This window comes from Prionailurus viverrinus, chromosome B3, assembly GCF_022837055.1.
Source record: "Prionailurus viverrinus isolate Anna chromosome B3, UM_Priviv_1.0, whole genome shotgun sequence".
NCBI classification, from domain to species: domain Eukaryota; kingdom Metazoa; phylum Chordata; class Mammalia; order Carnivora; family Felidae; genus Prionailurus; species Prionailurus viverrinus.
Genome location: NC_062566.1, coordinates 127,199,840 through 127,761,240, shown reverse-complemented (window position 1 = coordinate 127,761,240; position 561,401 = coordinate 127,199,840). Strand labels below are relative to the sequence as shown.

The following is a 561,401-nucleotide window of genomic DNA, read 5'->3' as shown; positions in this document are numbered from 1 at the left end:
TTTTTACTGTAGACTCATGTAATTTTTTACATTTATGATATAAAACAGATTTTTATCAGGCAAATGTTAAATATTTTCCTATGAAAATGCCCGTGTTTAATTCTATTGTGCTTAATTGAAGGAAATATTCTGAATTATAAAGATGCTGTTTGGCTCAGATGAAGAAATACACTGTAACAAGCCAGAAATTTGTTGTATATTTCTGAGTTGGATGATCTGGTTAAAAACGGAAGCAATCCAAACCCTACCCATAGTAAATTTAGCAGAGCATAGTTTAAAAATAAACATCTAGATAACACGTCTATTTAAGTAAAAATTCCAACAGACGTTAATATGGCTTAACAGACCTAATAAATCCAAAATTTGGAGGAAATTTATATGAAGCAACATTTTCTTAGAAAGTTGCCCTCTAATTCAAGCAATGCACTGGGAAATTGCACCTTTCTGACATGTGAGTATAAAGAGTTGCCTAGTATTGTTTTCTGGTTTAAAAAGCAATTTTAAGTGCTGTCTGAAGATCAATAATGTAAAAATGTATAATCAGAAGAGCTTAATTCTTCTAAACTCATTGGTTTGTAAAATTGTGTACATTTAATGGGCAAAAAGTTTGGATGACTGTAATATATGTGAAATGAATGTATTAGTGTGTTTTTGCCATAAAAATAAATATTGAAGATATAACTCACATGTGATTATATTAGTACAATTAAGGCTATTTTGCTGGAGTTTTTTTCATTTTAGATCTTATTTCATAGAGGCACATAATTAGTCCCATTTCCCCACTGGGTTATTTCAAATAAGGTACCAAACCTTAGATGTTTCTGGGAGTAGATGCCAGTCTGTCATCACCTATCTCCGCAGTAATGGATCACTTAGGAGACAGAATGCATCTTGCTGGGGCACCCGGGGGGCTTGGTGGGTTGAGCGTCTGACTCTTGATTTCAGCTGAGGGTCATGTTCCCAGGGTCACCCGCACTGAATGTGGAGCCTGTTTAAGGTTCTCTGTCGCTCTTGCTCTCTTAGTCTTTCCCTCCCTCTCTCTCCCCCTATGCCCCTCAGCCCTGCTCATGCTCTCTTTAAAAAAATAAATAGGGGCGCCTGGGTGGCGCAGTCGGTTAAGCGTCCGACTTCAGCCAGGTCACGATCTCGCGGCCCGTGAGTTCGAGCCCCGCGTCAGGCTCTGGGCTGATGGCTCAGAGCCTGGAGCCTGTTTCCGATTCTGTGTCTCCCTCTCTCTCTGCCCCTCCCCCGTTCATGCTCTGTCTCTCTCTGTCCCAAAAATAAATAAATGTTGAAAAAAAAAAAATTTATAAAAAAATAAATAAATAAAAATGTTTACAATGCATCTTGCCAAATAGCCAGCTTCACTAACCAGGGCATTTATGGAACAATTAATATACTTGAAGAATAAACATTTGTTGGGCCACCTGGGTGGCTCAGTCGGTTAAGTGTCTGACGTCGACTCAGATCATGATCTCGTGGCTCGTGAGTTCGAGCCCCGCCTCGGGGTCTGTGCTGACAGCTCGGAGCCTGGATCCTGCTTTGGAATCTGTGACTCCCTCTCTCTCTGCCCCTCCCCTGCTAATCTTCTGTCTCTGTCTCTCAAAAAATAAATTAACGTTAAAAAAAAAAATTTGTTGACGTGCCTCCCAATGATATCCACTTCCCAGCAGGTTGACAGAGCTCCCCTGTAGTGGAACTTGATGTTATTTGTCAAATGTCCACCGCATTTGTTAGTGGGTTTTTTTTCCCTAGACCAGCAACAGCAGCGCTGGAAACTTACTAGAAATTCAAATTCTCAAAGGTCATCCCAGGTCCGAAAATTCCGAACCCGAAGCTAGGGAGATGGGGCCCAAATTCTCCAGGTGATTCTGATGTACATCAAAGGGTGAAAACCGCCCCCTTCAGGGCTTTAAAAAGCCGCAGGTGGTCCACAGCCCCTCAGGTCGGTATTCCTTATCCAGGCAAACGGGAACGGAACGGCACCCTCCGTGGCAAAAGGGACTTTACAGATGTGGTTAAGGTCCTTGAGATGGGGAGACAGGTCATCTGGGTGGGCCCAAACTAGCCACAAGGGACTAAGCTGGAGGCAGGAGAGCCACAGTGTGAGATGTGGTGACAGAAGCAGAGGAGGGTGCGGGAGGGTTGAAGATGCCACGCAGCTGGTCTGCAAGATGCGGGAAGGGGTTGCAAGTGGAGGAGGGGTGGGCGGCCTCTGGAAGCTGGAAGAAGCAAGGCGACAGTCTCCCCTACAGCCTGCAAGAAGAGGTCAGCCCCGGCAGCAGTTTGTAGGACTTCTGGCTTCCAGAACTGTAAGATGATAAAGCTTTCTTTAAGCCACTAAGTTTGTGGTGACTCGTTACAGCAGCAAAAGAAAATGAGCACAACAGTACATTCTTCCTCTCGGGGGGAAATCAGCTCACCGATTGTAGAATCTTGAAAGAACTAGGTGGATATGGAATCTACCGGAACGGCTGGGTGTTTTCGTCTCCTAACTTGAATGTTGGTGCAAGACGGAATTCCTGAGGCAAAAGGTTGGCTTTGGAGCAAACCTTTACTTATGTCATCTCAGAAGTATCTTCTTCCTGGCCGAAAATTAAATGTGGATTAGTTCTTTGGGGCTATGTCATCATTAGCTGAATCTGCTGCTTTTAAAACATCTGGGAAAAGCAACTTATTAGGCGGTGTCCTGTGTCCAGGGGACTGCTGTCCAGGGCCATCCATATTAGCACGTGAAGGAAGGGTCAACAGTTACCACTGCTTTTAGATCTTAGGTGGCTTTTTTTTAATTAAAAAATTTTAAATGTTTATTTATTTTGAGAGAGCAGAGAGGCAGACAGGAGACACAATCCCAAGCAGGGTCTGCACCATCAGCTCAGAGCCCGGTGTGGGGCTCAAACTCACAAACCACAAGATTGTGACCTGAACTGAGATCAAGAGTTGGGCGCTTAACCAACCGAGCCACCCAGGCGCCCCCAAGATATTCTTTCAATTATAATTTCTAAAGCCCTGAAGAATTAAGCCAAGGCTAACTTGGGCATATTAAAACTAAAACCTTTGTCTCATCTAGTCCAAACTCTTAAACCAGGGCCCAGGGTAAATTAAGTCACTGGCAGCTGATTGATCCACTTGGCAAATCATAGTCTTGCCCCATAAAAGCTGCTCCGAGTCTTTTCTGAGTGGCTTCACTGGGGGGGGGGGGGGGGGAGAAATGTGAGTTTTTAAAGGGAAGATGCTAGTTTACATTTTATACCATCTAAAATGTGAGCAAATGAGGAAATTTTCTTGTAACTTAGCAATTTGCTACATTCTCCCTTCCATGGGGAATTGACACTTTCTGAGTGTAAAGAGGAGAGAGGAAAGGTCTGTCCTGTTCTCACCTGTGGCCAACCCTGTCCTCTAGCTCCAACTGTTTCCCTCCATGAACAAATACGTTCATTCTCAAGCGGAGACAAAGACCTGGGATCCAAAGAGAAGTAAGTCCCTCGTCTTGAGAAGTCCACAGTCTAGATGGAAGAGAAACTGGGCACATAAACAGCATGACAATTCCCGTTATAGATCTGGGACAGCCCGGATCCCACAGCGGGTGGGACAAATGGGGAAATCAGGCAGGGTCTCCCTGTGTTACAATCTGGACTGTCAGGGAAGGCCCAAGAGAGCAGCACAGGGGAAATGGCATGCAGAGCAGGTAGTGAGAACAAAGGGTGGGAGAGGGAGGGAGGCAGGGGGGAGAGAGAGACAGAGAGAGAGAGAAGCTTTGCAATAAAGAACAAGTCATTTGATGTTCTAGACACTTAGGATACTTGGTGGACGATGGCAAGGGATGAGCTGGGAAGGCAGACATAACTTTGTAAAAAATGCAGAGGGACCTGGGCTTTATCTTGTCGGCAAGAGGAAACTCTCAAAGGTTTTTGTTGTTGAAGGGAGTGGTGACATGGTCTGTTTTAGGGTGACAGCGACTGAATATTTCTCACACGACCTATTTAGTTCTTACAGCCTTGCAGCGAAGGCCCTGGAAGTTCACCGCGGTCAACCACCGAGGCCGCCCTGGGTTCTGGTCACAGCTCCCAAGGATCAAACCCCAGGCAGTCTGTGTCGAAAGGCTCACCCATCGAGCCTCTGCGAGCAGAGAGGAGGATGGACTGCGGGAGGAGGCAGAGCCAAGGATGCTAAGCCAGTGTTTCCCAAACTTAGCATTCACTTCTCACCTTTGCACGACTTTTACCATATCCAAGAACCATTCTTGATATTTCTTTAAACCAACAAATCTTTCTCAACCTGTACTTTATTTTAGTATCATTCAAGTGGGTCCCATGTGCAGCACAGAGCCCCAACGCAGGGCTTGAACTCACGACCCTGAGCTCAAAACCTGAGCTGAGGTCAAGAGTCAGGTGCTTAACCCACTGAGCCACCCAGGCGCCCCTCTACACTTGAATTTTAAAGGGAAACCCGAGGACTAAGACAACAAAACACCCTAAAAAGTACAAAAATTAGGATGGGTGATGGTCCTAGAGACAAAAAGCTGTGCCCAGACTTGGCGGAGAAGAGCAGATCTGGCAAAGCAGGCAGGCAGCGACAGGGCCGGACCCAAGGCTCCCAAAGTGGAGCGCCAGCAGGACGGCAGCTGCAGCAAAGGGAGGACTTGAGGCGGGGCCGCGAGTCTGAGGTAGCTGCCTGGGTCGTGGGGTAAGGAATTTGTGGTGGAGAGGCTGGGACTGAAGAAAGGAGCCCTGGAGGCCCAGAGAGGGATGGCGCCCAAGAATGGAGGGGGGAGGAGAGATGACTGATGGGGAGGCCCAGGCTGGGAGCCAAGCCTAGGGTTGAGGATTATTTCAGGAGGTCGAAGAGGACTGTGGGATGGGAAAGGGAGGCGTCGCTCAGAAGGTTAAGGGGAAGAACTGCACAGGTGGGAGCTGAGGGGGAGGTGTGGCTGAGGAAGGGCTGCAGCCCGGGGGTGACTCGGGCATAAGACACTAGGGGGGAGTGGGTTGGGTGCTCAGCCCCACCGGGTTGCACTTTGCAGCTTGTCCCTGAGCCTGAATCGTGAACACAGCGGTGACAGCTTCCCATGAGCGAGACAGACCTGTCACCGACGTGGCACCAGAAATCAGCTCGAATACCTCAGTGGTGTGCACTACCTTTGTGGAAACACTGGTCTGGACAGGGGATGATAAAAGCCCGAGTTAAAGACCAGGATGCTTCGAGGCCGGTGCTAAGTTTTTAGAACATCTGGGCGATTGGGGCGCCTGAGTGGCTCGGTTGGTTAAGGGGCCAACTTCGATTCAGGTCACGATCTCACGGTTCGTGGGTTTGAGCCCCGCTTCGGGCTCTGCGCTGACAGCTCCATGGCTGGAGCCTGCTTCGGATTCTGTCTCCCTCTCTGCTGCTCCTGTGCGTGTGCTCTGTCTCTTAAAACTGAATAAACGTAAAAAAAAAAAAAAGAAAGAAAGAAAGAAAGAAAGAAAGAAAAGAACATCTGGGTTATCATTATTCAGTTACATTATTGTAAGCGGCTGAAAAGACATGAATAGAGGTAAGTCTTCTGAGGCAGATCTTAATAGCCAAGATCCCCACTCGTGGGTACAAAAGCGAGAGGAGAGTATCAGACTAGGTTGATAGAATGTTTGCCCTCGTAAGAAGGGACACTTTTTCACATAGATGACACACTGTTCTAGTTCACTGATAACTAGAAAGTCCTTGAAGCTTTAGATACTGCAGGAAAGTGACAAAGAAGAAATTAAAGAGATTAGAGACCAGGCTTAATGTTTCGAGATCCGTGCCAGATCATAAACCATTTCCCACTGCATACAAAATCACTTAGGTCTGGGTGAAACACGCTCCCCCGAAAAGCAACTTTAGAAATTGGGGCCAACAGATCCTAGGGAGACCGCAGTGATTCTCACCTTCCATAGCCGTGTATAATATCTGCACCCCTCAAGTGTGGGCAGCACCTATGACTTCCTTCTAATGATGGCAGGTCATTCCTGTGGTTGCATCGTTGATATGGACTCTATCTCACTAGCAGTCTCTCTCCCGTTAGCCTTAAAGAAGCAAGCAGCCACGTTGTGAGCTGCCTGCAGAGGGGGCCGCGTGGGAGGGAACGGTGGACAGCCTCTAGAAGCTGAGGGCAGCTGATGGCCAAAGGGGAAGGAATTCTGCCAACAACTGAAAGGAATCTGAAGCAGATTCTCGCCCCAGTCAAGCCTCCAAATTAGCCCACAGGCCCAACTGACGCCTGAATTGTAGCCTTGAGAGACCCAGAGCAGGCACGTCTAAGTTGTGTAGACTCTTGATCCACACCCATTGTGGGATAAATAATACATGTGTGTAGTTTGATGCTGCTAAATTTATGGTAATTTATTATGGAGCACAGAAAGCAAATACAGAAATCTTAATATATAAAAGAGAAAAAAATGGGAGAAAAGGAACACTGGATGACTGGTCATTTGGGATATTTATTAATGAAGATCAAATATCCGAAGGGCAATCCTCAATGCTCATTTCCATGATTTTAAGAGTTGGTCCTTCCATGTCACGACTGTTGTCACCTTGGACACCGTGAAGCTGAAGGGACGGGGAGAGTTCCGGGCTCAGACAACATAATTCATTCGAGGTCTCCACCTTTTCAGTGTCACTGTCACCTTCAATGACATTCACAGAGGTTTCTTGGTCTGTTAAACTGTCTGAGACACTTGAATTTTTTTCATCTGAAATTGAAGGTCCGGGATTTGCTTCATCATTCACTTGTTGAATTATAACCCCTTCTGAATACTTCGATTTGTAGACGGGCAGGAAAAATTCATCCGGTGAGGAGAGTTTCTCGTTCTCACTCTTTGGTACAGATAGTAACATATCCAAAGCTTTTTGGTATTGCTGACGCTCCTGTTGAATTGTGGCATCGTGGTTACTTTTATGATCATTTTCTTCTGAGTCCTCAGCCTGTTCAAAACCCAGTAAATTCAGCATATCGACATCATCCAGCTTTACTAAGTTTTCCTTGGATGTGCAGCCTAAGTCCACCTTCAGGATACGCAGCAGGTGGCGCATTTTTCCCTAGGATTAAGACAAGAATAATGACATTAGCTGAGCTAGTCACACTGAACTACTTTTGTGGGCAGTGCTATTAATCTCAGCAGGATTAATACTTACTTCACGCACGCTCCCCGCCCCCGCCACGCACACAAAAGGTACAAGGGCAAAACCGCTCTTGTTTTTAATGCATTCTTTGAGGCTATGGAAAAACTTCAAAATTCTTTCTATATTAGAATTTTTCTAATGAATGTCTGAAGAAAGACAAACCTCCTCCAAATGATGTTTATTTTGTTTTATGTGTCGCTCAAATAGTCGTTCTAAAAACCTGAAAGATAAATAGAAATGTTAATGTCTCAAAATCATAAAATCAACCAAATACAAAATGGTCACGCAATAACAAAACTGCTAAAGGTTGGAAAATATTTTTCAGGTTATTCTTTTTCTTTGCAAAACTAAACACTAATCCTTCCCTGTTCTGTCAAGTTCTCTGATTTGGGAGCTAGTATGGGTCTTAAGTTATATTACAGACGCCATTGTTTCTGAAAGAGTATATACCACTTATACTTCTGTGAATATTTTATTTTATTTTTTGTGTTTTATTTATTTATTTATTTATTTATTTTTCAATATCTGAAGTTTATTGTCAAATTGGTTTCCATACAACACCCAGTGCTCACCCCAAAAGGTGCCCTCCTCAATACCCATCACCCACCCTCCCCTCCCTCCCACCCCCCATCAGCCCTCAGTTTGTTCTCAGTTGTTTTTTTTTTTTTAATTTTTTTTCAACGTTTTTATTTATTTTTGGGACAGAGAGAGACAGAGCATGAACAGGGGAGGGGCAGAGAGAGAGGGAGACACAGAATCGGAAACAGGCTCCAGGCTCCGAGCCATCAGCCCAGAGCCTGATGCGGGGCTCGGACTCACGGACCGCGAGATCGTGACCTGGCTGAAGTCGGACGCTCAACCGACTGCGCCACCCAGGCACCCCTGTTCTCAGTTTTTAAGAGTCTCTTATGCTTTGGCTCTCTCCCACTCTAACCTCTTTTTTTTTTTTTTTTTCCTTCCCCTCCCCCATGGGTTCCTGTTAAGTTTCTCAGGATCCATATAAGAGTGAAACCATATAGTATCTGTCTTTCTCTGTATGGCTTATTCTGTGAATATTTTAAATGAGGTCCAACAGTTCCCTTCCCTCTGCCCCGCCACAAAACAAAAACTTTTTTCTTTTTTCTCTCACCCACATATGCACACAACAAATGCCTTTCCTCCCCTTGTGTCTCACATCCACAACCCCCCCAAACCAAACCCTAAAGAAAATTCTCTTACATCGAATTATTTTATAATGCTTCCTAAACTATACTTGAAAAAAATTCCACTGATGGTAAATCCACATAATAACCTAAAAGCTATTACTTATTAAGTACCACTAAGGGCTAGACATTTGTGCTAGACACACAATCATTATACCCCTAATCATGACCAATATTGGGAGAAAGGTATTGTAAAGATCATTTTAAAGATGAGAAAATAATCTAAGATGATAACTTCCTCTCTCCTAAGGTCCCAAACCATTAAGAGAATTTAACCCAGATGTGTCTGGCTCCAGAGAAAATCTCACAACTATACCACACTTGTGGTGCTATCATATGAATGTGTCTATACCTTTGCTGAAAACTCATTTGTTGCCATTTTTTATTATCAATGAAATTAGCTAATCTTAGATTTAGTAGTTCTGAATTACTTAGCCGTTTTTAAAAAGCCCAAGGAATCCATATTCTACCCTTTACAAACAATACATACTGTTTGGGTATCAATTTTGTTTTTCTAATCAACTCTATATTTTGAACATCCTTCTGTATCAATAAATTCACTTCATTTTTTTTAAAGTTCATTTATTTTTAGAGAGAGAAGAAGTGAGTACAAGTGGGGGAGGGGCAGAGAGAGAGAAAGAGAGAGAGAGAGGGAGAGAGAGAGAGAGAGGATGAATCCCAAGCAGGCTCCATGGTGTTAGGGCAGAGTCCAATGGGGGGCTCGATCCCACAAATCGCTAGATCATGGCCCCAGCTGAGATTAAGAGTTGGACACTCAACCGACTGAGCCACCCAGGCGCCCCCTGAAAACATTTTTAACCACTTAAAAAAATTTTTTTTTAATTTATTTATTTTGAGACAGAGAGACAGAATGCGTGTGAGTGGGAAGAGGAGCAGAAAGAGAGAGAATCTTGCGCTGACAGCATGGAGCCTGACGCAGGGCTCGATCCCATGAACCACAAGATCAGGTCCTGAGCTAAAATCAACAGTTGGATGCTTAATCAGCTGAGCCACCTGGGTGCCCCCTGTTAACGACTTTTTTTAAATGAAAGAAGTAAATAGAATACTATATTAAAAAAAAAAAACTTAGCTCTTTTTGGTATATCTTTTTATAGCAATAAAAAATGTTTGCTTTAATTAAAAAAAAACTTCACATAAGAATAGAAATAATTCATTAGAAATGTTGTACTTGACATAATACAACAGAGAAAGCATGTACACAACATGGAATTCTAAGATATGCAACATAAAGTGTGCCTCACTGCCCAGTGAACTTTAGATGAATAAATGTTCAAGCTGACCCAGGATCACACAGTTTCCTTAAGATGTGCAATATCGAATCTGGTTTTGCAAACTTTCCATTTCACTTACAGTGTGTAAACCTAGCCTTTAATTTGTGCTCACTTTACTAGTAACAGTTGTTAACAAAAATGCTTGCTTTGGATTCTTGTGACAAGTTTCAAATAGTAAAATGAGGTAATGGATCTTTGCAAATAAGAAGCAAAAATTCAGTTCACTAGTCTATATAACTAAGAGATATAATAGTAATTTTTTTTATGTAGACTCTATGGGATTTTTACATGGATGACAATGTTGTCTGTGAATAAAGACAGTTTTACGTCTTTCTTTCAAATAAGATATCATTTTTCTTCTTTTTCTTTTTTTTTGTGATAGATTTTTTTAAATTGAAGTATAACTGACATACGTTATATTGGTGTCAGGTGTACAACATAATCATTCATATTTGTATGTATTGTAAAATGATCACCCAAATAAGTCTAGTGAACATCCATTACCACACCGTTACAGAATTTTTTCCTTGTGATGAGAACTTTTAAGATTTATTCTCTCAGCAGCTTTCAAATATGCAACACAGTGCTATTAACTATACCCACCGCCCTGTACGTGTATTGTATCCCCATGACTTATTTATGTTATAACTGGGAGTTGTACCTTTGACCACCTTTACCCATTTTGCCCGCCCCCACCCTGGCAACCGCCAAGCTGCTCTCTGCGTCTAAGAGATACAACCGTATTTAAATGAGTAAAACCTCTGTTCTCTCCTGTAACTCCCCAAACTGTGGACTTACCTCATATAGTGTGAATTAAACATTCTTTACAATTTGCTACCAGTTATAAGAGTATGTCCCCCCAAGAAAGCACTATAATTTTTCATTTCCTAGGATATGGAAATAACTTAAAAAAATTAACCTCATAAAGAAGAGTATTTAATGTACCGTTCGACCGCCATAATTAAAAAATCTAACCTGTTTGAAAATAAACCAAGTTTCAGAATTTCATCTGTTACATCTTCAATGAAACTCAGATACAGCAGTTCTTCCTCACTGTGAAGACAAAGCAGTACACAGCATATAATTATTTCCTACTTACTCTGAAAACTACAGGAAATATGAGTACTTAATTAGGAACATCTATCTCTATTATGACAAATGTACTGCTATCTCGTATTACTAAGAGGAATAATATAAAACAAACTATGTCTATCTTCTATTTTTTTTTAATGTTTATTTTTGAGAGAGAGGCAGAGAGAGAGGGAGACACAGAATCCGAAGCAGGCTCCAGGCTTGAAGCTGTCAGCACAGAGCCTGATGCGGGGCTCGAACTCACAAACTGTCAGATCATGACCTGAGCCGAAGTTGGATGCTTAACTGAATGAGCCACCCAGGGGCCCCTATCATATATATATATATTTTAATGTTTATTTATTTTTGAGAGAGAGATAGAGCATAAGCAGGGAAGGGGCAGAGAGAGAGGGGGAGCGAATTGTAAGAAAAATTAGCATTCAGTCCTGACTGATTTAATAATGGTTTGTGTGATTCTCTTTTTTGGTTATTTATTTATTTTGAGAGAGACAGAGTGCGAGTAGGGGAGGAGCAGAGAGAGAAAGAATCCCAAGCAGGCTCTGCACTGCCAGCCCAGAGCCCGACGTGGGGCTTGATCCCATGAACTGGGAGATCATGACCTGAGCCAAAACCAAGAGTAGATCTCTTAACTGACTGAACCACCCAGGTGCCCCATGATTCTTAATTCTTGATTTTCCCTAGGCACAATGAAGAGGTCAAAAAGATCTTACTCAGAGTGGAGTTTTCTCTCTGGAGGAAACTGCAAAGAATACTGACATACTGCCCTGGAAAGAGAAAATGACAATATTTGAACAAAACAATGATTGGCATGCAGTAAGTATTCAGTAATATTATATATCAGTAATAATAGATTGTAGAATTTTTAAAGTACTTTCATATCCGTGATACGATCTCATCTTCAGAACAGCCCTGTTTGGTATATGGGGTCGGTATTATCTTCCCACTGACTGATGAGTTCACCAGGGGGCAGAAAGGTTGGGTAACTTACCGAAGTCATGTTGTTAGTAAGTAGCAGAGATATTTTGAACTAGTCCTGGGAACTACAAATTCACAATCCTTTTTAAAACTGGACTACAGCACTTATCTAGGATACATAATTTTACTTTGACTACAGTTAACATGTAAATAATGCTGGAGACAGATATTTCCCTATGAAAGACTGTTTTTTAAGCTGATTATTATACTAAATTTTGTCATTATTTAGTTATATCATCATTAGTTAATTCCAAGCTTTTTAGGTATGCACAATTAAAATATTTTACTTTTTAGATAGAAACTACTAGAAAAGATAAATATTCCTTTCTTTAGGGCATTCTTTATGTCCATTGCAGAGAGGCTTAAGAGTTAGCTTATAAATCTTCTGAGCACTGAGGCATCATGAAGGTCAGCGGTGAACTGCCCACAGCCTTGCAGGCACCATCTCCCTGGGGGAAGGGCCTGGGCTCTGAGAGATCACAAGGGCTTCCCTTCTGGTCGGCTGTATGACACCTCATTCTTGCCTCTTTTTAATCTCTAGCCTTTTTTTACTTCTACCTTCTTCATCTCTTATATAATCTCTGACTCTGGAAATGCATTTGACAGCTGAAACTATCAAAGGCATTTTTGCTAAGCCATCATTTTTGTTTAGGTGCTGTATTCCGTGATTACTAAATACGATGGGTAGTCTGAAAAACAGTGCCCAATACACAGCAGGGACAGATAAAACCCCAGCACATGGTGAATATTCACAATCATGAATTAGGAGTCCTCAGATTGTGAGGTTCTTCAGTATTATTTCTGCCATGTAAACTGGTTAGCATCACTGCTAGAGGATTTGCGTTGAGGAAAAAATCCTTTTTCCTACGAATAGCAATGGCATATAAAACAAGCCAGTGCCCCCGCTTTTTTCATTAATGAATTAGCAAAATAAATTCATTTAAACTTTTACTGAGTACCTACTTTGTAAAATTTCATTAGTAAAACTAACACTGCTACTGAATTGTATAACACCAAAATAGATTAGAGTTCACATAATTAAAATAGTACTTATGTTGCAAATATTGTATGTCTGTTACACAGGAAAGCAGTTAAATCTACAGTTGAAATGACTTCTGTAAATTGTTTACCTTGGTGAGGAACACTGGAAAGTTCCACCTTTAATCTCATCCCATGGTAAGTCATGCCCTTGTAAGGGTAAAGGAGTTATTTTTCCTTTGGTATCATATGTCATACAATTAGATGCCTGGGAATGAGAAGAATCGATCTTTATTTTGCTTCAAGAATACATTATGAAAGCAGAAATAAAGCAAAACAGCAGACTTCAAAAAAGCCAAGGAGGGGCGCCTGGGATTCTCTCTCTCCCTCTCTTTGTGCCCCTTCCCCGTTCATGCTCTCTCTCTCAAAATCAACTTAAAAAAAAAAAAAAAAAGTCAAGGAAACAAAGTGGAGACATCCAGTAAATAAAAGTGACTGCTATATTATAACAAAGGATGTTTTTAGAATACATTTTCTACCCAATTAAGACTTCTTTCTTAAGTTTATTTAAAGTAAGGTAAGACAACTGCTTATTTCTTACATTTTAATGAGGGATATATATTTTTTTAATTTTTAAATTTTATTTAAATCCAAGTTAGTTAACATATAGTGTAATAATGATTTCAGGAGAATTTAATGATTCATCACTTACATACAACACCCAGTGCTCATCCCAACAAGGGCCCTCTTTAGTGCCTATCACCCATCTAGTCCAACCCCTACCCACCTCCCTCCATCTACCCTCAGGTTGTTCTCTATATTCGAGAGTCTTAATGAGGGATATTTTAAATCTGTTAAAGAATTACCACAAATAAACATGCAAAGAGAAAAATGAAGCAAATGTGCAAGTTTTAAGTAAACCTGAGAAAAAATATCCCATTATAACAAATTCAAACAGCTCATTCGTGTCAAATGTCCATGTATTAACTACGGAGAAGCAGTGGTAGTTCTGGTGGTTCCGTCGATACTATTAACACACACAAATATTGGCAGCTTATTTTTATAGAACCCTTACTACGAGCTGCATCCGTGGCGAGCATTTCCTTGCAGTATTAGATGAGTCTTTACGGTGCTCATTCATACACAGTGCTGCTAGAATTTGGTCTGATCCTCATGACCTTCAAGCAGACTGCTGGGGGCAAGGATTATGGAGTAATGGGAGACACCATTTCCTTACCAGGTTATGGACAAGCATTTGGAGCACAACGTCATGAAAATGGACTTACTTCATTTATTTAGCTACCTACTGAGCTAACTCTCTTCCTAAATCTCAAGCTAGTCACAGTCCTCCTCTACTGACCCCTTCTCGGGCAAGGCACTTTATCTATATCAATTATTCCTTGATAAGTGATCCTGCACAGTAAGTACAGTTTCTCTTGATGCAAAACTCTGCTCTCAGAGGATAAGGGATTTGCCCTCGGGCTCTGAGTGGCAGGGCCCATGTCAAACAGGTATTAATGGCTGACATGGAAACCTACAATTCGTATTCAGAAGGGAAGATGGAAGTTCAGTATGATTATATTTTATTCTTTTTTTTTTTAAGTTCATTTATTTATTTTGAGAGAGAGAGACAGAGAGAGAGGCAGAGAGACAGAATCCCAAGCAGACTCTGCACTGTCAGTGCAGAGCCTGACATGGGGCTCAAACTCACGAACTGTGAGATCATGACCTGAACTGAAGTTGGATGCTTAACCAACTGAGCCACCCAGGCACCCCTATATTTTATTCTCTTATTTTCGAGTCTGTGTTTGACATTTTAATAGACAAACTGTTTTTGCAAACAAATATAAATTAGGATACAAGTGTATGATTAACACTCCCAAAATAAAAAATAAAAACAATCAGTTTATGTGAAAATCAGACTTAAAGCTGTAATATTTTAAAAGAAATGACTGCTGGGTCGCCCAGGTGTCTCAGTTGGTTAAGCGTCAGATTCTTGATTTCGGCACAGGTCATGGTCTTTTGGTTCGTGGGTTCAAGCCCTGCGTTGGGCTCTGTGCTGACAATGAAGAGCCTACTTGGGATTCTCTCTTTCTCCTCTCTCTCTTGCCCCTCCCCAGCTTGTGTTCACATTTTCTCTCTCAAAATAAATAAACATGCTTAAGAAAATAAAAGAAATGACTGCTGAACACTCAAAACGTACACAGTGTAAAACAGAGCCTATGGTCCAGAAAAAGTAAAAGCAAATGTAAGGGGTGATATCCACCTATTCTCATAAAATGTATAATTTCCAATAATATAATCAGTGGCAATTCTTCAAAAGAAAAATTACAGGCATAGAAATTAAAATGACTTCTATACAGCTTTTCTGGTTCCTTTAGTATCCAAATCTGCATCTTTGAAGCAACATTTAAGGTATTTTATTCACCCATTCCTCTATCTAGCAAGCCAATCAACCATCTAGAAAAGATGCTAACAAAAAATGACTTCTCAGACAGGGCAGGATCCATCTGGCCACTCAAAAGGAGCAACAGGCCTTTGTAAATAGGTAGTCTTTCTCCATGCTGGCGACATCATATGTGAGAAGTGTCACTGAGAGATTCTTGAAGTCCAAATAGCTATACATATCCTATTAAGTGAAAGTGGCTGTAATTCCAATGCAGCACACAGAGAGATCTCATTTTTATTACCTGCTTTATGTTCTTTTCTGAATCTGTGAAGTTCTTGGTCTCAAATGCCTCAAAATCAGATTTAAAGCTGTAATATTTTAAAAGGAATAGTTGTCAAGCTTTCAAAATACAAATACCGTGATATGATAACAAGTTTACTGTCTTAAAACCCCTCAAACTAAGAGATGAAATCCATCTATTCTTATAAAATGTGTAATTTCTGATTATATAATCAGGAAACAGATATGGTTTGGATTACACAGCTTCCTCTTCCTTTTTTTCAGTAGCAGCTAGATTTCAGCTGGATAGAATGGGACCAGGGACATGGGAACTATTATCCTCCAAAGTGGTCATAAATACAATCAGAAAAGGATATGATATGCTTGCTTTCCTCATTCCCCTCCACTCTTTAATCCTTGGGATTAAACGTACGCAGACTCATCTGATATTTCTGTACCTCTTATCTGTACCTAGAGAAAAGAATACTAGAGCTAAATTGTTTTTTGCTTTCTAAAATTAACTAATACTTAGGATGAAGTAAATAGCTCTTTATATAGCACCAGGAAAAACCATCACAAGTCAGCTAACACTAAATACTTTATAAGATTTGTTTGTTTGTTCAATCATTTGGCAAACTTTTACTGAATATTCATTATATGCCAGGCACTATCATATATGAAAACACTATTGAGGCAAAATCTATGGGATTTCCAGAAGTTACCCTAATTGCCTGAATTATTCCTGGGGAGTTGCTCCTATGTAACAGTGGAGTTGAATATTTGCAGGGAAGGAAACCCAGGGAGAGTCTGAGAATCAGCTGTCCTCTTTCCCTCTCTAGCCCACCGTTTTGCCATTTTTAAAATGAAGCAATAGACATATTTACACAAATGCTACTTGATGACACATTTTAAGGATTCTCTGAAAGTATATTTAAAAGCACATACCATGTTTGAAACAATAAATTAAACTATGTAACATTCCTGTTTGTAAGGAAAGCTTGACAAGTTTAATAGGTACTTTTCAACAATGACTTGGGTAGTTCTAGTGACACATGCAAAAGGAAAAGACATTAATCTCATTCCAATCAAAAAGGCACTCCCAGACCTTCAGTCGGGCATGTTAGGTACATGACATAAAATAAGGAATATTATTACTATTTAATTTCTACAACACCCTGAAGGACTTACTGTTGGCTGTGAATGGGCCATACCTGCTTAAATCAGTCTGGGTTTCCGCTTCTATCCGCTGATCTGTAAACTCCTTTTTTCTTTTGGCAGGCGTATAATATCGGTAATGTGACAGGAAAGATTTTGCTTCTGTTTTTAAAGTGCGTGGAGTGAATGGCAACTGTCTGTTGGAAAAGAGCTCAGAGTGTTTATCCAAAAGGTCCCCACTCGGTGCTTTTGAAATAACTAACTGAAACCGATGGGTATTTGGGCGCGTGCTCCTGGGCCCTCTGCCGTACGGAGTTCCAGAGCACGGTTTCCTAGGCCCAGAGGGGGTGTAGTCCACGTTGAACACGGAGGAACCGGAGTTCTTCTCAGTACCATTTGTGAGGACTTTATCAGATTTAGGTAGATTCAACTGCAGTCTCTCTGAAGAAGTTACTGGTGACCTTGTGAAGGATGGAAATCCATTCACTTCTCCGATTAACACGTCTTCATCTTGTGGTTCTCCTGAAGGCTAAAAACATTTGGTTTGCTACAAATTCTCATAACTGGGGATCTCTCCAGATTATATACCCAAAAATGGTTGCCTTAGGAGGTCTAGAGAACTATACATTCCTGAAGGTGTTAGCATTGATATGAACTTCTATTCGAGGTTTTGAATTATTAATATATAATAATATAATTCTAAACATAAGTAAGACCAGTCATGTTTCTTTCTGAAACTAAAAAAAAGCAATTATTCACATCTACCTATATCTGGTCTTGAACTTGTACATTGACATCTACAGGTAGATCTCAGCTTTATCTGAAGGTTTCCAAACCACCTGTGCGCACCAATCCCCTTCTCAACCACTGCTGGTGGCAGCACCCCCCTTCCCATCGGGCCTTTAGGGCAATCTCCGGGGCCAGCGGCGCCTGAGACTTGAAGGCTTTGAAGAAATGAAAAGGAACTTCTCTCCACTTCTCCTCACAAGTGGGGAGAGCCGAAAGGGAAGGCGTTTTGGACTGCTCCATTTCTTTTTGGTTTAATTTTGGAAGAACCATTTCTACAGGGTATCCAGAAAATCTTAAAACATAGATAATATTTTATTCTTTTACAGGGTGGATGTCCAAGAAGCTCTGTCTATGATTCCAGACTTTATGGACACCTGTGTATGCATTACAGAACTTTGAAGCACTTTATTAGGTAGAGGGGAAGTTACATAGAAGTCACGGATTCTGAGGTGACAATGACTAGGATTTAGCTGTTACATCTGTCCTACAAGCTCACGGGGAGAAAAACAAGAGAAAGATGAATAAGCCGAGTAAGAGAATAGCTGAGTGCTTCTTGTATGCAAGGTACTGTTCTTGCCATTGAGTAGAATAAAAGAGAACGATTAGAACTTTTATCACTGCTGCTAGTGGGTTACTATGCTTACGATGTGTAAGGTATAGTTCTAATTAATTTACATGCACAACTCATTTCATCCTCACATCAACTTCTGGGTGGTAATACAAATACTACTTAAAAAAAATTTTTTTTAATGTTTATTTATTTTTGAGACAGAGACACAGCATGAGCAGGGGAGGGTCAGAGAGAGAGGGAGACACAGAATCCGAAGCCGGCTCCAGGCTCTGAGCTGTCAGCACAGAGCCCGACACTGGGCTCGAACTCACAAACCGTGAGATCATGACCTGAGCCGAAGTCGGACGCTTAACCGACTGAGCCACCCAGGTGCCCCAAATACTACTTTTATTTCAGAGATGAAGAAAATGAGGCCGTGCAGGGTCTCACAGATTTGAACCCAGGTTGAGCTTATGCTCTCCACAATGACATCATATTATCTATTATAAAGACTCAATTGAAAATTATATATTTCAGGTTTTTAAAAAAATAAACTCTACACCCAACGTGGGGCTCGAACTCATGACCCCAAGATCAAGAGTTGCATGCTGCACTGACTGAGCCAGGCAGGTGTCCCCATATTTTAGATTTTTTACACCATGAGGAATTTTAAACTGATTTTAACTCTTTGCCTGATGGTGAACCAGTCAGCTAACCTAAGTACTGATTCATCTAAGTAAGAAAACTGCAGATAACTGAATAGTGTAACTAAAGGCAAAGTCACCGATTTCCTTTCCAAGTGCTTTCTAACCTGATCTCAAATACAAGGCAAAATTACTCAAAGCAAGGAAATATTTTGGCATTAAATTCTGAGTCACTAGGGTCCTTTTTAAATGATTTCAATATATTAGTTTTAAAAAGCACTCCCAAACAAGACTCGCAGCTTATATACCAGAAGAGTTTGGCTCCCGGGAAAAAATTTCTAAGTACGATCTGAAAAATCTTACAGGGCTATTAAATAATAATCACAGGAATTATTTATACTTAGAGGAACGGTACAAGCTGAGATCAGAGGCGGCAGAAATGCATAAAGCATTAGACTGCTTGCAAGAAAACTCTTATCAGTAATGGTTATTTAATAAACAAAACGAAACACCAAAGAAAGTCTTTAAATATATATATATATTTTTTAAATTTTAGAGAGAGTGTACACAAACAGAAGAGAGGGGCGGAGGGAGGGAGAGAGGAGGGGTAGGGAGAATCCTAAGCAGACTCCACACTCAGCATGGAGCCTGACACAGGGCTCAATCCCACAACCCTGGGATCATGACCTGAGCTGAAATCAAGGGTCAGACACTCAACCGACTGAGCCACCCAGGTGCCCCCTCAAAGGAAGTCTTTAAAGGCAGAAATATACTCTCATCTGTCTCAAATGGGCTGGAAAAACTGCTTTTGAACTGACTGAAGGCAAGAAACTTCTCTATTTTTAGGTATCATAATTCCAACCTTGCATCCTACACTTTTTCTTTCCTTGGAAACCTGTAGGACATAGTATGAAATCAATTGTACCAATCTGCTTTTTGAGATTATATAACGGTTTCCTGTAGGTACGAATATTGGAAAGCTTGGATGGATATAATTTTCACAGAAAGTAAATAACACACTGGTAAATTCACCAAAATCTGAACAATAGGTAACTGTAAAGTTCTAAAATCAGAGAAGGGTTTATCAATTATATGTGAATAGAACAAAAATTCTGGTTGTAATCTGACCACTTTCATTTCTTAAGTCAGCTTTACAGTTCAATGTGATTTGTTGTGAACTGTGATTTAAGAATTTATATAAAGTGATAATCGTTGCCCAGCTTATACACTCATCATGTTTTCACGTCAAGAACACGTACCCAACTTTTACAATCACAGAACAACTGAGTACTAAATCTTTTTCAGGGACGATGTCAGAAGAAACAGCACACAAAGATTTTGCAATTGTCAGATTTTAAAACAGTCGAGGAATCATTTCAATTGCAGAATAGGATGGGTACAAATTATTTAAAAATCTGATTAACATTTGTTTTGCAAAAAAGTTTCAAATTCTAGTTTAAAAAAGAAACTGATAGCTCTTGTTTTTCATTGTTTTATATTGCTTTAAAAATGTTTCAGGGATGCCTGGGTGGCTCAGTCAGTTGAGCCTCTGACTCTTGATTTTGGCTCAGGTCATGATCCCAGGGTCGTAGAATCAAGCCCACTGAGCATGGAGCCTACTTAAGATTCCCTCCTTCCCTCCCTCCCTCCCTCTCTCTCTCCTTCCTTTCCCTCTGTCCCTCTCCCCCGCTTGTGCTCTCTCTCTCTAAAAAAATTTCCTAGATTTATTTAGGAATATGGGTCACATTCACATATTCAATTAATACTCACAGCACACAGTAGGTGCTGTACCAGTGATGTGAATGACTGGTGAATAACTGTGTGGGGTTACAGGGTACAGACTGGAAACACACTGGAGGCTCCTGAGGTGACAGCGTGTGAGTCAGAGTGTGAGAGAAAGAACAGTATGAGTGTCTGGACAATTAGAAGAAACGGTTTTTGATTATATGATCTCACATATATAAATGGCTAATATGTTCAGAGGCTAAAGTTAGCATGTTCTTTTTAATTGTAGCAAACTTTTCAGGATATGCAGATTATAACTAGGATAGGTGTCTATTAACCATAAAGCCCAATTATTAAAATAGTATACCCAAAATAATAATTTGAATCTGAATTCGTCTAAATGTTTATCAAGGCTTATAAAAAATGTTTGCAAATTGCAAGTTACTGTGAATTCTTTTTTTTTTTTTGTAATTTTTATTTATTTTCAGAGAAAGAGAGTGCACTTGCGCTTGTATAGGGGAGGGACAGAAAAAGAGGGAGAGAGAATCCCAAGCAGGCTCTGTGTTGTTTGTATATAGTTTTTGTCCACTTGGAATTCACAGTAACTTGTGGGGCATCTGGGTGGCTTAGTCCGTTAAGCGCGGACTCTTGATTTCGACTCAGGTCATAATCTCATGGTTTCTCAGAGCGAGCCCCGTGTCAGGTTCCTTGCTAACAGTGCAGGCCTGATTGGGATTCTTGATCTCCCTCTGCCCCTCCCTCACTCTTGCTCTCTCTCTCTCTCAAAATAAATAATCTTAAAAAAAAATCTTTTAAAAAAAAGGAAACACTTTAATACAAAAAATATTAAGATAAAGAAGTTCAAAGCACAGTGATAATAGGTTTGATTTGATTCACCAAGAAAATATATCATCTCTTAATCTGTATATATAGAATAATATACTTAAAATCTACAAAACAAAAATTAGTAGTACTAAGTTTTAGAGAAATAGCTAAATACATAATCATGTGGAATACTTCTCTTAATAAATGATAGACAAGACAAAAAATCAATAAGATTTGAATATATAAAAGATATGAAGTTTAATCCAATGAATACAGAGTATATTAAATACTGCACGCAACAACTATGGAATATATTTTCTTTTCAAACACATAATGACACGGTGCATTTTAAGAAATCTGTTTCCCTACTGGGCCATAAAACAAATTTCTCAACAAATTTCAAGAAATGGGTATCATATAGATGTTCCCTGACCACAGTACGATTAGGCTAGAAATCTGGAACAAAGGGAAAAACTAGGGAAAAAATACATACAGATATTAAGAAATACTTCTAAATGACTCTTAGGTTAAAAAAGAAATAATGGAAAATACTCTCAATTGCATTGTAATAAAAATACCACATATCAAAACTTGTGGGATACAGCTAAAGCACCATGTGGAGGAAAATATATAATCTTAAATATGCTTATACCATCCCAGAAGTGAGGATGAGAATAAGCTAAGCAAAAGTAGGAAAAGTAATGCAAAATAAACCCAAAGAAAACCAAAAGGGGAAAAGGTAAGAGCAAACATTGATAAAATAGAAAACAAAATACAACAGAGAAAATTAATGAAGTAAAAAATATGCCCTTTTTAAAAAGACTTTAAAAACTGACAAATCTCTGGTGAGAAAAATCAGAGAGAAAATAAAGGCACAAACAAACAACATGAGGAATAAAAGGGGGAAATAATACATATTCAGGAGAGATTAAGAGATTATATTTAAACAAGTCTCTGCCAAAAATTTGAAAATTTAGATGAAATGGACAACTTCTGACATAAATACATTAAAAAATAGTTCTATAATGATTCAAAACATTGAAATAGTGGTCAAAAATCTTCTCAAAAAGAAAACTCTAGGCACCCAGATAATTTTAATGTTGAGTTCCATCAAATTCAAGGAATAAATAATTCTAAATTCATATAAATTATTCTACAGCATGGAAAAAGAGGAAATAGCACATAGACATGAGTAGAGAAGAAGGAAAATTATAGGTCAGTATTGATAACGGAGGTAGATGCTAAAATCCTAAACAAAGTCTTAGCAACTCTACCAGCTATGTATAAAAAAGGTATCGCACCACGACAAGGCTATGTTTATACTAGGAATGCAAAGTTGTTTTAACACTAGAAACTTGACTGTAATTCACTACATAAACACATTTAAAAGAAAAATGATATCACCTTTTCAAAAAATGCGGAAAGAGTATCTGATAAAATTAACATGCATTCATGAGAAAGGAAAAACAAATCCTCCATCAGATGTTAAAGGGTGTCCCAGAACACCAATAGCAGGGGTCAGTAAGCTATAGCCTGCAGCCAAATCTGCTCGATTTTTTTTTAATGTTTATTTATTTTGAGAGAGAGAGAGAGAAAGGGGCAGAGGGAAAGAGAGAGAGAATCCCAAGTCATTTCCACGCTGTCAGCACAGTGCCCAACGCGGGGCTGGATCCCACACAACGTGAGATCATGACTAAGCTGAAATCAAGAGTTGGGTGCTTAACCAACTGAGCCACCCAGGCACCCCTGACCTACTGTCTTTCTTTTCTTCTTCTTCTTCTTCTTTAATGTTTACTTATTTCTGAGAGAGAGAAAGAGAGCGAGCGAGTGCAAGAGAGCAGGGGAAGGGCGCAGAGAGAGGGAGGCAGAGGATCCGAGGTGGGCTCTCGCTAACAGCAGAAAGCCTCACTCAGCGTGGGGCTCAAATTCATGAACCTTGAGATCATGACCTGAGACGAGGTCACACATTCAACCGAATGAGCCACCCAGGCACCCTTGCACTGCTGCTTTCTTAATAAAGTTTTACTGGAACACAGCCGTGCCTGTTCATTTATATAGTGTCTGTGGCTACTATCCAATGGCACAAGGGTCATGAGCGACCGTGGCCTGAAAAGCCTAAAATATTTACTATCTGGCTCTTTACAGGAGAAGTTTACCGATTCTGACATATGGCAAACACGCTACCACAAAGTCAGGTTGTACCACTGATGGAGTAGCTTGGAAACATCCTCTTTTAAAAGGTGAAAATACTATCTTACCTTTTGTAGAGTGGTAAATAATGACTTGGAATTATTTTTAGAATTGGCCGGCACTGCTGTCTTATTTAATTTCAACTCCTTTTCACATCGTGCCAATTCCTTTTTGAGTTTCTCTCTTCGTTGTTGGTCTGCATCTGAGGGGGAAAACAAATCTTTTAAAATGTAGAACAAAATAGAAAAATTAAGGTCTTGGTCGTGGAAGAGGCATAAAGGGCACTTTTTTTTTTTTTTTTTGCTAAAAAATGTTTACACTACTGATATACAAATAAAAATCCAAATACGTTTCTGTATAGAGAAGCTAACAAATACTTAATTTACAGAAACTGTAAGTGCATTAGCTATTTTTAAAAAGTGTTTATTTATTGAGAGAGAGTGCACATGTGTGTGCAAGCAAGTGGGGAAGGGGCAGAGAGAGACAGAGAGACAGAGAGACAGAGAGAAAGAGAGAGAATCCTAAGCAGGCTCCAGGCTCAGTGCAAAGCCCAATGCAGGGTTTGATCTCACAAGCCTAAGATCATGACCTGAGGCGAAATCAAGAGTTAGATGCTTAACTGACTGAGTTAACCCAGGTGCCCCTGCATTAACTATTTATTATTTTTTTTTTATTTTTATTTTTTCTAAAAATTTTTTTAACATTTATTTATTTTTGAGACAGAGACAGAGCATGAACAGGGGAGGGTCAGAGAAAGAGGGAGACACAGAATCTGAAACAGGCTCCAGGCTCTGAGCTGTCAGCACAGAGCCCGACGCGGGGCTTGAACCCACGGACCGGGAGACATGACCTGAGCCGAAGTCAGACGCTTAACCGACTGAGCCGCCCAGGCGCCCCTGCATTAACTATTTAAAGAGCATATACAAGATGTGACATTTTGGCTCCTGGCTAAGCCTAAGAGCTCAAGAAAGCAATTCCTAGCTGATATTCAGAGATATGAAAGTTAGAAAGCTTGATGTGTTGTGACTCTGTCGTTACTAAATGCAGAGTCTGAGTTGATCCACAGACTCTCAGCCAAATGCAGTATTATTGTCAATACTATCACATACAAGTTTAAGTTTTATAAATGACTTAAAAAAATAACATTATTTGCAATCAGGATAACGGATTTCTACTTCTCTTAACTGCTATTATTTGAAAATATAAATGAAAACAATGGTTTCACACTTTAGGATGCAAGTCAAGTACTGAGTTGTTATCAAAGATTTATCATTGTATAAAGGCTGAAAATAGCGAAATGAAAGCTAGATTACTAAAAAAAAAGAAAAAAAACTTAAAAAAAAAAGCGGGGAGCCCAAAACAAGCGTTAGCAAGGATGTGGAGTAACTGAAATCCTAATGTGTTGGAGGTAAGAATGTAAAAAGGCACAGCCCCTTTGGAAAACAGTTTGGCAGTTTCTTTAAGAATTGAATATACTTTGGGGCACCTGGGTGGCTCAGTCGGCTAAGCGTCCAACTCTTGATTGTGGCTCAGGTCATGATTGCATGGTTTGTGGGTTCAAGCCCCAAGTCAGGCTCTGCAGAGCCTGTTTGGGAGTCTCTCTCTCTCCCTCTCACTCTGCCCCTCCCCCATTCGCACATGTGCATTCTCTCTCAAAATAAATAAACTTTAAAAAATCATTAAAAAAGTTAAATATACTTTTACCTATGACCCAGCAATTCCACTCTCCGGTATATACTCAAAAGAGATGAAAACTTATGTCTACACAAAAGACTGGTGCATGAATGTTCTTAGCAGTGCTACTCATAATAGCCAAAAACCCAGAAATGATGCAAATATCCATCAGCTGATACCAGACAAAATGTGGTATTATCCATACAATTTAGCAATACTATACCAATACTAATACTACTTAGCAATTAAATGAAGTACTGATACAATCTAAGGAAAAGGTGAATCTAGGAAACATTATGCTAAGTGAGAAGTCTAATGTAAAAAACCAGAGTGATTCAGTTTCTATGAAATGTCCAAAAAAGAAAAATCTATAGATTAGTAGTTTCCTGAGGCTAGGGGTGGCCATAGAAAGCAGCTGCAAATGGGTACAAAAGATTTTTCTGGGCTGACATAAATATTCTAAAAGTGGTTTGTGCTAATGCCTGTACAATTAAAAAATTTTTTTTAACATTTATTCATTTTTTGAGAGAAAGAGAGACAGAGTGTGAGTGGGGGGTTGCAGAGAGCGAGGGAGACACAGAATCTGAAACAGGCTCCAGACTCTCAGCTGTCAGCATAGAGCCCAATGTGGGGGGGGGCTCAAACTCACAAACTGAGATCGTAACCTGAGCCAAAGTCAGATGCTTAACGGACTAAGCCACCCAGGTGCCCCTATGCAATTTTTAAACTTAGTAAAAATCAGTGAATTTTATGGTATGCAAATCATTTGTCAATAAAACTGCTATAAAAAGTAAAGTCTTTTAATGCATTCGATTTATGGGACTATTTGATCAATTCAACAAACTCTGTAGAGCTATTCTAGTGTAGATACTATGAAGATTGAAATGATCAAATCAGTAGTAGTCTGTTAGATAGAAGAATGTATCTTATAAAAACAGATGGCTTAAACCCAGAGATTTCCTTTTTAAAAAGTGTCTATAAAATGTGTTTCTAAGTTATATTAATTATAATGAGCATCATATCTATAACACAAGAATAATGAATATTAATTACACTTTAGTTTGGTGATAACAATCTTTGTAATTCTTCTGGCCATCACAATTTTCTTCATTGACATGGCAAAAAAGAAAACCTCTTGTCTCAAATGACTGAAAGCAGAAAATACCGTGTGATAAATAAGCACTAGCTAACTCTAAATTCCAAAAACCAAAAATAGGAGCAATTCTTTAAATACAACCTATATGCTGTCAACTCTCAAATTTTTTTCTGCATCCTGGACCTCGCTCCTGAACTCCAGATTCAAACTCCGACTACCTCCTTAAGATCTCCATTTGGCTATCTAATAGATATTTATTTCAAACTATTGTAACGACTACGAGTGAACTCTTGATTCACTTCCTCCCCCAAATCTCTTCCTATCATATCCCTCATTTCAGTAAATTAGAACCTATTTTGATTGACAGGCTCTAAGTGTTGGGAGTCATCCTTGACTCCTCTTTTTCCTCATACCCTATCCACATCCAACCCATCAGTAAGTACTGTTGACATGCATTTGAAATGTTTCCAGAATGCAGCCATTTCACACTTCCTCTACTGCAACCACTTTGGTCCAAGTCACCATTATTTCTTTTCTTTTCTTTCTTTTCCTTCCTTCCTTCCTTCCTTCCTTCCTTCCTTCCCTCTCTCCCTTTTTTCTTTCTTTCCTTTCTTTTCTCCTCTTTCTCTTCTTTCTTCTTTCTTTTCATTCATTCATTCTTTCATTCATTCATTCATTCATTCATTCATTCATTCAAGTAAGCTCTACACCCAAAGTGGAGCTTGAACTCGTGACCCCAAGATGAAGAGTCACATGCCCTACTGAGTCAGCTAGGTGCCCCAAGTCACCATTATTTCTTATCTGCATTCCTGTCTCCTAACTAGTCATTCTGCTTCTACCATTGCCCCTTACAGACTGTTCTCAATTCAGTAGCCAGAGAGGTGCTTTTAAAAGTTAAACTGGCTCTATTACTGTTCTACTCAAGACCCTCCAATGGCTTCCAATTTCATCCAGAGTGAAAGCCAAAGTGCTCACAATGGCCATAGCCCACCAGGTCTGCTCTCCCTGTCCCACCTCAATAACTTCCTCTCCTAGCACTCTTCAGCAGGCCCATTTCACGTCAGCTATGTAGCTTTCCTTGCTGTTCCCTGAACACACAGATCACGATGCCATTTCAAGGCTTTTGTAATTGCTATTTCCTTGGTCTTGACTGTTCTTCTTCCCCCATTTACCCACTTGCCTCTCCTTTACATTTTTTTTTTTAACGTTTATTTATTTTTGAGACAGAGAGAGACAGAGCATGAACGGGGGAGGGGCAGAGAGAGAGGGAGACACAGAATCAGAAGCAGGCTCCAGGCTCTGAGCCATCAGCCCAGAGCCTGACGCGGTGCTCGAACTCACGGACCGCGAGATCGTGACCCGGGCGTCCCGTCTCTCCTTTAATTCTTTCAGGTTTCTGCTCATTTTATCAGTGAGCCATTCCCCAGCAGACTCTCAATGTCTCTTATCCTGCTTGATTTTTTTCTATTGCATTTATTACCTTCTGACATATTCTGTATTTACTTTTTTCTTTGTATTTACTTATTGTCTCCTTCAACTAGAATGCAAGTTCTATAAAAGCAGGTAGAACAGCATCCAGCACATAGTAGGTACCTAATAAATATTTGCTGAATTAATCAACAAATAAATTCTAGTGAACTAAACAACGTATTATGCAAAATACCTGATTATTTTAAATTGGTGAATATGGATTTTAGATCCCAGGGTTTGGTTCAGTAAGGGGATTAATAAATATATTCAGGCAGGCTTTTTATTACTCAAACTAAATAAAAAAGAGATAATCTTATTTTATATATTTATTGTTCAGGAAATTAATATCTGTATGAAAACTAAGCAAAACTTTCCCATTTAGAGGTGATTCTAGTTAAATAGGATTGTCTGATAATGACAATTGGGTAAAAACATCTTTTTTTTTTTTTTTTTTTTTTTTTGAGAGAGAGAGTGAGAGCGAGAGCAGAGGAAGGGCAGAGGGAGAGGAACAAAAAGAATCTTAAGCAGGCTCCATGCCCAGCGCAGAGGTCAACGTGTGGCTCGATCCCACAACCCTGGGATCATGACCTGAGTTGAAATCAAGAGTCGGACACTTAATCGACTGAGCCACCCAGATGCCCCAGGTAAAAACATCTTAGTGCAAGTGATTCAGATTTTTTAAAAAAGATTCAATTTAGCTATCTAGCTATTATTTCATTTTCTTGTGTGTGTGAACTCTATACCTAATGGGGGGTCAAACTCATGACCCCTGAGATAAGAGTCACGTGCTCTACCAACTGAGCCAGCCAGGGGACCCAAATGATTCATATTTTTTTAAAGCTGGTAAATACTAAGCCAGTTTTTTGTGCTATAAAACATCATTAATATGATACAGAAGAAAAAATATACACCACAGAAATTAAAAATCTGGAAAGATCTTAGAGATTATCTAATTACCTTTCATTTTACAAGAGTGGAGGGTAAGAAATAAAATGACTTGCCCACATAACTTGAATGCTGTGGTCAATTTAGTCTGTAAAAACATACTTAATTCTGTACTCTTGCCTAAAACGCCTTTACTCCTCTTATAAAATTATTTGAACTCCAAGATTCCTTCAAAGATATGAGAGCCTACAGTAGGGCCTGTTACAAACTTACGTTTGTACATAAGGGAATACACAGAAGGAGGAGAATAAAAAGTGCCAGGTACAGGACCTGCAAAGACACTGTGCTCACTGAATGGCAGCTGGTGGCAATTGGCTCAGCTTAAAGGTCCTCTCTGTTCCACTAAGAACATATCCAAGAAGAGACTGGGTCCAAACGATCCTGCAGTCTTTGATCTTTCCCAGGTTGCACCTAAGGGGCATTTCCCTACCTATGGTCTCATTCGTTCACCACTTAGGATGCACTACCTTGGGCTGATACTTATTTTTTAATATGGAAATCCTCTCTGATTTTGTCTTATTAGTAATATTGAATTACTAGTAATACTAATAATCTACTACTAGACAAGCACAGGCCATGTCCTTTGTCTATTTTTAAGTATATATTTCCTGATTTGAACTCAAAGACTTCAAATGGTATCTTTTAGAACATTTTAAATAGGAATTTCAAATTTTGTGATCTGATTATTTCCTTAGTAAAGATTATTTAGAAATCTTGGGTCACTATAGCTTTTCACATACATGTAACTATCAAGCTGATCAGTTAAGCTATTAGGATACAACTAGTAGACAATATCTATCTGGAGAAAAATGCTGGTTATGGTAGTTTAATGAATCATTCACTAACCTTAAAAATCCAAGGGAAATGAGAATCCTTGGCAAGCCCTTTAGAACGACCTAATTTTTTTTTTTTTTTAATTTAAATCCAAGTTAGTTAGCATACAGAGCAATAATGATTTCAGGAGTAGATCCAGTGATTCATCCCCTACATATAACACCCAGTGCCCATTCCAACAAGTGTCTTCCTCAATGCCCCTTACCCATTTAGCCCACCCTCCCACCCAACACCCCTCCAGCAACCCTATTTGTTCTCTATATTTAAGAGTCTCTTACGATTTGCCCCCTCCCTGTTTTTATATTATTTTTGCTTCCCTTCCCCTATTTCATCTGTTTTGTATCTTAAATTCCACATATGAGTGGAGTCACATGATATATGTCTTTCACTGACTTGACTAATTTTGCTTAGCATAATACCCTCTAGTTCTATCCATGTTGTTGCAAATGTCCAGATTTCATTCTTTTTGATTGTCAAGTAATACTCCATTATATATGTATATATTTATATATTTTATATACATACATATATATATTTATATGTATATAATTTATACACACACACACACACACACACACACACACACACCTTCTTTATCCATTCATCAGTCGATGGACATTTGGGCTCTATCCATACTTCGGCTATTGTCGATAGTGTTACTATAAACATTGGGGTACATGTGCCCCTATGAATCAGCACTCCTGTATCCTTTGCATAAATACCTAGTAGTGCAATTGCTAGATCATAGGGTAGTTCTATTTTTAAGTTTTTGAGGAACCTCCATACTGTTTTCCAGAGTGGCTGCATGAGTTTGCATTCCCACCAACAGCACAATAGGGTTCCTCTTTTTCCACATCCTCACCAACATCTTTGTTTCCTGAGTTATTAATTTTAGCCATTCTGACAGGTGTGAGGTGGTATCTCATTGTGGTTTTGATTTGTATTTCCCTGTTGATGAGTGATGTTGAGCATTTTTTCGTGTGTCGGTTGGCCATCTGGATGTCTTCTTTGGAGAAGTGTCTATTCATGTCTTTTGCCCATTTCTTCACTGGATTATTTGTTTTTTGGGTGTTGAGTTTCATAAGTTCTTTATAGATATGGGAAGTACTACCTTAATTTTTATACGTAGGAATGAAATCCAGAAAAGTTAAATAATTTATCTAAAGTCACACAGCAATTCAGTGGCAAAGCCTGGGCTGAATTCTAAGTTCCAAACTTTGAAATATAAGCTTCTTTTATTTACGGATAATTTTTAAAAGTTAGAAAATGCTTTCTCAAAAGGCAATATATCAACACCCATTAGGATAGCTACTGTCAAAAGAAAATAACAAGTGTTGGGAAGGATGTGGAAAAACTGGAACACTTGTACACTATTGGTGGAAATGTAAAATGATGTAGCTGGTATACAAAAATACTATGGGGTTTTTTTCACAAAATTAAAAATAGAATTACCATATGATCTAGCAAGTTCACCTCTGGGTATACATAAAAAAGAACTGAAAGCAGAGTGTCAAAGAGATATTTGTACATCCACGCCCACAGAATTATTCACACTAAGCAAAAGGTGGAAACAACCCAAGTGTTTACCGACTTACGATTGTATCAACAAAAAATCTTTAAAAAGAAAGGAGATTCTAACATATGTTACAACATGGATGAAATTCAAGCACATTATGCTAAGTAAAGTAAGCCAGCCACAAAAGGAAAACTACTGGATGGTTGCACTTACGTGATGTACCAGAGTAGTCAAATTCAGAGAGACAGAAAATAGAATGGTAGTTGCAAGGGGGGTTTGGAGCAGTTATTCTGCCAGGTACGAAGTTTCAGTTTTGCAAGATAAAAAGGGTTTTAGAAATGGACGGTGGACGGTTGTACCGAAATATGAACACGGCTAATGCCACTGAAATGGTTAAGATGGTTAGACTTAAAAATGGTTATGATGGTAAATTTTATGTTATGTGTAGTTTAGTTCAAAAGTCAACATGTCAGGGGAGCCTGGATGGCTCAGTCAGTTAAGCTTTTGACTCTTGGTTTCGGCTCTGGTCATGATCTCACAGTTTGTGGGTTTGGGCCCCGCATCGGGCTCTGCACTGACAGTGTGGAGCCTGCTCAGGATTCTCTCTCTCTCTCAATCTCTCTCTCTCTCTCTGACTCTCCTTTGCTCTCTCTCTCTCAAAATAAACTTAAAAAAAAAAAAGTCAACATTTTAAAAAATTACTTACATTTGATGCTGGCACTCATGCTTAATGGAACTGAGCAGTCTACGGCAGCTGAAAGAAAAAAAATCAGTTGTTCAGTATATTCTTAACATTTATAAATGACAACAAATATCAAATGTGGAAATCACAAAAAGTTCCAGAATTTGCAGTTCCTTGTTTTGATTTTTATGGTACCTCTAGAAGCGAAAAACATAATATCCTTGAGAAAAAAAAACAAAACACTGGTTGGGATTAACAGCTCATTGGATACTGCAGAAGGAAATATTAGTGAACTTAAAAACATAGCAATATAGGGGCGCCTGGGTGGCTCAGTCGGTTAAGCGTCCGACTTCAACTCAGGTCGTGATCTCGCGGTCTGTGGGTTCGAGCCCTGCGTCGGGCTCTGTGCTGACAGCCCAGAGCCTGGAGCCTGTTTCAGATTCTGTGTCTCCCTCTCTCTGACCCTCCCCCGTTCATGCTCTGTCTCTCTCTGTCTCAAAAATAAAGGTTAAAAAAATTTAAAAAAAAAACATAGCAATATAAACTATTCAAAATGAAACGGAGTAAAGGAAGACTGGAAAATAAATGCACAGAGCGTCCCTGACCTAACCTACCTGAATCATGCACTTAACATACCTGTAATTGGGAGTCCCAAAACAAGTTCCTCCAAAAAAGCAAAATTAGACGCCCTACACTACCTGATTTCAAGATTTACTGTAATGCTATAGTAACTAAGCAATATGCTAATATAATAAAGACACAGAAGATCAATGGAACTGAAGAGTAAGTCCAGAAATATACCGTCAAATATGGTCACCTGTCTTTCAAAAACTGCCAAGGCAATTCAACATAGAAAGGACAATCTTGGGGAGCTTGGGTGGCTTGCTGGTTGAGCCCCCCACTCTTGATTTTGGTCATGGAATCGAGCCCTGTATCAGGCTCAATGCTGAGTGTGAAGCCCCCTTAAGATTCTCTGTCTCTCTCATTCTCTCCCTCTACCCCTCTCCCCTGCCTGTACTCTCTCTCTCTCTTTGTCTAAAATTAAAGAAAAACAAAAAACAAACGAAAAAAAGGACAGTCTTTTCAACAAATGATACTGGAAGTATTTGGATATTCATAGGCAAAAAAAAAAATTACTCCTTATATCATATATACAAAGTCACTCAAAACGGATCACAAACTTAAAAAAAAAAGGTAGGAACTAAAACTTACACTTCTAAAAGAAGACAATCCTAGTGACCTAAAATTAATGAAAGATTAAAAAAAATTTTTTTTGTTTTATTTTTGAGAGAGAGAGAGAGAGAGAGAGCAGGGGAGGGACAGAAAGAGAGAGGGACAAAGGATCCAAAGTGGAATCCACACTAGCACACTCTGAGCCCAATGTGGGGCTTGAACTCATATGCTGCAAGATCAGGACATGAGCCAAAGCTGGCCGGTCAACCAACTGAGCCACCCAAGCACCCCAGGAAAAGATTTTTTTTTTTTTCAACGTTTATTTATTTTTGGGACAGAGAGAGACAGAGCATGAACGGGGTAGGGGCAGAGAGAGAGGGAGACGCAGAATCGGAAACAGGCTCCAGGCTCTGAGCCATCAGCCCAGAGCCTGACGCGGGGCTCGAACTCACGGACTGCGAGATCGTGACCTGGCTGAAGTCGGACGCTTAACCGACTGCGCCACCCAGGCGCCCCGGAAAAGATTTCTTAAACAGGATATGAAAAGTATAAACTACTATTTTTTAATTTTTTTTAAGTTTATTTACTTATTTTGGGAGAGACAGAAGGAGGTGAGCAGGGAAGGGGCAGAGAGAAAGGGAGAATCCCAAGCAGGCTCTATGTGCTGTCAGCGCAGAGCCTGATGAGGAGCTCAAACTCATGAAACTGTGAGATAACGATCTGATCCAAAATCAAGAGTTGGATGTTTGACTGACTGAATTACCCAGGCACCCCTGAAAAATTAAACTATTAAAACAATCGAAAAACTGAACTTGATTTCACATGTCACAAAATATAATTTTTCTCTAGATTTCTCAATCATTTAAAATATAAACTTCAGGGGTACCTGGGTGGCTCAGTTGGTTAAGCAACCAATTTTGGCTCAGGTCATGATCTCACAGTTTGTGGGTTCGAGCCCCACATCGGGCTCCGTGCTGACAGCTCAGAGCCTGCTTCCGATTGTGTCTCCCTCTCTCTGCCCCTCCTCTGCTCATGCTCTCTCAAAAATGAATAAATGTTAAAAAAATAAAACAAAACAAAACAAAATAAAATAAATAAATAAAACATAAACTTCATAAAACATTAACTAAAATTTAAAACTTTAGCTCTTCCAGGCACCTGGATGGCTCAGTTGGTTAAGCGTCCAACTCTTGATTTCAGCTCAGGTCATGATCTCAGCATTTGTGAGATTAAGCCCTGCATCAGGCTCTGCGCAATCAGCTTGGAATTTTTCACCCCCACCCCCCACCCCCTGCCCCGCAACTCACGTGTGCTCTTTCTCTCTCTCTCAAAATAAATATTAAAAAAAAAAAAAAAAACACAAACTTTAGCTCTTCAAATGAGAAGATAAAAACTTTTTTAGAAGACATTAGTGAAAAACTGGTGAAATTCAAAAAAGTCAGTAGTTACTAGTATTCTATCAATAGTCACTTGTTAGTTTTAATAACTACTGTGGTTATATAAGATTTTAACATTAGGGAGAGCTGGGTGAAGGGTTTCTGTGACACCGTACTGTTTTTGCAATTTTTCTATAAGTCTAAAACAATTTCACAATAAATATTTTTTAAAGAATATGAAAAGGTAAGTCTCAGGGAGAAAATATATCTGATATACGACCTGTTTTTAATACATAAATAACTCTCACAACTTAGTAATAAGAAGACAAATAACTTATCTTTAAAAATGGGCAAAAAATTTGAACAGATATTTCACCGAAGAAGATCTACAAATAGAAAATAAGCACAAGAGGGGCGCCTGGGTAGCTTAGTTGGTTGGGCATCTGACTTCGGCTCAGGTCATGATTTCACTGCTCGTGAGTTCGAGACCTACATCGGGTTCTGTGCTGACAGCCTAGGAGCCTCTCTGCCCCTCCCCTGCTCATGCTCTGTCTCTCTCTCTCTCTCAAATATAAAATAAAATATGTTAAAAAAAAAAAAAGGAAAATAAGCACAAGAAAAGTTGTTCAACATCATAGGCATTTGAGAAATACAAGCTAAAACCTGATGAGCTACCACTATGTCTCCACTAGAATGGCTACGATAGGAAGTACTGTTCTGGTGAGGATGTACAAGTGACAGAAATACACAATGGCAGTCACTCTGGAAAACAGTTTGGCAGTTTCTTACAAAGTTAAACATATACTTACCATTTTACCCCACAATTCCGCTCCTAGTGAATAAATTTAATCAAGTAAAATGGAAGCATGTGTTCAAAGACTGTATGTGAAGATTGTATGCTTTACTCCTAATGGCCAAAAGTGAGTCAAAACAATCCAAATATCCACCAACTGATGAATACATAAACAAATTATGGTATAGTCACTGACTGGAAAACTACTTAGCAATAAAAAGAACTACCGAAGCACACACCAACATGGATTAGTCTCCAAAGCGTTAGCTAATTCAAAGAAGCTAGACACAATATGATTCATACTGTGTGATTCCACTTATATGAAATTCTAGGAAAGGAAAACTATAGTCATAGAAAGCAGATCAGTGGTTGCCAGGGATTGAAGGAGGAGACTGATTGCAAAGGACTAGGGAGAACTTTTTAGGATGATGGAAATGTTCTATATCAGGGGTCAGTGAACGTTTTCTGTAAAGGGACAGATAGTAAACTTTTCAGGCTTTGCAGAGTGATATGGTCTCTGTCACAGCTAGTCGACTCTGCCTTTTAGTGCAAAAACCACCATAGGCGATATGTCCAAGAATGAACACGATTGCCTTTATATCTGGACAATGAAAGTTGAATTTTATGTGACTTTCACATGTTACAAAATATTGCTCCTTTGATTTTTTTCTGACCACTTAAAAATATAAATATAAACATTATTTCTAGTTCAAGACCTGTAAAAATAGGTGGTGGGAGGGTCTGACCAACAAGCTGTAGTTGGCTAGTCCCTGTTACAGAATGATTGTTGTGGTGATCATACAAATGGATATATGTTCCAAAACACAGATACTTAACTGTACACTTAAAATTAGTCATTTTATTATGTATAAGTTATTATCTCAACAAAGCAACCAAAAAGAAAAAAAAGAGCAGCTGGTATCTTCTTTGTACAATTTCTGTAGATGTGAAAACAAAAGCAGATTATAAACTTTCATTATATTAACATCAATATCTAACCACAAAAATGTATTAGGGGTAACACAGGTAAAATGAAATAAGTAGTTATTATATAGATATCACATAGAGTTAACAAAAATGGCATTCTGAATTTTCTATGTATAGAAGTTATAGTTAACAGGTGATATCTTGCTACATGAAACATAAATACATTTATATATAATATATTCATTTCTGCCACAGATTTACCCTAACTAGAAGTGAAGCTGAGGATTTAAGTTGGATATAGAAAGTTCACATTTGCACATTTTTACCTTTGGCTGAAAGGATTTTATTATAGTGAACAGCCATGTGATTCTTGACCAGGTGGAGAGTACTTAGTCTGAGAGAGGAGGAGTCAGTGCAAAAAGCTAAAAATTAAAACATATTTAATCATTATATATTTAGAATTAATATCAAGTCATGAGAAAAGCAAGACATTGATTATTAAGCTCATTTTTATAAAATGTCCTGAAAATTAACATACTGACATATCTGTGATGCTGGGTATGTCCTAGCCTTCATCTTGCACTGGTAACTGACAAGCTCTTGACTACTTGGGTTCAAGCCTTTCTAAGACTGAGAGTTTGGGAAGAGATTCTGGAATATAATCTATTATCATTACATTTACAAAACTATTTCTTATTGACAGACATTAATCTCATAACTAAAAGCGTGTAGCTTGCTTGCCTGATTATAAAATAATGTTAGCATTGTTAATAGTTGAGTAAGTCAAACAAGTCCAAAACTCTAAAATTCTCTGCAAAGATTCTTTTCTGAGGGGCGACTTCTAATTTTACACCTGAAAACACGATCAGTTTACTGCACTCTTTTTGAAGTATTAGGAATATATTAAGACAAATACGATCACATAGAAATTCCATAAGCTTCTCAATCTCATCTAAACTGTTTAAAAGATACCTTAGAAATAATTAAGCACTTATATATGAGTGTATAAAATGTAAATAAATCTAGGCATAACTTTTTAAACATTAAAAACCATTTTTGAGAATACATACATATAGTTAAACAAAACCAACAGCTAAAATGGCATACAAAGACTGAAAAGTAAGTGAATATCCTGTCATGACCCCTAGCCTCCCCTCCCAGAAGTATACTCTACTACCATTTTTATGCATCCTTCTAGGGGAATTCTATGCATAATACAAACATATACAGTAACGATAAGCTTGATACTTGTACTACAAGTAAAATTTATTGAATAGGTACCGTGCACGCACTGTTCTAGACTCTTCACATGTAAAAGCCATTTAGTCATTATTACCATTTAAAAGAAGTGGAGACCAAGAGAGATGTGAATAAGGTCTTCAAGGTCGCACAGCTGATAAAGGACGCAGTTTAGATGTGAACCAAATCAGCTTCATACCTAGAACCACTATACCTACAGCAGCTCCACACATATATTCTTAAAAAAAAATGTTAGCAAACTACATATTGTTGTTCTTCATCCTGTTTTTCTAATGTATGTATACTTTACATCTAGTTTAAAATTTTTAGTTAAAAATAATTTTTCAACATTTATGACTCTGCTTTATGTGTATATATACTTTATTACCAGAAATAAGTAAGTTAATTGAAAATGCGATCCGTCTTTCACTTTTAGAGGAACCAGAATCAAAGACTTTTCATGTAAGTAAGGAAAAAAAGATTTTCAATTATTTTGCCTAAAAATGCAGTTTAAATTTTGAAGCTATAATTATAAAAATATATTTTAAGTTCATGTTAAAAATTTAAAGCCTTTAAAGTGTGAAAACACAGAAAATTCAGATTTCCTTTTCATAGGATCGAGAACTCCAGTTGGAAAAGAGGCCCATCGGTGTTTACTCTGGATACAAATTGCATTTTTCAAGTGCTCTTCCCTTTCAGTACCAGTGTCTTTAATAACCTCCTGACCACCATTTTAACAAGGAAGGTAAGCTGTATGCCAGGGTGGTCTGCCAGCAAAGAGTAGAGCTGGGCCAGAGATACAGCAGGGAGTGGGAGGCGACCAGGTCCACGTCCTGGGCACAATAGTAGTGTGAAATGATGGCCTCCTAAATTAAGAATTCCTATACTATTTAATTATAATTAACAATACGAGGTTCCATATTGATTACATGAAGTAATTTCTCATCATGTCATACAATTTACAAATAAAGGAAACAGTCAACCTTTTAACAAATAATCTTTTACCATTTAAACACCTCACTTACCATTACTTTTGGTGCTCAAGTGTCCTTTAAATAGGCATGGTGAACCATATCTGGGAAGGACAGAGGTTGCTCTGACTTTTAACAAAAAAATATAAATTAGGATAAGTAAGACACATCTTTCACGAAAACAAAAATACTGAACATTTAAAAATAATAAATCTACCTTTGATTTTAAATATCCGAATTGTTTTATTTTGTTTATTTATTTTTAAGTAGGCTTCACGCCCAGCACGAAACCCAACGTGGGGATTGAACTCACAACCGAGATCAACAGCTGAGCTGAGATCAAGAGTCAGACCCTTACCTGACTGAGCCACCCAGGCGCCCCTCAGAATTGTTAAAATTTTATTCAATCATATTACTAACCAGCAATGATACATCAGACAGACAAAAATTCTTCTGCCATAGATAAAAGGCCTTCTCTTTTAACAAAGTAAGTTGTTTCCAGAACAGGTGTACCTTGAGACTTCAGTTTCACTGGATAAAATGATAACTATATCAATTATGTTATCTGATACATATTAATTTTATTCTGTATACCACTGACCTGCCAGATTTTTTAGTAATTTTCAGATACAGTTGAAGTGAGATTTTGAGTTAATACATATGTATTAATTATTTAGTTAATCATAGGCCAGTCTGTCCTTAAAAATAATTTTAAGAAAGTAATCCCCGGGGCATCTGGGTGGTTCAGTCAGTTGAGCGTCCAACTTCAGCTCAGGTCATGATCTCACGGTTCGTGGGTTTGAGCCCTGCGTCGGGCTCTGTGCTGACAGCTGGGAGCCTGGAGCCTGTTTTGGATTCTGTGTCTCCCTCCCTCTCTGCCCCTCTCCCACTCACATTCTATCTCTCAAAAAATAAATAAATGTGAAAAAAAATTAAAATAAAAAGTAATCCCCTTACAAAGCAGTTTAATAAATTAGAAATATAATATAATGTCACTATGTAGAAGATATATAAAAATGTCAGAATCAGAACTTAATTATTAAAAGATGTCTTAAAGTTCATCTAGTCCAACTTACTTACACTCTTGTCTGGATCCTATCTCCCCTAAAGTCAGTGTCTCATCTTTCAGACCAGATGGATGGAAAATTAGACATAAACCTCCTCACAAAATTAATTTATTTCCTCCAAAAGTAGATTGTGTATTGAGGGGTAACCTTCAAGATAAGAAGGCTGAGTTACAGAGTTTAATGGGATTTAACATGCAAAATATGAATACTGTATCACTAAGACATGTTTTAAGTGTGTAAAATGGTCAGTCTGCCATCAGGTGGGCTGCTATAAGCTATAAAGGCGTGGAGGGGGCACAAAGTCTGGAAGAAATATAGATGACTGAAAATAGAAAAAGAGGTGTCTAGATAGAACTAAAATCCAGGACCAGAGAACAAAGTCTGCTAAAAGAGACTAAAATAGAAAAACAAGTTGAGATCAGAATCTCTGAGAAGATCCTTCTGTATCACAGGCCAGAGAGCAGGAAGGAAAAAAAATTAACTTATTATTTAGGACAAGAGAGATCAAGATTACACCATTTGAATTGGTAATGACAGTCATGAAATTAGCATAGTTTGTTTCTACCAGGAAAGAAGGGGATCTGAAACCTAAACACACAAAAAAGCAAATTAACCAACAAAAACTCTCAAGCAGACCTTGTGTCTATGGAGGAAAAATAAGTGTTTCACTTTTTGCCTGCCCAGAACCCAATGCCCCTGTATGTGGAGACAGGACCTCAACTTGCCCTTGGGGAACCACTAGCCCTTCACTTTTAGTCCAAGTGGTTCAAGTACAGCTTATTCTACTGCTCAGAGGTGGGCATATAATCCAAATCTGACCAGCTATGCTGAGTGAATCAGGAATGACTATGTGACCCAGGTCCAGCCAATGACACACAATCCTGGGACTTTTACTGGAACCATTAGGAAAGAGACATTCTTTCCACTGGGCTAGAGCCCAGTGCAAGACAGAAATCAGCCTGGAACTTCTGGTGGCCATCTTGCACCATACAAGGGAGACCTATCTGAGAATGAAACCTACCTGGAGAAAAGTGGAAGACAGAGAGATTCCTGGTGATATTGCTTGAGTCTCTGGATCTAACTGAAGCTCTACCCTTACCAGACTTTTCTTTATAGGAGCTAAAAATTCTCTAAGCCAGTTTGAATTGGGTTTCTTCACTTGTAGTCAAAAGTTAATTTATTGAATACTAACCGTGCCAGATACTGTTCTAAACACTTGGTAGCTACAAATGCACTTGATCCTTACAACAATCCAATGAGACAAGTATTATCATTGTCCCACTTTATAGATGAAGCACAATGAGGTAAAGCATGTAATTTGCCCACGATTACACAGCAACTATGTGTAACAGATTCAGAGTTTGTGGATCTCAATCCAGGGGAACCTGATAAATGTTATGTGTTCTGACTGTTCCACTGACCAGCCATTCCTCCATCTCTCTCTCTCTCTCTCTCTCTCTCTTTCTCTCTCTCTCTCTCTCTCTCTCTCTCTCTCGGGCCTCTCTATTCCCTGAGAAACAATGATATTGAAATTAGGCCAATTAATAACCCTACAATATCCTCTAAGTGCTCAAGTGAAAGGACAGTTACATATCTCTCACTTTAAATCAAGTTAGAAATGACAAAGCTCAGTGAGGAAGGCATGTTGAAAACCTTGACAGGCCAAATCTAGGCCCCTTGTATCAAACACTTAGCTAAGTTATAAAAATGCAAAGGAAACGTTCTTGAAAGAAATTAAAAGTGCTGCTCCAAGAAACACATAAATGATAAGAAAGTGAAACAGCCTTATTGCTGACACATAGAAAGTATTAGTGGTCTTGAGAGAAGATCAAACCAGCTACAACAGTCCCTTAAGCCAAAGCCTAATCCAGAGCAAGGCCCCAACCCTCTTCATTTCTATGGACTAAGAGAGGTAAAGAAGCTGCAGAAAAGAAGCTTGAGGCTAGCATAGGTTGGTTCAGGAGGTTTAAGGAAAAGAAGCCATCTCCATAACATAAAAGTATAAAGTGAAGCAGCAAGTTACCCAGAAGATCTAGCTAAGATAATTAATAAGGATGGCTACATTAAACAGATTTTCAACATAGATGAAACAGCTTTACACTAGAAGAAGATGACATCAAGGACTTTCATAGCTAGAGAGAAGTTCCTGGCTTCAATGCTTCAAAGGACAGGATGACTCTTGTTAGAGGCTAAAGCAGCTGGTGACTTTAAATTGGAGCCAATACTCATTTACCATTTCAAAAATCCTAGGGCCCTTAAGAGTTATGCTAAATCTACTGTGCTCTATAAATGGAACAGCAAAGCCTAGGTGACAGCACTTCTGTTTACAACATGGTTTGCTGAATATCTATCTATCTATCTATCTATCTATCTATCTATCTATCTTCCTACCTACCTACCTACCTACCTACCTATCTTGGTGTTCCTGGGTGGGCTCGATGGATATTTTAAGCCCACTGTTTTGAGGTCTACTGCTCAGAAAAAGATTCCTTTCAAAATATTACTGCTAACTGACAATGCACCTGTTCATCCAAGAGCTCTAATGGAGATGTACAATTAGATTAATGTTGCTTTCATGCCTGCTAACACATTATCCATTCTGCAGCCCAGGGATCAAGGAGTAATTTCAACCTTCGAGTCTTATTATCTAAGAAATACATTTCATAAAGCTTTAGCTGTCATTCCTCTGATGGTTCTGGGCAACAGAAATTGAAAATCTTCTGGAAAGTATTCACCATTCTAGATACCATTGAGAATGTTTGTGATTCATAGGAAGAAGTCAAAATATCAACATTAATAAGTTTGGAAGAAGCTGACTGATTCCAACCCTCACGGATGACTTTGAGGGGTTTAGGACTTTGGTGGAGGAAGTACCTGCAGATGTGATAGAAATAAGAAACCTAGAATTAGAAGTGGGGCCTGAAGACAGGACTGAATTGAGGCAATCTAACAATAAAACTTGAACAGATGAGGAGTTGCTTTTTTAAAAAATTTTTTTAATGTTTATTTTTGAGAGAGAGAGAGAGACAGAGGCAAGTGGGGGAGAGGCACAGAGACAGAGAGAATGAGAGAGAGAAAGAGAGAAAGAGAGAGAGAGAGAGAGAGAGAGAGAGAGAGAATCCAAAGCAGGCTCCAGGCTCTGAGCTGTCAGCACAGAGCCTGACATGGGGCTTGAACCCACAGACTGGGAGATCATGACCTGAGCTAAAGTCGACCGCTTAAATGACTAAGTCACCCAGGTGCCCAGAGGAGTTGCTTCTTAAAGATGAGCAAAGTGGTTTCTTGAGGTGGAATCTATTCCTGGCAAAGATGCTGTGAAGATTGTTGAAATGACAACCCAGGATTTAGACTATTACATAAACTTGGCTGATAACCAGAGGCAAGGTTTGGGAGGATTGACTCCAGTTTTGAAAGAAGTGCTACTGTGGGTAAAATGCTATCAAAAGGCATCGTTCGTGAACAGAGAAATCGTTCGTGAAAGGAAGAGTCAGCTGATAGGGCAAGGTTCAATGTTTAATGTTGTCTTATTTTAAGGAATGCCACAGTCACCCCAACTATCAGCAACTACCACCCTGATCGGCCAGCAGCCATCAACATCAACGCAAGATCGTCCACCAGCAAAAAGAATACCACTTGCTGAATGCTCAGATGATGGTTAGCATTGGTTAGCAATAAAGTATATATATATTTTTTAATTTACTTTTGAGACAGAGAGAGACAGAGTGCAAGTGGGGGAGGGGCAGAGAGAGAGGGAGACACAGAATCGGAAGCAGGCTCCAGGCTCCGAGCTGTCAGCACAGAGCCCGACGCGGGGCTCGAACTCACGGACCGCGAGATCATGACCTGAGCCGAAGTCGGATGCTTAACTGACTGAGCCACCCAGGCGCCCCAAAGTATTTTTAAATGAGGGTGTGTACATTATTTTTTAGACATAATGTTACTGCATACTTAATAGACTACAGTGTAGGGTAAACACAACTTTTATATACACTGGGAAACCAAAAATTTTATTTGACTCAGTTTACTGAGATATTTGCTTTATTGTGGTGGAACGGACCCTGCAGTATGTCCGAGGTATGCCTCTGGACTTTAAATTTTACATATATCCTTTCCCATGCTCCCACCTCTGCCATGGGATCGTATGTAAAAATAATGGCTCTAAGGTTTCACATTCCTCACCTGGATTCAAAGCCTGTTCTGCCACTTACTATGACCTTGGCAAGTTATAGATGACCCTCTTATTTACTGTGAAATGAGGATAATACCTATCAAGATGTTTTTGTGGATTACATAATGAGATAACTTGGGAGTTGTTTCTGTTACACAGCAAGGATAGCTTATGTTGTAAAATTTCTAAAAAACATAAAAGCATGTTGGTTTGCTTTTTCTGGAACTTACGTTGACAGTGTCAGAATATACAGTTTGCTATCAATGGATAGTAATCTCGTATGTTCACAACAGCACTTATTTTGACCAATGATTATGTAATAAAAGCACACTCATATTCAAAAGCGAGACACTGCAAGGAACCATCTAGCAGCTTGGTTTAAAGATACTTTTAGGGGGTGCTTGGCTGGCTCAGTGGGTAGAGCATGTGATTCTTGATCTTGGGGTAGTAAGTTTGAGCTCCACATTGGGTGGAGAGAGGACTTAAGAATATATACAAATAAATAAAGATACTTTAAAGATATACAAATAAATATAAATATTTTTATATAAATATAAAAATTTATATATTTATAAATAAATAAAGTATAAATAAAATATATACAAATAAATAAAGATACTGGGTCCACTTGACCCAGACAGTATTCAATAAAGGATAGGTGAATATAGTGATTATGGATTAGTTCTTTGCCGATAACACTGAAGCCAACAACACTGCATCATTTGTAAACATACAAGAAATGCAAAATCTCAGCCCCCAGCAGACCTACTGAATCATAATCTGTTTTTTTAAGTTTATTTATTTTATGTGTGTGTGGGTGTGAGAGAGAGAGAGAGAGAAAGAGGGCGTGAGCGGTGGAGGGAGAGAGAGAGGGAGAGAGAATCGCAAGCAAGCAGGCTTCGCACTGACAGTGCACCGCCCAACGCGGGGCTCCATCCCACAAACCATGAGATCACGACCTGAGCCGAGATCAAGAGACCAACTTAACCAACTAAGCCACCCAGGCGCCCCCATAATCTGCATTTTAACACGATTCCCAGGGGATTCCTATTCACATTAAAGTTAAAGAATCCCTGGGTTATTTGTTTTGTGGGGAGGACGGTGGTTACAGAAGGGAAGATTTCGTATTTAACCGATTACTTAAAATGTGCCAGGAGTTATATATTATCCGCATTTAAACTTCAAGAACTCTATGACATGGACATTTTACTATCACATTCGAGAGATGAGGAAATTGAGGGTCGTCCTTGCGGAGAGCAAGGGAGCTTGATCTGGGGGACCTAAATTTAGTTCCTGTGCCTCGGAGCCACCGAGGTAAGAAAGGCTGCATGCGCCGAGTTCAAGAGACCGGGCCTCCAGCAGTCAGGGCCACAAATTCTGAGCAGGCAGGACCTCGTCCTCCTGTGCGCGGGTTAACACTGGGGCCAACAGTGGCGAGTCAACAGGGGACCTGAAGCCCCCAGGGCGCAGCCCCGACCCGCGCCCACGCGCCACGGTCCCGGACCCCAGACCCGGTTACGCGGCGGCGCGAGCGGCGGTCGCCCTTGAGAGTTCCCTTTACCTCTCCGGCTGCCATTCATGCTTAGATCCTCTTGCAGCCGCCGTGAGGACACGCCGGACCCCCTTAGGTCCTTCCCCGGGCAGGGTCAGCCCCCGCAGCAAGGGACTGGCGCGCAGGAGCCGGCGCCGGGCGGCAGCCGCTGGAGACCGTCGCTAGGCCCGTTGCTAAGGGCCGGGGCCGCGGCGCCGGGATTGTGACGTCACCGCGCAGGGACGTGCTCTCCCGCAGCCGAGCTCCCGGGGGTACCCGGAGGGAGGGGGAGAGCAGTTGAGGATTGTGGAGTGGGGAACGAGGGGAGGCGGCCTTTACTGGGCGGGGAAAGTGTCCCAAACACCGGTCTGTGGCCCTGGGATCCTGCCAGTCGTCCACAGAGCCGCCTCCTGTCGGGAGGTAAGTCACCAGCACCTGGCAGGTCTTGTCCCTGCGGGAAGAGCGGGAGACAAGGTGGCCTCATCTGGTATTCACGTTCCCTGGGTCCCGGAAAAAAATCAAAAGCAAATGTTGGTTGAGGTCAGGGTAACATTTAGCCAGTTCCCAATAGTTAAATTTCAGAGTAGTGAGCGAACATTGGGATTAGTGAAAATCCTGGGGGTGAAAGATATCTATATATTTACCTCTTGATTTTTAACCCCAAGAATCAGTTTGCATTTCCTTTCTGCTTACTGAGCACTACCCCTCTTCCCTCCACACCCCCAGCCTTTTTCATTTTAAGGCTCCAATATGTTTTTCTTTAGGCTGGAAGAGAGTTGCAGCATGAACAAGGCCTTGATTGATCTGTGGCTTTCTACAATTTGTTTAATGTTGAAGCAGTTACCTAGCTTTGGATCTTTGCAAATAAAATCATAATAGGGCAGGGAACATTCTGTAACCTGGTGCTTCTCCTTAGTGGCACCACTGACGTTTTGGGCTGGGTGCATAATTCCTTGTTGTGGGAGGTGCCCTGTACCTAGTAGGGTGTTAGCAGCATCCATGGTCTCTACCCACTAGATGACACTAGTAACCCACCCACTCCACCTCTGGCTGTGACAAGCCTGTCTCCAGATATTGCCAAATTTCCCAGGGGTAGGTGGCAAAATTGCAACCCCTTGGAGAACCATTGCTGTAATGGAAAAAGTACTGGCTTTGGAGGCAGATACGTGGAACTTTTCTGCCACTTGCCAACTTGATCTTTGGAAACCTCTCTGAGGCACAGGTCCTTCTTTTCTAAAATGTAAAAGACGCTATTAATGTTGTAGTTGCAAGGATTAATAAGTCCACTGCCTGGAAAATAAAACGAGGCTTTCAACAAATAATAGTTTTCTCTCTTTGTAAGACCCTATCTCAGAAAAGCTGGGGTATCAGAAAAATTCAGATGTAAGGGAGTAAGTCAGGAATCCTATGACAAGGAAAGGGGAATAAGCCAGAAATTCAGTTACAGTAACATCTGAACTCCTGGTTCGCTAAGACCAGGGAAAGGAGAACATTAGATTAAAAATCTGAGGAATGTGGAAGGATGTGTGATGGCTCTGTGGCCCCAACAACAAAGCTCTAACATGGGTAGAGAGTCACGTGTTACCCAGAGAAGAAAAACTCTCTTGCCTTCCTACTCACTGATACTTGAAATCCCTGTCTAAGAACATGAAGCCTTTTATTCCACTACTGGCATCTGGAAAATACCTTGCATATAATAGGTCTCTGGTAAGCATTTGTTAAACTGAATTAGAGCTAAAGCTTAAAGGGCAAACACCCCTGGGAAGATAACACAGTGACTTGATTCACACGAAGGTGATGCCAGCTCCTCTTATGAAAGTACATTTTAGGATATAAAAAGTGGATATTGCTTTTAAATATCTCCAAGATCAGGAGAGGGTTCTAGAGACAGCATTGCTTGGTACCCAACTTCAATTGAAGCCATCCTCATTATTTAAGTATTTTGTTACAATTCTTTCAAAAATTTACTTTCTCTCTCCAGTTTTAGCAGCAAACATGTTATCCTAAGTTCAATTTAATATGTCCTTGGCTTTCACTCTGTGTGTATAAACAAGAAAGACAGGGTCCTTTCTGGTTGCTATTCCCAGGAGGCAATCCATGATCATAGGCAGGATGCATACAGCTAGTATGGGCTTATGGTAGAGTTAGTTCCCAAAAATACCCCTCCACTGGGAAGAATCACCACCAGGTGCAATGGACTTGGAGAGGGGCCATTCCTAAAGACCTTTTATTGAATATTTAAGTATGAATTTCATATTAAGAAATTATTCCAATGGTATACTTTTTATTGATATCTAGAAATTTATATGTTACATTTTAGAAGGAAATTATTTTTTGGCCCTAATGAATTGGCATGCTTACTTTTACTATTGGGTTTCCCTTTTTGTCTTAGCTGACAGAAAGCATAAATAAAATGTATGCTCAGTTGCAATAATTATTCATAGCCTATTTTTCTATTTACCTCTAATTCCCTTTATTAGGCAGGTGGCTTTTTTTTTTTAATTTTTATTTAAAAAAAAACTTTTTTTTTCAACGTTTATTTTATTTTTGGGACAGAGAGAGACAGAGCATGAACGAGGGAAGGGCAGAGAGAGAGGGAGACACAGAATCAGAAACAGGCTCCAGGCTCTGAGCCATCAGCCCAGAGCCCGACACGGGGCTCGAACTCACGGACCGTGAGATCGTGACCTGGCTGAAGTCGGACGCTTAACCGACTGCGCCACCCAGGCACCCCAGGCAGGTGGCTTTTTTATTCCACTCTTGTTTTAATGACTCAATTAAGCTTCTGTTTTATTGGAGGAGCTCTAAGCCCTTTGGAACTGGAGATATAAATAAAATAAACTATGTATCACACATACCATAATATATAGTCTAATACATATAATAGTTTATTTACTGCATTTTATTTTATAGTTTAAAAATCATTATTTCTACATTTAGTCTATATATTTATAGATAACCCTTAGTTTCATAATTCAGAGGATTCCTAGAACTCATGTTTGTCTGTTTGGACCTGCTTAACATCATGGTGAAAATTATCCAATAAAAGCAACAAGACGTAAAAGGCCAAGATAATCTTTTTTCCATTCATTGTGTTATCATGAACGTATTTTAATCCTGAAAGTCCCTGAAGGACAAAAACAAACAGGAAAAATTTTTTAAAGAAATATATAACAGGGCGGAGTAAAAGAAATACAATTACATGATGTGTGTGCATTTTGTGTTGACCAGTTTCAAAACAAAATCCCTTAGGTTTTGGTGACTGAAGAGCACTTAAGAATGTGAGCCATTGACTGGCTCTTAGTCATTCTCCAATCAAAATACTGCAGCTCCTGATTCATCTAATACTAAATGAGAAAACAGAACTTGGACCTTGGAGGGGTTAGCATGTTACACAGTAATGGATTAATTTGTTGTTTGTCATTAGAGGGGGCTTTAAGAAAGTTTTTCTTTTTTAGAAAGTTTTTTTTTCTTTAATGTTTATTTATTTGAGAGAGAGAGAGACAGTGTGCATGCGCACACATGAGCGGGGTGGGGGGCAGAGAGAGAGAGAGAGAGAGAGAGAGAGAGAGAGAATCCCAAGCAGGCTCCACGCTGTCAGCACAGAGCCCCACATGGGGCTCGATCTCACAAACCATGAGATCATGACCTGAGCTGAAATCAGGATTTGGATGCTTAACCAACTGAGCTACCCAGGTGCCCCCAAAAAGTTTTACGCTGCATACCTGTGAGCAGAGCAACCAAACTGAGGCAATATTAACCTACAAATCTTACTCAAGGAGTATAAGATGTAACTGAAAAACATTTTTAAAAGTGACCCTCAGGTAGAACTTTTCCAACTATAGCTAGTGACATACATGGTGAATTCGTTTTTGAGCACAGGAAAAAAATTAATGGATTAAAAAAAATCCTCATCATTGTCAATCTAGACCTTGATTTTTCTTAATTTTATTGTTTAAAACAGGAGAGAATGGCATGACCATAATTCTCTATAAAGCAGTATGTGCCCAACAGACAGAAGAGAGTGATAGCAGGATATACTGACCCCAAATGACCATTCTGAGTTCTAGTAAGGAATTGAACTTTGGTATCTCAGCACAGGCATAATCTTGCACACGGTAAGTGGTCACTCTAAGAACTATAGCACCCTCTGGAGTTTGTGCTGCATTTAATGTGCTCCATTGTATACTTTATCTTCATTTTTTCCTATAGTGGAGAAGAACACGGAATTATGGCTCTATAGGCAGCTTAGCTGCTTGTTATTACTAACAAAAGAGTCAATCATATTGTGTGGCTCTTAACTGAAGGCTGCTAGAATTGCAGATATTAGGCCCCTTAATACCTGTCACAGTCTTCCATTGCTCTCGTTTCTCTCCAGCTGTGTTCTTTATATCTTTTCCTCCAATTAAGAGAACAAGTCTCTGTGAATGGAATTTAATCATTCTGTGGTTACTAGGTAACCTGTTGCCATAGCTTAAGAAGAGCATTTTATCTCTTCTCCACTGCCAATCAGTTGCCACAATACATTGGGGCAATGCTTGGCCGAAAGGCTTGATAATCTCCGCCTAACGTATTCCCTGTTTACAAGTGGCTTCACCGTTAAAAACAAAGCAAAGCAAAGGACATAACCAAGTTGTCAGTCTATCCTGGTCATATTTGTTTCACTTAAAAAGCAGGGTTCGGAGTTTTAACAATTGATGGATTTTGGAAAGTTGCAGTGAAGCTCTTAGAAGTGCGTCTGTGATTCACAAACTACCACACATTTATCAATTAAAACAACAGCTAGGTTTTGTTAAGCCACCGATGAAAACCATACTTTATTTGTGCCCTATCTAGTTTTCCTTAGGGATTCAACCTCCTCTCCCGTCATACTTTGTCTTTTAGGGTATCTGCCTGCAATATACTCTCCAACCACCTTAAATTATTAGGCTGAATGACCCAAAATTGCCCTTTTATAAATCAAAAGTGGTCAAATAGAGACAATGCTTTCTTTTCTTTTTAGTTTTATGGCTCTATTAACACAAATATGACATGCACATAAACTGTCTATTCATTTTCTTCGCTGCGCAGCCTGGCTTCAGGACGGGTGCCTCTGACGGCCAGTGGCACTGCTCTTTCTGCAGCAGCTTTGCGGTTCTTGGAGGAGACGTTGGGAGTAATCTCTGCCCAGTAAGATTTGTTGCACACACGGCACTTCAAGCTCCTTGACCTTGTGGGCTAGGAACTTCCGGAAGCCACTGGGCAGCATGTGCTTTGTTTTCCTGTTGCTCCAGTAACCGGTGTTGGGCATCGAGATCTGGCCCTTGAATCTTCTGCCCACCCTATCGTCAGTGCCTCTGGGCCTCCGCCATTTGTGCTTAATTTTGACATATTGGTTTGACTGGTGCCAGATGAACTTCTTAGCTGTCTTTTTTTTTTTTTTTCTTTTTGAGAGAGGGAGAGAGAGTGAAAGAGTGAAAGAGAGAATGCAAGTGGAGAAAGGGCAGAGAGAGAGAGAGAGAGAGAGAGAGAGAGAATCTCAAGCAGGCTCCATACTGTCAGTGCAGAGCCCAATGTGGGGCTCGAACCCATGAACCACGAGATCATGACCTGAGCCAAACTCTGGCACTTAACTGACTGAACCACCCAGGTGCCCCTCTTGGTTCTCCCTCTTTCCGTCTTTTTTTTTTTTTTAAGTTATTTATTTATTTTGAGAGAGGCAGAGACAGCGTGAGTGGGGGAGGGGCAGAGAGAGAGGGAGAGAGAGAGTCCCAAACAGGCCAGCACTGTGAGAGGGGAGCCTGACAAGGGGGCTCAAACTTACAAAACTGTGAGATCATGACCTGAGCCAAAATCAAGATTTGGACGCTTAACCAACAGAGCCACCCAGGGGCCCCTTGGTTCTCTTTTTAATGATCTTGGATGTCACCAGAGGTCTGAGGGCAGCCATTTAGGAGGCATTTCCCACAGTGAGGACACAGTCTAGAAATTTTGGTTGTGCTCCGGGCACAGAAAGACTTCCTCTGTGTCATTTATAACATGTGGAGTGGATGTTTATATATGATAAACAGACAAATAAGAGACTGAGTGATTCTCTGAGCCTTCTTAATTTCCTTTTTATTTTATTTAATTAAAAAAAATTTTTTTTAACGTTTTATTTATTTTTGAGACAGAGACAGACAGAGCATGAACAGGGGAGGGTGAGAGGGAGAGGGAGACACAGAATCCGAAACAGGCTCCAGGCTCTGAGCTGTCAGCACAGAGCCCGACGCGGGACTCGAACTCACGGACCGCAAGATCGTGACCTGAGCCAAAGTCGGACGCTTAACCGACTGAGCCACCCAGGCGCCCCCTTAATTTCCTTTTTAAATGAGCCTCACAGGGAACAAATATTTCTTTTTGCACCTCAGAAAATTTGGGGGCTAGAAGGATGCCAGTGATTCCTAAACCAAAATATCCATCTTGTAGAAAAAACTACTGGAGCACAGAGAAGATAAATAATTAGCCTATACAACTCAGCTTTCTGACTCTTGATTTAGCTCATTCCACTAAATCAAGAAATAGGCAGCTAGACAATTATTTCAGTGACATTTCATTATGCCCGTTTGCACTTTTATGCACGTGCTACCTAAAATAATGGAAAAATCTTTTTCATGTGCAATCATGGATGTATAAAATGGGAAGGGTAAATGAGACTTTGCTTCAGTCCTTTCTCTTAGGCAAACCTGTATCTAAGCTAAGATAAGTGTATGTATATTTTAAAGTCATATCTTTTTCTAAAAGGCTAACATATATTATTCTTCCAAAATGAAATAGAGCTCAGTTGAGCCCAGTTTTTCTCCTACCTCGAAGATGATTACTTTGCCGTAATCCAGAAAGACTGTCATTGACATTGAGTTTAGGAACATTTTATTTATTTTGTTTTATTTTATTTTATTTTGTTTTGTTTTATTTTATTTTATTTTATTTTATTTTATGTTTATTTATTTATTTTGAGAGAGAGAGCACGCAAGCAGGGGAGGGACAGAGAGAGAGAATCCCAAGCAGGCTCCTGTGCTGTCAGCACAGAGTCCCACACGGGGCTCGATCTCACAAACCATGAGATCATGACCCAAGTTGAAATCAAGAGTTGGATGCTTAACTGGCTCAGCCCCCTGGTGCCCCAGGAAACTATATTAGAGAATTATTTCTGAGAAGGGGCAGCTTCTCTTTTTCAAGGGTGAAGAAAAGAACAACACTAATAACTTCCTGTAAACTAAAAACTGTCACCTGTTATTTCAGTCCTTAATTTATTAATGAGTTATTCCAACTCATTAATGAGCACCTACTATGCGCAAGACCCACGACTCTTCAGCTCATATTTTCCTTTCGGATTCTACAACACACAACCATATTCTCTCTAGTTCATTTAAAGTGATCCTGGAAGCTGGGCATTTATAGAGATATTGTAAAGTGGCAGGTAACATAGAATAACCATTAAGTGTGTGTTGGAATCCACTTGCTTGTGAATCCTGGCTTTGCTGTTTCCTAGCTGTGTGACCTTGACCAAAGACTCTATTTCTTCATGTGTAAGACAGCAGAGCATAACAATAGTGTCTACTTTATGTGATTGTTGTGAGTATGATCAGAGGTAATATGAATAAATAGCTTACCAAAGTGCCTGCCTGGCTGCCATAGTTTGGGTTTCCCAGAAGCTGACCCTGGGACAAGGATTCAAGTACAAGTCATTTATTTAGGAGGTCATCCCAGTAAACACCAAAAAGGGGGACATAAGTGAGACAGAGAAGGGAAGGAAGCTGTAAAGGGTTCTATCTAGTGCATAACTGGAGCTCAGTCCCTCCAGAGAACTCTGGGAAACAGAACACCACAGAGTTATCCTACCTAAGGGTGGGGAGCTGGGCTATTTATCCACCACCCTGCTGTCAGACCATGTTTAAGGGCTGCTGGAGACGGGGTGGGGGTAATTCCTGAAGGGCAGGTAAAGTGGGCTTCCGTGTTCAGAGAAAGCTCTAGGCAATAAGGTGCAGGCACTCACTGTTGCAGTTGGGATTGGCGAGCAAGGAAGTGGCATTGACAGGGTCCACTTTCCTGGTGACAGTAGCCATTCAACATACATTTACTCCTTATATTTCTAAACATCATTACCATTAAGTAAGCTTTTGGGTTCTTTTCAAATTGCATACGACTGGCACAGAGAAGGCGTTTGTTGTGAACACCTGTTATTTTTGTCTGCCCAGCATCCTTTCTCTTTTCTTCCTTCAGGAAATACATCCCTTGTCCTTTGGGTGATAGTCTCCGTTTTTCCTCCTTCTCAGTCCCCTCTTCTCCTGCCCCTCCTTTATCACAGGAAAGGGGAGTGTGACTCTGGCCTGGCCAGAATGTGTCCAGCCAGCTGGCTCTGGGGATTGATTCAAAGATGGGCACAGAAATCTAGTCAGCATCCGGTCCTATCAGCATCCTCTCTGGGACCTAGCTTCTACAGCTATTAGCACTGACTCTTTCTGCTGGGTTTGCTGAGCTGGGAGATAGAGGCCTATGCTGCTGACCGCTCTCTTACTCTCTGTGGAAAGCACAGGTACAACAGATAAGGGGAAACACAGAGAGAGAGGAGGAGGGGGGAGAGAGAGAAGAGGGAGGAAGACAGAAGGAAACATCCTGAAGACATTATTTGAGCTCCCCCAATACAGCTCTGGTGGAAGCATTTGAACCTGACCTCTCAGTTCTAGGAGCCAATAAATTCTTCACTCTCACATGCAAGGGAAGAATCCTAACGGACACATTTGTAGCATTTCATGCTCTACAGTTCTAGGACATCTTTTAACACCTCCTCTTCCAATGTAAATTCCTAAGTAGTTATAAAAGCTGCTAGCAAGATGGTGGAGGCAGGTATGAACTGGCGGTATCTTTCTATCCTGGAATAGCCTTCCTCTCCTTTGAGGTTCTGGCGTTTCATACTTTATTTCTCAGTCACAGCATTGAATAACTTTGGATTACCCCATGAGAAAGTTATTCCCTTTGCCATTCTTTCACTCCTAATTACATCAAGGAGAAGGTCTCAGTGTGATCCTACTATGGCTTTAACACCTGTCATCTTAGCTAATCTTCCATTTTTAACAAAGGCTGAAGTTCAGTTTCAGGCCATAGTATTTGAGACATCCTTCTTTGTCTTTGTGGTGCTTGCTTATGGCATTTACTACTATTCTTCCAATTATAACTGAGGTATAGTTTTTCTTTTAAAAATGTTTAATGTAAAAAGTGAGTAAACTCAAAGGAAAACTACAAAGGAAACAATAGTGTTTACTGGTGTAACAATGTGGCAAAAGACACGTAGGTGACATGTAAAAGACTGGAATTTGGAAATCACCTGCTTAGTATAATGGTATCCGTGCTTCCTCAGATTAAAAAAAAAAAAGATTAGGTAGACAAGGTACCACTCACATTTTCACATTTTCCACCCTGCGCTGTCTCCTTAATTCATTCCCTTCTGCCTGGATCACAGGGGCAAGTGAGCAGATGTACTGGCTAACATAGACATGTATGTAACCAGGGAGTGGAATCAGAATTCCCCTTTCTGTAGGCACCTGTGAATCCACCAATGATTGATCCTCTTGGCATCTTCCTCCCTTGGTTTTCAAGAAAGGATGCAACTTTCTTCCTGATGACAGAGAAGAGAGGCAGGAAATGGCTTCTTATAAGAAGAAGTGATGATTCCACCAAAAGGTGATGGCTTCTTTCTTTTTTTTTCCCAATCATTTTCACATTTTCTTTTGGGTGGATGTAGTTCACTGAATAATGGCCATCCAAAGAGATCAGGTCCTAATCCCTGGATTCTATAAATGTTGTTTTATAAGGAAAAGGGGTATCTACAGAGGTGGTTAAATGAAGGATCTTGAGATGAGATGGTGATCATGGATGATGTGAGTGGGTCCTAAATACAATCACAAGTGTCCTTGTAAGAGGGAAGTGGAGGAAGGTCACACACATGGAAGAGAAGACAATGTGAAGATAGAGGCAGAGATCAGAGCATGTGGTCCACAAGGCAAGAGATCGTCAGCACCACCAGAAGCCAGAAGAAGCAAGGAATGGATTGTCCCCTAGAATCTCCAGAGGGAGTGAGACCCTGCTGCCATCTTGATTTTGGCCCAGTGATACTGATTTCAGACTCAGGCCTCCAGAGCTGTCAGAGAATAAATTTTGTTGTTTTAGACTACCCAGAATTTGTTACAGCAGTCCTGGGAAACTAATACAGCAGAATGAGATGTTGTCTCTCAATGACTGTCTCCAAGACAAGCATTTCTCAGAAATAACAATGCAAGTACCCATCTCTTTTTGTTCTGATTTTTTATCTTGATTACAATTCAGGGAGCCCAGGGGAAAAAATCCATCCCACTGAACACTTAGCACCATCCTGTTCCAAAAAGGAACATCACCAGGGCATCTGGGCGGCTCAGTTGGTTAAGTGTCCGCCTCTTGATTTAGGCTTAGTTGACAATCTCTCATTTGTGAGATCGAGCCCTGCATTGGGCTCTGTGCCGGGCATGGAGCCTGCTTCATATTCTCTCTTTCTCTCCCCTGCTCCTCCCCAGTTCACAAGCATGTGCACGTGCTCTCTCTCTCTAAAAAAGCAAATAAATAAAAATAAATAAGGAACATCACCATTAACTCCTAGCATGTCATTAAAAAAAAAATCTTGCTTTCCAGACAATTGAGAATGTTGTTTTTCATTTATATATAACAAACAAAAGATTCTCTCGCAAGTTATACTGGAGGCTACTACTTGCTCCCAATTCTATTTTCCCTTAAATAATAATTGCACTCCCAGGTTTTGGTTGGGCCATATGGAATCAAAACGTTTCTCATCTTCCCTCGCAAGAAGGATTCCCATGTAACAAAATTCTTGTTAATGTGTACAATAGAATGCTATGCTCCATTGACTTTTCCAAGTGACAGTAAAGTTACTTTTAGGAGGATCCATTTACATAGCTTCGTTTGGAGACTATAAAAATCCTAACTATGATTGGTTAGGATTATGTATAACAGTGAATAATAGAAAACACAAAAGTTTAGTATTCTCTTTTGTGAATATCTGACTCCAGGATTAGTGTCTACGGGGTCTATTCCAGGATTGATACGAATCCCCACAGTGTCAGACACTCGTGCTCCATCTCGTCTGTCACCATACTGAGCATTGCCTCATTCCCAGGACCACATCATGGTCTGAGATGGCTGTTCCAGGTCCTGCCATTACATCCACATTCTAGTGATGAAAGGAGGAAAGGGAAAAAGAAGGGCACTCTCCCTCCTTTATGGGCACATCCCTAATGTTGCATACATTTTACAAGAGTATGGAAGCATTGTAGAATGAAGACTTTATGAGATCAGAACCTTTGGGCTGTGTGGTTTTGGCTAGTTGTGTGGCCTTGAACAAAGCACATCTCTGAGCCTAGATTTCCTAACATTTTATGTATGTATGTATGTATGTATGTATGTATGTATGTATGTTTATTTTTGAGAAAGAGAGACAGCATGAGTGGGGGAGAGGCAGAGAGAGAGAGAGGGAGACGCAGTATCCGAAGCCAGGCTCCAGGCTCAGAGCTGTCAGCCCAGAGCCCACATGAGGCTTGAACTCATGGACTATGAGATCATGACCTGAGTCGAAGTTGAATGCTCAACTGACTGAGCCACCCAGGCAGCTCTCAGCTTCCTAACATTTAAAATAAGAGAGTCAAAATGCAACAAATGTTGTTTCTAGTACTTTTTCTATGCAAAACTGGGTATTTTAAAGATAGGTTTTTCCTAGTGTTCTAACAAAGGCTAAACCTCTAAACTTTGGAGTTATTGTAGGACTTCTGCTATCAAGCTGCTTATGGAAATGGCAGACCTAGTGTCAGTGATTTCACCGATATTTTGTTCTTAGAAAATTATTCATGGTCTTAAATCACATTCAGACTCTTGGATTGTTGACATTACCATCTATAAAAATTGAAGAGTTTCAGGGTGAGGAAGTAAATTACTCTGCTTGGTGCTTCCCTGATGGATTGGACTGAGACATGTTATATCAAACCTATAAGAAATTGATTTCTTTTACCCATTTCCATTAAACATGTTTTTACACATTCCGTATACCATAGTTCAATGTCTTCCAATGGTTACAGTCTAAACTAGAAATCACAGAAGCCTTCAGGGGGTGGGCAGGTGACATAGATGTATGAGGACAATAGGTGCTTAGTCACTGGTACTGCTACCAGATATAACCACTGCTCAGGTACTTTGCCTTTTCAATGACAGACATAAGCCTTTTCATTCCCAAGCTGTACATCACATGTAAGCACTAAGTGATAACCCATGATCTTTAGGGATTAGTGACCCAATCTGGTGGCTTATTAAGAATCTCCTAGGAAGCTTTGAAAAATATGATTCTTTGCACTCCCCCCAACCTCCAACCTCACCCCAGATTCTGATGAAATTTATTTTCGGTTAAACTTGGGCATTGGTATTGTTTTCCACATCACCTCTGGTGCTTCTCAGGTGCAGCAGGGTTGAAAAGCACTGGCGATATACTGTTAGAAGCTTATACTACAAGTAAAGTGGGATAATACATTTGCAGGTAGACTCTCATTAAAAAGAGATGCATCCAGGGGTACCTGGGTGGCTCAGATGGTTAAGCATCCAATTTCCACTCAGGTCACCATCTTGCTGCTCGTGGGTTCAAGCCCCGCATCAGGCTCTGTGCTGGCAGCTCAGAGCCTGGAGACTGCTTCGGATTCTGTGTCTCCCTCTCTCTCTGCCACTCCGCCACTTGCTCTCTCGCTCTCTCTCTCTCTCAAATAAACACTAAAAAAATTTAAAAGACCCAATTATTTGCTTTCTTTCTTTCTTTCTTTCTTTAAGTTTATTTCTTTATATCAAGAGACAGAGAAAAAGGAGAGAGAGAGAGCACAGGAGAGGGGCAGAGAGAGAGGGAGAGAGAGAGAATCCCAAGCAGTCTCTGTGCTGTCAGTACAGAGCCCCACTCGGGGCTCGATCTCCATGACCCAAGCCAAAATCAAGAGTTGGATGCCTAACCAAATGAGCCACCCAGGCACTCCTATGCTTCTTTTCTGATCTCAACAAGCTGATCCTGAAATTTATATGGAGAAGGGAAGGAGCTGGAATAGTTAAAATGGTTTTGTAAAATGAAAAAGTTGGGAGGTCTCATGTTACCTTATTTCATGACTTACTATAAGGCCACAGTAGTTAAGACAAAATGGTGTTGGTGAAAGTTTAGAACACAGATAAATGCAACAGGAGAGAGTCCAGAAATAGACTCATCCAAATACAATCACTGCCTTTTTTTGTAAAGTTACAAAGGCAATTCAATGTAGAAAGAATTGCCCCTTCAACAAATGGTGCTGGAACAACTGAATGTCCATCTGTAAAAAAAACTGAACTAGATATTTATCTCATACCTTTTACAAAAATTAATTCAAAATGAATTCTAGACTTAAGTGTAAAACCCAAAGCTAGAAAACCTCTAGGAGAAAACTTGCCTGATTTGACAAAGCATGACACCAAGAGCATGGCCCATAAAAGAAAAAATTTTGATGAATTCCAATTTGTTAAAATTAAAAATACTTGGTCTGTAAAAGACACTTTTAGGACAATGAAAAGCCATAGACTTGGAAAAAATATTTTCAAATCAGATATCTGATAATGTTCTTAGCTACGGAATATATAAAGAACTCCAAAAACTAAGTAATAAGAAAACAAACAACCTGATTTTTCTAGATGGGCAAAAGTTCTATACACCTTACCAAAGAATACATAAGGATGACTCACTTCTACTTGAATGGGGAAAATAGTAATTTTACTCTGGGGAAATCTTTTGGATACCCCTTCACCAAGTGATCACCAGTAGTAAGTCATGTTAATACCATGTACCTCCTGAAATAATGCAATTCATGCTATATTTTTCCTTGAATCTATAACTTTGGTTCAATCAGGAGAAAACATAGACAAACTAAAATTGAGAGAGACATTCTAGAAAGATATATTACAACTACTCTTCCAAAGTGGTGAGGTCATAAACTGCAAGGAAAACAAGGTAAATGTGTTGGACTAAAGGTAACTAAGGAGACATGATAACTAAATGGAAGGATCTACATGTGGCTCCTGGGATTGGATCCTGGAACAGAGAAAGGACATTAGTGAAAAAAAACAGAAATTCTAATACAGTCTGTCATTTAGCTATTCTGTACCGATGTTAATTTCCTAGTTTTGATAATTAAATTATAGCCATGCAAATCGTTGACGTTGAGGGGAAGTTGGGGAAAGGGTAGATGGGAATTCTTGCAACTCTTCTCTAAGTTGAAGATTATTTCCAAATAAAAAATGAAAAAAAAACCCACTTTACTCAGGTTAGTAGGTTTTATCCCAGTTCAAAGATGAAAATACTGAGGCACAAAGTGATTAAGTGACTTTCCATAATTTTAATGAGTGTCATATCTAGTGTTTCAACTTTGGTCTATCTAACTGTAAAGCATGTCTTTTTTCATTACCCAACTATCATGTTTCCCCAATTTTCAAGCTTATAGGACTATCTTTTTTGCTTTGTTTTAATTCCAAAGTAGAGGTGAATCTTTGTATTCCCAGCACCTAACGAGATGATTTCTTTAGGGAATGTGTCCAATAAACATTTGTTGGTTGGGATAGCATTTCTCTCCTCAAAAGTGTGAGTTATCAGGGCACCTGGGTGGCTTAATTGGTGAAGCATCCAGCTCTTGATTTCAGCTCAGGTTATGATCTCAGGGTTGAGAGAACAAGCCCCGCATCAGGCTCTGTGCTGGGCATAGAGCCTGCTTAAGATTCTCTCTCTCCTTCTCCCTCTGCCCCTTCCCCACCATGGCACATACATTTGCTCTCTCCAAAAAAAAAAAAAGAATGTAAGTTCTTCACTATCTTCATAGAGACTTTTCCAAAGTCACACCAACATGCTTGTGTGTAATGACCCAATGTATTTTCCTTCATCTTTCCCCAGCAAGCAGGTGGGGAGGCTAAAGGAAAGGTGATCAGAAAGGCAGTCAGAGCTAACACATTCAGAGTGAGCCTCATCCATTCTTTCCCTGGGCTCTTGCATACTCTATATAAGTCACAGTATGCTAACTGCTATAACAAACCTCCCCCACCTCCTGCCCACATTTCAGCAGCCTGATACTATAGATGTTTATATTTTCTTTTCATAAATTCCAGTCCATGAGAGTATTGGTATTGCTAAGCTTAGCTTCACATAATCATTCAAGGATCTGGCTATGGAGCCTCCATCATTCTTTAAACATGGCTGCATGGGTACTTGGGCATGGATATCCAGCTGGCAGATGAGGGAAGAAAGAGGAGAATTACCATGGAAATTTTAATGCACCAGGTGCAGAGGTGGCCCACATCACCTCTGCTTACATTCCACTAGCTCTACTCTCAAGGGAGGCTGAGAAGTAGAGTCTAGCCTTGTGCATGAGAAGAAGAGGTTATGGGTTTGGTTGTACACATGCCTGTCGATGCCCGAACATGAAGTCATTTGTATGGACGGGCTGGACTCAGCACTCAGAATCCCAGCAGCAACTACTAAAAGCAGACTCCAGCCAATCCCTCCGCCTCAGCATTGGTTGGAGAAAATCTCCCACTTCTTTGCTCTCTGTTGTGTCCTCTTCTCCTGTGCCTTGTGCATGAGCAGTTCCTGACAACAAATGCATGGGAACAAGTGGACATAAAAGAGAACAAAGCTGCCCTTGTTCCTCTAAACCCCAGCTGTCAGGGCACATCTCTAATACTTCAAGTACTGATTCCAAGTGTTTCTTGGAAGTGATCTCTTTAAATCAAACCAAGCCAGAATGCACTTAACATTCATCATCTCCTGCTTTTATGTAGCTCGATAGTGTGAGGTCTGTGGCATCTTGTCAGGCCTTTTGTTGTTGAGCAAGAACACATTTGTTTGAAAACAAAAAAAGATGGCACATCAGAAAGAAGAGCCTGATTCTACTGCAGCAAATACAATAGGCCCACTCTTCTTCCTGAGAATGGGCTGCCATTGTAGGCCCAAGTGTTCTCGCCCATGGCCATTGTCTCTCCTACAGAGAGGCTAGTCTTACAGTGAGCTAGGCCCCAATGGAGGGCTTGTCATATCTAAGAGCCTGGAAAAACTATAGGCATTGATCAAAATAAACATTTTCTTGCTGTATCTTAGGGAGACAATTCCTTTTTCAGGGAACTGGATCTTCATCCATCCATTAAGTAGATGATTTGGATAACTTACTTTATCTCTCTTTCTCAATCCCTTCACCTATAAAGTGATATATGAATATTACCATATAAGGCCATTGTACAGAACAACTTAGATGATCTTTATAAAACACTTAGAAAAGTGTCTGGCACTTTATGAACACTCAGTAATTATGAACAGTTTTTATTATTACTGCTGTTGTTTTTGTTGGTAGTGGCATTGGAGGTATTTTAAAAATACAGAGGCAAGAAGGGTAGTTAGAACACTACTTTAGTAATCTAATAATGAAGTAATAAAATTAGATGTAAAGTTGCAGTGGTGACATAAGATAATAAAGATGTATTGTTTGAATATAAAAAAAAATATTTTCTTAACTTGCCCAAAGCACCTGAAATACTTAGTCATTACGAACATGTAGTCTAGCTTCATGTATCAGATGAGGTTTGTATAAATTTTACAGTGTAAATGTACACATCTTTCCAGCTGTTATTTTTGAGAATATTTCATCTACAGAAAGTGTTGAATTACAGCTTGTCATATATTGACACAAAGCAAATTGAAGACCTATGTGAAATATATAATGCACATTATATGATTTCTTTGCAAGAGTGGTTACATGGAGTCTAGATCCTAGACCATTGTGAATGCACATGAACACCAACATTTGTACCTGTCGACCCCAAGTGCTGGCCCTTTGACCACAACCAATCAGAATTTAGTGACTTTTGAGTCCTGAGCTTTTGCCCACACCATATGCTGGCTCTCAGAACTCAATAACTAATTGAGTTCTACTAATCTAGAATAGTAGTAGTTGAGAAGCACCATTTTAAACCAACATTGAACTGGGGCACCTGGGTGGCTCAGTTGGTTAAGCGTCTGATTCCTGATTCCGGCTAAGATCATGATCTCATGTTCATGGAATTTAGCCCAATATGGGCTCTGTGCTGACAGCGTTGAGCCTGCTTGGGATTCTCTCTCTCTCCCTCTCTCTCTGCCCCTCCCCTGCTCTCTCCCTCTCTATCTGTCTCTCAAAATAAATTTAAAAAACCCCAACAACATTGAACCATAAAAAACTTGAAGTATCCATGTTTAGTGATTGATAGCAATAATGCTAATGATGATATATTCTTTAAAATATTTTTAATTGTAATATTTGTGTATGTATGTATTATTTTAAGTTCTTAGTTTAATTCCAGTTAGTTAACATACAGTGTAATATTAGTTTCAGGTATAAAATATAGTGATTCAACACTTCCATATATCGCCCTGTGTTCATCATAACAAATGAACTCCTTGATCCCCTATCACTTTGTTCATTCATCCTCTCATCCTTCTCCCCTCTGGTCACCATCAATTTGTTCTCTAGAATTAAGATTCTGGTTCTAGGTTTGTGAGTGTATCTCTCTCTCCCTCTCTCTAATCTCTCTCTCCTATTTTTCCCCCCTTCGCTCGTTTGTTTTGTTTCTTAAATTTCCCTTATGAGTGAAAGCATATGGTATTTGTCTTTCTCTGACTGACTTCTTTTGCTTAGCATTATACTCTCTGGCTCCACCCATGTCATTGCAAATGGCAAGATTTCATTCTTTTTTATGCCTGCATAATTTTCCATTGTATATATACACCACGTCTTCTTTAGCCATTCACCGATCGATGGACACTTGGGTTGCTTCCATATCTTGAATGTTGTAAATAATGCTGTTATAAGCAACGGGGGTACATGTATCCCTTCGAATTAGTGTTCTTGTATTCTTTGTGTAAATATTCAGTAATATGATTGCTGGATCATAAGGTAGTTCTATTTTTAACTTTTTGAGGAACCTCCAAACAGTTTTCCACGGTGACTGCACCAGTTTGCATTCCCACCAACAGTGCATGAGAGTTCCTTTTTCTCCACACTCTTGCTAACACCTGTTGTTTCGTGTGTTTTTGATTTTGGCTATTCTGACAGGTATGAGGTGATGTCTCATTGCAGTTTTAATTTGTATTTCCCTGATAATGAGCAATGTTGAGCATCTTTTAGTGTGTCTGTTGGCTATCTGTATGTCTTCTTTGGAGAAATGTCTGTTCATGTCTTCTGCCATTTTTAAATTGGATTATTTGGGATTTTGGGGGGGTGTCGGATTTTCTAAGTTCTTTATCTATTTTGGACACTAACCCTTTATCAGATATGTCATTTGCAAATATCTTCCCTGATTCAGTAGGTTGCCTTTTAGTTTTGTTGATTGTTTCTGATAATAATCTTGATGAAGTGTAAAGACGCTCTAAAATGTCAAATAGCTAGAGATGAAATGTCGAAGCTGTAAGATACGATAATATTTAAGATTGTATAGAAAGGCTCAAAAGCAGAACTATGAAAGGGAACAATTCGTCTCACTTGTGCCCTGGAACTGAGTGTCTTTCTGTCTCTGGAGCCCACTCTGTTTCTCTGGGCTCTTGGCTCCAAGCCTGGTCAGGCTGGGTAGAGGGAGGGCCTACCAGGTAGGTGTATGACCAGTCTGAGGCTAATTGCTTTCTAGCTTCCAGGCCACTATAAAATGGTACAAGGAGTAGGACCATCTTGTCCACAATGAGAAGGTTTTACCCCTCCCAGTCAAGTAGTCAGGCAGATAGGGAGGAGCATGGGCAGTATTCTTTGAGCATTTACCCTATGGGAAATACCATATTAAGTGCCAAGGGAATGATACAAAGTTGTGGTGGTAGGGGTGGGTGGAGGAAGACAAAGGCCTGACCTTAGAAATCAGATGTGACTTGAATGATTTTTATGTGAGTGTAGTCTCTCTGCAACTCACATCCCTGCCTTAGGGTAACTGTACGTTCCTGAAGGACAGGAATCCCGCTGAATGACAGCATGCTATAGGGAAAAAAAACCTTGTCAGTTTGACCTACTCTGATTCTGCTCTTATTTAACCCCTTCTGAGCCCAATATTTTTCCTGTATAAAATGAGCATAAACACGAGTGCCTGGGTGGCTCAGTCGGTTAAGTGTCTGACTTCAGCTCGGGTCATGGTCTCGTGGTTTGTGGGTTTGAGCCCTGCATCGGGCTCTGTGCTGACAGTTCAGAGCCTGGAGCCTGCTTCAGATTCTGTGTCTCCCTCCCTCTCTGCCTCTCCTCTGCTAGCACTGTCTTTCTGTCTCTCAAAAATAAATAAACATTAAAAAAATTTAGAAAAATAAAATGAGTATAAACAGTGATCTAAAAGGGTTGTTTTCATGCACATTAGAGACCCCCAGTTAACCTCTCTTCCCTTTGGATCTTGCTTATAATAGATGCTTGGTAGAGAAATTAATAGGGACATTTTGTAGAATTATAGAGTTTTTTTTTTTTAGTTTTTATTTAAATTCCAGTTAGTTAACATACAGTGTAATCTTAATTTCAGGTGTACAATTTAGTGATTCAATACTTCCAAATAACACCTAGTGCTTATCATGACAAGTGTCCTCCTTAATCCCCACCATCTATTTAACCCATCCCCACACCCTCCTCCCCTCTGGTAACCATCAGTTTGTTCTCTATAGTTAAGAGTCTGTTTCTTGATTTCTCTGTCTCTTTTTTTCCCATGATTGTTTGTTTTGTTTCTTCAATTCTGCATGTGAGTGAAATCATATAGTATTTGTCTTTCACTGACTGAACTTGTTTCACTTAGCATAATACTCTCTAGCTCTATCCACTTCATTGCGAATGGCAATATCTCATTCTTTTTTATGGCTGAGTAATATTCCATTGTGGATATGTACCATGTCTTCCTTATCCATTCTTTTGTTGATGGACATTTGGGCTCTTTCCATAATGTGGCTATTGTTGATAATGCTGCTATAAACATCAGGGTGCACGTATCCCTTTGAATTCCAAAGAAGACATCCAGATGGCCAACAGACACATGAAAAGATGCTCAACATCACTCATCATCTGGGAAATACAAGTCGAAACAACGAGACATCACCTCACACCTGTCAGAATGGCTAAAATTAACAACACAGGAAACATCAGGTGTTGGTAAGGATGTGGAGAAAGGGGAACCCTCATGCACTGTTGGTGAGAATGCAAACTAGTGTCGCCACTGTGGGGAACAGTATGGAGGTTTTCCAAAAAGTTAAAAATAGAACTGCTCTACGATCTAGCAATTGCACTACTGGAATTATAGAATGTTAAAACTGGAAGAGCCTTTCAAAATCATGTAGCTCAGCTATCTTATTCAATTTAATTATAATTCTCCTTTTCTTAGAGTTATGAATTGATGGGAGAAGAGCTGCTCCCATCAAAACATAATGACATCTTTTCTACTAGATAGAAAAAGATAAAAAAGAACGAGGTACCAAATATTGGTGAGGGTGTAGAGAAAGTTTATGCACATCTTTAACAAGCATGTATATAGATTGGCTCAACTTTTCCAGGGTGCTCAACTTTTCTGGATGATAGGAACCACCAACTTAAATATATATGCTGTTTGGTGTAGCAATCTCACATCTAGGAATTTATCCTGTGGAAGTAATTGACCAATTAAACAAAGATATGTTCGTAAAAGAATCTTCACTGTAGTGTTGTTCGTAATAGTGAGATGCTAGAAACACTCTTAATATTCCTAAATAGGGGCTTAGTTAAAAAAATGATGATACACCTATTTGATAGAGTGTATCACAATTCTATATTAATTTGTATGGAAAGATTTTTGCAACGAAGTAAATAGGAAAAGCAGGTCCCAGAGCATCATGCAGGGTAGCACTTCATTTTATGTACATTTATGAAAGTGCACAAGGAGATGGGAAGATGGTCACCATGGTCACGACAGTTGCTTCTGCATCATTTAGGCTAATTTTTACTCTCTTCTTTATAGCATTCTAAAATGCATGGATTGTCTACCTGAGCATGTACTGATGTTATAATCAGAAGAAAATCACAAAGCTATTTTCATTTAGAAATAAGGTAGAAAAATAAAGACCTCTCAGGTCTTTCAGGGAAATAAAGACCGTATTTCCCATTTTAAAAAATGTTTACTTATTTATTTTTGAGAGAGCAAGTGAGTGCACAAGTGGGGGAGGGACAGAGAGAGGGAGAGAGAGAGAATCCCAAGGAGGATCCACGCTGTCAGTGCAGAGCCTGATGCAGGGCTTGAACATAGGAATGGTGAGATCATGACCTGAGCTGAAATCAAGAGTTAGACACTTAACTGACTGAGACTCGCAGGCGCCCCCTGTATTTCCCATTTTGATAATGGTACTTGGGTGGTGTCACTGTGCAGAATCTATTATTTTGTATTTGTTTGTGTGTTTTATTTTAAAGTTTATTTATTTATTTTGAGAGGGGGAGAGAGAGAGAGCAAGCAGGGGAGGGGCAGAGAGGGGGGGAGTGAGGGAATCCCAAGCAGGCTCTGAGCTGTCAGTGCAGAGCCCGATGTGGGGCTTGACCTCATGAACTGTGAGATCACAACCTGAGCTGATATCAAGAGTTGGACACTTAAGCGACTGAGCCACCCAGGCGCCCCTCTTTTTATCATTTAACCTGACTGCCAAACCAGTTGTGTTCATGGTCACAACTATAGAAAGCCCATATACTCCTATTATTTTCTCATGTTCTCCATATCCCCTTTTGGACGTTTTGGGAGTTACTACAGGTCTCTTTTTGAAATGACTCAGTGAATATATAAATATGTAAATAAATAATAAAGATTATTCCTGTCTTTAGCTAATTGTAAAGCTCACACCATCATAAATCCATTTCTTCCCTAAATAAAAGCAAATGGTTAGCCATTCTATAGTGTAAAGCTGTCCTTAAATGACAACCAAACAAAACAGATTTCCTGTCTTGTGATAAAAGAATGTTAAGGACTACCGGGCAAGATGTAGGACGTGTACTGAGTACTGGTTGCCATGGTTTTGGCTGAGGATGGGCTATTTAAGCTTATCCTTAATTTGGATAGGCATGAGTCTCAGCTTTGCAGGGTTAAAAATGGTGCAGAAGGCATGGCTGTTTTTAGACTGAATGAGAGTCTGGCTATAGTAACAGCTAAAAATAGAAGGCCCTCTCTTTAATTAACCCTTTAGCTACCAAATTGGATAAAAAAAATTGCAGTATATTCTCTTTAGAAAATACAGCTGGAATGACAGAGAAAGCTGTTATCTAATTATATAGCATTTTTGAACAAACATCCTGACATTAAAGAAAAAACACTCTGCTATATATAAATATGTATATGTATATGTATATGTATATGTATATGTATATGTATATGAAAAAGGCCTGTTTCAAGCTTTAAAAATCAGCTAGTCAGTTCCCATGGCAGCTTTACTCTGTCGAAGGATTCCAGATCATAACCAATGTAACATTTTTAGCAGCTAATTTCTTCTTCCATTTGCAAATAGCACTTGGGAGTAAACAGACAGTGGACTTTTAGCCTTGGTTCTGCTGCCCATATTATTTCGTGTGACATGCTGTGCATTATTTAAAAAATGCAGATGGCCTCTGTATCAAGGACTTTGACACTGAAAATAGAAGAATCTATAAAAGCTAGATAAATAAGCATATGCTAGTTTCCACTCGGGATTTCCAACCCCTCTTTTTGGAAACTGTGGAAACTCTTTGATGGGCACATCATGGTTTGGAAAGTCCATTCAAACCAGAATCAGAAAACAAAAGGTCCAAGTCTAGTCCTGCCCCTGATTGCATCTGAGATCTTGGGCAAGTCATTTAATCTGCTTGGGTCTCACTTTTATTTTCTTTTTCTTAATGTTTATTTATTTTTAAGAGAGGGAGAGAAAAAGAGAGGGAGAGAGAGGGAATGAGCGGGGGAAGGGCAGAGAGAAAGGGAGACACAGAATCTGAAGCAGGCTCCAGGCTCCAAGCTGTCAGTACAGAGCCCGACGCAGGGCTTGAACTCAGAACTGCAAGATCATGACCTGAGCCGAAGTGGGATGCTTAACCAACTGAGCCACCCAGGTGGCCCTCTCACTTTTCTTTTTATAAACTCTTAAGTTTGAAGATGAGTTGTCTACTTCAACATGTTTTATTATTTCTTGGGGCGCCTGAGTGGTTCAGTTGGTTAAGTGCCGGCTCTTCGTTTTCCGCTCGGGTCGTGATCTCGCGTTTTGTGGGTTCAAGCCGCGCATCAGGCTCCATGCTGATAGCAAGAAGTCTGCTTGGGATTCTGTCTGTCTCTTCCTCTCTCTCTCTCTGCCCCTCCCCTGCTCATGCTCTCTCTCTCTCTCTCAAAATAGGTAAATAAACAAAATTTTAAAAAAATTTTATTATTTCTTGTTTTTAAATAGTTGAATGATTTCTTCACATAAAACTCATGCGGAAGCCCATTATGGAAACAGAAAATGAGTTGGTCTGCTTGCTAAAGTTGGCCCAGGGGCATCTGGGTGGCTCAGTCGGTTAAGCATCTGACTTCAGCTCAGGTCACGATCTCATGGTTTGTGAGTTTGAGCCCCACATCAGGCTCTGTGCTGACAGCTCAGAGTCTGCTTGGGATTCTCTGTCTCCCTCTCTCTCTCTCTGCCCCTCCCCTGTTTACGCTGTGTCTCTCTGTCTCAAAAATAAATAAACAATAAAAAATAAATAAATAAGGTTGGCCCAGGTTTGGGGAGAGTCCTGAGTATTTCTCTCTGGGTCTTTATCCAACCAATTCCTGGGCACCTTTCACATATTGAGTAGGATGCCCCAGGGCTCCTCAATGGCACGACTTGAGGACCATTGGGTTAGGTAAAATTTCATGTTTCATTCAGCTTTAGAAGTTAGTCTGTAGTTCTGAGAAATCTCAAAAAAATAATGCCCTAATAATTTCTTAGAAGGTTGGAGTCCCCATATTATACCAACAAAAATAAAGGATAGCAACTTCCAAAAGATAGTAATTAGTATTTTCAACATTATGGGTTAGAAAAACTGTTGTCTTGGGGGTGCCTGGCTGGCCTAGCGGGTAGAGCATGTGACTCTTGATCTCAGGGTCATAAGCTGAAGCCCCACCTTGGGCATGGAGCTTAAGGAAAAAAGAAACAAAACCTGTTTTCTTGATTTTCCTAACACATGACATCAAGGGATACTGATGTGAGTCTTCTTCACTGACTATTTGTTATGAGACCTCACAATAAAATGATTTACTTCTTGATGCATCCCCTTTGCTATTTTGTCTGTTTACAAATGTCTCCCCATTAGCTCATTATTTTGTGATGAACATTTTTTTTTTTTTTGGTATTCTTTTTGGATTTTCTTATGGCGTGAGATAGCCCACGAGCTCCATTATTCTGAATAACAGAATGCTGCTTATAAGGATCTCTTGTTTATTGTGAATGTTAATCCAGCCTCCCCCTGTATTTACGCAGAACTGTTCTGCTTTTATTTACAGAGGAAGTTGCAACAGGGAGAAGAGCTCTGGTTGGATCAATGACTTGTGGGCTCACAGGGAGAAAGCTGGAGAAACAGATTCTGTTTCAAATCCGACCATTCGTTATTCTGTGTGTTTTGGGTACGGGGCTACTGACGGGAAGTAGCAATAGAACGAAGAAGAAAGCACATCTTCTCAGATTTTCTTCATTATTTCCAACAAGACTCAACAGGATCAACAACGAAGACTCTCTCTGATTCTTGCCTCAATTTCATGTCTCCAAGAGCTGTGATCTGCGTAGGAATGAAGTGTGGTGACATCTGCAGCTGGAATCGTGAGCGCTTCTGGGTGCTGTGCTCCAGAGATAAACTAAAGCTGAGCAAAAATACTATGACTTAATAATATGATCCTTATGAGAACAAAATATTGTGTACATCCCCAGATGATTAAAACTAACATTTATACTGTGCTTTCCAAGCCACTACAGTGGTTATAAATAGTTTCTCTACAAACTATTTATAGAGAAATCACATCAACCACCCACCACTTGTTAAAATGGAGCAAGTATTTTCACACAAAGGCAACTTTACAAAACAGCAGGGGAATTGGTAATGGAAGGAACAGATAGGCTGGAAATGTCAGGCGGGAGACTTAACTGATTTCTTCCTTTTCTATTTTTAACCTTTAATGTGTAATATATATTCAGAGAAATGCACATAAGTGTCAGCCAGCTGAAGTTTCACTAACTTAACATACTTGCGTAGCTGGCAGCAGATCAGGAAGTGGAGTATTAACAACCCCCCCCCCCCCCCCCCCGAGTCTTCAGGTCACTGTCCTTCCAAGGTTACTTGGCGTCTTGTCTGCTAACTGCACAGATTAGTTTAGTTTGTTCTTAGCTTTTATAGAAATCGAATGCTACCGCATGTTTTTTGTGGCTGGTTTCTTAGATCTAATTTTATGTTTGTGAGACTCATCCATGCTGTTTGTTCATTCTGCTACACAGTGTCAAGTTGTGCAACCATAACACAATTTATTGATCCATTCCAGTGTTGATGGGCCTTTTGGTAGTTTTTGCTTTTTGACCACCACAAATTGTGCTTCTCATGAACATCCTTGATCATATCTTTTGGGCATATGTTTAGGAGTGAAATTGCTGTCATAGAATAAGCACATTTCCATGTTAATAGGTTCTGCCAGATAGTTTTCCAAATGGTTGTGCTAATTTACACTCTCAACAGTAGTGGAGGAGAATCCTGGTTGCTGTATGTACTTTCCAACATTTGTTATTTTCTAGTGGGTGAGGAATGCTATCACTTTATGCTCTCAATTTGCATTTCCTTGATGACAAAGTTGAGCACCTTTTTATATGTGTGTCGGTTATTTGTTTTCTTTTTTAAAGTGATCTCTACTCCCATCACGGGGCTTGAACTCACAACCCCAAGACCAAGGGTCACAGGCTCCACCAACTGAGTCAGCCAGGCACCCCATATGTGTATTGGTTATTTAGAGAGCTTCTTTTGTGAAATGTGCCTATTCAGGGTTTTTGCCCAATTTTCTGTTGGTTGTTTATCTTTTTCTAGATGTTCTATATATATACTGGATAATCTCTTCATTTTCTTATGTACAATGTGATTTTTAAGTGTTTAGGTTTATGGTAGGTATGTTCTTCATGTCTTCACATACTCTGTTTATGCAGACTATGCATCAATATGCATCTTAGATCCCTGTATATTCAGGCCTGAAAAACTTCTAACAGCACTTAGGTGAAAAAAGTAACCTTATTCCAAAGTTGAAAGTATTGCATGCAATCAGCTACCATAAAATGCATCATTATTATTTAATGACATTTTACATTCATGATCTATTTTTTATTTTTAGCTTTTTCATATTGTTTGATTCATTGCTTAAAATGAATATGAAGAAAAGAAAGACAACCCTCCCTCCTCAAATGTGAGGGGATAATGATCTTGCTTTGAATTTGTTAAAATAGACCATGATATCTTATTTGGGGAAGTTATCTATGGTGAAGTTCATAAAAATATTAAAAATTCTGGTGTGGGTTTCAGTTTTGCAACCTACTAGTGTTTCTTACATTAGTCAAAATAACCTTGAAATCATCATTTATTTGGAAGGACATTTGCCATTTTTGTCTGTCCAGGATCCTTTTGGTGACAGTGCCCAGTATCTTTTTGGAGAGCCGCCTTGATCACAGTTGGTCTGCATGTGTTGAGTCCACTATCAGCTTCAGCAGAGGGCAGGTACCACTGACTCAGACCTGATCAGATGAGCACCACATTCCTCAGGGCATAGCCATTGGTTCAAGAATGACTGTGTGATCCATCCGTATCAATGACATATAATGAGATCAGTTCTGAGACTACAGAGGGAAAGGAAGCCTCTTCCATGCGGACTTGACTTCAGGAGGATGTGAAGTAGAGCTGCTGTGACCTTCTTACAACCTCGAGAAGACACTCTGTTGAAAACAGAGCCAGACCAGAAGAAGCAAAGCTAAGAGATAGAAATGGAATTGAAATAACATTTTGAGCTCCTGGATCAAGCCATGACTGAAGCTAGTAGTATCTGGACTTTTCAGTAACATGAGCCAGTAAATTCCTCGTCTGCTTAAGATGGGTTGGATTATTTTTTTCTGATGCTTGAGACCTAAAAAGCCTTCACTAATGCAAATATCTGGCCTAGATGGGGTTTCCAACCTTACATGAACTATAGAAAAGTAAGGTAAGTATAGGGTTTTAAGCAAAGCCTCTTCTCTGAAAGGAAAGTACTGTTTCTTTCTTTAAAAAAATTTTTTTTAATGTTTATTTATTTTGGAGAGACAGAGAGAGAGAGAGACAGAGTGTGAGTGGGGGAGGGGCAGAGAGACAAGGTGACAGAATCTGAAGCAGGCTCCAGGCTCTGAGCTGTCAATACAGAGCCCAACACAGGCCTCAGACTCTCAGACTGTGAGATTATGACCTGAGCCAAGGTCAAATGCTTAGCCGACTGAGCCACTCAGGTGCCCCAGGAAAGTACTGTTTCAAATAGTAGTTTTAAAATTTAGGTACCAGGATTTTAAGTTTCTCATAGGGCTTGTGTATAGAATTAGAAGTTTAGGGATGCCTGGGTGGCTCAGTTGGTTCAGCATCCGACTTCAGCTCAGGTCATGATTTCACAGTTCATGAGTTCCAGCCCCGTGTCAGGCTCTGTGCTGACAGCTCAGAGCCTGGAGCCTGCTTTGGATTCTGTGCCTCCCTCTCTTTCTCTGCCCCTCCCTCTCTCATGCTCTGTCTCTCTCTCTCTCTCTCTCTCTCTCTCTCTTTCTCTCTCTCTCTGTCTCAAGAATAAACATCAGGGGCGCCTGGGTGGCACAGTCGGTTGGGCGTCCGACTTCAGCCAGGTCACGATCTCGCGGTCCGTGAGTTCGAGCCCCGCGTCGGGCTCTGGGCTGATGGCTCGGAGCCTGGAGCCTGTTTCCGATTCTGTGTTTCCCTCTCTCTCTGCCCCTCCCCCGTTCATGCTCTGTCTCTCTCTGTCCCAAAAATAAATAAACGTTGAAAAAAAAAATTAAAAAAAAAAAAGAATAAACATCAAAAAAATAAATAAATAAAAAGAAGTTTATTGTAATGTAATGTGTGGTTAGGTTTCATTTGGTAGAGGGAGATGAGAGAGGAGAAATGTGTGTCTTATCTATGGTCGTAAATGATCACTGTATTCATGAAAGTGGTTCCCAGACACCTGTCCTTGAACCTGTTCTATCAGAATTCCTTCAGGAGTTTGTTACAAATACACATGTTGTATTCTGCCCCTGGGGGTCTGGATCACTAAATGTGGGATGGTGCCTAGAATCTGCATTAGAACTTTTTTTAATGTTTATTTTTAAGGGTGGGAGTGCAGAGAGAGAGAGAGGGAGACACAGAATCCGAAGCAGGTTCCAGGCTCTGAGCTGTCAGCACAGAGCCTGACATGGCGCTCTAACTCACAAGCTATGAGATCATGACATGAGCCAAAGTCGGACACTTACCCAACTGAGCCACCAGGCACCCCTAGAATCTGCATTTTTAAACAAATCCTGAGATTGGGGGACCAGTGCTTTATTACAGGATTTCCCTCGCTAATCCCTGGCTGCTGATGTCCAATCTTCTTCCAAGAATTCTGAACCAAGCAAGGGAAGAAACTGAGCAGGAGAGGCAGCCTAAGAGACGGGAGAGAGAGACACAGACAGGCTGTTAGAGAAACATACCTGCTGAAAGATTGAACGTTGCTGGGGTGGAGTGGGAGGAGGGAAGAGAGAATTTATATTAATATTGTTCTTTAAAATCAGAGTTTTATATAAATAAAAATAAGTTGGTTTGGAAATGTGAAGGTGCATGCATATTCCTTTTCCCTCCATGGATGCTTTACTTATGTGGAAGAGAATGAAGAGAAGGTAGTCCTCGCTCTTCTGTGACATTGTTGAGTCAAAACATGTCATTGTATTTCGCACACGTTGGTCTTTGTTTGGAGCCACAAAGAAGACAACAACTCCACTTTCTAATTGGCCATTGATATGATAGATAAGAAAACAGTGATTATTAGTTTTCTCCAGGAATCTTCTAGTTCCTTCAAGTCTATTACCATACAAGCCATAAATACTAAATATAATATAATAAATAATATAAATATAAAGGTTTACTTCAGGGACACATGTTGATTTCAGATGCAGTTTTATATGTGAAAAGACGCTAGGCTCAGTTCTTAAGTGATAGGACAGGTGCTCAATAAATGATTGTTAAAATCATTTATTTTATAAATCTGGTGTGAGGAAGAAGAGCTAACCCGTCTCTTACAACCCCAGGAGCATTACATTACACTAACCATCATCACTTATATGTTAGAAGGGAGGGGAACATAATTTGAAATATGTTTTATCTGAAGCCATGTCATAAAGATCTGTGAATCTGGGACCTCAGATCTCTATATTATACTGTATTTAACATCGAAAACATATTTTTTAAATTAAAATAAAATTAAGTACAAATAAAGCTGGGTAGAACAAACTGTGGGAACTGCCTTTCCGGTCTTGCTATTTCATATTCTACCTTAGAATGTGAACAAAACAGGTTCTTTTCAGTGTCAAAATAGAAAAGTGTTTTTCTCCTAATCAAGCTCAAGCCCTTTGATTTAACAATTGGCTTGAATGCCTTTGTTGGGTGTGCACATTGCCATTTACTGACCTTCTCGATCAAACCACAATAAGAAGTCTTATACATAACTGCGAAATATGTAAATTTTACTTCCTTATCTGTCAACTCAATGTATTTGCTGTTTTGATTACTGTGGCTGCTGTCCCTCTGGCAAATAGCTCTCTTAGTTACCTTACAGTGGAAAAAGCAGGGAATTGCAATCTCACTTGGATCCTGCCACTAGTCAGGTGAGTTACATTAGCAAATTGCCAGGCCACTCTGGCCTTCTGTCTCCTCCTCTATCATCAGAGGGGCTGAAACCAGTGGTGTATATATAGACATAAGAGTGAAAGGGTCTAGGACTCACTTATAGACATTGGCTCCCAGGAGACACAGCCAAGTAAATAGTATACTTGTATCTTCTGACCAGAACCCCAAAAATAAGAAATAAAAAAACTAAAGGGAAATTTATTATTTCCTAATGACACAAGACAAAACAAAACAAACTCCACAGGTCATCTTTGAAGAATGCTAGGGAACCAGCTTCTTGGTACATAAAGAGAAAGTATTGAGCATCTACCCTGTCTCTCTTGTATCATCGATAATCAAAGGTAATCAAATAGTTTATGAGGGAAATTTCTTTATACAGTAGTTCCAGCTAATAAATGCAAACATAGTGGTAGAATTAGAATAGCACCATTTTGCAACTGCAGATGATGATTCTAGGCATTGATCATGAATGAGCATAGAACAGCTAGGGGGCAGGCTAACAGGAAAGTTTATAATGGGTAGATCAGGTCAATAACTCCTGAAAACATTGGTCGATCTTAGTGTCACAGAAAAAGATATCCAGGCATTAATGTGATACAATGCTGTCCCAAACCCCACCTAGAAAGTGTTCTTCCCAAAACTACTGAAGCTGAATCTACTTGAGGTCTAATCTCTAGTTTACAGGAAACACGAAAGATAGGAGCATATTGAAGACACCCAGGGATGGATTAAAATCCAAGAAATTCTACCAGGCAAATGATCTGAGCTGGTTTCTTCAATAAATAAACTAAAAGGAAAAAGAAAAGAAGGAGAGGGAACTCATAGATTACGAGAACTAAGATAAGTATGAACCAAATACGGAATGCACATTTTGTTTGCATCTTGTTTCAAACAACCAACTGAAAAGAGAAACTGTGTATGAGACCACTGGGGTATTTTTTTTCCCTTAATTTTAGAGAAAATTAAGCACGTGCAAGGGGGGAGAGAGGCAGAGGGAGAGAGAGGGAGACTCTTAAGAAGGCTCCATGCTCAGCATAGAACCCGACACAGGGTTCCATTCCACGATCTTGGGATCATGACCTGAGCCAAAATAATAGTCAGATGCTCAACCAACTGAGCCACCCAAGCGCCCCAGACAGTTGGGGAGAAATTTGAATACTGACTAGATATTCGATACTATTAAGGATATTTTGTTAACTTTTAGGTAACATATGGCATTTTGTGATGCTAATAAAAAAGTCATCCTTTGAAGTATTTTTGATGGAAAATATGATGATTAGGATTTGCTTCAAAATGATCCAGTGCCAGGGTGATGGATGGAAGCAGAGATGAAACCACTTTGGCTGTGTATTGGCGATTATTGAAACTGGGTTCGGGAAACAATGAAGGTTCGTTATATTATTCTCTCTGTTTTTGGGTGTGTTTGAAGATTTCCTTCATTTAACTGTCCTGACTAAACTGGACACCTACTATTTGTACAGGATTTTGGATCTATATTTTTTCAGTTTCTTGTGGCTGCCGTAACACATTAACACAAGCTGGGTGGGTTAAAACAACAGAAAGGCATGCTCTCACAGTGCTGGAGTTTAGAAGTCTGAAATCCAGCAGGGTTGTGTTCCCTCCAAGGGCTTTAAGGGAGAACTCATTTCTTGCCTCTTCCAGCTTCTGGGAGCTGCTGGCATTGCTTGCCTTGTAGTTGCGTCACTCTGGTCCCTGCCTCCATGGTTACATCGTCTTCTCTTCTGTTTGTAATCTCCCTCTGTCTCACTCTTTTTTTTTAATTTTTTTTTAATGCTTATTTATTTCTGAGAGACAAAGCATGAGCAGGGGAGAGGCAGAGAGAGGGAGACACAGAACCTGAAGCAGGCTCCAGGCTCGGAGTGGTCAGCACAGAGCTCGACAGGGACTCGAACTCACTGACCTCGAGATGGTGACCTGAGCCAAAGTCAGACGCTCAAATGACTGAGCCACCCAGGCCCAGGCACCCCTCCCTCTGTCTCACTCTTATAAGGACATGTGTCATTAGATTTAGGGCCCATTCAAAGAATCTTGGGTGATCCTTAATTAATTAGTTAATTAATTATTAAAGTTTTTATTTAAATTACATACAGTGTAATATTAGTTTCATGTGTACAGTTATAGTGATTCAACACTTCTACACAACACCCGGTGCTCATCACAAGAAGTGCCCTTCATAATCCCCATCACCTATCCCACCCATCCCCCACCCTCTTCCCTCTGGTGACCATCAGTTTGTTCTTTCAAGTTAAGAGTCTGTTTCTTGGTTTGCCTCTCTCTCTTTTTCTCTCCCTATGATCATTTGTTTTGTTTCTTAAGTTTCACATATGGGTGAAATCATATGGTATTTAATTACATCTGCAAACACCCTTTTCCCAAGTAAGGTAATATTCACAGTTTCCTAGGATTTGGATGTGGACATATCTTTTTGGGGGTCACCATTCAACCCACCACAATGACAGACTTCAATAAGAAGATTTGAAAACTAATAACCAAAATGAGTGTTTCAGTCTTTCTAAATTTGATATTAAAGAATAACTGTCAGGGGACCACTGGCTGGCTCAATCAGTAGAGCATGTGAGTCTTGATTTTGAGGCAAATTTGAGCCCCACATTGGGTGTAGAGATTACTTAAAAAAAAACACACACAAAAAAAACCCAGCTATCAGAGTTATCCTTAATTCCAAATAAGTGAAATATCCTTGATGTCTTTCTTTCTACTTTACCACGTAGGCAAGTCTTATGGTTTTTACTTCAAAAATTTAAATAAAACCTATTTTTTCCCCATTGACACTTTCAGTGACTTACTCTTATTTATCATATTCTACAGTGGTCTTTTTACTGATCTTCCTGGCTTCCAACCTTGTCTCACTTCATTCCATTCTCTATTCGGAAGCCAGTGTAATTAAAAACAAAACAAACTCCACAGATCTAATCATTGCTCCTTCCTTGCTCATTACCTGAAATGGTGGTCTGTGCCTCCAGAATAAAATCCAAACTCTTTACCATAGCTTCAAAGCTGGGAGTAATTCAGACCCTAACTCTTTGTCTACACATGTCTGGGGCCATTCTCATTCTTCTCACAACTGTCCACCCCTCTGGCTTCTCTTCAACATGGTCAACCCAATTCCACCCAATGTAATCCCTAAAAAGGAGAAACTGGGAAGTCTTTACCTAGAATTCTATTGATAATTGGATAAGTTGTTTTAAAAAACAGAAATAGTAATTTATGTTGAATACAAATACATTAGAAAACATATAAACAAAATGTAAATGCTCTCCTCCCATCCCCCCCACCATCCTACCCTGTAAGATCATGACCTTTTGGGTTACATTCTTTCAGAACGTATGTTTAAATATCATAAATACATTATTATATAACTTGGTAACCTGCTTTTTTCTACCTAACAATGAATTGAGAATCTGTTTTCATGTTATTACATATATAGCTTTATCATTATTTAGGCTTTTGATCCATATTTCCAAATCACCCCAACCAAAGACTTGTACCAACTTGCATTCCTACCAGCAGTGCATATATGTGCTCACTTCCCTACATATCTGGAAATTTTTGTAATCTGTGTCAATCTGAGAGATGAAAAACAGCCCCCTATTGTTGTTTCAATTTGCATTTCTTGGATGGTGGTGAAGTTGAATTTTTTTGTTTCTGATATTGCTCACCTGTAGATCTTCATGATTGTGTAATTAAAAGTGTTTGCTTGGGGCACCTGGGTGGCTCAGTTGGTTAGTTGTCTGATTCTTTATTTTGGCTCAAGTTGTGATATCGCTGTCAGTGCAGACCCTGCTCAGGATTCTCTTTCTGCCCCTCTATCATTCATGTACATGATCTCTCTCTCTCTCTCTCTCTCTCTCTCTCAAATAAATTTTAAAAGAAGTGTTGCCTTACATATTATTTTATTTTTACCTTTTATATTTTAGAGAGCACGATTGGGGGAGGGGTGCAGAGGGAGAGAGAGAGACAGAGGGAAAAAGAGAAAATCTTAAGCAGGCTCCAGGCTCAGCTTAGAGCCCAACTTGGGGCTTGATCCCATGACCCTGGGATCATGACCTGAGCGAAATCAAGAGTTGGACTTCCAACTGACTGAGCCACTCAGGTGCCCTAATGTTTGGTTACATTTTAAAATTAAATATCAAACTATCTACGGAAGATTCACGTAAGCCACTCAGCAGCACTGCTTTGTAGAGACCCCACCACCATGCCCTGGTGCCTTAAAACTGTTCATGTTTGTGTATTCAAGGGTATAGTCTGGGCTTTATTGTTTTCATTAGGGAATTCTTTATTTTCTTCTTGTAAGATGTGAGTTATAGAAAATCACTCACAAGTGCAGATGCATAAGGCACATGTACCCCAATGTCTATAGCAGAACTTTCAACAATAGCCAAATTATGGAAAGAGCCTAAATGTCCATCAACTGATGGATAAAGAAGTTGTGGTTTATATATACAATGGAATACTACTTGGCAATGAGAAAGAATTAAATCTGGCCATTTGCAGCAACGTGGACGGAACTGGAAGGTATTATGCTAAGTGAAATAAGTCACTCATAGAAAGACAGATACCATATGTTTTCACTCATAGGTAGATCTTGAGAAACTTAACAGAAGACCATGATGGAGAGGAAGGGAGGAAAAAAGTTACAGAGAGGGAGGGAGGCAAACCATAAGAGACTCTTGGATACTGAGAACAAACTGAGGGTTGATGGGTGTGGGGGAGAGGGAAAAGTGGGTGATGGACGTTGAGGAGGGCACTTGTTGGGATGAGCACTGGGTGTTGTATGGAAACCAATTTGTCAATAAATTATATTAAAAAAAAAGAAAATCACTCATGATATTCATGGTACCATGTCTGATATGATGCTGTAGATTTTCAAATGTACTGCTAGCTTACTTATGCTGTGATACAGCAGAATTACAGAAGGAATTACAACAGAAATACATTTAACTGTCCAAGGTCCTGAAATCTCACATACTTTTATTCTACAATCATGTGTATTATTTTGAACTCTGAGTGACTTTCTATCATTTCATACTTCTTATGTCCTCTTTCATGTATGTTTTTCTAAGGTTAGACATTTGAGTGTGGATCAGTTGACTAAATAGAACAATTTTACATGTCATAGAGTGCCATAGTTTTAAGAGCTACTTAAAAAAAATCCAAAACAGATAAATGTGCTTACAATTGTGATTGGAGACCAAGTATCTTCAAACATAAGTGGGGGCACCTGGGGGGCTCAGTCAATTGAGTGTCCAACTTTGGCTCAGGTCATGATCTCACGGTTCATGAGTTTGAACCCTGCTCTGTGCTGACACTCGGAACCTGGAGCCCGCCTCGGATTCTGTGTCTCCCTCTCTCTCTGTCCTCCTCCTGCTCATGCTCTGTCTATCTCTGTCTCTCAAAAGTAAATAAACATTAAAAAAATTAAAAAAAAAACATGAGTGAGCATGATCCAAGCCACAGCTGAACAGAGACCTAATTACAAATGGAAATTTTAAAGAAAGAGGTGAGCAGACCTCTTTAAGATCCGCATCAGGGATATAAATAAATTATATGATCAACTCAAAAATCAGGAATGCTATACTTAAAATTAAAAAAGAACCTGTAAGGCAAAAGGGACATGTGGAAATAATGTTTTGCTTTAATGGAAAATATGGAGAGCCAAGGAACAGGATGTGCCATTTCATGAAAAGGAATAGTGACATTGGAAAGACACACAGTTTGTACTATTTTTGAAAAATCTAGTCCTTACCAAAAACAAAGGTCAGCTGTGATCAGATATGTGGCTCATACACCATCTGTGATGGGAGGAGGAAAGTCAAACTAGACCAAGGAAGGAAGTGTCAGCATTTATTGAATGAATGAGCACTCTATGTAGCTTTATAAAAATAGGCCCAGTGCAAAGAGAAAAATAAATTAGAAAAGATAGTTCCTTTCTCTCTGAAAGAGATAGGGCAGACACAGAAAGAGAGGACTCAGAATCCCAGAGTTTAACCCTTTCTTTGAACAACAGCTCAGAAAGGCTAAGTGACTTGCTCAAGATCACACAGTTTATTAACAGCAAGACTGGGGCTAGGAATTGGTAGTTCTAGTCTCTATCATGGTGGTCTTTCCAGTTGGACGGCTGTCCTATATGCAAAAAGTGTAACATTCATGTGAATAAGCATGCACCAGAGTTAGATGCAAAAAGAGACAACAAAATGGAAAGATGATAGAATTAATGGCATGAGAAGGAATTTTGCAGTGTGAATCAGGGGAGATGTGTCAGGTTTGATAAAAGTTTTAAGGAGGGCAATGAAGAAGACAGAGGTGGTGGTAGGTACAAAGTTACTGAGGGGAGCCCCATTAGCCATATTCAAGCATATGAGTCCAATCAGAGAAAGGGTTGGAGGAATGTGTTCAGCAAATAAAGGACAAGAGTGTCATAAGTGCTCAAATAACCAGGCTGCATCTGAAACAAGGAGTTTCAGATAACTAAAATTTCTGGTTATGCACCTTTGCTTTTTTACCCCCATAAGCCACACTGTCCACTATGTTTGAAAATGTTTCTCAAACATGGTATTCCATTTTCTGAAGGCTTGAGGCCTATCAGGATATTTCTGTTCCAGTTCTGACTCTGTCACAGATCAGCTGTTTGGCCTTGGGAAAGTCACCTTACCTCTTAGAACTCCATTGCTGAATCTGTAAAGCTACAGGCTCCATGCCAGACTTTGAATTTTTTAAAATATTTATTTATTTTGAGAGAGAGAGAGAGAGAGAGAGAGAGAGAGAGAGAATATCTGAAGCAGGCTCCAGTCTCTGAGCTGTCAGCACAGAGACCAACATGGGGCTCGAACTCACGAACTGTGAGATCATGACCTGAGCTTAAGTGGGAGGCTTAACCGACTGAGCCACCCAGGTGCCCCTCCAGTGACGGACTTTGTGTGAAAGAACCACTTGGGGCTCTTGTTAAAGGAGTAAATCCCCGGACAACCGTCTTCGGTCCATTGAAACAGGATCTCCAGAAGAAGCATTTGGACCATGTAATCTTTTTTTTGTTACCAGGAAAGTTTGGAAAGCTCTTATACATGATGTCTGACGTTCGTTCTACTAATGATTACATTCTATGATTCAACTTTCTCACTGGAATAAGCTCAGACTTTCTAAAGCAATTGCATCTTTGTTCGACGGACTGGGGATCACTGCCAGTATAAACATTGTAAGAATCTGTAGCTTTGCATGGAGAAAGGGAAGAAAAATGGACAAATGCTCTAGCTTCCAGTTATCTCCTTTTGAATATAAAATTTAATAAACGAGCTCTCTGATGTCAACTTTAAAAATTCTATCTGCCAGAAAAGACACTCTATCTTCAATGTGCCTGCATTACAAATAAAAGTCTCAGCATCAAAGACAGAAAATAGTAGGTGATGCTATCTCCTAGGGATAAAGTAGAAGAGAGCAAAAAATCTCTGTAAATTTCACATCCTCTCAGTAGTTTTTCTATTTTTTAACATCTATTTTATTTTTAGTTTTCTAAAAGTAGGCTCCATGCCCAGTGTGGGGCTTGAACTCCTAACCCTGAGATTGAGAGCCCTGTGATCTACTGACTGAGCCAGTCAGGTACCCCAGGAGTTTTCCTAATACAATAACAACTTACGCAGTTGGTCAGAAGTAGAAGGTGATATTTTATAATTAAACATATTTAACATTAATATTTTAGAATTAAATTTATTATTTCCATCATTCATGGCACAAAAGCAGTGGAGGCATCACTGTAATATGAAGTTCAAGCCAAATGGTATAGATTTCATGAAAGAACATGGCTAGGATGTTGAAGAGCTATGATAGTTTGATCTTCTACTAACTGAGAAAAATAAGGAAAACAAGAAAACCTGAACATGTCTGGAAATGATAAACATAATAATTATATATATGAATAAATAAATAGTAATAAAGTACTTTAAAGTTAATTTGAATTCATGTATGGTATACAGTACTAAATATTTTTTTCCCCAAAATTGACCTTGAATAATTGGAACCCATCATATACTCCTGCTCAATATATCCATCTACATATCTTATGTAAGGGGCCAGAACATACAGTTATGAAGTTTCTGCATTGCACCAAGCTGAGGGGACGAATGGGGGCTGAGGTCCATTCCAAGTTTTTGACACAGTGCTGTGCTTCCTGATATCAGTATGTCCTCCCCCACCTGACTCTGCATTCCCAAGGAGTGTCCTCTGACTTGAACAAAGGCACTGTCTACAAATCAAGGCAGTGCCATGGTGCTTTTTCCACTGGAGGGAGGAAAAAGCCTCCCTCACTAATAGTCATTTAGGCTAGCAGGAACTTTGTTTATATTATCATACAGGATAGCAGTGGCCATCTAGACTGGCAGCGACCTTATGTATATACTAGCAAATATAGTCTTTGACCCTTCCAAGATGTTGCTGAGGGCAGATTTAATTCAGTGAGTTCTGATGAGCCAAGATTTTACTTTGGTCCAATGGATGGCGGGATAGTAATTGATGGTGGTTTTCTAAAAATGTTGGGTTCTTTCTAACTGAAGGTTACAGTCACTTAGAACTTTATGGAATCCAGGGATATGGCTCTTTGGAAACTCTTTTTGAAGAATTATGCCCCATATTTAGAAAGAAATGAAAAAGAATTACCTTCCATAAAAGATATAATAAGACTCCTAAGCTAAAATCAAAGCTTAACTTTGATTCCTGATGAAAAGGATGGTACAGATCAGTAATTATTTTGCAGGTCTGAGTGGATCAATATTTCAATATGTATCAGGAACTTTATATGGCTATTTTTAAAACACAGTATCAGAATCTAAATATAAAAGTATTACGTAAACTGGAAGGAGATCCTCTTTCCATAATCAGCATTATTAATCGACCAGCAGACCTAGCAACATAATGTGGTTGTGCAGAAGTGGGTAAGACCTGGAAGGATCAAAGTAATTTCAACAAGGCTGTTTATCTGACTAACTACTTCAAGATGGCCACATGTTTGGTATGGTTTGGTGTGACTTCAGGGACAATAACAAAGGTTATCCCACCTCCTTTCCTACACCTTTTCCCCAATACTTCTTTTATCTGTTTGATGATGCCTGATGGCCTAAGATTCATAGTCACTTTAAGGGGGGAGAATATAAAGAACCCCAAAGCATAGGGCGATGTCAATGCAATGGGAAAAGGATAGAGATAGTTTAGGCTACCATTTTGAGTGAAACTGACTACTCCAGAGATCAAGATAACTTTATGTGATTAGCTCTGGGTAACGAATGGTAATTTGATCTAGAGATGAATGGGGGCCTGGTTTGAGTTCTACTGCCATTCCGAACTAGCCATGTTTACTTAGACAAACGGTTGTCCCCTCTGAGCTCCAGTTTCCCCCTTAACAAATATGTAGGTGCCTAATACATGTCAGGTTTTGTTTTAAGTGAAGTCAGGATGATAATAGTAACCATCTCCTAGGATTATTATGAGAAATAAATGGGGTAATTTTAACAAGTGCTTGCTATGTGCCTGGCAGGGTAAGAACAGTCTGATGGATTACGTACTAAGAATGATCCCGTACATTTGTAAATGTCTGCATAGTTTACAAAGTACTTTCATATCTATTGTCTCCTTAAGCAACCCTAGAGGTAAAACTAGCCAGACATTTAGTACCCCATTGTGTAGATGAAGAAACTGAGTGAAGCCTCGCAAATTCCCCTGCGTGGTTGTACTTCCTACTGAAGAGGATGGCTGGCTAAAATACGTGTAAGTTGGCCGAATACTTTGTACTTATTACTTATCCTTATTTTATAGACGGGGAAACTCAGTAAGGCTTAGACAGATTTAAAAAATTTTTAAAGAAGTTTATTTATTTTGAGAGAGAGAGAGAGAGGGAAAGCGTGAGTTGGGGAGGGGGGCAGAAAGAGAGGGAGAGAGAGGGAATTCCAAGCAGGTTCCATACTGTCAGCGTGGAGCCCGACATGGGACTCAAACCCACAAGCCAGGAGATCATGACCTGAGACAAAGTCAGACGCTTAACTGACTGAGACACTTAGGTGCTCCAAGGCTTAGAGAGACATTGATGCTCGTCTCTGAAATTTGTAGTAAAAAAGATGCTTTTAAGTGGGGTGCCTGGCTGGCTTGTTTGGTGGAGCATGCAACTCTTGATCTCAGCGTGGTGAGTTCTAGCTCCAGGTTGGGTGTAGAGATTACTTAAAAATAAAATCTTGCAAGGGGCGCCTGGGTGGCTCAGTCGGTTAAGCGTCCGACTTCGGCTCAGGTCATGATCTCACAGTCCATGAGTTCGAGCCCTGTGTCAGGCTCTGTGCTGACAGCTCAGAGCTTGGAGCCTGCTTCGGATTCTGTGTCTCCCCCTCTCTCTGCCCCTCCCCTGCTCATGCTCTGTCTCTCTCTGTCTCAAAAATTAATAAAAACATTTAAAAAATTAAAAAAAAATAAAATCTTGCAAAAAAACCCCAAAGATACTATTAAGAAAAGTATGAGTTGGCCAAATTCGTGTATATACTGGTAGAAGGGTAGATGAAGTTACCTGAAGTTACATGAAATTACACGAAGAAGAAGGCATTGGACAATTTCATCTCTAATATATAAAAGTAACTGAAAGGGCATCATTCTCTTCATATAAGTATTGAAAAATTTAAAGAAGGCAGAGATTTAGACTGGAAGTAAGAAAAACTTTGACCGTAGCAGAGTTTCTTAAACTTAAAAAGAGCCCTTGAATACAGGGTTTGAAATGTCTTTCATTAGATGTATTTACTATTCTTCAATGGTCATTTCAATTGGAACCCGATTTAGAAGTAGAAAATTGAACCAGGAAGTATCTTGAAATGACCTCTTCCAAATCTCCTTCTATGATTCAGCAAACACTTAGATGCATTATTCGTAGGAGAGGAAAGTTCTCACACTAAATTTGTTCTAACCATTTTCTTTTTTTTTTTTAATTAAAAACCATTAAAAAAAATTTTTTTTTCAACATTTGTTTATTTTTGGGACAGAGAGAGACAGAGCATGAACCGGGGAGGGGCAGAGAGAGAGGGAGACACAGAATCAGAAACAGGCTCCAGGCTCTGAGCCATCAGCCCAGAGCCTGACGCGGGGCTCGAACTCACGGACCGCGAGATAGTGACCTGGCTGAAGTCGGACGCTCAACCGACTGCGCCACCCAGGCGCCCCTAAAAACCATTTTTAAAAAAATGTTTATTTTATTTTTGAGAGAGAGGGAGAGACACAGAGTGAGAATGGGGGAGGGGCAGAGAGAGAGGGAGACACAGAATCTGAAACAGGCTCCAGGCTCTGAGCTGTCAGCACAGAGACTGATGTGGGGCTTGACTCCCTATCTATGAGATCATGACCTGAGCCGAAGTTGGATGCTCAACCGAGTGAGCCATCCAAGGCGCCCCTGTTGTAACCATTTTCAGCCAAACAAATATTTGCTATAAAAGAGCAAAAATGAAGTAAATATATTTTAAACCTTCCCATTGGACACTGAGACTGTGTCCCACCCCATCCTGAGCCAAACCTTTTCTATCGGTCAGACTTTCCCACGCCTTTCATTGGCTTCCTGAGAGAAGCATCTGTCAATATGTTGGGAAAGTAGGGTCCCTCTAAAAGATTTTCAACTCTTTGTAAGCTGAAAGGCTTTGGCATGAGACTCACCATAAATAAATAGGTTGTAGAGAACATGTATGACTTGTATGCGCTTTAACATTTTGGTTCCAGTTAAAATGTTCCTAGAATGATACAAAAATCTGGGCTCATTTGTTATGGTTGTAACCTTGCTGAATTCTTGTTTTTAAATTTAGTAAAATACCATATGTGCCTGTCTACTTGGTGTACATATGTGAAAGCACTCATTCATTCCTCCCTGAACCATGGCCTTTTGGGGGATGAGAAACAGAGATAAGTTCTTCAACTAAGGCTAGGACTAAGTCTAGGGGAGAAACGTGAGAAAGCAGGGATACAACTGTGTTCTCTCCCATGGATATTGTCATGGACACTGAATTTACAGAAGGTATTGAGTTCTTTCACTGACCTGCCGTGGTCAGTAAGTTGACTTATGTTTAGCTACATCCTGACATAAACATTACCAGAAAGCAAATGAATTTGGATTCTTAAAAAAAAAGTCAATGCCATTAAAAAAAAAAATGAAGGGACTTTTCTGGAATAAAATACACTAGAAATAACAAACAAATGCAATCTTTGACAGCATCCTGGTTTTTACCAAACACCTATAACTGTTCTGCGTGTTCAGAAATTTTAAGAATAAAAAGTTGAGGGGAAAACCAAAAAATTTCAGCGTCATCTCAGAAAAATTATGTGGGATTATGTTTTGGCAGTAACCCAGAGAGAGGGAATCACCTTAAAACGTGTTTTAAAGAAAGCAGGATTATAGGTGTGTGCATTTTTGGTAAAACGTGGGGCATGGTGCCTTATGGGAACTCAATATTTTCTTAAGGACCAAAATTTAAAATACAGAAACTTACAAGGGAAGAGGAAAGCAGTTCCTAGTTATGAAACATGCTCGTCAGCGTGATGCTTTAAGTACAACTTGTTTGGAGTTCATAATATGCTGTCTTCATTAATCCGCAATCAGAGGTTTGAGTCACCAAAATAAATCTTCAGGGTTTAGCACACAGAGTTTGCTATTGAGCAGTATGACATATGATACCCTCTGCCCTTTAGCTACTGATGTGACTCCAGCTTTTCCAAGCCAAAAGCAGAATCTGAGATTACAGCAACATATATTTAAGGGTGTGTTTTTGCAGATGCTGGTTGGGACATGAAGCCAAATGTAGGCGTGATTAAATGCTTAGAACAAAGTGGAAACTTCACTGGGGGAAACATTTTTGGGAGGAGAGATTCAAGTTAACTTGAACGCATAACCTTGTTAGTTCTACCAGAGTGGGTATCCACAGGGTGCGTGTGCGTGTGCGTGTGTGTGTGTGTGTGTGTGTGTGTGTGTGTGTGTTGGGGGGGTATCCTCACAGAAGGACACGGAAACTTCTCTGCAGTTCTTTGGAGAAGGAGACCTGGAGATGTCTTCCGGGGGGGGGGGGGGCTGGGGAAGATCTTGGAAGGTGGGGATTTCTTCTGGACTTCAGGGAGAAATGATGAAACCAAAGGGGAACAATTCAAAGCAGATTAGTGAATTCATTCTGGTATTCGTGAGTTCAAAGTGGAGTCTAATCAGATCTGTCCTCCCGCGTCTGTTTGCCAAGCCGGCACCAGGCAGGATTCCCCAAGCTGCTTCATCACTCCCTGCGATTCTCTGTCCAGGACGTTCTCCGGTCTCACCCCGGAATCCGTGTTCAACTCTTCTCCGGCTGAGATGTTCTTTGCCATCGCCCCCCCCCCCTCCAATCCCCGAGAGACCGACTCCCCAAAGCGGCAGGCAGCACCCCTCGGCTCTCACACCCATCCCGGACTGCGGCGTGAGGAGGGGGTAGCAAAGCCACCAACTCTCGGAAAACTTCCTCGCGGGAGGTGACTGGGGTTTTCCGGCTTCCCCCAGCCCTCCCGCGCCCGGCCACCAGGCAATCGTTAAAGTGGTGCGACAACTATTGCAGGTTCTGAGCTGCAGAGGCCGGGGCGACCCGCTGCGACGCTTCCCCGGCGGGGATCTGCGCCCTCTGCCACCGAATGCGCCCAGGACGCGGCCGCCGCCGGCCCGGGGCTGCTGGCGGGGCCTGGCCAGTGCGGGCAGACTTTGCGCCACGATGCTTTGTTTTCCTGCCGCAGGAACCCGAGGCGGTCTCTCTCCACCAGACTTAACCCGCCCGCAGCAATAGCCATGGAAGTTGCGGCGGCACAGAGGGAGAGGGAACCGCTCCGCGCGGCATCTGTTTTGGATGTTTTTTCTCTAGACAGTTCGCTTCTTTCCTCCTTGGGGTAAGTGGAATCTAGTGCGTAATAACCAAGGGGAAGAATCGGCGGCGGTGGAAGGGGGTTGCAGAAACACAAAGGGTTAATGTGCTAAGTTGTTTTTCTTGCGGGGGGGGTGGGGCTCTTCCTTTACACCCTCCAGCCCCTACAGCCCTTTCCACATACGCACTTTAGGAGCGGGGCTTGGTGTCAGGCGCATTTGGGGAGGTTGTGCTGGCATTACTGACTTACTTATTTACTTAATTTTTGGTGGACCCCTCCCCCATTTGTGTTGTCCACATACTGAGAAGGGAGAGTGAAAGTGGAGGAAAGAGAAAGCCCCAGAGGTTGGGGTGTGGGGTGGGGGGGGGCGGTGAATTAGCAGAGAGATCCTAAGGGCCTGTGACTTCAACCCACAAGTCTTCAACCCACATCAGGCACTTCAGACCCCTGATCCTACTCCTTCACCCCAGCAGGTCCATCTGAAACCTGCCTAAGCCTCCAAATAACGGTCCTGCTGATGCCTTTCTGGGGCAAGGTTCTCCCAGGGCCCCATGAAACTTCTGAGGGAAATCTCCAGTCTGTCTCATCCATAAGACCTGCTCAATACGTGTTTGTTGATTGACTGAATGATGCACCCTAGGGCTACATTTTGCGCCAGGGGAATTTGCCTTGGATATTAAACTAATTCCCTGATGTAGACCTCAGGGCAGCAGGGTAGCCCAATTCATTTCACAAAGGAGGAAGGGCTGGGATCCTAGATAATAGAGTATTTAGATCTTCATGACCCAAAGATCCTATCTGAGGGCTTCAGGGTCAGATTTATCGGTGCAGGGGCCAGATGAGCTCCCTTGGGTTAGAATCTCCGTGTTGTGACCTTGGGTGTGTTCCTTTACCTCTCTGGGCCTTGATCTTCTCATCTGTAAAATGAGGCTGGTTAGAGCTTCTTCAACATGACACAGGGAAGATAAATACAGAGAAGTATGAGGCTGTGAGGGGCCATTTGATACATTTCAGTCTTTCTTCCCTATTCTCAGAGGCTTTGGGGGAGAGGGTATCTTTCTCTGGGGGCACCTCTCTCTGACTCAGATGCAGGGAAAAATATTGCATTGCAGTGACTGGGCTCGGGCCCTCCTGCCTGTGAGCAGTTAAGGAGAGAGCAGAGTGAACCTCTGAAGGCTGTTTCAGGAGCTTAGAAGCAGCTCACTTTGGGTTTTGGGACAGAATTTTTCTGGGGTCATGGCTGGAGAAGCAGAAATTCCTTGTTTGTCTGATTTCCGTGTCTCATCCATCCTCCTGCACTTCTCGTAGAGGGAAACAAAGTGTGGAAATGGACTCCCAGAGAAGGTGGCTGTTAAGTGCCTTGGGAACCTGTGTCTTCCCAAAGGGCTGAGGGGTCAGAGTATTGCCATCAGACTGGGACCAGGTTTGCCTGGATGGGGTCTGCATTGAACTCAGGAGTCCAGTCCCAGCAGCCTGCAGAGTCAGTGACAAAGCACTTACCAGCCCTTCCCACAGATGACAGTGGACCTCTGTGGATCTTGCCCTGGGACTCAGAAACCTGGATGTGACTGCAGGGGATGGGAAGGACGCTGCTGAAACAGGGCTCCCAGAGGCCTCAAGGTGCCCTAGAGTGGCAACTGCCAACGTAGGGGTTCAGGACCGTAGCAGGCAGTCTTGGGAATGAGCCTGGTAGTCACTTTCTTGTTCATAATTAAGGGCAACGACAAATCTAACCGGACCTCGTGGGCACTCGACAGTAAGACCCACGGAAGCAAGGTCCATACCTGTGCCGGTCTCTGCCACACGGTCAGCACCTAGCACAGTGATGGCACGTAGAAGGGGCTTAAGATACAGGTCGAGTGGACAGTGAATGGACAGGAATTTAAACTACTTTCTGTCCAACACTACTTCATGCAGCTCATGCCTTCATTTAGCGAGTGTTTCTTGAACATCTACTAAGTGCAAGTCTCTGTTGCTAGGAGCCGAAATAATTTGTAAGCATCATTCATATTGGTACTTCGAGTGGCCCGTTCGAGAGCATTTCAGCACCACCTGGCTCTTCTGGAGATCGAGGCCTCACGGAAAGCCCCTGTGCGGCTTCAGTGAGAGCTGGGGTAGGGGAGAGGCGCCAGGTTCAGCCTCTTTCCGGGAACATGTGTGGGGTTCCTTTGCACTTGCCCGGGCTGGGCCCCCGGGCTCCCGGGGCCGCTAGGTCTTGGCAACTCCAGTTTCCTCTGGGGTCGTGGCGTCTCTCTCCAGCCGCCTCCCCCGCCTCCGAGCAAGCGGCCCCAGCCGGGCTGCAGGTAGCTGGGGAAGGGACCGGGCTGCGCCTGGGGAGCGAGCTTCTCCGGGTGGGGAGAGCGCGGCCAACGCGGAGCGGTCCCAGAACAAAAGGCTCATGGCTGGCACCGGCCTCTTTCGAGTGCGCTGGGGACGCGGGTTCGGGGCGCAGGCGGGAGAACCGGGCGCGGGGCGGGGGACTGGAGTGAAAAAATGAAGTGAGGAAAAAAAAAAAAAAAAAGGTGTGTGTGTGCGCGCCCAGGGTGGCAAGAGGTCACCCCCGAGGCGGAGGTCTGCGGCGGGGCGGCCGAGGCCCTCCCTCCGCCTCCTGCTGCGCCTTCCAGGCAGCCAAGCGTGTCTCCGGCTGCAACTCCACCGAGCGCGCCGCGGCTGCCTCCACGCCTGCCCGCCCGCCGGCCGGCCGAGCCAGTAAGTAGCGGCGCGCCCGGCGCCCGCTCCCCGCCCCGCCGCGGCTTCCGGCCGCCGCGCCGCGCCCGCCGCCGCCGCCCCGCGGGCAAGTCCGCCGCCGGCCGCCGCTCCCGCCCGGGCGCCGGGAGCCCCGCGCGCCGCCGTGGCCCCGCGCGCTCTCCCGCCGTGGCGCGGCGTCCGCGGCGCGCTTCGGGGAGGGTCGCCCTCGCCGCGCGCTCCCCGGGTGCCGCGCCACCCCTCCGTCCAATGGCTTTCGGGGGGTGGGGAGTGGGGGGCGTCGCCCGGGGCGGGGGGAGGCTAGGAGCCGCGGCCGGGGTGGGGCGTGTGCGCGGTGCGCGGCCGAGCGAGGCTGACGTGCCCGCCGGAGCGCGCGCCCGGGCGAGTGAGTGTGTGCGGGAGTGTGTGCGCACACGCCTTCGGGGGCTGGAGTGACACTGCAGTGGGTTTCTCCCTCGCGCCGGCCCTCCGGCTGCTCAGCCCCCCCACCTGCCGCCCCCGCGTTTGGGAAGCAGCTTGGCTCTTTTATCTTCCCGAGCCTCCCTCTCCATCCACCCCTCGCCAGTCTTACTTTTCCTTTCACCCAGGGGGCTGCAGCTGGCCACCCTTCCGCCGGTGCCAACACCTAAGCCGTTTCCAGTGTCTCCTTAGCCAGTCTTTTCCACTTATCTTTCTCCGGGGTTCCTCCACGAGCCAGTCCAAGGCTCCCCCATCCTTGGAGATTGTTTTGTTGGACTGCCGTACCGAGGCGTGTAAAGCTTGAGGACTTTATTATTATTTCGATTCTTTTCATCTCCTCCCCTTCTGGGCAACGGAGCCATGAAATTTCCAATCGAGACTCCAAGAAAACAGGTGAACTGGGATCCGAAAGGTTGGTATTTCCTACTTGGGCGGCCCTCGTCCTGCCTCCACCTCCTGCGCGCGCGCGCTTCCGTGAGTGGAAGCACTCTTGCTCCCGGCAGCGTGTGTCCTGAGGCTGGAAAATGCGCCTGGGAACCGCAGCGCGGGTGGGAGGAGGGCGGAGGCAGCGTGGGCTCCAAACCCAGATAGTGCCTGTCATTACCACATAATCATTGTCCCTCCTGGATTGTCTCAAAACCTATTTAAAGATACACCAAGCCGGCTCTTTGGCTTGAATTCACACCAAGTGTCGGTATTTGCTTTTGACTTTGTGTGTGCGTGTCTGTGTGTGTGTGTCCTTTGTTTCTGGTGATCTTTGTCTCTCTGGCAGATGGGTGGGGTGCCTCCCCCTGGATCTGGAGCTGCGCAGCCTGCTCAGGGTGTCCTCGGTGGGAAAGGTTTCCTGGCAGCAAGTGAGGCTCGGATCTGCAGCACCGGTCCCTGGAGGTGGCCCTTCTCCTAAGGCACAGGGCATAATGGAGCCCCCAGGGCCTTCCGAGTCTTCTCTCAATCTTATTACCAAACCAGACAGCTAGTTTGGCTCAGACAGGACTAGAAGTGGGAGGGGGAAGGGGTTTGCGAGAAGGGTGGGGCTGGCAAGGGCTGGGGAGGGGGCGCGCAGCGTGTCCGCCTGAGCAGCAGTGTGGTCTACAAGCTCTAATGAATGTTGCACAGCGTTCCCTTGGCGCAAAAGAGAGCGACCAAGACAGATTTGTGTGTGCCTAGCGTCGACCACCGTGTCTGTAATTAGCATACAGATGTTAAGGCCCCTCTTGAATGACTGCCAGGCGAGCAGAACAAGTTGCAACCGAGTGTCCGGTTTTCGCAGGAATGCGTTTTATCATTTCTCCCAGCCTCCTCTGAAGCTGGGTTGGGTTAGGCAACAACTCTGTGTGTGTTGGGTTGAAATTTGTTTATCTGATGTGTGTATGTGCGTTTAATATTTTTTTGGTTGTTTTTGTTTGTTTGTTTTTGCGAGGGCATTTATTCTTTTCTCCAGACCAGAAAAGCAGAAACCCACTTATTTGTTGAGTAAATGTATTATAAGCCGACTGGCTATTCACGAGTGAAGATGTGTTGCCTGTTTTCAACACTGAAGCTGTTACACCTTAATACAACCCAAACCCAACCCAGTTTTTGTCTGTTGATCTCTGGAAAGTACGCATTGTTTTTTTGTTTTTTGTTTTTTTTAAATTTTATTTTGGTCCCTGCAAAACATATTTATTGAATGCCCACTACTTAGCAAATGCTGTCCCTGGAGATATAGTCAGAATAGTATAGAACAAGTCTTCTTGGACTTTATAGTGAGGGACGTAGACCTAAATCAGTCAATGCACAGAAGAGTGCCTAATTGTATGTTTATGTACATTCCATGAAGGAGTGCATCAGGGTTTTAAGAAAGTGTAGAAGAGATTGACAAGGACCAGGGAAGGTGAGCAGTCAGGGAAGGTAGTCAGACCCTTGTACTGAGACCTGGAAGATATGTAGGGCTTAATTGGCTACCGAGGAGGTGAACCGACACAGAAGAGGAAACAGCAAGTGCAAAGGCCCTGCGGCAGAAGGAACATGTGTATCTGAGGAAGTGAAAGGCAGTTTCCATGGCTAGCGTGGAGAGCAAGAGAGCATGTGTTTTTGAGGTGTGGCTGGTGGATCCATAGTGTCAGACCCCAACAGCCTCATGTTGTTGTAGGTAGGGTAGGATTGTGGGGTGGGGACAGGAGTGTTGTCTTTATCTTAAGCCCCTGAAAGGTTTCAAGCTGAGAAGAGGTATGGTCTGAACTCCGTTTCCAAACAAGCGCTGTGTGGCTCGGGTGAATGTTAGGGACCTGACACCATGGTGACAGGGACCAGGGTAGTGGCTGTGGTAATGGAAAAGTGGATGGGGTAGGGAGCTCTGGAAGGCAGAAAGAAAATCAACAGGTTTTGTGTGAATGCAGCGTGGAGGTGGAGTCATTGGAAGAACCGGGAAGACAGCGAGGGCAGGACCAGTCTTGCAGGAAAGCTCGAACGTTCAGTCTGAAACTTGTTGACTGGGAGATGTCCCTGAGGTGTGTCAGGTGGGCAGCTGTCTAAACGATCATACTGACATCTTCAGGGAACTCTGGTCGGGATGGAGGGCTGTGAAGCTTGCCTTGGTTTTGAGAATACGTTTCTGGATAATCGTCATTCTCTCTCTCTACATATGACAGTGATAAACACAGATGAATCCAACATGTTACAGCCTGACAACAGTGGAGAAGTGCACAAGTAGCATCTACAGTCACAACGGATGGTGCTAAAAATGAAAAGACTCCAATAAAAAGACCAACATTTAATGAGACATCATTGCATGCAGGTGTTTCATGCACATTATTTCATGCAATTATTCTCATGATATACTTCTGCGGTGGTATTGGCCCCACTTGATGGCCATCAGGGTGCCACTGAACTACCTTCCAGTAAGATGCTCTGACTTCATGAACGATCGTTCTTGCAGGTGGGCGTGGCAGTAGTCTTTTCTAGCCAGGAGGTGGAGGCAGGAAGAGAGTAAGGGAGTGAGGGTGGTATATCTCACACCTGTATGGAACCATGTGCTCTACACACATTAAAAAATAGTTTATTATTAACTAATTTGTTACAATTTAACTAGAAGAATGTTATTTGCTCTTATTTAAACTTAAGAAGATACTGGCCTAATTTTGCAGGTGGGGGAACTAAAGAACAGAGAGGTTGAGTAACTTACCCAAGATCACACAGGTAGTGTGTGGTGCTGTTGGACTAGAACAGGGGTCCTTTTTGTTTTTTTTTTTTGAAATTTTTAATGTTTATTCTTGGGAGAGAGAGACAGACAGAGCACGAGGAGGGTGGGGCAGAGAGAGAGGGAGACACAGAATCTGAAGCAGCCTCCAGGCTCTGAGCTGTCAGCACAGACCCTGACACGAGGCTGGAACTCACAGACCGTGAGATCATGACCTGAGCTGAAGTTGGACGCTTAACTGACTGAGCCCCCCAGGCGCCCCAAGAACAGAGGTCCTTATACATTCTTTGAGTCTATGTCTTAAGTTGTTGGGACCTCTGGCTCTTGTCTGGTGAGGCTCCCAGAGCTCAGGGGCTGGAGAAGCTCATTGTAAGGAGAAAGAGAAGAAGAAGGAAGAGGAGGGGGAGGGAGAGGAAGAAGAATGCCTTTCCTACTCAGTCCTTGCTCCATTAGCCCATCTAGCCAAATAGAATCTCCGCCTCTACCTCTGGTGGGCCAGTCACTGGCCACTGGACAGACTTTGGGTCTGTTCTTTGGAAGTCGGGGCTTACGCAGACCAAGTGTATTTTAGCAGGGCAGAGATGAAGGGGAACCTAGCATTATAACAGAAAAGGAGAGGGACACTTCCACAGACTGTAGGTTGTGAGTATTAACAGATTCGAACCTTCAGGTGGAGGTGCTCACAGATTGTGGAAGGAGGTTGTAATTATGATGTTTTCCTTACAGCCCCATTACCTGACAATTTAATAGCACAGAATGAAGGCGGATTGAGAGCAGATTGGTTTTGATTGCCCTTGCGTGAATTAAGCAAAGCACTGTCAAGAGGTTTAGGTGCAAAACGAAGACCTAAATGTAAAATGATTATTCTCCGGTGAGCTGTGGCCTTCCTCCATATTTGTAAAGCTAAGCCTATGACAAATAGTTACTGCTTGTGTAGGACCTCAGAAAAAGTTGAATGGCACCAAGTCTGGCTTTTGTAGGAGAACTTATGTACATTTTATTTCTTTATTTTTTATTAATTTTTTTAACGTTTATTTTTGACAGAGAGAGAGAGAGACAGAGCATGAGTGGGGGAAGGGCAGAGAGAGAGAGAGGGAGACACAGAATCCGAAGCAGGCTCCAGGCTCCGAGCTGTCGGCACAGAGCCTGATTCGGGGCTCAAACTCACGGACCGCGAGGTCATGACCTGAGCCGAAGTCAGACGCTCAACCGACTGAGCCACCCAGGCGCCCCAAACTTATGTGCATTTTAAATCACTGGGATCACCTGTTGGTTTTTTGCTGAAAACTGGGATTGGCTTGCTGCTTTTATGTATATTTTTTAATGTTTATTTATTTTGAGAGAGAGAGAGAGAGAGAGAGAGAGAGAGAGCGCGTGCAAGTGGGGGAGGAGCAGAGAGAGAATCCCAGGCAAGCTCCACGCTCAGCACAGAGCCTCGTCTGGATCTCACGACCACGAGAGCATGACCTGAGCCGAAATCAAGAGTCGGACGCTTAACCGACTGAGCCACCCAGGTGCCCCGCTTTTATGTATCTTAAGGGGTTTTAAAAAGCATTAAGATCAGCACACAATATTCCCACACCTCAAGGCAAGCAGGTCAATATGGTGTAAAAAAACCCTGGATTTGGAGGCAAAAGAATTAGGTTCTAGAATAAGCTGTAGCAATAATTAGCTGTGTGACTTTGGGCTGCTCATTTCACTTCTTCTCATTGCCCCTCCCATGTGCAAAGGGACCATTGACATGGCCTCTTTGACCCTATCTCTTCAACCCTCTCCTTCGATCTGACCTTGGGGCCATTGGCTTCCTTTTGTTCCTCAAAGAGATCAAACTTGGTCCTGTCTCAGGGACTTGCACTTTCCACTGCTTAGAACGCATTTTCATGTGGCTGGCTCCTTTCCACCTTTGAATGTCAGCTCAAAGGTCACCTTTTTAGCAAGGGCTCCCTTGTCCCATCTGAAGACCTCCCCTCTCATTCCCCAGCCTTGTCACTTTCTACTATGTCGCCCATTCAGTTGTCTTCCCGGCACTGGTCATTGTCCGAAAGCCTCTTACTCATGTGTCTCATTTGATGCCAGCCTCCCTCACTAGCGTATGAACTTCATGAACAGGAACTTGCCCTGTCTTGTTACTGTCATGTCCCCAGTGCCCCAGGAAGAGCCTGGCACCTAGTAGACACTCAGTGACTTTTGCTGAATGAGTAGATGGTTGGGGGGTTGGAGTGGAGAGGATCTCTAAGTCTTCGTGCGTGAAGGAAATTCCAGGACTCCTCTAAGCTACAAGCGGCAAAGTACAAATAAGGAGAAAGGAAGAATATTTCTGTATAACGGGGTATTGGAAAGGACACAGACATTTCCACTTGTTGCAAACTCCCATCTCTCGAAAAGTCTCCAGCAGACTGTTTCCTCCTGTTCTCCCTGTCACCAGGAGTGAAAAGGCTGAATGGGGATGTGGTGGGGGCTGGGGCAGGGTGGTGACGTAGCCTGACAAAGATATGGTTGGTATTCAATGAGAAATTCGGCTCAGGTTAGCCATTGACAAGTAGCTCTTTTTAGGTATTTAAATCCACTTAAGAAAGAAGCAAACCTTCAGAGCTGAAGCTGGGTTTTTAAATTTTTTAATTATTTTTATTTTTTTAATGTCTGTTTATTTTTGAGAGAGAGAGCGTGAGAGGGGGAGGGGCAGAGAGAGACAGAGAGAAAATCCCAAGCAGGCTCCATGCTGTCAGCATGGAGCCCAATGCGTGGCTTGATCTCACGAAGCATGAGAACTCACGAACCATGAGCTCATGACCTGAGCCAAAGTCAGACACTCAACCGATTGAGTCACCCAGATGCCCAAGGAGCTGTTTTTAGTTTTTTGTTTTTTTTTTTAAAGCTGCGTTTTTAGTGAGTACCTGAATGCAGAATTCCAGAGAGGCCTATCTTGTACATGTTTAGCGCTTTTCAGTTTACATAACGCTTCTTACAGGTTATCTCATTTGTTTTAGAAACAACCTTATTTTTGTTGATATTGGAACCTGAGGTTTGTTGAAGAGGAAATGAGTTATTTAGAGGCCCAAGGCTGCAAACAGGCAGAGCTGGGGGCCAACCCAGTCCTTTCGATCCTCAAAGTTCAGGCCAAGGCCAATTTCCCTCAAGCCTTCCTCCCTTCCAGGGTCTTTGTCCATCCCACACGCTTTCATTGACTCTTACCCGTAAGTGTATTCAGAAGTGTCTCAGAGATTTAGAGGAAAAAGGCTCTCAGTCTAACAGTGAGTCGGTAGTCACTGGCTGTTTTCTGCAGGCCATAAACTGGCTGGCACTCTATCCCGTGAGTTCAGTTGAAGACCCTTGGATTTCACTTCCGCTGTCCTGGCTAAAAAAAATTTCAGTCTCTTATGGCCATCAAGGTCACTTGAGTGCTATCTTTGCTAATGTGTTTCCAGACACACATTTGTATAGCTTAGACTTGCTGGAAAGAAAGCCATCTATTTTTGATTTAGCATCCAACTTTCAGGAGATCAGCGTTCCAAATGGGATTAATAAATGTGCCCAAATCACCACAATTATCCTAGAAAGTAAAAAGAAAAAATGTTCCAAAGATCGTCTGGGCCAAGATTTGGTTCGGGGTTCTTTTCCAGCAGTGTCTGAGGGAGCTTCACCGCTCTTTTGCCCATCCCAGTGTTCGCTGAGTGGCATTAAGACAAGACAGGTTGATTTTGCTACTTCACCCTGTTTCCAAAAACATCTGTGCTTGGCTCTTAGTCTCCTCAGGCTGTCTTGACAAAGCACCATAGACTGGGTGGCTTGCACAATGGAAATTTATTTTCTCACAGTTGTGGAGACTGGAAGTGCAAGATCAGGGTGCCGGCAGGGTGGATGTCTGATGAGAGCTCTTCCTTCGGGTTGCAGGTGGCCACCTTCTCACTGTGCCCTCACAAGGTAGAGAGACAGCACTCTGGTGGCTTCCCCTTCTAAAGAGGACAACAGTGCTATTGAATTAGAGCCCCACTCTCATAACCTCATTTAACCTTAATTACCCCCTTAGGGCCCTATCTCCAATACAGTCATGTTGGTAGTTAAGGTTTCCACATATGAATTTTGCAGGGGACACAGTTCAGTCCATAACAGGCTGTATATTAGCATCATAAGTCAGATGCATTAAAAAAATACAAGGTGCATCTTGCCCCAAATTGGGAGACTTCAACCACACCTGCGATATGATGTGAAGGGTATCTCCTATGGCACAGAACTGGGGGCCCACTGTTGGCAAGAAAAAGGTTATAGAGATAGTGGATTATTTTATTTTATTTTATTTTATTTTGTTTTATTTTATTTTATTGTGACTTTTAGTCCATAGAGAATTAGAAGAGTTTAATGAAACAGAATGAAGCCATTTTACTGAGAGCCAATTAGGAGGTTTCAGTTTGGACAGCTTTCTTGGCTGAAGCATAAAGGTGAATTAAAAGGAGAAGCTTCTGCTGTACTCAGATTCTGTTCTAAACGGCACTTACAAGATGAAGCACACAGAGACAGAGTCAGGGGCTCAGCTCTGCATGACGTGGTTTTGGAATCTCCCTAAATGTCAGTTACACCCAACTGGCAGATTTTTTTTTTTTTTTTTTTTTACGGTGGTCAGAGGAACCATCCTCATCCACCTTTGGGCTCTGGTCCTCGTGGTCTTGTCAGTGGACACTTAACTGTTTATGTAAGTTAGGCTCATTACTGTTACCCAGCATGGAGAAACAAAACCTCATATTTTACTTTCAAGAACATTTATTTGTGGTTTGCAGACAGAGTTTGAGATTTTTTTTTTCTGCCCTCAGAAGTGTCTGGGACTGAGTACTGTGAATTGAAAATGAAACCTGACTTTCAAATCCTCCATTTAGGGTCGGGGTGGCGGTGGTGGTGAGTGCCAGAACCATCGGCAAGGGGGTTGGGGGGAATTGCGTTCTCTTCCTCCTCCACTCCCAGAGCCGAGGAGGCTGGACGGATGGGCATAAGAGGTGGGGTGGAAGGGTAGGTAGGTAAGATTTCAGGGGATTCCATTTTCTATACTACCAACTTTGGTTCCTTGACTCCTCCCCTGCCACAGAGGGAACTTTGAAGGAGACTAGACTGGTAGTGAAACATAGGATTTGGAGAGTTAACTGCTGCAATATGTAAACCACATCATCATAGGGAACTTTACCTCCCTCATTCCCATCTCCCTTCCTTCTTCCTTCCTTCCTTTACCCCTCCTCACCCCTCACCTGCCCTCCCACAGAGTTCTGACCTCAGTCGCTATCTCTTATGCAGAGGATCCCATTTTTTTTTTATTCATCTACCCAATGTAGGGGTGTTTGTAGTGTTTCAATTTAAAAAGAGATGCCCACAGAGACAGTGCAGATTTATCCAAGTGATAGGAATCTGGAAGTCATGGTGACCTTTGCAGAATGGCCCCAAATGCTAATTTGTATTTCTAAAAACAATTTTAATACCAGGAAAGTGAGTTTCTTATGTGTAAGAATGCCTGTAGATCCCCCGAATATCAAGTATTTTCTCAGGATAAAGACAACTAGTGTAACTTACCAAATTTAGTGTAATAGGAGCCTGACAGTCTGAATAGAGATGCTTGGTATCAGGTGTGATATTTGACAATTGAACATTTAGTCACCTTTATCAGATGAGATAAGGAAGCAGGGTCCAAATGTTTAAGAAAAAATGATGGGAGAAAAAGCTTAGGAAAAGATTCTATCCATTAACTTATTTTTTTTTTCTTTTTGCCTGCAAATTTGGAGGAATCTGTTGTTATCCGTTGTAACCATGAACCAACCTGGGTCAACTCCTAGATTCTACTGGTTGAGAATATTGCTTTGGGCCAAAGGCATTCATTTCTTTCGATGGAATTTGAGGCCATATGGGAAGTAGTTATGGTATATCTGGTTCAGCATATACGTCTTTGAAACCTGGTGGAACTAAATGTATGTTCTATTTATTTAACTTAGCTTCTGGACTAGATGCTACCCTCTCTACAGGATTGGAGCTTAAGGTGGAAGGATCTGGGTTCTAGCACTGGCTCTGCCACTCTTATGGGAAAGGAGATGGTTGAGATGTTGATGGCTTGATATCCTTAGTTCACCTGGGTCCCAGTTTGAGCTGTATCACTTACTAGTGGTGGATTTTGGCAAGTACCTTCATTTGTCTGTGACTTAGCCTCACATGTAAGGTGGAGATGATGACACCCTGTACTTCTCTGATTTATTATGTGGGTTAAATAAAGTGATATATGCCAACTCTCAAAAGCATCCTGGAGCATTGTGAAGGCTCCGTGTACCTGCATTATGTTGTTATCACGGTTGACATGGCCCCTGTTCTGAGAAGTCAGGGAACACTACAGCTCCAGCCGCTTGAGAAGCATCTATTTCATTATACAGATCATCTGGGAGCATGGCCTACTGCACAGCCCCCCTCCCTGGGACTCTCCTAGACTGTCAGTATTCTTATCCCAGGTTTCAAAAACCTGGGTTGTTCTGGTCAAACCAGAGAAAAGATGAGAGAAAAAAATATAGTTTGGAATCATAATACTTGAGTCTGAGTTCTTGTTCCACCAATTGCATTAGTTAGAATGATAAATTGGACAAATCACTTAACCTTTTTGAGCCTAAGTTTTCTCTTGGGTAAAATAAAGATCACAGTCAGCACCTGCTTCACAGTTGCTGAAATGATTAAATGAGATAACAAGTGTGAACAAGCTTTATAAAATGTCAAGTTCTGGACCAGCATTTCCCAAATTGCGTTCCATAAGACACAAGTTAATCTTGTCAGATACTGTGAGGAAAAAAAAAAAGGGTTTCATGGTTGGTCTACAGAATGATGTGTGTTCATTCATGCCTTCCTGAGGAGTGGATATTGCTGTGGGACAAAAACTCTAACATTTGGTGGCTTAAACCAATGACAAATATTTATTATCTAATAGTTTCTGTGGATCAGGAATTTGGGAACAGCTTAGCTGGGTGGTCTGGCTCAGGAGCCACTACGTGGTTGTGGTCGGATGTCGGCTGGGGCTGTTGTCATCCGATGGCTTGACTGGGGCTGGGGGATCTGCTTCTGAGATGATGTGTTCATGTGACTTGCAACTGCTGCTCACTGTTGGGGGGAAACCTCATTTCCTGCCAATGTGGCCCTCTCCACAGGCTGTTTGAATGTCCTCCCGACATGGTGGGTGGCTTCCCCCAGATCAAGCCATCCGAGAGAGAACAAGGTGGAATTGACGATGCCTTTTATGATTCAACCTCAGAAATCACATATTGTTACTATAGCCACAGTCTTTTCGTTAGATGTGAATTACTAAGTTTAGTTCATACTTGGGATGATTAAGCTCACTTTGGAAGCAAGGAGTATCAAAGGATTTGAGGCTATATTTTAAAATTACTGTAAGCATTTTCCCCTCTTATTTATTGAATGTATACTAAGTTCCAGGCCCTCTGCTAAGTGCTTTATAGTCATTATCTCATATAATCCTCTTTATAGTCCAAAGAAAGAGATGGAATTATTGTCCTTGCTTTCTGAATGAGGAGACTAAGTCCGACACAGCTCAAGCGACTTGCACAAAGTTACCTTGTAGTTCTGTCACTTAAACTGGGCCTGTCTGTTCATGCTGGAGCTCTCACCTCTACCCCTACACCCCCTCTGATAATCCTGTAGTACAGAAACCTGGTTGATTTTAACTCTGCGTTTCCCACTTATCCACAGAACAGTGATTCACTGAACTCCATTTACCCTTCCTATTTATTACCTGCTACTCAAAATGATATTTTAGAAAGACAGTATGATGTTGATTTATGTAAGGAATGAATATATGGTCTCATAATAGATCCCAGGGTACCTAGCAGTCCAAGCAAATTATTCAATTACAAAAAGCATCCGTGGAGGCTGTCTCGGGTGGGCACGATGCTACGCATAAATCTGTAGGACATTCACCAGAGAATAACCAACATGATAAACCCAATTTCTTTTGAATCCAGAGGTGAAGTGTGACCACTCTTGGGCCCACTTCTTTTTTTTTTTTTTTTTTTTTTAAGAAAGATTTAAAAAATAATTTTTTTTTTCAACGTTTATTTATTTTTGGGACAGAGAGAGACAGAGCATGAACGGGGGAGGGGCAGAGAGAGAGGGAGACACAGAATCAGAAACAGGCTCCAGGCTCCAAGCCATCAGCCCAGAGCCCGACGTGGGGCTTGAACTCCCAGACCGCGAGATCGTGACCTGGCTGAAGTCGGACGCTTAACCGACTGCGCCACCCAGGCGCCCCTTGGGCCCACTTCTTGTTCAGATTCCCCTTCTTTGACAACCCCCTTCCTTTACAGATTCGGTGACTGAACATCTAGCCTCCTTGGACAAAGCCAGAAGAACAGGGCATCCTTCAGGCCGAGCAGCAGAAATGTCAGGGAATGGGCGTCTGGTGTGTTTCTGCAGCAGACCTTGCGTCTGTATGGTGTGACCGAAACCCAAGTCAGAATGTAGCCAAGATGGCAGGGACGGTGTGCTGGGGGGTGGGGGACCCACCCAGCACGTGGGAAAAGCCACTGAGGGAGGCCTGTTAGCCCTCTCTGTCATATTTTAAGTAGGCTTTTTTCTTTTTTAACTACCTTGTTGCTTTTTCTGCACATTCTTGTAGAGAAAACGATTTCCAGGAAAAATGATGCATTTGATGCCTTAGAGGTTCTCATGTTTCCAAACACTGCATGCCTGGCTTATCATTCTTGAAGCAATTTTACATTCTGAGGAAAGTTTTGGAGCTTCTGTGTCCTGGGCGGAGGAAGATGAATACAGTTTCTTTTGAGTGCCTCCACAGGCTTTGTTGACTATGTCACTTCCCGCACAAAATGGCAAAGAGGCCCTAGGCCCGCGAGAGTGGGTTTGTAGGAGGCTGCCTGAGGCCCCCCTCCCCCTCATCACATTCTGGAGCCACCTCTCGTGGCGTCTGTAACCATAGTAACCACGGGCTGAAAATTTCTCAGGGTACTCATATGCCAGTGTACTTGCCTTCTGGTTCTGTGATTTCCCCCTCCGTTCCTTCATCCAGGAGCTACCCCCACCCTCCGCTTCCACTTACCCCTGCTAAGAGATGGACTTTCAGAGTGATTTTAACTTGTGACTAATTCTCCTACTTCCTGAGGCCCCGTTCTTCCTGCGCCAACAACTGGTTCATTAGGAGCCACACTGAGCCACATGCACATCCTTTCCTCAGTGCTTCCACTTTTCCTACGAGAAACGGTCGTAAGTCATGTAGTGTACGTACCGTGGACGTGACCGCAGCTGTGCACGAGGCTCGTGGTTCATGGCGCTGTTTCCAGTAACGCCCCTGCAGCTAAGTCTGCTTTAGATCTCAGGAGTATTTGGGTGTGTTATAAAAGCATAGAGAAAGCCAGTGAGGCACAGTAAGGTGAGCGCTGGTCTCAGGAGACCCGGATTGTGGCTCTGGCTGGAGAGAGAGGTAGGCATGGTGGGGTGCTGGCCATGTTCTGCAGGATATGGTAGGTCATACGAAAGAGTTTTGCTGCTTCTCTGAGAATACAGGGAAGGCACTGAATGGTTTCAAGGAGGAAGATGACACGAGCAGATTTTGTATTTTTACAAATATTTGATTTGTAATAAATCACGTATGAGTGATTTTTAAGCCACTCATAAATTGAATGGTTGATTCAGCAAATGTTTATGGAGGACGCTTACTATGTGCCAGGCAGGGTGCCGGGTGCCTGACTCACCTGGGGGACTTCACGTTTCCTCTTACGAATCATAGGAGTTTTGTTTTGTTTTGTTTTGTTTTAAATCTAGGCAGGAGAAAAGCTCCTTTTGGCATCTTTGATTTAGGATAGCCAATGCCAAACTGCTGGTTACAAATGGGAGGTGTTATCTTAAAACAATGGCCACTGCGTTTTCAATGTTTGTTAAATAATCTTTTCCCTGGCTTTGCTACATGGCCCTTGATTCTGTCATCATTTACATATCTGGAGTCAAGGAATCAGTAAAACCAACAACTACTGAGGGCCTGTGTTTTGCATTTCAGACAGCTTTCAGAAGCAGTTGGCTATCAGTCCAGCATAATGGGCCTGAGAAAAATTGTCAGCATCCCCTCCATACCCACTGTCACTTTGTTTCTGGAGTGTTGAAAGGCATTGTGACATTAGGGTATTTCTCCTTTGACTATAATGGGAACCCCTGAGTCTCTGTGGCCTCAGCTCAGAAGGCTTCCCAAAAGCCTGAATTAATGAGACGCTGTGATGTGCTGGTCCCTTTCTCTGGCAGGGTGAGAACACAGCTTCTATAGGAGCATGAATGCCTGTTCTCAGGCAATAATGTCTGCATTCAGACTGAGTTCTAAAGGCAGGCAGAGCTGACAGCCACAGGGGGGAGGGGCAGGTGGAAGCAGGATCTGAGGAGCCCTATAAGTCCTTGTCTGTTGCTCACCCACATCAGTCCTTCCCGTGACCATCAGATCGCCTCAAATCTAGCAGTTACTTTCCTCGTCAACAGCCTGTCATTCATCTACGTGGTTATCCATGAACATTTATTGAGTGCGTGCCCAGAGAAATGGGGGCTAGGTACCAGACACAGAAAGACGAAAAAGACCTGAGGCTTTATGCCCAGAAAGTCCCAGTCTAGCTGCTGAGCCAGGTGCATAATCAAGTATCATAATATACCACGATAAATGCGCTGATAGCGATATGGATTAAAATCTCATCTCCAGAACACATCTCGTTAAAATGCAAATATATTTCTTTGGGATAACATACAAACTCTCAATTACCCATTGGTGCAGCCAAGCTAATCAAATTCCTAAAGGAGAACTGGGCCAAGAGAGAATGGGACGCAGAACCCAAACATATTGATGGGTTGGTGTAGAGTGGGGAAGGGAAAAGTCAGGAGCAGGGAAGACGGGCCGTGGGGAGGAGCCACACAGGGAGCACGTGGAGGACCTTGGACACCAGGCGCTGTGTGATGGGGGCCAGCGGGTAAAGGTGCCCAGAGGGCGGGAAAAGGACACTGAAGACAGATTTTCCCTTGTGGAAATGATGTCCAGTTCAAATGAAAGTCACCTCAGGAATTGGAAGGGACTTTTCAGACATTCAGGAACGCCCTGGAGTCTAGGGAGTTCAAGTGACCTGCCTTTGACCAGACAGCAAAGAGGGACAAAGTGCCTCTTTGCATCCTTATCTGCTAACCTCTGTCATTCCACATTGCCTCTTAAGGTAATGCCAACAGGTGCTGGGGCCTCCTTCGAAACCCATTCCCTTCTTTTTGGGAAGAATTAATGGAGAGCTGTAGCTCTGTAGAGCCTAGAGCATATTAGTTCGGAGATTCCAAATTAATTCTATAATAGTGTGGATGTGGGTGTATATTCAGCCTCTTGGGGAAGGGCATCCACTCCTTTATTCAGTGAATATCTACTGCATGTTTTCTTGGTGCCCAGCACCGTTCCGGGCTTGGGGGTGCAGGGACGGGGGAGCAACACAAAGTCCCTGCCCTCCTGAAACTTACCACCAGGCCAGACCTCTCAGCCTCTCTTGTAGACTCAAGTCAACTTCCTCTGCATTGTAGAAATCTTTTTCAGATCCACATTTGACAAGTATAGGAGTTTAAGCAAGTTTTTAAAGATTATTTATTTATTTTGAAAGAGAGAGAGAGAGAGAGAGAGAGAGAGAGAAGGGGCAGAGAGAAAATCCCAAACAAGTTCTGAGCTGTCAGCATAGAGCCCGACACAGGGCTCTACCTCATGAACCATGAGATCACGGCCTGAGCCGTAACCAGGAGTTGGACGCTTAACTGACTGAGCCTCCCAGGCACCCCAGTTTAAGCAGTTTTATAATAAGGATGAAGATGAGGCCATTCTAATGTTACCTTGCTTTGTGAAAAAAAAATGTTTAGTTTGATAATTTTGTAGGGAATGACTGTCAATCCTGCTGGAGGCAGCAATATTCTGTTAGAGAATTCAGTGATTTCGTCGAGGGCCTCGGAACTGCCTAGTTTGCACTGAACTTTTCTTAAGAATCTGTGTGGCTTGTGCACGTATCACTGGGAAGTGGGGAGAGTGTGACTCTCCCCCAGGGTGACGACATGTAAATTATCTCCGAGGAACCGCGAGGCCAACATGTTAGGTACTTAAATTCTCTCTGTCTCTCATTCTCTCTCTGGCAGATGGGAACTTCTTGCTACACGTGATTTCCAAAGTGTCTAAATTTACATATCTTCTGAATAGGGGGAAATTGGGGCTTGGGTTGGTTATGAGCCTGGCAATCTCTTCACTACATCTGGGATGCCGGGGCAGACTGAGGCCAACAGAGGGTCAAGGATGCCAGCCTGGGTCACGAAGGCTTAAGGAGGCAGCAGCTGGTTGGACAGGCTGGGTGTCCACTCTGAATCCCGGGGGGCCGCAGGAATCCTACCTGGGGTTTGAGGTAGGGTCACAGCGAGGCCACACTTGTAGTCCTGGGATTCTCGGCTAAGTGGCTGGGAGGGACCTGGAGGAGCCAGCCTGCCAGCACTTACCAGAAGCTTCTGTTCTGCTTTAAACCAGTTCTAGCGACTGAAGGAACCCCGCCTGGTGGTGCTGATGAGGGGGATGGGGGCCATGCTGCTACTGGTGATGAGGCGGATGTGATGAGGAGCCGTGCAAGAGCCCACATTTGTCCCCCAGCTCTGCCACCCCCCCTGCCAGCCGCTGACCTACCTCTCCATTCCTACGCTTCCCCACCTGAGATCCAGAAATGATGATAGTGCCCATCCCCTAGGGCCTGTGGGACTTAAATGAGACAGTGGGCACAAAGGACGAACACAGTGCTAGGCACGCAGGAGACTCGTACACGATGATGACAAGGGTACTGGGCCTGCACGCTTCCCGAGGGTTTGCTCTGCGTCCGGGCGCGGTACTCAGTGCTTAAGGCACACGCTGTAATTTATTCTTCACAGCAGTCTGAGTCACTTTGCTTGTTTTTCCAGTTCATGTCCTCATGTTGGGCCTAATGACCTGGGGACTCATGGCTTCCGAAGAATCTGCACATAGTGAGGGCTCCAGATCTTTTCGTTTTGTTCTGTTTTGTAGATAATGGCTTTATGGAGACATCATTTACATAACAACATTTACCCATCTAAAATGTACAATTCAGTGTTTGTTTTTTTAAAAAAAACGATATTCACAGGGCTGCGCCACCATTACCACCATCTGATTTTGGAAGATTTCATGACTCCCAAAGGAAGCCCTGGACCCATTAGCAGTCACCTCCAATTACCCCCCATTCTCTCCCCGTCCTAAGCAACCACAATCTACTTTCTGTCTCCATGGATATATGTATTTTGGACATGACATATAAATGGAATCGTATAACATGTGGCTTTTTGTGACTGGCTTCTTTCACTTAGCACAATGTTTCCAAGATTCACTCATTTTCCAGCATCTGTATCTACTTCTGATTGAAGACACGGGCAATCATCTGAGACGGGTGGGGTCAGCTCCATTTTGGAGGCGAGGACACCAAAGCTGCGAATGTGTGTGTCACTGCTCATGACCACCCCACTTGAAAGTGCTTGAGTTGGGGCTTGCTTCCAGGTCTGTGTTGGCTCCAAGGCCATTTGCTGGCCTCTGAGGGGGCCTCTGTATCATGCTGAGTGTCAGGTCCAGGTAGAGGGCGTGTCCCGCTAGGTGAGGGTTACCTGGGCCTCAGGCCTGTCCCCTCTTCCTTGCTGTGGTCGAAGGAGTCCCTGCTCACAGGACTCTGATGGTCTCCATCTACCTCCTGGAGGAGGGTCTGGTTTCATGGGTGCACACTCACGGGTGGCTCTGTGACTTGCATTGGCCAGTCTAGTTCTTTTATCCATTTCTCAAGGGTTATGGCATGAACTGTGAAAGCGGTGGAGGTCAAAATGAAGCCAGAAATATACTTTCTGTGTTCAAAGCCCAGAAGTCCACTCACCCGATGTAATGGAGGAACCCTTGTCTTTCTTGCCTCGTCTGTAACAGTAGATTGTAATTGACCACTACAAAGTGTGAGCTGGCCGCACTTTTCCCCCTCCTGGCCGCAGGAGTTTTCCTGAGACATGAGTTTGGAGTGCACATTCCTCAGCTGCTGTGACAGAGTCGGGGCCAGTGGGCATAGGTGTTCGTGGAAGGGAAGACGGAGCGGCAGCTGGCTCTTGGGCAGGGATGTGCGTCTTCGGCGTGTGTTCCTTGGGGACCTACCTAGCCAGTGATGGTGAGTCAGCACATCCTATGAAGGGCTAGATTCCCCTTCTTTTCCAAAAACGGCTTCTGTCCTGCTGTTCTCTCACATGCTATTTGAGGGGAAGGGGCCCATTTGATCACTAAGAATGCAACTCAGCTTTCCATCTTGCTTCTGCCAAAGAAGGAAAATGACCTTACGTACTATCTCCAGGTTCCTCTGGAAACATCATTAAACCTTATTTTGACTTAAAAGTAGTAGTGGGAATTGGTCTATGAATTAAGCTGAAAGTACATGAAGACCCCAGGACTTAGGTGATGGTTATGCGCTTGTTTTGTAGATTTCTCACAGAAGTGGCCCATTCCGGGTCTCGGTTTACGTGAGACTTTCAGCGTCAGCCCTGTATGAGGTAGCAGGCACGCCAGGGCCCATCCGTATCCCTTTACTCTTACCCCTTCAGGGCAAACTGGCTGACTTCCAATTGCCATTTCTTGCATCTTCTGCCATTTTCTTGACATTGCTGACTTTGAAGGCTCCACGGAAGGCAGAAAGTGCAGGAAAATTAGCACACCCCAAGAGCACCCCTCAACCAATGACTGATGGTGGATGGTGTATGAATACCCCAGTTCCCCCAGCCTTGGGTCGGATAACTCAGGAATATGTTTTGAGTCTTAGTTTCTTAGTTTCTCTTAACGGGAAGAATTCCATTCTTCCACAGTGAAAGCGAGCTTGATATTGCACCTTTTGCTGGTTTTCTTGGCTGCTTTCCAATCCCTCTCTCTCTTCGCCACCCCCCTACCAGTGCTTTCTTCACCTCCCAAACAACTACTGGTGCTCAAGTCCTTATCTTAGGATCAGCTTCTGGGGGAAACCACATGAAGACATACGGTAAATCTTCACCTTTCCCTTGCTTCTCTGCCTCATTCCCCACGCAGCTAGCTTTAAGACGATAGGGCACAGTGCCCCAAGATGTTCCCCAGGCAGGCTAGTGGCTCTTAGGGGATACTATCCGCAGCTAATCAGCAGCTTTCTCTGCAACACATCTTCAGCACAAATCCTGGTGCTGATGAGTAATCTGTAAAGCATGAAAAGAGAGGTTAAGGCTTGATGAGACTCATCTCAGCCTCATCAAACCATTCTGTCTCCATAATTCTCCTTCTCAGAAGATGGCAAAATGGAGTACAGTTGATTCTCATTATCTGCAGAGGTCATGTTCTGTAAAGTCTCCTCGAGTACCGAGTTAGTGAATACCGGACCATTGCTTCTAGAGTTGGGTTCTTGCGAGTCGCTGGTCACCACCTTTTCATCAACCGATCGATACATAACCTTGTTTTACGTGTGCTTCTGTTTAAAGACATTTTATTTGATGTGTATTGTCGACTCATTAACACTGAACCCACGGCAACAGCACCGTAGCTCATGCCTGCTGGATGCTTACCTAGCACATAGTTTCTCCATAAGGCAAGCACGGCCTTGCACTTAGGAACACTAGAAAGCACTTCAGCACTGTGCTTGAGTGCTATTTTAAACAGTGAAATGACCAGCAGAAAGCCAAAATATGTGAAAAACATGGCACTAAACAGACCACGAAAAGGACACCTGCTTACAATACCAGAGCCACAACAAGAAGGCAGAGCAGAGCGTTGGCTTTGTCCGACCTCGGCTGGGAGCATGTGCATCGGACGACAAAAGCGTTTCATTGCTCTGCACATGTCCACAAGGGACCGCGAAAGTTCCGTGAGTGTTGTTTTTGGGTTACAAATACATTTTAGCAAGTAGGAGAATCGGCAGATGTGGAATCGGTGAATAAGGGCCGACTGCCTTTTTCACCCCAGCACATGAGGACTTTCTTTCACTTACACGTGTGCCAGGCTCCGTGATGGATTCTGGGATGTTAATTAGATGTTCCCTGCCCTTGAGGAGTTTCCATTCGGGTGATACAGGGGAGTTAAAACTATGACGCCGGATGAATTAAAAACTCCAAAAGAGAAACAGTTCGGTGGGCATGTGAAGGAAGAAATTCAGAGTAACCCAGGACAGAATCCTCAGTGCGGGGAGAGTTTTAGAGAGGTCTTGAGAGACATGTTGAGCATTTCCTACATCACTGAGAAAAAAGGAAGTAATTGGTCAGAACTACCTCATGTCCCCGCCCCCCCCAACTCTGCCAGACTACCTGTATCTGGACCCACTGCCCTGCCTTTATTCCTCAGTGGATGAAGTGCGTCCACTCCTGTCCAAGGCCAACCCTCCATGTACGCTGGGGACCCCACTACTGATGCTCTGTTGGTTTCCTCCCTTCTCTCGAACCATCACCCTCTCCCCCTCTACTTGAATAGTCCCACGAGTGTGTGAGTGTGCTTCAGAATCTCCCAGCATCCCCTTGGCCCACATCCCCTGCGGCCACCAGCTAATTCCTTTACGCCCTTCACAGCATAATGGTGGGGAAGAGTTGTCTGGAGTCAGGGTCTCCACCTTCCCACCCCACCTCCTTTCTCAGCCACCACCACTTCACAAGGGCTGCTCTGACTGAGGTCACCAGTGGCCGTTGCCTTCCCCTTTCTGTTCTTGTATCTTAAGTATCAATTAGGATGCTTTAGCTGCATGTGGCACAGTGTCCCTTTCAAAGAAGCCACAGGGGTGGCTTAGGTAGTTAAGTGTCTGGCTCTTGATTTCGGCTCAAGTCATGATCCCAGGTTGTGGGATTGAGCCCCCTGTGGGACTCTGTGCTGGGTGTGGAGCCTGCTTAAGAGTCTCTCTCTCCCTTTACTGCTTACTCTCTCTCTCTGTCTCTAAAGCAAAAACAAAAAGCAAAACAAAACAAAGAAGCTTAAACACTAAGGACGTTTATGGTTAAGAGAGTTATCTTCTCACTGAACAGGGGGTTGCCAAGGTGGCTCAGCTGTTTTGTAATGCCATCGAGGACCCAGGTGTGTCCAGCTTTCTGCCCTGCCTTCCTTCCTCACGTTGGCAAATGCTCCCCACATGGTGGAAAGAGGGCTGCAGAAGCTCCAGCAGGTCTTATGTCATCCAAACGCAGGGAGGAAAGTGAAGTGAGCTTCTCCTTATATTTCTCTTTTCATCATGGAGGACTCCCCCGACCCAGGAGCCGCACAGCATACTTCTCCTTGCAACAACCCCTAAACCAATCATCATCAAAGGGCAACAGTGTTATCATTATTGGCTCGGACCAATTAAGAATTATCTCCTGAGTTTGCGACTGGGCCCCACCTTTAAACATGCCGCCCTTTAACCAACATATGGGTGAAATTGGAGGGGAGAGGGGCCAATGTGAAAACACCGGGAAGCACCTGCTGCATCTTCCTTGACACCTTGAGGTCTTTTTAATAGCTGAACACTTTCTCCTCCTTGAAGTATGTCTGTCACTTGCTTTGTGACATTATTTCCTCGGGGTTTTCCTTCAGTTTTCATGGCCGCTCCTCACTCTCCGGTTGGCCGTTTCCCTGGTGTTCTCCTTCCAATGGCAGAATGCCCACGCCCTTGGACTTGAGGTCTTTCTGATCTCTGTGGTTCTCCCTGGGTGAGGTCAGCAGCCCTTTGTACCTCCCAGGTGTATATCTCTAGATTTGCACATCTACCTGCGCCCTTGACGTTCCTACCCACCCGTCTAATGGCCCTCTCCATCTCCAGACCCTGAAGCAGGACTGTGGACTCCCCTCCCAAACCTGCTCCTCCCTGAGATTTCCTTTTCTCCACAAACAGCACCACCGTGGATACTGTTGCTCAAACAAAAAGTCTAGGCGTGATGCATGGATGAGTCCTTTCTTTCCTGCCCCTTGACGCTTCAATCCCTTCATCAATAAGTCATGCCAACTGTGACCTCTAAAACATGCCCAGGATATGCTCCTGCCACTCTGGTTTAACACATCCTCCTAGCTGACACAGCCTTTTTACTGCTTTCCTTCCTGTTCTCCGTAATCCGTTCCCCACAGGGCAGCCAAAGTGATCTTTAAATGCGTATATCACATCCTGTCATACCCAGAGCTTACAATTTTCGAATAGTGCCCCTTTGCCCTTGGCATTAACTCTCAGCTCCTGATGCTGGCTCCCAAAGCCCCCTGTGAGGGCTGTTTTTCCTCCTCTCCAAACCTCATCTAGAGTCTAGCCCTCTCTAGGTGTTTTTCTCTTCCCTGAATAAACCAGCCCCTCCTTATCCTAGGCCCTCTGTGGGACCTGTTTTCCCCTCCTGAAATTCTCTCCCACTGGATCTTCATGTGACTGGTTCCTCCTCACCTCTGACACCTCAGCCCAAACATCACCTCCTCAGAGATGCTTCTCTGTACACCCACTCGTGCAGACCACCCTCTGTCAGCACACTTGTCATTGTCACTCACTGAAAATGTTCTTTCCTATTTATTAATTTAGTAGGCTGAAACAAAATTAGTAAAGCAAAAACACGAAGATGACCTCTCCATGAAGTCAAGGGAGAAGAGAGTTCAAAAAAAAATTGTTTTAAATGTTTATTTATTTATTTATTTATTTTTTATTAAAAAAATTTTTTTTCAACGTTTATTTATTTTTGGGACAGAGAGAGACAGAGCATGAACAGGGGAGGGGCAGAGAGAGAGGGAGACACAGAATCGGAAACAGGCTCCAGGCTCTGAGCCATCAGCCCAGAGCCCGACGCGGGGCTCGAACTCACGGACCGCGAGATCGTGACCTGGCTGAAGTCGGACGCCTAACCGACTGCGCCACCCAGGTGCCCCAATGTTTATTTATTTTTGAGCACGAGAGAGACAGAGGGCAAGCGGGGGGCGGGGGGGGGGGCGGCGTGGACAGAGAGAGAAGGAGACACAGAATCCGAAGCAGGCTCCAGGCTCTGAGCTGTCAGCACAGAGCCTGATGCAGAGCCTGAACTCACACACCGTGAGATCATGACCTGAGCCAATGTCAGACGCTTAGCCCACTGAGGTGTCCCAAGGATGGGAGAGAGTTTTAAGAAGGGGACCTTACCTGGCAAGGTTAAATGCTCTGCAAAGACTCAAGAAGATCATGATCATGATATGATAAGGACAGTGACAACTCATGTTTATTGTTGCTATTCATTAACCCTGAGCTGGGAGGGTGGCAGGCATTTTGCAAACATTGTCTTATTTCACCCTGACACTTCGTCTGTTGTCAGGGAATGCCACGATTCCCATTTTACAGAGGAGAACATTGAGGCTTAGGGAGCTCAGGTGCAGTGCCTGGTACCCGGTAGCTTTCAATTAACATTTCCCATGGGAGTGAATGAATTTTTACCAAGGTCCTGGAGCTTGTGAATGGTACGGTTGAGTGTCTGACCTGGGTCTGAGTAAAACCCAAGTCCATGTTCATAACAACTGGACTATATTTCCTTAGATGATGATCGAAATACTGAATTATCTCTTAACAGATTGAGAAAGAGAAGTATAATATAGGATAGGTGATTTCTTATTTATTTCAAAACCATGATATAAGTAAAATTAATTTTGAGACCAAAATCCTTCTGAATTTTGGGTTCCATCAAATCTTTTGAAAGGATAGATGAGTTCTGTAAAAGCGTTAGGGATGAACCCAGATCGAGTGATTTCTTTATTAGTTGGTATACTCCGAGGATGAATTCTAATGATAAATCCAGGCCCATTGTGCAGGAACATTGTTAAAACTTGGTCTTTGGGATGAGTGCAGTGAGAATCCCATATGGATGATGCTGCAGGTGAGCTATCCTGAACCATGTTCATGTTGGACGCCCTGGTAGAGCACCCAGTGTTAGACGTTTTCTGGATGTGTTGGTTTTGACTTGTCCCATTATGAGACGCGTGTTTTGTACTTGTGTGCTCAGCACTCTTGTGGGCTGACGGAGACTTCACACGACATCAAGGACATAGTCTTTGCCCTTGCTGAGTTCTTGCTGAGTTCACATTCTGATCAGGGTGATGAAACGCACATGTGGATGAAAGCAAGGTCGCAGGTAAAGCCTGTTAATGGAGGAGATGAAGAATGTGCGGTACGAGATGGATTGGAATAAGAAATGGAAGGAGCGCATGGATTTGAGCTTCCATTAGCAGGGGGAGGAATGTGCACGGACCGGGAAAAGGAATGGGGAGGGAGAAAGGTCTAAGCACAGGCAAGACGGTGCACATTTGCAAGCTTTGCCTGAGGGGCAGAAAGGGTGGAGTCCCCCTGCCCAGGAACCAGAGGAAGGCTTCGGAAGAGGATTAGAGCAGTAAGAGGGGTCAGTGGAGGAAGTGAGATGCGGCTGGTTGTGGGGAGCTACTTAGGGTTTTCCAGACCTCATGTGACACGAAGGGATCTTTGGAAGGGACGGATCTTTCAGTGGAGGGTCGGGCATTTGGGAGCAAACCAGCTCAAACCGGAAATGCTAGTTTGGGCAAAGTTTCCTCTGCCACCTTTGCTTTAGAACTTTTGTGGCCATATTGAAATATCACCTGTGACACTAGTTACTTAATTTGCATTTTTTTCATTAAGTTGATTCCCCTGTTAAAAACTTAAATAGGGGCACCTGGGTGGCTCAGTCAGTTGCGCCTCTGACTCTTGATTTTGACTCAGGTCCTGGTCCCAGGGTGGGGGGGATGAAGCCCTGTGTCGGGCTCCTCCCTGAGTGTGGAGCCTGCCTGGGATGTTCTCCCCCTCTCGCCGTCTCTCAAGTAACAAAACAATAAAAACAAAAACTTAAATAAATTTAGTTTTGCCGTGAGCAATATCTACCACTGTTTAGTTGATATTTTTTTTCTTTAGATTGCCGCCTTGTATTAAAAACTTAAATGAATTTAGCCTTACCCTAAAGCAATGGTACCTATGAAATCGTAGGTATTCTGCACTAACTTCCATTGTCCCGGGTGCTTGTGAAGATGAACCCATGGCCATTAAAAAATGCCTCATCTGTGTGTCACCTAATGCCATCTATGTACCACCAGTGGTTCCTGTACTACACTCTTGGGAACACTCAGAGCACTGTTAGAGCTCTCTGGTTGTGACATGATGAATTGCGCAAACGGGTTCAGCTGCATTTATTAGATACTTACTATGTGCAAACCACTGTGCCGGAGGAGATGGAAATAGGAATTATATGCAATCTTTGCTCTTAATGGATTTGGAGCAAGGCAGTGAGGGAATGGCACACCAATAAGACGGTGAGGTGTAGGCTTGATGAGGCCCATCCCAACTGTCAAAGTAGCTTCCGTTATGCCATCTGACATCAGCTCTGTCCTGGGCAGCTGAGTGACTTCCATCTACGGAACCAGGGCTGGTAAGCTCTCCCGAGGTCCAGTTTACTTCAGCAGGTACCTGTCACATACTGCACGATGCCTGTGCAGATACGATGGAGAGTACGGTGTTTCAGTGAGTGATAAGCCAGAGAATGAAGGACGAAGGGGTAGTGGCGGATGCAGAATGGGGTGAGGACCTCAAGAGCGATGCAGTGAGTGTATGCTCAGGGCTTAGGAGAGGACGAGTTCATAGCCAGCTCTGGTGGGGTTGTGGGGGGGGGGGGGGGAGGTGCGGCTCTGGAATCTCTGGCATTTGACATGGAATTTGAAGGATGACGTAAAAGGCAGGGATGGAGAGGGTGCGACAGAGGCAAAGGCATCCGCAAGGCACCAAAGAGGGAAACTGAGGCACTTGTTTGGAAGAAGAGCGAGTCTCCGGTTGTTCTGTGGGAAATGTGGGGAGATGAAGGTGGAAACGAAGGCCGGGGTCTTGTGGGCACCCTGGACTCTGGGTTGAGCACAGATTTATTTCCAGAGTCAATGAAGAGACCTTGAACGCTATGATGTGTGATGTGTTGCACTTTATGAAACCACTAATGGATATGAATCCACATCCAGTAGATGCAAGCTGGGGACTCTCAGGAAGAAACTGTAGTAACCTGGGTGATGAATAATGAGATCCCGAATGGTCACGTGACAGAGGTCTGGGCTGGAGGGACCAATGAGAGAGTGAAGAAGAAAGATCTAAACAGAGAGGTCAGTGGAGAGGTCTGGGGATCGACCAGCCACCAGCACAGCGGGGTCAGTCCTTTCTCTCGAATTAACAGGTGGGGAGAGTGGTGTCATCCACGAGGTATGGAATACTGGGGAGCATTGTGTGTGGGGGGAACAAGATAATGTTTGAAGTTCTAGTATATGTGGGTGAGGGGGGAGGAGGCATCTTATAGGTAATTTTTTTTTGCTGGGACAGAACAGAAGCAGTCCATGCTCTGTCAATTCCTTCTATTTTGTCTTTAAGCATACACCAAGATAAATGGCTGTATAATTTCCGTGTGGATTTGCATGCTCGAGAGGCATTTAGGTTGCACTGAAAATGGACATTATTGCTCTTGACTTGCACAAGGGTACCATGTCCTGGGGAATTGGACTCCCATATTTTGTGAAAAGTCATTTGAGTCACTCATTTTTACCCACAGTCCTTTCCCCTGCAACATCCCTGTATTGAGGGATGCTTATGTAACGGGATTCTTCCATTCCAGCTCCTTGTTTCCCGCCTGAAATGGACGTGACATCCAGCAGCTGTGGATGCAATTCTGCTTCTACACAGAGAGAAGTCTAATGTGAAATGATTTAAGCAAACAGCAGATGAAGGCTTAAAAAGAGCAGGGTCTGAAATTTGACTTTCCACCGCAGAGCAAAGAGAAGGGTGGACCTCTGATGCTGGTGGCACCTGTCACCTGGAAATTTTCCTGGAGCACCATGTAAATTTGTGAATCTCCAAAATCCATTTGTTTTCATTTAGTCTCTGCTTGAATAGTTCTTGTTTGTTTATTTTATGGAATGCCTGACTCCGTAGTATCTGAGGTGAAATGCACCACTTTCAATTGCAGTGAATAGGCCAGAGCAGCTCTCGGGAGCTGCTCTGGGCAGGAAGTGGAGGTGAATTCTTCTAATGAGAACTTCTTTTGGGACTGTGACTCACTCGCCTGGGTCCCCGTCACCATGCAGGGATTGGTTGAGTTCCAGCAAATCTGGAGCCAATTTAGTGGTACAAAAGAAAGGAGAAGGGTCTGTTAAATGGATCTGCATTCCCAGTTATCAAAGACGCTAGCACTGTCTCCTAGCTAATAGGAACCCAAAGCATGCCCTGCGGATGCTGCCAGATGTTTCTGAGGAGGCACCTTAGATTTTATAGTCCCAGAAACCGCACACTTAAAAATAGCATCAGACTGGCTATTAGGTAGAGACTAAGCTTTTGGAAATCTATCACTGTTATGTGGCCTTCCATGTTGCTGAAGAGGCAGCAAACTTACAAAATGGTCAGAGCGACCTTTATTATTTTTTTTAACGAATGTAAGTGGAAGCTTTGTGAAGTGATGCATTTAACTTGTGGCTTGATTTCCCCCTTGCATCAAATTTTCTTTTTAAATGACGGAACCCCGTTATAATGTGCCTGTTAGGAAATGCATTCACTCATGTATATATATTTATTCATTTAACAAATATATATATATTTTTTTACCGTCTGCCAGGCTCTGTGCAGGACTCTTGCAAATAAGGATCAGAACTGTGTTTTGGTCTTAACCGTTTCTCCAAGGCAAATGTTCTCTTGTACCGCATTAATTCGAAGATGCATTATTTTCCTTACATTCCCGAAATCACAAGGTGTCTTACTACCAACGAGAGGCAGTCGGTTAGCTGGCAATGTTAACTTTTTAGAAATATGTAAAATAATGATGCATTTTGTAGGTGATGTATTATATTTTGTAGGCGATGTGTGCACAACGTTATTGTTGGTACCATGCTTTGACAATATCATGGCCCCATTTGGAGCTCAGTACTAATGTTAAGCCTCTAATGTTAGGCACGGAGGTTGGTCCAGGGATGCCAGAACACAGATGCCCAGATGTCCAGATTAGGAGCAAAGTCAGAAGATGGACGGAGGGCCAGTGGTTCAAGCCATGTAGGCAGTAATAGCACGGTGGACAGAAATCCTCCAGTGCCTCACGTCTCTGTATCTTCTCTCCCTCTCTGGTCTGCTACGTAAATTCAGGCAGTGTGACTCTGACAGGCATCAGGACAGAGTGGGAGGAATGAGAAATGAATGGCAGGGCTGCGGCATGGGAGATGGGAGAGTGATGTCAGTGTGTGTACCTGGTGATAAAGTGAACAACAAAGTTAGCATGATAGCAGCATCTATTTATTGAGTGTCCTACCATTGCCCATTTCAAAAACGCCATTTTTCAGCTTTATTGATTTATTCATAACTGACCAATAAAATGGTAACATGTTTAAATTGTAAAATATTTAAGGTGTGCAACGTGGTGACATGACATCCGTATACGCTGTGGAAAGATTTCCACCGCTGAGTTGTGACATCCATCACCTCACATATTTACATCCCCCTCCCCCCCCGGTGAGAACACTTAAGTTCTACTTTCTTAGTAAGTTTCAGTTGTGCAATACAGTAGGATCAGCTGCCGTCACCATGTTATATGTTAGAGCCTCAGACTTTATTTATCTTACAACCTTTTGCTAGCCTCTCCCTATTTCCTTCTGCCTCTGCTCTGACAACCACCATTCTACTCTGTTTGGAGTTTGATTTTTTTTTTTTTTTAAGATCCCACATATAAGTGATACTACGCAGTATTTCTCCTTCTCTGTCTGGCTTATTTCACTTAGCACAGTGCTTTCCAGTTTCATCCATGTGGTTGTAAATGGCAGGATATCCTTCTTTCTTTATTTTTTTTATTTTTAAGAGGGGGGACATGGGGGAGGGGCAGAGAGAGAAGGAGACAAAGGGTCTGAAGCTGGCTCTGTGCTGAGAGCAGAGAGCCCGATGCAGGGCTCAAACTCATGAACCATGAAATCTTGACCTGAGCTGAAGTCAGACGCTTAACCGACTGAGCCACCCAGGTGCCCCAGAATATCCTTCTTTTTAAAGGCTGAATAGTATTTCATTGTATGTGTCTATATATCCATGTATCTGTATCTATATAAATCACATTTTCTTTATCCGTTTACCCATGGAGGGGCATTCAGATTGTTTTCCTCCCATGGCTATTGTGAATAATGCTGCAGTGAACATGAGAGTAGAGATAATCTGTTCAAAATAGTGGTTTCATTTCCTTCGGAGATAATACCCAGAGGTGGGTGGGATTGCTGGATCATATCGTAGTTCTATCTTTACTTTCTTGGGGAATGTCCAAACTGTTTTCCAAGGCGACTACACCAATTTACATTCCCACCAGCAGTACACAAGGGCTCCCTTTTCTCTACATCCTCAACAGCATTTGTAATCTGCTGTCTTTTTGATAACATTCTAACAGCGTAAGGTGATATCCTGTGGTTTTGAGTCAAAGATGCTACTTAAAAAAAATCCTGCAAGATAAGTATTCATTGAGCATCATTATTGCCCTTGTTTTTTGTGTGAACCCGGGGCTCAGAGAGGGTAAGTGATTTGCCCAGTGTCATATAGTTAATAAGTGATAGGAACAGGATTCAGCTTTGGTCCATGGGTCATCAAAGTCCACTCCATTTTCAACATCCTGCAGGGCATCCCAAAGCCTCAGAACATGCAGGGAATTTGTGTCCAATCGGGAGAGGTCACAGAAGCCAACCAGGGTCAGAGCAGTACATGGAAAATTACATAGCATCAGAATCCAAAATTCTGGTGGCAGAATTCCACCAATGTCTTAAGTAATGTCCTCGTGTGCTGTAACCAAGGTGCATGGACTGGATAGACAAAGTTGGGAGGCGGCAGAGGCTCCCAGACCCAGGGGAGTATCTGGCAGCTTGGTGACTTATGTGCTGAGGTTCAAGAATTTATTACTTTACTGTAATCAGACCCCCACAGAACAGAAGTGCTGTTGTAGCTAAGATTCTAGAAATCAGGAATGGGTGTTTTAATAAAGCCCATGATCCCAAGAGCAGCTTGCTGTAGGGGTGAGCTCACAGTCTATAGTTGGGAGTTGATGAATAATTTTAATCATGTTGCTAATATCTGTGGGGATGTTCTGCCTTCAATGGATTCCGTTTAGATTTTGATCTTGTGGATATCTCAAGGAAATTTAAAATGTTTGGTTTATTATTTAGAATCACTGTGTTATTTTTCTTAGACCTATTGGATAGACAAGAGGAATTTTATATATTATAAGGAAGAGTCCTAGCTTTCAAACACCAAAGGTGGCTATTCAAATCTGGGAACTAGGAAGAGGTCTAAGTTGATCACCTAATAAGCCTTTCTGATTTGTTCTTGTGAGGGTAATAGAACAAAGTAGATTTTTATTAATTTAGAGGAAATATCTCCCTTAAATGGTGAGAACAATCGTCTTTCTAATGAGGCATGTAACACAATCACTATCACCCTTGTCATCACTATCTCTGTCATCGGTAATCATTTATTAAGTTCCTAACTACTCTCTGCCTTGTGTGAGGTGTCCTGCAAAGAGGCTCGGTCCCTGTCTTTTCGAGTTTCCGATGTAAGAGCAAACAGATGAAGAAACACATACGAGAAATCCATTGAAGAGAGTTAGAATAGTAATGAAAAGCGCAGTGAGGAATTGTAACCTGTATCAGGGTATTAATGGTGACTGTATTTAAATTCTTTCTAAAGGCAGAGAGCAACATTGTTAAGACACCAAGAGAGGAGCAGTGTTGGGGCAGTGTCCTTGAAGTTGCATGTTAATTGTAGGAGGAGAAGGAGAAAGCTGGTAATTTTTCAGGTCAGGAATTGATGCTAATGGCAACGATGCTGCTGTGATTGGTGCTCCAAAGCCCAATCAGAACCTCTTTGGGCCTTTGCCCAGTACAGGTCGGAGGCCATTTGTAAGTCTGGATTGATGGAGACATGAGCCTAATGGGCCTAAACACAGTCACTGGATCAGCCAATGTATCTGTCAGGATGATTTCTGTTGCCGATGACAGAAAACCTGGTCCAAATGGGATCCAGCCCCAAAGGGGATTATTGGTTCTCATAACTGAGCAGCCTAGGCAGAGCGCCATCTCAGGCTCAGATGATGCATCCAGGATTGGATATTTCTTCTTTCGTCCATTCTGCATCGCTCTGTTCCTGGACACCCTCCTACCTGGTGGTCCTACCTGAAGGCTGCCAACAGCTCTGGGCTCCATCCTTCTGGATTCACATCCTTCAGGACGCAGTAAGCTACATTGTCTAAGGCTCAAACAGAAGTCTCACAATGAAATTCTCTTAGTCCTGATTGGCTTGTCCGGGGTCGGTTACTCATCCTTTAACCAATCATGGTGGGAGGTGAGGATCACATGCGCAGGTTGGCTTAGCCTGGGCCATGTGCTTCACTCATGAAGCCTCTGCTGGTCAGTGATGTTCAGCACAAGGGCTGAGATTGGGCGGGAGTGGTTTCCCTAAACAGAGTCAGGCTGTTGCCCCAACGGGGCCGGTCGTGAGAGCATGGATGGGGCAGGGAGGGAGGGCAGATAAGACTGGAAGCAGGGATACCATTTGGGAAGTTACTGAGGTACAGGCAAGGAATCGCAGCAGCTTAGGTAAGAGGCGAGACAGTGGAGACACGGATGCCTGAAGCATTTTTTTTTTTTTATTAATGCCGTGTAATTGGTTAATTAAATGGGCTGGATTTTATTGGGAATGCAAACAGCAAAATGGCTTTATTTCTCTTCACCCGTGACTTTCACATTTGTTCTGTTAGGCCAACCCTGAATCATATCCCAGCAGTATCCTATAGCCTTTCCAGGCGTTTCTCAAATAAAATAAAAATAGAAACAAGATTAATTATTTTCAAGTATTCTAAACTCCAGTTTAATATAAACCCAAGTACCATCCTCTCATCTATGTAAAAGCTCTCCTTTCCCCGTAGTTCAAGCCTGGGCTGAGACACCACAGACCAGCAATGGAAAAGGGAAGCCTTGTTTGTTCTCTTTCTCTCTGGGTCCAAACGCCTTCCCTGCTTGCTTTGCAACTTCTGGTTCCTCCGGAGTCAGGTGGCAGGGAGAGGGACGAGGAGGAGGCCAAAATGTTCTACTTAGCTGATGTCCTTCATGGTTCTCTGTAGCCTTACAGGCATCCAAGAGCTTTTGTGGGTTCTTGGAGACCCCCTGTGAAGATCTTCAGACTTGCCCACAGCATGAGTGATGCCCTCCCTGGCTGGTCCCTTATGATGCCCCCTCAGCCTCTGCCCGAGTACATCCTGGGCTATTTATTTATTTACCCAAATAGATCCACTTTGGGGGGCAGGCCTTTTAATGAAGGCTGTAACCAAGCTATCCCCTCGTCGCACCTCTGTGTCCATTTGGCCCATGAGAAATCATTATGTATCTCTGTGCTGCCCAGCTTGGGAGGAGCGAGCCACTCCTCTGCTGCCCTCTGTCCTCAACCAGGCCAAAGTGTGGGGCCGTGTGTCTGATTTTCCCCGGGCTGTCTTCATTGCACCCTTCCAGGGGGCACCCCCTGTGCGTACTCTGGAGTTAGGCAATTAATGCAGCAGATCTGATTGCTAGTGAATGTCCCACACTCTAATCTGGAACGGCGCAAGGCAGGCCTGTGAAGTGTGCACCTTAGCAAGCCCGCAGCTGAGGGTCTGAGGTGCTGGGACCCTCTTCTGCCAACCACTGTCATCTCTCAGAGCAGTTCTCTGGCTGCTTCTCTGCCGCTGTGCTCCCCAGTGCTGTGTTTTCTCTAAGAAACGCCTTTTCTCCAGTGAATTCTCTTACATGGGCTGGAAGCAGCAGGTGGTTTCTGAACCAGTTGGACCTCACCTTAGCAATTTCTGCCTAAATAAAGGCTCAGTTTTCCGCCCTGGGGTGTCAGTATAAATCCTGAGGGAACAGGAAAAGCCCCACTTCACGTGGCATTGTGGTAGAGAAACCCTGTTGTCAAATGAAACCTCGCAGGACAGTCCAATGTATAAAGCAGACAGAGAGGGCGACACATGGTGGGTGAGGTGGGGAGCAAGGGCAGGTACAACAGGCTCGCTCTGGGGCACAGCTCGAAAATCACTGTGCCTGGGAAAGCCAGCCGTGGTGCCTGTGGCGAGGAGAGGCTCTCTCTCTCTTTACGGTTCTGCCCGGTTTGCCTTGTTCGTGACTTTTAGGTGAAAATGACAGTTTGTGCAAGTCGTGTGGGAATGAAAATAGTCTTGGTGCTGCCCACTTCCGCTGCAGACAGACCACTGGCCAGGCCGAGATGATGGGCTCCTTTTTAGTGCATAGTTATGCCGGCTCACCTGCGTCCTGGTCTCCTGACACTGACCTAGAAGCTTCCACACACACCTGCTTTGCGGGTGCCTTTTTTCTGTGAATGAAAAGATCTGCCTCTGAAAATAGCAGCGGCACAACCTGCCGAAATAATTCTGTCACTTTCTTGTGGTCCTGTGGCTTACGGCTTTGTTCCTTGCAGGAAAACCGGCAAGAATTTTCTACAGAGGTTTTTTTCTGTAAAGGTTTCCTTCTTCACACACAGTGCTTTGCAGGTCAGTGCTACTGCATCTGTTTTTCTGAGTGTGGGGCAAAGTACCTAATTTCCCTGGGCCTCAGTTTCTCCATCTGTAAAATTGGGGCAAGAATGAAACCTCCGCCCTGGACTGGACGTAATGCGATTGTGTGTGAAACATACGCAGCCCCTGGCACGGGGCCAGCAGCCAGGACATGTCACTGATGGTGCTCCTGTCCTGTCGCTGTAACAAACTACCTTAAACTGGATGGCTTAAAACAAAACGAATTTCCTACCGTATTGCTCTGTAGGTCAGATTTCAGAATTGGCTTTGTGGGGCTAAAATCAAGGGGTCAGCAAGGCTGCACTCCTTCTGGAAGTTTTAAGGGAGCACCCTCTCCCTGCCCTCTCCAGCTTCTTGGCTCATGGCCACACCACTCTGACCTTTGCTCTCATCCTCACATCTCCTTCTCTGCCTCTGCCCGCCCCCCCCCCAATTTATTAGGACCCCTGTGATTATATTGGGTCCATTCAGATAATCCAGAATAATCTCTTCATGCCACGTCCTTAACTTACTCACATTTGCCATGTCCCTTTGTCACATAAGGTGATATTTTTACAGGTCCCAGGGATTAGGGTGTGGACAGTCTTAGGGAACATTATTCTGCCTACCACACTGATTATCTTAAAAATTAAGTATCCACAGTGTGCCGGACCCTTTGCTTTGGGCTGGGCATAAACAATGAATAAGATACCATGCTTATACCAAAATAGATAAATGATAATCATGGCAGGTGACACTTACCCTTCACTGTATGCCAGGTGTTATGCTAGGCACCTTAGGGAATTATCTTCAAGTGTCAGCGTAGCATTAAGGGGAAGGTTTTATTCCCATTTTGAGGATAAGGATAATGAAGTTTAGGAAGCTTAAGTACTTTTTCCAGAAGTCACACAGCTAGTGACATGAGCCCAGGTCTGTCTGATCCTCAGCTCTACAATTAATTACTGGATTATATATTGCCCCTGGAAGGGTAGATGGGTGTGCCTCTGGCTCTTTTCCTAACAGAGGTGGACAAGTAGCTGCAATTCAGGACCCAGGGCAGAGCTCCCACGGAAGGCCAATGCTACGTCCCAATCATGGTCCAAACCTGCAAGTTCATGGCCCTGACTGTTGGGCAGATATGTTGGTTGCCTTCAGGAGAATCTAATAACATGCGTTCATCTTCCCACCGAACTGATCCTTCCCAAGACCATTTATCACTGTGCTAATGGGGTCCTGCTTCAAGCTGAGGCAGTGTGTGAATAGCAGAGCCCAGTGAAGTTCCTCTCTAGTGATGAATATAGAAACCACCTGGTGATTTTAAAGGGCAAAAAGAAGGTACATTCAAGTGAATCTGAGGGAAGCATTTGAATAGTAAAGGCCACATTGTTCTTGATCTTTGCCGGAATTTCCTTCAGTGGGAATGGAACTTTTACATGAAGGGCACAGGTAGGGGGACGGTTGGCCTCCAGACTGTGTGGTGTTTTAATGAGGCTGACCCAGCTGCTGGGCGCTAGGATGACCCACAGCAGCTTACCCAGGCCATGTAGGACGGGGAGAAGAGGAAGAAGTTTCCAGAGGGTCTACCCAGGGTCTAGGATGGGGCTGAAGTGTGCAGGTAAGTAAGTGGTGCCTCCCCTGCTCTGAGCGTAGCAAGGAACTTTCCTGGATTCTTTCCTGCTGAAGGGGCAGGCTGTTTGGGGTAGGGTTTGCATTTCCACATTTTCGTTTTCTCCAGAGACAGCTTCTCTCTCTCAACCCCCTTGCCTACACCCCTGAGCTTCGAAGACATTGCATTTTAGACACGTTCACAGATTGGCTAGCAGAAAGATGTTTGTTATATTGGGGCAGATATAGTAAGGGTGTCCACACATTCTGACTGTTTAAGACAGTAATTATTTTGAAGTCATTATTTTTTGAAGTCATTATTTTTCAATAATGATGACTGATTAAATGCATCCTATGTGGGATTAAATGTTTGGCTATTTGTAAGACTACGTCTGTAAAATCCACAAATCAGAACAACTCGATGCTGTGGCTGGCTTTCCCTCTTCTTTTCCTCTCTCTCTCTCTCCCCCCTCCCCCCTTGCTCCTGCTCTTCCCTCCTCCCCTCACCCTTTCTTTCACTATCTATAGGAGGACTTTGGAACAGAAACTGGGCTCAGAACTTGTGATGGAAAGTTGAATAAGTACGAGTCCCTGACTGCCAGGGATTTGTGTCCAGTAAAGGGATTCGTTCATTTTATCCAACAGATCTTTGTTGAGCATCTGTGATGTAGCAGGCACCCATCTAGGTGCTGAGATGCAGCGATGAACAAAATACACTAAATCTGATACTCCAGATATCTAGATTCCAGTGGGGATGACACACAGTAAACGAGCAAATAAGTATAGAAGGTGATTTCAGCGGGGCGCCTGAGTGGCTCAGTTGGTTGGGCATCCAACCTCAGCTCAGGTCGTGATCTCACGGCTCATGCGTTCAAGCCTCAAGTCAGGCTTTGTGTGGACAGCTCAGAGCCTGGAGCCTGTTTCAGATTCTGTGTCTCCCTCTTTCTCTGCTCCTTCCCCATTCTCTCTCTTAAAAATAGATAAACATTAAAAGGTTTGCTTTAAAAAAAAAAAAGATGATTTCAGCTCACGATACAGTTTCAGCTGTGAACAAAACAAAGTCAGGCAAGGGGGCTGAAGAGTGACTGCAGGGGGCTGGCTTTTCTGCAGTGGGGTGGGGGGGGGCCTCTTTGAGGAGGTGACATGGAACAGAGTGCTGAGTGTTGACAAGGAGCTGCCCTGCAAGGATCTGGGCAAACATGTCCCAGCCAGAGGAAACAGCAAATGCAAAGTCCCAGAGGTGGGAGTTAACTTGGAAACACTGGAAGACCAGTGTGGCTGTAGGGTATTTATGGGGAGCTAAGGATAGAGAGACAGGCGGTGGCCAAAACTGGGAGAACTATGAAAGGGACTCTGGGTGCTCTTTGGAGCGTAATGGGAATCCTCTGGAGGCAAGGGAGTGTAGGGGTCGACTTTACATTTTAGAAAGCAGTCAAGCTGGCTCCTGCTTGGTGAATGGGCTGGCTGGGCCGGACACCCTGGTGCAGCTTGGTGCTTGGACGAGGAGAGGGAGGGATGTGGACCCGGTGGGGGTGGGGAGAAGTGATGGAAGTCAGTATCCCCTTGGAAGAGTTGGCTGGATTGGCTGCTGGATTGGCTGACGCAACCAGGGCGGGGCAGAACCACCATTAACTCTGAGCTCCTGGGGGGAAGGAAGGGCAGTGCCACTGAGATGGGGAATTCTGGAGAAGAGGCACTCTCAGGGTATGCGTGTGGGTGAAAACAAGATTCTTCTTTTAAGTCATGTCCGTGTTAAGTTTGAGAGGCTAATTGGACATCTAAGTGGAGAAATTGGGTAGACTGTTAAATCCACAAGTGCTGGGGAAAAGGTCAGTGCTGGGGATGAAGATGTGGAAATCATCCGTCAGAGGCACAAGGAGCAAAACAAAATGTGGGAGGTGTACTCGTGGCTTTAGAAGGACGTCATTCTTGGTCTAGAAAACGTGGCGATCTAAATTATGTCAACAGTGAGTGTTGCCTGTGCCAAGCACCGTGCTAACTGCTTCACACAGATGCTGTTTGGCAGGGCCCGCGCCTTGGAAAGCAGCCCTGCTGCGCTGTGGAAGATGACCCATCCTGGGACCAGATCGCTGGATTCAGATCCCAGCCCTGCCTCTCGCTGGGAGTGTGTGTGTCCTTGAGCAAGTTAATTTAGTCCTATGCTTTGTTGGCTCACCTGTAAAAGAGGGTAATACTAGTACCTACTTCACAGAGTTATTTGGATATTTACATGAGTTAATACCTGTGAAGTACCTGGAATAGAGCGCGGTACCTAATAAGCACTCAATACATGATAGCGATTTTATTTATTTATTTATTTATTTATTTATTTATTTATTTCCGAGTTTTTATTGAAATTCCAGTTAGTTAACCTACAGTGTAATATTAGCTCCGGTGATTCAGCACTTATATGCAATAGTGGTGTTCATCACTATAAATGCCTTCCTTAGTACCCATCACCCATTTACCACCACCCCCCCCAACGCCCCTCCAGTAACACTCAGTTTGTTCTCTGTAGTTAAGAGTCTGTTTCCGGTTTACCTCTCTCTCTTTCCTCCTATGTTCGTTTGTTTTGTTTCTTAAATTCCACAGGCGAGTGAAATCATACGGTATTTGTGTTTCTCTGACTTACTTCACTTAGCATAATACTCTCTAGCGATTTTAGTGTTAGTATTTCTTGTGGTTGCTCTGTGTGGTGCATTTCAACAGATGAAAGAATAAGGTGTGTTATAATTAGAGTATTGTTTTGGAGTCTTGTTTTGACCTGTTTATTAGTCAGTGTATAGTGTGCTTGGGTTGTCTTCCAGGTTTGTGCCATGATTCCATTTTATGAACAAGCCTTCTACTGCAATATGTATTAAAATCTGTTTCTGTTCCTGTTGCTGTATAACGAACCACCCCAACTTACTGACATAAAGCAAGTATTTGATTATACTCGTAGATTCTGCGTTTAGGAAATCAGGCAGAGCTCATTAGGGATGGCTTATCTCCGCTCCACGAAGTCTGGGGTGGGGGGCTCACTTGGGAAGGCTTTGGGGATTGATGGCGTGTGGGGAGCAGTGGAATCAACTAGGGCTGTCTTCACTCATGTGATGGTAGTTGGTGCTGACTCTCCGCTGGGGTCTTAGCTTGGCCGTTGGCTAGAGCACCAACACAGGGCCATGCCGTGTGGCCTCTCCTTGGGGCCTGGTTTGGGCTTCCTCACAGCATGGCAGCTGGGTTCTCAGAGTGAGTGCCCCGAGAGAACCAGGAAGAAGCAGTGTGGTCTTTTATGAAAGTTTCAGAGGCCACACAGTGCCACTTCTGCCTTAGTCACAAGCCTATCCAGATTCAAGGCGATGGGGCATAGATTCCATCTCATGAGAGGAATATCAGAACATGCAGGACAGGAGATGTTGTGGCCAGTTTTGGAAAAATACAGTCTGTCTTGAGGCTTAACCAGGAGGCCAATTATGAGGCCAGTTGGCTTAAAGAATCCAGAGTACTTCTAAATTTTGGATGTGCTCTGAAGTGAGGGTCTCATTTATTTATTAAAGGACTTGATTGCTCTCGGCCTTTGTTGTACTGAAATTTTGGTTTGTTAGAACTGGTAAGCTCTCATTCACTTAAGAAACCCCGATGGAATACTGACTCTGTGCAAGACCCTTACTGCTGTCGGGGCAAACCAACATACCACAAGGAGCCTTGTAGCCACAAGGTGAATATGAATTACAGTTGGCTTTCAGTTAACTGGTCTCTGGAGAGGAAGAAAGCCAGTGACAATTCCTAATGATAGTTACAATAAAACTAGTCAAAACAAGACACAAAATGCATTTAATGCAAACGTATTCAGTTAGCATTGTAGTCAACGTTCAGGAACACATTTCCCATTGTACAGACCTTATCTAATGCATTAATTATTATCACAACTAGCAATTCTTAAATACTGCATCCATTCAATATAGTAAGGCCCCGAAGAGTATGATACCATTTAATTTGCAGTGTAACCCTCTGAGGCAGTTTCCTTTTTCTAGAGAAGAGAGAGTAGTGGAGAGGGTAAGTGACACAAGCTGGCATTTGTACCCAGACCTTCTGCTCCCACGGTGCATGCTGAAGGTGACAGGACAGGTTCGTAGAAAGCTGGGACTAGAGCCCACATTCTGGATATTCCCTTTGGTGCTTTTGCTTCCAGATTCATGGTTTTCATCCATGTTCCATGAGTCTTCGGGGTCCTAAGGAGGTCTTGGGACTGAGTGTAGAGATTGAGAGGGAGGTAAAGCTCATATGACTTTGGGCCCTTGTCAAAATTCCAGCCATTACAGCTTGCTTTGAGGTTATATTATATTGTTTTATACCATACTATACTACACTATACCATCCTATATAAAACACAGTGTACTATAAAATAATATAACATTTATATGTATTTAATATTTAACATATTATGCTTATACTACATAATATAATATACAGTATTCAATATCCAAGAGTATGTGGGGTAGGTGAGAGGTATTCAGGCTTTTAGAACAAAATCCTCCCTTCAAAATTTCTTTTAATGGTTATTTAGTTTTGAAAGAGAGACAGTGTGAGTGGGGGAGGGGCAGAGAGAGAGAGAGAGAGAGAGAGAGAGAGAGAGAGACAAAGAATCCGAAGAAGGCTCCAGGCTCCAAGCTGTCAGCACAGAGCCCGACGAGGGGCTCGAACCCATGAACCACAAGATCATGACCTGAGCCGAAGTCAGACACTCAACCGACTGAGCCACCCAGGCGCCCCTAAAATCCTGCCTTCAAATGGAATTTTACATCTCTATCTGTGTCTGTATTGTTTCTACCTAAAGTTTGAATTTCATTCAGTTCAATTGAATTTCCACTCAAAATTCAAACTTTCAGAGCAAAACCTTTTCATTTGAAGGAAGTTCAGTTTGATTCAGATCTTACCTTTGTAAGGTTTACCTGAAGCCTTCCCTTCAAATGAAAGTTTGCATTTATAGGTATAATTTCCACTTAAAGTTTGAATTTTGTTCAGTTCAATTGAATTTCTCCTTAAAATTCAGACTTTTAGAACACAGCCTTTCCTTGAAATGGAAGGGGGTTTCGTTTGAAAAGTTTGAACATCTCTGGTCTGTTCCACATCTTGTCTATTTTTAGTGCACAGATCTGGTCCGTAAGTGGTACCACAGTTATCCTAATTCCAGCCTCAAGATCTCAGTCACTAGCTAAAGTCTTCTCTGCTGGCAAGAGGTGCTTTAGCATCTGCTATGGAAAATAACCTTTAAAGTGCCCCTGCAAGCACAAATCCATAAAACTGAAAGTCATAGGAAAGGGAGAGAGGGCTTGTCCAATTTTTAAAAGACTTTTGAAAGTGTGATTTAGATCTTATGTCTGTTGGGTTATCCTGACTGATTTACTATGTAAATAGGTCCCAGAAAGAGTGATCTTACCGTGATCTTTATTTTCAGTTTACTTTTTCATATCAAGTTTTCTTGACGGAAAGTGACTAAAAAACCTTAACGCGTGATAATCACCTTCTTTAGCAGACTGCAGAGTTGGATAGAAGTATCCAGCAATTGTTTGCTTGTGATGAAGGAAATGTGAATTTTCTGGCACAAGAACATTTTTTTTGGCTCATGTCCAAATTGTAGGGTGATTACAAACTTGACAGAGGTTAAGTAGGCCTTAAGACGTAGGGCTGTCGTGTACGGCTGTGCAGGTTGTGTATTGCACAACTGTGAATGGCATTTCCTGGAGTTGTGCAATGTGGCAGTCCTGTCAGGAGGTCATGGATTCCAGCTTCTGTTGATCCTGAAGCATGAGAGTGCTTAATGGCAGGCTTCAAGGTAGTAAGAATAAGAAGATACTGGGGGCCTGGGTGGCTCAATAGGTTAAGCGTCCAATTTCGTCTCAGGTCATCATCTCGAGGTTCGTGGGTTCGAGCCCCACGTCAGGCTCTCTGCTGTCAGTGCGGAGCCTGCTTGGGATCCTCTGTCTCCCGCTCTCTCTGCCCCTCTCCTGCTATCTCTCTCTCTCAAAAATAAATAAACATAAAATTTGAAAAGAAGCTATCATGTGCTGTGATTTACAAAGGCGTGCCTCTCTGTACCTTCAGTGTTCTCAGTTTAGGGCATTTCTGGCGAGTGCCTAGGAATAAAAAAGGAGTTGGTTTGAGATACTGTGCAGCTGTACTTAAATGGAAAATCCTGCCGAGAGATGAAGTTCACCTTCGTGCTCGTGACTGAATGGCGGCTGCTTGCTCATTTGTTTTGGGGTGTGTCCACAAAGTAGGTGTCTCCCATGCCTCACCTTTTGCTCTCTGTTCCTAGTGGGTGAAATCCAGTCCTGAACACCAAGGAATGAGGTTTGGGATTATGGCAGGATTTATTAGTACCAAATCGAGAAACTCAAGTTAAATTCTAGAATGAATACAGAATCGCGGGCCAAGGTGATCTTTCAGAGAATTTTTTGTAACTGAGCACGAGGGCAGCAGGGGGTCTTGAGGGAGCATGGGTTTTAGGTGCACACGGGGTGCCTGGGTGGCTCAGTAGGTTAAGCATCCGACTCCTGATTTTGGCTCAGGTCATGATTTCACAGAATCTCCCTCTCCCTCTCTCTCAGCCCCTCCCCTGCTTGTGTGCTCACTCTCTTTCTGTCAAAATAAATAAATAAGCATCTTAAAAAAAGGCTTAAAAATGAAAAGAATTAGATGGACACCAGGCTTGTATCCTGGGTCACTGCCTGCCTTGGACAAGGTGCTTATACCACCCTCTAGCTGAGGGTGTTGCAGGATTAGCTGATATTTAGGATGCCCTTTAGGTAAAAAAAAAAATTATATTACTGATTTGTGGTGTAATTTGGTATAATTATACAATAAACCTCTTCCTTGGCTTCATATATTCAGAGCATTTATCGAAAGCCTACCACGTCTAGGTGCCATGTGCTAGGTACTGGGTGTATAAAAGCAAACCAAGTAAGCAAGGTCTCTGCCCTCGGAGTTGATAGTCTCCCCCCAGGTGCTGACCTGGGCCAGTGGTGGGGGAGGCAGAAGGAGGGCCAGAGGTCTCCTTGGAGGTAGAAATGACAGAACTCTGGGAGAGCAGGAGGAACAGGGAGGCTGAAGTGAGGTCACCTCTTAGGATCTGGCCATTTGGCTTGAGCAAACTGGGTGGGTGTTAATACCATCCTGGGAGAGGAGCCTTCTTTTTTGACTGGTTGGTGATGGAGTACAATTTGGACAAACTAAGTGTGAGATGCAATTGAGATATGCCAGTGACTTGCATATATGAGGCTGGAAGTCAGAGCACAGGTTTTCAGGAGCTGAAGTTTATTCTTAGAAGAAAGGGTCCTACAGTCCCCCTGCCCCCACAGTCCAGGACAGTTTTCCCAAGAGGCCTTCTCCTTGCAAATGCTTTTCTCTCTTTTCTGACCCCCGCTTCTATCAATGCGCATTGCAATGCCACTGTTTGGGTGAAGGGCTCCCGCAGCTACTGAATCAAGGCCTGGGCTTTGGCCTTGAGCATTCCAAAGCCCACGCTCTCTTGGAATATACACGGAGCTAGGTTGGCCCCTCGAGTGGTGGCTACACGGCCCTCTGTGTAGTCCATGAGGATGAATTTGAGATTGTCTTCATTAAATATGTGGTTTCTGTTCCAGTTGTAAGTGGCCCAAATTTTATGGTGATGGCCGTGGTGACCCAGATATCAGCATCCCTGTAACCCGAGCAGCCACCCAGAGTTGCCTCGTTCTTCTGGACACCTCCAGTGCTGGCTTGGCTTATCACCTACGACGCAGCATGCCTGTGACTCTTGTGACTTTGGTGCACTGACCCCTGAGTTGCCTCCTGCCGGCCTCTGCCTGCTGCTTCCCTGGGCATAAAGATCTGGGAGTCGTCGGCAAGTGGGTGGCATTTAAAACCTTGGCCCCGAAAGAGATCAGTCATGGGGAGGATACAGAGAAGAAAGGGTGCAGGGATGAGCCCTGTGAAAGTCCATTATTTACACATTTTTAGGAAGAGGAGCCTGTAGAGTGGATTTAAAAAGACCTCACCAGACAGAATGGAGGCACACCTTGAGAATGGGGTGTCAAGAGGCCAGAAGTGGGAGCATTTTAAGGAGCAAGGCCTTGTGTGTGGAGTTCTGTGGGAGGCCAAGTCAAATGAGGCCACGGTGTTGTGACCTGGATCTGGCAGGGTGGAGGGGGTGGGGGTCCTGTGAAGAGCTAGGGTGCTAGGGGTGGGAGCCTGCTTGTTTTTATATGGCTTTATGATTGGTATCACCCAGTGTAGTACTTACCTACATTTTTGGTTGGTTGTGTTGGGTGGTTGATGGTTGTGTTCCTTTTGTCCCTCTGACTTAGGGTTGCCAGATAAAGTGCAGGACACTCTGTTAAATTTGAATTTCAGAAGAATAATTTTTTCGAGTATAAGTATATCCCAGAGATTGCATGGGACATACTTACCCTAAAAATTTTTTTATCTGAAATTCAAAGTTAACTGGGTGCCCTGAGTTTTTATTTGCTGCACCTTCCAGCGTGCGTTGAGTTGTACGCTTTAAAATGGCTACAACAGGGGCTCCTGGGTGGCTCAGTCAGTTGGGCGGCCAACTTCGGCTCAGGTCAAGGTCTCGCGGTCCGTGAGTTCAAGCCCCGTGTCAGGCTCTGTGCTGACAGCTCGGAGCCTGGAGCCTGTTTCAGATTCTGTGTCTCCCTCTCTCTGACCCTCCCCCGTTCATGCTCTGTCTCTCTCTGTCTCAAAAATAAATAAACGTTAACAAAAAATTAAAAAAAAAATAAACAAAATGGCTACAACAGTGAATTTTATGTGATGTGAGTTTTAGCACACTCTCAAATCTGGCAACCCTATCCTAACTAGACGTCATATGGAAGCTACCATATGGTCTGCTTCTGGGTTGAGTCTCCAGGACCAGTAAGAAATGCCAGCCTCCAAGGACCTTTCTTTCTGATGATAGCTACTGCTTCCATTAAGTTCCCTTAGAGCACCTCACAGAGTGCTGAGCACATAGTAGGCACTCATGCAACAATACGAACTGCTGTCTGTGCTGTGGTGAATGTTAGCTGTTAGTGGAAAAACATGGAAGGACACTACCCTGATACCCGTGAACTGCTTTGAGAACGTCATGAAATGGGCCCTCGCGGGGAAGTTTTCAGTGAATTAAGTGCTGTGGCACTTTTGGCTGTGTTGGAGGAACCAAGTGCTATCTCCATGACATATCTAATTCAGCCCTGTGGCTGTGAAGCAAATGGCTTTGCTGAATTCAGCACCTCCCAGTAATAGCAGCTTAAATGCAGCTGGCATCCGAGGGGCCATTAAGAATCTTGAAATGGCAGGGAACTCTTGGAAATGCCCACGAATTCCAAGATAGCTGGGTTGTGTCACTTGCGCTCTTAATTCGTTATGACACTTTCTATGCCCTTTTCCTCCTCCTTTCTATGAAGTAGAAGACTCCTAACCGAAAGACTGTATTTCAAATGATCCCTTTAGAGGCAACTTCAAAGCAATTAAGTACGGGTTGAATCCAAAGTGTGTGAAGCATTACCTATCAGCTAGGATTTAAAAAAAAAATTTTTTTTTTGTTCAATGTTCATTTATTTTTAAGAGAGAGAGAGAGAGAGACAGAGTGTGAGCAGGGGAGGGGCAGAGAAAGAGGGAGTCACAGAATCCAAAGCAGGTTCCGGGTTCTGAGCTGTCAGCCCAGAGCCGGACGAGGGCCTCAAACCCGCTCATGTGAGATTATGACCTGAGCTGAAGTCTGACACTTAGCCAACTGAGACACCTAGGCACCCCTCAGCTAGGATTTTCTCTGAAGGTTATATTCCTTGGTTAAAAGCTGAGAACCCAAAGGTTAGGTTTAACTATCAATGAAAAGAATTTTTTTTTCTCTTGTGGTTTTTTTTTCCCCCTGGGCTTCACCATTTACAAGGACTTTGCATCCCTACTTAACATTTGTTTACCTGGCAAGCTGAATGGAGCACATTTATTTTGCACTAGTTTATTGAGCCGTACTATGTGCCAATACTCGCTAATTTGTATTTTGTTGTAGGTTCTTGAACCGTGTCCTATGGTCCTTATAACTGGGTGGTTCCTTGAAAGGAAATATGGTTTTGGTGACTGCTTCATTGCTACTAACCCATCACATAGAGAGGTTGCCTGGGTAACAGGTGTGGGTCTAAGGCTCTAGGAGAAGGTGGTAACATGGAAGAGGAATTTAACTTCTGTAAATGATGCCAAGGCAAACTTCTGTGCACCCTGCTTTATGAGCTCTTTCTTGGGGGGCAGTTTAGGGACCAACAGAGCAGATGCCAGATTTCCTCTTGATCCCTGCAGGGATCTGTTGGCTGTCTGAGATTTCGGGTGCCTTCTCTTGATCCTCGAGTGCTGGGCCTTTTCTGAATGACATGGGAGTGGAGGTGAAGGTTGCCCCTCCCAATGCATCCATCTTTTCGCCTGGCGAGCTCCTGGACACCAGGGTTCTGCTCTGTCACCGTTTGTCTGCTGGTTCCTGAAGCACGAGACACTTGACCAGCATTTCTTGAACCCCTTTCATGAACATGAATTGAGTTCTTATTATATGCTGTGCACTGGGATTGGGATATGGAAGATTTAGAGGCAAAGGGTCCAGCGCAGGGGGCACCTAGAGGGATTTACCCTCTAGCAGGAGGGATTATTACAGAGAAAGGACTGCAGATGTTTGAGGGTTGGCGTGCCATGTTGGTTTGGCTAGAAGGTCCAGCTTACATTCAGCATCGTCCTGGTTGGAAGATTCCCCTGGAGCCCGGGTCAGCCCTCGGATCCCCTCGGCAGCAGGGATCCCTGGCTTCATCAGACCCCCAACTTAGGTGTGCTGGTTTATTGAAGAACCCCCTCCCTGTCTTTTTTAGATCTGCGTCCCCAATTTCTCAGTAAGTCCTTTGATTCCTTGAAGACTTCACTAATGAGAGCTATTAATAGTATTTGCAAACACTTCTCGGTCTTCAGAGAAATGGACTGCTACGTTTGCTACACCACTGTCTCCCCAGCCTTGTGAGGAGCAACGTGGGCATTCTTTTCCCTTTTAGGCTTTCTCCCTTCCTCCCTCCTGCACTCACTCCCAGCCTCCGATGGCTGCATTTACGGCGAATCACGGAAATGTTGCTGATGTCAGCAGCACCGATACTGCATTAGAGGAGCCACTCTAAGGGGGAATTATCCAGAGGGTGATGCTAAGAGGCAAAGCCATTTTGCGGGGTGTTTTGTGGAAACCGTTTTCTCCCTTGCATGGATCTCGTTCATTTCTGCGACTTAGGAGGCACAGTGAAGGGAGAGCCATCTGAAAATGTTTTTCCCATCCCAATTTTTTTTTTTTTTTTTTTTTTTTTGTAGGAGGTTTTAGTGACTCCCAAGCAAGCCGGGGGCACTGGGCGGCTGCACTGGAAATGCAGGCGGCTGAGGCAGCTTGCAAAGCACAATGTACTGGGGCGTTGGGACTCCCGTCTCAGTGACCCTGCGACAAGGGCAAAGCGAGGGCACAGCTCATCCTACATAAACAGTTTGTTCTTAGAAAAATATAAATATAAACCAAAGCCCATGCTAGCTGTCCACGGAACGTGCTGTTCAAATGCTTTCCCCAGAAAATCCTTTCGTAAAGTAGAGAGCTGTCTTGCAGGGGATTTTTAGATACAATTTCAGGTTTATGTACAGGAAGATACACCTCATTTCTTCATGATGTTTGTCCTGACAGCTGTCTCTGAGCAGGGAGACAGGGAAGCTTCCTGGCTGGCACCAAGAGCCAGCTTGGGAAGGAAACCAGGGGGTTTCAAGTGGCAGCAATCCCCGAGGCTGTTCAATTTCCCAGCGACGTCCAGCAGCCTGGATCTGGTCTCCGAGCAGAGAAAAGGAGTAACAAAGAAGGGGGTGGCTCCAGGTGGCTCCAGGAAGGGACAGAAGGAAAGGGAGTTGAGTCTATTAGCTGGAGAGTGAAGTGTTGAACTTGGCATCTAAGCTGGGCAGGGAAGGAAGAAAACACGGGACGGGCGGGGGGCACGCTAGACGGTGAGAGGTAGAGGTGGGACGTGTTATGGGGGTAATTATGTGGAGAGAGCCAGGTGGATAGGATGCTCAGGTCAGAAGTGGGTGTCTTTACCGGAGTATCTCTGGAGCAGGGACATTTCTTGTGAGGACGGCATTTGGGATGTGGCCATAGGAGGAGGCCGTCGTAGTGGAAACCTTCGGTGCTCCGCCAGCTCTTCCAGATCCGTCTTCCCTGCCCTGTGCACCCCTCCTCCAGAGTCTGTGCACTTCTCCCCTTGTAGCTTGTCCCTACAAAGAGTCCCTTTTCAGGAGATTTTTTTCTTGGTCTACTGGTGCCTCTGGCCAGGATGCTCCTGGGCATTTTTGTCCCATTTCTGTAGCCATGACTGGCTGGGTAAGAGAAGGCAAGCCTAGCTCCCTGGCCTCCAAGTGGGACAAACTTGGAGAAGTAATTGATGCTTCAGGGTTCCTCTGGGCTCAGGGGACAGGGCTTCACCTGGAGTCACACTCTTCCATGGTTTCTCGCCCTTCCCTTCTCTGCCCTTATGGCCTTTTCCTGGAAGTGCTTCCTAAACAGATTGCTTGCAAACCAGTCTTCATCTCGGGATCGGCTTCTGGAGGAACCTGGCTGAAGTGGATTAGAGATGATGGTCATGGTGATGAAATGAGGGAAATGGGAGGTGTGGGTATTGGAAAGATTGTCTGTGGAACAACTGAAATCACTCAGGAGGAAAGCAGGACCTGGACGGAAGCTTCAGGGAATCAAGGAGAGAAGTCGGCTGTACCACAGCCAGCCACAAGAAGAGGAGGAAGTGAAGGAACCAGAGGGTTTGGGTCTCAAAGGAACAGGGATTTGGACACGAGAGTGTGGAGTGTTATATTTCCAGGACAGTGTGGCCCTGACATTGTGGGTGAGGGAGATTGAACAACCTCTACCTGAATGCCACAGTCGGAGGACAGGGTCTTCCGGGGAAGCCCAGGTGTCAGTGAGGAAGGTGGAGGAAGGCTCCCTGAAGATGCTGAGGAAGTAGGGGAGGTCTTCAGTCCTGGTGGCCCTGAGGTGTCTTTGGAAAGGTTTGGGATGGAGGAGGGAAGTTTGGATCAGAGCAGACAAAGCAGAGAGTAGAAGAGGGATTAAAGCTACATTGAGGGGAATCAAAGCTACAGGGAGGCTCACATCCACTGGCTTACTTGGCCGTTGCTCTTTTCAAAAGAATTGGGTTCTTCAGCCTCCTGGTAGGTGGTGGTTTGGCAGCCTGGACACTGAGTATGGAGCTTGCGATGTGCTCCTGGCACATAGTTGGCATGCATTTGTTGTAAGTGAATAAATGACACATCAAGTTTCTAAACGCCCCTCCCCTTTCATCCCCGTAAAACATTCGTGCACTCACCACCTCTGTATTTTATGCTCTGATAAATTTGGAATTTCTCAAAGTACCTCCGGCTACTTCCATCACCACCATTGGGTAGGATGCAGTGAACACGTTCCCCAAGGAAAGGGAGTTAGGCATGGGGTCATGGACTTAAGTCATAGGACCTTTCTACCTAATGGGTTAAGACATATTTTTCAGTTTTGCTTTCTACTGTGGATCTAGAAAAAAGAATTGCTTGGGTTGGTACAACTACTTGTGACCTACGTGCTTGAGACAGCCAATACCCAAGGGAGTTTGCTGGGGTCAGAGGGCAGCATGTGGAGGGTGAGGCAGGGCTGGGGAAGTAAGACGGGCCTGAGCACGTGGAACATCGGAGGCCACGTAAACAGCTGTGGGGGTAATTGTGCGGTTTTAAGCAGGAGCGGGACTGGAATTTTGGAAGGACCCCCTGGCTCCAGCCTGATTGGGAAGAGTCCCCTTCATGGAGCCCAGTGAGGAGAGGTAATTGCTGTTGACAAAACACCTGGGAAAGGCAAACCTCTGCCTTGAAGGAACGGGCCCTGAAGATGGTGTGTAAAAGACTTGGCCCCAGGGTAAAGGAGATATTTTGGGAACTGCAGCAGCTGACATTCTTTTTAATCCGAAAGGTAGGGGAAAAATAATCTTTTTTTTTAAAAAGTGCTTTAGTTAATTTAAATTATGGAGGAAAAAACGTAGAGCAAGAGACAAAATATGTTCTTCATGAAGCATTTTGGACCTAGACAACAGAACCCCACCTGGGGCCGTGTGCCTTTAGGCCTTGACCAAATGAGTCAAGACAAATGGGTCCATCTCACCAGCATGGTGGAGTGTGGGGCCTGTTGGAAAACCACAAGGTAGGGAGCCCCAGATCTCGAAGGAGGAACCGGGCAGGGGGAAGTACCAGGGCTGTCGTGGCCAGCTCGCATGGGCAAGGAGGAGCTCTGGTCCTGGGCTCTTCCTCATCTTCCTTAGGAATTGAACAAATCATGAAGAGCTCTCCTTGGACTATTTATTGTCTGAGAACACCTCGACTCTGGATGTCTGTCTGTGGGGGGATGGAAAATACTATAGTACTAGGACTGCTCATACTCCCAGATTCAATGAATTCTGCAGTCGGATTTTCTGTTGGGCAAGTGTGTGACATTGACCTCATAAATGTTGGTGCAAGGCAAATTTATGGATGGAGGTGTGAATGAATCCAGGAGTGGAACAAATTAGAAGAGGATCTCAGCTGCCGGCAGTGTGCTGAGCTCCACACTGAGACACAGAGCGGAGAGGAAGGACATCTGATTATACTGGGGGTGGGCAGTCGGGGAGGACTTCCTGGAGGTGGTGACACACGAAGTGAGTTTTGAAGTAGGAGGCAATGCCGGCCAGATAAAGAGTGGGGAGGAGAAAGGTATCGGGAAGCAAGATGGCCCAGAGGGCGGCATTAGCAGGGCTCAGCACGCAGGGGTCGGGTGCTGCTGGGTTTGGCTGGGGCGAAGGTTGCCTGTGGGGGCGTGGCAGCGGGTGAGGCTGGGGAGACCGGCAGGCACCAGGTCCTGGAAGGAGCCTGCGCTTTTTTTTTTCTTTTCCCCCACCCTCCCCGCCCTCCCACCCCCCTCAACCCTCAGTTTGTTCTCAGTTTTTAAGAGTCTCTTATGTTTTGGGAGCCTGCGCTTTCTTTGCATCACTGTGGTGTCTTCAGAGGGGCTGAAGTATGAGGTCCAAGCGTTCAGAGTCGCACCCGGGAGAGCGCCATCTGGCTGCCATGTGGAGGATGGATTTGAGGGGACAGGACCGGAGGCTTTCTAAGTGATTCCGGTGAGAGAAGACAGAGCCTTGCCCTAAAGAGAGAGGCGAGGACAGATGTGAGTCAAGGTGGCAGCATGTTCTCAGCTCCCTCCTCCCTCCCCTCCCCTTTCTTTCAGCCTGGTTTCCTCTAGTCTTGGCTCTCTGTCTCTAAAGGTCCTCAGAAATTTCCCCGTGCCTTTTTCTTCCATCTGGAAAGAAAGCTTGGGTGTTTCGAGAGGGCTAGGAGAGAGAAATAATTAAACCCAAAGGGAGAGCCTTTGCTTTGGTGGCATTTGGGGCACAGGGCTTGCTCATTTAGTGTGTGTAGACGGAGAGTCGCTGCGTTCTTACCAGGACCAGCTTGACCAGCTTTAAGGCACAGACATCAGATGGAAGCTGGGAGAACAAGGTTTGGCTGTTGGGGCGTCTGGAGTCAGAGAAAACATGCACATCCCGTCTGTTCTTCTTAGAGGATGGCAGAGGTGAAAGCAGCCTCTGGGACAACTGCAGGCAGGTGGGGCTCCCCATCACCCCTTCCCTCTTCCTGACACCCACCCTGTGCACTACCCCCAGGGAAGCCTTTTGAGGATTCCAGACTGAGCTTCTACCTGGAGCTCTCCAGAAGCTCCGAGCTGTCCGTGCAGGTGGCCCTGGACCGATTCCAGACCTGGGAGGCCTGGGGGGGGAAGGCAGGAGTTCTTTGCTTCTCGCCAGTGTGTTGCAATCGCTTGTACTTTGCCTGGGTCAATAGGCAGAGTCACGTGACTGCGTGACAGCAGACCTCTGAGATGGCCGCGTTCCACGTTTCCAAGAAACCCTGAATCCCGCGGATGTCATTTGTTTTGAGCGGCCTGGAGGAGCGGAAGGCATCCGGGGTTAGGTGTGTGAAGACAGATCCAAGGATGCCACTGCTTAGGACAGGCTGGTCAGGGTCACCTGTCAGTGCCTAACCTGTCAAGAGGGGTAGATAATGACAACTGTTCTCCACAGGAGGTTTTGTGACGACAAACTAGGTTCACGCGTGGGTGAGACCCTCGTCAATTTTCCCACCGACTCTGAAGGCAGGGACGTATCTTACTCATTTCTGTGTCCTCAGGACCCAGCACAGTGCCCGGCCGACTCAAATGTTTGTTGACTGAGTGCAAGAATGGGTGATGCGGTAAGTATAGGGCCTGGGAAAGCCTGAAAACTTCAAAACTACTAACAACTTGTTCAACCAAGAAGGAGCAGATTTGCACGCGTGCTCCCATGTCTACCCGTGTTTCGGTAAAAGCAGAATGGGCAGATGTTTATGAGGAAACCTCTTATCCTGTACTTTTCTTTTTTAAATGTTTATTTATTTTGAGAAAGAGAGAGAGTGAGAGTGGGGGAGGGGCGGAGAGAGAGAATCCCAAGCAGGCCCTGCGCTAACAGCACGGAGCCCGATGCAGGGCTTGATCTCATGAATCATGAGATCGTGATCTGAGCCGAAATCAAGAGTCAGGGCTTAACTGACTGAGCCACCCAGGTGCCCCTGTGAGGAAACATTTTAAAATGAAAATTAATTTACGGTATTATCTTCCAGGCTTTGCCTTCTCATCAATTCTTGGCAGTGTTTTTTTGCTGCCAGATACTTTTCTGTGGGAGTCGTGAAGAATGATAGATGGTTACTTTATACGACCCATACGTTATTGATACGTTTTAGATAAAAGGGCCCTTTCCACCAAGGGAATTTCTTTGGTTCCTATTTTTCTGTTTCCTATGCTCCAGAAGAGGACTGACTTGGAAGTCACGTTATTCTCATTTTAATCCCACCAGCCCCCCAACCCTCCAACTGAGTCCTTATCATCCACCTTTCGAAGATAAGGAAACAGAGAAACTAAATGGAGGTCTCAAGGTCACCCAGCCACTGATAGATTTGGGACTGAAGTTCTGGTTTTTACTCCTGGTGATTTGGAAACTCAGGATTGGTGGATTCTATTCAGACTCTGCTCCCAGAGACTGGCCCTTAGCAGAGTGGCATCAGGAACTGGTCTGAAAAAGACCTTTGTCAAGCCCAATTCTGCTCAGCCTCAGGGATGCTACAAGCCCCGGAAACATCCATGATGCAAATCCGTGAATGAGTCCCAGCTACAGATGACCCCCGAGCTCAAGGCCGTCATTAGGCTTCCTCCTAATGGTTATCACCTGTCAGTGTGGAGGATGTCCCCTAAGTGGGTTGTCAACCCCTGGAGCTGGGAGGGACTGTGACCACCACAGCACAGCGCCTCGTGCTCATTTGGCATTACACAAATGCTTGTTACTGAGGGTGGTGGTGACTGATGGGACTTTTGTTTATGGTTTGAAGGAATCAGCAACAACAACAACAAAGAAAACAAACAATTGCTCTATGCGAGGCACTATGCCGAGAAATGGAGATCCAACCATTAAAAGACAAGCTTTCAGACTCCAAGGAATTTGTAGGCTCGTTGGGCGAGGGGCATGCCAGGTGGGCCTGGAGAGTCTGGGATGACTTCACAGGGGAGGCGGCTTGGAGCTGAGATTGAGGAGGATGGGAGTTTGCCAGGCAGGTGAAGGTGGGGACGGGGCTGCCGGCCAGAGGAACATTCATGAAGGGGTGAGGCGTGAGCAGAGCACTGCTGTGTCGGAGCACCTGCTCTTGGCTCCTGGGGTGCCAAGCGGTTTCCCGCTGAACACCACTCATCCACGTTGTATGTGCGGTTCGGACGTGCCCACGTCTCTTCCTTCTGTTCTTCACTCATTTTATCAGCGCCTCTTGTGGGAGGCACCATACAGGACACTGGGGTACAGAGGTGAGAGGGTAGACCCCGGGGCCTGCCCTCCTAAAGCTCTAAGTCGAGTGACAAGTAAACAGGCTCTATTAACAGCACAGGGCAGTGAGTGTGGGTCAAGAGAGATCTCATCTAGTGGGGGTGTATTAGCTTCCTGTTGCTGCTGTAGCAATCTTAGTGGCTGAAAAGAATACATCTTTATTATCTTATGGTTCTGGAGGTCAGAAGTTCCAAATTGGTCTCATTGAGCCAAAATTAAGGTGTGGGCAGGGTGGGATCCTTCTGGAGCCTCTAGGGAAGAGTCTGTTCCTTGTCTCTTCCAGCTTCTAGGAGCTGATTCCATCCCTTGGCTTGTGACCTCTGCTTCTGTCTTTACATGTCTTTCTCTGACTGTCTTGCCTCCCTCTTAGAAGGAAATTTGTGATTATATTGGGCCCACCCAGATAATCTAGGATAATTCCCTATCTCTAGATTTTTAACTTAATCACATTTGCAAAGTTCCTTTCCTGTTGTAAGGTAACACAGGCATAGGGCCCAGGGATTAGGATGTGGACGTCTTTGGGGGCCATTACTCCACCGTCCACAGAGGCCGCAGGAGGAAAGGGGAGGAAGTGCTTCCGGAAGTGGTATTTGACCCCAGATTTGTCAAAGGTGGGTGAGAGTGGAAGCAGGGAGGTCACTTAGGCAGCTGCTGGATTGGTTCAAGCAAGATGAGTTAAGGTTGGTAGTCCTAGGAATGGTGAGAGGCACAAGGGACTGAGATACAGTGGGGAAGTTGAATGAATGGGAAACGTGGGGGCAAGGCTGAAAGCAAGCTGCCCAAGACAAGACGCACCTCAGTATCAACAAGGGCTAGTAGGGACCCGGAAGTAGTGTTTTGGGGGAAGGATTAGCAAGAACATAATGCCCACAGTGCTGATCCTAATTCTTAAATCTTTCAATCAGAGATTCCAGGCAGTTTTGGGTTCAGTAAGTCAGAAGGAAATGTAACATTTTATTTGCAGCGATTATATACGATTATCAACAATAATGATTTTATTTGCTAGAATAAGATACAATAAAAGGTTGATTGCTCTGCTTGGTTTTCAAGAGAAAAGCTGATTTTGAGGCCCTAGGAGGAAAGGCAGATGTTTACAGACCTAGATTCCTGGAGGTGGCCACCCTTCTGGCCAGGCATTGTCAGGGTCATTGGTGCTGTGAACAGGCAGGGACATCCCCGTGCTTTTATTTGTCTTGAGTTCCCCAAGGCAGGGACTGAGCAGTGAGCTCTCTTGAGTGGGATTGTTGGCCCCACTTAGGTAATTAGGGTTGTCATCTCCTAATACCTTATTTACACAACAGCCAGGCTGCGCTATGGCAGAGGCTATAATAAGCATTAGTATAATGAGGGCAGAACAAAATCGAAGTGCACTGTCTGCTCACTGCTGCACAAGACAGATTTCCGAAATGCATGATAGCATTACGTGTGCAACGCTACCCTGTTCCTCCTGCCATTCCAGAAAAGCCTCCAGCTTAACATATTTATTTCCAAGGTAACGAGATTGCCCTAACAGAGACCAGGGACCTGTGAGAATTCGATGTGTTCTCAACACGAGGGGAGATTTCTTTTCCAATGGCTTCTTTTTGGAGGAAAATAGAAGAAAAATTCTATTACTAATAGATCAGGAGTGATTACATCTAAGTCGCTGAATTTTCTATTGAGAAATGTGCTTCGAATCTATTTCTTCTTTTTTTAGGAAACCAAATTTATTGGCATAAAAACATCACTCATTATTCCTTCCCTCATTCTAGTCTGTCTTTTTTTTTTTTTTTTCCCACTTTGGTAGTCTTCTGAGACCCAAACCTTTTTTTTACCGTGTCTGAGTTTTTTTTTTTTTATTTTTTTTCAATATTTTTATTTATTTTTGAGACAGAGAGAGGCAGAGCATAAGCAAGGGAGGGGCAGAGAGAGAGGGAGACACAGAATCTGAAGCAGGCTCCAGGCTCTGAGCTGTTAGCACAGAGCCTGACGCAGGGCTCGAACTCACAGACAGTGAGATCATGACCTGAGCCAAAGTCGGACGCTTAACCGACTGAGCCACCCAGGCACCCCTACCGTGTCTGAGTTTTGACTTGTTTCCCTGATGCCAAGCTCACCCTTCTTTGTTTTGTGACCATGACCCTGGATGAAAGGGACTTTGAAACTCGCTAGATGTTAGTCTCTCCTCTGCTCTTGGTTATCACCCGGTCCTCAGTATGTGGCCAGAGTCGTTGGGCGTCCATCTCCGATTTATTTCCTCTCCAAGGTGAATAATACGTCTGTATTTCAAATATGGTGGTTTGTCATTTATCTTATATATCGTTTAACCAAGGAAGCTAAGGCAAGAGCTGAAGTATAAATCACGGGCTTTCAGAATTGGACCTTGTAGAGAAATATAAGCATTTCAAACTCAATTAATACTATTTTCTTTTAAAACCAGAACTCCTGGTGCCCATTTTTCAAGAACTCACACAGGCGCCTCGCAACTGATCAGGTTCCCTCCCTGCCGGCTTGGGGAGCCGGTTTGTGATCCTCACGTTTGAAAGCTGGCTTGAGAAAGACATCTGTGCTTTGCTTCTGCCAAGTTCTGTGTCTTGTATTCATAAACAAACTCTCTCTCCCCCTATCCTCCACCCTGTTTCTCAGTGGCCGTTCCAGCAGCAGCACCCCCGGTGTGCCAGCCCAAGGGTGCCACTAGCGGGCACCACGCGGCCCCGCGCCTGTCCGTCTCCTCCCGAGCCACGGTGGTAGCCAGAATGGAAGGCGCCCCCCAGGGGGGCCTGCAGACCGTCATGAAGTGGAAAACGGTCGTTGCCATCTTTGTGGTCGTGGTGGTCTACCTCGTCACGGGCGGTCTGGTCTTCCGGGCGCTGGAACAGCCCTTCGAGAGCAGCCAGAAGAACACCATCGCCTTGGAGAAGGCAGAATTCCTGCGGGATCATGTCTGCGTGAGCCCACAGGAGCTGGAGACGCTGATCCAGGTGAGCAGGGGGTGAGTCAGCCATAGGATAGACTGTGGGGAGAAGGGACAGCGTTGGTTCTGTCCTTGGAGCTCACCGAATTTCGCCTTTGGTTGAGATGCTCCTGATGGTCAGGGTGGTCTTCTCCGGGGAGGCGACCTGTGAGCTGAGACCTCCAAGGAGCCAGAGAGTAAGGCACGTGATGATCAGGGGGAAGAGGGAACATGCGTGCCACAGCCTTGATGCCCTGACGCGTGATGAGTGGGCTCTGTTTCACATCACCTGCTTTTGGAGGAGGTGGCCGGAGGCAGCGGCAGGCAAAAAGGCTTTGGTTTTTCCAATTCATTCCACCTATGTGTACTGATTAACTTCCTGATTCTGAAGTCTGCGTGAGCTGCTGGGCTAAGAGGGTGTCCTAGGTGCCACAGAAAGAATTTTAAACAAGCAGCGTTGTATTAACCTATCTCAAGTCAGTGAAAGTGGAGTAAAGACCACCAGAGGTGGCATGAGAGGTTGTTGGTGACTTGGGAGGGCCACTGTGGTGGATTTATGGGGATACAATAAAGACAGCAGTAATAGGAATAATCAAGGTTACTGTTTTTGAACATTTATTGTATCAGGCACCGTGCTAAGGCCCTTGCATAGCTTGGGTATTAAGAAAATAGCATCCATAAAAAGATGGAGGCAGAGAACTTTGAGCTACCACCTAGAGAAGCGAGGCAGTGAAAGCAGGGGTGGGGTGACCTTGGCAGGGGTGAACTTGGCCATGGGAGGGCCATGGGAGACAGAGAGTCCTCTTAGGTGGAATGATGGGAGGAAGTGAAACAGGAGGCTTCAGAAGTCTGTGAAGGGCAGAGAGTCAAGTCCCAGAGGGAGGAAGTGAAATGGTCGGGGGCCCGGTTGGAGGGTTCCACCATGCGGGAGATGGAGGGTGGATGGCTTCCTTGGAGGCTGAAAATTGATTTCCTATCCTGTATACCCTCCTGAACCAGGAAGAGTAGGTCCTGGTGGATGGCGGTGACATTCATGGAGGCAAGGGAGAGTCACGTCTTTCCAGGGCTTCTAAAGTTTGCAAGGCAGAGGCATGGAAAAGATGGCTCCCACAACTCCTTCTGCTCTGGGATTATCTGCATTAAATTCTAAGGGTTACTGCAATCCAGGATATTGCAGGATTTGCAAGACTGGCCTGGCTCATTTCTTTTCTTTTCTTTTCTTTTCTTTTCTTTTCTTTTCTTTTCTTTTCTTTTCTTTTCTTTTCCTTTTCTTTTCCTTTTCTTCTTTCTTTCTTTTTCTTTCTTTCTTTCTTTCTTTCTTTCTTTCTTTCTTTCTTTCTTTCTAACTGCACTGATAGGGTAAAGGAATTTGGGGGCTACCTATGATCTGGAACCTTCATAGCAATTATATTCCTTTAAAGAAATTTTGAGAATCTGACTTGATTCTTCAATACCTAGAAATACACATTCTCTCCCCACCTCCCCCTCTGGGAATAAATATGATTTCATACCTGTGTTCCTATAATTTTTATGAAAAAAAAACCTGCCAAATCTAAGGGTGGTGTTTTATATTACTCTTTCTTGGATAGCTTTGTCTTTGTTTTCTTCTTTTGTGAAAAAAACGCCGTCAAGTTTGTGGTGATGAGAGTGTGGTACTAATCTGTGCTGGATTTAAGGCCTAGAATGCCATAGAAAAAGGGGGAAACAATTCTGGAGTAATTTTAAGTAAGAATGGGATTATACCTGTTGTGATGAGACCCTTTTTATTTAGCTGCAATACATATAAACGGTGGTCTGAATTGAATCTAGATTCATGCTTGAATTTTCCTTCCATAGACAGTGAGATCTTGGGGAAAAAGGTCATGTCACGTTATCTTTGCATCAACGGATGCATCCGAAGTTGGATGCTTAATGGACTGAGCCACCCAGGCACCCCTCATCCATGCATTCTTTAACTTGCTATTGAACGCCTGTTGTATCAGGTAACATGCTAGGTGCTGGGGATAGAAAAGGTGAAAATAAAACACACCGTGAGCAAGTTACTAACCTCTCTGAGATCCAGTTTCATTATCAATAAAATGTGCCTAAAATCCCTCCCCCCTGGGGTGTTGAGAGGATTAAATTCTATGACTCACTGAGAAGGGCTTTGCACGTGGTGAGTACTCAGAAAACACGATTGCTATTGCTGCTGCCACTGGTGCTTGTAGGATTGCTCCAGGAGCTTAGAGTTTCAGGCAGTGGCACCGTTTCTTTGAAGTTTTTAATTCCTGTTAGTTAACATACGGTGTTGCATTAGTTTCAGGTGTACAATATAGAGGTTCAACACTTCCATACATCCCCTGGTTCAAGCAGTGGTTCTTAATGGGGAGGGGGGTCTGCCCCCCAGAGGACCTCTGACAATGTCTGGAGGCATTTTTAGTTGTCAAGTCTTGAGGCGGTGTTAGTAGGGTCTGGTGAGTAGAGACCAGAGAGGCTGCTGACATCCTGCAGTGCACAGGACGGCCCTGGCCACAGCAAAGAATTATGCAGGCAGGTGTCAGCAGTGCCGAGGCAGAGAAACCCTGGAGGAAGAGGCATGTAACCCAACAACCGCAATTCACTGGAATGGAGCTATTATTTTTCCAGTTTTATGGCGATGTAATTGACATGCATCACTGTATAAGTTTGGATGTACAGAAGAATGGTTGGGAACATATATTCTGTGATGATTACCACTATGTTTGGTTGGCATCCATCACCTCATATAGCTAAATTAAGAAAAAAAACAAAAAGAGAAAAAAAAAATCTTCTCCTTGTGCTGAGGACCCTCGAGATTTGCTCTCTTAACACCTTTCCTATATATCACACTGCAGTGTTAGCTATGGTCATCATGCTGTACTTTTTGTCCTTACTACTTATGGATCTTATTTTAATTTTATTTTTTAACGTTTATTTATTTTTGAGAGAGAGAGAGAGAGGCAGAACATGAGCAGGGGAGGGGGCAGAGAGAGGGAGACACAGAATCCGAAGCAGGCTCCGGGCTCTGAGCTGTCAGCACAGAACCCGACACGGGGCTCGAACCCACAAACCGTGAGATCATACCCTGAGCTGAGGTCGGATGGTTAAGTGACTGAGCCACCCAGGTGCCCCTACTTAGGGATCTTATAACCGGAAGCTGATACTTTTTAACCACCTTCCTCCAGGCCCCCTCCCCCTCCCCTTGGCCTCTGATCTCTTTTTCTATGAATTTTTCTCTTAGATTCCACATATAAGTGAGGTCATACAGTATTTGTCTTTCTCTGTCTGACCTATTTTACTTAGCATAATGCCGTCCACTCGTGTTCCACTGTATATATTATGTACCACAACTCCTTTATCTGCTCCTTTGTCGATGGACACTTAGGTGGTTTCCGGGTCTTGTCTACTGTAAATAATGCTGCCGTGAGCATGAGGTGCGTGTATCTTTTCAAGTTAGTGTTTTTGTGTTTTCTTGGACGTATTCCCAGAAGTGCAATTGCTGGATCATATGGTAGTTCTATTTTTACGTTTTTGAGGAACCTCCATACTGTTTTCCAGAGTGGCGGCACTGATTTACATTCCCACCAGCAGCGCGAGAGGGTTCCCCTTTCTCCACGTCCCTGCCAGCATTTGTTCTGTCTTGTCTTTTTATGACGGCCAGAATGGAGCTACTAGAAGTACATAAAAATGGGAGCCCCAGTGACGCAAACAGAGGGCAGGGAAGATTCTGTGGCTCTTTATCTCTTTTGGTCCCTATAACCGTTCTACAAGGATAGTCTTTTGTGCCCACGGAAACAGAGGCATCAGGCAGCGAAGTTATGTGCTCAAGGTCACCCGGTTAGTAAGCAGAAGATCTAGGATTTACTCCTGGGCGGTCTGACCATGCATCCTAGGCTTTTAACCACCGCACATGCAAACGGAAACGTGGACTGTGGGAGGAGATTCATTCCCTAGGTCATGGGTCAAGGGCACCCCAATGGTGAGTGTGGCCCATTGAGGAAGCTGCAGGTGGTCAGTGTGGCCTGAGCTGAGAGGTGTAGGGAGAGGTGGTAGATAAGACTGGGAAGGCGAGTGGGGCTGGATTTGGGAGGTGCCCAGAGAGCCTTGCTGAGGAGTTAGGCTTTCTGCCCTGGGAAGTGGGGAGTCACTGAAGGTTTAAGCAAGGCAGTGACATGATGAAAATTTGCTGTTGGAAAAATAACTCTTCTAGCAAGGGGGGCTTTGGGTTGGTGGAAGGAGAAATTGAAGGAAGGAAGACTCATAAGGAGACTATTAGAACATCATAAGTGAGACACAGATACTGAGATAACAGGGAAGGGGCCACGTTTTTTTTTTTTTTTTTTTTTGACAGTTATAGCAAACTATTTCCTTTTTCTTTTAATATATGAAATTTATTGTCAAATTGATTTCCATACAACACCCAGTGCTCATCCCAAAAGATGCCCTCTTCAATACCCATCACCCATGGAAGGGGCCACGTTTTTTTTTTTTTTTTTTTTTGACAGTTATAGCAAACTATTTCCTTTTTCTTTTAATATATGAAATTTATTGTCAAATTGATTTCCATACAACACCCAGTGCTCATCCCAAAAGATGCCCTCTTCAATACCCATCACCCATGGAAGGGGCCACGTTTAAGAGAGTCGGATGAAGAAAACTTGCAAATGACTCATTCCCCATTCAGCAGAGATTTCTGGAGTGCCTGCTCAGTGCTCCTTGTTCAAGCAGAGGCTGCGTGGGCAGCATAGCGTGGCAATAAGCACCCAGACTCTGCAGTTTCCCTTCCTGTGTTAAATCTCTTTCCCGCTTCCCGGCCAGGTGACTTGGGAAATAGGGGAGTCACCCCGGGGCCTCACCTTCCCGTCTGTAAAATGGAGAGAGTGGTATTAGTGTCCATCTGTTTGGGTCGTATGAATAGTAAACAAAAAGTTCAGTTACTTGCAGCTGTTGTGATTGCTACTATTTCTTTGTTCGGGAAGGAATTAAAAAGCCAGAAAGCCTCTGAAGTATGTGCATCCTGGGATCCTCCTAAGGGAAAAGAGAAGAAAGCTCCTAAAAGGCCCTCCGGGGTTTCGATCCTAAATTTTGTCATTGACAAATTTTCTCAATGTGCTTCCACTGTTGAAGTGTGAAGTCACCTTCGCAGAAATTGCTCTGTGAGTGCTGGGTTGGGTTGCTAACACCGAGGGGCTGTGTCTTTGTGGCCTGAGCTCAGGGAGGAAATGGACCAGTTTCCTATTCCATTTAGAGGGTTTACTGGGGCCATCTAGATCCGCGTCTTTATCCCGAGCCGTGGTGGGGACACTGATCACTGTCTGCCCCTCCTCCATGGTTCCTCCTGTAGTTTGAGAAACATTCCAGAGAACCTCAGGGTCCCAGAAGACTCAGGCAGCCCCCAAGGCTGGCACAGGTCAGTGGAACAATAGGGTGGCCATCATTCCAAGGTGTGACTGAGTGAAGGGGTGGATGTCATCTGTACCTGACTGCTGTTTACCCCTAGTGAGGCGTGTGGATCTTTCTAGTTTGACGCCCTGGGGCAAGCCACTTAACCAGAGCTGGGTCTCAGGGGTTCCACCCAGAGGGGACACATAAGAGCCATCCATCTTTAGACTCTCGCCCCCAAGGCGACGCGAGGGAGTCTGCAGATGACAGTAACAGAGAGATCTCCTGCAGAGCTGTCGAGGTAATGAAAAATGGCTACCACTTATTGGTGGTTTACTTTCCTCTTGGCACTCTTCTAAGTGTTTCCAGGTCTGAGTTCATTTAACCCTTGCAATAAGCCTACAGATAGGGTTGCACTGCCGTCATTGCATTTTATGGATGAGAAAATTAATTCTAAGAAGTAACTGGTTCAAGGTAAGTCACAGCCAATGCATGGTTAAACTGGGATTTGAGCCTTGGGATACCTGACTCCAGAGCCCGTAGGTCTAGCCATTGGGCTATGCTGCTCAACTTGCATCAACGGTGAGTATCCCCCTATAGCACATCTGGGCCTTTTCTGAAAGCTTTTACCCCCAAGGAAAATACTGGAGGAAAAGGAGAAATTTTTAAGGAGATGTGGGCTATCTCACCTGGCACTATAGCATTACACGTGTGGACTATATTGTATTTTCAAAGAAGGGGGTGTCAAAGAGGGGAAGGAGCATGGGCCTGAAAGTCAGGTAGACTTGGTCCCTCACCCCACTGAACCTAAGTCTTCTCCTCCTACAAAAGGGTGGGACAGTCCCTCTCATTCAGAAGCTGAAGAGGGAAGGAGGTAACCCACTCAGAGCACCCAGCAGAGTGCCTGGCATATAGCTGGTGTCCAGGAAACATTATTTCCTTGAACTTGATTTGATAGCCACCCCATCCTAAGAATCTCTTTATCCTCAGTGCTCTCCTATGCCTCCGTTGCTTATGTCCCTGACCCCAATACAATTGTCTTGGGAGCTTCTGTCATGGCTAGTCTGAGAGAAAGCAAGAACACCTTCGTCTTCTGTAAACCTCAAAGAATAAAATCATGAGGTGGCTTCCCTGACTGATGGGGAACCACACCCCAGCCTGGGTGAGTGATGATACGTGGCAGTTGGTTTTCAGGCTGTGAATTCTTAGATGTTTTAAGACTTTGCAGCTACTCCAGAGTAGCTAGTGGGGTCTCATGGCTATTTTCTCTCCAGGTAGTAGCCACGAGGGAGAGGTGTTTCACAGGAGTGGGTGTAGTATTGGATGAAATGACCACCAGGGAGGACTCGGGATGTTCCATTGTAAGGGTCTTGTAGTGCAGGCAACAAGGATTCCTCTCTCACTGGAGGGGTCCCCTGGGGACAGCTTGTATAACGTCTCTGACCCCCCCACCCTGCCCCGCACCCCCTAATCCCCACCCCACCCCCCACCCCAGTGATTACACTACCTTGATGCTGGGAGGTGGACATTTTTCCTGGCATCCTTCAGTCCTTGCTTGGGCAAGTTGCTTAACTTCTCAGAACCGTCTTGACCTCAAAATGGGTACTTCCTAGTCATGATGGTCTCTTTATCTGAAGCAAACCTGAAGCTCTCAACTGTCAGCCAGGTCTGGAATTTCCTGGAAGTATGAGCCTTTGTGGGGGGGGGTCCCCTCTCATCCTGCTATATCTTCCCTTCCCCACTTGGACTGGTGCAGGACTTTTTACGTTAGTCAACAGGACCTCTGCCACTGGTTTTCCCTTTATGATCTCTTAGGGATTTTTATCCTTTGCTAATAAGTGATTAGAGTGTTAGATACTTTGCTCAGGACTCTGGCCTACTGACTCATTTTACTAGCTCTGCTCTTTGGGCCTGACTCCACCATGATTTGGTGGGACACGATTTCATTTAAGGTACAAGAGGCTGCAGGAGAGGACGGGGTACTGTGTTGTGTCCTGGGCATGGACCTTTAATGCTGCCATGGTAACCAAAGCCGCTATTCTGCAGATAAGGGCGGGCCAGAGATCAGGAGCTGCCAAACTGTTTTCTCCAGGAGCAGGAGATGTTAGTTAATTTGCATGAGCCATGAACATTTCCCAAGGCTGTGACATTTACCATTCCCTTCTTCTTTCAAGCTTCAAATCCCTTACTCCATTACTCATTCATTCATTCATTCATTCATTCAACAAATTTACTGATTTCCTGCTGTGCGCCAACTTCAGTGCTAAGTCCTGGGGACATAATGGTGAATAAAAGGTGGACGTAGTCCCTGACCTCTTGGAGCTTATAACTAGGATGACCGAACAAATTAGTATAAATAAAACCGCCACGAGTGAATGCTGCAGACGGGATGGAGCCGTGGGGCATGTGAGCAGGAGGTTTGACAGAGGGGGCACGGGGAGTCCAGGTGGGGCAGCTGAGTGCCAAGACCCTGTGGTGGAAGGGTGCCCGGGGTGTCTTGGGACTTGAGAGAAGAGGAGCATTTATGGCTGGAGGGGAGTTAGCAAGGTAGGAGGTTGGTAGGAGGTTGGACTGGGAGCAGGGGCAAGGGGAGCAAACCGTGCGGGGCCTGACGTTGGACTTTATCCTAAGCGCACTGGGAAGCTGTGGCCGTGTTTCAGGCAGCAGGGTGACGTGATGTGATCAGTCACCAGTTTGCCATTTGGGTCCCTTATCTCGATCCAAAGGGTTGCAGTGGTAGTCAAAGAGCTGGTTTTAAATCATTCATTCATCCATTCATTCATTCATTTAGTAACTACACATTCACGGAGTACCAACTATGGCACTCTGCTAAGTGTTACGCTTTGGATTTCTGAATCATTTGCCTTCAGAGGTGCCCAAACTCAAGTCTTCAGGGAAGCCATCGTGTACCCTCCATGGCGTGAGGTACTCTGCTTGGCCCTGTAGCATCAATCACTCACATTTGCCTCCACGCTTAATAGACTCTATTGAGTGACTACTGTCTTTCTCATCCGTCTCCTTCCCACAGCTCTAAGGTCTTCCAGGTTGAGTCTGTGTCTTTTATCCTTATGTCGCTCATGCCTGGCACAAGTAGCTGGCCCACAGAAGATGCTCAAGGCTTGAGGAATGAAGGAATAGGGATTTTCATATCTGTTTTGGAGACCAAGAGCCCTTCATTTCAAACCTTCACAGAAGCGAAGCAGAAAATTTGTTTCTGGGCAATAGAAGCCCTTTCTTTTCAGCCTTGTTGTCAAGAGTACTTCTCTTAAAGCATATTCCTGTCTTTTTTTTCCTGCATGAGCAGATTCCCTTGGTGTCCATAACCTCCAAAGTTTACGTATTTAGGAATGCAGTGATTTAAGAGAAGCGTGGCACTGGAGACACCGATTCAGCAGTCCGCAGAAATCCGTGCTGTGAGTCAGAGAGCAGAGCCAGCTAAGCCTTGTCCTTCCCCGCCCTGGGCCATCACTTCTTCCAAGCAGCTTTTGGGCAAGAAGTTTAGGCCACAGCTGAGGCAGCAGGTGACCTCTGCTGAGTGCGGGTTTGGGTCCTTTGTGCCCAAGGACGCAGCCCTGACAAATTGAAGTGACTCCTCCTGGCAGGTGTCCCGAAGTCAGAGGCACTGCCATTTCTCCAGTGAAGCAGTCATACACAAGATTGTTCAGTGCACGCAGGGTTGGGCCTGCAGCCCCTGGCCTGTCTCTACAGGCCTCCAGTTCATTATTATTATTGTTTTCATCCCGGAGGTTGTGATTCCATCAGTGTTTAGTGAAGTCCTGAAGCTTTTAAGCCAGAAATTAAAGAGCTAATGGAAATTGGCATGCTACTGGAAAAATGAATTTGCAAATGAGGATTGTGTTCCAAAAAAAAAAAAAACAACAAAAAACTCCCATAAAAATAAAACAAAAACCCAGCAATGAGTGGTACGGCATCCACATTTCTGTACAAATGTGCATGTGTCTGCTTCTCGTTTAAAGTGAAGTGAAAATCTTATTTAACGAGATTTTGATGGTGTGCGGCTCATTTAATTATTTTCATTATTTATAATCAGATGTATTCATTTAGATAACTAATATTTACTGAATGCTTGTCACGAAGCAGGTGCTGTGTTAGACTCTTGTGATTAGAAAACAAATAACAGGGGCGTCTGGGTGGCTCAGTCGGTTAAGCGTCCGACTTCGGCTTAGGTCATGATCTCGCGGTTCGTGAGTTCAAGTTCCGCGTCAGGCTCTGTGCTGACCGCTCAGAGCCTGGAGCCTGTTTCAGATTCTGTATCTCCCTCTCTCTCTGACCCTCCCCTGTTCATTCTCTGTCTCTAAAATAAACAAACGTTAAAAAAATATTTAAAAAAATAGAAAAAGCAAACAAATAACAGAAGATGCAAGATGGCTACTCCCTGTCCTCCAGAAGCTCCCAGTCTGGTATTAATTGTATCATTAGCTAACACTTGCACGGTGTTTACTGAGGCCAGGCACTGCTGTAAATACTTTATCATTTAATGTTGACATGATCCTTTGAGGTGAGGGTAAGAAACTGACGGGAGGAGTTAAGTAACTTGCCCATGCTTGACTGAGAGGTAGAACTGGGATCTGGAGATGGGGAGTCTGGCCCCAGAATCTGTGCTTTTTAAAAAATTTTTTTAAAAAATGTTTATTTATTTTTGAGAGAAAGAGAGACACAGCATGAATGGGGGAGGGGTAGAGAGAGAGGGAGACACAGAATCTGAAGCAGGCTCCAGGCTCTGAGCTATCAGCACAGAGCCCAACATGGGGCTCGAACCCACAAATCGTGAGATCATGACCTGAGCCAAAGTCAGACACTTAACCGACTGAGCCACCCAGGCATCCCCAGTATCTGTGCTTTTTAACCACAATGTTCTACTGATGGTCAGGGAGACCAACTTGTCTTGATAGTTGGAATCCAGTATGGCCATTGCTGGAAGATAAGGAAACACTTGGGCCCTTATTCACAGAGCAGGAGTCTATGTCTCAACCTGTGGGACCTTCAAAAGGACCTTCATTCACCTGTGAGGACGGCAGAGGGTCAAGATTACCTGTTGGTTGTGCTCTAGAGAGACGTTGTGTCTTCACATAAAGGTATTGAGGCTGGGTCAGTGTATTCTGTTTAAAACCAAAGTACATGAGTTGTCATTCAGATCTGTGGTGAAGAGTAACTTCTTAGTCTTTACTGAGAACAAGGAAATTCCTTTCCTTCTCAGTGGACAGAAGAGATGGAAATCTTGCTGATGCCAGGTTAACTTTATGGAGTAAGTGAGGAGTTAACCTTTCATTCTTTGAGAAATGAGGACCAGATCACAAATTCTTCTCTGTATTGTCCTATTTCATGTGGGAGAAAGTGACATAGCAGATGAGCTTTAGAAAAATGTTTGCACAGTGGACAGAGAGGTGTCTGTGGGAGACAGGAGAAGGCATAGTTGAAGGAGTGTGCCTTTAACCAGTCCCGGCTCTGCCACTTACCAGCTACTACAACTGTGGCCAAGTTACTTTTGCTTTCTCTTGTCTCATTTAGACAAGAGATGGAATTAATAACATGACTTTTTATAACAGGGTTTTTGTGAGGGTTGAATAAGAGAAGAAGGTGCATTTCAAATGCTGGCTACTATGATTATTTTTGTGAGTATTCTAGAGCTTTCTCCAAAGTCTCTGGGATTGTCTCCACTTCCTTCTTGTTCCCAGATCAAATCATGCTCATTAGACACTGGTGCTGGTTATAGGTGCTGGCATGTTGTCTACAGAGGCACGGGAAATGAAGTATTAATTTGGGATTCATATTGAACACTCAAGAGCAAGGAAGAGTCTAAGTCAATAGCTACAATGAAAACAAGATAGCAGAAGCATCTCTCTTTCATGATGTTATGAATCATCTCTTAGATTTCAGGGTCTCTTGAATGCCATAGCAATGGAAGGAATTAGCTCACGTTGCTGTGAATCCGAATTCCTGGAGTTCCTTCTGTAGCCCAGGAAATTCCCCCTCCCCACCTCTGAAATTGTGGACGGACTCATGTTTGATAGGAATGATCTCAAGTGCAGAGAGAATGGGGCATATGTCAAACATTCTCTGCAGGACCAGGGTGACTTTTGAGTATCACTTGGCAAATTGGTTACTGAGTCTGTACAGGATGAGTCCAAACTGGGATGAAAGGGTGACAGTTCGTCAGGAAGCTTATTGATCTTACTGGAGCATGGATGATACTCTACTTCCTCATGAGCTTGTTGCTTTCCTCATGGTTTAAAATTTCTCTTATTTCATCCTCCCATGTAGTCAGAGAGAGAGAGAGACAGAGACAGAGACAGAGAAAGAGAGAAAATTGATTCTACATTGTAAGGCACAATTTGGAAGGTAAAAGACACCCCCAAATATGGCTTGATCCCACATGACAATATATAGATAGATTAGTCATTAGTGTATAGCCAGACACTAATGAATTGAGTTTTAGAACATTACCCCCACCAAAGAATTAAGTAGTGGTAGCAAGAAAGTTACTTATCTAAGACCATAGGCTCTGGGTGTATGGTCCAGTTAATTCAGATTTGCTCTTTTATTCTCTAAACAGATTCTCTACTGTTCTCTCCATTCTGCAGGTGGCCTTCACTTTAGATTTATAACCAGGCTGTAAAGTGTTGATGAAAGCTTGCTGTCGGGGACCCGAGGAAGGGCTAATATTTGCACGTAACTTGATACTTAGGATGGCAGGAAAATAAACATCGTCGTAATATTCACCAAGGCGCAGAAGGTGCCTCTCTCTTTTTCTCTTTATGGTCTGGACATAAAAAGTTTTTGTGGGCATTTCTTTGTGGGAGATGCTGAGGTGGTATGGCTGTAGGATGGCCAGCACAGGCAGGGGGCCACGTTGACCATCTGCCAGGTGGGAGGGGAAGGCACAGGCATATCAGTCCCCTCTCCCTTCTCCCTCCACCTTTCATAGATGCTTGAGGGGTTCTAGCCTGGGTGGGATCCAGCCTGCTGTCTGCAAGGCAGGGAGCCGGGCCAAGAGGGTCCAGGATGGGGAGAAAGAAGAACAGGATGGGGAGAGAGAATCTTCCTTTCCGGCATTTAGGAAGCAATTCTGTTGGCAATTCTTAAAAAAAAAAAAAATGTTTTTTAAAATTTATTTAGTTTTGAGAGAAAAGGGGAGGAGCAGAGAGAGAGGGAAACACAGAATCTGTAGCAGCCTCCAGTCTCTGCTCTGTCAGCACAGAGCCCAACACGGGGCTCAAACTCGTGAACTATGAGATCACGACCTGAGGCAAAGTCAGACGCTTAACCAACTGAGCCACCCAGGTGCCCCTCCCATTGACAATTCTAATAGCAGCCACTGGCTCACTTTGCTGTGCCCTAGATGTGGGACCATGGTCGAGGTACTTCCCTCTTCTAAATCTCATGTGTCCCACATGAAGATAGTGATGCCTGTCTCACAGGATCATCATGAGGGTTAACTGAGTCACTCTGTGCACTAGTAAGTGCTCAGAAAGGATTCCTGCTATCATTAGTATTATTATATATGAAATGACAAGGCACACTTCTCAAAGTTTTCATACATTAAAAAAAAATCCTCTTTCCATAATTTGACTATTGTTGAAAGCACTGCTATAAACATTGGGGTACATGTGCCCCTATGAATCAGCACTCCTGTATCCTTTGGATAAATTCCTAGTAGTGCAATTTCTGGATCATAGGGTAGTTCTATTTTTTAATTTTTTGAGGAACCTCCACACTGTTTTCCAGAACGGCTGCACCAGCTTGCATTCCCACCAATGGTGTGATAGGGTTCCCATTTCTCCACATCTTCTCCAGAATCTGTTGTTTCCTGAGTTATTAATTATAGCTACTCTGACTGATGTGAGGTGGTATCTCAGGGTGGTTTTGATTTGTATTTCCCAGATGATGAGTGATGTTGAGCGTCTTTTCATGTGTCTGTTGGCCATCTGGACGTCTTCTTTGGAAAAGTGTGTATTCATGTCTTCTGCCCATTTCTTCACTGGATTATTTGTTTTATGGGTGTTGAGTTTGGTAAGTTCTTTATAGATTTTGGATACTAACTCTTTATCCAGTATGTCATTTGCAAATATCTTTTCCCATTCTGTCAGTTGCCTTTAGTTTTGTTGATTGTTTCCTTTGCTGTGCAGATGCTTTTTATCTTGATGAGGTTCCAATAGTTCATTTTGGAGACATGTCGAGCAAGAAATTGCTGCGGCTGAGGTCAAAGAGGTCATTGCCTGTTTTCTCTGCTAGGGTTTTGATGGTTTCTGGTCTCACATTTAGGTCTTTCATCCATTTTGAGTTTATTTTTGTGTATGGTATAAGAAAGTGGTCTAATTTCATTCTTCTGCCTGTTGCTGTCCAGTTCTCCCAGTACTATTTGCTAAAGAGACTCTTTTTTCCATTGGATGCTCTTTCCTGCTTTGTCAAAGATTTGTCATAGCCAAATTATGGAAAGAGTCTAAATGTCCATCAACTGATGAGTGGATAAAGAAGATGTGGTTTATGTATACAATGGGATACTACTTGGCAATGAGAAAGAATGAAATCCTGCCATTTGCAGCAAGGTGGATGGAACTGGAAGGTAATACGTTAAGTGAAATAAGTCAGTCAGAGAAAGACAGATATCATACGTTTTCACTCATATGTGGAACTTGAGAGACTTAACAGAAGACCATGGGGGAAGGGAAGGGAAAAAAATAGTTACAAACAGAGAGGGAGGGAGGCAAACCATAAGAGACTCTTAAATACAGAGAACAAACTGAGGGTTGATGGGGGGGGGGTTGTGGGGGAGGGGGGAAATGGGTGATGGGCATTGAGGAGGGCACTTGTTGGGATGAGCACTGGGTGTTGTATGTAAGCAATGAATCATGGGAATCTACCCCCAAAACCAAGAGCACACTGTATATATACACTGTATGTTAGCCAACTTGACAATGAATTATATTAAAAAAGAAAATCCTGACAGGGAAAGGCCCCTCACTTGATAGGCGAGGAAACTGAGGCTCAGAGAAGCTGAGTAATGTGTAGAGGCTGAACGTTTGCCACTCGATCCACAGATTTGCTCTGTTGTGAGAGTAATAGGCTGATGGTGGTCGTACTGTCCACCTGGGTACTGAAGCAAAGGCTTCTTGGAATCTGCCATAGAAGTGCCTTACTGGGGGGCCGCTCCAGATCTCCTCTCCGGTACCCTCCCACTGTTTGAAATATTGTGATGTGGCCTTGCCCTTGGATGTAAGACTGCCCCTTTCCTCGCACTAGCATATTCACTTCTGCTGCTGGGAAATATTTATATGAGAATTGCTTCTGAAGCAGGAGAAATAAAAAGCAGCTGTGGCGAACAAATTAATACCACGCTTCCATTTCCTACCTGAGGCCCTTCCGCCGCAGCTGCGCAAGAACGTGGAGAGATGGGGCTGCCCTCTTGTTGGGGTTTTGAATCATTAGGGGCAATTTTGAGTCGTAATGAATGCGTTCTGCCAATTGCCTTTCTCTGCCTCACAGGGTTTGTGGCTTTCCTTCTGTCCATTAGTGGCTGAAAGTGTGCTCTCTTGTAATATATTTATGGAGTCACTTTTCATGCCCACCCCGTCATCCTGCCACAGCCTCTATCTAGCTAACTATCTACTTCGTAGACCCCTTTGCTGACCGTGCCCTCCTGGGACTAAGAATGTTGTAGACACAGAACCATCTTTGGGTTCTCAGACGAGGCCCTTTCCTTTTGTCCACGTGGTATAAGCTATTAGTAAAGTGACCATACGTCCTGCATTCGGTCTGTCTTTTGGTCCCACCATGATTATTAACAGAGCCCCTCTCTACTCGGCAAGTGTCCTGGGTTGGACTTAAGTCAGATGATCGCTCTGGCTGTTAGCGTCTGTGCATATGGCACCCGTTGGCTGTATTCTTCAGCCAGAGTCTCAGACCAGCTGAGTCATGATTGCTCTGCCTTTGTTGGGTTTTCTTTTCGGTGCCACATAAGGAAACAGAAACAGATTATCTCACCGAGTACACAGATCATAGGAGAAAAGCCACAGACAGTTAGTGGTCTCCTGTGGGTCATCATTCATTCCGCTGTAGTGCTAACACTTGTGATGGTATCTTGCGCCTTCCAGAACAGTGATTTGTGCAGCCCAGCATTGCCTTATGGGTTACAGCCCCGGGGAAAGCTGGGGGGGGGGGGTACTTGCTGGGGGGTGCCTCCAAGGGCCATCTTTACCTCTTCCCTTCATATCAACCTCAGACCCCCCGCCTCCCTTTCAGAGTGGCTGTGGTTTCTCTGTTATACCTTTCAGGTGGTCCTAATACATGGAGGGGCGGGGGTTAGGGGGGTGGGAGGATGGGGGAGAGACAGACCCTTATTTATTTGTTCTCCAGGTTTATTGAGATATGATTGACGTATAACGTGTAAGTTTAAGGTGTATAATATATTGGTTTCATACATTTGTATGTTGCAAAATGATTACTACTGTGGAATTAGATTACACCTTCATCGTGTCACGTAATTAGCATTTCTTTTTTTGTGGTAATAGTACCTAAGATCTGCTCTCTTAGCAACTTTTAGGCATGTAATGCATTGTCACTAGCTGTGATTGCCACGCTGTGCATTAGATCCCCAGAATTTACTCATCTTGTTACTGAAAGTTTGTACTCTTTGGCCAACATCTCCCCATTCTCCCCACCACAGCCCCTGGCAACCACGATTCTACTTTTTAAGATCTTGCTTCCATGCAAGTTAGCTTCTCACCTTCTTCTTCTCTTTTAAAATCATCACTATATTTATTTTTGTTGGGTTACTTTCTTAGGTTTGTCTGCCTTTACAGAAGAAGTAAGTTGCATGGGCCTGAATTTATTACTTCAGTTTGTTCATTTATTATTGATTTGAGCGTTCACTCCTGAGTCGTTTGCTGGGTAGTTGGGTGGGTGCTGGAGATTCCAACTTAGAGGCTAAGAAGGAAATTCAAGGAGGAGTGGAATTAAATTTTAAAGTAATGCTCTCTTATCTAGAATACTCTTTCCCTGAAGCTTGAGGCTCTCATATCACATCTAGTGTAATTTTTTTTTTTTTGATCCTCATAAGACCTCTCTGAACTTGATAGTGGTTGAACTTGTAAGTGAACACATGATGTGCATCGGGTCTGAGATTATGGCCTAACATGATGCTACTCTTGGTGACACGCCTCTACCCTGTACCTGATCTTTTAAGTGAAACAGTACACAGCTTATATGCATGATTTCTTTATCTCTGTGCCCAGACTTTTCTAATGGCCTGGCTTAGCTTCACTTCTGCAGCCTGAACGCAGAGAAAAACGCAATGTGAAAACAAGCACATTTAATTTTAAAACGTTTCACTTGGGTTCAAACAGTTAAGATCATTAGAAAATACTTTAAAAATTAATAAAGTTAGAACTCTGCCCTCCATCAGAAACATTCTTGTTGAGTTAAAAATGATGCTATCGCTTCGAGTGATAGCAGTCTGTTTATACTGGGTTTTCTCTGTGTGTGGGGCGTGAGTTTGCCAATGCATTTTAATTCTGGTGCTTTGCTGGAGTCTCTCTGATTCACCAGATCTGGATGGGATAATCAAATCTTATTGCTGGCGTTGGGGATTGTCCAAAGCCTCACCAAGGGCTTGGGGACTTGTTGGAGAACTTCTTTTTCTCCTTGCTCTGGTTCTAAGTCTTGTTCGGGCCCCACTGTGCCTTGTATTTAATTTCTTCAAAACCACTTCAAAGTATTTGCTTATGTCGCCCACTTTAGTATAGATTTGGGAAAATGAGGGAGGGATTTACATCACATATATAAACAGAGTTAACGTTTGCTACTGGATGGACCTGCTCTTGAGTGGCCCTGGCTTTGCTGTGGCTGAGCCCTGAACTCCCAGCATCAACTGACACTCCTTTCTCACCTTTTCTTTCTTGTCTTCCGGCTTTTTCAGGGCTTGCACCCTCTTTGTTCTGTCCTTTCCCTCTCAGGGCATCAAGTCAACCCGTCCCCATGTTTATTTATTTTTAAATTTTATTTTAAATGCAGAGCAGTTAAGATCTCACTGGTGCCAACAGCCAAATGCAGTTTGGTGCCTGCATTTGTGTATTTAAGGATATAGTCTAATTAGAAATGATCCGTTGAGAGGTCCTTCTGCCTGAATTCTTGGGCAGTGGCCATCTTCAGCCTCGTTTATGTCTTGGAGGTGAGCCTGGAGGTGAGCCTGGAGGTGGGGATAGGACTGCCATCTATAGAGGAAAAGGCCAGGTCCCGATTTGAATTCTGGCCTCACTTCCCGGCTGTGTGGCCTAGGACAAGTTACTTACCTTCCCCGAGCCTGGTTCCCTGTCTCTAATGTGGGGATAACGTTACTTTCTTGCACGTTGCAGAAAGGGTAAAACTGGATAACATCCAAGCAGCAGAAAGGATAAAGTGGAAAAACACTTCTGAAGCACCTGGCTGAAGGCACAAACTCAACAAATGTTCGTTTCCTTCGCTTTCCACCGACACACGCTTTCCTTGAGGGCTACATATGTAAACATTAAATATTTATCAATTGCATAATTCAAAAAAAAAAAAGACTTGAAAAGGAATCTTACTCTGGATGTTTTGATGAAACAAATAATCCTCCCCACTTGTCTTTGCGGCGAATCTGTACTTTTATACACAGCTTATGACATTTGTGTACATTTCTCGGCACAGTGAGACTTGATTGAACCCCGGCTCTCTCTGCAGCTTCATAGACGTTGCAGATACTCGGTGCTGACGGTGTGATCTGAGCCCATCTAAGTGACTGTGGCCTAGAGCTGCCCCCAAGGTGTGACTTGAGGGCAGACCTAGCAGAGCTGAATAGGTAACGAGGACATAAACACTAGCTAAGGCCTGGGGTTTGGTCGGACAGCACTCACACAAGCACAGTGAAAATGGATCTTTTACTAGCAGGAAGGAGTTGCCATGTGTCTTCCTCTGAAGCAGGGCAGAGCCTAGCGTCTGGTGAATAAGTGATAGTTGTCAATTAGGTCACTTAGACATCAGCTAAGACAGCCTGTACACATCCCACACGGCCGGATTTTGAATCCTGGGGTGCCAGAAACAGCCTCCAGGGTAGGAGCTCATGTTCTCAGGGGCAGGAAAGAATAACCTGGAGCAAAAGGGATTTTTTTCCCCCCTGTTGATCAGTCAGTTGTGTAGGGGTCTCGGCCAAATTTAGCCCACAGCCTGTTTTTGTATAACCCATGAGCAAAAGAATGGTTTTTGCATATTTAAAGCATCGTAAAAAGAAAAGAAGAACATGCAACAGAAACCGTATGTGGCCCGCAAAGCCTAAAATATTTACTCTCGGGCCCTTTACAGAAAAAGGTTGCTGATCCCTGGCCTAGAGAGTCTGAAATACCTCAGATTAAGGAAGGCAGAATGTAATGACTGACTTTTTCAGTTGGTCTCATTTGTGGCAGACACTGTCTGCTTTAACAAAGCTTAACGGGCATTATTTAGGATAAATATAATCACATTTCAGTATTTAATTGGGTCCTGTTATCTCCCTATGGGGTTATTCCAACTGGGTCCGCGGAACGGTGTCTCTGTTTGTTGTTCCAGAAGTAGCTCATGTGTCTGTCAGCCCCGTCTGAAGGCTCCACCTCCTTACCACAGCTCACCTGTTCGAAGGTTCTTCCCACACTCTCCCCTGGCCTGAAAGGGATTGGCAGAGGCCAGCTCAAGAAGGACCGCTGGGGTATTTCCCACCCTATTCTACACATGCCAAGTCTCAGCGGGGGAGTGTGTGATCCAAAGCCAATGAAATATACGTGGCGCAGAAGTCTGAGCCTGGGAAGTGATTATCTGTGGGGGGCTCTGGTACATGGATGGAGCCTTCTGGAAGAAGTTGGATCTGGATCGGACTCTGCAGGATAGACACAACTGGGGGAGGGCATAAGCAAAGGCCTAGAGGAAGAAGGGAATGACTCATGGAGTGTCCTGCCTCAGGTTGGAGGCTTTTCTAGTAGTGTGAGTTGAGGTTAGATCTTCGATGTGGCCAATGTATTGTGAATTTAAGGTGTGTGGCATTCCAGATCCTGTACCCAGCGAGGAGGAGTCACTGTCATTTATTTACAATAGGAGCTGTGTGTGTGTCTGTGTGGGTGGCAGGGTGGGGTAGAGGAATTGTCCAATGACAGGTGGGAAATTGGCTGCTGTTTCTTACCCCCTGACTCGGTGCTGGGCACTGGGCTGAGTGTATTATATGAACCATCTCATTCAATCCTCACAACTCTGTAGGGAAAGGTATTATTATCCCCAGTTTTGCAAATGAGGACATTTGGGTTTACAAAGGTTAAAATAACTTGTGCACGGTTCTGAAGTTAAGAGTGGATAGAGCCATGGCGGTCTGACTTGGAGCCCAAGCTCTGACCTCCTGCCATCCTGAAGCCAGCTCAGTGTAAAACATTGTAACGAAACAGAAACGGGAAGAGTGAACAGCAACTAAAAATTCTGCCTTCCAGGAATGACATTTTGGGTGACAGTCCTTCTAGACATCTTTCTATGTGTATGCAATAGACAGGTATGCATTTTGCATAATCCGTGCCTAGATTGTCTAAATCCTGTGCCTGCAAATTTTACATAAATGGCACCATACTCTCTATCTTTTTTTCCCCACCTAACATTAATTTTCCAATTTTAATAAGTGGGTTTTTAGTATTTCATGTTATGTCTGCACCCGCATTCACATGACCGGTCCCCTTTAGATCACTGCAATTTCTTGAGCAGGGAAAGAATTTGAGAGCTTTGGGTTTTTTTTTAAGCTTTTTAACTGAATTTTGTGCTTTCTTTGCAGCATGCCCTTGACGCTGATAATGCAGGAGTAAGTCCAATAGGAAACTCTTCCAACAACAGCAGTCACTGGGACCTTGGAAGTGCCTTTTTCTTTGCTGGAACTGTCATCACCACCATAGGTATTCATTCCTTTGCTAATATCTTTTTTTTGGGGGGGGGGCCCGAGAAACGGCACTTAGTCAACATTTGGTCCTAGAACGCTGGCAGCTTGAGGTTCAAAGGAGGCTTATGAAACACTGCTGGATAAATGCAGTAGTTGTAGGGGCTTTCAATAAAAGGCAAAGCAGACTAAGGAATCTCATTTTTCAAAACGAGAGGCTAGAGAGCCTTCAGTTTGAAAGGACCTGATGAAACGATCAGAATAGAAAATCAAAACATGGATTGGTCAGTTGAGCTCAAATTCCTTTTCAAAAATTGTACTTTTTTTTACTACTAGGGTTGTTAACGAAAGAATCCAAAAGTTCTACGAAGTTTGTTAATGAAGCACAACCGTTTTCTGCCCCTCTGCCTTTGCTCACCTCCCCTGGGGCAACTGCTCTCCTCTCTTTTGATTATTTCAACATTCATTTCCCTGTCTTTAAATATTATACTTGTATTGCCACTTCCAGAAGTTTCAGTTTTAGAGATTATTTCTTGACTTCCAGTTGTGAAAGGTGAGGAATCAGAGTGGTCCCCCCATCCATGGTTTTTTTTGTCTATGGTTTCCTTTACTCTCGGTCCACTGTGGTCCTCACTTTACCTACCTCCCCTTCACCTCACTTTATCTCATCACGTCGGCATTTTATCATCTTACATCATCGCAGGAAGGGGAAGGGTGAGTGCAGAACAGTGGGATATTTTGAGAGACCATTCACATAACTTTTATGACAGTGTATGGTTATCATTGTTCTATTTCATCATCAGTTGTCTCTTACTGTGCCTACTGTATAATTAAACTTTATTATAGGTATGCATGGATAGGAAGAAACATAGTCTGTATAGGGCTTGGTACTGTCTGTGGTTTCAGGCACCACTGGGGTCTTGGAACATATTCCCTGTGATTCTCTTTCTTCCCCTCTGCCCTTCTGTACAGGGCTCTCTTCCCATCCCCCTATCTTCCCAATATGGTTTAATTCGATCAACAATGAAGGTTTGCCTTATTTTGACCAGGTAAATGCCCTTTATAACTGATCCTATGGTGATCTGTGATTACCTCTTCCCTGCACCGGTTTTTGTCTTATTTTTGCGTGTGTCTTTTTTCTGATTCTTGGGGAGTTTTAGATTTTTGTGTTAGGGGTTAACTTTATAATTACAGTCATATATCATAAACTCTGTATTCGCTTTTTTAAGCAGTATTTGCTAGTTCTCTATCACAGGTGAAGACATCTCTTCTCTCACACAATTTTAGTCGATACCGTCCTTGTAATGCTTACTTTTAAATTGTTAAATATGCTAAATTTGATGATTTGCCCACATCGAATGATAACTCTTGGCTCTCAGCTGTGACGTAGAATGCAGTCAGTGAACTTACTCAGCGTCTCTACATCTTTCGCACTTGGGCTGTTGGGTGTTACTCACTGGATCATTCTATAACGTCAGAGTCTGTGATTTACATTGTGTTCTGTTACCTGATACTCACATGTGTTTTAGTCCTGGTCCCACAGTTGTATATTGTCAATGTTCAGCCCGCGTTCTTCTGCTGTGGCTTTTCTCATCACCACTTACTTGGCTCAAACTCATCTTCAAGTAGTTGCCTTATGAAGGGCTCATAGGAGGGGCACCTGGGTGGCTCAGCTGGTGAAGCGTCAGCCTTCGGCTCAGGTCATGATCCCACAGTTTGTGAGTTCAAGCCCCATGTCGGGCTCTGTGCTGGCAGCTCAGAGCCTGGAGCCTGCTTCGGATTCTGTGTCTTCCTCTCTCTCTGCCCGCCCCCCTGCTTGCACCCACTCTCTCTCTCTCTCTCAGCTTTGCTCAAAATGTAGCCTTACCCTCGAGGGGCAGTGTGTCTGGAAATGAAATCTGTGACTCACATTTTATTTTTTTGAGGGTCTTCTGGGTGATAATCCACTCTTTTCTGACGTCTGTGCTGCTGGGGAGAAACCTGATGCCAGCCCAATTTTCCCCCCTTTTAGAAGGAATTTTACTTTGTTGCTTGGCTACACAAAGGGCCGTTTCTCTTTCATCTGATAATACAAGTAGGTTTTGTCTCTTTTATTTCAGGAAAGTGTTCTTGATTGTCATCTTTACACATATCCTCTGCCATGTGGTTTTGGTTCTGTTCTTTGGGAATTCTGACTATACATATATTGTCATTACTTTGCCTGTCTTCTGTATCTATCATTTTCCACCTATTCCTTTTTAAAAATTTTTAAAAATGTTTTTATTTGTTTTTGAGAGAGAGAGAGAGAGCGAGAGCACGCAAACAAGGGAGGGGCAGAGAGAGGGAGACACAGAATGACAAGCAGCCTCCAAGGCTCTGAGCTGTCAAGCATAGAGCCTGACGCGGGGCTTGAACCCGTGAACCACAGGAGCATGACCTGAGCAGAAGTCAGACGCTCAACTGACTGAGCAACCCAGGCACACACCTCCCTCCCACCACTCCTTTTTAACTCGGAAAATGTGGTTTCCATTTTGTTCCTGTTATCTTCTCTCTTCCTTTCCTGTTTTTTCACAGTGCCTTTTTTGCCATGTGCTCCTTCTAATTTTATTTTCATTTTTGTGATCATTAGGGGATATTTTTTCCTTTCGTATTTCTTTCCGGAATGCCATTAGCTCACATTCCATCTTCCCTTGTTATCTCACTGTTTCTTTCCTGATTTCCGGCTCTTCTGCTTTGTGGTTTTGCTGCGATGGTTATTGGAGGTGATTACTTCACAGGTGGTCACACGTTTTGTCTGGTTGAGGCAGCGTTTTTTGACTGAGTGCCTTTCACCTGTTGGTAATATTGTATATTATGTAAGTTCCATGCCCAGTGTGAAGCCCAATACAGGGCTTGAACTCACGACCCTGAGATCAAGAGTTGGATGCTTAGCCGACCGAGCCACCCAGGCACCCCTCTTGCCACAGTTTTAAAAAACAGAAGCTTTGTATTTATGCTGGACCGGTTTCCTTTCGAAATACTTGATGCCAAAAACAAACAATATTCCCGATCCAGCTATCTGCTGAAAGATTCTGTGCGGCCGGAGGAGGAGAGCCGGGAGAGGTAGGGTAACCTTCTAGGTAGCACATCTTTGTCCTCTTTTCTGCTGCCACAGAGAGAGAGGGTTTCCTGCAAGTGTGACCCATCTATGTGATTTTCTGTATAGTCCTGCCTCTTCGGCTTTTTTCTGAACCAGATCAAGTTCAAGGGGGCTTCTGCTGCTCTCTCTCTTCACCCTGTTTTCTACACTTGGTACGAACAAAGATAGTTCTTTTGAAGTTCAGAATGAGAGCCTCACCGTCATAATTGGATTTTTGCTGGCACTTTCTGGGATTTTCTACTGATGGGCCTTTTCTTCCTTCTCTGTGCTTCTTCTCTTTATTGTTTCCCATATGGTGTCAGTCCAACCCTTTTGGTAATCCTTACACACATGGGGGAAGCTATAAACAATATTCCTCTCCCAGCTCTGCTGAAAGTGAGAGTTTTCTGCCCCTCTACAAAAGTTTAGTCACATTGCAATAAAAATTCTCATTCAGAAGAATGGGAGACACATAGCATCGAGAGGCCCCTCAGCCCTGGAGGTGGAAGGATCGTCATTAACTCCTTTTATGCTCCTGGGAGGACCTCCCTTGTCTGTTGCTCTCTGAGGCCCAGCTATGCCTTCCCTCTCCTTACCCTTCACGACCGTCTCTCAAGTGGGTGTTGGATAGTGTGCCTTCCTTGGGCACTTTGATGACCGACTTCCTATTAGTGCAAGTTTCCGAGGTTGAGGACTGTTTTAGAGGCATAGGCTTCTATGTTTTTAGAAGTTATCGTTTTTAGACCTAGCCTTTAGGACTTGTATTATTTCTACATTGGTGCGTTCAAGAAAGTTACATGCAGTAAGAAAATTTGCGATGAGAGAGAATTGGCATTTCTTTTCAGAAAGTCCTTTAATCTAATTCTATGACATACCATGTTCACATTTGCAAATATACAAACATAGTAAAATCAGCTCTTACACATGTTGGAGGTGTGCATCACACTATAGTGGGATTGGGTCCTAGAAGCCTTTTGACACTCCAGGCAAGACTGGATCATTTAGTCCACAACTCACAGCTCCCCACAGAGGAAGTGGCACCGTTTGATATAAGGGCAAAAAGTGCTATAAAACTCAACAGCACCCGAGAGCATCCCTGCAGTAGATCAGAGAAGACCAGTGTCAGGTTAAATTGTGTCACCAGTCTGGTCAGTAAGATGGAGAAATGTGCCATGCATTTTTGGAGGATTTATAGTAAAAGGATTAAAATTGAGGCAGTCTGGGCCACTTCAAGAGGTACATTTTGGAAGATGCACTCCAGTACCCAGTGTTGGATCCATGAGACATTAGTATGTGTTAAAGAAGACAGAAAAAGAAAAAAAATCCCAATTTTCTTGCTTTGTAAAATGGCTAAATCAGTGGTCTGCTGCAAAACACTATAGTTACATTGGAATGCACACTGATGGTATTTATTGTGTCAACTTGCTAGGATCCCAGGGGCTTGGTTTATTAAACGGCAGTGTTCATTGACCACATGACCTTTTGTGATGGGGAGTGGTGGTTCCATGTGCCTAATGAGAAACATTTGATATGTAACATGTGCTGCCCTTTTTAATGTATGTACATGGGAATCTTTGACTTTGTGCAAATCACTCTTAATCCTTGGTTTCTGCTGCCTGGGTTTCACTTTATACACTTATATACACTTGTCTCCTGATAACCATTTCCTGAGTGGCACCCCACCCCCGTGCTTGGCCTGCAGGCCTCAGGGGATGAATTATCTTTTCTAGACCAAGAAATCCAATACTGTGCATGTGCCTGGCCAAAGTCTTTAGTCCAGAGACGGGCATGAGATCTCGAATAGGCCAATAAGAAACTCAGTTCCTGGGCTTTTGCTTGAGCTTTGGAGGAAATGACTTCCTCTTGTTCTTACTGGAGTAAATCTGGAAAGAGATAGGCACAAGACACTGGTAGTCATTTTCCTGGCTAGACTTCAGATAACACTAAAGAAGCAGAGGAGGAAAGACAGAGTGATAAATGGGGTCCTGCTAACATCTTTTGAACTTTAGGTGGAGCTACCCACGAGGTGTTAAGAAATAAATGTTAAATCCCTTATTTACTGGGGGCAGTGCATTTCTATTTTTGCTTAAGCAAGACTGCATTGGGTTTTCTGTTACCTAAAACTGAAAAAATCCTAAGTGACACACGCTTAATGGGTCAGAGATCACCGGAGGGTCCATAAGGGTCCTCTGGCCTGGGTGGCCTGTGCCTGACTGTGCTGGTCACTGCACCTGCGGGCACTATCTTCTACCTTTTTTGGGCCACTCACTCCTGATGGAGAACATCCTATTGGATGAGCCTGTGGTTCAGGTACCTGTGTCCTGGTGACCTGGGAGGCTCTGTAGCGGGAGGCAGGACACTCTGTCATATCTATGAATGAAGACCCTTCCCAAAAGTCTGAAGGGACTGTGGGTGCTCAACAGGAAACTAAAACCAAGCATATAAACAAAACACAAAGCAAAAATAAAACCCAACCCGAATTAAAGTCCACTTTAGTATCATGGCTCAGTATTATTGCTAGAGATTAGGTCCTTGTTCTATGCGATGGTAAATCATTGTCTCTCTGACCCTCCCTTTCTCTTAATTGAAAAATAATACACTGTAAGCTGAAAATTGCGGAGCTGGCTAAATTTTACCTCTAGAATGGAGGATATTTCTAAAATCCTACAGTTAGAGAATTCTAAGTAAAGCCTTAGTACAATGTTGGTAAGAATAATGAGGTGAAGAGATAATGTGTTTTTTTCCCTTCAATTATTTGGTGGCAAATTCATTCATCACACGTGGTAGCAAGGCTTATAAGAAAACCCAGAGTCCTCAAATTCTTCCAGTTCTTGACAAATTTTCCACTATTTAGGAGTCAGGCAGTGGGGTAGCTGGAGCTAAGGAGCTGTCTTTTCATTATTTGTGAACTATCCAAACATTTGCCTATTTACTTGAGTTCCTATAGTTTGTGATGTAATATTGTAGACATTTCCCCAAATCACTGAGGTTCTTTGAAAAACATGATCTCTATTGGATTCCACTGGATACACCATCCATACCATAGTCACATGTTGGAAGCTTAAGCCGTTTCCATTTTGTGATTGTGTCCCACTGTGGTGTGAAGTCTTTGTGTGTCGAGTGTGGTCTTTACCTCTGGTTGTCTCCTGGGGAGGATCCCCCGAGGGGTTGTGGTGGCGAAGGGCATGGACTTTTTAAAGGCTTGCCAAATTGCTTTCCAGAAAGACTCTCATGAGCCACATGAGGTTATGTACTCGTCAGACGCAAGAAAAATGTGTTCATTATTTAGAATGTGTGTAGAGAGTTCTTAGGAATAACAGTCTTTTCTGAAAAGCAGTGATACTACTAAGCATCAGGGGTCCCTTTTATTTATTTATTTTTATTTTTTATTTTTTTAACGTTTATTTATTTTTGGGACAGAGAGAGACAGAGCATGAACGGGGGAGGGGCAGAGAGAGAGGGAGACACAGAATGGGAAACAGGCTCCAGGCTCCGAGCCATCAGCCCAGAGCCCGACGCGGGGCTTGAACTCACGGACCGGGAGATCGTGACCTGGCTGAAGTCGGACGCTTAACCGACTGCGCCACCCAGGCGCCCCGAGGGGTCCCTTTTAGCTGAAGGTATCAAAGTACTTCTTTTTAAACAAGGTTTTCTTGTGTTCAGATACACAGGCAGACTTACAAGTGTGTAGCAAAAGGGAATATATTCAGGCACTTGTCCAAAATAGGAGCCACGTCAGAGGAAGACCAGACTCTGCTCAGTCTTTGCTGAGGGTGCCCTGTCCCCTGTCCCCTTTGTCAGTAACTAATTCTGATGTGGGGAAGTTCCACCTGCCCTTGGATGTTGACTCTGATGGTGGGTTCCCACCAACTAGGGTTTCTAAGCGGGAGGAATGCTGCTCACTCCTTTGTTCAGATGCTTTCCCACAAACCATTATTTGTAGCAGGGCAGCAAATGACAACATTCTTATCAACAGCTCTGCAATGCTAGTCTTCGAGGCGTTTTTGGGTTGAGTCACCTGACTCCACTCATATCAGAGGGAGCCCCTGGACAGGTCCCAGATAGCAGCTAGTAACTGTCACTTGCCTGATGACCTCAGTTAAGAGTACCTGCGCCAAAGTACCTGAGCAGATAGTTCTACTTAAAGCAGCACCTGAACGGGATGCTAATCTGTGGCTTTGGAAATAGTCACTGAGGCCGACATTTAGTGAGTGCTTACTAGGTGCCAGGCACTGTGTTCCACAAAGTTATCTCACTTAGTCTCACATTAAGCATAGCCAGTAGGTACTGTTATTAGCCTCAGTTTACCGAGGCTCTGAGATGTTAAGTAACTTGGCCAATATCTCACGACTAGTAAGCAGTGGAGCCCAGCTTCATTCACCAGGGCCCAGAGCAGAATGAAAGTGTGGTCCCTTGCTAAAAAATGATTAAGAACATCAAAATGGCACCAGCAGATCAATAGACCAAGCATGGGGCCCTTCTTAGTGTGGGTGCACACATTGCACTCCCAGAAAGCCAGTTCTGCACACATAAGACAGTCTGGGCCTACAATGCACACTTTTTAACCAGATAACAGGCTGAATGGCACACGGTTGTACAAAGATTCGGCTTAAATAGCAAATGCAGGTGTTATGTGTGAGCTACTCAGGCAGTCTTCTTTAAACATGAGCTTTCTCTTCAAAAAGGGCCTGGAACTGGTTTCTAGCCAGAGGTGAACACAGTGAAGCCCTGCCTTGGTCCTTCTCATTTGTAACAGATGGGCCTTGCCGGGCTGGTCATCTCCTGCCAGAAGTCACCAGAAGTCGGTTGGTGGAGTAGCTCTTTGGACTTCTTTTGCTTAGTCCAAATTCCTGTGTTCTCCCTGACCAACTGCCTCTCTCGCTGCCACGTCACCCCATCTCGTTTCCCAGATGTTGCTGGCCCTAGCTGCACCAAGAGATGCCCACACCCCAGATGCAGCTGTGGGCCCACCCAACTCCCTGCGCCAGCCCCACTGGCAGTACAGACATTCTGTCCCCTTGTCCTGGCTCTGTGGGAGAACAGCAGAGTTTCTGGAGGGAAGAGAGGAGCCAGCCATCTGTTTTCTCCTGGGGCTTCATCTTCCTGGAGACGTATTGCTCAGAAGCGACTCCTTCCTACAGAAAACCCCGGGCAAGATGATAATTGCTACTACTTACTGAGTGCTTACTTTGTGTCATGATTTACATGTATTTAATCTCTACAGGCAACTCATACTTTGCATGTAACCCATTTTATCTTTAATAGCTACAAGGCAGGTGCTGTTAACAGCCTGGTCTCAGAGGAGGAAAGTGAGGTGGAAAAGTTAGGTAAATACCCAAGATCTGAGAGTCTGTAAGTGGAAGTGTCAGAACAGGAAGCTTTGCGGTCTCTAGCCATGAGCGTCCATAACCATCACTCTGAACTTCAAAGTTCTGCCAAGGATTTTGGAAGGATGGGCAGGGAAGTCCAACAGGCCCGGTAAAGCAGAGCCAAAAATCCAGGAATGTGGCCCTCCCATTGCCTCAGAGCAAACATCCAAAATGTGATTCATCTAGAATTTTCCCAGAGTGACAGGATTGAGGGTTCCACTGGAATAGCTTTTCCATATAGACCATCAGAGCCAGGGGACACGTGCACACATGTGCACACACACACACACACACACACACACACATGCACACATGCATAAACACAGCATTACTCAAAGATGGCAATTACCTTATGCCCAGTATGAAGTGATGGCCTTAAATATATTTAAAGACTTATTTGAATATTAGTGAATATTACTCTACTTGTGTCATTACCCGAGAACTTTGCTTTAACTTCGTTTCAGTGTTCTAGTCTATGAAACACTGAAAAAGTAAGGAGCCAATTTCAGTAATGCTACTAGTGATAATACTACTTTGCACTGGTATAGTACCTTACAGTTCACTGATTTGTGCCCATTTCCCTTGAACTCCTCTCATCCTGGGATTTGTAGAGGTTAAATGCATCCGAGGACAACCAAGTGGAATGAGGTCGAGTTGAATCTGGAGCCTCTGTCTTCTCGCTTCTTTGTCATGCTCCTTGGATGCCACCAGAAATTCCCTGAACACAGTCCTTACCCAGATGGTGGGGCAGATCCTCACAGAAAGCTGGGGCAAGAGTGTGTACCTCTTGTCGGAGCTAATAAGACGCCCATTATTCAGCAGGCTCAAAGCCTCAATTTGTTTGCCTGTGCTGGGTCTGCCATATGTTTCTTTCTGAGATACTCAGACTAAGGAAAACCTATGTTCTCTGACAGTAATCGGGCAATACTGAGACAGTCAGGCAAGAGTCATAAATGTTTTCACAGGTCAATATCCACCTCTATAAAGTGAAGCTGGGTAGGCACATTTATTCCCCTTTCAATGTAAATCAGATTATTCTAGAGGGGAATTCTTAGAAAAATGGTTTTGTCCAAGTTCCTGAAAGCACCTGAAAAAAGTTCCAGGAGCCTTTTTTTTTTTTTTTTGCATAATTAAATGGCAGTGGTGGTGAGTAAAAGAAATGCAAGACGAGGAAGGCTTGCCTGAACGCTCATTTAAGAAATGGAAACTGTAACTGAGATAATTCATGATAAGAGGTTTGAATGATTCTGACAAGAAAATTGGAAAGAAAAATAGCCAGGTGACTCATCATCCGAAGGCAGACAGCAGCAGCGAGGTCTCTAGGCTCATAGGAGGTGGAGGATGGGACCGCGTCAACATTATCCTTGACTGCGCTGCACCCCTAACATAACCATAACCATGAGCCCAGTAACTCACCCATCGCATGGATCTAGAAACAGGCCCCACATGAGTTACCCTGTTATGGGAGAACAGTTGGATGACTATCTGGGTGCCAGTTAGCATAACATTGCAATACTCATTGGCATGAAACTGAATAGCAAGTAATTTAGATTCTCATCTCTTTATAAGTCACAGTACTTCCATAGCCCCTCCCCCACCCCTGCTTTTTTTTCCAGCCCTACTTCCATTAGTCTCATCCAGCTAGTGGAAACCCAGTGCTCACTATACAGAAGTTACTTATGTAATTGCAGAATTCTTAAGAATGAAGATGCTGGTATTTTCAAGCACTACTTGAAATATACATTATAGCCATGACTATAAAAAGATTCTTTTATTTTCAAACATCCATTCCACCAATAGATATGTATTTAGTGCTTGATAGCCCTTGATGCAGGAAGCGGGCGGGAAGAGAGGCAGGATCCAGAGACGATGTAAAGTTCCCAGTAAGGAGCAAAAGCCAAGCAGAGCTAAACATCACTCATTGTGAGAAGACACACAGTCTTCCTTCCCTGCTCTGCAGTTTTCAGGTGTCTTGGGGTGGGACTGTACGATCCATGGGTCCTTTCCCAATTTGTGCCAGGCCACATATCCTCCTTAGTGCGGAGTATCCGTTTCCCTATAGAGCCAAATATCGGGGGTAGCCAAGTCTGTTGGGTGAAGGGGATGCACATGAGATGAGACTATAAAGGAGAAGCTCCTTTCAAATCTACAAAGGGCAATGGCGAGCCCTTTGTGGATATTCAGGTCTCCCTGAACCAGGCATGTCCAAGATGTTTGGTGTTTCTGAGGTGGATGGTACCGATTTCCATCAGCAATGCAATTCTGGGTGACTACCAGTTTTCCTAAAGTGTAATCTAATTAAACACATGAAGATCCAGGAAAGCTGGATCTCCTTAAAACTGTTTCCAAGGAGAGAAGAGAGAGAAGCAATGGAACAACGTTCTGATTGCTGGAGGGCCTTTGAAATGAAGCTCTACTCCCCGACTGCTCGTGGAAGTGCAGAAATCCTTCCGTCTATCTGTGGGTTCTCTGGTTCAGCCCTCTGATTTCTCTGCCACCTCACCACTCTCCCTCTCTCTTTTTGATATTTCTCACCAGGGTATGGGAATATTGCTCCGAGCACTGAAGGAGGCAAAATCTTTTGTATTTTGTATGCCATCTTTGGAATTCCGCTTTTTGGTTTCTTATTGGCTGGAATTGGAGACCAACTGGGAACCATCTTTGGGAAAAGCATTGCAAGAGTGGAGAAGGTCTTTCGAGTGAGTACTGTGTCTATTCACACCCTGACCTCTGCGATCCAATTGGCTTTTTAGCCTGACAGGATCCAGAAGGAATTATCAGGATGTTATCGTATCATTGTCACTTTTGAAGGAATAATGTTATGACCGTGTTTTCTCTTTTGGCCAACGGTGGTCACAGGTACTGTGCCTAAAACTCCTTTCCCTTCAGCAGCTTCCTTCTTGACAGTGTATTTCCAGAATCACAATACAAGAAGGTTAAGTACAGATTTGCCAAAACAGGTTTTCTGAAGTTGGGAGAAACACTTAGTTCCGTTTTAAAAATGGAAGATTGGGTCCTAAGTGTGTTTGCAATAAAGTAGAGGAGTAGTAAATCCATTTATTTTGTTATTAGAACTTATTTACTCCTTTTTATGTCCAAGTGTGGTGTCTTTAGGCTGATCCTAGCTTCTAAGACCCCTTCCAGAAGCCTGCCTTGTCTAGATACTGCGTTGTGCTTTGTTATTCGTCTCTTCATGGTCTCACCCTATCTCCCCACGCCCCACCCCCACTTCTGAGTGCTCCCTCAACAATAGTACACTAATGTACTAATTTATACTAAGATGTTGATGATTGCTATTGTCTTAGTGGGTTTTTTCCACTTGAGAATACTTACCTTTAAACAAGGGACAAAAACTCAAGAAATTTATTGGTATGTGAAGGAGATGTGATTGGGTTGGGGTTCCCAGTGCCCTTCAATTCACACTTCTCCATATGATTTCACAGATAACTTGTTTGGCTTAGATGCAATGTCATTTCTGCTCTTTTTCATTATTGACCTAATTCTCAAGTCTTTCAAACCTGCTTCAGGGAGTTGTTTCTGATGATGTCTAATATTTAAAAAATGACAGTCTGAGTGAGAAGCATCTGGGTGGCTCAGTCGGTTGAGCATCTGACTCTTGATTTTGGCTGAGGTCATGATCTCACGGCTGTGAGATGGAGCCCAGCATGGCCCTCCTCACTCAGCCTGGAGCCTGCTTAAGAGTCTGTGTTTCCCTCTCCCTCTGCCCCTCCCCTGCTCGCGTGTTGTGCTCTCATTCTCTCTCATAAACAAAACAACGCAAAAAATAAAACTGACAGTCTAAAGACCTTTTCAGATTCTAACAGTGATGGACAAAGATAGATCAGTGGTGAGTTCTAAAGCTGCACTGGTTTTTCTCTCTGAGACAAGAAATTGTGACTTTAGAAGGCAAGGGAGCTCCCCAGGTGAGCACTTTCAGGTTTGTTAAAGTGGAGTGGAGGAATAGGGCAAGAGAGCTGGCTTAGAGTTGCCTCTTCTGAGCTCAGTGATCCTGGGTTTACAGTGATCCTGCCCTGTTTACTCATCAGCGAAAGAGGAGGATAGAATTCGAATCCACTTGAGAAGGTTTTGGTGATGATTAAATGAAATAATGTATGCAAGAGAACTTGGCAGAGAACAGGGCCAGACACACAGTGTTCAGATCTGCTGTGTGTGTGTGTGTGTCTCCCAAAAGAAGCCCTTATTAGCGGGATAGCCATCCATTCAGATTTCATCTGAGGAGCTCAGGAGCACGTGGATTTTCCTGGAATGTCCCATAACCTTTGCTCCTGGGCTGCTGGTTAGCCAGCTGGCTCATTAGAGCATGCACTTGGGCTCAGTGGTCACCATGGAAACCGTCAAGGCTCAGCTTCTCTGCTTCTCAGATGTTCAGGTCTCCCTAAACCAGACACGGCAACCCCATCTCCAAGAGCCGTTTTGAACTTCTCGGAGGTGCCCTTTCAGCCATGGCCTCATGCCCCCACTCCAAGTTAGACAAAAATGAATCTGGCAGATTGAACACTCAGAAAAACAGGATTCAAATGGAGAAATGACTGATCTGGCATTTTTTATTTTTATGTAGCTTCTCCAGATCTCAGTTTCCTTATTTGTAGACAGAAAGGATTGCACTAAAAGCTTTTGAAATTCCCCGTTAGAAAAAAAAAAGAAAGAAAGAAACCAGTTACTGTATTCTAAATGAAGGAAGAGATTGCAATCATTCTGACCACATCTGCTGCTGAATTTGGGGACTTAGTTTCCCCTAGGGAATTTTGAACTACAAATAGAGAGTACTATTCTCCTTCCCTTAAAGCTGCCTCTCGGGTGAATCTGAATCGTTCAAAGGACCCTGGGACAGAGCCTTAAAAACCTTGCATTTCATTTTTATGCTGATGGCACACTCAGTCCCTTGCAGCTCCATCAAGGACCGGGAGTCTTTCAGGAAGGAAGCAGCAGTATATTATGGAATTGGCAACATGCGACATATGCATTTGCCCGACACCGGAGGGTGCTGCTGGAAGGGGTGACTGTACTTCAGGAATATCAGCCGACTTCCTGAATACACAAACAACCGATTCTGCAGTTTGCTTGCCGCCTAGAGTTTGGGTGGAAAATCTCAAAGGTCTTTGCCATTCATTTATACTACATCTCAAAGGCCAGTTCCCCTTAGGTGATCAGTTGAAAACTGAAAATGTTATAAACCAATAAAAGCTTGGGGTTGTGCAGCTCAGCCCCTGTGGGGAAGGTCCTTTTTTTTTTTTTTTTCTTTTCCACCTGCTCAAGGGTTAAGTCTTTTTCTTATCTGCTATGTTTTCCCTCAGCTGTAGGGAAGAGATTTTTAGTGGAGTAAAGATAAAATAGAAAATGCACTTCTGGGTGCCTGTATTTTGCGGTGTAGACACAGGAGTCAGATAGAGATTAAAGTGTTTAAAATGTCAGCTTTATTGCTGGTAAGCTAATCAGAGAACGTAGCTTTTGCTTTGATGCCAAAAGGACTTATTAACCACTTTGCCCTGAATCAGAAGGACTTCCCTGCTGTATTGGTTTTCTAATGATGTGTAACAGATTATCACAAGTGCAGAAGCTTAGAACAATACACGTTTATTGTATCCCAGTTCTATAGGTCAGAAGTCTGGGCAGGCTTGGCTGGGTGCTATGCTCAGCATATCTTGGGGCTGGGCTCTGGATCTGGGGAGGAATCTGCTTCCAAACTCGTTCAGGTTTTGGCAAAAATCAGTTGCCAGTGGTTGTAGGACTGAGATTCTTGTTTCCTTGCTGGTTGTCAGGTGGGGGCCATTGAGAGCTTCTAGGAGTTAGCTGGGTTCCTTGGCACATGGCCCCTCCATCTTTAAAGCCATCATGGAATCCTTCTTGTGTATTGTATCTCTCTGACTTCCCTCTGCCCCTCTGCCACCAGCTTGAGAATGGTGCCCTGCTTTTTAAGGGCTCATGTGACTAGATCACATGATAATTCCCTGTCTTAAGAATAACTGTGCCATATGACACAACATAGCCATGAAAGCAATAGCTCATCTTACCAGAGGTTCTGGGGATTAGGGTGGGATATTTTCATGGGCCATTTTGGAGATTCTGTCTCTTCTAGTCATTGGCAGCACAGGACTCCTTAACGAGAGCAGGGTTAGCCCCACTAAACTTGCTATATCATGGAGAGGAGAACAAAGTATGCCTCTATGTAGCAGATGGTTTCAGATGGGAGGGGAAGGGGACTGAGGTGGAGGAACTCAGTCCCTTCTGCTGTGTCACTTGTCTGATTGAACAGTGGAGGTCGAGGCCTGGAATGTTACTCTGGGTGAAGTCCTTCCACTTAGAACATGAGGCCAGGAGAGTGGACATTGCCCCAGTGCTAATTAACAATGGCTTAAAAATTCAACACTTACTTACCCTGGAGAGCGAAAAGCCTAGAGGAAGGTTAGTGCGTCAGTTCCCTAAAGGCAGGTTAAGGACTGTGGTACCAATTCCGATGTGTGGATGTTCCCCCAACACCACCAAGCAATTCTTTGACACCTGTTGAGTGTCCTACAATTCAACTCAATCCTGACTCTATCTACCTGGAGAGCACGTCAGTTCAGTTCCCACAGGTGAAGGGCTCAGTTCCACAAGATCTCCCTTCACTTCAGATGCTGGTCACAAGTCCAGGCCGTTACCTGTGCTTCTGACCACATGGCTGTAGATTAGGGGTTCCCATGACCCCATCCTTGAGTTCAATAAATCTGCTAGAATGTCTCTGGGGAAGTTGGGGCCTAACACAGTAGCACATAGAAGCTTTCTGGTTCACCAACCTGGAAGCACCCTGAATCCCCTCCTTTTGGATTTTTTTGGAGGCTTCATTACATAGACATGATTGATTCAATCATTGACCATTGATGACTGATTCAACCTCCAGTTCCTCCCCTCTCCTCAGAAATCCCACCAGGGCGTGGGACTGAAAGTTCCAAACCTCCCCCATCCTTAGGTGATCCAAAAGTCATGCCATTCACATAACAAAAAACACCTTAGTTGCTCTTACCACTGGAAATTCCAAGGGTTTCAGAACCTCTGTACCAGGAAAGACCAAATTGTACCCATGTTTTGTTCTCTGTTTCTGCTCTGCTGTCCTTGGCATGTTGGCTTTTCATCTTCAGACTTGTTACTGCATGGCTTGCATGACGACTGCCTCAGGACCACATATGTTTCCACTCAACCATATTTAAGGCAGGACAAAAGATCTCCTTGTATTGGGAGAACTTTCCCAGAAGTTACCCTGTAGACTTCCCTCTGTCTCACTGACCAAAATGGGGTCACATGACCATTCCCAACTGCAAGGGAAATTAAAAAAGTAAGGATCTGACAAAGGAGAGTAGGATTTACTGGTTTAGACCAGTAGTTCTCAAAGTGTGGTTCCCTGGACCATCAGCATTAGCATCCTCTGGGAACTTGTTAGAATTGACAATTCATAGTGAAGTTAGAGCCCAGCAATCTGTGTCCACCAAGCTTTCTAGGTGATTCTGATGCCTACTAAAGTCTCAGAACTCTTGGCACAGAGGACTCATGCTTCATCTCCTGGGGCTGATGAACAAAATGAGAATTCTAGTAGAGAAGAAGAAGTTGGGCTAAACACACGACAGCATCTGGCTCAGGTGTCTGTCAACTACTAGCCACACAGACCACTCATAGGGAAGCTGTTCTCCCTCCTTGCCATAAATCAGGTGGTCTTTAGGATCTTTGAATCAGTCAGGGGAGACTAGCTTATGCTGGAGACTAGCTTTCTCTCACCCTTGCCAGGCTGCTGCAGCCCCAGCAACCCTCCAGGCTGAGGGAGAGAGCCGGGCACTGCCTAGGAGCTTTGGCCTCCAGTCACAGCCCATTGGTTCCAACTAGTCCCTCAGCCCCACCCACTACAAAAGGAACCTGGAATGCATTGTTTGATCTCCAGGAAGTGGTTTCCAGGTTGGGAAAATGCATGACTACTAATAATCATGTAATACCTGGGATTACATGTGGGAAAATGCATGACTACTAGTAATCTAGTAATACCTGGGATTACCTGTGAGCCCCACTCTAGGATGACAAGGGTCCTTAAAATTTAGATATAGATGGCCTGTGGGTCACTCTTTGGGGAACACTACTCTGTGAGACTCATTTCACTTGCCTAGACCCACATAGTGAGTTGGGGGTGCAGCCTGGACTCGAGCCAGCCTTATCCTCTTCCCTGTGGGCCAAAAATATTTACCGTCAAATATATTAATCCATGCTGTGAAACCAACGTGGAGTTTAAGATTTTGGACATGTCATGCTAATTCGTGGAGATGATTTTTAAGTATTTCTATAACATAAAGTAAAAATACTTCTTCCTGGGTCTCCAGAGGGAAATCTGGGCAGTTAGCAAGGAAAGATAATTATTTGGGATTAAATAAGGCTGACCTTGGGTTCTGAAGCAGATTTTGGAAGCGGGAAGCTTCTCTCCCCTGTGGTGGGCTGGCTCTTGTGTTGGGCCAGGCTGACTGTGACCTGATAGGATGCTGTAGGAAGGCTGGTCAGATTTTGGACTGGATCCCATGTTCTTGGTCTGAGCTGGACTTTGGCCTCTGGTGGGAAGCAGCTGCCTCTTTTTATCAGGCTGAACAGCAAGCTTTTTGATATTACCTTTAGAACCAAGAGGCTCTTTTTTTTCTTCTTTGGTCTCTTCCCCCAAGGATACAGCAGAAATGTTTATTTGCCTTTGGAGCCACAGGAGCCTGGGTGTAGCTGACAAATAATAACACATTACCCTAGGCTTAACAGCACCATGATTGCTTGGGGACTTTAGAGCCTGTGAAATGCTTAGGATGGGGTGATGACAGTCTCAATCTGCTAATGATGTACAATTAGTGGGCCAATCAATCACTTTGGATTGAAGGCAGGAGGCTGGTGGTGGAAGCCAAGGACTGCAGGAGGCCTCTGCCATGTGCCTGGCATGAGTCGGAAAGACTTTGAAGGACACACATGGCGGGAGCCTTCTGTTACTCATGAGTGGTCTCGGAGCTTGCCCGCAGGAGCTAGGGGGTTAAATGAAAAGAATTATTATTTCAAGAAGATAAAAGCTCTTGTTTTAGAAACTGGGTGTTCTTTTCAGCTCTGTGGGTTCAACTACAATTTCCGATTCTATTAGTAGTGGAAATATTCATTGGGGTATTAGTTATGCACACCAGCCTACAGAGGTAGGGGAAGGGCGAAGTCGTGGGCTGAGTGCCCGTGTGTGTGTGTGTGTGTGTGTGTGTGTGTGTGTGTGTACACGTGTGTGTATGTGTCTGTTTGCCTCTGTAACATGCCTGCACTAGGGCATATAATGTATTAAAAATTCCTGAGAAATAACTCAGTAGAATTCATATTACATGGATAATGTGGGTTTATTTTGATCAGAGGGAAGATCCTGGTTTGAATGTGAACAATTACTCTCTTACTTTCCCTAAGGGACTAGAAGGAGGTGGGAGGTAATCATTTTAAGACGCAGAGAAGGTAAATATTTTTAAAGCTTTATCAACCAGGTGTCTTCTAAATTAGTTTAAGGATATCGTGTGGCTTTCATGATAGGCCCAGCTGTGCACTTGGGACAAACGACATAAATGACATCCACAAACTAGACTGCACAACATCTCTTAGTGACAGCCCGTGACACAGTCTGTCCATGAATGGCCCCCTTTTTTCTGTCTTCGTGTAATGCAGGGTTGCTCAGTCTTGGCACTATTGACATTTTCGGCAGATTGTTGTCACAGGACCTGCCCTGTGCATTGCAGGATATTTAGCAGCGTCTCTGGCCTCTGCTCACTAGATGCCAGAATCATCAGTGCCTCCAGATATGACAGCCAAAAACATCTCCAGACATTAGTAGGTTTCCCATCAAGGGCAAAATCGTCCCCATTAAGAACCACGGCTCTGCTGAGATGTAAGGGGTCAGTTAACCCACAGGTCCCAAGATGCATGCCCGGATCCCCTGACTGAATCTTCTACTCAAATTCTAGTATCCCCACCAATGGTTTTAACTAGTTTTTCAGTGCTGGTGTCATTCCTACCCAGAGTGCTCCTCTCGCAGATGGGTCCTTAAAGAGGGCTTTAGTGATGTTATGCTCTGGGAATAAGATCATTTCTTATCAATGAGGGAAAATGCCTGGGGACTTCACCCTGATGAATACACATAAAGATAGATTCCTCTGTTATTTTTTAGCAGGCAAACCATCTCAGCACTGACTTTAACTGACCCCATAGGGACTAATCTAACATGTAATTCTTCCTCTTTTTCAGTTTATCTTTGATAGCTGGCCGGTGTCCCTTTGGTGTTTCCTGTTGCCATCTGAGATCACTGTAGGCGTTAATGGCTCTTAAAATGCATTTGCAAAAAAATAAAATAAAACACAATGAATCTGCACCTTTTTCTATAAACATTAAAGCTATCAAACTCTACCTAAAATATAACTACTTAAAATACTGCTCACATAGTGTTTAACATTTAAACATTTTTAAGTAGCGTTAACGAAGTCTCTCTCTTTCTGGCAAGATTTGATCACAGATAACTTCTGGGAATCTGATTGTTACTTAGGAGTAACCAACCCCTCGTGAACCTCTGTATATAGGGACCTTTGTGGGGAGCCTTGGATTGGTAGGATCTGGTTGAGGTCAGACTGAGTGTTATGGCACTACAGTATCGAAGTCTAGAAATGAGTTGCTAATCTGCTTTGAGAGTGTAGTGTATGCTAGACCCTGGGTTGTGGGCTTTACCCAGAATAAGCTGCACAACAGCCTTCCCAAATAGACCATTATCATCTTAATCTTATGAGATTGGAAGGCTTAGACTGGTTCTGTGCCCTGCCCAAGGTCACCCAGCCCATAGGTGACAGAAGAAGGATTCCAAAGGAGGTGGCTCTGCCCCAGTGTGCATGCACAGACTTAGTCTTTCCACTTCCTTCCTTCCTTCTCTTGTAAGGTAGGAATAGCATCTGATGGTTCAGAAGGGTCTCCATGAAAGGTGTAAGACCTGGGGACAGACAAAGATGGCTAGTTGAGGAGAACTTAGTATTGGCGTCTTTATCTGTTTTCCAACGGTTTTAGTTTTCCAACTTTATATGATCCATCAATACTGTGAATCAGACCCATAGCCCCTGATTCTTCTCTGTGCACCTGAGCTATCTCCCTGATGCTGGCTCATTATCAGCAAACATCTCTTTCTTAGTGTTCCCTTCTCTTGGAGATTAAGCTGGGATTTAAATGCCCCCTTGCTCATGTCTGCTATGTGACTAATGCGAAAGTGAGCTTCTAAAAGAGGGGCTTATGCTGTCCCAATGGCTGTCTCATTTGGGGCCACCTGCGAGAGAGAGATGTTGCCAGGCAGATAATATTCTCCATTCTTGATTCTTCCACCTCATCGTCCCCCTTTGTACAACTCACTCAGTGTTGACAATAAGAGGAACACACAGCTCAAAGCCAAGCCATCTCCCTGATGCTGGCTCATTATCAGCAAACATCTCTTTCTTAGTGTTCCCTTCTCTTGGAGATTAAGCTGGGATTTAAATGCCCCCTTGCTCATGTCTGCTATGTGACTAATGCGAAAGTGAGCTTCTAAAAGAGGGGCTTATGCTGTCCCAATGGCTGTCTCATTTGGGGCCACCTGCGAGAGAGAGATGTTGCCAGGCAGATAATATTCTCCATTCTTGATTCTTCCACCTCATCGTCCCCCTTTGTACAACTCACTCAGTGTTGACAATAAGAGGAACACACAGCTCAAAGCCAAGCCTCTTGGTCATCTGTGCCAGCTGGTCTTGCCCTCAAAAGCATTCTCCTTTTTCTGGATTCATTGGGTTGTCTCGACACTCTGCTCCAGCGATTTTAAGAACCTTAGGTTTGAGGAAACCAACACCACGATCTTAATTCCCATTGGGCATTTAACTCGGTCTTAAACTCAAGAAATGGTCATCTTATAGAGGAAAGTGTCTGGGAAATTTTTACGGACATTCATTATCTGCTAGCACTCACCCACCATTAACACACAGTCACTTCCCAGAATCTTGGGGGTTTTATTAAGACATTTAATATCTTTGCATGTTGGGGCCACCAAAAGTCTAGTGATGCTTTAGATATACCACATGGGAACCTGTCTCTAAAACTTCCAGGTACTTTTGAGTTAACGAATTTAATGCAAGAATTTTATTAGGACTCGCATTTTTTATCGGTCTCAAAAAACCAACGTAACAGGTCGATGATTTCCCATGTTCACCCTTCGTCACCAGTTTTCACAGGCGAGTTTGGTCGGGCTGGAAGGCGCTGATTTAATACAATAATAATCCTTTGCCCTTTTATGGAGTTCTTTACTCTTTTGGGGGGATTACATATATCAATGTGACCCCTCCCCCCCATTTTTTTCCGCATTTAGCCTCATGCTGCTTCTGTGAGTCAAGCAAGTGGTAACCCATTCGGTGCGGCTTCCGACAAATTAGGTTCCTAAAAATTGAGAGACGCTCTGGTTGAGCTGAGTCTGCCCATCGCAGAGCTGGGTATGTGATCAGGGCGTTTACACCAGGGGGGCACTGGAGGCGGTTTCCAGGTGACTGCATGTCAGTAGTCATTGATAAACTTCTCATGGCTTTAGGAAAGGGAAATTGTTTACAGTACATCCTCACTGGGAGGCGTGCCACTGTTGCAACCACTCACCCCAAAGAGGCAGCTCCCTTGGGGGTGGCTACCTGACAGGCACTGCTGAGCAGGTTCTGATAGCTCTGTGTAAGGCAGGGCTGCCCGAATTAAATCTAGCCTAGGAAATGTGCATTCCTGTTAGAGGAAACACACTTGGTCTCTCTGGAGGAAAATGCTTTGCTTTTTATTTTCTGCAGAGAGCTACATTGGTGCATTGTAGCATTTTCGACTTAATGGTTTTGCGCTCTGACTTGGAAGTTTGCTGCTCAGTCTTAGTCTCTTGTTAGCCTAGAGCTGTGGTTCTCACCCTGTGGGTGGTGGGTTCCCAGGGGCCTGAGGTGCTATTTTCAAGGATCAGAGGATTGCTTTTTGTGATGCAAACATCGCTGGTAGACAGAATAAACAGTATGTCTCCTTCATGTATATGCTACGCTTTTTCAAATGTATGCAGAGGAACCATCATCAAGAATTCCATCAGTGGGTAGGAAATGTCCTACGGTGTGGGTATTGAGGAATTTCTTTTTAATGTTCAAAAGGAATTCTTATACTCAAAAAAGTTGAGTACAAAGGGGCAGAGCGACATTGGCTTTTCAAATCAGTGCCGTTTCCATGTCATTCTGGGTTCTCTTTTTTTCCATGGAATTAACATTTTTGTCCTGGCCATAATCACTGTTTCAAAGAGGTTGTCGTCTCATTTAAGGTAACCCCGGGAATCAGTGGGATACTTTAGAGCCTGCTTCATTGTTTTTCCTTATGCCTATTTTTTTTTTACCGTGAGAAAATATATATAACATAAAATTTTCCATTTTAACCATTTACAAAGGTACCGTTCAGTGGCATTGATTACAGTCATATCCTTGTGCAAAACTCACCACCCTCTGTCTCTAGTACTTTTTCATCCTCCCAAACTGAGACACTGTACTCATTAAATGCTAACTCCTCATTCTCCCCTCCCCCAGCCCCCTGGCAATCTCTATTCTACTTTCTGTCTTTGCCAATTTGACTACTCCGGATCCCTCATATAAGTGGAGTCATACAGCACCTTTTGTGACTGCTTTACTTCATTAGCATAGTGTTTAAGGATTCATGCATGTTGTAGCATGTGTCAAAATTTCCTTAAAAAATTTTTTTTAACATTTATTTGTTTTTGAGAGAGAGAGAAGAGACAGAGCAGGACAGGGGAGGGGCAGAGAGAGGGAGACACAGAACTCGAAGCAGGCTCCAGGCTCCACACTGTCAGCACAAAGCCTGATGCAGGGCTCGAACTCATGAACTGAGATCACGGCCTGAGCCAAAGTCGGACACTCAACCGACTAAACCACCCAGGCACCCCAGAATCTCTTTCCTTTTTAAGGCTGAATGATAGTCCACTGGGTGTATGCGTACTGCATTTTGTTTACCTATTCATCTGTTAGTGAACACTTGGGTTGCTTCGCCTTTTAGCTATCATGAATACCGCCGCTGTGAGTGCAGGTGTCCAAATATCTGTTTGACTCCCTGTTTTCATTTCCTTTGAGTACGCACCTAGAAGTAGAATTGCTGGGTCACATGGTAATTCTACGTTTCGTAGTTTGAGGACCTGCCAGACTGTTTTCCACAATGCTGCACAATTTTACATTCCCACCAGCAACGCACACGGGTTCCAATTTTCTCTACATCCTCGCCAGCACTTAGTTTCTGTTTTCTTTTTTTTTTTTTTGCTTCAATTTTCATAGGCCACGGAGATAGCATTGGGTAAATTGCTAGCTCACTGCTCTCACGTCCTGGCTGCCTCAACAGCTGCCATTTGCACACAGGAGGCAAAATGGAGAGGCTGTGCCTCGTGTTCCTCTTGCGCTTGTCCCCCTGCCCTCCACACTCACCTCCATCTGTGTCCCCGTGCTTGTCCCCATCCTGCTTCCTTAGCTCCGGCCCCACAGCAGAGCTGCCTGGAGGGAAGGTGGCTCAATGCCAGGCCAACTGGGGCTTCTGCAGGCTGGTGACGTCCGGTTTCCACCTGGCCTTGCTGCTGCTCTGACAGCCTTGTGTGTTTTGCTCTCCAGCTCCCCATCTTGGCTGCTCCTGCATACCTCTCCCCATATCACTTTTTAAAAAAAAAAGTTTATTTATTTAGAGAGAGACAGAGACCACGTGAGCAGGGGAGGGGAAGAGAGAGAGAGAGAGAGAGAGAGAAAGAGGGAAAGAGAGAGAATCTCAAGTAGGTTCCATGCTGTCTGCACAGAGCCCGATGCAGGACTCAAACTCACGAACCGTGCGATCATGACCCGAGCCCAAACCAAGAGTCAGATGCTTAACTGACTGAGCCACCTAGGTGCCCCTCCCCAGATCACTTGAATAAGCAACTATCAAATAATGGCTTCTGTGTTCTCAACACTGTGGGGTTGAGAACTGTGGCAATAAACAGGAGCTACTCCTTCTCCAGGAAGAAAACAGACCTGTACAAAGACCGATGTCCTTATGAGTCCGGGGCTAGGGTAGGCTGCCTCAGAAGCTGCACTGCCTCAGTGTATGAGGCCTGATCCACCACTTACCAGCCATGGGACCTTGAGCTTTTTCCTTGAAAAAATTATTTGTTTGCTTTTATTTTTTGACTTCAACCATTGTCCTACAAGGAAAAGCTGCCGTGGCCATGACTCAGAGAGGGAAGAATATGGAAGTTCTGAGTGTGCCCCTGCCGTTCTATCTGAGCGAGGGGGGAGGTTGTGCTCTGTCTACATCCTTGGCTGCACTTAACGGGCTGCAACTGTTTACGCAGATGTGTCCATGATGTGCCATCACAGACACAGATTCTAGTAAAAGGAAAGTCAAAGAATGGAAAAGATTTTAGCCGCATGCTGATTGCCTCTCAGCTTGTGTGTGCTCTCACTTGATCGTGAACACCAGGACCAGTTCCTGTTTCCCTGAAGCACCATAATGTGCCTACACTTTCTTCCCGCATGATACCTGCCCCCCAAATATCAAAAGGGACCCTTGAAAGATGGGCTTTGCCGTACTCACATCCTGTCTCCTCATGTTCAGATCCTACGTGTTTGTCGCTGTGGCTTCATGTAGATAGAGCAATGTCTATCTTCATGTAGATAGAGCAATGACAGAGGGGTCTGTCGGTTGTTTCCGTTCCTTGGCAGAAGTGAATTTGACCGTAAGCATCAACAGTCTTTGTATGTGAGCCTGGGGAACGTTTGCAAGGGCTCGTTATTGTTACTAATGATTAATGATGAAATTAATGTTCAATTATTATTATTAATATCTGGCTGTCTACCTATCCCCCACCCCCTCTTCCTGCTGAGGAAGCACAAACACATGTGTTGGGCACCTTGTATCAGTCAGTGCACGGGACTTTCCCTTCTAATTTAATGCGGTTTTACAGCTCAGTTTAGACGATTAGCAACAGGGATATATAGCATGCGGCTAAAAAAAGGAATTTATATATGATTTTAAGGATAGAGGACAGAGAGCTGCTGTGTGATTTTTTTTAAAAAAATGAATTTCACCAAGCACTGTAACAGGATTGTCACCAAGGCTAACAAGAAAGCAAATATCCACATTTAAAATAAAATGCAGGCATATAAATGCCATATGGTGCTCTCGCAATGTTATTACCCCTTTCTTTGGCTTGCATCATTTTTCTGACGTCGCTGTTTGCTTCTTGCCTCTGCTGCTTTTTAAAAAAAAGTTTCACTTGCCCTTAGCCCTTTGGTTCTGTATTTCTATGAGGTATATTTCTCTTCTCCCTTTCTTTGGAGGCTTGTCAGCCTTTTCTCCAGGGAAGAGGAGGAAAGAGGACCTGTCCAGATGGCCCTATAAACATGTGACACCTGCTTCTGGGAGCTTCTCTAGCGGGAGTTTGAGGGTTGAGGAGATTGCCCCCTGCCTGAAAAATGGGCACATTGCTTCCCATCTCTTTTCTCCTTTTTAAAGATGATCACATGCCTTTTTTAATAATATCTCTAGAAACGTCTTGAATCCAAATTCTTCTCTCATCATTAGGGAAACAACAACACAGATGAACTCACTAACCATACCTTGTGAAAAATTCATATCAAAATTTTAAAAAAATTGGTTTTTTTTTTGTTTTGTTTTGTTTTTTTACAATTAACATTCTTCCTTGGAGTGGGATCCTTGATGGTTGCGTTTGGGGGACGTATCTCTGCGTCCACAGGGGAAATTCATAGGGGCTGTGTCTACACTGAATGTGCCATGGTCTCCTGTTCAGATTTTTGCATGGGATATTTATGGTGCTTTGGACAGGGCCTGTCGTCCCCCAGCTCTGAGGGGAAATGTCAGGTCTTCAGGGAGGTTTTCCTGACTCCAAAAGGAGGTCAGCACCCCCTACTCCCGTAACACCTTGCACACCCCCAGGATGGCATTCATCAGTCTGAACTGGAGTTACGTGCTTCATGGCTGACGTCCCCATCAGCCTGAGAGCTCTGTGAGGCCCAGTCTCTAGCCCAGGGCTGGAACCCAGAACCCGGAGAGCACTGAATCCATGCCTGATGAATGAATAAATGAATGAATGAGCATTAGCCTGCATTTTGATATGCAAAATGACCTTGAAACCAAAAATAGTGTTGTATACTAATAAATGGCAATGGGGGACAAAAAACCCCACCCTGGTCTTCACCTTTGAAGTGCAAATATTTTGGTTAAAGGGGGGGTCCAGGGGGGGGCTGTCCTCTGATCATGCTTCTTGCACACTGCACACAGTATTTATGTGCTAGGGAGGGGCTTTTGTTTCATTAGGCAATACCTGTAAGCATAATTCTCCAGACTTTGCAAGGCAGCCTTGAATACAATATACAGTTTACTTTTATCCAGTCGTTTTCAACCCTGTAAAACCCAACACCATCTTTTGGAGCAAATATTCATTAGTGCCCACTTACCACATTGAAATAAATCTCCTAGATTGTGCAACTCATCTACACATATAATTTGGAAAATTTCAATAGTATTTTCTAGCTACAGTATAAAGGAGAGATAAAAGGTAGATCATTTACAATAGAATAATATGCTTCAGTAATAGGCATTTGGGCATGAAACCCTAGGAGACCCACCGAAGCAGCGAGACCCTCGCGTCTGTGTATGGAACGCGGTAGTTCCAAACGTGGGTCAGTTCAGGTGTGTCCCCCCAGTGACTAAGATGCTACAAGGGATGTCCCCCCAATGATGTGCTTTTCAAAAATGGAGAACAGTCCTTGGCAGTGTTCCAACTAGTCAAGATTCAACCTTCTTGCAATTTACATTGATTGGAGTCACATTCTTGTAAAGTTCAGTCTATATTGAAACTATGCAAAAAAAATTGTGTGTGTGTGTGTGTGTGTGTGTGTGTGTGTGTGTGTGTCTACACGTAAAAGGGAGTTGAGTTCTCAGCTCAGGTAATTATAAACATGAATTTTTCTCCATGGGATAGTCAAAACTCACAGTAAGTTTGGGATTCTTGTCTGGTTGGTGACACTAACTCTTGTACATTCTTGCCCCTTCCCGCTGCATGCCCGGAGTGCCCCTGTGATCGTGACAACCACAAACACCCTCCCAAATTTACCAGTCACCTCTTAGGGGGTTACAGTCTGAATGGGGTTGTTAAAAAAAACACACCAAACTTCCAGGGAGCCCCTGTGTAGCTTCGGGAACACACACATATGATTTCTATTCTTGTGTGAAAGGCTATGTTCAAAAGCCAAGACTCTGTCCTTCATGCAGTTCCTGTGCTATTAATATTCAATTCCATTCCACAAACCTGTCCTGTGTGCCTGCATATATGGCCATCACCTGTGCCCCTCTGTAGTGGATACTCTTACTAGTGTTCTACGTTACAAAATCCTGACAGTTTATCTGTTCCTGGATGAACAGTTTTCTTTTATGTCCTTTGTAGGTTGGTTTGCCTTAAATGATTACTCCCCTGTTTTCCCTAGGTGCTAAAAAAGAGGGAGCAAGTGTAGAGAAACACATCGCGCATTTGATACAAAATGGGGGAGACACACATGTGGGTAGACAGCAATGCAGGATGAGTGGGTCCATCGACAGGGGAAAATGCAAAGAACAGAGACAGCCAGGGGGAGGAGAGGTAACTCTAGCCAGAGGGCAGAGGGCATCCTGCAGGAGGCAATGGTGGATTTGTGTTTCGAGGAGCATCAGGAGTTTGACAAGCATAAAAAGGGGAAGAGGAAGAATATCCCAGCAGACAGAACAGCCTTTAAAAAGCACAGACGCAAAGAGGCACATGGGTGGCTCAGTCAGTTGAGCATCTGACTTAGGCTCAGGTCATGATCTCATGCTTCATGAGTTCGAGCCCCACATTGGGCTCACTGCTGTCAGCACGGAGCCAGCTCCGATATCCTCTGTCCCCGCCCCCATCTCTCTCTGCCCCTCCCCTGCTCACGCTCTCTCTCAAAAACAAATAAACATTAAAAGAGGGCACAGAAGCATGAAGTGGGATTCTGTCTCTTTAGAGGGTAAGCTGCAAAAATGACTGGAATTACAGGCAAGACGGAGAGGGACAGCAGATGCTTGCCAACAGTGGGGCTCCCAGCACTTCTGCTCAGGAAGGGGGGGTGACACATTCTGCGGGAAGAGGAGGTGGCAGGGCAGCAGGCAGGATGCAATTACCGCCTTGGAGCAAGGCCACGTCCTCACGGCTGCCGCCGCCACTGTAGGCATGTATGTGACCCTGGGATTCCGAAGGCTCAGACAAGGCCCATCTCTGTTCTTTACTGTGGGGAGTATGGACTCCGCCTTCTCTGTTCCAGTTTTCCCTCCAGGGCACGGCCATCATGTCTGTCCCAAAAGCAAGAAAGACCAACTGCATCCTTACGGATACTTGTGCTGTTTCTCAAGGGAGCCATGCAGCATTCGGGAGCAGTCCACATTGCCTCTCTCCCTTTTCTCCTCCTTACCCCTCTCTCTCCCAGTCCCCTGCCCCCTCCTTTTCCTTCATTACAAAGCTGACAGAGAGAACTTAGCCATTGTAGAGGTTTTGGAAAACAGTACAAAAAAGAAAGTAAAATCTTGCAAAAGCCCCTCGTCCAAGGAGATCTGTCGTCAACACGTTGATAATTGTGCTTCTGAATCGTCTCTCTTTGCGTCTTTTGCCCAAATGCTGGGCACTGCACTGGCATGTCGATCCCCTTCCCACTGACACTTGCAGGGGCTGTCACTCATGTGTCCCCGTGTCTGTCCTAGCCGCAGCCTGTGTCTTCCCCATTAATGTCTCTGGGTCTCCATTCTCTGCTCTAACACTGCTCTTGGCATCGCTGCTGGTCCCCTCCTGCAGGGCTGGCCTGTGGGAGGAGTCAGATACTGCCCTCTCTCTAACTCTCCGTCCTGGGAATGGTTGCAGCCCTTCCCACCGCACAGCTGAAACCCGCTGTAATTTCTAACGAGACTTTTCTGTAGATATAGGAACATCGGAAACATTGTCATGCCACGTCAGGTTGTAGTTCAGGCTGATCTTGGACTTCAGAGGTGTATGCCTGTCCCGGGGACCACATGGGGCCGTGTCCCTGACCTGCCTGCAAGTGGCTAAAGCCAGCTTACCCTGACCTCCTGGAGAGGCGGTTGCAGGCAGGCAGCTTAGCTGACTCAGGAGAAACCAACTTTGGATAATTTGAGGAGAAAAGAAAAAAAAAAATGAAAGGATATCTGATAGCTACCGAATCCCTGGGATGGATAGAGACCCAGACTTGGGAGGTACCCAGCCAAGAGCAGTCACCCAAATCACGCCACGGAAGTGGTTCCGGAAGAAGCCACTGTCGTTTCTGGCCGGCATAGGTAGCATCTTGCCGTGCTGATCCCATTGATTCTGGGCCGTAGGTGCTGCTGTTAGAACCACCCTGTGACTGCCCCGAAAATGGGATAGAATATCTTCACTGTGGCCACCGGCCCCAGGATGGCACCCACATGGTCCCTGCTTCTTTGTAGAACTGACGGTGTGTCCACTGCTCCCTGCCACCTCCCTGCCCCCATGGAAGCTTCCATCTAGTGCTGTCTGGCTCCACCTTCACTGGGGGCAAAGTTGTCTCTCCATGCCTCTGCCCTGTGTAGTGTCCATGTCCCTCAATCTCTGTTCAGGAGACTTCGGGGGAGCCAAGAGTCTTGCGCGGCAGGCTGGGCACAGGTGCTGAGGTAGTTGCGTCCACACTAGAGGAGGGCTCTGCATCTAACCCCTTCCTCTCTGCCCCTGGTCCCTCAGACTGTAGGTTCTGCTAACCCCGCTTAGGAGACCCTGGGAAGGTGTAGTCCCTTCCCACCCTTCTTCCCTTTCCAGGCCGAGTGGCCATTCTGCCTTCTCTCTGTCTTTGACCCTAGCCCGATCTTATCTATTCTGTGGGAGAGAAAAAAAGTGGTTTGGAGGCGCCTGGGTTAAGCGTCTGACTCTTAATTTCAGCTCAGGTCGTGATCTCACAGCTTGTGAGTTCGAGCCCCACATTGGGCTCTGCACCGACCGTGTGGAGCCTGCTTGGGATTCTCTCTCTCTCCCCCCGCCCCCCGCCCTTCTTTCTGCCCTACCCTACTTGCTCTTTCTCTCAAAATAAATAAACTTAAATTTTTTAAAAAAAAATTTAAAAAAAGTGGTTCTGCAGGCATGCCTCTGGGAATCTTTGCTCCTCACTTAGGAATAGCTTTTGGGATACCAGAGAGAGGAAAACACACAGAAAACCATAGAAAAGATACTCCAAGGCCAAGTCTGTCACATCTGTCTCACTAGTGTCTGGTTCAGAGTCTGACTTTTGTCTCCGTGGTCGGGGAAGCCTGGGCTACATGCTTGTGTCTTTGCAGGGGGGAGGCTGGGAGAGCGAGTACTTGGCATTCTATAGCTTCTGTCCTGGGAGGAGCATTGTTCTGTTTTGCTCGTCAGTGAAGTGAGCTCAGTAGGTGCATGATAAATATTTATTGAATGAAAGGGGAGAAAGTATTGAATTCAACTTCATTCACAGCTTGGAAAATATTCTGCAAAAGAAAATTTGTTCAGTCTGGATGTTTCTATCAAGTTGTCTCAATGCAGGGTTTCACAGTTTAGGATTTTTTTCTTTGAAAAAAAATTTTTAATGTTTATTTAGTTTTGAGAGAGAGTGATAAAGAGAGCGCAAGCAGGGAACGGGCAGAGAGAGAGAGAGAGAGAGAGAGAGAGAGAGAGAGACATGGAACCTGAAGCAGGCTCCAGGCTCTGAGCTGTCAGCACAAAGCCTGATGCAGGGCTTGAACTCACAAACCATGAGATCAGGACCTGAGCCGAAGTCAGACACTTAACCGACTGAGCCACCTAGGTGCCCCAGGATTTTTTTCTCTTTCCTTCCTTCCTTCCTTCCTTCCTTCCTTCCTTCCTTCCTTCCTTCTTTTCTTCTTTCTTTCTTTCTTTCTTTCTTTCTTTCTTTCTTTCTTTTTCTGTGAAGCCGTGTTTCATTCTTTCTTAAGCTCCTGTTTCCAGTCTAACTAGAAAGTGCATGCATATTTCTTTCTGTCTTCTTTCCATTTTCTTTCTATCTCCCAACAATTCTCTGCAAACCTGTCTGGGCAGCCTTCTTGTACCTCCAGGAAAATTCTAGGCCCTCAAACCATTGTTTCATTTCTGCTTTCTATACTCCAAATCTTTTCCTCAAACGTGCTCTTCCTTTTCATAGACTTAATTATTGTTTTCTTGCTTCTCATTGCCTTTTTCTCTTCTAGTTCCCACATCTTTGCCCCATATAATTTCTTAAGGCCTATTTCATTATTCTCTATAGTTTTATGAGAGTGAGCATCCCTGTGTGCTTTCATGAAAAAGTCTTTCTCTAGAAAGAAGGAAAGAAAGGGTGTAACTCTTGGGGAGGGGATTGCTTACCACATCCCCAGTAACACCCAGTGATCTTCACGGGTGTTGACTCAACAACACCCACGTGCATTTTAAAGGCATTGACCTAACTCTGGCTGATCTTGGGGCTTTCTTCAGGTCTTCTAGTGGGTGAGATAAATATTAAGCCACAGAAAAATGCATGCTTCTTTGCCACTTACCTTGATTCCTGGGCATGTAGACAGGCACTCTGGGCAGCCCACCAGAGGCTCACAAGTGTCTTCCCTCTGGGTTATTCATACCTGCAAGTGGAGGGAGGGGGGCATGTGAAGGCTTTCTTCTCTCCCTCACTTCCTGAGTACACTTGGATGCTGGTTCCAGGCAACAGTGACCTGGCTCTGAGATGGCCAGGAAGGATGAGGACAAGTCAAGGGCTCCTTGATAATCCACTGTGACCCTTTTACTTTACTCAATGTGTAATGTGACTGCATTGTGACCATTGTTCCCCAGCTCCATCCCCCGGCCTGTCTCATCCCTGTGCGGGGTCCCTGTTCCTCCAGAAAGCCCCTCTGGGGCCTGGCTTTGCTTAATGACTTCCCCAGTTCCTCATCTCCTTCTAGGACAGGCCCCTCAGTAGGAGGTCCATTGTAATCACTTTCTTTCTGCTTTCATTACCTGTGCTCCTCCTTGGTGAGGGCCATAGTCTAAACAAGGGAACTCGCCTTCCATTGAGGAGAAATTGCCCCAGTGGACACAGTCTGACCTCTTTATCCCCTTCATTGTGTAATAATTATTGAGCTATCACTAACATAAAATACCGGAAGGACTGCAGGGAGGAGAGTTGAGATGATGGGGGTCCTGGAAGGAGCCAAATAAATAGTGTCCCCTCCTTCCCACCCCAGGTATGAACTGATTGAGAAGTAAGACAAAGGAGATGATGCACTAAAGCACAGTATTACTATATTTTCTCAACACTGGAGAATATGGCTTGTATCTGTAGAAAAATGGGGTTCTTAATAACAGTGCCAGAATTAGACAGGAGATCACAAGGCCACTTTTTGAGGGCACTTTGTTCCCAAAAGGAAAGGAGAGGAAGAGGCAGAGTGCTCAATTCCTGGGTCAGAGTAAGGCTGGAGACATGCCATGTGTATCGTAGCAGGGGGAGCCCTCTGCTCGAGAAAGAAGCATTGGGGTGGGATCTTGTTGCCCTGGCTGTTGTGGACTGCTTGACCTTGAACGCTTGTTAGCCAGGGGAGAAGAGTGAGGCGGCTTCAGGTGTCTGTAGCATTGTTATTGCAGTATTATTATCATATGCTCGTACATATAACGGTGGGAGGGCATTTTGGGGTGGAGGCTGTGTTGTTCACTGTGCTGCTGAAGTCTGGGTAAAGTAACTTTAGACTTTGGATAGGTGAGCAGCTAGGTGGGCATTGATCAAGGTTGCCAGGGGTTATTCTGTAGAGGTGGCTCATCAGGAGGGGGGTCCATCCTCCTCTGCTTTCCATGGGCTTGCTTTCCAAACCTCAGCTGAAGAGCAGAACCATTCTTCAGCCAAGGTTACATGTGGGAGTTTCCTACATCGGTGTGATTGCCTGTGTGCTGTTCCAATCCTGAGGGTACGGTTTCTGAATTCTTAACTAACAGAGATCCAAGGGTTATCCATCACCGTTGGCACGCTTTTGTATTCCACATTACCAGAGCTACAAGAATATTTCTGTCTTCTCTCCTACGTGGTATTTTTAATCAGTGGGATGTCATTAGGTACTATACTTTGCCTTCAACACCTGCACCAGGGCAGGACACCATGGACAGCGCCACAAAGACTGCTCTCAGCCAAAGACTTGGTGGTTCCCACCCCGCCTTGCGCACTAGACTTTGTGTGTGTGAGGAAGGAACTTTTCTCTCTTTTCAGACTGCTGTGTCCCTTGCAGCCAGAACAGCCTGTGGCATATGAAAGGTCCTTAAAAATTATGTGCTGAATGAATTAACTGGCTGTATTCTGAGTGCAAGCTCTTGTGTTCCAATTGAATATTATCTCCAAATGTTAAACACCACTGAATTGTAGAGCAGAAGACTTTAAAAGATTTTAATTAAAGTGTTCCTAGAGTAGAACAGCTGAGAATGTTTATTATTTGTGGATTTTAATTTTTCTACATTCCAGGTGCACCTATATTGGCATTTCAGTGATAAAAACAATTTAATTATATATACCAAAAGCTTTTTAAAAAACTTTGCATGGTGATACCAGGAAAGCACTGAACTTGTCAGTAACCTATTAGATGCTGCAGTGTGGCTCAGAGTCAGGTGCTAGATGAAACTTTAGTGTGTGTGTGAATTCAGCTATTGACCTGAATATAAACAAAATACATTTGTGTATTCAGCCTTTGAGTAGGACATTCTCCATAGGCTCCATGAAGATTTTGCTACATGATTCTCACTAACGTGTGTTTATAGTATCTCTGCCATGGAGATTATAGGCAAATGCTGTTTACAAGCTCTCCTCAAAGTTTATAGAATTGCTGATACTACATGGTTATTCATTATAATATCGAAACTATTTGTTAGAATTTTGTGGAAAAAGAAATCTTTGTGGAAAAACATAATAATATCAGAAAATAAAGTCAGTTCTTTTGAAAGGCAGTTCCTATTATCTTTCCATTTTGAGAAATTATTCTCAGTTGAATTGTATTACCATGGTGATGTGTTTGCATTTCAACAAAACCAAACCAGACTGTAAAGTAGAGCTCTGCATGTCTAGCTCCTGTCCTAGGACTTTTATTGCAGTATCCTTATTATTAAATAAAATCTCCTATGTTCCGGCTAAAAATCACAACAAAGAAGCAATTTCCTCGGCCAGACACAACAATCTGGATTGCTGATCTCAGAATTCGAAGAAATCACATAAAAGTGAAAAGGAGAACAGGCATTAGAGAGGTAAAAGTCAAATAAAGGACTCACCCACAAATGAATAGAAATATACTTGTTCTCTAAAATAAGACTGCAGAAGTAAGCCAACACAGGAAGGGCGTTTTGCTTAATGAGAGTTGGACGTGTGGCTTGATCCCCTGAGGTCTGAAACAAGTAAACCCTTTCAGGATTGTCAGCACATACCTCCCTGTCTCAAAGGAGAGCTCTTAGAGCTGGCTCTCCTGCTCTCTGTTTGTGAAGTTTGTTTTACTCTTTGGAATAATTGCACACGTAATTCTGACAACTAAATGCAAAGTCTACAGGAGGTAGGTTTTGAGTTCTTCGAAAATTCCTGCAGTTCGTGCCAATGGGAGGCAGGAAATCCTTTCGCATAATGCTATTTGCATAAGAAGGAAAGAACACATCATTTATTCTAATCAGCAAAGTGTGAAAACAAGATCTGGACAGATGTGCACAACCATCCTGTCACTCCTGCCCAAATATTGTATCAGTCCATCTTGTCCCAGATCACAATTTTCTTCGCCCAAGAACACATTAGCTCAGTCAGATCTGGGTTCTCACAAAGCTTTTTGCTAGCTGCTGGGCTTACTGGTAAATAAGCAGTGTGGTTTTGCTTAGCAACCCCTCCGTGGAAACACAGCATGCTTTGTAAGCGGTGGGGAGGTGGGGAGGCGGCTGGCTCGGGAAGCAAGGTATGTGCCTCTCAGGGTCTCTGCAGCTGGTCTCTGACATCGCAAACATTATCTTCAATCTTTAGTCTCGCAAGGCTGATGAAGAACTAGGGGGAAATTAATTGGAAGGCAAATAAAAAGTGTTCAAGATTGTGAGCTGAGACTGTCTGAGAACTCAACCCAGAGTCAACACAGAAGAACCAAGAGAGAATGAGGACCTTTTTTCTCATTAAAAATGAGGTAATTATAGGAGATAATGTATCCAGGAAGCCCACAATGACTTCCTGAAGCTAAACAAAGATTATCTTAAGCCAGACATGAGGGAACATTCCTCAGTAGCTAAGAGCAGCATTAAATCTGGGACTGTCCACATCTAAGAAAAGATTTGAACTTGTACATCCAAGATAATCATTAACAGTCACTGAGCACTTAGCAGGCAGTGTGATCAGCTTTTGCACACTCATTTAATTTTCCAAACAATCCTGTGAGGTGGGTTCTTTTACGTCCATTTTATAAAGGAAGAAACTGATGTGTAGAAAGATCGACAAACTTGCTTGAGGTCACCCAGGTATATAGCAGTGGGGATGGGAGGTGTGCCAGGCAGTCTGCTCTTAGACTCTGAGTTCCTAACCACCATTTTACAAGTGGTAGGGTGCAGTTACAGGGCTAATGGGGATTCAAAGTCCAAAGATCACTGGATGAGGTGTAAGGTAGTTTGTGGTTCCATCTTGAAAGCTGTGAAGCGTCCAAGTAAGGCAACTGTTTTGTTTCATTTTAATATCTGGAGGGCAGCAAAAGCATGGATATCCAGAATAACATATATTGCTAAAACCTTACGTCCACACCTTGTCCTTTTTTAAAAAAGGTTTTTTAATGTTTTTACTTTTGAGAGAGACAGAGACAGAATGCGAGTGGGTTAGGGGCAGAGAGAGAGGGAGACACAGAATGTGAAGCAGGCTCCAGCCTCTGAGCTGTCAGCACAGAGCCTGATGTGGGGCTCGAACTCCCCAACTGTGAGATCGTGACCTGAGCCAAAGTTGGGACGCTTAACCGGCTGAGCCACCCAGTCGCCTCCACACCTCTTTCTAAAGTGAAGTATGGGTAGACAGCTTTTCATACACACGCATGCGAGACACTTGACTTCTTATGTCCCTAAAATACCCCAATGATTGACTTCTCCACGCATTCACTGAGCATCACTGTAGGATGTCTGGAAGCAGCAGCCCAGGAACACACGTGCTGGCTTGGGCAGTGAGCAGTGGTGAAATGTTTACCTTGCTGATAAACTCTCCAACAGATAATACATTTAAGACACCACTATTTAGCCTTTGTTACATACCTCCCTCTTTGCCACGAAACGAATCCTGTCCTGTGCCATCGTCCCTTCTGCCCACCTCTGAGGGCTGGGGAATGTCCCCCAGCTTTCACATACTTGCAGTCCTCCTTTGCCAACCTCAGCCTCATGCGGGTTGCAGTTGTGTCCCCACCCTAATTTATGACCTCACAAGTGTCTCACAAACGTTTAGTTCACTTTACTTTTATTATGTGTTTGTGGAGGACAATTTATGGTGTGTGTGTGGGGGGGAATGGTGTGTCCATTGCCAGCAATTAGATGAATTTAATGATTGATGGTGAAATCTCCTTTCGGGCTTTGGATTTTTATATATATCTATAAACAAAACTAGGCCAGTGATACATAAGTTCCTGGATTCTCAGAGGGACTCAACTGCGCTCCCCCAGTCCTGCTATCATATCCAGTCTGGAAATTTATGAAATGGGGAAGACATTCCCGTGGTTCTCAAGTGATTTATCTGGTCACAATACTTCCGTGCAAAAATACTTGGAATTTTCATTTGCAGTTTCAACAATATCAGTAAATTATCACTTTTTTTTTTTTTTCCAGATGGCTTTTCTGAGGAGATGAGGAAGGGACCATGTAAGAGCATGGATCAAATAATTTTTCCCTGTTCCCACTTTATACACTGAATGCCCTCTTGGGAGTTAGAGCACATGACTACTTTTCACAAGGAAGGATTGTATTTCTTTGGGTCTTCTTGTGTGTTTTTAGGGAATATACTGATCCCAGAACGGGGGTGGAAATTGTGCTGACTTAGATTTGTGCCAAAATATGTTCTCCACTGTAACTGCTCTTACTGACTGCCCTGTGTCCTCCATTTTGCCACGTTGAGCATACCTGGGACTGGGACCCCAGTCAGGTGGGGCTGAATGTTTCTGAGGCATGATTAGAGCGGACAGCAGCCTTTCCTCCTTTCAGCTTCCTCATCCCTGAAAATTTCCAGTGAACAAGCAACACCATCCTTTCTCCCTCAATTGGGGAGGAGGGGATGGAAGGAGGGGAAACCTAGTCATCTTCTTGACTGGCATTTCCATGGTTGACCCAAGTGGCTCATCTTAGAAGACACAATTGACTCTCTCTGTCCTGGGAAGATGTCACAGAGGTGTCACTGCTTATTACTGAAGGTTAGGAATTCCCGGACAGATCGCATAGTAACACTTTTTTATTCTCAGTCTTCCTTTCTAGAAGGGAAGCAGGATGGCCTGTTCTTCATGGGGGTTAGTCTGGTTGATTTTGTTATGAGGGGGTAGGTTGGAGGGACGGGGCGGGGGGGGGGGGACTCTGGCAACTTTGTTTGAGCTGGGAAATTGTTGAGTAACTTGAAGTCTGGTTCCATCAGTAGGCACTGGACTGGGAGTTAATCACATCAGGAGTCTAATCTTGGCTTTGCCTCTAATTAGCAAAATCATTTTATGCTGGTCCCTCAACCCCTCCTGGCTTCTGGTTTTGCGTCTGTAAAATGAGGTGTATGAATGCAAAGGTCTCTCTGGGCTCTGAGGTTCTCTGCCTTCTGATTCACCAGAAGGCAATGAATAGGAAACAGAACACATGGTAAGGATTTCCTAGATCCAGTGCCCCACATGTGGTGTATTTTTGCAGAACATCAATCTAGGTGGTGTAGAAAGGCCCATTCATTCTGGTATTACATGGTTTCGGTTGGGTTATAGTGCTAGGGCCCCCTGATGACAATTGACATGCCAGTCCTGGGAGCTTTGAGAAGACCTTAAAGATTATTTAGTCCAGAGGCAATGCCAGTGTTGTCTTGAGTGCATTCAAGGGGAATACCAATGATGCTTTCAGTCTACCTCTGGACTCCGTTGGCACTGTTTCTTTGAGTGATGTCAGTCTAATACCCAATCTAAATGCTCTCACCTCCTGCTGGCTCCTTGAGAAGCTGATCTGAAATGAAGCTCCTGTCATTTTCGACAGTGACCCCATCATTCTGGCTTAGACTTTTGTCCGTATTTGGTGGATAACACAGCCTAAACACGCCGTAGCGCTAGCTCAAACACATGTGTTTTGAAAGAAAAGTATGTTATAAACGTACCACTTCAGCAGGGAAGGAGGGTGAAGAAGCTAGAGTCTGTCTCAAATGAGTATGGGGGTGGCTGTGTTTTCCTTGTCCTCTGAACATTTTAGTCTGTCTCAGGCCAGCTGTTTTTGTTTTTGTTTTTTTTTCCCCAACACGTTCCCTTTGATACAAGGGAAACTAGGTGCCAAGTCCATCGCGGCCACTCTGGAAAGAGCTCCAAACCTGTGCTCACGTATCGATAATACGTGAGAAATGGCAGCAACCCCTTCTGGGGAATAATTATATTCGCACCAGTGAGGAAGTTAGAATCAGCATTTGGAACCACTTGAAGGAAATTCAAGGCATGACCTAAGCAGGGTTTCTTGACCCACGGTCCATGGTTTCTTGACCCGGGGTCCATGAACAGCCTTCCTGGGGTCCAAGAGCCACCTATAGAGCATCTGAAAACTTCTGTCTGTGCGTTTTTCTAGGAGAGGGTCCACAGCCTTCCTTCCTCCGGTTCTTCCAAAGTTGCCCATGACTGAAGAAAGGTGAAAAGCCACTGACATAATACATTTTTTTCTGTGCCTCTCTGTCCTCTGAATCCAGGGTGATAAAGCTGACCTATCTTTCTGCTTTGCTGTTCCCAGAAAAAGCAAGTGAGCCAGACCAAGATCCGGGTCATCTCAACCATCCTGTTCATCTTGGCCGGCTGTATTGTATTTGTGACGATCCCTGCTGTCATTTTCAAATATATCGAGGGGTGGACAGCCTTGGAGTCCATTTACTTTGTGGTGGTCACTCTCACCACAGTAGGCTTTGGTGATTTTGTGGCAGGTAAGCTCCCTGGACATCCCAGTTACCAGGGCCCCCAGCGGGGAGAATATTCTGTTGACAGTGCTTTTTACAACCACCAGGGGGCGCCTGGGTGGCTCATTGGTTAAGTGTCTGACTTCCTGCTCAGGTCTCCTGCTCACAGTTGGGGAGTTTGAGCCCCGTGCCTGGCTCTGTGCTGACAGTGCAGAGCCCGGTGCCCGCTTCGAGATCTGTATCTGCCTCTCTCTCTGCCCCTCTCCCCCCCCCCCCACTCAAAAACAAATAAACACTAAAAAAATTTTTTTAACCACCAGAAAAAACGTTATGGGAGAAGCAAATGGAAACATCTCAATGTCACTGCTGCTGTGCACGGACTCATTTCAAGCCCGTGGTCCCATGTAATATAAAAAGCCGCAGATTCTGGTGTGAAAAGAAAGCCGGCCCCTTCCTCCCCAGGATGTTCATTGCCCTTATCATCATATGAATTATGCATGAGTGAAATGAATTTCTCATTGAATGTTAGACTTATGATTTGCATTAAAGCTCCTTGAATGAATTGATAAAGACTGTATTAGCAAGTGGCAAATAAGGAACTTTGGGGAGATTAGCATAGAGTTTAGCCTGCAGCCATCTGTGGGTTAGGCTTCCTGATGCTGCCCAGGGGAGGGCTGTGGTCCCCACAAAAGTTATCCTGGGCACAAAATTTAGGACTCAGCTGACTAGTAGAAGCCGAGACCGGTCCCAAGGGAGTAAAATTTAATGGATTCTGCATGAATGTATATTTTAGAAGAAATAGCCTTCATTGTGAAAGTCAATGCCAATGAACTATGTTTATAGAAGCAAAAGAAAACCACCATCAATTTCATCCGGGGACAGGGAGTTTGAAAATGAAATGAGATCTGGCTTCTTACATGTATGGCTTTCCCAGAGTGTGGTGGGAAGGCAAAGAGAGAGAAACAGGCCATCCTTCTGTGTCCTAACAGATAATTCTAGGGGGTCGGGCAATGGATCATTGCCCGCTCCGAGAAGTGAACGCTTTGATTAAACAACTCTGTCCTAGGCTCAACACGTTTGAGTGGTGTGTGTGTCTGTGTGTGTGTGTGTGTGTGTGTGTGTGTGTTATTCACCAGTTCCCGGTTAGGCAGCTGCGTAGACATTTGCACACTGAGATCATGGGCCTTCCATGCTTTATTTGACACATGATCCTGGCAGCACCTTGGTTTCCTCACAGAGTATGGTGCTCGCCAGGATGACAGGGATCTGGGAATCTGGAAAGCAGGACATTCTGGAGGGGATACTGAAGTCTTTTCAAAAGGTGCCTGGGTGCCTCCACATTCATTCCAGGCTACTAGGGGTCTTCTAGCTGTTACAGCAGGGCAGATGAAGACTGCAGTCCAGTTTGTAAAAAATAGCAGTTTTTATATATTTTGTCTTCCTTTTTATTGCCTAAGGACAAAGCATTGCAAAGTCAAAGTGATTAAAAACTTTACAAACTTACAAAAGCCGGGGTCTGGGTCCCCACCAGTCTTTCCTTATGCACAGTCACTGTGCGTCTCCTCGCCTTGGGTCAGGAGTCACTTCATGCCATCCGAGCAGAGGCCTGAAGCTCCGGAGAGAAACCACAGGGAACCCGTTGGGACGATTTCACAAACTTCTGTAAGTTCCCCCAGGGCATGGCTCGCACTGGTCTGTGCTTCCAGGTGTGCTCGGTGTTAGTCCTGGGCTGTCTGCTGGACTGTCTGTTATAGGACACCTGTGACGAACCTTCTCTCTAAACACCTGCTCGACTCAGCCTGTTAATCTGCTAATCTGGGGCACAAATAGCAGAGCCTTGGAATATAAAATTTAAAAATTTATTTACTTAGTGATCAGCAAAGTTTTAATTTGAATTTAGGTTATCCGTTTATTTGTTTGAAGTTTATTTTGAGAGAGGGAGAGAGAGAGAGAGAGAGAGAGAGAGGGAGGGAGAGAGGGAGAGAGAGAGAGAACCCCAAGCAGACTCTGCACTGTCAGTGAGGAGCCCGACGAGGGGCTTGAACTCATGAACTGTGAGATTATGACCTGAGCAGAAATCAGGAGTCAGACGCTTAACCGTTGGAGCCACTCAGGCAACCCCCAGGTTATCTGTTTACATATAATTAATTATACAATGCAAGAAAATGCAGGGAAGCCTGACATTAAAAAAGAAGATGACATTTGACAATAACGTAATTGAATATCTTACATTTTACTGTTATAAGTTGTGATCTTATAAAACCAAAACTATTATAATCTATTCACATTACAGTCAATGTATAAATACCTACTATCTACTTTTGCTAATATTATTGAATCAAGGCTTTCATGTTAATTGAAAGGTGAATATGAACCTGTAAAGTAATATGAATTCCATTTTACAAAACAGCACTGATTGACCAAAAAATAAAAAATAAAATGAAATAAATGAGCCCCAGATTTAACGCACATGAATGTTCTCGGTTGGCCGGTGTGATGGGACTTTATTTAGAGCCTTGCTGCTTCAGTAAAAATGTCAGAAAGAGATAGCTTTGATTTATTTAGATCCCTAGATGAATACAGTTGGCCAACCTAAATGATTTTGCATATGTTGGTTCTAAGTAAAAAAGTTAAAGATAACCCAGGAAAGAAAATGTGTGACTTGTTTAACATTATGATGTGTATATGGGTCCCTGCTCTTCATCGTGGATGGGAGAGAAGAAAGGTCATGCATGTTCTTTACCTTCTAACCCACAGTGACCGCCCTTATTAGGGAACACTGCCCAGCTGGTGTCTTTCCTCCCCGGAAGGAAGGGGAGGGAGGAGAGGAGCAAGGACAAAATGAGAGGGGCCTCTGGTGCTTCAAGGGGTCCTGCCACTGATTTTGATTTATTATTTCTTCTTATTACCCCCCATGGATTGAGAGCACTTAGCACATACCGGCACTTGACTTTATCTTTACTTACCTCGCAAGGGCATGACCCCCACAGTCACAGGCCTGGCGCTGGTTTAATTCCCTTGTTTACTGTTGATTACAAAGCCTTATTTCTTTTGTTCTGAGGTCTCCACGGACAGGGTGTCTCTTATAATTCACAGTGCTGACTGCGAGCGGAGCAGCCCTTCCTAAATTTGGGTTTCCAGAACTTCTGTAGATTGTGGTCCAAAGATGCATGCCTTTAAGGCATGAAATTTGTCACAAGCTTAGCAACAGGGAATGAGGCCCGACCATTTCAAAAAGGTGCATCAGCAAGAGTTGATAGTTGCTCTGAGTCAGCATCACTTCTAGAAATATAATCGGAACATTGGTCATCATGCAGAATTAAATGCTGGCTTATTTTAATAGCCGACTTCCTTTGGGACAGCCTAACAACGTCGGAGCATTTCGAAACCCTCAATGGGAGCGCACACACGGAGCTCTGAATTCCAGACAAGCGGTTGAGAAAGGAATCCATCAAAGGGTGCCTTTTGTGTTGTTTGCTAGCGCACCCTAGTGGCAGTCTTTGGCGGGCGGTGGTGATTTGCTGAGGTCAATATTTACCGTCGGCAAACCCCTCCTCCCCCCGCCCCAGGCTCTGAGGACCGAGCTGCACGGTTCTCCCGCGCAGCGCGGAAATGAACCTCAGAAACCACTTACTGTTGCAGGAACCCTAGAGAAAGCTATGGGGGAGGGGTGGGGGGGCGTTGCCTAAAAGGAAAAAAAAAAAAAACAAACAAACAAAGGCAGCTGAACCAGACCGAAGTGTGGTTGCCCCAGAGCCCGTTAGCGATGTTTGGAATTCTCAATGTAAGAAATGGCAGTGGCTGTGGAGATCTTGAGGCCTTGTGGGCTGCCCTGCACCCTGGGTTCGGTCCCACTGACAGGAGCCACAGGCCACAGGGCCTGCCCACGTGCCTTTGGGAGGTATTACTGAGACCATAAGAGCTCAGACTGGATTCCGTGGGGCTCGATGAGGTTGCAACCACCACTCAGTGGGAAAGACTAGTAATCACTCCTCGTGTAACACCTTAATTACCCATACATTGCTAATGTTCAGTTACCTTAGAAATGGCCGCCGGGGGGCTCCCGGGTGGCTCAGTCGGTTAAGCGTCCGACTTCAGCTCAGGTCATGATCTCTCAGTTTGTGAGTTCGAGCCCCCGCATCGGGCTCTGTGCTGACAGCTCGGAGCCTGGAGCCTGCTTCAGACTCTGTGCCTCCCTCTCTCTCTTCCCTCCCCTGCTCACACTCTGTCTCTCTCTCTTCCTTAAAAATAAATATTAAGGAAAAAAAAAATTAGAAATGGCCGCCTGCCTGCCTCACTGGGCAACAATGTGTCACAGGGTGAGAGGCAGGCTGATAGCAGCCATGTCATGGAACTTCTTCGCTTCTTCAGGAGACAGCGCTGAGGTTGGAGCCTATTTTACACGGCTACTTTTGGTAGGGCCTGTAGGAGGGTGAGAAGAAACAGGCTAATTATTTGCAATAAATGACTGGTCCTTTCAACGGAACAGCCGGTCAATGCCATCAGGCAGCTGGCCGATCTGGTTTGATAGATTTCTACCGTAATCCCTACATATAAAATAAAGGGATTGGACTCGCTGGCCTTTTAGCTGGAGCACGGTGATTCTAATTACTCAGACTGATTGACCTTTTGGATTAGCATCGTGTAAACACCATCCCTCAGTTAGTGTGAAATCACTACTGCGAGGATCAAAGTCTCAAGGATGCCATTAAGTCTAATTTTACTTCCTCACATCCACTCTGCTCTTAGTAAATGCGTGTGTTAAGGGGGAAATGGTTCCAAGCCATTTGGGATTATTGATCCTTTATTTTTATTACATTAAAAAATTTTTTAAAAGTGTTTATCTATTGTTGAGAGAGAGACAGAGTGTGAGCACGGGAGGGGCAGAGAGAGAGGGAGACACAGGATCCGAAGCACGTTCCAGGCTCCGAGCTGTCAGCACAGAGCCCTATGCGGGGCTGGAACTCATGAACCGCAAGATCATGACCTGAGCCGAAGTCGGACGCTTAACCCACTGAGCCACCCGGGCGTCCCTATTTTTATTACATTTAAAGGAGTTTACGAAAAAAAATTGATGGCTGGGCCTGAGCTGTTGTCCCTCTCGCTCATGTCTTTCATTGTCAAACCAAGGTTGAGAAGAAGTGGACCAAACTGGCCACTGACACGTTTCTGTTGTTGTTGTTTATTTATTTTGAGAGACAGAGTGTGTGCACGTGAGCAGGCGAGGGATAGAGAGAGAGGGAGAGAGAGAATCCAGGCAGGCGGCAGGCTGTCAGTGTGGAGCCCAATGCAGGCTCCATCTCACAGACTGTGAGACCATGACCTGAGCTGAAACCAAGAGTCGGACGCTTAGCCAACTGAGCCACCCAGGTGTCTCTGAAAAGTTTTTGTTATGGGTGTTACTGTTAGTGGTCAAGAATCAAAGGAAGTTGGGGCGCCTGGGTGGCTCAGTCAGTTGAGTGTCTGATTCTTCATTTTGGCTCAGGTCATGTTTCCAGAGTGGTGGGATTGAGCCCTCTCAGTCTCTCTCTCCGCTCTCTGCCCTGCTCACACACGTGCTCTCTCTCCCTCTAAAATATATGTGTATGAAAAGAAATTAAGCCACAGGCCAGGCTCCTTTAGGGAAGGGACAAATCTTTTCCTTGCCTGTCACCTCTTGTGTACAGCAGGCCTAACAGCTGCGTGTCAGATGGTGATGGGAAGACATCTCTGCCATGTGGACCAGAATATGTTTGTTCTGCAAAGACCATATGCTAGGCCCTGGTTAAAATAACGTTTGGTTGTTTTCAGGGGGAAACGCTGGGATCAATTACCGGGAGTGGTATAAGCCCCTAGTGTGGTTTTGGATCCTTGTTGGCCTTGCCTACTTTGCAGCCGTCCTCAGTATGATCGGAGATTGGCTACGGGTTCTATCCAAAAAGACAAAAGAAGAGGTAGGACTCCTTCCAAATTCTATGAACGTTCCTGAGATCAGATTAGCTCATGTCAAGAATTACCTGTCTCTCTTCTATGGGCACAAGGGCTTCTTAAATAAACGGAGGGCCCCTGTGGCTTCCTCTTTTTGAAGCATTCCCTAAAAGCCAAGGTCAACGGAATAGCAGTTATTTCTGGATCCCTTTTCGGCAGGTGAGAACATCTGGTGACTCACCGGGCCAGAGATCCGGGAAAGACTAGTAAACGATGACTGCTTTTTAAAAAATGAAGAGGGAAAAAGGAAAAAAAAAACCAAACAGCGATTGTCAGCAGGGGTAGGCTGTAGCTGAGGCTGGTGTGCAGACTGGAGGGAGAGGTTTAGAACGTTTTTAAAAAGCTTGAGAAAGATGGCCTGTCCTTCAGGTCTTGGGGTCTATATGGAAATGCAATAAAATACTATGAATCCTTCTTGGTTCCCTGAGACTGAAGTCCTTCAATAGTGGCCAGCCATGAGGAAGCAAACACAAGGGATCCCTTTCACCATCATCCCCTCTCGGTTATCAGATCTATAGAAACAGACATACCCATGTGTCCAAGACACGCAGCCTTTACTCCCTCATGTAAATGTGCGTGAAAACAAAGGCAAGAAAAGACATAAGAGGAGAAGGTAGATTCTGTGGTTAAAAACAATGTCCGTGTAGTTCTTCTAGGAAGAGAGGAAAAGATAAAGGCAGGCAAGAGAAGAAGAAAGGAGCTAAAGAATGGAAGGGAGATAAGAAAGAAAGAAAAAGAGGAACAGCTTCTTTAAGGGCACCTGCTCACTTCCTAGAAGACAGACATTCTATACACAAGGCCCCAGGAGAAAGTTACTGTGTGGGAATATTTCCTTTCCCATATCATTCCCGGGCCCAAGTGTTAAATTTTCCTGCCTTGCATAAACACTGTCAGTGTAGTCTTCAGTCCGATCCCCCAGAGAGCTAACTGACCTACTGAAAATGAGCCATAGTAAAAGTAACCACATCAATATTGACTTTCCTAAATGCAAAAAATGCAAACTTCTGAGTTAGTTGCTCATCCGTATAGAAAGACGTGGGACTACTAGTCTCGGTGCTGCTGAATGAGAGCCGAGAAATTTGGTATTGATCCTCCTGCAAAAACTTCACCCTGGAGGAAGAACGTTCTGTGGGCTTTTGCAGAACATGACCAGGAAAGTTTGGTCACCAGGTGCTCTGGAGGGTCTTCTTAAACCAGAGTAAGCTCGACAGCACACGACCGTGTGGCCCAGATACAGGGTGAGCGACGGTCCCCAGGTTGTCCAGGACTGCAGAACACAGGACTCTGTGTTTTACAACCGGGACAGTCCTAGTCTAACTGGGACAGGTGGATCACCCTTCCCAGACAGGAGCACTGGGGAACAGAGAAGGGCCAAGGACCCCCTGAACATCTATCTGCTTTGCACCCCCTGGGTGCTTTCCTCCTGGGAATGTCTCTCTCTGTCTCACATAACGCCAAGAGCTCCGTGAGCTAGACATGATTACCCTACTTATGTTGGAGGGATGAGGCCATACAACTAACAAAGGGGTGGGTGCGTAACAGGAACCCAAGCCTGTCTACCTCCCAACAGTGATCTCTCCCGCAGAGAGCTCTGCCTCCCGTTCAGTCACCGCCTCCACATCTCAGGCTCCTGCCAGCGGCTTCTCTAGCAAGTGTAACTCCCTGATCCCCCCTCCCTCCCCCTGGACCTGTGCTCCCCCATCTCCTGGCCTCCCTTGAGCCAGCCTTCCCATCAGGACATCCAAGGGCTGTGGGCGCTGGGGGCGGGTGGGGGCTCGAGGCAGGCGGAGAGAGGACTTTCTCATCCTGTCGCTTTTCTGTCCCCCGGCCAGGTCGGTGAAATCAAGGCCCACGCGGCCGAGTGGAAGGCCAACGTGACGGCCGAGTTCCGGGAGACACGGCGGCGGCTCAGCGTGGAGATCCACGACAAGCTGCAGCGGGCGGCCACCATCCGCAGCATGGAGCGCAGGCGCCTGGGCCTGGACCAGAGGGCCCACTCGCTGGACATGCTGTCCCCCGAGAAGCGCTCCGTCTTCGCCGCCCTGGACACGGGCCGCTTCAAGGCCTCATCCCAGGAGAGCATCAACAACCGGCCCAACAACCTGCGCCTGAAAGGGTCGGAGCAGCTCAACAAACACGGGCAGGGCGCCTCGGAAGACAACATCATCAACAAGTTCGGGTCCACCTCCAAGCTCACCAAGAGGAAAAACAAGGACCTCAAAAAGACCTTGCCCGAGGACGTCCACAAAATCTACAAGACCTTCCGGAATTACTCCCTGGACGAAGAGAAGAAGGAGGAGGAGACGGAGAAGATGTGCAACTCAGACCACTCCAGCACGGCCATGCTGACTGAGTGCATCCAGCAGCAGGCCGGGATGGAGAACGGGCTGGTCCCCACGGACACCAGAGACCAGGAACTCGAGAACAACGCATTACTTGAAGAGAGAAACTAAATGCTGAGGACCTTGGACTTGACCAAGCGTCGTGTTTTTTATATTCACCCTGAGACACGTGCCTTAAACAGACTTCTCGTTAGTCCGAAATTACATAGCATCGAAGAATATATTTCACTGTGCCATAAACGACTGAGATGAGAAAGATCGCTCTGCCAAAAGGAGTCAAAGAACAAGGACTGCACTTCTGGCGGCGGCCGCAGGACACTGGGGGAGTGTTCGCACACGCAGGAGGTCGTGGCCGCAAGTGTTAAGGGCGTGTCTGGGACGGTGCTTGCACCCCTGTGTGGTGCCACCCCGGCCCCAGCATGTAGAAAAGGGCAGCTATTCCTTAGACCAGCCTTCTGAAAGGAACAGATGTGTCTCCTAAGTGGAGTCTCATTTTCCGAACCTACCGTTAGAGATACGTGCACACACAGAAGGGGACCAGATGGGGGGTGAACGAGTACCTGCAGGGAGGGTCTGAGTTGGCATTTTGGCATGTTGCTCCGAGCTTGAGTTTTGATACAAACCCTTCAGGGCGCACCTACTCTTTCTAGGCTCCAAATGAGCGTCTGTGGGACCTGAGAGCACGTGGAATTTGTTGGCAACGGATCAGAGCACACGTATTCAAAGGTGCAATTGCTTTCCTCATTACAAAAGAAAAAAAAAATCACAAATGCATCACACTGTGGAATACCACCTTAACCAATGACAGAAGCCTACTGAACTTTGTGTTTTCGACGAACGATGAAAAAAGTGAACCCGCGAGCATCGGCGGACACTCGGCCTCATTTGCTGCATGGTTACGGGCACAACATCATGCATTTTCCTCAGTGGGTGCAGTGGTGAAAATAAACTGGTTCTGAAACGTTCACGTTCACTTTTCTAGTGGAACTTCGGTTATAAGTCGTTTTGATAAGAGGGGGAAAAAATACCAAAACAATTGCCTTGCATGATGCCAGTGGCTTGCTGTTCTGTCTAGCTGATCCTAATTTTTTTACAAAAATAGACATCCTGCATGTCTGAGACATACCAAGGAGGACCATGGCATCATTCCATCTCAGGGCTTTTTGTCCCTTTGGGTGTCTTAAGGTAGACATAGTGACGAGGTCCAGTCCTGCTATCTCCAAACGAAAGAAAGATTCCCCCAACAACTCTTGTACACGAAGATTGAATTGTTTTAAAATTGCCTGCAGCTTAAGTGCCATTAATGCCATTTACAAATAATGCTTAAAAGAAATATTTACAACATTCCACTTTTATGTTTGGGTGTTCCTTATTTTGAAAGCATCACTTCTTTTCCTTGCTTGTTTCTTTAGCCCACACCTGCTACTCACGAAAGTTGGAACCCCAGTGTGATCGATCGTTTCAAGGCAAACAATAGCAACACCTGATAATTGATTGTTCCATGAGGTTGAAATTGTGAAGGAAAGTGGGGGAGTGGCTAGTCATAGGTTTTGAGAAGATTCTGAATTGATGATTTTTTTTTTTTTTTTTTTAATCAGAAAGGGCAAAATATGTGCTAGGCTCACCATCCTTAGCCTTTTGCATAACTGGCTGGCCATTCACACTTAGCTACGTGGACCACACTCTGAAGCCTTTGGACTTGCAAACTCAGGAGGTTGCAGGTTATGGTCCTCCCAGGCTCAGCACCACCTGTTGGGGGTTTCACACAATTCACACACAGAGTGGATTTAATCAAGAGATCACAGGACTAGTGGAGACTTCCCAAAACCATCTAATGCTTTCTGACTTCTGGGGAAAATTATATCCGCCACATCCTTGACCACTGGTACCAGGGCAGACCTCTTCCTGCCCGTCTCCCCAAAATGCCTGGACCACATGTAGCTCCCCTTCCCCCTGCCCCAAATTTTGGGCTCCAGTTAAAGTTCTGGCATTTCCTTTGGGAAGGAGCCAAAAAAGAATCACTTTCATGAGGCCCTTCCTGTCCAACGGTAGATTTGGTTTAATGCCTCCACTTGGCTGGAGCTGTGGCTCACTGGTGACATCCTGTGTCCACACATTAAGAGACACAGGAAACGACGCTTATGCAGGTGTGGGCGTTGGCTCTTACTGGGAGAGTCCTTCAAGCCTGCAAAATGTGTTTTCATTGGTGGATAACTGGGACTTTTCTTATTCCAACAAGTTAAAACCTTCCTGATTAAACTATCTATCGATCCACCCTGTATTACTTGTCACCTTCTTTATAGTAATGTGTTAAAAATTCTAGACCCTACGGACAAATCTGGCGAAGAGGCTTCCCTGTCATTTATCCAGTGGTTTCCGTGGGCCAGGCACTAGATTTAGGCACTTTATGGGCGTTAAATGCTCGCTGAAACCTCACAGGAACACTGTACTAGAAGTGGTTATAAACCCACTATACAGATGAGGACACGGGAGCTCAGGGAAGCTAAGTAATTTACCCAATGGCACACAGCAAGAAGGTGGTAGAGCTGGTATTCAAAGGCTGTCTGACCAAAGTCTGCTTTTGACTTTGCTATAGCGTCCATGTTATGCATTCTTGTGTGTGTGTGTGTGTGTGTGTGTGTGTGCATGTGTGTCTTTCTAGTTTCATGGACACGGCATACAGAGGTGGGGAGAAGATCTCCGTTACCAAGAGGGCACAAGGTCTTAGCGGAAACATGACCTCGCGGGTTACCCTTGCGGTTACGTAAACATTATTTTGGTTTGGGTTTTGGGAAGGCTGTATGCGGCACACTTTCTGTATTGTTAAAACTGCCCTTTGAAAGCACTCTTTTGCACTTTACTTGCTTAGTTTGCAGGAACTCCGTATACAGCAGGAATAAAACAATTCAAAGCACTAAACTAAGCTGCACATTCTACCAAATGGAACAGGTGTTGGTGTGTGCTTCCCCAAACGAGTCAAATCACAGTAAATACAGAGGGATCCAAAACAGCCCTTGGCTGAGAGTGGGAAAATCTCCAATATAACCTGTTCCCCGAGTACAGGGGGGGACAAAGCCCCAAGGAATATAATCAAAGAAGAGCCCTCCCTCTATGGAGATTGATCCATTAAATATGCAGTGTTGGACAAACTATAACATACTCTCCAAAGGAGAGGCTGAGAGGGAATAAGAGCTTGGACTCTGCTTAGTGTGTACAAGCTAAGATCTGGGGGGAGGCTAGTTGTTGTGAAGCTGTTTGAATGTCACCCTTGTAAGATGGGGCCAATAGCATGTAGCAAGACTGCTACAAATTCTAAACACACGTCAGCACAGCCCTGCCCTTCCAGCCTGCGCCCCACCCCCCGCCCACATAAACCTGGAATAAATGCCTCAATTTTGCACACGGGAAGAACACATGTTCCGTATCTTCAGTGGGTGGTGACTTTCGCTTCACCTGGTAACTGGGTACCAATTTTTTCTTCCCTAACAGATCTGGAGGTTTACTGTTGACAGCTGAGGGACGGTTTGGAGATTAGAGCTCCATACCAACTCCTCACCCAATAGCAAACTCTAAGAACTTAGTGCTTTTGGGGTAGGGCCCTAATGTGTGTGTAGGTAGGGGTGTTCCTGGCCTACAGGTGGGGTGACTGGGACTCTTGGTCTGCGCTCCCCTGTCCCAGCCTGTGATGGTGGGCAACTGAGTCCTTGCGCATCCAACTTTGTTACCTCATCAGCACATCGAGGGAATTGAACACACAAAATCATCGAGGTCCCTTTTAGTTCTGCAGCATTCTGACCAAGCATCCCCTGGTCCACGAGTTTGTTAAATTTATTAAGAACCATATTAGCTGGGTTTGTAGATAACGACTAATGGGCCCCTTCATCTTAGGCTAAGAGAAGAGCTTAGTCTCCTGCCCTTTGGGATTTGTTTTCTGGGTAATTGATGGAGACCAGATGTATTTGGGAGCCTGGTGTCCAAATTAGAATCATGCCCTGTGTAGGCTCACTCTATCCTCCCTTACAGCAGGCTGTCACCCGGAGGGCTCAGGCGATGCGGACATTTTTTGCATGGCGTTAAGATTATTTAAAGAATTTTAAGCTGTTGCTATTTGCAGTCAAATGTAGTAAAAGTTCCCTTTGATTTGATTACTTCATGAATTCATATACTATACACAGGTCTCTCTCTCTCTCTCTCTCTCTCTCACACACACACACACACACACACTGGAAATGGCTGCCTTGGGTTCTATGGGGGACCGTTCCATGTTGAAAGTCCTAATTGCACTAGACATTAGCAAACCACCTCCTTCCTCCCTCTGAGAGGAGGACTTCCTGGCTGAGTCAATGCCGCTCATCTATTTGTGTGCTTGGTTTTGGGGATTAGTGAGAATGTAGCCAGAATTTGGGTGAGGCAGATTTATACTCATTGGATTGGGTAAGAATGGAGACCATCCAATGTATACCATGGTTTCTGAACCATAGGAAAGGCATAAGAAAATAAAACAAACGTGCAGAGACTCTCTTAAAAAATGAGAAAGAAACCAGTATTGCATTTCTTGTCTTTGCTTTCCGTATCCCGCTGATGTTTCAAGTGGAGGTTATTGTTTCTTTGATGATGCACCTATGTGCAAAGACGGTGGCTGTGTCAGCAGAGAGAACTTTCATCAGTATAGTTAGTGTAAGAGCTAGTTAGCAATGGTCTTAAAAAATAAAAGTGGGGACTCTCTGAAACAAAGGTGACTTTAATTTGGCATTGTCGATGCTGTATTCTGCATATGGAAACTTTGGGATAGCATGTTGAGGACATGGCTTATAAACAAAGCCCTGCACTCTGTCTTTGCGCGATAAACCACCTGTGTTTTTCTTCACCAACTTGCCTGCAGTCCATGTAAACTTCAGTCCTCCTGTGGCAGTCCCTAAGCCACATGACATCAGCGCAGTGGCATTGAGGAGAAATAAGAAGCGTCTCTGATTTTACTGAAAGTGATTATCATTTTCACAGGTGCCTAAGATTTGAAATCTACCTTCTGTTCTTGGTTAAGTGAAAAATCTCTCATAGTTCCCTGTGCATTAAAAAAAAAAGCCCTTGAGAGGACTCTGGTCCATCAAAACAGCAGACCTGTGCTGCGGAGGGCAACTGGAAAACCTCTCCTTTGCCATCAGGGTGCCGAGCTTGAAGGGGGAAGGTGCAGTGGTACCTAGAAGCGATATGCAAACTAACCCACATACCAGCCTCCAGCCTCTCCCGTCCCAGACTCACAGGCAGGGGACCCAGTGATGATGAAAACCCTTGTGTGGAGGTGTTTTACCTATTTTTCTCTCTGTAGGATTTCATGGTGCTTTAAAAAAAAAAAGGCATTTTACTGAAAATGCGGGGTGGGGGGAGGAGGGAATTTCGTAATGTTCTTAGGAAAAGTACAAAAGCAAATTTGCTTGTAACATTTCAATAAGCTGTGCTGCTATTGTCTTTATTTGATGATGATGTAATTTTTTTTCCAATGATGCAGAAAATTGCAACAAAGACCTTCTGGAAGATCCAATCCAATGTCTCTCCTGTTTTCCTTTCTCTTGTGGGGCCAAGCACGGTTCACAGCGGCTGGGTCGGGAGTTACACTCAGGTCTTTTAGGGAATGGCTTCTTGCCTGGCCGAGCACCCGCTTACCTGCATGCATCAGGCCAGAGCCTATGGAAGGAAACCCACTGTCTTGCTGGAGGAGGAGACCACAGTTTGATGTAGATGATAAGCTCCTCAGGGCAGGAATTAGGTCTTTCATTTCCAGCGCTGAGCACTGTGCCTGATACAAACAGAGACACTCAAAATTATTGGTGAAGTGATTTTAATGCCTTTATTGATAGCGCATTTGCATCCTTCAAGGCAGATTTAATTTTTTCATGACTTAGAAGTCTTTTGGAGCCAAGACTCCTGAAATAAGCAATTTATACCACTCCTAAAGTATCATCTTGGTCAAAACCCAGTTTACCTACAAAGTAATGAATTGGGTCTGTATTTTACAACGAACTCTAAAATTTACCGTGATGGTTGTTGAAATAACTAGACTCTAAAATGACTACTCTGAAGAATAGCTCTCATTTAGATGTATGCTGATGGAATATTTGTTTTAAGGCCAATGTCATTACTACAGATACAGTTTTAATGTCTATGAATTTAGGAAATAAGGGATTATGCTTTGTGGGGATGTCAAACATATGGCAAATGGGTCACCACCCCTGACTCCTGTGCCCAAGGCGGCTCTCTTTATCACAGAGTTACTTCCCTATCAACCCAGATACATTCTCAGAATCCACTTTAAGACTATAGCCAAGGTCAGTAGTTTTCAAAATATGGTCCAGTGACCCTCGTAGGTCCTCAAGATTCTTTCATGGGATCATGAGGTCAGAACTGTTTCCAGAACAATACTACTCTCCATTTTAACACATTCCTTCAGGAGGGCATGCATTTAGAACTGAGTAGCATTAGTCAGAGGACAGAGGCAAGGCAGTGTGATGCCTTTTGTTGACGGTTAAAGAGTTTTCCAAAATTCTTGTAAATGGACATATGTTTCTTCGAAAACCCCAAAGTACCCAGATATAATTGGAAAGGGCTTCCTGCTGTGCCTCATAGGAATGGATCTTAGAAACAGCCATAAAACAATATTTCTCTGGTCCTGCGCAGCTGCTTTGTGGGGATCCGACCCCTCAAATTCCTCTCCAGTTAGCCCTAAGAACCCTAGAGGCATCTCACGGTTACTCAATTTCTTGGCCACCATGCTGTAGTCAGTTTTCTAGAAATCTCTCTGCCCCTCTGGGACCGGAATTGATGGCCTTCCAATGATCCCCTTGTCCACCTTCCCTGTATCCAGAGCTCATGAAGGGACATCTTTTTCACTCATTGTTTCCATGGGCCTGGCACAGTGCACAGAACGTGGTTGGATTTTATCCAAAAAAAAAAAAAAAAAAGACATTTTTTTGGTTGAATAGCAAACCCCAAACCATGGGTGTTGAGTAAAGGGCCTCTGTGGAGAGTAGGAACAGATGAAGAGAGCCCAAATCTGGGGTGAACTTAAGAGGAGCCTGGATGGATTCAAAAGAACAGAGTAGCTGTCCAGACAAATGGGAAACATCTTGGAAGATTTCCGGATACAGAACACTGACTCCAATGACAACTTTTACCTGGTCACGTCTATGACCTTACATCAATCACAGGCACCAGAGTGGTATAAACAACCTTAACACAAAACTACTGTGGTTTTAAAATGCTAGGGTACACCTGGCTGTGTGAATTTGAGGTGGCGCACAGCTCAACATCCATCCTGCCTTTGTGGGAAATATTTCAAAATTTTAATGACTCGTTCTTAGAAATAAATTGAAAAAGGGGCTCCTGGGTGGCTCAGTCAGTTAAGCGTCCGACTTCAGCTCAGGTCATGATCTCACGGTCTGTGAGTTCGAGCCCCGCGTCGGGCTCGGTGCTGACAGCTCGGAGCCTGGAGCCTGCTTCGGATTCTGTGTCTCCCTTTCTCTCTGCCCCTTACCTGCTCATGCTCTGTCTCGCTCTGTTTCTCAATAATAAATGTTAAAAAAATTTAAAAAAGAAAAAAATTTAAAAATATAAGGATCTAAAACTAAAAAATGTATATATACAAAATGTCACACAATCTATTTGAAAGAGTCGTGTTTACTAAATGAATTTTAAAGATCATTAATTATTACTTGGAATCATTTAAGATAAATAAGGATTTTTTCCTCACTTGGAACATGACAATATTAGAATATTTTCCAATATAGTAAACTACGCTATCTACAAACTGCCTACAACAATGGTTCTTCTGAGTTATTTGCAAATACCTGAGGCAAAGAACAACTGTAAGACTTTGTAAGATATAAACTTGTTTTGAAAAGAAGAGCCTTAGAGAACTCTACCATTCTGGAACCAACACTATTAGTTACAAATGTAAGAAACAGAAATACACATAACACTAACGTAATTGATGGATGTACATTTTAATATTTTATGTAGAACATTAACCTATGCCTCAAAAGAACATTGTTCTGATTCCATAAAAAGAAGAGAAGTAGGGGCGCCTGGGTGACTCAGTCGGTTAAGCGTCGACTTCGGCTCAGGTCATGATCTCACCGTTCGTGGGTTCAAGCCCCGCATCGGACTCTGTGTTGACAGCTCGGAGCCTGGAGCCCTCTCTCTCTGCCCCTCCCCTGCTCACATTCTGTCTCTCTCTCAAAAATAAACATTAAAAAATTTAAAAAAAAAAGAAAGAAGAGAATAGGCTGTTCCATTATTTCCAAAAATGAATAGAAGCCTGAAACAATTTCTCCACCGAATGATTGTTGAGGGGAATAAAAAGAGAGACATAGGTAACAGTGATGGTAGCTAGTTAAGACTGCACCATCCATCCATCCATCCAACCAACCATTTAACCTACTCTGTATGAGATCCTGGGACAGTGGCAAGGGATGGCAAGGTTCCTGCCCACAAGAATGTCACATGTGCAGTGAGGCAGCCCTGTGCAATGTGCTCTGGGATGCTAAAATCCTGCCCTTTGGTTGGAGGAAGAATAAAAATAGGGCGGTATGTGATTCTGTTCAAAAGCACAAGGAATTCTCACAAGGGGCTAGGAAATCAGAAGGCATGAGGATCAGTGAGCACCATGGCAATCAAATCGGGCTTTCTGTAAGAGGCAGCATCTTAAAGAAGGTGTAACCAGTTAGGGAGCAGGAGTGTGTGAGTGGCTCCAAAGCATACTTCTGGGTAATAATATTTAAGATTGACCCGTCTGTCTGAGGATACCACAGATAAATCCTCGCTTGGGATTACTTTGTTATAAGACTTTCTGTTAAGGGGCGGGGGGGGGGGGGGGGGGGGGGAGGGATGCTTTAAAATGACTCAAGAAATCACAATGTTAAGCCAAAATTAAAAGATGAACAGAAGATTAGCTCTATTAGTCACCAATTACAACAGGAATTATAACTCCTTCTGATAGCCACGTGTGACTCAATCCCATGCAGTATATGAGTTCCTCTTCCTTCTCTGTGTTTTCTCTCCTTGCCTTTTGTCAAGCAGATCCTAGGTTCTGGCTTCATTTCCTCCAGGGAGGAATATAATGGCAAGAATATTCCTGCTGCTTTGATTCAAAAGCCACGTCCACAGGAGGATTTCAGGTGACAGGAAGCAGAGGAGATTGGAGCACACGGATGGGAAAGTATCTTCCCTGAGTAAGAGGAGACTCCCTTAGGTTGGGGATGTTATGCCCAGAATTCGTGATCCCCAAAGACCACTAGGGAGCCGAGTCCGATGCAAAAGCAAAAGAGCCTTTATTTGAGCTAGCTCGAGCTCAATCCTCTACCCGCACCGCCGCAGCGATGAGATACCAGGGAGAGAAAGGGAGTTTCAAAAGCACAAAGGTTTTATTGGGATCTAGGGGCAGTTGGTGAGGTAATGGCTGTGGCCTCAGCCGATTGGCTGGGGAAGGGTCGTGGCCTCGGCGGATTGGCTGGGGAAGGGTCGTGGCCTCGGCCGATTGGCTGGGGAAGGGTCGGAGTCCTGTTATGCAGATCGCTGGGCATGTTTTGATCAGGAAGTTTGAATGGGTGAGCGAGAGGTTACTCAAGGGGAGGAGGCGTGGTCTAGGTGAAGGACACAGAACAAGATGGAGTTGGCCAGCGTAGGCCCGCCCTTTCAGGGACAGACTCTGGGGTCTCCCCAGAGGGGGCCTGCATGCAGCCTCCTGGAGAGAAAGGACAGACAGCATGATGAGCCTCAGTAGAGGAGCCCTTGGGCAGCCCTGACAGAAGGCCAGGGGCCCTGGGGGAAGGCGCTGGGCCCCAGGATCCTAGCCCAAACCAGCAACCATAGTAGGACTTCCCACATTCCCAGTAGGGTGGGTCTTGAAAGGGAAATTTACAGAAAATAAAGAGCGTCACTCTTTCTTGCAGACCTGAACTGTTTTTCTGTCCTAAATGATTCTTCTTGGTTTGAACCTGCACCGTCTTATTTCTTAGGCAAGAACAGATCAAGTTTTCTCCCTGATTTGTGGATGATCCCTGTTCTAGAAATACTGCGCATCTGGACTGGACAGTCTCTTTTTGAGGAAGGGGTGGGGAGGTAGCTTCTTGTAACTAGAGACCAGGAATGCCTTCGGCTGATCTCCTACTTGTTATTTCCTTCCAGCCTCAGCAGTAGCAAGGTGGGGCCCAGCAGAGTTTGCCTCCTCCCTCGGGCAGAGAGGATGGTGGTTGGTGGCAGAAGTGAGGGGCTCCTGTGGGGAGAGAGATCCAATTAGCCACAGGACTGGACTGCACATGCACCCAGGCCTGGCTACCCCCTGGACGTCCAGAAGCACATTCTATGCCCGCTTCTTGGGCTCTCTCCCTTTACTAGCTCAGCACTGTGGGATCTGGGGTCCAGGATCAATTTCTGGCCAAGGTGAAGAAGGACTCATCCTGGAAAAGAGGCATATGTGTGTGGCTGGGAGGGGCCCGCTTCCCCCTTCCCTCTCTCTTGCCCTCTCCAGTCCCCTTAGGAGCTCCTGGAAGAAAGATGAGCTGACTCCTAGAAGCTGACTGCATATTAGGAGTGGGACTGGATGATTATCCTGCACAAAAGTGTTCTACTCTCTCAAGTTCTTTTTCCTTTCGTCAGTCTGCCCTCTGTGCATCCCGACCCTCCACCCCAATTCAAGCAAGAGAAGGATGTGACTGGAAAGGAAGCAGAAATAGCCTAATATTTCCCTAGCCTTTAATTTTCCCAAAAGTCTGAATCCTTAGTGATGCTGACAGAACAATGAGAACTGGTAAAGGAGAAAAGGTAGGGGATACAGGCAAAAGTGTCTACCAGAAGCTAAAAGGCAAAATAATCTCTCCAGAGAAGATGGCTGCCTAGCCGGCAGGTGGCACCACAGGGTCTGCTTCCCTGTGGGGGGGGGGGGGGGAGAGGGGAGCAGGCGCTAACATCCCTCAAGGGCAATATATCGTGTGTTCTGGTGTGGGGTGGGGCAGATGGGCCAAAACCATTGGGCAATGAGTATAGAAGATAAGGGGAGGGACCCCACATAGATTACCTGACTTGTGTGAGGCACAGAGGCCCGTCAGAAAGCTAAAGCTAGCCTCAGATTTGGGGAGGGCTAGCCCCGAGCAAGCTAGAGGTTTCAGAAGATGATCCAGCAACCGTCGAAAACAAGAAGAGGTGGGCTGAGGTCATAGAAAGTACTGGAAGGGATCTGAATTGAAGGGACTAGGGAGAGCCTTCCAGGAGGAAGTAGGCACCTTGCATGGAGATGCGGGCAGGCTCCAGGAGACCTATTTCTTCTCCCTGGCTCTCTGGGTCTGCCCCTGTGCCTGCTCCACAAGAGGAAGAAGAGGTTGCTGGGACAGAGGAAGAGGTCTCCCAAGACTGGCTCTTCCCAGGGCCCAGCCAACTAAGACAACACAATGCATCCATCGATGGCTGAAAATGAGTGTAGAGGGTCGCTTGACTCACCAGGGATCAGGCCACACACTGAAAACGCCACACGCTGAAAAGGCTGAGCTTCAACTAGGTGCATCTCAAGGCAGCGTGAGGGAGGAGGGGGCCAGCTGCACTAAACTATTTGCCAAGCTCTAGCCATAGGCCAGGTTCTGGACCTCTGCACAAACAGCTCCCATCTGTACAAGGGGAGGTGAACATTACTGAAGGTACAGAGCTGGTCTTCTGTCTCATGTTCCTTCCTGGGGGGAAGTTTATTTCAGAGAATCAGCAGATAAAGAGAGCCAAAAGTGTACAATGTGAATCTCTGTTCAACAAAAACAATGTTCAGTGCTTAACAGTGGTGGGGGTCTCCCCCATTTCTGTATCTTTAAGCTAAGGCTTCTGGGCCTTTCTGGCAAGACCCAGAAGATGTCCCAAAGACCATTAGAACAAAGCAAGAGGTGGCCTTTTACATAAGAAGATTAAAAAAAAAAAAAAAAAAAAAGAGGTTAGAAGTTTTTGGGTTAGAATACATCAGGTCTACCATATACGAAGCCCGTAACTATGCGCCAGGCACATGCACCTATAATTAATGATTCTATTGCTAATTAGTTAAATAATTATGTACTCAATATTTAACAGTAAATATTTCTATTCCTCTTACCCTATGCTGTTATCTGTACAGAAGAACATAATTGATTCAGAGGGAAAATTCTACACCAGTATTTGACAAGTCCTTGTCTTCAGAGAATATGTTTCCCCCTTTCAAATTTATTTTCCCCCTATTTATGTTTTAACTCTCAAAGAAACTGAAGAGCCTTTCGACAGTAACTGGCTTTTCAGACCCATCCAGAAGGTTAAGCTGGAGAGTCTCCCTTGTTTACCACAACAAAGGTGCAAATCACGTTGGCTAAGTGGGTGCCTGAGGGGCCAGACAACTTGAAGGTCACACCCACTGCCAGCACCAGCCAGAGGGTCAAAAGGCAGGGACAGAAAATAAACGTGTGCTCAGCTCCAGATCCCACATTCTTCTCACTGGCGCTTCTCTGCCATGAAGCTTCTAATCCCAACATGAAAACCACACCAGAGTAGAGGGGGGAGGGGCTCCAGCAGATGCCACTGCTTTGTCCTCAATGGCACCAGGTAGGCCCGCAAAACTCCCCTTTCTCCAGAGTCACTTGGATGAGTTTCTTAAGGCAGGATACCAACTCCCAGAGGTAGGGGACTCTTCCTCCCCTTCCGTTACAAAGGAGCAACCACCTGCCATTGAGGCCCCCTCCAAAGCCCCCCTTATCCTGTGGTCTCAGTGAAAGCACTGGTTTTGGCCAGACTCAAGCAACAGCGATGCCTTGTAATGACTGTACCTGAATGTCAACAGCACTCCCCAGCCCCCAGCCCCATCCAGCTCAGGTGAGAAGATAAGTCGGAGTTCTGGTTACAGGCTGTCAGTAACATCAGTAGGAAAAGTCAGAAAGTTCTCTGCTTATCAGAAAACATGTCAGGTTGTCCAGGGGCAAGTGTGCCATGGAAAAGACAAGGTAGTGGCTTCACCTTCCTCTTTTTCTGTCTCCCTCTCTTGTTCCCCGAGTCCCATCCTGTTTGAAGCAGCCAAGGACAGTGGTCTGTTGGAGGGACTCGGGTGGGCTTAATTGTTACAGGGACATGTGGAATCCTTCCCCTAGGCCACACCTGCCGTCCTCATCCTGGATGGTTTCTCTTCACCAAATGTGGCTCCCAGAGAGAGAAAATGGAGGTGACTGGCCATTCCTCCCCGTCTCCCTCCTGCCCCGTTCTCCTGACTCCCACAGTCGGTCCAAGGTCCGTGATTCGCCTCCAGTGTGCCAGGTAAGTGGCCTTCGGCAAGAATTTCCTCCTGCAGTTTGGGAGGGTTTGGCTGCAGGTGATGCTTTTGCATCTATGCACATCCCATGTTTCACATGGGCCCTTTGAAGTCATGTATGATTCCATTCAAAAATGCATCTTGCATTTAGACATCATTTCACATCAGAAGAGCCCACTTCCCTCTGGCTTTAGGAGGCCAAGAGGGCTGGTATTGGGGGAACCTTCGGTTGGGGGGGATACGACTAGCATTTGTGTGCTTTGGAGTTCAGTTTCTGAGCTCTGCAAAAGCATACAGTTTTGTTTGTTGAAAAGCTGCATCCCATTGACCACATGGGGTCTGGGAGGGTGGGTAGTGGTGGTATGATGCTGAGAAATGGGCAAGAGAGGGGACGGGACTCCAGACTCAAGTAGAGCCTGCACCCTTCTTCAGGCGAGGCTGTGACAAGCAGGGACGTGGCCTCGGACTGCCCTGCGGTACACAGAAGCTGCACCCCCCTCCTCGACCTCACCAGGGCTGCACCGCATGCCCAGCAACCCCGTATCCCGGGTCCTTGTGCGCCAGGCAAACCGTCTGGGCCAGGCATAGACAGTGGGGACAAGAAGCAGTTTGCCTCTTCCTGTCTTCCGCTTTCTCTGCCGCCGAGCAGCCAGTTTCTGTCTGCTCTGCTCACCCGCCGGGAGGCTCCACGCAGAGCCGGCATCTGGAGGGCAGCTGCTGCTGCCAGCCCCACCTGCTAGGATGTCTTCCTGCATCCAGACTGTCGCCCCCTTCACTCCCAAACTCTTCCCTAGGAGGCATCTTAGTCCAGTTGTTCTGAATGCAGCAAAACTCCCCAGGGAGACCCTCCCTTGAAAGTGAGGGCCTATGCCAGCCGACTCCATCTTGTTCTGTGTCCTCCACCTTGAGTGACTATGTCCCCGACATGACCCCTTTTCCAGGAAAATCGCAGAAATCTCAGACCGCGCCTCCTCCCCTTGAGTAACTTCCCACTCACCCGCTCAAACTTCCTGATCAAAACATGCCCAGTGATCTGCATAACAGGACTCTGACCCTTCCCCAGCCAATCGGCTGAGGCCACAGCCATTACCTCACCAACTGCCCCTAGACCCCAATAAAACCTTTGTGCTTTTGAAACTCGCTCTCTCTCCCTGGTATCTCACTGCTGTGCTGGTGCAGGTAGGGGATTGAGCTCGAGCTAGCTCGAATAAAGGCTCTTTTGCTTTTGCATCGGACTCGGCTCCCTAGTGGTCTTTGGGGATCACGAATTCTGGGCATAACACCCTCACACGGGCGGTGGTTGGGGGAGGGGGTGTAGCCAAGGGTGAGAATTGCATCAAGAGCCACGGGCAGTATTTTTCAGGCTCTGCCCGCAGCTGCCCTCCCCTCGAGTCCCTGGAGTTCCTCTCAGACCATCCTGAGTCTCTGAGAGTGACTCTCATGCAGTGCTCATCATTTCCCTCTTGAGCTGCTGGGCTGTGTGAGTGCTCTGGGCTGCTGCCAACAATCGGACTGGCAGGCAGGCAATGGAAGATGCCACAAGGTCCCGGGCTACTGGCGTTTCACTGTGCACATCCAAGAGAAGGTCCTGGGTGGTGCTTGTGCCAAAGGCTCTGAAAACCTCGCCGTCAAGCCTGCTGCAGTCCACACTGCCTTGAGTAACTAGTGGGTATATACTGGCAGGGCCCGGGGGGTGCATACGTTCATTCTTTTACGTTATGGTGACTATCCTTCTCTGGTCAGTTTTCACTTCCTTTTCAGAGGCTGGACCTTGCAAGAACATGGGGGAGGATGATGCCCACCCTCCTCTAGGACTCGGAGAAGGGGTGTGCAGAGCAAACGTCTTCCCATTGCTCCTACTGGGAGGGCAGGGGAAGGAACGAAACAGTGGGGCCGAAGCACAGCCCTAGTCAGAGATTCCTGCGGTTTCCCCCAACCACACTCAGAGCTGGAGAGCTGCCCGTGGAGGGGTAGAGACTGTGGAAGGCACTTATTCCAACCTTCTGCACAGGGCCCAGATCCTCTTCACAGTAATCCTGAGAGATAGCCTTCCAGCTGCCACCTGCGCATCTCCAGCGTGAGTGGGGAGGGGTCCAGAATGCGGCCCAACATGCCTGTTGTGGCACCCACACTTGGGTGTCAGGCCCTCCCCGGTTTACTTGAAACGGACATTGCTGTCTCCCAACACGCTTGAGTTCCTAGGAATAGATTGCAGGGACAGCCGCATGCCTCCCAACGTCCCCAGCTAACTCAGGCCATCTCTGGGAGTTGACACTTTCTTCTCGTAGCGCTATTTATTGCCAGGCTTCCAGCACACAGGAGCTGGCATGCCATTAAAGTGACAAAGGGGAATAAGAAACAGGTGAGGGTCCTAGGAGAAAAAGGCACAGAATATGCACCTACTAAGAGGCCGGAGGGAAGGATTAACAAACAAGAGTGGCTTCAAACTTTGTTTTCCATCTTCTTTTCCATCTGGGGTTCAAGTGTGGAGAGAAGATGATCATTCACTCATCCCTTCACCCAACATTTATTGAATGCCTACTGTGTGCGGGGCAAAGGCGGGGATCCGGTGATGGATCTGCCCAGGGGACCTCACCATCTTGTCAAGGGTGAAATCCATGACGTCGATAAATGTCATAGAATGTGATCAGTGCAATGACAGAGGTGTGCCCCTGGAAAGGGGTCCCAGCTGCCACGTAGTGGAGGAGGCGAGCAGGTAGGGGTCCAGGCAGGCAGGCTTCAGGAAGAGGCCAAGTAGCAGTTGGCCTGGGGAGGGGCATAGGTGAGGGTTCTAAACAGAGCAGAATTGTCAGCAAAAGCGCAGAGATGTACAGGTTGGGAGGAGCCGTGTGGGTGCTGTTATAATGGAGAGACTGGGGCGCCTGGGTGGCTCAGTCCGCTAAGCATCAACTTCGGCTCAGGACATGATCTCAGAGTTCGTGGGTTTGAGCCCTGCGACAGGCTCTGTGCTGACAGCTCAGAGCCCAGAGCCTGCTTTGGATTCTGTGTCTCCCTCCCTCTCTGCCTCTGCTTGTGCTTTATGTCTCTGTCAAAAATAAATAAACATATATATATATATTTAAAAGAATGGAGAGACCAAGATGGCGGTGTGGAGGGAGGCAGGCTGTGACGGCCTCAAATACCACGTGGAGGACCTTGGACTTTATCCTCCAGGTTGTGGGAGAGTACTGAGTGTCTGTGAGGAAAGGGTAGGCCTCAGATCAGGGTTCAATGACCACTTTGTCAAGGAACATGAACCCACATGAGGGAATAACGCAGTGGACCTATAGAATGCATCCAATGCTTCCAGGTAGGAAAAGCAAGCGTTCACACATCTGCCCATCTGGTTAAAGGGACTTCTTCACTTTGGTAGGAAATAGCAGCAGCGAGACCCAACCCACGTTATTTAGAACTTTGATTCAGTGTCTTCTTTCTCAGAAACGAATTCAACACCATTTTGTTTTTGTTTTTATTTTTTTTGTTTTGTTTTTGTTTTTGCTTTTTTTGTTTTTTGTTTTTTTGTGTGTTTTGTTTCAGCTGTGGACTTGAGACTGGAGCTGCTGTCCCTTTCAGTTATTTGATCTGTATCTGCATGTATTCCCTGCCCCCCTCACCCCTTCACTTCCTCCCTCCCTCCTGATGAAGATTTTTGGGGTGATAGTGGGGTTCATGGGGTCCAGAGCCAACGGCAGAGAAAGAATTCTTGAAGACGTCTTTGGTGCAAAAAGGTGATTTTATTGAAGTCACAGGGACAGGACCCGTGGACAGAAGAGCTGTTCTGGGACCCTGAGCAGAGACTGGTTATATACCATGGAGATGGGGGAGGGAAAGTCTGGGGGAAGTTTCCAGTGAGACTTTCATATGCTAAAGAAGACTCCGGAGGCTACCAGAGGCCTAGCTATTGTCAAGCTATGGTTGTTTTTCCCTCTAGCGAAACGTTAGCATTAAGACAGCAGGGAGTTTCTGGAGAAAGGTTTTACTCTGCCTGCCTCAAGTATTTGTCAATGGGCTGTGTGCAAGTTATAAGGAAATTTAATTCTATCTGCCTTTTCCTTCTTGCCTTTGTTCCCCACGTCACTATGGGGGGATGATGGAAACTTGGGTCCTGCAGGTCGAGGATCTCTATCAGTTAACCCTTTGTTTTCCCCCTTTCCTTTGTTTCTGGGCAGTCGGAAGTGCCTGAGGAATAGCACACAGATCCCACCGGGTTGGGGGCGGGGGGGGGGGGGGGGGTGTGTTTGTGGCCTGTCAGCTTGCCTTATCCCTTCCTTCACTTCTACCTTGCCACTGTCCTTTCTTCCTGCCTCCCTCTCTCCATTCTTCCCTGTTTCCCTTCCCACTTCCCCCTTCCCTCCCTCTCCCCACCCCCACCTCCTTTCCTTCCACATTAACTGCCCATTAATAAATGCAGGCAAAAATGCATTAGTAATTCTTCCTACTATGGCCTGTGTGCCTTCTAGTAAAGGCCTGTGCCTTTTCCTGAAGTTTCCTGAAATCATTCATCCTTAGATGAGGCCAGCTAGGCTGAACTCCTTTGTTGGTAAAAACAGAAGAGAGTAAAGAATGGAAATAAGCCTCAAGCTGGGAATTAGCCCTCCTCCTCATAGAATTAGGTCATGGAGGGCCCCAATATGGGGGAAATGCGGATCAGAGTTTTGTGGTATAAGCCATCAATCAAATAGGTAATCAAGAGGCAGACTCTCAATCTTGGCTATTCTCTCAACACACAGGGTCTACTGCCATCAATTAACAGGTTGGTCTTTCTTGGAGACAACATTGGTTTGGTTAGCAATACAGGGACCTGCCCCACCCCGCCCCCCCCCCCACCCCGCCCCCCCCCCCCCCCCCCCCCCCCCGCCCCGGCTGCCATGCTGGAACAGTGAGGCTGCTCCCCAAGGTCCAACTTTCCCTTCTACTTCTATCCTCAACTTGCAATTTTACACCTGTCTGTTTGCCAGGCCCAAGAATGGGGTCGTCATAGGGATTTGCCAGCCACAACAGATCTTAAAAAGCAGAGTCTCATTATGTCAGAGCTAGAAAGGGCCTTAGAGATGAGCTTCGCATTCATTCAGGATATTTTTAGGGAACACCTGTTTGCCAGGCTTTGCTCTAACTTCTGGCCCTGGCACTCAGGGGAATAAAGAATAGGGCACACTGTTCTCTGGATTTCCCTTTTTGTCTTGGCCACTAGAGACATTCTGAACCTCTTCTCCATTGAACTGAGCCCACTAAATTTTTCAGAAATTCCACTAAATTTTCGGGTCTTTCAGTTATCTACTTGAGACAGGTCTTCTGCTCATTTAAAATTGTTTCATTTGTGTCTGTATGTAGGTTTTCCAATTGTCTTATTCTCCTTCCCTCTGTCCTTCCATCCCTTCCTTCTTTCCTTCTTTCCTTCCTTCCTTCCTTCCTTCTTACCTTCCCTCCTTCCCCTACTATTCATTACCTACTATGTGCCAGGCTTGGCTGGGGCACTGAGATAAATTAAGTGGCTTATAATCAAGTAGGAGATAAATAAAAAAAGAGGAGTGACTATGGAAAAAGAGTCAGGTGTTCATTGGAATGTGAAAGCAAAGTCTAAAGCCCCTCCCCCACAAGACTCCTCCCCCCAGATTGCAGTGGCACTTTGACTTCATGAAAGTTCCATTCAGTTAAACTGTCCTTTGGCCTGTCAAAGCCTCTCAACACTTGCATCCCTTCAGAGACACAGCACTGGTTTCTCTCCGTGTGTGTCTGAAGGCACTTTAAAACCCGAGGCTAAGATCTATTTTCTCCAATGTTCATCATTTCCCCCCTTCTCCATGTAGTTTTTATGAGGCTTGCTCCACTCTTCAGTATGAATTTCACATTGACTTGGGGTCAGAAGTTTTCTAGGGGAACAGAAAAGCAACAGAAAGGGAACAGGTAGCCCTTTCTGTAATACAAGCGTGAGGAGAAAGTTACTTTGAGGAATTGGCACAAAGGTGGATTTCCCAGCCAATTTGTGGCTGAACATGGCCTGGAGGGATACAAGGACCCATGTAGATCATCCAAATCTTGAGGTCTAGTTATAGGCAAAAAAACAGTAGGACGTCAATCTAGTGTTCTTTAGGTAAATATTTTTTTGATCTACTTCTGTACTGCAGAGGTGTTTACTGAATAGCTAACTGAGGCTAAATTTAGAAGTCAGCTTTTAGTAGTTGGACTAACCTCATGCTTTTGATGTGATTGGTCAGAATCATTTTCAAGAGAGTACCACTATCCTTAGTTTTCAACAGCCCCAAAAGAAGGTCACCTTGGAGAAGTGGTTTTCAATGGTCATTCCCTCAGAGACCATGCTCTCAGCCCACCCTCAAACCATGCCACATACCTCATATACCCACAAAGCGTCTCTGACCTGTCCAATGTAGCTCTTGCTGTTTTTCACAATCCATTTCCAAAGCTAAGCAAAACAAAGAGATCACTCTCTTGGCTGATAGGAAATAGTAGTACTACGTTTAGAGAAAAAGCCAAGGAAATAAATATATGGATTTCTTACTCCATCTTCCCTACTACTCCCACAAGAACTCAATCAAATTCTAGAAATTGTTAAAATTTTAAAAAGTCAACGATGAGGTGAAAGGTAGTGACCAAGATTAAGCCTTAAGAAAATACATCCAAGAGCCCAGAAAGTATCTGTTGTGAGTGCTGAATGCCCAGAGTGCCAAGACCCAAAGCAAGAGTGGAGGGTACAAAATGCCCTCATTGCCATAAGTGGTGGGGGAGGGAAGGTGAGGGAAGAGGAAAGACAGTCAAAAGTCACCAAACAGGGGCACAAAGAATCTCCCTATTTAGATTTCCCTCAAAATTCAATAAAGTAATAAAAAGTCACAAATGAGATTTAACACGTACCTTAAAAGACCCCCACAAACAGCAGAGGGAAGGGAAATACTATGAATCCACATGACTATTAGGTTTTATGGAGAACAGGAGATTGGGTGATGGGAAGGCATTGGGCAATATTCTACCAAGCTTCTGAGTTAGATTTTGTGACATTTTTTCCTAATCATATTCATAATCAGAAGTTGGTCAGATCTCTCCTTTTCCCTTCTTTCCACCTTGCCATTTCTCTTCTCTACTTGCTTTTATTTCTCTCATGACTTAGGGACAAGGTCTTTGGAGTGAGCTGGTTTGGGCTTCAGTCTTGACTTTGGCACTTACTAGCTTTGTGACCTTAGGCAAATTAATCTTGTTTGGCATGTATTTCCTCTTCTGGAAAACAGGAATGATAATCCTTGTCTCACAAGATTACTGTGAGCTTAAATGGAGCTATTATATGCAAATCCTTCATACTTGTTGGCGCCTGTAGGCACTCAATAAATATAGGTTTTCTTCCTAGAAGAATGGCTTATTTCCAAAGCTAAGCCCTGTACTTGTGCCCTCAACAATCCTGTTCTTTCCTGATTTTCCTGTTCTTTCCTCCTCTCTTACATCTTCAACCTTCCTAACTTCTTGAGACTTAGTGGTTCCCTCCTTGTGACTTGGAAGTTGTGGGAAAGGATCAGTCAGGCAATGAAATACCTGTGCATTCTTTAGAAAACTTGGATCCAGAGATGGCTAGAAATGGATTGGTTGCTCTGGGTCCATTTGTCCATCCATGAGATAAGGCCATGAGAATGGGTAAGAGCCTTCTACCCAAGCATGAGGAGCAAGAAGACTAGAACCTTAAGTCACATCAAAGGAAGAAGCAAAACCAGCAGGAGTTAGTAAAGTAGGGGGAGGGGGAGGGACGCAGAAACCAGAGCTAGGGCTAGAACAGGGTGGGAGATTTTTGAGAAAGAAGTAGTAAATAAAGCATTCGTGTAAGGTCTGAAAAGTGTCCACTGAGCCTGGGCTTGTCATTTAGGAGGTGACCTGTAACCTTTGCCAGAACATTTTCAGTGGTAGAGGAGAGAGGGGCTTGGTTGCAGTGAGCTAAAAGGGGCAGTTAAAGGGGTAAGCAGAGGCGATTTCTTTGGCAAACTTGGTGGAGAAGATGAAGCAGTTGCATGGGAAGGTGGAAGACCAGTGGGAACTTTGCTTTTTCCACAAGTGTGGATAGCAGCACTGGGCACAGTTTAAAGCTGTACAGAGGGTACCTGTTGAGAGAGTTTGAGAATACCAGGAGAGAGAGAGCTCTGGGGAGAGGCAGGGTCTCGGGTCAGAAAGAGGGGAGAGAGGCTGGATGTGGAGAGCTTTGGTGGTGGGCTAGCCTCAAACATGAGGATAGATTACATTACTTGAAGGAAATGGAGTGAGGGTGGATGCGGATTTGGATACATTCATAGGTGCAGGGAATCTTGCTGACCCTTTTGAGGGCTTTACTTTCCTTCTCTGAAGTAGGAAGACAGAATGCCTGCTGAGGGCAGGAAGCTGGGGATGTGATGGGGATTTGGTAAAAGTGATGAGGGTTTGGAATAGCTGTGGTGGGATATGAAAAGGTTGCCTGGGACACTGAGATCCCAAGAGAAGCTGCAGATCCTGGATGGTGACTTTCTCAAGCAGTGCTCAACAGCACAGGGGTAGGAAGCAAAGAGGGGGAGAATGTTTGGACTGGTCCAAGGTTGGATATAGGACAGTGGTGGGGCTGGAAGATAAGAAGGGGCTAGGGCATTGAGGATGTCAGGAGGGGTTGGGAAGGATTCACTGTGAATCTCACTATGAGTCTTTCCAGAATAGGAAGAGAAGCCACTGAGAGAGGTGTGGCTGGGAGGGAAGAAGAGGAGTACAGGGTCAATGAGACTGAAGAGCTGGTATAGGCCAGGGAAGAATTAAGAGTTGGATGGACAGTGGGAGATGGCGGTCAGAACTTGGGATTTAACATTTCAAACATTTCAAACATTTTAGGGGTTGGCAAGGCCCACACAGAGGGTCTGGCTGTTGGAGGGATAGAGTTCAGGCTTTTCCAGCATACCTTTATTAAGCTTGCTTATTGTTCAAGCCAGTACCATAACCACACTTGTCTGCACCTTAATGGAGAAATCCACTTGTCCAAGAAATCTTTGGTAGTGGGGGGCAAGGGCGTTCAAAACACTTTCCTTTCCCCCTTGCATTTAGGGATTCTGAGTATGAGTCCCTTTGTCTTTCTTCTCTTCCTTTTATAACACTGAGTAACTTTTAAAAAAGGTCACCCTGACAATTACAGGAAGTTTACAGACTTTTCATATGTGAGGATATTTTCCTTTATCTTAATTCTTAGGTTCTTGTCCAGCTGGACAGGTCCAAGATTTTGCTTCTGGCTATGGTTGTCTGGGACAACAGAAAGAATATCCTTCAAGGGCAAGCACAATCTTTCACGTAGGTGACAGAAGTTGGCTTCTTACCTGTCATAGAGTTGTTGCTGTGTGGTTTGACCCCCATCCTGTCGCTGGGACTGTGATTCGTTGCTGGATTCTCAGGTTCTGCACTTTTTTCAGGGAATCTGCTGTTTCCTGTAAGCAGTCACTGCAGAGGAAGTATATGTTTTTGCTAAAATTTCCCCTTTTGGCCGTTTGCTCTTTCCCCAAAGCTTGCAAATTGAGAAGGCAGAGGAATTGTAAATGAGTTCTGAATTTGGGCCAAGTGGAATCCAAATCCAGACACCATGGAGCTTCTGTGATTCTTCCATAAATAACTTTCCCTTTCTGGTATGGTAGAATGTTCCCTCAACTGGAAGGACAAGTCATGTGGGCCTCAGTGTCCACTGTGGTCTGAGAGTGTGGGGTATGATCTCTTGTAACCTTGATGAGCTATGGTGTAGGGGTATCTGAGCATACCTGTATACTTTTATCCATTTTATTTAAGTAGATATTACAAAGGAATGGGCATCTTTGATAGGTTCAAGAGTAGGTGCAAATACCTCATTAGAAAGGAAGTAAATGTATCCTCCCTAGGCATCCTTAATTCATGTATGTCCTGTAATCATATAACACTAGAAATTAGGAACAAAGGAGTCTTGTTACTGTGACCTGTTGAATAAATCTGCCCTGTGGTTTATAATTGCATTTTTAGTGTTGAATGCAGAGAGAGTCTAGTTACTGGTTTCCTAATGCCTTCAGCAGGCATTAATCAACTACAGAGGCATTGGCAATATAATCTTCTTTTCTCCTCCTGAAAACCCTTCCTCATTTTCCCAACATTTTGGATTCCAAGAGAAAGTAGTTTGAAAAAATCAATGGCTATGTTTTAGTTTTGTTCTGGTTCTGTTTCTGGAGTGGTTTTGGTACCTGTTTTTCTTTTGGTTTCAATATGGTGAGAATATGGAATCTAATTTTTTTTTTTTTTTTTTTTGCCCTTTTAGCTTCTGGAAGGACCTGGGATATGCCCTCTACTATATGTCACTTCCTGTCTCTCTTGTGCTCTCTTCCCTTTTCCTTCCACATTTTGCTGAATATTCCGGGCATGAAAGTACTGGAATTCCTTCATAATATACCCTGGTCAGGGGTGAGCTCTTTACCACCACGTTAAATTTTGCTTACGTTGGACCACCATCAGGCAAAATTGATTTTAGTGAGTTTTTTCAATCAATAGGACCCAGAAGATGCCAAGGCCAGAACGGTCAAGGTTCTTGCTATCCAAAATATAGACCATGGTCCAGTCACGTCGGGGACATTGTGAAGGAGTTCCTTAGAAATCCCAAATCCTAACCCCAGCCCAGACCTAAGAATATGCATTTTATGAATATATACTCAGGTGATTCATACACATGTTAAAGCACAGAAAGTGCTGACTGAGATGGCATGTTAGAAACCCATTGGCCCAGACAGCATTTTTTTTCTTTCACCCTGTCTGATTCATGACTGCCAGAGTTAGTCTGCTTCAGAGGCTGTTGGTCTTTGGTTTTTGTTTTGTTTTTTAGTTCAGAGAGGGAGAGAAATGGGGACCATTGGAAATCTGTTGAAGGACAACAGAAAGCCCTCTTGGAGGTACTGGAATTATGGGAATTTGTCCCATCTGCTTGGTGTCCCAGTCTGCCATCTTGCTGCCAATCTCTTGTGAAGTGCTTGGATGTCACTCCATTCTGAGAAAAGAAAAACATGTAGGTAGAAAAAATATATGACAGCTCTGGCTTCCATCCTAAGATTTATAGATGCCAAATGCAGCCTAAGAATGGTAATTACCAATGGGTTTTCAGGATATGAAGGAGAAACCTGTTTTGATAACTCTTATTAATTACATATTAGCACATTCATTTTGGACAGCAGTGTCGGGAAACTATTAAGAGAAATAACATTAGTGTGTTTTGTGGCATTCTGGCTATAGGCAGGACATTATCTGTCCGTGGTCTCCTCCTGAGGCTTGGGTAAGTGATGACCTGGGATGGAACTAGAACAGTCTTTCAGCAAGAAGCCTTTCTCTTCTGTACTGCACTGTAATGTGGTGAGATGCACTGATTGTGATGCTTATGATTCAGAAGGTGAGGACACGGTGATCCATCTCTTAAATGAAACCCACATCACTTTGGTGGCCATAAACTCAGATAGTCCTTGTTAGTGACTAAGTGTTTGGGGGTATGTGAACACATACAAAAACCTTGGATTGAATATTCTGAATGATCATTTGTCATCCTTTTGAAACATCCATGTTCATTTCATGGGCATCCATCACTCCCCTCTCCACTCCAGGTTGATGAGTTGAATTACGTGCAAATATACCTGGATTCTTTGTCTCTCAGAGACATGTTCCCTCAAATGCCCACACTGGCAGTAATGGGGGACTGGTAACAGGTTTAAATCAATGAGGGACTTCTTTTATCTCTCTCTATTGTCAAATTGCTTACAAAGAGAAGGGCAAAAGACTGAGGAATCTCCACAAATCAAAATTATAATCCTCAGGTCTTATCACACATACTTACACAATTTCAAGAAAGAACAGTTCTTTATTAGTTTAAAAACACATGCTCAATATTAAATTTGAGTAGCATCAGGGGGAAGAAAAGTAACAAAACACCTGCAGTCATTTCTGTGCAAAAATAATATATTTTAGTTTATATTTAGCTTCTCCCTCTTCCAGATTTATCTACAAATACATATAACGCATATAATATTTATATTGTTTTAAAAAATTTTTTTGTTAATTTTTTTTTTTGAGAGAGACAGAGACAGAGCACAAGCGGGTGAGGGGCAGAGAGACATAGAATCTGAAGCAGGCTCTGAGCTGTCAGCACAGAGCCTGACGTGGGGCTCGAACCCACCAACTGTGAGATTATGACTTGAGCCAAAGTCAGATGCTTAACTGACTGAACCACCCAGGTGCCCCTATATTGTTTTAATAAAAATGTTACCATGGTAACATACTTTGCCTGCCTTTGCATTTAGCAATGCATTACATTTTCTCACATTAATAAATACCCTTTGCTATGATGTTTAATGGCTGCACCCTGTGCAGTTTAGATTTCTCCAAGAAATGGGGATAACAATAGGTATGGGTCTAATTAAAATGAGGAACAAGAAGAGAAAAAAAGCCTCTTAGTCCCAGGAGCATTGCATTTCACTAAATTCATTTCTCCTGGGAAATCATATGACTGAATGGCAATTTGGTTTCTTGTTTTTGTAACTTGTTATGACTACACATGTAAAGTTGCATACACTTGACTCCATCTATCATTTTTGGAAATGATTTGGGGCTCCAGACGTTCTCTTGTTACCAAGATTCTCAGATGTCTCAACCTCCATCTGCTTTCCATCTGCTTCTTGAAGTACCTGATGGATGCATATGCAAAGCCTAAATTATGTAAGTTGATACTGAGTAGGGAGACAAACTAGCTGAGGAGAAAAAGCATTCGTTCTTTCCTATCTCGGTTTGTAAAAATGAGCCGCCCTTTTTTGTTGCCCGCGTTTATTTTGGACGATGGCTTATATAGGTGATCTGAAAGTTTGTGACTTTATGACTTTTAGGATATGCCAGATAACCTTCCGGAAGCAGAGCTGGTATCATGAATCTCCCCAGCTGGACACACGAATGTGGTTGCTAACTTCCCAGTGGAGGAACTTCAAAGTACATGGCCCGGCACATCATGACCCCACCCCTGTCCGCTCTTATTTCATGATGCTTCCCTACAATAATCTTGCAATCCATGGGTCCATTCATACTGGGGAGACTATCTCCTATGGGTCTGGGGAAATCCTTGACAGGCTTCCTCCTCCAGTAGGACCCTCCTTCTTTTTTCTTCCCCTTGTAAATCCCACCCATCCTTACTCAAGATTCAGTCCTCCATGTAGTCATGCAGCCTTCTGGACTTCCCAGCTCATGAAGCTTACTGCCACAAGTGGGAGTCTCTTGGCTGGTATTCCTCAGAGGCTTGATTGCTTGTTTATCTGTGCATACTTGGTTATATGCCTATGTGTAGGGACACATCCCCAAGAAAAGCAATAACCTTTTTCCATGTACAAGTCAGATTTCCCATAAGTTGACAAAAAAAAAAAGCTTTAGAATATATTTCTTTTGCTTTTCACAGAAGCCACTTAAAAGCCTCGCAAATCACACTGAAGTCATAAAGGTGGGAATGGATTCTACATCTTTTGAATCGGCCATGGCTGGCCACAAAATGAATTAGAATCTCCGTGTTTTCTCTCTTTTGTCCTCAGAAAGACTTGTACCCTTCACTTCAACTGTAGTCTCCAATCACAATGAAAATGTAATAGGATGCATGTGGGCAGGCAGAAAGGGAATAAGGCACAATATATGGCAATAGTGTGAGCTGATGAAGAAAGAAACCAGATTCAGAAACATGGAGCTGGAAGCAAAAGTCTCCTCTTCTCCTATCCCTCCTTCCCTCCTCTCTCTCCTTGATTTTCTATAAAATATGCTCAACACTACTTTGTAGTTACTTAAGCCATACATAATTTTACATGCCTCTTAAATTTTTGTTGGTGTCTTTGGAAACAATTTGTGTAGGGGCAAATTTGCCCATGAGTATTTCATAACCCAGTGTAAATCTGCAGAGCTAAACTGTAAGACTCTAATAAACAGGGCCATGCTATTTATTTCCTAGTGTTCCCAGTAGTGCCTGGTACTGAGTCCTTATGCAAAGTAGCTGCCCAATGTAATGGACTAACATACCTAACCTGTATGTAGAACATACCTATATGTCCTGCCAGACGCAAACCTATAAAGGACCACACACTTCCATAAGGAATTTCTGCCGCCTTTGGGGAAGGTGGGCATAGGGGCAGTTAATCAGGAAACGCTTACTAGCAGAGGCTCCCTTATAAGAGCAGGAACATAGGGCCATCCCCCCCCCCCCCCGCCCCATCCCCGGCAATGCTGTCAAGTCTTGTGGTGGTGCTTGCTATGGGTAGGATGGGGAATAGCTCTTGACAAGATGAATGGATTGTCCTATATGGATGGATGGCTAGGGCCTCTGTACTCTTAGGGGAGTGAGGGAGGAGGGAATTAATGTTGAGAGCATAGACAATCACTATAGATAATGGAGGAAGAGAAGAATCCAGAGGCCCAGTCAAGAAAACTAGAGGCCCTTTGGGTTTAGGGAGAGGGAAATTCTTTTCTGTCTTCCAAGTGTTGACAACCTCAAACTCTCCCCTTCTTGTGAGCACCGGTATTCAGTGGGTGTAAGAAATTAGTATCTGCATTTAAGATGCTCCCTACCTCCTGTATCCAGGCCTCTGCCGGCAGCCTTCCCCTCTAGCAGAGCACTTGGGGTCCTCTCCTTACTGCTTCCTCCTCACCCCTTTTCTTAGTGGACAGTACTTTCCAATAACTATTTCTGTGAGTGTGAATCGCTCTCCAGCTGTACTTTCCCCCATGCAAATGCAGACAGATAATAAATGTTGGGAATAAAAGAGAGCTTCCTATTTCTCTGGTGTACTCTTCTGATCTTAGAGATGTACAGAGATGCCCCAACGTCACATCTAATAGCGGTACTTCCGGGGGTGGGGGCAAGGCCAGACCTCTTTCCCTACTGCCTGAACACATTGGAGCAAGAGCTGTTCAAGTGGGGTTTTCTGGACTCACCTTGGACCGAAGTACAGGCAGATGGTTAACCGTGGTTAACCTGCTGACTTTGACAACATGGACGTCATCTGAATCGTCCAGACGTCAGTTTACCCAAATTATTTGGAATGCTCTCCACTCAAAGCTTTAGGTGGGGGACACCTATGCTTCTATTCCCTCCAGAGACTCTTCCTGGTTAAAAGGAGTCAGAAAAATTGCCTCTCCCTTATTTTCTGAAGGTCATGGGATTGGTGTTACAGAGCAGAACAACTACGGATATGTGTTCTCCACTCCCCTAAAATGTGAACCTGACGGCTAGTAGCGGAGTTCCTGATCTTCACACGGCTTCTAAAGCAGCAAGTGGTGCTTCTGGCTCCTGCTTTCCCCTGTGGCTCTCCATCATCTTTGGGGTCAGCTCTTTGCTCCCGGGCCTAGTTGGCAGCCTGTCCTAGGCCTTGCCCCTGCCTGGAGCCCCAGCCTCCTAGCTTCCTGCTGTCCCTTGGGTTCCCAGGCTTCCGCCTTAGGAAAGATAGGAACTCCACAAGGACGGACAGTTGTTTCATTTTCATACCCACCTGGGCCCAAGAAAAAGCCAGTGTTCAATTAATACTTGCAGACTTGACTTACTTGCGCTCCCTGCACAGAGCATTTCCTTTCTGATGTTAATTTGTGACATGTTCACCTAAGACAAACCCAGTCCAGGATTCCTCCATTGTGTGATTGGTTGACTTACACAGTTTCACTCTCCCAGTTTTCACGACCTCTTAAATTTCTCAAGGTGGCACAAAGGTCTAAAGCTGTGTTCCCACTCGGCCCACCAGAAGGCTTACTGCCAGATGATTAAAGAAAGGATTTGGTATTTTGGTGAACTCACTCTCCTTCCAGGAGGAGATACTGATCCAGCTCAGCTGAGACAGACAAAGCCTCACAGTGGCTTGAAGCCAGGAAACTCCACTGACATCATAACTCATGGGGTCCCAAGTGTTATAGGACGTATTGCTGGGTGTTGACACCCACACCTTCCCATTTGCTAGAAGATAAGGAGGTCTGGAGTCATCTGCTTACACTGGTATCCAAGGGTGGAGGTGAATGTGACATTGTGGACACAAAAAGAGAAAAGCAAAGCTTATTCCTACCCACTCTCTCCCCCAAATTAAGAGATGATGCTCATGTCAAAGGATAAAGGAAGCAGTCTGGACAGCTGAAAGGAAGGAGAAAGGTGGTGGGCAGTCACTTTCACTGAGGACCCACTCTCAGCTTCACACTCAGCTGTGCTCTTTGGCATGAATTGTATAATTGAACTCTTGTAAGAACGTGGCCAGGTAGAAAACTTATTTCCATTTTACAGATGCAGAAACCGATGTCCAGAGAAAAATCTATGGGCTTGTCCTAGGTAGACGCGGCTAGTAAGTGGCAAAGTCCCAGTCTTTCTGGCCCCAGAAAGTTTGTGTTTTTTGCACACTCTCATATTGCTTCTGTGTCCTGACTAAGGAAGTAAAAATAGTATGCGGTGCTGTGGGGTTGAGAGAAGCAAATGGACATTCTGGAGACAAAAATCAGATTTTACGCATAGCAACGTTGGGCTTTCAGTTTTTTCTGACACTTATTACCATATTTTCTGCCCTGAATCCTGTGCGATCTCCTCTGCAGAAGTGGATCAGAATATTTAGAAATAACGACAACCTTAGGGGACTAATTCAGAATATATCAGCTATGTAGGCTAGTGAAAAAATGTATCAAGACTTCAGAAATAAAAGTAGTATATATTTCCTGTGAAAAAGTAATAAAAAGGGCTTTGGATTGGTGACTTTCAGCCTCAGTTGGTCCTGTGTAGTCACTAGCAGCCTCACTGCCAAATATTTGGGATGGAGCTTTAGAATGACTAAAACAGATGATAGTTTCTGTAACGTTTCCCCACAAACTCTAAAAGAAAATTGTCATTGGACATTTTATGATTGACCTTCTTTTGTGTTTTCACCATTTACTAAGTCTGGGGGAAGATACAATGTTGGTGTCAATGTCTTCATGATCAAATTCCAGTTAACAGGAAGGCTGTGGAGACGAGCCCTCCGGGATTTCTGCTCCGGTTCTGATTGGTTATGGGGGCATTGTGGAATGACGGAGGAAGGGGAAAGAGGGAATATTCTCCCAAGAGACTGGAGAGTCCAGCTCAGGATCCTGATGGACGTGCCCCAGAGAAGGAGGATGTGAGGAAAGGAAGGAGGTCAAGTGCTAGTGCCCACCAGGGAAGCGAACTTGGGTTGGGAGAAATGGGGTGACCAGAGCAGCTCTCTGGCTAAGCTTGAGCATAACTGGCTGCCCTGAGGCAGAAGAGGTGACGTGGTGAGAGAAGGTCCTGGTGAGACAAGGTGGGGAGAGAGCCGACCCTGAGTCTGCTTCTTTGTAACTCAGGCCCTGGGTCATCCTGCTTCCCAGGTCAAGGACTCTCTCCTCTGGTGACCACATCACCACCATTCCAGGGTCTAGTGCCTTCCCAAGCCCGTCTAAGGGTTTTCCGTAAACCTGGAGTTTCTCTAGTTCTTTCCTTTCTCCATTTTTCCTGATCTGGCCACATTCTTTCTTTCACTTTCTTTAGTATCTTTTAACTTTTTTCTTCTCTTTTTTTTTTTTTTGCCCCGGTCACCCCAGAATGAAACAGTGCTACTTTTCTGTGTACCTGAAGGCTTGGGGTTAATGGGAGAGATTTTAGCACCGCATGGACTAGTATGCGACATGATTCATTAGCCATCCCGGGCTGCGGGGCTGTTTTTATAGGTCTCCTCTCTCCCTAGGTCTCCTCCACCATTGCTGCTAACTAACCTTACTACCTCCCCATTTCTTCCAAGATCCCAGGCCCTTCACTGCGGCATCTGCAGACAGCTCCAAGATTCTGGTTGCTTTATTGAGCAAAGTAATTTAGCTTTGTTTGGCTTAATCCTCACCCATCCAGACCAGCTCATGTCTCACATCCCAAGGGCCCATCAAACTGATATCTCAACAGAAAAACTGTCTATGGGGAGATGGATCACGCTACTTCCCAGAAAGCAGAAGTGGTAGAAACTTCTGGTTGTTTTTTTTTAGATAGAAATTGTTTTCTTCCCTTGGCATTGAGAGCGGGTGAATGAGAGGAAGTGAGTGAGAGGAAGAGGTGTATAGAGGCTGGAGGAGTGTGCACCCAGCTCCCAGCTCTGCCCATGTCTGAGGAGCCTGCAAATCCTGTGTTAGGTTTTCTGTTGGATTTATTACCTTTGCCCCCAGAGAGGCCAGTGGCTTGGTGGTGAGTGTGCTGCTTATTGAATAGGCCACTTGGGAAATTTCATGGAACTGATGACTCAAGACTGCAGTTCAACATGACCTTGGGCGAGTCCTTGACAAATAGGAAAATAGGACTTTCCAACACAGCAGTCTTTATGACCCTTTCTGCAAGAGGTCTCCCTCCTTCCTCAGGCCTCAGATTGCACAGCCTGGATACTGCCTCTTGCACCACTCACTACACCCCATGGCTGGGAGCTGAAATGTCTTCTGACATAACGTATGTGCACCTTGCTGGCAGGGCCTCAGCAGTGGTCACTCTGCCTATATAGAGGAGAGTAAAGTGAGGGGCTGTGGAGTTTTGGCTTTGTTTTTCTTCTTTGTGGCCTTGTCCACTTCTGCATCTATGGCCAGCCTTCCTCTGCAGTAGCATTGCTTTTCCTACTATTTCATAACCTACCACTCAAAAGTCAGGTCCTCCTACCTTTCTTCCCATTCCCCCCAGGGCAACTGGCTGTTTAATTTGCCACCCAAACAGGATTTGGTTTAGTTTAGTAGGATGTCCAGTTCTTAGAGACAGTGATAACTCCTGCCTGAAAACTACCCTGTATTGACCAGGAAGGGCCAACATCAACAGCAACCCCCAATTGTCCTTTTGTGATGTGGGATTGACAAACAGGGCCTTGGGGAGGAGACATAATTTTTGTCCATCTAACTCCTCCTGCAGAACAAATGGCTGAAAATCAAATCCAAGGCTAAGTTAAGAGATTCCACCCCTCTCTGTCTTTGGGGCAAATATCACGCACGTATGCTATTTGTTCATTGTCATTTCGTTGAACCATGTACATAGTTTCCTTTCCTGATAAACAAGGAACTATCTAGTGAACTATCTAGGACTTTATGTGGAGAGTGCAGCTATAGCTATAAAAGGCCCAAAGTTAGAGCATATCTCTACTGGGAACTATCAGTGGGTACCATTTTCTCCTTAACCCTCAAATCAAGACATAGGGACTCCTGTGTGTAAGAGATGATCCAGGAGATGCAGATTAGATGAGAAAGTGTTGAAATATTATTTGGTTGTACAACAGGACTGAATATTTGAAATCAGGACTGTTTTGGAAAGTCTAACATTGTGGGTTAGACTGCTCTGGCTCTAGTGCCCTTCCAAATCTCCTCCCAGTGAAATGGGTTCTTCTGATCTCAGTTCCCTGATTATTTATCTGTTTACTCTCATGAGGTGCTGGGACAAACTACACACAATACTGCAAAGCCTGTCTACACTGACAGTTAAATGCAAGTTCCCTACATGTTGTTGGTGTTCAACAATTAAAAATTTTAAGAGGTTTTTGGTACTTGCTATTGGGGTAAATTATAAAATGCCCCTCCTTGATCTTCCTCTCTTCCCTTCCACAGCCTGTGAATTTTGGTTGTTTGTGAAACAAGAGTCATTACTATTGGAATATTATTTAAGGAGACACGTGTCAATGCCATTCCAAAAATGGTACCCATTTATACCACTACTTAAAAGGGTGCTGTGTTACATGTCAGAATTAGCACCACCAGACAACAAAGCAGGGAGTGATCAGAAGGGCTGAGGTTGTGCTGGACATCTTAATCACCAACATCACCAGGAGGGTGGGGTAGATTCTGGGGCACTAAGCCCAGAAACAGATTCCCATAACTTGAGCTTCAGTTAGGTGGGCAGAGCTTTTCTGGGAGGCCCAGCAAATTCTCATCATGAAGGTAGAAATTCAGGGTCCAGACAGACTGGCTATTACTAAAGAAAGCTCATTCATTTTTCTCATTCATCCATCCAAAGTTCTTTCAATTGACATGTATTTTGTTCCTTCTCTGTGCTAGGCACTAGATTTACACTAAGGCTACATAAAAATGGTTAAAATTTTATCCCATCCTATAAAGAGGTCTACTAGACATGACATTCAAGTTGAAGCAGAATGACAATGGAATACAAAAACACCATCCTAGAGACAAACTATGTGGAAGCTGTGTAATGTTGGGGCAAAGCTCCTCACCTTGCTGGGGTGGGGAGAATCAGGACAGGCGTCCCAAAGAGAGGGTTTCTGCTCTATATCTGGATCTGGCCCAACAGAGTGCTGGGGGAGTGGAGTGGATCTCCACTTTCCAGCAGAGGGCACCTGCTACTGGGCTGTACTGCCCTGACTTGGCAGTGGTTAGGTCCCTGGCTTGTGTCAGTTGGGGGATTGGAAAATAAGAACAGCAAATCTGGAGAATTAGACTGGAGAATCAGAAAGGGACCTCAGAACACAGGGTACAGGGAAGAAACCCAATTTTATGATGTGGGGCACACAGAGATCTGGGTTTGCAAACCCGTAGCCGCAAGAACCCTGATTTCCCTGTTATTGGAATGGACACATAAGATGCAGTGGACTTCCCTGAAGGGATGTGTGGGAGCTCAGGGATCAGTCCTGGGGTTTAGAGGTCAAGATGACAGCCAAGGGGATCCCAGGTGTAAGGCTGTATCTTTAACATCATGGATAGGCCCCAATCCCCTGTCAGTCTACAGGCAAGAAATTTAAGCCCAGCGATTAATTTTATGACTATTATTCTAAATTCACTTTCTGTTATATTATTTAAATCCTTTTTGATCAGTTCATTAGCTGTTGTTATTTCCTGGAGATTCTTCTGAGGGGAATTCTTCCGCTTGGTCATTTTGGATAGTCCCTGGAGTGGTGAGGGACCTGCAGGGCACTTCCCCTGTGCTGTGGTGTATAACTGGAGTTGGTGGGCAGGGCTGCAGTCAGACCTGATGTCTGCCCCCAGCCCACCGCTGGGGCCACAGTCAGACTGGTGTGTGCCTTCTCTTCCCCTCTCCTAGGGGCGGGATTCACTGTGGGTTGGCGTGGCCCGTCTGGGCTACTTGCACCCTGCCAGGCTTGTGATGCTGGGGATCTGGCATATTAGCTGGGGTGGGTAGGCAAGGTGCACGGGGGCAGGAGGGGCAGGCTTAGCTCGCTTCTCCTTAGGTGATCCACTTCAGGAGGGGCCCCTCTTCCGTGGGCCTCGTCTGCGCTTGGCTCCAGAGACTCCGTTCTGCTAATCCTCTGGCGGTTTTCTGGGTTATTTAGGCAGGTGTAGGTGGAATCTCAGTGATCAGCAGGACGCGCGGTGAGCCCAGCGTCCTCCTACGCCGCCATCTTCCCTCTCTCCTCGCCAAAATAATTTCTCCAGAGTAATTAACAGGTGTTATCTACCCAAGGAATGGAACAAATAGGAAGTTCAGGTTCTAAGGAGCTGCCTTGTTTGTGCCAGTGGCCCCACGCTAGCTCTTTATTAATTGCACCACCTGGGATGCTGATAGTGAACTGAGCTTTGGGACATTTCAGGCCTGGCATGGAATGCAGTTTTTACACAAGCTGCCACAGGGCACTGCTCTCCATGTGCTTTCTTTCCTGACCACTCTTCAATTAAGAAGTGTGTTATTCCCTTTCAGCCGGAAAATTCTGTGATTTCTTGTCTTGTGGTTGAGAAATCCGATTTCACAGCTTATCTTCCGTTAGATGAAAGTGTTTACGGTGTGTCTGGAGCTGGAGTAAGTTCCTGTGGGTGCCCAAGAGCAGGGGCCTCCTCTCTCCTCTCATTAATTTGCTGATGCCTGCACTGACGCAGCGGTGAGATACCGGGGAGAGAGCTACAGGCAAGAAATTTAAAGCTAAGCCCTAACAGATGGGTGGTGGAGTCAGAAGGGGCAAGAGGGGAGGACTGAAGCAACTCAACCATTTCTTTCCTCAGGCCAGCCTTGGTTTGGAGCTAGACTAGGGTGAGGTACTGGCCTTGGATAGACCCAGCTGTGTCAGGGAAAATGGACAACTGGGGAAGGGGTCCAGATGAACTGAGAGATTATTTATGCTAATGTTCTGGGAAACTGTGAGCTTTTCTGGTGAAGAATTAGGCCATCTATAAACAGTCATGCACAAATGCATGCTTAGTGTTGTTGCAAAGATGGACAACAAAGTTGAGCAGTAACAAAAGGAAGACTTGTCAGGGTTTACCCAATCAAACTTGGAAATCCTCTGTGCATCTGACACCAGGATGTCCCTGACTCTTGCTGCACGTCTCTGCTCAGGATCCCTCCTGGAGACAATGGACGTCAGGAGGCTACCTTTGGATCCACAATTGTGTGCTTTTTTACCTAGATTCCTGTAGACGCACCTCATTCAGGGAATCCTTTTCTGCCTGTACCTTATGCATGTGACAGTCTGGCAGTGGTCTGAGATCTGGATCCAGAGCCTTGACTTAAGAGAACTAAGCCTTTGAATCCCAGTTTCCAGTTCTAAATGCTCTTTGATTTGCCTCTATATGCCCGCCCTTCTCAGGGGCATGTGGCCCTGGACCCCAGCTTGCTCTAGCCTGTCTCTGACCCACACTGTGCTCCTGGTTATAGCTTTACCCATGGTATGTCTCAAACGCAAAGTTAAATCTCTTCCAGAAGAAGATGTCAATATTCAGAGCACAATATTGTATACATGGCCTACACGAGTAACTTCTGGGGAAAGAGTTTTAAGAATAGTAACTACCTTTAGGGTGAGATTTGAAACTCAGGGCCAGAGCATTTTTTTTTTCAAACTGTGGGTATGTTTTCTGAGCATAGAGGTATGGACAGCTTGTTGGGAGCAGTGTCAGGTTCATAAAGTCTGAAAACATTTGATCCATTGATTCAAAAGAAATGCCATATGAAATGGCATTTCTCTCTATGTTCTGAGACTCCAGAGGTGGTTGGCTTCATTCTTGTTTCTTGCCCCGTGTGGTCCTTACTGGCCTCAGGTTATGCACTTGGGCATTTTTAAAGAAATCAAAACCATGCCCGATCTTCCTGTCATGTGATTGTTCTTTCACTCTTATTTTTTAATTGACCCAAAAGCTTTCCTTTCAGACCATATTGGCCTCACATGGCAGAGATGCCCACAAAACGCTAAATTAACTGAGAAAGGCCCTTGACCTCTGATAAGGGCCATTTTACCTTGTACTCTAAGTATAAATTACTCTCCATTGGCAGACCTTGGTCTTTTGGGTTATTTGACTACTGTGACTAAATATGCATATATATATACATATTTCAGTCCAAAACTTTCAAAAGTGGTAAAAACATTATGGTGAAAACAGGGAGGATTATAACTGCAGTTTTGCAACTAATATTAATGCTCCGACTTAAAATATATTTTGCTATGCCAATTCAATAGTAAAAAAAAAAACCACTTAAGAAATTCATGAATTTTTTTTGAAGGAAGAGAAATTAGCGTTTTTTAAATATGCAGAGTCCAGACCAGTTCAGCCGATGTGGGCTACTGATGAGCTAATACAGTCAGTATGCTCTCTCATTGGGTACCCTGTGATGCCAAGTGCTGCTGGGTTGATCCCTGTCTTATGCTGGCAGCCCCAGGGAATGTGAGGAATAGATAGCACATCTATATTTAAGTTATATTTAGGGCATATTTAGCCTGTAACAGAGACGCTTGAAGAAGAGCTTTCCCTGGAGATTAATTGCCAGCTGGTGTTGATGATACTTTGGGCTCCCAAACACCTCCGGGTGGGCTTTTATTTCCAGGAAATGGCTGGTGTCTTAATCATGACTTCTTACTTTGCCTGCTAAAATAGAATTTATATTTGGCAATCTTTATTTAATGTGGTTTCTCTTTCGGAGGCCAGTCAGTCTTTCTTATTTGGAGAGGACTAAAACAGCTGGCACAGTCTCATTGGGGCGGTAAAGGACCCTTTATGAGGGCTAATGTAGCTCTTCCTCATTCCCTGAATGTAGAGGAAGTCCTACTTCAGAGTAATGGGTCTTCTTAGAACTTCCCAGCAGTTCATGAAAGGGCTTGTCCTTTGGAAGGGAGGTTGTTTCAGAAAAATACCACTTGTTGAAATTTTTAGGTATGGAGAAATTTATTTGTGGGGAGATGTTACCTAAATATCAGAAAAAAAAAAAAAAAAAGATCTGACAACCCTCAAAGCCAGAAAACAAAAAATACAGGCATGACTCTTCTGGTTTCCCCAGAGACAAGGCTGTTACCGCTCTAAATGAGGTGATGGGTCTAGCTAGCTCTAACTGTAGACAGTCGCCGGGCTCTTGAAGAACACCAAGGCTAACAACAGAAGAAAAGCCATCAGCCCCCCTGTGCTGACTGTTTACCGTTGGAATCCGTTCTGATTGGTTGGTGCCCGTACCACATACCAGTTGTTAAATATTTTGAACATCAGCTCCACTTAGCTTAGAAATGATCTGGGAAAGGAATAGCATTTTAAAGGATGTGGATGGGTCAGAGGTGACACTCTCAGATGGGAACGGTCCCAGTTCTGGCAGCACTCGAGGAGGAGGAGGAGGAGGAGGAGGATAGGATGGTGAGGGGGAATTGACTGGACTACCCAAATTGGGTACCATAAATTTGAGCCTTCACAAGCCTTTCTTACAAAGTCCATATGTATAAAATACATTGACACATGGAACACAGGGAACAAGAGTGGCCTGGAAAGGTATTTGGGATCAAGATCCTGGAGCTCATGGGGACAGTGAGGCCAGGGGAGTCCCTGGGTTAGCTGATGAACAGAGCTGGGGTATGAATGGCTTGCATCCAGTGGTCAGACAGGGTAAAGCTGGCCTCCCTGGAGGCTCTGGGTGATGGCAGGCACAGCCCAAGTGTTCTGCCATCTCAGTCCCTTCTCATCCTTTCTGGCACCAATCCCAGGGAGCTGGCCCAGTCTGGAATGTGTCTCACGTAGGGGCATGCCCAGATGAGGCCCTGCTCCCCTCCAACCTCCTGCTCACCAAATCCTTCTCATGGCCCCCAGTACTTGTCTGAGAGTTCAGAATGGACCCCAGTTTGTAATTCATATGTGCCCTTGTTTTGTCCGTGTCTGACTTGGAGAGAAGGTCAGATTTGCCTTACACTGTGGTTATGGTATACCACTGTCACTGTACTTTCAATAGTTTTGATGTGTGAAAAAATTCAAGCATGTGCATATTTGTGTTTTCCCTATCAGATTCTCTATGTTACCCGTGGGCAATGTAACAGAGTTTCTGGAAACAATCTGTGTTTGGCTTTAGGATGCTCTGTGTGGCTTTTTCCTGGAGCAGATTAACCGTCTACTTCTCTTTTGGGGAGTGATATTTAGTTAGATTTCATTCCTTGATGGCACACCAACACAAGGGGTAGTGAATGTTTCCCTCTCAGTAGATCACAAGGGTGTTAAATGAAAGTAGGTGCTATTCACTAAGTTCTATTTTATCTCTTATCTTTTGGTATGTCTTAGGTTGACTACTTCTGATGATGTTCTTTGGGGTTAATGGCAAAATATCATGCTTAATGAGCTAGCAAATGCTGCTGGTTAAGGACTTTCAATTTTTTGCATGTATGTCACCAGTTTTCATTAATTTGATGCTTCAGTGCTTTATGGAAGTAAAGGCTTGAAGACTCATCCAGTTATCTGAAAGCCCCTTGAAAATTTGGTTGGTGTTCCTTTGGGAAAAAGACAGTCAACCTCCTGTAGAGGGGTCAAAGTACATAGGGCTGGGGCTAGATATGGGACTCTGAGCAGAGGGTCAGTGCTAAGGACTCCTTGGCATTAGGCAAAGAGAAGTGCAGTAGAGATGGCAAGGGGTGTGTGTGTGTGTGACTGTTTGAAGCAAACACCTCACCCTGTCACCTCATCTTGTGACTTTTTTTTTTAAATCCTGGTAGAGGTATACTTCATGCACCAAAAGGCAGAATCTGTGTGAATGGCCTATGAAAAGAGAGGTTTTTTTTTTCTCTCTGCAGGTAAAGCCTTAAAGTTGGGGGCAATAGGTGAAATAAATAATTGTGCATTTATCCAGAACGTACCAAAGAAAAACCAGACATGTTTTTTGGACACATGTACCTATCACCCAAATTCTTTCTTATAAATTGGAAGGTTGGTATTTATTGGGTGAACTATTTTGAAGGGAGTTTGCAGGAGTAAAGCTGCTATGGGTCTTCTCCTCAGAGAAGGGACTATAGGAGAGGAAAAGAGAGGAGAGGAGAGGAGAGGAGAGGAGAGGAGAGGAGAGGAGAAGAGAGAATGTTGTTCTCATTCATTAGCCAAAAGAAGAGAGCCCAATTAAACTACCAGAACTTCTCACAGACTTTGGTGTTGTCTGCTAGAAGGGGTGACCATGTCAACATTCCCTGGCTGAATGTTCAGAAACTCATTAGCTTTCCTGTAGAAGAACAGAGTTCTCTAGAAAGGTTGACAGGTGTCCCCTGAAGAAGTCTAAAGATGAGAGGTTGGCTGGGGAAACTCAAAGTAGTAGGGAGAGAAGGGCAAGTTCAGGGGCTGAGGAGGCTGTACTTGCAGTTCTGAGGGACAAGAATGTATCCCCAAGGCATCAGGTAAATGTGTAAAAGGATCAAGGCTCAAGTTGTCTTCAAAGGATGCTGTCTAAGAAGGCTATCTGTGAGGGTAAGGGGACCTCAGAAGCATACTGCCAAGGCAGGACCTGATGGGGTCATGGGGCTTCAGCCTGGGGAAGAATTGTTTGGGTTAGGGGATGGTGTCACAGCTAGTCCCCCAGGTAGTCTCCGACATGCCCATAACTGCTACGCATAAAATAGAGCCAGTATTTATATGATGGAGGCACTTCAAGAGCCAAGAGAGCACTGAAAACAGCACCAATTAAGTAAAAATTCCTTTGATCTTTTGCCTTTCATTCCTCTTGTGCTTGGAGAACCCAGAAGCAGGCACTGGGCAGAGTGAGGTGCAATAGGAGGTACTGCAAAGAGAGAGAGCCAGATAATGACTCCCTCCCAAGATGCTGATTCCCAAACCTGAAATCAAGCCCAAGCTTGGTGAAGAAAGAAGTTTTAATTGGATGCAAGGTTAAAGTTTTGATTTAGAATGGTCTGGATTGCGTTTATTAATTTCTGAAGACAGGGCTGTTTTTTAATGGTTGCAATTGACTGGAAAATCATGAGTCTGCCCCAAACATTGGCAGGAAAAAACAAAAACCATTTCCTGATTATATCATACCCAGTCAAACCATATACAAGCCTGATTTAAAAAAAAATCTGCATTTCAGATATACCAATGAAGCTTACTTACTGTCCTTAGCTACATTGGCTTCATTCTAAAGATCTATCAAGATAGTGGTAGTTCATCTCCACACTGGATATTTAAGGGTAGGCAAGAATTCACCTGAGGGAAACAAAAACATAATGCTTTCTAGGGAATGAGTATCATGGAAAGACTGATACCAGACCATCCTGTCCTCTCCAAAGCAAGGAGAAGACTCTTTGGGCTCTGGCTGGAGTTTTTTGCAAGATAGTTTTTAGCCCTTCTCCATGGACCTACGTGGTTTCCTTACTCTCCATTGGGATGAATAATCTAATTCTTGCTGAGCCTGGTTTCTCTATGGGAAGACTCAGATTGAAGGGTCAAAAAGATCAGATTGAGCTCTTATGGACAACCAAAGCCAATGATGCCTTTGGGAACTTTTCTGACCCTTTCCATTTAAAACCCCCAAGAAGAATCCAGAAACTCTTTGATTATCTGTATTCATATTAAGACTCAAAAACAAGCAAGGTTTTGTTTCATTTGATCCAAGAATATTTTCTTTCTTTTTAGAGGTCACTTTAGGAGTCTTAAAATTAAGCACAGACAAACAAGAAATAAGGAAGCCTCAACAGCTTCCTTCATGAATGACAGATCAATAATCATTTATGCTAATGGTCTTGGATGGGTCTCTTCCTTTCCCACAATTTGTTCTAGTTGGCCATATCTCAACCTGAAGACCATTTTCCTTGGTGTATGCTGGCAGCTCCACGTTAAAGTCTCAAGAGAGTACTTTCCAAAGAATAGTAAGGCATTGCTAAGATCCCCAAGGACTTATTGGCACTGTTCTTTGACAGCCCTTTCTTACACAGAAGATGAAGCATTGCTTGAGTCACACTTCCTCTTTGCGAAGGCAGATGCAGGAGAAACAGATGAGCAGGGTTTCAGATGTGAGGATTCCTGGGTTGTCTTTCCAGCACAGTCATGGACTTTCAACAAAACCTGAGGCTCAAAGCCAAATACATTGTTAAGTAATCTAAAGCCAGAGGGCGCTATTACACAGAGGACGTTAGAGCCTTTCTGGAAGCTATGCTTAAGTTGCCTTTTTTTTTTTTTTTGAAAGAAGCCAGCTTCTAATACCCAACTTCTAGTTTAAAAGGATTGTTTGTTTTTTTGTTTTTTGGTTTGTTTGTATTAATTTCAAATTCGACCCCTAAAATCTGGCTTATGTTGATTTTATATTTTTTCTTCTAGAGCTAGTCATATTTCTCATTACTAACACAATATTTTAAATTGCTCTTAGATTGAGTTAAACTTTTTTTTGATGGTATGGGAAAAGCATGGGAAATATCCTCCTGAATCCCCAAAACAGAAAAACTTAGCATTTGGATGAACCATAGCAATGTGTGCCCAGTAAAGACAGTGGATGAAGGTCATTGGGCATCTTGATGAGAAGTCCCTGGTTTTGTAGGAACCATAAGATGAAATTTTCATTTTTTTGTAATTGGAATTTCTTGATTGAGGATTCAGTTTTTTTTTTCTTATTCTGCAGAAAACTTAACCTTGGTTCTAAGAGACAGGATTGGCCAACTCATCCCTATATTTGACTTTACCCGATGATAAAAATTCCTACAGCAAATGTCTCTTGTTTGGCCCAAATTAATACATCTCCTTTACTTTTAAAGGCAGGGAGTTAGGGCTGTTACTCTTGTTTTAGGCAACCAAGAATGAGAGGGAAGTCAAAACACATGGCCTTTAGTGAAGTCTTGTGAATAGGGATATCTCAAATGGCCAACAAACCAGGGCAAAGGTCACCGAAGACAGACACCATCCTGGACTCATGATGAGCTCCCCACATCTCCTTGCTGGGATCAAAATCTTGCCCTGACCCTGAGGCTTGCCTGGCCAGCTAATAATTTTCTCAGATATTTTAATTCTTCTGGGACGGTAGACAACGATTGGCATGTCCTCAGACACTCACTGGGGCAGTCCCCTTCAAACAGGAGACCACCTGGATTCACTGTCCTGTTGGCTTTCTGAATGTCAATTGTCATACTTTCTGGGAGCTTTTTCCCAGCAGGATTTAATGCTGGTTGAAATCTTCCCTGTGTTCATTATGTTCCTCTAGGGGCTGTGTCTTAGTTGCTGGCTGTGGCTTCCCTTCTCTTGCTAGAGGTCTCTTGATTCCTACAACACAATCAGTTCCTTTCATTTCACAGTGCTTGCTTCTTTTCTGTTCCCACTAGCCCATGGCTGAGGTATACAGTATGCCTTGATGTCACTTCAATCAGAGTAGTGATAAGTAGGGACATATGCAGAAGTTTACGTTTGGAGAACTTCAGAAATTTTTCTTTTGGGTGGTCCTTAACCACCAGGAATCATAAGTCCATACAGAGGCAGAATTTCAGCTCTTTTGATTACGTGCTTCGGAGACTATCCCACACAATTCTGAAACAACCAATCAGTACAATTAACCACTCCTTTGCAAGGAAGCATGAAAATATAATCATGCCTTAAATAGTCTGGTTACAGTGTCACCTTGTTTTCTATCAGCAAAGAGGAGGCATTCAGTGACATCTCAAAATAACATCCCTTGGCATTGATTTTTAAGAGCTTACAATTCAGTGCAGTGCGGTTGTAAACAAATATTCACTAGGTTTCTACTCTGAGCAAGGAATTATGCTAAATACTCTATGGGACTCAAAGATGAATGAGGAAGGATGATAAAATAGAGTGAAAATAAATGAGAAGATCTAAAAAACTTCATTAAGAAATTGAATTGACCTGAGGGGGAAAATATGTATAAGAGAGAGAGCTGTAGAAGAATTCTTGTACAAAAGCACACTGGAATAAATATTCCTTATGAATCTCCTTCTTTGATGAGAAGCACTGATGCTGAGAAAGACAAAAAAAAAGAAAGATCCAAAAAGGAAGGAGGAGCTATTGCCTGTGTGGGAGCATCAGGCATGAGAGAAATGCCTCAGGAAGGGAGAGAAGCAGGGAAGCACTTTTTGTTCAAGATGGTGGGTTGGACACACATGTCTAATGTTGCTCCTTCTTGCAACACCTCTAAAGACTTACAGTGACTTTTAAGGGGCATAAATCTATAAATATGGGGAGCATGCCACCCCTAATACCTGGGGCCCATGAGTAAGAATCTGAGTAAGAGGTCACGGCATATGTTTAAATATTTAAAAGTTATAAATCAAGCTAACAAGCTGTTAGAGTTTATCCTCTTGCCTTGACAAATATACCCTCATAATGACAACACTGAACATATAAATGTATATTCCTACCACATAGCTGCAGAGAGCGCAATTTGGGCAGTGGTGCACACACTTGAGCATGGCAGTATGCGTCCAGCCCCATTCTCATCCCTTGCAAGAGCCCTCTCTTGACCATTCCTCAGGTCTAGGATGTACATGTTGGAGATTCAGCCTACTGGATGGATGGAGGAGAAAACCCTGGCAGGTCCCAGGCATGTCCTGCAGACTCCTTGGAGAGGGAATTTGGGGGCCCTGCATACAAAGAGTATGATCTTAAAGGGAAAGAGGAAAGACCCTGGGTGGACATACCTCTTGCTTCAAAGAAGCTTTGCCTCCTTGGGATGGAAGCAGCTCAGCTCAGTTAACTCACCCAGAAATTTCTGAAACTGGAAAATGAAAAGGGTACAGAGTAGCTGACTTATCAGATACCAGTAGGGAAAGGAAGAACCAACCTGGTTTAACTATAAAATCCTCAAAAAGCTCTGAAATTGGGAAGAGGGTGGTGGTTCAGGGACTTCTAGAAGTGTGTATTTCCTATAAGAAAGAAGGGCTGAATGCTGTTTATGAAGTGATGAGATCCCTAGGTTCTTTCTTCTTACTTCATACTTGTGGAGCAACCACTCTTCCTTCACCCAGGAAAGAAACTAAGCTTATTATCCATAAAGGGGGAAAAAGGGTCTGTAGACCAGGAGCAGCCAGGCATAATTGAAGGCAGGGTGCCAAAGTGAAAATATGGGGGTCTAGTTGAAATACATCTATGGAAAACAGAGACCCCACTTCTAGTTTCATCTTTCTCCATTCTGTTTATGAACACTGGCATCCAGGCAGAAAATTGGAAGATCTTCTCTGGAAAATATAGTTGGATCCTCACAGTCAATGTGCCCTCCTCATCTGCTCAGAGCTTCTAGTCCACAGGAACAGACAACCAAGAATTAGCAGAAGTTTGAAGTAGACTTGTAATGATAAAAGCAATACGAAAAAAACATTCTGGAAGAAATTGTGAGTGAAAAACACTTCAACCAAAAAAATATGCTCTAAGAAAGTTTTTATAAAGGATCCAGCACCCATTGCATGAAGAACAAACTGCCATAAAATAGTACTTTGAGAATATAAAAAGGCTTCTGAAAATGAAAAGCTTGATGTTAAAGAAGAAAATCCAATAAAGGGCCAGAAGAGAACACTGAAAAACCTCTTCAGAAAATAGAACAAAATGGCAAACATATAAAAAAAATAGGAAACAAAATAATAAAACTAGCCTACATGGTCTAATATCTGAATATCAGGCATTCAGAAAGCACAGTAACAAAGAGAGTAATAGAATATAACCCACTAAATAATGTCAAGAAAAGTTCCCAAATGGAAAGACCTGAGTTCCCAGATTGAAAAGCTCACAGTATCCCAAAATATAAATAATAGATCCATAGTGAAATAACCCATGTAGAATTTATCTGAAGTCACTGTAGCATTGGAGAAAATTCTACAAACTTCTAGGAAGAGAGAGAAGGACCCCCCCTCCCCCCGGCCCCACACACACACCCAGAGAGAGAGAGAGAGAGAGAGAGAAGCAATAATAATAATAACAACAAAACCCCTAAATGAAAAGCACATCTCATGCAAAAGAATCACAATGACCAGATCCTTCTTAAAAGGAATAGCCACACTGGAAGCTAGAACATATTGGAGTCATAGCTATAAAATTCTGAAGGAAATAAAAATTTCCAATAAAAAATTTTGTACCCAGAGATGCTATTAATGAATGTGAGGCCAGAACAGATACATTTTCAGACATGAGGTCCTCAGAATTTTACTTCTCTATATAGCCCTTCTTGAGGGGATAAAAAAAAGCACCAAGAAATCAGAGGACATGTTGTATTAGAGACAATGCTATGTGTCCCCTTATCCCAGCACACAGGAAGACCACATATCCTAGCATCCCTTGCAGCTATGGAGCCATATGACTGAATTCTGCCTACTGGAATGTGGGAGGAAGTGAGGTGCCCCCCTACCCCCCAACTCCCAAATCAGGTCTGGCCCATCAGGTCTGGATATAAAAATATCAGAATGATCTTCTGGCTTCTCCTTCCCTTCCATGGTCACTTTGAGACCTTGTGTTCCAGGTGCTGTCTGGTGGAGAGCCACCTGATTTGCATTGGACTGTGACATGAACAAGAAGTAAAGACTTGTTGAGTCATTGAGATTTAGGGTTTGTCTTTGTAGCAACTAGTGTTGCAATTTCACTCATAGAAAGTGGGTGTTGAGGTAACAGGAGCTTGGCATTTGCTTAGTGGTTCAATGGTGAGTAACAAAGGAACTAATGTCAGAAATTAAGAAATGGGGACCCAAGTCACACAGTGACAAACATTTGATAAAATGATCACTTGTTGTGATGTGGGACCTAGTGGCCCAAGAAGAACAGATTACAAAGAATTGAAGCATTGGTGGGATCGGCCACTCTGTGCTCCATTTGGCAAGGAGTTGCCAGTGATAGATGGCCTTTGGAAATAATTGACTGGTGTGCAAGGAGAAATCACAAGGAATAAAAGGGGTACAGAAATTTGGGCCCAGAAAGCCATTTTCTTATAAAGCACAAAAGATAAGTGACATAGACTTACAGTAAAACTTCTCAGATAAAGTGACTTGGGCATGATGGTCCCATTCAAACCTGATGGCCTCAGTGTGGTGGTCATTGAACTTGGAGAGGAATGGGGAAGGAGGGAGGAGGAGGCAATGAAAAGGGTCTCTATATAGGAGGCACCACCATGTTTAGAAAAGAAGTTTGGGTACACTTGTTGCCTATGAATCTGATTGAAAGTGAATACCTCAGAAACTCCGGAGGCTCCTGAGGGAACTGTGTTGCCAAAGAAACCAGGGATTTGATTACCCCCCTCCCCCCAAAATCTTGAACCATTTGAAAATAATCCCTGCAGCCCAACCTCCACAACCAGAAAAGAGACTTCGCAGACTCTATACTTTCCTCCTGAAGGGACACGCTTGCCAGCGCTCTGGTCAGATGAGAGAAAGGAAAATAAAAACCAGAGTCATTGAGAGAGCAGAGGAAAGGGTCACAGAGAGTAGCCACAGACCTTCCTTCCAGAGGCATCCGCAGGGCCCCATCCACAAATCTGCCTTGCCTCGGAGTGCCCAGAGGGATTTCAGAATTACTCTACGGCAGTGATTGTTCTTCAGCTTTTTTGGGAGAAGTACTTTTTGTCTCCAAGTTGCCCTTTTATTTTGGTGTTTCTACAACCGGTGATTTTTGTTTTTACTTCATACTTGTGAGAGCAACAGGGCCAGAGCCAGTGGAGAGTACTGCTTTGGTTGTCTTGTCTACCTATTGGAAGAACGCCGAAATGGTTTGGGGCTCAGATGGGAAGACTTGGCAGACATAATGCTAGGCATTTCCCACACCATTTCTTCTTCCTGGTGCACAGGAAGTCTACCTGCCTCGACCCCCCTCGTAGTCATAGGTCAGGGTTCCTATGACTGAGTTCTGGCCATTGGGAGGCAGGTAGAGGGAATGTAAACCATTTCCAGGCCTGGCTCTGAATAATCCCATATACACTCCTCCAGCTCTCTATTCCCCTTCATGGGCAACTTTGGAAGCATGTGTTAGAGACAGTGTAGTTAAAGAGTGCAGGCCCATACACCATAAGCGTGGCCACAACTGAGCGACTATGTGACCTGACTGTACAACCATGAGGATACAAATGCATTGTGTAAAGCTTGAAAGGTCAAGGTTTGTGTTTGCCAGCACTTCTTGCTCTCATACACATGCAACATTGATACTGAGAGTGGTAAGATGGCAGCAAAGCCATGTGAGATCCTCAGGACGAACAGTGAGAGCCACACGTAGGGGACCACTGGTCTAGCTAGGGCAGGTCTGAGGGCTCTGAGAGGCCTCCGCCGTAAGGTGAAACTGGTAGAGTATCTGATATGAATGCTATTCAGGGGACCTAAGACTCTGCTAGAAGATTCGAGTTTGAATTACTGATGAGAATACAGAAATTAAGGGGTGTGAAAAATAATTCACTCCAAGAAAAAGCAAGATTTGTGTTTACCAAAGGAAAAAAGAGTTATAGTTTGTTACATGCCTCACTTATAAATAGCATATAGAGTCATGATTTTATAGGCACCGACACGACCATGTTGGACAAAAGGGGATGGGGATGGAAAATGTGTGAGGTATTGGTGAGAGAAGGGGAAGAAAGGAGGAGACTTATTTTTCATATCCAGGAAGCCAGTAGATAATGCCTAAAACTCCCCAAATGCAGATACAGCAATAATAGTACATTGTTTAGAGATATGCGTGTTTTCATACCGAAAGAATCGATTGAAAACAATCCCTTCTGAAATACTGTCATGTCAGAGAAGGAGAAAGAATTTTAAACCATTTTCAAGGGTTAATTTTGTGTGATAGTTGCCTTAATGGTAGCCATTCTTCACGCAGGCTATTAAGAGAAACGAACCTGGTTTCTGTAGAGGTATTAAACCCTACCTTCGTGTCCCCCACCCCCAACCCCGACAATCCAATGCCTCATTACCCTGTGTAGCTACATTGTCCCAATGTGTGATCTGCACAGGTGGCTCAAGAATGATGCTCCTATCCACAATTTCTTCTCTGATAAACCAAAAAAATCACAACTGTTATTCTTTCCTTTCTCTTCAGACAATGTTGCCTAACTAGTCATGGTGGATCAGCACACAGAAATAATTTTTTCTGTGGAAAATGTGTTCCCCGGTTTTCTTTTTCTCCTTACTTTTATTAAGTCAGGGGCCCACAGATTATGGCCCAAGGGCCAAATCTGGCCCATCACCTCTTTTTGGGTGGCCTGTGAACTCGTGTGGCTTCACATTTACCTCTCCTCCATTCACAGATATAAAGCATAAAAGGGGTAGTGAGAGGGGCGCCTGGGTGGCTCAGTCGGTTAAGCGTCTGACTCTTAATTTTGGCTCAGATCATGATCTCACTGTTTGGTAAGTTCAAGCCTCGCACTGTGTTGGGCACAGGCGGCACGGAGCCTGCTTGGGATTCTCTTTCTCCCTCTTTCTCTGCCCCTTCCCCACTCGTGCTGTCTCTGTTTCTCTCAAAATAAAGAGAACTTAAAAAAAGAAAAAGTGGTAGTGAGACCAGAATCAGAGACTTTTAAATAAAGAGGACCAGGAGTTTTGTCTAGAAATAGATAGACGAAGTGCTAATCAATTAACTTCTCGAAGACACAGTTGTATTATCTCCAGTGTGACAGTGCCTGTCACAGAGTGATAGTAAATGCTCACTGGCTTTCCATTCTAGCATCCGACACGTAATAGGCTGTTGGCAAACATGTACATGCATGTCTGAATGAATGGGGGAACAGTAAATAGGTATCACCGAGCACCTGATACATGGGAAGCATGATGGGGGCTGGCATATAGAAAGTGATTCTTAGAATTCTTAAAATTTCATCAGATTAAAATATTTTGTGACGATGGTATTAATGCACAATTATCAGTTAAATTGTGTGGTACAGACCAGTGCCTTCAAATTGGGGTACTCGGATCCCTGGGCATCTCTTTCCTGGCATTAAAAAGCTGTTCTTTCCCATCTTCCCCTTTCCATAGCCCATTTTCCGCTGCATCTAAGAAAGATAAATATGTTACCGTTTCCAGTTCTTACTGTGACCCATGGCTTTGGGTTATACACCCCGCTCCCCTCCAGCCCTGGGCCAGGGCACAGTCCATTTGAAATACTGACTTGAGGGAAGAGTCTCTTAATTGGTGAAATTAAAGACCACCCCCCAAAGCTTCCTCTCCTTTTATGTCTTATGTGTATTTCTGTTAAAGACGAAGCATGGCATTGGAAATGGGGGATATTTGGGCCCCTACGGTTGTATTCTGCAATCAGAAGTACATTGACTCTAGGCCATGGACCTGACTTTCATGTAATTATCTGCTCTTTTATCACTGTCACTGAGAAATGCATAGCTGTTGAGAATTTGATGAAGATAGAGCAAAGAAAATATTGATAAGAAATAATAAAAGCTAAACATGGCGCTCTCCCTTGTGGCCACTCCCCCAACAGATTTCATGTAAGGGGTCCTTCTCAGTTGTTCTCAGTGCTTATCCCTGGGACAAGTCATTAGCTGGAAAGAAAGGTACTTATGAGTAGCCCAAGCAGAAGCGATCAGTGATGGTTAGTTAAAAAACAAAAAGGTAACTGAAATATTTTCAGGAGCTATCAGATTTTCAAATTACCTTGGATAAAGCTTGTGGATAAAACTTTTGTGTGTCTCCTTTTAGTTTAAATCTGTATGATAATCCTGGCTTGCTTGTCTTACTTCAACTTATAAAATGTTTCATTCTGTCCATCTCCTGATAAGAAGTAGAAAACAGGATGGCGGAAGCATTGGTGAAACGTTGAAGCACATGGTCTTTTGTGGAACAGAACTTTTTCTTTGCATAAATCATGTCCAATCACAATGTCTGATGACATTAATGGTGTTATTTCTCAGTCTCACACCTTATTCTGTTTTCATTTTTCCTGTAGTGTGTTCTCTATATTAATTGAGAATGTTTAGTTTTTCTATAAAAGGCGAGACAACAAATGGGATGGATAAAACCCACAAGTGTATAAAGCAAAGCAAGAAAGCTAGTAGTAGCTTATGAGATATGGGCCAAATTGATAGGACACGTTTGGGATAGATAATGGGCAAACAAAGAGCTTGTGAGGCACAGGCAGAATTGGTAAGTGTGTTAAGTATAGACAGTAAGTAACCTGTAAGGTGTGTTGAAGATGGAATAAGTGGAATGTGTGACAGAACAAATGTGTGTTACTTACAGATACAAAGACATGGGAAGACGAAATTATAAATAATGAGGATGCCACTTCTGGGCCATCCGCCGGAGGTTCCCAGTATGGTCCTATTCTGGCCCCACTTGTGCTCTGCCCAAGAAACTCAGCCAAAACCCGGAGCTATCGAGCAGGCTAACTGCCAGGCTGTTGCCGTGGCCAGGCATCTGTGTTCTGAGTCTCTCGGCTGGTGTTTGCGTTGGCTCCAGGCACTTTCTGCCTGCTAAGCCCTCTTGTTCAAACCTCAACTCTGGTTTTCATAAGCCCACCTTCAGTGGGAGATACTGATGCAGGAAAGACAAGATGTAAATGTTGTGCGACCCAAGATTTAGGTAGTGTTGTTTCCCCATCCTGGGCTGCAGGACACTTGAGCCTTTCTTCCTGGGCCCCTTCCTGCATCAAGAAATATTAAAATTATATTTTCCTACAGCATTGGAAGAAAGACTAATGTAATCCAGGCTGGATTATACTCTTTTCTTCTTCTTCTGATTTTAAAAGAAGTTACAACAGTTTTGTGGGCCCCAAAAGTGTTGGGGGCCCTTAAGTACTATGTCCAAGGTGCCCGATGGAGAAGTTGCTTTGGTCCATCTGCTTGTACCCCATGCTAAGTGTGTTAGCCTACCCCATGTCTTTTTCTTGCTTCTCCTTGTGCTTCAAGTTGATCAAATCACAGCTTTGTGGGATTCAAGTATTTTAATTTGAATCTTTAATGTGATTTTTAAGGTTTAATGTGAACCTTTCTGTTCTGTGACCTTTGAGATAGCTTGTCTGAGAGCTAGTTGAGAGGTAGTTGGAAACTACCATTACGTCAAGGTAATTCCCTCCGTGACATTCCCCAACGCCAAATATCTGCGTATAGTATACATATGCATACCCTCTTGCTTTTTCCCCTGGGCTCCCTTCACAAAGAGCTTCTTATTTTTAACTATACATTAAATTTTGAACTGTTACGAGTTAATGAAAAACAGCAAATCGACTTATGCTTGACTTTATAACTTATAAAAATCCATAAACCAATGACATTAGATCTGCATAATTATAATCTTGACAACCTCTAGTAGTTCATCCTACAGTAGTGTAAGCTTACCATTGCGATTTGTGTCTTTTTCAGCAGATTGTGTACATTAATGCATTTATTTGGATAAAAAATTAAGTCAGAATTGTTGTCTTCTCCTGGCAGTCTGATTCGATTAACTTGATAAGGAGGACTGGTTTTGCTAACTAGGTTATGTGGCAGTTATTTTTCATAAATTGAGTGAGCTAAATATGCAACACCAAGGTTTTGACCATATATGTATTCTATGAATATCACATATATGTAATCAGAAAGGCATATTGAAATTAACATGTATTTTCATAGCATTTTCCAAGTATGTTGGATTAAACAAGATAACTAAAAAAAAAAAAAAATTCCAATGTGAACATGGCATCTGTCTTGGTGTAAACTGTTTCCCTCTCTGCACTTGGCCATGACCTAGCTTCAGTGCCTTCTGTGGTAAGGAAAATGACTACCAAAGATGTCCACATGCTAATCCTTAGAAACGGTGAATATGTTACACTACATGGCAAAAGGGATTCTACAGATGTAGTTTAGGTTACAGACCTTATGGTAAGGAGATTATTCTGGATTATTTAGGTGGGGCTGCTGTAATCACACAAGCCTTTAAAAGCAGTGAACTTTCTCCAGCTGGAGACAAAAGAATGTGACCAAAGAAGACAGAGGGATTTGAAGCACAAGAAGCATGTTACTCACTGTTGTTCGCTTTAAAGGTAAAGAGAACCGTGATCAAGGCTCTAGAAGCTGAGAGACGGCTCCTGCTGACAGTCACCAATGATACCCCAGTCCTACAGCCAGAAATAACTGAATTCTGCCAACAACCTGAACAGGTCTGGAAGCACCTTCTTTTCTGAAGCTCTCACTGAATTGCTGAAGCTGGCCGACACTTTGATTTGGGTCTTGAGACCCGAGAGCAGAGGTGCCGACCGAGCCCATCTTATCTACAGAACGGGGACATAACAGATTTGTGTTGCTTCAAGACACTAAATTGGTGATCATCTGTCACAGCAATAAGAGCAAAGGAATATATATCGTTCTAGCTTTCAAGAGAGTGCCACGCCTGCAGCTGGCCTGTTTATTGCTAATTTTCTATTCTATTCCCTCTGGGACAGTGGTCCTTACGGAAAAAAAATGCAACTGTTTCAATCTCAGTCTTATTGTTATGCTCTAGTAGCATTTCTTTGAAATGAAACCTAACTCAAAAAGATTGGTTTTTAAAAGTCCTTTTATCTATCTCTCTATTATCTATCCATTTATTTTAGTGACACAGGTGACTGGACAGGGTAATCATGGAGGGCTGCCTGGTCATAGAAGACCAACAGCTACGGCTCTGGGAAATGATCCCTTGACCCTGGACTCAACATAATGTAACAGAGGACTAGTTCCTTCATAAGGGACTGGGACACTACATTATTAAACAATCTTAGCTCCCAGCAGGTTATACATACTTCAGATTCCAGAAGAATATTTGGGAGTTCTTTACTTCAGGTTTGAGTGTCATTCTTGAGTCCATTGCTGGTCCACGGTGGGAGGGAGGATTTGTGAGTGGTTCCTGTTTTATGCAATTCATTCCAGGCTTTTCCGTGGCCCCAAGTCCTATGTCCTAGGTCTTGTGGGCAGTCACTTACGTTCGGTTCTCTTACAGTGTCCTGGGAACCTATCCCTTGTCTTGACCCCTGCTTGTAGCCAGTACTCCTCTATTGATTTCCTTGGTCCCAGGATCATACCTTAGGATCCCAGGAGCCTCCTAAGCCACTGTCTAGTCAGTCCTATAATATTCTCCTCAAAGAGAACAAAGTGGTGACAGTGAGTGAGTGAGGAGCAAGCAGTAAGATCTTCATATCCTTTGGGTAGAGAAGTGAGGCAAGCAGCCCTTCCGTATCGACAACATGAAAGTCCCATTTCCTAATCCCAGTGAATTATTCTCAAAGAGTCCTACTGTCTTGAGCTGAATGCCCAAAAGCTACTAATAGTATTCTAGCTTTGTTACATGTCATGACCCAAGACAAGACTTGGGAGGTAGAGAACAGAACTACGAGTGGTTAAGGGAGTGTGGAGAGAGAGAGGCCATGTGGACAGAGAAGAACAGTGATCTTCAGTTAGCAGAGGCAGTCAGCCCATGGCAACCCCAAGGGAGGAAACTGGGGGGATAAATGCGCTGACTTTACTCTGCTTCTTCTACCTTGTATCTCCTGCAGGGACTCCCTAGTAGCTATACTCTAGCCAGAAGCTAGAGTTAGGGAAAGTTAACCCTTGCATGTGATCTACCCAAGTTAGCTTTGCAAGGCACAGAGCAGCTTGGAGAGTGGATCTGGAGATACAATGGAGCATATCTAGCAGCTCTGAATAGTATGGTGCTAGAGACCACACCCCAGTTTGGCTCACTGGGTAAGACCTGAAGTCCTATAGGAGTAGGGGTTCAGAGGCCAAGAGAACAGGGGTGCGGTAGTGGCTATGCTTTTAAGGAATCTAAAAGCCTTACTCCAGAGTGCTAGGTTTGAAGAAACTGACAAATGGCATCACAGGTCACGGTCCTGGGGCATTGAGGGACATCCTGATAACTACCCCGATTCCAGAGGACATGTCTGTGTTAACTTCAGTGAGACCCTTATTTAGGACTATGGCACTCAGGTCCCCTGAAAACTGTGTGTGTGTGTGTGTGTGTGTGTGTGCGGATAAGCACGCATACTCACAGCAGTCAACACTGGAAAGTCAAGGTGTGGAGGGTACGAGACACCTTTTAGTAGTATTGTCTTGTTCCTAAATATTTTACTCTGGGAAAAGCCCTGGATCTATAGGAGCTGGTTTCTCACAGCTACATATGTACTAAACGACACTACCCCTTAGCTACAGCTGAGTGATTCAGGAATGGGTACCTGGCCTATGTCAAGGCAGTTTGAATCCTTTCCTAGTATCTTGCTAACTGGAGGATAAAAAATAAACTTTCTAGTCCAGGGGAAGAAGGCATTATTCAATGGGACATTCAGCAACTGGCGAATGCCCCATTTCCCGCCACAGAGGAGAAGTCCTCCACTTTGAGAAGAAACAGTCTACCCAGGAGAAGTAGAGGCAAGACACAGAGTCCAGGAAGTGCTCAGTTTCAGTTGCTCTTGACTTCCAGCTGCACCTCTGCCTTTGCCATTTGATTGTTCAATCCTTTAGTAATGTAAGTTGCCCCACTATTCTTTCAATAAATATCTTTTTGTGGGGGCGGGGGAGGCGGGTTCAAACCTTGCTTACAGTTAAAGAGCCCTTTCTAATAGAGCTGATAGAGCGGATAGTTCATACTGATCCCACCACGTGGGGAAAAGATTGCATGCAGTAAGGATCAAATGTAAGGAAGTCAGAAGCTAGAGAGATCCTCATGGACAGGGGGGCAAGATGAAAAGCCTGATTAAAGCTTGGACTCAGAAGGACGGGGAGGATTCTTTGTTACAGAATATTCCAGGCAAGGAGAACAGCATGTGCAAAAGGGCGGTGGTTCCGATTGCAAAGATAAATTTCCGTGGCAAAGAATAGTTGAAGTAAAAATGCGTGCAGGGGGAGACAAGGCGGAAAAGGAACTTAACTGTTGAGGATCTTGAATGCTAAGGGAAGGAGTTTGTGGTTTTTGAACATGAAAGTGGTATCCCAGAAGCTGTATTTTAGGCATATTGACCCGGTAGTGTGCCAGGTGAGCTGAAGGGTGTAAGAAGTGGTGTTAAATGGCCTGATCATCCTGAGATGGCCAAGGGCCTGGACCAGAGCAGTAGAGGTGGGAATGGAGAGGGAGGCGGGGGGGTGTCGTTCGTCTCTGTACCCTTCACATTCCTTTGCGGAGTGACTGGCACCTAGCAGGTGCTCCCCAAATTCTTGTTAATAAGTAATGAGTTCTAGTCAAGTAATGTTATATCCACATTACCATCATAGGCTCTAATATCTATGTACGTAAGACTAGAACTTTAAAATAAACTGTATTGTTGAATTATTGAGGACACTTGGTCTGGTTATTTTAGCTGTCACTGAATTTCAGTAGAACCTGAGGTAAATTAATTAGAGCAATACCTGTGCCTTATTGTTGAGAACCAATCATTCCCTTTATTTTTTTTATTTGTATGTTAAATATTTTTAATGTTTATATTTGGGAGACAGAGGGCGCAAGTGGGGGAGGGGCAGAGCGAGAGGGAGACACAGAATCTGAAGCGGCTCCAGGCTCTGAGCTGTCAGCACAGAGCCCGACGCGGGGCTCGAACCCACAGACCGCGAGATCATGACCTGAGCTGAAGTTGGACACTCAACCGACTGAGCCACCCAGGCGGCCCCCAATCATTCCCTTTATATCCCAGCAAAAAATCAGGTGCTGGAGGAAAGCTTGTTCACGTGGCTTTTAGAAACTCGCTTTCCTTGCATGTTTGAAATCTACTGAGGTCATTCTATTAAAGAATCATCATTTCATAAGAAAATACAATAGCTTCAATCACTTAAAATGTTAATTGGTATTCTACAACTAAAACATTAGTCTGATGTAGAATATGAAATTTTCCTTTGCCTTATAACTTCTTTTTAGAGAAAATGGCCAGACCAAAGAGCCTTAGTAATGATGCAGGAAGACAGAGCATTAAAATGCCTCATATATTCCACGGGTCTCCTATCTTAAGTACTATGTTTTCAGTACTTCATGAATCTCTCTCCTTTTATTAAGTGGGAGACGCTGTTCTCCCACTGTGTGTGTCTTCATTTTTTTTTTAATATGAAATTTGTTGTCACATTGCTTTCCATACAACACACAGTGCTCATCCCAACAGGTGAATGTGCGTGTCTTCCTAATTTCCCATTCACTGATGTCATATTAGTAGCTTGAAATTCTGGTGGGATTAGCAAATAGTATAAATCAGGTCTTCTGGGGCACCTGAGTGGCTCAGTCAGTTGAGCATCCGACTCGTGATTTTGGTTTGGGTCATGATCCCATGGTCGTGGGAGTGAGCCCCACATTCGGTTCTGTGCTGAGTGTGGAGCCTGCTTAAGATTTTGTCTCTCTCCCTCTGCCCCTGCCCCTCCCCCAATAAAAAAAAATTAAGTCAGGTCTTTTATTTATATTCTTGGTTGTCTAGACCCAGAGGCTGGCGAACTATGGCCTGTGGGCCTTCAATCTGTTTTTGTAAATTAGGTCTTAGTGGAATACAGACCCATCCATTTAGTTTTAATGTTTATTCATTTTTTTGATAAAGGCAGAGTGCGAGTGGGGGAAGGGCAGAGAGAGAGGAAGACACAGCATCTGAAGCAGCCTCCAGACTCTGAGCTGTCAGCCCAGAGCCCGACGCAGGGCTCGAACCCACGAACTGTGAGATTATGACTGAGCCAAAGTCAGATGCTTAACCGATGGAGACACCCAGGTGCCCCCAGGCCCAACCATTTAATATGCATATTGTCTATATGGCTACTTCCAGGAGACAATGGCAGAGTTGAGTAGTTGCAAGAGAAAGCATACAGCCCACCAAGCTTAAAATATTTACCATGTGTCCCTTTAACAAAAGTTTGCTGATCTCTGGTCTGGACTTAAAAAGTGATGAGGTAAATGCTAATAATCAAGATTAAACTTAAGAGCGGGCTGTGTTCATGGCAGAGAGAGAGAGAGAGAGAGAGAGAGAGAGAGGAGGGAGAGAATCCCAAGCAGGCTTTGTCTGCACTGTCAGTGCAGAGCCTGACGCGGGACTCCAACTCACAAACCATGAGATTATGACCTGACCTGAAATCAAGAGTTGGATGCTTCACTGAGTCACCCAGGCACCCTGACTCTTACAATTTATGATGAAAGTACAACGTATAATATACATAGCTCTTTTTCTTTTTTTTGGAGAGCCAGTTGTTAAACACTTACGAGCACGTCTCTGGACAGACCTGGGTAAGGTCAAGTAGGTCGTTTAGCCTCTCTGAGCCTCGGTGTCCATGTCTGTAGTGTGTTATAGTAAGAAGATACTAGTATTATCCACTAGACAGCACATTTTTTCTCTAGAAAGAGCCAGCTAGTAAACATCTTTGGCGTTGTGGGCTAGCATGTGGTTTCCCTCACAAGGACTCAGCTCTTGTCACCGTAGCACGAAGGCAGCCCTAGAAAATGTATAAATGAATGGGTACGATTGTGTCTGGTACAATTTTATTTAACAGGCAGCGGGCTGGGTTTGCCGCTGAGCGATGGTTTGTTGGATCCCGTGCAAGATTATACGCTTCTCGAGAGCGGGAACTGTATTTCTCGTGATGAGACTTGTGTCCTTAGAACTTGGCACGGTTCCTGGCACACATGGCAAGAAATCAATAAATATGTGTAAATACAAAAACAGCCACGAAAATGAAGCGGCGAATGCCACCTGCACCAAGACGGCCAGTGCTCGCCAACAGGATGCTGAACAAAAGAAGCCGGAGACAAGAGAGTGCCTGCTGTATGCATCCATTTCTACAAAGTGCAAGAGCAGGCAAAACAGAACTCCCCCTTCCAGTCAGGATGGGATAACAGACTGAACTGATCCCTCCCACCACAAGCAACGGAAAAAAAGCAGGTAGAATGTATGATTTAATGATGTATGACTCTGGGCCAAGAGGGCAGCACTGGTCTGTGGTCTCTGAGAATAGGGGAAAGGAATGAGGCATCCAGACACAGCCTGATGGTCTTTCTGAGCGCTGGACACGGGGACAGGAATTTTTTTTTAATGTTTATTTATTCTTAGAGAGAGCTCGTGTGCATAAGCAGGGAGAGGGGCAGAGAGAGGGAGGCATGGAATCTGAAGCAGGCTCCAGGTTCCAAGCTGTCAGTACAGAGCCAGACACGGGGCTCGAACTCACGAACTACGAGATGATGACCTGAGCGGAAGTTGGACGCTTAACTGACTGAGCCACCCGGGTACCCCCAGGGACGGGAATTTGGAAGTGCTGATGTGGCTGTAATTTGGAGAGGAGGGAAGTAAGTGAGCAGAGCCCCAGAGAGTATCTTCATGTTTCTGGCTGGGCGCTAGCCTGCACCTGAGTGAGAGGAGACGACCCTAGGCCGCGGAAGGAACCATACCATCTGACTCAGCAATTCCTGTCTTGGGCTGCTATTGATATTTGTGCACAAGTTTTCTGTGGACACAGGTTTCCACTTCTCTGGGATACGTACCTAGAGTTGGCATTGCCGAGTCCAATGGTAACTTTATGCTTGACAACACGATTTGCTACGGAACGAGTTTCCAAAGTGGCTCCACCCCTTTGCCCGCACCTGCTATTGTCTGTCTCTTTGACTGTAGCCATCCTAGAGGGTGGGAAGTGACCTCTCACTGTGGCTTTGATGTGTATTTGATTTTTTTTGTTTCCCTGATGGATAGTGATGTTGTGTAATTTTTCCTCTGTTTATTGGCCATCTGTAGATCCTCTTGTATCACCATCTATTTTTTTTTTTTTTTTTTTTTTTTTTTAAATTTTTTTTTTTCAACATTTTTTATTTATTTTTGGGACAGAGAGAGACAGAGCATGAACGGGGGAGGGGCAGAGAGAGAGGGAGACACAGAATCAGAAACAGGCTCCAGGCTCCGAGCCATCAGCCCAGAGCCTGACGCGGGGCTCGAACTCACGGACAGCGAGATCGTGACCTGGCTGAAGTCGGACGCTTAACCGACTGCGCCACCCAGGCGCCCCTCACCATCTATTTTTAAAATAAAGTTTTACCAAAACATAGCCATGCCTTTTGTTTACACATTGTCTAGGGCTGTTTTTGTGTTACAAACACCAAGCTGAATAGCTGCAAGGGAGACCATCTGGACTGCAGAGCCTAAAATCCTTCTGTGTGGCCCTTTATGGAAGGAGTTTCCTGACCCCTGCCCTAGACCACAGGCCTGAACGATTGTAGGGTTTAAAACCCCATTTCAGTTTTCCAGTGACTGGTTATTTTCTGGAATGAAGCATGATCAGTGCTACAAAATGGAACGTCCTAGGTAAAGTGGCACAGGTGGTCACCCTGGCCACTGCACAATACATGTTTGCGAATGAATAAAACGACTGCTTGCCACTTTGAAAGCAAGCATCATGGAAAAATATTCCTAAAACACAAAATAGATTCTTACCTAAGGCTTTCTCTTCCTGGACTGGAGTGGAGGGTCTGTTGAAGCATAAAGAAAAAAGATCTAAAGGAGAAACCGCAAAATAGGTAAATTGGAGGCCACCCCCAAGAGTTACAATAACCCTTGCAATATTAGAAGGTGGGACCCTAGCTCTGTGGTCCAGTTGTGTCATTAGCCTTGACTCATGGATTAGTTTTCTATTGCTACATAAACTCCCACAAACTCAGTTGTTTAAAGTAAGACCCGGGGGAAGTTCTTTGGAAACAGCCAAATAGCAGTCTCTGAGACTCTTCTCTATAAAAGCAATGGGGATATTATATTAGCAAAAATTGTCCAAATTAACTTTTTCAGAACTCTGTAAGATTAACCAAAGGCTTGCAATGATCTAAGGAGAATTCAAGAATACCAGCTAATCTTGGCATGAACAGTGAACTGTAGGCATTTTAAAGTGCCCTATTTCCACCTTCCATTCCCAAGCTCCACGGAAGCTTTGAAAACCAACAGCTTTGCAAACCTTGTAACTAGGAATACCTAGTTACAGCCAGAAACCTCACCTCCACTCGAAGGGGCTGAAAAAGTTTGGAGGTTTCCAAGAGTCTCTCCCCAGAGAACTGTCACTATTTGACCTGTCTGGCAGTTCCCTGAAAAAAAAAAAAAGTCAAAGTATTTGAATAGAACATTCCTCTAAAGAAGATACAGAAATGGTCAAAAGCCCATGAAGAAATACTCAGCAAAGGGGCGCCCGGGTGGCTCAGTCAAGTGTCTGACTCTTGATTTTGGCTCAGGTCATGATCTCAAGGCCCCTGTGGGGTTCCATGCTGAGCTCAGAGCCTGCATGGGATTCTCTCTGCACCCCCCTTCCCCTGCCCCTCCTCTGTGTGGCCCTTTACAGAAAAAATTTTTTTCAGAGCAGCACACACATGTTCTGTCTCTCAAAAAACAAAAACAAAAACAAAAACCCACAAGGAGATAACACTTTACCTCCACTAGCCAGACAATTAACAAGTGTTGGCAACTCCCCCCCCACCAGAAAAAAACCCCACAAAACACACAAAAACAAGGGTTGGCAAGGATGTAGGCAAATTGGAACCCTCACACATTGCTGACAGGGTTGTAAAATGTGGCAGTCACCTTAGAAAACAGTTCGGTAGTACCTCAAAGTTACTCTTTGACCCAGCAATCCCAATCTAGGTATATACCCTAAGGGAAATGAGAAGCCATTCCATGGGAAATTTGTACACAAATCCTAATAGCATTTATTCATAATAACTAAAAAGTGGGAAACATCCAAAGGCCCATTAACTGATGAATGGATACACAAAATGTGATACACTCATACGATGGAATATTATTCAGCCCTAAAAGGGATAAAATCCTGATAACACGCCGCACCGTGGGTAGATCCTTGAAAACAACATGCTACATGCAAGCAACCAAATACAAAAAGTCACATACAGTAGGATTCCACTTACAGGAAATAGCCAGAAAAGACAAATTCATGGAAACAGACCGTACATCAGTGGTTTCCAGGGACCAGAAGGATGGAGAGGACTGCTAACGGGTACAGAATTTCTTTTTTGAGTGATGCAAATATTCTGAAACGCGACAGTGCTCCGGCTGCCCATCTCTTTGTCTACTGAAAACTCTTGAATTGTACACTTCAAAATGGTGAATTTTATAGTGAGGCATGTGTCAATAAAGCTGATAAAGCAAGCACCCATTTATCCGCTCTCAGTGCTGTAGGTCAGAATTCCGGCACGGATGGCTGGGTTCCAGCTCAAATGAAGCTGGTGTTTGGCTGTGTTCTCACCTGGAGCACAGAGTGCTCTCTCAAGCTCATTCCTGTCGTTAGCAGAATCCAGTGTCTTCCAGCAGCCGAACCGAGGTCCCTGTTCACTTGCTAGCTGCCAGCAAGGGGCTGCTGGCCACTTCTGCAAGCCCCTGCCTCCCTTGTTGTGTCCCCCTCCATTTTCAGGCCAGCAGTGATGCTTGATGGAATGCTTCCTGTGCTTCAAATCCCTAACTTCGGTTCCCAGCTGGAGAAAAATTCTGCTTGTAAAGGGCTCACATGACTCACTGGGTTTCTGTCTTAAAGGTTCGCCAACTTGGCGCTTGATGTTTTAATGACACCTGTAAAATGCCTTCAAGGCAGGACCTATAACGGTGTTTGAATGAGTACTCAGGACGCTAATATATTTGCGTGATCTTTAGAATTCTGCCTACCACAGCCCATATCTATGGTCATTCTGCTTGGGGTGGAGGTAACCGTGACCCTTCATTTACCTCAAGGTTCCATGTTGCTAAAATTGTGTCCAGCATTTTGATCTCTCCAAATGGCCCATCTGTTAGGAATAGATCACACGAACATCGGGTGTTGTTCTGCTCCAACCTTGGCCTCAAAGGGTCAGTGTGATGCCTTATGTGAGTTGAAATACCTCTGTAGGAGGGTCCACTGGGGGGCTACCAGTGGTGGATCTGCAGGCCGCATGGCCGGTGATGATTCCAGCTATCGTGGGGTTTCTCCTCTGGCGAAGGGCGACCTGGGGAGGAGTAGCATCCAGCCCTGTCAATGCGGCCTTGAGCCGGTGTCCTATCTTCCTCTTTGTGATCACTGCCATTTCAGGCTGGTGAAAACCCCAGACTTAGCCTTCAGGTACTGAGTGTTCACGGTGGTGTGGTGGAGGTTGTCTGGAGGCACTGGTGGGGGCCATAAGTAATAACTTATGATAAGAAGCATCACACAGATACAGAGAAAAGAGAAGTTACATTTTTCCAGCACAGGATCAAAAGAGGGTAAACCAGAGGCCTGGGTACTCTGTTTTGTTTCTTTTATATCACTCCCTAAAAGGATACTGGCAATACGTGATAAATACGAGTGGAACGAGGAACTGAGTGAGGGCTATTTCCAGGGCCTGATTGTGCCTGGTCTATAAAAGCGTCAAAAGCCTATTTCCTTTTAAATTGTTTTCTTGGAGTCAAAATGCAGATGATCTCCTCCAGTTTATGACTAATAGTGGATTTCATTATTCATGGGTTAGCACAGTCCCTAAGTCTGCAGAAGGTTACAAGACCAGGGACACATCAATTCTGCTCCTCTCGGAGCCCGAGAAAGATGACTGATAGGCGGGTCGGCTGCACTCCAGGTCCTCACTCCCAAAGCCTAATCTTTCCATACAGATGCTGAACAGGCCTTGGGCAATTTGAGTGAGGCTCCCAACGAATCTTTTCTCCCTCAGAATAATCAAATTTTGAGAATGTGCTATAGGAAAGAACTGTCACGTTCCATTAGGTTAGCTCTGTGACTTGCACGGAAATTGTCAGGTAACTCAATTGCCGTAGTCCAATCATTTACAGGCATAATTTAGTTCACTTAGAGTTAATGATTAATAACATGTCCTGTTTGGAGCTGTGGAAAGCAAGCAAGGAACTGTGGTGCATCTGATAGTTCACAGGGGCTGCAGAAGCAGACTGCTAGGGTTAGAATAGGCATCCAAAGACTGTGATATCAGAGGAATGCTTATGATTAATTTAAATTATACAATGCTCTATAGTTCACAAAGCAATGTCACTTATGGTCTGTCTTGATTCTCAAGGCAATGTATAAGGTCAGTATCATTATCATCTCCATTTATAAGTGCAGATACTAAGGATCAGAGGCAGTGCCTCATTCAAGGTCACTTGGCTGGTTTGTAATAGAGTAGAATGAGAAGCTGAAATTAAACTCCCATTATGGGTGGAATTGTGCACCCCCTCAAAAGATATGTCCCAAGTCCGAACTCCTAGCACCTCAGAATGTGACCTTATTTGGAAATAGGGTTGTTGCAGATCAAATTAGTTGAGATGAGACCATACTGGAATAGGGTGGGCCCTCAATGCAATATGACTGGTGTCCTTATAAGAAGAGGAGAGAGACACAGAAGATACATGGCCATGTGGAGACCCAGAGACACAGGGAGAAGGTCATGAGAAGATGGAAGCAGAGACCAGAGTGATGCGTCTACAAGCCAAGGGGTGCCAAGGATCGCTGAACATCACTGGAAGCTAGGACAAGCACGGAACAGATTCTCTGTCGCAGCCCTCGGAGGGAACCAACTCTGCTTGGGCTTGCAAACCTCTAGAACCGTGAGAAAGAAATTACTGTTGTTTTAGGTTACCCTATTTTTAGTACTTTGTTATGGCTGCCTTGGGAAGCCAATATGGATCGTAAGAATAATAGAAGTTTCCATTTCTCTGGACCCTGGGTGTGGCCCATATGCATACTAGTATGGAGTCTTTTATAAACTCTTTAAGATGTATTATCATCAGTGACTTTTTTGTGACTTAACTGAGTCAAATAAGCACAGAGGTGGAGCTGGGAGCCCAGCCCCAGACCAGAATTTAAAACTGTGTCCTGTCCACGATGCCCCTGAGCCACGAGAGTGTCCAAAACGTTTGTGGCAGTGTTGGGGCAGTGCTCCTCAACCCTCTTGGGCTGCTCCTTTATTTGGGTTCTTCCAGGGACCACTGACTCAGTTTGAACTCTACCACACTAACTTGTATCCTTTTGTTATGAATAACCACAAAACAGTGCCTGACCCCCAGAAAAAGCTCAGTATTTGTTCTTTGGGGAACAGGTAATAAAAGCTCCTTAACCTGTTACAGTCCATTGAAATTCACAAAGGATTTTCACATCGATTCTTTTAATTAGATTGTTTACAAAAATAGCTTGAAGGACGCTTTGTGTTCCTGTCTTTTTCCTTTCTTTCCAACCTTTTAAAGAAGATTTTGCCATGTCATCAACCAGATAGTAAGCTTCTAGGAGGGAATGGATATTTTCTTTTCTTTCTCCTTGAATAATACTGGTTCTTGAATGGGTTTCACTGGATCTAGACTTATGGTCTTGAAATGATCGCCCAGACCATTCTGAAAATGATTATACAGAATGAATTGGAGAATCTCTATATAAAAATTAAAAATAGAACTCCCAATTTTTATCTCCCAAATCATAGAAGCCATTACCAACTCTTCCTGAATGTTGCTGTGATCCATTTAAAAATTCTTTCCCTGCTTTACTAGACTGTGAGGTGATCCCAGCTGTCACTATTCCCTTTGGACTATGAGACTCGGGGATAAAGGAGGTATCAGCCTTCCAGTTCAGTGCTCTGTAGTTCCTGGGGTCCTGGAAGATGAGAGTGCTCTTCCCAGAGTATCACAGGCTAGGACTGCCTTTCCAGAGTCCATGAAATGCCATGGCCATGTTCTTATCATGTTCTTGGGTGACTACTAAATTCCTACCCATTTTAGCATCTTATGTTCAATTTCCTCCCATATTAGTTTTCATGATGTTTTTGTCTGGCATAGATGCCCCAGGCAACTTATTCAAAGTTGAGGTAGGGAAGCCTAAATGGACCGTTTCAGATTTTTAGTGACACAAGAGATGTTCAGTATAATTCCACTAAGTAAAAGGAAGTGGCTAAAAATATGCGTAACGGGATCCCAGTTTTTAATTTTTCTTTCTGCTATTACAGAGGTGTGACTTTGAACAAGTTACCTATCCTCCATGAGTATCAGTTTTCTTAGATGTGCACAATAGCATGTACCTCGCAGGGTTAATGGGAGGGTTAAGAGTGGTGCATTTGACAATCTTTAACAAACTTTGATGAGTTATACCTTGTGTTAGTTTACTAGGAGTGTCACAACAAATACCATAGACTGAGTGCCTTAAACAAGAGAGATTTTTTTTTCACTCACAGTCCTGGAAGCTGGAAGTCCAAGACCAAGGTGTCACAGGGTTGTTTCTTTTGAGGCCTCATTTCCTTAGTTTGCAGAAAGCCGCCTTCTCCCTATGTCCTCTCCTCACCTCTTTGTGTTTGTCTGTGTTCTGACTTCCTCTTTTTATAAGGAGACCAGTTGTATAGGATTACGACCTCATTTAATGTAATTACCTCTATAAAGGCTCTATCCCCCAATACAGTCACATTCTGAGGTACTGGGGGTTTTGGAGTGCTGGGGACACACAACTCAGCCCGTAAGCATACCTCCTGCACAGCCCACAGTCCACTTCTGCAAGGCTCCTGCTGTTTTCTTCCAGCACCTGCGGAAGCTAGTTCCTTCTGCCTGGAGCGTCAGATCAGCCTCTTTGGCAGGTCCAGCATCCAGCCCTTCCTCCCTTCTGAAGTTCAGCTCAAATGTAAGAATCTTTAGGAAGCATGTTTGGATCCCAACCTTCAGGAATTCATCTCTCCCCCCTCCAGGACCCTGAGCTTTTCTCTTGCATCTGTATCAGAGCAATGCTGTCCCATATTTACTTCTGCATCCCCGTAGGCCTAAGACAGGATCTGGCACATAGTAGGTTTTTAGGAAGTAACCAGGTGAACTGCACTGAATGTCCGTTAGTGATACCAACGCTTTCCCTTTGTCTGACAAAGCTGAGAAATGCCTTCATTTGACTGGTAATGGAGCATTCTGAGGGGGACAGACCGGAGCAAAGAGCACGGTCCCAATGAGCCATTAAGACACGTGGAATAAATAAGTTCATTGATCTTCCTTCTTGTTTATTTCATGTCTAAGCAGCCTCTCTTAGGGTGTGTTTGAAGCAGCCTAACATTCATGGATGCTGACATGAATGTTAAGTGACTTTCCTGATTTATAGATAGACTTTGAATTTTTAATCAATATAGGAAAAGCTATTTTGCCCAGGAAGTCTGGTGTATCATGTGGAGTGATTATTTAAACTGCTTGTGTAGGAGGATAAATAGTGCAAAAAGGAAAGTCTGCTGTGAAAATGTGCAGAGATTATTTAAGCAGGGCTGTGTTTTTAAATGTATGGAAATGCATACACATACATTTTTTTCTGTCCCAACAATTTAATTTAAAATGGACTTCCTCTGGATACTGAGGATTACGGCACAACTAAAAGAGTGGCTATGTGGAATTATCCTCACCTTAAGGACGTTCCCTTGCTCCCACCACCTCAATTACAAACATGTGAGCCCTTATGAAATCTTAAAGCAGGGGCGCCTGGGTGGCTCAGTCGGCTGGGCATCTGACTTCAGCTCAGGTCATGATCTCGTGGTCTGTGAGTTCGAGCCCCGCGTCAGGCTCTGTGCTGACCGCTCAGAGCCTGGAGGCTGCTTTGGAGTCTGTGTCTCCCTCTCTTTCTGCCCCTCCCCCACTCGTGCTCTGTCTCTCTCTGTCTCTAAAAAATGAATAAACGTTACAAAAAAATCTTAAAGCAAAAAGCATGCTTCACACACTTCCCTTTTCCAGGCAAACCTGAAACAACACCAAGCCAGGTGATAGCTAATCTTCTGTTAACAGCTTAAGCAGTGAAAGGTCCAACATGCTTGTACATAGCCTAGAGAGTTCTGTACTTTACAGCCTTTACAGCTGAGATGTCTTTTAATTTTTTTAAAATTTGAATTCCAGTATAATTAACTCAGTGTTAATTATAATTACTTATTACACTCAATTATAATTACTCAATGTTCACTGTGATTAAGTGTGGTCATTAATCCCCATCACCTATTTCACTCATCCCTCCACCCACATCCTCTCTGGTAACCATCAGTTTGTTCTCTATAGTTTAGAGTTTGTTTTTTAGTTTCTCCCTCTCTCTCTGTCTTTTCCCTTTGTTCATTTGTTTTGTTTCTTAAATTACACGTATGAGTGAAACATATGGAGTTTGTCTTTCTCTGATTGACTTTTTTGCTCAGCATTTCTTCTCTCTCTTTTGGTGCAAAAAAGGTGGTTTTATTAAAGCACAGGGACAGGACCTGTGGGGAGAAAGAGTTGCCAGAATTATACTGTCTGGATCCATTTGCAATCTTGTTGCAAATGGCAAGATTTCATTCTTTTTTTACGGCTGAATAATACTCCGTTGTATACATACCACATCTTCTTATCCATTCATCTATCAATGAGATGTCCATCTTTAGAAAAAGAAAACAATTTTACCACTAACGGGCAACTTTAAAAAAATCCTCTGTTCCTTATGCAAATTCCTTATACAAGTTCAGTAAAAGGTGTTAGGATGGACGAACATATGAATTGAAAATTGAGATTTTTTCCAGCAAACTTCCACATCTTCAGAAGTAATTTAATTTTGCTCTATTCTTTTTCTTTGATGACTTCACCATCCACCCAGCCTTCAGACAAAGGCTCGTAAGGGGTGCAGTTGGCACCCCCTCTCTTGTCTCCTACATCCCGTGAATAAGTCCAACAACTTTCCTCAAATCTGTTCTTTCTGTCCCATTCCTTCTGCCCCTGCCTCGGATCATCTCCTTTCATCTAGGAAGAGAGTCATAGTGGCTTAAAACACAAGATAGAAGCGTTTTTCTCTGTCATTTAATGACCCAAGCTGGGATGGGGCCTCTTCCTCTGCAGCGGCCCAGATTCCTTTCATTTTGTTGCTCTGCTGTCTTTAGATACTGTTCTCATCTGTATGGCCCAAGATGGCTTACCATTGAGCCTAGATTCAGGAAGAAAGAAGGGAGAGATGGGAAATGAGAGGGTTTATCCCTTTCTTTTGAGTCCGCACCAAGAGGTTTCTTTCACATGTAAGTTACACTCACATCCCCTTGGGCAAGATTAGTCACATGGCCTCCCTTCACTGCAATGAGATGGCTGGGAAATGTAATCTTCATTCTGGACATCTTTACGTCCAGGTAAAAATTTATTTTACTTACTTACTTAATTTTCTTCCAAGATTTTATTTAAATTCAAGTTAGTTAACATACAGTGTAGAATTGGTTTCAGGAGTAGAATTCAGTGATTCATCACTCACATATTAAACAAGCCCTCCTTAATGCTCATCACCCGTTTAACCCATCCCCCCATCCACCTCCCCTCCAGTAACCCTCAGTTTTTTCTCTATAGTTAAGAGTCTCTTATGGTTTGTCTCCCTCTCTGTTTTTCTCTTATTTTATTTTTCTTCCCTTCCCCTATGTTCATCTGCTTTCTTAAATTCCACATTTGAGTGAAATAACATGGTATTTTTCTTTGTCTGACTGACTTATTTCTCTTAGCTTAATACACATTCTAGCTCCATCCACATCACTGCAAATGGTAAGATTTCATTCTTTTTGATGGCTGAGTAATATTTCATAATATATATATTCCAGTGTTTATAGCAGCACTATCAACAATAGCCAATTTATGGAAAGAGCTCAGGTGTCCAGGTAAAAATTTTAATCTTTATGTAAGAAGGGAGAAAGGATATTGGTGAACAGTTTGCAGTATCGACCTCAACTCCTGACTGGCTTCTTTGCTTTCTGCCTCACCAGATTTCCCCTTTTCCTCAACTCACACCAAAGGTACTCTGGCCATATGTCTTTCTCTTTGAAAGTATTCAACAAGCTCCTTACGGCCTGTGGACAAACTCTTACCCCCCAACATGGATTGAACAGTTTTCTTCATATGCTGGTTCCTGTCTACCTTATCTTCTACTTCTGTCATCTTTGCACCTTATTCTCTAACAACCCAGAACTTGAATAACATGGTGTTTCATGCCTCTGTGCCTTTGCACTTGCTGCTTCTTCTTTTAGGGATTTTCTTCCACCTGACAAATTTCTAGTTGACTTTGAAAACCATTCTCAGAGGTCATCAGGGAGTCTATTAACCTTCCCTGTCACACCCTTAACCAAGAGAATTAACTGGTCACTTCTTACACCTCATACTATACTGTTCACTTTTGGTCCTTAATATATTATTTAGTCATCTATCACCTCTTCTACCCTATGAGCATTATCGGATTCACCTTATATTCTCAGAACTTAGAACAACATTCGCCACAGCACAGTTCAATAACTGCTTGTTCGCTCTTGACTGAATGAATGAATGGGCAAGTGACAGAATGATTGCATTATATCAGTCCCAATTTAGCACTCTTAACCTTTATATGGGGTCTCTTTCTTTTGGTTAGATTTTTTTTATGGTTTATTTATTTTGGGGGGGGAGAGACAGAGAGAGAGGGACAGAGGATTTGAAGCGGTTTCCATGCTGACAGCAGAGAGTCTGATGCGGGGCTCGAACTCATGAGTTGTGAGATCATGCCCTGACCTGAAGTCTGATGCTTAACTGACTAAACCACCCAGGTGCTACATATATGGGGTCTTCTTTCGATAAAAGGTACTATCAAGTACTTACTCTGCTTGAGGTTCACTTATTTTGTGTTAGAGTAGTAGCAGTTATATCTAATTTAATCTTTATAAATAGTTCTGTGAGGTAGGCATTATTATGCTTATGTTACAGATGGGAAAGTGAGGCACAGAGAACTTAAGTAACCCACTTCATTTCTTTTTTAATTTTATTGACTATAGGGAAAGTGGAGGGTGGAAGAAAGTAGAGTAGGCGTTTGGAAAGTAGGTTGGGCTGGCAGCTATGGGACTCTCGTCCAGTTCTATAATGAATTAGTGTGAGTGTCCAGGGATATGGCCCTGTTCCGCTCTGGCTTCCGTTTTCTCATCCATCATAAGAGGGCTTGGCTCAATGATCTCTAAGTTTCCTTCCAGATCTAAAAGTCAGTGATTTTCTTACTTTTCTAATATAACAAGTTGAAATGTAACCCTCCTCCACACCAATATGCTACATGCACACAGCTGTGATTTTGCTAAAAATGGACACTTTCTAAATGTTAAAACAGTACATGGTAGAGAATAGTCAGTTCAGAGCCAACAAAACCGACTCTGCCAGAGGACTGACACTAAAGTAAAGCCCTGGATCCCACTCAGTATCAAATCTTCCCAGAACAGAGGATGTGACTTGGCATTGCTTTCACTGGAGCTTTTTAAAAGGGTACATCCAGATATATTTAACCACCAAATAAATTTGGATCTGGGAGTATTGCAATTGAAATGTAGCTACAAATATACCCCGGATTCTCTCTGTGACATGAGTCCACAGTGTAGGAAATTCTATACAACTCCTGTGTGTGTTGACAAATTCCGTGTGTGTCTTTTCTTGAATTATATCAGAAATCTTGAAAGGTCTATAACACTATCTCCCAGCTTCCCTACCTGGGTTCTGAAACAATGAAAAGAAGACAAACTTGTTTAGCAGGTGGAGATAAATGTATCTCCTTTGTGGTGTCCAACCTGATATTGGAGAAAATGGCTTCTACTGGTGGCCAAGGCAACTGTCTACTGCTGATCCCTAGAATCAGGCAGATATGAACCCAGACCTGCTAGATTAGGATGAGCCTTTTCCCAGCAAGTGTATAAGTTAAGCATTCTGAGTGTTTCCTTATAAACTCACTATGGAGAGACTGCTAATTATCAGCTAAATCCCGTCTTCCTGTACAGTAATACATTCCCCACTTTTCAGTGGGCATGGTGGCTCCTCAGAATAAAGACTACATTCCCCAATATCCCTTGCAGCTAGGTGTGACCCTGTGGCCCAGGTCAAGGGGGATGGTGTGGTGGGGTGGTGATAAGAGCAAGTCTGCTCAGTTTCTAGAAGAGTGATTATCTGAGCTTCTCTACCCAGTTTTCCTCATCACTTCTGCCAAGACTAAGGAGCTGGAGTGTCCATTTGGACCACGAAATGGAAACTGAATTTTGACGATGGCATACAAGCTAGAAATGAGCCGGGGGTCCCGGAGACTTCATAGAAGCCCTGGACTACCTATCTTGTACTTTATATATGGGAGACAGAGACGAACTTTACCTTGTTTAAGCCACTATTATTTTAAATTTCCTGTCACTTAGGGCTGAGTCCAATTCTTTTTTTTTTTTTTTTAATTTTTAATGCTTATTTGTTTTTGAGAGAGAGAGAGTGTGTGAGAGAGGAGAAGGGGCAGAGAGAGGGAGACACAGAATCCGAAGCAGGCTCCAGGCTCTGAGCTGTCATCACAGAGCCTGACACTGGGCTCTAACTCACAAACTGTGAGATCATGACCTGAGCTGAAGTCGGATGTTTAACTGACTGAGCCACCCAGGTGCTCCAAGGCTGAATCCAATTCTAATTGATATACTCTCCAATCAGATAAATCATTCCATCGCCTTGGGTGCTAAGTTAGGAATGGGGTGACTAAGGTTGGGGAGCATCCTAGAGTGTTACATTAATTTACGTCCCTCCACATGGGTAGGGAAGAAGAGTTCTCCTTCTGACAGGTTTACTCATTCAACAATTATACACCATCTGCTATGTGCCAAGTACCCTAAGAACTTTACAACTATTATTTTTCAAAGTTTATTTATTTTGAGAGAGAGAGAGAGAGAGAGAGAGAGAGAGAGAGAGAGAGCATGCAGAGAGGGGCAGAGAGAGAGGGAAAGAGAATCCCAAGTAGGCTCTATGCTGTCAGTGCAGACCCTGACGTGGGGCTTGAACCCACAGACTGTGAGATCATGACCTGAGCTGAAACCAAGAGTTGGATGCTTAACCAACTGAGCCACCCGGGCCACCCTACAACTATTAACTTATTTAATCCTCACAGCAATCCTATCAGGTAAGTATTAATAATATCCCCATTTCACAGATGAGGAAACAGAGACGCAGAGAGGTTAGGTAACTTGCTCCAGGTCACATTGTCTGGAAGTGAAGGAGCTTGGAAACTAACCCAGGAAGTCTAGATCTAGAACTCATGCTCTTCACCACAAACTAGGCAGTTTCTTTTGAGGGACAGACACAGACCTTCTTCTATTATCTCAAGTTAGAGATGTTTGCTTTTAGGATAGATAGAGAGGTCAGAAAAATAAAGAATTATCTCAGTGGTCACCTGAGAGGTCTGTCTGGTTACCCTTTCAGAGGGATGGGTCCATCCTCCCAGACTATCGTACTAGCATTATGGTGACTCAGTTACTCTCCATCATAAGTCCTCTACCACCTGTGGCTTCTGCCTTTTGCCTTCTCGGTGTGCACACATTTCTGTGCACCCTATTATCCAGTAACGATATTACCTTCTCCATAAAAAGGATTGATGGGATCAGCCTGTTATCCTCCAGTAATGCCCAGTCAGGTAAGGTGTTTGCACCAGTCACTGTCTTTGGATGGTCCATCTGGTGACCCCCCTCCCCAGGTCACCAAGAGTGCTTCAGGCTATGCCGCCCCCTTCCAGGACTCTGCCACACAGTTCACATTCAGTTTCTTCAAGCAGGAGGCGTGCCCAGCAGAGAGTTTGGACGTGCTGTCCTTGTTATCTTTTCTTTGTAAGTCTTTTGCTTTATAAATGAAGCCAAAGACATAAATGGGATATTTAACGTTTACTCTTTCTTTCCCTGCATCTCATCAAAAGAAGATGGAATGAGCTTTAGTTACTTACTAGTAATTTAATCAGTACAGGTGGACTACATTTTAAAACAAAGGCTAAGATTTTGCTAGTAATCTTTATCTACCTTAGTTTTCTATTGCTGCATCAATAATTACCACAAACTTAGTTTAAAACAACAACCATATACCATGTCGCAGATTCTGTAGGGCAGGAATCTGGGTATAACTTAGCTGGTTCTTCTGTTCTGATTCTTACAAGCCTTAGGTCATGAACAAGCTGGGATCTCATCTGGAAGCTTGACAAACGAAGATCCCTCAGGTTGTTGGCTGAATCGGTTTCCTTGAGGCTATAGAATTCATGGGAGCTGGCTTCTTCACAGCTAGCAATGGAGAGAAAGACTGCTGCTTTGAGCCTCTGACCCCTTAGTCCTCTTAATGGACTCATCTGATTAGGTCAGGCCCACCCAGGATAATCTCTCTTTTGATTACTTAATTGAACTGTTAAGGAATTTAATTACATCTTCAAACCCCTTCACTTTTGCCATATAACATAACTTGATCACAGTTGTGATAGCCCATCACCTTTGCCATGTTGTGTTGATTAGAAGCAAGCTATAGGTCCCACTCACACTTAAAGGGAGGTGATTATCTAAGGGCGTGGGTCATTGGGAGTCATTTTAGAATTCCACCTATCGAACTACCCATATGGAATCCTTTCAATAGCCCATGTACCTGGCTCTCTCCCTCCAAAATCTATTTGTCATTCCCTTGCTCTCCTTTTCCTATAGGTTTATTTACTTTCTGAGACTTGCTTTATTTGTTACTTACTATTATATTGCTAAGATTCATATGTGTTGGTATGTGCTTTTATAATCTCTTTATTTTTAACTGCTACATAATATTCCACGAAATGAGTTTTTTTCATAATATTCATTTGCTCTCATGTTAATGGGTATTTGGGTTGTTTTTTCTCTGCTATTGGAAACAATGTTGATGTGAACATTTTTTATAGATATTTAAGACTCTGTTTTCAGAATATATGTAGGAGTGGAATTTCTGGGTCATGAGACATGACTGGTCAACTTTAGTAGATTATGTCAACTTTCCCAAACTCACATTTCCAACAGCAGCATGTGATAGATTCATCCCCAGTACTTATCATAGATGATTTTTTACATTTTTTGCCCAGGAAAGGCATGGAAATTGGTGCCCCATTCTGGCCTTGATTTGCATTTCCTTCCTCACTAATAATGTTCAATGTCCTTTATATGGTCACTAGCCAAGCATTTATTCTTCAGTGAAATACTCTTCATGTCTTAACCCGTTTTTCTATCATTTGCATTACTTTAGTATTTATCTGTAAACGTTCTTTTTAGATATTCAGCTTGCTTTTCTTGTCAGAAACATAAAGGAGTTGGCTTCTGAGGACAATGGCTTCTGAGTTCCTTCATCTGTGAATTAATAATTGGTGTTATGCTCACTTCTCGAAGCTGACGCAAAGAGCCCATGGAAGAATGTACGTGAAAGCACTCTGCACATGAAAAATGAGGTAATAACTTGTTTCAGGGTAATATAGGCCTGATAACTGGCAAATATGGAAACATTCAAATTTGCTTTTTTAAAAATGTGTATTCATTTTGAGAGAGAGAGAGAGAGAGAGAGAGAGGGAGAATGTGCACGAGTGTGGGGGAGGGACAGAGACAGAGGGAGAGCAAGAATCCCAAGCTGGCTCCACACTCAGAGAGAAGTCCAACACGGGGCTTGATCTCACCACTGAGAGATCATGACCTGAGCCAAAATCAAGAGTCAGACGCTCAACTGACTAAGCACCCAGGCACCCTGGGAAGCATTCAAATTTGAACTGGGAGGCAGTATAGTGTGTTGAAGAAGCACACAGACTTTTGCACCAGATTGTCTGGGTCCAAACCTTGACTCTGGTTACGAACAGTGTGACCAAAGGAGACTTCTGTAACTTCTATGTCTCAGTTTTCTAAGGTATCAAGTGGGGATTTTAATAGTGTTTACCTGACAGGCATTTTAAGGAGTAAATAAATTAAATATAGCTAACACTGAGAACAGTGTCCAGCACATAATAACCACTATATTAATATATATGGAGAGCATTATTTCATGTGGATTTCTAGGTCCTGCTGGATGCTAGGGCAGTGCTCTGCTTAGCAAACTGGGGAGAATCACTTTCACACCGCCGCCCCCCCTCCCCCCGATATGTGTGTCCTCTTTCACTCTTGACTCATTTCTAACAGGTCAATGTGGATTTTTTTTTTCTTTCATGGATAACTCTTCCTTGAGTAGTGGATTAGTAGCTGATGGAGAAGTAAGTCAGACCACTGAAATGCACACATATCAACATAATACAAATAACATAATAATAATAATAATAATAATAATACATCATATAATTCTGTCTCTAAGCTCTCCTCCAGCTTTCATAGCCTGTGATTCCATAAGGGATGTTGAATTACTTTTACCAGACTACCCAAAGCTGGATGACAAGGCATGATAGGACTTAAATTGCTCTGCTTTGTTGAGTCTGAAATTATGTTCCGAAGCAACAGTCATTGTGTATGTAAAATGGACTGCCAATTATTTGAATAAAGAGAAGTAATATTGTCCTGTATTAGCTTTCTTTCTCCATTAATAAAATTCATTTGTTCCCATTTGTTCACCTCTCTTTTGTTCTGCCAGGCCTTTTTTAATCCATAGATGCTTTTATCTGCTGCAGACAGACTGAAGGAGTCTGATTCTTCTAGCGAATATATTTTTAGCATCAATTAAAGCTTATGTCGCCTGCTTTTCTGAGCAACTGGCACCCTGCATTGTTCAGAACCACCTGCATTCAGCCTTCAGGGAACTGTACTGCTTTGCTAATGGCTGAGCTATCAAATGGAGGCATAAACACTGCAGGTTGTAAGCTGGAGAAGGTAGCTAATTATGCTAAACAGGAATATTAATAATGCAAGATGTGCAAACAAAAACACTCTTACCAATGCATCAAGGCATGATTCCTCTTCTCCTTTTCCTCACTCCGCACCCTCTACTCATCTGAAGGACATGATAACAACAGAAAGGGGGTCTCCTCCAGCAGACCCTGGATCCTGAAAAGCAAGAGATGAAATTGACAGTGAAATTACCCATTGCAAAAAGAGAAGCACCATGTGGGCTTCCGTTGGAGCTGGGCTTTTATGAAGGATTTGAAAACAACAGAAGTGTGTTAACTGGTAGAGTTTCTCATAGTGACTCAGGCCAAAGGTCGGGGATATTGTCAGGTCCTGTCAGAGATATTCTAGGCTACTCCTCTCCAGCCCAGAGCAAAGGAAAGTTTGATACGTGGGCAGGTAAGATTTGGATCCATTGTGAGGAACAAATTCTTCTTTCCTGCTCTCCCAAGTAAAAGGATCTGAATACATGTTGTTCTCAGGAGGACGTGTCAGCTGATACAAACTGGATCTCTTAGACCAAGTCCCTACATGAGTCTTAATATGTCATTGGAAGGCATTCTGATTATCTATTGCTGTGTAATCGACTACCCCAAAACTTACCGGCTTAACGTAATCTATTATTATCTGCTATGGTTCTGTAAGTTGACAGGGCTCAGCTTGGCAATTCTTGCTTGGCATCTCTCATGCAGTTGCTGTGAAATAGCTGCTGAGGCTGGAGTTATCAGAAGGCTCAAATGCACTGCATGTCTAGGATGACTTCCTCACTCAAAGGTCTGGTGCCCGCCTCTCCAGCTGAACAGCCTAGATTTCCTACATGGCAGCACAGCGCTCCAAGAAAAAGGAGCGGCCTGGCATAGCACCACTTCTGCCACATTCTATCAGTAAAAGCAGTTAAAGGCCAATTCAAACTCAACAGAATGGAGAGGCATGTGGATACAAAGAAGGCAGGAATTGATGGTGCCATCTTTGGAGACAAGGTACCACAGCAGGTGCCTACACCTCGTGAGGTCTCCCAGGAAACTTACCCTTTGGGAAGCACAGAAACTTTCACTGCTGGGGCTGGCGGAGAGACCTTCCTGCTTAACTACTATTCATCCTTCAGCTCTTAGCTGAAACACCAGTGTCCCCAAGATGCCTTTCTAAGGCCCCACCATTAAATTAGATTCTCTTGCATGTTTCCTTCATTTCATTTTTTTTTTTTAATTTTTTTTTCAACGTTTATTTATTTTTGGGACAGAGAGAGACCGAGCATGAACGGGGGAGGGGCAGAGAGAGAGGGAGACACAGAATCGGAAACAGGCTCCAGGCTCTGGGCCATCAGCCCAGAGCCCGACGCGGGGCTCGAACTCACGGACCGCGAGATCGTGACCTGGCTGAAGTCGGACGCTTAACCGACTGCGCCACCCAGACGCCCCTTCCTTCATTTCATTTTATCACAGTTTATAATTGCTTCTTTCCATGATTATTGACTTAATGTGTGTCTCCAACACTGGACTGAAGATCCCATGAGAGCTGGCCATCACACTTGCATCGACTTGTGGGGCCTAGCATGGTGCTAGCTCTCAGTGAGAGCTCAAGAAACAACTGTAGTGGATGAACGAATGGATACGTGGTGAACGTATCTGGTTTTCCCATTTGGCTTCAGTGATTCACACGAAGTTTCCATAAAAAGGAGTCAGAATGCCCTTTCATTAATTTGTGACATTTTAAAACCAATATATACTGAGTACCACGTGGGTACTAGACACGGCACCGGACCATGGGGGTAGAACCCAGGACAATAAGGGAGAGGTGAACTCTGCCTTCAGAGTCTATAGTCTATGTGGGAGGGCAGACAAATAAACATACTACTACAATCCAAGAGAAAAGTGCCAGAATGGTAGGGTAGGGTAGTGTTCATAGTGTGTGCTGTGTTTCCCGCCTCCCCCCCCCCCCCATGCACACACACATACACACACTCCTATGGAATTTCATACATAATTTCAGGGCCCGTTGACTACTCCTAGTTTAGATGCTGTAACATTAAACACACTGCATTTATACTTGCAGTGCTATTATTTTGGGTTTATTTAGAATGACTGGGGAATGTCCTTTGGTGAGAAAATTAAAAGTAAACTTGCTACATTTTAGATGTTCATAATAATGGAAAGCTAGAGTTCACACCAGAAGAACTGGGCTCATCAAGGGGTTGAAAAGTTTGCAACATGTTCCCAATGTCAGAGCTAGAAGTTAGGGTTTTTCACTTTTGGACCTGCTTGCATTTCAGATCATGCAAGCCAAATTTACTTTTGAATCTACTCTGTTCATAGTCCACAAGTATTTGTCTAAATGTGAGTAAAGTACAGAGCAGTTGCAACATTGCCCATTGCAAAAATGCTGAATTTTATTGTGTCAGGTCAGCTGCCTATCCCACTCTGAGAACAAGAGTGAACTTCTAACATACTGGGATAGAGAGTATGGAGTTTGTTATCAATGTTAAGTGATTGGAGGGTTTTGAGTGGAAGAGAGGTATGGTCGTATTTACATTTTAAGGAGACATTCTTGCTTCTGAGTGGAGTTTCTTCAGATTACAACAGTTTAAGAATAAAGCGAGAAGACCAGTCAAGAAGCTTCTGCAATCGGCGAGGGTAACATGAAGACTGCAAGCAAGTGCCTCGAATAAGAAGGGATTTAAAATCCTGTCATATTTGTATTTCTAAAAGCCAAGGGGGCTTAGGTGTTTGGGAATGTGAGAGGTGCCTTCAAATACAAGATGGGCTGTCATGTCAAAGATGGATTAAAATTATTCTGAGTCCCCAAAAGGCAGACCTGTGCATGGAAACCACAGGGCATGAGATTTGTGCTCAGAATAAGCAAGCATTTTCTCTCAGAGCTGCACAAAGATAGAAGGGCCTTCTGGGAAGTCTGGGAGTTCTCATCCCCAGCACTGGATGAGCAGGGGCTTGGAGGACCCAAGGGAGGAGATGGGGAGCATCTAGGAAGGATGTTGAACCAGATGATGCATAGGCTTACGCTGAGATTCACTGATTTGGAAACTCATAAATGTAGCAGGATTGAGAGCTGTGCATATCCTCATTTTGGCATAACACCACTAAGATAGAGAAAATTCATAGTTATGTTCTCTATCTTGAGGCTTTTAGAGAACTCCCATTTTTTTTCTTTAATCTTTTTAGAGAGATGGTGTAAGGCTCTGGGTGTAAGTCCAGGCTCTGGGTTTGGGAAACCGAGCTCAAAATTCTCTGTCCCCACTTGCTAACCGCCTGAGTGTAGGCAAATAATTTAATAATTTAATGTCTTTTCATTTATCTATTGAATGGGGATAACATTGCCTATTTTCTATGGTTGCTATAAGAGATCATCTGTACAAAGTTCCCAGCACCTAGTAGGATTTTAATACATGGGAACCAGAAAAACAAAACAAAACAAACAAAAAAAAAGTCCCCCCCCCAAAAGCAAAATATTTTCTTGTGTTAGCAAATGGAAAGTAGCTATTATGTGCAGGAAGTGGGTACTATGAGTCACAGTGATGGAAGATGGGCAAGCGGACATGCTCACTGATTGAATCAATGGAGTGCCAATTCCAGGATATTATTCATTTTTTTCCCTTCAATTTGCTGCATCTTTAAAGATAACCATTTATACTAGTTCTTAAAACACTCTGAGAAATTGGCAACGGTTTAGAGGCAATGATGCATGATGCTCAGAGCTTTCTCCAGACTGGTACTGGGAAGCTAGAGGGAGTAATTGGGACTCTTCCATGAGCGCTGGTCTTCCCGTGAATAGCGGGGCGGGGTGGGGGGGGGGGTGGGGAGATTGGTCTTCAAATAAGTATGATTCATGGTTTAGCAGAAAAACTGCCAAGTTCCCCATGAAAACTGAATAGCAAGTCAGTTCATTATACACAGTTCCTATATATACTGTAGTTTATTGATATTATAATCTGTTCCCAATGAATGCAATTAACAAATCCATTTAGGAAGGAGTGCATTAGGGATTTTGTTTGCTTTTGTTTATCCTTTAGGTGCCTGAATGATGTTTTGCAAATGAAACCTGCCTCCCTTCCACTACCTTTGGGTTTCTGTTCACTTCTACACATCCAATACCCGTTACTGTGCCCAGCACACTGATGGTTCTTGCTAATATTTGCTGACTGATTGGAACTGTCCTCATTATGTGTCTCTGGGTGCCTTTGCCCACTCAACACAGGGATGCTCAGAAACTGGTTATAAAGTTGTCTTTATGTGTATATCCACTATACCCACTATGCATGCTCCCTGAGCCCAGCAGCTCTGGTTCTCAACTACTGCCAAACTTGACACACAGCCTCCATAGCTCTTTATATCGACAATGAACGATCCATTCACATCAATGCAATAGTGTGAATAATCTGCTTGTGCATGTGACTCTCTGTTTTCTCAGGGTTTCCTATAAAGTCCCCAACCTGAGAAGAGCAGATAACTTCCCCCATGCTTTTAAGAGAGTGACAGGGAGCTGGCAGACATGCTCTTAATGGTTTTCTAAGATAACCTTTTTTTTTTTATTTAACATTTATTTATTTTTGAGAGACAGAGGGAGACAGAGCACAAGTAGGGGAGGGGCAGAGAGAGAGACACACACACACAGAATCTGAGCTGTCAGCACAGAGGCCGAGGTGGGGCTCAAACTCACAAACTGTGAGATCATGACCTGAGCCGAAGTTGGACGCTCAACTGACTGAGCCACCCAGGCGCCCCCTAAGATAATCTATTGATCCTGTTACTGTCACCATCCATCCCTACCCACTCCAACCATCCTGTGTAAAGTGAAGCTACACTTTTGAAGGGAGCTCACCCAATAGTTTATTGACATGGGGAATCTGGGCCTCATGGGGAGTGGTGTGGCATTCTCATATCTCCAGATCCAAGTAACATAGAGGTCATAGAAGCCAAGTCAAAAAAACTGTCCTAGGGTTTTGTGGGGGGGGGGGGGGGACAGTGGGGAGGTGTGCTTCAAGAACGGGAGACTGACAGTTACCTGGCTGGATGCTGGCTGAGCTCTGAACCATGGCAGCCATTCTTTGAGGCTGGAGTTTAGGAGGCTTCCTGAACATAGAGAAGAAGGCTTAATTACAACCTGGAAAATTCTGGAGGTAGGAGGCAGATGGTACAGCCTGCAACAGCTGCAAGAAGAAAAAGGAGGAGAGAATATTTGGCCTACCTTTCTTTGCCACAGAAGGTGGTCAAGCTTGAGCCATTGTTTTGGTCAGTGTGCACCACTGTAACAGAATATCATAGACTGGGAGGCTTCACAGAAATTTATTTCCCACAGTTCTGGAGGCTGGGAAGTCCAAGATCAGGGTACCACCATGCTTGAGTTCTGGTGAGATCTCTCTCTCTCTGCAAATGGCTGTCTTCTTGCTGGGTCCTCACATACCAGAGACAGGAAGCAAGCTCTTTCCTGTCTCTTCTTATAAGGGCATTAACCCCATCATGGGCGGTTAGGGTTTCAACATATGTATTTTGGTAGAACATAAACCTGATCAGGGAAGGGTGATTAGTGGAGGCAGGAAAAAGGAGAGGGACAGAGCTTGGCATTAGATACGAGGCTCAAGTTTTGTTTTGTTGGACAGGACTTTATAGTATCTGAAAATTAGTTTTTACACCTGAAAGGAGATTATTCATGAGACCAAAGAAATCAGAAAGCCACAGTTTCTGCCTGGGATGTCATCAGAATGTGCAGAAAGGATCCATCAGAACATGCTGGAAGCAGTGGAAAGAAGAAAATAAAGCTGTTCTTATTTGTATCCTTACTGAATTAATTCATTAAACTGCTTCTACGTGCAGTGTAGACATCACTGAAGAATTGATAGGCAAGAGGGAAGAGAGGACAACATCGCACACAGCAGATTGCCCCAAGCATTAGACATGCTTTTCCTCTGTGGAGTGGGTGGTCCTCAACTCCCTCATGGTGCTCGCTCTCCTTTCTCTAGCACAAACTTGCATACCCTTGCATGCAGGCCCCTTAGTGACCCCTGGCGTGAAGGGCGTGACATCAAGGTTGGCATGCATGGGGAGGCAGTGGACATTCTTGCACACTTCCCCCAGACTTTCTTTTGCCAACAATAAACCTGTAGCTAGCTTTACCGATTGATCTCAATCTAATAGAATACACTTCCATTTAGGTTAAAGTAAGGAGGTGTTGTGCTCAGAAAGGAGACCAAAGACAATTTCTTAAGGTTATTCTGGATTTCTGGAATCTCAGTGAAATGACACTCAGTGGGGTATCTCAGTTGTTAGACATGAAAAGTTCACAGTGACATTAGGTATGTGCTTTTTATACCCTCTTTCCAAACTCCAGGTGAATTTCCTATTTTAGGATATCTTCTCTCCTTAATTTAAAATTGCTGAGCTCTATCCTATTCAGTCAGTGTGAAGGTTGTGTTATAGTATCACCACACAATAAATCAAGAACGCATTTGTTATTTATGAGAAAAAATAAAATAAAATAAAATAAAATAAAATAAAATAAAATAAATTGCTGAGCTCTAACATTATTATCCAGATGGTTTTATAAAATGATTTTGAGTTCTCATTTGCTTTTAGTAGATGAGCTCATTTGGATACGAAAATTTAAAAAATAACCTAACAGTATCAACTAACACAAGTGACAGTCATGGGTCTTTCTATGGAAATCACAACGAGATTGTACATGATTGGGTAGTGTTAGATCCATCCTTCAAGATGGCCTCTTCACAGTATGGTTGTAGTAAAAGCTAAAGAACAATAGCATTTAGTATTTCTAAATTGTGATGGCCTTCTGACACATTCTACTCCAGTCTGTCCAGGTGTGTAATCTTTGAAGTCAAGGATGTGTAATCCACCAGTAATCCTGTGGATTATATCTGCAAAATATATTTTCAACCAATTCTCTTCTCCCCACCTCCATTGCCACCACTTTAGTCTGGACACCTAAGTGGCCTCTTTGCTTCTAATTTGCCTTTCTTTGATCCATTCCCCACATTGCAGCTGATGTGATCAAACAGCAAAAACAAAAACAAAAAACAAGTGGGTTATGAAGGTGAATGTCTCTTCTTCAATAACTAATAAATGAGAGTGGGGGAGTACAGACCAGCCAGGAATGCATCCGGTTGAATAAATGTTAAAAATTCTCTCATTCCTTGTGCATCTCTCCAGATTTGGGAGTATAGGTGAGAATGCCCAGACCCTTGTTGGCAGAAAGCCTCCTGGAGGATGCTTAATAGGTTAGGAACAGGCTGGGCTGAAGTCTCCCCTCTTCCACATTAGAGCTCTTTTTCCCTTTTTTGGTAGATAAAAAAAAGTCCTGTTTGGCTCTGAAAACTATTGTTGAGTTTGTACCAAAGCCATGTTGCCCATGGGCTGCTTCCAGACATTGGCTGGCTGTGCATGGCAGAGATTAAACAGGCCCATTCCCAAGAGATGTAGGACTCCTCCAATGAGCAACCCTTGGCTTCAAGACACCCCCATGGCCTTGCCTAACTTTTCTTAAGCTGGATGGCTATCTAGGAAGCATCCACCCAACCTTGCTTCCTTCCTTCATGCAGAGTCAGACCTGCATCATGATCTGATGGCTCTCTCAGCCTTTCCCGGCACCCTTCCGATTATCCCCCATAGATGTTCCCCCTAATAAATTTCTTGCACATTTAATCCTGTCTTGATGCCTGCTTCTTGGAGGACCCAGAATAATGCACTGGTGCACAGGAGATGCTTGATAAATTTACTCAGGAAGTAAATGGGAAAACTGAATTAAAATTTGATGCTTTCCTCACTTTCCTCTTTCTGGTCCTTTGCTTCTCTGTGCCCAACTCCTTGTTATAAAATAGCTGCATCTGAGGAGAGCTTTGAATCATCCTCCTCTCAAGCCAGATGACTTTGGCACCTAGGACAGTTTCTAAGGTGATGGAATCATAAAATTGCATGTAAATTCATTAAAAATACTTTTCGTGGTGTTCTTGAAAGGGTTAAATTAAATCAATATAAAGATTTTAACACAGATCCTGAAACATAGTAGTTTCATTATATATAGATAAAATGTGGTGGACACATACCAGAGGGTCTCATGCGTCCATCTGAAGCAACACAGTAAATGTACATACATCAGCAAAGATGAATCACAAATTATATATGTTGATTAACAAGAGGGCTACTAGTTGGATCTACTGTTTATATTTGGTTGGAGAATTCTGAGTGCCTATGGTAGGCCCAGAAGCCGGAGTTCTTATTCCTTATGATATTTGACTATGAAACGGATTTTGGGTTGCAATCAGAGTCATGGTGGCAGCTGACACTTTCCATACACTCAGCTTATGTTCAGTAACTTGCTGAAGATCACAGAGCTAGTATAGGAGAAGCTGGGCTTGTCTAGGTGGTAGGGTTGGCAGTGATATGAAGATGGGATGTGAGGCAAAGAGGAAGCTAGGGTTAGCTGGAGCTCTCTTGAGTACCATGTTGCCCTGGACCCCGGTGGGGAGTCATGGCTGCCATGGCAACGCTGGAGTTCTTTCTCTGCAGCACCTGGAGGCAACATCCAGTGGCAGGCAAGTGTGGGCTAAGTCCAGAAACCCAGCTGTTATGTAGCTTTACCATTTAGCAGTGTGGAACGTTGGGGAAGATACTTTACTACACCATGATCTCTTCCAAAAAATGGAAAAGTGCTACCTATTCAGATGGCAGTATGAGATTCCCATGAAATGATACATGTGTTCTAGTTTCTGTGCTAACAAACCTTCCCAATCATAGTGGTGTAAAACAGCTCGCAATCCATGAGTTGGGAATTTGAGCAGGGCTCTGATAGATGATTATTTCGGTCCTTCTGGCAACCGCCTGGGGTCACACTGGTATTCAGCTGGTGGCTAGCTTTCTCTGGAGGGTTAAAAGGGCTTTATTCACATGCCCGGGGCCTTGGTGGGGATGGCTGGAAAATTGCACTCAGCTGGGCTGCTCACCCTCTCTGTGTCATCTCGAGTTCTTCCAAATGAGCTATCCATCAGGGTAGTCTGATTTCTTATATGCAGACTCAGAGCTCAAAGAATGAGCATCTATACAAATAGGAAACAGAAGCTACTAACTAGTCTCTTAAGACCTGGGCTGGGAAACTGGCACATCACTTCCTCCACATTGTATTAGATAATCACAGAGCCAACCCAGATTCTATGGAAGGGGCCATAGAATCCACCTGTTGGTGGAAGGTGTCAAAGAATTCGTAGCCATCTTAATACACTACATTATGTAGCGTAGACTGCATGATTATTAGGAGTGTAAGCTCTGAAGACAGAGTGTTTTGGTTTCACTACTTCCTACCTGCATAGTGGACATATTACTCATAAGAATCCTACAGCTCAGTTTCCTTGTCTGAAAAATGCTATAAAAATAGACTATCCCTTCTAATGCTCAAAGAATCTCTTTGTTTCCTATCTTTGAATTATATTACAAAAACCTTGCAAGGCATCAGACTCCAGAAAAGGGAGAACAGAGAAGAAAATAAACTTGCCATTTAAAGGTTTCTCTCACTACCTAGGAAACCGCCCCTAAGTAAAATGGTGTAAATCAATTACCATTTATTTATATAGAAAAATTCCTGGGCATTCCCAGACCCCCAAAATCACCTCTTTTAGGCTTTTCTGGTACCTTTTCTGGTACCACATCTTGCTAACAGATGCACAAAACAAATTAAGATAAAGCACAGATGCTCACAGACACAGTTCATAGCCCTGTGGGGGCTTGATGCTGAGATGCTGAGATGCTGTGTGGTTCCCAAGAAGGAGCCTGGCGTCTCCCCTCTTGCTGCTGGGGGTGAGTGATGCCCCTATAAACAGCTTGCAGCAAACAAATGCTGAATGCTATTTTTGCTTCATGCTTTTTTTATTCTTTTGTATAAGCGAAAATCCCCTTCAGATTTCTTTTGGTTAGCCAAAACAGGTGTTAATATAAGTCTTTCTTTTTTTTTTTTTTTTAATTTTTTTTTCAACGTTTATTTATTTTTGGGACAGAGAGAGACAGAGCATGAACGGGGGAGGGGCAGAGAGAGAGGGAGACACAGAGTCGGAAACAATATAAGTCTTTCTTAAAAGCAAAGTGGTGTCAGGCAAACTTCTGGAAAGCGGACGTACCTGTACTTAAGTGTATTGAGACTGTTCATTGTGTTCTTCATACCAGGCTAATTATCATCCACGTGTTTCCTCATCAATTGTCACAAAAACTCTAAAAGGCACTGATTGTCTCCATGTTTTGAAATGAAGAACATTTGAGACACTGAGACGGAAAAGCTGGTCTAATAGCACACTGCTAGCAGGTGGCAGAACAGGCATTGCTCCAAACAGAAATGTTTTCCTGACTTCAGGTTCTGTTTGTGCAACAGCGAGAACCTCTCCCCAAGAACTGTTTTCCTTGCAACACATCCTGAAGGGTTTCAAGGGCTCTCACCTCTAAAAGCCAACAGCCAATTATCTGAGCTGGTAAGGGAAGGTATTGCAATAAGCTGGAAAGAATTTTTCCTCTCATAATCCAGTATATTCTAACTTTTTTAAAAGGCTGCATGTACATCTTGATGATTACTTTTACCTTGGGCCCATGATCCCTGATCGTTTAAGAACTCTGACATCCTATTATTTCATAGTCAGGGCAGCCTAAGAGAGAAGGGAGTTTCACAAAGTTTCAGAAGTAAACTTCTACAGGCACTTGGACACAAAATGATCATTTTCACCACCCATTTATGGCAAGTAATACTGATTTTATATTTATATTAGCGACATAAATGTTGCTTTAAAAAAGTTTAATGTTTATCTTATTTTTAAGAAAAAGAGAGAGCAGGGGAGGGGCAGAGAGAGAGGGAAACAGAGGATCTGAAGTGGGCTCTGAGCTGTCAGCAGAGAGACCGATGTGGGGCTCAAATTCACGAACCGCGAGATCATGACCTGAGCTGAAGTCGGATGCTTAACCGATTGAGCCACCCAGGTGCCCCATAAATGTTACCTTTAAGTAAATTTAAATAAAAATGTCAGTGAGTTTAAGAAAAACAAATCATAGTAAGATGGTGAGTGGCTGGGGCACACATTAGGAATTTTTAATTACTGAAATTCGGGAAATACTGGTGCAGTAAAGCTATCCACTAGATATGGGGGGTTAGGGTAGTTATTAAGATCTAAATGGAGAGAGGGATAAATACAGAAACACTGTATATGAGAGTCATGTTCAGTCCTGAAGCTTCTAATTAGCTGCCAGACTTTGAGCAACTTCTATAACATCCGTTACAGACATCAATCAGTCTTCTTATTTGCAAAATTACAGAATTGATTTAATTTATGCTGAAAATTCAGTTTTTGCTCTACAATTTTGCAACATTTCCTCTCTTCTTCCAACAGACCATTTCTTTATTCAGAAATGAAAAAGAAAAAGCAAATTTGGATTGTATTTTTTTATGCGTCTAAAAAAGTAGATGACAAGGCTTGTAACTCAGCACCTTTTCCTTAGAAACAAAATTTAAAATAGCATCTAGAGTGGCGATGGTATCTGTGAACTTCATTTTTCTTCACTGACTTTCAAATATATTTCTGTGAGCATCATCAGTCCCTCATCATAATTATATCTTCAGCCAACATCGTAAGATATGACCAATATTATCTATCATCATTATTCATTGAAATATATCATCAAATACTGTTCCAATCCTCCAAAATTACACTTCTGGTAATATTGTTGTGTATGTCACATTCCAACAAATTCGTGAAAATTCAAAAAAGATATATATTCTGTATATCAAATTCAGAAAACTTTGTGTAAAAATATGTGAAGGAAGCATCCTAAATGCAGAGACATTTCTTGTTGAGGCCAGTCACTGAGATGCCCAATCAGCCCTCAAGTAGCATCTCTCAGCAGTCACTGACCTTGGAGTTGACATTTTCCCAAGTGGACAGGCTCTGAGTTATCGGAAGCTTTCGCTCAGCTCATCCCTCAAATCCCATCAAAGGGGCTGGGGGCTGGGGGAAGACAAAAGACAAGAGGAAAGACCAGCCACCGCATTCAGACATTGGATCATCTCCCAGCCATAGTACTAGTTTTGGAGGCTGCACCTATGTTCCAGTCTTGACACTCACAGGTAGTACGGTTTTGAGTCCAGAGCTGAAAAGAACCAAATCATTTCTAAGATGACGACGTTGTGTCCTATAGAAGTTAAGTGGCTTACTCAAGGTCACAGGGTGAGGTAGTAGCAAAGTCAGGACAAGAACCCAAGTTGCTTGCCTCCTGTGAGTTCAATGTTTTTCAATTCTTATTCTAAGTTTTGAGCAGGGAGAGAGTCATAGGAAAATACATGTCATCTCAAGTCCCTACTGTCTCCTGGCCTGACTGGCACACAACCAGAGTTGCCCTGACACTTGAAGTCTATCCAACTGGTCACTGATACTGCCACCCTTTGTTTTCTTGAGAGTTCTTAGAGACGCAGTTGTTCCCTATGCTCAGAATGACTGATGCAAATGAAAAAGGGCCAATCTGAGTGCCAGCTGTGAGGCCTGCAGAAACTATAGAGCTGGCCCAGACAACACAGATGTGTGGTGTCCCCCAGGCTCAGCAGCCTGGACTTCCTGCTGTGGGCTACACAATGTACTCATCATTCGAGCAACTGTGACAGAAGAGGGTTCTTAGGAGAGCTAGGAAGACTTTTCCCAGACGTTTTCTAAGAGTTTCTACAGTTGCCATTTATTTTTTCAAATAATAGCTGAATACCCACTCATTCCTTGACCCATTTCCCATTTATGCATTTATTCAAACATTCAAGAAATATTTACTGAGCACCTCTTAGACGCTATCATCATGATAATTGCTAGCATCATGCTAGCAACATGGTAGTCATGTATATACATCAGTAAATCAGACATGGTGGCTGCCTTCAAGGAGCTCCGTCTATTAGGGGAATCAGTCATAGAACAATACCCATGTAATGAAGGGCTATGGGTGCTACAGGAGAGGAAGGATTTTCATTGGCTTCACGTAAGCTTATTTCTGGACCAATCACTATAATCAAGGTTGTGTGGTATTATGACTGGCTACACTTGAATAACATGTCCATGGCTGGGAGACTGATAGCTCTCATCAGAACCACATGTTTGTTTTAGGAAAGAAGAATTCCCCAAAGATATGAGGGTTGGATGCATGTGGAGGGATGAATGTTGTTATCAGAAGAAGGGAGAAAATTGGTTATGAATAGGCTAAAAGAAAGGATATACCCTAATCTCCTCTGGTAAACATTTCCCACTCTTCTTCATCATGCCAGACATGTTTTTCTTAGGAGCAAAAGATTTGCAAAATTAGAAATAAGGTTTATTTAACATATTTTCAAATGGCAACACCAGTGAAAATAAAAAGGCTCCTACAAAGTTAGGGAAAAATGAATTTTCCTATAGCCATGGTAGCAAATGGCTACCAGGGCCAGTTTTAACCTGTTCCTATAGATCAAGGCAACAAATTTCAGTTGAACATTCAGTTAATGGTTAATGAGTTAACTACTCACAGTTAGTGCCTCACTTCTAAAAGTCAATCAGTGATGGACTCACTCTAGTATACACATCAGGACTGCTAACCGACCAATAAGAATCGTACCCAAGTAACTCTGCTTCTATAGGTTGTCAACCCTTTACTGAAAGTCTGCCAAATTCTTGAACTCTGTGCTGCATCCAAACCCAATATAACATCAATGCTCTGTTTTGCTCAGAGACTGGGTCCAATCAGCTTAAATCCCTTAGTGTAGTGAGCAATAAAGTATTACATACATACATTAGCAAAGTCCACTAATGCAACACTTCACCAATTTGAGTGAAGTCTAGAAACCTTACTTCCCGGTACATCCCTTTACCCTCCCCTATCAATAACGTAAGTGTCTTAACTATTTTTGCTACATACATTGAGAACCACATTAGACAGTGTTAAAAAATTTTGCTTCAACTATCAAACAATATTCAGAAAACTCAAGAGGAGAAGGAAATTCTGTTGTATTTATCATATTTTCCCTCTTAGTATGTTCTTCCATACTTCCTGATAACCTATGATATGTTCTTTAAAATTTGCTTTAAACATTCTTTTAGGGTAGGTCTGGTGGGGACGAATTCTTTTAGTGTTCCTTCATCTGAGGATATCTTGATTTCCTCTTCATTCTTGAAAGATACCTTCTCCAGATGAAGAATTTTGAGTTGACAATTCTCTTCTTTCAGCACCTGGCAAATGTTGTGCCACTTTCTTCTGGCCTCCATGATTTCCAATGAGAAATCCATTGTTCTGATTGCTTTTTCCCATACTGATAATGCATTGTTTCTCTCTGGCTGTTTCAAGATTATTTTTTTGTTTTTAGTTTTCAGAAGTTTTGACCATGATATATCTTGGTGTAGATTTCTTTGAGTTTATCTTATCTGGAATTTACTCAGAGTAACTTACTGAATATGTAGTTTTACAGGTTTTTCTTTTCTTTTACCAAATTTAGGAAACTTTTAGCCATTATTTCTTTGAATACTTTTTCAGCCTGCATCTTCTTTTCTTCTCCTCTGGGACTTGGTATAGTCCCACATGTCACTGAAGCTTTATTTTTTCAATCTTTTTGTTGTGGTTGTTGTTCCAATTAGGTATCTTCAAGTTCACTGATTCTTTCCTCTGTCCCCTCCATTCTTCTGTTGAGTCCATTCATTGAGTTTTTTTATTTTGGTTTCTGTAATTTTCAGTTCTAAAATCTGCATTTTGTTTTTCTTTGTATCTTCTAATTCTTTGCTGAGAATTTCTGGTTTTTAATTTGTTTCAAGCATTTTAATAATTGTTTGTCAGAGCATTTTTATGATGGCTGACTGACAGTCCTTGTCAGATGATTCTAATATCTGTGTCATCTTAGTGTTGGCAACTGTTGATTGCCTTTTCTCATTCAGTTTGAGATCTTCCTAGTTCTTGGTATAACTGATTTTTGACTCAAACCTGGACATTTTGGGTATTCTATTATAAGACTCTGAATCTTATTTAAATCTTGTATTTTAGTTGGCTTCCACAGATGTGATGGTGCTGCCTCTTCACTGCCAAGTCGGGGTGGGAGTTCAGGTTCTCCCCTTCCTTTCTGTTGACCCCAAGGGGTTGGGGATCTTTGTTACTTTGTTGCTGCAGAAGTGACACTCCAGACTGAGTTAGAAAGGCCACCCAGCTTCTATCAATCTCTGATGGCACTTACTTGGAACCTTCAGCCACCAGGCGAGAAGCTTGGATACCCTAAAACTGCCCTGAAGAGAGAATATATGAAATAACTACATAGAAAGGAGAGATTCCTGAGGATCCCCAGCTGCTCCAACTGCTTGAGTCTTCTTAGCCCAGGTACCAGACATGTGAATGAAGATGCACTCAAGATGACCCAGCCCCATCACTGCCTGACTGCAACTTCACTAGAGACCTGAAATGAGAACTGCCTAGCTAGGGTTTCTCAGTCTTGTGCTGGGTATTTCCTTGCAGGGGCATTATACCATATTTAGCAGCACCCCTGGCCACTGCTCACTAGATGCCAGTGGCACTTTTTCCAGTTTAACAACTAAAAATGTTCCCAGAGCTTCCCATCTACTTGCTAGATGGGATGCTTCCTGATCTATGCATTGTTTAATAAATCCAATTAAATTTTCAAATTAAAAAAAAAAAGTCTCCAGATGTTTGCAAAAGTCCCTTGGGGAAAAATCACCCCTACTTGGTGAGCTGCCCCAGCCAATCCCCCCATATTGATGAACAAAATAAATGATTGTTTTTAAGCCTTTGTTTGGGGTTGTTTTACAGCAATAGATAATCTGAGGGGTGTGGGGGATGCAGAACATCATCTCCTCTACAAGCTATCTGATGTTATGTGAAGAGTTGGATTCTGTCAGGGACCTGATCAATAGTCTGTTCCTACTATCCCTGGAATTTTTATTATGGGCTATCTCTGGCATCTAGATAGGAATTTATCATTTATAGAAGGACCTGTAGAGAATTATAATTTAAAAACACACATATCCTTATACATAAAATATACACAAGGCGATTAAATGAAAATATAGGAAAAATTGGAAATCATTCAGGGAAATGGTCAAGTTATTGTTTTAGTAAGTAGAAAGTGTTTGCTGATTTCATTTTTTCCCCTTATCTTTCTAAAAACTAAGAGAAAGAAGCACTTTGGAGTTTTATTGTAAACTAATTTGTGAGTGCTACATGTGTGTGCGTTCCTAAATTCTAAGAGGAATTTACAACAAGGAATCTTAAATGAAGGACATCGAAAAATGTCATAAACACAGTTTTGTTTTTATGTAAGTTACAGGAAAATTCCCCGTATGGCCAAAGACCTGACACTCCATCATAACTCAAAGGAAATATTTCTGTCAGAATGAACCTGATGTAGCTCAGGTATTTTTGCTGATTTAGCAAGACACCAGGATAGTACTTAGAGAAAGCAATGAACCAGGAATATAACTTGAATAGTGTCCCGTTGATCAACAGCCTTATTTCTCATGAGTTTAAAAGTTTCTTGTTTAAGACTCATAGTTCTTAAAATCCATATCATGCATATAAATGATTGCTTGTTTTCCTTTTTCGTTTCTTGGCAGGTAGCAAATCCATGAATAGGATCAAGTTATCAATCAGCAAATTAAAAAGGAAAAAAGGGATGGGGCAACAAAACTCCTTGGATTTCCACCACTACCTTCTTAGATGTTTGAGGATTCCGTCCAACGAGTTTGACTCTTGCAATTGAAATAATGGTAAAAGATCATTATTAGCGTTCCTAATGGCTGATAACGGGTCAAGGGAGACCCTAAATATCTTATGTCACTCCAGGTGTTTTTTTTCTCAAGGTAAGGAGTGTAAATCTAGATTGTGGTGGCAATACACTGCTTTCTTGAGGACAAAATCTCTCAAAACCAGCACATCTCTTGAGACGGCTTTTGCTGTTGTTTTTAAGGGATCTGTCCTCTGCAGTAAGTGGCTGCCATGGGGCAGGTAAGTTTTATTTGGGGGGATGTTTATTTATCTGCCTGATGACTCCCCAAGAAATCATCAGAGGTCCTTGTGTGTAAGGACCCAGGACTACTGGCGTGCTAAGGATTGGAGGCAGCCTCAGGAAAGGTAAGTTGCCAACTATGACGTGCTGAGTCACTGCCACAAAATCGAGCTGAGTTGAGGATCTTTATTATGAAGACACATCTGTCATGTACCTCTACTTCTTCAAGATTTTCAGTTTTTAACAATTAAGCTGGAAACAGCTTCTAGTATCTGAATATCAGATATACTAACATAGCCTAAGGAAATCATGTGTTGATAGAGTCAGTTTCTTGGTTCCTAGCAAATCCTGAATCATCTTTAATCACTAGGTCAGCCCAGGGCCACTGAGTGGTGCAAGTGATTTGTAAGCCTATAGTGTGAGAGTACATCCTGACTCTGTTTTTGAAAAGGCTTTCATTTTTTTAATCTGTTGTTTTGACTCCTTGTGATGGCTTCTACAGTGTGACCGGGAAGCAACTTATCTGCAAACCACAGTCATGAAGAGTGAGGTCTCTGTTCCTCCTACAGAAGTAGCTCCTTGGAGCAGTTTATTAACATGCTAACTTCTAGACAGATCTTAATTCTTCCTGAGAACTCAGAAATATACCAGGTCACTTTCAGTCTGATTTCAGCCACTTTGGAACTTAAAGGCTTGGGTCCACATAGAAAGGGCACTGACTGGATGGATAACCCTTTCAAACTAAAGTACACTGATTAATCATGGATTTGAATCTCAGTAGCTCCACAACGCAGCTGAATGATATTGTGTAAGATCTTAACCTCTCTAATCTATGGTTCCCTTTTATGTACAATGAAGACAAAATAATACTTTTTCCTCTTATGGTTGTTATATGAATTAAATAACATAAAGTTTGTAGCTCAGATTCTGGCAAACAATAAACCCTTGGAAGATATTAGCTATTGTAATGATTGCAAATAATCATGGGTTAAGGGGAATCAAGTTCAGTTTATTCCAGCTTGAAGAGCTGGTAAAACAACTCTTGTTTCTTATTCTAATTGTAGATAGTAAGAATGCTTTGGGATAATATATAACTTTAACTTGGAATACCTCAGTGGATAGAAAATAAGGCAAGGTCAAATTTTAATTTTCTAAGAATGATTCCAACATGGTATAAATTATGGATTAAGTATAACTTTTTTAAGGGTAGAATATGATAAGAATTTATTAACTAGAGACACATACATTTCTATCTTTTAGGTGCTCATTAGAAAATAGTCATTTTAGTATGTCTAGGATGCCCACTTTTCTCCAGACATCTCAACGTACAGTGGGACTTGTCCCTCCCACATGTGCTACAATTGAAACTAGTCCCTGCATCAGTTTTGGCGTAAGCAGAATCCCATGCTTTATTCTTGCTATTTTGGACTGTGACTCATGTCTTCTTGTTCCTTAAAATTATTGTTGCAGGGTTAGATTTCCTGAAAATTTTGCTTGTTGAGCTGAGTGATAGTCGCCTTTTTAGTTCCTGTGAATAATGTTTTGTTCCCCTGAAAAATGTAACCCCCCAGATAAACTGTCTCATCTGGAGAAATTGCAGTGATGATGAGAACACTATGGTCTAGCAGAAAGGGCAAGCTCTCTGAAGTCAGCTAGATATGGGTTTTGGTCCAGATTCCACCCTGTCCAGGCTGTGTGGTCACGGGCAAGTATCTTTCTCTCTCTGAGTCTATTTCTTCACCTGTAAAATGGGAAGACACTACATTATTACATGCATGCTTTGCATGCAGTTTATAGTAAAAGCCCAACATATGTTGTCTCTTGTTATTAAAATTATAATTACACCCTGGACTATTGTAATCTGGCAAAGCTGTCGAGACCATGTTATGCTACAATCATAGTTATGAAGTAATGAGCACAGTACCTATTTCCAGGGTAGGAACTCTCTAAATGATAGCTGTTAATATTATCAGTAGTTTGCTCGTTGCTTATAGACTCTTTCAGGGTTGTGTTGAGTCGGTGTGTGAGGGAAGAGGAAGAAGGAGGAAGCCTGATATGTCAATGTCACCTCTCTTAGGACTTTGAACAAGGTCATCTCAACTCTCTTGCAGGAGTTCAGTGACAGTGATAATGATAATAATGAGGATGAGGATGATGGTGGCTCGTATTCACCGGGCACTTACTCTAAGACAGACACGGCACTCAGCGCCTTCTCTCATTTGTTCCTCCTGACAAGTGTGTGAGGTACAAGCCTGCCTCTCCCCAGAACACAATTTGAGCTTCAGGTACAAGGAGTTTCTTTGGGGGATAATCTCAGGAACATGGTGAGGGACTGGGAAATGACACCAGGGAGAGAGGAGGCCAGGAAAGAGTGAGGTGAGGAGTGGATGCTGCTGTAGGCAACTGGGGTCTAGAAGCACAACTCTCGCAGTGGGTCATTGGATGTTACAGTAAGCGAGGCCCCTTGCGCATCTATTCCTTGGGGCCTAGATGATTGCACCCTAACTACTGGGGATGCAGGGCCATATTATGGTCATTGATTTAGGGAGCATACTATATCTTGGAGGATAACACCCATCTCCACAGGGTATTATCTCCAATCTGGTGCTTCAAACTGTCCAGTTGCCCTGATGGTGTGGGACTAGTGATCCTTGCTTAAAAGCTCACTGGCAATATCCTTTGCTGTAAAGTGAGTTAGTTGGTCTGAAGTGAGAAAATTATTTCCCTGACAGAGCCCCCTCTTTTGAGTCCAGGCTAGGGAGAAGCATCACATTCTGTGTCTTTATTACCTACTGTCAGAACTCCCAAAGGAGAACTTGGCTTTGCAAGACTCAAGCAGCTGGCAGTGTGTTAGGAAACAATTGCACAGGTACCTGTGGTGAGGAGGGGATATGAATGCAAATGAGAGTTGGAGGGGCAGAGGGATAGGCACAGGGTGCTCAGCCAAGACGGGAAGCTCGATGCTGTTGGTAGAGGCTCCCAAAATAGACTGCAGAGGAGGGGCACTACTTGTAAAAGGACAAATCCTGATGCCCAGGGTCCAATTAAAAGAATTCTTACAACCAGCACTATTCTTGAGCCAAAGCCAAAGCACTGCCCCACCAAAGGAAAAATTACAGAATCCATCCTAAAATTTGGTTGCAGAAAGAGATCATCTTGTCCAAATGTTCCATTTTATTTAATAAATGAGAGAAATGGGATGGGGAAGATGGAACCACTGTCCATTTCAAGCACTTGGGAAAAAATTGGGAGTGGAAGGAGTTTGTATAGACATGAAATCATCAGTTTGTGAGGTTTCCTGAGTGGGATGAGGCTCACAGAACAGAGGACAGAGATCAAACAAAGGCCACACAGAAGGAGGCTGGGTCAACAGGAATAAAGAATGCTTGGGACACCAGGTGGCAAATGCAGATTGTTGTCACAGATTGTTGTCCTGTGCTGTGCACAGGGACATTAGGGAAGCCAGCAGCATCTAGTGCATCCTGTGGACTGGGAGGGATGGGGGAGCCTTTCTAGGGGAGGTTAGGACAGAAGTGAGTCTTGAGTGACAGTCTGAGGGAACAGAAAGAGCCTAGATGTGGACTCAGCAGGACTCTGCCCCACCACTGACCTGGGATGAGTTATTGAACCTTTAAGCCGCATCTCTGAGAGTTGTAACACCTTCCTTATATTGTTTAGGTCAGGGGGCTGGTGCAGAGATACAAGCTGTGGCTGAAAGTGTAAGGGAAAGTGGATGATGGGCATTGAGGAGGGCACCTGTTGGGATGAGCACTGGGTATTGTATGGAAACCAATTTGACAATACATTTCATATTAAAAAAAAAAAAAAGAAAGTGTAAGGAGCTCACTCAGCATGCATTCCAACTTCTCTATAGTTTGCCTCCCTAAAAAGCCAGAAACCACATTCCCCAAACTTCCTGGCAGCCTGGTTCAACATGTGACCCAGATGCAGTCAAGCATTTGCACCTTCATACAAATAGGCGGCAGGAATGAGCAACATGGCTGCTGCTGGAGGAAGCAGTCCCTTGCAACAACTGCAAAGGTGGGGACATCTAGTTCTTCTGGGATCACTGGGGTAGAGCTTCTGGTGTTTGGTTCCTAGGCTCACAGGAGCCAAGTGACACGCAGCAGTGATTCTGCTCCAACACTCCTATGATACAGTGGGCACTGCTCTGTGAGCCTTCCAAACTGGGCTTTCTGGCCCTCCTAAAGCTTGTGTTGTCTCCTAATATCTTATAACAAACCCCTTTTTGCTTTATCAGCACAGAGTATACTGGCTTCTGCCAGTAAGAAGCCAGACAGATGTCATCCTTCTCCCCCAAATCCAGGCCGTCACCAACTCCAGTTAATGCAGTATTTTCAGCCCGTCCACTTCCCTCCTTCCCGTCTGCTGCTTCCCTGGTTCAAAGTGTTACCATCTCTTGCCTAAGTCCCATGCACAGGCTTTTCATCCACAGCCTCCCAGGGCTCAGTATCTCTCTAAGCTCAGTATCACCCCTACTCCAATTTGTTCTCCACACTGACACCAGACACATCTTCCTAAAGTGCTCATGACACTCTCAGTGCAAACTCCCCTCCCCACCCACATACTCTAAGCTTCAGCCACGTGGGGTCACTTTCTATTCACAGACTGTACTCTTGGTTCTCTTATCACTAAGCCTGGGTGCATTTGCTCTTTCTGCCTAAAGCACTCTCCTCTCCCCAACCAGAACTTTTACTCGTATTTCAGGTCTTAGGAAACATTTCTTGACACCTCAAGTTCAAGTTAGGGGCCCTTGTGCTTTTATAGTATCTCCAAAATACATTGTACATGGTGCTTATTTATCTGGATTCCTTCCTGGACAAAAAGCCCTATGAGGGCTGGAATCTTGTCTGTTTAGTTAACTATGCCTCCCAAATCTGAGACACAGCCTGAAATACGTGGCCACTCAATAAGAATGAATTAAGTAGAGAATGGCACCAAATGCCCCAGAAAGGTCTGAAGTATAAGGATTGACCATTGTCCGTGAGCATTGGCAACCCGGAGGTCACTGATGACCTCAGCAGGGGAAGTTTCAGAGAAGTGGCAGCCAAACCCAGCTTCCCTGGGAGCAAAGGGGACGCAAACATTGGAAGGCCATTGGTTTGTCACATCAGGCCTCACTCTGTAGCTGACCAAGTTGTTCTGATGATGTCAGTGGGCAGGACAGGCAATGGAAACAAGAAGGCATCAGACCTACAAACTGTTCAAATTTTAATTTTTTTAAAAATAAGAACAACAATAACAGATTATAGTTAACCTATAATAATGAATCCAGTCTGGATTGTATTCAGCTTTGTAACACAGTCATAAAGTGTCATTTTTCATATTATTTGAAGGAGGCAGAGGGTCCTGAAGACAAAAGTGTTCAGGGCCCCTAAGAAGTGGTAACGCAGCCCTGAGCAACTTTGCTGACTTTCCAATCTAGTCCTGTTTCTGAGATTCATTTGTCACGAACTAGGTCACCCTCTTTCTTCTCTGGGTGTTTGGTTCCGCCCCTGGATCTGGCTCTTCCTGGGTTGGTTTGGCTGGGGGCAACCATATCCTCTGATATCTAACAGACTGTGGTTCAGAAAGGTCTTATCAGAGGGCCCTGACAAAGGAAAAGTGACACTGTTTTTCATGATTTTCACAAAGATATTGGGTTCAGCCTTTGGGCATGTCTGTTTCTGTTTCTGCTCAGGGCTAATGAAGCCTGTAAAGATACAGTAAAGATACAATCTTCTTGGAACTGTTGAGGGAAGACCCAGCCAAAACTCTGCCAACACAGTGCAGTGTCGGGCGGTAAGTCCTGACTTTGCTCGGTGAAGTCATTAGTAACTTCCATAGATGACTGGATGGATGAAGTAACCCAGGGAAAATAAAAAGATTCCCTGGGTGATGATGACTTCCACTCCAAGCTCATTAAGAGGAATAAAGAAAGCTTAATCAGAAAACATGCTAACTTGCACACTCCTTTCCCAACAAGGTAGGCTTTGTTCTAAGTAGAGGTGTAATTTGCTTTAGACAATGCAGAATATCAAACTGGGAAATTTCTCAACTTTACAAAAATCTCAGCATCTAGAAGAGGTAAAGTTTCTCTGAAGCCCATGCTCAGTATACAGGGAGTTGCAGACAGAGGCCAAAACAAAGACTGTCTTCCAAGGCTTTTCCTTTTGCGAACCATCTATAGCTAGGACACGAGATCCCAGTTTGTGGGAAATGGAACTAAAAGTATGCATGCTCCCACCCTACCCCATTCTATGGCTCTAGAGCAAATGTTATGTCTGCTCAGAGATTCTGCAGGTAGAGTTTATCACACGAAATCATTAATACATTCATCCTCTTAAGCTCTTTCAGAGCATGGGATGCTGGTATTGCAAATGTGAATAAAACTCCATCCCTGCCTGCTTTGCTGGCACTTTTTGTAGCCTGACGTCTTACACATTTACTTGTTTATGTCTCTCTCCCCTCACTCCTTGTACCAATACAATTGTAATCTCTATGAGAGTGGGGACTTTTCTCTTCTGCTCACTGCTCTGAATTTAGTGCCTAGAACAGTGACTGGCATTGCTAGATAAATAATTATTGCGTGACTTTGCTGAATGAATGAATGAATGAATGAATGAAAGAAATTATTTTACAATAATTCTTAATCCTGAGCAAACGGCTAAAAAGATAAGCCCATGAGCTCCATTCAAAGAAGTTTTTATTACCATTCCCTAAGAATTTGGCTTGGAGAGCATTTATAAAGATGCGGTAAAGTTAACATGGAAACACCAACACTGTTCTTCAATAAAAACTTCACATAAATATGTAACAGGGCATTGCAGAGCTCTACATGAACCTCTTACAGGTTATTCACTTTGAGGAATTTGAGTTTCATGTGAACTAGTAATTGTCTTTTGTAACTTTTAAATATAGCACTTGCCAACTCAATAATGTAATTCACCTTTTAGCTGTTTAAAGTAGTAGTTCCTTTGTGCAAGACTAGATCCCTTCCTGGGAAAGATTGATCTGTTTGCAATAATCTCTGCATATGTTCAAAGACTGGTTGGCCTGTATTGACATTTAAAAAGAAAAAAAGACTTGAATTCTGAAGCAAATCAACAAAGTCTCCAGGAATGAGCCATATGGCTTTGTAAAATAATCTGATAGATGGAGTTCAGCCTTAAGAATAGCAGGTATAGAAGGGGGCCTGGGTGGCTCAGTCGGTTAAGTGTCCTGCTCTTGATTTTGGCTCAGGTCATGATCTCATGGTTTGTGAGATCTAGTCCTGTGTCAGGCTCTTGGCCGACAGCACGGAGTCTGCTTGGGATTCTCTCTCTCCCTTTCTGCCCCCTTCTCTCTGTCTCTCAAAAAACAAAATAAAACAAAACAACAACAAAAAACAGGTATAGAAAATTACCATGTGGAGTGACTGCCTCTTGATGCCTGGGATTCTATTATTGAAGACTCATTCCTTTGGGTCTCAATGTCCTCTTAATCTTTTGAGTTTTCCCATATAGAGAACAAAGATACTCTAAGCCATCATTTGCTAACCATATATCTGGAGGAAGCTGACAGAACTATGAATTAATGAAGCGGGGGAATGTATGACACCAGGGAGTTGAGGCGGGTGGTGAGGTGGCGGGGGGGGGGGACCATGAAGTATAGATGCCTATGCTACCCAGTTTCTAGCCAGAAACACCTTTAGACTTTTTATTTAGAAGGATGGCTACCTATCTGCGGATGGGAATGGGATGGGGATGGTAGTGCTTGAAGCTAAGTCTGCACAGCAGTTTAAATGAAATAAACACAACATCCATTTATCACATCAAGGAGTGGGGAGAAAGTTACTGATGGAAATCATATAGAACAACAACTAAAGCTTCCCTAAGCTCTATCTTGTTGCTATCCCTGGCTCAAGTCCATTGTTGTCCTGTGAGAACTGGGCCCAGTATTTTACTGTTAGAGCAGTTGCACTTTCTAAAGAAGCGAAAAATCGCAATTTTTATGGGAAATGTCCTGGCTTTGCTGGTGACAGTTTAGGTCAGGGAGTAAAAAAAGACCACCATGATAAGGTAACATCTGAGTACAGTCTTGAGGAGAGAGAATGTGAACCATAAGACAACAGGGATAAGAGTCTCCCAAGGAAAAAAAAAGAAATACTCAGCTCTGCAGTAGGGGTGTGTTTGAGAGTCAGCGAGTGGCCACTGCATCTGGAATGGATGAAATTGGGGGAAGAATGGAAGAGACAAGGGCAGAGGAGAAGCAAGGCAGGGAGGTGGGCAGGCAGAACATGTAGGTGCAGACAGGTCTAGGAAGGCCATTAATCAGGCCTTGATGGGGGTAGCGCAGGAAGCCACTGGAGGGCTGTGACCACAAAAGTAGCATGAACTAACTTGGGGGTTCTAAAGTTAGAACTGCTCTGGCTGATGCTGGGGAGAGAATAGTTTATAAAGGAACAAGAGAAGAAGTGGGGGGAAAATCAGAAGACATACTGGTTTGGATGAAGTTTTGCAGCGACAATGTTACCCAGGTTACAGTGGCTTTAAATTGAAGGTGGTTTCTCTCTCACTCCTAAGTCCAGAGGTTTGAATCTAGAGGTAGATGGTAGTTTTATTTACCAAGTCCTCAGCAACTGGAAAACATTCAAACTCATTGCTCTAAGGACTCACCTGGGGCAAGAATGCAGATAGAAACAACTAAACATAAGAGCGCTTCTCTGCAGGCTAAGGAGTCATCTGTGTAACAGGAAGCAGGATGAGGACAAGATAAAGTGGGAGCTACAAGGGGTATCTTCCAGCTCTCTCTTAGAAAGGATCTCAGAAATTCCATAGACATTTTTGTTTACATCCCCTTGTCTACACCTAACTCTAAGATAGATTAGAAAATCTACATCTGGAAGACCAGGAACCCAGATAAAAATTCTATCAGTACAGAAGTGGGGGGATAGATATTGGGAGGGAATGAACAATTTTGATCATAGGCTACTGTTGCAGTAATCCAGGTGAGAGATGATGGTGATGGAGGTTGTGAGAAGGGGTTGACTTCTGGATATAGTTTGAGGTAGAGGCAAGAGGATGTGCTGTTGCACTGGATGTAGGGTGTTAGGGAAAGAGAATAGTCAAGGATGATGAAGGTTTTGACTTAAGAAACTGAAAAAATGGAGTTACTTTTATTGAGCAGGCTTAAGAATAATCAGGAGTTTGATTTTTGGGAAAGTTGATTTTAACACCCAAGTGGAGATGTCAGAAAAGCAGTTGGATGTACAAGCCTGGGGTTATAGAGAGAAGTCTAGTTTAGAAATAGAAATTTGGGATCTGTATGTATAGATAAGGTATTAAAAGCTATGAAACAACAAAATCACCTAGAGAATGAGTGTAGATAGGAAAGAGGAAACAGAAGATACTATGCCCAAGGCACTCCAAAATTTAGACACTGGGAAGATGAAGAAGTGACTAGTAAAGAAGGCAATCAATCAAGAGAGAGGGCTCCTTAGAAGCCAAGAGAGTAAGTATTTCAAAAAGCAGTAACACACCATATCAGATTCTGGTTGAATAAGATGAAGGTTAATAATTGAGCATTGAGTTTGGCAACATGAAGCTTGTTGGTTATCTTGATATGAGCTGTTTCTTTGACATAGTGAGGAAGAAAGCCTGCCTGGAGTGGATTCAAGGGAGAATGAAATTAGAGAAGAGAGTAAATACAGAGTTTTTTTTTTTTTTTTCCCCTCCTGGGACATACCTATAAAAACCATCAAATAAAGGAGATAGTAGTTGAAGGAGGGTGTGGAGTTAAGTTTTTTTTTGCTTTTTTAAAATGAGATTTATTGCAGTATGTTCTGTATGTTGATGGGAAAGATCCAGTGTGGAGGGAAATTCTGAAGATGCAGGAGGGAAGGGAAAGAGCTGAGGAGATGAGAGGAGATGGTGCCCAGTGCACAGATGGAGGTTTTGGCTTTAGAAAGGAGCACAGACAATTCACCCAGGAAGGAAGGCAAATTACATGGGAACAGATGCAGGTAGGCAGTCGAGGCGGTGGTGGGAGCTAATGGAAATTCTCCCCTCATGGCTTCAATTTTCTCGTTGAAATAGAATTCACACTCATCAGCTGAGAATGAGGAGGAGGGTAAAGGAACTGGGGTTTGTGGAGAGAAAAGAAAATATGAAATAGCTCTGCAATAGACTGGTGAATGGACTATGGAAACGTGATAGGATTGCTGGGCAGCACTGGACTTGAGTTACGTCAGTGGTCACAAATTTAGTATGTGAGCATGGGAGGAGGTAGAGTTGGATGTCAGCAGAGTTGGGTGTAAGCAGAGAGAGAGAGAGAGGGCAGAGAGGGGTGATGGGGGAGGGAGAGGAGGGGTTAAGGAGAGGGGTTAAGAGTACATTAAGAGTCATAAGGAAGAAGAGGAGACCATACAATGTAATCTGCTCATGGGATCCCTTGATGGGATGAGGTGAAGGACAGTGTAATAGAGGTCTTGGATTCAATGGATCAACCATAGCCTTCCTCTGAAAAGTTGACTAAATGTGCAAAATAGACATTGCTGCTTTTTGACATATTGTGTTGGAGTATGCTAAACTGCAATTAAAATAACCCCCCAAATTTCAGTGGCTTAGAAAACAAAACGCCATTATGATAGCATTCAAGTTGATGTCAGCTTTCTTCCACAGTCATTAAGGACCCAAATTGATGATGCTTCTGCCAACTTCAACACATGACACCTGGGGATCATCTAAAGCCTTGCTACATCAGTCAACCAGTAGTGAAAAAAAAGCATAGAGGGACAGGTGTGATGGGCTTTTATGAGTCATGCTGGGAAGTGGCATATGTCATTTCAATTATATTCCATGAAAGATAACTTAGTCACTTCTCTGCAGGGGATGCTGAGAAATGAAGTCTACTAGCTGTGTGCCCAGAAAGAAGGAGAGAATGGATTTTTGCAGGCAATCACTATTTTCTTTCAAAATTTTTAATGTTTATTTATTTTTGAGAGAGAGAGAGAAAGAGAATGAGCACAAGCAGAGGGGGAGGGGCAGAGAAAGAAAGACAAAGAATCCAAAGCAGGCTCTCTGCACTGTCAGCACAAAGCCCGACATGGGGATTGAAACCACGAACCATGAGATCATGACCTGAACTGAAGTTAGACGCTCAACTGACTGAGCCATCCAGGTGCCCTGCAGGCAATCTCTTTTGTAGCGAGCAATCTCTGCTATTAGCCCCTATGGCCAGCATAATTCTTTGCATAAAACATCCATACTCACTACGGGAGAAAACCCACAATTTCATCTAGTTGTTGCATCTAATTCAAAGTCTAGGATCTCTAGGAGATGCTCAGACATCTCCTTCAGGTCCATATATGATTCCTCAAGGTCCAGCACCCTTCAAACTAAAAGACAAGTTACCTATGCTCCATCTGCCCACCCACTACGTAAAGAGGACAGGATAACCTCAATAAACATTCCTAAAGCAGTCCCTGGTGCACAGCAATGATGGAATCCTGTTGAGGAGGTAATGGGAAGACCCTCAACCCCTAAAAGAAAATGTCTTCATAGACTTTTGGTTGGTCCCGTACAAGGAACTTTCTTGTCCATTGTTCTCAGTGGCCCTGGGCTCTGCCTCCCTGGAGAATATTCTTGTCCATTTTCCTCATTTCTGTGTATGGAGTGGATATTGTAGAGTATGTTATTAAGAGTTGTGTGCCTTTGAAAACCCACTTTCTACTGGTGCGTGAGAGTAATATTATAGACATAAGCTTGTGGTTTCTGAGCAACAGGATTTGCTCAAAAACTTGACAGGTTTCTGACTTATTTCCAGTCGGTTTAATGTGGTAGTAAATAAGCCTCCAATTCTTTTATAGACTTGCCCTAAAGCCCTCCTTGTCCTCATGGAATCTACATTGATGTCTGAAATAGGCTTGAGTAGCAAGGCAACATCCTTGGTAATATCTTTGCCACAGGGGTTGTGTCTTGTTTTTCTTTCCTTTTCTTTCTTTCTTTCTTTCTTTCTTTCTTTCTTTCTTTCTTTCTCCCTTCTTTCTTTCTTTTCCCTTCTTTCTTTCTCTTCCCTTCTTTCTTTTCTTTTTTCTTTTTCTTTCTTTCTTTTCTTTCTTTCTTTCTTTCTTTCTTTCTTTCTTCAAATCTTATCTTATAATATTTGAGGTCCAGAAACCATCAGTTTTCCCAGCCCTCAGAAGCCCTGAATTTTGAAAGTCTTTTTTATCCCATTCCACTTTAGCTGGCCAACTAGTCAATTCTTGCCCGAGTTCATCTCCTTCTTGTAATACATTGCTAAAAGTAAAAAATAGCAGCCAACAAACACTAATATTATTTCTCTTTCTAACTGCTTTCTGTTGAGCTACAGACTTAATAGACTGTTGGCTCTTGGTCTGCCTTCCAAATTATCATAGATGATAATTTTATTTATTTTTCCCCATGGATAACACAGGGCTCTAGCTTTCCAGCTTTTTTTTTTTTTTTTGCTTTTGTTTTTTGTTTTGTTTTGTTTTTTGTTTTTTAAGGGAGAGAGAATGTGAACAGGGGAGAGGGTCAGAGGGAGAAAGAGAGAATCTTAAGCACACTCCATTCTCAGCACGGAGTCTAACACGGGGCTTGATCTCATGACCCTGGGATCATGACCTGAGCCGAAATCAAGAGTCACATGCTCAACTGAGCCAGCCAGATGCCCCAGCTTTCCAGCTTTTGATATCCATTTTCTTCCTTCTGTCTGAATGTTAAGCTAATACCATACATTTTAGGTGCTTGTTACAGCACTCACTTTTAAGTACTGATTTCTCTGTTGATTAGGGAAGATGGTAAACAAATAGACCCCTAAAATTGGGTGGCTTAAATAAAAATGTGTTCCTCTCTTATGAAGGGAGTTTAGGTCTGCAGCTTGAGTGGCATAGTTTTTCAGGGATTCAGACGTGATGGTGAGTCTGCCATCTTCCTCACATGGCTGCCAAGGTTTCCTTGTGGTCGCCTTCTCAGACAGCGATGGAGATAAAATCTGTGTACAAAAGACCAGATGAATGCGTGATTCTTTCTTCTATTAGTTTTCAAGATAATGAGTTGGTCTCCCAAATCCTTCTCCAAATATGACCTATTATTTGATAAGAATAACTATAAATGTATAAATTTAAATATATTTGATAGAGTAGCAGTCTATTGTAGCCAATATCTTCATTAAAACTCAAACTGTCCCATTTCTTGCCTTGGGGAGACACTTCAACTTGGTTCCTTTTAACATGCCCCTTATAGGGTAACAACATGTTCCAGGATCATCTTGTATATTTCTTGACACAGTCCTGAAATAAGTCACATCTCTAAGAAGCCCTCAGTTCAAATTGTATTCTGGGCATTAGGGATTCTCAGTGCTACTGGGTTAGGTTTTTGTTTCCAGAAATTTTCAATGGCCACATCTAGGAGCAACCCACTGACATCATGTACACCCAGACTGTGATCTTGAAATGAAGGTTTCTTGAATATACATACATATATATTCTTAAGTATAAATTTGAATTATATCAATATAAATTAATTCAATTCAAAGTTAGGACAAATGAATTGTTATGTAATTTCTTCTAATTTACATCTGTCTCTTCCTTTTTCCATACTAAGAATCCCTTTTCTCTAGAACACAGGTAATGATAGAATTAGGAGAGGCCATAAATTATTAATTTGTTTTATCCTACATCATACACAAAGTTTGTCCCATGATACCAATTTCAATACAACACCATCAAAGGATTGTTGAAAACAATTTTTAATTTTTTTTTTTTTTTTGAGAGAGAGAGAGCACAAGGGGGGAAGAGGACAGAGGGCAGAATTGAGATGAAGGAGAGAATGCTAGAATCACCTGGGAGAACTCTGTTCAAATTATATACATTCTGACCACTCCAACCTTCTAATTCAGACACCAGAAATTTTATTTGAAGGACAAAGTTTAGGTGAATTATTGTTAATGTAGTATGAAAGCATATGAAAATCCAATCATATTGTTGTCTTACTACTTCTAAGAAAAGGTATACTCATTATTTTTGGGCCATGGGACAAAGGTTGCTGCACTTATAAGGGCTGAGCTCTTCACAGCCCCCAGAAAAACATTTGCTCTATCGTGAGATCTCTAGTAGGCCACGAGGAAGTAACAGGCAGAGGACAAGAATGTGGCAAACTTAAAATTTTTTTTTAAGTTTATTTATTTTGAGAGAGAGACAGAGAGAGCAGGAGCTGAGGAGGGGCAGAGAGAGAAGGAGAGAGAGAATCCCTAAGCAGTCTCCTCACTGTCAGTGCAAAGCCCAACGTGGGGCTTGAACTCACGAACTGTGAGATCATAACCTGAGCTGAAACCAAAAGATGGATGCTTAACGGACCGAGCCACCCAGGTGCCCTGAGAATGTGGCAAACTTTAAGTCAGAGACAGCTTCAACCATGTTGGAGAGGACGGAGCAGGCACAGAGGGTGACAGCCTGGCCACCATGGAGCACATGAGCATCAAGGCTGGACACTCAAGTGAAGGGCCAGAGCTGGACAGCAATATCACGTGGAGCCTCAGGGCCTGGATCCCTCACCATTTTTCCAGCATCACATAACCTCCAGTAGGGGTGAATGAAAGAGCCCCAAGAATGACTGAAGCTTTCTCAAACTGAGCACCCCCCACCCTTATCCCCAGGCCCTCTGAGAATCATGGCTGTAAAAATTCCAGAGTCTCTTTCTTAAGAAAGGATCTTTCCTAAGAAGGGCCCTTTTGGCAGGTTCTGAGTTCCAAAGTTTTCTCTAGTAACTTTGGAATGGCTTATGTTTATTAGATGTAGTTTTCCAGGTACACCTAGATTCAATCTGGAAGAGACCTCCAGCCTCATGGAACCCTCACTTCACAGATGAGACAAACTCAGGATTTGGCCAAAGTTTCATAGCAAGAGTGTCGTTTCACTAGGACTAGAATTCAGGTCGCCTGCCTCCCATCCCATTCCTACATCCATCACATGCTTTCCACTTCAGTAAAGGTAACTTGATCCAGAAGCACAATTTATTTCTAACCTCCTGCTATTAAATGTTAACTGCTTCTCGGTTTGCATTCAACTTATGAAATCACATGGTGAATGTACAATGGGAGAAATTCAGCAGGATGAATTCTTTACTTTTGGACCCCCTACTGTTCTCACATATATTACTACAACTCTCAACAGGGAATTTGAGTTTCGAGGAGACAGTGAAATAAATCCCGTGGAGTCATTACATCATGTACAGCCATTGTGGAATAAACATCCACGGAACACACAATGCCTCTGGCAGGCTAACAGCTTGTTTTGAAAGAGGCTTGTCTTTAGAAAAAGATATTGAAAGGGAAAACAACTTACTTTTGTTTTTGATTGAAAAACAAGGCAAATTTAAAATGTGTTAGTGTGTGTCCTTATTTGTGTCTGGTCATTTCTTGCAAAAACCTCAGTCATTCATATATATAGATCTGTAGTGGCACATCCCAAATGACTGTCAGGGAGTTTGGGTCTCTGAGAACACACATGGAGAGCTACAGCCTATGCCTCCCTCTTGGAGTGTCATTTTGCCCATTTAGCATACTAAAGGCTTTGGAGGTCCTTTTATTTAGTCCATTTGCAAAACCTCTTTGGCCATGGAACCCCTGTTAATTCTTTTCATTTAATACCCTTAGAACTCAACTTCCAGATAATACTCTTTGGAAAGTGCTGGTTCATGATGACTCTCCAGGAGCTTAACACTCTGGAGGGGCATTTTGGTCATAATGGCTCTCTGTGGGGGTCCCATAAACGTAGCTCATGCTGTGAACCGATCACCAAGGTGACCTTTGACATCAGCAGATTCTCTTATGTATGTCACAATGCGACAGTGTCTTTCAACGTCTGTTTCCAATTCCTGCATGTTTGAATTACTCTTAATGAGTATTAGCTATTAACTATGGTTGAGACCTAGACCTCAGCAGAGACACCCCTGACCCTCCAGCTCCTGCTTTCATACTGACTCTGTCACCATGGCAGAAACCTTAGTATTTACTCTGTGTTAACAAGATGTCCTTCCCCCAAGCATCAGGAATTCAGTCCACGGAAGACTTGGATGCTCACAGATTACTTTATCCTTCCCTGCTTTTTATCCCTCTTCATTCTCTTCTCCAGCCCCTCAAAGGCCATCTAATTTCTCCTCGATATATGCATGCAATTTTGGAAACTACTTTGTTTTGACATTGCCCTTGGGAGGACTCCCCTTATACCCCAAGTATCAAATACTTAACGAAGTGTTTCCACCAAACTGATGGAATATTCCTCCAAGAAGAATTCTGATTACATGTTCCCATAACATCATTATTGAAACAACATATATATACAAAGAGAGAGAAGATGCCAATAATAGTGCTTGCTCAGTGCATGCAAGTTCCTTTCTCCCTTCCTCTTTCTGTTGGTCTGGAAGTGCCACAATCAACTCTGGCTGCCCAAACATGTGAGAAGCTTTTAAGATACATCTGGGCTCAACTTTTAGAGATTCTGATTTAAATGATGGAATCCATGCATCAATTTTTAAAGCACCCCAGGCTATTCGATTGTAGACATTAAGGTAGTGTTTCACTGATTCAGAACATGGAACCGATGAAGGTGAAAAATGCCATCACTTACCAAATTATAAGAAAACAGAAATATTGAAAGATTCCACAGGCTGCTAATGTACCTGGTCACTCACAGCTTCTATGGAACTATCTACCTGATCATCCATAGCTCTTCAAATACAGCTTTCCTACCAGATGCTCAGAAGTGCGGGGCAACATAGGGATTTGTCTCAGTTTTAACCCATTGAACTTCACTCTAGTGAGAAGGGGAAAATACATCTGTAACATTGGGGCACTTTCTTTATAGCTATCACTAGTATGATTTTACAGTTAAAATTTTATAGCCTGGGATGAATATTCAACCAGCTTCCACGCACCCAGTGCAGGGCACTAGACCACTAGTAGTTGACTGTTAGGGCCATTCCTTATACCAAGTATTTTAACCTGGGCTTCCTTAGAAGCACAGCTTAAAGCAAAGGGCTGATTCCAATCCCAGAGATCAGTAGTGAAGGACATGGAGAAAACAGAAGGGATATAAGGAGAGCTAATATGAGGATTTGTTAACAAGCAGGCTGCCACTAGGTGTGACTGACTGCTCAATTCTAACCCAGTGGGAAACTGATGAGCAGTATCCCTTGGTTATCCATTTTGTACGGATGACTCACCTAGAGTCTGGAAGGGACAGGACTAGAAAACTAGGGACAAGAAAGTCTGGAAGAGGTATGTAGATTGGCCCATAGGAGTGTGCACAAAGCATGCAGATATAATTGCCCACAGAAAACACCTACTTCAAAGGGGTGTCTCAACAGCCAGAGGGAAAGGCTGACTCGTGCTGAGTAGGTCAGCCAATCTCTCTCATTGATTTGCCTCTGTGCTGGACAATGGGCCTAAGAACAGAGTGGTCATGTGGCAGACACAGAGGCTTGTACAGGCTCCCTCTGACCTAGCTAATGCTACTCTTACATGCCTAACTTGCCAGAAGCAGAGACCAAGGAGATCAGCCAGCATTTTGGAGCAGGTGGATTATAACAGACATCTTCCATTCTGGGGTGACAGAAATGTGTCCTTTACTGGAATTGATATTTAATGTGAATATGAGTTTGCTTTATGAAGAGTTTACACATAGTTGTATTGTAACAACTATGGGCAAACAAAGGCAAGGTAAATAAGGACTCAGACTCCTCAGAGATGAAGGTCAATGTCACTTCACTAGTTCACCAACCCACACCAGTGTCCTCTTGGACGCTCAGACAAGAATAATTTCCTAAAGCACAAATTTGATCATGTCATTCTAGCTTAAAACTTTTTAATGGCTGCTTATTGACCTTACCATAAAAGTCCAAATTATTTATCTTAACTAAGACACTCTCTAAGATTTAACTTCTGCTTCTTTCCACCCTTTATCTTTTGCCACTTCCTTCCTCACGGTCAGGCTACGACAACACTGAACTACTTTCATTTCCTTAAAATGGAGCCAGGCCTTTCTATTTGCTGCCCCTTAGCCTGAAATACCCTCTACCAGTTGATTAATGCCTACTCAGCTGTTAGATCTCAGAGGAGGCAGCAAATGTTCTTGGACGTTTTCCTGGATGCTGTAAAATTGAGCTAGTATTGGTCATGTCCACTGACCCTTCTTAGCCCTTGCTGTAATACTCACTATGTGGTATTGTGTATCCCTGGATCCCCTATTAGACTGTAAGCTTCCCATACTCCAAGCACCTAGCAAAAATTAGGCACTTGACAAAAATGTTGAAAGAATGAACGAATCAAGTGTTTTTCCTTTCTTTCTATTAAGTTGTTTACTATCCCTTATGATATCATTTAAAAAGATGGGTGTACTTTTCTTCCCCTCACATGCTTCTCCAAAGTACTTAAGAAGTAAATGAAATGGAATCGAACAGCATGAAATTGATTGAGAACTTTACCAGGGGTAAATTTTATATCGCTGGGCTTAACCTCTTATAGCTATCACGTAGCATGAATAGACTAAATTGCATAGATAGACTATATGCAGTAAGTCAGAACGACAAATGTCACATGATTTCACTTATATGTGGAATTTAAAAAACACAACACACCAACATTAAAAAAAAAAAGCAGAATGGACACATAAATAGAACAAACCGATGGTTGTCAGAGGGAAAAGGGTGGAGGGAATGGGAAAAATGGGTGAAAGGGAGTGGGGGGGGGACACAGGCTTCCAGTTATGGAGTGAATAAGTCACAAGGACGAAAGGTACAGCACAGGGAGTATAGTTAATGGTATCGTGGTAGCGTTGTATGGTGGCAGATGGAAGCTACGTTTGTCGTAAGCGTAGTATAACATATAGCCTTATTGAATCACTATTTTGTACATCTGAAACCAAGGTAACACTGTGTGTCAACTATACTTCAATAAAAGTAACTTGCAAACCATTTAGCATTCTTAGTTTTTATATTTCAAAAATCCGTTGTGATATTTTTATCACAAGAGTGGTTGCAAAACTGATCATGCTGTCTCTTGACCATTCACCTCACTGATGGCCCTGAGCTTTATGTGGTATCATAATAATTAGAATTTAGACTTCATAGTGACTCTCAGAGAACAGCAATTCAATATGATTGGTCCCTGCTCTGCTGTTAACATGGAGTCCTCAGGAGAGAGTGGCAGTCAAGTATTTGCCCCATGTATCTGTAATGTGTACACACATGTCCCATGAAATTAGAGGGACAAAACTCCCCTGCATCTTGATCCAATGGGGATCAATCAGATTTACTGTAAGAGAGAGAAAGACAAAAAAAAAAAAAAAACGAGGGGCGCCTGGGTGGCGCAGTCGGTTAAGCGTCCAACTTCAGCCAGGTCACGATCTCGCGGTCCGTGAGTTCGAGCCCCACGTCAGGCTCTGGGCTGATGGCTCAGAGCCTGGAGCCTGTTTCCAATTCTGTGTCTCCCTCTCTCTCTGCCTCTCCCCCGTTCATGCTCTGTCTCTCTCTGTCCCAAAAATAAATAAAAAACGTTGAAAAAAAAAAAAAACGAAAAAAAAAAACCCTGCTAGAACAAAATGGAAACAGAAAGTCTATCTAGTATGGTGGTCAGAGTCACGGTTTTGGGACTCAGATATTTGAGTTGAAATCTTGTTCTGCTTTTAGCTTCTCCAAACTTCAGTCCTTTTGTGTACAACGGAGATAAAAACATCTACTCTGCACATCTTGTGGGGGGAATTAAAATATTGGATGTAGAGTCCTCAGCACATGGTCCACTCTCATTGTTCTCACGGAGGCTATCACTGATGAGTTCTCAAGAAACTGGGACAATAAGGGAATCTGATCAAAAGAGGTTCAGAAACCAGAATATTTACAAAGGGATTGGCAGGGCCGGGTGGGGCGGGGCGGTGAAGAGAAGGAGGGGGTGAGAGGCAATGAGGGAAGTGGGGCCATTTTCTCTAAAGTAGTTTTTATCAAACCCCAGCTTCCAATCTGGGGGTCAGAAATCTAGGCAACCTAGGAGCCAGCAATGCAGAAATGAGTTGTGATAAGCTCAGCTATATTATGGAAAACATTCTCAGCAAACTGCAGGAGAGACATAGCAGGAAGATCCATGGCTAACGTGCTTTTACAGGACTTTCACAACTCACTGGGACACATGGGGACGTTGTGTGCATTTGCCTACTCATAAACATATAATAAGCACAGTGACTCACTTGTCAAGCAGAAAACTTGAACTTTTACAGTAAATCGTCTCCTTACAGCCAGCCTGGAGTCAATGGGAGGTTAATTTATCATTAATTCATTTCAACATTCACCCGGTAAAAAATGCCACAGATGGAAAAGAGTTAAATGGGCTTTGGGACTTTTCTTGATGTAAGAATTCATAGCCATAAATAAAGCATACTAATCTATTTCTTAGGCTCACACACGAAGGTTTAAATGATCAGTATAAAATTAGTGCTTTATTATTCCCCACTTTCATATCCAATTTTTCATTTTTACTGAATAGTAAATACCATTAGATGGGTAGGGGAAATGTTATCTCCATGTTAAAAATGAGGAAACTCAGTCTCCGAGAGGTTATCTGGTTTGCTCAAGGTTTCACAGAGCTAGTAAATAAAGGAACAAAAACTCTAACCCCAAACCAACAAAAAGCCCCAGTGGACATCATGGATGCTGCTGTCACGTTTGCTCACAACCCCGTGTGCCTCGATTGATTTTTATTATAGATGTTTGGCAGGCAACGTTGCAGTACAGGAATTTAGACGTGGGCCTACGTTCAGACATCTCATGGATATTTCCCTGATTTAGCCCGTGAGGAGAGTGTGGCTATAACTGAGAAATGGAATACTTGTCTGTTCCTCATCCAGACATCCTTCTCCACCCAGTTTTGTGCCCCAGAGGCTGACCTCATGAGCCACAGCAACACAATTCCTCACCTCTGGCTTCCTAGCAGTTCAGTTTGTTGAATAGGGAGCTCCTGCAGAAAACTGGAAGGAGGGGAGAAGAGAAAGGTTTGGGTATCTGCCCCTTCCCCCAGCTGCTATTTGGAGCCTGTATCCTTAATAATGGTCACAGCCTCAGGCCAGCCACACTCTGCAGACAGCCCTCTGCACCTCCAGGTTTGGGAACCAGTCCCTGCTTTTGCCCCTTCAGCCCCAGCGGTGTCTTTGCCTCTGGCCCTTCCCGACATTACCTTTCAGGATGCACATTGTGGAAAGTATCTGTCCTTGATGCGGAGGAGTCCAATTTCTCCCCTTTCAGAAATTAAATAAACGGGGGCACCTGGGTGGCTCAGTCGGTTAAGTGTCCGACTTCGGCTCAGATCACCATCTCACAGTTTGTGGGTTCGAGCCCCGCATCAGGCTCTGTGCTGACAGCTCAGAGCCTGGAGCCTGCTTTGGATTCTGTGTCTCCCTCTCTCTCTGCCCCTCCCCGGCTCATGTTCTCTCTCTCCCTCAAAAATAAAAAAATAAACATAAAAAAAAAACCCCAAATTGGATAAACCTATATCCCTTTCAATGGAGAATAATGCAAGATGTGTGTCTGATGTCACAGGTGTATCTGGACCACACAGTCTAGAAGGATGCAGTCTCAGAAACAGACTCTCCTCCGTCCCTCTCTAGATAACCGCATTCTGACTTTCCTTTGAGAAGCCACCCTCTCTTCTTCTTTCAGTCTCCACAATTAAGATGTGACCACCCTACACTCCAGGAGCAGGCATGGTCTATGAGAATTGAGAACTGTATACCTCTAACCGTAACGACTGCTTTAAAGTGAGGAACAAAGGGGAACCAGAATCATGATTTTTGCCAAAAGTATCAGGAAAGAGACTCTCTTCCCACTGGATTTTCTAAGCTGTGGAGCCTAAGTCTGGAGGTTCCAGGAACCATCTTTGACATGATATAAAATCTTCTAAAATACAAAAGGCAGAACAAGAAGATGGCAAAAAATGTGCTCCTGGCAACATGAGCTGAGCATCTGAATTCAGCCATACCTGAAATTGCCCCTGGACTTTTCTTCTCTAGACCAATAATCTTTTTTTTCCCTTCAGACGGTCTGATTTGTCACAGGCCTCCAAAAGAATCTGCAGTAAAGGAAAAACTCTTGACCTGGGAGATGTGAACCTTATTCCAATCTCTGTCGTGGAGAAGTTGTGGGATCTTTGGTAATTTATTTTACCTCGCTGGGCTCAGATTCCTTATCTATAATAGAAGAAACATGTAGTAGACGTTCTTCAAATGTCTTTCTAGAACTAAATATGGATGAGGAGAAACAGTGGCCAATCTTCTAACTCAGGTGGAACTAGGAAGGAAGTTAAGTCTTGCAATGAGCTCATTCTCTGTTCCCAGGACTTTCAGGATAGTAGAGGGGCCGACCTGTTCTCGGTCCAATCAAGGCTACTGCAGAGAAAGACTATACCCAGCCCTTGTTAGCCACATTGATATTCCTAAGAGATCTCACGTCGTCCTACCCCCTTCAATTCAATCAACCAAGCACAGCACATAATTTTCATATCTCTCTTCAAATCTAATCACATCAAATGACCAAATACATATTCAGTGCCTACTATAAGCAAAATGTGGTTATAGGTGTTGTGATTATTAGCATTCTGTCTTTATGTGTATCTTCCTTGGAAGAGACTGAATTCATTTTCATCAAATGAATGCCAGAGAAACAGATGAGCTTTGGAGAAAAGAGGAAGGACACTTTTGAAGAGTGTTTAATCCTCCTGATTATCCACCCACCCATCCTTCCAGCACCCAATGACCAGGATATTGTTTCTAGGCTCTTGACAGTAGCTCGGTTTTCTGCTGTTGTTTCCCAGTGGATGAAACTTTAGCTTAAGTAAGCTAGCCTTATGTAAAAAATGAGTGTACCAGCATAATCCTACACAATTTGCCAAACATTTGTTGAGTTGTGAGGTCACATTTTTACAGACTACATTTGCATGTGGGAAAGAAACTTATTCTCCTGCCCTGGAAACTCCATTCCCACTGATGGTGGGGAAAAACACTTAAAATTTGTACAAGGTATTTCAGTCTCTGCTGGCTTATGCAATCTCTTAAAGACTTGTTTAGTATCTTTTGGATAAACAGTCAAATCCAACAGACTCCTGTTGCCTTTAGGACTCCTTTTAGATATCCCATAGAATGGCACCTCTCATAAGATGGCTCTTGGGAGGAAAGGAAAGCTTACCTGTCCTCTCTGCAGAGGGGGAACGGGGTGATGTCTACCTGCTGGTCCTGGTGCTGGCTGTTCTCTGGTCCTCTCTGGCCTTTGAGAAGATGTCCTGCCTGTCCATCTGGCATCTTCCTGATAGTCAACATAACTTATGATCTGACCTAGTGGGGGGTCTAGTGTTCCCCCTTACCTGTGTCCTCACTCTATCTGCAGATCTTCTAGATCTTAGCAGTCTGCTCCATCCTGTCCTGGCTCTTACCTACCTGCAGCTTTTGCCACAGAGATCACATTTCCCCCACGGTGATCCATGGTAGACCCATTGGCCCTCCTCACTCTTCCATACCCTCCCACCTCTAGGAGCATGTGAGAATGCTTAAATACCCTCCTTGCCCCTGTCCCATGAGTCTACCAACCCCCAGGTATCTTTTTTTGCATAAGCATGGTATTCCCCATGTCTACTTTCCTGTTTCTTGCTGTTTTCTCATTTTGGTGTGGGAGTTCCCTGAAGGTGGTCCCCTCCCTGGTCCCCAAACAGACTATGGAGCAGAAACCCTCTCTGTTTCTGACTTTTCTCATTGACCTCTCTAGGTGTGATGCCAGGGACATGTCCTCTCGCTTGCTCTAGCTTTCTCTACCCTATGGCTTTCTTCTAGAATCAGACGGTACATCTGCTTCATCTTTCTGCCCAGTGAGACATCACAAAGTAGTATTTTCTTTCATGAACTATGACTTTTGGATAACTCCTTCCTTTTTCCTGGACAATAAACTGGGCTTTAATGATGGAAGGACATTGAGAGAACATCACTTATATGGGAATGGAAAGTGTAATCACTTTAATATCTTCTAAATATGATTCCTGCTACATCTAGAATGTATAGAGTTCTATGCTCTTTTCCAGGAAGGGACCTAAGCATTGGTTTGAAGGACATACAGAGGTGAATAAAACATGGTTTCTGCTCTCAAACAGCTTTTGACCTAGTGGAGGGGATACAGGTGAACACCACTAGCTAAGGCATGGCAAAGAACCCACATGTGTCCTCACCACAGTGCCATGAGACCAGAGAGGGGAAAGACTGTCCAGCTTCCTTAATCTGACAGCTTTCAGTCTAATCGCTTCTTGTCAATTCTGCTAGTTGGAGACCATAGCCAGAAACCGTTTCGGTCATGGTTTTTGAGTCTTGATGATTTCTGTCTCTTAGCAGCCACAGGTTAGGACTGAACTCGAGACTGGAAGGGACCCACAAATATACCCCTTGCCTATGGACCGTATGCCAGTTGTATCCTCACTGTGGGAGAGGTTGTACCTTTATTCTGGGTAGGGGTAATTGATAAAGAAGGGCCTGGGATACGGCTGCATTATTAGAGCAGGAGTTGTCAGAAGTATGGCCTGCCTACATCAGTTCCTGGGGAACTTGTCAGAAATGCCCCACCCCACCCCTACCGGATCAGAAGCTCTGGGAATGGGGGTGTAAAGGAAAACCCTACCCAGTTTTTCCGTACAGTATGTGTTTTGTGTGTCTTTTCTTACTACTCACACAAAACACTCCACTTCTGACACTTCTGGTCATCACACGTGTGGGAATTTTTCTCCACAACAAACAATTCTGTGGCACGAGCTTGGTGTCCCGCGATGTAACGCAATTCTGATGCTGTCTACCTGGAGACAGGGTCAGATCCCACTGGTTGAGGACTCAGTTCTCCACGACTGCTTCCACCCACTTCAGATGCCAACTGCAAGTAGGTTTCAGGTTACCCACAACTTCTGTCTGATGTGACTACAAAGCAGGCTCCCATAATCCCTCCTCGGGTTCCATTCATCTGCTAGAGCTGCTCACAGAACTCTGGGAAACACTTACATGGACCAGTTTATTAAAGGATGTGATAAAAGATACAGATGGACAGCCAGGTGAAGAGATTCATTGGGTAAGGTCTGGGAAGGTCCCAGGTGCAGGAGCTTCTGTCCCTGCGGAGTTGGGTGCATGATCCTTGCAGGGTGAATGTGTTTGCCCACCTGGAAGCTCCCTCAACTCAACTTTGGGGATTTTTAAGGGGTTTTCCTCAGGTAGAGCATGATCAATCATGAACTCCATTTTTAACCTTTTTCTTTTCTCAAGAGAATGGGGGTGAGGCTTAAAATTCTAACTTACATATTTATTTGGTTTTGAGCGAGCAAGAGAGAGAGCGAGAGAGAGATGGAGACTGAGCAGAGGAGGGGCAGAGACAGAGAGGGAGAGAGAGAATCCCAAGCAGACTCTGCATCATCAGCACAGAGCTCAGTGCGGGGCTCAAACCCACGAACCTTGAGATCGTGATCTGAGCCGAAACCAAGAGTCAGACGCTAACCGATTGAGCCACCCAGGCGCCCCTGAAGATTCTAAACTTCTAATCATGTCTTGTTCTCTCCAGTGACCAGTCTCATCTATGACCCATCCACGAGCCCACCCAATCACCTCATTAAAGCAAGACAGTCTTATGACTTAGGAATTATAAGACTTTCAGGAGCTGTATGTCAGGGATGGAGTCAAAGACCAAATATTAGAAACAGAGATGCCCCTAGGACTTTTATCACTTAGGAAATCCCAAGGGTTTCAGGAGCTCTGTGTCAGAAAGCCCGTCGAAGACCAGCTATGGATGTCTTATTATAAATCACAATGTTGTAGCAACACAACATTCCATTTTAACAAGTCTTCCACATGACTCTATTGCATGCAAAAGTCTGAGAACTGTGACTCTAGTCTCTAAAACTGTGCAACTCAACACCTGGACCCAGGGCCTGGCAGCATGAGCATCACCTGGGAATTTGCTAGAAATGCAGTGTCTCAGTGCCTGCCTCAGAATTATTGAACAGAGATCTTTTGAACCAAGATTCCCAGATAATTCTTATAAACATTAAAGTTTGAGAATCGTTGCTCTAGTGATGGGACGTACAATCAACCTGGCTTATAGGTAGGTCATAGGTAGACGGGATTTTTTAGAAGAAAAGTATACTTCTTTCTCTCTCTGTTCCAGCAGGCCACCTCCAGTCAAAGCTTTGACATCTGAGAGGCAATGGTCACACTAAAACCCAATTGTGCACACACAAAAAGCAGCTTTATTTTGCCTCACTGGTCTCTTCTTCCTTCTGAGACACCAACCTGCTGAGTAGCAGGGTACAAAAAGTTACTCTGCTTGTGAATTAAAAATATCTCGACCCCTTCCTGCATAAACTGTCTAACTGGTTTAACTCAGCTACTTTGGGGTAAACACTCAGTTTTACAGGTAAGTTCCACGTACCCTAGCTCCTCCCACGATGGCTCTGGAGTGGAAGAGGCTTACATGACCTTGTGATGGCAGGGGTGAGGCCAGGTTAAGCTGCTCATATGGCATTCTATGCCAATCAGAAAAAAATGCGTCTTCCTTAAGACACTTTTCTTCCAGTCATGCTGATTCTGTTAGAATACTTCGCTGCCAATGCTCCAAAGCTGCCATAATAAATGTATAAATCCACAATGTCTGTGAAATGAACGGTGCCCCTCAGACATGGATTTCTTGTGCAGTGCTCAACCAGCACAACTGTACGCTAATCTCTATTTGGGTACTACACTGATACACTTCATAATGAATATGGGATTTTTCCCAGAGGCTTGCAGCTGTCTGTAGGGAAAGCAGATTGCTAGCATTGACTCTTCCCTCTCACCAACTCTGGAAGTTCCCACTGCTCCTCAGGTTGTGAGGTTGAACATTTGTTTCTGACATATTTATTCTAATTTTTCCTTGTCTCATTCCCAGGGCCAGTGGGGTCAGGATGCCAGGATTTTCTATTGCATAATAAGAGCTTCCTTTATATCATAACTTGCTCTCACTTCCCTTATAGGAGACTCCGAGTGTAAGTTATCTAGTTTGGTTCTTGACATGAAAAGGAAGCCTGAGGAGTTTCAAAATTCGTTTCTTTCTCCATAATGTCTAGCTTTTGACACTCTGCTCACTAGTGACTCACAGATAATACTGACTTCCTTTTTCTAGCTAAAATTCACCCTTTTTCTGAAGTGTGAAAACACATCGCTTTAGTGAATGGGCCCCTCAAGGCAGCAGCATTTATTAGATTTGAAAATATATCAGGAAAGGTCTTACAAAAATTGAATTATTTTACCTTTCTCTTGCAGAACTTTATTGAAGCCTGTAAAAAGAAGCTCAAAGACTCCAATGTCTTGATTTTTTTTTTTTTTTTGGCAATTCCCTGATGTGAGAGCCTTGGCAGACATTTTCTGAGTCCCAGGTTGCAACAGGAAACAGTTTAAATGGTTATTTTGCTACCATTTAATAACAATGGCCAGTAACTTCACCAGCTAGACATGTCCTCATTGCCCTCTCCATTATACATCTTCAGCCCCGCTTATTCAACAGTCTTACAGCACCCTCACTTCCACCTTCCACATTCCAGTAAGACCCTTTGGGGTTCTAAGAAGGAAAAAACCCTGACTCAGACTGATTTAAAGAACAAGGAGGTTTATTTGGTTCATGTAACTGTAGTGTGCAGAGGCTCATCACATCATAGGACCCAGGTCCAGTGCTCTGCCATTCCCTGAGTTCTTCTTTTCTTCCACGTGATGGATATTTCATAACCACAAAATGGCCATGAGATTCCAGTACCTTAACTGCCTAGCACATCATCCAGAGCAAAAGCCAGAGCCCTTATCCTAGCATTACGAGCAGGTTAGGTCACATGCCCACTACTGGACCCACTGAATCGTTGGTCCAGGGCATTGGGCTGCTTTGATTGGCTTAACTCAGGTGCATGGCCCACTCCTGAAGCCAAGAACTAATGGATTTTGAAGGGAATGTCAGACGGTTTCTACTCAGTCTTGTCAATGAGCCCTGGGCCCCAGGATAGTCAGGGAGGCAGCAAAGAGCCAGTGAGGTTACACTGGTAACATGACAGCCTAGGTAACATCCGTGGTGATTTGTTAGAGACTGGAAATCGAAGACCACTCCTCTATTTTCTTAGCATGGTGTGAACCTCCCTGATTCTGGTATGAACCTGAAAGAGGAGGACAGCCCAGCAATGACTGAGATGGAATTTCCTATAGCTTGGTGGTATCTGGGCTGGGAGTTGCAATTAAATTCATTTAAAGAAAAGGTAGCAATTCATATATAAATTATATATAAATATACATATATATTTAGCACTGAATCAACGAACAGACTCATGTCATTGAATAGTCTGCAATACGATCAAGTCAATTTTCTAACATCTTACCAAAGATTTGGGGAATGAACATCATAAAATTTCTTATAAGTAAGGAGTGATAGATGGAAATCAACATGACACGACCTGTTTTTATGGATTTAAGATGAATAATATGTCATTGATAATATCTGTATCTGTTTTACTTTAACAAATGTAAAAAATGTTAATTAAGGCTTTCTAAAAAGGACACTCTCTCTCTTCAAACTTACTTTCCCATATAATCTTGAAAATTTTCAACCAAAATCCAAATCGTTGCAAGGGTTTCAGATACTGAACTCTAGGGCTAGGACAAAGTAAGAAATTGTACCATTCTTAGTTCACTCTGTTAACTAACTTATCATTTATTCACTCAACAAACAATTCTGATTACCAGTGAGAACACCCTTAATAGTAGTCCTTTTAGGGGTCAGAACAAGATTTGTAGAGCAAGAAGGAGAGTCTCCGCTCATCTCAGACCCTGCTTTGCCTTGGCAATCCTTTAATCCAAGGAAGACTGGGCAAGTGTTACAATGAAGTAAGTAGGTCTTCCTTTCCCACAGATATCACACTTTGAACACAGATATCACACTTTCCCTTCTTGGATGAACTGCCAGTGATGCACAAAGGCATTGCCCTGAAGACTTAAAATGGCTTTCCTTAGCATCAGCAAGTGTCATCTCCATGAATGGGTGAATGGCACGAGAGCATACTTTTTAGGTATATATATTGAAAAACACTGATAGAGCCTAATAGATCTGGCCCTCACGTGCGTCCTTGCAAAGATTCATGGTACACCTCTCTGTGGGATTTCTACAGAGGCACTTTTTAGTCCATTATTTCAATCCTTTGATGTGCTATAATTAACTGTGAAATGAAATCAGGGTTTCCAAGTTCATCCATTTGTTAGTAAGTGTCAATAGTCTTGGAGCCAACACCATAAATTGTACAATAATTTTGAACAGGATTCTTTTGGAAGGATGTTTACAAGTTCAATTACATACCCGAGGGGGATCAATGAAATGCCAGGAACTCACGTTAATATTTTTCATAGCACCGGCAAGTCACATCATTGTAGAGCAAGATTTCTTGGTTGTATTTGATTTGAAATTAATGGAGCACACATTTCCTCAATAACAAAATTTATATTTTTATTCTCAGAGCTTGCGGTGAACAATACAGAGTCTTCCCTAGCTTGTTTTTTTATTGGCTTGCTTTTGGAACACATAATTGCAACATTATTTGAGAAATCATAACCTATTTTCTAAATGTGTAAAGATTCACTGGTGTTTCATAAAGGGCTTAACAAAATTATAGGCAGAAGAAAAACAGATTAGAAGCCATTATGTGTTTAATGATATGTAAACGCCATTAAGTTATGACTGCCTTACTTATCTTTGGGGAGGTACAGATGTAAACGATTCAAAACAACAGATATATTTTTAGTGCTGAGATATCACAACAATAAATTTGAAATTAAAAGTCATACAGATATTGAATTACCTCTTGAATTTCCTAGATAATAATTTTATCATAGTAGACAGAACTGCAAACTTCTGATGTTTTAAATGTGTTACACGCCTATGTATGTGAAGGGTGGCCAGGATTTTCTTACACGGGTAAGACAACTAAATAAGTCATCCACGTTATACCCACAACCCTGCAGTAATTACACAGTGTAGCCTGTGTTCTCTTACATGTAGGGTGAGCAATTTTGAGCAGCTGGAAAAAAAATATATGTGGAGTTTAAACCAAGTGAAATTATCTGATGATTACTGAGCTTTCCAGGAAGCACAGAAAAAAGTCATGCGAACTGAATTTCAACATTTCCCCCCTTCATTTCCAATTTATAGGGGATATGTCTTGTGTCTTGGATAGAAAAACCGTTACATTATGGTACTCTGCTCTTTGGGAGTGGCGGGCAGCCCAGAACAACATACAAGGTTCTAACTAGAACATGATCGACACCTAGTGGCCACAGACAAGTCCTCTGTGGGATTTGTCTTGGCCAGCAACACATGATGCAGCAAGAAAAGGATCTTTGGAGGAGAAGGAATCCGAACTCCCACATAGCTCCCCCTCAACCAAGTTTGACCCAATTTTGCCATTGTCAGCTTGTTCCTGCAAACAAGGGGCGTTCGGCGAATGCAACTAAATAACATGAACTTAATCACCTTGTGCTCCATCTTTAAGCTGTATGAGAGGCCAAAAAAATAAAAGAAACGAATGGTCATTTTTTTTTTTTTAAGTTGAATCCAGTCAGGTGTTTATTTTATAAACAAAGAACAAAACAGGATGTTCCTGCTTTCTTTTATCTATTTATTTAAAAAAAATTTTTTAATGTTTATTTATTTTTGAGAGAGAGAGAGACAGAGTGTGTGTGAGCAGGGGAGGGGCAGAGAGAGGGAGACACAGAATCTGAAGCAGGGTCCAGGCTCTGAGCTGTCAGCACAGAGCCCAATGGGGGGCTCAAACTCACCCACTGTGAGATCATGACCTGAGCTGAAGCTGGACGTTTATCCGACTGAGCCACCCAGGTGCCCTGTTCCTGCTTTCTTCCCCATCAGTTATTCTTCCCCATCGGTTTCTGCCCAGAAGATGTAAATAAAACAACTCAGTCAGAACTGGGTTTTTCCAGAGTACTATTTTCCAGAATAGTCTTTGGCTGCAACTTCTGGCTGAGGGAAAAAGAAGGGAGTAGAGATAGGCAGAATCTTAACAATGACCCCGTGACTGCTGATCTAGTAAAAAGAAAATGAAAACACCCACGTGGCACATCATTTCAGAAATTAAAGAGATAATACATGTTCTCCTAGTTGGTATTAGACATCTTACATAATAGTACAAACATGTGCTGAAAGATCCCAGGAATTTTTGTTTGTTTGTTTTTGTGAGACGGGGCAGGTTGTTGGGTCTGTGAATATGTGTTATTTGTATGTGGGTGTGTCTGTCGGAGGAACAGCCTACTGATGCATGGCAGGGTTCTCCAATGGACCTAGACAAAGACATCTATTATCACAGAGGGCTTCTCGAGTGAGGGTGTTGTTGTAGCTGTTGTGCTTCCATAGCAACCTGTGGACCGGTTTAGCCAGCCAAGAACAGGGGCTCATGCATAAACGACAGATTGATGGCAGTGGTGGCTGGACTAAAAGCAGCCCAGGGCAAGACAGATGCGTTGGAAAAAGAAATGCCACCATGCCATGCATCACAGATTCTATTTTAAAATTGGCATTGTGTAGGGGTGCCTGGGTGATTCAGTCGGTTAAGCACTGACTTTGGCTCAGGTCATGATCTCATGGTCCGTGGATGTGAGCCCCGCGTCGGGCTCTGTGCTGACGTCTCAGAGCCTGGAGCCTGCTTCAGAATCTGTATCTCCCTCTCTCTCTGCCCCTCCCCCGCTTGCTCTGTGTCTCTCTTTCTCTCAAAAATAAATAAACATCACAACAATTAAAACTGGTGTTGTGTAATTCAAAATGAATAAGTTTGCAAGGTCAACAGAGGTAATTGGTAAATAATTGTTTACCTGATCATAACATTAAAGAATGGAAATATAACGTCTTTGGGAGAATTTATGGCTTAAATTGCCAAGAGGAAATGGAATAAATGACGTTGGGGAAGCAGATTTGCCAAGGTTGCCCCTAAGCAGATGATGCTGTATCATTTGATCCAAATGAGGTGGTTATTTTTGGTATCTTTTAACTTCTCCTTCACCCACAAAGCTTCTTCAGACTAGGTAGGAATGGAGGTTTTAAAAACCTGTGCTCAGTTTGCTCACTGGCCTGTCTCGGATGTCTAACTTTAGAGTTCATGAAAATAAAAAATAACATTCTGAATAAGGAAATGAAAAGGGAGAAACTTAAACCAATTAAAGACGGACACCTGCCCATCTGTTCATGGTGACGTCCACAGAATTGTGAACTGCCAGGAGCAGGCGCTGTTGAGAATGTGCCACAGAGCCAGGAACAACGGAGACCCTTAAGTTACCTTAACGGATGTGCTTAGCCACCCGGAAGAAGTAAAGAGGGCAAGGGTGTGCTGCAGCCAGCCCTGGTCAGCTCACATTGCTACATTCCTGCCCCAGTGTCCTAAGAACTCTTCTGTCTCTTGGTGACAGGGTTTTGCAGTGATGGGGGTTCAGAGCTGATGGCCAGGAGAGAATTCTTGAGGTGTTTTTGGTGCAAAAAAGGTGGTTTTATTAGAGCACGAGGACAGGACCCATGGGCAGAAGAGCTGCGCTGGGGTTGTGAAGAATGACTGGGAGGTAAAGGCAAGAGGAAGTTTCCAAAGGGATTTTCATATGCTAAAGAAGACTCACGGGACACTGGAGGCCTAGTTATTGTCAAGTGAAGGTTGTTTTTCCTTCTAGCAAATCATTACTATTAAAACGGTAGGGGGTTCCTGGAGAAAGGTTATACTCCCCCTGCCTCAAGTATTTGCCAATGGGCTGAAGGTTAGAAAGAAATTTAACTTTACCTTCTTGCCTTTGTCCCCCATTATCACTATGGAGGGGTGACGGTGGGGCTCCAGGAAACCGAGTCTATAGGTTTCTGGAGATTAGGCTATGGAGAAGATTGCCTTTTTTTCTAGTAATTTACTAAGATACTTGTAAACTGATGGAGACTTATGTCCTGCAGGACTGTGATCTCTGTTAACCATCTGTTTTTTTTCCTTTCCTTTGTTCTTGGGCAGCTGGGAGTTCCTGAGGAATGTCAGGCATATCCCACCTGGGGGTGGGGCTTGGAGGTGACTTAGGGGGTGTGGGTTGGGCTGGGGGTAGGATGAGGGGGGGTGGGGTGGTGGGGAGCGGGGCAGGAGGGGTTGTTTGCAGGGTGTCAGCTTGTCTTATGCTCCCTCATCACTGGGTAGCTGTCCACGTATCTTGACAAAGATGAGAATAACTAGTAATAATGAACATTTAGAGATCTCATCACAGTTTTACAAAGTGTTTTTCATGCCTACTTGTTAAAAGCAAGTGTTACTATTGCCCCCTGCAGTCTACAGAGACTGAGCCTTAGGGAGAGCATGAAAATTCTTTAAGGTCAAACAGTTTGTAAGTGGATGATGGGTGGCATTCCCATCTGGGTCTTCTGCCAACAAAGTCCCAGGAAGATAATAGTGACAAGGCCTTTCTCCTTCCAGACAGACTTTCCGTTCAATGGAGGACTGTAATTAGGAATTTAAAAAGCTTTTCAAAACTGAAGGGTTAACTTTCTAATGTTGGGACTGTAGGTGATTGGAGATCCTGTCTAGAGTGCTTTGCCCTGAAACCAGGAGAACATCCCCCAACCGTGGGCTCTCCGAGACTGGCCTGCTCTGACAGGATGGATAGGCTGCTCAAAGATTTTGGCAGCTTGGTTCATTTTTAACTTACCCTACAACATTCTAAATCAATGATTCTGTTGCTAATCATTAAGTAGGACATTCTTATTAAGGGTGCCACGGATTTGTATTCGCCGCATCTCTTTATATAGCCAACTGAGGGAAAGTCCTGACCAGCTCTTCATAACAGATCATCTTAGCTACTATCCATGTAACTGATTATATTGCCAGAGGTATTCATTAATAAAACAACTCTCCTTTTTTCCCTTATTCTGATATAAGTCCAATGACTCTCCCGAATAACTCTTCATGCGTATATATCTTTTGCATCCCTACAGAAAGAAATGGTCGAAGTGTTAAGAACAAACAAACCAACAAATATAAAGGAGGAAAAGCAACTCTAGAGGGAAGTCAAGATCTTGGGGTTCAAGCCTGGCCCTGCTTCCAACCTAACTGTGTGATCTTGGACAAGACACTTAATTGGCATTTGAGTTTCCAGATGCAGGCAACATTGTTTCCGGACCTCTTACTTTTACAAGTATTCACATTACAGGCTGCCAATAATTTACCAATAGTTAATTAACAGTCGAAACTCTTTTAATTACTCTTCATTTTAGTGGTGGATCTTTAGCTTTTAGGCATATGTAAGTGTATCTCAGCATGACCAGACAGAATCTACTAATTCTCCAGAGACTTTACGATCAGAAAAATGCAAAGAACAGAGAGTACGCAAACAGCCTCAGAGCAAGATGGCTTTCTCTTGTGTACCTGAACCATCACTGAAAACTTCAATAGAAAATGTAGACAGTATGTGCACTCACTGATTTATTTGAGTGTGTACTACAACCTCATTACTGAAAAGATATTAGTCGGGTTTTTATTGTTGTTGTTGTTGTTGTTAACAGGTAATGTGAGGGCGTCAAATGGTACCAAAACATTTGTAATCAGATCATTTTGCAGGGAGGAGGAATAGAAGGACAGATCGGAAGCAGAGAGGGAAGAGAAAGAAGAGAAGGAGAGAAGGAGAGAAGGGAAAATGTCTGATAAAAAAAATCTTTAGGGGCGCCTGGGTGGCGCAGTCGGTTAAGCGTCCGACTTCAGCCAGGTCACGATCTTGCGGTCCGTGAGTTCGAGCCCCGCATCGGGCTCTGGGCTGATGGCTCGGAGCCTGGAGCCTGCTTCCGATTCTGTGTCTCCCTCTCTCTCTGCCCCTTCCCCGTTCATGCTCTGTCTCTCTCTGTCCCAAAAATAAATAAATATTGAAAAAAAAAATTAAAAAAAAAATCTTTAAAAAAAAATACTTTGGTTCATAAAATTGTTTACCTAATGAATGCTTACTTAAAATTAGGCAGAGTGATGTCCACAATGAGAAAATACAAATATAAAAGAATACACTGTATCAAGATTCTCTATTCAAAGTCCAAAAAGAAGTCCCTGAATGTAAGATTTAATACAATAAGTTTCTTTGTTGCCTATAATAGGTCTTTTCCTCTAGACATTAAACTTCTGATAATTTCAAGTATGTTGTACTTAACTGTAAAGTTTTTAAAAACTATCATTTTAAAGGAGTAAAGAAGGTCTCTGAGCAGCTGAAAGAGCTTTCACAGAGCTCATAGATTTACATCACGGAAGAGGCCTTCAGACTCTTGCTCAGAGCCCATTTGCTTTTTGTTTATAAAAAGTCTTACAGTCTTAATGACTAGGTTTCTAAGTTGATGCAAACTTCCTAAGACTTCATGAGACCATTTCTTCTGTAACCCCAATACTTAACACAAAGCCTAGTATAAAAAGAGCTCAATAAATATTTGTTAACTAATGAGAAGGTTAGAAGCAGTATTTAGTAGTTGGGGTTGTTGGAGACAGGTACATACAGTTGGGAAAAAGGATAGTTGATGGTCTGAAATCCATAGAATGACTGAGAAAAATCATGAAAAGCAGACACAAAGCTCACTGATTTAAGGACATAGAGTTCCATACATCTTACTGACCTCTGAAAGGTTATAGCATATATTAAAAAAAAAAAATCAATTGCCATCAATAATAACGATCCTGAGTCACTAGGATAATATTAAATTTTGTTTAATACTCATTAAAAAAGATCTTCTAAAAGATTTCCATTGAAGAAGATTAGAATATTCAATTGGAACACCTACTCCCCCCCATGCTAGATTTCCTCTTCAAAATGTAAACTTGAGGATATGATACTGTGTACCTTAAAAAAAAAGAAAAAGTCTTCACTTCTATCCCAGGATGTCTAACTCCACGGTGTCTCTGGTAGACATAGAAAGTATGCTTTTTCTTTGCCCTTGTGAGTTATTAAGCTTCCCAGTACAGAATTTTAATATATTCCACATATCAGCTCTTCCTGTTTCAGTTACAAAACAGTACAGAATTGGATCAGCAACACAATTTAAACTTGTTAGTGCCACCGTGATTCTGTACATTGTGTAAGTTGGATTCCCGGACTTGTTGTGGTCAAATATATGTTTATCAGGGTTCACATCATGCTCTAAAACACTGCGAATCAGCAGCATCACATGAAAGGGAGTGAAACACAGGACGAAAGTCAACGTGATGCTAATAAGTAGTTTTATGATTCTCTTCTTTTCGTTGTTTTCCGTGGCTTGATTATGCTGCACAGCTTGGTAGACTTTCTGGTTGCAAATCATTATAATGACCAAAGGTATTGCATAGCCTGTACACGTCCTAAACAAGTTCAAATTGATTTGCCATTTCTCCAAGGGGTATTTGTCATAGCATAAAGTAAAATTAGACTTTTTGGCCCCACAGTATTCTATAGTCGTTTCATCTTTCCACAGAATGATACCGTTGAACATGGTTTCCAACACCCAGATGGACAGGCTGACCACGAAGGCAGATCTTCTTGTCCTTAGAAAAGAAAACCTCAAAGGGTGGACAACTGCTAAATACCGGTCAACGGCGATGCAGGTGAGGAATGCTGTGCTGCTGTAAAAGTTCATGTACATGAAGAAAGCATTCCCTTTGCACAGAGCATGGGAGAACGTCCAGTTGTCATTATTCCAAGTGTAATCAATCCATAGAGGGAGAGTTGACGTGTAGAGCAGATCTGATAGTGATAAACTGAAGAGGTAAATTCCTAATTCATTTTCCTTCTTTGCTTGCAGAAAAGACACACACAGAGACCCAATATTGGCTGGAACACTGGCTATAACCACAAAGATGTAAATAACTGGAAATAAATAGTGATCGAAGTAGTGCTGTTCTTCAAGGCATGTGCTGTTCATTTTTGTCTTGTTTGTTTTGTTTTGCTTTTCGTTTTAAGGCAGCAGTTGCATTTGGTCTGAGAAGGTCAATAGCAAGGCGAAGCCTTGCCTCCTTCTAGTTTGTTTTTAACATCTCATTCTTTTACTAAAATTTCTCAATTCTTCTTTGCTTTCCAAAGTTCTGATTAATTCGTTAGTGCTTTTAAAGGGTGGATGTAGACTGATTTTCACAAAGATATCAGTGGTTGGAAGTCAGAATCCAGCCTCCTGGCAGTTAGCGCAAATGGTCATGGATCTTAACGAGAAGGACTCCACGTTCTTGTTATCACAGAATGCTGATGAAGAACCCCCAGCAATCAACTGGGTCATCCCTCGGTGTCCACAGAGTGTGGTCTCCAACTTGTTTTTCTTTGCAAAACTCAGAGGAGATCGGTGCACATGTGAATACAGAAGGCTTTGTTTTCACAGAGACTGACATCTCTTTTTAAATGCCTTTGTTTCTGTAATGAAAGATGAACTAGAATAGTTTAGATGTTTACTGGGTATAACACGATTTTGAAATAATCCTCTTTTTTTTCACTGCTTGCAGGTAGCAAAAATGTATTAAATTACAATGAAGGCATTTAAAAAGGGGAATTATTTAATTGACTGCAGTGAAGGAAATCAAGCTGAGAAATTTTTTCTATTTCCAATAAGAATTATCCACAGGGTGACAGATTAGGAGGAATGCTATTTCTTACTGGACATGATCACAAAACTAACGTTAAAAAGTCATTTTAGGAACTAATAAAAAAGATGGAAATTTAATGATTTGCTTGAAATCAGTAAATGCTTTGGAGTTGTATGATAAACTGTATAGTTATATGATTTCAAATGTTGGGTTTTGCATGCAATCTAGGTATAAGGCACCTTCAATATCAGCTTATTGGCCAAGATATGTTGTCACGAGAAATTTAATAAAGTGAAACATTTTAAAATATAGCAACTTGCTAAAACTTCATAAATAATTAAACCATGCTGCCTCTTATGTTTTTCCCTTTGCTTCCTTTGGTGGACACTTTATCTTCCTCGTACTTTTGTGAGAGAGAGGGCAGAATGTTCTTAATTCTGGGTAACATCTTGGCATCATCACTGTCTGCCTTTTTACCTGATTGTTTATTAGCTAGTTTCTTTTTAAAGGCCTGATGTTATAGATTCACAAAGGAACACAGACTCCATTCTTGTCTTCACAGTGGAGTAGAGAAGTGCCTTTGCTAGTGAGGCCTGTTGCTGCTTTGGATGATTTATGTGATGGGGAGCTTCGGAAGATTTGCCTTCTTGTTGTGTGCTGTGGGGCCTCGATGAGACCCAAAGTCCCCCTTTCCAAGTGTCAGTGAGCCCTGAGCACAACAGAGGCCTTGCCACCACAAGCCACAAGGGTTCTGCTAGCAGAATAAACATATGCAGAGTACATCTTTATACAGCACTCTTAAAAGAAAGTGGAGAACTAAATTTCCCGAAATATCATTGTTTTCCCACACCTAGAAATATGAACACAATGTGAAAAAAACCACCTTTTAAATCAACAGGTGAAACTTCCAGAGAGAAAAAGAAAATTGTGATGGAAAAAAAGAAAGTGGGAGCTGAGATCGGGAAGGTGAGTGAGCAGAAAACTCTGAATGTCCAGGAGGCATATTTGGATCAGAAGAACTAACTAGAGCCTCTGAATGCAGGGGAGCTAGAGACACAGCCCCAACCCACGCAGGCAGGAAGTGGCCCTCCGCCACCCCACGCAGGTTGGAGTCCAGGAGCCGCTGCCCACAGGCAGAGGGTGAACTAGAAAATAAACAAAACAAAATAACAAACCGGACAGCCATCTGCAGACAGCAGAGAAAGTTGGCAAGTTTGCTGTCTCAGCTTTGTTTCTCTGTGGGGCTATGATGGAGAATCCCTGAGGATTCACGGCCTCCGGCTGGTCTGCACTTGGGAATGGGGCCTGAGTCTACATTATTTTTTTTTTTTTTAATAAGGTTTTTAAAAAATGTTTATTTGTTTATTTTGAGGGAGAGAGAGAGAGAGAGAGCACGAGCAGGGGAGGGGGAGAGAGAGAGAGACAGGGAGAGAGAGAGAAAGAATCCCAGCAGGCTCCTCACCACCAACAGTGTAGACCCTGACGGGGGGCTCGAACTCACGAACCGTGAGATGATGACCTGAGCCGAAACCAAAAGATGGATGCCTAACCGACTAAGCCACCCAGGCGCCCCTGAGTCTACACTATTAGTTTGGTCCTGTAAACTGCAGGCCAGCCATGAACTAGTACCAGACCTATGCGCTCACCTTCATCAGTCATCAAGGAAATACAAACTAAAACCTCAAGGAGGTACAACTAGGAACCCACCAAAATAAATAAAATGAAAAAGACAGAAGGCAACAGTACTGTGGTGAGAATTAGAGCCCCTGGGACTCTTCTGTCCCGTTGGTTGGAAAACTGCTTTGGCACTTGTGTATATACCACACTTATATATGGTTCGGCGATTGCTCTTCTAGGTGTATGGTCAACAGAAATACATACGTATGTTTACCAAAAGGCACGTGGTAGAATGAGGATATCCACAGTAGCGTTATTTGTAACATCCCCCAGTGGAATGGCCACTTGGGGTAGAATAGATAAGTAAATTGTGGCATAGTAACATAATTGAAATCTACACATCAGTGAGAATGAACACATCATTGCTGTGTCCAATAACACGGCTGAAGCTCAGAAACACAATGCAGAGTGAAAGAAAAAGGCAGGCACAAAAGAATATGTACTAACTGATTAAAAACTAGGTAAAGTTAATCCATGCTTGTCCGAAATCGGAGTAGTGGTCCACTTATTAAAGGCTTCCTATGTGCTGGGCACCACATTAAATGGCATGCATGTTTGTTACAATTTATCTTTTACTACTATTCTGTGCTATTTATTAAAATTGAGCCACACATTAACTAATTAGCCCCCGAATACCTATCTAATCTTTCGTACAACTTGGCTATAATCCTAGGTTGGAATGCTAAATAAAGCCTCTTGACTCTTAACTATTTTGGCTTCTACTTTTTACATACAAATGCCTTAGAGGGCACCTGGATGGCTCAGTCGGTTAAGTGCCTGACTCTTGATTTTGGCTCAGGTCATGATCTCAGGATTTGTGAGTTCCAGCCCGGCATTGGGCTCTGCACTGACAATGTGGAGCCTGCTTGGGATTCTCTCTCTCTCTCTCTCTCTCTCTGCTCTTCCCCCACTCGTTATCTCTCAAAATAAATAAATAAACTTAAAAAAAAATACCTTAGACATTTGAGGTATTTTTGCAGCAATGCAGACCAGCTTTGGTGAGAAAGAAGAGTATCTTTTATTTTCTATTGAAGTTTCTAGCACTGATAGATTAGGACAAGTCTTTTAGCCATAAAAACAGATCTAATTAAAGAAAATAATTTGTGAAAAATCGTTTCTGTAAATTAGATAGAAAGTAACCACATGTCTTCTAGAAAACATCACTTTCACATTGTCTATTAGACTACACAGGCTTCAAATAAACTTGTGAAAATCACCTTACATCATGTCCTCACACTTAGTGACAATGTGTTGTTATGTGCCCACAGATTTCAAGGGTTTCTTTTCTATAACGGATAACGTAGCAGATTCACTTAGACAGGCTTTTATTTTTACTGCACTTGATTTGAGAAAAGATGACTAAAAGGAGCAAATATTCTGCTACCACACTCAAAAGAATCTCCCAGTTCTTAAGAGTCATGAGACTGAGTTTCAAAGAGTCTATTTTTTACTTCCGGAATCCTCTGTGAATTATTTCAAAGTTGAAATTAATTGCCTTTCCCCACTCATAATGTGGTAGCAAAGAAACTGAACATCAGACCGATTGTGAGATAGAGACCTTTGCAGCATGATATGTCTGTATTGTTGCAAACAGTCATATGGAGTTGAAGGCGGCATCTCTCTCGTCAGTTCAGATGCAAGAAGGAACACTAGATATCATACCACCTGCAGGCACAGCTGGACCAGCAAGGGAACGAACGCAACCCCACTAGCTTGCAAGTAGTTAATCAGCACTACCTTAAAGATAGAATTCCCAAATGTACCTAATGCAATCTCTGACAGAAAGCATACAGATATTTTTCAGAATTTAAATCTCTTGAGATGGAAAAGACCTTTGGTGGGGACCAGGATCAGAGCAGGATCAGAGCACCTGTTAACGTGACCTCATGGGCCTGTACTCAGCAGTGTCCACCTTCTCAGGAGACCTCTGATAACATGACCTCATGGGCCTCTACTGAATGGTGTCTACCTTCTCAGACCTCTGATGATAAGACCTCATAAGCCCCCACTCAACAGTGCTCACCTTCTCAGGAGACCTCCTCTGACTTCAGGGGCCCCCACTGAATGTTTGCCTTCTCAGGAGACCTCTGCTTCACGGGTATGGCTTCACGGGCCCCCACTCAACAGTGTCCAGCCTCTCAAGAGACCCCTGCTAACATGACCTCACGGTCCTCCACTCATGAATGTCCACTTCCTCAGGAGACCCTTGTCCCAAATTTTGCCCTTCAAACCTCTCACTTGCAAGACACAGGGGAGTTCAGGACTGAGGAGGGTTAGCTCCCCATTCTCCTGGCTGGCACCACACCAATGAACAGCCTACCTTTTTCTTCACTTCAAAAGCTCCGTGACAGTTTTAACTGACTTGCTGCACATTAGGTGGACAAACTCTGGTTTGTTTTGGTTACAGAGGGTCATATTAAACATTTGTCGGAAAAAAAAATCAGGTGCTGCTTATCTTGGGGGAGGGGCCGAGTAATGACTGGAAGAGGGCACGAGGGGGCCTTCTGAGAATTTGTAATGTTTTGGCTTTTGATATGAGTGTTGATTCCGTGAACAAGTTCAGTTTGTAGACATTCAGTTCATCCAGCTGTACACTCAGGACATGTGTGTTTTTCTGCATGTATACTACACTGCAATTATAAAGTTAAAAAGTGGAATCAAAGGCTGTGTGAGATGAGATATAAAGAATCCTGACAACCAACCAACAACTGTATTACCTTCAGATGGAGCATAGAGGCCTTCCTGAGAACTGACAGGATTTTACTTCTTTTCTCATATATAAAAAGTAATTCATAGAGGCCAAAACAATAAATAATTTAAACAATATGAAAAGGAATTCACCAAAAAAAAAATTGCTATATGAAAAAAACGAATATTCTAGGCACCTGGAAGAGTACATACAAATTGTCCCTTGAGGAAAGCTCAGCCTAGGCTTCTCTGTGAGAAATTCTCCCAGAACAAATGGATGGTTTCCAGAGGGCAGGGGCAGGATGATGAGCAAACTGGGTGAAGGGGAAAGGAAGGCACTGGCTTCTAGTTATGGAATGAAGGAGTTGTGGGGGATGAAAGGTACAGCTTAGCAAATATAGTCAGTGGTTTCGTATATAGTCAGGGCTGTGTGGTGGTGATGGATGGTAGCTACATTTGCGGTGAGCACAGAATCACGTACGGAGCTACTGAGTCACCATTTTGTCCACCTGAAACTAACGGAACATTGTGTGTCCGTTATACTTCAATAAAAACATTAAATAAAAAAAAAAAGAATTCTCACAGATAGAGTTCTAACAAATATGAGCTCATTAAAACACACACGTGCATGCACACACACACATTTAACCACTATGTTTGAGATTCAACAAAAATGAGAAAGATGAGTAGCAGATCCACAAAACCTTAAGAGATAGATTATACAATCAATTTACAAATCTATTAACAAATTAATAGATACACAACACAAAACAAGTGTGTTTAATAAGAAATAAAGAAAGGAATTTGAACACATGAGTAGGGAGGAAGAGACTTCAAAAGATGGGTAGGCATATTTTTGGAGCGACTGGGAAAGGCTTTCCAGAAATAAAAAATGTAATAATTTAACTTAAAAAATTAATACGGGGATTAGCTTCAGCTGAATAAAAAAATTAATGTACTGCAAGATAGATCTAAAGAAATAATACAGGGGGAGCCGGGGTGGCTCAATTAAGCCTCTGACTCTTGATTTCAGTTCTGGCCATGATTTTCAAGGTTTGTGGGATCGAGCCCCATGTTGGGCTCTGTGTGGAGCCTGCTTGGTATTCTCTCTCTCCTTCTCTCTCTCCCCTCTCTCACTTGTGTCCTCTCTCTCTCTCTCTCAAAATAAATAAATAAATAGACATTAAAAAAATAAAGAAATAATACAAAATTATCAGTGTGAAAGATATGGGAAAATACCAAAGAGACATGGAAGATAAAGTGAAAAGTTCAGGATATGTTTAACTGGCATTCCATAAGGGATAGAAGAAGAGAGAAAATAGGAAAGAGGCAACGTTCGAAAAGGTAATCACTGAGAGCTGTCTAGAACTGATGAAGGACATGGATGGAATCCTCAGATTTATGAAGTCCAGCAAATTCCAAATAGGATTAAAAACAAACAAAGATGGAAATCTACATACATGTAGACACCCTGCAATGAAGCTGAGGATCCAAGAGTAAGAGACAGAAGGCCAGAGAGAAAAAATGGTGTACCTACAAAGAGTAAAATTTATAGAGACAAAGGACTTCACAGAAGTAGTAACAGAAACCAGGAGACAGTGGGTTGATAGTTCCAAACTGCTATGAAAATGTATGTAATCCTATAATTAAATATCTGACAGAACTAAATTTCAAAACCAGGGCAAAATTAAGGACAATTTAAGATAAACTACCAGTTGGGGTGCCTGGGTGACTCAGTCGGTTGAGCATCTGACTCTTGATTTCAGGTCAGGTCATGATCCCTGAACCCGTGTTGGGCTCCGTGCTGGGAGTGAAACCTGCTTAGTATCTTTCTTTCTCCCTCTGCTCCAATCTCTCTCTCTCTCACACACACACATAATAATAATAATAATAATGATGATGATGATAAACTACTACTGACGAAATTCACCCCCCAAATCTTCATTAAGAAGACCTTTAAAGGCTGAAAGTGAAGAAGGAAAATGATACTAGAAAAAAGTCTGAGATACACAAAAAGCTGAATAAGCTACTAGGATGGAACTCTGATGCTACACAGCGTCCCATCTATCACCAGGCTCACATGTCTGGGGAGAATACCTCAACCACGAAGATAGCCCTCCTTGGGATCAGGATTGAGAGATCGAGGGGTGCCCCTTCCTCCTCTATCCATCCATTGCACAGTGACATTTCACATATGATACCAAGCTCTGTAGATAATAGTTGTTAAATTAATTTGTGTGAATCTAAGGGTTTTTTTGCTTCTGAGATTTTAATGGAATACATAATTCTTACCATTCGTACATTTTTTTCAGACATTATTTTTACTGCTTTTAATAAAATTATGACAAAATTGTTTTTAGAACCACTGCTGAGAAATGTGGGCAAGTTGCTAATTTTGACAAATCCCAAAAAAAGATAATCCTCAGTGCATTAAAATATATCTGTTATTAACCAGCTCCTCAAATAGTACAAATCACTGATGACAATCATCAAAAGATAAAATGTTTTCCTACAGGTTATAGGAAATACTTGCCTTCCTTGATCAGTTTACTAGCTACTTATTACGACTACTATGTCTCAGACACTGATGGTCACTTATTAAGTTAGTATTATTACTTAATATTTATTAATACTAGAAATACTATTTCCAAATTTCACATTATTTCTGATGATATAAAAGGTATCATGAGACCATTGTACTAAGAGGAAATGGGTAGTTCTATAGCTGGGAGCTGGTAGATTTCCTCACAGCCACTTAATTCAGTTTGCCAATAGGATGTTTCCTGAAAGGGAATGGAGCATAAATATTCCTCTTTTGTGTATCAATAGGTTTACCTAACTATTTCTAAATGTCAGTTCTGACACCCTTTAACCACTGCTCAGAAGTGCGGGAACCATGTGGCAGCCTCATTTCTCTTTGTCTTATAAAGTTCTGCTTTATTGCATTTCTGTAGCCTAAACTTGGTAAAAGGTTGTGAGCATTACTGACAACCATGCCTGAGTCGTTATCTACTTAAAAATATTATTTTATTGTTAAATCTTACACTTACCCATGTTTCTCGAGGAGATGATTTTGTCGACCGAGGAGCCAGATAAATCTGCGTGCACCGAGATGAGAAACCAACACTGTGAAGGGACAGGAAATTACACTTGTGTTTCAACATAAAACAATGAGGAAGCAGCATCTTAATAAGAAGGATGTTCATTATTCAAGTTTGACCAAGTCAAAAACCAAGTCTCCTAAATAGTTTAAAAGCTGTTTCTGTTTCTTACTTACCGTAGTATAATTTTCATGACTCACTCTCCTCTTCGCATCTTTTTTTTTGTTTAAAAATTTTCTTTTTTCAACGTTTATTTATTTTTGGGACAGAGAGAGACAGAGCATGAACGGGGGAGGGGCAGAGAGAGAGGGAGACACAGAATCGGAAACAGGCTCCAGGCTCTGAGCCATCAGCCCAGAGCCCGACGCGGGGCTCGAACTCCCGGACCGCGAGATCGTGACCTGGCTGAAGTCGGACGCTTAACCGACTGCGCCACCCAGGCGCCCCTCCTCTTCGCATCTTAATTACAATGTATACTGATATTCGGTGTGTTTTATTTAATAGAATACGTGCTAGACTTTCATGTAATCACTCATTCATTTAGTCTGTCAACACATACATCTATTACATTCTTAGGACACTGTGCTGGGAGTGATTTAGGACCTGGCTATAGCATGCGAGAAGCTCATCACCTAGTGAAAGAGAAAGGCATGTTCAGGGATCACCATGATACAATGGCAAAAATGGGTAAGTAGTACTCCAAAAGAGGTCAAAAAAAAAAAAAAAAAAAAAAAAAGAAAAGAAAAGAAAAGAAAAAAGAAGAAAGAAAAGAAAGAAGAAAAAAAGAAAAGATGAGTTATGGGAATGTGTGACATAGGAGAGGATGGTCTACATGGATTCAGCATGATGCACTTCCTGGGAGAAAAGCAGTGGAGGAAAAGTGGGTGTTGGGTGTATAATGAGCATGTTCCCTTGCTTAATCCTGGCACCTTTGTGAAGTCTTTTTTTTTTCTTTTTAAGGGACCAACAGGATTAGCTATATAGTATTTTATTGTAGATCTTTTTTTGTTTTTAATTTTTTTAATGTTTATTTTTGAAAGGAGGGGGAGGGGCAGAGAGAGAGGGAGACACAGAATCCGAAGCAGGCTCCAGGCTCTGAGCTGTCAGCACAGAGACCAAAGTGGGGCTCGAACCTGTGAACCGTGAGATCATGACCTGAGCTGAAGTTGGATGCTCAACCAACTGGGCCACCCAGGCGCCCCTCTTTTTGTTTGTTTGTTTCTTTATTTATTTTGAGAGAGAGAAAGAGAGAGAGAGAGAGAGAGAGAGAGAAAGGCACCTCTATTGTAGATCATTTTCTCTGATTGTCCTCTTGGAATAGAGGGCTGGGAGTGCTAAAAACCATGCTAAAACCAGTTGGCTAACTGGCTTAGGTAAATCAATAATTCTATGTAACATGGTTGTATGAGAAAGACATGAATTGTTCTAATGAAACCTCATGTAGCACGTTACATGCTGACATTTGCTGCCAAGTCTATAAATGGTTTAATAGGAAGTGAAATTAACTCCCAGAACTTTTGAGATATAAAAAAGTCAGAGACATCACATATGAACCTGGCTCTCATAAATCTTTATTACAAATGAAGGGGAGGGGTGCCTGGGTGGCTGTGCTGACAGCTCAGAGCCTGGAGCCTGCTTCAGATTCTGTGTCTCCCTCTCTCCCTGCCCCTCCCCCGTTCGCATTTTCTCTCTCTCTCTCAAAAATAAATGAACATTAAAAAATTAAAAAAAAAAATGAAGGGGACAAATTATAAGCATAGAATTAATGTGGGATGGATGTGACTTAAAATTAGAAACTATAATCATGACAATCTGAGTCTGTTTCTGTAAAAGGACATTAGAGGATGTTCTTGGTAGCCTTTTTTGTTTGTTTTCTACACAGAAGTAGAAAAGATGATCTTGTGATATAACCAAGACTTCTAATCTTGGAGTTATTCAGGACGTGACACAAATGTAATGGGGTTTTCTGTGCTTCCTTTATAGGTTTTTCATGGAAAATAATAAAATTAAGAACCCACATTTATAAAGTACATGAGAGTTTGCCAAGTAATTTAGCATACAGTAAAACTTCAGAATACTTTATATTTTTATTGAAATAATGACAAATTTAAGTATAATCTGGAAAATTAATAACAAATACCTTAAGACTTTACAGAAATGAAAGTATGATTCCAGTTTACTTGTGGCCCTACTCCACAATTCTCATTTTTGTTTGGTTTTACACATCTGCTTGTCTGTAGCTTCTGTGCACAGGTACGCCACAGCCCTCACAATGTCTTATTTTATCTAAATAGACTACACTTCTGCTTTTAGGGAAAAGGTATATTCATATTCATGTCTAGTATTTATATATTATGCTCTTCAGAACAAAAAGGTATATAGTCATGAGACACAAGAAACACAATCAAACTTTCACTTCTGATTAAATAGGAGAAAAACTGTAGGTCTCCTGTGCTAAAACGTTGCCTGTTCTACACCGTAAGACGCTGAATGACTTATAGGAAATGTGCTTCTTGTTTAGTCCAGAATATATGGCAATACGGTGTTTTCAACCACAGGGCTATCTCATAAGCCGTTGGAAATTTCAGAGCATTGAGTCTCTGGGACATTTTAACGGCTACATGGTGGAAAAAAAACAAGTGGCAGGTGTTCAGAACACCGCCTTGAGGGGGCTGGTGTTCCTGGTGTGCCAGGCGTTTGCTCTTCTGAGGCCAGCCCGAGCCAGTGGCAGGGCACTCTGTCTACCCATGGGGAACAAGAAGAGAATGTGGTTCTGCCTGGTTCCAACGTCTCCACAGGGAAGACAGCACAAGAGCCTAATCTGCTGATGAAGGGTCCTCTGCTTGGCCACATGGCCTGCTTGGTGCAATTTCGCGAGCTAAAGCAGCAAGTAGGCATGGCAGGGTATGTTCTGAAATACTGCTGTATTTTCCCAGCCGTGTTTCCTTTACTGCCTCCACCCAATGCAATGAGCTATTTTGCATTTATTGCATCAGAAGAGGAATTTTTGGCAGAAGAGTAAAGGGTCAGGGGGAGAAAGACAGTCCTAGGTTTTGAGTTTCAAAAATATGTCTGCAGCTTAGGAGACTGGAAAGGACTGAGGCCCAGACAGTATGCTTGGGTGGGTACCTACAGAGACAAAGTGGAGTCTCCAAGAACAGGAAAGGGGCTGCCCCGTGGGGGTGGGACTTGGTTGTGAGAGAGGAAGTTCTGAGAGCTCAGATGTGGCATCTGAGACAGGGACTTTGCAGCCTGACTGCTTTGAACCCCTTCCCCAGCAAGCCCTGCAGTGGGGTGGGGTGTCAGTCACTCCAGATGAGCTATACAGTCTGGGGAGAAGAGTGGCCCTGTGGCTCAGGTCCAGGGTGAAGTCCAGGTGGCGAGACGCAAGGGTGTGTGTGGGAGAGGCTGGAGGCAGCCTCAGCAAGATCCCCTGTGCCCAGTGTAGCACACGGGGAGTAGAATCATTTCTGGAAGCCCCACAGGGCACACAGAAGTGATGGCAGGCCTCCGCCCATGTCACGGGGCTGCCAGGGGCCCAGTGTGTCACACAGGCAGCCTTGCAGCCATAGATGAGGGACAACTCAGGTGAGTCCTGCACGGCCTAACTACTGAAGAGCAGAAGGGAAGAGGGCATCTCGGGAGAGGCCAGCGTTGATGGGGGTCACCTTGAGACACAAGGGTTGAGCTACCACCCTCAAGCATTCACAACGTGAGAATTCCCTGGGCCTCAGCTGGCATTGTGGGCTGAATTGTGTCCCTTCACCCCTCTGCCAAAATTCATATGCTGAAGCCTTAGCCCCTAGTACGTCAGAATGTGACTGTATTTGGAGATGGGCCTTTAAAGAGGTGATTAAGTTAAAATGAAGGGCCCTAATCCAATACAACTGGTGTCCTTATCAGAAGAGACTGGGATACAAAGAAACACCAGGGGTGCATGTGCACCCAGGAAAGACCACGTGAGGACACCGGGAGAAGGTGCCATCTTTAATTCAAGGAGAGAGGCCATAGAAGAAACCAAACCTACCAGCACTTTGATCTTAGACTACAAAACCTCCAGAACTATGTGAAAACGAATTTCTATAGTTTAATCCACCAGTCTGGGGTACCGTGTTGTGGCAAATACAGGTGGGACCCAGAGGAAGGAGAGGTTGGACCCTGAATTAATTGCGATTAAGTTTCCACTGCCCTGGCAGAATGGGGGATTAAAACACAATTTTAGCTGAGTTAAAAAAGATAGAGAATGTTCTGTTTCTTGCATCTGTGGTCCTGGCCTGAGATTGGAATCATTTGCCTCCACGGGTCTCTAGATGTGGTTCTCGGATTAGCAGCATCAATGTCATGTGACTCACGTCACATTTGAGAGCTGCGATGGTCTGTCCGTCCCCAGGCCCAGGGCATCAGGAGCTCAGGTGGGAGTCCAGCAATGTGTGTGTTCTAAAGTCATCCAAGTAGTTTTGATGCTCCCAAGTTTGAGACCAGCTGGTGTCCGGGATGGGTGTCTGGGCAAGAGACTGGGAGGGAGAGAACAGAACCCCTGAAAAGAGGGGAGTGAGGAAACCCCTCCGTTTAAATTCCTGCCTTTGGTTACTTTAACCCTAATGTCTCTTCACCAGTAATTAAATTCCATTTTGCATCATTGTACCATCAGTTTCTTTGGCTCCAGCATTTTAAAAAAAAATTTGAGCTAATACAGCCTGTCATTTCAGACTTGTAAGTGCTTTTGACTTCAGTGTCAAGTCAGACAGGCTTAAGTATAGTAAGAGTTAAAATGGAGATCTGTTACTAAACTGAATACTAGAGGCTTTAATATCTTAACTACCTTTTTAGAAGATCTAATATGAGTTTCATGACGTCTATAAATTACATAATTAACTTCTAACGGCCTTTACTATGTCCACTTATTGAAATAACTTAACAAAATGTTAAGAAGGATATTAACTCCAAATAGTTTCCTCTGATGTATTGTGGGTGTGCAAACTGCTGATTAACTTAATTTTTGAAGTCAGGGTAATAAGTATACATCCTTGTGGAAGTTTCTGTTTCTGTTGAGTCTGCTTATGGTAGGGACAGTCAGCTAATAGTTTAGGATTTAAGATCCAAAAAGCATTTCATGAATCCAAGTTTAAACAAGGCCAATATATTCTAATATTTAAGGAAGTTCGATCCAAAGGATAGGGAAGAGAGGTACAGATGATTGGCAAAAACTTGGGTCAGCTGGGGCCAAGGGGTTACGGATACACAGGAGGGAGGATGTGCAGCCAGCTTGATTAGAGTGGGCTCTATGGTATCAGGACTGGTGAAGACAGGTTCTGTTACCCAAATGTGCTGGTAATAAAAAATCCATAGAACGCACAGAGCAGAGATTATAGTGAAAATCCAAGATAGAAATACTTGCAATTTTACAGGAAATAATGCTAGAGTCTTCATTCTCCCTGGTGCTTTTTTAGAGGCTGCCAAAATATCTTTGCAAATGTGCAGTAATTGAGCACATCCCTTATGGTGTTTTATAATACCCATTTACTTAATTTAATTCACCCAATATTTGTTACTGCAATATTTAATACTGTATCATATGAGTGGTTTGCTAATATGCATCATGAGTATGTGTGGTGATTTTAAGCTATGTTCACAGATTCTTTTCTCCCCTCCCCTTTAGTGTGGGCTAGACTTTAGCAACTCACTCTTGGTGAATAGAATAAAGCAGAAGTGATGGTCAGAAAGATCCTGTGACTTCCTCCTCACTCTCTTTGATCTGAGGGAAGCCAGCTGCCATGCCGTGAGAAATTGTCTACTTGGTGAGTCCCTGAGTGTGCCATCTCGGAAGTGAATCTCAAGCCTTCAGATGCTTACAGTTCCTTCTAACATCTTTACTGCAATCCCATGACAAATCTGGAGCTAGAACCACCCAGCTAATGTGCTCCTGATTCCTGACTTACAGAAGGGAACAGTGAGAAACACTGAATATTTCGTGCTTTAAGCTACTGATTTTCATATAATCTGTTACACAGCAACAGACAGTGGAGGTTTCATTACACGGGCATGATTAAGTAAATCCTTGGCCAACCGGTGATTAACTCAACCTCTAGCCCCTCTCCCCTTCCAGGAGGTGGGGAAGTTGGGCTAAAGGTTCTAATCCTCTAGGTTTGCCCTGGGTATTTCTGGTGATCAGGCCTCATCCTGAAGCTTTCCAGGGGCCATAAGCCACAGGTCATCTCAATTGCAAGAAGAGGATACTCATCACTGTGCAGATTCCAAGGGTTGAACCTCTATCAGGAACCAGGGACTAAGACCAAAAATCATAACCAAAGATGCTTCTATTACCTCTTTCACTCAGGAAATTATGGGGGGTTTTAGGAACCCTGTGTCAGGTACTGGGGGCCAAATATATATTTCTTACTATATCACAATACCCCAGCCACATTAAATAGGACAGAGGTGGGGTAGATAGTTGGTCATACCACTGACCGCGGGACTCAGGGTGGCAGGCAGAGAAAGAAGCATCTGGCCTGGCCCCTGGAGACTAGCAACAACTGGGGAGGAAGGATGTCAGGCCCAGGTGAATGCCCTGAGGTTAAGCTAACCTCTAATTCCAGTCCTGGCCCCTGGAATTACAAATAGAAAACAGAGACAGAAGCCCAGGCTAAGCCAGTAGGGTCAGACGAGTCATTTGTAACAGTTCATGTTTTCATAGGGTCTCTTTTCTGACCAGGGCCCACTCTGAGTACAGTGATAACTTGGTTAAACCTCTCAGTTCCATTCTGTTTTCCACCCCTTCCCTGCCTTTCTTAGATGCCCTGGACCTGCCTGCTTTATTCCTCCTGCAACCCAAACATGATCTCTTGAAAGATTCTGCGGCTAATGCATTTTAACAACTTAAACACGTGGGCTGAATCCCCCGGGGGGGAATTGTGGCAGCAGCTTAAAGAGGTATTATTTTGAAAATTCAGATTAAATATTCTTTCAGAGAATCTTTCCACAAATATTTGTTAACACTTATTAGGTCTATTATGAATAAACATTGCCTGCCATAGCATAACACTACGCTGCTGTAATAGAAATTATAATGAATCATACACCGGACTTCCCCTTTATCAGACTTTAGAGTCTTGTAAAGAAGATACCTGAGAGATTAGATGAAGCGAAGGTTACTTTAAACAGATAAATCGAGGGAAAGGAAAGAAGGAGGGACCATTGAGTTGGATCTTTAAAAATGAGAAGGCTTTACACATTTAGATATGGGAGAAAGGATATTTTCAAACCATAACAGCATGAGGTAAGTCATAGAAAAGAGCACCCGACAGGTGTGTCCTGGGAAGAGCAAGTGATACATTTAACACAGTCTATTAAAAGAGATGGGGAACTATTTTTTCCGATTTCCAGTCTTTTGTGACTTATGTGCACACAGTTGTGAATTCTCAAAACATGCAGTGGTATGTTATTTATGCAATACATTTTCCCTTGGACACCAAAGTATATGTTTAAATTTTCTGAAGACAATTCTAAATTCTCCTTACGACTTTGGTTGTAACTTTACTGATTGGGGATCAACCATACGCTCAATATACAGAACTGGTGTCCTTAAGAGATCTGGACACACAAAGAGACATCATTAACTTGCAAGCACAGAGGAAGGATCATGTGAGGACACAGAGGGATGTGGCCACCTGCAACCCACGGAGAGAAGCCTCAGAAGATACCAGATCTCCCCACAACTTGATCTTGAAGTTCAGAACTGTGAGAAAATAAATTTCTGTTGTTTAAACCACCATTTTGTTGTATGTTGTTATAGCAGCTTTAGCAAAGAATGGATATTCTTCAGCTTTATCTTTAGCCGCAGAGGTAGATATTTACTGAGTGTGCCTAGCCCAGGGCCCAGGACATACTAGATCTGTTCTGTCCAATACAGGAGCCGCTGACCATATGTGGCTATTGTGCACTTGAGAGGTGGCTAATACAAATTGAGACGTGCTGTAATATAAAATGCACTTAAGGTTTTTGAAAACTGAATATGAAGAAAGAACATAAACTATTTTATTGAAATATTTTACATCAATTACATATTTGATAATATACGGATATTTGGGAATAAATAAAATAGATCATTAAAATGGATCTCAGTTGTTTTGTTAATATTTATTTTGAGAGAGAGAGAGAGAGTGTGTGTGTGTGTGTGTGAGGGGGGCAGGGGCAGAGAGAGAGAGAGAGAGAGAGAGAGAGAGACAGAGAATCCCAAGCAGGCTCTGCACTGCCAGCTGGAAGCCAACACAGGCCTGGATCCCACAACTGTGAGATCATGACCCGAGCTGAAACCAAGAGTCAGATGCTTGACTGACTGAGCCACCCAGTGCCCCCAATTTTTTTTTAAATGTGGCTACTAGAAAATTTCAAATTACATATGTGCTTTGCCTTATATTTGTTGGACAGCATAGCACTAAATGTTTTAAAAAATCTTTTGAGTGGTGGGAACCTCTGGCACTGTTATTTTCTTCGTGCTTAGGATTTGGGATCAGGTGGATTCTACAATTCTTCCCCTGGTGGCAGTGCAGAAAATGGTACTGACGATCCAAAGAACAGCCATATCACCAGTGGAAACATCGGAGGACAGCAAAACTTCCTGGAGTTCTCTTATTTGAGCAGATCCACACGGTAACAACGACCAGTGGAAGAACCAGGGGTGGTGAAGTTGAGATGCGCATTTTAAAGCGGGGGAAATGCAGACACAGAGGCTGAGAACTCTTGGATAACTGCCTCTGCTCTTGATTGTAACCTGGAGTGTTAGTCACTGTTCTTTGCTGTGGGCTACAGCACCACCTGTGGCTAACTTGAGCACAAAAAGAAGGACTTAGAAAGCCTTCAGGATGCAACACAGAGTTGCTTGCTGAGGCTGCCCAACCAGGCTTGTGAAAATGGGCCAGAGCCAGAGGACCAGAAAGACCGCTCAGGTCACCGTGCCTGAGCCGTATGTTAGGACGGCACTTTTGATCGTGCTGTTCGGGGCACTCGGGGCTCCTCTGATGAGCCTCTGTGCCGCTGCCTCCACTGGACTCTGACATGGTCTGGGGTGCTTGGCTGTTCATACATCTGTCTAGCTACCCTTACATGATCAAAGTCACAGGCTCAAGGCACTGGCTGAGGGACACTGCAGGGCTCTTGCTGCTGGGGGCAGGAAGAGGGAGGATCTGGCTCCTTCCCTCCTGAAGGAGGGGAATCTGCCTCCCACCAAGACTCGCACACTGGGGAATCAGCCATATGGGGTATGGGCTTGAATGACTGTCGATAACAAAAATAGGAAAAAAAAATTCAGAGTAGTACAAAGACATGAATAATCTTTTCCTCCAGAATTGTCTTAGTTTTGTGGAGAGCAGTCAAGTTAAAAGTTATACTGTACTTAAATCTGTATGCCGTTTATATCATTTATATGATAAACACTTCTGTAGCATGTAGTATATGCTGGTCACTTTAAATGTTTAGTTTTGAGAGAGAGAGAGAGACAGAGGATGAACAAGGAGGGGCAGACAGAGAGGGAGACACAGAATCCGAAGCAGGCTCCAGGCTCTGAGCTGTCAGCACAGAGCCTGAAGTGGGGCTTGAACTCATGAACTGTGAGATCATGCCCTGAGCTGGAGTCGGAGGCTTAACTGACTGAGACACCTTAGGTGCCCCTATGGTGGTCACTTCTAAGTGCTGTATGAATATTAACTCAGCTAGCCTTCATACCAACTAATTACTATCATCATCTCTATTTATAGATGGGTAAACTGAAGTCCAAAGATGGAAAGTAAGTTGGCGAAAATCACACAGCTGGTAGGTGGTATTAGAGATTTGACACTATGCAGGCTGGGACTCCAGGGCTGATTCTAACCACTATGCCACAGTATAGCTCTTTGCTATGGCAGTTTTTATGAGTTATCCTTAAGAAAATGTTTAGTAAGCAATATATAATTTATTCCATTATGTCGATTCTGTCCTATGAACTATTGTTATTGTCTTCACATACAGTCCCGAATTAAGAGAATTCCTATACATTTTTTACACTGATCAGGATGATATTATGAAATGCGATCAAGCAACATATGTCAAAGTGGAAAAAATCAGATAAACAGCAGATGCTACAGGATAGTTCATGAAGAGAATATACTTCATACTCTTTCAAGCCCAGGAGATTCTACATTAAGGGATGTTTCTACTTTCTTTTGTAAATAATCCTTTTTCCTTATCCCCTTATATGATTATTCAGTGATTTTTTTAAACCAAATTTTAATTTTTTTGGTATTGAGATATTAAGTGATACTTAGACCTCCAAGTTCTACAGGAATTTACCCATGCTTTGCATTAGAACTTGTTAAGTTTCACATTTTACATTTAGAGCTTTATCCATTTGTAGTTTATGTGTGATATGAAGCACAGATCTCAAATTTGATCGTTTTCCAAATAGTTATCCAGGCGTCTCCATACATATACACATATATGTTATATACGTTAATATATGTATAATACGTATATGTGTGTATACATATGTATATATATTTTGTGTATGTGTACATATATATATGTATATATATATATATACACACATACATGTATATATATTTTTTAGGTTTATTTGAGAGAGCTTGTGAGCCAGGAGGGGCAGAGAAAGAGGGAGAGAGAATCCCAAGCAGGTTCCATGCTGTCAGCACACAGTCCAACAGGGGGCTCCATCCCGCCAACCATGAGATCATGACCTGAGCCCAAATCAAGGGTCGGATGCTTAACTGACTGAGCCATATGGCCCCTCCATATGTTTTAAAAAGTTCCATCCTTACCCCAGTGATTTGAGGTACCATTTTCACAGTGGTTTTTGTTTTTAAATGTTTATTTACTTTTTAAAGAGAAATAGATGCAAGCAGGGGAGGGGCAGAGACAGAGGGAAACACAGAATCCAAAGCAGGCTCCAGGCTCTGAGCTGTCAGCACAGAGGCCAATGTGGAGCTGGAATCCAGGAACCATGAGATAATGACCTGAGCCGAAGTTAGCCGCTTCACCAACTGAGTCATCTGGGCGCCCCCAGTGATTTTTTTTTTTTTAAGTTCAATTCAACTAATATATTTTGAGTACCTTCTGAGGTATGGACACTGAATTCAGGAAGTACAGAGAGGGAAAAGACTTGGCCTCTGTCCTTCAATATGATGGCTGAATTCAGATTTCTAAAAGTAGAGCCATTTTCCAAGGCGAGACAACAGACTGCTATCAGACTTTATCAATAACCTTTCACTGAAAGGTAAAATCTCTCATCTTTCTCAAGAGACCGTCTGATTTTGATCACATTTGTCACTTTCAAAGAAAGAGATTTTGCTGTGACTCAAGTATAGCTGTGATACTCAAAAACACTGCTCCTTTAGGAGAAAAAGTCTTCACTTTCAAAACTCACTTGAAATTTGAGAACTGAGAACAACACTTCTCCTCTTGTTTATCTCACACCGCAAAAACCACAGGAACAGGGGGAGCTGAACACATGAACGCTTGTCTGAAAAGTGCTATTTCCCTTTATCTTACCTCTTGAGCACATCTGACTGCTGTGTCCTGAAGCCCAAGAATCTCTCTTCCTTGGCTCAGATTTAGTTGCTTTTTTATTAGAAACTTTCTTTTCGAATGGTGTCCTGAATATACATTAGAAATTTGAAACTGGAGATATTTTCTGTGGTAAGGTAAAATTACTTTGGTATATGGACTAATAGGAACTAGTGATATGTCCTAGGGATGAGAACATGTTTTCTGTTAAATATTCTGTGTTCCCTCTTCTACAGATATCACAAAGTATACAAATATTTGTGGTGTGCTCTACCGTGGCTTGCATCCACTGGTTTTCAGATTCTGGCTTAAACTACTGTGTTAGGGGGTGCCTGGGTGGCTAAGTTGGTTGAGCGTCCGACTTTGGCTCAGGTCATGATCTCACGGTTTGTGAGTTCGAGCCCCGCGTTCGGCTCTGTGCTGACAGCTTGGAGCCTGGAGTCTGCTTCTGATTCTGTGTCTCCCTCTCTCTCTGCCCCTCCCCTGCTCACACTCTGTCTCTTTCAATAATAAATAAACGTTAAAAAAAAAAATTAAAAAAAAACTACTGTGTTAGATGGGGTGGATCAGAGTGAGTTCTGGGAAGGTAAATCTATGGAACCTGGGTAGTTATCGTCTTATATCACAGAATGGATAGAGAAGGTACAGTTCAGGCATGTGCTGTATTGGGAAAAGAAGAAATAGAAAAAGAAAAAAGTGGCCCATGTATACAGGACCATATAATTTATCATCCAAGCCAGAATACTTTTTTAAGTTTATCTATTTTGAGAGAGAGGGAGCGAGAGTGAGAGAGGTGGGGGAGGAACAGGGAGGGATAGAGAGAATCCCTAAGAGGCTCTGCACTGTCAGTGCCGGGCTGGATCTCAGGAACAGAGAGATCATGACCTGATGTGAAATCAAGAGTCAAACCCTTGAACCACTGAGCTCCCCCCCCTCCCCCCCTCCCCCCCCTCCCCCCTGGATCTCAGGAACAGAGAGATCATGACCTGATGTGAAATCAAGAGTCAAACCCTTGAACCACTGAGCTCCCCCCTCCCCCCCTCCCCCCCCTCCCCCCTGGATCTCAGGAACAGAGAGATCATGACCTGATGTGAAATCAAGAGTCAAACCCTTGAACCACTGAGCTCCCCCCCTCCCCCTCCTTCCCCCCCCCCCTCCGGGGCGCCCCAAGCCAGATCACCTTGAGGGTGAAAGGGGCATTATTAACATTTGTTAGAACAATAGAAATAAGCTGGGACCGTCCTTAGTAAACCAAAATAGATCTACAGTAATTTAAGAGAAACAGCAAGCATTGCTATCATGCACTGAGAAAGGACGGATGGCAGAATGGCCTGACAACTGCATTTTTGGGATGGCACAGATGGGGGATTTTTCCTCCTAGTATAATTGTGATCATGGAACTTAAGTTTGTAGTTAAGGGGAAAAACAATCTGATTCCAAATAGGACCTTGAAGATGAAGGCTCACATGTCCTATAGTCTTTGGATCTTCTCTTTGCCATTTTGGGGTCTCCAGGGCTTGTGTAGATACCGAAAACCGATTCCATGGGTATGCAAAAGGCAGATTTGGGATCAGAAATGCTTTCTCTGCAGCCACTCAGTCTCTTCAGTTTGCTCAGATACCAAGAAAATCAGAAATCTCACACTGACGCTGCATGTGGCAGAATCCCAGGACAATTCACAACTTCCCTATCGATTTTGGGTTATCTGCCTGGAACCATGTCAACGGGCTACGTAAGATACTTGATGAAGCTAAACGCCAAATATATGTAATGATTACCAGAATGGAGAACCCTGTCAGCTTACGTTAGCCAAGTGTGCAACGCATTCAGCTCGGATTTACTGAGCGCCTATTACCTTGTATTTCGTTTAATCCCATGTCCCCCGGCGGCTGCTCTTGTTTCATCTTACGCAAAACGAAACTCAGGCTCAGAAAGCTAAGTGATTCGACCAAGGAGACAGACACCTGAACTAGGACGTAGTGGGGGCTGCAAGCTGCGTCTTCTCTCTTGTTTTGCCATAGATTGGCATGTGGTGGATGTGCCCCGAGATGTTAAGGAAGGTCCAGTTCTCTCGGCTGGCTTTGGACATCCATCTCCCGTGAGCCAACGTGCCCCAGCAGATGAGGCCGGAAGAGGCGCAGGGAAGTGAGTACACATGAAGGCCACACTCCACAGGGCCTGAGCAGACGACACTCTGGGTCAGCTAGCTCACAGCAATCGTCCCCGACGTGTGGCCCGCACTCAAGATGGCGGTGCCGGCGTCAGCAGTCTCCTGCCCTTCTCCATCATGGCGACGACAGGACCCGCCTCCCGAGGCGCCGGAGTCATGTGACCCACACAATGGCTGAGCGCCTACCCCAGGCTTCCCGGCAACGCCGAGGGAAAGCCATGACGGCCGCCGCGGGTTCGGCGGGCCGCGCCGCGGTGCCCCTGTTGCTGTGCGCGCTGCTGGTGCCCGGCGGCGCGTACGTGCTGGACGACTCCGACGGGCTGGGCCGGGAGTTCGATGGCATCGGCGCGGTCAGCGGCGGCGGGGTGAGCGGCGGGCGATGGGATGCGCCGGCGTCGCCAGGGGGGCGCCCCATAAGCCCCCGCGGCGCAGCCTGGCGTTTCGACGCACTCCCGTCGCGGCCCGGCTGCCGGCGGCCGCCCGTCGGCCAGAGGTCCGGGCGCGTGCGGGGTTGGAACCGGCGCCTGCTCGTTTTAGATGAACCTCTATGTAGAGACAGTTTTAATAGACGAGGATCCGTAGATCCACCGAGTGACAGGTGTCGATAGTGACAAGGCTGGGGCTCGCACCATCACCCTCGTACAAGCCTGGGCTCCCTTTGCGGTGGAGAGGGCATTCCTGAGGGTCGCTCCAGAAATGGCCAAGGATCCGGGGAGCATCTCTCTTTCCAAAAGGATGCTTCAATGCGGGTTGGGGAGTCGGACGCCCTGGACCACTAGTGCAGCGGGCAGTTGGCTAACTTCACAGGGGCCAGTGCACAGTATGTTTGTGTTGGGAGGCAAGACAGGTGCCTCAAGGCCTCTTTAGGAAGGTAAGAGGCCAGTCTGAGACTTGTTTTGTTTATAATGCTAGACTATGCTAGTATCAAATGGTAGTCTAGGATTGTTTACTGTTGGGGGCATTGTTTATTGGCAGTGGTCAAGGCCCAAGGTGGGGTGAGTTGCCCGCTGGAAAAGTCGGTGCCTGTGTGTCTCATTAGTGGCTATTTTTGTGTGCAGGGAGGGGGAAGCATTGGGCCAACAGCCAGGGTGGCTTCCCACCTTTAGGGTGTGTAAGAATCACCTGTTATGGTTGTTAAAATGTACTCCCCATTCTGTAGTTCTGGGTTGGGACCTGAGAATCTGCATTTCAATGAATATACCAGTTGATTCTCATACTAAGTATTGAAAGACTTTTTGCTTTTAAGTAAATTTGACTTTAGAATAGCTTTAGGCTTGCAGAAAAGTTTCTAAAACAGTACAGATTTCTGAAATACGCTGCAGCCATGTTCTGTTATCAGCATCCCACATGGGTAAAGTACATTTGTTACCACCAGTAGTGATAACATGAAAATCCATACTTTCATATTTTATATTTACTTAGTTGTTTCCTAATGCCCGTTTTCTGTTCCAGGATCCCATCCAGAATATCAGCTGTGTTTAATAGTCATGTCTTAATCCTTTCTTGGCTGTGACAACTGGGATGGGTTCATGTTACCTGGGCATTGTGTAAGACTTACGTGAAGGGAGACGGGGCCATTCCAGCTTTGTGTAAAATTGTGTGGGCATAGCTGGTAATTGTCTGAGTTCCCTGGTCCTGCTGACAGGTGGCCTCTTGGCCTGGGAGCTTGCTTTAGTAGCATGATTGTTCTTGGCTCTAAAAATTTCTGTCCCATGCCCTTTGTAACCTTTTTCCTGTCTTTGTTTTATCCCCTTCCACTGTACCCCAAATCACAGCTAGAGCTAATTTTATTTGATAATGTTAAGGCCTAACTCTTGAATGGGTTGTTTGTTGGGTTGAGTCAGACAGAGCTTGTATATTCAGATGCAATTCAGAACTAGCTTGATTGCTTGCTTGCTGAATGGATGTTTTGTACTGATCTCAGCTTCCTGATAATCAGTGTTGTGACTGGACTCGCCCTTATGGCTGTTACTTTGGTTGTAAGATGTCCTCGGCAATAATCATCAGGAAACTTTGAAAAAAAGGGGGGGGGTGCTATTGACAGATCCTGGCAAGCACGTGGCACACCTGGGCCACACAGCAAGATTGTGGGGAGGGACCCCTGTGTGGCTCAGTCAATTGAGCTTCCAACTCTTGGTTTTGGCTCATGAACCATGAGATTGAGCCCCTAGTTGGGCCCTGTGTTGACAGCCTGGAGCCTCTTGGGATTTTCTCTCTGCCCTTCCCTCTCATGTGTGCATGCGTATGCTCTCTCTCTTGCATGCTCTCTCTCAGAAATAAATAAGCTTAAGAAAAAAAAAAGATTGTGGGGAGGGGGAGAGAGAGAGAAAAAACACCTGGGGTCCTGCTTTTATTGCAGCTCACTCATTGGTGAATTTAAAACTTAAGAGGGGGAATTTAAAGTACAGGAAGAGAAAGAACAAGCAGCCTAAATGGTCAGTTACTGAAGTCAACCAAGATCTTTAATGTTTATTTATTATTGAGAGAGAGAGACAGAGACAGTGTGAGTGGGGAAGGGTCAGAGAGAGAGAGAGAGAGAGAGAGAGAGAGAGAGAGAGACAGAATCTGAAGCGGGCTCCAGACTCTGAGCTGTCAGCAAAGAGCCCGACGTGGGACTTGAACTCAGGAGCCATGAGATCATGTCCTGAGCAGAAGTCGGATTCCAACCACCTGAGCTTCAGCCCGAGCCCCTCAACCAAGATCTTTAAAACAAAGAAGGCTGCCCCCACCACGCCCCCACAGCCTGGCTCTTTATCTAGATGTGTGGCCCACAATGTGTTTATTTGAAATTGCCGTCTTTGAGGAGGATGCCCTTAGGCACTTGCATTCCAAAAAAGAAAAAACTGTCAAGGTATACACTACAATCCATCTTGATGCTAAGGCATCGGAGTCAGTGGTAACCCAGGATAGCTGAGATGTTAAAAGTCGGGGGTAGGGCACGATGTAACCCAGAAAGTACACATCTAAGTAGGATTATAGTAGCACTCCTATAATAATTATACAGACAGTAGTCTGAAATCCAGTCTGTAGCCATTGTCCCAAGCTTAATGGGTCCTCCCCTGAAACCAGGTCAGTGATCCTGGGGCTCTAGAAATGCATTCAAAGATTTGAGTAATAATTGTGAAATATTTAAACATCTTTGGCCATCTTATGTAAGTAGGTTTATCAAATAGGCTCTTCCAAATATGCTGCATCCCCGCCCGGGAATCTCAGATTGGGCTATTAAAAGTCCCTTAAGTCTGGGTAGCCAAGCCAAGGACTAGCCTTCAGACTTCACTTATAATACCTATAGATTTGGGCCAATTCCTCTCTTTTCAGGGTGCCTGAAATATCCTGAGGCTTTGGCCTCAGGGTACAATTAAAGGTCAAGAAGTGGCCTTCCTTACCTGGTAAGGCTGACAGGAACATTTAAAGACTTTAAAATAGCCATGTAAAACACCTGATGTGACTTCATTACAGTGTAGTTGACAAGGAACTTTGGTTATTCCTGTGATATAACATTCTAAGATAATAACTAGAATTATAAGTGATAACAGACCAGCATATAGTAAGCCTCTAGGAATTTCATATGATTTCTGGAACACTAACATCAGTCACACATATTCATACAAATTTAACCTAAAGAAGGTTTTCCATTATTTATTTGACAGTGCTTTTCATGTAGTTTAACATAAATAAGCCTAATTAGTTTAACAATCCCTTTTTATAAGGAGAAAGAACAAATCTTTTAAGATTGTTCCAGGATCCCCTGGAAAATCCCAAAGTTAGTTCAAGGTTAAAAAGACTTCATTTAGAATTTGATTCTGGGAAGTTTGTCAGAAATATCAAAAGGTTTTGAAACACTTGATTACAGGGGCACCTAGGTGGCTCAGTTCATGGAGCATCTGACTCTTAATTTCAGCTCAGGTCACAATCTCATGATTTGGTATATTGAGCCCCGCATCAGGCTTTGTGGACAGTGTGGAGCCTGCTTGGGATTCTCCCTCTCCCTCTCTCTCTGCCCCTCCCCACTTTCTCAAAATAAATAAGCATTTGAAAAAAAGTAATATACTTGATTACATAGGATCATAGATTGTGGTGAAATGTTACTTAGTTATCCATTTTATCAACTTTAACCAAAATTACAAAAGACTATAGGCAAATATGAAAGTTACATACTTGTATATAAAAAAAGAAGTTCTTTTAATAGAGAAGACTCATTTTCTTAAGTGATCAAAGGGGTGATAAAGACAAAATGAAGCACAGGAAATTATTTTGATAAAATACAGAATCTTTATTTCCTAGGCAGATTACTTAAAAGGTAAAAACCTTGCATAGTTTTATTAAGAACAGACCAGTAGTCCAAGAAAACAGCACTTTTATTTATTTTTTTAATGTTTATTTAATTTTGAGAGAGACAGTGTGAGCAGGGGAGGGGCAGAAAGAGAGGGAGACACAGAATCTAAAGCAGACTCCAGGTTCTGAGCTGTCAGCACAGAGCCGGACATGGGGCTCGAACTCCTGGACTGTGAGATCATGACCTGAGCTGAAATTGAATGCTTAACAGACTGAGCCACTCAGGTGCCCACAAGAAAACTGTCCTTTTAGTAGATGAAAGAAAATTAAGCTGTAGTTTTCAGAAGTACACTATTCATTAAAACTTATTTTAAAAAATCTTTGTAATTTATTTCATTTTTAGCTAGCTTGCTACACAAGGTAAAATTCTTTCTTCCTCTCTTATTCTCTTTCCTGTGCTTTCTGTATCCATTTAGTTTGTGTATGTTAGGACAAAATTACTTCCATTTGCCTTAACAAAAATGCATCTCCACACTTCATATCTTTTCTTAGCTAAAATACATGCTACTTTCCTTGCCTAGAAATGTTTCCCTTATTTCTTGTACTTTTAGCTACATATATTAGGTAGAATTCTTAATTCTTAGAAACTTTAATTTTTACTGAAAACTAGCAAGTAAGGAATTGTGAACTTTACTACCCAATATACTCTATACTGGCAAATTAATACATTTCATAATTTCTAGAGGCATATACCTTTTTTTTTTAAAGTAGCAGTTTTTCATTATAGCACAGGACCTGTATACTAACAAATCCAAATATCTTTAGCTTCTCTGTTATGAGAAACCAAAAGTAGATAAATCTGTGTTCAATAATAAATGTTTCAATATTTTATATTTGGCAATGATCTATGTAGTTAATGAATTTCCATCATTGAACTTGCAAAACTCTAAGGTTTCAAGATACCAAAAAGATTAGAGTAACTATTTTTAAGTACACATAGCCATAAAACATAATTGTTGAAAAGTAGATGCCTTGGCAATCAAAGCTGGAGTCAGACATTTGCATTATAAAAAGAAAAAGCACACTATTGGGGCTTACACTAGAATGGATAACCTGGTCTATAGTTGATCACAGATCTGACCTGCTTTGCCGGTTGGGGTGGGGTGGGGGGACAAACCTTTTCCCTAACCCAACTTACTCTTCCTGATTTTTATGCTTTTGTTTTCTCATGTTACCACCTTACTCTAAGGTGCTGGCGTGTTTCAGGGTAAACTGGACTAATGGGCCAACGTGTGTGTTCCTTATTACAACCATCCTTCTTTTTACTTTTGGGGTCTAAACCTAAAATAGCCAATATTTCATTAAATGGGGCCCATCTGTCTTAGTATCTTTACTTGTGGCATTAAATCCAGTGTTTAAACTTGCTGAAAAATGGAGACCTTTGGTTATTTTATTAACTCCGTTTAAAATTAGTAAAATGAGAATTGTTTCGTAACTCAGAGTAGGATACTGTCATCCATTCAGTAGTGTCCCTTTGTGTAGTGAGGTGCTCATCTTAGATGCTTAATAAATATTGACCGATGAAAATGGTTGTAACACGATATTTGCACCCCACTTTAGACTTCTGTATGGAGTCCCTGGTACATAGAACAGTTTGTGGCAGTAGTGTTTGGAATGTTCTCATTTAATATTCAGATCTGATAGGGAAGGCAGTATGGGGCAGTAGTTAAGGGCGTGGGTTTAAGGGGTACCTGGGTGGCTCAGTCAGTTAAGTGTCTGACTTTGGCTCAGGTCATGATCTCACTGTTCGTGAGTTTGAGTCCCATGTTGGGCTCTGCCCTGACAGCCCTGAGCCTGCTTTGTATTCTCTCTCTCCCTTTCTCACTGCCCATTCCCTGCTTGCACCCTCTGTGTCTCAAAAATAAATAAATATTTTTAAAAAAAAGTGGGTTTAAGAGCAAATTGTCAGGGGTCTGTTCTGGGACCTGCCATTCACTGTACAGCCATGGGCAGGCTACTTAATCTCTCAGGGTCTCAGTTTCTTTTCTGGGGAGACTGTGATACCTGGTGGGAGCATTGTGAAGATAGATATAAAGTGTTTGGGATGGCATCTGGCATGTGGTTGTTGCGTCAGTATCATCTTGTTTGATCAATTAGAAAGGAGGAAGTTATCTTTACATAAAAAACTTATTTGGGTATAAAATGTCTCAATAAATTGAGAACTTGGCCCGGGTCAGCTATGTGCTAAGACTTCTTCCTGGGCTGCTTGTAAGCAGCTCCAGGGCTTTTTCAGGGTCTGTGGTTGGTAATTTGGTAATTTGTTACTCTTTGATGGTGCATTTCATCATTTGGCTATACTACTCTGAACTGACTATTGCCATTGACCCATCTCTCTTATTCACTTACAACACCTTTGTGTTGAGAATGACACAGGCTTACAATAGCATAATGATGTGGTGTGTTTGTTTAAAGTTGGCGCTCCCTGTGTTAAGGATAGAAGTGCATAGAGGGCAAAATAACCTCCAAACAGGGGTTTTTTAAAATTTTCTTAAATGTTTATTTATTTTTGAGAGAGAAATAGTGTCAATGGGGGAGGGACAGAGAGAGGGAGACACAGAATCTGAAGCAGGCTCCAGGCTCGGAGCTGTCAGCACAGAACCCAGTGCAGGGCTTGAACTCATGGACTGAGAGATCATGACCTGAGCTGAAGTTGCATGCTTCACCTACTGAGCCACTCAGGCGCCCCCCAAAACACACCGTTCTAATGACATGATTCAGGGTGGGAAACATTGTTTACCTCTGATCAAGGATAGGTTATCGTGCATAGATTGTGTTCATTCACTTAAAAAGTACCTACTTTAGTATTTGAGTCTCTGCCATTCTGTAAGAATGGTGAGAACAGTGACTGTATTTTTAAAAACAACTTATATAATGCTGGTCATTTATTGAGAGCTTACTGTGTGCCAGCTGCTGTGCTGTGTCCTTTACATACACCTTGTTTTAGCCTTAGAATAGTTGAAGCAGTTCTAAAGAGTAAAAAATCCCACTTTACAACAGTTTGCCCTTGGTCACATAGCTTCTAAGTGATGCAGTCAGGGTGCAGGCTCCCTCTGACTCAGAGCCTCCCATATTCTGTGGCCTATGCCACTGCAACAAACAGTACCATAAAAGATGCTAAATAAATGTTTGCCGAACAAGAGAATAAATGGGGATATGAGCTTGAGTAAGACATAGTCCCTTACCTCCAGGAACTCAGAGGGGAGACAAAGAAGTATGGCAGTGAGTAGGGGGCTGGGGTTAGGAGAGTTAAGGTAGAGATGTAGACCTGAAGCCAGAGACACACCTACATCAAATCAGTGGGGAGGGGTGGAGAGGGGCATTCCCTGAGGAGGATGAATGGAATTGGCCGAATGAGGGTGTGGAATGCATCCCAGACAGAAGAAAGAGAAGTGGTTTGATCTATCTAGATTGTAGGCATGAGAGTGGTGCTGGGTAAGGTGTCCAGAGTTACGATCCAAATAATTAAAGGATCTGGGTATAAAACTGAGAATTTGAACTTGATCTTGAAAGCTCTTGGTGGAGGGGAGGTCTGGACAGGTTTAAACAGTGTATTTTCGTGGTTAGATTTGCATTTTGGGAAGATTATTCTGGCAAGTAGTGTGGAAGCTAGAATACAGGGAGGCAGACAGGAGGCCCGGAGAACCTTTAGGCTGTTGTAATGATTGAGGACAGCCTGGATGAAGGAAATAGGGTTGAAGTCAGGGGTTGGATTGGAGAGTATTAAGGAGGTCTTGGTGACTGAAGATGGATGGGAAGTTGGTGAAAGGTAGCCCTGAGTTTATGGTTCTTTACTAAGATAACAAATGCAGGAGAAGGAACAGACTAAGGAAAAAGTGCTATGTTTGGTTGGGGATGTGTTGAACTTGAAGTGAATAGAGGGTAGCTCCATGGGTCTGCGTCTCAGTGGCAGGGGCTGGGGAGATTGTGGGTGTGAGGGAGATAGATTAAAAGACCCACTAGAATGTCAGTGGTAACACACATGAGAGTAGGAAAACAGAACATTGAGTATAAAAGTATCTTGCCCTTGGTGTCAGTGGTTTGAACCTAGAGCCTGTCTGGCTTCTAAGCCTAGGGACATCCACTATTTCATATTAAAACTTATTTCTTTTATTCCCCTTATGTATATTGCTCCCCAAAAGATACATTATTGGTCCACTACTGGTTTTGTGAGTTCTTTGTTGAAGCAGTCATCGCCCATGGGTTAGATGTGCTCGTGTTCATCCCTGCATCCTCCACCTCTATCTTTCCATATATTCTGATACCAGTCTTGTGTGAGGTTTCCTTAGTATACCTTGGCCTGGGGATCATTGTGTGATCGTTCTTTTTTTTGTGTGTGTGTGATCATTCTTAATAGGCACGCCACTTACAAATCTCCGGTAAAGATGGGAGAGTATTGGTTCCTTTCAGCATTGCTGCTTAATTTCCTGCAAGGTGTTGAAGGGAAAGGATTACTTGTTATTCATCCTTTCCATGATCCCAGGGCTGTGGGATCAAGACTTGCATTGGGCTCCATGCTGGGGCTGCAGCCTGCTTAAGATTCTCCCTCCCCACCCCCCGACTCTGCCCCTCTGTCCTGCTTGCATGTACTGTCTCATTCTCTTTCTCTCTCTCAAGCAAATAAATAAACAAACAAACAAATAAATAAATGATAGAGAACCTAAGTTTCTAAGTTTCATTTCTTCTAATAATCACTCTCTGAGTTAAGTTCCTCATGACAAATTTGTAATCACGAGGTTCATCATAGAATTAACTTACCTTCCAGCAAACCTGCATCTCAACAGAAGAGAAACATGCCGTGGCTTCGAACCTGTGTTTTAGCTGTTGGACAAACAACAGCCTTATTCGCCTAGTGATGGGCAAAATAAAGGCAGGTAAACAAGTAACCTGGGAAATGACTTTCCTCAGCTCAACTTTGCCCACGAGCTGGCTAAATACGGGCATGCCAGGTGGTGCAGGTTGGCACTATGAAAACCTATTCATGATTGGATTTGTTTTATTCACACTTTTGAATTTTTTTTTTTTTTTTTTAGGCAACCTCCCGACTTCTAGTAAATTACCCGGAGCCCTATCGTTCTCAAATATTGGATTATCTCTTTAAGGTAATGAAAAAATAATTATTTAATGGCACCTGTGATATGTTTGAAGCTATGGTGAATTTCAGCGGTAGAATTGGTCACCTTCACATTTCTAGCTTTTAAAAAAAATGGAAAATTACTTTTGGATTAAGTGGCTGTTGATTTGAAGTTGGCCTTCTCATCTGTCAAACCAAAGGCAGTAATTAGTCACTGTCATGTTTTGCCCTTCATGCGGTGAATCACAATGTTAACACTCCTCCTTCTTTCCCCAGCCAAACTTCGGTGCCTCTTTGCATATTCTAAAAGTGGAGATAGGTGGTGATGGGCAGACTACAGGTAGGAGATTTGGGGAATGGGTTTATTTTCCTTCAGCACTTTAATCTCTACCTAACCTTAGGGACTGTGAATCAGAATGTAAACGATATCAACATTTTTGATGTTGATCATTGCTTAGTAGATTCTTATTGTTCCTCTTTTACTCTACTTAAAAAAAATATTATATCAAAATACTTTTCCCATAAAATGGCATTTGGACTTTAGATGGCTTATTTAGTTGAATTAATTGGTAGTAAACAAAACCACAGTTTTGTTTTTTTTTTTTTAATTTTTTTTTTTTTTTTTCAACGTTTATTTATTTTTGGGACAGAGAGAGACAGAGCATGAACGGGGGAGGGGCAGAGAGAGAGGGAGACACAGAATCGGAAACAGGCTCCAGGCTCCGAGCCATCAGCCCAGAGCCTGACGCGGGGCTCGAACTCACGGACCGTGAGATCGTGAGATCGTGACCTGGCTGAAGTCGGACGCTTAACCGACTGCGCCACCCAGGCGCCCCAAAAACCACAGTTTTTAAAAAGGCTATTTTCACAAGGCAGAGCATAGAGACAGGAGTTTTTATTGAGAAATTAAAAAAAAGAAAGCTTTTACCATAGAAAGCATGTAAAATGTTATTAGCTTTAAATAAATTGGTGGCAAAAATATGTCATCAGTATTTCAGAGATGCAGCTTTTTTCTCTTTTATTTTTTTATTTTTTTAAATATGTTTATTTATTTTTGAGAGAGAGGGAGAGACAGAGCGTGAGCAGGGGAGGGGCAGAGAGAGAAGGAGACACAGAATCTGAAGCCGGCTCCAGGCTCTGAGCTGTCAGCCCAGAGCCCGAAGCGGGGCTTGAACTCACGAACCGTAAGATCCTGACCTGAGCCAAAGTCGGACGCTCAGCCGACTGAGCCACCCAGGCGCCCCAGCTTTTTCTCTTTTAAAAACAAAATTATTTTTAGCCACTAAATTTTCAGTCTTCACTGTCACCATTTTGATTGACTTTATGTAGAACATGTAGTCATTTAATGTACAGAAAGAAGAAAATTCTCCCACAGATGATGCAGCTTATTATTTACAGGCCAGATTCCATTGTAGTGAACCTTACAGTATTGTCTCTGTACATGTGTTCCTGTTGGTGACTCGGGAGTAACTTTTGTTAAAGAGATATGTCTCTGTGGTGGCATTAGTATTTAATTAATATTGAAAGAAAAAATGCAAATCACAAATGAAAGAAACCTCTATAAGGAAAACTTTCCCCAAGTTATTGTAAGAGGACATGCATTTTATTGTCCACCCTTTGATGCAGAATTGATAATGACTGGCCATCTTCATTTGCTGAAGTGAAATTCTTCAGGTAGTTCTTGTGAATTCTGATGTTTGCCTTTAAGAGGTAAGGCCCCACTCCTCGTGAGACCCTTCCTAACAAGGGCAGATGTTTGTGAAATGTGGTGACATATGAGGACAGATACCAGGATATCAGTTATCTACCTTGACACACTATGGAGGTTAGGATAGAATTTTCTTACAGAGGGGTTGTGTAGATGTATACTCATTCCTTTTTTTTTTTTTTTTTTTTCCTCAAAGCTCTGTTGTCTTGGTATAACAAGGCACATTATAGGCTTAAGGCCTGGGTGGTGAGAATGGGGCTAAGGAGCTCAAGATTTACATTTAGGATGGAGAAGTTAAAAGCTGAGGTGATCTGAACTCAAAGTTGGACATCATGGGGACTTGAAAACTCCAGACAGACCAGACCAAAAGCCCAGGAAAACATAGTCCTAGGACTCTTCAGTTACATGAGTTGATAACCCTTCTCCTTCTTTTAACCCTGCTTATAATAGAAAGCTGTGGTTTTATTTTTCAAGACCTTTACGATACTTAGAATAATGAAAAAAGGTGAAATAATACACTTGATCATGCATTGTCAAGTTATCTAAGATTATTCTTATTTGCCCATATCAGGATTGGAACCAGAATACACCTTCTCTGAAATGTGTGTGTGTACAGGGGAGAGTGGCCCTAGGAAACACCATTAAAGGGTGGTTTCCTTTCTCTTTTGCTCTCTCCCACGCAGATGGTACTGAACCCTCCCACATGCACTATGCATTAGATGAGAATTATTTCCGAGGATATGAGTGGTGGTTAATGAAGGAAGCTAAGAAGCGGAACCCTAATATTATACTCATGGGTAAGAAGTGAAGTTTGTAATGCTTTTGCAGTCTGTCTAACTTTCAAATTCTGAATTATTCATATGGAGTTACTCTTAATACTGAAGTACTAACAATGTTAATACTACCCTTATCCTACCAGCCGCAAAGCCTGTGCCAGGCTTGATCCTTTCTTTGCCTTTATATTTTATGTCTGCTCTTTATATGCAATACCTCTGGAGTAAGGCATTACTCTTCCCATTTTACAGAAGCAGTAGGGGCTTAGAGAGGTTATGCCACTGACTTAGGTCAGATAGTTAGTAAGTGCCAAATTCAGATATAGAACCTAATTCCATTCTTGTGATGCTAAACTAATTTCCTCAACAAAATTTCTCATCAAAATTTGTAAAAGGGGGGTACTATTTAGAAAATTGTCAGTAGGCGTTATAGTACATCCCAGCTCTTTGCGAAATTATGCATTACATGTGGTAGTAGGTGCCATTTCTAGAAGATGTACACATAAAGTGTATGTTTTGAACCTCCACAGTGTGGCGGGCACTGTTCTAGGCATTGGGGATACCCAACAATCCAGCCGCTACCTTCTGCCCTTTCGGAGCTTAAGCTCTAGAGGCAGCATCGCTGGATGATTTCTCAACTGGTACTACTACATTCACTTTACAGGTTTCGTGTAGCAGTGCACAGACCCGTAAAATATTGCAGGATACACAGTGATGACATCCTTGCATAGTTTGAAATGAATTTGATTTTTTGAAACAGGCTTACCCATTCAGCCTTGTGAGTGAGATCAATGAAGATTCATTTTATAGGCTTGATTTCAAGTCATTTTCAACAATCAAAGGACAAGCACGTGTTTTTCTAAATTAAAAAAAAATGAGGAGTCAGTGTGTTCTTTCTAAATGGTCTTTTGTAAGAGATTCCAGAAATGTTGTGAGCAGTAAAAAAAAAAAAAAAAAAGCATCATTGACTTCAGCACGTACTCCCCCATTGGGCTGCTTTCATGGTCAGTTCTCATTTAAATGTAGAAAATCTGGCATGCTGAACCATGTTCTAACAAAGACTTACACATGGTGGGCCCATAGAATGTATTTGGCATTTCATTGTTTAAAAATGTTCCAGTATTTTAATGTCACATTTTTTATGGGATACACACTTAGGCATTCATTCCTCCTGAGTTTAGAAAAATAAGCATTTTGTTCTTTTAGTTTTGAATTTTTTCTGTGGTGAACTCGATTGTTTTTATATGTATATATGTAAACAATTGAGGAACTTAACGGTTGAGCTTATTTTGATATGTTAGTAACAAAATTAAGATGTAGAATTGTAATTAGTGCTCGTCTACTGTTCTCATTTTCTTCCTTAAAAATAATAATTAGGGTGTTGGAAGAATGTGGGCTATTTGATTTATATCATACCACAAAGGGGTATTTTCCTGTTGAGACATTGACATTTATATTGATAATGATGACAAACTAGTTTTGTTGAGTTTGATTATCTGACTAGTTAGTATTTTAAGGAGACTTAAGTTTTAAGAAGATGTACTAGTGAAAGAGGAATTGGTATTATATTTAATGTGTAGGAATATTTAGGCATAAGCCTTTCAGAAGAACTCTTTGATTTGACTTCAGAGGGAAGAAATTGTATATTAAATATCCCTATAGCAGGCAGTGGGCATGTTGAGTTAAATTGTATGTTACATTTCTTTCCATGGGTAAGTATCTTCAAGAGAGTATGTTCTTATTTTTTTTCTTGAAAGAGCATTTGGAATTATGGAACCAGACTCTAGGGCTCAGGAAGGAGTTCCTGAGTTCATAAACTGGAAGGGATTTTGAGAATACACGCAAGATATATAATCTTTCCTCTAATAAGATCTCTATTGGCAAGATATATAATCTTTCCTCTAATAAGATCTCTATTGTTTACCCTGTGTTCTTTTTGGTTTCTTTTGCCTTGTTTTGGATGGTTGCCAGCACTGTAATACCCACCCCACCTTTACCTTTTCCTTCCTACAGGGTTGCCATGGTCATTCCCTGGATGGCTGGGGAAAGGTTTCAACTGGCCTTATGTAAATCTTCAGCTGACTGCCTACTACGTCATGACCTGGATTGTGGGCGCCAAGCATTATCATGATTTGGACATTGATTATATTGGGGTTGGTAATGTATTTAAACCTTGATTAACTTTTGGACTTTATTTGTAATTTCTTAGAGCAATTTGATTCTGTGGCATTTTGTTACTAACCATTTTGTGGTCATGAGACCCAATTTGTTCCTTTGGCATCTGATAACAAATTAAGTATGTGACCTTTTATTCCTCCTCTTTTCCCATCCAAATTCTAGCCCCTTTTGAAAACTGTACTGAGTGTATACCTTCTCTGAACTTTTTCTTTCTTTAATTTTGATTTTGTTACTACTCCAGCTCCAGTTCTCCTTGAAAGCTTTCCCTCCTTTCTCTAGTTGTTCAAGAATACCACATTTACTATCTGGTTAATGATTAATCTCATTTTGCTCTCTGAATCTCCTGCTGTTCTAAACCAGACGGTGGCAAACTTTTTCTTAGTGGGTCAGAGACTAAATATTTTAGGTTTAGTGGGTCAAAGGCAGTGTTAAGGATATTATGTAGGTAATTATATAGCCCTTTAAAATTGTAAAAACCATTTTTGACTTTTGGGTTGTAAAAAATACAAATGGTGGGCTGGATTTGGCAGGCTGGCTGAAATCTGCCTACCCTGTCTTAAACTGTTATTTAACACCTTATAATGATTTAAAAAAATGTAAAATATGATGTATTTCCAGCTGGTCTGTTGGCAGGCTGGAGGCACTGTACCTCTCAGAGCCCCACACGTACATGTAGTGGTCTCCATATATGTTTGCATATTAATATGCCATATGTCAAAATTGATTTTAAAAGTGTTCAGCGGTCAGCAAGCAATTATTGAGCTCCTACTGTGTTGTAGACACTGTCACTTTGTATTCTAGGGATACCAAGATTAATAAGCCCTTAAGGAGTTTAGGGAGAGAGAGAGAAACTGGGTAGAGAAATTGTGATATCACAAAGGACATGGGGATAAGCCCAGGGTTGGAGGGAGCCAGAAGCAACGATATACTTTGTTTTTTGTTATCTTTCTTCAAACTATAATTGGAAATTAGTTTGTATTTGAGAACATTCTTAAATGTCAGGGTATTTTTTAATTTGTAGTGAAACTAATTGTAGATTTGGATCTAAGTAGCGCTTTATTATGGTAAAGTCACACTTGGAAAATGTTTCTGATAAAGAATGGGTAATTCACATCTCTTTTAGACTTATGTGCTATAGTGAGGAGATTCTTTGATAAAAAATACTTTCCTGTATCACTAGAGTAAAATGAGTTATAGTGCCTAGACTCTAGGCCATCTCTGTTATTAATAGTTTTCTCAGATGCAAAACGAAGGTCTTGGATGTTCTCTTTCAATTCTAAAACCTTATCATGATTCTAAACCAGCGAGAGTTGTGCATCTTCCTTTTATCTATCCTCATTAATAATTTGCCTTTGTGATGTAGCACATCACTGTGATCTTATGTGTGCTAAAAAAATTACTTCTACGATGTACTTACTACAATACTCGGCTTTAGGTGTGCTGGTGGGATCTTGTAAGAATTATTACAACACTCCCCACGTCTGTTAGGTCTCCAGTACCTAATATAGTCCCTGGCACACATTACATTGTCAGGATTTGTTGAATGATTGAATGGAAATTCCAGTTTTAGCAATCACTGGAATAAGTGACTTTTTGAAAAATATCCACCAAATATTCAAGGTTTTAAAAAATATTTTAATTGTAAAAAGTTATGTTGTCTTATAACATGTCTATAAATTCAAGAACAGGACATTCCATAAAGTACGAAAAATTGCTTTTTAAGAATTTTTTAAAACTTTTTTTAATGTTTATTTTTGAGAGAGAGAGAGAGAGAGCGCACGCACACGCACGCGCAAAGGGAAGGGGCAGAGAGAGAGGGAGACACAGAATCCGAAGCAGGCTCCAGGCTCTGAGCTGTCAGCACAGAGCCCGATGTGGGGCTTGAACTCATGGACTGCGAGATCATGACCTGAGCTGAAGTCAGAGGCTTAACCGACTGAGCCACTCAGGCATCCCAGAAAAATTGCTTTTTAGATTATGTTAAAGATGATGAGAGCAGTGGTGTCTTAGTGATCATGTCTACTTTCTGATACTTCACTTTCAATTCAGACTTTTTGACTTTCTGTTTTGCAGATTTGGAATGAGAGGTCATTTGACATCAATTATATCAAGGTCTGTACAACTTTAAATCTTTTTATCTTTAAGTTTTTGGTAAATAATTCCCTTACGGTACCATGGAAATTAGAAGTAGGAACGCTGTATTTTTTACAGCACAGATGCTTGTTTTGCTAGTTCTGGCATAAAATTTGAGCAAAAATGTAGTCATGTTTAAATTCCTGATTAAAGTGTCTGTAATTCCCTGTGAACCCCAAGTTTCATTGTCTAAAGAGTTGTGTTGAATTTTCCCATTTTAAAATTTATTATTTGTAGAATTATGATGATTATTATAAAAACAGCAGCATCATTTTAGACTTTTAGGACTTAGAGAAATGTAGCTTCTTTTTGTTTCAACTGAGCAAAGGAGGCAAAGATGAAAAAGAACAAAGACCTTAGTTTGGGGTCTTGTAATTGCATCTCAGGGAGCACAGATTCTGGAGTAGCCAGAAAAGCGTCTCGCTCACTTTTCTGGGGAAAGCAAGGAGTTTTTCTGAGAAAGAAGGAAGGGGTAGTTACATGATGTAGACAAAGAGGAGAAAAGAGAAAACTGCTAATTTGGTGCTGACCGGTTGAGCCACTTCTGATGACTATGTCATTGATTACTTTGTTGGTGGTATTACAAACAAAACTGTCCCTAGAAGGTATGAGTTAATTTTACTGTCCTCATATGATCTGAACGCCAGTTGCTCTGTTGAAATATTAGGAGGAATTGCTTGTAAGACTGATGCCACTTCTGGCCCAGTTCAAGAGTTCATCAGGTGGAAAGGAAAGTGGAACTTGAAAATGGGGCCTTTTATGTCCAGAAATTTTATATAGTTCCACATCCAATATCAAAATTTCCAGTATGCAGTCTCATTATTATTTTCTGTGGATGCCTATTCTATTGGAATGTTCTATATGTTTCTATCTGTGATTAACAAATAGGTGGCAACTAACATTTGCAAAGTATGTTATTTTTTGAGTCACTTTTCCTAAATATTTACCTCCACTTAATTCTCACTCCCTTCCATACAAGGTAACTACTATGATTGCTATTTTTCAGGAAAGGAAAAGCTGAGAATAATGACCCTCTGTCACTGGGAAACTAATGGCAATTTAACTTTTAAGGTGGATATATTCTTTAGTTTACTTTTCAGTTCCATTTGTTTGTGTTTCCTCCAAGAAACACAGTTTTGTGGTTATATTTTGTTTCAGGTAAAAAATTCTTTAAGTGTCTTATGTTTTTATTTTTTTAAATGTTTTTATTTATTTTTGAAAGAGAGAGACAGAGTGAGTGGGAGAGGGGCAGAGAGAGAGGGAGACACAGAATCTGAAGCAGGCTCTAGGCTCTGAGCCGTCAGCACAGAGCCCAATGTGGGGCTTGAACTCATGAGCTACGAGATCATGACCTGAGCCGAAGTCAGATGCTTACCTGACTGAGCCACCTAGGGGCCCCTAAATGTCTTATGTTTTTGAGCAGGTAATATCCACTAAATTTCTTCATTTATTCCCCAGCAGGCATTGACTCAACTCCAGGCTTGTCAGGCCTTCCCTATGTACTTGGAAGATAAAGATAGAAAAAATACTGTTGCTGCCCAAGAGGGGCTCACATTTGGGGACTATAGAGTCCCACGTGGACAACTGAAATATCAGTCCTAAGTTCTCTCGAAGGATAATGCCCAGGCAGGGCTGTCAGAAGGTGCAGAGAGGAGATGACATTCTGCTTGGGTGGATTAGGAAACGCTATTAAAGGAGGTGACCTGGAGTTGGAATCTTCAATATGGGGTGGATAGGAACTCCCCTTGTTGCTAGGGCAGGGGCGGACACTGCAAAGAAGTGAAGATTGAGAGTAAAGGGATTTGGGGGAGGAGCAAGGATGAAAGGTGGAGTAGATGAGCTGGGGACTCTGAGCCTTGCACAGCCCAATGTGTTCACTGGGAGCAATGGTGCACTTCACTCTGTAGCCACGGGGTTTGATGGGGTGGCTTGCAGCCAAGGCCTGTAACTCAGGGTCAACTCCAGGCTGCAGGCGTTATCAGTGTAGTGGTGAGAATGTGGTGGAGGGGGCGTTGTGGGGTTATGGGAGGTGGGGCAGGGGGCTAGTATAAGATGGAGGCTCAAGGTTAGTGATAACCTGTGGCTTCTGGGAGCACAGGGCTGACGAGAGCCGCAATAGCCCCGGGTGGAAGACAAATTAGTGCGTGTGTCCTGGGTGACCCTGCGGTTGGCACAGCTTCACGGCAGGGTCTTAGCAGTGAAGGTGAGGAATTGTTTGTCTATCCAGATTTGACATTTCACAGCTTATGGTTTTTTCCTTGCGACTATACATGTGTCTCTCTAGTTGTGTCCGCTTCATATGAAGGAAGCATTAAGAACATTAGAATCTGGTTTCCTTTTTCTTTTAAACTAATGATCTGCAGCTATGGTGGTGGTTTTATTTATTTTACTATTAAGGGTCTGTTGTAGATTCCATTAAAGTCAGAGGGAAAATCCCTCTAGAACATTTTTACCTCCTTTTTTTTTTTCTTTTTACATTCCCACCAAGTAAATTATCTTAATGATAGTGCTTTTATTTTCCAAAGGAGGCACATTTCTATTGAGAAATAATATGGACACTATCATCCAGGATGCTGATTTTCGAAGATACTTCAGCTGTTGTGGTTGTAATTCAACAGCTATAAACACAGTTGTGAACTCTCTGCATTCTGTTTATCTTCCCAAAAGGTGTTAAGAAGGATGCTGAACTATCAAGGTCTCCATCGAGTGAAAATCATAGCAAGTGACAATCTCTGGGAACCCATTTCTGCTTCTATGTTGCTCGACACTGAGCTCTTGAATGTGATTGATGTTATAGGGTAAGGACGGTTTTGCTTTGAAAACTTAACAGTTTCTGATTGCTTGCTTGGGATACTGACTTTGTTTTTGCTTTTCCTTCCCACCTGATTACATTTGCAGAGGTAGCTTTCTTGTATTAACTTAAGCATGTGTAACTGATATTTCATTCCTTTTTCTTTGAAATGTACATACAGTTGACCCTTGAATAGCACAGGTATGAGCTAAGCCAATCCGCTTATGTGTGGAATTTTTATGATACTGTGAATGTATTTTCTTTTCCTTATTATTTTCTTAATAGCATTTCCTTTTCTCTAGCTTATTGTAAGAATACAGTGTACAGTAAATAGAACATACAAAATATGTGTTAATGGCCTATGTTATTGGGTCTTCTGGTCAACAGTCTATTAGTAGTTAAATTTTAGGGGAGTCAAAGATTATACTCAGATTTTCAAATACACATGTTGGAGGGCAGCATGTTGCCCAAGGTTCATCTGTACTTTGGGATCTTTCTATGACAATGAAATGTATTGGTACTTTACAAATATTGTGTTAACGTTTGGGGTAATGAAGCATGGCTTTGTTTAGATTAAGGGACAGGGTAGTTTTTAAATTTTAGAAATTACAAATGGCAGACTTCCTGTGGTTGGGAGTTCTTCCATGAATGAACATTTATGTAAATGGTACGGCATGAACCCTGACCATGGCTCTTGTCATGTTTCCTCAGCAGGGTGGCTTTGACCCTGCCTCTTAGTCCAGCTCTACCATTTAGTCCTCTGGGTCTTGGCCTTCCTGAGTTCCAGCAGTAATTTTTTCTCTGTCTTATTTATTTGCTTCTTTCCAGTCTTATTTAGAAATAACTGATGTACATTACTGTGTAAGTTTAAGGTGTATGGCCTGATGATTTGATTTACATACATGTGAGATGATTACAAAGGTTTGGTTAACATCCATCATCGCATATAGATTCAGTGAAAAGGAAGAAATTTTTTCCTTATGATGAGTGTTCTTAGGATGTACTTTGTTAACGACTATGTATCACACTCAATGTTAATTATAGTCATCATACTGTACATTACATCCCTAGTACTTATTTATAATTGGAATTTTGTACTGTTGACAACCTCCCTCCAATTCCCCCTCCTATCCCTGACGTAGGAGTATTTTAAAAAAAAATTTTTTTTGACATTTATTTATTATTGAGAGACAGAGACAGAGCGTGAGCATGGGAAGGGCAGAGAGACAGGGAGACGTAGAATCCGAAGCAGGCTCCAGGCTCTGAGCCGTCAGCACAGAGCCCGACGCGGGGCTCGAACTCACAAACTGTGAGATCGTGACCTGAGCTGAAGTCAGACACTCAACCAACTGAGCCACCCAGGCGCCCCCCTGACCTAGCAGTATTTTTTAAAGTGAATTTGAATTTTGTTTGTCATAACAACATATATAAACATTTGAAAAATAGAATACACATATGTGTGAAATTGGTTCTTTATTTGGTGTGAAGACTGCTTGACATGTGTCTTTTTGTTTTGAATGAAGAATTTTGAATGTACACAAAGTAGGCAGAATAATATAATGAATATCCGTGTTCCCATCACTCAGTCTCCATAACTGTGACCCATGCCCAGTTCTCCATCATACATACCTGTCCATTCTGTTACCTGAACTTGGGTTCACCTCTTGGTGGCTGTGGGGCCAACAGACACAACCAAGCTAAAGAATAGGGAAAGGAAGGGTTTTATTTGTAAAGTAAAGGAGAAAAAGTAAAGGAAAACACCTGGAGTGTTTCCCAGAGCAGTGTCTCCTGGAACAATAAAACTGGGGAAATTTTAGGCTAAGGGTACATACGTATTCATGAAGGGACTTGTACTATGAGGCATTCAGCATGGAATTGGGGCAGAAGTCATCTTAAGATGACAGAGTCCAGGCCTCAAAGCTCAGCATCATCACTTCTGGGTATCTGAGTGCTCAGAAAGGTTTAGATCTTGCAAAGATAGCTCAAGAATGTGCGTCAGGTCAGTCTTTGGTTTTGAACCAGCACTGGGAGATTTACCACTGATTCCTGGTTCCTGATGTGATTAGGTTATCTCCTGGTCTGATAGTGGCTGTTTGTTCTTACGTTTTTTTTGTTCCCTTAAAATTGTTATCTACTGGCATCTATTGTTCTGCAATTTCAACATATCTCAGGAAGTTCTGCTAGAAACAGGCTTTGGGCAAGTAGTGCTGGTCAGTCAGGCATAGATCACAAGATGGCTGGGGGCCCACGATGACTTTTCTTACAGTCAAGGAAGATTTTCTTGTCTTTTTTTCCTCGGGGACCCCAGCTCTTTCCACTTACAGTTCCTCTCTTCCTTTTCCCACATTATTTTGAAGCAGATTCCACACACATGTTATTTCTTCCATACATGTTTGAAGACGTATCTCTGAAGATAAGGATTCTTTTTCTTTTTACCATAAGCAATAATACCATTATTACATCTAAAAATGTCACAGTTTTTTGATATTATCAAATACTGTTTTTGTTAGTTTATAGTTCTATTTGATCGAATCTGGATCCAATTTAGATTCATACACTGGGATTGGTTGATATTTAAGTCTCTTCAAATTTTTCGGTCCTTACCCCACCTTTTTATTCCCTTTCATTTGTCAAAAAAAGCTGGATTGTATGACCTGTAAAGTTTCTCACAGTCTGGATTTAATGGTTTCATCCTTTTAGTTTGGTTTAACCTGACCATCTGTCCTGTTTCCTGTTGGAAATTGATAGAGGCATGGTAAGGTTAGATTTAGGCTTTTTCTTTTCTTTTTTTTTTTGGCAAGTAAAGTAAGATGTATTTAAACATTTCATACATTGAAATTAGAATATAATTTTTGCCTTTATTGTTAAAACTTTCATAAATAGCTGAAGCGTTGAGAGGAAAGAAAGTTGTATTGATTTTGAATATATTTGGCTAGGAAAAAATATTTAAATGAAGATATGGGTTTTACTGTATCTTCATGAATAAGTTGGATGTTTAATTCATTTTATCTTTATTGATGTGGGTTTCTAATGCTACACAAACTGCTTTGAGCAGTGCTTTAGCTCTGCTTAATTATTTTGTAATTTTATTGCACTGTGGTCATTTAATGCTGAATTTATTTTTCCAAAAACTTTCTCGGGAACATCTTTTTGTATTATTATGTTAGGATGTAGTCTCTATCCGTATGTAGGAGTTAAGTGTATATTCTCTACCTTTTCTACCTTACTGATTGCATTGTTTAGATATTCTGTATGCTGATTATTTTGTTCACTTGACCATCCAGGGTTACCAAGAGTGTTAGTTTCGTCTCGCTAGTGGGTTTCAGTTTCATGCGGTTTATGCTTATGAAAGTTGCTGCTGTGTTATTTGGCACCTAGGTATTAATAAATGTCTTCTCTTCATTCTGGTTTGTAACAGTTGACCCTAGAAAATGTCATTCTTTGTGGTGCTTGGTTGGCTTACTAGGAAAAACACGTGACTCTTGATCTCAAGGTCATGAGTTTGAGCTCCACGTTGGGTTTAGAGATTTTAAAAAAAGAAAAGGAAAGACCATGCCATTCTTTGCTTCATTATGCTTCTTGGATTGAATTTTGCTTTGCCTATGACTAAGAGACCTCTGTGTTCTTTTCATTTATATTTGCCTGATCTGTCTTTGCCCGTAATTTCATCCTTTACCTTTCGAGGTCATCTCATGTTAGGTGTGTTGCTTGCACTATAGCATAGATTCAGATTTTGGTTTTTTTGCTGCCCTAAAAAATCTTCAGAGTTTAATGAATAGGTTAAACTCATTTATATAACTGAAGGTTTTGTTTTCTATCCTGCTACATTGTCTTTTGTTATTTAATTATTTAAACTATATATATAATAATATAAAATCTTGCTCTGTGATTTGTTTTCTTTGCACTTCTAAAAAATATTTATTTATTTATTTTGAGAGAGGGGAGTAAGGGTAGGGGAAGAGAGAGAGGGAGAGCGAATCCCAAGCAGGCTGTGTGTTGTCAGCATGGAGCCCAATGTGGGGCTCGATCTCACACACTGTTGGATCGTGTCCTGAGCCAAAATCAAGAGTCGAACGCTTAGCTGACTGAGCCACCCAGGCACCCCTTGTTTGCCCTTTTTTGAAGGAGGTTTCTTTTTTGTTATTTAGCAAGGTTTGGCTTTTGGTTCTATTGATTGCATTTGTACTGACACCTTTATACCAGTGGGTCTGGGGATAATTTTGCCTCCCAGAGTACATGTGGTAATGTCTGGAAATATTTTTGATTGTTCCTGGCATGATAGGTGGAGGCCAGAGATGTTTCTAAGTATCCTCCCAAGCACTAGATAAGTTCCCCACAACAAAGAATTATCTGACCAAATGTCAGTAGTGTGGAAGTTGAGAAACTCTTTATACTAATCCTCTTAGTTTCTTTTAGTTATTATGTATTGGTTTACTATACACAATGGGAAAGTTATTTCATAACTTTTTCTTTCTCCCCTTCTCACTCCTACAGTGGAATTTTAATTACCAAAATTTCTTAATATTTGGACTTTTACATGAGCTTAAGCTTCTACTATCTTGATTTGTGAGCTGCAAGCTGTAACCTTTAACTCCCAGCCAATTGGCAAGCTTTATTTACATTTCATTTTCTTTTCTCTTCCTATTTTGCATCCACTATATTAATTATACATTATTAGAACATGTAACGTTTATGTACTACTCAATTACTCTTTCTTTTAGTGCTTGGGATTCTCTCTCTCCCTTGCCCTCTGCCCCTCCCCTGCTTGTGCTCTCTCTCTCTCTCCCTCTCTCCAAATAAATAAATAAATAAATAAACTTTAGGGGTGCCTGGGTGGCTCAGTCGGTTAAGCATCCGACTTCGGCTCAGGTCATGATCTTGCGGTCCATGAGTTCGAGCCCCGCGTCGGGCTCTGTGCTGACAGCCTGGAGCCTGGAGCCTGCTTCAGATTCTGTGTCCGCCCCTCCCCCTCAGTGCCCCTCCCTTAACTGTGCTCTCCATCTCTCTTAAAAATAAATGCATAAACATTAAAAAAAATTAAAAACCATGTTTCCTTTTAAAAAATAAAGATATGATATTTAAAAAATGTAAAATGTTATTCATAATTTTTTATGTTGAATCATAGTGTTTTGGATCTAGTGGATTTAAACAAAGTATATCATGAAAACTTCCCTTCTGCTTTTTTAAATGCAGCTGCTATAAAGTTTAGCATAATGCACATATCGCCCACCTCCTATTTCTGTTGGTTTAAAGGGTCATGGTATTGTATTTGTACCTCTTAGTGAATTTACTGTTTTCTATTTATCCCCGACTGAATGACTTCAGCATGTGAAGGCATTCCCGGTTTCACCAGCTGCCCTCTGACGCCTCCATGGAGGCTAGGGTCTGCTGCTTTGGGGCGCGACTGCCTGCTGTTCCACAGTTTCCACACCACACCTGCTGATCCTGGGTCAGTCCTGATGCTGCAAGACTCCTGGGGATTCCCTGTCGCCCACTTTTGATGAGGACGTTGTCTGTGGGTTTTCCCCTTTCCCATATCTGGTTGGTCTGTCTGCTTTCAGGAGGAGTACTGGGGAGTTTCAGAAACTCCACCATGATCCAGCTCGTCCACAAGTCCTAATTCTCTTTTAATACAAATGTGTTCCCCTGTTAGGATAACTCTGATTTACTTCCAGTAATCTTAATTTTGTCATCTGAAGTTTGAAAAATCATGCTGTGAAATGACCAGAGATTTTTGCCTAGTTGCATACATTAAAAATTATAAAGAACCTTTGTGTTTTGTCGAACTAGTGATGGGTCCGGACGTTGGGAGAGACCCAGTTTTTAGTATCATTTTTTCCCCTGTTTTGCTCAGATCATGTAATAAATTACTCAGTTTTAATGTAACAGTTAACATTTTCTGAATGAGGGATGTGATACCTATTTCTGTAACTTTAAAAGATACTTTTTTCAGATTATAAAAATAATGCATACTTACTATAGACAATTTGGAAAATGTAGAAACCTGTAAAGACAGACTTAGAACTTACACAGAATCCTAACATCTAGAGATCATTAGTAACATGATAGCATATTACTTCCCAGGTTTTTACTTTTTTTCACAAGTATAATTGGACCACAGACACACCAAGAGTACATTTGGCTGAGGGACAACTGAATGAGTCTTAATATTAGTATGTGGCTGAATATCATGATCACAGAATGAAGTTCTGGGATATAAGAATGAAACTAAAATGCAGAACTCTGTTAAAATTATATTGTTCCAAAGGTTAGTAACAGATACTGTTATAAAGATTAGTAACAGACTTACTGTGTTTGGCATTGTAGCGCCAGAACAATAATTTCTACCGTGTTTGGCATTGTAGTGCCAGAACAATAATTTCCTAATCCTGTGGGTACTAGCTTGCTCTTGAGGTCTCTGTAGTGTATGTTTACACAACCGAATTAGGTGTGTGTTTCCAGCTGGGTTCAGTGACTCTGCGACATCTTGGTAGTGCCTCGTTTTTCTTGAATACTTCTTTTTATGTCCCCTGTTCTCTGTTACGTGTTCTTTTCTTCCTTATGAAATCCTGGAATGCCAAATTAATGTTGTTCCATAATCCATCTCCAGGAGGTAGAATGAATTCCCAAATGAGACTTGTTTTGTGACAGATTCGTGACCTACATGGAATTAAATAACTAAAAACTAAAACAAGTCTTGACCATCATTTCTTTAGTGTAATGAATACTATGATACCAAACTTAATTATGATGTAATCCAGTCCCCATTATTCTGCTTGTATTGTTATTACATTTTTTGTAAATAATTGTTGTCCTAAAAAGTACACGCTCATGTCCCTAAAATTACGTAGCTAATATGCTCTCTTGTTCTTGTGTTGACTGTTAGTCTATTTTCTACTTCACATTTGAGATTTCTCAATGGCTTTTATTCAATAATCGGTAACTTCCAAAATCATCATTAAAGCTGTATTTTACTCTTAGAATAATTAACATACATTTATACTTGGACTGACTTTTCTCAAATAATGGACTAAGGGAGGGGTCCGTTACTCTGGAGATGGGTTTCTCAACCTGTGAACTTTTGAGATTTCCACCGGATAATTCTTTGTTGTGGGGACCTGCCCTTGCATTATAGGATGTTTAGCAGTACCTCTGGCCTTTACCCGCTAGATGCCAGTAGCAAATCCTGCCCGCCTCTGCCTTCTCCACCAGGCAAAACCGCCCGGGCTCAGAACCACCACTGCTCTGGGAGAATGATTTGTAGTTTAACCGAGGTAGTTTTTTCTTTTTATTCAAGAACGAACTCTCTGGACTTTTGTTGTGTTTGATTTTTTGTTTTTGCCTGGGAATAAATACCGAGCTGTCTTTCTCTTTGTCTACTCAGGGGTAGAAGTAGGGGAGGAGGTGCTACTTTATAAAATGGATTCATTAGTCTTATTTTTGACTTCCTTCTTACTCCTTCCTTTCTACTCTTCCGAGCTCTCTACTTCCCCTGGGAATCTGAATTCTGTCTCCAGCTCATTCATCTCTTGGAGTGTCCTAGGCTGTGGCCTCCTCTGCTGCTTCCATCTGTCTATGTGCTTCCATCCATTTTATGGTTTCTAGAAACAGAAATCTGTCACCCACTGATGATCTTCCTTCCCATTCTGCCTGTTGTTATAGGCTTATCGCATTTTTTTTTTTTTTTTTAACATTTTAATTTATTTTTGGGACAGAGAGAGACAGAGCATGAACGGGCGAGGGGCAGAGAGAGAGGGAGACACAGCATCGGAAACAGGCTCCAGGCTCCGAGCCATCAGCCCAGAGCCCGACGCGGGGCTCGAGCCCACGGACCGCGAGATCGTGACCTGGCTGAAGTCGGACGCTTAACCGACTGCGCCACCCAGGCGCCCCTAGGCTTATCGCATTTTAAGGGCATCCTGAGACACAAGAATGGGAAGCAGACGCTTCCAGTTGGTGTGACCTCTATCCACAAGCTGCCCAGTGATTTAAAATAGAAAACACTTGTAAAGACGTGTTTTTTATTCACTCAACAAATAGATATAAGTGGCATGTGCTGCCTTTTCCCATTTCCTCCCACCCTTTTCTTTTCTAGAGCTCATTATCCTGGGACCCGAACGGTGAGGGATGCGAGGTTGACCAAGAAGAAGCTTTGGTCTTCTGAGGATTTTAGCACTTTAAATAACGATGTGGGTGCAGGCTGCTTGGGTCGCATATTGAATCAGAATTACATCAATGGCTACATGACTGCGTAAGTTATTGAAAACTTTTAAACGTTTTTATTTTGAAAAATTTCAAAAACACAATAGGTAGAAGGAAAGTACAGTGGGCTTCCTATTTCACAGCCTAGATTCAGTGGTTGTAAACAGCAGTTTCATCTATACCTACATGTACACCTAAGCTTGTGATTTTTTTTTTATATTTAAATATTGTCAATATGTATCCGATAAAGTCAGACTTACTGAGATGTGATTGACAGTAAGATTCACGCAGTTCTATGGTTTTTGACAAGCCACGTATACATTTTAATGAACAATTATAAACTGCATATGTCATCACCCTTCACCCCTAAATATTTTAGCATGTGGCAATACCTGGGTCCAGAGCTTCCCTGAAATCCACAGAGTCACACTTTCAGGGTTCAGTACCAGCCACTGATCGACATCTGAAGGAATGGGCAAGCTTCCATCGGCACTTGCAGACGGGACGGAGTCCTAGTAGCGCTAGAGCTGAGACCTTGTTCCGTACGCTTCGGATGCATTAGTAGAGTGACTCCTCACAACGATCACGTGGGCTAGGCACACTTACTATCCTCATCTTACACATGAGGAAACTGAGGTCCAAAGAGGGTGAGTGGTGGCACCATGGTTTGAACTCAGGCAGTCCGACTCTAAGCATTCTCAATCGTAATTGACTCAGCTTGAAACTGAGGCATTAAGAAGGCTGACTGTCAAAAGGAAAACAGGTATGGACAAAGCCTTTATTTGTATTTGACTCAAATTTGTGACATGTCTCGTGCTGATAAGGTGTGATTCATCTTCTGGCTGCACGACTGTTCAGTAAGAATCATACACCCAAAATACACTTATGTTGTTTAATGATGTGATTCACCGTGAAAAATACCTAGATGGATCCAACACTGGATTTTTCACAATGTGAATGAATTTAGGTGACTTCTGTTTTCTTATTTTGGGTGGTCATTTTTTGGTTCTTTACATATATTTATATAAATTCTGATAAGGTGTTTTTACTACAGTCTTCTAGACCTTTACATTTTGATCACAAGCTCTTTTGGTATTTCTCTTTTATCAAACAAACTTTTCAGCACAATTGCTTGGAATTTGGTGGCGAGTTACTATGAACAGTTGCCTTATGGACGATGTGGGTTGATGACTGCTCAGGAGCCGTGGAGCGGGCACTATGCTGTAGAACCCCCCATCTGGGTCACAGGTATGGTTCAGATTCCATTTCTTCCTTCCCACATTTCTCTCTAGGAGACAAAGCAGGAGACGAGAGTACATAAACTGTGTATGGGGGCATGAAATTTTGCTCAGTACATTTTCAGGGCCAGATTTGGAGGTACCCAGTAAATACATATTGTGCAAATAAAACTTGCTTGAAACCATAAAGCTGATTAGTTTTTGAAATGCACTATTAATGTTTTAACCTTATTTTTTGTAGTTGTATTACGATGGGTTAAATAGAGGTGAACAAAAGTTCAGAAAGGATAACTTTATGTTACTCTTGGAAAAAAAGACTTAATCAGTATTCTCAAATTGACAGTGTGGTTCATTTATTATTACCAGTAACTCTAACTACAGTTATTCTTACTACAATTGTACCATTTAACTGGACTAATTAGTCAAAAGTTGAAACGTGAGATTGGCAAGTATTTTCATCTAAAATAGTAAATAGCTTGTTAGATTCAATCAGACTCAAGTCAGTAGACAGCTTTATTTATTTATTCATTTATTTTTATTTAATTAAAAATTTTTTTTAAATGTTTATTTTTGAGAGACAGAGACACACAGCATGAGTGGGGGAGGGGCAGAGAGAGAGGGGGACACAGAATCAGAAGCAGGCTCCAGGCTCTGAGCTTTCAACACGGAGCCCAAAGCTGGGCTCAAACTCTCAAACTGCAAGATCGTGACCTGAGCCAAAGTCAGAGGCTTAACCGACTCAGCCACCCAGGTGCCCCTATTCTTTATTTTTTTAAAGAAACCCTTTTATCACTGTTTGTGTCTTACTGGGTCTTTTTCTGCTTTACTGTAGCCCATACCACTCAGTTTACTCAGCCAGGTTGGTATTACCTGAAGACAGTTGGTCACTTAGAGAAAGGAGGAAGCTACGTGGCTCTGACTGATGGCTTAGGTAACCTCACCATCATCGTTGAAACTATGGTAATTCTTTGTTGTTTTTATGAGATTAACTGTCTTCGTATTGGAAAAAACAGTATAAAACACAACTAAACACCTTTAAAAACAAAAAACAAAAACCCAGCTTTACCGAAGTGTAATTCATATGTGATAAACAGCATGTAGGTGAAGAAGAAACTTCTTCCTATACCGTCTTAGGTTCAGAAGCTGGGACCCCAAAAATTAAACTGATGAACCCCCACAGAGTAACAAGAGGAAAGAAAACAGTTTATTTGTGCATGCACCTTGCATACGTGTGCGGGATACTCTGATGAGTAACTAGGAGGGGTGGTCAGAGTTTGGGCTTGTGTTCCTAGATTAGTAAGTAATGGATAGGGGACGAAAGGACACTTAATGGAAAATAAGTGCGTTTTTGGAAAGATAAATGGGTTTTCTGGAGAGCAAGCAGGAATGACTGTGGTACTGTTTGTCTGTACCAGACCGCGGCCTTCCCCCTGCCTTTAGGGCTGTAAAAGTCCTCTATGGAAGGGACTTGGGGTAGGTTTTATTCCCATTCCTCCTCTTTGGGAGTAGATCCACTCTGAAGAGGAATTTTTGGCAGCCTTATTTCCCAGAGGAAAATAAGCTTTAGTAAGAGCTTTGCTTTTAGTAAGCTAAGGGAAGCTCAGAGAAGACTTTTTTCTGGCATCTTTTGAATCTCAAATACTTTCAACTTTAAATAATCTGTATACCACAGTGGCATAGTTTATGGTGGCATAATCTGATCCCCTTCAAACACATACTTAAAATGCACAGTTTTACAAGTTTTGATATGTAAATGACCAGTAAGCCATTGTCACAATCAAGATAGAGAACGTGTCCATCAGCGCCCCAAAAGAATACCCGTATCACTTTATAAATATTCCCTCTGTCCTGCGACTTCCCTGATCATTGCTTTTTGTCACTATGGATTAGTTTGCATTTTCTAGAGTCGTGTGTCAGTGCAATCATGCAGAATGTACTGTTTTTTGTCTTGCTGCTTTCACTCAGCATAATTCTTTTGAGATTCATCCATGTTGTGTGATACCTATTGCTAAGTAGTATTCCGTTGTAAGGACATACGGTAGTTTGCTTATCTATTTACTTGATGATGTTTGGCTCGTTTCTACTTTCTGGCTATTACACATAAAGCTGTGAACATTTGTGCACAAGTTTTAAATGGACCTAGAGTTTTTGGGGGTAAATACATAGGAATGGAGTGGCTGGGTAATAGGAGATGTTTCTGTTTAGCTTTATATAGGAAGCTGCCAAACTGTTCTCCAGAGTGATTGTACTGTTTTAAATTTCCATCAGCGTAATGGGAGTCCCAGTTTTTCTTTATCTTTGGGAATGCTTGCTGTGATCAGCTTTAAAAATGTTAGCTCTTAATAGGTATGATGTACTATTTCATTTTGGTTTTAATTTGCATTCCCCTAATGACTGATGATGTGGATGGAGGCTTTCCTGTGCTTGTGCTTCATGTATCTTCTTTTCTTTTGCCATTTTTGTTTCTTTCTTATGGTTGAATTATATCCTTTACATATTTTGGATACAAGTCCTTTACAGATATGTGCTTTGTAAAGATATTTTCCCAGTCTATAGTTTTTCTTTTCATTTTGTTAACAGTGTCTTTGGAAGAGCAGCAGTTTTTAATTTTTATGGAGTCTGATTTATCCATTTGTACTTTTGTGGAACATGCTTCTCGTGTGGAGCTAAGAAGGTTTGCATACAGGTGCACATCTGTTCTAGTACCATTTGCTGAAAAGTCTGTTCTTTTCCCCACTGCATTGCCTTTTCACCTTTGAAAAAAAGTCAGTTGTTCATGTATAGGTGGAATTATTTCTGGACTCTATTCTGTTTCTTTGACCTAGCTATGTATCTTTACACTAGTACCGTGGTTACTCGTGTGTGTGTGTGTGTGTGTGTGTGTGTGTGTGTGTGTGTGTGTACAAACAATTCCTAGTAGCAGGTAGTCTCAGCCCTTCAAATTTGTTCTTTTTCAAAGTTGTTTTGTCTATTCTCGGTCGTTTGCATTTCCCTGAGAATTTTAGAATCAGCATGTCAGTTTCTACCAAAAAAAAAAACCAAACAATACCCCCCAAAAACCCAAAAACCAAAAACCACATACAAAAAACAAACAAACAAACAAACAAACAAAAAAACCCTGCTCAGATTTTGATGGGGATTGTCTTGAATCTTCAGATCAGTTTGAGGAGAATTGATATATTTTTTTTCAATATATGAAATTTATTGTCAAATTGGTTTCCATACAACACCCAGTGCTCATCCCAAAAGGTGCCCTCCTCAATACCCATCACCCACCCACCCCTCCCTCCCACCCCCTATCAACCCTCAGTTCTCAGTTTTTAAGAGTCTCTTATGCTTTGGCTCTCTCCCACTCTGACCTCTTTTTTTTTTCCCCTTCCCCTCCCCCATGGGTTTCTGTTAAGTTTCTCAGGATCCACATAAGAGTGAAAACATATGGTATCTGTCTTTCTCTGTATGGCTTATTTCACTTAGCATCACACTCTCCAGTTCCATCCACGTTGCTACAAAAGGCCATATTTCGTTCTTTCTCATTGCCATGTAGTACTCCATTGTGTATATAAACCACAATTTCTTTATCCGTTCATCAGTTGATGGACATTTAGGCTCTTTCCATCATTTGGCTATTGTTGAGAGTGCTGCTATAAACATTGGGGTACAAGTGCCCCTATGCATCAGTACTCCTGTATCCCTTGGGTAAATTCCTAGCAGTGCTATTGCTGGGTCATAGGGTAGGTCTATTTTTAATTTTCTGAGGAACCTCCACACTGCTTTCCAGAGTGGCTGCACCAGAGGAGAATTGATATTTGAACAACATCAAGTGTTCTAACCCTTTAACAAGACATATCCTCAATTTATTTAGGTTTTCTTTAATTTCTCCAAATAATACAGTTTTCAGTGTACAGGTATTTCATATCTTTTGTCAAATTTTGACTAAGTCACGTTTTCAATTCAATTGTAAATAGCAGTTTTTAACTTTTTAGTTCAATTAGTACCTAGTATAAAGTAATACAGTAGATTTTTGTATAAAGATATTGTTTTCTGCAACATCACTAAAGTCACCTATCGTTCCAGTAGCTTTTTTGTGGATTCCATTGGATTTTCTTTGTAAATGATCTACAAGTAGAAATAATTTTACATCTTCCTTTCCAATCTGGGTATCTTTTATTTCCTTTTCTTGTCTGATTGGACTGGCTAGAATCTCCAATACAGTGTTGAATGGAAATAGTGAGAGCATATATTCCTGGATCTCAGGAGGAAAGCACTGAGTATTTTACCAGTATGGTGTTTTTCATGGATAAACTTTATCAGGATAAAGTTCACTTTTATTTGTAACTTTTTTTGAAAAAAAAAATCAGGAGTAGATACTGGATTTTGTCAAGTAGTTTTTCTACATTTATGGAAAACATTGTTTTTCTTTTTTTTAATTTAGTAAAATAATTATATTAACTGATTATTTAATTGAAATTTGATTCACATACTATGAAACGCAGGCTTTAAGGTATAGAATTCAGTGGTTTTAGTACATTTACAGAGTTGTGCAACCATTACTGTTATCTAATTCTGCCACCCCAAAAAGTAACCTCATACCCATTTGCAGTCATCCTCCACTCCCTCCTCCCACGTCCCTTGGCAACCACTATTTTACTCTTTGTCTCGTGGGATTTGCCTGTTTTTGATATTTCATATGAGTGGGATTATATAATATATGATCTTTTGCGTTTGGCTTCCTTCACTTAGCTTAGTGTTTTTATGGTTCTATATCGGTACCTCAGTATAATTCATAATATTCCATCTTATGAATATGTCACATTTTGTTTATTCATTGATCAGTTGATGTATATTTGAGTTGTTTCCAATTTGTGGCTATTATGAATACTAAGATTAACATTCATGTGTATGTTTTTCTGTGGACATGTGTTTTCATTTCTCTTGAGCATGTATGTAGGAGTACGATTACTGGATGAAATGGTAACTGTGTTTAACGTTTTGAGGAACTGCCAAATTGATTTTCAGAGTTGCTGTACCATTTGACATTGCTACCAGCAGTAGGTGAGGCTTCCAGTTTCTCCGCATCCTCCCCAACAATTGTTATTGCTGGTCTCTTTGATTCTAGCCATGTTGGTGGTGTGAATTGGTCTTCATTTATGTTTTACTAGTGACTGATGACATTGGGTCACCTTTTATGTGTGTATTTGCCATCTGTATTTCTCCTTTGGAGAAATGCCCACACAGACCCTTTGCCCATTTTTAAATTGGGATGTTTGTCTTTTTGTTTTTGAAATATAAGAGTTATTCACATACCCTAGATAAAAGTCCCCTTATCAGATATGTGACTTGTAGATATTTTCTCCCATTCTGTGGGTTGTTTTCCACTTCCTTTTTAAAAATTTAAATTTAATTTTTAAGATTGTAGTGTAGGGGCGCCTGGGTGGCTCAGTCAGTTAAGCGTCCTACTTTGGCTCAGGTCAGGATCTCATGGTTCACAAGTTCCAGCCTTGCATCTGGCTCTGTGCTGACAGCTCGGAGTCTGGAGCCTGCTTCGGATTCTGTGTCTCCCTCTCTCTCTGCCCCTGCCCCACTCATGCTCGGTTTCTCTCTCTCTCCGTCTCAAAAATAAATAAAAACATGAAAAATTAAAAAAAAATTGTAGTGTAGTTGACATATTATATTAGTTGTTTTTCACTTTATTAATGGTGCCCTTTAAAATACAAGAATTTTAAATTTTGATGAAGCTGAATATATCCATTTTTCTTTTAGTTTTATGCTTTTGGTGTCCTATTTAAGAAATTATTGCTTAATCCAAGACATGATATTTATACCCATGCTTGCTTCTAAGAGTTTTATAGTTTTAGCTCTCACACTTAGGTCTTTGATCCATAATATTTTTTAAATAGACGGTTAGGTATGTATCTGTAACTTCATCTTTTGCAGGTGGGTGTCTAATTGTTCCTTCACCATTTGTTGACTGTTCATTCTCTATTGAATTGTCTTGGCTCCCTTGTTGAAAATCAGTTGGCAATAAATGTGAGGGTTTTTTCCTGGACTCTTAATTCTATTGCCTTGGCCTGTGTATCTATCCTATGGGAGCATTATGTTGTCTTAATTACTATAGCTCTATAGTATGTTTTTAAGTCAGGATACATGAGTCCTCCAGCTTTATTTTTCAACATTGCGTGGCTCTTCTGGGTTTCTTGCTTTTCCATAGAAGTTTTAGTATCAGCTTGTCAATTTTTGCAATGAAGCCAGTTTGGAGTTTGATAGGGATTACGTTTGACCTGTAGATCATTTGGGTAGTATTGCCACCATGACGATATCAAATCTTCCGGTGCATGAGTATGGGATATCTTTTCATTCATTGACATTTTTACTTCTTTTAATGATGTTTATAGGTTTCAGGGTATAAATCTTGTACTTCTTTTTGTTACAGTTATTATCTCTGAGTATTTTATTACTTTGGTAGAACTGTAAATGAATTGTGTTCTTCGTATCATTTTCAGAGTTTTTGTTGCTAGTGTATAGCAGTACAGTTGAGTTTTACCTATTGACCTTGTATCTCACAAGCTTTTATGCTTTTTCTTAGTTATAATAGTTTGTCTATATACAGAAGTACGTCATCTGCAAAGAGAGATAGTTTTGCTTCCTTCTTTTCATTCTAGATGCCTTTGATTTTTCCCCCTTGATTAATTGTCCTTTTGTAAATATTGAATAGAAATAGTGAGAATATGCATTCTTGTACTGTAGCTGATCTTAGGGGAAACACTTTCAGTCTTTCACCATTAAGGTGAAAGCGTAAGGTTAGCTGTGGTTTTTTGGTAAATATTTTGTATAAGGTTGAAGAACTTCCCTTCTATTGCTAGTTTGTTGAGTGCTTTTGTCATGAAAGGGCATTGAATTTTAGTAAATGTCTTCTGAGTCTATTGAGATGGTCATGTGTTTTTTGATTTTATTTTATTGATACAGTGCATTATGTTGATTTTTGTCTGCTATACTAGCTTTGCATTTCTGGGATAAACTCCACTTTGTCATCATGTATAATCCTTTTTATCTGTTGCTGAATTTGATTTGCTAATGTTTTGTTGAGGATTTTTTTGTGTCCAAATTCATTGGAAATACTGGTACATAGTTTTCTTATAATCTCTTTGTTTGGTTTTGATAGAATGGTAATACCCCATAGAGTGAGTTGGGAAATGTTCCTTCCTTTTATATTTTTAAAGGGAATTTGTGAAAGGTTGGTATTAATTCTTTAAACATGTGGTAGAATTCATCAGTGAAGCCCTCTGATTTTGGGATTTTCCTACAAGAATGTTTTGGTTTATGGACTCTATCTCTTCTTACAGGTCTGTTCAGATTTTGTGTTATTTTTGGAGTCAGCTTTGCTTAATTTGTGTTTAGAGAATTGGTCTATTTTATATATGTTACCTAATTTGTTTGCATATATTTGTTTATAGTATTCCCTTGTATATTACCTTTTTACTTTTGTGAGGTTGTTAAAAATGTTCCTCTTTCATTCCTGATTTTAGTAATATGTCTTCCTTTTTTTCTCTTGGTTCAAAAACCTAAAGGTTTGTCAATTTTGCTCATCTTTTCAAATAAACAACTTTTGTTTATGTTGATTTTTTTCTCTATTTTTCTCTTTATTTCAATAATTTCCACTCTAATCTTTATTCCTTTCCTTTTGTTAACTTTGAGTTTAGTTTGCTCTTTAAAAAAATATATTTTTAGTTTTCTTAAGGTAGAATATTAGGTTCTTTTTTTTTTTAAAGTGTATTTATTTATTTTGAGAGAGACAGAGACAATGTGAGGGGAGGAGCAGAGAGAGAGAGAGGGAGACAGAGAATCCCAAGCAGGCTCCATGCTGCCAGCACAAAGCCTGATGTGGGGCTCACACCCACAAAACTGCGGCATCATGACCTAAGCTGAAACCAAGAGTCGGACACTTAACTGACTGAGTCATGAAGTCCCCTGAGATACTTCTTTTTTTAATATAAGTATTCAAAGTTATGAATTACTCTGTAACTAGTACTTTAGCTGTATCTCTTCAAGTTTTATTATGTTACATTTTAATTTTTATTCATCTCAAAGTATTTTCTAATTTCTTTTGTGATTTCGTCTTTGATGCATTCATTGCTTATTTTAGGAATGAATTAATTTGTACATTTTTGTGAGTTTTCCTAACTTTTTGTTACTGATTTTTAATTTTATTCTATTGAGATTTGAGAGTATACTTTATATGATTTTAGTCTTAAATTTATGGAGTTTTATTTTATTACTTTGCACATTATCTATCGTGGAGAATATTGCATATGTACTTGAGAAGAATGTATGTTGTGTTATTGTTGGGTAGAGTGCTATTCTATAGATGTTTGTTAGATCTAGTTGGTTTATAGTATTCAAGTCTTCTACTTCCTTGTTCTCTCTGTTGATAGTGGTTAATTGAAGTCCAACTACTATTGTTGAATCATCTGTCCTCTTGTTTTGTTTTATATATTTTGGCTCTTTCTTATAGGTGCATATGTGCTTATATTTTTCTGATGGATTGATCTTTATATCATTATAAAATGTCTCTCTAGTAACAATTTTTGTTTGTTTTAAAGTCTGTTTTGTTTATTATGACTCTAGCTATTCTTGTGGTTTCTGTTAATATGATACACATTTCCCCCTCCATTTACTTTCAGCCCCTTTGTATCTTTGAATCTCCTTTTGATAGCATAAAGTTGGATCTTGTTTTATTTTAAATGTACTCTGAACTTGGGGCCCCAGGGTGGCTCAATCGGTTAAGTGTCTGACTCTTGATTTTGGCTCAGGTCATGATCTCACAGTTTGTGAGTTCAAGCCCTGCATCGGGCTCTACACTGTCAGTGCTTGGGATTGTCTCTCTCTCTGCCCCTCTCCTCATGCTTTCTGAGTCTCTCTCTCTCTCTCAAAATAAATAAATAAACTTAAAAAGATTGTCAGTGGAAGACATCCAGTGACTTCTTAAAAAAAAATGTACTCTGAACTTTTGATTGGATTGTTTAGTCCATTCATATTTAATGTTAATATTGATATAGTTGGATTTACATTTGTCAAGTTACTTTTTGATCTTTATATGTCTCATTTTTGTTGTTCATCTATTCTTTCTTAACTGTCTTGTGTATTAAGTGAATATGTTCTGGTAACATTTTAATTCCTTTAATTTTTTCACTCTATTGTAGTGAGTTACTTAGTTAATGGTTGTTCTAGGGTTGTACATCTTGACTTATTAGAATCTACTTCAGATTCATATTAACTGATTTCTAGTGAGATACAGAAATACTATTCCTATATATAGCTCTATTCTCCTTCCCCCTTTTTGTTCTGTTATTGTATGTATCATACTTCTATCTGTTACAAGCCTAACAAGACTTGTTATAATTACAACTTTTTAAAAAAAATTTTTTTTAACGTTTATTTATTTTTGAGACAGAGAGAGACACAGCATGAACGGGGGAGGGGCAGAGAGAGAGGGAGACACAGAATCGGAAGCAGGCTCCAGGATCTGAGCCATCAGCCCAGAGCCCGACGCGGGGCTCAAACTCACGGACCGCGAGATCGTGACCTGAGCTCAAGTCGGACACTTAACCGACCGAACCACCCAGGCGCCCCTATAATTACAACTTTATATATAATTTTGTCTTTTAAAAAATCTGAGAATAAAGAAGAGAAATTATATATTTATTTTAATCTTATTTACCATTTTTGGTTGTTTTTATTTATTGCTGTAGATTACTGTGGATTTGTCACCATCTGGTGACATTTCCTTATTCTCATACAGTCCTCTCCCCTCTGTGGCTACTTTGTGCTATTATTGGCAATTATATCACATTTCTATATTTCATAAGCCCAACAATACAATTACATACATATTATTTTATGCAATTGCTTTTAAAATCAGTTATGGGAAGAAAGAAGAAATAGGCAGTTTTACTGGCTTTTATAATTGCATAATTACCTTTGCCAGTACTTTTTGTGGATTTGAATTACTATGTGTGATCATTTGCCTTCAGTCTGAAATACTTAGTTTAAATTTTGGCAAAGTTGTATCTGGTATCAACAAATTCAGTGTTTGGTTATGTGGAAATGTACTTTGCCTTCGGTTTTTGAAAGATGATTTTGCTGGAAAAAGGATTCTTGGTTGACTGGTTTTCTGAGCATTTTAAATGTGTTACCCTTCGTTGTTTCTGATGATGAATCCACTTTTAATCTTACCGAGGGTTTCTTGTAAGTGGTAAGTTTTTCCCTTTCTGCTTTCAAGATTTTCTTCTTTTCTTTGACTTTCAGCATTTTTACTGGTGTCTGTGTACAACTCTTTGCTTTCACTCGTAGAGTTTGTTGAGCGTCTTGGATCTGTAGATTGTTTTTCATCAAATTTGGAAAGTTTTCAGCCATTTTTTCTGCAAACATTTTTTTCTGCTTCTTTCTCTGTCTACTTTCTACCCTCCCATGGTGCGTATGCTGGTACTTACTGGTCCTACAGCTCTCTGAGGTTCTGTCATTTTTCTTCATTTCTTGATCCCCTCCCCCGCCCCGCTTCTTCGGGTTGCACAATCTCCATCAGTCTGTTTTTGTGTTCTCGAATTCTTCTGCCAGTTCAGATCTACTGTTGATCTCTCTAGTGAATTCATTTCAGTTCCTGTATTTTTCAACGTCAGAATTTCCATTTGGGTTTATAAAGAATTTTAGTCACTTTATCGATATCATCGATATATCGATATCATCGATATCATTGATGAGACATTGTGATTATTCCTCCCTTTACCGTTCTTATTTAAGCCCGTTTCCTTTAGTTTTTTTCAAACTTATCTATGGACTACTTCGAAGTCTTTGTTAAATCCAACATTTGCTTGTTCTCACAGCCACTTCTGTTGCCTCCTTTTTTGTGTAGGAGTCAAATTTTTTTTGTTTCTTTGAATTTCTCATAATTTTGCTTTTGAAAGCCCTACCTTTTATACAATATCATGTAGCAGCTCTGAGTCCTGGTCCCCCTTCCCCCCGGTCTGTTATTGTTTGCTTGCATGTTTATATAGTGTTTGGCTGGAGTATTTTAGTGAGGTTTATTTCCCCCTGCACCATGAAGCCCCAGGTGTTGCTTCCTAGAGGGTGCAGCTATGGACCTGTGCAGGATCACCCTGGGATGGCAGTGGTTTCCCAGGAACTTCTTTATCACACCTCTCTGTTAATTGCTGGTAGATTGCTCTATTGTTTTCAGCTCTGCCCTGGGACTTGAAATAGCTCCACAAACTGATCCAGTCAAACCCCAGTTTCTTTGCAGAGGTGGTGTCTGAGGTTAATGTTTAGGTTTAATCTGACCTCAAAAGGGTTCTTCTCAGCTGTCTGTTTCTGTGTCTTTCTGTAGCAAACTAGCTGGGTTGTGGTTAAGCTAATGTATCTAATGAAGCTGCCAGTCTCTTCTTATTTGCTTTCCCCCAGAAGCCCTATTATTTTTGAGAGCATCGTTACCAACTATAACTGCTCTGTATTAGTTTCTTTGGGGAGACTTTCTGAGTTCTCTGTTTCACAGCCTGTCTGTCTCCCTGCACAAAAATCTCTAAGCTGAAGTTTAGAGCTGGGATGTGGACAAGGGTGTTCTCTCTTTGTAACACTGCTGCTTTAGGAACACAGGGTGAGGGGTGGAGGTTTGGCACCCTGGTACTCTCAGTATCCCAAGGTGAAATCACGAATGGGAGCTGTGCAGAGGAAGAGAGCACCCCACACCCCAACCCCCAGCCTCCTGGCCATACTTGCTGCTCCTTAGCATTGGCATCGAGTAGCTGAGGGGGTGGGGGATGAGAAATGCTGAAATTCTGCTTCTCCCAGGAAGCTCCTGCAGCCTCAAGCTGTGAGCTGGGAGGAGGAAGCCCTGTGTTCTTGGCTATCCCTACTTGGCATGCAGTTTCTGTTACTTGGCTAACAGAGAAAGGGACAGAGTGGATCGTGGTTTAAATGCCATGGGTTTTTGCTCTTTTTACTGAGAGTAGATTTTCTTAAATAAAAGTTTATTTGTTGCATGCCCTTAGGATCATTTCCATTTTTCTAAAAATCATTTCCACCAATTTTTTCTGGGGAGCAACTTTGTGGAGCTCCCCACATTGCCATTCTGGAAGTAGAGCTCGGCTTCCATTTTTTAGATGTGGTTTCCTTTAGCTCTTTGAACACATTTAAATACCTGATTTAGTGTCTTTGATTAGAAGTCTAGTATGTGGCAAGTAAAGCCGGGCTTGGTCAAACATGGTTTCTGTGGAGCACTTTCATTCCTTCGTGTTGGCCACTCTTTGCTATTTTGTTTTGTTTTACAGATCTCATCATTATTTGCTGAACACTAGCCATATTGCATAATGTAATGTGGCAGCTGTAGAAATCAGATTTTCTCCTGTCTAGCATTTGTGATCATTGCTTTTTATCGTTGTTGCTGCCGTTTATTTGCGTAGTGACTTTCCTGAACAAATTCTGTAGTTTGTGGCTTTATCGCATGTGGCCACCGAAGGCTCTGCATAGCTACCTTGGTGATCAGCTCATACCGTGCAGAGGTTTCCTTCTGTTTGGAACTGCACGTCTCCTGGCCTCTGCCCGTGGGCCACATGGGCGTGTTGGGGGGCACGCGTCTGTGCTCAGGCAGGCAGTGTACCAGCCTGCGGTCGCTTGGCTTCATGTTTGAGCAAAGCTTCAAGGCCGACCTGAGTTTCCCAGTGCAGCCATCAGGGCTATTCAGGTTATCCATATCTTCTTTAGGGAGCTTGGGTTTCTGTGTCTTTCAAGAATTTTTTCCATTTCACTCAAGTTGTTCAGGTTCTGGGCATAAAGTTACTGAAGTTCTTCCCTGTGGTTCCTCTAATATGTATATAATTTGTGTTGATGTCACCTTTCTTACTGTTGATGATGGCAAGTTGTGTTTTCTTTTTGTCCTGATTTCCTGATTAGTCTAGCTAGAAGTTTATCAATTTTATTGATTTCTTGAAGAATCAGCTTGTGGTTTCTTGATCATTCTCTCTTATTTTTCTGGGTTTTGTTTACGTGATTTCTCCTTTGCTCTTTATTTTTTTTTCTTTGTTTTGCTTACTTTGGCTCTTAATTTGCTCTTTTCCTACTATCTCCGGGTGGAAGCTGAAGTGTCATATCTTTCTTCTGTAATCAGTGTTCAGTGCTGTAAATTTGCTCCTAAATACTCCTTTCGTGGCATCCCACAAATCGTACGTTGTATTTTTATTTTGATACAACTCAAAATTCTTTCTAATTTCCCTTTTTATTTTTACTTTTTCTTTGAAACATGGCTTATTTTGAAGTTTGTTATTTGGTTTCTAAATATTTTGGAATTTTTCTAGAGGGTTTTCTGTTATTTGTCTCTGATTTCATTCTCTCGTGTGGTCAGAGGACGTATTTTGTGTGATGTGAATCTTTTTGAACGTTGAAACTTCTCTCATGGCTGAGAATATGGTGCTCCCTGGTCAATGTTGCATGTGCCCTTGAAAAGGATGTGCGCTCTGCTCTTGCTGGGGGAGGTGGTCTACAGATGTGAGTCCAGGCCAGCTCCTGGTAGTTGTGCAAATCGCCTCTATCCTTGTTGCTTTTCTGTCTAGTTGTACATCATCTATTGAGGATGAGGCATTGAAATCTCTAACAACAATTGTAACTTTTTTATTGCCCACAAAGCCTGGCCTTCTGCTTCAGTGCTCTGGGATTGTTGAATCCCCTGAAGTGGGATTATGTCTCATAATTCTTTTGATCCCAGCCCATAGTAGCGACTATTTTTAGTAAAAAATGATGTTGTCAATTTGAGAACTGTTGGTTGTATGTACTTACTGAATTTAGTTGTGTATTTGAAGGTTATGTTAAGATGAGATGCCTTTTCAGTGAAAACATACAAACATTTGCTTTTCATTTGATGCATTTTACGTGGAATACCATTATAATATAAAAATTAATATAAAATGACTCTGCAGTTTAGCTGTGAATTTAAAGTTTATTTCAGTCAAAATGCCAGGGAGCTTTACTTCTGACTAGGCATATTCAATAGACTTTCAGTACAGGTTATACTAGAAAAAAAGTCTTTAGCGATATGGAGTAAACTCTTATTTGTCACCTAATATGTGCTATTCTATTAATCTTGGGCCTTAAATGTTCAGTTTTTTTTTTCCTCTATAATAGGTTGTATATCATTTGGGTTACTTACATGATTTTTTTTTCTCCTAGAGCCATAAACATTCTAGGTGTATACGGCCGTTTCTGCCTTATTTCAATGTGTCGCACCAGTTTGCTACCTTCCTTCTAAAGGGCTCTTTTGTAAGTAAATATGTGGGACTTTTATTTTGGTTTTGATTTGAGAATTTATATATTTTATCACAGTCTAGCCCTTCTCAAGTGAAGTCTTATGTGTGTTACCAGCTATTAAGCATTTGTACATAAATGAATAGAAGCAGTGGTGTTTTCTATCTGCTGACTGGTTTTAGTCAAACAGCGTGGAAGCCACTAGCAGGCAAAACTCTCCATGGCTTTGAAGAACACTTACCCAAAGTCACTTGCAGCAAAGTTGTTCTTGTTGGTAGAAGCATCAATTATGTAGTCTAGGGAACTTTCAAACTTTGATCTTTTCAGTGTTCTGTACAAAGAAACAACAACAACAACAACAATGTAAAAAGGCACAAGATTCTTGTTATTTCTACCTATTGTTAGATTTGAATACAGAAAATACAGTGCCTTTTCTGACTACTAATTACGTAAGAATTGTTCTATTAATCCCAGAAAATTCCTAAAAAAGCATTTCACACAGGTACAATAGTGAGTATTTTTGAAGCAAAGGCACCAGAATCTTTTTAAATGTTTGCCAAAAGTCTGTTGTATTTACAGGACATAAAGTATTTGCTTGAACAATTTCTTCCTACTTTCAGAATGTTGCTGTTGAAGACTTGAGGTAGGTCTTTGGCAAATAGAAATAGAGTGTGCATTATCAGCGGTTCATTCTTGCTGGTACTTACTCATTTTGGAAATCCTCAGAGGATATGATGAACCACTCAACTATGCTTTTTTTGTGTGTTTTCTCCTCAGAGTGAAATACCAGAGCTACAGGTGTGGTATACCAGACTTGGAAAACCATCGAAGAGATTTCTTTTTAAACAACTGGATTCTCTATGGGTAGTTTTCAAATAAATTCATATGTTTTAAACATTGCAAACAGTAAAAGAGAACAGACATTTGATTAATGAATTAAGAATTTTTAATTTTATAACTGATTTTGTGGCTTAAGTATAATAGAGCTAAAGTTGTTCCCAGCGGGTGTCAGTGTGTGTGTGTATGTGTGTGCATTTATAGAAATCCTCCTCAAGGCATAATAGGAGTGTGTGTGTGTTTGTAGGTGTGTTTGCTCTTAGTATCTAGTTTGCCACAGTGAATGGTACCCCCATCCCTTGGCCGCCCAAGTCACAAAATTGAATCTCATCTGCGACTGTCTTTTCCCATCTACTCTTTCTTTATACACCATCATTGATCAAGTATAGAGATTCTATCACTGACATGTTTTTCTTACCTGATCCTTTCTCCTCCATTCCCACTGGCTACTGCTTATTTCAGTTCCTTATTACCTCTCTCCTAAGATTTTGGAAACTACCTTCTGTTTTCTCAGCCTCCAGTCTGACTCTGTCCGGGCCACCCATCACACTGCGACCAGAATCCAGATCTGGTTTTTGTCAATCCATTGCTTAAGTCCCTCAGTGATTTTTCCTGTGAGTTGACCTCCCTTAGTGTAGCACATGACCCTCGTTGTCACCTCATGGGGTAAAAGACTGCTTTCGTTTCTCTATGCGTGTTCTGCTAACGTGGCCTGTACTCACGAATCTTCTTGCATTTTTCACAGCATGGCATGTCACTTTACTCACCTCTGTGACTTTGCACATGCTTTTTCTTCCTTCAAAACTCAGCTGAAGTGTCGCTTCCCCTGAAGCTTTCCCTACCAGTTTTAGCTCACGGCCATCTAGGCACGGGTCCTTACTTAAACACTTTCCTCACCATACCGGGCACGTTGAGGATTGGAGACCTGCCTCATTTAGCTTTTTACCTCAGGTCCCTGCTACTGTGCTTAGCACATGGGGATTCCTCAGTAAATGTTTCAAAGAACGAATTGGTCCAAGTAGGCACACTACTTCATGTAACTGACACAAATCTACTTTCCTGGAAACTGTTAATGTTCTGTGAATCAGTTAGTCACCATCAGTGATTGAACACCGGTCATATATTAAATTCTAAAAATGAACAGTCTGCTTTTTGTACAATAAATTGCTAGAAATAGGATATTAAAATTGATTTTCCCCATAATAAAATAATATCATTTGGGGGGTATACCTGAGCCAGAATATGGTGTTATGTATTTCATAAGTCTGACCAACAATTTATTATTAAAGCAAAGATATGCTATAAACCCCTTTAATTCAAAGTAGGAAAAAAAGCTGCTCAAATTTCACAAAATGGGCATACATCTAATGCCTACATTCATTATGCAGACGATTCTGGTGTCTTCAGAGATCTACATTTAGCATAGAACAGCTGTGATGTAGGGAGTGTTTCTTGAAGGTCATGCCCCGAGCTAAGCATTTTATAAACATTATCTTATTTAATCATCACAACAGCCCTAGGAGGTATGTATTTTCCCCCCTCATTTTGTGGAGATGTGGCTTAAAGAGATTAAGTTGCCAAAAGCATAGATGTGACATAAACCTAACTTGCTAATTGAAATATGTATGGAACATGAAAGAAGCAGGACTTGTTTTTCTTAATAGTAGAAGGTTTTTTGTGCTTAACAGCTGGTTAAGCTGTTTATGGACTTTTCCACCTTAGTAAACTCCTAAATACTAAATAGGCAGATCTCTTATTTACATACATGTATTGAACACACACAGGCTTTGAGAGCTTGTAGTCTAATGGAAAAGAACAGACTAATAGAAATAGGTTTTGGTGTTGTCTAGTCATCCTTCCCTCCATGTAGTGAAATTCTTTTAAAGTCCTACCTACAAAGTAGAATTTTATAAAGTCTTCTAAATAACTTAAGAAAAAGATTGCAAAGACCTTGGTATTGGATGTATCCTTCACAAGTGGTTATGAAGTTGTAACAGAAGTGAGTTTGGCTCTTTTTTTTTTTTTTTTTTTTCAAAAAGTTATTTGGCCCAAATGAGAGGAGCCCAACGCAGCTGGCCTTGACCTCCGTGTTTTCTTTTCTCAGCTTCTCGACAGCGGTGGCGCTTTCACGCTGGAGCTGCAGGAAGATGAGCTCTTCACCCTCACCACTCTCACCACCGGGGGCAAGGGCAGCTGCCCACCGCCTCCAGAGTCCCAGCCTTTCCCGCAGGTGTATGATGATGATTTCGATGTTGGTGAGTTTTTCATTTTTTGCTTGTTTTTTTTAAAACTAAAACTTAACCTACCTAACCAGTAGTGGGTAGATTTCTATGTGTCGAACTCGTGCGTGATAAAGTGGCTGTAAAATGTAGCTCTAAATGTCCACGTGGTAACTGAGATCTCATTTTTGTGTTACCTCAAGGTGACTCTCGACTTGAGGACCCTGTAGTTTTCAGTGCCAGAAAAAAAGCGTAGAGGTCAATGACAGAATGAGAGCTATAATCCTAATTTGGTTTCGGTGAAGCCTGAGGCTTATTACCCTGCCGCTTCCCTGTTAGTGGAAGCCATTCCTGGCATCCTCCTGTAGCCCGGAGGTCAAATGACTTCTCTTTCTTCAGTGTCCGGGGCCTGGTGGCTGAGGGCAGCAGTGCTCCCCTTGGCTACTTCACCTCATCGTCTGCCCTGCCCGGGAGTTTTATACTTGCACTCTCCTGCTTTTCTAGGAAGAGCTGTCCTAAAGCTGTTGGAAAAGCTTTTGATTTTCGGTAATTTAGCAGAACTGCTGGACACGTGAGAAGGCACGGTCATCGTGGTGATAGCCCCAGGTCACTCAGTAGGTGACGAAACTTGTTGATTAGTAGACGTGCAACTTGTGACCTCACAGGCAGGGTCAGCTGGCTCTCGTATTTGCTCCTAAGATCTGTGGCTGTAGGAGAGACACAGGCAGGGAGACTGCCATTGTGAGAGAGTGACTTGACCCTCCTATCGCCACAGGGCTGCTGTTTCCAGCATGGTTGGTTGGAGACTCCTGGTACCCCCTCCCGATGACCCTGGGTCACTGCCCAGCCACAGGGTCTCATGTCCCTTTCCCAGCAAGTGATGTCCTGGTTAACTGCAGGACGATGCCCTTTGGACTGTGTACTGGGCTCCTCTCAATTGTTTGCATGACATGGACCACAGGGACCCCCAGGGTTGCTTGGTGCCTTGTTTTCTTGCAGTTCTCTGAAGTGGCCTCTTAGATGAATTGGCGAATTATGCCGCCAGGCATAATCCTGTTGCTTTCCTTTGCTGACTTCTGTGTCGGCAGAGGTAACTGTTCTTGCCCTCAGTAGATGAGGCCTTGCCCTGAGATATGGCCTCGTTAACCAGAGAGAAGTTCCCCTGGCACCAAAGCTATTCTGTGACCTGAGGAATGAAGGGCAGTTCGAAACCTTCAGATCTAAAATGTAATGCTCTGTTGACCACAAAATAAACTAAAACCTAAAGTTAAACACTGTAAGTCAGGCTGTAGCACTACTTCATATGGTTCTTAATTTCTCAAATGATGAATATGGAAGCATTTAGAAAAGCATGAAGTGTGAAATAGCTGTAAGATGATGACCAGAGTTGCTCTTCTATAGCCTTCAGCATTGTAAGACTGTAATTTAATAAAACCAAGAACAGATTGATAGTGTGGGCCCAACTGTTTTTGCCTCATTTTAGAAATAGAAGACAATTTGTAATTTGTAAATTCTGCAGTTGATATGGTGAGCCTTTTCTAATCTCCCAGCTGATGACTGTGACCCGGGGGTTAGAAACTTGTTTGACAGATGCTAGAAGTAACAAAACCATCTCTTATTGAGCCGTTGCCAGATGCTGGTTTATGTACACACTTCACATACATTCTTTCATTTAATTCTCTTGTCCTCATGCCCACTTAGAAATGAGGGAGCTTGAGAGGCGCCTGCGTGGATCAGTCGGTTAAGCGTCTGAATCTTGATTTGGCTCAGGTCCTGATCCCAGGGTTGTGGGATCAAGGCTGGCATCGGGCTCTGTGCTGAGTGTGGAGCCTGCTTAGGATTCTCTCTCTCTCCCTCTCTCTGCCCCTCTCTCCTGTTTGTACTCTTCTCTCTCTGTCTCTCAAATAAAAAAGAAATCAATCTCTATTAACCTAAACCTAAACTTCCACTTGTTATTAGTGTCATTTACTTATTTAGGACTTTTCAAAAGTGTTTTAAAATGTGCTGAAGTATCAGCAGAGATTCTGTGAAGACTTTGTACTAAACGGAGAATTTATTGTGTTCTGAACAGATTACCCGTTTTTTAGTGAAGCTCCGAATTTTGCAGATCAGACTGGTGTCTTTGAATACTTTACGAATATCGAAGACCCTGGAGAGCATCGCTTCACGCTGCGCCAAGTTCTCAATCAGCGGCCCATTACCTGGGCCGCTGATGCATACAACACTATCAGTGTTATAGGAGATTACAAATGGTATGTAAAATTGGTGTGCGTATGTAGACCTGGCTGAAATAACCTCTCATGTTGTCGAATATGTTCTGAAGTGAAGACTTTTCAACGGTCTTCCTTGTATAAGAATCTAATAAGTGTGTGATAATTGCTGAATATCATGACCACAAGCCACGGTTATGATGCCTCAGTGTCCTTCCCTCAGATTTGCCCAATTTAATAGTGATTGTTGCTGGAACAGATTGATTTTAGTATAAAAATTGCGGCCTTTTGGACCCAGTTATAATTGAAGATTTATTTATAAGTAGACATTGTGATTTGTGGGGTTTTTGTGGATTTGCTGGAGAGTTCATTTGTTGATCTGGGGTTGCCACCTGCTGGATCCATTCTAGACTTACACTGTTTTAGCCTTCGTGGAAAATCTGTTTACCAGGTGACGGTAGATGGCAATAGTGAGAAGCAGATCGGCCTTTACTGTCATTCCCCCTCGCCTGCCCTAGAGTACTACGGAGGATTGGCTGTCTCTGAACCGAAACTCTTATTTCTGGCTGGGACTCTAGAAATATCGAGAGACTCCTTAATTATAGTAGAGAGATGAGATAGAGCACCATCCAAAGAGTAACCGAGAGTATTCATAACTTTGAAGATTTTATGTATTGAGATGGCAGTACTCCTCTTTCCTGCTGCAGTGGGTAAGGAGGTGGGGAGAGGTGGAGGGGGAAAGTGGGGAGAGAGGGAAAGAGCCACAGGGTCTGAGAGAGAAAGAACCAGGAGAGAGCAGTGATGCCTGTCGAGAGGCATCGTTTTCATCGTTCTTAGCCCTGCTTTCATTGTGTGATTCCCTGCTCAGGAATCTGCAGTGACTCTCTTCGGCTACCGAATCAGACCTCATCGTCTGTGTCTGACTTCCAAGACCCTTTCACATTTGGGCTCATCCTATTTATTATGTACTCTTTCTCAGTATTTCCTCCTGGATTCAAAGTAGCCAGGTCTGTTCAGAGATTCCCCACAAGTCCCATGCTCATTTCTTTTTTTCTGGCTGCGACTCCCTCTAACGTGGGGAAAGGAGGGAAGGAAAACTGGGTCATACTTCCCACAACTACCTGTGGCAGAGTTATCATCCTCCCCACCTTACAGATCAAGAAACCAAGACTTCCGGGTAACATTTGCCTGAGATCCTATACCTGTAAGTTCTAGAACTAGGGTGAGAGGCCAGGACTGTCTGGTGCCATAGCTCATCTCTTTGGACTACACCTCACTGCTTCGTTTTAATCGTTGTCTTCTTCCTAAGACGAGCGGGGGATGAGTGTGGTTTACCTATAGTGCTGTTTTAGAAACTCGGCTCTCAGTGTGTGCACAGCCATCATTTCTTCAGGACCGTATTTGTGGTGGGACTTCCCCTCTCATACTTAGGTTTAGTTGAGTCCCAGCCCAGTAATTTGACTATGGAGGGTAGGCTTTCCTGAGGCTACTCAAGACTTTCATCGTATTAGTGAGCTTTGGTTGGGACCTGCGGACGGTCCACAAAATGACCTCTCACTGCACACATCCCAGCTTTGCATCCCTTTGGTTAAGTTTGCTTAATGCACAGGCTGGTTTTTGTGCCCTTAGCACGACCAAGAGGTTGTGGCTGTGGAAGACCAGACCACGCTTTTATTCTCCTTCATTCGCTGTAAAATTGCGGGCAAGTTCTGCCTGGGGAATCTCTATTCTGGAATGTGATGTAAACAAAGGAGGTTAGATCTTCTCCCGCCCTGACTCTAAATAGAGTAAGTTTGTGGTGCTGTAACACATTCACACTTCTGATGAGTCAGAACAGAGGTAGGGGATGTATGGAGCACTTCTGATCCTTAGTAGTTTCCTGCTGGTGACAGTCTGTAGAGAGACCAGCTCCCTCTGCTGGGGAGGATGTACAAGAGAGACTGTGCTTCTGTTAACTTTGCATTGGACTTTTCTGTAAAGTAGCCCAGCATTGGTTAGACGATTCAACGTAGATTTTCCTGATTGTTGTGTGCCTGTTGTAGCTACTTCCTTTATATTTTTCATTACAGAGTAAAATTTTATTGTGCAAAATTCACTGATAAAAATCTGAGAAGTGTGAAAGCCACATAATTCTAGATCTAACTTTCCCCGCTTCCAAAATACATTTCTTGACATTCTTAGTTTTCTTTTAGGTAAATTGCTTGCCTTATTACTTGGCTTTGTGCATGCTTACTTTCCTGTTCGCAGTTCAAGTTTGAGTAGGAGGTAAATTATTTTCAGAGATCATTTTGGCTTGGGGTGGTTGTATCATTGCAGAAGGCATCTAGAAGGGTTTATAAAAGAAGCCTGGAGCAGAGCTCACTGTTAAAGCTGTAGTAGCTGATTGGCTGAATTTCCTCTCCTTTGATGTGCCCCTGTTGATCAGTGATGCCGGGCCAGGGTTTTACTGTCCCTATAGGGACAGGGATGCTCTGTAGGGGAAAATGGCTCTCAGAGTAGGATTCCTGAACCAGTGGCACCGGCATCACCTGGGAATTTGCTAGACATGCAGATTCAAGAGCCCAGCGCAACCCACCTGAGTCAGAAGCTGTGGGCTGGGGCTGACAGACTGACTTTCACAAGCCCTCCAGGCAATTTCAGTGCTGCTCAAATTTGAAAACCCCTGCTGTAGTGTCAGGAGAGTTGCCTCTGTCTTTGCAGAGAAATACCTTTAGATCTTTCTTCTGGGGTTTTTAAGTCTTGCTCGAGTTAAAGGTAAATATTAGCTCCAAAGTATGTTTTCCTAGGGGCTCCAAGCTTTTGTCTTCACTGCTTCTCTTAGCAGATGGAAATTTAGTAAGTTTTTTTTCCAGAATTGTATGGAAACAGACCTTTTATGCATTCCTATGGGGAAAAAAGGCTTCTTTTAACATTATATTGTTAGGTTGAGAAGTTGTTTTATCATAGATCAGAAATGTGTTCTTTTTTTTTTTTTTAAGTTTATTCACTTATTTTGAGAGAGAGAGAGAGAGCGGGAGGGGCAAAGAGAGAGGGAGAGAGAGAGAATCCCAAGCAGGCTCCATGCTGTGGGTTATAGAACCTGATGCGGGGCTCGAACACATGAACTGTGAGATCATGAGTTGATCTGAAAGAGTTGGATGCTCAACAGACTGAGCCGCCCAGGCACCCCAAGAAATGTGTTCTTAAGAGACTTAAAAACCGTAAATACTATTTTCCAGTAACTCCTTGAAAGAGGCAACGAAATGGCTTAACTTTAGTCACATAAAACTTAAAACTGTTATCAATGAAGATTCTTTTTTTTTTTTTTCCCCATCAATGAAGATTCTTGAAGCCCATCCCTGCCACAAACACAGATTTAGCAAGTCACATATTCACCTCAATTAGAAGTTTGGAGGCATGTGGCTGTGAAATGACACATTTGTGCCTTACCTGGAGTGGCATAATAAAAAGTGCTAATGAACAGTTTCACTCTGCAGGTCCAACCTGACTGTGAGGTGTGATGTTTACATAGAGACTCCCGAGAAGGGAGGCGTGTTCATTGCGGGAAGAGTAAATAAAGGTGGTATCTTGATTAGAAGCGCTAGAGGAGTTTTCTTCTGGATTTTTGCAAATGGAACCTACAAAGTTACAGGTGACCTAGGTAAGTGACTTCTTCTGTATGTAGCACATGACTTACTCTGAAATATGCTGTGAGCTTCTTACTGTGTGATGAGAGAGCTTCATCTCTAGGTGCTTGGACATCTATTTGGGAAGAGATTCAGCACATTTGAGCCAACACCAAATGATTCAAAATCATAGAGTTAATGAGAGAGGCAGCTGTGGAAAAGAAGGTTGTGTAGAGCTCTTTCAGGTGGAGCTGAGCTAGGCGGTCAGGATAGGATTTGCATAGCCTGGGGTGATGTGGACATAGTGGGGAGAGAATGCTCAAGAAACACCGTAAGTAAAAAGCAAGACTATAAGAATGTGCTGGTATGCTTAGGGAAGTAGAAGGAGAGGGGTTGGTCTGCTTAAAATGGAGATACCCTGAGGGCGCTTGGGTGGCTCAGTAGGTAAAGAGTCTGACTCTTGATTTCCGCTCAAGTCATGATCTTAAGGTTTGTGAGTTCGAGCCCTGTATCGGACTCTGCCCTGACACTGGGGAGCCTGCTTGAGATTCTTTCTCTCTCTCTCTCTCTCTCTCTCTCTCTCTCTCTCTCTCTCTGTTCCTCCCCCACTCATGTTCTCTCCTTCTCTCTCTCTCTCAAAAAAAAATAAACATTTTTTAAAAATGGAGATAGCCCGTTTCCCAATGTAGTTAATAATTTGACACTTTTCATTCATCTTAACAGCCCTTGTCTTATGTAGAATAGCATCTTATTCAGGAGAGGTGCTTAGAGTGTGTCCATGTTGAATTCTGTCTAATTCACTGTGGTGTTGGTGCCCCCTGCTCTGTGGAAACAGACTGTATTGGTGCTGCCTCTTCTGGATTCTCAGTCTCTTGACTTTGTCCTGCATTAGTGAAAAAAATCTTCTCTCCTATAGTTTGTTACTCTTTGCCTCTTGCTAGGTGGAAAGGGCTCCACAAGTAATGAAGAAAGAGTGGGTAATAAGGACACCAGAGTAGGAATTGCAGAATCATAGCATGACCCATCTAGAACATTCCTCACTGATTTTCCAAACCAGAAACCAGTCCAAACCAGGGAGGTTAATCGATTTTCCCAAAGTCTCAAAATGAGTTGGTGGTAGAATTAGAACTAATGATTTAAATCTGTGTCTTTAGTCCCCCCTGTTCTTGTGTTTTAAACTGCCCACTCAACATCTCATCCACTTTCTCTCAGCCGTTCAGATAGAATATATCCCCAGATTAACTGTTTTCTCTCTCTAATTCTCAGTTCACGCTCTATGTAAGCAGTTACACTAGCTGGAAATCTTATGGTGACCTTTGACTACCACTCTTTTTTCTTTATATCCAGTCCAATCAAGTATAAACCTACGCCTGAACTGTAGAAGCCAACACATTATACTGGGGATGGTTTGTAAATTTATTTCACTGGTTCTTCCGTGAGCTCACATATGATATATGTCTGTCTCAGAGTAGGCTCCCAGTACGTGCTTGTGGAATGCATGCCCGAATGAAGGATGTTTTGTTTTAAATCAGTAGTAGATCTGGAAATGTGGGTCTTTGTTAAGGCTTACTTTACTGCATACACATGCCTCCTGAGAATCCCCACTGAGCTATGTGATTCTGTGATTTAGACTTTAAAAATATATCAATTAGGATAATCTTTGTGTGTTGCAGCTGGATGGATCATATATGCTTTAGGACATGTTGACGTTACAGCGAAAAGATGGTATACACTCACATTAATTATTAAGGTAAGTATTCCTGATCAGAATACCTGGAGGTAAAATATTCTTTTCTTGTGCTTTTCTAGCATTTTCTGTCCTCAAATGAGAGGGGGGAAAGTGTGATAAATGCAGTGATGGAAATAGGCAGAGAATCTGCTGGGATACCAGCAGACTCTAGGGTGATAGTATATGTCAGGGTAAACCTGTATGAGAATCATCAACTCTTGACTTTATCACCCCACGATTTTTTTAAATTTTGGTTTTCTTTTTTTTCAACTCAGGAGTAGTTGGTAAATAGTCAATAATTGATTTATTTTTTTCCAAGTTGGCCTGAACCAAGATTATAATTGGAGCTTATAGATATAAGCAAAATCACATAAATTTATTTTCGGTGGTTGAGACTAATTTGGTTTTTAGAGAAAAGTACAATTTTTTAGAAGTTGGTTTCCATGAGTATTTTTTTGTCATGGAAGGTACCAGATAAATCGTAGGATAAGAATGTCTAAAAATACTTGTCAAAATTGCTGAGTGATCTTGAGTTCTTGATGGACATGCATTTAAGGGATGTGTAGAAAATTCTTCTGTGTAATATACTACTGCTCTCTGCCATTATAATTCTGTCATAATTTTACTTAGGTTACAACAAGCAGTAAAATACGGAATTCAGATAACTTTTTGAAATTGTTCTCATCTCTTGCCCAGCCACCAAAAAATGATACAGTAACATTTTCCAGGCAGTAACAGTAGGCTTTGAACATCTGGTTTGTGTGTGGCATAGTTTATTTAACTCTGCCACACTCGATGGCACAACTTTGTTCCCCGTTCTTTCCTCTTCTGGTGAATGGAGGCAGGATGGGCTGGCTTTCCTTGCAGGTAGAGGGGAGGGGTCTTCTACATGCCTCCTGGGGTGCACACGTGCTGGTGTTTGTTCAGGCAGATGTTTAGAAATGGAATTATATTTACAATCTTGACAGATACTGCCCTATTGCTAGCCAAGCTGTATCCACTTTTATAGCAGTTATATTACCTATTTTTAAAGATTTTTTTCAAACTAATTGACGTGATTTATATTTCCCGGATAATTAGGGAGGTTGCACATCTTACTATGTTTATTGGCTATTTGTATATATATTTTTTCTCTTCTCTGAAGTTACCCATTCACATTCTTTCCTCATTTTCTTACTGTGTTTTCTTTTTCCGATGGATCCATATGAATTTATGATATATTTTGAGTAGCCACCCATTTTCTTTTTTTTTTTTTAGTTTTTTTTTTTTTACATTTATTTTATTTTTGAGAGGCAGAGAGAGACAGAGCACAAGTGGGGGAGGGGCAGAGAGAGAGGGAGACACAGAATCCGAAACAGGTTCCAGGCCCTGAGCTGTCATCACAGAGCCCGACGCGGGGCTCGAACTCACAAACCGTGAGATCATGACCTGAACCGGAGTCGGACGCTCAACCGACTGAGCCACCCGGATGCCCCTATTTTGAGTAATCATCCATTTTCTGTTACTTATGTTACAAATATTCTTTGTGTCTTGTGTGTTTTAATTTCTAACGGTATGTTTCACAGATAGAAGTTTTAAATTTTGGTGCTGTCAAGTATTTCACTTTTTTTTCAGTGCTTTTATGTTTTATTTAAGAAAGCCCGCACCTTTCTCACGGTTAGGAACATTTCTTTTCCTCTAAACTAAACAAAGTTGAGGATTTTTTTTTCCTGTTGGAGTCTTTAATACATCTGGAATTTATTTGTGAATCATAAGGGGAAGATCCCAATATAATTTTTTTAAACGAATGGATAGCCATCATCATTTATTACCACAGACCGTCCTTTTGTCTATGATTTGAAGGCTAACTCTTTGATGTAACAAATCATCACATGTGCATAGGCTTCTTTCTGAACTTTGTTCTTTATAGTGCTTTGTCTTATCCAGTATCACTCTTTAAAACACTTGATTACAGGGGCGCCTGGGTGGCTCAGTCGGTGGAGCGTCCGACTGTGGCTCAGGTCATGATCTCACGGCTCGTGAGTTCGAGCCCCGCGTCGGGCTCTGTGCTGACAGCCTGGAGCCTGCTTCTGCTTCTGTGTCTCCCTCTCTCTCTGCCCCTAACCCACTCACATTCTTTCTCTGTCTCTCTCAAAAATAAATAAACATTAAAAAATAAATAAATAAAACACTTGATTACACAGTTTACCCCTTTACTTCCTTCAGGTTCTTTCCTGACCACCTTATATAAAATAGCATCCACCTCCTTTTGTGTCCCTCCCCTCCCCCCGCCCCCCCGCCAGTTTATTTTTCTTACCTCCTGACATCACACAGATTCTGCTGATGGTTTTTGCCCTTGCCTCCTCCCTTCACTAGAAAATGGCTCCTTCAGTGACAGGCCTCTTTCACCAAACACTGCTGGCTCTCTGGCATTCCTGGCACGTCTGCCATCAGAGCAAGAGCCTGGTGAATTCTGGCGAGTGAGTGAATGGATGCCCCCGAGGGCAAGTCCCTCATGATTTCTTTTTCCAAATTATGCTTTGTAAATTAAAACAAAAAAAGTATATTTATTTCTTGTATGTGAACTTTTAAAACATCTTTTCGATTCCATGAAAAATGCAGCCAGTATTACGTTGAAAATTTATACATCAATTTGGGCAAAGCCAACTTTTTTTTAGAATGATGTGTTTGCCCCCCACAAGGCCATGAGGACAAGAACAGGCTGCATTTGCCACTGTGTCCTCCAGTTTTATTTAGTGGTTCTTGCATACTTCTTGTTAGGCTTATTTTTAGCAATGTTTTGAATTTTTTGAAACCATGAAAGGGATTTAAAAAATAAATGTCCTTAATTTTTCTCAGGTGCTTTGTAGACAGGGGTAAGAAAATCAGCAGGGCTTGTTGGGAACAGGTGCCTTCTGGGCCCCTGCTTGTTCCTTCCTCCTCACCCCATGCGTTGTCCTGTGCCTCTGATACAGTCACTCTGAACTGTTCGAAGTGTATCTTCTGGTATCTCTTTAATAAAAAGTGATTTGTAACTTCTAGAAATTAGCTCTGGTCTCGCCACTGGAACAGGCGGGGATTTTGCAGATGTAACACCTGCGCCACCCCCAGCCCCACCGTCTCTTGTTCCGTCGGCCGGGAGCACCCGGCTTCCCTCTCGAGTTTCAACTCTGGGCACTTCGAGGCCTCCTCCCACTCTGCAGTCTGGTCAAGCCCCCGTCTCCTGGTTGAGTTCTTCACACGCCTTGTACTGCTTAGCTTTTCTTTATTGTGTGAGTTGGTGGGTATGTCTCCCGCTAGAGCGTAAGCTCCATGGAACGGGGGCCTTGCCTTTCTTGTTCATCCTAAATTCCCAGTCCTTTAATAGCACTTGGCAAATAGTTTTTTGCATGAATAAAAGGCAAAGCAAAACAACATCTTGCGATGGTCCATTTTCCAAATTACAGCTAATAGGAGGATTTTTATATTTTTTTACTTAAGTCTTTCATTGGTCACCTACATGCCAGGTACTGGCATTAGCGAAATTATGAAGGTCATGGTTTTCCAGTTAAAATAACCAGTTGTCCCTCAGCTTGCCTCTTCCTATCGTGTTTCTCTCCCCACTGTAGATCCATAATCACAGACGACGACAGCTTTACCGGTAACAGATCTGGTTTGAAACTAGCCCACAGGCTGTGTATCAGACTGAAAGCATTGTGAGGCCAGCTTCAGTGTTCGTTTTCCTCCTTTTACCATCACCGAGACCAGCGTTTAGGAGGATTTTATATCATTTTGTCCTTGGCCCACTTTCACTGCTTCTCAGCACTACTGAGGAGGTGGTTAGAGCGATAGACTGAAGCCTTACTATGTTCCACCTGCAAGTGTTTTATGTTGCTCAGCTTTTGTTTTCCCGTCCATAATATCAGGAATATCCATAATATCATATCCTTCTTACGAAGATCAAATGAGATCATATATATGAGCGTTTGGTACGGTACTTGCTACATGGTAAGCACTTCGTGACTCGAGTGAATATTCTTAGCAGTAGGCATGTTTGAACCAAGCAGAGCAGCATTCATATTTCCTTGCTGATGCATCCTGACTCCCCGAAAGTTGTTTCATTTCTTTGAGCTTCTATTTCCTGGTCTGTAAAAGGGACATAACTTCTGTAAGGTTGTTTGGGGTTAAATGTGTCTTATTCTTTCATTCCACACATTTCTATGAAACACCTGTTATGTGTCCTTTTCTAGGTGGTAAGGGATGCAGCAGTAATGAAGACACACACGGTTCCTGCTCTCCTGGAGCCTGTATTCTCTAGGGCAGGGGTTGGCAAACCCTTTGTAAGGGGCCAGACAGTAAATATTTTAGGCTTCGTGGGCCATGTAGTCTGTGCAACTTAACTCTGCTTTTGTAGTGAGACAGCAGCCACGGACAGTAGATAAATGGACGCGTGTGGCTTTGTTCCGATAACATTTTATTTATAGAAACAGGTGGCTGGCTTGTGGGCCATAGATGGCTGCCTCTGGTTCTGAGACGGTAAAAAACCCAAATCAGCCAGTCACATGGTGAAGACAAAACGGGACAGTGAGGTGAACGAGCTCCACTGTCCAGAGTGTCTAGGTAGAGAGGCAGGGGAAGCGCTCTCGGAGCTGGTGTGCTTTGAGCTGAGCCCTGCCCGATGGGAAGAGCACCTTGAGCAGAGGACCCTGCCTCGTGGGAGGGACCCTGCTGGTGACAGGCCTCGTGGGAGGGACCCTGCTGGTGACAGGCCTCGTGTGTGGAGCAGCCCAGTGGCCAGAGGGCAGGGGTGGGGAGGAGGAGGTGATGTATGCTTGCGCGCTATGGCTCAGTAGCGCATACGTATTGGCTCAGTGTTAATACCCCCCGTTGGCCGAGTGGCGGAAGGTGTTCAGTGAGCACTTTGAGAGCTGCGGGTAGCTGTGCACGCGTGTGGCTGTGCATGCGTGTGCTGGTGGGAATATGTGCGGCCCTGAATGTGGAGTTGGGCAGCTATGATTCAAGTTGTAGCTCTGCTGGTGAATCTGATTTTGACTTTTAATCTCACGTCTCAGTATCTCCCTCCGTAACATGAAAGGGCAAAACGAACACCCATTGAACTGCAATTCTGTGACCTAAAAACAGGTTTTCTTTTGATCCGTAGCCCAGTGCTTTGGATCGTTAGCTCTTCACCCTTTGAAATTAGCTACTTTTAAATGTTCAGCTGCAGTTGATACGCTCGTAAACGTGCTATAATAATGATGACAAGAGCTGGCATTTATTTTCCCCTGTGTGCCAGGCACTTGGCTAGGTAGGAATGGCCACTATCTGAGGGAGTTATTTTTGTCTTTCTGTGTCGGTGACCAGTAAGTCATTCATTTCTCTGGACGTCTCCCTTCTTACCCCTGACCCTCCCACCCCAACATCAGTTTAACTGACGGTTCCTAGTTTTATAACTTGAGGGTGGGCTCTCCATATGACTTTGAGGTGATAATTTGTACATGGAACAAAACGGATTTAGGTAAATGGAAGCTTTGGCTCCGGTAGTCACGTCTGAAAAGCTGGTGGCTGTTAGCCACAACACGTGAGCATGCACGTACTTGCAAATTACAAATGTTTCTTTCTTTCAGTGGGCTTTTGTTTAAAACTTTACAATGTTAGGAAAAGTTTTACATTTCTGTTGGTTTAGAGCATTTTGGTGGGGGACAAGGAAATATCAAGGCATTTATTCCTTGTGCTTCGGAAACTATTTACATAAGTAGATAAGAATTTCCTCAGAGAATTTTTTCTGGGTTTCAAACTTGCGCTCAAACTTGTGGAATTGTGTTTTGCCATGGTCTTAAGTGAGAAGGATGTTCGCTCCACGGAATAGATTGGCCACACGTATTAAGAAACAGACCTCAGAGGATCGTTTTCATACGTCTTCAAGGGGTACATTTGTCTTTCCTCCAGGGCCGTTTCTCCTCTGGCACGTTGAATGGCAAGTCTGTCTGGAAGAATATCCCTGTGAGTTTCCCGAAGAATGGCTGGGCCGCGATTGGAACTCACTCTTTTGAATTTGCACAGTTTGACAACTTTCATGTGGAAGCCACAAGCTAATATTCACAGAGCACCGTAGAACACTCCTTGGATTTTCTTTCTTTCTTTTTGGTTTTGGTTCAGAGCCAATTCTTGCCTTGATGGATCAATACATGAGCCTCTCAGAGACTAAAAATAGTGAAGAGTAAATGGGGAGAGAAATATATTTTTGCTTGATCTTCTGGAAGATATTTTTAAAACTAATGCCGAGGGGAAACACGTGAATCTGTAACATTACCCGATATGGCCCCTAAAGTTCAAGCTGTACAGGGGTCCTGTTGTTAGGGGTGGTTTGGGTGGTTCACACCTTGAAGCCTTGGCTTTAATGCTGAGCTCGCTTTCTTCATCTTGTGTGCAAGGGCTCGTGCAGAGGGCAGTGACTTGATCTTCACAGAGGTGGACTGTGCGTCTGACTGAGCTGAGGGCCTCGTCTGGAGGTAATGCCACCCCAGAGGGAGCTGAAGAACACTGGAAGTGCTGCTTTTTGAAAACCACTTCAACATGTTAATCTTACACTCTATAAAGAGTATTTTTTCTTTTCCTTTTTACAATGATGCTTTTGAATTATAGATGAGTGGATGATTTGAAAAATGCCTCATTAATAAACTACCTCTAAAGCTACTTCTGCAGTAATAAATATGAGCAGATTAATTGGGTTATATGCAGTTTTTAAGTCTTTTAGATCCAGCTTTTAGTCGTGTAACCCATAAAACTCTCTGAGAACATCTTCCCAGGTGGCTGGAAGGAAGAAGAGAATCCCACCTAGCCAGTGCTGCACGTGGCTCTCAAGATGTAGCAGTTTTCTTGTGTCTTATCTCATTGTGCCTTTCGTGATCTGTCTTGTGTGTCACTGATGACAGACTAAAACAGCTAACGAATTATTTTGTCTTTGCTCTTGGAAGAAGGGGAACACTAAGCTTCTGCTGGTACATAGAATTGGATCATTCTCTAATATTGTGTGATTCGATGCATTTATTTCATTAAAGTACAAATGGTGTTTGTATTTAAGTATGGGGAGCATATTTCTCATGCAGTGTAATTGATATCTAAGCATTAATAGACATCCTAGAAACAACTCACATCATTCATGTCGATAAAGTAAATTCTGGAATTCTTTATAATGAAAGTTCAGAGCTTCACTGGACTAATTCTGCAATTTTGGAATTTGTAATAGTTCAACATAGGTGAAATTAACAAAGTTGTGTATTTCTATTATAATAAGACAAGAAGGTAAATATTAGAATAAATCAGGTTACAGAGAAAAATTTTAAATTAAAACCAAGTCTTAAGTGATTTCCATTCCGGTCTCTACGTATGTTTTTAAGTTAACTTTATTGTGGCAGAATTCATATACGATAAAATGTTCTCATTTTAAGTGTACAGTTCAGTGAGCCTTGGTAGGTGGAAATACCCACAAAACCAACACCCCAACTAAGATGTGGAACATTTCTGTTACCCCCAGAAAGTTCTCATGTGCACCTATCGTAATTTCCTCTCACCCGCACCCGTCTCAGGCAACCATCGATCTGACTTCTATTGATGCTGATAAATTTTCCTTGTTCTAAAACGTTATAAAAGTGGCATCATCCACTATGTAGTCCTTGCTGAATGGTTTCTTTCATTCAGCAGAATGCCTTGAGATTTGTCTATGTTGCTGTTTATATCAACGGTTTGCTGCTTATGTCAAAGAATATTCCATTGTATGGTTCTGCGGCCGTTTGTCATCCCCTTCTCCCACTTTCTGGTGTTGCAAATAAACCTGTCACGAACATTTGTGTACGAGTCTCTGTGTAGACGTGTGTTTTCATTTCTTAATAAATACCAAAGAGTGAAATTGCCGGATCTTTAGGGGAGTGTCTGTATAACTTTATATGAAGCTGCTAAGCTGTTTCCCACAATGACTGTATGATTTTACACTCCCAGCAGCGTGTTTGAGAGTTGCAGTTGCTTCACTCTCTTGCCAAAGCTTCATGTTGCTACTCCGCCTGATTTCAGGTGTGTGGGTGTGTGGCAGTGCATGAGACGTTGAGCATCTTTTCACGGACTTCTGTGTCACTCATGTATTTTCTTTTGTGAAATGTCTGTGTACCTTTTGCTCATTTTAAAAATTAGGTTTCCTGTCTTATTAAGAGCTCTTTATATATTTCAGATGCAATTTGAAAACTCAGATATATGTTTTATAAATTGTTTTCTCCAAGTATGTATCATTTCAAGAATGCAAAATTTTGATTTGGAAGTGCAGTTTATTTATTTTTTTCCTTTATGGTAGGTGGTTTTATTTTTCCGTTGTTTGTTTGGTTGTTTTTTTTGCTTGTTTGTGTTTTTTTTTTTTTTTTTTGCATCCTAAGAAATCTTTGTCTATTCTAAATTCATAAGGATCTTACCCTTTTTTTCTTGTATAAGTTAGTTTCTATATTCAGTCTGTGATCCATTTTGCATTTTTTTTGGCATATGCTGAGAGGTGTGAGGTTTGACATTCATTTTTTTTTTCCTGTATGGATATTCAGTTTTTCCAATATCATTTGTTGAAAACACTATCCTTTGTGAAAAATCAATTGCCTATCACTGTGTACCTCCAGAAATAAATTCTCCATTCTGTTGTATTGATCTGCATAGCTGTCCTTAGGCAAATGCCACACTGTCTTCATTACAGTAGCTTGAGAGTCAGTGTGGAACTCCGTTTAAATCCTCCCAACTTCTTCAAAATTGTTTTGTCTAATCCAGGTAAACGCGAAGTTTCCATATATATTTTAGACTCGCCTTGTACGTTTCTGCAAAGAGCTTCCACGATTTTTATTTGGGATTACATTAAAATTACAGATCAATTTGGAGAGAATGGATATCTTTGTAATATTGGCCCTTCAATCCATGAACATGTTCCATCTCCACATTTTTAGGCTTTCCATAATTTGAGCCATTTCTGTAGTTTTCTGTAGGGTACAGGTTTTGCACGTATTTTATTAAATTTATTATTTCGTGATTTTTTGATGCTGTTGTGAATGATATTTTTTATTTCATTTCTCAGTTGTTTGTTGTGTGCATCACAATGCATTTCTACAATACACATTTTTCAGAATACACTTGCTTTTCTTCTGTTGACCTGCAATCCAACCACACTGCTAAATTACTCATTCTACTAGCTTTTTTTTTTTTTTTGTAAATTCTTTAGGATTTTCTACCTACACAGTGTCATCTGTGAAACAGATAGGATTTCTTCTCTTGCAATATGTCTGCTTTATTTCTGCCTTATTGCACTGGTTGGGACTTCAGAACAACATAGAGAAAAAGTGGGAAGAGCAGACATTCTTGCCTTTTCATGATCTTAAGGGGGAAAATGTCTCACCATTAAGTGATTAAATGATTTTTCTCCTTTCTTCTATTAAGGTAGTACATCATTTTGCTTGATTTTCAAACATTAAAGCAACTTTGTGTTCCTGACATATGACAAGTGGGGTTTATTTCTTCGTTTATATATTAGTGAATTTGATTTGCCAATATTTGGTTAAAGGTTTTTATGTCTACATTTATGCAGAATGTCGGTCCAGTTTTTTATTTTTTTGTTTGTTTTTCTATTTTTGTCTGGTTTTGGTAACAACCTCATAAAGTCATTTGGGAAGTGTCCCTTCCTTACCTCTTTTATCTTCTGAAACACTCTGTGAGGTTCTTCTATCTTAGACTCTATCACTGGTATCAGTCACAGTCCAGGACAGAAGCCACACCAGAAAAAACAAAGTTTTAACTGGTAATGGGATTAACTACTAAGGGGTAATGAGAATTCCAAAGGTTACAGAAATAGCGGGTATAGAGACCGGCCACTTATCGGCAAGGGCAGAGTACCCAAGGAAGGGGCAAATTTGGACGAGGGCTTCCTTGCAAAGCTGAGACTTGGTCTAGTAGAGATGGTGTGGCTGTGGATGGCATAGAAGTTTGCTGAGATGCTGAATCCTGGGCTGACAGGCAGGAAACCACCCTGTGGGGTGTGTGAGGAACATAGACCAGCTGCCTCCTGGGCTGCCCCTGAAACTCCCTAGAAAGTTACCCCTTTGTGGTGCTGGTGAAACTTCTGGGAAACCACAGGGGGTGTTGGGGAACATCACTGGAGGGTGAATACCACTGCTCATCCCAGCCCTCCTGGAAGGGGTGAGTCACAGTGTGTCAAATGCTCCCAGTGGCCACACACCACAGGTGCAAGGAGGGAAAACACCCTGGGACAGGACGGCAAGCTCCTCCTCCAGCACGTCTCTGCTACCCAACAAGAGAGACATGTTTCCAGGGCCCAGCTGCAGTCTCACAAAGTAGGTCAAGAAGAGGGATTGGGGACTGAGAAGCCTTAACAGAAGCTGGGCTGTTCCAATTTCTACATTTCTTGTGTTAGTTTTGGCCATTTGCGTCTTTCAAGGAATTTGTCTGTTTCGTATAATTGTCTAATTTATTGGCATAGACCTGTTCATAATGTTTCCTTATTTTATTGTCTATAAGGTGTTCTTAATATGGCCAATTTGTGCTTTCTCTCTCTTTATCTTTGTTAGTGTAATTAGATTTTTGTCAATTTTATTTATGTTTCAAAGAACCAGCTTTTGGTTTCTTAAATATTTTCCCCATTGTTTCTTTGTTTTCTGTTTCTTTGATTGCTGCTTGTACCTCTATTCTCTTCTGTTTACTTAGGGTTTTAATGTACTCATTTTCTGGCTCCTTAAGATGTAAGCTTAGATGCTTGGGTCGCCATCTTTTTTTAACACAGACTTTCAATACTATAAAATTTTGTCTAAAACACCGAGCAACACCTTATGTCATGATGTCTTTTTTTTTTTAAATTCAGTTCGAAATGTTTTCTCATTTCCATTTTATTTTTATTTTTTGACATTTGTGCTAATTAGAAGTGTTTCATTTCCAAATACTTGAGGATTTTCCAGATTTTGTTGTTGTTATTATTGATACTTAGTTCTGTTGTGGTCAAAGAATACGCTCTGTTGGATTTCAGTTATTTTAAACGTATCTAGACTAGTTTCACGATGCAACTTATCTTAGTCAATGTACCCTTGAAAACAGTACAAATTCTTCAGTGATTGGCTGTAATGTTTTCCAAATATTAATTAAGTCATGTTGGCGGATTGTGTTGTTTAAGAATTCTGTGTGTTTACTGATTTTCTGTCTACATGTTCTATGAATTACTGAGAGAGGAACATTAAAGTCTCCAAATACAATTGCGTGATTTCTGGTTTTCCTTTCATCTTTGACAGTGTGACTCTTCTGGGGCTTTTAGAGCTTTTATAGGGCAGGTAGAATACCTTTCCACCAGGGCTAGTATAGCCCCATTTCCTAAGGCAGGGAATTGTCCCAGGGCTGAAAGAGTTCTTTCCACCAGAGTTGTTCTAATCTTGACCATCTCCCATTCTCCCTGTGAGACTCCTGATATTTGTACAGCTAACAGGACCCTGGTAACTGTCCTTTCCCTGTTTATTCTTTGCCTGGCTCATGGAGTTTCATGCTATGATGATGTAGCTTAGTCTAGAGCCAAAGACACGGACCTGTCTGCAGATTTCTGGCCCTCTTTTCCTACAGAGCTTTCTTCTTCCTATGAGCTGCATATCTCAGCCTCCTCAAACTCAGATTTTTTTAAAAGAAATTATTTAGTTTTTGAGAGAAAGAGAGAGGGAATGAGTGGGGCAAGGGCAGAGAGAGAAGGAGACAGAGAATCCCAAGCAGTCTCTATGCTGTCAGCACAGAGCCCATTGTGGGGCTCGAACTCATGAAATGTGAGATCATGACCTGAGCTGAAATCAAGAGTTGGACACTCAACTGACGGAGCCACCCAGGCACTCCTCAAACACAGATTTTATCTTCACAGCTCTATAAGCCCATCCTCTGTATTTGCCCCCTGTGTACTGGAATCTAGTAAATGCCTCCAGACAGAAATTGGGGATCACAAGGTTCATCTCATTTGTTTCCCTTCTTTCAAGGATCACAGTACTGGGGTGCCTGTTGTCTAACTCCCTGAAACAGTCTCTTCGAGCGAAGGTCCCGTCCAGTTCCAGAAGTTATTCTCTCGTGGCTGGAGATGGACCTCTCAACCCATTCAGTTTAATATTTAGCATGGACCTTTTCCAAAATCCTTTATTTAACACTAATAATTTGAACCGCATCCCATTATGACTTTGGTGCTGTTTCAGGTGGTATTTTGCTCCTCTCAAGTAGCTTGTGGCTCTTTGGGTAGAAAAAACTGCGTCTCCTACTTCTACATTCCCTGGTTTGGTGCTCAGTGAGGGTTTTACTTCTGATCAGGTTGATGTGAAACACTGGATTTGTATGTGGTTACTAGTAACCATGAATTGTATTCATTGAAACAGACACAGCAGAGCCTCTAGATGAGAGTGCTTTGTAAATTGCCAAACGTACTTCACATATTGTCTTCATCCTTTCAGGCTGCTGTCACAAAATACCACTGCCTGGGTAGCTTATAGACAACAGAGACTTCTCACGGTGTCCTCACATGGTGGAGGGGGCTAGGGAGCTCTCCGAAACCTCAAAGAACTGTCATCCTATTCACGAGGGCTCTACTCTCATAAGCGAAACACCTCCAAAGGCCCACATACATCCCCATTCCATCACCACGAGCTTTAGGATTTCAACATACGAATTTTGAGGACACAGATAATCAGAGCACAGTACACCAAAAATACCACCTGGGGGAGCACCACCATAAGAGCATTGAACTTGAGTCTGGAAGTTTGAGCTGAATGCCAGATTTGCTACTTAATTGAGCTTTGGTTGAACCATATAAGCCTTGTAAGCCTTCCAGAATGGAAGGAGCTGTCTGTAAAGCAAAGAACCTAGGCTGGTCACCAAGACACCTTCCAGCTCTTACACCCAAATTCTGTAACTTGTAAATCTGCATTTCTTTGTTTAATTCAAATCTTGCTTACCTGAAGAGGTAGCTTTGTTTCTAAATCAATAATGTTTGCCATCGTTTCTCATGCTGAAGATGAGCGCACAATGCCCTGCACACTTTCACTCTGGCAAAATGGCCTCGTCAAGTGAAATCATTTTGCAAACCATATTTTACTTCATTTTAAAGTAATATGGATGGGCTGTATACCAAATTCCATTCTTCTAGGTATGTGATTTGCTTAAAAAGACTGTCGTTATCCCTCTCACAGAACTATTCATAATATTTTTAAGCTATCATGGTGTCCAAACAAGAGGTAATCAAGAGGCGTGTTTTAGAAACCACAGTGTTCTAGTTTTTGCTCATAGGTAGATTCTCACACTTGATTTTTCTTGTCTTGTTAATATTATACTTCCACTTCAAAGAAAGCTTGCTTTTCTTTGTATGTCAGAAGTATTATAATTTGATCATATTATTCTGAAGATAGCCTTTTTCGCTTAATTCAAGCCCATGGCTGATTTGAAACTTTTAAAATGCATTCTCCTCCCCCTCCCCCTCTTTCTTTTCCCTCCCTTTCTTCCCTTCTCCCTTCTTCCTTCCCTCCTTGCCTGCCATCTTCTTCTCTACTCCTCCTCCTTCACCAGTAAAATTGAACTTGATGTTCCAGAGAATTGATAATTGTTACTCAACTAGGAAAAAATGCAAATACTTTGAGGGATTGTAGGGGGCTGTTGGACAAGAAATTGGAAATGATTTTGCTCTAACAAGATATTTATAGGTTTCACATTCCTGGGGGTGGAAAACATTACAGAAGTAAGTGATTTCAAGATTATACTGAAAAGACAGTTTATTACTCTCTGCATCTGTTTAACAGATTGCACTGATTAATGTTTTTGAATAGTGTGGTATGTATTTAACACAACGTGGGAAGTGTTTCTAAGCCCACATTAAAGCTTTTATGTGCAAGGTGGTACCATGTGCTTTGGGGATGGGCTTGGACTTTGGTATCAGTGCTATTGCTGTAGCGGATTTACTGCTATGTTTGATAACAAACAGGCTGTCAAGCCCCTCGATTGGAAGACCCCACTAGACACAGGCAGACGATACAATTTCCTTGAGTGTAGGTAAATGGCACGAAAACTTAACTGTGTGTGGATGGCTCAGTGTGGGGCACACAGGGGCATCTTCCCAGGTGGGGTTGTTCAACTTCTGGCCCTGAAGGCTCACAGGACTTCTCACCTACTTCTGACACTGTCTGATGGGGATGGGAATTGGTCAGATTGTTTGCAAACGGAAGGATTCAGGATATCTCTACCCACCTGCCTCTTTCCAGTTGCTCTGCTGGCTGTGTGCATGGGTACTCCATAGGTGTAACCGGTAGCAACCTCAGAAGAGTCTGAGAATTCACTGCAAGACTAGACGAGCTGAAGATCAGTCTCTCAGGTAGAGCGTCCTGTTGTCCGTCCAGGTCACAGGACCTCCAGAGGTCTCTTTCCACACACCTCCTGTGACAGATCTACAGAGACTCTAATTATTTTTGCAAATAAAACCACCCAAGATGTCATGACGGTTAATTTTTTGTGTCAGCTTGGTTGGGCCATGCGCTCAGCTATTTGGTCAAACATTATTCTAGATGTTTCTGTGAAGGGGCTTTTGTCGATGAGACGAACATTTAAGGCAGTAAACTGAGTAAAGTGAAATATCCTCCATGATGTAGGTGGGCCTCATCCACTCAGTTGAAAGCCTCATTTAAAAAAATGACCTCCCTGGAAGCAGAGGCGATTCTGCCACCAGACTGCCTTTGGACTCAAACGACAGCTCTTTCCCGGGTCTCTAGCCTGCCAGCCTCCTCGGCAGATTTGGGGCTTGCCAAGCCTCTACAATGGCAGGAGCCAATTCCTTAAAATAAATCTCTCTATATTATATATCCTACTGGTTCTGTGTGTCTGGATACAGATGGTTTTACCCTGGAAATGTGTCTTGGAATTCTTAAACAGAGGTAGATAAAATTTTCTATTTGGGGTACTGCATTACATTTCCTAATAAAAATGTCCCTGAGAACACAGAGATTTTGGGCTGGTTTTCATAGAGGATCGAAGAGAACATGGGATCTTCGATAATCATAATTACTGAAAATCTTCAATAATCATAAACATTTGTGAATGTTGAATAAAAAGCTTACAATTAGTGTAACCGTGATGGCATGATTTTTAAAATGTTTATTTATTTTTGAGAGACAGAGACATGGCACGAGTGGGGGAGGGGCAGAGAAAGAGGGAGACACAGAATCTGAAGCAGGCTCCAGGCTCTGAGCACAGAGCCCGACGCGGGGCTCGAACTCATGAGCTGTAAGATCATGACCTGAGCCGAAGTTGGACGCTCAGCCGACTGAGCCACCCAGGCGCCCCACCATGATGGCATTTTTCCCTCTGGCAGGTGTAAAGGGTGTAAGAACCACTAACTTTAATCCTCTAAAAAGAATGCATATGGCTTGCTTGCTGGGTTATGGTGATATTTAGGTAGAGAGTTTGTTTAAAAAACTGACTTTTGAAAATTCCTCTTTTGCCCATTTCAGTAGCATTTTACTCCTACATTGCTGTTCATGAGAGGAAGAAAAAGTGCCTGACCTTTCCCATTTAAGAAGATGTGCTGGAAAGATAAATTTACATGCCACTGACCAGAATTTGGTAAAATGCTAGCTGGAGTCATGGGAGAAAGTACGAAGTAGATCTTTTCTCTGGGCACCACGAGACTTCAAATGAAATTAGGGTTCAGTTTCGGAGAAGAAAAGGGAACACGACTGTCAGCCTCTGCCACAGGCACCTGGTTTTGTTAATGTTATTTACAAGTTCAATCCATGAAGAGCGCCTGGGTGGCTCAGTGGATTGAGCGTTCTGACTTCTGCTCAGGTCACGGTCTCTCGGCTCGTGAGTTCAAGCCCCACATTGGGCTCTGTGCTCTCGGTGTAGAGCCTACTTTGGATCCTCTGTCTCCCTTTCTCTCTGCCCCTTCCCCACTTGCACTCTCACTTTCAAAAAGAAACATTTGAAAGAAGATGAATTAAAAAAAAAAAGTTCGATCTGTGGAAACTTTGGCTCATCTTCAGTACTACTATCTTAAAGCCTGTAGACCAGAAGCATCATTGCTTGGGGGTGGGGGGATCCCTCTCCCAAACACTCACACTTGTTCTTACTGGAAGATGTGAGAACTGGCAGGGACTTGAGACGTAATCTGGAACAGCGTTGTCCTTTTGCAGAGGAAGACAATAGAGCCCAGAGAGGCGAGTTGACTCGCGTGAAATGAAAATGCCCTGGGAAGGCTTCTTGGAGCCGGAAGTCAGCCATCTCAGTCTGCCTCTGCCCCCACCCCGCCGATCCCTGTCATTTCAAGTTTAGATCAAAGTCAGAACATTGTCTGGCCCTTCAGTGCTGCGTTGTGTCTATCCATGAAACTTAACTACCCACACCTGCCATTTGGGCCTCCGCAAGCCAAGTAAGAGGGTACACACCCTTGCTGTACCCCTCACGCAATTTCTTTCTCCGCAGTGTGAGGATCATTCCCCATCTCAGCATCTTAAAATGACGACAGCTGGCATCTATTGAGAATTAGTTTGTGAGCTCCGTGGAAGCAGGGATCAGGTTTGATTTTACGCACTCCTGTGTCCATCGCACCTCGCATAGGCTTCGATGCGTAATACGTAATACAACACATGAAGGGCGGCTGGGTGAGTGGAGTGTTTACGAGGTGGCCGACACTGTGCCAAGCGCTTTGCATGGGTTATCTCATTCCATCCCCATAATAACCCCAGGAGACAGGCAATACTCGAAACTAGGATTTAAAAATGTGCCCAGGGATACAAACCCAGTAAGTGTCAGGGACCATGCTAGTCTCTTTGACTCCATCCTGAATTACCAGGGTAGCTAGAGGTTTTGGGGGTTGCCGTTATCACACGAGATGTATAAAACTGTTAGATTAGAGATGGGGAGTTTTAAAAGCCTGACCAGCTGACATGTTATCCAGCACTCAAGGTAAGTTACTTAGCCTTATAAAAAATGGAAGAGTAAAACAGGAAAAGGCTGGCCTGTTGGGTTAGCCAAAGATCATTGGATATATTCTGGGGGGTGGGGTGGGGTGAAGTTGAGTGGAGAGTAGTTATTCAATAAATTTCTATCCTCTCTTGTTTGAGATGTCGAGAGACTTTGCTCTGAGCTGTACATTCAATTTGAAAATGTCATTCTGTGATGTAATCACATCTAGATCATAGATGGGAGGCACTGAGATCTTACTCCCAGGCTTCATTTCCATGATGGTGAATTTGTGCAGGAGGAGAGCAGTGAGCTACAGGAACCGTCTGTCTGTGGTATCTCTGCCTCAGGCACTTCTCCTCCACCTCATTGGGAGAGAATTTTTGCATGTTTGTGTATGAGGGTTTTTGTTTTTGTTTTGTTTGAAGCTTTTCTAATGTCAGAACCCTGGGTTAGGTGGTGAATATACGATCCAGCTTCTCAGACCCGTACAGAGAGACTTAAGCCATTGGGTGTGGAACAGAATCCCTCAAGCACACCCCTGGGACTGACCTGGTCTAGGGGTCAGGTCTTTGAGTGATGGACATGGGTCAGAGGCCACATGGTTGAATGCCTTTATAGGTTTTGTTTTTTCTCTCCCTCCATGTTTCTAGAGCCTAGCTGTTCTCAGCCTTGGGTGCAGTGGAATCATCTAAGGAGATCTGAGCTATTGATGCCCAGGTTCCACCCCAGAGGATCTAATTCAATTGGTTTGGAGAGGGGTCTGTCACTGGTACTTATTTTAGAAGCATCCAGCTGATTCTGAATGTGTAGTTGGGGCTGAGTCATTTTTGTGGCCTCCCATGGCTCTTGCCCAGGCAACCATTGTTTTTTCTTTACTTTTTCCTCCTCCCTATGTTCTGACTCATCTAGCATGAGGGTTGCTGATTATACTGGATGGCATTTCTAAGACTGTCAAAAACACTGTATTCGGTAGGGAGGGTACGGGAAGACGCCTTCTAAGAAAAGCACAGAGTGAAGTGTATGGAACAAGGGACTATTTTTCCTTTTCCTTTTAAAAACTTTTTTTAAAGTGTTTATTTATTTTTGAGAGAGAGAACACAAGCAAGGGAGGGGCAGAGAGAGAGGGAGACAGAGGATCTGAAGCAGGCTCTGCACTGACAGCAGAGAGCTTGATGCGAAGTTCGAAATCATGAACAATGAGATCATGCCCTGAGCTGAAATCAAGAGTAGGACACTTGACCCACTGAGCCACCCAGGCACCCTGGGACTGTTTTTCTTTTTAATTAGAAATTAATGAACAAACCTAAGGAAAGAAATAATAAAAACGAAAGAAGTGTGAACTGGAAAAGTTTTATAGTTTTTCTGTAACTGGTAAATCGGAGTGCAGATTATCTCCTAACAAATGGAAAAATTAGGCCAAATGAATGCTTTTTAAGAAAAGACCTTCATAATACTGACTCAAGAAGAACCGAAGACAAGAGAATGACCCAATTATCATGAAGGAAATTGAGCCATTTGCCATGGAACATCAGGCGCAAACTGATTCCACGTTTAAATTCTTGAGGATCTGATGGTTCTTAGGCTGTTCAAAATGTTCTAGAGCAGAGGAAAAAAAAGTAAACTTCTGAATTATCTGATAGGAAGCAAGCACAACATTGGTATAAAATAATGGGTGAGGACAGCATTTAAAAACAATTAGCTAAGAATCTTGTCTTCCCTCAGAACATTGATAAGAAAATCCCAATGAAAGTATAAGCAAATAGAATCCATCAAGGCAGAAAAGGATAGCTCCATGGCCAAGTGAGGTTCATGTTCACAAATCAAAGATGGATCAATAGTGGAAATCTGCTCGAGGCACCTGGGTGGCTCACTCGGTTAAGCGTCCAAATTAGCTCGGGTCACGATCTCCTGGTCTGCTTCAGATTCTGTCTCCCTCTCTCTCTGCCCCTCCCCCACTCATGCTCTGTCTCTCAATGTCTCTCAAGAATGAATAAATGTTAAAAAAATTTTTTTTAAACAGTGGAAGTCTGAGAAAGTGACTCTCATGTGATGGGTAAAGGAGGGAGAAAAATATGTTGATTTCAATAGAAGCAGCCAAGGCATGTGATATAAGTTAATATACGTTCTGGATAAACAAAACAGTAAAACAGTAGTAGATCATATTAGGGACATTTCCATGGGTTATTTTCATTATGCTTAGTGGTGAAATACTAGAACCAGTTTTTGAAGTTAGTAATAGATGGGACGCCCACAGTAACAACCACTCTGATTTAACAGACGTAACAAGAAGTTTACAGCACCAAATGGATCGTGTTTTCTGTGTTCCAGGCAAATCATTTCATCTTCCCAAAACCCTGCAAGAAAGAAACTATTATTCCCATCTTACTCATGAGGAAATAAAAGCACAGAGAAGTAACCTCGCCCAAAGTAACACTGCTGGGAAGTGACAGAGCTGGGATTAGAATCTTTGGCCTTCTAGAAGGGAAGTTCTGGATAATAGGGGATAGAAATGGAGATTGGAAGATACTTTGTAAAGATGGCATTCCCTTTACATTTCTTAGTAAATTAAGCTATACTCCAATTATAATTCCAATAAGATTTTCTTAACTTGAGAAAACAATTCTAAAGTCCCTCTGGAGGAATAGGTATTTGAGAATAGCAAGAAAAAAATGATCTGTAAAGAAGTATAATGAGAAAGGAGTTAAAGTTGTAGTAACAGTGAGCATGGTAATGGCCTGGGCACAAATGAATGGAGGACATGGAACAGCGGTCGGCAAACTGAGGCTCGTGGGCCAAATACACCCAGGCCCGTCCATGTACATATTATCTACAGTTACTTTCAGTGTGTGAGGGCAGAGCTGAAGAGTTGCCATAGAGACCATGGGGCCAGGAAAGCCAAAAATATTGACTGTCCGTTCCTTTACAGAAAACATTTACCCCTTGGCATGGAGTAAAGTCCACATTTAAGTGTTTGTGGATGGCATTTAAAAATCAATGGGGCTATTTGATTATTGCAGTTGTCTTCTTTCTTGTGCCCCCACAATACACACATACATGTTGCAGATAGGAAGTAATAAGTGTACAGAAAGAGAAGATAGCCTTTCTTTTCTTCTTGTGGGAAGAGGCACCCTCATGTCGCCAGAAAGTCAGACGACCTTTGTAAAGGGCTGAGTCAACTCCCTGACTTAGCAGTCTTGCTTTGAGAAGAATCTGCCAAGGAAGGAGATAATCTCGTGAAGTTAACCAGAGGCAAGCCAAGCACCAGAGTATTGCTATCAGGCTATTGCTCTTTTTTTTTTTTAAGTTTATTTATTTATTTTTGAGAGAGAGAGAGCAAGCAGAGGAAGGGCAGAGACAGAAGGAGACAGAATCCCAAGCAGGCTCCAGGCTGTCCGCACAGAGCCCGATGTGGGGCTCGAACTCACGAACCATGAGATCATGACCTGAACCCAAATCAAGAGTCAGACGCTTAACCAACTGAGCCATCCAGACACCCTAGGCCACTACACTTAACTGCAAAATATTGTAAGCAATCTAAATGCCCACTAGCCAGGGACCAAGGAAGTAAATGATGGTACATTTATACCATGAAATCCCAACCTGCCTTTGAAAAAGAGAGACATTGCTCAGGGACAGTATCATATGGTGATTGAGTCCACAGGCTTTGAAACTAGGGTGCATAGGTCCGAACCCTGATTCTTACCATTTACTAGCTATGTGATCTTGGAGCATAATCAGTTTTGCCATTTGTGAAATAGAGATAATAGCAGCAAAGTAGGCATAACAACAGAAAATAACCTTCGTGGCTGGGGTTTTGCAAGAATTGAATGAGTCAATACGATGCCTCCTTTTTGTTCTCAATGAATAGTCGATACTATTATGTTTGTGGCTCAAGACTGATGACCATGGCATGACATTTTAAGTGACAAATTAAGGTTTTGAAAGATCAAGTACATTACAATCTATTTTATATAAAAAAGCGGTCTACATGTGAGCACACACACATAAATGATAGAGGCAACCACAGAATTTTCCAGACTCTGTTCGAGATATTAACAGAAGTCCTCTTTGAATGAGATGTCAGTGATTTTACTTTATTTCCACTGTCTTATTTGTGTGTGTGCGTGTGTGTGTGTGTGTGTGTGTGTGTGTGTGCATGTTTATAATGCACCACATAGAGTTTTTTTAAAAAGTTATTAAAAAAAACACAAAAGGCCAGGGTTTAAATTCCCTCCTTTTATTATTTTGACTTAAATACGACACAGCCCAGTCCTGGAAGACAGGGCACCAAGGTCCCTGGAGAGAAGCTGGGAGTGTCAGCCGGGCTTGGAACACTGGACCTCGGCAGGGAGCTGGGGTCTCCCAGCAGGAGTCAGGCACCAGCTCACATCACCATGGCAACCACATGGAAAGTTGACAAAGTAGTTTCGGGAAGAAAGCACCTTTCTTTATCATTAGGGGCATAAAAAGAAGAAGCTTCTAATTTTTGTATTTTTGACAACACTCCTCCTTCGTCTGTCAACAAGACCCAGAGCAAGCATTCCAGTCCTTTGACATAGGCTCAGACAACTAGTGAATGATCTGACATGTCAGCTCTCTCCACAGACAGTTCTCTTTGGCAGATTTTTGCCGTTCTCATGACCTGTGGACTCTGGAGCTTATTGTTTAATAAACATGTTGGACATGAGGCATCCAAATGAGTGGTACTCTCTTCGAGACAGAATTAGCAAATCTTCAAGTTACTTGGAAGGTGCTTTGGAGCCTGGGTGGGAGGGTGATCCCCACTTCTGCAGCTCTGACCCATGATGGTTTAGCTTCAGCCTGGTCCCTCTGCTGGCAGGTGTCCCTACATGTCTAGAGAGATGTCTTTATTGTAGGAGAGTCATAATCACTAGAAATGAGTTGTTTTGACGCCCAAACGTGCCTTTCTTGAGCTTCCATCAATTGATTCTAATCCTAGGGCAGCATTAACTCCCCCCAAAGTCTAATTCTTGTCCCACTTCAAAGCCCTTCAAGTAGATAGAGGTCACTGTCATGGACTGCTTTGGAAAGGGCTATTTATTTACTGTCTGTGATAGGGAACTTCAGAAGCTCTCAGGTTTCCAGGTGTGTGGAGATAAAACAGTCACACACCCCTTCACTGTCTTGTTTGAAAAGCTGAGGTAGTTGCTCCTCGTCACCCTTACCATGTTCCTTTTGACCTGGCTTCGCTTCAAAAATCAGGACACCCACATGCACTGTTCATGGGGAGAGGCTATTCCTTCTCCTCTCCTCTTCAAAATAAGGGATGAGAGGCTCCCCCAGCCACGGAGAGTCTGAACCATCCCTCTTCCCTCTAGTGTGGGAGCTGACGGTCACACAGTGGGATGTCTACCCCGCTAAAGCCCTAGTGCTCTCGGAGTATGGAGTCAGGGACCAGAGGGAGAAGACAGGGCCCGGATGCAGCCCAGGTGAAGTTGCCTGACTTCCCCCATGAGCATGGGATGGACGTACTCTGTGGTCTAGAGCATGCCCCAGAAGGGGTGGCTGGCTGCCTGACGGGTCTCCCTGCCTGAGAGTTGCCTCCTGGGCGAGGGGCCTCTGCTCTTCTCAGGGGGTGCTGAGGGAGGTGAGTACAGGATTTGGAAAGGGACCCTGAAGACCCACGCTCTCTCGTGAGAGTCCACAAAAGCACTCCTGAGAGTCCATTCTGAAGCCCTGTCCCATGAAGGGGACTGGTGTCCCATCAAGGTGACACGAACAGAGGCCGCTAACAGAAAGGAGCTGGTGCTTGGTTGTGGGCGGCTGGTGGGCAGCTGGGCCTCCCCGCTGTCTTCCTGCCCTGACAGCACAGCAGTAGGAGGCGGAACAAGAGACGGAGGGAGTGTGTGGCCACTGCGGGGTCGCAGGTCTGGCCTGCCTTGCGGGGAAGGCTGTGAATCAAGTAAGACTTTGAAAAGTCAGAATGAAGAGCATGTCTTGAAGAACTGGAGTTATACTGTTCTAGTAATTGTGAGTGATCAGAAAGTGAGGGAAATGGGCTGAAATCTTGCTAAAATCCTCTTTTCTCCAGTGGGTCTGCAGGTTGCAAAGCAGACCCTTTGGGCAGAGCAGTTACTGGCGAAAATAAGCATGTTCTACGTTTATACCACCAATGAGGGCGACCGCCAACGAATCAGTCAGCTTCACCGGGTATGCTTCTAAACAGCTGGTGTCCCCTGCGCCACCATGAAGGCTGCTGGGAGGTTGGATCACCTTGCCATTTTTAGAAAGTTACCAAGAAGACATTGGGTCTGCTGAATAAGGCTGTGAAGAGACAGCTCTCTACTTACTGTAGGCATGTGGCATAGGGATTGTGTGGGACAGGCCTGAGGGCTTGTGATGAGTGGGGTCCTTGTCCTGACCAAAGGAAGGGTAGTCTTAGGAATGTAAAATCGAGGTGCCCAGTCAGCCAGCTATGAATGAACCGTGTCCTTTAGACCAGAAAATCATAATGGATTGGATGAACTTAGGAGTATGGGAAGTCAGAAAACCCATCCTTCCATCCTTCCTAACTTCTTCTTTCTTTCTTTTTCTCTTCCTCTGTCTCTCTCTTCCTCACTGTGCTTCTCCTTTGTAGAATTTATGACAAGCGCACAAATATTTGTTTAATTTCTGTTGATTGGCTGCCTTTTCTACTAGACCCTAAAAGTCTGAGAGCACAGCCCTGTCTGTTAGGCTCAGCATTCTGTCTCCATTACCAGCCCAATGATGGGCCCGTGGCAGGCACTCAATCAATATTTACTAAATGAATGAGTACATGAACACTCAATGGTGGTCATTAAAATAATGTTCTTTAAATTGCTGGTTTTATTGTAAGCTAAATTTCCTGATCTTATTAGGCTGTGATCCAACTTAAGATCTCGATTCCTTCTTAAGTGCCCACATTGTCATGTTCTGCACTGTTTTGACTACAGGAGTTCCCTCCCAATTGGAATTCTGGGGGTTGTCTGAGGGGTTCAGGAGAACTATGCCCAGCATTCTCCGTGGACCCCCAGCCCCTGTGAAGTGCATATTCTCCTGCCCCAGCTCCTGGTAACCCTCTCCAGCGGGCATGGCACCCTCTTTTGGTGTCCCTCTCTAACACCCCTATTGCAGCTTTGGGAGAACGTGGACTGCCCTCTCCCCTCTGCCTTTCCACGTTAGCCTGGGCAAGCTCTTCCTCTCATTGCCGGAAGCACACGAGAGACCCACAGAGAACAACGTAAAACCACCATTAGTGTCAGTCCTCCCAAAGTACTCACAAAGCGTCCTGGGCATCTGAAGAGAAAAGGAATCATACGCTTGTTTGCCTTACCTTAATCTAATATCTCTGCTGAAAGGCACACCCTCTTTGCATTATTCAGTGAAGCAGTCTCGAACATCAACATTTACTTTACTCCACTGTATATATGTCTTTCTCAGGGGCAACAGGTGGGAACCTGCTAATACATATTTTTCTAAACCGAAAAAAAAAAAAAAGTAAATTCAGAGCTCCTCTTCTTAGGAGGCAGAAACCATCTACAGCATCCAAAACTTTCGGATCTGTTTTCAGTGAGGTCTACCCCCATTACCTTATTATTCACAGTTGTGGTGGTTGTTGTTTTGCAGGACAACACTCATTTGGATGTTACATTCTGATGCTTTGTTAGAAACCCAGTTACTTCTTTGCCCTTATACTTGTTTATTATTTATCCAACACATACTGATTGTTGAACATTTACAAAATCCTCCTTCTATGGATTTTACATTCTTAGATTTTACATTCTTAGAGAGGGATCAGCGTATTTTTTTTTCCATAAATGGTCAGCAAATATTTTGGGCTTTCTGGACCATAGGCTGCTGTGGTACAACTATTCAGTTCTGCCATTTTAGCACTCAGGCAGCCGTTGACAAGATATAAATGAACAGACATGGCTGTCTCCACTAGAACATTATTTACAAAACAGGTGGGGCTGGCCTGGGTGCTGTAGCTTGCTGACTCCAGTTCTAGGCAATAAAACAGATATATAATATGGCAGGTATGACTAAGTGCTAAAAATAAAAATAAGACATGGTGAACAGCAGGGGACAGATCATGTAGGGATTTATGCTGAATGAGATTGGAAATCCTTGGAAGATTTGGACAGAAATGGTCTGTCTGATCTGACTCCCAGCTGCAGGGGAGCTGGGACACATTACGGAATGGGTAAGACACTTGGAAACTGGCTGGGAGGTTATTGCAATGATCTGGATGCAAAGGGATGATTCTTGGTTCCAGGATGGCAGTAATGAGGTGGTCAGAAGTGGTTGCATTCTAGATAGATTTAGAAGGTCTGAGAAAAAGGAGGTTCAAGGGTGATCCTTAGACTTTAGGCTGAGTCATTGGAAGAATGGCCTTTCCATCTTCTGAGCTGAAGAAGAGAGAAGGAGGGGCAGGTTTTGGGCAGAAGACTGAGTCCTGTTTGGGACATGTTGTATTCGAGATGCCTTTCAGACACCCAAGCAAAACTGTTGAGTAGGCGGTTGGATGTAGGCCTCTGAGATTGGGGAGGGAACTGGGGTTATAAATTTGAGAGTCACGACAGCATGTGGGTGGTCCTTACAGATCAGCGAGGGAATGAGAACTGATGTAGAAGACAGGTCTTGGGTTGATCCCTAGCATGTTCTGGCACTTGGAGGTCAGGGGGAGGAGAAAGCAGCCCAGGACACTGGGCAGCAGTGGGGTAGCATGGCCGGAGAGAGGCAGGGAGAGTGGGCTCAGGTGGAGAGTGTGACGGGCCAGCAGGATGCTACTGGTGGGGTGAAAGGGGTGCAGGCTGAGATCTTTCGTGACGAGATGCTGAGGGCTCTGGGGGCACCTGGGTGGCTCAGTCGGTTAAACGTCCAACTTCGGCCCAGGTCATGATCCTGTGCTTTGTGGGTTCGAGCCCCACGTCGAGCTCTGTGCTGACAGTTCAGAGCCTGGACCCTGCTTCGGATTCTGTGTCTCCCTCTCTCTCTGCCCCTCCCCCACTCCGTCTCTCTGTCTCCCCAAAATAAGTAAACATTAAAATTAGATGCTGAGGGCTCTGCATCTAATCTAAGCTCTTCCTGGACCGCACCTTGCCTTGCATTTCCCCCAGCGGATCCCTGCTGCCGCTGTCAGAGAACTCCCAGGCCATCACTCTTTCTAGGTCTCTTCATTGCCAGACAAGTTGCATTTTCTTTGTGACATGGCAAGTTGGGCAGGCAAACTGCACCTTCCAAATTGTCCATAATCCTTGGCTAAGCTGCTCTCTTTGTACTGAAAAAAGAAGCCAGCAGAGTCCGAGAATGCTCTCTGGAACAAAGAGGAAAATGTTTTGACAAAAATACGGGTACATCCTACTGGCCGCTGACCCCTGTCCCGGTTCCCTGGGGCAGGGTGGAACCTCCTTGCCGTCAGCCTCTCTACAGGGTGAAAATGCAGCTGCCGGAGAGGTGCGGGCAGCATTCTGCTTTCACATGTAGGCAAAAGCACCAGGGACTGTCTGTCATGCGTGGGCCAGCGTGTGAGTTAAAGGGCAAACACAGGGCAGAAAGAAGATGGGCAGAGGCGAGAGAACGGGCAGGAGGCCCGAGGAGGCCAGCGGAAGGAGAAAGACCAATGCAGAATTCGTGGGAATGGAGGGGGCAGGCTTTTTGTGGTGCAACGTCTTGAGTGTCTTTGACCTAGAACTGGCCCCATGTTTAAGGTCATGGATCCAGGAAACCGACCCCTTCCTTCCTCTCTCCTTTTTTTTTGTCACAGCAAAGATGACACCTGGCACTCTGTGCTCGCATCTGCTCATGCCTTTGTTCTATTTTTTTTCTACTCTGTTCAATTTGGGTGTTTGGCGTGACCGACGGAGGTTTGAAAACGACACTCCAGCTGTCCCATGCCCACTCCTACTGAATTCTCTTGAAATTCCTCCTGCTTGGCATGGCTTTCTCTAGTCCCCGCTAAGCAGAGTCTTGGGCAAGTCTCTGTTTTGACACAGAATCATGTACTTGGTGCCTCCCCCCAACAGTCTTGTTGGATTATTGAACATCTGTCTTCTAGGCTTCACATCTTGTGGTTGATGGATGACCAGCTGTCCCTGAATGGAGCTGAGATCGTAGAACGGATGGGGCCTCTGCATGGTTTGGATCCCCAGCCAAGGAACACACAGGTCTGCCCTGTGTTTAACACATTTCTGGCCGGGAAAGTCCTGTAGATTAGTGGGATACCCATAACAATGGGGTATTTTTAAGTCATTCCATGCTTCTATTTGTTACCAGGCTTTATCAAATCCAGAATACAGCCTTTGTTTATTGTCCTGGCTACCAGGTAGCAAGTCATGAAAAAAGTAGGCAGAGGAGAAAAGAAGTACCTATGTAGGTGGTAGAAAAATGCATTATTTTCATATCTGCTACCAGAAATATTCCCAGGAATGGAGTTATTTTAGGAAGGTGTCTTGACAAGTCATTTGGGGATGGAAGGGGAGCCCCGAGGGCCTTGAAGTGTCAAGACAACCGAAGGAATTCTGAAAGTGCTGTGCACATATTAAGACTTGGGGAGAAGGAGAAGAGGGGAAGCAGCTGGAGAAGGGGGCCAGAGACCTGTGGAGTGTGGGTGTCTCTCTTGTATTAGGGTTCTCTGGAGACACATAACCAAGTGGATATGGACATATCATAAATGTCTGTGTATGCGTATCTTCATCTACTTACCTACCTACCCATCTATAAAGAGATTTATTGTAAGGAACCGGCTCATGCAATTGTGGAGGCCAAACAACTCCATGATCTGCTGTCTGCAGACACAGAAAAGCAGGTAATCTAGTTCGAAGGCCTGAGAGCCAGAGAACTGATGGTATAGGTTCCAGGTCTGAAAGTTAAAACCAGGAGCACCAAAGGCAGGGGAAGACCAATGTCTCAGCTCAGTCAAGCTGAATTAATCCAGCCTTCCTCCACTTTTTTATTGTATTCGGGACCTCCCAGTTGGGAGGGCAATCACTATACTCAGTCCACTGACTCAAACCCCCCTCACAGACACAGCTAAAAGTAATGTTTAACTAGAAATCTGAACATCTCCTGGCCCAACTAGGTTGACGTACAAGATTAATCGTCACAGTGCCTGTGTTGGTAAGGAGCTCAAGGAATTTTCTGCACAGAGATGATGACGCTTTCTTTGAAGGTTCTGCGTTTTAGTAATGCTGGTCTCCCAGTTTGCCGAAATCTTTAGTTGAGTGTATTGTGCACACTAGTGGATGCTTTTTCTAAGTGGTATGATTGTGTGTGTGTGTGTGTGTGTGAGAGAGAGAGAGAGACAGAGACAGAGACAGTGACAGACAGAGAATCATTTGTGTAGATGGAAGGAACTCACACTCCAGGATGTTTGCTGTGTTGCAGAACAGGGTTGGATGGGGAGATAATCTGGAGATGAGTGATTTCAGCAGAAGCAGGACCCTGTCAGAGGCAGGAGAAAGGCAAGAAACAACCAGGAAGCTTTTGGATAGTTGAAATGAGAGTTAGGGCCACTCTAGTCTAGAAGGTAGGGGGCATGGTGGTGCCGGTGACCCGTTCCAGAAGAGTTCTGGAGGCTCCATTAACTCTTGCTAAAATAGCAAAGCCTGGTACTAATAGATTTAAAGTCTGACCATCGCTGCCCTCTACTCTCAGCAAAGCAAACAATCTGGATGGTGCCTGTACTTTATTCTTCCCTCTACTTCTCCTCTTGTAACCGAACTAGTGTGAGTTGGCCCAGTGGTGAGTCACAGGTAGAAACCACACCAGGTGAGTTGCTGCACCAAAAGGAAACTTTATTTGCAGCAAAAAAGGAGATTAGGGGAATAACTTCCAAAGCCATGACTCCCCCAGCGAGGGCGAGCGGGTTCCTTTCACTTAGGCTCAGGATGAATATTTGATAGGGAAGCCTTGTCATCCTATGTAGAGGCAGGCAGGAGGTCATGCATGTGCCTGAGGAAACATGCCTATACATACATTGTATGTTTTGTACATGAGGCTTGTGCTCCTCCTTGGGCAGAGATTTCAGTATTCTAATGAGGTAAAGGTAACTGTCGGTCACTCTGTGGCTCACTCCTTAGTCCCTCCGCGCAGGCGTGGGTTTTGAGGGGGCGGCATCGAGTTCAAATTGGTCTGGGTGGTCTGGGCCAGTGGGAGCTTTTCATCTGGGCAGTCATTATTGCTTGAGGGGTATTTTGGGTTTCTGTCATGGGATGCAATGCCCCTTGAGTCTATTGCCCGAGTTAAGAGACAGCGGGAAAGAAGACCTTAAGGAAACATATGGGACAAAGGCCAGTGGGTACAAGCAGATGGGCGGTAAAGGCCGGTGATAATCTGTTGATAGCTTCCTATCTCCTTTATCAAAGGCACTTCAGTCTAATTTTAGCAGACAATATCGTGAGGGATGAGGAAGTAATTTTCTGCAATGGCTTGGGATAGAAGGCCCTTTCAGTAGGACTTTTATTCAGGGGCTTAGAGGAATAATTCAATAAAGTCCACTTGGTTTACACAGAATTTCTAAGATGCTGGCTGTATAAAATGAATTATATTTTCATGCAAGTTTCTTTTTTTTTAATGTTTATTCATTTATTTTGAGAGGGAGAGAGAGAGGGAGGGAGGGAGAAGAGAGTGGGGGAGGGGCAGAGAGAGAGAGGGAGAGAGAGAGAGAGAGAGAGAGAGAGAGAGAGAATCCCAAGCAGGTTCCAAGCTGTCATCACAAAGTCTGATGCAGGGCTTGAACCCATGAACCGTGAGATCATGACCTGAGCTGAAATCCAGAGTCGGACACCTAATGGACCGAGCCGCACGGGTGCCCCAATTTTCATGCAAGGTTCTGAATGGCCAAAAGACAAAACACAACTAGTGTTTCCCTAAAGTCTTAAATGCCTTTGCAGATGTCAATTTATCTTTAATATCACAAAGTACTCTCTCTGGAGTGGGTCGACATGAACCCCTTCCCTCGTCCTCTGTGGTGGTCACTACTCATCGTCAGCTGCTAAACTTGTCACCAAACACTAATCACGTAAGAAACGTGTTAGGGAGGAATCCTATAAAATTGTGTTTCCAGAGTGGAAAAAAAAAAGTGCAAATTTTAAATTCACAGTGAAGCTCCCACAGCTATTTCGGATGCAATAAAAGTCCATTTTAATAAGTATCGCACAGTTTACCTGTACCTATTAAGTGCATTTTAGAGATAGGCAAAGTGAAAGCATAATCTGCTTTTAAGCATTCTCCTAATACGAATGACCCAAGTGAAGTATTTGGGCGGGCTTGCACTGCTAAACGAGGCAGAAAACTTTACCAAACTTTGTGTTATTAATATTTCTTACGTGTTTGGCTCTGTTAGTAATGAATCATGCAATGTAAGTGAAAATCCTTCTGTGGGGTTGGGCGGCCAAATAGACCTCTCTCACCTCTGTCTCTAGTTCTCTGTTCCTGGGCAAACCACTTCCCTTCTCTGGGCTGCAGGTGCCTTATGTGTAAAAAATCTCAGTTAATTAATCCTATGAGTATCGTCATTCAGGTTAAATTAGATAATACGTACAAAGAACTCAGCTCAAGAATGCTTATTCGAAGTACTCCATAAATGATAGCTATTATTATTATTAGAAACTTATAGTATTTAACTCAATGCTATTGTTTTTAGAGTCCAAAGTTCTATTTATTTTAATAATTTAAGATGGAAATTTTAAGTAAATTTTGCTCTTCCTGCCTGTTAGACTGAAATTTATTTTTTAATTTTTATTTATTTATTTTGAGAGAGAGAGAGAGAGAGAGGCAGAGAGAGAAGGAGAAAGAGAATCCAAAGCACGCCCTGCACTGTCAGCACAGAGCCCGACTTGAGGCTCAAACCCATATACTGTGAGATCATGACCTGAGCCAAAACCAAGAGTTGGACATTTACCCCATTTAACCCACTGAGCCACCTGGGCACCCCAAATTTTATTGCTAATGTGAACACATTATATTGTTATATTATATTATTATATTGTTTTAATATTATTATAATATTATATATAATATATATAATTATTATAGATATAACATTTATAATTATTATATATTTATAACTATTATAATATATTATTATAATAGATATTATATTGTCATATGTTATTATATTGTTATAAGAACACATTACAATGGAAATATAAAAAAGAAAAATGATTTACTCATAATCCTCATATCCTAATAAAACATTGCTTTTCCTCTCTTTGGATTCCCTTGCTCATATGGAGGCACATTTTGATGTTATTGTAATTCGTGTTCATAGCGCTATTCTATAGTCTGCATTTTCATAAAATGGACTTCATTTTTTGTAAGTTCTCCATAATTGTAATTTTTAGTAGCCATATAGCTTTCAGTTGAGTCTGGGGACCCTAATTTCACAGTCTCTGTTTTCAGTCATTTTTAAAAAAAATGTTTATTTATTGGGGCACCTGGGTGACTCAGTTGGTTGAGCGTCCGACTCCGGCTCAGGTCATGATCTCATGGTCTGTGAGTTTTGAGCCCCGTTTCGGACTCTGTGTTGACAGCTCAGAGCCTGGAGCCTGCTTCGGATTCTGTGTATCCCTCGCTTTCTGCCCCTCCCCCGCTCATGCTCTGTCTCTCTCTCTCTCTGTCTCTCTCTCTCTCTCTCTCTCTGTCAAAAATAAATAAATAAACATAAAAAAATTTTTTTTAAATGTTTATTTATTTTTAAGAGAGAGAGAGTGAGAGACAGATCACAAGGGGGTGGGGGTGCAAAGAGAGAGGGAGACACAGAATCCGAAGCAGGCTCCAGGCTCTGAGCTGTCAGCGCAGAGCCCAATGTGGGGCTCGAAATTACGCACCATGAGATCATGACCTGAGCTGAAGTCGGACGCCCAACTGACTGAGCCCCCCAGGTGCCCCTGTTTTTAGTCATTTTGGTCGCTTCTAGTTTCCACAGATGAATATCTCTTGAAAAAGGAGCCAAGGGATTCTGGATTTGGAGACCTGGAAGAGGTGAGTCCTTTTGCTTGGCGCGGGTAGGGCTTCATAGCTGAGGTGTTTGAGGATGGAGGACTGGGGCTCTCGCACGTGCTTTTGGAGAACCAGCAGCAGTGGGCGTGAGGCCGGCCGAGATCCCCAAGGAGGAAACGTCGCCAGGCTGGCTACACAAGGCTGACTCAGTCTGTGTGGTAGGACGCAGAGGGGGACCTTGAGTTTGCCTTCTGGATTGGTCTGCTCAGTTTGGTAGCTAAGAGAAGGACCAGGCAACGCTCAGAAGTTCCTTCTGGAAGGCAGAAGCTGGAGTCAGTATGGTGAAGGCAACCTCTGTGTGATGTTATGATTTATAGTAAGAAGTGTGTGTATTTGGTCTTTGTTTCAGCTTCTGGCACAGAGCTCTGAAAACCCTTGGAATTTCTGAAGGAATGAGAGTGATTAAGGCTCTTTTGCTATGTTAATGAGGTGACTTTTGGAAAGCCCCTAGGTCACCTGAGGAAGGGGGCTGGTTGCCAGAAGAACCAACCGTGTGTTTAGAGGATTGGAACTTTCAGTCCCACACCCCTGGCTTCCAGGAATGGGCGAGGGGATGGAGGTTGAATAGATTGCCAAAGGGCAATGATTTAATCAACCATCTCTAGGAGTAAAGCCTTCATAGAGGGGCGTGTGGGTGGCTCAGTAGGTTAACCACCTCTCGATTTTGCCTCAGGTCATGAGCTCATGATTCCATGGAGCCCTGCGTTGGGCTTTGTACTGTCAGAGCAGAGCCTGCTTGGTATTCTCTCTCCCTCTGTCTCTCTGCGCCTCCCACACGCTCTCTCTCTCAAAATAAATAGATTAAAAAAAAAAAAGAAAAGCCTCCAGAGAATCCCAAAAGGACAGAGTTTGAAGAGCTTCTGGTTTGAGGAACTCTTGAAAATACGGAGAGAACGTTCTCCAAGGCATGGAAGCTCTGAGTCCTTTCACTCCTCTCCCTAGGCATCTTTCCGTCTGGCTGCTGATTCACATCCTGTACTATCTTTTGTAATAAACTGATAGTCTTATGAGTGAACTGGTTTCCTGAGTTCTGTGAGCTGCTCTAGCAAATTACTTGAACCCAAGGCGGGGTTCCTGGGAACCTCTGATCTACAGCCACTTGGTCAGAAGTATAGGTGACCAGCTGCGTTGACAACTGGCATCTAAAATGGAGAACAATCTTGTGGGACTGAGCCCTTAACCTGTGGGATCTGATGCTATCTCAGGGTAGACAGTGTCAGAATTGAGTTGATTTGTAGGACACGTGGCTGGTGTCTCAGAATTGCTTGGGGGTGGTAGGAGCACCCCCCCCCCACCCGCCCCAAACACAACTGCGATTTGTACCAGAATGTACTCTGCTTCTGCTACTTTCTGTGAGCTCATTTAATCTTATCAAGTACTATTTACGCTGTAAAGTCAGTTAACATTCCAGTTAAACAGCTGGGGAAACTGAGTCATAGGGGGTGTACGTTGCCCGGGTCAACAGTTGCCATCTTGTTGGCATGCCCAGCTCCACAGGACTTCCCTGAGTTGAGAGCTGAGAGCGGGAGAACCCTATGGGTGTCCATCTGGGAGTCACGTTAACAGCCTCAGACCAGTAAAGGACCAGTTCTGCCCTACAATTAAAACCACAAACTTGCCTTTCCTGCTGGGTAAATTGGGGCACTGCAGAGCAAGCTGAGAGGAAATGACTGCCAGTCGTATTCTTAGGAATGTTTCCCTTGAGTGCGACGCCTCTGAATATAACAACCTTGCGTGTGTGCATGTAAAATAGTTCTACTCGGAAGATCCTGGACGATGGACTTTGTAGCGGTTTGTGGCAAGGAGAGCATCTTAGCTGCTTTTCTCCAACAAGGACTGAATGCAACATATTGTTGGATCATTACTACTCGGGATTTGCCGTTGCTGTAGTTCATACAAGATATTATGAAAACGTATATAGCTTAATTCAATAAAAAGACTGCATTTTTCACTTATTACATTGGCAAATACATATATATATACATATTATAAATGTTATTTTATATACAATAGGTGATGTGTAAAACAACACATCATATGTTTTACGTATTTATAAATATTAGGTATGTTTATATATGTTTAAAATATAGTTTTAGGGACAAATATGTGTGTGTAAGGATATTTGTTACAGGGTTCTTTATAATAGTGAAAAACTAGAAATTGCTTAAGGAGTGCCTGGGTGGCTCAGTCGGTTAAGTGTCCGACTTTGGCTCAGGTCATGATCTCACAGTCCATGAGTCTGAGCCCCGCTGTCAATGGGGAACTCCTCTGGATTCTCTGTACCCCTCTTTTTCTGCCCCTCCCCCACTCACTCATATGCTCTCTCTCTCTCTCAAAAAAAGAAATTACTTTAATGTCCAGTGGTAAAGAAATTATGGATACTCACACTTCGGAATTGAAGCATTAAGAAAATATGCTTGCAAAAAATGTTTAATGACGGGGGACACTGGTCATGATTAAGTTTGTAAGGGTGATATGTAAGATAAAAATTCCACATTATGCTTCCAGTTTTGCAAAGACAGTACAAACATATTTGTAAACCACAACTGGAAATAAATGCATAAAAACAACAAAATGAAAATGGTGATTATTTCTCAGAGGTCAAAACAGGGGTCGAGTTGTTTTCTTGTTTATACTGTAAAGCTCGCACGCTTTCTTCCAAGAACCTGACAAACACACATGGCAAACATTTGTGCGTACGGAGTCACTAGAGAAAACCCACACCGTGTAGATTTTCCCTAATGTATCCCAATTTCCAAATTTTGCCCTGTTGTCAGCTGAGGCAATTTCATTCTGGCTGGGAAATAAGATGCTGTGGGGATTGGAGGACGAGAAAAGTCAAGGGTTTTGTAACTTAGGTTTCTTTTAATGTTTATTTGAGACAGAGACAGAGCATGAATGGGGGAGGGGCAGAGAGAGAGGGAGACACAGAGTCTGGAACGGGCTCCAGGCTCTGAGCGGTCAGCACAGAGCCCGGCTCGGGGCTCGAACTCACAGACTGTGAGATCATGATTATGATCATGAGCTGAAGTCAGACACTTAACCGACTGAGCCACCCAGGCGCCCCTGTGACTTAGGTTTCTAACTAGAGCCTGCAGGTAAGCTGCTGGATGAAGGGAGAGCGGAGGTGAGTCAGGCAGACATGGAGGGCAGCCGAGGTGTGGTGGAAAGAGGGCCCCGAGGCTTCAGGTCTGACCTGGCCACCGTGAGCTCTGGGAGCAGGACTTTGCCTGGTATAGAGGCTGGATGCACCCATGTTCAAGTCCATGTCCAAAGTTACCTATGTGACTTAATCTCATGAAATCTCAACTCAGTTGTAAAATGACCACGTTACCGGCCGGTAGGGAAGCATTAATGACACAATGTACCTAAAAACGGGAGAAGGAGTCTGGCCCGTACCGAGGGCATATAACCAGTGTCCAGCTCATGACCTTCCCTGGTCTGCATGGTTGCCTGTCAAATCAAGGAATTAGAATGGATAACCTTTAAATTACCCTTTCTCTTTAAAACATTTACGGTGCTTAAAAAGCCTTAGGCAAGGAGAATTTAATATTGCCCTAACTTTTATTTATCTTCCTTTGGCAAAGAATGAGTTATCGCCGTGCATGCGTATACATTAAGGAGCCAAGGAGCAGGGTTTGAAATTCAGCCGCGGGAGCAGAGGCTCCTAAAGGAAGCCAGAGTGGGCCGTGGTTCTTAAGGTGAGGGATGACAAGGAACAGGTGACTGGGTACAGGTGCCTTGGTCTCCTGCCCTTTCCTGAAAGGATACATATCCAAGGGCTCTGTGTTTTGTTTTCTCTAGAGCAGTGGTTCTCAAGCTTTATTGCAAATTACAGTCACCTGGAGAGCTTTCAGACCATCCCAAGGTCTCAGAAGCGACTCACACCAATTAAATCTGCGTAGAACCCAGGAGTCGGTGTTGTTAAAGCTCCCCAGGTGATTCCAAGTGTGCACCCAAAGTGACGATCCCCGCGCTGTAGCGAATGGAGGGCCCGAAAACAAGTGTGAACCCCACATGTCAATTCTGACCACTGAGTGTGACCTCAGTGGTGCAGCGATGCATGTATGAAGGGACTAGAGTAACATGTCCCCTTCCAAATAGTGACATCTGTGTCACATAACAGTGTTCGTAAATGTCTGGGGCCAAAATAAATAAATAAATTTAAAAAGTTGCCAGTTTGAGGTCTGGTTTCTCAAGAGCACACCATGGAGCTGAACAAAAGGCGGGCTGTCGCCGATGTGATGGTGCTTCTTTCCAGGAGGACACATCTCTCGTTGGGATCTTCTCATTTTTAAACCAAAGCAGATACCCAGGTTCTATTCCAGCCCACTGAGTATGACGGACATATTGAAAACATCCTTCTATGAATACAGGAGGAAGGGATAATGTAAAAATACAAGGACAAACATACAGGGAAATTTATGAGGAATTCCAAAAATTGGTCTCCAAAAGAAGAGTGCATGTCTGACATGAACCTCAGGACCTGGAATCCTTTTGGGTCATTTCCGGGAGACAGAAGAGCCGTCCTTCTAAAGTATGTCCACTAGATGGCAGCATCACCATGGTAAAATATACTGGCCTTTCTTGGCATGAAGGAGGGATTTTTTAATATTGAACAGAGGTTGGAACTCAGATGGTTTTATAGATATGAATATGCTGTTAAAATATTTTAAATTATAGTATATATATCTGATATATAATTCTTAGTATTATTGTGTAAATTATATTGGCATTCTCACTATAATTCATATCATCATTAATTATATCGTGTGCTGTTTAAGCAGGTTTAACGTTATGGCTAGAAGTCCTTTGCTGGCTACCACTACCTCTTCTTGGCTAATCTCAACTTTTGTTTGGCTAAAACTACATTCTTCAAAGGGCAGGGAATGTTTATTTATTAAATGGCTTTCGTCTATAGCATGAGCCAGCCAGCTGTGATCCTGCTAATTATGGATCTGTCATGATTTTCACTCCGTTGTATGATGTAGTCAGTTTCCTCTTTTTCTGCCACGATTTAATATCAACTCCTTTTGTGATGTTTTGTGGATGCAATATGGTAAATCATTATGTTTCGACCTGAGTGCCAGGCCACATGTGAGCTGTTGGCAATACTAAACAAGACGTTCGTGGAGGTTACATGCTAGTGGAATGTACCATGACACGCGTGTAAAGTACATATTTTAGTGCAAAGGCAATTGTTGTTTTTACAAGTCCTGTGAAGATTTAGGCTCTTGTTCTGTTGATCATGGAAAGTTCTTTCGGAAATGGCATGGGGATTGGGAAAAGGGTTGGGCCTGAGAATATCAGAGGTGGCTTTACAAATATAAGGATTAGTAGGAGACCGATGCCAGACGTGTTCGTTGGGGACTAGGGCTGTGCTGCAGCTGTCCACTATTGTCACCATCTGTTATCTTTAGGATACATCCCCCCAGCCAAGACAAAGTCATTTAGAAATATGTAGACAGTCTGGTTAATTTAGTTAGCTCAATAAGTGAATACACACACAGGCTGGTCCACAAATAGAACAAGTCATTGTGTGAGGCTTTGTAAAGCATTTGACGGTAAACAAAGCATCTTCAAATATATCACGTGTGTACCCTATGCCCAAAAAATGCAGCCATCTGCCCCAGTTGCCATAGCTAGCCAGGGAAGGCAGAATTCAGAAGTAGAATGGTAAAACATGTCAGGTGCACGTCAGAGGTACCCAGTGAGTTGCTATTTTACAATGGTGGCTATTTACTAGGAGCCTGGCTTTTGGTAACCAGGCATCGTAGTCTTAGATCATGCTGTTTCTGGCTCAGTAATTTATGACTTGAGATCTTCAGATAATTCTCTTAGTTCCAGCTTTGGTTGTGTGTGTGTGTGTGTGTGTGTGTGTGTGTGTGTGCACCTGATCTTCAAATTCTGCTCCTGGGGTCTTTGTGCATATGCCCCACCCGTGTTTTATTTATTTTGCTTTTATTTTATTTATTTGAGGGAGAGAAAGAGCACATGCGTGCAAGAAGGGGAGGGGCAGAGGAAGCGACAGGGAGAGAATCCTGAGCAAGCTCCACGCTCAGGCTCGAGCCTCACACGGGGCTCGATTTCATGACCCCGGAGATCATGACCTAAACCAAAACCAAGAGTTGGATGCTTAGCAGACTGAGCCACCCAGGCACCCCTCCACCTGTGTGGAAGAGGGTGTGACTTTTTGATCTGTGGCTGGCAGGACCATACACAGAACCAGCTTTGTTACTGGCCAGGGTGTAAATTAAGCAACTTTCTAAGATGAGATGTGAAAAGACTGTACGTTGTCTGATTAGCCTGGAAAAGGCTTCCGGTCAGCCAGGCCTGGGAGTGATGCTCATTTATAGCCTGGGCAACAGGAGGTCTCACGGTCCGTGGCTGTGAAAGAACACTGAAATGTTAAAAGGAAAAGCTGTTGCCCGTAATCTTATAAAACAGGCTTGCTGTTTCCAACAACAACAAAAACAAGCAGACAAACAGAAAAAGAAAAGCGTGAAAAAGTCGGAACAGCAAAACCATGGAAGACTGTGGGTCAGGACCGGGCAAGGTGCCAGAGCTTCCCATAAAGGAACAAATATATTTAGAAAGTGGCAGCACCTTTTGACATTTGCTAAGTGATTTTGATGATTGACTTTTCAATTGGGTTTCTGTAAGTAAGCAAAGGAGGGGTTACCAGGGAAAAGCAATTTTCCCAATGGGAGTATAAAATCCTTCAGCCTAATGAAATGTTTTCTCTGGTTTAGAGATAACAACCCACTTTTGGGTTTTATGCCTAATATTGATTCTTTGTGTATTTTTTATAGAAGCCTTGATGAAATTCAGTTAATTGTATTTTATTAGACTGAGAGATTGTCTTTTTTAATATTCTCCAGTCCTCCTCACTCGTGACTCTTCCTTCTGTCTCTCTGCTCCCTATCAATAGTTTAACTTTGATGGATGATTTGTGACAGTTGGAAAAAAATAAAATAAAACTCTCGCTCTACCTTTTTGATCTGCTTCCAGTTTGCGCAATTGCAAAAGCTCTGAAAAAGCCAAGTTTCTTTAAGCAGTAAGATGCTGAAATATGGTCATTAAATCCTGATGGGTTTTTCATTCTGCATCCCATAATTTTAAGGAGAACCAGTTTCTGAAATGCTTGGATAAATGCAGAAAGTTTAAGAAGGTGGAAAGGAGGTCTCAAGGCAGCATTTGAATCTGTGGGACACTGAGTTTATTTACAAACACTGCAAGAGCTCATAAATTATCAGGGGCTGCCGTACTAAGAAAAGCAGACCCAGGAACAGAACATGGCAGGTTTGGGGGTCTGAGCAGCTTGGTGGCTGGTGATGGGGGCTTCTGTGGCTTCCCCCCTGTTTACGTCTTGGGTGTTTTATCTGGCGAAAGCATTATCTTGAGAAAACTGCTTTTGCTCTTGGGCAATAAGGTGACTTACTTCTCGGGATAGAGGGTCTCATCAAAGAACTTGGACAAGAAGAGTTAGTGGTTTGTGGAAACTGTAATCTTTATTGACTGGGGTGGGCATGGAAAGCAGAATTAAAATGAGAATTGAAAAAGGTTCGGATTGATTTAAACCCAAAGAATAGTGAAAATGAAAAATAAGAGAGAGGCAGGATATTATAGTGCTAATAGTTCTGCCCCAGGAGACTTGGATTTTGGTCTTGGTTTTGTGACTTAGAAGCCATGTGTCCTTGGGTAAATCACTTAAATTCTCTGAGCTTCAGTTTTCCTGTTTGTGAGATGGGTTTTTTTTTGGGGGGGGGGGTTGCTCATTATGGGCTGGGGGAAGAACATCACATGTGTTATCTAATTTAACCATCTCAAGAACCTTATGAGGCAGGAAGTATGATTGTTATTCGAAGATACAGATAAGGACACTGAGACACATCGGAGGTTGGACATTTCCTGAGTCTGTGACAGGGACAGGATTTGGAGACAGGCTGTTTGAGGCTAGTGTCTGAAAGCACTGTATACATGCTACCATAAAGCCACCCTGGAGACATAATCCTTGCCCCACTTACGAGATCGTGGCACGATCCGGTAAGTTAATACTGGTGCAAAGTGTTCTATAAAATAAAAAGTCACGCCAGTGGAAGGTGGCATTGTTTTCAATTATCAGTAGGCTTCCTAGTGTTAGATGTGGTGAGTATGCCTGAGACCAGACTCAAGGGCAATGAGGCTACTTTGCATCATGCGTGCACTAGCTTCCCAGGGCTTCTGAGACAAAGTACGGGAAGCCACGTGGCTGAGAGCAATCCACTTTTATTGTCCCACAGTTCTGGAAGCCACACATAAAGGTTTTGGCACGGCCATGCTCCCTCTCAAGGCATGAGGATGTTCCAGGCCATCCTCCCAGATTCTGGAAGCCTCGGACGTCCCTTGGCTTGTTCCTTCGCCCTGTATCTTCATGTCGTCGTCTCCCTGTGCATGTCTGTGCCCAGATTTCACCCTTTGTAAGGACAGCACTCATGTTGGATTAGGGTCCACCCTAATGATCTCATCTTGATCGTCTGTAAAGACCTTGTTTCTGATTAAGGTCACATTGACAGATACTGGGGATTAGGACTTTAATATATATATGTTTTTTCTGAAGGTAGTGGTGGTGATGGGGATGTAATTGAACCCGTAACAGTGAGAAAGTGCAGGGATGGGATATGGAGTCAGCCACACCAGAGTCCAAATCCAGCCTCCACAGTTGACGAATGCAGGCGACTGTATTAGTTTTCTACTGCGGCTGTAACCGATTACACACGTTCAGTGGCTTAGAACGGTATATGTTTACTATCTGAAAGTTCTAGAGGTCCAAAATCTGAATGGGTGTTCCTTAGCTAAAATTGAGGTGTGAGCAGGGCTGTTTGCCCAGTGGAGGTTCCAGGGTGAATCTGTTTCTTGCCTTTTTCAGCCTTCAGGAGCTGCTTTCGCTCCTTACCTCACGGCCTGGTCCCTCCCTCCGTCTTCAAAGCCAGCAAGATACTATCTTCAAATCTCTCTTGGAATTTGACTTTGGCCTTCTGCCTCTCTCTTCCATTTTTCAAGGATCCTTGTGATTCCATTGTCATTTTAAGGAGCCTTGTGATTACCATCTGGATAATTTAGTATCCTCTCCCCATGTCAAGAATTATTCCGGGGGAGTTATTCTGCCTCCCACAGTAACTATCCTAAACTCCCTCTGTTACTCAGGAATCCTCATGGTTTTATATAAGTTGTTGAGAAGGTTGAAGGAAGTCATTCTCGTGACGAGCTCGGGGCCAGTGCCCAGCACGGAGTAGCAACTCATTACCTGCTAGCTGCTGATAAAACATGCATGCAGGATTTTAATGGGAAGCTATCTTTTTAAATCCTTTGGGGGACCTGGGCAAATATTTCTGAGGTTTGTATGGATCCAAAGCAAAGCATAGGTGTTCTGTTTTCTGCGTGATCAGTAACGCTGCATGTCACTAACAGAGTGGGGCTGGCACCTCATTTGCGTGGCCTACATTCCATTCTTTTGGTTTGCTTTCCAAATCAAGTGGCAATTGATACAGATTATGCATGGGAAGACAGCCAATTTAAGTTGGTCATCTTAATATAGTTGAATATTCCATTTTAGGCACCTCAGTGTCTTAAGACATTAAAAATTTTGTTTTTAATGTTTACTTATTTTTTGAGAGAGAGAGAGAGAGTGAGAGAGAGAGAGAGAGAGAGAGACTGTGCTAGCGGGGGGGGGGGGGGGACAGAGAGAAGGGGAGACACAGAATTGGAAGCGGGCTCCAGGCCCTGAGCTGTCAGTACAGAGCCGGCTGCGAGGCTCCGACTCACGGACCGCAAGATCATGACCTGAGCCGAAGTTGAACGCTCAACCGAGTGAACCAGGCGCCCCTAATGCCTAATATCTAAGACATTTTAATGGCCACTGTAGCACTTACTCAATCACCTCCCAATCCCCAGCCCCAGTTTAAATTATTTTAGAGTGTTTAATGTATCTTATAGAAGCAGCCTAAAGCCATACCGATAGAATGGAATAATAAAAAATTATTGTTTTTTATAACTACAATAACAATATAAATAATTGAGGAATACTTTATAGTTTTACAAAAGGCTTTCTCATAGACTATCAAATAAATGACTGATTTGATGGTTCTACAAGCATCCTAGCGTGAGGATGGAGGTTGGCTCACTGGCCTCAGAATCAGACTGACCTGCTTTTTGTTTCCCACCATCACCCCTTACGAACTTTGGGATCCCAGCCAAGGCATAGACCCTCTCTGGGCCTCAGTTTCCTCATCTGTTAAGCGAAACAAACATTGTAGTTCCCTCGTGGGGTTGTAGTGAGGATCCAGTGAGAAAAGAGCCACAAAGCACCGGGTACAGTGCTCGGTGCCTCTCCGCGATGATCAATATCGGCTGCCATTGTCACTATTATCGTAAAGAGGTGTTGAAACCGAGCTCTACCAGTTCTAATTGCAGCTGTGCCTTCGAGTTGATAGAGGCTACAGTCCAAAGTGAGATGCAAAACCACAAGCAAGACTTACAAATGGAGGTGAACAAGTCTTGGGTTCTGACTCACTGTTGGCCACTGGCCTCGAAGAGGTTGGAAAGATAGATGCATGGGTGGGGGATGAGGAGGGAGATAGGCGGAGCTGTGGTGGGGTGAGCATCTCCCACAGGGAGAAGGGTGGGAGGATTCTTCTCGGGGCCAGAGGGGCTGCAAGGAATTCACCCAGAGAATGTAATATGTGTCTCTGGCGGTTTGGGCAACATGATGTACTGGTGCGCGGCTCATCTCTAGAGGCCAGAGTGAGAGAGGCTGTCTAGCTAGTTGCTACAGAAAGAAGTGAAGGAGCAATTGCCACTGCCTTGGGGCCAGCTGCCCTCCCTGCATTTCTCTAGGTAGTGAGTCTTGTGGAGCCGATGGGGGCTGTGCTGGTGAGCAGTGGGACTGTCTCAGATCTTCGATCTTAGATGTCTTAGATCCTGATCAAGATGGCTGCCAGCAGGGGTGAGGTCCTTCCCAACTGGGAGGAAGCAGAGGTCTGGATCTCTAAGTACCTGCTGGAGGGGAAACATTGATCTAAGTCAACAGAACTACAGGAGAGAAATGCTCACCTATCGGGTGAGGACACCATGTTTCAGAGACGCAGAGAAGTACTCCTGGAGAGAAGTGGATGCTAGGTCATCCCAAGATGAGACACATTTCCTTCTCTCCCTCCCTTACACTCTGATCCAGGAGGGTCATAAACCATGATTAGCAGGTTTGAAGAGAAGGGACGAATGTGCAAGGTGGGAAAGGAGAAGTCAAACGTCATCTTGCTCCAGGCAGGCAGCCAGCCTGCTCAGCCAGCTGTGAACACGGAGAGGTTGTGAGTGAGGGCATAAAAGTGGAAAGTTTTATTTATTCCTTTGGACCCAAAGATATGAATTACCCAACCAAGACTGCTCCGATTACAGTTGACCCTTCAACAACATGGGTTTGAGCTGAGTGGGTCCTCTTATACAGGGAGTTTTTACAGTACAGTAAGTATATTTTCTCTTCCTTAAGATTTTCTTAATCACATTTTCTTTTCTTTACCTTACTTTATTGTAAAAATACAGGGTATGTAATATATGTAACATACAACGTCTGTTAATCGAGTGTTTATGTTATCGGTAAGGCTTCCAGCAGATGATAACCGATTAGTAGTTAAGTTCTGGGAAGTCAAAAGTTATACGTGGTTTTTCCACTGTGTATGGGGTCAGCGCCTCTAACCCCTGTGTTGGTCAAAGGTCTGCTGTACTTCAAAGTGTCCAAGGGATCCTGACACTTACCCTAAATCTGGTACAGGGGCCAGAGAAATCTAGTCCCGGGTGTCTGGGTGGCTCAGTCAGTTAAGCATCTGACTTCAGCTCAGCCCATGACCTCGCCGTTCGAAAGTTCGAGCCCCACCTCAGGCTCTGTGCTGACAGCTCGGAGCCTGGAGCCTGCTTCAGATTCTGTGTCTCCTTCTCTCTCTGTCCCTCCCTCACTTGTACTCTGTCTGTCGCTCTCAAAAATAAATACACATTAAAAAAAAGTAAAAAAAAAATAAAGAAAAGAAAAAGCCAGTCCCATGGAACGAACCGGAAAAGCCAGTGAAGGAAAGAACCGAAGCAGCTCTTTGATTATGTCCTACAAGTTATATTTGAGAGACGTAGTCATTTCCTCATTATTTCCGATCATAACCCTAGGGGGTAAGTATTACTGTGAGAAAGGATAATGTCTCCACAGATGAGGTGATCAAAGCTCAGAAGGCAGGCCTTGAACCCTGGATTCCTGATTCTACTTCCTCCACCACACCACTCAGCTCCCTCATCCTGGCAGCGGAACCGAAGTCCGTGAGGATCCTGGAGCCAGGAGCCAGAAGCGGCCACTGGAAGACCTGGATATTACATCACACTGTCTTGGATAGTAACTAAAGGGAAGCAAAAACACAGAATCTTTGACCAGTCTCTCCTTCCACATCCTGCGGCGTCCATCTTGCTGAGATGATAGGAGTTGGCATGACTGAAGTCTAGGAAGCAGCCAGGTAGGGGGTCACCTCTGATCGTGACAGATTCTGACACAGAAACCTACTATCAACCTTGTATAATTCTGTCAAGGGCATCTGAAGAAGAGGAATATGTTTAGCTCAGAAACCAACAAACAGTTGGGGAGGCACATCGGGTCCGTTGGTGAGAGAGGAAGTAGGTTTGTTGCCTATGATCCCGGAGGTGAGACGCAGGAAAGGGGGTTGAGTTCACAGGCAAACAGACTTGGGCTCAGCAAAATACCTAGAAGTCACTGTGTTCTTCGTGGAACCCCGCAAAACAAGGAACTAAGTAGTTCTCTGTCACCTCTGACTTCTTCTCCACGTCTCTCCTCAGACCTGGTTTTTTCTGCTACCTCTCAGTCCCTCATGAGGGACTGAGGGTGGGAATGTCCTTCTAGATGACAGTTTTGGGGGAAAAGGGGATAGAGTGTAATTTACTTTCCTCTCAGGGGGATTACAGAAAAGAGGACAGGTTTTGGAATCACACGCCATTGGTTCCAACAGTGGCTCTGCTGCACATACGTTGGGTGACTTTAGGCCAGTTATTTAAACTCCCAGACTTAGTTTCCCCATGTGTAAAATGGGAAGAATAAACATCACCGGCATCCTAGTGTAGTTGTGAGAATTAAATGCTTATCACGGCCCGGCACCTGACGATAGCAGGCACTTATGGGAAGATGGCAGTCCCAGAGGGCACTCAGGATTGGTGTCCAGTTTACAATGCTTAGAAATATTGAATAGAACTAAATGGTACATTCTATTCAACAAGGCAACATTACAAGTCCAAGTACCTAGTGTTGTTATTATTTTTAAGTTTATTTATTTATTTTGAGAGAGAGAGAAGGTGTGAGTTGGGGAGGAGAAGAGAGAGAGGGGGAGAGAGAGAATCCCAAGCACTGTCATTGCAGAGCTCGGGCTTGCAGTCACGAACCGTGAGATCGTGAGCTGAGCTGAAGTCTGATGGTTAACCGACCGAGCCAGCCAAGCGTCCCCCCCAAGTACCTAGTGTTTTTAAAGAAGTGCTTTGATCTTAGGCATTGATGATTCTGAGCTTTGCTGTTAATATTGTTTTTTTTTTTTTTCAAATCAAGTTCTTTTGTGCCAACGGAGAAGTGATAGTATATCTCATAAGGAAAACCACCGAGGGAAAACTTAAATTTTATATATTTGTTTAGTTCAACGTAATTATTTATGGACCCGAACTGGGTTTGAATTCCCATTTGGCTATTTCATTAGCTTTATGACTTTGGACGAATGACTTAACCACTTTAAACGTGTTTGCTCTCATAGAAAGGGCATTATTGTAACGGTTAAATGTAACAAAAATACATAGAGAAAAGCCTAATGGTTGCTGTGGTCTGAAGGTGTCCCCTCAAAATTCACGTGGTGAAATCCTAATCCCCAAAGGTGGTGGTTGTTAGTCAGTGAGGCCTTTGGGAGGTGCTGAAGTCATGGGTTTAGTGCCTTGCGAGGGAGGCTCCACAGAGAAAGAACAGTGTCCCTTCCACCATGTGAGGACACAGTAGGAAGGAGCCAGTTATGAACAAGAAAGGGGGCCCTCAGCAGCAGGCCGCCATGCTGGTGCCTCTATCTTGGTGCCTCCAGATCTGTCAGAAACAAATTTCTGTTGTTTTTAAGTGACCCAATCTGTGGTATTTGGTTACAGCTGCCCAAATGGACTAAGACAATGGAATTATGTTTTCAAAACAATATATTTTCCGGTAACAGATTTATTCATTGTTCGCTTTTAGCTGTTGAACAACTGGGTTGGGAGGCATCAGTGTGTCAAAGGTACAGAGTTGGAGAACCACTAACCGGTGGTTCTCCAGTAGTCAGAGACCAGTAATCAGTGGTGTTCTGGTCTCTATGGGTTTCCTGTTGCTGCTATAACAAATCACTACAAACTTGGGGACTTAGCACGTATTTATTCTCTTAAAGTTCTGGAAGCCAGGAGTCTGCAATCAGTCTCACTGGGCCAAAGTCAAGATGCTGGCAGAGGACCAGTTCCTTTTGGAGAATCCAGGGGAGAATCAGTTTCCTTGCCTTTTGTAGTTCCTGGAGGCCCTTCTTGGCTTGTGGCCCTTCATCCATCACTCCAATCTCTTACTTCTATCAACTCTCTTATTTCTGTGGTCCAATCTTCCTTTTCTAAGGATTCTTGCAATTACGTTGGGCCCACCTGCATAGCCCAAGATCATCTCCCCCTCTCAAAGTCCTTAACTTGTTCACATCTGCAAAGTCCTTTTAGCCATTTGAAGTAATGCTCACAGGTTCTGGGAATTAGGATGTGGGCACCTACATCCTAGGACACCTACATCCTAGGATGTGGGGGACCTGGTAGAGGTGGACACCTACATCCTAGGATGTGGGGGACCTGGTAGAGGGCGATTCTTGTACAGGTTGGAAGCTTCTTTAGGAGCGACCTGTGGGCACTTAGAATCTGTGACCGCAAATGAAAGACAAGAGGGAAAAAATGTACTTGTTAAAATGAAAGCATTTTCCTCTTCTTCTCTGCCCTGGGCGATCATGTTTCATCCCAACTCAGCAAACCTTTTATCTGTAAATGCATTGTCTTGGGGTTACGTTTCATCTAATTTGTACTAATCCATGGGCTGGTTGAGCCACTCTCCTACTTTTTGGGGGCGTTCCCCCATTCTTCTGACACATCCCTTTTTTTGTACTTGCTTGCCCCAAACTGACAGGCCTATCACATTTATATAGCACTTTTCTGTCAGCACTGTTCTAAACACTTTGTATATATTAACTCATTTAATGGGATATTCTATGATGAATATATATCCTCATTTTTCAGATGGGGGAACTAAGGAGGCACCGAGAGATGTAACTTGCTCAAAATCTCAAGTGGGCATTGAGAGCATGCCTGGCTGTAGAAGCCACACTTTAAACCACTAAATTCCACTACGTCTCTGCAAGACATTCTCACCAAATGGTCACTGTCTTCATAGAGCCCAGAAAGAAATGTTTTGGAGCCTGCTCCTATAGTTCTGTTCTGCTTTGTCTCAGAAACAAACAAACAAACAAACAAAAAAGCAGCAAACAACAAACAACAAAACAGAGAGAGAAAGGAAAGGAAAGAGACTGAGAGAAGCTCTCATTGACTTGATCTAGAAGTCGCCCCAGCCCATGGGTATGCAACATGCACGTGGGTGATACCACAAGCAAGCAGTTCGCATATTTCATCGTCCAGCAGTTAAGCTAGTGCCAAGCAGATGTTGATAGAAAGATTTCGGAGAAACATCATAAAGTGATGATTAAGCCAAAAAGAATTTGAATGGTAAAAACTTAGCCTTAAATCTATAAATTTATGACTACTCTGTGCATTTGTGTAAAAAATCAGTCTTAAATCTGTAGCCGTGCCGAGGACTTGGAAAGACAGAATGGGTGGAGTGGGGAGAGGTGATGGTGTTTGTCCCCTCCCACTCCCCCACTTTGGCGGACCTCCACTCCCAGCGTCGAGGTGACAGGAAGTACAGGATGGCAGACTGCACGATGGGTAACAATCCGGGTTCTGGGCCAGACTGTCTGTGTTCCAATTCTGAAACTACCTCTTATTAGCTATGTAACCCCGACAGTGCTGACTGAACTTTTCTGTGCCTTAGTTTACTCAGTAGAAAATGAGCCTAATAATAGTACCAACCTTAGGGTTTGTTAAATGGGCTAATACCCATAAAGTCATTTGTCTCCCATGTAAATACTCTATACATGTTAATTGCTATTATTGTCCCCTTATACGTAATAGTCTTGGGAGAATTCCATGCGTCTGGGAAGAGGGAGATGTTTTTGTTTGGATGGAAATCATAAGGGAGTCACTCATTGTTTGAGAGAAGGAGGATATGATAAACGGTCTTAGTCAGCTTGGGCTGCTATAACAAAACACCACACTAGGTGGCTTAAATAACATTTATTTCTCATAGTCTGCAGGCTGGAGGTCTGAGAGCAGGGCGCCAGCACGGCTGGTTTCTGGTGAGAGCCTTCCTCCAGGCCTGCAGATGACCATCGTTTCACTGTGTCCTCACAGGTGGAGAGTGAGAACTCTTACCTCTCTTCCTCTCCTGATAAGGGCACTTATCCCATCACAGGGCCCCACCCTCATGACCTCATCTAGATCTAATTTCCTTCCAAAGGCCTCACCTCCAAATACCATCGCACTGGGGGTGTTAGGGCTTTAACATCTACATTTTAGGGGCACACTGACATTTAGTCCATAATATTGGCAAATGGAAAACTTAAGAAGACGGTTTCAGATTGTGGAAATTGCTGTGAAGAAAAGGTTTTATAAGAAGGGGCTCATTTGTGCCTGGAATTGGTGGGACAGGGAACCCTACTCCAGTTGGGTGGCCAGGTAGGCTGCTTTGGCCAGGATCTGAGAACAGAGAGATCTGGCAGGAGTATTGAGGCTGTGGCAGCAGGAGGGCAAAGGCCTTGAGATAAGAAAGAGCTTGAGTGTTGGGGAGACAGCAGCATAATAAGTCCAGTGAGGCTGGAGGAAATGTATAGGGAAGCATGTGGTAGGAGGTAATGTCTGGGAGATGGGCAGGGGCTAGTGCGTGAATGACAGGGAGGGGGGTTGAGTCTAAGCACGGTGGGAAGACATTGGAGGATTTTAGCCAAGTGGAGACATGCTCTGATCTGTGTTTCAAACTTGATGTTTTTGTGCTAAGTGCTGTAATTTACGATTTGCATTATTACTATGGATAGACACATTTATTAAGTACTTACTGTATGCCAGGCATGTGTTGACCACTCTGCACACATGTGATACGGAGTAACTGGAAATTTCAACAGAAGCACTAGGACACTTTGGATATGAAATTCCAACGTGAGGTGTCAGAACATATGCAGATGTTTAAGGGTGCAGGCATTAGATGGTGGGAAACCCCCCCCGTAGGATATAAAAGGGTAAAGAGCGTGGGTTTGTGAATAGGATTTCTTTGGAGGCAGCTCGTGCCAGATCCCTCCCAATGTACCCCCCTCCCACTCAAAGGGCTTCAGTGAGACCGCTTAGAGAGTGGGTTGTCTGCTTGTTATTTGGGGGGCATGCTGAGACGGGGTCTGACATGGGAGAGTGGGCAGGAGGGAGGAGAGGCGAGGTGAGGGAGAAGGTAGTAGGGAAGTAGGTCAAAGGTATGTGAGTGGTGAGCTGGAGGTGCAGACTGGTCAGGGTCTGGGGTCATTTAAAAGGAGATTGCCCAAGAGGATCATGTAGAGGGACTGAATTCCTCGTGGGATGGACACTGGCTTGGGAAAAGGAGAAGATCTGAAGACAAGTCAAAATGTGATTGTGGTCTAGAACCGGACCTTCCAATTTCTGAATTGAGACTGTATTTGAGATGTGGTTTGAGGACATTTATGATCTAAGGTGCACGTGTTACGGGCCGTGCTTCAGACAGACTTCTACCAAGTACAAAGAAACAACATCCCCCCCTGCGCCCCCCCCCCCCCCCATGACATCATAAAGGCAAGTGTTGAGTTTTGGTTCTAACCCCTGAAAACCTCTCCAACGTTACTGGTTACAGATATTTTATGGAAACTTCTCTGAGGTGGGTAATCTCATTCCCTTGGAAAAGGTGAAGAAGTTAAGGCTTAGAGAGTTTCCACTAATCAGAAGGAGGCCATAAAATTCGGAGGGAACCAAACAGGGTTTGAACCCAGAGCTTCTCTTAGTCGCTGCGCCATGCTGCTGAGGAAGCAATAAAGGACCCTGCCATGGCAGTCTGACCGTGAACTGTTGGAAATAGCTCATGGGTGGTGAGTTTTGATTTTTTTTTTTTTTTTTTTTTAATAAAGAAGGCCAACACATCAAGCTGAATTTTTCATCTCTCGGTTGAAGATTGGCAAAGCTCCCCAGAATGAAGCGGGACTTCGGACCCACAGTTCAGGGTATCTTCGCTGGCATGTTACGAGAAGGCAGAGCTGGGTCTTCAGGAAGACGAGGAATGTGGGGGTGCTGCTTTCTTCCCACCTCCCCCCCGATCCTCTTCCCCTGCTGGTGTGTGCTCCCTGCTGCTAGCTTCAGAACTCGAAGTTCAGGGCCGGTCCTGGGGGCTGTTCATCAGGGCCTTCGTCTTGTGGACAATGTGCTGAGCTTTGCAGGCTGGGGGAAGTTCATAAAACTGCAGAGCCCTGCTGGAGAAGTGAGGAATTGTACTTTTCAGAGGGGCTCTCAGGTACCCCTGAAGCATGGCCTGTCAGCCTCTCCCTGCTGTTCCGTTACCTTTCTCGGGGAGCGTCCCGAAACCAGCTTCATTTGCGTGCACCACCAACTCCAGTAAAGCCGTTGTTAAACACCCATTGTTAGGATCATGACTATCAGATAAATAAAATACTGCTGTATATTCAAGCATGCCCTTTACAGCATTATATTAAAACAATAAATCAAGTATCACGGACTCAGCGTTTGAGCCAGCTTTTATTGCATTATTCCATTCTCTCCATTATCCAGCTTTAAAATCCCTCCCCCTGCATTTATGATTTTGAAACATTACATCAGTTATGTCCCCATGGCACTTTAATCTAATCCAAAACTTTAAGGGGGTAGGTAAGTGTTTAGGACACCGGGCCAGGCTCTGATCATTTTATGAAACCGTTGTTTTATAGAAGAACATTACCTTTATTACCACATTCTATGGTGTGTTTGGGGGGACAATCTGGTTACAATTACAAATAGCATTTTTTAAGAGCTGCAGTAGAAAGGCCAGCCATTTGAAGATGAGATACGGCTTCCTCAATGGGTCGTAGCATATTGGTGCAAGATGTCAAAAGGAAGCACGTCGATACCTCAGCCTGGCGCTTCTCCCCCGGGGATTTTACGCTCACTATTGGTGCAGGTGGTTCCAATGGAAACACCTGACTTGGTTCTGAGCCCTGAAGTTCTGTTAGTAATTCATAGCACAATCGTCACCTATATCAAAGAGAGCCTTTATGTACTGGCTAATGCGGTTTGTTAAATTCACCCCAAACGAACTGGATGCCATTAAACCTTTAGAGTAATGGATTCTTTCTTACAAGATGGGAGGTCAGACTCCTGGGGGAGGGACTACATTCTGCCCCTTTGCTTCCCCACTTCTCAGGGAAGAAATGGGTGTCTCTTTCCATCAACTTCAAGCTGGTACCAATATCCATGTTTGCTGTTCCTCAATACGCGTTCCTTTTATTTACTGTGTCTTGCGGAGATAGTGCATAGATAAAAACGTCTTTAAACAATAACCCAAACTATGTCAGTAGGATACTGTTTAACATTCAAGTGGCCTGTCTTTCATATGAGCCTCTGGGAAGCCAATAAATGTCAAGAAATGTCAGATTGTGTATGTATTTATTGGGCCCATAGTGCGTTTCTGAGGAGGCTTTGTGGCATTTGGTTATCCCATTCTTTGAAGGCATCACACAGAGTAGGTGCCATAAATACATCAAACGAATTTCAGCATCCACCTCTGTATACTCCACGGTCCAGCACTAGAGTGTGCGAGGTTCTTCTCCCTTGGGGGTTTGCTTTGCCAGATGATTCTTTTAGCTCTGATATCAAAAGTAGGTGGGCAGACACGTCCCCACAATCAGTAAAGGCCCACGTTTGGATGGTGTTTGATGTTCCTCTCCCTTTTGGTAGAAACCTTTTAATGTTGCATGGAAATAAGCTGCCGGGATTTTTAGCAAATGCGTGGTGGGCGAAGGAAGGTAGGCAGGGGAGTGGGCACTGTGGAAGAAAAGTGGGATGACCATTGGCATTAGCAGCGGGTATGAGCAGGGCTTTCAAGACCCCTCTGGCCCCTACTAGGAAGATGCATCTTTCTCTCTGCACCTTGTACAGGAAGACCCCTGAGTGCCTGGCCTTTCCGAGGCAGCGTGGCCTTCGAGAATGGAGTTGAATTCACAGGCAGCCAGCTTGGATATCTGTCTTTCTTCTCTTTAGCAAAACTGGAAGAGAATGTGGCAAACTTCTCATGAAAAAGCTGCATCAATCTGAGAAATAAATTATTTATTTTTTGATTTTTGATTTATTTTTTGATTCCTCTTCCTACACCCATTCTCTCAAACGACCTGAATTCTACAGCCCCAATTTTTCCTCTTCTTTAAAAAAGATTTTTTTTTATGTTTATTCATTTTCAAGAGAGAGAGACACAGAGTGCGAATAGAGGAGGGGCAGAGAGAGAGAGGGAGACACAAAATCTGAAGCAGGCTCCAGGCTCTGAGCTGTCAGCCCAGAGCCCAACATGGGGTTTGAACCCATGAACCGTGAGATCGTGACCTGAGCCGAAATTGGATGCTTAACCAACTGAGCCACCCAGGCACCCCCAATTTTTCCTTTTCTAGTCTTAAGAAACCCAACGTTTCTGAAGTGCCCACCATGTGACTGGCACGGTGCTTAGCCATTCACACTTACGTTATCTCTAGATAGGCCTGCAAGGCACGTGGAGCCTATGGTGCCATTTGACTCATGATAAAACTGAGGGTCCGGCTGGCCTACGTAACCTAACCTGCTCAGTGCCAAAGCAAGGGTTTGAACCCAGGTTTTTCCTGGCTTCCCACCTATTACCTCAGGGCAATGCCCAGAAGATACCAGCTCCTGACTTTTGGGGCCGTTCTAAACAAATATAAATACCTGGGCAATGTATTCAAAGCTGTTCGGTTCTGAGGTCCATCCAGAAGCAGAATCCTTACAGAGGTCTTTAAACCACACCCCCTGTTTGCCCGACAGGTTTTGTTTGTTTTTTTTAATAGGAGATGGAATCCCAGTCTTTTTACCAACACATGTTATACAGAAGAGGCAAAGTCAATCATTAGTCAATGCATTTGAAGGCAAAAAGGATGGGGAGTGGGGTAAGTTGAAATTGAGAAGAGTTTGGCTAACTCTAGTAATTCCATTGTGTGTTACTTATTTGAAGCCTGAAAACAAACAAACAAAGCAGAGTCTTGAATGTACAGATTATCCAGGAAGAGCATTAAACACAGTGATGCCAAGAAGTTAAAGGCTGGGCATGTCCTGTGTGCAGAACACACTAAAAGATTTCAAAGAACTTTTTTAGACTGTCTCTCTGGTAATAAAAAGAAGGGGGCTGAAGCTACACATGGGCAAAGTCATGTTTGTAGAAGAACTTTGGAGTTTTGCGAAGAAAACTTCTTTGGAAGGAGACTCCATCAATTTAGTTTTATTGTTAGAATCACCCTTTACTCCCCCTTTGATAAACTGCCCTCATTTGTTGTTTCTCTCTCTTGTCTGTCATGAAACGGTTTTGCAGTTGAGTCCACCTGCAGATTGTTCTTTGGTGTGGCCTCCTCCAAGAGCGCTCAGCCTCTTACCCGGCAGGCATTCATTCAGGTCCTGAGCTAGACATTTGCTTATATGTCCTCCTGAGATATTCCTCCCCTCAAGAATTCTAGTGACCACACTAAAAGGAGCATTCTTCACCCTAGAAGACAAGGGATATTTTCTGGCCTTTTCTCTGGAATTGCACTAATGGCAAATTTGGTGCCAAATGCTCAGTGAAATTGTTAGACTTAGAAGAATCTTAATAATTTGGACCTCACCGATGTAGAATGTATTCCAAGTCAGACATGTGCTTGAAAGGCTACATTCATTGCTATTAAAAACTAGGCTTCAGGGGCGCCTGGGTGGCGCAGTCGGTTAAGCGTCCGACTTCAGCCAGGTCACGATCTCGCGGTCCGTGAGTTCGAGCCCCGCGTCAGGCTCTGGGCTGATGGCTCAGAGCCTGGAGCCTGTTTCGGATTCTGTGTCTCCCTCTCTCTCTGCCCCTCCCCCGTTCATGCTCTGTCTCTCTCTGTCCCAAAAGTAAATAAACGTTGATAAAAAGGAAAAAAAAAAACTAGGCTGCATAACACATGCTTTATTTCCCCTGAGAAAACATTTTTGAAAGTTCATTTGACACCTATTTCCATATCAGTAATCAATGTGCTGCTTACTGATAATTTAAATCTGATTATTAAAACAAATCCAGAAGGAAATTGACTTGCCAATGTGTAGTGATCCTGTTTTGGCTAGAATATATAGTTGTACTTAATAAGCTTACGTATCTTTGAATATCCAGTAATTCAGGACTTTGACCAGTCTTGGTCAGAATTAATCTAATTAATGAGATTTTTCTGTATTTCAGTGTTGAAAGCTTCCTTTTCATATATTTAAATTATATTCAATAATTTTTATTCCTAGAAATAAAAACAGATTACACAGGGCTTTTGGAAATATTGACAAATGACAACCCTGTAGTGTTTAGTAAGGAAAATTGTAGTTTTTAAAAATGTTCCTTTTGTGAGAGGGAGAGAGAGAGAGAGAGAGAGAGAGAGAGTGAGTATGAGGGGCAGACACACACACACACACACACACACACACACACACACACACAATCTGAAGCAGGCTTCAAGCTCTGAGCTGTCAGTACAGAGCCCGACATGGGGCTTGAACTCACAAGCCATGAAATCATGACCTGAGCTGAAGTTGGATGCTTAACTGACTGGGTCGTCCAGGCACCCTGAAAGTTGTAGATGTTTTGAAGCTCATTTCTTCATCTTGGCCAGTATCACAGGTTCATGATGGTTGATTTTATGAGTCAAACTGACTGGGCCATGGTACCTAGATAGTTGGGCAAACATTATTATAGATGCTTCTATGAAGGTATTTTTGTTTGATGAAATTAACATATAAATTGTTAGACTTTGAGTAAAGCAGATTACCCTTCGTGATGTGGTGGGTCTCATCCAATCAGTTGCAGACCTTAATAGAACAAAGATTGGTCTCCGAGCAAGAAAGAATTCTGCCAGCAACTCTTCCCTAAGTCTCTAGCCTGCTAGCCTACCTTGTAGATTTTGGACATGCACCTCCATGATTACATAAGCCAATTCTTTAAAATAGATCTCAACCCCACCCCCCAAATATACATACATCTATAGATTTAGATATAGCTCTAGTTCGTTCTTTGGAGAACCCTGACTAAAGAGACTTCTCAGAATATTAACTGTCTGAGAAAGTACCCAGCATCATGCTTGGCACGTTTTAGAAAATGATTGTTTGAAGCTTTGTATGTGTGGGGAGTTGGCCGGCTTTAAGGTCTGATGCAGAATGCCATTTAATGAAGTTTGTCTCTATTTTCTGTTTGATGCTTGTATCGTATTTAGCACAATGGTAATGGTGAGTAAACATATGCAAGAATTTTGTAGAACACCTGGATGAGAGAGGGCAAAGCAGTCCAATGGCACAAAACCAGAGAGAAAATAAACTTTTATTTTGTGGCAGGATTCCATGCACAGAAATGGTTTCAGGCAGTTTCTAAATGTCACGCTTAAACTAGCACATGTGAAAAGTGGGAGAGAAGAGGTTGTTGAACTTAAATAGAAGATGTTAATTTTTTTTATGTGTTTAAGGGAACTTTGGAGTATTTATACAAGCACAATTGGCCTCCAGTGGATAGTTCAGATAATAAGAGAAATTCTGGTTTTTGTGCAATCAACTAATAAAATGTGTAATGTTCGTTTTATGAAATAGTATTTTTTCCTTCATGAAAGTGATGCATTAGAAAACATAGACAATTTGGCAAATATAGAAAGATACAACATAGGGTGGGAATCACTTTTAAAAGATGATCATTATCCATATTTTGGGGTATTTTCTTTCTGTCTCCCCCTCCCCAAGTCTTTCTTAGTGTTTGGAATTTACATGGTTGTCTTATGTTATTATATATAAAATAATTTGTATTTCTTTTTTTCTGTTTATATAAAATAAATATTTATTGAAAATTATGGAAGTGTTGCCACTTGTCCAAGGAGAAGTTAACCTCCCTAGAAATCAGAAAAAAGACTGTAAAAATTTTAAAGGAAAATCTTATTACTGTTAGAACATTTTTTTCCTTCCTGGGTAGTTGTTAGCATCTCGGCGAGTTTCTCTGGGCTATAAAACCGCAGTGGTATTTCAAAGGGGAGCGGTCCAGACTAGTGGTCAAGTGTCCCAATTCCAGAGCCAGACAGCCTGGTTCAAATCCCAACCCTGCCGCACCCCCCGTGGAGTAAGCTTGGGTGAGTTTCCTCATCTGTAAAATGTAGATTAGAAAACTGCCTCTCTCATAATGGTTGCAAGGGTGACATGAAAACATGGGGGAAACACTGAGAACAGTGCTTAGAACGTAGTAAATTCTTAACTGATGATCGCTTGTTACTAGATGACACGTGATTGTTTCTACTTACACCATTAATACAGTTTGCAAAGACATCAGCCCCTGGCTAGCGAGTATAAGGTAACAAGTGCTTTACACACATATCTTATTAATACAACCACTCATTACAACAGTTTGTGAGCTAGGCACGGCCATGCCCATTTTGTAGATGAGGAAACTGAGGCTTGGGAAGTAACTTAGCTTTGCCGAAGTCTAACAGCTGGTCAGTGGGAGGATAAACCACTGATTGTTCAGACCTCCTTGTGGCCTTTAAAACAAGGAAAATGCAGGTGTCTCCAGTCTCACCTGTGCAGGTGTGAGAGCAGCTCCAATTGGAGAAGGACGTGGAAGGGAAAGGAAAGGGGGAATTTTAAAGAAGTTTGCCGTGATCTGCAAGTTCTGAGAATTCACATAAAGAACGGGAGTGATTCTGGAATTGGTTTCAAGGGGCTGCACACAGTCTTGTGGCCCCACTACTCAGACTAGACCATGTGAGTTACAGATTTTTGATCACAGTGTTCAAAATCTTTCCCATTAAAAATAAGAAACAATAACCAAAAAGGAGAGTGTGTGTTCTCCATGAGGAATTGCAGAAAAGGAAGACACATTTTCCTTCTTCAATTTTCTCTAGAAAATAAGTCATTGTATCTGAGAATGGTAGGGGAGAATTCGAGTCTGTTCCTATGCACGATTGTGTCATGTGCAAACAGCTTGTGAAAGAAACACCCAGGGTAATTTATCAAGGAAACTGCTTTTGACTCCGTTCTTTTCCCTGGGGTTTATGAAACTTCGGCAGGTGGCATTTTGGTGTTTAGCATGACAAGCTTGTGAAATTGCAACAGCTAGCAAGGAGGGGGGGCTGCTTTTGCGTATGAAAGAGAAGGGCAAGCTGAGACTCACGTGGATTGAGCCTTTTGAATGCACGGGGTCCTGGGCTAGCCGCTTTAACATACACTGAAATTTATATCGAATTTCACACATCCAGTTTAATTGTCTCAGCGTTCATTTATTAATTCAGCCAATATTTATCGAGTGCCTACCAACGAGCAGATCCTAGGTGAGGGGCTGGGTTTACAAGGTGAGCTGGTGGAACTGGTGAGCAGGATAGCCACGTGGGTCTCTGCCGAGCTGGAGGGTGGTGTGAGCAGGCGTCCCTCCCTTGATGGGGTTTGCAGCTGCACCGCAGACATAGTGGCGTAAAGCAATACCCGTTTCTCATCCCACTGCGTCTTAGGTCAGAAGCCCCGCAGGGCTCTCCCGGCTCTCGGCTCCGGGTCCCCTTCCCAAGCTGTCTCGGGTGGCGGCAACCTCATCCGAGGCTCTGAGGAAGCATAGGCTTCCAAGCACATTCAGGCCACTGGTAGGATTCAGTTCCTTGTGATGCAGCATGGAGGGCCCCCTTGCCTGGCTGTTAGTGGGTTGCTCTCTGTCACTAGGGCCACTTGTAGTTCACAGTCAGGGACCATCTCACATACCCCCCTCCCACCTCATCTCAGCTGGCAGTGAGACCCCCTCAAGTTAAATCCCCGTCACTCCTGAAATAAACGACTCTCCCTCTGGGGGCAACTGGGTGGCTCGGTCCGTTGAGTGTCTGATTTCTGCTCGGGTCATGATCTCGTGGTTCATGGGTTTGAGCCCCACATCTGGCTCTGGCTGTCAGCTCAGAGCCCGCTTTGGATCCTCTGTCTCCCTCTTTCTCTGCCCCTCCCCAGCTCATGCTCTCTCTCTCTCTCTCTCTCTCTCTCTCTCAATCTCTCTCAAAAATAGAGACGTTAAAAAAAATAAATGACTCTACTCTGCTACCGGCTAGAGAATATTCTCTGGCCTACCAGTTAACGCTCAAGTTAGGCTTACCCAGATAATCTACTTTTTTGATTAACCAAAAAGAAACTGATGGTTAACCTTAATTACATCTGCAAGTATTCTCTTTGCCATTTAATGTCACGAGTCACAGGCATGATCTCACCATATCTGCAGGACAAGGACCATGGGAGTAATAGAGTTCTGTCTGCCCCAGGGGATATATATTTTCAGCAGTTCCGTTAACACTGTCAAGTACATTTTTGCTTCTTTTTCAGTTCTGATTGTCTCCTGGTTTCCTGCTAGAGCCTGAATACCTTGTATGTTTTCTAACAAATCTCTGGAGCCGATAGATGGGCATAGGTGCCCATGCAAATGTGCTACTCAGAGTCCCTGCTGCAGAGAAGGTCATTGACTGATGACTTTAGCCCCGAATCCTTCCCCGCTTCATGCAAAACTTTGTTTTCCAAGGGCTGCTCCAGAGAATGTTCCACAGAAACCTATTTTGGCTCATCGTTTGAGGACTCCCTTTCAGCCTGGTTGAAACTTCCTAAAACGGTCTTGCGGTCTGAGATTTTCGTATCAAACCCCCTTCTTCTCTCTCTCCCTCACAGGGCCCAGACCCGCATTGCAGTCTGATGGCTTTCCTTACCTCCTCTGGACTATCCTGTTTTCCTCACAGGCATTTTCCCCAATAAGTCTCTTGCATATCTAATCCCGTATTGGCATCCACTTGCTGGAAAACCTGAGTCAACGCAAGTGTAGAAATGTCCCAGCTAACAGGTAGTAAGATGGGGTTCTGGGACTGGCTCTCTTACCACCAGGTAGCAAACAGGATATCGTTCTGACTGGGTTGTGGGGGGCAGATGGCCCCCCGGCACTGGGCGGACCGCTACAGACTGAATCGTTTTCCCTCCAACCTCATATGTTGAAGCCCTAACCCCCAGTGTGACTGCATTTGAAGATAAGGCTTTTATGAGGTAATTACAGTTAAAGGAAGATAAGGGCGGAGTCCTAATCTGAGAGGGTTGGCAGCCTTATAAAAAGAAAATGAGAGACAGATTCTTTTTTTTCCCCCGTAACCGACTGACAAGTCTATTCAGCCGGACGCTCTTTACTATTTCCTGTGAAAAAAGGTTTCTTCCCTGAGAACGAACTGTATACTGGAGAAAGGGGACATTTTGAGGACACTTGGACATGGGGTCTGAGTTGATGTTGCTACTCAGAGACCAAAAGCATCGTCATGGCCCTCTGTTACAGTAAAGGTCTGAGGGGGCAGGTACTAAATGATGTCCTGGATAAAGTCTGGCTCACCGTGGCCCACGGGCTCCATGGGCGTCTTCAGTGGTCATTTCCATAGGCTCTGTCTGGGCCTCAGCCCAATGGCTGAGCACAGAGGCCGCATGGATGCGGTCCCATTTCTGCAAGATGCTAAGACTCCTCTGACTGGCGACATTGGCTTAAGGACGCCCGGGGCAGCCTGTTGCAACTTTTGTCAGACCCCATGACAGATGAGGACTGTGCACTCAAACCTTCCTTCTTCTCTGTCTCCTTCAGGCAGGACAGACCTGCCTTGTGGTCTGATGGCTCTTCCAGTTCTACCTGCTCCCCTTCCGCTTCCCCTCCCTGGCACTTTCCCCAATAAGTATCTTGCACATCTAATCTCGTTTTAGCATCTGCTTCTGGGAAAACCCCAATGCGATAGGACTTACAGGCAGGGCCTTGTTTATGCACATGGCTGAACGTGCTGTTCAGTTGGAGTCTTGCTTTAATGGCAGGTTGCTGGTCACACCACGTGCTCTTTTCATTACTACAAAGCAGCAGAGGGGCGCCTGGGTGGCTCAGTCCGTCACGCGTCCGACTCGTCGTTTCGGCTCAGTCACGGTTCATGAGTTTGAGCCCCGCATCAACTCTGTGCTGACAGCGTGGGGCCTGCTTGGGATTCTCTCTCTCCCTCTCTCTCTGCCTCTCTCCTGCTCTCTCTTTCAGAATAAATAAACTTAAGAAAATTTTTTTAATGAAAAAAATATAAAGCAGCGGAGTAACATGTATTCTTAAGCCAGTAGGGCTGTGGTCATGTCAGGAGGTGATAAAATGCCACCTTTCCTCTTATATATGGGCTTGGGCTTGACAGCAGCTTGCTCAAAGACCTATGCCTGCTTTTTAGCTATGCGGGTTTTGCCGAAGAAGGTCTCTCAATATCTGGGAACGACTCCTTATCGGGACATCTCTTTTCCTCAGGTTGCAGCAAATCAGACCCCTTTCCCAGGGACTCAGCACTGATCTGTTTCCTTCTGAAGCAATTGGTGATCTTTCTCTCTCCTCCTGACAACGTAGCTCCAAGTGCTGAGTTCGTAAACTAGTTTATAAAGAGACCTGCCCCTTCTCTTGCTCAAAGTGATTTCTCCAAGTTCAGGATACACAGCTGTTATTACCTAGGTCGCGGGCATGGCTTTTGCCACCAACTATTTTGTTTTATGAAGCTATGGTACTGTTTTTCCTGTTTTTTTGGTTTTGTTTTGCTTTTTTTTTTTTAATGTTTAAAAGGAACCACACACATGCACACAAAAGGAGTTAAGACAGCTGAGGGTTAGGAGAGGAGGGTCTGTAGAGTTGGAGTGGCATTCTGGTATTTTGGGAAGACGCAGATTCTGACCTCAGCCCAGATGTCCACTGACCAGGTGCCGGGTGGTGAGTTTTGTAATGCCTACATGCCTTCATTTTCTCATTTGGAAAAGAAAATGATAATGCTACAAGGATTGGGGAAAATAATTTATGTAGAAGCTCCGTTTATAAAGGAACCCCAAAATAATAAAGGTGAGGGAGCAGGGCTTCCTTAACCACTGGAAACCAGGAGGCCAGAATCATCGTGATGGCTGGAGAACCCCCCGGGGGCAGCCAAGGGGGCTTGACCTGTAGGGAGTTTTTAGCGTGTGTTAAATAAATGGGAGCTAATATTTAAGCTTGCATGAGTCCTATGATCCGTTAATTTAGAGGTATAGACTCCTGAAAGGCAGGGCATTTGGGATCCACCGTGCCAAGGACAGGCCTTGCCCCTAATGAGCACTTCATCCATATACTGAATGGATGAATAGATAGCAAGGAGGTTGAGATGAAATCTACCTGGCAACTCAGGAAAGACCTCCAGTGGAAGAATCCATTCATTCCCCGAATCTGTGTTCTTCTTCCCAAAACATGAACAAAAAGGAGGCAGGGATGGCTTTGAGAGGAAGCCATTTGCATGCTCAAGTTCTCACCCCCTCGGCAAGCATTTTTGAGCATCATCAAAGCGCCATCCCCTGGGCTTGGTGGCCGGAAGTGAAAGCAGGATAAGACTCTAGCCATATCTCCAAAGAGCCGTCAGCCCAGTCACGGAGGGAGGCTATGGCAGGTCCCCCTGGAATCCTACCAGCGTAAGGAAGGGCTGGCGCAGAAGCCTCCAGAGGGGGATGCCCCTTGCAGTTTCGTCGTGTGGGGTAGTAAGGTGAACACAGACGGTTTAAACAGGGAGCGTCCCCCTGAAGGTTCAACTCTGTGATTGAACCTGGTTGTGAGGGCATCAGGGAACTTTTCGTACGTGACGCAGCAGTAAAAGTACAGAAGGTAAGTTGTCTCCCAAGTGAAGGAGGTAGATGCAGCAGGCAACGCAACTCAGGCATGGTTATTACTTTCACCCACCAAGTCTTAGAGAAAGGGCTGAGCTTGGGGATATGTCACGTGGAGTCCCAAGTTGGCACACCCATGTGTCCGAAGCAGTAAACACTTGGCAGAGTGGAGCCAGTGTCTCCGATTGACTCTATCTCCAGAGACCCTCTTCCAGAACCGGAGTAGAGATGTCCGAGTGGAGATACAAGAGGCCACCGCTCAGCTCTCAGAGCCATGGACGGACAGTTGGGCTCCATGGGGTTTATTTCTCTACTGGGTTGTGGGTTACTTTCCCTAGTTCCACAGCAGGAGGCACGTGAGAAATTGCTCGAAGAAGGTATTGGGTTTCCCTGAGCAGCCCGCTTTGCGCCCTTTTCCAGCCGTCAGGGGGATTCTTCCTCATGAAGGCGTCTGTCCCTGCGTGTGCCGCTTCTGGGCCACTCCGGGACTCTGATTTCTGCGTTTCAGGACAATGTGTGCACGAGGCAGCCCCATTTTATTTCCCAGGTAGCCCGCCGCTGTATTAAGAAAACCATGAACGAATCCCTGCTTTGCTGTAACAGCCTGCCCCTCCCCCGCCCCATTCCCCAGACCCTCTTCGGCTGAGTATCTTTCTTTCTTTCTTCCTTAATACGTCCTCCTCTCCATTTCCTTGAGTCATTTTATTTACCCTATAATTATTTTCTCTACCAGTTAATAAACTCTGCTTTATTTCTTTTTTCCCCTATTCAGGGGGTAATGTGGTTTCGATGAATTTTCTGTCATTTGCCTAAAAACGGTTATTAAGTTGTGCGGTAAGAGTGGCATGGGCTTCATCCATCGAGAAGGCTCCAGCTGGGTTCCAGGGGGCCTCCCCGCTGTCATCTCATTTGTTCACCCAGAAAGTAAGTGGTGGCATTGGAGCTCTCAAAGGCCATCGAACACAAGCCTTACCTCGCTGCCTTCACACAAGAGCCCCACTGCGTGTGCCCATTCTGATCCTTATCTGACTCACAAGGGTCACTTGAAGCCCGTCCAGGGCTGTTGGGCTCCAGTGGCTATGCACTTTATTTATTTATTTATTTTTTATTTTTTTTAGACATTTTTAAACCTTTATTCATTTTTGAGAGGCAGAGAGAGACAGAGCATGAGCGAGGGAGGGGCAGAGAGAGAGGGAGACACAGAATCCAAAGCAGGCTCCAGGCTCCGAGGTGTCAGCACAGAGCCCAGTGTGGGGATCGAACCCACAGACCGCGAGATCATGACCTGAGCCGAAGTCAGATGCTTAACCGACTGAGCCACCCAGGCACTCCTATCTGGTTCAGTTTTAATAGCTAAACAATACCTCATCATACCAATGTAGCCTAATTTCCTTCACTGATTTTCCCGTTCTTGATAGTTTAGGTCGCTTCCAACTTTTCATGATATATTCAAAAACGGACTGAGCTAAAATCTTTATGCACGGTCTTATTTTTTCCTTAGCAAAACTTCTTCCAAGTAGAATTATCGAGCCAAACAAGGCATATTTGTGAGGCTTTGAGAACATCCTGCCAAATTATTCCCTCCCCCCCCCGCCCCCATCCCAATCCCTGGATAATTTGTGCCAGTGTCCACATTCTCCAGTAGTCAGAGTATGCCCATTTCTCCTCACCCGGAGATTTTGAGTAGGTAGGAATTTTGTGGTCCTGGACAGGCTTTTAGAAAGACAGCTAGCAAATGTTTGGAATCTGGAAGTCTGCATCTAGCTCTGCACGATGATGGGTGGGTCGCAAGTCTACAGTATGGAGTTTGGAGGCCCCTATGTAGTGCTTGGAACCCTACCTGCAGAACTATGCATTCTTCTAAACTTGCCCAGAATTTCCTGTCTCACGTTGCCTTTTCTGTGGCCTTCCTTTTGTCCTGACCACCTTTATTTCTGTACATACACCTTGTACTGGGTCCTGTGCTCATCTCTTCTGGTCTCGGATTTTCTGTACGTAGATGCTGCTTCTCCATCCTGACTTAACTTCTCTAGGGAGAAGAATATTCTGTAAATTCAACCTTACCTGGCACCTGACAATGTATACAGTAGGTGATAAATACCTCCTGACTCAGCCTGACTTTCAGGCTAGACCACAGCCTTATCCTGTAGCTATTCTTAGTAGGTATTTATAGGGTGTTGCCCAAGTCATAGCAAAATGGCAGTGTGGAGGGTAGGAGTGTTTTCATCCAATTTCTAGAAAATAAAACCATACGGTGCTGGGGGAGCCTTTTCCTAAGCCTTCTGAGAAATGCATCATGTTCTTTATTATCCCCTCAAGGAGTCATATAGCTTGTTATTTTCAAGCCGTGTTACATGGAAAATCGAAGCTCAAATCAACTTTGCCTCTTGTTGTCTCTCAGTTCCAGTCTCTTGATTTTATTTCCTGAGCTGGAGTCTGTAGGACGAAGGACGGTTCATAGGCTGAGTGGAGACAACAGGCTGTTTACCCCGGGGTTACTGGTGTCCAAGGAGGGCTAGCCTTCCTCCCCGCACTCTATCCCACCCAGATGTACTCTTCCTCAGCCTTTGATCAGGCTACCTTAACTTTCATGCTAATACCCAGAGTGCTTGGAATTCTGGTCAAATAACTTCTCCCACTTTCTCTAACAGTGAATTATCTTTCCATGTCATTGAGTCTTGACATTACTGAGTGGGGTTGAGAGGACAGTTCTGTGAGCGATAATAAAAGACAGTTAAATCGGGATGGGGTTTATAATTTGAGAGTAATTTGATGTAGTAACAGCAGCGTGAGTCACATATGGAGGGAGAGTAGAGAGCAAGGGGCATGGAGACCACTCACACCCATACCTCACCGACAGTGGCAATTGCCTGTGAGGTGTAGGACTCCGTGGGAAAGTGGGGACAGAGCCGAAAAAGGGAGGAGAATGGCAATCTCTCAGGTCAGGCTTCGGGATCAACAGATTGACCAAAGTTTGTGATTTATTAGTTGGGAATAGCCACACTCAAGCGCTTAGCATTGATGGATATTTTTCTCATTACATTTCAAACATAGAAAATGGTCCTTTCTGAATGAGAAATCTGGGGCCATTTTAGTCATTAGTCATTTGAAACTTTCTCTCCTGGTGTTACAGAGAGGAAAAAAAAAATGACAAGAACTAAAACACATTCCTTGCTCTGAATTGCTTATATAGAACAAAATGAAATGCTTAAGTTCAGTAACTCCATTAGTCTGGTGGTTTGCGTCTTTTTTTTTTTTTTTTTCTTTTCTATTTCTGTTTTAGCGGCCTATTGTATTCAAACCTTTTATTATGTGGGAACAAAAATAATTGAATGCCTACTGTGCTGGGTACATATGTGTACATATTAACTCTTCATTGGGTCTCTGTGGCACCTATAAAATCTAACTGTCCCATGATCCAAGGAAGGTGCTCAATTAACATTTGATTATTAAAATGAGTGGACTCAAAGAATAACTCCTCAACTCCATATGAATGGAGGAAGATATTCTGAAAATCCTGGGGAATTTCAGTGTCGATTTACCTTTGGGTGTGTCAGCATCGGACACATACACTCAGGATTCGTCCTGCCACGGGCCTGGTTGTAACCTCAGCTTAATTTGAGGCTACTCTTAGCAGCGGAAGACATACAGTTGGGTAGTCTGCAGAAAGCCTTTGTCCTTGAGGGAAACCAAAATATGCCACTCCAAAATATGTCACTTTGGCTTAAAGATCGTTTTGAGCCAAAGGCAATTGAGAAGAAGCAGATACAAGGAAAGCTTCCCACCTTCCCTCTATTTGCCTGAAAGCAGGACACAACTTTTCAAGATTGTCCCCCTCTCTCTCTCTCTCTGCCAAGAAGGACCAAAGTTAACCACAGGAGACAACTTTAGCTCCTTATCAGCCTGGAGATGGCACCAGAAGAATCTATATAACAAAGTGTACTAACTAGCTTTTAACTACCATTAGTTTCTAATCTATTTATCTTAATACAGTTTACCACCCTTGGAAACCTAAAATTATTTTTCTCTGTCTGATCATTTCTTTACACATGTATTGTTCTTTGTTGGAGCTGCTCCATAAGCCTGAATTCTAAGCCACTTTTCTGAGTGACTCATCTCTGAGTATTCTCACGTGTTACCTATGTAATATACATGTTAAAACACTTGTCTGTTTTTCTCTTGAGAACCTATCTTTTATTACAGAGCCCCAACTTTATAACTGTAGTAGTTTATAAGAGTCATAGATGTAGCCATAGCATCTGGACACTGGAGCTTACATGGGCTTTATTCTGCACGATCTCATGTGTCTTCTGAGCAGTAATAGGAAGTAGGAGTTATTTGCTCACTTCCCATAAGGAAATTGAGGCTCAGAGAGGCTAAGGGACTTGATTGAGTCCACTCAGGATGCCATACTATCAAGTTTGAACTTGGTGCTGGACTTTTGACCTCACCTACCAGTTCTCTCTTTATTCTGGGACAACATAGAAAATTGGTGAATGACAAGTTTTAGGGGGCTGGTCTATTTACCAAGGGCTCATGGACAAACACAACGAAGAGTTGTATGTCTTTGGGTTAGATGTCAGCTTGTCTGGGGTACAAACTGCTCTCTGTGAAAGGGACTTGAAATTATTAAAATCTCAGAGAATATCCACAAATGAACTTGGCTTTCACACACACACACACACACACACACACACACACACACACACACTCATCACCCCTTAAAGGCACAACAAAAAGCAAACAACTTATTTAAGCTTCAAAGCTTATTTTAATCATTTTGATAGAAATGTTTACAAAACGAGGTCAAATTTATCCTGTCTTCTTAAACAGATTATATGAAGTTAAGTCCTAAACTTCGTGATGGCAGGAATTGTGTCTATTTCATTCATGTTACATCCTTAACACAGAGTAGGTATTCTATAGACATTTACGGTATGAGTCAACGAATAAACAAACAAAAAAACCCCCACATTTCAATAGAACATAAAAATTTAAAGAAGTTAGCATGTTTTGGGTGGCGATCTCTTTTTAGGTCAATGAAGAGCTCTACGTGTTTAGTTCGTCCGGCACCTTCATTTTACTTTATTTTTTAAAAAACTCATTACTCTCAATACTTTGCTCTGGAGCTGCATAGAAGCACTTTCTCAGCCATAAATTCCCAGTTGCTAAACTCAGCTAGAACCAAGTCAAGTGCTTCTTCAACTCCATCTGATTTGTGTGGCCTACAGCACCTTGGATTATTTTTCCAAGTAAAAGGAAACCATTTGCTCACTGACAATCCACTAATTTAAATACACCTTCAGGTATGGATTTTCCATAAACCTGGTAACCAGCCCAGCCGGTTTGGCTTTTAATTCTGAAATTTATTGGCTCTTGCTAGCCATTTGCAGATACGAGCTTATTCTTAATTGTTCATTTTTATTCTTACCCCAAACATAGTAAATCTTAATAGCTGTGCTTCCAACATTAAGGGAGAATGTGGTAGCTGTAGAGAAAAGTAGTCAAAAGCACATTAGATTAGCAACAATATAATAATGTTTCCAAGCTGCTCATAAGAGCTTATATTGACTTTCAGAATAATCGTACAGAGACAGTTTTTGAAAGGACCCTCCAGATGGATACGTTCTCCCCACCTCAAGATTGTCATAACATGTTTCTTCTTCCATCTCTGAGTCATTCAGAACTGTGAAAATTCTATTTTTCCACTTTAATTATGGAACTGGATGAGAATGTATTCTGTTGTTCGGCAGTATTACTAACGCACTCTATTTGTTTATGGCTCTTTGAGAAAGCCATTTTAATAAGGTCAGATTTGCAATTTAAATGAACTTTAATATTTCTTGCAAAGGCTGGGGCTGCTTATTTATGCGAGGGGTGAGCACAGTAGAAATTTATGGCTTGAAAATATGTTCTCCTGTTTTCTTTTCCAAATGGTGCATCTCAGGTGATAAACGTTTTCAACTATATTTATAATTTTTTTCGCGAAAAGGGCAGAAAATCCAAATCAGTGAAATAAATCATGACTCTAAATGGGGTTGTTAATACTGTATTTTTCTGCTTTTGCCATTAAAATATCTACCCCAAACCCCTATTGTATGCATGAAAAAATATCACTCATCTGCAATCCTGTGGGTGAACTCTTTGTTCTGGCGCTCCTATACCACACAAACAGGCAAAACCACAACATAACACAACGAAAATTATCCTCTAAACCTTAAGGAGTGGCCATTTATTGAATTATGCAATTGCTCTTGATGAACAGAACCCTAAGTAAAGAATGGGGCCTCCACGTTTACCTATCGGAGGAATCTGTGACTGAGTGTGAGGCAGGCTGCTTTATACCATATCCCTGAAACTCAGGGATCAGGAGCAGCGGGCTTTAGAGGAATTCATTTAATTGGCTGAGAAGTTTTTTTTCTTGATTGGGGTGATGAGAGCTGGAGAAAGTGTTTACAGATGATCTGGTGGAAACACAAAGACCAAGACAAGGGTGAGAAGATCTAAATGTAGCTTACGTCGTAAATGCTTGTAGGCACCCACGTGGAAAATATTTGACTACATTGGGATAGGATGACTTTTACATACTTTCTAAACCAACGTAAGAAGAAAAATGAGATGAGTTGTATACTTTAAATTCTGTTAGCTTCAAAGGTTCAAATGTATCTGCAGACATGAAAATTGGTGGAAACTAAATCTCTGTGAAATTCCTTCCTTCCTTCCTTCCTTCCTTCCTTCCTTCCTTCCTTCCCTCCTTCCCTGCCTTCAATCCTGCCTTCCCTGCCTTCCCTGCCTTCAATCCTGCCTTCTTCCTGCCAACAAATTGCTAAATTCAGTTTCATCTGTTTGAGAGGCTTAGCATTCTCTTGAGTCAGGTAAGCTTTAGGCTGCCATCTTGTCTCCTTGCCTGCCCAGCCAAGCCTCAGGGAAGAGGAACCTCAATGATCACTTACATTTCCTCACCTCACACTTGTTCCTCATGTTACATCCTTCCCATGCCCATTCCTGACATTTTGTTAAAACTCTTCTTGCCGAGTACAGCAAGACCCCCACAACTAGAAAGCCAATGAACACGCTCTTTCTTTGGTTTGTGTGACTTCTCTTGGGAATAGCCCTGCTTATATCGGTTGCTTTATGCTTGTGCTTCTCTTCACTTAGAAATCTTGGTTTTCCTCATGTATCTGTGGCTTCTTGATCTCTCTCAAGAGTACTGAGAGCCTAAATGCTCTGTCTCTCACAGTGCTCTCGGCTCCTCTGCTCCTCTTACCCCAAATGCTTTTCTTAGTAACGTCATCTGTACTCATGGGTTTAGCTATCACTTACAGGGAACCTGAGACATAAGGTCTTGTAGTGTCCTGAGCTGGGCTGACATGGTGGTTCCCACTGGTTTCTTTGCTTGCCACCTCCACGAAAGGTCCCTAAATCCATTCACCCAACCAGAAGTTGGAGTCATAGACCCTTCTGCTTGCCCATCCCATAGCCAATCAATACATCGTCACTTTCCAGCTCCTTAAAATGCTCTCAAATGCATCTCACTCTCTATTCCTTCTGTACTTGTCTTGGTCCCTGTTACCTATTATCTGGATCCCTCCCTACCTCCACTCAGGCCTCATTCTCAGAGTCATGTTTTATGCTATCCTGAAAGACAATTTCCTAAAATATAATACCTGGTCATGTCACTCGTAGTTGCACCTCTAATGGTCATTTAAAGGTTTTGGTACAAATTCCAAGTTCCTTGACTATGTCTTTGTTATTGCTTTCTTTTTAAATATCACCGTCCAAGAACATACAAAGAGCTTGGTCTGTACCATACTTTAGTCTTTGGAGTTTGTCAAGATATCTTTTTGTGGGCTTGTACAGAATGAAATTATTATTCAACCAGTGTTGGCTAGAAAAGAATAATTTTATCTAACTGTTTTTATTGATCAAGATTAGACTTCACTTTGATTTTTTAATCTGGAATTAAAATTTTTCTTCAAACCCAGGAGATTCAAATGTTGTCTTTCTTCTTATTTTCTTCTCCTGTATCCTATTAGATATACGCTAGATGGTTTCATTCTCTTCACTACATATTTGAGCCTCTTGTTGACATTGTTTATCTCTTTATACGCCTGCGCACATTTCTTTCTAGTTCATTGATCTGTTGTTTAATTTGCCCGTTGCGTCTTGGATTTCAGTCTCAGTGCATTCATTTTTTTCAGTTGTACTTAATTTTTTTAAATCCATTTAAAAATTTTTTTTTAATGTTTATTTATTTTTTGAGACAGAGAGAGAGAGAGCATGAATGGGGGAGGGGCAGAGAGAGAGGGAGACACAGAATCAGAAGCAGGCTCCAGGCTCTGAGCCATCAGTCCAGAGCCCCATGCGGGGCTCAAACTCACGGACCGTGAGATCGTGACCTGAGCTGAAGTCTGACGCTTAACCGACTGAGCCACCCAGGCGCCCCTTAAATCCATTATTTAAAACACAATGTCTTTTTCTATCATTAATGTTTCTATTCTTTCTTTTGTTCTCCTTAATGATTTTAAGAATACTAGATTTTAGTATTTAGGTATCGCAGGCATTTCTAATTCTTGGAGTACTGATTCTACTGTTTGCTGCAACTGCTGATTCTTCTTAGGATGGTATATATCTCCCTTTGATTTTTAAATTTTGATTGTGAGCTTGTCTTCAGTGGAGGTTTTTCGCCTGTGGTGGTCTTATGTATTTGAGCTATGGGAATATTTCCTGTGGGAAAGGTTTGGATTTTTTTTCCCCCTGGACCCAGAAGTTTCACAGTTTCATGAAAAGTTTTGATGTTAATTTCTCAGCTTGAACCACGTATCTAAAGTGAATTTGGATGCTGCACCTGTCTTAATTCAAGCTGGGTGGTATGACATCCTAAGATATTTTTCTCTACCCAGAGCTGGTATGGTGATAAAAAAAAAGAGAAGGGGCAAGGGTGGATTTCTGGAATAGAGCAAAGTCTACTATAAAAGCAGGCAGAGGTTTAAGAAACAGGGAGGGGACCGAGAAAGGTATTCCTAGAGACTGAAGGAAGGCCAAGGGAGAAAAGGATTTCAGTAGAAGATGTGAGTTCCACTGGGTTAAATTTAGCACATGTAGAATTTCCAGTTAAACTCGTCCTCACCAATTAATTCTGAATACTGCTGAAGGCTAACTTTTTACGATCTGCCTTTGTGTTGGCTCCTTTGTGGGACCTTTCATATGCTGGAACACCATACACTACACGAAGGACATAAAGAGTGCAGTTGTACACAGGATTTGGAAACATCAGTCAACAGGTCAACACGGATGACAGAAGTTGTGTGATTAAACTATTCCTCCTTGAAGGCATTTCTGCCAGTTGAATTAAATTCAGACTGAGTTTGACATTCAAGGCCTTCGCCTGTAATGTCACTCATTTATATTCACGAATGTTCCACCATCACATCTGCTTGCTTATTGACCTCTATGGGGGCCCAGACTGAAGGCCAAGGTCCCTCCATACAGCAAAGCCTTCCCTGTCTCAACTTGCTGAATGTTCCTTTAAATAGTATCTCCTTGGGTTGCCTGGGTGGCTCAGTTGGTTAAGCGTCTGACTGAAGCTCTGGTCAGGATCTCACAGATTGTGGGTTTGAGCCCCACATCAGGCTCTCTGCTGACAGCTCAGAGCCTGGAGCCTTCTTCAGACCTGTGTCTGCCTCTCTCTCTCTGCCCCTCCCCCACTCACGCTCTGTCTCTGTCTCTCTCAAAAATAAATAAACATTAAAAAAATAAACAAATCCCACACCCTTTGTGAAGCTTTTCTAGATTTCCCTAAACCAGTTATGATTTCCTTATCCCCTGAATTCTCATAATCTCATGTTAGCAATCCTCATCACCCCTGTTTGACCTTACCTGTTTTTCCCTATCTGTGTATGTGTCCTATGACCTCTCCCACCCTCACTTTTACTTTCTGGAGGGTAGACTCCAAACCATCTTCACCGTTGGGACACCCTAGTGTCTAGAATCATGACATGACAAAGGTTTGATACATGGCTGATAAATGAATTTATAGAGGAGTATGAAGGTGATGTGCTTTGTGCTTTAACCTTGTGATGAGGTCTGGGATCAGAGCAGTTGATGCATGGAGGGTGCCAGGGTAGACTTTCAGAGTGTCCAGGAAGCTCTGTGCAGAGGCCACACACATCACTGTAAAGACAGCCATGTTGAGACCAGGGACTTGTGCTCTGGGAAGAGAAGGGCTTGATGATTTGATTGAAGGTGAAGGCTATACCCTTTGGTGTCAGAATGAGGGAGGATCAGTTGAGACTTTCTGTGTATCAGCCGCCGTGAACATAAGCCCATTGTAGGTCAGATGGCCAGAGGCAGAGAAAATATACACACTCACATATCCATACTTACTGCGTCTATAAACGTAATTTTTAAAAGACACACACTCCACACATCTCAAAGCCTCCTAGTAAGAGGTTGAGGCCCCATATCTGAAAAATCCCATATTAGAGGGAAGCCAACCTTATTCAGAGAGGCATGTGGAGCAGCTGTGACCAAATGCCCATTGTAGCCTGGTCTTGGCAGTAAAGGTGTGTGATTGGAAACCTTACCACTTGCGCCCACCAGGATGAGTCAGCAACAAAGCGGTCACGCGAGCACCGGGCAGACGTAGCCTGCATAGTTTCGGAGCAGTGATTGAACAATCATTGAAACCTCCACAACTCACTTGAGTCTTGATGTAATTCATGGCAAAACTGTTCTTCCCACAGGAGTGTCCAACCAATGGCTCTACCTTTTCTCTCCTTTTGTATTTTCTCTTTTCTTATTTGGAGACAAGAGGGACATTTGGGTAGAAATTGTTGATATTTATACTTAGATCTTACCGTCTGTCGAATATCCTCGTCAGCCGCAGCGAGGGTGAGAGCTCATGGCCAGGGATAAATGAGAAAGAAGCATGATGACACAGGATGGTCTATGGGCCAAAAGTCACTAGGGTACAGCTTTTGGATATGTTCAGATTTTTAAACAGCAGATTTATAGCCCTAATTACTTACTTTGAATTCATTTGTGTACCTAGAGCCCGCAGCATCTGGGTGGCACCGACTGGCAGTGGGGCACATTGGCCTGAACGTATTTGTGGTGTAGATTATTTGCCTGCGGGGCTGAGTAATGAAAAAATTCCAGAAATGGAGGCGCAGGGTGGATCTGAAGGAGCCCATGAAACCCTGAGGTTTCTTGCCCACATGCAGTGACACATGCTCATTGACCCAGAAGGGCATGTCTAACCCCAGCTTACTGGGGTAGCTCAGAGTCAGTGGAGGCACATAGCTGCTTCATAAAAGCTGCCAGATGAGGAAAAAAGGAATTGCTTTTTAAACGACTTGATATATTTGCTGAGATCACAGAAGTTCAGGCCAGCAACAGATGTATTCACCTATCTTTTTGAAAAGAGGGATGATCCCTGAGATTACCTCTAGGAAGTTTAAGTGCATGGAGAAAAATACCCAACACATCTAAGAAGTAATGGAATCATGAGTGAATAAGCAGCTTGGTGTTGCCACAAATAAATCATCCAGAATGGGTCTGAAAGCTATTTAAAATTCACAGTGGAGGGGAACAAAGTCACTGCAATACATCTTGATTTTAGTAAGGCATTGGCTGCCACGTCACAAAATTTTGCTCATGAAATTAATTGACACTGGTGTGGATACGAACACTGTCATAGCGACTGATAATTTTTAGGGGGTCTGTAAACAAGGCACGGTGATGAATAATAGTGTGCCATCCAGCCAGAGGTAGTTGATTAGTAGGGGTGCCAAAGAGATTGGTGTTAAGCCTGATCGTATGCAACAATGTTATTAATGGTTTCAAAGGGAAAGTAAAGAGAATGTTAATGAAATTTGCAAATTATACAAACCGGGGTGGTGCTGGAATAAATCCAATAAGAATGATGGATAGAATTTATTCCAAGAGATATAGACAGGTTCAATATATGGGTAATAAACAGCAAAATGAGATTCATTTTCAAAAAATGCAAACTAGGATAGATCAGGGGAAAAAATAAAAGAAAAAAATGATTCCTATAAGGGCACTAAGAATTTACTTAATTTGCAAGATGCTTCAGGGTCCTTTTTAGTGGGGCACCAACCTACCTCCCTACTTCTCTGAGTCTTCTTTTCCTTTGTTGCCATCCCCTTGCACCTTGCTTCGTAATCCCCTTGAATGGTCTGTGCTCTTTGATACCTCTATGCTTTTGCAAATACTGTTCCTCTTGAGAAAATGCCTTTTCCTTTTATTTCTGTGTGTAAAATCTAATGCGGTCTTCAGGTCTCTTACTCATCGTTCATCTTCTTTGTAGTATGGTTCTCTATGCCCCCGAGAACCACTTTGTCCGCTCAATGGCCATCTCGCTTGGTAAACGCTTTTACTGGGACTCTTGCCTTACCGCATTGTGACCACGGAGAGGGAGGAAGGGCAGTGGCGAAGCACATGGTCTTCAGGGTCAGAGCCAGGAACCCAGCCTAAGTGCCACATCAACCACTTATGGGCTGTGTGACCTTATTTGAGTTCCATAGGCCTTTCCAAGCCTCTGTTGTTCGGGCTATAAAGTGAGCATTGTCTTAGTCAGTTTGGACTGCTATAACTGAATATCATAGACTGGGGCCTTTAACAACAGACACTTATTCCTCACAGTTCTGGAGGCTGGATTCTGAGATCAGGATGCCAGCATGATTGCATTCTTCATGGAGAAAAAGAAAGCGAGATCTTGTCTTCTCTTTATTTGTATGTTTTTTATGAAAAAATTTTTTTAAATGTTTATTTATTTGAGAGGGAGAGAGAGAGAGAGCAGGGGAGGGGCAGAAAGAGAGGGAGACACAGAACTCAAAGCAGGCTCCGGGCTCCAGGCTCCACACTGTCAGCACAGAACCTGATGCAGGGCTGGAATTTATAAATTGTGAGATCAAGACCTGAGCCGAAGTTGGATGCTTAACCAACTGAGCCACCCAGGCACCCCTTGTCTTCTTTTCTATAAGAACATTAAACTCATCATGAAGGCCTCATCCTCATGATCGAATCTAACCCTAATTACTTCCCCAGAGCTCCACCCCAAATACCTTCACATTGCGAGGGTTTCAACATATGACTTTTGGAGGGAGGGACACAAACATTTGGTCCATAGCAGGCATTTTGCAAGGATTTAATGACATATATATAAAAGAGTTTGGCCAGTTCATAAGCTAGTTTTCACTGGCAAGTATGATTGTTCTTAGTAATAATGTTTGCTTAAGCCTTAAAAAAAAGTTTTTTTTTTTTGAGAGAAAGAGATCACAAATGGGGAAGGGGCAGACAGAGAGGGAGACAGAATCTGAAACAGGCTCTGTGCTGTCAGCACAAAGCCCAATGTGGACCTTGAACCCATGAAGCGTGAGATCATGATCTGAGCAGAAGTCAGATGCTCAATCGACTGAGCCACCCAGGCACCCCACCCTTTGATTTTTTAAATCCATGAACTCTTTGAGGTCAGGAAAATTATTCTTATTCTTTATACTCCTCCTAGTCCCTCATACAGTACCTGGTACCTTGCAGGGCTTTGAACCAGTGGGCCACACATTGGCATGAGTTCTTTCTGAAGCTATTGGAGCTGTTCCTTTTGCTATCTGTATTTTGGGTTTAGTAGAGAAATGGAGGAATTAGATAATTAAGCCCCTTCCCAGTACTTTTTACAGGTGTTTCCAAGAAAAGCACTGACATTTCACCTGTGAGTTAGGTACTGTTTCAAACATCGGGTAGAGATTTCCCAGCTTCTTTCTAGTGGGATCATGTCTGAAGGAGTATGATCAAGTGTGGGCCAGATGGGACTAGTGGATGGGCTGGGGAACAAAAGCCATGTTAATGGTCAAATAGATAGTCTGGGAAGCAATGGGGGTGAGGTAAAGGCACTGGGAAAAAGGAAACACTGCAGTTATCTGATATGTAGGGCCTCTCAAGGTGGGAGTGTGATCTTGAAACTTCATAAGTCTTGAAATTAACAGTTTTGACAACAAAGAAAAAGAGTAACATGATGCCAACATGCCTTCTGACTGGTAGAATCCCTCTGGCTTTGGATTAGTCATTTTGGGTGAAATTCATGGCCCTTACATGCATTGCATTACTGAAAATATAGATATGAAATCCCAGGTAGGTTGCAGCCAGCCATTTCCTGAGATAACAGTGTGCACTGTTTGACATAAAGATATGCTAGAAACTACCCCAGCTTGCCCATATTTGCTCATCAATTCCAGCCACTGTCCCCACACATTTGCTAGAAATCTGGTATTAGTTAGTCCTTGCTGAGTAACAAACAGCTCAGCTAATGCTGTGTGATAAACACAGGTTTCAGTGGGTCAGCTGCAGTTTTCCCTATCCAGGTTAAATTTGGCTGGGCCAAGCTGGACTCCAGCCAGGCTCATACCTACTCACGTGGACTCTTGGGGTATGCTCTTCTCATGGGAGATGACAGGACCATAGGAAATTGAATCAAACCACACAAGTCCATTGAAAGCCTCTCTCAGCTAAGGAACATCAAAGAGGCAGAGAAGTATACATAGCTTACACCACTGGGGGATACTGTAGTTACATAACAACATTGATGTGTAATTCTATAAAACAGAAGAGAATGAAGAATCAGAAACAATAATGCGAGAAATACAATCACCATCCCACTTCTCATCTGTTGTTCATGCTCAATTAACTGGTGATAAAGTTTCCCATCCAATTCTTATCCTCTACCAGCCACAACCACCAACTCCAATCTAACCTCTGGATGTGACTCTATTTTTGAACCTTTCTTTAATGACACCATCCTCCAGCTACGATGGCACTGGCCTCATGGACTGTCTGTGTCTTCACGGAAGGCACTTGGAACCCAAGGACCCCTCTTCAACTGCCCTTACCACCCCTATCTTGGAGAGTCTCTGGGTTCAGATGGTAGGGCTAGAAAGAAACTGTAATTTCTCATTAGCTCTGGTGAACTACCGCTCCCCTAACTGACACTGAAGAACGAGGTACATATTTTACAATGTTTTTAAAAATGTTTATTTATTTATTTTGAGAAAGAGAGAGAGAGAGAGAGAGAGAGAGAGAGAGAGAGAGAGAGAGATGGAGAGAGTGAGTGAGAACGGGGGAGAGGCAGAGAGAGATGATCCCAAGCAGGCTCCACACTGTCGGCTCAGAGCCCAACACAGGGCTCTATCTCACAACTGTGAGATCATGACCTGAGCTGAAATCGAGAGTTGGACACTTAACCAACTGAGCTACCCAGGTGCCCTAGAAGGTGCATATTTTAATCAGAGTTTCCTGGACTATCTTTCAGCACAACCTGGCATTACTTAAATAGCTCTTTCTGGTTAAGTCAGGCTGATTTCAAGGAAATGTTCTCAAACTTGACTTTGGATTCAACATTGGGTACAGATTGAAGAAGAAGAATCAGTATTTCAGAGGGATAGAATGGTATTTAGAAATAGGAGTTCAGAAGACTTTCTAAGTTTTTAACTTACTCTAAGTTCAAAGGTTTAGCCTCTACTAGTTGGGAGGCCAAAAAATAGAGGCTGGCACTCAGTTGGTGGGCAGGAAAATCTGTCTGTTTTGATCTAGGACCCAGGGAGTTCAGTGATCCCTGAGAATTTCTCTAAACTCATTATGTTCTTTTCTACCCTTCACCCTTTGTGGTCATGCCCCACTGACCTCTGCTTGTCCTCAGACCCACCAAACATCCACACCTCAAGACGTTTGCAGGTGCAGTTAGTTACCTCTGTCTTGAATATCATTCCCTGACTTGACTGGGCTAGTTCCTTTGCCATCTTGTTTCCTCCACTTACAGGCTCCCTTCTCAGAGAAGCCTTTCTTGTTTACCTGTGTTGCATAGTTTCTCATTGCTCCTCAGATGCACTTCCCACCCTTCTCTACTCTGTTCCGTGTTCTGGGAGACAACACCAGGCTTCCTCTTGGGATCAAAAGTCAGGGGTTGAGAGAGGTTCAGAATAAGGAATAAGAGAGACCTCCTTATTCCTTGAGGTCTCTCTCTGATGAGTCCCATGGGTGCTCTGTCATCTTTATCAGAAGCCACAGTCAACAGGATCTTTTCTGCAACTGCAGAAATCTTCCTTCCCCTGCTCTGTTGGGTTGGTAAAGGTAGACTGCTGGTTTTCCTCTTGCCTGGCCTGCCAAAGAATTTTACCACTCCTGCTACTCTTTTCAACCTTTCTCACGCTTTTTAAGCAAGTAGTCTTTCTCTAAACTTTCCTCAATTACTCTGATTATGTTTTCCATCTGCTATAGTACTCTATCCAAATACCTCCTTGCCCCCATTTTTTCCATTCCTTTCTTTCACACCTTATCTTCCCCTTTATGAACTTTTATGTAGTGTTAAGTTTTATTTGTTTACTTGATTAATACATGTGTCCCCTCCTGATGGTGAGTTCCATGGAGATAGGGACAGGGCTTTATTCATCAGTATATAGTCACCACCTGGTACTTTGTATCTGGCTCAAAAATGTATTTGTTGAGTGGGCAAACAAACAAACAAACAATGAATGGATAACAAGACACTAATCAGGTTGCCGGAGAAGAAGTGTTATTAATTGAGCAGTTACTATTCAGCAGGTACTATGCTGTGTGCTTTCCACACATTACCTCTTTCACAGCACCCTGTGGGTAGCTGAGACGAATGTCAGTGTTATAGAAATGAGGAGACTGGACTTCTGGGAGGTGATGTGGCTTTCCAGGGGACACATAGCTAGCAGGTCGTGGCTCCAGGATTCAAACCCAGTTCTGTCTGACTCCGGGTGCTATGGATTTAATCACTGCACTGAACTGGCTGGGCACTCACAAGTCATGTGGGTTCCAGTAGCCAACCCCAATCTTCTGTTTGGCTCCAGTGGAGAATGTAACCAGTAGCTGGATCAAAACTCCTGGTCCCCCCAGGGCTGCCAAATGGACTGTTCAAGCACATTCCGACTGTGCAGCTGATAGAATCCCCCATCATTTATTTCTCTCTCGTCAGTGAATAATAGAACCTGGCTTACAGAGGTCATGGGTAGTTCTCACCTAGTAGATTCTCTCTCCTGTCTATTCTATGTGTACCAAGGATGTATTTAATGATTTGCTCTTATGTATATAGAACATGTGAAAAGAGGTTAATTCCATACCAAACAGAACACCTGTCAAGAAATTAGGGCCTTAGTTTTATAAATCCCCAGCCTCTCTTTGATTATTGCTGTAACTCATGCAGACAGCAGATAATCTCTAAATTATACAGAGCTTCATGATTAAAATATTTTGCCCCTTTTTAATAGTTTGAGAAGAAAGAAGATGTGGCTTTGGAGGCGTGGTGTCAAATTAAGCAGTAATAGAGCCGCAGAGGAACATAATAAATATGCATAAAGACACTAAAAAAAGCATTTCTAATAGGTCCATACCATAGGAATTTGCTATGTGTGAAATTGAAAGACTTCCTAGGGAAAATCCTTGGCCCATTTGCTTTTAAATTCACTTTTTATGCCCTTTTGTTAAAAAAAAAGTTTTAAGCTCCATTATTCCCTTGCAGAGGAATCTGATCAAAGGAACATTCTTGGAGCTCTAGAAAACCTTTGCTGAGGGCAGGTACCCACCAAGCCCCCTGCCGGCCCACAGTTAGGGTGGAAGACATCGTTGCTCTGGTTTTACCTCTAAAGACCAAGGCTATCACCCCAGGTATAATCAATCAATGAGAAGAGCTCAGAAATAGTTATTGAGGCCATCCGGGCTAGGCTTAGCAGGAGAGAGAACTGAAAGATAGCAACAGGCCTGGGAGAGCTCATAATTCAGCCGGGGACACTGGATGTCCATCTGTTGTGAGGGGAGGTCCCAGAGATTTGTTCAAGGAGCAAAATCTGGGGAGTCCAAGACTGACAGCAGACCGCCAATGGGGATGACTTTTCAGAGCAGGTGGGTCTTACACCTGGCTGTCAGAGATGATCTGAAGTGTCAGGAAGGAAGGCAAGGGCTCTTCAAGTGGAGCATGTCGCCCTTAGAAGTTTGGAAATGGGTCTGCCATGAATAAAGCTTCTTGCTGTGGTGAGGCCAGCACAGGGGCTGTGACAGGGTGTTTTCAGAGCTGGTCGAAATCCTGATGCCACTTTAGCTGTTTCTGAGATGCATGTCCTTGGTTTTGCCTGCAAGTCTCAATTTTTATCTTCCTAAGATATCTGGATGGGGGAATGTTGGAAAAGACAGTGGAGACTGAAAAAAAGAATTTTACTCTTCAGGATATTCTGTCTGTTCTAAGAAAGCCAGCAAATTTGCATGTGGTTCAACCTTTTTGCCCAAGATTGATCACAGTAGTGAAATTACTTCCGTGGAGAGACAAAGCTTCCAGAACTTTTCTGCATGTTATTTAAGTATTTGGTAACTTTATACAATTTCAATAGCTTCATAAGTTGAGGTGGTGTGGTGGATTTATTTAATGTTTTCTCCATCTTAATTCAAACATTAACGTTTTAGAAAAGTATCTTAGACTACTTAAAGATCTCCAAAAATGTTGTCTGGGTTCTCCTGGTATCTGGGAATTTGGGTTATGTAAAGGGCAACTCTGTAAACAGACTTGACTATCAGATAAATATATCTTCATTTTGTTTGAAATCTTTCATGAAGGAGGTTGATTTTCAGCCTTTGTGAGTCAGATCACATTTTGATAGCAACAAAGAAAACAAATGAGCTAATATGACCCCTGTATTTTTCATCTTGCAAACCATGAGCTGTACTTTTACAGTTAATGTCTTGCTGAAGTTTGCCCATTTTCTTTTTATCTAGAGGCAAAGAAGTGAGAAAATAATGATTTATTGAGCAACTTCTACATGCTCTGTGCTAGGGGGTTTACAAGTGATTTCTTGTGTAGTTCTCAGAATGACAATCAAGGGCAATACTACTTTCATCATCTACAAAATGGCATAATAATAGTGCCTATGTCTCAAAGACGCCATTAGGATATAATGAGATAATGTCTGTACAGTATTTAGCTTAATGTCTTCCTCGTAGCTATAACCATTACTATTATTATCATTTTAATTTTATTTACCTCACCAATGTTATCCAATCAGTAGGAGCTAGGATAGAAGCATTCTTATAAAAAGGCCAAAAATGATTTGTATCTGTAAGTAAGATGGGGAAAATTAGCTTATCTATTTATTATGTGCAAGAAATAGGCTGATATTTAAAGGCTTCTTCACAATTCAGTTGGATTTGGGTGAATCCGAATTTAGCACATGTTTACGCTCAGACCTTGGTTTCTAGTATGATTTTCCAGGAAAAGGATCCAGAGCTCTTTGGAGCAATGGCTGATTCTAGGTCTGGGAAGGAAATTTACAGGACGAGCCTGGGTCATCTTGTAGTGTTAGAAAGTCAGAACATGCTCAAAAACAAAAGCAAAACAAAACAAAAACAAAAATGAATCCCCACCACAATGATGGGACTATGTCAAGGAGGCATAGTAGCCAATAGAAAGAACCTCCAATGGCCCAATCTGGAACAATATGAATAAGAAAATAAAATACTATTGAATTATAACCCAAAGTATAAAATAAATATCCAGTAGTCCATATTGACATAAATGATTGAATAATTAAATAAATGGAGGAGAAGAAAAAACCTGTACAGAAGATTAATTAAAAGATTAATTAAAAGATAAATTAAAAATAATTTATGTAGATTCCTTGTCCTCAAGAAGGTAGAGTACAGCTCCCCACTCCTTAAATGCAGGCTGTGCATAGTGACTTCCTTCCAAAGAGCACAATATGGAAATGGGGAAAAAAGAATAATTTTACAGAAAGTAAACTTGACAAAGAGTACCTCTGCCAGGTGGCCAAGGTCAACAACATCGACAGTGATAAGTCACGTTAGTAGCAAAGATGTGAGAAAACTGTCACTTTTCCTCTGTGGTCTTCCTCCCAAATACCTGTAACTCCGGTGTAATCATGAGAAAAACATCAAGCAAACTCCAGCTGGGGACATTCTATGAAATACCTGATCAACACTACTCAAAACTGCCAGGGTCAGCAAAAACCAAGTCTGAGAGACGATTACTGCCAGGAAGAACCTGAAGATACATGATTAAATGTAATGTGGTCTCCTGGATGCTATCCTGGGAAGGTGGAGGAGGAACCTCTCGGGTTCCATAGCTCTTTCCATGTCAGACATTGAGCTGGGTCACCAAACATCTCTTGGTGCTGTCTTGCTAAAACTGGCTGAATCTGGCCTGTGAAGAGCTGGAAAGGGCCAGCTAGTGGGTCTGATCTGTGGTGAGACTCAAGTTCCCAGTAGGAAGGTTATTCTTTTGCTTGAGAGCCTCTTTCCACAAGGGCTCAATTATAGGGAGACAAATCAATAGGGACACCCTTGAGAGGGAAGAGAGGTACTATTAATAGTTACAAGGGGGGAGAACAAGAGGAAGCCAGGGCTCTCCCAGGCAAACCTGGATGTATGATCGACCTACATATCAAAACATTCACAAGACTGGGAGAAAGTTTTGCCCCAACCATGCTGTTTCTGTGAAGATCCTTTGGATGAGCGAATGGACTCTTCAACCACCCTTTCCCTTTTTCCTCAGAACTCTGCATATATCAATCCCTGCCTATATTTGCCAGACACTTATATGTAAATGATCTTGCATTTACCCAGGTAGTTCAGTATTGAATATTCTTGTGTTGAATGTGAAAACAAAATGGACATCTCTTGACACCTGATAATTTTCTTATTTCCTAAAGAAATTTCAAAGAGTAAGCACTTTGAGGATAGAATCGTAAGTGGTTTGATGTGTGGGGATGAAGGAAGTTCAGCAAGCTTAACAGGAGGAAGGAAACGAGTCCAGGAAAGGATGCTGGTTCTCTCTTCTTCCGTGCTGTTCAACTTTCTGGCACTTTTAACTTGTAAGGCACTGGTGTAATTTTCTGCTAATTCACAAAGTTCCTACACAAAGCTTTCTTTACCCAGTTCCACATATTACAACCCAATCAGCCACATTTCAGGGGCTGCAATTGATAATTAGCCATTATCCTTTTACATGTCAACATTGAAGGGAGCTGGGTGCCAAAGATAAGGATAAGCTGAACTGACAGAGTGCTGACAAGCCCCAGAGGTGTGTGGAACGATAACAGCTTTGCCGATTGCCCTCTCCAGTGGTGAGGCATATACCAGGTTGCCGAAAGCAAACTTCAATATGGAAACTCCTTTTATTCCTCATAAAATGCACTAGATTAGAGGAGAGTGAAAATGGTTGTAAAAAGTGAAGTGCCTCCAGGCACTGCTCCTGTGTGAAAGCTCTCTCCCCATAGGTTTGTTATCTTTGACACATCCTGATGGTACCTGACTTGGAAATTAAAGTTGCTGGCAGGCAGGACAGTTTTACTTGAAGCTTTATGTGCCTTAATCAACGGATCATTGAGATATCAGATGACTGCTATCTAGATGGAATCTAATATACTTGTGGAGAGCTTAGGTGGGTCTTGATTTCAATAATTTAGGATTTTAGGTGGCTAAGTTATATATCTCATTTTAGAAGACAGTGCCATGGTTAATTTTATGTGTCAACTTGACTGGTGCCCAGGCATTTGGTCAACTATTATTCTGGGTGTGTCTGTGAGGGTGTTTCTGAGTGAGATAAACATTTAAATTGGTAGACCGAGTAAAGCAGATTGCCCTCCCCAGTGTGGGTGGGCCTCATCCAATCAGTTAAAGGCCCGAATAGACCAAAAAAACTGACCCTTCCACAAATAAGAGAGCAATCCTCCAGTCTAACTGCCTTTGAGATGGGACATCGGGTTTTTTTTTTTCCCCCGCCTTTGGACTTGAATTGAAACATCAGGCCTTCCTGGGTCTCAAGTCTGTGGGGAGTCAGCTCAGAATTGTATCATTGGCTCTTTTGGGTCTTAAGCTTGCTGTTCGCAGATCATGAGATTTTGTTGGCCTTCATAATAACATGAGCCAATTCCTTATCTGTCTATCTATTATCTGTCTATCTATCTATCATCTATCTACCTATCACCTACCTATCCATCTATCTTTCCTATTGCTTATGTTTCTCTGGAGAACACTGGCTAATACAGATGATGTTAGTTTGCTAAGGCTGCCATAACAAACTACCATAGACCGGGTGGCTTAACCACAGAAATGTATTTTCTTACAATTTTGGAAGCTGAAAGTCTGAGATCAAGATGTTGACAGGGTGCCTGAGTGGCTCAGTCAGTTCGGTGTCTGACTTCGGCTCAGGTCATGATTTCATGGTCTGTGAGTTCGAGCCCCACGTCGGGTTCTGTGCTGACAGTTTAGAGCCTGGAGCCTGCTTCGGATTCTGTGTCTCCCTCGTTCCCTGCCCTTCCCCCTGCTCATGCTCTGTCTCTCTCTCTCTTTCAAAAATAAATTAGCGTTAAAAAAAATTAAAAAAAAATTTTTTGACAGAGTTGGTTTCTTCGGAAGGCTTGCTCCTTGGCTTGTATGAGGCCACCTACTCCCTCTGTACAGTTCTGTGCCCTTATTTCCTACTCTTTTTAACAAAAAAAATTTTTTTTTCCAACGTTTATTTATTTTTGGGACAGAGAGAGACAGAGCATGAACGGGGGAGGGGCAGAGAGAGAGGGAGACACAGAATCGGAAACAGGCTCCAGGCTCTGAGCCATCAGCCCAGAGCCTGACGCGGGGCTCGAACTCACGGACCGCGAGATCGGGACCTGGCTGAAGTCGGAGGCTTAACCGACTGCGCCACCCAGGCGCCCCTCTTATTTCCTACCCTTACAAAGATACCAGTCATATTGGATTAGGGTCCACACTAAATGACCTCATTTTAACTTAATCACTTCTTTAAAGACCCTGTCTCCAAATACAGTCACATTCTGAGGCACTGGGGTTTAGGGCTTCAACATATGAATTTGTGAGGAGGGGCGCAATTCAGCCTAGAACAAAGATACTTTGTATGGATTCATGAGCTTCAAAGTCAGACCTTGATGCTTTAAAAGTAAGTACTGGAAATGGCTTACATAGAAAAAAAAAAGAGAGAGATTTTTAATCAGGGGGATTATGAGGCCAAACAACCTTTTCTTTAAAAGTCTGTGCTATTTTCCTTAATGGAAACAGTTGAAAGGATAAGGGTGGTTGAATGACTCTAGAGATACAGCAAGCGAGGAAAGGATATAAAAAAATTGCCTTTAGATTCCTAAATGGTAAGTAGAGAAATTGCAGCAGATTGCTCGAGGGCATCTCAGCTTAGAAGTAAAGGCTTTTAACTGTGTAGCTTCTCTGTGAACTTCCTGTCATAAGATCCTTCTTAAATGGGACACATACATTAACCTCTTGTATTAGTTAGGACTCCTCAACCCAAAGGTGACAGAAAGCAAACTCAGTCTGCTTATGGAAAAAAGGAAATTTATTGGCAGGAATCTGGGTATTTGGGGGAAGATGAGAACAATCAGGCCACAGGAAAGATAAGGAGACCATTAGCCTTAGAAATGACTACAAGCAGGTATTCAGATGACATTAAGGCTTTCTCTTTGTCTCTGAATTTTGCTTCTTTCTGTGATTGGCTTCATTAATGTCTGTCTCTTTCTCCCTTTGCTTCCTTTCTTTCTCCTTCTTTCTCCACCAGATTAGGGAATACCCACCAATAATTCCAAAGCTTTACATCTTTGGGCCTTACCTACCCAGAGAATCATGGATTTTCTTTGAGATCTAATTAATACACTCCTGGGAAGGACTCTGGTTGGCTCTGATTGGCTCATACGGTGGCAAGTATCTGCCCCAGACCAATGAACTGTGACCAGTGGGCAGGGTTTTGTTTACAAAATGGCTGCCTTCACAGTGGGGGTGGGAGGGAGGAGGTTACCAGATAAAGGAGAATGGACAAACAATCCTAGTTTTATCCTCTACACCTTGTGTTCCTAGTTTTTATGCCTTTTAGAAAAATGACCTTTAGATTATTGATGGCTTCATATTGATGGGACTCTTAAAACTTTTGAATGAAAAATTCAAACCATAAACAATTCGATTTCTACAAATTAGGAAACATTCTGGCATAGCTGTGATGGATAGTCAAGACACCTGTAAAGTTTCAAATTTTGCTAACACCAAACTAAAAAAACCCAAATCAGCAGCAGTAGAGTATCTATTCTTCAAGGAGCTTTCAAAAAAGAAAAATGGAATTAAATATTTGTGGAAACAACATCTGATGTCTGTTAGGGTGAACATATGAATAGATGCCCATATGTTTTGTTACCTACTCCAGGACAGGTTTGAAAGTAAAAAGGAGGCACTATTAATAATTATTCGAGGAGACCATGAGAACATAGTCACTCTTGCTTACATTACCCATCTATCTCTTCTTCCAAGTTGTCTACTTTTCCCATTAGAGCCCTTAACATATTAATCATAGTGATTTTAAATCCCCTGTGTAATTCCAATATCGATGTCATATCTGAGTCTGGCTCTGATGCTTGCTTTGTCTCTTCGGACTGTTTTCTGTTTCCTTTTATAGCATGCCATGTAATTTTTGGCTGAAAGCCCAAGGTGTTGGTTAACAGAATCAGAAGTAAATGGGCCTTTAGTGATATTTTATGCCAATTTGAGAAGGCATTGAGTTGTGTTTAATGTTTGCTGTAGATCCAGGTGTCAGCAACCTCAAATTCCTCTAGTGACCTTGTTTTTATCTCCCTCATTGGCTTTGGGCTTCTCTAAGTACTTCAGAGAGAGTCTATGTCTTACAACTCTTTCGGCTGCAATCCACTCTTTATACTGATCCCTTCTGGTCTGGTGGTCAGGTATGTGGGAGGTGAAGCATTCTGTAATCTTTTGGTTAAATCTCAGTTTTTTAGCAGGCTTGTGTCACAGGGCTGTGACCTTCATGAGTATTTCCCAACCACTCATGACCTCCTCCCCATTCCTGACTAGCTGAAATAGGATGACTGGAGAGAGAAAATGTTTTACCCCCAAGTGGGATACACCTCTGGTAGTCTTTTCTCCTGGCTTTTTCTGTGGAGAGTATTGACAATGGCTGTCTTCCCCCTTTTTCTGTCAGAGCCATGAGGGGATCTTTCTTAGATCTTCACCATGAGAATCTAATGGGACTCCAAGAGTAAAAACCCAACAATGTGTCGGGGCACCCTGAAGGCTGTGGTCCCTAAGAGTTCCTCACTCTGATGCTAGTGCATCTAGCCTCCAGCAATTTTTCAAAATTACCATTTAAGTGTTTCTATCAGTTTATGGCTCCAGTGGCTTCTGTTGCACGTAAACAGATCCCTGCAATGGCTCTCTGGATCCACCCATCTCTTTAGATTTTAGGTCGAGGTTTGCCCTGAAACCTCAGTTCTCTGATGGGACCATGACAAGTCATTGATTTTCAGGCTTTTCAGCTCTTTATGGTTGTAAAGAGAAGAAGGACAGTTTCCAAGCTCTTTACATGTTAGAGCTAAAACCAGAAGTCCTTGAAAATAGAAGTCTTTATATTCTCATGATAAACTATGTATCTAGTGAGGACAAAGTAAAGACATTTTTTGACATGTGAGGATTCAGGGGTTTTACTACCCAGAGAGATAATATGAAAAACATATATATTCTGGAAAAGTTACAAAGAAATTCAGACTTCTGTTTCTCAGAAAATGGAGTAGACACACTTTCTACTTTCCCTACTAAGTACAACTAAAAATCTTAGACATTAAATATAAAACAAACATAAGAAGACATTGAAAGCTGAAGAAAAGAAAGTAGGCCAGACTCTTTTTTTTTTTGGCCTTATATATCCCAGGAATTGAAGAAATTGGCAGCCCAGCAACACAGATGGGAGAAGACAAAAATAAAAGTCATGACCAAAGCCTTCTCTGTCTAGCAGAAGGTCCAGGATGAGGGCAGTCCAGTAAGACAGAAAACTTTTAGACAATAAATAAAGCATGAAACTCTTAGATTTATTTTACATTGATGCACATGTTATAAACCTTGACATTGGCCATATAAAGTTAATGACATGTTAGACTGAGGGGGAAAGGAGACAAAGATTGGGAGGGTGTGAGGAGACACTAAGGCAAATATGGGGGTCCTGTTCCATCACCATCACATATTGTCTAAAGTTAATGGGCCAAGATATTGTGTGAAGCCAATGGTTCAAAGACTCAAAATGCATAAGTAAGATTTGTGAATATAAATTAGAGAATAAAAAATATGACTGGCAGAAATACAGAAGACACAGTATTGGAGGCAGCGTGAATGAACTCAATCTCTCATTTTCATTGCTGAGAGTCAATATATCATGCTTAAAGTTAGCAAATTAAGAAATACAGTGTATGCACCCACTTAGTATTGTGGAAGTGAGTCCATAAGAATTACACAGGGGCACCTGGGTGGCTCAGTTGGTTAAGTGTCTGACTCTTGATTTCAGTTCAGGTCATGAACTTGTGCATAGTTTTGGTATGGAGCCCTGTGTCAGGCTCTGCACTGACAGCATGGAGGCTGCTTTGGATTTTCTCTCTCTCTCTCTCTCTCTCTCTCTCTCTTTCTCTCTATCTCACTCTCTCTCTTCCCCTTCCCCATTTGTGCATGGTCTCTCTCTCTCTTTCTCTCTCTTTTTTTTTCTCTCTCTCTCTTTCTCAAATAAATAAAAAAAACTTAAAAAAAAAGAATTATACAAAAGAAGGAGTTATTACCTCTGAGGAATGGAACTCTTGGTTGCAGAGGGGGAAAGAAAACTCAGCTGTTGTTTTTTTTAAGTTCATTTATTTATTTTTACATAGAGAGAGAGAGAGCACGTTTGAGCAGGAGAGAGACAGAGAAGCAGAGAGAAAAGAAGACGGAGAGAATCCCAAGAAGGCTCCACACCATCAGCATGGATCCTGATGTGGGGCTTGAACCCATGAACCATGAGATCATGACCTGAGCTGAAACCAAGAGTCAGACACTCAACCAACTGAGCCATCCAGGCACCTCAGGAAAACTTAGTTTTTAGCTTTTGAGCAGGTCTAGTAATATTTGAATTTGTATTACTATATGGATATATTTCTTTTATATTTATATTTGCTAGTAAGTTATTAAAAACAGAAATGAAAATTTTTACATAAAGACTTCCAAGGTCCCGGTGACATTTATGAATTAAGGCCTAAGTCAAAGTACTTGACAAGCAGGTTTTTGGAGGCAAGTTTATTATAAGCTTGCAGATGCTTTAGCCCTAAAACAGTGAGAGTAGGGTGTATATTCTGGTTTCAGAGATAACCCGAGGATTTGAAACTCCTCCCATATTCCTCACCATATATATCAATATATGTAGTAGCTAATCAGAGCTTCATATCAGGCTCCCAAGAAATCAGTCTTTTGAAGGCTCATGATTTAAGCCAGAAAACAGATCTGCTGCTAGGAATTGAGACAAGTGTCAGGAAGGTTTGTTGGACTCTAAACCCAGAGAAGGAAAAGGCATGTCTTGTCTAACTGTGGTCAGCTACAGGGCACTTAGGTATTTCATGGTCACTCCTAGTAATGATTAGACAAAGAGACACACAAAGAGAGTGTGGAAGTGACATGGATGGGAGGGTAGAAGTTTAGTTTCACCATCTAGTCCTGTGAGAGACCCAGGACACTGACTCTACACTACTTTTGGAGAGAAGACAACTGATGTGTGACATGCAATAAAGTGCTCCCAGCAAAGCTCCATGAACCTGTGTATGGGGCAGGTGCTTGCAGCACAGGGGTGCAGTGGAGGGGTGGAGGTAATGAGGATCCCATCCCAGAACCTTTTTTGAAAAATGAAAGTTTTCCCACTTGGTTGAGCCTTACTGATCGTAAAGACCACTTAAAATTTGCATTAGCAGATGTTTGGAAGTTTTCTGGTGTGTCTGGAACCATGACGAACAAGGAGACATGTACTAACTAACACACATATACATGCACAAATATAATGTGCACAGAGCCTCATCTTGGGCAATATTGGGGTTCCTGAAGAGACTGTATGTTGACTTTGTCCTTCAAATTCTACAACTCAGAGTCACAAAGAGATCAGAGTCTGTCAGTTGCAGCACTGGACATTGAGAAATGAACTTGAGGCCCAAATGGGCTTCCCCTCCATTCTCTGTCTGGTCTCTTCTCCACCTCCCATTGAACCTGCAACCCAGACACAAGGATACTCTCTTTCACTGGCTGACTGCATGGAGGAGGGGGGCTAGTTTACAGTTAATGTGAAAACAGGCCAGAGAGTGGGAGAGATGGAGAAAGATGGATGGAGACTTGGGACTTGGCTAGTAGGCCTACATGCTCTGTCCCAACCAGCCTAAGCAGATAAATGACCCCTCCTTATGAGGAAGAGGAGTAAGGGGGTGGGGAGAAGGGCAATGACTTTCCCCCCTGTTCTTCCAAAAGGGAAGACTTTTTCTGTTTTAAGAGCCTATAGGCAGGTGTAGGGGAGGAAAATTTTTCCTAAACCCTATTAGGGTCCCTGCCTGCATCTGAAAATAAAACTGACAAAGACAGATCAACAGGAGAAAAACATTCAAATGTTAGTGTATATTTAAACATCCATGGGAGCCCTCACAAGAAAATGAAGATCTGGAGAAGTGACCAGAGCAGGAAGCTTTAATATCTGTTAGACAAAAAACACATATTTGTGCAGAATTGACAAGACAAAGGGATTGGGCTGGGGGTAGTAAATGGTTAAGAAGTAACCAGGAAGGTAAGGGTTAATTTAACCAAGTTTGTACAGATTTCTTGGCCCCAAATTCCCATCTCTGGTGATAAGAATGTCTTCCCTTCTCCTTGTACAGGCCACATACGTTTCCCAGAGGAATTTTATGACTTATTTCAGGGAAGAAGGGCAGCAGATGGTGGGAGAGGTCAGAGCGAAATTCTTGCTTCTGACATTTAAAAAAAAGATGCCTTCAACTTAAGGTATTTAATATGCCAACGTGCTACACATTTTGGAGTAGCGGGTCCTGAACCTGAGCGCAGGAACTTAAGGAGAGAGACTAGGTCTCAGAGCCAGCAGATGGCTGTATGAAGTGCCTTCAAGCCTACCTATGTCTTGTACATAGCCAATATGTTTGAATCAGCTCTGTTGACTGGTAAAGGATATTCACGTCTTTCCCCACAAAGGCAATTTCTTTTTTTAAGTTTATTTTATTTATTTTGAGAGAGAAAGGGAGAGTGAGCACGCACATGGGCACAAGGGGAAGAGGGATGGGGAGAGAGAGCATCTCAAGCAAGCTGTGTGCTCTCAGCACTGAGCTCAACATGGGGCTCTATCTCATGAACTGTGAGATCATGACATGAGCCAAAATCAAGAGTTGGATGCTTAACCAACTGAGCCACCCAGGAGCCCCCAAAGGCAATTCTTAATAAGAGAAAGCTGAATATTTTATTTTATTTTATTTTATTTTAATTTTTTAAAAGTTTATTTATTTGCTTAGATCAAACAAGCATGAGTAGGGGAGGGGTAGAGAGAGAGGGAGACAGAGGATCCCAAGCAGGTTTTACACTGCCACCATGGAGCCTGATATGGGGCTTGATCCCTTGAACTTTGAAATCATGACCTGAGCCATAATCAAGAGTTAGATGTTTAACCAACTGAGTCACCCAGGTGCCCCAAGAGCTGAATATTTTTAAAATGATAAAGGCTAAGCCAGAATCAGACTTTGAAATGTTTTGCTTTTTCACTTCTAGCTCAAATCAATGAAACCCTAGACAGTTAAAAAACAAGGGTGCCCTCCCATCTTTTTATTTAAAAAAAATTTTTTTTAACGTTTATTCATTCTTGAGAGACAGAGAGACAGAGCATGAGTTGGGGAGGGGCAGAGAGAAAGAGGGAGACACAGAATCTGAAACAGGCTCCAGGCTCTGATCTGTCAGCACAGAGCCCAGTGCAGGGCTTGAACTCACGAACCGTGAGATCATGGCCTGAGCCCAAGTCTGATGCTTAACTGACTGAGCCACCCAGACACCCCAGCATCTTTTTATTTTTGAGGTGATGTTGCCCACCACCACCAAGAAATAGATAGAGCTCCTTTATTTTTACATTTTAATCTAGTAAAGAAAATGTAATCAGATAGTAATTGTTTGCTTTATACTACTAGATTTAGAAGGTCAACTCCCCCAAAATGTAGTGTAAAACCATTAATTAAATGTAAAAAAAAGAGATTTCTGTTGGCTTATGTTATCCTATTCAAGCCTTTTCTACCCCTTTAAATATTAATGACTTTTGTTAATAATGGGATGGTTATAAAATAATATGTGTTAGCATTTAGGACAGAAAAAAATATTATTGAGAATAGCAATGGTAAATAAATTAATCTTAAATATCAACTCTAGTTAGCTGTTAGCAGTTTACTCAAATGGTGCCTTGAGAAGGATTCTGAGGCTGCATATGGGATTGATAAATTGTGCCTGCCAAAGCCAGGAAGGGGCGGTATTAATACCATGTTATTATTGTCATCTCTGTTTTGGGAGAACCCCATGAAACAATTGTATCAGCCATTTCCTGACATTGAATTCCATATCAGTTTCCTCATTTGTAAAATGACAATTAGATTGGATAAGTGGTTTTCAAACTGTGGGATAAAAGTTTCACTGTGATGGGGGTGCATTGTGGAAGCCCAGGGAATTATTACTGGCCTCCTATCCCTCTTTTAGCCAGAGCTCATCCATTTTTTATGTTTTCATGTTTTACGTATTGGCTTCCATATCAACATTTGCTTGAACAAGTGTTCTTCATGTAAAGAGGTTAGAAAACTAGTGGATCGCTAATATTTCATCATTTTTTTGTACGATTTATTTTCTCCATGTCCTTCACCACCACCCCGGCCCCCAACCCCAGTAGAACTGGGTAAGCCAGAAAAAAAAACTTCTCAGAAATATAGCATATAAGTTGGGTCTTGAAGGATGAGTAGGAGTTCACCATGAGGGGTGCATAGATGTGAATGTGTGGTTATTCCAGGATAATAATATTTCATTTTTAATTTTAATTCTATTTTATTATATTTGCTTTTTGAGAGATAGAAAGGGTGAGACAGAAAGAGAGAAAGGGAGAGAGGGAGGGAGAGAGAGAGAGAGAGAGAGAGAGGCAGAGGATAGAGAGAGAATCTTAAGCAGGCTCCATGCTTGGCATGAAGCCTGATGTGGGGCTCAATCCCACGACCCTGGGATCGTGACCGAGCCAAAATCAAGAGTCAGACGCTTAACCGACTAAGTCAGGTGCCCCAGGATAGTAATATTTCTAAATGATCCATAAATCAAGGACCAAAGAGCAAAGATTAAAAATCAGAGAGAGCTGTGAGTAGCTGCCAGGGTGGCCCTCAATGGATGGCCACAGTATGGGGCATTTGGGAAAGCCCAGAGTCATTATCAGACAATGACTCGGGCTGTTCTAAGACCAGATGTATAAAAAACACAAATTTATTAAAGTACAGAGGAGATGATTAATTGTCAAGTCCTGGATTATTCAAAACTCCTTCCCCAAATTCATGAGCCAAACTGGTAATCAGAAGACTATTCGGTGAGCCTGAGATAGCTGCTTTTGACGGAAAATTCATCCTGGCCACCGGAAGGTCTGCTGAGCCTCCCTGGACTACACGACAGTCCACCTCTCTCACCTCCCCTTGCGGTGCTGGTTAAACCCTCACCGATTATTGCCCTGGACACTCCTGACACATGGAGACTATCCAGTTAGCATCACGATTGCTTTTGAAGGTTTCTGAGCCCCTGCAGTGAGATGGCCAGTTTGGTGGGACTGCTGACAACAGGTGCTGACTTTCCCACCCCTCACTCCAACAAGGGGGGCTTGATCTCTTCATTCAGGAAGCACCTTATTGCTTCTCTGTATATGGCTCTCAGTCTTTCATGTTGCCCTCTTCCCCCCCTTTTGTGAAAAATCAAAAGTTGGCTCTGATCAGCTGACATGTTCACTTTCCTCTTTTAGGAGCCTGCGTGCCTCAGTCCCACCTTCTGTGCTGGCAGAACAGAGATTGCATCTGACAGTGGCTGGAGGGTATCGCTGCCCTGCTTGTTCTTGGAATGGCTGAACACTCTTCTCTCTCTCTGGAATAGAACAACGGCTCTAATTTGAGTGGTTAAGCCCATTTAAAGTCAGAGATGCAAACTCTCGCCTTATAAATTTTGATGGGGCCCCCTTTTCAGGGAGCTGTGTGCACCATATGTTCCAAGGTATAATTACACAATTGTGGAGTTTGGGGTGAAAGCAATAACTATAATTTGAAGGGGAATAAGGCAGAGTTTCAGTTTTGGCAAAGGGGCTTCCCTGATTGAAGATGGCAAATGTGGCTGGGCGCGTCTAAGGGGGCTGCTTCCATCAGGAATCATGCTCAACCCCCAATTACCGCGGGATGTGAGTGCAGACATTCGCTGAATCTTGATTTAATTTATTACTCTTGCTATTCCAGGGACTGTGCTGATGCCGTGGATACACAGACACACATTGGCTCCTTTTCTGTTTGCAGCCTCTAACGCTGCCAGGCTGCCCGTGGCCAGTCTGGGGTTGAAGGCCAACAGGTTGCTAAAGGGTGGGAAAATTCTTACTGACTGTAGTGGGCACATTAATGGCACCCCAAAGACATCCCCATATGAATCCCTGGAGCCTGTGAGTATGTTATAGCTGGAATCGAGGTTGTTAATCATCTGAGCTTGAAATGGGGGAGATTATTCTGAATTATTTAGGTGGGCTCAATGTAACCACAAGGGTCTAAGAAGAAAAGAAAGGTAGAAGAGAGACTCCAAGTGATATGACGTGAGGAAAACTGGCCATTGCTGCCTTGGAGGGTATAAGGGAGTCATGAGCCTGGGAATGTGGGTGGTCTCTAGAAGCTGGAATAGAGCAAAAAACTCTAGACTCTTTCCTAGAGCTTCTAGAAAGGAACACAGGCCTGCTGGCGCCCTGACTTTAGCCCATTGAGACCAATTTGAGACTTCTGAATTTATAAACTGTGAAACAATAAATTTGTGTTGTTAGAAGTCACCAAGTTTGTGATGATTTTCTTTAACAGCAATAGGGAACTAATACACTGATGCACTTAACTAATTCTGTGTGAGTTGGCCTCTGCCTTCCTTGGGCTTGGCAGTCAACAGCTGATTCTTCTTATGGGGTTGCTTTCCTGTATTTTCTTCCCCCAGAGAATTCCTCCTCCTTTCCACAGACCCCCCGCCCTACCCCTCAACGCATACCTTGACTAGCGGTTCCTTACCCGTTTTTCCCTTGATATGGTGAATGCTTGTTCTAGTTGGTTATTTGGGGCTCCTTCCTCGGATCTTAGCATTTCAAATGCCATTTCATGAGGTGTTCATTATTAGTCACCCTTTCGAGCCCTCTTGCTAGTTCTTTTTTTTTTTTTTAACGTTTATTCATTTTTGAGAGACAGAGTGTGAGCGGGGGAGGGGCAGAGAGCGAGGGAAACATAGAATTCGAAGGAGGCTCCAGGCCCTGAGCTGTCAGCACAGGGCCTGATGCGGAGCTCACGTTCATGAATTGCTAGATCATGACCTGAGCCGAAATCAGATGCTTAGCCAACTGAGCCACCCAGGCACCCCAAGCTAGTTCTTTTTCATGTGGCTGGGATATGGTGAACAGGAAACCCTCATGTGTTTTCCCTAACAACCTTTCTGGATGCCTGCCATTCGAATGCTGCCCTTCCCCTCCACCACCCGAAAAGGGCAGTCTGTTCTTTGGATTTCTCCGGAGTGAATCAGACACCGTCGTCCTGTGTCCCCCATGGAGGGGCCACTTATCAAGCTCTCCAAGTGGTGCTCATGAAGTCCGTTTCCCCCGCTTGAAGTGAGGGGCGACTTACCCCTGGGACAGTAGACCAGACCACACCCACAACTCTCGGAAAAGAGACCCTCTCTCCCTATCAGTTCTGCTCGTGATCCTTTTATATCAGCGGTGTGGGGGAGGGCCTAGGTGTTGCAAAGTGTTCCTTTACACCTGCTTGGGAAGTCCTGCTTGGTGGTCGCAAAGTTTGCTTTGGAATGTGAGGGCGGTTGGCATGTGAATGTTCTAACATATAACACTAACACCTTCCCCCCAAAATACTGGTAATATTTATGGGCTGCTTCATATGGCCTAGGCGCTGTGGTAAGAGCAGTGTTGAGAATTACATTGACTCCTCAGTACCACCTTACATGCAAGTACTAATATGTTCTTGTCACAGTTAGGGAAAAGGAAGCCCGGAGAGTTTATTCATTTATTTTTTTTCAAAGCCACGCAGCCAGTAAGTGATAGAGCCAGACCAGCATGCTGAGAAATCACACGCAAGCTGCTCCCTTCCTAAGGATGCCCCGTCCTTCCCCGACACGTCCCAGCCCTCTCTGTTCCTCACGACCTCATTCAAGTACCTCCTCCTTAGAAATTTCCCTGATGGCTGCAACCTTTGCTACGTTTCGTCTTCTGCCTCTCTTCCGAACTTCAATCACTGAGTGTGGCATGGACAGCTTGCCAATTGCTTTATGTGTATTAGTTTGACCTCCCGAGTCAGAATGAAAATGCCCATAAAAATGCAGACACCTCCCCAAGAACAAGTGACAGCTTGCAGCTCCGGTGCTTCCCAAATCCAAGCAGGACCAAAGAGGCATTTCTTGCTGCCGGAAGCCTGGGACCCAACGAGACGTGGCTCCGATGGGACCGCACACACCCAGTTGCATTGCCAGCGAGAGCACTTCTCTGGGCCTCTAAAACCTCTGTCTTCCGGTTAGCGTGACTTTATAATTTTCCCCAAGAAAAGCTGGTAGTTTTCTTGGAAGAGAGAAACGGTTTGCCTCAAAGAGGCATTCAACTCTCCAAATTTGCCGAGACGGAAAACTGCCTGGATATTTAAAGTCAAGTCCTCCTGCCCCCACCTTCTGCTCAGGTCAAGGGCCTCCTGTGACGGTAGTGTGAATCGAAACACCACGGGAGATGGCATCTAAGCTTCACAGCGCCTCCTAGCAGGTCTGGGAAATACAAGCCCCTCGCCTGGCACGGGGGTGTGCCTTGCAAAGTGGCCTGGTGTCTGGAGAGTTGACTCCTTGCAAGAATCTTTCAGATCTCTCCTTTTCTACAAGCTTCCTACTTCTCTTCCCACGTTTCCCCTCCCAGCAGGGAAACAAAGCCATCAGAGAGCACCTGCTTCTCATATAAACCCCCGGCTCCCATTGCTGGAGTACTGTTCTTGTTACGACAGAGGAAATCCCTCCTCTCTCCTTCAGCCAATCCCCCCACTCCTACTGTCTTGCCAGCTGGATTCCAGGGCCTTCTCTGGAACTTCCTGTAACCTGCTCATGGCGTTCCTCTTATCCATGCCCCCCACCCCAACGCTCGAACTAAACAGGCCTCATCACTTCTTGCTCTTCTTACAATAAAGGCAGAAGACCGTCACGTGGCCAATGAGGTCCTGTGTGGTTGGTTTGCCTCCCAGACTCATTTTATGCCAAGACCCTCCTCCTCTCTGTCTGGGCTGTTGCTGATTTGGCCTTCTCTCAGTTCCTTGGACACATACTGGTCTTTCCCCTGACAGCACTTCTGTCCTCTCAGCCTGGAAAGTTCTCTCCCCACTCCACTCCCTCCCGCTTAGTTAATTCTTACTTCCTTCAGATCTCAGGGCCACTGTTGCTTCCTCTGAACTTCCCTGCCTGGGTAAGGTCCTCCAACTGTCTGTTCCTATTACAGTGTGGCTGCTTAGCATTTGTTTGAGTCAGAGGTTACATTTTTTTGGTGCTTCTTTTATTCATATCTCCTTTCTCCAATACACTTTGGACTTCTCCAAGGCAAAGATTGTACCTGTGCCTAGTGTTGGTACATTAACAGTGTTCTATTAATTATTCTGACTTATATTTATTAAGTCCCTCTTCTATGTTCTATCAATTATAACTTCCATGGGAAAAGCCATAAAAGATGGGGAAGATCCAGGTTTTTGAAATCTGTAGAAGGATCTACAATTTGGAGGGTCATCTTACAGAAAAATAATAATAGATCATGGATATAAATTGCCTGTAGCCCCTGGAGAGAGGCCCCTGCTACTTGGGGTCCCTGAAGCGTAAGCTTCATTAGCTTTATGATGAATAGGCTTCTGCACAGAGTATGGCATTTGCTCAAAAGTGACTCCTGGCCTGGGTTTGGCTGCTGAGAGAGGAGAAGCTGTGGGATGGACGTCTGCAAGGAGCAGAGCAATGTGATCCCTGGGCACCAGCTCACTGGGGATCATGGGTCAACTCCTTTTGTGACTGGCGGTATCCCAACCGGGCCCCTGGGCACACTGACCTCCCCTCTGAGTGAATGGGCAGCAGGAAGCAAGATGCCAAAGCCCTTCTCTTTTAAGAGCAGCAGCACTACTTGCTGGTGGAAGCCAGAAATTCAGAGCATGTGGTAGCCAGGGGCCCCGTTGCCAGGCTATTTCTTCTGGACTCCATGACATGGATTTTCTTAATAAGCCCAAGGAATAATTCCCCATCAAGTAAAGACACCACTTTTGTTAACTGCTTAGTGCTCTCTTAGGCAGCACCCCCCCCCCCACACTCCCTGTTTCTTACACTGAATGTCCCCCTCTCTGCTTCCGATGCCTCGGAGAATACTTCCTCACCTTCCTCCTGATACCCCAGAGCCAGCCTTGACCCTGTCACACACCTGAAAGGGGAGTTCAGAAACAGTCAACCTGGTTCCCAAAGGAAAGGGCTTGGGACCAAATGAACTGTGTCTGCCTCCCAGTTCGTCAATTTCTTGTTACTTAACCTCTGAAATCCCGCATTCTTCATCTGCATCACGGGACCAGAGTAACTCCCTGTAGGTTTAGTTTTGATTTGCCAAAAGCTATAATTTAAGTTGTAAACATTTTTTTTTTTCCTTTTTGGAGAGACCACTATTTTGTCTTCCATGATTTCTCAGGAGCCGCAAATGAATGAAAAGTTGTATGGCTTTCTTAGACGATTGTCTCTTCCTTTCCTTTCCTTTCCCCAATTTGTATGGAAATAAACAGAAAGGAGACATGGAGCACAGAGAGAAGGAGGGAGGGACAGGCACACTTTCAAACAGCTAGTTCTTGCATCATACTGGAAGAACTGGGGATTCCCATGGACGATAAAATGCATCTATGCGGCTCTGCCAGTCTCTCTCCAATGAGCAGGCAAGTAGGCAGGTGTGTTTTTCATGAAGTCAGAGGTGGAAACAACATAGGAGCTGCTCCAAGCTGCAGTGGGTGGCTCAGTGTTCAAAATTCTCTTATATGGATCTAATCTGAAAATGAACGAATATCCAGCACTGGAGATCATGGGTGCCGGGGCCACGCCCTTGTCCAGGTGACGGGCTTTTTGCTCTGCAGTGTTCACAGGCTCTTTCCTGCCCACTCTTTTGTACCTTTGGGGTCACCGACAGGACAGACGTTAATTGCTTTTTAATTATAATTACAGATAAGGTTTCCTTTGGATATTGTAGTGAGTTGGATGGTGACCTCCCCACCACCATCTCCCCTAAAAGGTATATCCGTAGTTTAATCCCTGGAACTTGTGAATGTGAACTGATTTGGACAGAGGGTCTTTGCAGATGCAATTAAATTGAGGACCTCAAGAGGAGATCATTTTGGATTATATGGGTTGGACCCAAATCCAATCACAAGTGTTTTTAAGAGATGCCCAGGGAGGATGTCAGGTGAAGAGGGAGGTGGATGTTGGTGGGGATGTAGCTACAGGCAAGGAAAGACTGGACTCACAGAAGCTGGGGAGGCAGGAAGGATTCTCCCCTAGCCCCTTCAGAGGGAGCAGGGCCCTGCCTGCACTTTGATTTCAGACTTCTGGCCTCCAGAACTTTGAGAGAATGAATTTCTGTTGTTTTAAGCTATCAAGTCCGTAGTAATTTGGTATCGTAGCCGTAGGAGACTAATAAAGGCACATCTCAAGCTCCAAGTTACACTTTATATTTCCAGATTTTTCAGCCTTATTTTTACCAGCTTATGGTGAATGTGCGTTAACAAATACAGATAATACCAAAAATATCTGTTTTTATCATTTCATTTGTATCAATCTCTGTTCACAAAGGTTATTTTCTCAATACTGCCTGAACCCAAGGGAAAGCCATTACAAAGAGTGCCCTGAAGCAAGCAGATGTTCCCAGGAATTGAGGGTTGTGTTGCCCAAATTTCTCTATACCATTCTACACACGCGGAAACATGCTGATACATGGTAGTAATTCCTATTTGGTAACTATCTCATAAGTCGAATTCTTTTCTGTGTAATATATCCAGCAATTACTTACGCAAGTAGGAGTCTATGCTTTATCTGGCACATATTTGAAAGGTTTTGGCTTAGCTGGACCAGAGAATATAGCTTTTATGATGTTGAGATCAGAAAACATAAGCTGCTTTTTCAAGGGGATGTGTCTATCAAAGTCAGGGCATGAGACAGCACATAAGACCCTTCCTTTGCCTGTCAAAAGCAGTAGAGAAAGAATGGTGATAAATCATTGTAATAACAGTGGCAGTGGACTGTCAGCTCGGGGAGGGAATCCAGATGAATATCCCTTTCCAAGCCATCAGTTTTAAGCAAATGAGAGGCCTAAAGCACAGAGTAAAAATAACTGTTGTAAACCGAGAGAATGACTCCAGATACAGAAGATATTAACTGACGGGATTTCCTTTTTTGTACTTTCTCTTCAAGGATGTCCGGACACTGTACAACCTCTTTAAATCAAGGGTTTTACATTTGCAATTTCTTTTTAGCTCCGACAAGGGCCATGCTTGAAGTTTCTTATTTACCTTTGTCTCCCCGGTGCGTGGCACATGGTAATAACAATGGTGATGACAGTGATCGCAAACACTTGTTGAGTGTTTATTTTTTGTCTGGCCCTATTCTAGGTGCATTGCATATAATTTGTCTTTGCAACAACCCCAGGAGGCAGGTGCTACCACTCTGTCCATTTGCACATGAGAAAACTGGGGTGCAGAGAGGTCAAGGAGCTTGCCCAAGCCTCACAGTTGGTTATGAGCAGAGGTGCATGTGACCCCGGGTGGTCATATTCCAGAGCCCCTGACCTTTGCAGCTCCAGAACGATCAGCAAAAGCTTCGTGAATAACAACAATAAATTTACTCTTAACTTAGCACTCACTGTGTCTGCCACTGTTCTAAGTCTTTTGCACGCGTTAACTCCTTTGCTCTCGGTATGTACTTATTCATAAATAATTTTTCCAGCTTTATTGCCCCTTACTTGACATATGACCTTGTGTAAGTTTAAGATGTACAATGTGATGATTTGATACAAGTTACATTGCAAAATGATTACTGCAATAAGATGAGTTAACACATCTATCACTTGACGTAAGTACAATTTGTGTGTGTGTGTGTGTGTGTGTGTGTACATATGGGTGGTGAGAACATTTGAGATCTACTTTCTTAGCAACTCTTAGGTATATAATACAGCATTTTATTTTACTTATTTATTTATTTTTAAATATATGAAATTTATTGTCAAATTGGTTTCCATACAACACCCGGTGCTCATCCCAAAAGATGCCCTTTTCAATACCCATCACCCATCCTCATCTCCCTCCCACCCTCCATCAGTCCTCAGTTTGTTCTCATTTTTTAAGAGTCTCTTATGCTTTGGCTCTCTCCCACTCTAACCGCTCTTTTTTTTTTTTCCTTCCCCTCCCCCATGGGTTTCTGTTAAGTTTCTCAGGATCCACATAAGAGTGAACACATATGGTATCTGTCTTTCAGATGGCTTATTTCACTTAGCATAACACTCTCCAGTTCCATCCACGTTGCTACAAAGGGCCATATTTCATTCTTTCTCATTGCCACGTAGTACTCCATTGTGTATATAAACCACAATTTCTTTATCCATTCATCAGTTGATGGACATTTCGGCTCTTTCCATCATTTGGCTATTGTTGAGAGTGCTGCTATAAACATTGGGGTACAAGTGCCCCTCTGCATCAGTACTCCTGTATCCCTTGGGTAAATTCCTAGCAGTGCTACTGCTGGGTCATAGGGTAGATCTATTTTTAATTTTTTGAGGAACCTCCACACTGTTTTCTAGAGTGGCTGCACCAGTTTGCATTCCCACCAATGGTGCAAGAGGGTTCCTGTTTCTCCACATCCTCTCCAGCATCTATAGTCTCCGGATTTGTTCATTTTGGACACTCTGACTGGTGTGAGGTGATATCTCAGTGTGGTTTTGATTTGTATAATACACTATTTTAAATACAATCATCATGCTGTATATTAAATCCTCAGAATTTATTCCTCTTATAACTGAAAGTTTTATCCTTTGGCCAATATCTCCCCATTTCCCTCACCCCTGACCCCTGGCAGCCACCAATCTTCTCTTTGTTTCGAAGAGTTTGGCTTCTTTAGATTGCACATGTAAGTGAGGACATCCAGTATTTGTCTTTCTCTGACTTATTGTACTTAGCATAATTCCTCGGGGTCCATCTGTGTTGTTGCAAATGGCAGGATTTCCTTCTGTCTTATGGCTAATATTCCATTGTGTGTGTGTGTGTGTGTGTGTGTGTGTGTGTATACACACATATATACATATACGTATATATATAGTATGTATAATAGTGATTTCATTTCCTTCCACCCAGAAGTGGAGTTGCTGGGTCGTATGGCATTTCTATTTTTAATTTTTTGAGGCACCTCCATACTGTTTTCTGTAGTGGCTGTACTAGTTTACATTCCCACCGGTGGTGCACGAGGGCTCCCTTTCTGCCGTATGCAGGCCAGTGCTTGTTATTTCTTGTCTTTTTGAAGATAGCCACTCTAACGGGTGTGAGGTCAGACCTCTTCGTGGTTTTGATTTGTGATAAGTAATCGAATCATCACTGATGTTTACTGAGTGAACATATAGGTACTTTAAAAAAAATCTCTAATTTACTGGAGATAAGAAAACTGAGGCACTGAGCAGTTTAGGAAATTCTCCAAAGGTCATAGCTATTAAGGGGAAGGAGATCTGACTTACAATTGCTGGGTGATCTGGGGAGTCCCTGGGCTCTGGGACCCTGACCCAGACAGATCTGAAGGAGTCACGGGAGGTTCTTGGTCTTGTTATAAGAATGAATTCAAGGTCAGATACGAGGCACAGTGGGCAAGCAACACAATCGGGAAAGCTTATTAAAGGGAAACGTCTACTTGAGAGATGGGGGAGGCAAGGGAGGGAGAGAGTGAGAGTCAGAGAGGGTGGGGGGAGAGAGAATGAGATACATCCTGGCGGGGTGGATTTCTATCTCTCATCAGCTGTTGTTAACTAGGGGCAAAATATTCATTACCTGGAGCAGGAAGCAGGCTTTCTGCTTTTTCTTCCTAATTTGGTCACCGCTTTCCTGTCGTGGCATCTGCCATCTTGGGCCTGTCTGGTTTGATCAGGCTTCTTGTAGGGAGCTGCCAGCACAGGTCTCTGACCTTCCAGTTAGCCAGCCATGACTTCCTCATTGTTGAGCTCCAGATATCCTGCTGGAACCTAAGTGCCTACTCTAACACTACTTACTGTCTGTGCTCCTAACCACTGAGCAACACCAAATCCTACATGAACAAATCATGAAATTCATCTTCATGGGTATGGGGTGGGGTGGGGGAAGGCATTTGTTGAAAAGAATCATTGCCGCATCTTTAAGGCAGTTTACAAGTAACCATTTGCTATAGTCAACTAATAAGCAACCAACTCAAGAACTTTTTTTATTCATTCATTGAAGCAGCTTTTTCAGAACCTAAAAGTGACTGCATAGCAGTGCCTTGCTACTCAAAGTGTCGCTCTCAGACCAGGAGCATTAGCATCACCTAGAAACTCATTTTAAAAATTCACATTGGTTAACATACAGCGTAGTCTTGGCTCCAGAAGTAAAACCCAGTGATTCATCCCTTACATATGACACTCTGTGATCATCCCAACAAGTGCCCTCCTTAATGCCCATCACCCATTTAGCCCACCCCCCACCCACCTCCCTCCAGCATCCCTCAGTTTTTTCTCTGTATTTAAGAGTCTCTTAAATATATATGTATATACACCACATCTTCTTTATCCATTCATCAGTTGATGGACATTTGGGCTCTTTCCATAGTTTGGCTATTGTTGATAGTACTATCAACTCCAGTGCTATAAACATTGGGGTACATTTGCTCTGTTGAATCAGCATTTTTGTATCATTTGGATAAATTCTTAGTATAGCACAATTACTGTAGGGTAATTCTATTTTTAATTTCTTGAGGAACTTCCATACTGTTTTCCAGAGTGGCTGCACCAGTTTGCATTCCCACCAACCTGGGAACTTTTTTGAAAAGCAGACCCTCAGGCCCATCCAAGACTCATTGACCCAGAATTTGCATTTTAATAAGACCCCCAGTAGAGTCAGTGCAAATTGAAATCGGAGAAGGGACCCTCTGGACCAAGGTTCTCAACTTTGGCTGCAAATCAGAATCACCTGGGGGACTGAGTGCTTTAATTGGCTTGGGGGTGTGGCCTCAGCAAGGGGATTTTAAAAGCCCCAGGTGATGGTATTGTGCAGTCAAGGTTAAGAACTTGGGGACTAGTGCAATGGTCGTTAATACTGGCTGCACATTAGGTTCATCTGAAATTTTAAAAATAAATCTCTGGGGTTGACGTTTTTAAAAAGCCCCTAGTGATTCCAATGGGCAGCCAAGGTTTAGAACAAGTATAGGAGACCAAACTTGAGTTTTTTGGCCTTGCAATTATTCATTTAACAGTTATTTATAGCACTTTTTAATAATACAGGCAGGGAGGTGGGTACCAGGGCTATGCAACAGTAACCAGACACAGTCCCTGAGCTCAGGGAGTGACATGGGCAAGTTACTTCTCTCTGAGTCTCAGTTCTCTCATCTGAGGGAGTGGTATAGTGATCAGGGGACTGTCTCTATCACTTTCTCATCTTTGGCATAAATTCCTGTCCACACACCTAGCTGACTTCAGGCTTCTAGAGAGGCCACCGCTGATTGGATGAGGGTGAACACCTGATCGAGAAGTGGCCAATCCACGAGCTGACCAAAAGCCTAGCACTTGTGCTGTTAGCAAAGTAATGGTTTGTTTGCTGTGTTCTTGGACCAGAAAATACTGTTTCCTAGAACTAGAATTAGGACTGAGAAAATAAACAAAGTTTGTGAGAACTTGTTTGCTCCCCAGGGAGCTGACCTTTCTGAAAGAGCCTTTCCCAGGATGCCTTGCAGGAAGGTGTAGCACCTGTGAGTAGCCAGCCTGGAGCTACCTGGAGGACAGGATTTGGGCGTGAATGGGTAAGGATGCACTGTGGCTTGCTGGTCTGTTTCTTGGGGTTTTCATAGACTCCCAGTAGCTATGTATTGGAAAGATGATTGGCCTTCACTCTAAAACAACATGCTGGTAAACATATATTGTGTACTCAGGGTCTCACATGGTATTGGGGATGTTTAATTCCCTTTGGCTTTGCCCAGAAAATGGGATTTTCCACTCATTCCGAGGAAACTGGTGCCAAGGAGGCATCTGCTCAAGTTCACCTGGTAAATCCAAGTCTGCCTGATATCACAGCTATGCTGTTTCCATGATTTTTGATTTGTCCTTCGTTCTCATGCTTTCTACAGATGTTGCTCAGAGTTCCTCAGGACTTCTTTTTCTTGATAAGGTAAGTTTTTGGAAAAGTAAGAATGTGTGCATCATCGTTATGACTTAAGAGATTCCTCTGGGGTATGTTTACCTATTACTCTGCAAATTTTTCTAGAAAAATGAATTACCTTAAAGTTACATGAAATTAGGATCAGTTTTTACCCATGTAAAATTTTTTCTTAGTCTTCTCATTTTTTCCCCTCATAATGATATCATATGTAGGGATCGGAGCCCGCCTGTGTGATTTGAGGAATAGTAGAGGTTGATCACTTAATGGATTGCCATAATTCCTGGACAGTTTAATCAAGGCATTCTATATCTCTGTTAATGCTGATGTATTGCATTGAAGGTGCATCTGTGTCATAGTTAAATTAATTTATTGGGCAGGGTTACCAGCTAATCATTGAGAGAATGGATTACTAGACAGATGAGTTTCAATTAAATAGAGATATGCTATCCAAAATGGTAGCCATGGCCACATATGACAGTCAAACACTTGAAATATGGATAATTTGAATTGAGATGTGCTATGGTTGTAAATCACACATTGGATCTTTATAACAACAACAACACACAAGAATGTGAAATATTTCATTAAATGTTTTTGTATTGATTACATGTTGAAACGACAAAGTTTTGGATATGCTAAGTTGAATAGAGATATTATTAAAAACTGATTTTACCTGTTTCTTTTTACTTCAACGTGGCTATTATAAAATTTCAAATTATGTGTGGTTCACATTTGGGCTTGCGTTATGTTTCTATTGGGCTATGCTATACTAAATATGGAGAGTGGCCAGCCCTTGAAGAACTGATGTTTATGAAGGGGAGCATGGTATAACCCAGTAAGGGAGTAGGGAAGCAAAAAAAAACTGTAACAAAGAAGTGTTAGAAATTTGTCCTTTTTCACATTTTGCTACGAGTACAACTTAGTCCAAGAGACAAAAGGTAACTTACCTCGCCCAAGCTACCACTGTTGCAAATGCAACCTGGTAGTGGGATATATGCCTATGTATTTTCCCTCTATATCTGCAGTAATGGTAACTCAGCCACCAGCAGAATCTAGCTGACACCCAGTTGATGGTTGACCAGAAATCCCATACCTTTCTGCCAGCCGCCATGGTCCCCTGGAGCTGAAAATGGGTGTTGAGAACACAGTCTCTCAGGAGGCTCTGAGAAGGGCTTGAGTGAAATGGGTTTGCTGTGATGTGACAGATGGGCTCTGAGCGGCTGAGTCAAGACCGGGAAGCTCAGGCCTACCTGATACTGGTACATCTGGACCTGCCCTTGAGGTCAGGCTTAGTGATGGCCTGGTCGTGATAGGCCTGCTTGGAATGGGTTTAAATATTGGCTCTGGGGTGCCTGGGTGGCTCAGCTGGTTAAGCGTCTGACTCTTGGTCTTGGCTCAGGTGGTGATCTCGTGGTTTGCGGGATCAAGCTCCGCCTTGGACTCTGTGCTGACAGCATGGAGCCTGCTTGGGATTCTGTGTCTCCCTTTCTCTCTTCCCCTCCCCGACTTGTGTTCTCCCTCTCTCTCTTTCTCTCAAAATGAATAAATAAACATTAAAAAAATAAACATTGGTTCCAATTTCTTGCATGTTCCCTGTAGTCTTCAGAACTGCCTCTTAGGGTTGATCTGGATGGAGTCAGAAAACCCCACAGTGAACCTATATATACCCTAGTCTCTGCAGTTCGCGATATGCTTGGCTGATTTTCAACAGGGTGCAAGAAGCCTCATTATGCTCGGTTCTATCAGCAAGGTGCCATGTACTCTCACAAGTATGAAGCTAGATTATTAACATACAGATATTCGCTCCAAGGAGATAAAATGTACTGAAGTTTGCTCCTGTAGTATAAAGATGAGCCAACTGTTGTTTGTACCAACCTATGACAAATTTTAAAAAAATTTTAGATGGGCTTCTCAGTCTCCAACTTTTTTGTTTCAGTTGGGTAAAGCAAGGACCATCTTACCAGCACAGTATAAATTTACTTGCTACTAGTTTCAGTTATCTATTGCTGTGTAACAAAGTACCCCCCAAAGCAGAGTGGCTTAAAACAAGAGCCATTTCATTTCTTAGGATTCTGTGCACCAGGAATTTCGTGAGGTCATAGCAAGAACAGCTTGTCTCCATTTCTTGGTCAGTTGAGATGGGTCAAAAGGGGCTGGCCAGGATGTCTTGACTACAGCCATATGACTGGAGCCACAGTTCTTGCTTTCAGCTGGATTTAATGGTTTTCTTCAACACGGTCTCTCCACGTGACTAGCTCCGACTTCCTTACAGTATGGTGGTCTCAAAGCAGGTGAACTTATTACATAAATGGCTGGCTTAACCCAAGCAAAAACGGAAGTTATCAGGCCTCTTGATGTTTATTCCCCTATAAAGAGAGAAATGATCCTTGACATTCGGGAGCTGACCAGGCACTATCAGCTAAACCTAGGTGTTGCTAGGAGCTGTCCTGCACCACCTGGTGGACTGTGCTTTTTTTTTTTTTCCCCCATTAAATAGAAACATTTTCACTGAAGACTGAGATCAATCAAAGTCATTCTGTACCCAAGATGGAGCAAGACAAAGAAAAAAGTCCACTCCGTAGTCATGTCCAAAGGCAGACAAAAACAAGAACACTGTGGCTTATATGAGCAACTGCTGCTTCTTTACTAATTACAACATAAACTTTATTCCATTCTTTCTGCCTTCTAGATAAAACGATGAAGATACCCAGTCATATAATTACCCCTGCTTCCTGACAGCATCCATTCCAGGGCGAAGTCCCACTTCCTGGAACTCTGTTTAAAATCACCTACCACAGACCCAGTCTCTACAATAAGGCCATTCTAACACCCTCTTGTTGAGACACTCCATGGCTCCCCCTGGTGTGCATTCTCTCTCATTGCAGCCAGTCAAAAAACCCAATTTCATTGGACGGCAGGTTTTACTCCTCCTGGTAGTCTTTGGCTAGCACTCCCATCGGGTACAATGTCCCTTCCATTGCATTATATTGGTTAAGGCAAGTCACAAAGCCTCCTCAATTCAAGGAGAAGGGAAACAGACTCCTCCTTCTTGTGGGTGGAGCAACGGGGCATACAAGGGACTGTGTGGCCATCTTTGGCAACAGAACTGAGCACGTTCATTCATACTTTACAGAGAGCAGCTGAATCTTGAAAAATGTATGTGGGACACTGGCATTGCCACCTGCTTGAGCCATATTCGGTGACGAGGACTTGTTCAGCTGATAGAAGGATTCAGCCTCTCTTTACACTTTCAAAATATGACCTTCCTTCAGTGTTTTTGTTTTTGAAATAAGGGACGCTGCCTCCCATCTTTTCCTTCATCCAACATGCTCCGCCCCCCATTGACCTTCGACAGCAACTTCTTGTTCTGGGGCAACTGTTGCCCTGCTGGTCACCTTCTGGAACCCTGGGACAAACGCCTTCGCTGGTTGTGTTGCTGTTATCCCCACTGTGCCTTGGAGAATTGGTGGGACCAAGGCTGCTTTCCTTCCACAGCTCCGTCTGTCCCTCCCAGGCACCACCAGCTACAAGGCTGGTGTATGAAAGAGACTTCAGCAATGGTGACGTGTAGCACAGAGGGAAGGCTGTCAGCAGTGTGTGGCAGCTCGGCACCCATGTGGCCCTGGGGAGGGTCATCATCGTTCACCTCTCTCTCCTGCCCTCCTCCCCCAGTGGGAGAATGGACGCTTTCCGATAATTTCCCTTGTCGCCCCCTTTAGTCTACGTACATACAGCAATCATACGTCATGAATCACCCCAGGGTGAACTATGATAATCTGCTTGTGTAAGACTGTGGGTGTTTTTCTCTTCTTTTTGCTCATCTGTATTTTTCTACAATACAATATTGTTTTTGTAATATGACAAAAAAAAAAAAACCAAAGAAAACCAAGTCTCTTTTTAATTACAAACAAAAGAAGGGGATCTAAACAGAGAACCCTAATGATTCAGGTGTTTGGAAAGACTTTCCCCAGGAGTCTGAAATTTCTCATTACTTTGTGTTTAACCTTGCCAGCGAGTGTTTAGAATGTAGTATGGAAGGAGACAGTGCATTTTTTAATGTAAATGCTTAATGACTTTTTCAATACTTTTCGGACACGTGGTCAGAGAGCAAGTCCTAATAAAGACATGAGGTGTTGCCCGACTTAGTAATCAATGTAGTTAGTGAGCAACTTGAGGAAGAAAAGAGGTGACTGTGTTGGCTGCCAGCAATGGCAGAGATAATACTCTGGAGACTCAGAAAACGGCATCGTAGGAGTTGTCTGTGGAGGCAAGATAAAAATGAGGTCATCTTATAATAAGATCCTGCAGAGACTTCACCATGGACAGAGTTCTATAAAGCCCCAACTCAAAACAAATTCTCCTGGAGACGAGAGATGTCCTGTTTCTACTGCTGAATGCCTTTTCCTGGCACATGGTCACTGAACTTCAGGATGATGAAATGAGAACACAGGAGCGATTAGTACACATTCTGTCGGCACAATAAAAAGGGGCATCATGACAGTTTCCTCTCAAGTACCTTGCTTTTTACTCACTTTGTCACTCATTTGCTTTTTCACTCGCAGGTAGTGAGGTGGAATGAAGGGGGTAAAGGCTAAGGATGGAGGTTTCCTAGTTTAGGAACTCACATAGGCACCTACCGCGTGCCTCGTTCTGGGCTATATGCTTTCCCACCGCTGGGAAAGACTTACGACAGCAATAATAACAACAACCATTTTTGATGCCTGTTGCGTGCCAATGTTGTGCTGTGTCCATTAGGATATTCAGGCCTTAAAACAACTCTGGGAGGTTCGGGCCAGTCCTATTACCTCTTCTTTTCTAGAGACAGTGACTGACACTCAGGAAGTAATTTACCCAAGGCCGCATAGCTAATATGAACCCATTCTAGGACATTAAACACAGCATTAGGGTCTCTTTACCCTCAGTCTTGGGGTATTTCCATTAGCTTCATTGTGGTATCTCCTTGATTTTGATTCTTAAATGTGCTTTGTTGTTGTGTTGTTTTTGTTTTGCGCTGAGCAAGTGATATTTGCTGTTTTCATTTTGATTTTCTACTTGGGAGCCAATCTTTTCCTGGTGCGAATGTGGTAAACAGATTACAATGATTACAACAAAATCCTCCTATAATGCTCTTAAGTTTTCCCTCATCCTACACTGATCTATTAAATATCTAGCCTCATGCAAACCTAGGCAGTGATTCTCTCTCATAGTGTTTTACTACTTCTTGAATTTTCTCTTCTTGATCCTTGGGGCCCATGTTGTAAAGGAGCATCCACAGCAATCCGTTAGTGGGAACAAAACCCCTGAAGGTATGAAGGGCCACGCCATTTGGTATTGGCCTGACATTTTTTTTTTCCCCCTGGAATTCTCTTCCATGAATGATGCAGTTTGAAACAAATTCCCTCATAGTGAGATATCTAGGGAAGCTCAGAGGAGAGCAAGAAAATGATGAAGTGTTTTCAAAATAAGACCCTGGAGGAAGAGGTAAGAAACCAAACATGTTCAGCCTTGTGTCAAGAAGACGTAGGGGAGAAATAACTATAAACATGCATGCTGATGTAGCGGACAAAGTAAAAGGCAATTTGCCTCGTTACAAAGGAGGGCAAAAGAACTAGGAAGGGGGCTAAGTTATGGTAAGGAAATTTTAGTTTGAAATATGATATTCACGCAGACTGAGGTAGCTTACCGAAGATTCTATTTCTACCCATTATCACTATTGGCGTTTCCAATGTATTTACCCCATATACGCACACTTTTGTATCAGGTTGACTGTGGCAGCACATAATGACTGGCGGTGGGATGCAGGGAAGGGGATTCTTGGGTAAATGGACAACTATGGTCTTGTCTTGTACCCAGCTTGAACAACTGAGCAAGGGTCAATGTTTGACTGGTTTGTAACTCCTATTTTATGGCTATAGGGCCATTTTCATCTATTTGGAAATTTATTGTGCTTCTGGCATCATCATCATCATCATGATAATAATCATAAACATTTACTGAACGCTTCTGAAAGTCAGGCGTTGTGCTAATGAGTGCCTCCCATGCATTTATTCATTTGCTTCTCACGATATGCCTGCGAGGTAGGAGTTATTGTTGCTCGACACACCCCTGACACTGGTTTCCTCACCTGAGAAGTGTGTTTCATAGTCATGGTGCAGCTGAGGGCATGAGGAGTACAGTAAAGCCTTGGATTGTGAGTAACTTGCTCCGCGAGCGTGCCAAAGATGAGCAACCCTTTCTAACACATTTTCACTTGATAAATGAGTGATGTCTTGCATCCCCAGTAGTAGTACGTGATGCAGGACGTCCCGTGATCACCACTGAGCCGATGGTTCTTGAAATTCTCTTTGATACACGAGTGCTTTGGATGACAAACATGTTTCTGGAATGAATTGTGCTCGCAAACCAAGATTTTACTGCATTTAGCAAATAAAAGCCAGGTGTGCTACGAATCTTACAATGCGTGGGGCGGTTTCTTGAAGTTGGCCAGCTCAGAATGCGGACAGAATAGCTCTACAGACCATGTGAGCTCTAAAGAAGTCCCCAAGTTTCTGAGAAGCCTCTCAGCACAGCTTTAAGGGGGCGTGGGCTCTTTCCTTATGATGGGGCATTCGGACTCTTATACCAATGGCAATAACTAAAGTGTACAAGCAGTAGAGGGTGATTATTGAAGCTTAAGGGGTCTGGGTTTTATCTATGGTGTCCAGTGATTCTTGGTCCCGACAGACCTCAAGAATCTTCTGGAAAGCTTTGAAATATACAGATTCCCTGGGCACCAGCCCTGGAGATTCTGACTCAGTAGGTCTGAGGTGGATAGATAGCTCAGGAACCTTTTTGTTGTCGCTATTCTACGAGGGATTCTAATGATCAGCCACTGGCCCCACTGCCCTGCTTCAGTCCATCCGCTTGCACATGGGGCTGTGAGTGCTCGGGGTTGCAGAGCTGGGCTTAGCACCCAGGTGTCCTGCTTCCTTCTCTCCCACTGCAAGACTCTGCTCCTTGCTTGCTGCTGCTGCTTTGTGTTGGGCCTTCCTAAGGGAAGAAAAAGAGAAAGCGAGAAAAGGACATCCTGAATTTCTAAGCTACACCAATGGTTGCATGTAATTCCCCCTCCCCCCATGGCCTCCACTGGGGGTTGCCTGTGCCTTTAGATTGCAGGCCATTATGTTTTATGATGATTAGTGCAGGTCCAAGATTGATCATGAGCACAGGTGGGAGTTTGCACCCACCCAGATAATTAGGGAAGCTCTCTAAATAAAAGCTGTAGCTCGAATACTTAATTATTAGTGGGCTTGTGACTGTCAGGGAGTAAAGAGTTTACTTTTTAAGGGGTTGAGATGATGTCAGGAAGAAGAGTCAAAGGAGCCCTTTCAGCCGGGAAGTCAAACTGATGTCCCATTGGGAGAAGCCCAGAAGAAGTTGTTTTAATTTTACCCAGCACCTTCCCAGCTCCAGAGTGGCTGAGGGAGGAGCCCTGGTTGTATGAGTCTGTTTGTATAGAGGTGTGTTTGTGTGTGACAACTTGGGGGAAGAGTTCACCTCATTTTAGAAATAAGGAAACAGAAACCCAGCAAGAGGTAAGACAACCTGCTTGGGTCCAGGGGCAGAGCTGGGATTTGAACCACAGCTGTCTGACCGTCACGCCTGAACTCAGACCTGCCGCGCTCCCTGGCCACACAGGGAAGGTTGTGTTGAGCCAGGGCAGCCAGAAAGAGCCCATCCAGGGGTCAGAACCCTCATGCTAACCTGAAGGTCGTTTTCCCAGCCCCAGGCTTAGAACTCCATTTTCCGTTTTCATTCTCCTGGCTTAAATTCTGGCCTGCGTCTGTCTGCTTCCGGAATTGTACCCACACCTGCTCGCCCTCCCCACGTCCCATACCCAGCTTAGCAAGGGTTCTGGTGCTCACCCCAGCATGCGCGTGGGACCAGTACCTTATCTGCAGCTTCTAGTCTGGCTTCAGCAGGGCAAGTGGGAGCTGCCGCCCAGGGTTTCCGCGCCTCCAGATTTGCCTTCTCTTGTACGTGCACCTGTTCCGGAGCGGCGCTCTCGGAGGGGATGGCGTGTGGGTGGGAGACATGACCGAACGGACAGATGTTTGCCTCTGAGTCCCAAAGACCTTGGGCCTAAGGGAAACCAGTAGCAAAGTGAGATGATCAGCTTCCCAGTTCCGAGCCTGGGCTGAGGGGAGATGGAGGGAAAGGAAGGGCCGAGTTGGCGGCTGGGGCCGGGGGTGGCTTACGTAAACTCCAGTTAGGTTTGGAGGAGTTAGGATAGAGTCAAGTCCTCTAGCACGGGGTCCACATTTCCAGCAGAGATTCAGGAGGTGTCAGTCCCCAGGACAGAGGTGACTGTGCTGGATGTCCACGAGGCGGACTGATCCCACCCAGCCCAGCGTGGCAGGGCACCCGCAGGGTCATCCTCCCTCACCGAAGAGTAAGGTGTCAGAGGCAGAGGGTCCTAGCCTCACAAAGGTCCCCAGACGCCAGCGTGACGTCAGAGCATCACGCTTCCGGGAGAAGGCAGGGGACATGGGAGATAGCGGGACCCAAACAGGCCTCGAAATCAGGAACAAGGGCTGATGCTGCATTGAGCAGTGCAGACTGAGGACAGGTGTAGACCGAGGACGGGTGTAGACTGAGGATAGGAGCCTAGTTGGAGACCGGGGGGGGGGGGGGGGGGTAGGGATGGGACATGTCCTGACGCCGGTGTGGGCAGGGCATGAATGAGGTCCAGCCAGCCTCTTGTAGAATTTGCAACAATACCCTGGCCCTGCATAACCCCCCCTGAAACATAGCCATAACCCCCCTGAAACATAGCCACGACGCTGGGGGACGAAGGGAAGGGAAATCCGGATCACGGGTTGAATGAGATTTCCTGCTAAAGCAATTAAGAGGATTCAAAAAAGTTACAGTTATGCTTTTTTTTTTTCCCCCAAACACGAGATTCTGAAGGGACAAGCCTTGCACTTTCATTGTTCTCGGGCTTTCTGCAGCCCATGGAGCCCTTCTTTGACTTCTGGGGCTGGGGAAGCAGAGAGACGGGTTCTCTGGATTCACATCCATCACCTTCCTCTCCTCCGGGCCGCTTTGAGTGCTTCCCTGCCCCCAGGCAGATTGCTGCCTCTGACAGCCCAACTTCCTCCTTTCGTGGGCCCCTAGGATTTAATCTCTGCGGGTTTAGCGTTAGTTTTGTCACTCCGATTTATCTGGTGGGATCACAGCCTGCTGCTGCTCCCTGAAAGGTACGCAAGCTACGGTCTATTAGGAGACAGAGGAGAGAGCAGTGACTTGACTGCTTCCGTCTGTACAGCCGAGCAGCTTAGCATTTGACTGATAGGTGTGTGAATAAGAAAATACCGTGGCTGGATCCCCATGCTTCTGAGGAGTCCGATGACACACAAGATGCTGTGCTGTCAGTTGTATAAGTTCAGTTAAATTAATTGGTATCAATTCAATTTTTAATTAATTAACTAATTAATGATTCAAATCTGTGGAGGACCCATCGTGTGCTGGGTTCTGTAACACTAATGCCCTAGAATCATCCATCTATCTATCTATCTATCTATCTATCTATCTTCTATCAGAGGAAGTTTCTGGAAGCAGCGCTCCAGATCGGCTTTGTATTTAGATTCTGACTTGTGCCTATTTCTCTCCAATTCAACCATATGAATCTGCAATATAGGAATCTAGTAGTTTTCTTCCCCTGGTAGCTTTCAAGCCCGCCTTTAAAATGTATTAACAATTGCTATCGTTTGTTAGCACTAATCTGTGCATATTCTGAATGTGGCACTACCCTTATATTATTTCATATACACCTCCTAAAAAACTGGTAAGGAGGAATGATCATTTCAGGAATACCCAGTAAGAAAGTGATTCTCAGAGAGGTTACTGTGCCCAAGGTGGCACAGGACGTAAGTGACAGCCAGGACTTGAACTTTGGCCTGCTTTACTCCGTGTCCTAAGCTATACTGAAATGTACTGAGTCCTTACTCTGTGTCTGGCACTGTACCAAGAGATCCGACTCCCATAATCTCCTTGCTCATCAGAACAGCCCTATGAGGTGGCTCCCATTTTACAGATGGAGGAACTGAGGCTCAGACAGATGATAACTTGCCCGTTGCTGGAAAGTAGTAGACTTTGAAACTTGTTCTTTCTGATTTCAGTACCACCCATGTTATATCTGCAAGTGTACATGTAATTAATTATATCCAAGTGGAAGGGAAAGAAATTAACATTTATTGAATGTCTTTTTTTGTACGAGGGCATATATTACTTTTTTCTAAAACAGCTCTAGTAGGTGGAAATTATCCCCACTTACTGATAGAGCAGGCTCTCTGGGCAGGTGGATTTTTAACTCACTGTCATAGAGCAAGTTAAGTGTGAACTTGATACTTTATCTGGTCTATTTTTTCCCATTACATCATTTTGCTTCCCAAAGAAATAAAAACCCACTTATAAAAAATCATTTTATGCGTTAATTAGTTTTAATTCCTGAAGGACTAGCAAAGAAAAACATCTATGACTAGCACTAGGGGTCAATTCACTTAACTCATTGAATGGTTGGTGCTTCCCACTGTTTCTTTTTTTTTTTTATTTAACATTTATTTATTTTTGATAGACAGAGCATGAAAAGGGGAGGGCTAGAGAGAGAGGGAGATACAGAATCCGAAGCAGGCTCCAGGCTCTGAGCTGTCAGCACAGCTTGAACCCACAAACCTCGAGATAATGACCTGAGCTGAAGTCAGACGCTTAACTGACTGACCCACCCAGGCGCCCCTCCCCACTGTGTTTCTAAGCATCTTTTAATTCACAAACATGAGTGAGTTGTGACACTTGTAATTCTTGTTAGGTTTACTTAAATAAGTGAGCATCTTTTCGTGTGTCTGTTAGCCATCTGGAGGTCTTCTTTGGAAAAGTGTCTATTCATGTCTTCTGCCCATTTCTTAACTGGTTTGTTTGTTTTTTAGGTGTTGAGTTTGATAAGTTCTTTATAGATTTTGGATACTAACCCTTTATCAGAGATGTTGTTTGCAAATTGTCCCATTCCATAAGCTGCCTTTTAGCTTTGTTGATTTTTTCCTTTGCTTCGCAGATGTTTATCTTGATGAAGTCCTAGTAACTCATGTTTGCCTTTGTTTCCCTTGCCTCTGGTGATGTGTCTAGTAAGAAGTTGCTCTGGCCGAGGTCGAAGAGGTTGCTGCCTATGTCTCTTCTAGGGTTTTGATGGTTTCCTGTCTCACATGTGGGTCTTTTAGCCATTTTGAATTTATTTTTGTGTATGGTGTAAAAGAATGGTCCAGTTTCATTCTTCTGGAAATACAAATCAAAACCACAATGAGATACCACCTCACACCTGTCAGATGGCTAAAATTAATACACAAGAAACAACAGGTGTTGGTGAGGATGAGGAGAAAGGAGAACCCTCTTACACTGTTGGTGGGAATGCAAACTGGTGCAGCCACTCTGGAAAATAGTATGGAGGTTCCTCAGAAAACTAAAAATAGAACTACCTGAAGACCCAACAATTGCATTATTAAGTATTTTTTCAACGGATACCAAAATACAGATTAAAAGGGGTACATGCACCCAAATGTTTATAGCAGCATTATCAACAATAGCCAAACTATGGGAGAGCTCAAATGTCCATCAATTGATGAATGGATAAAGAAGATATATATATATATACATACACACACACATATATATACACACACATATATGTATATATACATATACACATATACATATACATGTATATATACACATATATACATATGGAATATTACTCAGACATCAAAAAGAATGAAGTCTCGACATTTGCAATGATGTGGATGGACATAGAAGGTATTATGCTAAGTGAAGTAAGTCAATCAGAGAAAGACAAATACCATATGATTTCCAGTCATATGTGGAAGTTAAGAAACAAAATAGATGAATATCTGGGAAGGGGTGGGGAAAGAGGACAGATGGAAACAAACCACAAGAGACTCTTAACAATAGAGAACAAACTGAGGGTTGATGGAGGCAGGTGGGTGGAGGGTTGGGCTAAATGGGTGATGAGCATTAAGGAGAGCACTTGTTGTGATGAACATTGTTGTATGTAGGTGTTGTATGTAAGTGATGAATCATTGAATTCTACTCCTGAAACCAATATTGTGCTGTATGTTAACTGACTAAAATTTAAATTTAAAAATAACAAACAACATTGGGCGCCTGGGTGGCTCAGTCGGTTGAGCGTCTGACTTCAGCTCAGGTCATGATCTCACAGTCTGCAAGTTCAAGCCCCGCATTGGGCTCTGTGCTGACAGCTCAGAGCCTGAAGCCTGCTTCAGATTCTGTGTCTCCCTCTCTCTCTCTGCCCCCAACCCACTCACATTCTGTCTCTGTCTCTCTCAAAAATAAATAAACATTAAAAATAACAAACCTAAAAAAGAAATACTGAAAAGAAAAAAAATAAAGAAGTGATTTTTATGGTGGAAGCCATGGAGATAGATTGTCTCTTGTATGCAGGACATATCCTACTGCCCATGGCTTGAAAAATGCTGTCTGTGGGCTTATCATGTGCCTAAAGAGATAGTGACAATGATTTTTACGATAGGAGCACCATTGTAACTTATGAGGAAACAGACAATAAGGGACTGCCCCTGTGGTAAAAATAAGTCATGGCTAAAAATGAAAGAGCTAATCCAGGCAAGGTGATGAGAAAAATAGTATGGAAACTGTCCTGTTGGGACAGATAGCACCAGACTCAAACACAGGGGTCAGGAGCCAGAACTTCACATGTGTATTGTGTGTCTGAAGAACACTGCCCAGCAACTTCTCGTAATCCCTCTGTCGGAGTCATCGCTCCAACTAAAAATTGGGATGCAGGGGCACCTGGGTGGCTCAGTTGGTTAAGCATCCAATTTCAGCTCAGGCCATGATCTCACAGTTCGTGAGTTCGAACCCTGCATTGGGCTGCGTGCTGCCAGCGTAGATCCGGCTTCCAATTCTTCCCTTCTCTGCTCCTCCCCGCGCTCACACATGAGCCCTCTATCTCTCTCTCAAACATAAACATTTAAAATAAATAAATAAAAATTGGTATGCAAATTTTGCCGTTATAGTGTTGAAGGCTAGAATGTCTAGCAGAATGTTAGGAATCATGGGTAAGTCCCTGAGAATCTAGGAGCCCAAGGGAAATTTAGGAAAGTCACAATTTTTTTTTTTAAACCTGCCAAGATCCTATTTAAAAAAATTATGCCTTGTGATGCAGAGAAACAAAAGCCTAAAAAAAATTAGATTGTTCTATTTAGTTTCCTTTTTTTTTTTTTTTAAAGGAAAAGCTTGTACTTAGTGACTTTAATCAAATACATTCTTTTTATTTGTTGCTTTCTTTTATTGGATTCTGGAACACGCAGAAGCAGAGTGTGTGTGTGTGTGTGTGTGTGTGTGTGTGTGTGTGTGTTGGTGGGGAGTAGGGAGGCTCCATGTTATTGCCACAATAAATATTACAGTGCAAAATCCCACCAGACTATTTCCTCTAGCGAGAGCTGTTTGAGAGTGTAATAAGGCTCGGTGACTGTGAATTCATGCCTTGTGTATGTTATTGTAAAATGAACATGGCGACAATACATTGTCTTAATGGGTCTGGAACTGGCAGTGAATAAGAGAGGCAGGCTAGGGAAGGGGGCCATGTACAATAGTAGCCCAGAGACTGAGAGACGCCACCAGTTTGTCAGGGAGGCCGTCTTCAGTCTTTATAGGGTGCAAAAGAGGTCCCTGCACTGGGTCCTCATGTTTTAGATGGTCCTGCTCTGGTCCTTTTCCAGCTGTGTCCTTCCCCGTTGGGCACAGCGCTTGAGAGGCAAGGGGATGTGCTTACCCAGAGACCATATCCATCCCTCTAGACCATACTTCAATTAACAGTTTCTTGCCCAAATAGTCCACTCCCACTTCTGGGATCTTCTTAAAGTCCATCCTCCTGAGGGGAGGTCACTGTGTAGATAGGAATCCCTGGGTCCCTGTGCTGGCCAAGGGGAAGCTGTTTATAGAGGTGTGGACATACCTTAGATCCTGGGTGGGGTGTCCATACAGGCACACATGAGGTGTAAGAGGTTGCTGGAGAGAGAGAGAAAAAAAAGTGGGGTGGTCTCTGAGCTGAGGGCGAGCTGTCAACTTCCCCAACATCACCACCATGTTCTGTTATGAAACTCCAAAGGGTCTGAGACTGGCAAAGTTGAACTGGATCTCTAGGTCATTATGATGGCACACTTGTTAAGGTGGAAGGATAGAACGTGTTCTAGACAGCAGTTTGCTAGCTTAGTTTATAATGCCAAAAAGGCTATAAATGTGGCATATGGACCTTCGCTTGTCTTCCTGCCACAGGCCTCGCAAATATCAGGTATGGGACTGGCAGAGCCTGGCTGCACTTGAAAGGGGATATAAGACTGAGAATTTGGTCTAGCGTTAGGTTGGAAATAATTGGACGTCCCCAAAGATGACTTACTAGTTCTGTGAGAAGGACAGAATTAAGAGTGTTGATGTCAGCCAGAGGTGAAACAGACCCCAGCTCTCTTTTGGACCTCTCCTCTTCCTCTCCCTGGCTTCTCTGCATCTCTTGGAGATATAGTCTGGTTGGACAGAAAGCAGATGTAGTGGAAAGTATATTCAGAGCTGAATTGATGGGGAATCTTTCAGCACTGCCATTTATTAGCCTCAATTTCCCTATTAAAATAGTGATATTTACTTCTGGGGTTGTTTTGAAGATAAGACGAATTAATGTAAAGTGGTATAATGCGAACTAGTCTTCAAGTTGAAGAGCTGTTCAACCAAGAGCCCCTCCCTTCTCTTTCTGCTTTGATAAGAATAAACTTTCCTGTGTTTTATTTCCTTGGATACTTACCAAAAGTCTTATTTAATATTTGATATAATTCTTACTAATGACATAACATGAATACTCTCAGGAAAAGTTTTGAAAAGTGACTCCTGGAAATAGTGCACTTTAATGCCACAGAAATATTTTGGGGCAACAGGGTCCTTTAATTCTCACTCACAGAGTGACCAGTGCCCATCTCAAAGGCTTAACTATGTTGAGATGCAGGTTTCATCGCTCTGGTGTTATCTTTGACATATCAACATTGGCTTCATCTCAGTTATTGGATTTTGATTTATTTCCAGAATTACCTGGACTGAGTTCAATGCCAGAGAGTATTTGGAATGATGGACTATCACATGGACTTCATTTTCTTGAAATGTCGCATGCTCTAATGTTCCAATTTTTCTCAGCAGACAGTAGTGTGATGGTTAGTTTTATGTGTCAACCTGACTAGGAGACAGTACCGAATTATTCAATGAAATGCTAATCTAGGTGTTGTTGTGAATGTATTTTGTAGCTGTGGCTAACATCTACAGTCAATTGACTTTAAGTAAAAGAGATTGACCACATTATCTGGGTGAGGCCCATCCAATCAGTTGAAAAACCTTAAGAACAATCAGGTTTCTCTGAAGAAGAAATTATGCCTCTGTCTGTCTATCTATCTTTCTGTCTATCTATCTATCTATTATCTAATCCTCCTTCCTTCTTTCCTTCCTTCCTTCCTTCCTTCCTTCCTTCCTTCCTCTCTCTCTCTCTCTCTCTCTCTCTCTCTCTCTCAATTGGTTCCCTTTCTCTGCTAGAACCCTGACCAATACAAATTTTGGTACCAAGGGTAGTTCTAGAAGTACAGAATCTCAAAGATGAGTTTCTGAATTGATTCCAGCTTTTCTGGAATTATTTTTCTAATCTGGCAGAGTCCGGCTACATTTACAAGGGGATATAAGATTGAGAATTGGCTCTACTGTCAGACTAATGTGATTAGACTGTTTACATTTAGAGGCACTAGTAACGCCATTTCCTGTGGTAAAGAGGGCACTGGTAGTCTGTGGCATGATGTGGCAATAGAGGAACACAAAATATCATCATTGGATACTCCTAATCAAATGGGTATAAAAGGCGAAGTTCTGGGTAATTACATTTGATTGGTGCTTCAGAATAGTTTAGTCAAATTAAGGAGTATAATGATCTTGGTTGCTTGCTTCTAACTGGCCTGGAGAAACTAGGGAAACACAAGGATGAACTCAGAGGTGTAAATTCCTAGCTCAAGTTCTGCATACACGTCCTGAAAGAAACACCGATCTTCTATTGTTGCAGGACTGAGATTTCTGAAAGCCAAACTCTGAGTCTTATCCTATGTGTAGCGTTAATACAACAAACACTGAATCCCAACCTCACAGAGTTTCTTCTGTTAAAGTGGGCCCATTGGTGGGAAAGAATGGGATCCTGAAAATTGAAATGGGATGTATCAGGAAACCTCAATGAACCTGAGGATACTGGACCCTTAAGTTCTGCTGGGTGTTCTTTGCCAATAGTACCTCCCCTTCCTTGTCTGAGGACGTTAACACTGCTTTGTCCGAAGAATCTGTAATAGTCTCCCTGATGTGATTCCCTGGCAAGACACTGCCGATTTTCTTCAGGACATACTCCATACCCCTCTTTGCTTTAAAACTCTAATGAGACTGAAGTTCCAGGGGGTGAGGTGCAAAGTGTGATGCATGAGGAGATGCAAAACATACCCAGAGAACCTCATGATTTTTCCAAATCATACGGACAATAATCTGTGATATGTGTCAGGATGCATAGTAAGGGAGTGGGGTATCACAGAAAAAAACATAAAGTTGGGTCAGGCTGAATTTAACTGATATGCGTTCACTAAGCAAAACTCCTGGATTCGGTTTTTTAGCCTGAAGATTTAGAAACCACTCTAAGTTTGTTTGTTTAATTGGCTGAAACATGGACCGAAAGGTTGTCTGCTCTAAGCTAAGTTGAGGGGCGCCTGGGTGACTCAGTTGGTTCAGCGTTCGACTTAAGCTCAGGTCATGATCTCATGGTTCATGGGTTCAAGTCCCACATCAGGCTCTGTGTTGAGAATTCAGAGCCTGGAGCCTGTTTCAGATTCTATGTTTCCCTCTCTTTCTGCCCTTTCCCTACTCATACTCTGTCTCTCAAAAATAAATTAATTAAGTTGAAATGGCAGAACTGCCTTGCTGTACTATTCAGGAAGGTTTTTAAAGGCTTAGGGAGATTGGAATTTTAGAGTAGATTTATCATCTAAGACCCACTCATCCACCCTGGGAGGACCTAGGGAACACACCTTTCATTACAACTGTGAGAAATAAATTTTTGAGGGCAGTCTCAGCGTCCTTCATGAGCTCTGTGGTTGCTCTTCTCTTCAGGTCAGAATTTACAGTGGGGACTGTTGACACCAAAGAAGGAAGCAGAATAATCTGACTCACAAAGAGGTATGGTGCTGGCTAGATGATCACAGTGTCCCTAGAAAAAGAGTAGATAGACATTCTACTGAATTCTCCCTCGATCTGTACAAGTGGAAGTGTTGCAGGTTGAGGGATCAGGAGTCTAACTTGAAGCATAGAAATAGTTATGCATCAAATGGTGCCCTTCCTAAATTTGTATGTTGAAGCCCTAATTCTCAATGAGACTATATTTGAAGACAAGGTCTTTAAAAGGGTAATTAAGGTTAATTTTTTTAAATGTTTATTCATTTTTGAGAGAGACAGAGTGTGAGCAGGGGAGGGGCACAGAGAGAGGGAGACACAGAATCTGAAGCAGGCTCCAGGTTCTGAGCTGTCAGCACAGAGCCCAATGTGGGGCTTGAACTCATGAACCGTGAGATCATGACCTGAGCCGAAGTCGGACGCTTAACTGACTGAGCCACCCAGGCACCCCTAAAGGAGTAATTAAGGTTAAATGAGGTCATGGGGTAGAGCCCCAATCCAGTACGACCTGTGTCTTTATAAGAGGAGGAAGAGGGGCATCTGGGTGTCTCAGTCAGTTAAGCTTCTGACCCTTGATGTTGGCTCAGGTCATGATCTCACAGTTGGTGAGACTGAGACCTCGAGCTGGGCTCTATCCTGACAGTTGTGGACCCTGCTTGGGATTCTCTCTCTCTCTCTCTCTCTCTCTCTCTCTCTATCTCTCTCTCTCTCTCTGCCCCTCCCCACCTCATGCTCATATGCTCTCTTTCTCTCTCTCAAAATACTGTCAAAATATTTTTCTCTGAGCACAGAGAAAAGGCCAGTAGAGGACAGAGAGCCATCTGTAAGACAACTAGAGAGGCTCCAGGAAAAACCAAACTTGCTGACCCCTTGATCTTGGGTCCCAGAACTGTGAGAAAATTTTGGTTGTTCAATCATCCAGTCTGTGGTATTTTGTTGTGGCTATGGGAGTAAAGTAAGACAGAGAGTCATGACTCCTCAGACAATCACTGGACTTGAGCTGATTAAGGCCAGGTTAGAAAGGAACCAGCTACACTTGCCAAAAATGAATACTTGTAATTAAAAAAATATTTTTATTTATTTTTGAGACAGAGAGAGCACGCAAGGGAGGGGCAGAGAGAGAGGGAGACACAGAATCTGAAGCAGGCTCCAGGCTCTGAACTATCGGCACAGAGTCTGATGCGGCGTTCGAACTCACGAACTGTGAGATCGTGACCCAAGCTGAAGTCAGATGCTTAACCTACTGAGCCACCCAGGTGTCCCCAAAGTGAATACTTTTAATCTTTCTCCTGGACTTCCCTAAAGGGATCTATTGTCTTTTACCAGAATAACTGCACTGGGTAAAAGGAAATAATCAGACCTTTCAGGGACTACTGGACACTTGCCCTAAACTGATAATAACTTCAGAAGACTCAAAATGTCGTTGTCGTCAAAAACAGTAGAACTTATGGAGATTTGGTGATCAATGGAGTTTTAGCTCAGATTCATGTCACAGTGGATTCACTGAGTTGCTGAACCCATACTATGGTTATTTTTTCAATTCTGGAATGCATAATTAGAAAAGACATACTCGACAACTGACAGAATCCACACATTGGTTCCCCGACCTGTGGAGTAAGAGCTGTAATTAGGGGAAGTCCAAGTGGAAGCCACTAGAACTTATGCTATCTAAGTAGTGAACTAAGACATTAGTTCCACTAATCAAGGACTTCAGAGACACAAGGTCGTGATTCCCACCACTCTCCACTCAGCTCACCTATTAGACTCTGTAGAAGACAGACGGATCTTGGAAAATGACAGTGGATTATTGCAACTTAACCAGAAGCTGCTGGTGCAGATGTGGTTTCATTGCTTGTGCAACTTAACATACCCCCTGGTAACTGATATGCAGCTGTTGTACAGGCATATGCTTTTTTGTTTTTTTTAAATATCTGTTAGTAAAGGCAATCAGTAGCAGTTTGATTCCAGCTGGCAAGGTCAGCAATACACCTTCACTGTCCTACATTGGGAGAATATAAATTCTCCATCCCTATGTCACAACTTCAGGAACCTCAATCAACTTTGGCTTCCACAAGACATCGTACTAGTCCATGACACTGATGCTATTTTGCTGGTCAGTATAGACCACTTTGGATCAAAGCCTTGCCATACCCTGTGGATAATTACTCTTTGGAGAAACAGCTTCTTCTTGCAGCTGGGACTTAATAGAAACTGAATGCTTGACCAGAGGTCACCATGTTTCCATGTGACTTGACGAGTTTCCATGTGTTCATGACAGCATAATACACTTGCTATTGTCTGATCTGCCCAAGCCAAGATGGATGTGTACAGTGGCATTCCATTTTCAAGTGGAGGTGGTATATACAAAAATCAGACCCTCAAGTTTTAATAATTTACATGAGGAAGTGACCAAATGTCCATGGTTCCTATTTCTACTCTATTACTGTCTCTCTCCAAACCTGTATCTATGGCCTCATGGGGAGTTCCCTATGAGCCAGTGATGACAGAAGAGAAACAATTTTGATGTACAGGTGGTTTTGATGTACATGCTATTCAGGCACCACCTAAAAGTGGACAGCTGTAGCACCACAGTTCTCTTCTAGAACATCCCTGGAGTACATGGTGAAGGGAAATCTCTCAGTGGTTTCTCATATTACTTGTAAAGAGAAGTGGCCAGAGGTGTGAGTTTATATCAGTTCATGGGCTGTGGCCAATGGTTTGGCTGGACAGTCAGGGACTTGGAAGGGAAATATTGGAAAACTGGTGATAAGACGGAAGAGGTATGTCGATGAATATCTTTGAATGGGAAATAGAGTGAATAGATCTCTGTCCTATGTGAATGCTCACAGAGGAGTAACCTCTTCAGAGGAGGGTATTAATAATCAAATGGATACGATGACTTGTTTTGTGGCTACCAGTCAGCTTCTTTCCTTGCCCATCTTTCCCAATGGGCTCGTGAACAAAGTGGGTATGGTAGCAGGGACTGAGGTTCAGTAACATGAACTTCTACTCACCAAGGCCAATCTACTACAGCCACAACTGAGTGCCAATCTATCAGTAGCAGAAACCAACACTGAGTCTCTGATATGGCACCATTCCCAAAGGTGATCAGCCAGCTACTTGGTGGCAGGTTGATTACATTGGACTGCTTCCATAATGGAAGGGGCAGTTCTTTGTTCTTACTAGAATAAACATTACTCTAGATATAGATTTGCCTTCCCTGCATACAGTGCTTCTGCTGAACTACCATCTGTGGACTAACAGAATTCTTTATCTCCCATAATGGTACTCCACACAGAATTGCTTCTGATCAAGGAACTCCCTTTGTAGTGAATGAAGTATGGTAATGGGCCCATGATCATGGAATCCATGAGCTTTATCATGTTCCCCATTATCCTGAAGCAGCTGGTTTGATTAAAAAAGTGGAATTGCCTTTTGAAGCCTTAGTTCAATGCCAGTGAGGTGATAATACCTTGCAGGACTGGACCAATGTCATAGAACAGGCTATAGGCACTCTGAATCAGCATTTAATACATGGTCCAGTTTCTCCAAAAGCTAGAATTCATAGGTCCAGGAAATGAGGGGGTAGACATAGAAATGGCACTATTTACTATTACCCCTAATGATCCACTAGCAAAAATTTTATTTTCTACCCCTGGGACTTTATTCTCTATTGTTCTGGAAGTCTTAGTTTCCAAGGAAGAAACTATTTCCAACCGAGAGACACAACAGTGGTTCCACTGAACTGAAAGTTAAGACCATCATCTGTCCACTTAGGTCTCCTGATGCCTCTAAATCAACAGGCAATGTTGTCCTATGCTGGATGGGTTCCTTGATCCTGATTCCCAATGTGATTAAAGTAAATGGAAAACTACAGGGACTTAATTCAGGCTGGACTAATGGCCCAGACCTTTCAGAATGAAGATTTGGGTCACTCCACTAGGCTAAGAACCATGACAAACTAAGGTTCTTGCAGAAGACAAAGAGAATATGGAATGAGTCATGGAAGTAATCATAAATGCAAGCTAAGACCATATGACCAGTTGCAGAAACAAGGACTGTCATTGTTAATATTTCTTCCTAATTTTTTATGAATATATTTATGTGTGTGTATGCCTGTATTAATATATATATATATATATATATAATATTTTTGTTTTCTTTCCTCCCTTATCCCCTTATCATCTAACATAAGATGTATTAATAATAGTTAAGCTTACATCACAGTGTTTAAGTTATGGAATATCAAGGAGAAGTACAAATGACACCCCAAAACGTTGCGTCCTCTTCTGGGGAAAGGGTTAGTGCATTTTCAGTTATATATAAGGTCATTGGATCCTGTTAGGTGGAATTATTACTTTTTTTTGGTCTTGATTTGGAGGTAAAGTATGGTTGAAGGAGGTATGAAGGGGTGCCAAATTGATAAGGAGGGAACTGTAGTAGTTTTACATACCAACTTGGTTAGGTTATAACACCTAGTTATTCAATCAAACACTAATCTAGGTGTTGCTGTGAAGGTATTTTTATATGATTAACACCTACAATCAGTTGACTTTCAATAAAGAAGATTATAAGGTAGATGAACTTCATCTAATCAATTGAAAGACCTTAGGAGAAAAGCTGAGGTTTCCCTAAGGAAGAAGAAACTCTACCTCTGGATGGGAGCATCAGGTTCTGTCTGAGAGTTTTCAGCCTGCTGGTCTGCCCTAGAAATTTAAGTCCAGTCCCCACATTGTATAAGCCAATTCTTTGAAATATGTGTGTATGTGTGTGTATGTGCGTGTGTATATGTATTAAATATGTTTATATATTATATAATATAAATATGCACATAATACATATCTATCCAACTCATTCTATTTCTGTAGTAGAACCCTAATGCAGATAGAAAACTAAATATGCAATGAGATATATATCACCAAATACAAAATTATATTAAGCAAAATGCTAGGTAACGAAAGCATAATCCTGAAAACTCATGAACTTCTTACACTTCATCCACCTGGAAGAAATGGAATGAAACGATTTTTCTGGCAATTTGTCACCCAAAGCCGTATCAATTATAAGAGCTGCCTTTTATTGAATGTCTATTTACATAAGCCAGGCACAAAGCTGGGGACTTTACATTTATTTATGATTTTTAAAAAATGTGACAAAGTAAACATCATTTCTAATTTATAGAGTATGAAATGGTGTTTCAGAGAAAGGGAATAACTTACCAAGAACGTGCTTGTGAAGGCAGTGCAGGGACTTGAACTCAGGTCAACCTGACTCCAAGGTCTGTGCTCTCCGTAAAAGAGATGACAGTATTTCAGCCTAGAATTCCTAGAAGGTAGCCCTGTGTATGTGCAGTTTGGTAGTAGCCCTCATGGGGACAAGTGACAAATGACAACTTCATATACCATTCTCCGTGCTTGGGAAATGAAACAAGATGGTGTGGCAGCCTCTGGACAACTCGTGTGCAACCCGCTTAGTATAATAACCATCCAACTCTATGATGGGGGCAGTGAAAGATTCCAGTACTCATGCAGTTGTGTGTTCATTTGAGACAAGCCGAGGCGACTTATGTTTTCTTTCTTGGGACCGTGGTTGAACACCGAAGCTGAAAGTCATAAAACACCAGAACAGGCCAAAGAATACATTTAGTGAAACCCCTGGTTTTCTAAACCTAAGGTTCTTGGTTAGAATATTTCGGTCACTCCAAAATTTCTAATCCTTAGGATATTTATAGACCAATAATCAGGGCTGGGAAAGTTGAAATTTACAAGTCAAGTTGACTTCAGTTAGTGAGGCACCTCTGGTATCGCAAAGAGAACATTGGACCAGGAGTTGGGAGACCAAGACTGGACATCCAACTTTGGGCCTTACTAAACACTGTCACCTTGTCCAGGTTACTTAATCTTCCCAATCCTCACCGACTCCATCAATAAAATGAGTACGAAATCCCACATGATGGCTGTGGGGTTTTAAATGTGCTTAAATGAGAACACGTGGGTTGAAAATCGTCTAGCGTAATTCATGGCATGTAATAGGTAATCAATCAATGCTTTGCACAACTTAGCAATCGCTCCCCTTTTCAGGCATACTAATTCTCTGTTGTCATTGTAGAGGTCTTAGTGGGAGAGTAATTCCAGGCACTCATCTCCTACCCAGGAAGCCAAGAGGATGGACATCTTTCCACTCCAAATAGGCCCGTGAACCTAGTTCGCCTCTCTTCCCTGGGACATCGCATCCTGAGTGAATGATGCAAGGTCAGGAGAAACAGAGATGACTCATGTTAGGAGCAGTGGCAGCTGAGGCTTTCTGACCAAGCTCTTCGAGTTATGGGGACACTGCAGGGTTGTTTGCTTCTAGTCTCATGTCCTTGTGGAGCCTCCTGGTTTCGTACTCATTCCGAAGTCTGATCTTCCAGCTCTCACAGATGATGTTAGCAGTAGCACCCTCCCACCATCCATATTCTGAAGAATTCTTCCTTTGCTAATAAGTTGACTGCGGTTGGCTTTTACTTCTTGCCATTGGGATCCTGGCTGACACACATGTGAAGAACTGATATGAGACAAGCAGTAGACTAGGGCTTATAGTCCTGTCTGCATATTTCATTAGGTTTGGTGAGTTTGCAATCGTTGGTGTGGGTGTAAAATTCCAATTTACTTCTCTAATGAACTCTTCAACGATTGACCTGCTCCTAATTTAGCTGTACATTATTATAGCTAAATGTTGGTTGCTACGAAAAGACCTTGTTTTGACCTCATAAGACAACACCATTCAGAATCAACTGGAGGAAAGCAAAACACATGGCCCAAAGTCAGGGAAGAAATTCACTGTGTGTGTGTTTTAGGGCTGGCTGTGTCCTTATTACCATCTCTTTCCTAATACACTAACAATCTCTTGCACATTTGACCACTGTTTAACATGATCAGACAAATATTATTTTAAAAGGAGACATTCTGAGTTAAAAATGACCCTCCTTCTTGGGTGTGTTTTGTGGTTTCTGCGGCTGGAGGTTACAATAGGCCATTTGATTAATGAGCTGTTTTATTGGGATGCAAATAATGCATAATGTCATAAGATCCATATGTTGTACATTACCGAGGCATAAAACCTACCTTGGCATGAAATGGAAAATTTAAAGCATCTTTCTTGAAAAAATATATCATGCTAAACAAAAAGCATGTGGGTATTTCTGGTATTTGTGAAACTGGTGAATGCTATTCCAGATTTCCTTCAGGTTTAGTGCTAACTCTGATCTTGTGTGTGTGCGTGTGTGTGCGTGTGTGTGTGTGTGTGTGTGTGTGTGTTCTGTATTCGTCAGAAGTACCTTTATGCTTCTGTTCCTTCTCAGTCTGTTCAGAATAGTTGAAAACAGCCAAACAGCTGTTTCTGATAACACACAGTAGCTATAACTGCGTGGGTTAGAATGAAAATGGTAGATACTGGAAAAAATGTAATTATAATAAAAACAGCCTTTGGGATTGTAGCATGTAATTGCCTATGCATCACCAGAGAGGAGGAGCATGAGAAAGATATGTAAATACACAGTCCAGTGGATACAAATTTCAGAGAAATAAAACCCTTTGGGGGTATAGAGACTAACAAGGTGGTGGGTGTGAAGTGTGTTGGAACCCTGAAGTTTTGGTTGATATTGGAGATTTCACCCTCCCTGAAACACTCATAAGGCCAGATGAGACCCATCAGCCAATTTTCCAGAACCTTCACATGGGTAACTACTCTTCCACCTTCGGTTTCTGCTCAAGTACCATTTCTCAAAGGGCCTTTCCCCGGTTACTCCCTGGCTGCCATGGTCACTCTTATTCCCATGATGTCATTTTATTGTCTTTATGAAAACTTTTACTGCCTGAATCACCTTGTTTACCTGTTGGTTTACTTATGTAGTGTATGCTTTGCAGGAGAAAATAGGCTTCAGGTCAGATGGGTTCACAGCCATAAACTCTGGTCAGTGTCTGGAACACAGTAAATGCTTAATAAATATATATGGAATGTTGAATTTAAAAGTGAGGATAATAATAATCCTTCTCTCTTGTAAGGAATTCTATAAGGCTTAACTGAGATAATGCTTGTGAACTTGACATGGTAGTGCCAATGCAGAGTATTTGGCAACCGTTAGCTAGCATTATTATATGTATATTAATTAATATATAATTAATATAATTGTTTAATATACATTGATTATATTGTTTATCATATTACAGATATTATATATGATTTATCATATTTCACATTTTATATATCATATTATATACATTAATATATTAATTAATTAAGGTGTAATATAATTATACAATTATATAAATTGTATATGTTATATAAATTATATAATTATAGTATATAAAATTAACATTTATTATATTATGTAATATATTACATATAATTAACATATTTTTATATAATAATATATTAATTTTAATTAATAATTTAAATATAATTTAAATAAATATTATAATGACATAATATATAATTAATATACATTAATATATATTAGCAATGGGCAGTTGGCTCATGTGATGGTCATGAAGGCTGAGAAGTCTGATGATCTGCCATCTGCAAGCTGGAGTCCTAAGAAAGCAGATAGTGTAAGTTACAGCTCAGTCCCAAAGTTCTGACAACCAAGAGTGCCAATGGTATAAGTCCCAGTACAAGGGCAAGAGAAGGCCATGTCCAGCTCATAGAGAGAGAGAGAGAGAGAGAGAGCCGATTTCCCTTTCTTCCACCCTTTTGTTCTATCCAGGTCCTCAATGGACTGGATGATACCCCCCGCCCCCCACCATATGGGGAGGGCAATCTACTTAGTCTACCAATTCAAATTCCAGTCTCCTTAGAAACATCCTCAGAGACATACCCAGACATAATATTTAACCAACTATTTGGGAACAGCATGACCCAGTCAAGTTGACACAGAAAATTAACCATTTCAATTCGGATGCTATAGAACCATACAGGAGGTTGATTGATGCTCATGGGGAGTGATTTAACTTGGCTCTGTTATTCTGTAACTTATTCACCTAAAAATTTGAAAAGTAAAGTTTCACAAACCTAGATCAAGAAAATTACACAGGGGCACCTGGATGGCTCAGTTGGTTAAGCATCCAGCTCTTGGTTTCGGCTCAGGCTGTGATCTTGGGGTTTGTGAGTTCAAGCCCCACATTGGACTCCATGCTGACCGTATGGAGCCTCCTTGGGATTCTCTCTCTCTCCCTCTCTCTCTGCCCCTCTCCTGTTTGTGCGCTCTCTCTATCTCCCTAATTAAATAAACTTTGAAATAAAAAAAACAAAGAATTAGTTGCACAGATTATTAACATTCTTTGTCTGCTATAGCAGTGAGATTATGCCTACTGTCAGAGAATTATGACTCCATCAAGAACTGGTATGCTATAACAAACTCAGCAGGAAAACTCTACAGGAAAGAAGTTGAGATAGAAAGCTCTTTCAGATCGTGTGGTGTCTCTGGGTCACTGGGTTCTCATTAGGAACCTTAATTATTTCTGAGCTTCATTTATTTAAGTGCTTTCTTAGAAATTTCTGGCTCAATGTAATTGCACTTACTCTAGCTTATTTGATGGCATTATACTCTGCACCTTTAATAAACCTGCTTTATTAGGAAAAAAAGATACATTGAATTTCTTTTATTTACACAGCACAACATATGTAGGCTTTATTCTTAAGCTTCCTATAGATAGAGTGATGAGATATGCGATCCTTCTTGACTGAAGTTCCACTCTTCACGCAAAGTTGTGAATGTGTTGCTGTTTCTTTTCTTGATGATAGAATTTTACTTTCTAGCCAGGTTTATCTTGCCTACCAGAAGGTCAGGGGATGGGCCAGTCCCAGCTGGGGAAGGACTGTTACTCCTGTGAAATGTCTCCTTGCTGGTTCACTGCACGCCAGAGCTCCTGTTCACAGGTATTGATTTTTGCACAGTAAAATTCTGATGGCTTCCTCAAAGGGGCCAATTTTTTTCAGATTAACAGCTGCTCTGTTAACGTCAGAGGAGCTCGGTGGCTAAAAAGGGTCTTTATTTATGGATGTCAAAGAGCATGTCTCAAACATCAGGCCTCTCAAATTCAAAACAAAAGGAGTGTAATAAATGGAAAATTATAGTTTATGTGAACTGTCCTCTTTGACTGTAACATACTTTAGGTAATAAAGTCAGGGAATGCAAAGACAGTAGATGTTCTTGTCATTACTTATGTGGTATGTTGACTTTGTACTATTTCCACATGGACGCTAAAAATCTGTGTTCAGTGTTCTTTTAAATTTAATTGTATTAACGAACCAAGCAATGACTTGGCTATGTTTTTATTTTTATTTTTCCTGTTGTAGTAGGAACAAAGAGACAAGTAGGCACAGATCATCATTTCTATTTCACCAGACCATTTGTAGTCTAACGTGAGTCATGGTGGAGATGGGATCTGAATGGACCCCAGATATCAGGGCTGGACACAGACTTCCTATTTATCAGAAAACCATCTACTTTTCCTGGAAGCAGACAGTGAAGGGGCTCTTTGGCTTATAGGTTGATCCGGTGTATCTCTTTTTGAATGAAAAGAAGAGATCACAACTGCCCCAACCAAGAAGACAGGGAAACTGCCCTATTACATAGAAAGTTGGAAGACATTTGCCACCAGCCTGGGTTACCTGTGGTTCTGGACTGAGGAGCCTGTGTGTCATGTAGGGTCGTCTCCCACAAGCCTTCTGATTTTCAAGGTTCCACAGGGAGTGCTCCCATGTAGCTATCTGTCACCTCTCTCTCCAACCTCTTCCCTGTAGCCTAATTCTTCATTTCTGAAAATTAATTAAAAAATATTTTTTAATAAAAAGGTTTGTTTATTTTTGAGAGACAGAGAGAGACGGAGTGCAAGCAGGGGAGGGGCAGACAGGGAGGGAGTCACAGAATCTGAATCTCCAGGCTCTGAGCCGTCAGCATAGAGCCTGACGTGGGGCTCCAACCCACCAGACGCGAGATCATGACCAGAGCTGAAGTCGGACACTTAACGGACTGAGCCACCCGGATGCCCCTCTGAAAATTAATTTTTATCAGAGTAATGCAAGCAATAGCCTAAGAGTCACATATTAAAAAGCCTGTAATGGAACACAGCTGCAGACAGAAATGCAGCTTGAAAACATGGAGGGAATGGGGAAGAAATACGTTGTTCTCTCTCTCTTCCTGTCTTGTGTCTCCCCTGGGCCAGTCCTTACCAGAAACGGGAGCCTGGGTGATGCATTCAACAGAGCAGAAGATGACTGCATGGAGAACCAACGAAGCTGGCAAACAACAAAAAAAGTAACCTAATACCTACGCGGAGCAGCTATTGTGAGACTTACATGAGGTAAAGCTGAAAAACACCAGAAAAGTAACTGGTAGGTGGTGGGTCCTCAAATACACATTTTCCTCTCCCTTCGTTCCCCTTTCTCATTGATCAGAATCTGCTTTAAAAAAAAATGATTTGTTTAGTGCATAAGCTGTAAATGTCTTAGAATCATTTTAACAAGGATGAGACTAATTCAAAGCATTTAGGATATTTTAGTGTTAGTAACTTGTGAGTGGTATTTTGACGGGGTGGGTGGGCAGGAGGGGGCTTGCCTCCATCTCTTGTTTGCACCCAGGGGCAGCTGCTTGTTTAGTTTGCCCTGCCTTGTGTGGTAAGGTCCTGTCTGCTTTGCTCCAGGGTCCCCTCAGCTTTGCCTTTAGGACTCAGTGTGGCTGTTCCCACAGAAAGGTGCTGTAATCCGAAAATGCGGGTCGTAAATCTCTCTGGAAGCCGGGAAGCCTGGTTGTCTCAGACCACTGAGCCACCGCACACACAGCTCTCGCTGCAATGCATGCACCTTTGCATTCTCCGGCACGTTTGCCAAGACCACGTGCCATTTGGTCAGTGCCAAAGAAATGACTTTCTACCCTCTGAATCTTGTTTCCCACCCGTACTGTCCTTGATGCTGTGGGTTCTGATGGGTTGCCAGTGCCCTTTATTCATTGCTATTAACTTCTCCCTGCCTCTCACCATTAACCCTTCGGTGGATCCCAGGGAGTTTCTAGGTTATGATTGGAGCAGTTGTCTGGTCCAGGGAGTCCTGACAGCCTTCTGGCAGAGAGAAATGGTCCTGTATTGCAGGACCTGCCTCAGTCCCTGGAGGCTGAGCTTTGGCCTTGCTCAGGGAAGCTTTTCTGACCTCTGGAAGGGGCTGACCAGCAGAGAGTGCCCTGAGAGCTGGGCTGGGCTTCCCGTTGGGATCTGGGACAGCCCCTAACCCCACGAGTCCCGAGGAACATAATTTTCTCTCAGGGCTCCCATCTACCCTCCCCTAATCTACTTCACTCAGTTTCCTCGTTAAAGTAAAAATCATCAATGTGCTTTTAATGTGGTTTTTTGTGTTTCATTTCCTTTGTTGCTTAAAAAATGTTTCCAATGAAACATTTTATAAGATTTCTATACAGTGCATACATTTTGAACATTTTGTTCCTATTAACATAAAATATTATTCTCATTTCCTCTTGTGTTGGGAAGAAAGAGGAAAAAAGTATTCTAAAAATTAAAAATAATTTCTTTGCTATTAAGGAGGTATGAATGATTTATGAGCATAATAAAGGCAAGTCTCTTTGGTCAACATTATGAATTTGAAAATAAAACTTCTTTTCAGATTTTTGAAATGGCTTCGATGACAGTAGGTCCTAAAATAACAAAGGAGACCAGGTTAAAATGGGAAATTCTTTCCCTCTGCTTTTCCTCTCTGGGGGACATCGTGTGCTCTCTACCCTTGGGAAGCAAAGTGGAGTCATCCCAGGGTAGAGGCAGGGAACGCGGTGTCAAAGGGGTTGTTTCCAGGTGCATCTGTGGGTCATCTGCATCTGTACAGAGATGCTGAAAAATCCCCTCTGTCATTTTTATATGTCCTTAAGGGTCATATATAGTTGAGTCTTACCAAAGCTACCCATGTTGGCTGACTCGCTCCCGGTGACACGGGGTCCCTTGGTTCCTCCCACGTGCGGATCGCTCAGTAGCTCTGGGAAATGACCTAAAGGACTGTGTGTTCTCAGGGTAATTCCCCTGAAGCTCCGCCAGGTCTGCCTGTTAAATCCCATGCTTGCCAGAGTGAGGGGGTTCTGTATTTGGTTTTTGGTTCTGCGTCTCATGGTTCCCAGCACATTGTCCCAGTTCTGTAATACTAGGCTATATATTAAGCTGGGGATATCACCAGGGGAGGCTGGCAATTGCGAGGGTCCTCTTGAATGGCGTTTCCTAGGTGAATTCACCCTCGTTTGAGGTCAAGTGGCTGGCAGTGCATGCTCAGAAACCAGATTCTCTTAGTGTATTAACAATGTGCTGGGGAATGGCCATATATCAACCAGCTTATGGGGCTGAGGAAGAGCCTGGCCCTCCAGTTACAATAGAAATACCACCTGTTAAACACTTGCATCGATGCCAGATCATTGCAGGGAGAAAGTACCTGCTTGGTGAGACCTAGAAAGACTGGTGTTGACATCACTAAGATGCTAGCTGCTGGATGTTCAAGTTCTAGGCAACTTACTGAGCACCTAGTTCAGGGAGGGCTCTGTTTGAGACACTGGGGATACAGCAGGGAACAAAGCAATCAGAAATCCTTGCCCTCAAGGAGCTTGTGTTGTAGAAACTATTTGAGCCCAGAGGTCTGGGTAAATCACTCATGCACACATGTTTGGATTTCTCTTTTCTCTCCTCAATGTCTCACAAGCTCACTCCAGAAGTGAAGGCATACTGAGGCAGTCCTTTGGAGAAATAACCTAAAGAAAGGGCAACGTGGTGAGCAATGTCTCTCCACGCCTTCAATTTTAACCCAGAAAATTCTTTTTTTAAAGAAATTTTTTTTTTACATTTATTTATTTTTGAGACAGAGAGAGACAGAGCATGAATGGGGGAGGGTCAGAGAGAGGGAGACACAGAATCCGAAACAAACTCCAGGCTCTGAGCTGTCAGCACAGAGCCCGACGTGGGGCTCGAACTCATGGACCACGAGATCATGACCTGAGCTGAAGTCTGCCGCTTAACCGACTGAGCCACCCAGGCACCCTTAACCCAGAAAATTCTATGTGTGGGAATAAGGACAAGGTTTGATACTTTGTTATGGTGTTCTCTCTCCCCCAGTCCTGCTAGCTACAGAAAAGGTCTTGTCAGCCTGCTTAGCAAATTTAAAACTGAAAGAATATGTGAGAAGGGACAGACCTCAGACAGAAAAAGGAGAGAAGCCAAATCCATCTTCAGGATCAAGAGCGCGTGGTGTTGCAGAGAGAGGGTTTGACTCGCAATATCCGAAACCGTGGTGAAGGAGAACAAGAGAAGTGAAGACAGGAGGGAGGGTTTTCAAAATGGCTGTGTTAGATTATGCATTGAATTTCCTTTCCTGCTTTTTTTGAATGGAATTACTTTTGAACTACTTTCGATTACTAGTCTGCAAATATTAAGCCATAAAGGGCCCTAGGATTTATTAAAGTTTGTGAATTCTGGGTTCTGCTTTTAACCTGATTATTCTTAAGCCCTTCAGTCTGCTGGCCTCATACTTCCTTTCACACACAGTTAAAATAGTATGATCCTCCTTTCCACCGACCTGCAGGAAGTCTGCTATCCACTCCAGTATTTTTAAGGTTCCAAAGGTGCGTCAACTGCCTGTCATCTCCCACTCCAACATTCTAGCTCGATTCTTCGCTTCTTCAATTCAGTTTTGAATGAAGTAATGCATGTGCTAGTTTGAAACGCAAATATTCAATGGATCAAAATGCAAAACAGAAGTCCTCAACTAATTGTTCCAACCAATTGTCCAACTCCTTGCAGGCAACCATTTTCAACTCTTCCAGCTCTTGCTTTCTTATACAGTAGAACCTTGGATTGCGAGTAACTTGTTCTGGGTGTTCTGCAACACAAGCAAACATTTCTAATGTATTTTAGCTCGATAAACGAGAGCTGTCTTGCAACACGAGTAGTATGTGACGGCGAACATCACATGATCACAACCGAGCCAACGGCTCTTCTCTCTCTTGCTGTGGGATTGTGGGTGATCGTCGATGCAACGTCACCTTTCCGCAAAACCCTCAAAAGGGGGTAAAAGCAAGTGTCATTGGATAGGTTTCTTGTTAAAGTTGCACGAAAAGAAAAAGATTCCAGTGAGCCAGGAGTGATTCTGCTAGTGATAGTGAAAGTCGTCCTGCACGATAACCCTCCTCTTCTTCTCCCTCACACCAGCCATGAAGGTTTTCAAAGGTAAGTGCAGGTTAATTTGTTTATTTTTCTTTATATTTTGTATTTCATTTATTATTTTGTATTATATTACGGTATTGTAATCATTTTTATATGAGTATTTTTGGGTTATAGAACGAATCATGAGAGTTTCCACTATTTCTTATGGGAAATTCACTTTGAAATACAAGTGCTTTGGATTACAAGCATATTTCCAGAGTGAATTATGCTTACAAACCAAGGTTTACTACTTACCTTCTTATTTCTAAATAAAACGCTTGTTTTGTCATTTATTAAATTATTAACTTTAGGTGTTAGGGACGGATATTCTGTTACGATGGGCGAAGGTTTAACTCTCATTCTTCTACACCCCCCCATCCTGCCCACCTTCTCTTCCTATGCTCTATTTGAATGATATAAAGTATTTTTGATCAAATCAGCAGTCAGGATTGACATTATTATGACTATGAAAAATATTAATAACCAAGAACTGTGTCATAGTTCTATCTTCTTTCTTGTACATATTGTTTTTTTCCCTAGAGTTAGTATTTTCCTCATTTTTTATTTGCTTATTTTTGTGTGTGTGCTTCTATTTAATATTTTTCATGCTGCATTGTATTTTCTTACACATCCATTAATATTATTTTCCAAATGGTCAAATAAACAAAATAATCTATCAACTAATTCTTTTTCCCTGGGTTCCTCTCTCCAAATGCTTCCTCTCTTGGTTTCCATTTGGACAGTTGCTTCTCAGGCCTGCTGCTCTCATCATGGATTTCCTTTTTTGTGTCTTTGTGTTGCATCCACTGTTTCCAACTCATTCTGCATTTGCCCCCTCACTTGAAGGAGGGAGCACATGCTCCTATACTCGTGGGAAGTTGTTCATAGTGATAATTATGTGTTTAAAATATTGCCTTTTTGTGTCTGATCTACCTTCATACTTAGTTGGTCATTTGGGTATATAATGGTAGGTTGCAAATCATTTTGCCTCATAATTTTGAAATTATTTTTTCCATTGCTTTCTAATCATCAGATTTTTTGTTAAGAAGTCTGATATAATTTCATTCTTACACTTTGTCAATGAACTTTCCTCCCAACCCCAAGGAAATTTACAAGATTTGCTTCTTTTACTTTCTGGTGCTCTGATATTTCTTAATGAAGAGCCTATGTGCTTGCTTTTTATCGTTTGCTGTGCTGGACATGGTGTAGTGTTCTTTCAGTCTGGAGAATCTCATATCCTTTGGCCCTGGAAAATATTCTCTGGTATGAATTTGAAAATAGCTTTCTCTCCATTTTTCCTTCTATTTTATTAATCTATTGTTGAGTTTCCTGGGCCAATACTCTAAGTTTCTTATCTTTTCTCTTCGTAGTTCTTTTGATTTTATTTGCTCTACTTACCAAAATGTTTCTTAGTTTTTATCTACCAAACTCATTGTTACTTTTTTAAGAGTGGGGGGGTGTAGAGAGAGAGAGGGAGAGAGAGAATCCTAAGCAGTCTCCACGCTCAGCGTGGAGCCCAACGTGGGGCTCTATCTCCCGATGCTGAGATCAGGATCTGAGCTGAAATCAAGTGGTGGATGCTTAACTGACCGGGCCACCCAGGTGCCTCAGTGTTACATTTTTTATTTTGACCAACAATTTTCCAGTTTGTTCCCCAACACTTGTCTATGCAGCATCCCATCTTCCTCTTGTATTTGCCTCGTCTCTTCTTATCTCTCCACTTTCATTCTTTCTGCCTTATTGACTAAGCTCATAGTTTTCTTTTCTTCCTTACTCCTCCCCTTCCTCCTTTTTCTTTCAGTTGTGGTATTTTGGGTTCTTTCCAAATGTTGAAAGTTTTTGCCGTGTTTTGGGTTCTTTTCATGTTGGATGCCTTTTCCAAATGTCTGATTGTCTCTTCACATTTAATAGTGATGACTAAAAGCTGATTAGAAGTGCTGAAAGTGGGGACTGGACATATTCATAAGTAATTTTCAAGATACTGGGATTGGATGCTACCTGTAGAGCTGATATCAGTATCTGGCAGCTTTTTATTTGGGGATTGTAATTTTTCCAAAAGAAGACTTTTCAAATCTTCCACCTATAAGGGCTATTTCTAGAAGTAGAAATTTCACTTAAACTTCTATTTTCAACTGTTGACCTCTCTCTTTCCTGGATTTTGACTAATGTTCTGAGTTTCCTCTGTTTGTCTTTTCCTGAGAATGAACCATGGGTCCTGTGTGTGTGTGTGTGTGTGTGTGTGTGTGTGCATGTGCATATGTGATGGGGGGCTTCATGAGGTGAAGGAGGAGACAAGGAGCCAACCCTTCCACAAAGGGACTTTTGACTCTTTATGGGCTGAACTGTGTGTCCCCCAAATCTATGTGTTGAAGTACCTCAGAATGTGATTATATTTGGAGACAGTTTTAAAGAGGTAATCCAATTAAAATGAAGTCATCAAAGTGGCCCTAATCCAATATGACTAGTATCCTTATAAGAAGAGGAAATTTGGACACAGGCAATTACAGAGGGAAAACTATGTGAAGACACAGGCAGAAGACGTCCATTCACAAGCCAAGGAAGGTGATCTCAGAAGAAACTGATTCTGCTGACACCTTGATCTTGGACTTCTAAACGCCAGAACTGTGAGAAAATATATTTCTTGTTGTTTAAGCCCCTCGTCTGTGGTACTTTGTTATGGTAGCCCAAGCAAACTAATGTACCATGTTTTCGGCCCTGTTCCACATCCCTAAGTTTGATGATGCCTGTTTCCTTCAAATTCTGTTCTTTTCAAGGTCCTGTGGGACGAACTGGCTCACATCCCCTCTGCAGGCTGCCACCCTTGTATGTCACTCACTGTGCCTCTCTCCATCTGCTTTCTGTCTTCCTAAAATTTGTGGAATTATGAAAATTTCTTTAAGTGTGCCTCCTACTGTCTTTATTCGTTAGAGTTTTATACTAAAAACAAAACAAAACAAAACAAAACATCTTTTGCTGCCATTTTAGTGGTTTTCGAGAGAGGGAAGAGTTATACTTGTATTTTAACCTAAGGCGAATTTCTAAAATTCTAGAACCTTTTAATCTAGCAGTAGCAATAATCAACATGTTATGAAACTGTCATTCTTTTTAATAAATTACATACATACTGGCACCCAGTTTGTTGGTTCTCAGCTCCCAACGCACGCTTCTTTGCCCTATTTCTGATACTGGAGCTGTATCCTGTAAACATTTCTGGTTTACCAGATGGCTTCATACTAGGCTTCATCAATAGGGGACTTCGGAGGGACACTGCAGGGGGAAGGAGTTTCTCTTCCTGGTTCCCCTGTTCTTTTATCTCTGGCTCCTGTGGTGTGAGGCTGCCAAAGGCATATGGGGCAGCCATGACACAAACACTTCAGTGAGTTTCACAGACACCCATCTGTGAATTCCTAGTGAGTCTTGGGGGCCTCCTAATGGGGGCTTCCCAGTGAGTCCCATCACGGCCCAACAGGAAGTTTTCAACCTGCCAGCACGGGCCTACGGCACTTCAGTGAATTTCTTGCTATCCAGTGGGCCCCAGTCACAACTTCTCAAATGGGATCTGAATCTCAGCCTGGTGTAGTGGAATATTTTTTCTCAGATTTTTCTCTTTTTGGGGTGCTCTGTCTCAGCCCTAGATGTAGTAGCTCTCTCCCTTATCTGCTAGTCTTGTATTTTTTAGAGCAAGGGTGTGCAAAACTTTTCTGGAAAGAGCCAGCAAGTAAATATTTTAGGCTTCACGGGCCATGGGGTCTGTATTACTCAATGGAATGTTGTAGTGAGAAAACAGCCACAGACAGCACACTAATGAACGGGCATGGCCAGATGGACCACAGGTCCACTCCTGCTTCCCTATGCTCCTTAGCCCATAGGCATCAACCCCCTGTTACTAGTGAACAGTTCTTTATATGAAGTTATCACTGTTCAAATTACTGGTGTGGTTACTTCTGACCAGACCCTGATTGATATACCACATTGAAATTTTAGGTGAGGACTT

General features: G+C 43.1%; 4 protein-coding genes, 2 long non-coding RNA genes and 1 pseudogene across 28 annotated transcripts; 2 read left to right on the top strand and 5 right to left on the bottom strand.

Moving 5' to 3' along the window:
- Positions 1-6,435: 6,435 nt before the first annotated feature.
- Positions 6,436-44,872, bottom strand: SPATA7 (spermatogenesis associated 7). 3 transcript variants are annotated; one of them, XM_047862716.1, is made up of 12 exons: positions 44,715-44,872; positions 37,973-38,047; positions 36,035-36,130; positions 31,464-31,511; positions 23,291-23,424; positions 16,556-17,028; positions 15,367-15,433; positions 12,829-12,944; positions 11,434-11,487; positions 10,607-10,684; positions 7,300-7,357; positions 6,436-7,053 (listed from the first exon to the last, which is right to left on the bottom strand). In XM_047862716.1, the coding sequence occupies exons 1-12, from the start codon at positions 44,731-44,733 to the stop codon at positions 6,469-6,471; spliced, it is 1,803 nt and encodes a 600-aa protein (XP_047718672.1). In that variant the 5' UTR covers positions 44,734-44,872; the 3' UTR covers positions 6,436-6,468. The 3 variants fall into 3 exon arrangements, with proteins under 3 accessions (XP_047718672.1, XP_047718673.1, XP_047718674.1); XM_047862717.1 differs by lacking the exon at positions 36,035-36,130; XM_047862718.1 differs by lacking the exons at positions 36,035-36,130; positions 37,973-38,047 and having other exon boundaries at positions 44,715-44,871.
- A 4,858-nt stretch (positions 44,873-49,730) lies between these two features.
- LOC125168439 (60S ribosomal protein L32-like) lies at positions 49,731-50,613 on the bottom strand (annotated as a pseudogene).
- A 41,479-nt stretch (positions 50,614-92,092) lies between these two features.
- On the top strand, positions 92,093-215,813 carry KCNK10 (potassium two pore domain channel subfamily K member 10). The gene is made up of 7 exons (XM_047862432.1): positions 92,093-92,144; positions 146,690-147,024; positions 167,188-167,305; positions 178,291-178,451; positions 205,787-205,973; positions 211,737-211,879; positions 213,746-215,813. The coding sequence occupies exons 1-7, from the start codon at positions 92,093-92,095 to the stop codon at positions 214,364-214,366; spliced, it is 1,617 nt and encodes a 538-aa protein (XP_047718388.1). The 3' UTR covers positions 214,367-215,813.
- Positions 185,308-191,470, bottom strand: LOC125167774 (uncharacterized). Of its 2 annotated transcripts, none has more exons than XR_007152938.1 (3): positions 191,404-191,470; positions 187,468-187,610; positions 185,308-186,100 (listed from the first exon to the last, which is right to left on the bottom strand). It is a non-coding gene; the product is annotated as an uncharacterized LOC125167774 (long non-coding RNA). The 2 variants fall into 2 exon arrangements; XR_007152937.1 differs by lacking the exon at positions 185,308-186,100 and adding an exon at positions 186,254-186,754.
- On the bottom strand, positions 191,480-203,209 carry LOC125167773 (uncharacterized). The gene is made up of 3 exons (XR_007152936.1): positions 203,108-203,209; positions 198,391-198,471; positions 191,480-191,574 (listed from the first exon to the last, which is right to left on the bottom strand). It is a non-coding gene; the product is annotated as an uncharacterized LOC125167773 (long non-coding RNA).
- Positions 207,143-366,232, bottom strand: GPR65 (G protein-coupled receptor 65). Of its 17 annotated transcripts, XR_007152927.1 has the most exons (10): positions 365,645-366,147; positions 352,186-352,261; positions 295,145-295,212; positions 290,177-290,287; positions 274,541-274,627; positions 273,990-274,049; positions 236,870-236,990; positions 219,917-220,049; positions 208,913-209,228; positions 207,143-207,398 (listed from the first exon to the last, which is right to left on the bottom strand). XR_007152927.1 is itself a non-coding variant. In XM_047862441.1 (5 exons), the coding sequence occupies exons 1-4, from the start codon at positions 365,691-365,693 to the stop codon at positions 290,184-290,186; spliced, it is 297 nt and encodes a 98-aa protein (XP_047718397.1). In that variant the 5' UTR covers positions 365,694-366,225; the 3' UTR covers positions 239,715-240,226; positions 290,177-290,183. The 17 variants fall into 17 exon arrangements, 8 of the variants coding, with proteins under 8 accessions (XP_047718397.1, XP_047718395.1, XP_047718392.1 ...); XR_007152928.1 differs by lacking the exon at positions 274,541-274,627 and having other exon boundaries at positions 365,645-366,232; XR_007152930.1 differs by lacking the exon at positions 274,541-274,627 and having other exon boundaries at positions 273,990-274,024; positions 365,645-366,231.
- Positions 366,119-427,086, top strand: GALC (galactosylceramidase). Of its 4 annotated transcripts, none has more exons than XM_047862427.1 (17): positions 366,119-366,324; positions 375,325-375,393; positions 375,642-375,705; positions 377,757-377,870; positions 379,860-379,999; positions 382,098-382,136; positions 384,825-384,955; positions 393,044-393,199; positions 394,274-394,398; positions 395,221-395,348; positions 408,597-408,686; positions 409,449-409,535; positions 411,613-411,763; positions 413,799-413,979; positions 417,414-417,577; positions 419,216-419,292; positions 425,179-427,086. In XM_047862427.1, exons 1-17 carry the CDS (start codon positions 366,130-366,132, stop codon positions 425,323-425,325), a joined length of 2,058 nt encoding a protein of 685 aa, XP_047718383.1. In that variant the 5' UTR covers positions 366,119-366,129; the 3' UTR covers positions 425,326-427,086. The 4 variants fall into 4 exon arrangements, with proteins under 4 accessions (XP_047718383.1, XP_047718385.1, XP_047718387.1 ...); XM_047862429.1 differs by lacking the exon at positions 366,119-366,324 and adding an exon at positions 366,420-366,830; XM_047862431.1 differs by lacking the exon at positions 366,119-366,324 and adding an exon at positions 366,449-366,557.
- The last annotated feature ends 134,315 nt before the right edge of the window (positions 427,087-561,401 follow it).

Coding starts and splice junctions, on each gene's coding strand:
- GPR65 (XM_047862433.1), bottom strand. CDS start 344,121: ATGAACAGCACATGCCTTGAAGAACAGCACTACTTCGATCACTATTTA.
- KCNK10 (XM_047862432.1), top strand. CDS start 92,093: ATGAAATTTCCAATCGAGACTCCAAGAAAACAGGTGAACTGGGATCCG. Junction 147,025..167,187: donor AGCTGGAGACGCTGATCCAG/GTGAGCAGGGGG, acceptor CTTTCTTTGCAG/CATGCCCTTGACGCTGATAA. Junction 205,974..211,736: donor CTTTGGTGATTTTGTGGCAG/GTAAGCTCCCTG, acceptor GGTTGTTTTCAG/GGGGAAACGCTGGGATCAAT.
- SPATA7 (XM_047862716.1), bottom strand. Junction 12,945..15,366: donor CAGAAAAGAACATAAAGCAG/GTAATAAAAATG, acceptor TCTCATTCCCAG/GCATCTAATTGTATGACATA. Junction 10,685..11,433: donor GAGAGAAAACTCCACTCTGA/GTAAGATCTTTT, acceptor TTGTCTTCACAG/TGAGGAAGAACTGCTGTATC.
- GALC (XM_047862427.1), top strand. CDS start 366,130: ATGGCTGAGCGCCTACCCCAGGCTTCCCGGCAACGCCGAGGGAAAGCC. Junction 382,137..384,824: donor TTGACATCAATTATATCAAG/GTCTGTACAACT, acceptor TCTTCCCAAAAG/GTGTTAAGAAGGATGCTGAA. Junction 413,980..417,413: donor GTTATAGGAGATTACAAATG/GTATGTAAAATT, acceptor TTCACTCTGCAG/GTCCAACCTGACTGTGAGGT.